This window comes from Castor canadensis, chromosome 4, assembly GCF_047511655.1.
Source record: "Castor canadensis chromosome 4, mCasCan1.hap1v2, whole genome shotgun sequence".
NCBI lineage: Eukaryota > Metazoa > Chordata > Mammalia > Rodentia > Castoridae > Castor > Castor canadensis.
Genome location: NC_133389.1, coordinates 20,198,976 through 20,775,691, shown reverse-complemented (window position 1 = coordinate 20,775,691; position 576,716 = coordinate 20,198,976). Strand labels below are relative to the sequence as shown.

The following is a 576,716-nucleotide window of genomic DNA, read 5'->3' as shown; positions in this document are numbered from 1 at the left end:
AAATAGAAAGGGAAAGAAAACTGCCAAACACATTTTATGAAGCCACTATTACACTTATCCCAAAACCAGGCAAAGACACCTCCAAAAAGGAGAACTATAGGCCAATCTCCTTAATGAACATTGATGCAAAAATCCTCAACAAAATAATGGCAAATCGAATTCAGCAACACATCAAAAAGATTATTCACCACGACCAGGTAGGCTTCATCCCAGGGATGCAGGGGTGGTTCAACATACGAAAATCAATAAACGTAATAAACCACATTAACAGAAGCAAAGACAAAAACCACTTGATCATCTCAATAGATGCAGAAAAAGCCTTTGATAAGATCCAACATCATTTCATGATAAAATCTCTAAGAAAACTAGGAATAGAAGGAAAGTTCCTCAACATTATAAAAGCTATATATGACAAACCTACAGCCAGCATTATACTTAACGGAGAAAAATTAAAACCATTCCCTCTAAAATCAGGAACCAGACAAGGATGCCCACTGTCTCCACTCCTATTCAACATAGTACTGGAATTCCTAGCCAGAGCAATTAGGCAAGAAGAAGGAATAAAAGGAATACAAATAGGTAAAGAAACTGTCAAAATATCCCTATTTGCAGACGACATGATCCTATACCTTAAAGACCCAAAAAACTCTACTCAGAAGCTTCTAGACATCATCAATAGCTATAGCAAGGTAGCAGGACATAAAATCAACATAGAAAAATCATTAGCATTTCTATACACTAACAATGAGCAAACGGAAAAAGAATGTATGAAAACAATTCCATTTACAATAGCCTCAAAAAAAATCAAATACCTAGGTGTAAACCTAACAAAAGATGTGAAAGACCTCTACAAGGAAAACTATACACTTCTGAAGAAAGAGATTGAGGAAGACTATAGAAAGTGGAGAGATCTCCCATGCTCATGGATTGGTAGAATCAACATAGTAAAAATGTCTATACTCCCAAAAGTAATCTACATGTTTAATGCAATTCCCATCAAAATTCCAATGACATTCATCAAAGAGATTGAAAAATCTACTGTTAAATTTATATGGAAACACAAGAGGCCACGAATAGCCAAGGCAATACTCAGTCAAAAGAACAATGCAGGAGGTATCACAATACCTGACTTCAAACTATATTACAAAGCAATAATAATAAAAACAGCATGGTACTGGCACAAAAACAGACATGAAGACCAGTGGAACAGAATAGAGGATCCAGATATGAAGCCACACAACTATAAGCAACTTATCTTTGACAAAGGAGCTAAAAATATACGATGGAGAAATAGCAGCCTCTTCAACAAAAACTGCTGGGAAAACTGGTTAGCAGTCTGCAAAAAACTGAAACTAGATCCATGTATATCACCCTATACCAAGATTAACTCAAAATGGATCAAGGATCTTAATATCAGACCCCAAATTCTTAAGTTGATACAAGAAAGAGTAGGAAATACTCTGGAGTTAGTAGGTATAGGTAAGAACTTTCTCAATGAAACCCCAGCAGCACAGCAACTAAGAGATAGCATAGATAAATGGGACCTCATAAAACTAAAAAGCTTCTGTTCATCAAAAGAAATGGTCTCTAAACTGAAGAGAACACCCACAGAGTGGGAGAAAATATTTGCCAATTATACATCAGACAAAGGACTGATAACCAGAATATACAGGGAACTTAAAAAACTAAATTCTCCCAAAACTAATGAACCAATAAAGAAATGGGCATGTGAACTAAACAGAACTTTCTCAAAAGAAGAAATTCAAATGGCCAGAAAACACATGAAAAAATGCTCACCATCTCTAGCAATAAAGGAAATGCAAATTAAAACCACACTAAGATTCCACCTCACCCCTGTTAGAATAGCCATCATCAGCAACACCACCAACAACAGGTGTTGGCGAGGATGCGGGGAAAAAGGAACCCTCTTACACTGTTGGTGGGAATGTAGACTAGTATAACCACTCTGGAAAAAAATTTGGAGGCTACTTAAAAAGCTGGACATCGATCTACCATTTGATCCAGCAATACCACTCTTGGGGATATACCCAAAAGACTGTTACTCCAGAGGCACCTGCACATCCATGTTTATTGCAGCACTATTCACAATAGCCAAGTTATGGAAACAGCCAAGATGCCCCACCACTGACGAATGGATTAAGAAAATGTGGTATCTATACACAATGGAATTTTATGCAGCCATGAAGAAGAACGAAATGTTATCATTCGCTGGTAAATGGATGGAATTGGAGAACATCATTCTGAGTGAGGTTAGCCTGGCTCAAAAGACCAAAAATCGTATGTTCTCCCTCATATGTGGACATTAGATCAAGGGCAAACACAACAAGGGGATTGGACTATGAGCACATGATAAAAGCGAGAGCACACAAGGGAGGGGTGAGGATAGGTAAGACACCTAAAAAACTAGCTAGCATTTGTTGCCCTTAATGCAGAGAAACTAAAGCAGATACCTTAAAGCAACTGAGGCCAATAGGAAAAGGGGACCAGGAACCAGAGAAAAGGTTAGATTAAAAAGAATTAACCTAGAAGGTAACACCCACGCACAGGAAATCAATGTGAGTCAATGCCCTGTATAGCTATCCTTATCTCAACCAGCAAAACCCCTTGTTCCTTCCTATTATTGCTTATACTCTCTCTACAACAAAATTAGAGATAAGGGCAAAATAGTTTCTGCTGGGTATTGAGGGGGGGAGCGGGAGGGGGTGGAGTGGGTGGTAAGGGAGGGGGTGGGGGCAGGGGGGAGAAATAAACCAAGCCTTGTATGCACATATGAATAATAAAAGAAAAATGGAAAAAAAAAATAGTTTCTGCCTGGTAGCGAAGGGGGAGGGGGAGGGGAAGGAGTTGGGGGAAAGAAGGGGGTTAGGGAAGAGGGGAGAAATGACCCAAACATTGTATGTACATATGAATAAAAGAAATTAAAAATATACATATATACATATAATTTAAAGATACGTATCTGTTTGACATGCATGCTTCAAATATTTCTTTGTCCTTTTTTGCTTGTAAATAACATTTTTGGTGAAAATTTTGTGTTGTGCATTTTCATTTTTGTTTTATTTTGACTTTATATGGTCTAACTTATCCATCTTTCAATTTATGACTTCTGTCCTCAGGTGAATTCAAGTATGATATATTTGATATAGTATAGGAACTATATAAATGCCCCAATGTACTCTGACCTAGCACGATAATAAAAGAAAAGAAATAAATATTTTTGTTACTAAAAAAATGACCTCCTTAATATCACTCTGATATTATAAAAATATCTTAGGATAGTATTCTAGTTATTTCATGATTCTATTTTTTTATACTGAAAATCTTTAACTAGAATTTAATTCTGGTAAAATATGTGAATGAGATATTTAAACTTTAAAAAAAACAAGTTTGTGGAAGTTTAAGTTTTAGTATTTTAAACAATTTAACAATTAAGTTCCAATGTTAACTGCTGAAAGCATAATTTTCCCATTGACTCAAAATTCCACCTCAATTATATAATAACTTTTATATGCAATTTAGTCTGTTTTAAGACTATTTATGTACATATTAAAACAGTATTCCACTCTGTAGGCCAGGCAGGCCTCAAAACAGTGAAACTCCTGCCTGCCTCCCAAGCAGCTAGGATGGCAGGCAGGTACCACCACATTTATTATTTTTAATGAAATGTAGATTTTACCAGATTAATTAAATGTAGATTTTATTTTTACTCCTGACCTCCCTTTCAATTCACCTTCTTAAAAATCATCTGCTACACATGAATTATTGGGTTGAATTTTTAAAGCATATTGATCAGCTAAGAATTCTTACTTCTCATCTGTTCTATGCATTGCTCATGATTAAAATGGGTTCAGCAAATTACCTCAGTTTCAACAAGGCAAAGATAAGGTGTCACGAGTCAAGTTCAAAAAAATCATTGTTTCTCACTGTTTCTGATCAAACATAATGGAGTCATTTTCCCAATCCTTTCCTTACTTGACTTATAACTGTTTCTTGGAGCTGCTCTTTTTCTTTTGGTTTTTGTTCCTCAAAATTTTTCTCCTCATCTTCCCTGGTTTGCTAACCCACTCGTCACGTCCCATATAGGTCTGCGTTCTTATTACTGATCTCTGTTTCTTACATATTCTCATCCCCATCACTCTTCGTCCATAATCCCCACATGCAGCAAATAGTGACAGAGTCATTTAAGAAAGACATAGGACTCACTTCATACACACCACGAGCAAAAACACCTAGGGAAATGCCAGGTTCTCTTCTCTCAGTTTGCAAATGAGAGTTCTGCGTAGAAGCCATAACCACGTTTGCTCTCTCTGACCAACAAGGAGTGAAGAGATGCTGCAGCCAGGTCTCCTTGCACCTAGATAAGGACTCTGGGCAATACTCCCCACTGTCCTTTATCTGTCGCTCTGTTGAGAGATGAGATGATTAGAGTTAACATCCCGAAATTAAGCTTTGCTGAAGTCCTCCATAAGCAAGATTATTTAGGGTGTCTCTTTATGTTGGTCCTCGAAGGCCAAATGAGCACATAGAATCAACAAATCATTGCTGTGAAAGAGATAGGATTCCTCTACTAGATGCCTTAATGTAATCAACTGACTTTCTTTATTGATGGAAGAAATATCAGGGTTAGCTTTCAACTAGAGAATGAGGGATAGGCTTTTTACAACTACAAGATGTAGTTTAATCACTATATCAAACATTTATTCAATGTATTATGTTTCTGATATATTATATACATTATTTCATTTAGTTCTCATCACAGCTCTGTGTAACAAATTCCCATTGTTTCACTTCACAAGAGTTGGCAACAGCTCAGGGAAGCTACAGAAATCTACCCTGAGAGTACCAGGGCTAGCCTTTGATCCCAAGGTAGCAGGACTGCAAACCACTCCCTACACAGTCTCAAAGACGCAGCAAGATGGTCTAAAATCTCACCTCTACTACCCACCAACCAAGCAAACATAGGCACATTTGTCAACCTTGATAAGTCCCAAGTTATCTATCTGTAAAATGAGATCATAAATAACCCTCCTTCACAGGAGTGCCACAAGAGCTAAGTGAGACAATTCAGGCAAGCACTTCAGGTGTGCTAAACAATGGGAAAATATTAACCATCTAGGAAAAAAATGTTTCTGACCACTTGGATACTCACAATCCAAGAGCCTCACAAAAACACAGCCTCATACTGTTGGTTTTCCAATCTAGTCAAGACGTGGGAATGGTTTTCTCACTGTGGCAGCCCCAGACTGAAACGAAAGTGATCCTCCCATAGAAGACTCCCATGTGCCTTGCTGTAAGAATGAAGGGTGTCAGGGATTTAGTGCAGCTGTGAGATCCATGGAGGCATTATTGAGTGGGATGGCAGATTTGGCACTTTAAAGAAGCACTCAGGTGAAACCCAACCACAGAGAAGAATTGTTGTGCCTCTGGGAGGAGTGGGGGAGCACTTTTTCTGACTAAGAGTCTCTGCAAGAGGAAAAAAAGAAAGATAAGCCAGCTCTCCTGAAGGAGGCCTCAGGCCTCCTAGCATGAAGGAGGACTCAGAAGGAGTCTTTAGGCCAATCAGTACAATTTTCTGAACTGTCTGATGCTGATTGCCCTGGTAGTTTGAATTTGTATCATTAATGCTCTCCAAGATACATTGTCATCTTAGAATGCAGACAGAAGAGATCATACATGTGCATTCTAACAATACAATCATGGAAGCAATTTATTTTGAACATTACTTTGGAGTGAGGCCTTTATGCAACCAGAAATTTAATAAATACATGGATATGAGACTGCATTTTTCACTTAGGTTTATCAAACACAGAGAGATTTCCCATTATGGAGAGAGAGAGAGAGTTTGGAATCAGGCTGGGGTTTTCCTTGCAGAGATTACAAAGACAGATGACAAGGTGCTGTGCTCAAGAAAAGGGACTTTATAATCGAGGAATTAGAATTTCTTCCTCAATATGCCATTTAGGTTCAGACTCTGTGCACAGGGTCAAGTCATATGCCACTAAAAAATCCACTATTTCAATTTCCTGTGGACCATCAAGCCAACATTATCAATTCTGTGAGTCCCAGGGAAGACACACTTCAGGAAATTAAAGTATCCAGTTCTATGGTATCTAATTCCACTGCATGGATGTACACACATGGGTATATGTATGTTGATAGATGGCACTTCCAACACAGTGATGATGATAGCTCCTATTGATTTAACCCTTGACTATAGTCAAGCACCTCAACAGCCTACGGAGGTGTGTCATCCAGAGGTTGGCTGGTCACTTATCCACTTGCGTTTTGCCCCAAAGGCAATCTGAACACAAAATTCCTACTGCAACAAATATTCTATAATTTTACTTATGTACTTATTTGAGAATCCCAGGATGTTGGCAAAGAATCACATACCAAATTATAGTTGTTTATAAAACTGGAGAGATAGATATACCTTCTTCTTGTATTCTCAGAATGTTCTAAGAATTTATTTCGTTCAATAAATAGAAGTATTATGAGATTCTCTGAAAAGGTTGTTTATCATCCAAAGACCATCATTTCCACATTTAGAATCATGAAGTAATAAGCAAAACCACACAGAGAATCCCTACTTGGAAGTGAATACTGTTTTGCAATTTTAATTATCAGTTCATTGAGCAACTATTTTATATCTGGTTCTGTGGGACTGGGGAAATAAATGATTCCTAGCCTCAAAAAGCTCAAAATCAGGTTGGGAGGTAGCTTCAAATATTCAGGAGTTAAATAGTAAAAGACATTTGTGAAAAGGTGGATCATGTGGATATGCTGAGCAATCTTTTACCAGGACTGCAAAGTCCTATCCAGAGGAATGTGGACTGCAGAATGAGTAAGTGCAGGCCTCAGAGGTAGGTGAAGTTCAGAAAAAGAACAGAGAAGGAGGGGATGCAAACAGAGGGTGAAGAAAACATGTATTTCAGTCAGAGTCCAGAAAAATGGGAAAGATTGGGAATCTTGGCAAAGCCAAGAACAACAACAATAACAAAAAGCAAACAGTAGATTCATCATTGACTCTCCTCTCAACTCTCCCAGAGCCCTGTAGTCAAGGACTCTGGATCTCATTTAAATTTGTTTATAGGTCTCAGCTATGTTACTAAAAGGTGAGTTGTCCATGTTCTCTCTCTCCAGATCGCTTCTGCTCACTTGTGCTCTTTAATAAGTAGTTCAAAGGTGATAAGGACACTGGAGAAGGTTTTCCCTAGCTTTAGCTAATAAATTAAGCCTTCACATATAAATGATGCCAGAATGAATTAAAGGTAATAAAGAACTTTGAATAATGACTACTTTACATGGTCACCATCAGCTCACAAAAAAAGTAGATCTTGGGCACATATTTTATGCCAAATTTCCATAACAACAGTAAATAGCATTTTAGCATGCTAATATGCCTGTCAGATGCTATAGTGAGAAGTAGAAAGAATTGTGGCTTCTCCACACATGGTCAACTCTTCCACTCTTGTCTTGAAAAGAATAAAGATGTCTAAGGTGCTTGTTAGGAGTTGAATTGGGTAACACGCCCCCATACACAAAATATACTGAAGTCCCATCTTTCAGTTCCTCAAAATGTGACCATATTGGGAAACAGGATCATAACTAGGTAATCAAGCTAGGATGGGTTGTAAGGGTGGTCCCAACTCAATATGACACGTGTCCTAATAAAAAGGATACCTTTGGTCACAGAGACAGACACACACCAAGAGAAAATGATGAGAAGACACAAAAAAGAAGGTCCAGGTTGCCAGAGAGCAACATCTACAAGCCAAGGAAGGCCTGAGGTTGCCAGCATCCAGGACAGAGGCCTGGAACAGATTCCTCCTCCCCAACCTCTCCCCACCAACCCCACTTTCAGAGGGAGCCTGGCCCTGCCAGCACCTTGATTTTGGACTTCTAGCCTTCAGAATCCTGAGCTTTTAAAAAAAATCCCATTGTTGAAAGCTACCCAGCAGCCTGCAGAAACTAATACAGCACTTTTTTAAATCCCTTCTGAAATCATTCAAGAGATGGTAAAGGAGATTGGGTGAATGTGAGTGAATTATGTGAGTTAATCTTTAGTAATTTTAATGCTATGAATCCTTTTTTTCCAGAAATATTCCAGTGATCACAGGTACTATCTTTTACTGCACTGAGTTAAGTTCCATTCTTATTACAACTGAGAGGAAAGTTTCCTTATTTTTATCTCACATTTCAGTTGAGATTTTTTAAATAAATAAGTGAGTTCTTCTGTAAGTCATTATACTCTGAGGATATTTAGTATCAGGCTGATTACCGATTTAGAAGATCTCATTGCCATCACAGAAATGAGTTGTATCCACTGTAGGGCTCTCTCTTCTGTTTCCTGTGATTCCCCTCCTCACCCCACCACCTTTGACAACCTTCCAGCATCCAGCAAATGCTATAAAGCTTCAGCTCCATTGCTTAGATTATATAATCTTCCAGAAAACTCAGAAGTTGATCCAGTTAACAATATACTCATTTTGTCCTCTAACGATAGGGTGATTTTCCATCTCTCAGAAAGTAAGCTTTGTGATATTTCCTCCCTGATTTAGAAAGAAGTATTAGCCAGCTTGCCTTGAATTTTTTTAAATCCTGAATGCTACTCTGGTTCTCACCTGAGTGAAGTATTTTCTCCATTTAACCAGAAGTAGTGATAGAAAAATCTTTTCCTTTCATGAGCATAATTGTTTAAAAAAGCCTTCAAGAACTAGTCTTTCTCTCAACAAAGACTCTAATCCACTCCTATTTATATGACTCTAGGAGCTGTAGCCTTCCTTTTTAGTTAATTATACTGAGTGCTTTTTTAACATTTGTATGTCATATCTCCCATGGGTATCCCCAGCCATTTCCTCCATTCACTGTCAAATTTAGATGCAACAATGTAAATGTAGATGTAAAAACCTTAGTGTTGTTTTGTAGAAATACTACACTACTAGCAAATCCCAATAGTACTCCACAAGTGACTCTTAGATTACTCATCAACATAGGAGAATTGATGCTAGCTTAAAGAATTAGACATTGTAAAAAGAAGTTATTAAATTCAAAAACTCTCAGATAAAATTATATTTCTTTTTTTTGCTGGTGCTGCAATTTGAACTCAGGGACTTGTGCTTTCTAGGCAAGCGCTCTACCACTTGAGCCACACTTTACCCCTATATTTAATATTTAATAAAGAATAAGTTTTTACTTTTCATATTTAATAAAGAGAGTTGGCTTTGAATAATGTTTCAAAGATAGTCTATAAACTCAATTTAAAGGAATTGATGTGGGGATTATGGAAAAAATTATAGGAATAAGTCTTGATTCTTAGACCAATTTCCCTAAATTTATGGTCAAATAATCTTACAACTCTTCACTGTCTTTCTTGGTCTATAAAACAAAATAACATCTACCTAATGGGATTCTTTAAATAATCCATAATCCATAATGTGCACAAAAAATAATAATACTATTAGCTTTTCAGGATTTATAAGAACCAAAGCATTTGCATACATATAAATCAAACTTGTGATTCAATAATTGACAATGTGATCCCAGTACTGACAATGAGATACATGCAAACATACAGAACATACCCAGGCACATCAACAAATTTTTTTAGAATCATAGCATCTTAATCCAGTCTTTTCACCAAGCCAGAAATAATCCCCACAGAACTCTTCATAGGTTGTCACCCCACCATGGCAAGTGTTGGGAAGCCCACCCCCTCTCACAAGAAGACCTATTCCATGTTAGAACAGTTCTCACTCTAAGAAAGTTGTTTTTTATCTCTGCTTTTGACATTTCATGTTTTAGATATGTTCCTAGTACTATACAGAACAAGCCTGGTGTCTCTTCCACCTAATAGCTCTTTGGTTATTTGAAGAGTAATGTCACACTCACACACACACACACACACACACACACACACACACACACAACACATATTCACACAGTAAATAGCAGGCATCAATGGATCCTCTCATGTAGTAACCTAAAGTTTATATTCACAGATGAAAGAATTGGCTGTCAGAGGGTACAGGTAACCTGTTCAAAGGCACACACTAATAATAGAAGAGCTAAGGTTCAAATACAAGTCTGCCAAGCTCTATGGCCCACTCTCTCAACTACTATACTTTACTTCTAAATATTTTCTTCTGCAAACCATATTTTCAGTCCTTTCTCATATGGAATACTTGCCAGATCTTTCTTCACCCCTTCTCCATTTATAGGATCCTCTAAATACCTTCACTAGATTGCGACAACCTCAAAGTGAACCGCATGCAGTGACCAGCCACACATGTCAAAAATTCTAGACAATCTTATTATACCTCCCAGGGATGTATGACCTTGTCTCATGTTCCTCTGAGAACCAACTGCAAAGTAACTGGAGCTTCCTCATAATCCCACCAGTAAAGAGAAGAACACAACCTCACAATGTCCACATCCTGTTCCCTCCCTCCCGTCACATCTCTGCCCCATCCCTGATGCTGGCATTTGTCTTCCTGACTTCTCCTGGATTGCCCTCTTGAAATGTAACCTTCAGTCTCCTGCATCATTGTTCTTCCTCAGTTTGATGATTCATTTCCATCAGAACACAAGCAAATGCTAGCATTTTCCATTCCAAAATGAGGGAAGGGAGAGGGAAGGGACAGAGGAAGAAAGGGAGGGAAGGAGAGAGAGGAAGGAAAAGAGGAAAGGGGTGGAAGGAGAGGGAAGGAACAGTAGGAAGAGGAGAAAAAGAGAGGGGAAAGGAAAGGAGGAGAAGGGAGGGGAGGTCTTGCACCCACAGTACATTTCCAACAGTTGAAAGCAACATCACCATATCCTTCTGTCCTTTCTCCCCAACCCAGTCCAATAAACTTCAGTCTGCAGCACACCCTGTGCCTACCCCCACTGCTCCAAGTTCTCTTCCACAATTTCCCCTGGTTCACTCTGCTCCAGTCACAGTGGCCTTTCTTGTGCATTCTAAAAACTTGTCATGCTTTTGCCACATTACAATTTCACCTCATGATTCAGGTCTCAACCTAAATACCATCATCTCAAAAATGTCCCCCACCCTCCGTAACCCAGGCACATGGTCTCACAACTTCCCTGTCTCATTGTCATCATAAAACAAGGACTCTGTGAAGCTGACCCACTTATTTGTCTCCTTGTTTCTCCTGTATTTTTCCACTAGAATAAGAACAAGAATCTTACTGGTCTGTTTGCCACTGTATCACCAGTGACTGGAACAGCACCCGGTGTGCAATGTACACTCAATAACATTCCCTGAATGAGTGAATGAAATCAACAAATAAACCCACAGCATTTATAATGCAGAAAGTGTTGTATCTGGTCCATTGTTTTAGGTTCAGCAAAATCACTTTTCAAACATTATTCATTTCACTAAATTGCATGTAACTTAACATAAGACAAACTGATTAAGCACTTATTAGATACAAAGACACTATGGTAGATGTTTAGGGTAGCGTAAGAGTAAAAGATTGTCTCAGTTCCTGCTTTCTTTTAGGAGTGGATAGAGAAAGAACTATGCAGAAATAGTAAGGGTATTCTTGAATGTTTACCCTCATAGAATCATAATTTTGAGTTCTTTGAGGCTATAGGAGATGATGTGACAAATAACCAAAGTAAACAGTGAAATATTAGGAGATATAAAAACTATGAAGTTTCTAAGGAAAGTGAGAGAGATTCTTTGTTGGGAACTATCTAAGCAGTTTTTAAGCAAGACATACAAGGGTGCATTTGAATTTTACTATCACATACTCTAAGAGGAGGCAAAGCATGACACAGAGGAATTGGCAAGAATGGTGGCACTGCCATTTCTCCGTGACCATCAGTGGTCCCACCCACTCTTACGCTCCACAGCAGCCTGAAACTCCACGATCCTGTATGGACCACTTCCAGGCTCTAAATGCCCCTCAGAATTTAATCCGGATCCTAAAGATACACAGGCCTGGTTCTATTGTTAGGTATATTCAGAAGGACCTTCTCACTTAGGAACACCAAGTTCAGATAAACACTCAGGCCCACTCAAAGACAAATCTAAGGAGGAAGCTTTCAGAAGCATTTTGAAAAGTTAAAACCACTGTACTTAACAGAAGATGTTGTTGTTTTAAAAAGCAAACCATTTCATGAGGAATGATTAGTGAATGGCTCCAATATCTGTGATTTGGGATAAGTGAGTCCAAGGAGATGGACATATTTAATGTAATTACACATCCATTTCTTGTGACGTTCGACCATGTGAAGCATGGCTAATCCCCAAGCAGATACCTGCCGGGAGAACGATGGAAACCAGCTGTTTGGTGCACACGAAATGAACCAAGTGAATTCAAAGTACTGAGGGCATTCAACTGCCGAATTCCCAGAGTCAGACCCCGTCCACTAAGCCCAGGATTTATAAGGAATTAAAGAGGATTCCATCAGAAGGTACATTTGTTTCAAGCATAAATCACCCTGCCAACTCATTTGTTATCGTAATAACCTTTCTCAGCATTTCCATTATTGGAGAGGACTTCTTTTCAAATGAAAAATGACGTACCTGATTACTTGCATGGAACTTGGCGTCATACTCATTTTAGTTTCTCGTTTGAGGCAGTGAGAGGGCCAAGGAAAGGCCTTTACAACCTTGCATGAATATCAATTACAGTTAATGGAGTTCATAGGTTTATTATGCGTTAGAGAGTTAAAAACAAGCCCTGTAATAATGGAAACTGTGCCAATTCTACTGGTAGATCCAAGAAAGCTTCAAGATTTCAAGCACAAAAAATAGTTAAACCTATCTCAGAAACTGTTTACATTCAGCAAAGATAATTATATGAGCCTATAACTCTTTCCTATCATATTAGAGCATTTTAATAACCTATATTTTATTTATATCTAGTTGCTAAGTTTATTAGTGCTTATTATAAGATCTGTTCTTAATTTTATGTTTTACAAAACAATTTGAATAATCAATTACTTTTGTGGATCTTTTTTCCACTAGCAATAAGATGGTTGAATTATAAAAAACCATTTTCTAAGCATTCTAACAGGTGCAGGAAAGATTGACAGAGCCATACGAGAAAGTATTCCTTTTTTTTTTTTTTTTTTTCATTTTTCTTTTATTATTCATATGTGCATACAAGGCTTGGTTTATTTCTCCCCCCTGCCCCCACCCCCTCCCTTACCACCCACTCCACCCCCTCCCGCTCCCCCCCTCACTACCCAGCAGAAACTATTTTGCCCTTATCTCTAATTTTGTTGTAGAGAGAGTATAAGCAATAATAGGAAGGAACAAGGGGTTTTGCTGGTTGAGATAAGGATAGCTATACAGGGCATTGACTCACATTGATTTCCTGTGCATGGGTGTTACCTTCTAGGTTAATTCTTTTTAATCTAACCTTTTCTCTAAATCCTGGTCCCCTTTTCCTATTGGCCTCAGTTGCTTTAAGGTATCTGCTTTAGTTTCTCTGCATTAAGGGCAACAAATGCTAGCTAATTTTTTAGGTGTCTTACCTATCCTCACCCCTCCCTTGTGTGCTCTCGCTTTTATCATGTGCTCATAGTCCAATCCCCTTGTTGTGTTTGCCCTTGATCTAATGATTGACAGAGCCATACGAGAAAGTATTCTTAATGTAAGCTTTCCAAGACTTTAAATGGAATTTCTTTAATAAGTGCATATCATATCATTTTTAATGGCCTGGTTTACTACTAAGGGGAGTCTGAACACAGGATGTAACAGAATATTATATTTAACAGTAACTAAATCAGAATTATGTGGCACCTAGATGTGTGTACAAAATGAGAATCAGCTAGAATCAGAAATCATTTTTGAAAAAAAATTTTAAAGAAATATTGGCAGAAAATGCAAACCAATAGAAAGTAATAATTTTTATTATTGAAGAAAACTTCAAATTGCAGGAAGAGGAAGGAAAAAAAAAACCTGACCCCATAAAAGCAATAGGAGATTAAGACTTTTAGGCCTGACCTTGTACCTAAGACTGTGATTCTGTCACAGTTGAACTTATTAATTCAGCCAAATCTTCCTAGGTACTTACTGTGTGGGGGTCCAGTGCTGGATCTATAATGAGTAATAAGGAACAAATCCCCACCAAGGGGAAGCTTCTTGTCCAGAGGATTACCACGTATTAGAAACCTAAATCAAGAATTTCCCAATTTAGGACTCCCAAATATATCTCCATCTATACTTGACTGAGATGTGGCATGGTTATTTTTTTAAATCACTGTGCATGAATCACCAAACTTCTTTCCAACTTCCCTGCCTAGTTTTTCAAGCCAAAAGGAATGTTACCTGAGTAAGGTTCTCAGAACTGAACTCTGGTATGAGACCTCTAAGAAGTAAGTTGCCTTTAAGAAGTTCTGAACATAAATTGAATTACCAAGAATTCTATTCATTGAAAAACACATTATATTGCATCATGTCCTTTTCAAATAGAGTGAAACTTGCTTATATTAAATTTCTAGGAACCCAAGGAAAAAATTTGATATAGGCGGAATTTGATATACTCTGGAAATATTACATGTGCATGTAATAGACCTGGATTTCCAATTTGATTGCTATACACAAGGATTCAATACAGATGGGTTCAATATTAGGGCGTTTCATCGAATTTGCATTTCTATTTTTCAGGACATATATGGTATATGTTTCCTCAAGGTAAAAATCAGATTCATTCCTGACACTAGGAAAGCTAAATATTCAAGGGAACTGGAATTCTTGAAGAATTTGACCAGATGAAAGTGGTGTGAGTGGTCTAGTTTTCACTGCATTCCGCTTTAATATTAATTTAATTGACTGGAGTTTAGACTATTGAATTCTGGAATGGCATCTCTCTCCCTTTTCCTAACTCTATAATTCTCTTGCCTATAACTTCTCTCTCCCTTTCTTTCATTTAACATTTTAATATTCATCTGAAAGGAGTGTTCAAAAGAAGGGAATTACCAAAAGGTTTCAATGTGTAAAGAAATTTTCTGTTACAAAGACTGTCTTAAGTCTTGGAAAAATTATAAAAATAACAAAAAAGTCAGTGACTGTTATAAAACTGAAACAAACCAGTCTAGTATACTGCACAAATTACATAGCATAAATTATTGCACAAAGTTTTATTGTTTAGGGTTTTTTTCTTTTAAATTCTGAACCATCATTCTATTGATTTGACCTTGGTGGAAGGGACAGGCGTTTATTATAAATCTTTCTCTTCTCTGTGGAAGACTCTATCACAGGCATGCCATGGAATCAATGCCTGTCTTTTTAATCAAACTTATTTTTGACTGTTAACATAAAGACAAAAGTTGTACGTATCAATGGTGTAATTTGATGTTTGGTACATGTATACACTGTGTAATGTTGAAATTGCGTTAAACATGTCTATCTCCAAAAGCATTCTTCATGCTGAAATCATTTTTAAAACTTTCTTCCAGCTTTCAAAATGCACAGTACATTATTTTATCTCTAGTCACCCTAGGATGCAACGCTCACCAGAGTTTCTTACTCCTACCATTGGTCAACATTCAGGGCTCTTTACTGAAGGAATGAGTGGGTAAACTGTGTGTATATGTATATCTCCACTTAAAACTCCTTGGGTACTTTGACAAACATAATACTATTCAGTGAAAGAACCAAAAGCCAAATCATGAAGTTTGTCACCATACAGTTGTATAATCCATTCTAAATTCTACTAATTGAACCCGGTGTTCCACATGAGCAAATGTAATGAAATAATTTAAAACATATGTTTGGGGCACCATAAGAGATTAGGAACTCTGAGCTATTTGCCATTAAAAACAAGACAAATCCTATACAGATACATGATCTCTTTCACCTGGGATATTTTACATAGTTGCCACAAACGTTATTTTCATCATTAGAACAAGTATATACTTAACAAACTAAGCTTTTCTTATAAAGAGGATTGTGCTAGGGACTCAGTGGTTTATAGAGAGACAGTCAAAGCCTTCAGCATACTTAGTTTATAGCACAAAATAATGTATTTATGAGGGTGGCCAAATCAATTATTGACTTACATGGCCAATTGTTTCACTAAAACAACAAATATCCTCTGCAAAAACCATTGATCAATAGATAGCATCAGAAAGCCTTAGTTTCAGAGATATCAAAAAGCAAAATTGCTATATCTATAGGAGATACAACCAAATGAATATGCACACCACACAGAAATGAACCTGCTGCTTGAACAATACAGACTTAATGTGAGCCATACATACTGGTCCCACGAGATTTCCTAAAATTACTCTTGTCTTTTTCACCCTCTTCCTACCATGCCACCACCACCTGCCTCCCAACACACACACATACATGCCCACCTGAAGTGGCCAAAATACTGCCTCTGGAGATGTCTTCATTTTGGCTGCACAAGTGCCTTGTTTCTAACAGCACATACGGACAGAGAGGCTACACATTCCATGGAAGCACCCTGTTCTCTCAGAAGCCTCAAACCCCACTCTGACTCTAAACTACTAATCTAAACAAGGAGTTCGTCTGGGCACACACCAAACACTACCTTGACTCTAGACCTTGGTTATGATATCTACCTTAAGTGCTTCCTAAATTCTGCCTGAACTTGGCAGCTCTCAGCAGCTCTTCCCTGGACCCTCTCTTGTTTCTTGTCTTGTTACTCCCAGAGCCAGCCAGACACAGCATATCAAGCCCCCCAGCTGAAATCCACTAAAGGTCATTAAGAATCACCTAAAATGTCAACACAATTTGAAAGCAGGCTATCGGCAGTACATATGTGAAGTCAACAGTACTTGTAAGAAGCAGGAAAAACAACAATGAATACTAATGTCTTATATTTGTATCACACAGTAGTGTTTCCAAAGTGCTGTCATAACACTGTTGAGACAGGCAAGGGGGTATGATTTTGCACATAAAACACTTGGATTCTGAAGGGTTAAACAAATAAAACAAAACAAAAAGTAGAATTCTGAGATGCACAAGGTGACTGCTCTGTACACTACAGGATGCCCCACAGGAAACCCACTGGAAGGCAGCTTTGGAAACTTGTCTTTAACATGTTGTCATTTCTCCAATATGAACCTTTGAAGCCAATTTAACGGAAGGACTTCACCCTTGAGCATGGGCTCCAGACATCAACTTTGTAGGCTCATACCCAGTCCCCGACTTATAGTAATTGTGGGCAAGTTTTCTCATCCACAAAATGAGGATACTAATCCACCTCATAGGACTGTTATTGAAGTAGTAGTTATTGAATGAATGTTGGCTATTAATTTTTCAAAGGGTTCTTTTTCCTTATGATCTTTGAAGTGACGCACATTGCTAATAGACAACACTGGCTGATGAACTCAGGGTAGTCAGAGTCACTGCTTTCGGCACAATATCCACAACGAAATAACTATGATGGTAAGCATTCAGTACATATTCATTGAATCATAAAATGGTGTAGAGCCCAATATTTCACCTGGGTGAAATGAACTAGATGAAATCAAGCACCCATTCATCTAGTTGGTGCTAGATGTGTCCTGTGCAAGCATGCTTTGTCAATCCTGTTCCCACCCTGCCCTTTGTTTTCACTGCCCCTCATCTAACAGCAGGCCACCCTTCACAAGCTACCTATGCTGTGTATGACTTATTACTTCACCATCATCCCTTGGAGAGCAATGTAATAACAAAAATTCCCAGAGTTATTATTCATTTTCTAATGAAGAATTGAATTGCTGAAACACCATTTGACTACAAAAAATTGGTAAGTTTTGAGTGCTTCACAACTTCAATGTGCACATATGAGGCTGTCTGACAGTATTTTAATCATTATACCACTTGAAAAAGCATAGAGAAGCTATCACTCTGCACATGGCAAAAATGGCAGCCGTTTGGAGCCACCCATGAAGATGTTAAAGCTGAGCTCTTGGAGAGCTGTAGGTATTTCCAGCATGGGCAGGAAAGAGCAAGTTTCCCTAAAGAAAAACACATTGACAATAAGGAGACAGGTTGCTTCTATTGTCAATGCCCTAACGACTTTCTTAAATTAGCTTTTTAAGAGAACCCTTTCTGCATGCTTGATGACGCTCAGACCACCCAAGTTAATTTGATACAAATGTAATTTAAAAGATTCCATGTGTGTCTTAGAGAAGATTTGGGTATGTGGGGTTTGAGGTTTCTCTCCCTCTCTCTTTCCTTGAAAAAAAAACTTGGTACAAGTTCTTTACCATATGTGTACAAGTTTTGAAAGTGAGAATTTTCTGCTTATTACTTATAATCTAAGATAACATTTAAGGTAAATTAATTATACAATCTTCGTTGCCATTGCCATGAACACCAAATATAAGTCAAGCGTTGGTTCTTTCATTGGAGCATATGGACATAATTTGGACTGGAGTCCACAGGAGTAACTGAGCAAGATGTTGGTTAGTAGGTAATGTACTTAACTTTGTATAGTTTGGCCATGAAAATAAAAATGAATTCTGTACAGAAGGCTGAAATTAGAAAAGCAAAGAGTTGTTCCATTGCAACTTCTTTTTTGTAAGAATGAGGCAACTGGAAGTTAAGACCTCCAGCAATGCATCTATGGTTTCTTTATACCTTTCTATTCAATAGAATAGATGTTCAGTAGAACAAGTTCTATTCAATAGAATATTGTTTTTGAGAAATGGTCTTGCTATGTAAACCAGGTTGACCTTAAACTCATGATGGTCCTGCATCACTCTCCCAAGTTCTGGGATTACAGGCGTATATCACCACGTCCAGTGCAGTTCATTTTTATCCACCATCTTTAATGGACACTTTCTTATTTCCTACAAGTAATGTCAAATTCATAGCATAAATTTTCCAGGGCTAAAATTACTTTAACATTGCATAAACATGCCCAAAGTTGAGATTTTATTCTGTATTTAAAGCATTCATAGTGAAAGCAGAGAATGTAGGATTTGGAGCCAGACATTTGTACTTTCAAATCCCAGTTTCTGCCTCCGGTTCTCTTTGAAACTTTAGGAAATTTAGTTAATTTCTCTATAGGTTAAAAAAATTGACTCAAGGCCATTGTAAGAGCTAAATAGGATAACTTTTAAGAAGTTCTGAGTACATGATAAAAAAGGAAAGCAAATGGTGGAGATCCAGGTGGACATTTTCTGCTGAGAAGACCTGAAGGTTCTGAGGATTCCCAGGTATGCCCAGCCAGGTTGCTGTCTCCAAGCCATTGATCACCAGATGACAGATCTGTTCTCAACATTTGGCTGAGAGTGCAAGAAAGTGAATCTCTCTATCAAGATAAATTACTTCATACTACTTTAACAAGAAAGAGATTAGAAGAAACAATAAACCAAAGAAATGGATGCAAAAGGTGAAAGCAACTTCTGAGGTGAATTTTTTCAGATACCATATGAGTGACTTAATGGAGTACTTGTCTGTCAGTGCCTGGCCTATTTTTCTCAACATAATCACTTCCAGTTCCATCCATATTGTCACAAATAACAAGAATTCATTCTTTTATGGCTAAATAGTATTTCATTGTGTATACATGGAACAGTTTCTTTATGCAAGTAAATTAGTTTTAAAGACTATAAAATAAAATAACAAAGTTTCAAGTATACTACCTTAATACCATATGAATGTGAACATTATTACTAAATAAAAATTTCAGCCAAGCACTGGTGGTTCACACCTATGATCCTAGTTATTCAGGAGGCAGTGATTAGGAGGATCATGGTTCAAAGCCAGCCCAGGCAAATAGTTTGTGAGACACTACCTCGAAAAATACCCATCACAAAAAGGACTGGTGGAGTGGCTCAAGGTGAAGGCCCTAAGTTCAACCCCCACTACTGAAAAAAAAAAAAAAACTCAGTCATCCAAAATTAATCTTTGTTGAACCAATCATCTCTGTGACTCAAATTGTCATACTCCTATTAAAGCCCATTCAATCATTAGCACAAAGTAGCATAAACAATATAAAAATTACATTATTTTCTCATTTTTCAAGCCTATAATACAAGTTCTTCCAATACTTACCACGGATTCTACTCTTCAATCATTTGATTACTTTTTAGGACGTTGTCCTAGATTCTTTCTCTTCTCCCTAAATGTTCTTTGCAGACCACTCATCACTCTAAGCTTACTTATGTACACTTCTCAAGTCCCAGCCCTCTCCATTGTGTGCACTTATAACCTCATTTTGACTCCTTCTACATCATTTCCAACTTATGACACACTTCCTTCTCCTGTCCAGTTACACATTCATCTTCTACACTTCATTGATTCTCAATCTTTTTAGTCTTAGGACCTCTCACACACTTAAAAAATTATTGAGGATGCCAGTAAGCTTTTGTTACATGGTTACAACTATTAGTACTTATTGTATTAGAAGTTAAAACTGGCTGGGTGAGGTGGCTCAATGCTGTAATCCTAGCTTCTTGGGAGGCAGAGATCCGGAGGATAGTGGTTTGAAGCCAGCCCAAGCAAAAAGTTGACAAGACCCAGTCTCAACCAATGACTGAGCACAGTGGTGCATGCCTGTCATCCCAACTATGTAGGAAAGCACAAATAACAGGATCACAGGCCAGGCTGGCCCGGGCATAAAGTGAGACCCTATCTTAAAAATAACCAATGCAAAAAAGGGCTGGCAAAATGGCTCAGGTAGTAGAGTGCCTGCCCAGCAAGCACAAAGCCCTGTGTTCAACCCCCAGTATTGCCAAAGGGGAAAAAAAAGAGAAGTTAAAACTAACACGTTTTAGAAACATCTACTAATTCATCTTAAAAATTGCAATTATAATCCCTTTACACATTAAGATAAGTAGCATTTTTATGAAAATTAATTGTACTCCAAAACTTAACAAAACAAAAACAGTGGGAAGAGTGAGTGACACTGTTTTACATTTTTGCATATCTCTTTAGTGTCTGGCTTAATAGAAGACTGTGAAAATCGTATCTGCCTTTGCAATTGATTTCTTGTCATTATTGTATTGGCTGAAGTAAATTAAGAATATCTGGCTGGAAGCGTGCTCAAGCAATAGAGTGCCTGCCTAGCAAACGTGAAGCCCTGAGTTCAAACCCCAGTCCCACCAAAAAAAAAAAAAAAGTATATATACATATGTATATATATACATATATATAAAATATATATATATATATAATATATATATATATATAAAATATATATACACATATATATAAAATATATATATATATACATGGCCTATGCAGATCTGTAGTTGGAAATGGAGAAGTATTTTTGTAGACTTTTCAAATAATTATGGATTTTCTTCTTTGATGCTAACAATGCAAGGTTAGTTTCTTAAAAGTCAGTTTGTAATATAGGACACAAAATTATATGAGAAGAGTGTTTATAACCTGTTCCATTAAAATTAATTGATCTATCTTGAACATTAAATGGATCGATTGCCCATGTATGATTCTATATTATCACACATTAGTCATTCGGAAAACATTGGCTCCCTGAGTTATGCAGATCTTTCAAATGTTGACACATTTAATTACACAATATCAAAAAACTGTATTTGTTAATATCACCACCCATCTCATCACAAAAGTCCTCAAGTATTGTGAAGCTGTCAAGTTCATAGTGGTACATAGAATTTTTCCCAAATTCTAATTTTATTTGAAAGCTCAGATTTTTATCATAGACAACAAATGCTGTCAGTTGTTTCCCTTGAAGTGACAGGTTTGCTTCTTTCCTATTTTGAGATAGCGTCTGCCAATTACACAAATCTGAGTAACTCTAGGGGTTTTTTGCCAGTTGTTCTTTCAAGTAAAAACGTTGATCCATTACAAATGTTGAGAATGGTGAGACCAGTTCCAGCTCAAATTCATGGGCACTTTTCCTCAAAGTGACTGTTGTATTTTAGTAGGCAGCAGAAGTGCTTTATATGGCCTTTGCATTAAACCACACACAATGCTGAAAAGATGTACTCATCAGCTGATGTTTAATAGCAATTATTTTTATTGCTTTCTTGAGACCATTCTTAGGTAAAACTGGCTTTTCTCCCCCCTCATAAATGTATGACAATGACAAATACCCTGACCATCAGTGGAGTTTGTACCACTGGTTTGATGTATGCTAAGGTGAAGAAATATTCCCCATACTTGAGAACTGCTATTTTGGGTATCTTTGGATACATTTTTCATTTTTGGCAGCACTAGAGTTTGAATTCAGGGCCTCATGCTAGCTAGGTAGGCATTCTACCACTTGAGCCATGCCCCAGCCATTTTGTTTTGTTTTGTTTTAGTTCCTTTTTGGATAGGCTCTCTCATGTTTAACCTGGGGCCAGCCTCAGACCACAATCCTCCTACCTGTTTCCCACTTAGCTGAGAAGACAGACTCACAGCACCCTGCCCAGTTTGTTGAGATCATATCTCATTAACTTTTTGCCCAGCCAGCCTCGAACTGTGATTGCCCCAATCTCTTGCCTCCTGAGTAACTTGGATCACAGGAGTAAGCTGCCCCATTAGCTATCTCTGCATAATTTCTAAAGCCACTTTCTCCTTACTCGTGAGGGCTGGAAGAACTGAGATTTAGTAAAATGGCTTCTCCCTACTCCAATGTGTGTGTACTGACACATTCCTGAGCCTCTCCAGATCTTGTTTTGCCTTCTTACTTTATATTTAAGTATTTATATGAAGCAGTTAAAGGATATAAACTCTTGCTGATTGCTTGATTGGTTTTTTAAAAAGCTTTAAAAATCAACGGACATTAACAGGTTAGAGGAGACCTGGCTTCAGAGCTCTGAGTGATGGCTCATAAGGAGAATGCTAGAAATCTGAAGGTGTCCAGGAAGGGCCCACCAGGCCAGTGGAGTTACATTCTGTGTTGAGGACTGAAGTTCATGCAAAAGATTTCTTGGGAGGACATGTGAACTACCATTAAATATTCAAAGAATTGTGTGTTATGGTAAAGAAATTAGATAAAGAGATTAGTAGTCCTACAAGCACTGGTGGAGTGGCTCAAGTGGTAGAGCACCTGCCTACCAAGCATGAGGCCCTGAGTTCAAACCCTAGTACTGCCAAAAAAATAAAAAAACAAATCAGTGCCTAGTACTCCTAAGAGGTGACTTTTAATTCAATATATTTTTAAAAGATTTTCTAAATATTTTCTAATTCCACCAGTGGGGTACATCATGTTGAAAATAATAATCAACTTATTCAACAGAGGCTAAAACATACAAAGACACAGAAAGAGGGCCGGAGAGGAGACACCAGGGCCTGGGAAAGAGCATACAAAACCCAGTTTGCCAAAGACGTATTTTGGAGGTCTCCTTATTTTACCATAGTCTGTCTGCTTGTTTTCACATCTATGAAGAGAAATTTGTGTGTCCAGAGAAGACAACAGTTGGGAATACTTAATGGGTTGCATTACCAAGGAACAATTTTACCTCTGAATGAGTCCTTATGCCTGTGAAGGTGGAGGTTGGACAGTGATATCCTTAGAGATGCCAATGGAAACCACAGAAGCATATGCACAGGTGCACAGAGACATGTGTACACATTTTCAAGATGACCAAGGACCTCAGATTAAGAAGTCCCAACTGATGACTTTGAAAGTGCTTGCTAACTCCTGGATTCTATATTTTCATAAATTTCGGGCATTAGAGTGCCTTAATAAAATACAGTTTTTATAACTTGTATGGGAGTAAAATACATCTATTTGCCAGATGTGGTGGTAAATATCTGTAATCCCAGCATTTGGGACACTGAGAGAGGAGGATCATGTGTTCAAGGCCACCTGGGACTTACATGGTGAGAACCTGTTTCAAAGGACTGATAACCAGAATATATAGGGAACTTAAAAAACTAAATTCTCCCAAAACTAATGAACCAATAAAGAAATGGGCATGTGAACTAAACAGAACTTTCTCAAAAGAAGAAATTCAAATGGCCAGAAAACACATGAAAAAATGCTCACCATCTCTAGCAATAAAGAAAATGCAAATTAAAACCACGCTAAGATTCCACCTCACCCTGTTAGAATAGCCATCATCAGCAACACCACCAACAACAGGTGTTGGCGAGGATGCGGGAAAAAGGAACCCTCTTACACTGCTGGTGGGAATGTAAACTAGTACAACCACTCTGGAAAAAAATTTGGACGCTACTTAAAAAGCTAGACATCGATCTACCATTTGATCCAGTAATACCACTCTTGGGGATATACCCAAAAGACTGTGACACAGGTTACTCCAGAGGCACCTGCACACCCATGTTTATTGCGGCACTATTCACAATAGCCAAGTTATGGAAACAGCCAAGATGCCCCAGCACTGACGAATGGATTAAGAAAATGTGGTATCTATACACAATGGAATTCTATGCAGCCATGAAGAAGAACGAAATGTTATCATTCACTGGTAAATGGATAGAATTGGAGAACATCATTCTGAGTGAGGTTAGCCTGGCCCAAAAGACCAAAAATCGTATGTTCTCCCTCATATGTGGACATTAGATCAAGGGCAAACACAACAAGGGGATTGGACTATGATCACATGATAAAAGTGAGAGCACACAAGGGAGGGGTGAGGATAGGTAAGACACCTAAAAAACTAGCTAGCATTTGTTGCCCTCAACACAGAGAAACTAAAGCAGATACCTTAAAAGCAACTGAGGCCAATAGGAAAAGGGGAACAGGTACTAGAGAATAGGTTAGTTGAAGAAGAATTAACCTAGAAGGTAACACCCAAGCACAGGAAATCAATGTGAGTCAATGCCCTGTATAGCTATCCTTATCTCAACCAGCAAAAACCCTTGTTCCTTCCTATTATTGCTTATACTCTCTCTACAACAAAATTAGAGATAAGGGCAAAATAGTTTCTGCTGGGTATTGGGGGGGGGAAAGGGACGGGGTGGAGTGGGTGGTAAGGGAGGGGGTGGGGGCAGGGGGGAGAAATGAACCAAGCCTTGTATGCACATATGAATAATAAAAGAAAAAGGAAAAAAAATAAAATAAAAAAATAAAAAAAATCAAAAGGAAGGAAGGAAGGAAGGATGGGAGGGAGGGAGGGAGGAAGACAAAAGAAATATTTGATAGATTAAAATTAGTTGAGCTGGGGTGATTAATTCTGTATCACAAAGGCAAGGCATGGCTTATCTATTAGTACAGGGAAGGTGGTTATCTGAATAGTCAGATTGGCTTCAAAGAAGCTTCATGGTGTGATAGAAACAAGTGGAGAATGGGTATCACAGTGACTACATCAGGACTTGTACATAAGCCTAGACATCCTGTTCAGGAGTGTTGAATGAATCATTTAACTCTACCTATAAAATATAACTATGTATGTTTTCACCTCCCTCACAGAAATACTGTGTTTACAAAGTAAATGACATTTTAAGAAATAATTGGGGGATTCCCCCTGATAAAGCTCTGCCAATGCTAGGATTTATTAAAACTCACTTGAATGCTTGCCTCAGGAAACCATTTGCTGAGAGAACTGAAAAATTAGTTAGGCAAAAGGAAATGCAGCTAATACCATGTGATTGGAGTGGCACATTTAACACAGTGTCACATTAAACGTTCCTTGATAAATTCATTCAGATGATCTTGGTTATGACTTGTGACAAAGACCAAGAAATGACAGGACAAAATGACAGTAAATGGTTGCTGAGTTGTAAGAATATGCAAGGGAGGAGCGGGGGAAGGAAAAGAAGAGAGCTTCGGGGATTGGTGCTTGATCTGGTCCTATTTAATAACTTCATTCATGATCTGGAAGAGGGGTAAATAGCCTATTAATGAAATTTTGCAAATAAGATTAAATGAGAGCTGTAAACATGCCCCAAGATGGAGAAGTAACACAAAGGCACCTTGAGATGCTAGAAGGATGCTTGAACGGCAAAATTCCAAAAATGCTCTAGAAGGAAAAGGCAGATAAGCAGCAGCAAGAGCTCTATGCATGTGCTGTTTGTTCCTTTAGTCCTTCTTTAATTCTCCCAGTGTCTTTTGTAACAGACACATTTGATGCCTGCCCATAACGATAGGTGATGTTCACATCTGCACATCTTGAAACCTGCTCACCAGTTCTGCCTGGTGCTTTATTCTGGACACAGGAGCAGAAGTATGGGAAAGTAAATGTCCCCCAAAACATTCTCAACCAAATACAAGTAGAAAGAAGTGGATAAATATCCCTACTTTCTTCTGCCCCTCAATTTGGATAATACCAGAGGTCTCCCAGAATTCCCCAACATGACTGAGCTCCAACTGCCCACGAAGGTACCTGGCTAGAGGTTGTGCCCTTTAATGGCTTCCTTCCCTTCCCTGTCCCTTCCTAGCCCATCAATGAGTGTTGAATGAGATCACATCCACAACATATCATCTGCCTCAAATCCTTGTCTCTGAGTCAAGGCATTAATTGACTGTGTCAGGTGCTAAGCACTGAGCTTTGTGATATCAGGCCTTTCCTCTCAAAGAGCAGGCTGGACTGGCTAATCAAATAGTAAATGTGAAACGGAGTTACTATCTATAATATCCGCAGTCTGCTAAAGACATCAGGGAATATTGAGTCCTAATTCAGTGTGCTCAAGAAAGCCCATTCTGTTTATTGCCTGCTTCATTGGGTTCTCTAGGAGACTTCCCAGTTCAAAGAATAAGCTCCATGACCACACTCTCGGTGAAGACTCTACAAGTTCTCTGATTGGAGAACTTTACATCTTTCTCACATTTATTTGGATATTCAGTATTGCAAGAAGATACAGGGAATATCAGAAGTGGAACCATGCCTGCTGTGAATAGGTATGGCCCCACTGGAAATACAAAGAAAGCTGTTGGAGAGGCAATGTATGTGATAAGGTTAGTATGTAGTAAGGTTAGTATCAATCAGAGGACTAATAGAAAGTATAGAAGTGTAGTTTCTCCTCTAATATGGGGTCAGTTTGGCTATTCATCAGCAAGTTGTAGACAATTAATAAGAGGATGTAGATGTCAAAGTCTTAACTGACACCTCTCTAAACCATAATGAAAACAGATGGCCACAATTAGGCACCAGGTGACTGAATAGTCTGCAAAAATAGAAGATTTCTTTCTCCAACAAGATAATAGAATTGGTGTTGGTAGTGGACTGGTGCAAGGAATAAAATGTTCCATGTTCTGGTGCCCATCAAGAACTACTTACTGACATGGCCAGGTGTGAGGGCAGGTCCAAGATGAAGTTCAATTTTCATAACACTTGTTCAGCCATCTATTTTCTGTGACCTGGGTGTAAATATTTATGCACAAGTTATCTGAGCATGTAACTTGGAGACTGCCAAAACCCTCACAGGCTCTGGTCAATTTGAAGGCAATGGGATAACTTCTTCCTGGAGTGGGAACAAGACATAAGTAACTAGAATCTAGCTCTTCTGGAGCAATCATGGCTCTCATCTTTGTGTTTGGAGCATTAGTCTCGGTGACAAAAATCCAATCAGAGTTCTACCTGAATCTGAGATTTCACTCGATCAAGTTTGATTCAGTCAAATCATCTGCCATAATCAGAGCCACACCTGGAACTAAGACGTATTGGTTACCTTGGAAATGTCAGGTATGACCAACAATAATATATGATAAATTCAGAAATCTTTGGTCATCTTGGATTACAGGAGGTCTTCTATATTAGGATCATACTGACTCCTTTTGTAGGGGCAAAAAGAAGTGACACCTTTCCTTGCCCATCATAAGGGTCACAATCAACACCTCCATAACAAAAGACAGATTAACAAAAGAAAGGCATGATAACCTTATTTAATAAAGGTTTTGTGTGAGGCAGAAGACTTCATAAGTGAAGATCCAATGCTACGCAGAAAGAGCTCTATTTTTATGCTTAGGTTTAATAAAGCAAAGACAGCCGTGCAGAAATATGGTTGGACCAAAAAGGGTATAATCTAATGATAATAGATGGGGTAGGGAAACCCAGTCAGACCTGTCTGTAAAGATTCTTCTCAGACTCTGTGCAGCATTCCCTCCTTTTAGATAAAGTGTCAGAACCCATTCCTGAATGAGAGACTATGACCTATATCAGACAAGGCAGGTCAAAGAGTTCTTTATGGCCAGCTTCCACACAGAAAGTGAGGGCAGGTTAGAGTCATATTTTAGGTTTTATGGCTGACTTTAAGGAAAAGTGTTTTTAGTTTCTATGATCTGCCTTAGAAAAGAGGAATTCTAATATGTATGACCTATCCTATAGGTAAAAGAAGAGCAAGAGAAAAGATGACAGGAAAAAGTTAAAAACTGCTGAGGCCTACTTTCCTTCAATTCAAAGTACTTAGCACCCAAAGCTTGGTACTTCAGAATGTCGATTTCTGAGTCCCAACACTTGTCTGGTATCATGTAGCTGCCTTGGGTTGGGTATGATCCGATATTTTCACCTCCAAGATCTTACACCTGAATTTCTTGTGACTGCCCTGGAGGTGGTATCCTTTAGATAGGCCAGGATTGCCAAGACAAAGACTTCACACAAAGCCAGATTAAAGCAAATAAATATAGACATCAACTATGTTCCATAAAATAGGATCTCATTCATTAAATGTTCAAAGACTTCAGTGGTGACTCCAAATACCAAGTGAACTAATTTCAGAGCTAGAGACCAAAGCTGTGGCAAGGATTTTTACAAGGACCCAGGGGATATTTGCACAAGTAGACAAAATAATTTTCTTGGGTCTTTGACTAATATTTAGAACAAAAATCAAAGAAGTCAGTCACCTGAGTCCACCTTTCCAGTTAGTCTCATGTTTCTAAAGACCCAGGATAGTGTAGAACAGGGGTCCTCAAATGATAGTTTCCACACCTTCAGAATCACTGGGGAAATTACTAGAAATGCAGATGCTTGCATCCCACCCCAAATCAAAATAACCAGCAACTCTGAAAATGAGACCTAGAAATCCGTGTTTTAATGAGCCCTCTAAGTAATTCTAACAGCTGCTGAAGTTTAGCAACATTTGACATACTACGACTGAATCCACACTCATAATATCATGACCTTGAGCAAGTTTTAAAAGAACCCTCTTCACCTCAGTTCTTCATTCATGAAAAGTAGAATAATAAAATCTTCACCAGAGAAGTGTTAGGAGGATTAAACAAAACAATTTTTGTAAATTACCTAGAGCACTGTCTAGTAACACTGTAGTTTGATGTAAATATTGATGTCTTTTTCTAACTTCTCTTTCCCCTAAGACTCACAGGTCCCAGTTTGGTGAAGCCTTTGAGTCTCAGGACACAGCTCCAACTTAAACTGAGGGTGGATTTTGCTTTGTTCCATGGACTTAGCAAGAAGGGACACTGGTAACTATCACACTCTCAAGTGACTGTCTAAAACTCACATCACACTGAGACAAGCAAGCAGAATATACTAGCAGTTTTCAGGACAGAATTGATGGAAAAATCTTTGACCATATTGAGTCTTTGTATTTCAGGCTAATGTCTAACTTTCAATCTGCTTATTTATCATCAGGAATAGATACCCACGAAACTAGAGCCAACAAACAGAGTCTGCATGAATGACAGCACACCTGAAGAGAGCCCAAATCCCCAAAGCAGTGGCCCCATTTCTCTGGCCTTAGAATGGTACCTCTTTTGACTTTCTCATCATTATGTAACTTAACCACATGTCCCTGGCATCCTCTGCAAGGACTAATTGGCTTGTTTCCTTGTATTTCTTAGGCTCAAAAGAAAAGCATCCTCTGTATGTCTCAATGTCCCAGTGTTCTGACCACAGAACAAGGCATTCTTCCCTCATCATTTGTCATGGCACAAGCAACCAAATGTCACCTCAGTAAATATTAATGGAAATGAATTGACTAAAGAAACCAAAAACCCATGAGACATGTGGAGTTATACTAGACTCTGCTAACAATAGGGTGATAATGGTAATAACCTACGTCTGAGGGGAGTATTTCAGAGAACTGAAGATATTTTACAATTAAATGCCATGTCAGTACTAAATTTATTAGTGGGTAATTGGACACAGCCTTAGTAAACCTCAAGCTGGACAGTACCACCCCTACCCAGTGGGACACTCTTCTGGCCACCACCACCACATAAGCTTCTCCCAGCATTCTCTGTCAACTGGAAAATAACAGCAGCTTCCTACATGATCTCTGGTGAGCCAGATAGGATGGCGGTCTTCTCAGAAACATTCCAACAAAACGATATCTCTCTACAACACGGAGAGACAACCTCCATCCCCAAATATCTTTCAGAATAGTAATGGTTTCAGCAAGAGTGCTGTGTCATACAGTGACGCTCAAGCATCCTTTTCAAATATATTTGAATCTCAATGTCACGGGCATTGAATTCATTTCTACACTCGATCCTAAAGAATGCCGTGGGAAACTCAAATAAGTGGTTAAAAGGTCCATAAGAATGCAAAATACGTAGCTCCATTATGGCACGCTATGGGAATGATAGAATATCAATATGATAATGAAACAAAAGAGAAAATTCCATCACACCTGCCTTAGAGCACACGTTTAACAAATGAAGCCTGGATAAAAACAGAACTGCATATAACAAAATCTAGGGAATTAAAGAAATCCCCTATGCCACATATTTTTGTTTTCATGTATCTAACTGGTTAAATTTAGTCCTTTGACTTTTGTTTTGAGTGGTACTGAGGTATGAACTCAGGGTCTTGCACTTGCTCGGCATGTGCTCTACCACTTGAGTCATGTCCCCAGCTTTAGGTATTGTTTGAACAGGGTCTCACATTTAAGTCCTGGCTGGTCTAGACCACAATCCTCCTGTCTATGCTTCCCACATAGCTAGAATGACAGACGCCACCACCACACCCAGGTTTCATTGGTTAAGGTGGGGTCTTGCTAACTTTCCACCCTAGCTGGCCTGAACCACAGTCCTTCTAATCTCCACCTCCTCCCAAGTAGCTAAGATTACAGGAGTGAGCCACTATACCTGGCCTCAAATTTGGTCATTTATATTTGAAAACTAAAGAAACAAACCTAGAGACTTACAATTAAAAGTATAACTGGATAACAACTCAGGATGCACTGCAATCAGCCTTCCCACAAAAATGTCTATGAAGACTCAGAAGACAAACATCACAGTGAGGCCAAAACTGGCATTTGCAGTCAAATTCTTATCAGAATCTTGGGAAAAGTTCTACTAATTAAGAAGTAGATCAAAGCAGATTAGAAAACTTTGTGACTCACCAGGTCTGTGTTTGTTGAAATATGACCCATTATCCACCAAGATTCAAGAACTCAATACCTGCACCAATCACAAAATTGGACAGCAGTCTTTCCATTATGGGGTGCTTTCATTTGAAGTTATCAAGTACTGTTTCATGGCCTCCACTCCAATCAACACCTCCCTGTGAGACTCCATTCAAAGGCAGCAATAGCAATATTAGCAATAATAGCAACTGTTATTTAAAATTAACTATCCACTGTGCTAAGTGCTTAAAATTGCAACATTCCACAATAATACTGATATTGTTATCTCTGTTACAGGAAAATGAAATTAAAAGCCATGAAATAATTTGCCAAAGTTCACAAAGCTTGCAGAAGTAGAACCAGAATGTGACATCAGACTGGGAGACTCACAGGCAAATGACTGCTAGATTAGACCCAGCCTTTATTCTCCACCAAGAAATACAGAGAAACAAAGCAGCATCTCACATCGCTGGAGATACCGTCTTTCCAAATGAGAAGGAAGGAGAGAAATGAGAGCTCTACCAGCAGTTATGTGCTGGGCACTTTCATGTCTGTGCATTCCATCTTTCCAGAGTCTCAGAGCCAGAAGACACAGATCCCCATCATGAACAGTCCCTGTAGACGAAATCTTACTAGACCTCTGAGAAGGATACGTGCTCAGTGACTACAAGCAAAGCCAAGAGTAAGCCAAGCATCCTTTCTATTTACAGATACAATGAAAAGAAAAGTAAACATGAAAACATAGCGATTGAGTAGAAATGGTGAATATCACTGAGAGAACTCAGAGGATGAAAGCCTTCTGAAAAAAATTATTATGAAAAATTAGAATCTGGAAAAATGATCTCATCTAAATTGGGAACAAGTGAACCTCAAAAGATAATTGAGGTGAAAAGTTAATATACCATGATAGTGCCATATCATGATATCTTCTGATAGAAAACATAATTGAGTTTACCATAATTTGTACAATATAGCTACATTGGAAGGGCCGGAGGCAGAGCTCACTGGTAGAGCACTTGCCTAGCATGCACAAGACCTGGGTTCAATTCCTAGTATCACAGACCAAGAGAAAAAAAAGTATAACACAAAGGGAATCTTCATAGTTCTCCTAGGATTCAGACAAAAATTTAAATGATGGGAAAACTATTTAAAAATATATAATAGAGATCAAACTTTAAAAACAGGACAGTTGGAATGAACACAGTGTCTACAGTCATAACTAAGAAAACTTTTCTCTAGAGAAAAAAAGAAGTATGAGTATATTGATCAAATATCTCACAGTGTTCCAAGAAAACAAGTAGAAAAAATAATGAACACATGGACTTATCTAAAAATGTCTGACCATTAGGACAAAGTTGTAAATAGTACACATTTATAGACAGAAAAATATATATCAGCTTACACACAAAGAAATAAAAGTCTGGCTGACCTCATACTGTGTAATCCTAAATGCTAAAAAAAAATAAATGAAGCAATGATTATTGCACTTTGAGGAGGAAAAAGTTGTAAACCAAGAGTATTATAACCAGCCAAGTCATCTTTCTGAGTAATGGAACAGAAAGGAAATCTTAGAAAGAGTATATTCATCTATTTTCCCTCTTTTAAAACTAGAGTTAAAATTAGGAAGTCATATTACAAAAGGACCACAGACTGTCTCATGGCTGTTACTTCGGAGAACCACACCTGAGCTATCGACCTGCAAGAACTGATGGAGACTGCGGGAGGCAGTCTTTCTTTCATTATGGAAAAGACCTGAAATTTTCATCATGATGAGCTGAGTGGATGGCTCAAGGGTAGAGCACTTGTTCTAGCATGCACAGCACCCTGGGTTCATCCCTAGCACTTCAAAAAAAATTATACTGCCGGGTGCCAGTGGCTCACACCTATAATCCTAGTTACTTGGGAGGATCATAGTTCGAGGCCATCCCAGGCAAATAGTTCATGAGACCCCATCTCCAAAATAACCAGAGCAAAATACACTGGAGGTGTGGCTCAATCAGTAGAGTGCCTGCTTAGCAAGGCGTAAGCCCTGAGTTCAAACTCCAGTCCCACCAAAAAAATTATACTGAATTACCACTCTCAATTATTCAGATTCAAAAAATCAGTCTAGAAAAGGAAACTCAGAAGTCCATATATATATATATATATATATATATACTGGTGGTATATATATATATATATATATAGATATATGGTATATGTATAAATATATATATACATATATATCTATATATATATACACATATATATACATATATACCACTATGAAAAAAATCACCTACTTCCACTTAAAAGACTAAGGGAAAGAAATTTTATGGTCATATGTAGTGGATATATAATGGATAGAATATTTTCCATTTTTTATTCACCACATTTGCTTTAAGGGGTTCATACTAATTTAATAAAAACTAAGTTATTTAAAAGAAGAAATAGAATTCTCACTTCAGCTGAAAGGATCAATATCTTTGGCTTCCCTTGACAGGCATTAGAGCTTTCCAAGTGTCTATTTTAAAGTAGGACACTCCTTCTGGCTGGTTTTGTTCTCTGCATACTGGCTAGTGTGCTAAGACAGTTGACTAGAAAGTCTCTATGGACCCTGTTCAAAAATTCAATGACACATCTGGTTCAGGAAGCTCAGCCGAAACAGCCAGTCAATCCCACCAGCCAGCTTGCCCTGGAAGGCGAGTCTTGTCACCTGGGTACATTTTAGAATCCTTTTTCCCTGATTCTCTTAAACATCTTTTGCTAATTACACAGGTAGCCCATGCTTCTCTCAGAAAATTTAGAGAACTCTAAAATGTAATGGAAGAAGTAGAAAATTCCCCATAGTGGGGATTCCCAGCCATGATTTTTTCCTTTCTGAGATTTCAGGATGCCACCATTTCTCTGAGGCTCCACAGTTTCCATGGCTCCACTTGGGAAAGGAAACAGACTGACTTCAGCAGGCTGACACATCAGGTCTTGAGACCTCACCCTAGCTGTCCCACACACTCCAGGCTTGAATAAAATCGATAAGCTAACACCCCTGGAAGCACTTTATAAACTCTGCAGGATTGTACGAATGTCATTGTAATTTTTCTCAGGAGCAAATGGGTTGATATCTTGGTATTGTAGTTGCACAAAAGGGATCAGTTTTCCAAGGGACATTTTCTAAATTTCCTGCCATCAGACGTGTCACTGCTTTTTCATTTCAGCTTTTCTTTGTGTGACAGGCTGCTTTTTGGCATTTCATCTCTAAGGATTTGGCAGGGCCCATGGTTGATCCTCGCAGGCACATCCACTGTTTCAGGAATCCACTGTTCGGTTCACAGTGCCACACATTTATGGATGGTGTTCAGATCTGCTTTGACCCCAAATAAGAACATCCCTTTGAATGCTTCACATTAAAGCACAGTGCTTATCCATAAGACTTGCCCCAGAGTGCAGCAAGAGTCTGCAGTAATACACACTCGGTCCACATGTATTTGCATCCTCATTGCTCTGTTTCCTATTTGCCCTGTCAAGATGTGAATGGCATCAGAGCAAAGGTTCTTGAGAACTGGCAGAAAGGGAAACCTTGCAAGTCAGCAGGGTAGAGGGTGACAGGATACACAGAGGTCTTTGACAGCTCCCTTTCCTAACAAAGCTGTTAGCCTGTTGTCCCTCATCTTGGAAATACTGTCTTCTCTCTAGGCTTACCTAAAGGCAATCCCTCCTAATTCTTTCTTTCAGCCACTTCCCCATCCCTTTCTTCCTGATCACCTCACTCATTCCTCCTTCTGTGCTCAGCTTTGAAGTGCTGGAATGATCTCTGCCTTCAGCTTCTGGACAGACTTTTATCTGATGGTTTACTACTGTGTCCTTACTGCTGGGAAGAATGTCTAGTCTAGCCCTTAGTAGACGCTCATGAAATATCTCAAATGAGTGTGTGAGTGAGTGAATGAATGAATGAATGAGTTAATGAATGAGTGGGTGAATGAGTGAGTGAATGAGTGAGTGGGTGAATGAATTGCTGACAAAACTTTTATTTCCTTAACATGACATTTGCACAGACTTCCAAACAATTCATTCTGCTGCCTAGTGCCACTGACCATTGGCTAAGATCCATGGATCTTATGATTCCCTTTCCCTTATGAGGCTGCCCATGAATCACCTGCCTGAGAATCAGTTCTCATCCAAACATCCACCTCCAGGCTCTTTTGATTCTTCCAAGCCCATTGTAACCAAAAGAACTGCAGTATTTGGGCAGGCAGTATTTTCCCAGCCCTAGTCAAAGGAAGGTACACATCTGTTACAAATACTTTGACTTTCTAGGGAATCTCACCAATATGTCTCCTCTATAGGAAAACCAAAAATCTTTCTGCAGAAAAAGGTAATATGAACGTGCTAGTTTCAGAAGACCATTAACATCCAAGGACACAAGAGGCTATTCTCTGAGCCTCCGTGTCCCCTTCGCTGAGGTTGGCACAGTGATATCAAAAAGATTAAATAAAATAACACACACAAAAAGGTAGTCTAGGACAATGCCTATGACACAAGAAGAATTAAAAAGAAGTGAGGCACAACTATAAGCAACTTATCTTTGACAAAGGAGCTAAAAATATACGATGGAGAAATAGCAGCCTCTTCAACAAAAACTGCTGGGAAAACTGGTTAGCAGTCTGCAAAAAACTGAAACTAGATCCATGTATATCACCCTATACCAAGATTAACTCAAAATGGATCAAGGATCTTAATATCAGACCCCAAACTCTTAAGTTGATACAAGAAAGAGTAGGAAATACTCTGGAGTTAGTAGGTATAGGTAAGAACTTTCTCAATGAAACCCCAGCAGCACAGCAACTAAGAGATAGCATAGATAAATGGGACCTCATAAAACTAAAAAGCCTCTGTTCATCAAAAGAAATGGTCTCTAAACTGAAGAGAACACCCACAGAGTGGGAGAAAATATTTGCCAATTATACATCAGACAAAGGACTGATAACCAGAATATACAGGGAACTTAAAAAACTAAATTCTCCCAAAACTAATGAACCAATAAAGAAATGGGCATGTGAACTAAACAGAACTTTCTCAAAAGAAGAAATTCAAATGGCCAGAAAACACATGAAAAAATGCTCACCATCTCTAGCAATAAAGGAAATGCAAATTAAAACCACACTAAGATTCCACCTCACCCCTGTTAGAATAGCCATCATCAGCAACACCACCAACAACAGGTGTTGGCGAGGATGCGGGGAAAAAGGAACCCTCTTACACTGTTGGTGGGAATGTAGACTAGTACAACCACTCTGGAAAAAAATTTGGAGGCTACTTAAAAAGCTGGACATCGATCTACCATTTGATCCAGCAATACCACTCTTGGGGATATACCCAAAAGACTGTTACTCCAGAGGCACCTGCACATCCATGTTTATTGCGGCACTATTCACAATAGCCAAGTTATGGAAACAGCCAAGATGCCCCAGCACTGACGAATGGATTAAGAAAATGTGGTATCTATACACAATGGAATTTTATGCAGCCATGAAAAAGAACGAAATGTTATCATTCGCTGGTAAATGGATGGAATTGGAGAACATCATTCTGAGTGAGGTTAGCCTGGCTCAAAAGACCAAAAATCGTATGTTCTCCCTCATATGTGGACAATAGATCAAGGGCAAACACAACAAGGGGATTGGACTATGAGCACATGATAAAAGCGAGAGCACACAAGGGAGGGGTGAGGATAGGTAAGACACCTAAAAAACTAGCTAGCATTTGTTGCCCTTAATGCAGAGAAACTAAAGCAGATACCTTAAAGCAACTGAGGCCAATAGGAAAAGGGGACCAGGAACTAGAGAAAAGGTTAGATTAAAAAGAATTAACCTAGAAGGTAACACCCATGCACAGGAAATCAATGTGAGTCAATGCCCTGTATAGCTATCCTTATCTCAACCAGCAAAACCCCTTGTTCCTTCCTATTATTGCTTATACTCTCTCTACAACAAAATTAGAGATAAGGGCAAAATAGTTTCTGCTGGGTATTGAGGGGGGAGCGGGAGGGGGTGGAGTGGGTGGTAAGGGAGGGGGTGGGGGCAGGGGGGAGAAATAAACCAAGCCTTGTATGCACATATGAATAATAAAAGAAAAATGAAAAAAAAAAAAAAGAAGTGAGGCAAATTTGAGCCTTTGCCACTCCCATTTCCAGAGTTCATTATATTCTTCTCCAGGGAACATCAAATAGAAAAATGCAACGAATCAAGAGAGACACAGGAGTCCAACTAAGAAAGGAGACGTGGAAGTGATGGTGGAGGGAGGACTTTACCAAAGATGGCAAATAGCTGCCCACTCAAGTACTGAAGGACAGAGCAGGAGAGAGTGACCAAACATAACCACAGTTTGCAGAAGGCCAGCACTTACAGAAGACCATGAAGGAACCTCTGTACCCTTCTTGAGTCTTGCACCCTTGCACCTTCCTTGCCTCACCCCAACCCTTACCCTTCCCAGTGGCACCAACTTCAGAGAACAACAGAAAATCTCCCTCCATGTCCCTAACGTCCTGTCACATCAGTTCCACACTATCAGCATCTGTGTGCTATGGAACGAAACTCACTCAGTTAGGAATCTGGCAGCAACTTTGTATCCAAACCACCAAATTAATGCTGTTTTTTACCAATTCCCCACCACTCTGCAGTGGAGAATCTGTCCTGTATTTCAGGCTTTCTGAGAGTGCTAAACAGGGGGAAATATGCAAACCTAGTAATAATCCATAGATCTAATTACCCAGGAAATTCACAAAAGAACACACCTGGCTTGGGTGTTCCACCTGAGGGGCTGTAATCACCCAAGACTTCAAAACCAAGAAATTGGGGATAGGAGCAGAAATAGGAACCTCACAGAAAAGCATGGCTCCTATCCAGGAGTGACTTTACCAAGAGTCAGTGACACAAAGTTCTCTAATGGGATGGATAATTTTCTTTTTTCTTCTTTTGCTTTGTGGAGATTTTTTTATGTCTTTGATGAGTGAGATTATGATCAAAAGGCCACACTGTGACAAATTTGAATAGCAAACAAGCTAAAATTAGAAGCAATTTTTATTTTAGGGTAGAGGAAACTGAGATTTAGAAAGTATGTCTTCCTGTTCCTAGCCCAAGGCTTCACAGTTGAACCACGATGGAAGTCCAAAGCCAGGAATCTTCTAGCACATGTGCTCTACCCGCTTGGCACTCCTGCACTGTTTACTTAAGAGTTTCCTCTAAGTCAACAGATTTTTCCTTACGGAAGTTCACTACTATACATGGAAACCCATATCATTTGCCATTAATAAAAGGCAACCATAAGCTGGGTGTGGTGGTGCTCACCTGTAATCCCTGCACTCAGGATTTGAAAGTTTGGGGCTATACAATGAGACAATGAGTTCCTATCTCAAAAAAAAAATGAACAGAGTGAGTGAAACAACGTAAAATTGTAAGTGATTCAATGCCACATATAGTTATATCATTGTATGTGGCCCACCATGTGACACCACAGTGGGGAGGGGGATCCCTGTGCTACCACCTGGGAGGCTCATCTCCTCCAGGCAACCCACCACAATCACTGAAGAGGAAGCCTTGTCAGCAAACTAAGTATCACTGTCCCAGTGGTCACACACTTTTTCTCATCATCTAATCTTAAAAATTGAGAACCATTCTTAAATTTTAAGTGAGAGTTGTTGGGCCAGGTAAGACATATGCTTTTTCTCACCTAATCTCCTAGAAACCATGGAAGACAAGTATCATCGATTCCACTCCATACCCAAGGAAAACAGGCTCAGAGAGGGTACTTAACTTGCCCCCAAGTCACATAGCAGGATTCAACTCCAAATCTTTAAAGCCAGTTCTGGCTACACATTAAGACTATCTAGGAGATTCTCATCGTGATCAGTGTCAGAGTTTCATTCATATTGAGTTTGATTAAGTTAGTTGGACATGGAAGCTTGTCATAGTATTTATTTTAAAGTTTCTTAGTTGATTCTAGTGTGCAGCAGGCATTAAAAAATTCTTGTGGGCCAGGCATGGTGGTACATGACTGTAATCCCACTACTCTGGAGGTGGAGGTAGGAGGATTGCAGTTCAAGTCCAGCCCAGGCAAAGTTTAGTGTGAGAGCCTATTTGGAAAAAAACTAAAAGCAAAAGGACTGGGAGTGTGGCTTCAGTGGTAGAAGCTTGCCTAGCAAGTACAAGGCCTTGAGTTCAAACCACAGTACCACAAAAAGAGAGAGAAAGGAGAGAGAGGAAGGAAGGAAGGAAGGAGGGAGGAAGGAAGGGAGGGAGGGAGGAAGGAAGGAAGGAAGGAAGGAAGGAAGGAAGGAAGGAAGGAAGGAAGAAGGAAGGGAGGGAGGGAGGGAGGGAGGGAGGGAGGGAGGGAGGGAGGGAGGGAGGGAGGGAGGGAGGAAGGAAGGAAGGAAGGAAGGAAGGAAGGAAGGAAGGAAGAAAGAAGGAAGGAAGGAAGGGAGGAAGAAGGAAGGAAGGGAGGAAAGAAGGAAGGAAGGGAGGAAGGAGGGAAGGAGGGAGGGAAGGAGGGAGGGAGGAGGGAAGGAAGGAAGGAAAAGAAAGAAAATTCTGGCTATATGTTGTAACCTCTGCTGTTATTTCCTTGTCAATTTTAAAAATCTAGTTACTGGTATTTCCTTTATAATTTCCTAGTGAAATTTCAGTGAGCAAGAAAGTTCAAATTGACAAGAAATCAGGACCCTTCCCAGGCCTGAGGCACCCCACTGGGGATGAGGAATCCTGGGGCTCAACCTCCCTTCTGCTGTATGTTAGCGAGGCCCTTGGGCAGAGCACTCAACCTTGTACCCGGTCTGCAACATGAAGGACTTGACTTTTGGATTTTCAAGCTCCCTTTCCAGCTCCAAATTTCTGTGGTCGGCTTCCAGACGCTAAGAGTGGTTATAAAGCCTGTGGATGGACACCCTCCTCTTCCTTTCCAGTCCTTTGGCTTTCTTCTCCCCTCAGATCCTCTTCTGTTTAATGAGCTCTGGCTTCAGTGTGCCCTGTCTTCCCCAGCCTCCTGGCCTGCTCTTAGGCTCCTAGCTTGCTTTTTACCATGGAAACATTTTTCTCTTTTTTCATTACAAATTTGCTTCTACTTCTTTTACCCAACTCCAATTCACTCCAGGGCATAGGGACTCTTTTAATACACCCAAGTATCCATCCATGGATCTTAATTGCGCACAATCATTTTCCAAAATGGAGACCAGATACAGTAGGTAGGGGTGGAGAGAACAAGAACACAGGAAAGAGACAAGTTTGAACTCACTACAAGATAAATGTCATCACACTTACCCCAGAAACCAGTAAGTAGTTAAAATTCAAGTTTGTATATGCATATGCAAACATATGCCCCCCTACACACACACACACACATACACACACACACATTTCCAACTTTTAAAATACTTTTAATATCTGTTCTGGATCCATTTTCTCTTATAATATTTTCCAGACTACACATCATCTCACTTCACAAAATCCTTTGACTTACTGATGTTTGGACATTTATAGTTTGTTCCTTTGGACATCCAGGCCTCAAGCTATATCACTGCGAATCAATTCAGAGAAACTAAAAACACAGGTCGATGCTTGCTTCTGTCCTGTGCTACACCTAAGTGTAAGTGTGTGGAACATATGACTCTCAAGAGTCTGAGTTGGTGGGCTCTCATAGCTTAAGTTCTACCTTGTCTCAGCCTGGACCCCCAAGCCTTTGGCCACTAGCACCAAATTTCCCTTAATTGCAACAGGCCTTGGAAACTTTGTAACATTAAATCTGAGGCTGATTAGTCCACAATGACACTCAGAATTTTCTAGAGCATGACAAACTTCATGAAGCATTTGAAAAGCTCCGTGTCCCACAGGAAGAAAGGCAATTTCCAGGCTGTGCCAGGACAGAGTATGGGGCATCCGACAGCTTGTCTGAAGCAAACAATTCTGTTGATTGGAACAGCATTGTGCAAATGCCTACTTAGTTTTCATAGGTTGCAGCTTTTTAAAATCTCCTAACATCCGTTTTACATTTAACCTTGTTGATGTTGCTTTTTTCTAAGTGGAACTAACAATCGAGCTTTTTAGGGCAAGTTTATTGTTTTGAATGCAACTGTTTCCCATCCAACCCCACACAGCTACCTTCCCACTATTAGGTGGGAAGAAAAGTTTTCAGTTCCTTTCATTAGTGCTCCTTTGTCATGAAACCATTGGTGTGTTTTTTATTTCCAGAGAGAAAAGAGAGTGTGTTTATGGTTTTGCGTGTATTTTTAGATTAAGTTCTTCAATTCTTCTCCTAACAGTGTATATTGTTATAGCAATCTCAAGTTCTAATTTATTTATTGTTAAGATGCTAATTATGCATTTGCCTTGTTTTTATTGAAACTAAATAAGTACAAAGTGAAATCAGAAGGTCTCCAAAGAGCCCTTTAAGCTCCAAATATAAAAATCAAGTCTTGCTCAAGAGCAGAACAGAATCTTGACAGGATCTTACACCCATGGAGTCATTCTGGGCTGAAGTCCTCATAGTTTCACTAGAAAGGCAGCAGCTACCCATGCTGGTGACGGCTTTAGTGACTTGGTGACACCACCAATCCCATATGAGCAACAGGGAGGGCACAAGCCTCTCCCTCATGCCCCACTTCCAGATGGACAGCAAGTGCTGCCATTCGTGAAAGGACAGGAAGTCTCCGGTGCTTGAAAGAGCCTGATGAGAGGGGCTCTAGAGATCCTGCAGGACCCATGTCACTAGCCATCCCCTGCAAAAAGCCCACCAGCCAATCAGAACCCCAGAGCTGAACAGAACTTAGAGAACGTCTCACCCTCAATCTATGCCTTACTTTTGAGGAAAGTGAAGCTTTCAAATGGGAAATGTCAGTCACAAACCCTTGGAAAGCCAACGGTAGAGCCAGGATTGAAAGTGTGGCCTCCTGACTTTTAGGACGGTTCTCCTTCCAAAACCTCATCTTCATGTGGCAGCAGAGAAGCCCCCATTCTGCACCTCCAGCTGTGGAATAATAGAGGCCCTCTGATTAACCCTTTACCACACCCAGTTCTATGCTAAGTGCTCTGTCCATGCTATCTCTTTTGAGTCTCAGAACCACCTTGTAAAGTAGACAGTATTAGATCATTCAGTAGCACACTCAAGGGCATATGGCTGTCGGTGACAGATGCAGAGTCCAGCCAGGGTCTTCTGTCTGCACATCCCAGGTCTGATGCAGAATCGTAGCCTGTCTCCTGTGCTGCTTGGCCTGGTTCCTTGATGCCTGACACTAGCTTCTCCCAGCGCCTAACTTCTTCCCTCACCACAGAACTCTGACAGTGATTTCAGGCAGCGAGCAGATGTTGCTAGACCTCAGAGAAGATAGGCCTCTCCCCAGCACCAGGAAGGAAACAATGGCTGACCTAACGGTTCGTGGTGAGTCCATTCTCCACACAGCAACTTGTGCAACCCTCAAGTAGTAAAGGCTAGAATTCTCAAGGCTCGCCTGTCTAAAAAGACAGAGTCTCAAAAGATAAGACTGTGAGCCTCTGGCCCTCAGGTTCTGCCTAGGACACTGGCATAAGTATGGCAACCATACTGCAAAGATGAGGTGACAACCACAAGGGCAAAACCCAAAATACCGCCAAGCACAGTGGCTCCTATCTCTGATTTCAGCTACTTGGGAGGCAGAGATTAGGAAGATCACTGGTGGAGGCCAGTCTAGGGAAGAAAAGTCAACGAGATCCCATCTTAACAAATAAAAGGCATGGTGGTACACATCTGTATTCCCAGCTATGCAAGAGGCATAGGTATGAGAATTGTGGTCCAAGGCCAGCCTGGAAAAAACCTAAGATGCCATCTGAAAAATAACCTAAAGTAAAAAGAGCTAGAGTTGTGGCTCAAGCGCTAGAGTACTTGCCTAGTGGAATTCAAACCCCACTACCACAAAAAGGTGCTGAAGATGGAGAGGCGCAACTATTAAAAATATACACATCTAGCTCTTGGGTGTCTGAAGTCATTGCTGAAACATTGTACCAACCTAAAAGTGCCTACCTCCACATTTCTTGTTACTTTCAAAAGTTACATATTTATGGCCTGGCCTACTATTAATCAGATTTTCTGTCCCTAACAGCCAGAAGCATTCCTAATTGAAATGAAATGTTAGCTCAGAGATGTGGCCTTTGAGGTGAACTGTCCAGCCTAACTGCCTCACCTTCCTTATAAAATATGTCCTACCTGGAGTCACACTGACTTGTACACTGGCTTCTATTCACTGAACACTCATCTTGAAGAATTTGTCGTCCACTCATCTGTTACCATTTGGAGAACAATTTTTTTTTTTTTACCAAGGAAAATAAATCCTGATTCTTTGAAGATAAAATGTAGGTATAAGGACACATACTCTACATTTGTGTGTCCTTATAAAAATATTAATTGTTTTACATTCAGTGTGCATTGGTATATTGCAAGATTATTTGGAGCTCAACAGCAAATTGGTAAGTATCCAAACAGGTGTGGGTTCTTCAAGTTCAGCCTGAACTACATACACTGTGTACACCTCACTCTGCAGATCAGCCAGGAAGATAAAAGGCTGTGCTGAGAGTTCCTACAGAGGGCCTGTCCCTGCAAGGTCTCCCTCCCCAAATGTATGGTTTTTTAAAATTCTATCTCTATAAGCATATCCTAGAATGTCTCAGTTTTGACCACATACATAGTAGGCATACATTAACATTTGCTGTTTGATTCTATCTTATTTTGAAACTACACTACAGAACATGATGACATAGAAAACCATTCTAAGATGCTCTGTCTCTGTACCTATCACCCTGAATTGTTGATTGTACCATCAACAAACACCTATCATTGGGTCGAGAATTTAGGCCAAGTAGCTGAAAGGGGAGTGCCATGTGCCTTGTTCTTTTTCAGTGAGAACACAAATACATGTGGCTCCATCATGAAGAAATTATGGTCTCCTCTTCTTCTTACCTAGCATTTCATCCCTAGCCCTGAAAAAGGAAGCCAGAACTGTGGAGACCCCACTTTCTCTGCTCTCCTCTGGGGAGAGATGATGGTGTAAGCGAAGCATGTAGCTCAAATTTCATATGACAGTATCAATACTCCTTGGACAGATAATCCTTTAGTCCATGGCATGGACTAAAGAGAAAACAGCAATTGCCTTGTCACCTGGGCCTTCTGTATTCATCCAGGTCTTTGGGAATAAAATGAGTACGGCTAGAGGAGATGTATGTGGTGTAAATCTCACTAGAAAGAGACTCACTGCCATGATCAAGAACTTTTTGAAGGCCCAGGGTTTGTTTCTTCTTCATCTCTGCATCCTCAGCATCTAACCCAGAACCCAGTACAAACAGATAACCAGTAAATGTGATTGTGACAAATAAATGAATAGGTTCATTATTATGGTTGATCTTACTTTCATCATCATCATCGTCATCATTATATACAGGCAGATCTCACTTTGAACCTTTCATTTAGTATATTTTAGGTAAAGAAATAGGGTCTCTAATAAAATATGGCATTCTGATCTGCTTTGTAAAGTCTGAGTTACAAAAAAACACCACAAAATGCAAAGCTCTTTTTCAGTGACATCTTCTATTTGCATCTTAAAAACCCTGGAATTAAATTTTAAATTGGGGAACTCAACCTTGTTAGGGAGAGAAAGATTAGGGGCCTTTTTAATACACTCTAAAGTGAGACCGTCCCATGGAAGATGACAACGCAAGGACTGGGATGTCTCAAAACATTCATGAAGAGTAGCCCTTAGACAAAAGCACCTGATACTTCCATCAGGCATTGTGGTTGTTGGAGGAGATGGTTGGGGTAGCACTGCCAGAAATTTTATCACATCTAACGCTGTTCATTTCACACGTCAGCCTCTCCTTCATCGCAGAGTGTGCCTCATTGGCACTTGTCATATCTTGGCTATCTTCTTTCACCGCTTTGTAGATGGTGGCTTTTTTGGGCGACTTTTTCTAAGCTCAGGTTTTTTTTTTTTTTTTTTTTCCCTAGGATGCCAATCCAATCTGGTATTTCAAAATGCCAACACCATTGGCCCTGCTGGAAACCGATTAAACAACTTCTATGCCTAACAGCTCTTTTCAAGTTGCTGAGTTTTTGATTTTCATTTCTTAAGGCTAAATTTTCACACACACAAAAATTGCCCACTCTTTGCATGCAAATGAAGCAGTTTAGAAATGGAAATTCAAGCGCAGTGAGCCCTGCATTAATTTACAAATCCATGGCATATTTAAAATATTTTTTCAAATTGCTTCACACGTTTTGGGTGTGTGACACATCGCCATTTAACTTAGTCAAAGTTATTTTGCTGATAAACTTTAGATAACTCTAAAGAAGGCATCGTTGGGAGAACCAAGGAACAACTGTTTTTCATTCCTTTATGATTTTTTTTTATTAAGATAAAAGACAATCCACTTGGGTGAGCTAGAGCCACCTCTAAAAGCAGGCCTTTCTCACAATGAGAAACTTGAGAGAATGGCAGAAGAAAGTGAAATGAATGTCCTTGTAAGGAAGTCTATGAAGGTACAAATGTACATGTCATCAATTTGTCAACCACTTCATTCCTGGTTCAGGTAAGTAAAGAACTCAGTGTATCTCCCCACCTCTGAAAGATAGGAAAAGCCAATCAGTGTCTTCAGTAAAGTACATCCTAGCTCTCTGTTGCCTACTTGTGAAGAAAGAATGAACATTTGGCTTGAAGAGGGCTATTGAAGGAAAAGAAATTTCCTCATTGTTGCATTTTATTAGACTGCACCAGTGCCAGCACATTTGCAACTGCTGTTCTTCAGGGTTTTTCTTTATTTAAAGGAAATCTTCCATTTATCAATCAGCCTGGTCTTGGCCAATTCAGACTCCAATCAGGCATGAAAAGTATAATGTGCTCTATCACATAGAAGACTAAACAAGAAGTCATCATAAGTTGGAGTGGGGAAGGGTAATCAGAGAGGGTGAAGGAGGGTGAATATGGTTAATGTGCCTGGATATATATATGAAAATGGAACAATGAAACCTGTTGAAATTGTTCTAAAAATGGAGGAGGGGGATTAGGGAGAATGATGGAGGAGATGAATGTAATCAAAATACATTGTAAGCATATATTTAAATGTCACAATGAAACCTCCCTGTAAAATTAATATATGCTAATAAAAATGTAAAAAAAAAGTCAATTTTTAAAAAAAGAAGTCATTGTAAATAAGACTGTGGTATTTGTGCAAGGACAGACAACTAGTCCATGGGACAGAATCAGACCCAAGAAGACCCACACATACATAGAGAACCTGACACTGCAAATAAGTGGAAAGGGAAAAATGCCCCAATAACAGGGACAGTGAGTTAGCATTAAGAAGAAGGAAGGAAGGAGGGAGGGAGGGAGGGAGGGAAAAAAAAGGGAGAGAGGAATGGAGGGAGATAGGGAGGCTGGAATAAAGGGAGGATGGGAGGGAGGGGAGGCAAGAATGGCTCCCCCACACACACTCACTAACATCAATTCCAGATAGATCAATGACATATGGAAGAGAGAACACTATAATTTTAGAAAAATGTTTTAGAAATATGTGTCGTTAAAAACTCCCAAAGGTGAATGAGGAAAGAAAGAGTAACAGAGGTGGTTTACATCAAAGTAAATACAGAGGTAGATGCAGCCATATTAAGCTCCACTCATCAGCTCTAAAAAGAGAGTTGAGATGAGACTGAAACTGAGTCAATGGCTACGATACCCACAGTTAACAGAGGACTAGTATCCAGAAAACAAAGAACTCCCCCAAGTCAATAAGGAGACAAAGAAGCCATTGCTAAAAGGATGAAGAGGCATGTGTGTCCCAGAAGAGGCAAGATGAACACCTGAACTAAACATAAAGGGAAATAAATGGCCGCTGATAATAAGGAAAATGCAGAACGAGGCCACGACAAGATACTAACCACACCTATGAAGTGGGCAGAAACTTTCAATGTCTGACAACACCAAGTGATTAGGAAGACGTAGAGTAAGGGTGTGGAACGATAGGCATTTCCACCTGCTGCTGGTGCCAGCCAAAAACGCTATTCTCATGTTGTAATACCATTGAACACCACCTAGTAAAACTGAACACACACTCACCCCCGACCACTCCCAGATATACAGTCCCTCATGCACACACACCACACACACCCCATACACACCACACACACACACACACCCCATACACACACCCCATACACACACACCACACACACACCCCATACACACCACACACACACACACACACCATACACACACACCACACACACACACCACACACACACACACACACACCCCATACACACACCACACACACGTACACACACACCACACACACCACACACACACACCACACACACACCCCATACACACACACCCCATACACACACACCACACACACCACACACACACACACACCACACACACACACACCCCATACACACACACCACATACACACACCACACACACCACACACACACACCACACACACACACCACACACACACACCCCATACACACACCACACACACATACACACACCACACACACCACACACACACACACACACCACACACACACACCACACACACACCCCATACACACACACACACATACATACGCACACACCCCATACACACACACCACACACACACACCCCATACACACACCACACACACGTACACACACACACACCCCATACACACACACCACACACACACCATACACACCACACACATATACATACACATGCACACACCCCATACACACACACCACACACACGTACACACACACACACACCCCATACACACACACCACACACACCACACACACATACACACGCACACACCCCACACACACATACACACATACACACCCCATACACACACACCACACACACACCATACACACACATATACATACACATGCACACACCCCATACACACACACCACACACACACCACACACACACACCACACATACACACACACCACACACACACCACACACACACACACCACACACACACCACACACACACCACACATACACACACACCACACACACACCATACACACCACACACACATACATACACATGCACACACCCCATACATACACACCACACACACACCACACATACACACACACCACACACACACCACACACACACACCACACATACACACACACCATACACACACCACACACACACACACATATACATACACACACACACACCCCATACACACACACCACACACACATACACACACACACCCCATACACACACACCACACACACATACACACACACACCACACACACACACCACACACACACACAAGTGCAAGGGGAATCCTCGCCCATGTTTTCTGAGCAGTCTACATAAGAAATGCTCAGAGCAGCCTTGTTCCTCACAGCAAAGCAAACCAACGTCCATAAACAGGAGGACGCGTGGACAAGTGATGACAGGCATACAATGGAGTACAATATGTCTACAGCCAACATGGCTGAATCCAAAATGCATTCTATTAAGCAATGAAAGGCAAGTTTTAGAAAAATATGAGGAATATAACTTTATTTGCCTAGAGTACTAAAATAAGCAAAATGAAGTAATGATATTTTAGGGGTATTTATATATAAAGAAAAGCAAAAGGACAACTGACACAAAATTCAGAGAAGTGACTTTTCCAGAGATAAGAGATTACAATTTGGGGATGTCATACATAAAGCTGCAAAAGTACCAATACTATTATTATTGGGTTTATCATTTATTCATTTATTTTTAGTTTAGTAAAGACAGCGTTTCACTATATAGCCCAGGCTGGCTGTAAACTCACAATCCTGCCTCAGCCAAGGCAGGGATTACAGGTGTGTACCACCATGCCCAGCTTCATTATTCTTGAAATTATATACAGATATTGGAAACATTCTTTTGTGGTTACTGCATATTTAACATTTTGTTCCAGTTTTAAGACAGCCTTTGACGTATGAGAACCAAATCAAGGGTACAAAGTCTCAGCACCACCCTCTCTACTCCATCTTTCTTCAGTTTGCCATCAATATTGTTATTTCCAAAACTGTTCTCCGAAGGCCATGTGGACATCCCCTCAGCATCATCTGGGAGGTATAATAAAGCAGGAGCTGGTACAATGGCCCCATCACGCCTGTGCTCATTCTGCTCTTGTATTCCTATTCTTGCAGTTGTTACCACTTTTGCTTATCTTTGCCATGTTGTAGACTGAGACAACACAAGGGCACAGAGGGTTCATCAACGCCATTCACTTATCCCATTAATAAAGACTACAGTGGGTGACATTTGAAGAATCTCCCCACAAAGAATCCTGTCCTGAAGTCCAAGTTTAGCAAACTTTGAAGAGGCAAGCACTAAACAGAGATTTTGCAAAGAAAGCAAAATTTACCTCGTATGTGTGTGTGGTTTATGCTTCTCAGCCCCCAGATTTTCTTATGTGGTTCCAGAAAATGATGGAAATGCTTTTGCTCAATCTCAAATGCACTTCCTGTAGCTTTTTGAACACCTCCAAAATTGGGTTACATTTATAATCTTTGGTGTGACATAGGTTGCTACCATTTTTTTTTCTTCCTTGGCAAAAATACAAAATAATGGTTACCTTAAAAGTTGATTATTTCTTAGATTCTCAAAAACATCAAGTTTCCACATGGATTCTTTTCAATCAAATGGGGAAACAATGCAAAGATTCAAAATCATGGAGAAATCAAGCATTCCCTAGAGGCTGGAAATGACTGTCTGCTGGAATCCACACCTCCACTCTTGTGGGCAGAAAGCAGGGAGTGTGGAGGGAGATAAAGTGGTCCCCTTTGAACCAAAATGCTGGTAAATGTTCACTTCAACTTTCTATGCATTCATTTCAAAACACCGCGCCCCCTCCAGAAATGCATTAAAGTCCAACTCTTAAGAACTCTCTGCTAAACACTGTCTTCACGAGGTTTCAAGCATAGCTCAAAACGTTGAGTGAAGAGAATCATGGGTAGTGACAGGCATAGCATGTGCAAAGGAGCTCAGTCCACCAGGGCCACAGCTGGTGCAGCAGTTAGGATGAAGAGAAAGTCAGCAACAATCGCTCAAAGGTCTGAGAACCATGGTTTCCTTGCAGCAGACAGGAGAAAAACAGTCCATGATAACCTGCCCGTTCTTTGAAGACCAAGGGATTAACAGCCACCACTTAGGATGTACTGCTCCTCCTGTGAGCCTGTCTCTGCACCCATATCTATGGTGGGCAGTTGTGAAACTGGAACGGAAAAGGCTCCAAAGCACTTCAGCTCCTTGCATCACACTCGTTCAGGACTCTTAGTCCTTTCCACCAATACCAGACCCAGTATAGATGAGCTTCATGGAGGGACATAACTGAGCTTCAACTCAGAAGACAGTGACTCAGGGGACACGCTTCCAGGTATAGTACTGAGAGAAAAAGAGGGAGCCCTTCATCAAAAATCTCTGGCTAATAAAGAAATATGTTGCCCAGGTGGTCTAGCACAGGTGGCACAACATGCGGTCTAACTTAATGAATGAGTGGGAATTCACAAATCACTGGGATTGCAAAATTCCCATGGAGCAATAAATAAATAAATAATTTACAGGTGGTTTCTTTTCCTCCCTTCACCAGTTAACCTTACTGTTTATTTCAGTAATGACTGATAATGGATAGTGCCAGTTTAGGGGTTTGCCAGTGATGACCGTGTATTCTTACATAGTTTCTGAAAGTTAGACTCTTTTAAGCTTTTGAGAACTATTTGACAGGTTGTAATCTAAGTATGATACTCTATTTTTGAGGTGTTGAATGCCAAGTTTTCTTTATGATATCAAGATGAGATCCTTTGTGTTCAGGAAGCCTGACTTAAATTGGTGGAAGGCGCATCTACAGTTTTCCAAGGTTTGTTCATGTCAAAACCTTCCTAGACAAAGCATCACTAGAAGAGGCCCATGCTTATTTGGCCTTATGTGTTATGAGTAGCCAAACCCAATTCCATGCACACATGGCATTTAATGAGTACAGGCTACTTGGTGTTTAAACAGATTTGATCTGAGCAGATAGAAGCAGCAGAAATTGAACAGCACGTGTTTGTTTGGCTTTGGTTTGAAAACACAGCATTTACCTGTCCTCTCCTGATCCAGGTTGTAGTCAAGTCTGTTTGAATTTAAGTATCCCACATCGCTAAGGGAAAGCAAGATAAAGACTCTCCTTTACTTCTCTTACAGTAAAGGAAGCTTCAACAGAGAAAGCAGCTCTTTGCCATCTGATCGTTTCGATACCCTCAAAGTGCCTGTAGTGTCACACCATGGTACAGGGTGCTGGAAGCAGACATTATGTCATAGCTTGCTTCCAGTGCCCTGATACGTGACAGTTTCCTGCATGGGACTTTTCTTCTTATTTGGCTTTTGGATTTTTAAATGACTCAGTGAGAAATGCTCCAATGCTGCACGTGATAATTGCATTGGCAGAAGAGGATGTCTTTGTTCTTGCCCACTCACCTTTTGTACAGCGTTTCCCACTCCTGTTCCCTTATTTATGACTTGTTGACGTGCATCTATATTTAGCAAGTGTTTTGCTAATATCCAAGGAGTCATCAAAGGTGCAGCTGCTTCGTCTCTACAGGAAACCCCCGCTTTAGGGAGCCAGCTCTTCTCAGAGGATCTGCTGAGGAACGTTCCTTTGTGAAGATGAGAAACACAGTTCATTTTTAAATTAGCTGGCTAAGGCTTTTAGCTCCACCCCCCAACCCCAGGATTTGGGCTCCATGAACTCATGTGTTATTCTTGGTTGATTGTCAAGCTTAGGAGGATGTTTTCCTGATCGCCTTTATGTGGAGTTATATTTGGTTGTTTTTTCCTCCTTTTTCCAGGGGCTCTTTTCTTCATTGTGTAGACATGTGACCTTGTTTTTATGTTTTCAGTGTCCCAAGCTAGGAAACTTTCAATAGTCCTCTCCTGTTCCTTCCTGAGTTACTGTTTGTGTCACACATGTTTGGCTCACTTCCTCCATGTCCTCAGGCAAAGGGACCCTCCAAAATGATGCCCCTGTGGCTTCTTTGTCACTATGTGAACATTACAGCAGAAGTCATTACAAGGCCTGCCTTTCTGGAATGCCCTCCAAATCTGGATAATTGAAAATATATTCAAAATATCCTATTTTGAAATGATCTCATCATAACACAAGGTCATTGTAGAATTCTCTCTACATCCTGACCCAGGAAAAGAGAATGCTCCAAGACAACTCCCACAAGGCCTCATGGGTCTCTCCAGGAACCATTTCTGTTCATCCTTAGAAACAAAAGTATTTATTTTCCATTAGTCCCATCTTTCAAAAATTAAGAGTAACAAAAATCACCCTTTTCATATACATCTTAAAACAAATAATTTAAATTAAGTAGGGATGAGAATTTTGGAGTAGATTTCCTAAGTTCTTTTTGAACCAATAGGAACACCAGAGGAGGAAAACTAAACCCAGAAAACTGGAGTGAGTAAGAGGAGAGCATTTACTCATTCTTATTCTTATCCTTCTCTTGTTGCCCTTCTCATCTGGTTTGCAAATGTTCCCATGTAGAATCAGAGGAAGGATGGAAGAAAAGCAGCATTCATGAGCAACCTGCTCTATGAGCTGGTCTAACAGACATTTTAGGAAGATGTTGTGTAACAGGGCTTGAGAGCACAGGAAGTAGAGCCAGATTTGAATCCTACCTCCACCATTTATAGCCTGTGAGTCCTTGGCCAGTTTTTTTAAAATCTCTCAGTGCCTCACTTTCCTTTTCCGTAAAATGGGGATCATAATCATATCACCCCAAGGGAGTTATAAGGAGTAATGGGTTGGTATAAAGCAGTGCTTGTCATATAATGACCACTATATAAGCATTTGATAAGCCTAAAGATTAATTTAAACAAATTAAATAAATAAAACCATCTATTTGAGTTTTGTAATTCTCTGAGCTAGTTTTTGGTCATAGACATCATTGAGTGTCTACTCAAAGCCACTTCTTTCCCTTTCTTGTGGGCAAAGCTGCTCTTTGCCCACAAAGCAGCACATGCCATATTCTGGCTTTCCCAGCATTCCTTGCAACTGAACCATAAAAAGGAAACTTAATTGTGTCCAATGGAACCTGAGGAAAATTATGATGGAGTCTTCTAGAAAGATTTTCATGTCTTATAAAAGAAGAAACCAGGTAAGAAAAAGCCCCATTCCATGCTTCTTGCCTCTGATATCATTCCGGACCATGAGCAAAAAGCCAAGGAGAATCCATTTGGATTTGCTGAACCACCTATGTTCTGGAACCACCTATGCCAAGTTTTTTGCCAAGGGTTGTGTTGAGAATCATCTCAACACATACTTACACTTTCAGTCTGGTTGTCAGGTACTCATAGTCAGCTACATCCTAAAGATCACAAGATCAGTTTATATGAAGCAGTTGAAGAATAAAAATATTAAATGGCTTCGCTATTCAGACAGGTGGTAGAGCTAGAATTCAAACTCAATCTAACTCTAGAGTTTTATCTCTTCCTACTGCACCAAGAAGCTACCATAACAGTGCTCACCTATAGAACAAACTGGCCTAGGAGTCAGAGCACTATGATATGCAGGGACAATTGGAAAGAATAAAATACAAAAAGTACCTTCTATTTGTGCTGTACCTTTAATTGTTTGCAAATCACTTTCACCACTAGAAAAGCAAAGCAGAAGGGAGCTCCCAGACCATCCAGTCCAGATGACAAAACTGAGATGTCCACAGTCCACATTCACACCTCTGGTTATAGAAAAGTTGAATGAGAATTCAGGCATGATCCATCATTCTTTCCCTATACCATCATTTGGTGTTATCAAACATTCAAAGTCATCATGAAATAGGAAACTAGTAGATAAATACATGGACATTCAACCCTGGAACTCTAAGGATAATCAGAGCTGTAGATAAATGTTTCAGAGTCACCAACATGCCAAGGGTACTGCAGAGCCCTACAACAGGTTGAGTTCTAGGAAAGAGAAGAAAAAGTGTGGAGTACTCACCTCTGAATTGTTTATTGAGTGTTTGCTATATATCAAGCATTGTTCTAATTACTTTATAGACATTAATTCTTAGTCTTTATAATAAATGAGGAGGCAGATATTGTTATTGACTCCATTTTACAAATGGAGAAACAATCACAGAAATGTTTTTGTTGCTTATTTGTTGGCTTATTTGTATCTTGTCAGTGTCACAAAGTTATTAATTATGATGCTGGAATAGAAACTCAAATTCCTCATCCCTATATCATCTATTCTCAACTGCTCTGCTTCTGCTTCTGCTTCTTGGGCTTAGCTCTCATAACCTGAAGGATAACTATAGTAATACAGTGATCAATATCATAGATGCCACAAACTCAGCTCTGAGATTATGGCCCATCAGTCAGATCAGCCAGTACTGCAACCAGCAGATCCTGATGCTGTGCAGTGATGGATTACCCCAACAGGCACACTAACTCATGTGAAGAACACCAGTGAATTACAGACAACCAGAGAAAGAGACAAACTCACCTTCCATGATGTACATAGAATTCTGTAATACAAAAGATGAAAAGACAATTTTTTACTTTAGATACATTAAGTTTTGTGCTTTACAGATACCTTAAAGCAACTGAGGCCAATAGGAAAAGGGGAACAAGTACTAGAGAAAAGGTTAGATCAAAAAGAATTAACCTAGAAGGTAACACCCACGCACAGGAAATCAATGTGAGTCAATGCCCTGTATAGCTATCCTTATCTCAACCAGCAAAACCCCTTGTTCCTTCCTATTATTGCTTATACTCTCTCTACAACAAAATTAGAGATAAGGGCAAAATAGTTTCTGCTGGGTATTGGGGGGGGGGAGCGGGAGGGGGTGGAGTGGGTGGTAAGGGAGGGGGTGGGGGCAGGGGGGAGAAATGAACCAAGCCTTGTATGCACATATGAATAATAAAAGAAAAATGAAAAAAAAAAAAAGTTTTGTGCTTTATTGTTTTGTATTGTTTTCATTTTTAGTTTCATATGGTGGGATCATCTCTAGGTCTGACTCCAGCCTTGTTAGTAGGAAATCTTGGAAGACATCACTTCAATGGCCCTGTTTCAGGATTTCACCATCTTTTATTCACATTATTACAGGTATTCTTAACCATCAGCCTCTCTTTCATTTTATCCTTCTTGATTTCATTTTCCACAGTGCAATAAAAAATACATCAAATATAAATCTGAGCTTATCTCTCCTACTTAAAGTAGTCCCAGTCATTCCCATGATAAAATATAAACTTCTTAGTGGAACAGTCAATACATGTGATCTGTACCCTGTTCATGCCCCTGGGTTCATGTCCCAATCCTTCACACCAAAGTGTTCTTTGGAATACCACATCTGCGTGCTCACACACACCAAGTGTTCCATGCCTCTGGGCCTTTGCTTATGCTGTCCTCTCTCCTAGGAATGCCTTCCTACCCTTCTACCCTTTCACTTTCACTCATGCTAATTCACCATTTTCAAGACTCTTCAAGAAACACTCATTACACCACTTATTGCTATCTCAACAGATTATCTAAATTATCTTTGTCTCCTCCCTCATGTGTAAAGATGGTGTTAACAAAAATACCTATGTTAATCCAACTACATGCTGTCTACAGGAAACTATCTCTAGATGTAAGAACATGCATAAATTGAAAATGAAAGAATGAAGTGTATCTCATGCAGATAATAACCAGAAGAGAACAAAGGGGCAACAGTAACGTCAGACCAAGTTTAAGTTGAAAACCATTATAGGAAACCAAGAGACAAAGAAGGACATCATTTAATGACAAAAGGGTCAATGCATCAAAATGATAAAATAATTATTAACATATGTGCACCCAAAAAATAGAGCTCATAAACATATTAGGCCAACATAACAGATTTGAATGCAGAAGTAGAAAACTGACAATAATAGGAGACTACAAAATATCACTTTCAAAGATGGATAGGACAAACAGACAACAAAATCGATAAGGAAAGAAATACTTGAGCACTCTATAGACCAACCGGACCTAACAGACATACACAGAACATTCCACCCAACAATAACAAAGTACACGCTTTTCTCAAATGTGCATAGATAGACCATATATTAGTCCACGAAACAAGCCTTAATAAAGTAAAAGAAAATTAAATAGATCTGAGATTCTTCTTACTATCTCTTAAATATTGTACCAGGCCCTAGGAATACCATGATGGACAACACAGATATGATTCCTGCTCTCATAGAGATTATCATCAAGAGGGAGTAAATTGAAAGGTCATATGGTACCTGATTTTATTTCCCAGGGCATTGCCTGAGTGGTTTTCAAATGTAACACTTTTGCATTAGGGGTATATTAACTGCTATTGGGACTGGGCAATGCATACACAGTTGTGAGTCTTTAGACTATAACTGAGCTGCTATACATCAATTTTGGCCACACCAATAACCCTTTGGATACTACCTAGAGCAGACTTAAATCATAGCTTCCAATTATTTCACTCTGTGGTCAGGCAGTGAGACCTGTATCCCTTCTCATTGAATCAGGTGGTCTGACTTCTGTGGCCAGTGAATTATGATCAAGGTGATATTATTTGACATCAGAGGCAGTTTTCACTTTGTTTACTACAACTTGTCCACTAGAAACACTAAAACCAATATGTCAGTAATTCAACTGACTTGAGACAGCCACATGTAGATGTGCTGGTCAATAGTCCAAGCTGAATCCAACATTGGCCCCAACCTGAACACCAGACACATGAGTGAAGAAGCCATCATCTAAGACATTCCCATTCAACTGATACCCCAGACATCCTGGAGCAAGGAAGAACTTTCCCTATATTCCCAATTCACAAAAATCTATGAACAAAAATTTCAGAGTAGTTTTATATACATAAATAAAGACTCAGAATACTATTGCTTTATAGGAATTGGCAATTTTCTCTAGATTGGGTCAATTTAGTAAGCAATTGCATAAGAGATTCATGTATCTCTCCTCCTAAACCCCCACAAGACTGCAATGCAACTCTATTCTGATAGCAACCACCTCAAGTTAGCACCAGATTCCATAAGTTTAAGAACATGGTTTCCAACAAGATCACCCTCACTTCATTTGCCAGACACAAGTTCAATGATTCCCAGGCTACTTGAGCTTCTAACCAACTGGCTACAAATCCAAGGAGTGTCCATGGTCCTTCTCATGGTCGATAATTTGTTAGAATGACTCACAGAACTCAGGAGAACACTATTCTTACAGTTTCATTGTGAAGGAAACAAATCAGAAAGAGCCAAATGAAGACAGATACACAGATAAAGTTTGGAAGAGTTCCAAGCCAGAGCTGTTGCCCTTTACCCTGTGAAATTAGAGCACATAACTGTCCTAGCATTGATGTGTTCATCAGGAAGGAAGCTTTGCGCTTTGGTGCCCAGTGTTTTTAGTAAGTTTCATTACATGAGCAGGACTGATTAAATAACTGGCCATGTGACAAAACTCTATCCCCAGTCTCCCTCTCCTCCTCAGAGGTCAAAGTGGCTCAAAGCCCCAGTCCCTTCATTGGCTGGGCTTTCTGGTGACCAGTCTTCTCTGAGTCATCTACTACTCTAAACTCAGGTTGATGCAAGAGGCTTATGAATAACAAAAGCACTCCAGTTCTCAGGAAATTCCAAGGATTTATAGGATCTCTCCTAGAAATCACAGAAAGAAGCCAGCCAAATGTTTTATCATACAACCCTCTTCCCATATATTGCATCATGGTATTGAGGCTAGAACTGTGCAAACCACATTTCCCCTTTGCCACTGGCTTCCTTTTGGGCTTTGCCAAGAGGTTAGATACTGGAAAGAGTCAGAAAGATGTGCTATTTTGTGTGTGCCTCCTGTGTTCTTCCTGTTCCTGTGATCATCAGTCCACTCACACTTTCCACCCCAATAGTACCTGTAATAGATTACAATCTTTTCTTTTCCTAACATTGCCACAAATATCCTGTCACACTCCTTCAAAGATATCACAACAGGTCAGCCATCAATAAGTAGATCACTTAGAGGTCTGGGTCCCATCTCAGTGAGCCCCTTCTTCCAGCTTAACACCATCATCAGCTTGACAACATCTCTTTCTTGGAGGTCTGTGTCCCATGCACATCACGGGCAGAGCAGGGAGCATGCAGGCTATGTGAAGAAACTTCTAATTAATTTTGGGAGCTACCTTTAATAAGTAGTCTACAAATGTGTAATTTTGTTGAGCTGACTCTATTATAAGGGTATTTCTATTTCCCAGCTGGAAAGAACGTCCATTCTGATAAGTCATCAATGAAAGCTGAATGCTTTACTTTGAGATTTTATATGCCTTATGGTTAGAGGAACTTTCCCAGGCCAGCATCTGGCTCCATGCCCTGAAAACCCTTCTCCTCCATGTCCTCCACTGTCATGTTGTCCTGGATCTTGGTGCTGTAGGTTATATTCATATCATATCAAGGTTCATTGCTCTGGAACCTTGTACCATGTTTCTAGGTTAGTTGGTCCAGTGGACATTAGGAGAATTTGGAGGCCTGAATTTGAATATTTGAATGATTAGCAAAAACAATTAAACACAGAAGTGACTGGAAGGCATATAACTATATCCACCTAACCCAATATAAATGCATTCTCAATTCAACTTCTTCTTCCAAAATATGTTGATTGCTACCCCAACACCATCTGACCCAAAGGGAGGTATGACAGAGGGAGAGCTGGAATGGAAAGAGAGTGACCTTAATCAATTGTGATCAAATATCTTACTGCTGAAAATTTTACAAAACTGTGAGACCATGTGAACACATGGCCAGGACTACTCCTGAGGCTTTGTAAGGGGGCACAAAAATGAATGTTCTGCAGCTTAAACTCCTTCAATTCATGATCAATACTTCTCTTCATGAATGTAGAAACTCACATGGTCTGCCTTACCACTGTCGGGGGAGACTGAGTAGTGTCATAAATCTGCTTGACAGACATGTCCTGTTACTGGACTCAGGTCCATCCACTCACTGCTTGAAAAACACTGTTAACAGGCCTACTTTGCTGGTCAACATGAATCTCATGTTGGGCCAGAAAACAATTGTCACATCAGGAGACATTCTCTCCTCCTCTCTAGTGTACGTGTACTCTCTATTCTGTGAGTCATTCAGATTATCAGCTTTTTTTAGATCAAAATGATCTTGGAATAACCCTGCTCTTGCAATGGAAAGACTCAATTTTCCAGATTCTACTCCCTTTGTAAATTTAAAAACATAAATCTACTTATATCCCCTACTGACTTTTGTTTTGGGTTAATTCATTGAATGCCATTGAGTCAATGAGTGGAGGACAGTAGGGGTACTACCGAAAGAATTATGGGAGAAAAAAGTCTTAGTTATTATCTTCATCTTTTATCTAGCCACATTCATTTGGCAACTTTAGAATTTCCAGTTTTGATTGACAATTTTCTTAAGAAAAATTACTAAATGAGATTATCAAATTATTTTCTTTTTAAAAAAATGTTGGTGGTGTTACTAGGGTTTGAACTCAGGGCTTCACACTTGCTAGGCAGGTACTCTACCACTTGAGCCACACCTCCAGCCCTTTTTGCTTTAGTTATCATTGGAATAGTGTCTCATATTTTTGCCAGAGCCACCTGAACCATAATCCTCCTATTTAGCTTCCTGTGTAGCTGAGATGACAGGTACACACCAGAATGCCCAGTTATTGGTTGTGATGGGGTCTTGCTAACTGTTTGCCTAAGCCAGCCTTGAACTGTATTCTTTCTGATCTCTTCCTTCTGAGTAGCTGGGATTACAGGTGTAAACCATCACACCCAGCCCTGGGATTTTCAAATTCTTTCCAGGTATAGCATTAGTGACTATTTTTCATAATGGTATATGTAGCATTGTTTTTCTGTCTATTCAATTATTCAAAACCATTTAGTGAGTACACAGTGCATTGAAGCTACATGTATATTCCTGTTCTTTGAGAATACAAGTGTGAAAAGAGAAGCATGGAAACCAAGTTCAGTGGTCACAATTATTAAAGCCTAGAAGCTTGAGGATAGGTGATATAGGGCTGAAATTAAGATTTGTGACAATAGCATAATGGCTGGCCTAACAGGAACTTAGAGGCTGCTTTTTCCAAAGTACTGAGTCGTCACTCAGACCTGCAAATATGCAGTGAGTGAGAGCGAGAGAAAAGCTTGGCATTGCTTGCTTCAGATTGCATCTTTCTCCTGTGCTACTTCAAACTTTAGGTCACATTCCTGCTCAACTCCACACATAGACATGTTAATTATTTAAACAGCATTCATCTAAAACTAGAAATCCTCCCTCTTCAAGGCCAAGCACACCAAGGTAAGAATAACTAAGATGTTTTCGAGATGTACAGGCAAATCACAGTCAACACACTGTTAAACTCCAGCTCTTACAACTTCCTATTGCAGACCACTGGGATATCACCTGGAAGTCTCCAGTTATGGCTCTAAATCTGAAGGAGGACCCAGTCATTGTCCTAACAAACCCCATTTTGCTCCTCTGCCCTGTTAAGTCATTGTCTTCCCCATTTTATCTCAAGTTTAAAGAAGAACAAGCCTTACAAGCAAACCAGACCTGAGACAATATCAACAAGACCAGTTTGACCAAGACTGCTTGACCTTGCCCTTGTGTGCTTCTGTTCCTTACTTCTTTCCCTATATCACCCCCCAAACTATTGTTAGCTCCTAGAACACAGGGTCCCACTCTTTCTCAGAGTGGTCATATTGAGTAAATTCTTTTCCTGAGCTCAGCTCTACTTGTGTCCTGTTCAGTCAACTGGAGCAAGTGTGTGAACCTAGCCCATTAGAACCCCAGAGTCAGGCTGCTTGCCAAAGACTAGTGTCTTTGGCTGAAGGTACTAGTGTCTTTGAACTTGGAAGAGGGCTCCCAGAAAAGAGCAATGGATAAGAAATTCCCCTGCCATGCACTATTTTGTATTTCTGGAAAGAGCTAAAAACAAAGGAAGACCCTGCTCTCCCATATTCTAGATAAAACCATCACTATCTCCCTCAAGGCTACATACAACTAACTCACAGATGGCTCCTTCACCTGTTTTCTCTTGTATGCTAAGTGTAGATTGTATGAAAATAGAAGGGGGACTATTCAGGAAGAGGAGGATGGTCAGTGGGAGGTGGGAGAAGAGAGGATAATGAGGAGAATGATTATACATTATACACATGACGTGTATGAAGATGTCATAAAGAAACCCATTATTTTGTGCACAATTTTAAAGGTGAAAAAAAACCTAGAATTCTCCTTCTTAGTCTTCCCTGAGACATTCCTCATTAACAAGCATCCTTCCTATTAAAACAGCCTGGATAAAACCATCTCCTTGATCATCCAGTGTGCCATGCCTTTGACTCTGGTTTGTTCTCATTAAGTAGTGGCACCAGATTACTTGGGTTTGGAATTATGACCTCTTAACTGAGATGCACAAGCCAGGAGCAGCAGGGCAAATAAAAGATCTGGACACCGCCTCCTGTGGAGATGACTGTTCTGAAGTTAAAAAAATATGTCTGCAGACTTCCATGTGATGATAATTGTGTTTGGGTGCACACAGATTTGAGAAAACAGACTATCACTAAAACGTTTCCCTGAATTTAGCAGTGTTTTGTGATAAATTTTATTTTATTAATCCTAAGGGGACCTATGTCCAGGTCAAAATAGTCTGTGAAGAGCCACGCTTGGCTCTTTTTTAAGCAGCTCTGGAGATATGGTTAAGTGACCCCTAGTGATATGTGGACCACAGGCTGGGAATAACTGACTTGGCTGCAGGTAAAAATAAAGATGTGAAGAGCCAAGTGTGGTGGCTCACACCTGTAATCCTAGCTACTCGGAAGGTGGAGATCCAGAGGATCGTGGTTCAAGGCCAGCCAGGGCAAAAAGATTCATGAGACCCCCATCTCAATCAATGAAAAGCTGGACATGGTGACATGCCTGTCATCTCAACTACATGGAAAGCAAAAATAGGAGGATCACAGTCCAGGCTGGCCCAGGCATTAAGTGAGACCCTATCTCAAAAATAACCAAAGCAAAAAGGACTGAGGGACATGGGCTCAAATGGTAGAGTACCTGCCTGAAGCACAAGGCCCTGAGTTAAAACCCCAGTACAGAAAAAAAAAAAAAAAGAAAAGAAAGAAAGAGAGAGAGGGAAGAAAAGAAAAGAAGGGAGGGAAGGAGGGTCCACTTGACTGGCTAAGCAAGGTGTTATGGTAGCTGGAGCTGTCCCAGCTGAGGGCTGTTATTAGTCAGGCCTAATGAAGCAGATCCACCACTTCAGCCCCTCTCCCACCCCATCCCCAGCACTCGAGCTGGAAAGATAGCACCAAGTCCCCCTCGGGGTTCCCCTTATCAGGACCCACCTAGCAGAATCACCTGGAATCCTCCCCATGCCTCCGATCTCACCCTTTACACACACACTCCCTCCCTCATATACTCGTAAACTCACTTAGGCACACGTACTCTCTCACATACACTCACTCCCTCACATACCCACCCACTCACTCATACAGGTATACCCTCCCTCACACACTCACACACATTCTCACACATCCAGGTTCTCACATACACTCACTCTCGCCCACTTACATCATCCCTGGATCCACACTCAGAATCCTGCTCCCTGATATTCTTTTTAGAAGAAGGAACAAAGAAAAGTCTTCTTGGAGAAAGTCAGAAACCCTCTGCTGGGGACCCACCTGAGACAGATGAGAGAGCAGGAGAGAAAGGCAGAGTGTCAGAGCTGCACTGTACATCCCAGTTCCATCCTACCTTTACAAATCATGTCCAGCCAACAGAACAGGAAAATCTAAACTTGTGAAAATATGGATAACAGGTTTATAGATCTTTTCAAACCAATTTTAAGGCAAGATATTACATAAATATTCTAAGATATCAGGTCAAAAGAGATTAATGGGTAGGTCAGATATCATCTATGAGAGAAAATGCACTTATTATCTACCCCCAACCACCATTTAGACAACTTCACACACACTTTTCTGGCTTCTGTAATGCAATTTAATTAACGTTAATTTACTATCTAGTCAAAATATTGAGAACCAGCTTTCATGCCAGTTGAAATATATGATAATCCAGGTATAATGTTGGTCACACACTACTCCAGAGTAGAGTCTTTCATTATCTTATCAAACAGCAGTATTTCATCTTATGCAGGATTTCACTTTATATCCAAAATCACAAAAGGAAGTTAAAACATTGTCTAGTGTTTAAAACTAGACAAATATGCCCACATTTTATTAACCCTTGAAATTCTAACAGGAGAGGAGGCCTGCCTAAGGTTTGGGTTTGAAAGCAATCCTGACAATTTTATATCTCAACGTCTGAGTTTAATTTCCTTTCCCAAGATCAAAGTGTACGCTATTGTGATGGGTGTGGAAAGAACAGAGTGTGGTTAGATGAAAATGCTCTACGTGTGTATTAGTGATTTATGTGAGATACGGAAATGAATTGCGATTTTATGGAGAGGAATTATTTTTCCTTCTGTTTAATATTTAGGCCATGTCTCCTCTGGCATCAGAGCCTGTTATCTTTCTCCTCCTACTTCACACTTTCCATAAGCCTTCTGGTTTCACAGCAGACAAATTATAAATCTTCTCCTTCTAAGTGTCCCACATATGTTTCATTAAAAGTGTTTGTTTCTTTGATCAGCTTGACGTATTCAATGTGAAAAAAAAAATAATAACTTTGTCACCTGGCACTTGGCAATGTAAGGGCCCCAAGTGAAGAGCAGTGTGCTGAGTGTGCATGCACCAGGGGTCTCAGCGGGGGCCATTCAGGATCCTCCAAAGCCACCGTTAGCATAGATGGGATAGGATAGAAACCAATCCTGGTGTATCCATTTGTTAAAGCCACTGTAACAAAGTATCACAGATTAAATGCATTAAGTCACAGAAATTTGCTGTCTCCCAGTTCAGGAGGCTAGAAGACCCCAAGGCATTGGCAGGGTTGGCTTCTTCTAAGATCCTTTCCCTTGGCTTGCAGGTGGGCTTCTCCCTGTATCTTCACAACATAGTCTTCTCTCTGGGTGTGTCTGTGTCTTTCTTATAAGAGTCCCAAGACCTCATTTTAACTTGATTAGCACTTTAAAAACCAAAGTGCTCTACTACTTGAGCCATACCTCCAGTCCTTTTGCTTTAATTTGTTTTTCCAATAGGATCTCAAGCTTTTGCCCTGGCCAGCCTCAGCTGTGATCCTGCTATCTCTGCCTCCTGAGTAGTTAAGATTTCAGACCTATGTGCCACCACGCCCAGCTCAAATACAATCACATTCTGATGTACTGGAGGTTTGGATTTCAACACATGAATATTAGGGAACCACAAATCAGCCATAATAACTGATATTTGTTACTTTGGTGAAATACAAGAGGAAGAAGGAAAGAAGGGCAGTCAGAAAGAGGTAGTCACCACAGATCCATTGGCAAGATAGGGTGGACATTTCAAGAGCATTGAACTCTGTCTATTATAGGGTGTGACTTGCACACCCAGGGTTTGTACACCAACACTTCAGCATGCAAATTAAGCTATAACAGCAAGGGCAAGGGGAGCTCTGAGTCATGGATGAAGATCTATTGGGTCTCTGGCCCTTTAAGGCGGCCTGTTTCCAGTAGGGGATAATGATGCCATGCATGATAAAGCTGCTAATTTCTCCTCTTCTTCCTCCTCCTCTTCCTCCTCCCCTGCCTCCTCCTCCTCCTCCTCTGTGCCATCTTTGATGGTGGTGATCTCAGAACAATTTCACAGAAGCCAGCATTTACTTGTAGCCCTTGCCCCCAGGGGTCCAAATGACTACACTTCCCTGACAGCTCCAAAAGCATAATTTTCACAAAACAAAAGAGCATGCCATTAAAGCATTTTGTCCCTCCCCCAATGTGACTCTTCAGTGCATGAGAATGCTCCACACATCAGGATTCCTGGGGTCCCATCTGGGCCCTATAATGTTCTCATCAATAGCATATGGAGTCTTTTCTCTCAGTTACCATTTTTAAATTTCTTCCTAAACAACAATGGCTCTGCAAAATTTGACACATGTGTCAGAGGTTATTTTCGCGTGTACAACTTTGTTTGGGTCAAATAATAAGATTTTTTCAAGTCTGTGTGGAGTATCATGTCCGAATTTGATTCCTCTTTCTCCTTCTATCTTAAAAATACATTCTCATTTCACTTGTAGGTCCAAAGTGTAATCAAGAAGTCAGGAAGAGAAATGGCACAAGTGTTAGCACAATCCACAGAAAGTATAGGTGCTGTGTTAACATAGCAGGGTAAGGAAGAATGGGGAAGAGAATCAGTGTTTTTATGAGCTCTCACACAACTTCCAGGCACAACCCACCACTCTTATTCAAAGGTATGTACAGTAGACACACAGACCATTATCCTCATGTCTCTGACATCAGTGGGAACAATTTAGGGAGTGGGGAAAGGCAGATAAAGACCAATACATGCCCTTCTTTCTATTTTATTTTTCACATCCCTGTTCATCCAACACTGTCTAATAAGACATACATCGCATCACACAGCCGTACTCTGTAAGCACAATTATCATAATCAATATTATTATTAATTCAATCCTTTTCCCATTAACTTCTATCATTTGCAAACAAAGGGAATACATTTTCATTATTTTAAGAAACCTTATAGACATTGTATATGCAGACAGGTGGGCAGCCACTCTAACTCACAGTCCTACCACAACTAGATGGAGTAGGAGCAGGAGGGTCTCCCGAAGGGAGGGATGCTGTGCAGACTGAAGTGACATCAGCCCAGCTGGTGGGGGACAGATTCTGTGGAAATAAGAATGAAACCAAATAGTATGTGATTATTGTCTATGAGATTTCTATAAATAGGAAAAGAAAATTTATTTATGGGACAGTGAGTTCTGAACCACCACTAACTAGTTATAAAACCTTAACAATCCTTTTCCTGTTTGGGCTTATTTATTCGTCTGAGATGTAAAGACATTATATTCCCTTGTCTCTGGCTGACTTCTGAGCTTCCCATGATCCTTGGGTGACTAAAAGGTAAGAGATTTTACTCTAACACCAATAACAGCATAAACACAAGAAAACCATTTAACCATTATAAACCTCATTTGTAAATCAGGAATGATAATGTCTTAGATTGTTAAATGAGATTGCATATGCAAATCACATGAAAAATAAATATTAATCATAGCCACCATCTATTGAATATCTTAAATATATTAAGTACTCTACTAAGTGCTTTCTTGTGGCTCTATCAGATTTTTCTGTTCTGACTATCCAATATTATAATCTCTTTCTCCTTTACTCAACTTACTCCAGTTTCTCTGATGTCTAAATAAATAATAATCATAGGATGTTCACACTTGGGGAGTCAGAGAAACCCAATGGATTTTAACACTTAAGAAAATGGTAGAAGACAGGGCTGTGTAATAAGAACAAAAAATTATTTAAAAAAAAAAAAGACTGACGCTAAGGTATTAGAATGAAGCATGCAGGATTGCAAGAAAAACTAAAAATTCAACACCACAATAAACATATTCACTGGAACCAATGAAAATCTAGATTTAAACAGGAGAAAACGGACTAAATATTATGGAGGGCATATTTGATACACTTTCCTGGAATTTGGAGGAAAATTACATAAAAATAAAATCTGAGGACAGTGTTAGCTTTATCCTTGGTTCTTAGTCTTTCTTAGCTAAAAAAAAATTCAGAAAAGTCTATAACTCTTGAGACAAAAGAAAAAAAATGAAGAATAGAATTAGAGAAAATTCTTTGACCCTGAGAAAAGAATTGAATATTGAAAGGGGTCAGCATATTACAAGCAATATCACGAATAGATAACAAAGGACTTATAGTTGCATTTTTTAATTCTGAGAACAAGTAAAAAAAAAGCATTCTATCAAAGTACAGACAGAAAAAAAGTAACTAGAAAGACACTCAAACCAAGCCAGTAGCTTAACTTGTTAAGTGTTGCAAGATAATGAAGAGAGAGAATTTTTTGAGGCTAAAAGTTGGTGAACATGAATTTTTGTAGCAAACCAAGTTATTACTTTTGTATAATAGGAACCTAAGATAGTATCTCAGATATGTACAAGCTCAGGGATCTACAACTCTTATCTTCCCTTGAGGAAATACATACTATAACTGACCAATGAACCAAGGGATAAACCAAAATTAAAACCTCAAGTACTGAAAACTAAAAATGTGCTATGATCAAATGTCGGTGTCCCTCCCCACAAATTCTTATGTTGAAACCCAACTCCCAGTGTGATAATATTAAGGGGTGGGGCCTATCAGAGATGATTAGAGCCTTCATGCATGGGATTAGTGTCCCTATAAAAGACATTTGAGGGAACCTGTCTGCCCCTTCCCCATGTGAGGACACAAAAGACAATCATCTCAGAGGAGCAAGCCCTCATAGACACTGAATCTGCTGGTGCCTTGATCCTGTACTCTCCAGACCCTAGAACTGTAAGCAATAAATTTCTGTTGTTTATAATTATCCAGTCTAAGTTATTTTGTTATAGCAGCCTGAACAGATTAAACATGGCATAAAAGGACTGGCTTTCTGCTTTTTAATCATCAAGAGATACTAGGACTGATTCTGATGAAGCAACACAGTGGAGGGGAGCATTTTGTTTTTTCTTTATTGATTGATAAAGTATCTCAGTATATAGCCCAGGCTAGCCTCAATCACTATCCTTCCTCCTGTTCTTCCCAAGTGCTGGGATTACAGTCATGCACAACCACATTCAGTAAGGGCAGCATTTTAAAGCTGGATTACTTCCATTCCACAGAAGTGGCTCTTCCTCTAGTAAGTTCTAGATTTTGCTGTACCAAAAACTTGTCTCAGAAAAGCTGCAGCTCTTTTGACTTCACTGTTGGGTCTTCCAGAACCTAGACACATGCTATCATCCCAAAGCTAATTTCCCTTTACCAACTTACAGTTGTCCAGCGTATCACCTGTCCATACCATCACCCAAATCTACACATCCCTCACACAGGGCACTGACCCCACATCATTGTGCTAAACAGCACAGCACCTGCCCTCAGCAGCCCCTGAATCTGTGAGTATTCCCAGTGGGACACCAATATCTTTAAGGAAATCTTGTTTTCAAGAGTTTAGAATCACAAAAACACGTGCCAAATGTGCAGAGGAAAGATACATAAACCGTGTTATACTTTGAATACGGTATGTCCCAGGCTCATATGGATATTTACGTCAGGTTGCACTCAGGTGATCACTACCCAGATAGCGACCATTTCTATCTTCCCACAACCCCCTTGGGCCCCTCCCAGTCAGTGATGCCTCTTGACACTAACCACTCTCCTGACTCTCATCACTATGGATTGCTTTTAAATGAGTATGCAATACTCATATAATGAAACAGAAATAAACTTTATTTTTTAAATTATAAAAATGTAAGAGATTTAAGCAAGAGAATGTAAATAACTTAATTCACAAACATACTAATAGCGATTGTTCTGTGCCTACAAAATAGATTTTCTGAAAAATAGCCAACAAGGGAGAGAAATAATCTGTGAGTTGAAAGTGACCTTCAAGGACTGTGCAGATTTGGTTCAGAGGGCAAGCTCTGTCGCACAGGAAGTCAACGTTCATATGAATTTACAGTTGTTTAGTTCCTCCAGAGAGACCCTGCGTGAAAAGGCTCCCCTTTGGGACTTCTGATAACGGTCCATACTCAATGAGTTCAACTCACTTGCTATCATGTCTTCCTTCTAAATATAGTTGCATGGGTCTGTCACCTTCCCTACCTGGCCAAAGCCTGTAGAGGTAAAAGAAGATTTTAATTTCCCTAAAATATCCAAGAGAGCTGCCAACATGTCCTCTTTAAAGGGCTGACACTATCATGTTCAAAGAATGAGTTTCCATTGCTTCCTTTCAGATCTAAACAATGTCACCAACAGAGAGGAGTCTTCTTTTGTGTGATCAAGTTCAACCTTTGGCCCTTTCTCTCTAGCGTCTCCTTAATGGAGATGGCCAGGACTGTCAATGTGCTTTGTGTCTTACACCTTCAGATACCTGAAAGCCAGGGTCAAAGTTTCCCTCCGATGTCACATAGTAAGTTTATGTAATTTTTTCTTTTAACTTTCCCATATGGAAGTGATTTTGCCGAACTTCAAACATTTTAAGCTCTCTGTCATCATTCCCTGGATTTTCCACATGTGGTGAGGTGTACACAAGAGTGTGGTATGAATCTGAGCTGTGCTCCTATTGAAAAGAGGGTGTTTCCCTTTGACCATGTGCAGCCCTGTTATCCAACACATCCTGACTCCTCTTCCAATGGCATGACCATCACTCCATGACCATCACTCCATTGACCATCACTCCATTGCCAGATCACATCTCTGAACCAAACAACATTTGCTTTTCTTGATGCTGTTATTTCTGGAGTTTCAGCATCTTCCTCCAAACCCTGCTAGGTCCCCTGAGGGGCTTTGCTTCCCTTTCCCTCATCTCACAGTAGCTTCCTTTTCCTAAATGAGCTTGGCCAATTTTGTTCTCTGTTCTTCACATCTGACTTACTGACCCTGTTGGATGCATCCACCCTTCCCCTCCCCTCTGATCACTGATAGATCTTCCAATCTGTATCCCTACCATGTAGGATGTGACTCTCTCTAAAATCAATTCTCTCCCACTTCCCAAAGCTAGTTCTCCCTTGGCTAGCCAGTGAATGTGCAAATAAAATTATCTAATATCCTAACTGCCTCTTCAACCCATTCCTGCTGGGCTATTTTCTGAACACATCCACACTAAGGAGAAATAGTCATTTCTTCATTATCTTTCAAATGTTCTGTCTTGTCTCCACACAATATTCTACCTACATAACAGACCCCAGCCAGTGTTAGTAGCTTTTCATAATATATTTTCATAATATCACAGCATTCTTCAGTGAAGAAAAGGACTTGTGCTTTGAAGGCAAGCAGACTTGGTTTCAACTTTCAGTCAAGTTACATTAACCCAAGACCTCGGTTTCCTTATCTCAATGAAAATAAGAAAAAACTATAGGCCAAGCGTGGGAGCAAATGCCTGTAATCTTAGCTACTCAGGAGGCAGAGGTAGGAGGATGGCAGTCTGAGTCCAGCTGAGCAAAAGCACAAAACTCTATCTGAAAAACAAACTAAAAGGAAAAGGACTGAGGGTGTGGCTCAAGTGCTAGAGTGCTTGCCTAGCAAAAAAATACTACTTCACAGGACAGTTCATAGGCAAAATGAGGAAATATATGTTCCCATGTAAAATACTTAGCTTAGAATTTGACAGATATGAAGAGGAATTTTCAAATTCTGTGGACATTCCTTTCTCTGATTTTCTTTAAAAATGATAACATGGACACAGGTACACACACACACATCTAAGAGCAACCTAACTCTTAGTACAAAATTAAGTCATCTCTAATAAAGCATCTCTACAAATGCTATTTCTTCCTCCTTCTCTTAAGCAGCCACCAGTGATAAAATCTCCCTTCTCCCCTAAACTCTACAGCCTACTCTCCCTTGAACTCCAGATTGATAGAGCCTCCCTCTCAGCTCCCACTGATAAGATGCTACCATGTGTTTTGGTCACTTCTTGACAAGACAAATGTAACTGCTGTCCAGATGGCCTACCCTCCCTCTGTGCTGCTCACGACTGGTAAATATTAGGAGCTGCTGCCAAGAATCCCTCCCTCTGGTCACTCTGAACCTAGTTCAAGTCCCTCATGTTCTTTTGTATTCATATTTCACCAGATCTAACATATCTACACTCAGAAGTCAAAATATGTTTGGTTACTCCTTCTAAGTTTTTACTTTTTTCAGGTGTTTCTAATCTTTCTGATTTCTCTTTTCTTTTTCATTCTTTACCCACTACTTGGGCTTTTCCCATTCATGCTATAAACTTACCTTTCCTCATGCAAAAGTATTCCTAATACTCCATTTACCACACTATGATATATCTGTTCAATGCATACTGTGGAGTCTTTAAAGAATAAAGTGGTTATTCTGAAACTGAGAAGTCTCCCAGATAAATTATTAATTAAAGAAAAAAGCATGGAATAATATGTGTATTTCATCATTTTAGTGTAAGATATATATATATATCTGTGTTATGTACACACATGGAAAGACATATTTGCATATTTTTCTGCAAGGGAGACATATTTACATATTTTTCTGCAAGGAAACACAAGACATTATTTTAAATGTTTACCTTTGAGGACAAGGATCTTTTTATATTATTTGAATTTTCTAGCTGTGTGCCTTAGTTATGCTTTTATAATGTCATAAAGAATTATCTGGGCAAAGGAACTATGAGCAATTACTGTTTCATTTTTGCACAATTCAACATTAATATTTAAGGGATGTTATATTTTTAAAAACTTTTAAATGGAAGTAGTCCCCACTGCAAAGGCTCAAGCTTGAATACAATTGCTAAAAGAAGCCAACACAGACCTACCACAGGCTCTATCTACCTTAAGAGTATCACTTGTTTTCAAATGTCACAAGGCCTCCATTGTGTTCAACTTTGAACTGGGAAAATAGAAATGCACTAGAAAAAAGTGCACTGAGAAAATAAAAATGAATCAAAGGCAGTGTCTGTCCTCAAGGAGTTTCTGCCTAACTGGTAAAGTAATTGCCATAGTCAAGGCAAATCAAGATGCTGGCAGAAACTTCTGTGGCCTGGCAAGGAAAGCTCTGGCCCTTATTTTAGTCAGGATGGTCTAGACTATGCTGCAGTAACAAGCTGGCTCTGAAACCTGAGTACCAACTCTATCAAAGGTTATTTTTGTGGTCCTATGAATACTTTTACAACAGGTCTAGACTGGACTCCATTTTTCCAGCCTTAACAATTTCAAGGTAATTTGCCATAGATAAAATGATTAACTAAGCAAGTTGGCCTTTCTTACTTTTCCTTTCTTCTTCAAAATAATTGCTTCTGCTTTCTCTTCACAGTTGACAATTAGCTCTTCTTTACAATGCTTCTCTTGATCCAAGAAAGCCAGCACTCTCATACTTGTACTATACATTTGAATGAAGAAGCCTCCTCCCCCACAATTGCACTTCTTCCTCATCTTCCTACTGTCATCCAATCCACACTCCCAGACCTGGTCTGGATCTCCCTCTCAGCTATTTGAGGGATGAGATGCAACATACAAATACAGAAACATGGCTCTTGATATTCAGCAGGAGAAATAAATGGATAAGTGTCCCATTGAAAAAGCACATGCCATGATTTGAAAACAAAAACAAAAATTATTTAATGAGGAGTGATCATCCAGTGAGGGGAATTCCTGTTCTCTGGAGCAGTCCCATGTTCCTCATTCTAACATCAAAGGCAAAGGTCTGCTAACATGAAGGTGCCATGTTGAGCTAAAATAAAGCTGCTGTGACATCACTGCACCAAGTGTTCTCTTTTGTAGCCTTCAGACCATTCTCTTCCCTTCTCTGTTTTGTTCTATGTGTAGAAGATTATTTGTGGACTGTAGCACTGGTCTCCCTTGCCCTGTGACTTCAGCCAATGGGAGTAACTAACAGATAATCCCAAGGCAGAAAAATGGACGGATCAGGGCATTTTCCCCTAGCTTTCTTCCTGCCTTGCTGTGGTGTGACAGTGGCTACTGTCCCCTATCTAAATCCATATTTCTGCTCAGTGGTCATTTTTCCCATGACTGTAGTGCCCCTGTGGGTCCCAGGAACGACCACCTCCCTTTGCTAATTCAAGCCAAAATGTGGTAGCAGCTTCCCCTGGGGTTTTCTTCTTTCTTTGGTTCCCTCAACTCTCTTCTCACCAAAGTTAATCATCCCCTTATTATACTCTCTTCAGTTACTCTTTAAGCACGTCATCTGTCTCCTGCCAGACTCCACCCAGCTTCAGCTATTCAGCCTTTCTCAAAATAGAGGACTATACCAGAAGCCCAGTGAAACCAGGTAAGCCCAAAGAAGTAAACTCTAAATGAATTCTGTTGGAACCCTGTGCACTGTTGGTGGAAATACAGAAGAGTGTACCCACTGTGGAAAATAGTATGGCATTTCTTTAAAAAATTAAATATAGAATTGCCAAGTGATTCAGTAATTCTATTTCTGGATATATACCCAGATATTTATATTTATTGCTGCGGTTCACAGCAGTAATATTCAAACTAGCTAAGATGTAGTAGCCACCTAGTGTTTATCAATGGATGAATGGACAAGCAAAATGGGGTGCATATGTATATCACCGAATATTATTCAGCCTTTAAAAGGAAGAAAATTCTGGGCCGTGTGACCCCTAACTGAGATGCTCTGCCCTGCTACTTCAGGGAGGTCTCGGGGACTTGGGGAGACACCACTATTTGATGACTTCTCTATAGTGCCTCCATTTCTACAGCCACCACTGCTGAACCTGACTTGGGAATGTCTCCCCCATCCTCTCATGCCACATTGCTGCCACCTCTCCCATGCCTCAGCCCTCTGCTGTTGCACAGATGAACCTTGAGGACCCTGTGCTAAGTGAAATAAGCCAATTGCAAAAAGGACAAATACTGAATGGTTCTACTTATATGAAGCACTTGGAATAGTCAAATTCATAGGAACAGGAAGTGGAATGGTGGCTTCCAGAGAGGGAGCAGAAAGAATGGAGTGTTGTCTCATGGGTATAGTTTCAGTGTGGGATGATGTCAAGGTTCTGGACATGGACAGCAGAGAAGGTTGCACAACACGAATGTACAAAATACCATTTTATAACACCATTATAAATGGTGGCTAGGATGGTAAATTTTATATTACATGTATTTTTAAATTTTTTATTTTATTCATATGTGCATACAATGTTTGGGTCATTTCTCCCCCCTCCCTCCCTGCCCCTGTCCCCTCCCTCCCCCCCATACCCCTCACTACCAGGCAGAAACTATTACATGTATTTTGCCACAATTTAAAATAATGAAAAAAAAACTACCTTTGCACTCTTTTAAGATTTTTTCTTTTTTACACTAGAGCAAGCAACAAGCATGCTTAATTCAAACAACTTGACTAGATCTGAACAGAGTAGGAAGTGAACTGATGAGGCAGGGCTGGGTCCAAATATGTCATCCAGGGAAGCTGAAAACCAACAGCAAGTTAAGCCTCTGGAAACCCGGGAACACATCTACCCAAACCTAAGGCTGTACTGGACTAAGCATAGACTTGAAGGGTAGAAACAAAGAACTGGTTACTATGTTCTCTGGTGGCCTGGTTTTGAAATGGAGCCTATGTCCTCCAAACAAGGCAGCATCTGAATCAAGATGCCCGTCTTAAATTAAGAAAGAAAAGAGAAGAAAAGAGAAGAGAAAAGAAAAAAGGAAAAGAAAAAGTTCCTGCAGCCCCCCCTGGTTAACCTTTCAGTGCTGAAATTATGGTATTGTCGGTTTTATTCTGAAGCCTAGGATGTTCTCACAAATGAAATCAGAACACTTAAGGCCTGATATATCTCATTACAGAGTAGGTGCAAAAGGTCCAGAGTGGAAGGAGCCACAAGCATGCACTTGGTCCTCCCTCCTGAGGGAAAGCAGGTCTAGAACAAAAGGCTCAGCTCCATCTCTCAGTAGAAACTTACATCCAGAAGAGAGTGTATAGACAAATAGTCATCTAGACCAGTGGTCCTCAAAGTGTGGTCACCAAACCAGCAGCATCGGCATAACCCGAGAACTTACTAGAAATGCAAATTCACATCTCCTGAGTCAGCAATTCAGGGGGAGGGGCCCCAGACACCTGTAGTTCAACCTACCTTCCAGGTGATTCTGATGCTCACGTATTACTGGTCTCAAAACACAAATGTCCAATTCCAGACAGTCTGATTTAGTAAGTCAGAGGCACAGCTGAGAAACAGCCTACAGGCCAGCAAGTTGTATGTAACAAATATAGCAAGGGAAGGCACCAGGCAGTAGGCAAGGTTGGCCATGAAGAATCAAGGAATAGGTAGGTCTTAGTCTGTGGAGACTAGGGAAGTTTATAAGGAAAGCATAACTAGTTTCCAGGATGGGTTTAGGAGACAGAAATCCTGCCCCAAAGAGGAGAGGGAAGGGGAGTAGTAGAAAGTTGAAGGGGAGAAAATGGAAACGATAAAGAGGGTCTAGACAAGTCAAAGGGACTTGGAAAAGTTACTGGGTGAGGCATTTAGCCCTGGGGGACAAGATAGACATCCAGCCGCCAAAACTGGGAACACAGTTCACAGTTCACAGTTTAGTCTTTAGGAGGACCCACTAATCAGCCCAGAAGCAGAAGAAAGAGCCAAATGCTCAGATGAAGAATTAATATTGTTCCAGGGAGAGCACTGCCCCTTGCAATGGGAAGGAGAAAGCCCATCCTACAGGCAGGATTTACCTAGGAGGGGAAGGAATGGGGATGGGGCACAAGCACATCATGAAAGAGAGACTTCCCCAGGGTTGAAGAAGTAGCAGTTCAGAGTTCACACTGGTTGTTTCATAAGGAATATGTTGCAGTTCGTTCTCAGTCTTAACTGAAACACAAATTTATTTATGTTCATTTAAAACATTCTACCAGGCAAACAACCAAAGTGGTTAATCGCACCCTTAATAAGACAGGTAAACTATCATGACTACACAGTTACCCCTACATATGCCCAAACCGAGATTCTATATAGCACTAACAAACATGAAATCTTCCAAGGGGAATGTAGATAATGTATGATGAGCTTTTTTATTCTGCTGTTTTTCCCTCTGTTCTGCTTCTTCTACATTCCAAGTCACAGTGGGGAATGCCAAGGTATAAACAGCCGGCCTAGCTTTGCAGGTAGACTCCCTCATGCACACAATCTTCCCTGTCTCTCCCAGTGGTTGTTCTCAGCTCCCACATCCCTCCAGATACAGAGTTCTGCAATAATCTTTGTTATATTCCAGGTCAGATATCGATATAATGCAGGAAGGTGTCCAATGTAATTGGACAGACCTCTATTTTCATAGATTCTTTTTACAACAGTTAAGTAATAGTAAAGATAATGTAGCAATAATTGGTGTTATATAACACACACACACACACACACACACACACACACACACACACATACTCCAACTAATTCTCATGTAAAGGAAGAGACTCCAAAAGTTATGATGTCCTAGCCCAAAGGTTCAGAGGCCAATGGGAAAAATATGAAATACTTTGCTTAGTTGAGTACAGATTGGAATCACACAAGGAGCCTTAGACACCCTTCCAATTAGATAGAAAGGGAAGTTATTTCCTTTTCCAATGAATACAACAACCCCAAACTTTTGAATTTCAGAAAAGCTCTGCAAAGGTTTCCAGGCTCTGTGCCCTACCAGGAAGCCTATTTTGGGTATTTCCCCTTTGCCACAAAAAAAAAAAAAAATTCCCTCTGAGCCACTTTCGCAAGATCAAAATCAGTGGCAAAGTTTTTCCATCAAACGAACAGCTCTCATTTCAAAGGAAAACAGAAGATGCTAGTCCACAAAGAGATTCATCACACGAGCAGATAGATAATGTTGTGTTTCTAGAACTGTGGAGTTAATTTTGACAAAATCTACTCCAAAAAAAATCATCCCAAACAGAGCACCCTGTGGGAGGGTTCCCGTCCAGGCAGCTGAACTCCCGGAAGACAACTCAAGACATCTAGATTGAAGAGACAACTGATAAGAGACCTCCTTGTCCCTGCCATGTCCTGTGTTGTCTGCCTGGAGAAGCAGGGAGGGAGTGACATCCATCAAGCCCAAATTGTTCCGAAGCGTCCATGACAGCGTGATCTTCACACAGCATCTGCTCCTTTCTGTCAGACAGCGTAGATGAACTATCAAGGACAATAACATCTAATTACTGCTTTTAATATCTGGGGCTGACTTGGAAGATTCTTCAATTAAAAGGGGGAAAGGACAATTCTAACACTCAGGCAGGACCTGGGTAAATTGGAAAATAATGGCCTTCAATTCTCCTCTTTCTGCCATCTCTCCCCCATCTTTTTGCTTGCCTCTACCCACTTTATTCCTGATCAAAATGGCCCCAGTATTACTCTATTCCAAGATAACTAAAATATACTCAGCACTTGTAATGGTTAAAGTGACAATTCAGAGCGGAGACTATGGAGCTAGTTGCCTGAGTTTAAATCCTGCCCTTCTACCCACTGCCCATGTGATCGTGGGCAATGTACTAAAGTCCTTTGTGCCTCAGTTGTCCCAAATTAAACTAGTGACAATGATAGTAATAGTATCCAGTACTATTGTTGTGAAGATTGAATGTGCTAACACTTTTAAACATATGTCTTGAGTACTATGTATATGCTTGCTAAATAAACAGCAACATGTATTAGCAATCAAGAAGCACTAAGCTAGCACCCATCTCATACCTTATGGGGGAACAGGGGTCAAGAAAGAAAGATACACCTGAATAGAAATGCTAATACTAGGTGGGCTTATGTCAGTCATGGAACTCTGAAATGGACACTTCATTTCCTCTAAAAATGGCAAATTTCCTTAATTACCGTCTGTGATAGTTAATCTCCACTGTCTACTTGATTGGTTTGAGAGTCACCCAGAAGATGAAAGCACACTTCTGGTGTGTCTGTGAGCATATTTCCGAATAGAGTGACGTGCGGGGACAATGGAGTATGCAGCACTGTCTAACTGCAGGTCCCGGATGGAAGAAAAGCAGAAGAAGGAATCCTGCCAGCACAGTCTCAATGTCCTCTCTCTCTGCTTCCTAGCTTCCATGAGCTGGAGTCCCACACACTCCTAGGCCCACAGTTATGCATTGAGCCAATCATAGACTGAAACCTATGAAACCATTAGCCAAAAGAAATCTTTCCTCCTTTTAAGTTGACTTTTTCAGGTATTTTGTTATAGCAGTGAAAAGCTAACTAACACACCATGAGTCATGAGTGACTTGGTCATGGGTATGCATGCAAATTCTGTTCCTCTACATTAGTCATTCACTGCTGCTTCTTTTCCAGTCTGACCTTGGCTTTATGCTTGCTGCAAAGCCAACTGAGAAGTCTGTCGGCGTCCACACCAGGTGTGGTCTAGAATTTGCAAGAGCAAAGAAAAGTGAAATACAGCAAAGCATGCATTCTCACTTCAAGTCTCCTTGCAAAATGTCCCTTACCACCTTATCTTCAATCTCTTCTTGCTCCCCAAAATAGTAGAGAAGCATTTGACTAAAAACTGAGCTTTGCATTCTGGTGAATGTGCAGCTGTTTCACTCTATGGTTTTAATCTGTAATTCCCTGATGATTAGTGATGTTGACTATCTTTCTGTGTACTTGTATCTTTCTATGTAGCATGTATGTGAAATGTCTGTTCAAACCTTTGTCCATTTTTGGACAGAGTTCTTTGTCTTCTTGTTTTTGAACTGTGAGAATTCTTTATATATTTTCATTCAAATCATTTTCCAGATAAATGTTTTGTAAATATTTTTCGCAGTTTTTAACTAGCTACTTCATATTTTTAAATAGTAAGCACACTCATTTTGAGCACATTTTTAGAGCTATAACTTACTATTTGTTGACTTTTATTTACATATATACATGAATAAATTTATTTTTTAAAACAAAAAGGAAAACTGAGCTTTAAGACAAAGCTAACTTCGGCCAGTCAAAACTTCATATGGAAACTAGGTTCTCTGCATGGGAACCTTCAACAGCCAGTAGTCTGAAGCCTGGCATGCATTCCAGGCCAGACTAGGCCTTGTGGAGAATTCGGGTGGAATGTAACACATGGCAATCACCAACCATTCTCCAAAGGGCTCAAGAAGACCGTATGGAATTGCCTTGAAGGGTTGGGAAGTTAAGAGGAGAAGGTTGCTATAATCAACATAATAAGAGTTAAATTATCTTAAATAGATGGGGAAACAGAGGCCATCCTAAAAGTTAGGGACAGAATCTGAAATATAACATCAATTATAGTATGTTTGTGGAATCACAAGACTAACCTACCTGTGGTGAGGGATGAAAGTTGGGAAGTAGCAAAAAGAAAAGATGGATAGAGGGGGTAGGCATCAGTTTACACAGAGCTTTTGAAAACTCATCTGGGAAATCTAGATTTGATTAAGTGCTAAATGAACAAGATATTCTTTTCCAATAGCCCTTTTGGAAACTGGAAAAATATATTCCCCAGCAGGGCCTCTGGGAAGAGCTGTTTCTCTAATAGCTCCCATTCTCTCGTTTCTGCTCTCCCTACCCTCATCACAGCAGGCATGTTACATTACCTAGACTGCTGTAAAACTGGCCTCTCGCCTGCACCCTGTGCTCACTCCAACCCATCCGTCACTGGCTGTCAGGTTCATCTCCCTAAAGCTCAGCTCTCATCAAAAGCCTTCAGTGACTCTGTACTGCCAATTAAATTGCATCTTAACTCTTCATTCATGAATTCAAGGCCATCCAAGCCCCCAGACATATTAAACAGGGCACTTTCCCATTCCCACCTGCTCAACCATGTGCAGTCCTCTTCCTGGAATAATCTTCCCAGCTGCAAAACAAAGCAAGAAAGAAAGCATCCAGAGACCACAGGGACAGGTACAGTGAGGCAGACAGAGGACCTCAGGAAGTACCGAAGGGGTATGCTTACAGGTGTGTGTGTGTGTGTGTGTGTGTGTGTGTGTGTGTGTGTGTGTGTGTGTGTGTGTGTGTGTGTGTGTGTTCGTTCAGAAGGAAGCACTGTAGCCTAGAGATTATAAGTAAGAACTCTGCAACCAAGCAGACTGGACCTACACACTGGATCCAGCACACCAGAGCTGTGAAACCTTAGATAAATTACTTAACCATTCTAGGCTTCAGTTTCTCCCTCTGAAAATGTAGGCTAATAACAGTATTTTCCTTAGGGGCTGTTATGAGGATTAAGTGAGGCAGTATGTATCAGCACATCACATAGTACTGGGCAAACAGAAATAGCAAAATACATGCTAGCATCATTCTAGAAGTACTCAGTGAGAACAGATTAGAACCAGGTAGGCAAATCTCTATTGCTAAATATCTTCATAGCTAGCATTCCTCCTCTCTTTCCCAAATGAAATCACTCCAAGTTCTTCTAGGATCTTCTTTTATTGCATCTACAAACTTTAGCTTTCTGTTAGAATGTTCCTTTTCTGGGGGGAGGGGTAGTACTGGATTTTGAACTCAGGGGCTCACACTTGCTTGGCAGCCTCTACCACTTGAGCCATGCCCCCCAGCCTTTCATGTTCTGCTTTAGTTATTTTGCAGATAGTGTCTTGCATGTTTTGCCCAGGGGCTGGCCTCAGACTGTGATCCTCAAACCTATGGGCTCCCATGTAGCTAGGATTACAGATGTATGCCACCACAATCAGCTTATTGGTTGAGACGGGGTCTTGATAACTTTTTGCCCGGGATAGCCTCAAAACACCATCCACTGGATCTCTATCTCCCAAGTATCTGGGATTACAGGCATGAGCCACTACACCGAGTTGAAAGCTGTTTTAGGGGAAGGAACTGGGATGTTGTTTTTTATGGTAGTCAGGTTTTGAACTCAAGGCTTTATGATTGCTAGGAAGGTTTTTTGTTTTGTTTTGTTTTGTTTTGTTTGCTGTGAACATCTTACATCCCTGACCCTATCTAGGCTCACACTTTCCATATATGTTTTTAGTACCTGCTAATGTGCACATTGAGGAAGAAAATAAGGCTCTGGGCTGGTGTTTGGAGGTGAAGTAAGGGCAGAGGTGTGGATGTGGAAGACATTCACAGAAAATTAGCTTTTTGAAACAGATAAGGTCTCTAAAGAGAAAAGACAGAAAGAGGAGCAAAAATCTGAGACCTGTAAAATGCCCACTAGGAATCAAGACAGCTGCAAGGGAAGCAGGTTTCCCCTTTGTCGGTCCGGTTCCTCTTGGAGTCTTCCACTGGTCCACATGAACCTGAATCATGGCCAAGGTGCTCTTCTTGACCCTCCTCTCCTCACTCACTACACACTTTTCTAGTTTCTTCTATCATGTCCACACAGAGAACACCCACATGTCTCCCTCTGATAATTCGCCCATATTTACAACTTCACCCTGATGTTCCTGCCGAGAAATACCACTGGAAGATGGGATATATCTTCCAGTGTCGTTTCTTGAAACATATTGAAAGAGAGTAGAGGTGCTCAACAGTGTTGATGCAAAATTGTCTTTTGAGGCAACCTACAGAGCTAAACTTCTTTATGTACTCCCTCTGTCTTCCACTGCAGTGACCATCCTGTATTTGTAACTCCAAAATCAGCCTTTGGATAGTGGGTTGAATTGAGCATTGAGTGTCTTTTCTTTCTCTGGACACGAATTCTATGCAACCCTAAAAGAAGAAGACAGTCAGGAGGGACCCACTGACTGTGTCTCATTGGCAAGAGAACAAACAAAATAGGACAATCCACCAATAAGCCCTGCTCTCAGATCTCTGAAAGCACAATGTTTTGTAATATCTATTTCTTTAGTTGAGGTTACATATATGTATTTGTAGTAGAGTGTACTGCTCTTAAGACTACAGACTGATCATTTTTTAAATATGAAAATACCGGTGCAACTACCATGAAAATCAAGATGTAGAATAATGATAGGCCCCACAGAAAGTTCCCATATGCGTTTTCTCAGTGAGCACAGCTCTACCCCCTGCCGGGTAAGCAGCCTTCTGGCTTCTATCAGCATTGATTACTTTTGCCTATTCATAATCATCTAAATTGAACAATCCAGTATGAACTCATGTGTTTCTAGGGGGGGGTTTTGCACAAAATAATTTCAGATTCATCTGTATTGATGTGCCAGGAGTTTGTTCTTTTTATTTCTGTGTTGTATGAGGAATATGACTTATTCATCCATTCTCCCCTTGATGGACATTTGAGTTATTTCTAGTCTCAGTGGCAAAGCCACTTATACATATTGGTATGCACTCATTTCTTTTGTGAATATATATAGGAGTGGGATTGCTAGGTCATAGGGTAGGCATACATTGGGTGTGATTAGATATTGCCAAATGTGTTCCAAAACAGTCATACTGCTTTACATTCCCACCCATAATGTCTAAGAATTCTGGTCATTCCACATTCCCATCATGGCCCGGTCTTAATCCAACCAATTCCATTTACACTAAAAGATGTTATAGCTTTCTTGACCTAAGAACTTCAGAATCCATTTTTCTTTCAAACATCACCTATTCTAGAAGGAGGACCTTATTATATAAGGGATTTAGTTTACCCACTAAACAGAAGGAAAAGTACACATTTTTCACTGCTTCATTCTGCAAAGGATTGAGAAAATTTACTAACAGGCATGCAGTGACATAGAAAAATAAAGAAAGTGTGAACTGGGAGAATCAGAACCTCACAAAACTTTTGACTTAGGAAAGTATCTTAATTTGATGCACAGCACTTGGGCCACCCACTTACCTTCCTTCACTAAACAGCACCATTTGGTGAACAGAAACCAATTGTCTCTGAAAACGACATCACTCATACATGACCAAATGCCCAGCCAATGGGCAATTCTCAAACTACCCTGTCAGATACTCTCACATGGACTTTGGCACAAATGGGCTTTTTGTTGTCATTAGGAGTTTTCCACCCCCTGGCTGTTCAGAAGTTTCTGATAAAATTTTTCTGATTTTTTTTTTAATGAAAGATGATATTTGCTTACCCATCATAGAAGATATTTCCTCGGCAGGAAAGCTGTCGAACATGTTGCATTCACAACATGACACAAAGTCTAAAAATCACAGAGAGACTAATTACTGGAGGAAAATTACACCAAAAGACCTATTTCCTCATGATGAAAATGACAGCCTGGTGCCCCGTTACCTGGCCTGATTGGGCAAATAGCCTGTTCAACATTGTTCTGTGCTTAGCACTACAAGCTACAGTAGAGGAAAGAGCCACTTCGGTGCTGTAAGCGGCTCAGTGAGAAAGCAAGGTGAGCTGTCAGTTAACAGAGGTCTAATTATAAAGTCTCATTTCCAGTATTTATGAATGTGACAGACAAGAGCCAGGGCTTACCTGCTTCTATACAAGAGGCCACTTGGGCAAGTCCTTCTCTTTTGATGCCAACATCTGAATTATCATCTTGAAGCCCTGACATTTAGTGCTGACAGCCAGGGCTGCCCCAGCCAAACTGGAAAGTAAAGACCACTGCTCTTTGCTACTCTTTTTTTTTTTTTTTTTTGCCACTGCTCATCACCTACATAGTACTGGAAGTATCTTTTTTTTCCTCTCTATCGACAACCTACTTAAAGTGATAAAAGTAGTCTTGGCCTCCTTAATAAGAATTTAAATCACTTCTTTTTCCAGCCACAAAAGACCACATGTATTATTGAATTTATGAGAAATGTCAAGATAGGCAAATGGACAGAGATGAAAGTAGATTAGTGTTTGCTTCAGGCTATAAGGGTTGAAGGGAAATAGAGGGTGACTGCTAATGAGAATGGGGTTCCTATTCAGCTGATGATATGTCCTCAAACACCGTGGTGATGATGTCACTGTGAGTGGGGAAAGTGTACAATATGATAATTAAATAGCAATAAATCTGCTTTTTAAAATTACTTCTCTTTATCTGAGGTCATTTTTCTAACATAGAACATTTCAAGCATCCAAGAAGAGGTAAAGAAGTTTGGGGGTGGGAATGGCAAAGGAGGACACAAGAGTCCTTTTATTTCCCCTGAACTCATACTTATAAGGCCACTCTTGCTAATTATAGTAAAGGCAGGTCCTCCTTGATGTTCATCGATGTTGCAAGTTTTTTAACCTGTGACCATTTTTGATAAACATAAATATCTAAGGACTTCTTTGAGGCAGTCTGAGATTTCAAAATAAATCAAATATCATGGTTACAGGTGAACTGAAGCAATTATAGTGCAACCTCTCACAGACAATACTATACTCTTCACTCATTCAGAAGCACGGCATTTTGTTTCTAAAACTGCCTGTGATTTTCTCTTCAGATCATATAGGGTCAAAGCTGGAAGGGACTCCAAGTGGCTCCCTTTATCTTTCAAGAGACAGACAGTCCAGACTTATGATGGCTCAACTAAAATTTTTCAACATTATGATGGTGGGAAGGTAATGTGTAGTCAGTGGAAATCATATTTCACATTTTGAATTTTGCTCTTTTCTAAAACCAGCCCTATATGGTCTGATGCTGGGTAGTGGCTGCTCCCTATAAGCTATGTGATCATGAGGGAAACAACCAGGACTCCACAGTGTGCCATGTTGCTAAGATATGAGGTAGGTTAGATGTACTGAATGCATTTTTGACTGTTGATATCTTCAACTCATGCCGGGTTTATCAGGAGGTAGTTCCATCCTAAGTGAAGGTGAATCTGTACTGTTCTGCCAAACATCACATGGGCCTGGGCTTCTGAGATGAGAGGTAAGGTTAGGAAGGACAGAGGGAAGAGTGGACATTCACAGCTGTAAAGGAAGACTAGAGCTTCTAGATATTGACCTGTTGGTGGGAGAGAAAGCTTGAGAAGAAAGGGGTTGATGGCAGAGGTGGAAGCTTCAAGCTTGGATGCAACCGTTCCCTGAGCTATTACTCACTCAAGCACACCTTCCCCTCTGGGAAAACATCAAATTTTACTTTATTAAGGAAATGGAAGATATTAAGAAATTGTTATTCCTTTCTAAAGGCATGATAATGCTCCTATGATAGGCAGCGCAGCACTCTCACAAAAGGGTGGACCCAAAGACTGGAATTCGTGAAGGCATGGCCTATGGAGTTCACAGGTCAGAGAACTCTAGAAGAAAGAGTTGCACAGAGTGAGAGCACCCTCCAGAAGCCTATAAGCGAGCCCTCTTGGCCGTGCATGAACAAGAGGAAACTAAACAGCGGGAGAAAGAAACATGGGAAAGCAGTAGGTTGAACAATTTCTGACGTTCACAAAGAGCTAGTAGTCATTAATCATTCCATTGACCAGAATAGAAGGACATACACTGCAAGGGACATATGGTAGAGTCTTCAGAAGGGTGTTGACTTGGTGAGGGAACTAAATTTACCCTAGACAAAAGATCCATCTTAAAAATAATACTTGGAAGAATCAGATGGATTCCAAGTAACTTAATGCATGCTAGAACAAAATTCAACACATCTAAAGAAATACAACAAAACCCAGAATCCAGCAATGTAAAATTCACAATGTCCATAATCCATTAAAAAATGTTCAGGGCTGCAAAAAAACAGGAAAATATGATCCCTCTTGAGGAGAAAAATCAACCGATACAAACAGCAAAAAATGAAAAACGATATAATTAAGAGACAAACAAGTTTTAAAAGGTATCATAAATGCTGAAGAAGGTAGAAGAAAATGTTAACATGAGGAGAGAAAAGACATAAAATATCAAATAAATCACTAGAAATGAAATCTATAATATCTGAGAATTTCTAAAATATACTAGATTGGGCAAGTTCTGAAGAAATAGTCATTAACCAAAAACATAGAAAGAGAAGCTATCCAAGGTAAGACACCTAAAAAACTAGATAGCATTTGTTGCCCTCAACACAAAGAAACTAAAGCAGATACCTTAAAAGCAACTGAGGCCAACAGGAGAAGGGGACCAGGAACTAGAGAAAAGGTTAGATCAAGAAGAATTAACCTAGAAGGTAACACACATGCACAGGAAATCACTGTGAGTCAATGCCCTGTATAGCTATCCTTATCTCAACTAGCAGAAACCCTTGTTCCTTCCTATTATTGCTTATACTCTCTCTTCAACAAAATTAGAGATAAGGGCAAAATAGTTTCTGCCGGGTATCGAGGGGGTGGGGGGGAGAAGTAGGGGGCGGGGGTAAGGGAGGGGGTGGGGGAAAGGGGGAGAAATGACCCAAACATTGTATACACATATGAATAAAAAAAAAAAAGAAAGAAAGAAAGAGAAGCTATCCAAAATAAAGAACAGAGAGAAAAGAGGACTAAAAATAATTGAACACAGTGTCAATGACCCATGGGGAAAAAATTCAAGGAGTCCAGCATACTGGAGTTCCAGAAAAGACAGAGAATAATATAAAAATATTTCCTCATTTGATGGAAACTATAAACTCACAGATCTGAGAAGCTCAACAAGCCCCAAGCAATATAAATATGAAGAAGGCACATGGAGCTTAGCAACAGAAATTACAGAGAATGTGGGGGGCAGGTAGCTCACACTTATAATCCTAGCTACTTGGGAGGCCAAGATCAGAAGAACCACCATTCATATTTGCATAGAGACCGCTCACATCCTCCCATACACTTTAAACCATATCTTGATGATTTATAATCCCTAATACTATGTAAATAATTGTCATATTGTGTTTTTAGGGAAATATGCCCGTGCATGTTCAATAAGGGTGCAATTTTTTTTCCAAATATTTTTTGGTCTGAAGTTGGTTGAATCTGAGCATGGGAAACTGTGACTATGGGATCCCACTGTATAAACTTGTTTCTAATTTCCTTTGCTCTATTCCCCACTTATAATAATTGTTCATGAAATTAACCTCCTATTTATTTAAATATGCAGTAACTACATTTAATTTCGACCAGTCCATGAGAGTCTCAGGAACAATATACCATACAAAAACGGCTAGTAATATTTTAAAATAATTTTAATTTCTATGTTTTAAAAAGATGGAGATTATAGCCTACTTAAAAAGTTGGTGATAAGGTGATTGGAAGTAGTTTCTTCAATTTTTTTTCTTAGAAATAGTTTCTTACATGTAACCCTTACCTATTTCTAAGTCAGTTCCTTTTTGAGAGCATAAAATCAGTTCTTTATTTTTAAGTCTTTTTCTCCTTATACTTTATTATTTTCACACATGAGTTCTTAAATAAAATGCTCTAGTATTTTAATAGCTTTTTGGATTATTAAATGTTTGCATAGTACACTTGTTTTTTAGAATGAAATCTTCAACCAAGCTTAGAGTTTTGTCTGCTCTCTCTGGTGTTAGTGTTTACTAATAAATCCCTAGAGCCTACACAACGACCTAGCAAAGAGTAAGAAGCCCCTAAATGCTGGTGGAATGAATGAATAAATGAATGAGTGCATGAATGGATTGTGTTCAGCCTGTGACAGCATCCTTCTTTGGACCCCTATTGGACACCCAGTCTTTGGAATTATACTTGGAAGGAATGTCTGGCCATCTGTTCTCCCTCATTCTGTCCACCTGATCTTTCTGTTTGCAACATGTTAATTTATTTTATGATATTATCCACCTTTGAATAATCATTTACAAATAGACCCCAAAGGTTTTAAGAGGCGAAGATAATGCAGTCTTTCACAGTTTGCAAAAAAACTCTATGTACTCACTGGACACTTGTATTCCCCATGGCTTTCAAAACAATAATGTCTCACTGCCACCACTGACTCAGAATTCAAATGTTGTTCTAGGTTTCTGGTACTTTTCATTTGTTTTTTGGAGGGCTTAATTTTGAGAGTAACCCAAAGCCAGGTGATATTCCAAGCAGAAGTTTCCCGAGGCAAATCCTACCAAAACTCTAAAACATACAGGTTGGGGTATCCAGAGACTAAAATTCAATCGCTTGTTTATAAACACTGGCTGGCCAGCTTATCTGCCAGGACCAGAGAAGTTCCACAGTCAGGAAAATCTCTCTGAGTCACAATAATTCCCTAATAACCTCAAAATGGATTAATCTCAATCCCAAATTTTCTGATACAGGTCCTTGCTAGACACTGAGCCCCAGTGAGACAGGTCAGAGACACACACAGGAATCAGCTACAGATTTTTTCATATGCTTCATAAGAAGCCAGAGACCCTAATTACAAAAGGAATGGTGAATAGCCTAAGAATTTAAAGATATAAATGAGTAGGAGTGAATGAGTATATTTTTAAATGTTTGTAATGCAGTATATATCAATGTTTTTTGGAACAAATTTGAAAACTGCCAACAAGAGATTTCTATTATTTGGTAGTAATGATGCTAATTTACTAAATATCAATTCAAATCCTCATTTGTTGTGCAATTATGCAGTCCAAAAAGTTAAGTTCTTTCTCCAATGTTGTTTGGTCTGGAGGAGTTTTTAAGACTTCTAGTCAAAGATCACTTTTTGCTTTGGTTGCTTAAAACCATCTACTCTTGTTGGAAAATATTTCCAGGCTATCACTAAAATATACTTATTAAGTATTTAAGGCACTTATGTTTTTAAACAGTATACTTTCTTCCTTTTAAATGCATTGCTTAGGGCTGGGGGTACAGCTCAGTGATGGAGTGCTTGTCTAGCATGTGCACAAGAATTCAATACCCAGAATTGCATAAGAAATAAAAAATTTTTTAAATGCATTGCTTAAAGGAAATGTGAACATGGGTTATGTCAGAGTTATAAAAATATTGACCACAGGGCCAAATGGCATTTTATGGGGAAAGGGCTCTCTTTATCACCAAGTTCTAAATACTTCATATTATTTTTCTGTCTCAATTAGATAATATCATATTGCTTACCAGTTCCAACTGGGTATTGCCATGTTTTTCTAATCTTCTCTTGGAAGATAAGAAACTGGATGAATTGCTTGTATTTTGTGTATTTCATATTACACGTGTTTATATTTTATGCAAACTAAATGGATTTCAGCTAAATGAATATAAGATAAAAGTCATAGGAGATTATGAAAACTGATGAATACTGTTTTATTCTAGATTTTACCTGCCGAAGTTGCTTAAGAAATATGCTTTTTTAATGATAAAATTCCCACCAAGAAGTGAATATATGAAAATCTAAATCCACTTTCCAGACTTGCTTCCCCTGTAATATCTGTAATAGAACAATCCTGAATTAGCTGCTACTTTCCATAATTCTTGTCAGCAAAATCTATCAGGAGTTCTAACTCTGATTATACACGCTGGTAATGTAATTAAATGTGTTTTAAGCCTATCTCTGATGTCACAGTTTCAAATATAGCCACATAAATTTTAGCTATGTGTATTTCATACATAATTTATATATACAAATGTGTTTGCATGTGTACCTGGATTAAGTATAATAAATGTAAATTATATAATTTATATCTATATATGTTTAACTGTGTTTAGTTTCAATCAGACAATGGTTTGATATATATTTTTAATGAGGGAAAATCCTACTGCAATATTAAGATTTTGTGTTTTCAGACTTCATTTCTTAGAATTTTTTTAATTAAAAAGACAAATACATTTCAATGTTCTTTTTAGTAAATGTTATGCTTCCTGTTCCAAAACAACCTTAAGTTTATAAATAAGAGTTAATGAATCCAAGAACCATGTTATTCCACGAGCTTGTGAACAAACAGTTTAAAGTCTAACTAGAATTCTTTCCAAGTTGGATTTTCACATGATACAGTTTATAAACAAGTTTTGGGGTAGAAAGACTGGTTTTGTCTTGTTTCATTTTTCTATATTTTTAACAAGCAAAATTAAACGCTTGCCTTTGAAATGACTTAATGATGAACTGGAATTTTAACCTATCATACACACGAGCTTGTGCTGAAATTGGGGATTGCTCATGCCATCAAACCTTTACCCTGCATTTCTCTTTCTCTGAGTGCATTCTAGACAGGCACCCAAATGGCTCTGAAGCAGTGTGCAATGTCACGTGGTGCTGCTTTCATTGAAGAACAAGAGAGCCTGTGTGGCATCCGTTCCTGAGACCTCCACCAGAAATAGATTCTGAGAGAAGTAACACTAACCTTGGACTCTACCATGCTGTAAATTGTCTCTTTTGTGATTGCGACAGACACTCCCCCGGATTCTCTCTTCCATACTACTCCCATGATCATTTTATCATTTCTCTGTCTTTGCTGCCAAACAGAGCGGAGTTCCCGGAGTTTTGACACCTTGTAAAGACATTCCAGTGGATTCTAGCACACCCAAACAGATGGTGTGAAAGGAATACAGGGGAAGAAAATGTAGACCCCTGCCAGATCCTCATGTATTGTAGGTAATATGGTGTTCCAGGAGAAGAAAAAAATATATAAAAAGGAACTGGTATCATTGTTACTGCCTGCTTTCTGAGCCAAGCCACCATGCTTCTGCCAACGTCTTTAAGATGCCATACAGAAATTCCTAACATTATGTAAGGTAAAAGAACTGGACCTATGAGGACACACAAAACAATGATCCTCATTATTGTTCTACTATGTTACACAGACACTTACATAAAGCATATTTTTTCCTACCGGCAAAAAAAAATGGCTTCCAGCTCAAATGAACATCTCTCCTTCTTTTCTTTGTCCAGTGTTGGAAATCTCTGCTGAGCTTCCTCCCTGTGGCTAGCATGGACTTTTGCCACAGATGAAGGCCACAGATGTGGGAACAAAGTGTAGGAAATAAACATTAAAGAGAAATTAAATGCTTTGCCCTCGCAGATGTTTAGAGATGTAGAAGTACAAATAAGCATGTGGAGAGATGCTCACCATCATTAGGGAAATGAAAATTCAATCTAGAGTGAACCACAGCCACCCACCTCTTGAAATATTTAGAATAAAAGGTAGTGACAGCACCAAATGCTGGCAAGGATGTGGAAGGCTGGATCTCTTTACATGGTAGTGGGACTGCAAAGTGAGAATAGTTTAGAACTTTGGAAAACAGTTTGGCAGTTTCTTTAAAAACTAAACATGTTACTAGCATACAACCCAGTAATGGTACTCCTAGGCATTTATCCCAAAGAAATGAAAACATGTCACACACACACACAAAAAAAAAAAAAAACTTGTGTGTGAGTGTCTATGGAAGCTTTATTAATAACCAAAGCCTGGAAACAACTGGATATCCAGTCAATGGATGGTGCAAGCTATTGTTAAACAAAGTGTGATATATCCACACCAAAGAAGGGAGGAGGGTTTGCTATAAAAAAGGAAATAGGAAGGGTTCCTTGTGGTGATGGAAATGTTTTGTATCAATGTCAATATCCTGGCTGTGATACCACACCTGATCAGATAGGACCATGGTCTTATTGGCAGGAGGAGAATTCTTACCAGAAACCAACTCTGCCTGACTTTGACTTAGGACTTTGAATTCCAGATCAGTGAGGACACAGATTTCTGTGTTTAAGCCACCCTGTGTATGGTATTTTGTTATGGTAGCCCAAGCAAAGACAGACACAAAGGGAAATAAGGATGTTCTGAAAAGATAAATTTGAAGACTGCAGTAAACCAAATAGGTTTATTTTAAGTATTCACATCACAATAGATTATGGAGTGTGTGTGGTATCATGTACACTACTGAGACTTAATGAAGGAGCCTCTAGTGTCTACGTGTATTTATCAACCTATTCAAAATCTCTTGATCAAAAGACAGGAAATTATGGGATTTCTAACAAGGATATATAAGAGATGGATGACACAGACAACATTAAAGCTGCAATATGTGATGTGATGTGGATATATAAATATAAAATTACTTGAGTGCTATTCCCTGCTCATAAATGTGGCCTTTCTAGGGACCTGTCATACTCTCTCTTTCAATGTCCTCTGGGTCAAAGGACATGAATTATTAAGTAGTTTACCAAAATTAAGCTATAGAATACAAATTAAAACTAGTAACCCACAGTAAATCCATACCTTCACCTCATCACCTCTTCCGCTTGTCAAATACACTCACATTTTATTTTCAAGAGACTGACAGTCTAATAAACCACATTCTAACAAGCCACAAATAATCCTTTGGTTATTTGAAATGCTCACCTGAATACTTACTTCCATAGCCAATTTATCTCCCTGGCTTTTTCCCCACCCTTGCCTTTCCTCTTCTGCTCCTTTCCTTCTGAGTTGTTCTCTTCCTAGCTTTTCACTCATCCCAAAGTCCTCTGTGGACCTGTTTTCATTCCTCTCCTTCCACACACAGGCCCTGCTGCCTCTTCAGCCCAATTTCCCCTGCTTCACCAGAGTCTCTTTCTTACATTTTCATCTCCTTATCCCACTGTTTATAATGGTATGTATAATGCTAAACTCAGATACACATAGGCTTAGCTGGACAGATTACTTGCTTCTTAAATACACACTTTCAACTCTACAAAAGTTCATAAATAGAACTCTGGGTTGTTTTGCTCTATTTTGTTTTTCCCTTTCAAATTACACATGACATTCCCCTCAACTCTCCTGAGTACTTTTTCACTCTGGAAATTTGGTCCACAAAGAGTTAATGAGGTCACATATCTTTCCAACTGCCTATCCCACACCTGACTCCCTTCTCCTTTCTATACATCCCCCTTCCTCTTTCTGCTTTGAGCGGACCACTCTTATGTAAAACCTGGTTTTGTGTTCCTTACAAAAGTATTATACCACATATTTTGGTTAGAAACACACACACTAACACACATACCCTAGCAACAGCAGCATAGCCTGGGGGAAGAGCCAAGGAGATGAACGGGCCTAAGTCTTGCCCATTTAAACAGAGTGACTACTTAGGACTCTTGATCTTGTTATCCTTACACATAACCTTCCCTCTGAAGAACAAGTCCTGAGGCTGATAAAAAAGTTTGAGAGACAGAAGTCCAATTCCTCATTTTCCAAGTGATAACACTGATTTGGGGTGGGTTTAAGCATTTTCGTCAAAGTCTGGCATCAGAACAAAATAAGAACTGTGATTTCTCTTTCCTGACAGTTAATTCCAAAGTTTTCCAATCCCCACACTGCTCACCACTGGTCCAAGACCTGCCCTACTATCTCCTCAAACCCCAAACATGAAATGGGAAACAGGGCTATGAAGTCAGGACCTTAGGGAATTCCAGGGGAAAGCTGTCTGGAGTGGGTACTGTGGTGGGGCTGAGGATGGGAGAATGAAGAATTCTAGAACCCAGTGAAGAGGGCATGCCCAAGCTGATACTGTTGGGCCATGAATTGGCTCTTTCTACAGCTTTGTTTTTCTACCAACTAATGAATATAAGATTGGGCAACAAACTCCATTCTTTTTTTTTTCTTGTAAAATTAAAAAATCCACTGTGCCTGATCACTGAATTCCTGACAGCTAGAAAGTATATTTCAAAGTCATACACCATATTCCAAGCCTTCCAAGAATGCCTAAAGGAGAGGAAAAGCTAGACAACCCCCAAATAAAGATATGTGTATAGATCTCTATTCTTGCAATGTTAATGGACCTTGACAAAGACCACTGTGATTTTAATACATTGTATTGTTTTCTTCCTACTGTATTTTAGAATGGAGCATCTCAAAACAATTAGATTAATTAAATATCCACAGGGATGCAGAAAATGTTTTCTTCTCACACTTGGGGACTTGACCAACTCAGCTCCTTAGGTTTATCAGAACTTTCTAATCACAGATTCTCACCTCCCCAAATCCCCCCCCCCGCATCGGAACCTTGATGACTATTTCAATCTGTCATTAAGAACATTTCAGTACCTGGATAAGACTTCTTCAGACTTCAATTTGCCAAATGTAGCTGTTCCGTTTTTCGGGGGGAAGCCGTCCTTCGCTGTGAGTGGCACACCTTCAAGCTCCCTGGCTCATTGTTTGAGAATGCAAAGTGGATCGTGGTCTTGGGGAGTAAAATACAGGTTAGAAAGGTTAGAAAAAGTCACTGAGCAATTTTTATTGTCTATGTTTCATCAAGATACTGAAAGTTGAAAATTTCACCCCGTGCTAATAACACAGTATTAGTTACACTTGACTGCTTTGTTGGAGCCAAACCAACCTCACTTCTGTTCTCTCAAGCCTAAATTCCAAGAGCGGCCAGCTTTTTAAGAAAACAAAAGCTGCCATAATCTCTCATATAGGCTGGTGTCAAACCACAGGAGTCCTAGTGAAGACCACATATTATCCATGAGCTGGAAACATGAACGAATTCTGCAGCCTGACAGGCCCTAGGAAAGCAACTCTCAAAAGAGGCTCGTTTTTCTCCAGGATGTCAGCTACAGAAATAAACCAGCAATGAGGAAGGGGCTGGGGGAGGGAAATGAAGAGAGCACGTCTCCCTTGGCTTCAAGGCCAAGTCAACTTATGACTGTAGAGTTGTTAGTCTCTGCACTAACAGACTTACTCTTTATTCCTGCCATGGGTTTGAGGTGGCAGAGTTAGATGGGACAGTTTTGTTTTTTACTTTTGTAGAATTGCAAGGTTGTTCGTATTTTATGCCAGACAACAGGATATACATCCTGTGTATATCCTCTATCCTGCTTGCTCCCTTATAACTCTGTGACCTTGGGCAAGCTATTCTCACTTCCTGTGCCTCAGTTTCTCCAATAGTAAAATGGTGATAATAGCAATAGTTGTACTGCATAAAGATTAAATGCATTCATGATTTAAACCATTTGGAACAATTCCTAGCATATATACAATGCTATAAAACACCCTTTAGTATTCATACTCCAACTTGCCATAGTTTAACTATTTCTCTTTTGTTTTAAAAAACAGTAGAAGATTTCACAGTCTCCCTCAGCTTCCCTAATTTTAGTATTTAATGATCCTTATTGGGGGAATTGAATCTTAAAATGTATATAAACCTGTTTTCCCTTAGAAAGTTCTAGCAACAGCATTGTATGATTAACTACTGTTCATTCAGGAATTCAGATTGCAGATGGGAGCCACAGCAAATAGAGGCCAACCTTTCAATATCTTTGCTGCTTAGCTACCTGGAAACTTTGAAACCAAGTCATTCGGTTGTACTGAAAAAGCAAAACCCAGGAATGACCAAAGAGTTCAACGTATTAAATAGCTAAAGAATATTAGCAATCATTCTGACATGGTGGTAACTTGCCTGTAATCCCAGTAGTTGGGAAGCTGAGGTGGAGGATCACAACTTCAAGGCCCACATGACATTCTGTCTCAAAAAATAAAAAAGGAAGGAAAGAAGACTAGTAGCAACATCTAACCCAATCCCTTAGTTTACAGATGAGAAAACTGAGGGACCCGGAGGGGAAAAGGAGTAAATAGCACTGTTGGCTTTAATATAGTGGAAATAGTAATGTACTTAATAACTAGTAGTTTCCCCAGAAAATTAGTTTGCTGACTTCTAAATATGTTAACTTAAGAGGCTATGATTTACTTCAGTATTGCTATTACCTGGACTGTGCTTTTGGACCATTTGTTTTTCATGGTTTGCCTATGTGTCACACAAGAAAATAACCATCAGTGCTTTGTTCACAATAGCACTGTCCAACTCAGCCATTCATCTGTTTACCATTTTCATCATTTCCAGAAACCAGATTCACTCTTATGTGACCAAAAATATAATTTGAAACTTTTATAAAATGTAACAATTAAGAACATTATTTTATTCAGACTAGTGCTATAAAAAGTATTCATTAGTAAGGAATATCTCAAAGAAAAGAAAAAGTACCTCAGAGAAAAGAGTTTTATAAAGGTATTGTCTTTTTCAAGCTTTATTGTTTATCAATTCTGATGAAATAGACCTTACCTTGTAGAAATCTGCTGGTCATGAGCAAAATCCCTGTGCAAAAGTGTGTGGTGGGAGTTCAATGGATTTCTCTCTCCCAGTGTGGAAGAAACTAGATTTGTATCTACTTGAATAACTTCATTTCATATTCCTAATGGCTGACAAATCTATCTGGTTTCTGGATTCTCCTTGGAACTAGCTATATCACTTTTCTGATTCTTCCATTCATTAATGAGTTAAATAAAGTCTTTGACATGTGCTCACATTATATTTTTTGAGTGATAGTTTTATCCTTTAAAAAATATTCTTCACTGTGCAAATAAACAGGTTAGCTCAAACTTATCATAGAAGGAAAATTTTTCTAATTTAATTATGTTCAAAAATAGTTTACTTTCAAGTTTATATACTAAGAGGTATTATCCAATACAGATCAATACTTACACAAGTGATTTATAACAAACATATCATTTTTCTAAATAAATTGATGTAGCTACAGCATTTAAACATAACAATGTATTTTAGGCATCCTGAGAATCTTCCTCTGATCTTATTTATACTCCTTTTAATAAAAAAAAACAGTGCTATGTAATGAAATGCTTCAGCTCAATTATCTCAAATTACAAATTAGTGAAATCTTACCTTAATGGAATTTTATATATGTAAACTGATAGAACACTGATTCTTAGAACACTTGTATTCTGATGGGTAATCAGTTAGACTGGGTGAATATATCTATTAACAGAGGCTCACGATCTTTCAAAGGCTATGTGGTCTGAAAGTTTTCCTTACAATTGGTCAAAATCTTCTTCCTTGAAATATCTACCTACTGGTATATTAAGACCCATTACAGTCTTAATATAAATAGACACCCGACACATAAGTTCTGTTTTTAATCCTCTTTCTTCTCTATGGTAAACTACCTGCCACTGTGGATTCTCTGGGGGACAAAATAGGTCACAAATAATTATCATAAGCTAGGTCTCCTATATCAGTTCAAATAAAGTCAAGAGTTAACAATTATAAACACAGACACTTTCATTGTCACCATAAATATCCAAACCAACCTCTCATAAACAGAGTCTAAGTCACATAGAGGCTACTGGGCTGTTCCTAGGTTTTTATAGATATTTTTATGGCTCTTTCTTTAAATCCTGAACCTTTAATTGAAAAATAAAAAGCATTCTACAGCAAAACACTTGAATCTTTCAAAACCAAGACAATAAAATGACAATAAGTTACTTCCTTATTCCGCTCTACTCTCCTATAATTTCAACAATGTCCTAGATCCACTTTTGCTATAGGTATTGAAACTATTCTGTAGCTTGTCTTAGAAGTTGCCAACCTGATGTTTCACATCAGCCTATATGCACCCAAATGATCCAGAGGATTCTTTTCCTGTAGCCCTTCACCTAAGATTAAAGCACTTTAAAAAATAATTTTCAGCTTAAACATTTAGATATAGTACAATTTCTTTCATGACTTTCTCCTTTCATTAATCCCTTTCCTTGAAATGAAAGACTCAATCTATGGACAATGTGACTAGAAATAAATTCTCTAGCAGAGAAGATGAACTGATCAATGCAAGATCTTCCCACATTTGAGAAGGAGAGACAGTCCCTGTGGATTTTACAGATTAGTTTGCTAGAGAATAAAGAAAATCTTGCCACTTTCTCTATGTCACTTGTAAAAATAAAAAGCATAGAAGAGAAGAATGGGGCCATAAACTTGATACAACGGATTGCAATTGAGTTTCATCAGATAAACTCCGGAGACAGTTTCGATGATGCTCGTCAGAAAACACATGGTACGATACACTGTATATATGCCAGATAGCTTCTGCACTTTCAGAAATGTCATTTCTAAAAATGTGTATCCATTTGGAAAATAAGTATGCAATAAATCTGTAAATATTTATTATAAAAGCAATAAGAAAACAGTAAAGAATGAATGTAGCTTCTGACAACACTGCATAAACTATTAACAACAGGCCTTTGGAGCTGACAGTTTTGTTTCTAGATCAGGGGTCAGGGCCCAAATGTTGCAATAACTGGGACCATATCAATACATTCCATACCCACCCTCTTGTCATCAAAGTTCACCCTAATCAAATGCCAAAATGATGAGATATGAGGCAGAAGTAAAATATACAGATCCTGCATTTTGAAATCCATATGTCTTCCTTGATCGATGCACCAAAATAGCTCTCTTTGGAATTGAAAAGCTGCAAGAACTTACTGCTGTTCTTTTTGGTTCTCCATTCTATAGGAAAGGAAGGGTTGGGAGGTGAGGAATAGGGAGAGAATTTTCCAGAAAAGAGAGAATATGCACACTGATGCAGCTCTTGGATCACTTTAAGGCTGTCCTTCTTAGAAAGTACCATTTTCCCTTTGGCAATGAGCTTCCTATTGTATTTGGCACTGGCTCAGAAAGGATAGATAGGTATAAGCTATTGGATAGAAGCATAGGTTATTCATCATCTCTTCTTTTATTTAAGAAACTGAAGCTCATATTGGCTCACCTTTTCTAAATAACTGTCTTCTGGGCAACTTAGCTCAACACTTCTTGACTTAATCCACAGAATTAGAACATCTGCTCTAAATGGAAGATTTACAGAGAGAATTATACCTACTCCATCTAGAGATTGTTTGCCTCTGATGTCATTCTTGATTAGATGATTTTGGAATTTTGATTGCTTCACATAAGATTATTATGATTTCAAAATGAAGCTTGTAAATGTATTCAGTTCATCAAGGACTATAAATATAATCTTCAACAACAGACTTCTTTGCTTAGGTCCTCTTAGATGCTTTTAAGTTAATGTGAGACCAAAAGAGATAGCTTTAAGAAAAGGTGAGAAACTCCCATGAGCAATGATTTTCAAAACATCTGGTCTCATATTCAGGAGCTGGATAATCATGAGCCTTTTCTGGTTTTAAATTTAAATTAATGACTACAGAGTAATGAAGACTGACTCTTTGGAAAAACAGATGTAAAAAATTTAAGGACTAATGCTCTGTTCAATAAAACAATGACACAATTAGGTAATAGCATTCCTCCAGAGTTTTCTACATGGTTTTGGGTTCCATTTGCAACTTTCTATTCCAAAAGAAACTATCTACTTTTTATTTGTAATTCCTCACTGTAGTGGGATTTGGCTCGAAGATAATGAAACAGGAGGAGAGAGAGACAGACAGATAGAAAGAGAGACAGAGGTTTCTTTCTTTATTGGAAAAAATAAAAGTTACAAAGCTCTTAAATTAAAATCAAATGTGTTTTTTCAGAGCTGGAGATAGAACAGAGCTTCACAAATGCTAGGCAAGCACTCCACCACTGAGCTGCAACATTAGCTCCACATTAAAAGTATTTTAAAATCAAACTTCCCTGATGTTTGACATGTTTCTTTCTTTAATCAACTTCAGAGGACTTTTACAATTTAGATAAACCTCAAATCGACTCTAAAAATTTTAAATCCTGTGATTCTATAAATTTTATGTTAGTTCTAGATGAAATCACATCACTGCAGTTATTTCTGTAGAAGAACTGGGATAAGAAAGAGGAACAAGATGCTATCAGAAATCGGGTAGGTCAGTTTTCAGGGGAAGGAGAAATAAGCATCATTTATTTCCAAAAAGCTGCAGTTCAGCGTGACAACTAGCCTATCTGACACACAATTATGTGTCATGAGTTACAGTGGTAATTAAGTCTCTAGAACAGCAAGCTACCTCAAGAACCCCCCAGGACTTCAGGTGGCTGGCTCCCAACTCTGAATCATCCAGCACTTCACCAGGGCTCATCCATCTACATCACTCCTTTATTTATCTCCATTTTAAGCCAGGGGACTACATTTGGCTCTAAAACACATCTTTCTCCTTTCATTCCTTCTAGCCTATATTTCTACTTCCTAAAGACTTTCTTGAGAAAAGAAGCCATTTATCCCAGATGGCATAAAACCAAGCATCTTCATCATTTTCTTTCTTCTTTTCCAGGGTTTCTGTTTGCCTCATCAAAGGGGTGAGCAAGGTCCCACCACCTCAGGTCACCACCTCAGGGAAATGACTCCACCCTCTTCTTTCTGTAGTCACCCTGGCACATTCTGGGGTTGATGCACATTGGTCACAGCATTCTCCTTTATTCATTCAGCAAGTTTATTGATGAAACCAGTAGCTGAGGCATGTGGTCTAATTGTCTACAAAGGGTGAGAAGGAGAAAACAAATGATAAAATGAGAGTCATAAATCCAGTGGGGGATGTGCTTTCAAGGGAACACCCATCAAGCCAGGCTGTTTCTGAGCTGCTCAGTTTCTGTGTGGCCCCTCTCTGTATTTGGCAGCCCACCCACCTCCCTTCATGGAATCATATGTAAAGAGTTATGCTTCAAAGATATGTCATGTTAGAGAATGGAGGACCCTGTTATGTACTTGCTCCAGTTGGGATATTAAAGAAAAATGAGGGAAGACATTCTCACCCCATATCCAATAGAGTCACATTTTGTACATGACAGGAAAAAACCAATCACTCCAGGTTGTGGCTGATGTGCTAGTTATTTGTACTCCAGGCCCCATTAACTTATACTAGCAATTTTGGAGAAGTAATTTCTGTTGCCAGATGGCAGCCCAGAAGTAACTTTCTTGATGAGCAAAGGCAGCTACTCCCCACTTCCTTCCTTGACATCCACAGCACAGCCCCTCAACCTCAAGCCTACAGGCTGGGGACTGTGTGGTGGGACACACACAGTCTGTGATTAAATGACTCATCTCCTTAGCATGACTTGCTTGTAAAGGTTACTCACAACAATAACAGCAGAGTGGGTACTTGTCAAAAATGACTCAAAATAATAAGGGGCCATCGAAGAACACCTACAGTTGGATAGGAAAAGGGCAATATTTGTGACCCAAGAATGGTATTTGATTGAACACTAACATCGCTCTTTGGGAAAATTTGACCTAGCAGAATCAATTCTTGGTTTGCTGCTAGTTACTCAGTGGAGACCACAGACTTGTCTACCCATGGCTTTGCCAATTGTAACGATGCCCACGTCTTCAGTCAAGTCGATATTGCTCCCAGCCTGGTTCTCCAGGTCCCCTTGTGCTGCCAATTATGACTGTGAAACAAAGCTGCTCAAACCTTAAAGCCAACTAATCTCAACCCATCCAGAATTCCAAAACCAACAAGAAGAAATAAAATGAAATAAAAACCAACAAAGCACCTAAACAGTGGTTTTTATTAAAAGAAGGCAGGCACATCATCAAATAAAATGAAAGAAGGCTGTCACTATCTTCAAGTTGCAAAGAAGACTTGGAGTCATTCAAATAGTCATACACACACACACACACCCCTAATAGGGAATTATTTATAAAGGTTTCCCTTAAAGTTACAATGAGCAGATTTGTCAGTATAGAGGATTATAGGCAATAATTTTCCTAGTAACTGTTCAGTAACTAATAGTAGAAGAGCTCACATTTGTTAGGTGCTAATTTATGCCAGGCAGTATGTGACAGCACACATATACCATCTTATTTAATCTTTAAAACAGTCTTGTTTGATAAATATTGTTATTCTCAGTTCATAGACAAGAAAATTGGGGCTCAGAAATTTTTAAGGTCCTATAAAAATATGGTGAATGTTTGGTGCATTTCCTATAAAAATATGGTGAACATTTATTGTTTGGGACTCCCTAGCAATCAAACATCATTAGTTTTGGGGAAAGCCTTCCCTGGATGATGCTTGAGGCTGCCATTAAGGAAACCCCCCCGCCTCTGTTGTGAAGCCAAGAGAGCTAGTGAGACATTCCTTCTTCTTCCATTGGCACACAGGGCATGGGAATGTGGCAGGTCTACCCCAACCCTGGCCCAGGACTTGCCTCCTGAGCAAACAGCAGCAATGCACAAAGACAGACAGATAGAAAACACTCCCAGCAGTACTAGCAAAAAGTCCAGTTACAAGGCTGCATTGAGGATCCAACTGTAGAAAAATTCACTAATGATACACAACAGCATATGATTAAGTACCAACAGGCCAGAGTAAGCAATCAGCTGTGAGGATCCTTAATTGGAACTCTCTGTATGGATTGGAATAACCCTCCTCTCTGCATCAGGAGACTTACCTGATGCAGAAGCAGGGGCTGTAAGCACACCTTGAACTTTACATAGCATTTGGAGGGAAAAGAACATTTCTGACTGCAGGAAAACCCTAAGAAAATGAACAGGTACCTGTGCTCTAGGTACCTGCCAGATTTTCTACCAGGGGGTGTGTGAGCAAAGGGGGATTTCAGAAGATTGATGTGGCAGTTGGGCAAGATGAATTGAGGAGACACAGAGACAAGGTTGTTAAGAGTTTTTTTTTTCTTTCTTTCTTTCTTCCTCCATGCCTTCCTTCCTTCCTTCTTTTCTTTCTTTTTCTAATACTGAGGATTGAACTCACAATCTCAAGCTTACTAGACAAGTGCTCTACCACTTCAGCCACACTCCCAGTCCTTTTGCTTTTTTTTTTTTAGCTTTTCTTTTCAAATAGGGCCTTCTACTAATTTTTCCAAGCTGGCCTCAGACGGTGATCCTCCTGCCTCTGCCTCCCAAGTAGCTGTGTACCATCACACCTGGACTTGTAAGAGTTTCTTGACAAAGACTCCTGACCCTGACTCCATTTAGAACAAGTGGCCCCATCCATTCTAGATGTTCAGTGATTTGGGGAAGACATTATGAATACATGTTCTCATCAGGGATGGTTTGAGGGAAAACCACATGGCAGAGACCCAGGAAGAGGAAAGCAAAGAGGAACTCTCTCCTTGCTTCTACCACCAGCATACTCCAGACCCACTACTGGACAACTGATACTGATGCTTCCCTCAACAGCACCACCCTAGGTGCCAAAGCTCAGAGCAAGTCTCACCTACCAAACCCAAGGGTCCATTTAGTGCTCACTACATATGCTGGCTATGTGCTTAGGATATCCAGGATAATCCTAGCTACCCTCGTATTTCCCTTTACAGTCTACTAAGATAGTTAAAATCTGTCTGTTCCCAAGCAGTAGGGACTTGGGAAGGCGGGAAACCAATTGCTCTCATGCTGTAGATATAAGACATTTGTCCAAACAAGATCTTGGGCTGTGTACTAGGGGGACTCATGGTACTGGGGGCTGTCAGGGAGGGAACGTGGAAGAGACAGAATTTGAAATTTTAAAAACAGGTAGGCAATTAAACATAGCTATGTAAGATGTAACCATGAAGAGTACATGGGACTTCTCTGCACTATTTTACAGCATCCTGTGGGTCAACAATAATTTCAAGTAAAGGGTTTTTTTCTTTAAAAAATTATAATACAAGTAGATTTAGACATTAAGGAAGGAAGAAGGAAAGAAAGGAAGCCAGCATAAGACTTAGTGAGCCAAACCTGCAGGTGAGAGGCCCAGAAAAACCTTCTTCCAACTTTGCAGCACAGCACCCCACCCCTACTTCTGCTTCCCCACTCTGCAGACCCCTCTATAGACCTGGAGACTGTGTTCTCCCTTAGGGGCCCTAAGCGCAGATCTAGAAACAAGCCACAATTGATGCTGACAACCCAAGTGTCTTCTGTCCCTTTTGCACCAATTGCAGTGAACAGCACAGGAATGCCCAGACATTCTCTGCCCCTTTCCCCCATTCATTAGCCAAGTGACTGATTCAGCCTCTAACTGCACTGAGCATGGCTCTTAGTGGGCACAGGAAGTGGGAAGAATGAACCTTAAGGTGGCAATCTGAGGTCTGCTCTGGGCTCAGCAGGGTTACCTACAGGGTTATCTGCAGAGGCCTTCATCTTTCTACCTGTAAAATAAGCAGGTAAACTTGCAATTGAAGCCTCTGACCCTCCTAAGAGTGCAGGATGAGTCCTACAATCTAGATATTGACTGACATACCCCCTCCTAACACTAGAGAGCTGATGTGAATGGAATAATTTCAATTAAATATGACTCCAGAGGCTTGATGTGTTCCTCTGTGAGCAGCCTAGGGTGGAGCCTCCAGTTTTACTCCAAGTCGGAGTCTTGTCTGCCTCCTTCATAATCCAACTTGATTTGCACTTTCCACAATGCCCTCCAAGCCTGGGCCTCCTCTCAGAGCAGTCTATCTGTCCTGAAGGTCATTTTCACATGTGCTTTTCTCTGCAAGTCAAATGGCAAACTCCTGGAGAACAAAAATTACTCTTAGTCATATGTGTTACCCCTACAAAGCTACAGTGGATGTTCATTAAATCCAAGCTGAATTAAAGAAATGGATGGATACCAGGGATGCAGGGGTGGTTCAACATACGAAAATCAATAAACGTAATAAACCACATTAACAGAAGCAAAGACAAAAACCACTTGATCATCTCAATAGATGCAGAAAAAGCCTTTGATAAGATCCAACATCATTTCATGATAAAAGCTCTAAGAAAACTAGGAATAGAAGGAAAGTTCCTCAACATTATAAAAGCTATATATGACAAACCTACAGCCAGCATTATACTTAACAGAGAAAAATTAAAACCATTCCCTCTAAAATCAGGAACCAGACAAGGATGCCCACTATCTCCACTCCTATTCAACATAGTACTGGAATTCCTAGCCAGAGCAATTAGGCAAGAAGAAGGAATAAAAGGAATACAAATAGGTAAAGAAACTGTCAAAATATCCCTATTTGCAGACGACATGATCGTATACCTTAAAGACCCAAAAAACTCTACTCAGAAGCTTCTAGACATCATCAATAGCTATAACAAAGTAGCAGGATATAAAATCAACATAGAAAAATCATTAGCATTTCTATACACTAACAATGAGCAAACGGAAAAAGAATGTATGAAAACAATTCCATTTACAATAGCCTCAAAAAAAATCAAATACCTAGGTGTAAACCTAACAAAAGATGTGAACGACCTCTACAAGGAAAACTATACACTTCTGAAGAAAGAGATTGAGGAAGACTATAGAAAGTGGAGAGATCTCCCATGCTCATGGATTGGTAGAATCAACATAGTAAAAATGTCTATACTCCCAAAAGTAATCTACATGTTTAATGCAATTCCCATCAAAATTCCAATGACATTCATCAAAGAGATTGAAAAATCTACTGTTAAATTTATATGGAAAAACAAGAGGCCACGAATAGCCAAGGCAATACTCAGTCAAAAGAACAATGCAGGAGGTATCACAATACCTGACTTCAAACTATATTACAAAGCAATAACAATAAAAACAGCATGGTACTGGCACAAAAACAGACATGAAGACCAGTGGAACAGAAGAGAGGATCCAGATATGAAGCCACACAACTATGAGCAACTTATCTTTGACAAAGGAGCTAAAAATATACGATGGAGAAATAGCAGCCTCTTCAACAAAAACTGCTGGGAAAACTGGTTAGCAGTCTGCAAAAAACTGAAACTAGATCCATGTATATCACCCTATACCAAGATTAACTCAAAATGGATCAAGGATCTTAATATCAGACCCCAAACTCTTAAGTTGATACAAGAAAGAGTAGGAAATACTCTGGAGTTAGTAGGTATAGGTAAGAACTTTCTCAATGAAACCCCAGCAGCACAGCAAATAAGAGATAGCATAGATAAATGGGACCTCATAAAACTAAAAAGCTTCTGTTCATCAAAAGAAATGGTCTCTAAACCGAAGAGAACACCCACAGAGTGGGAGAAAATATTTGCCAATTATACATCAGACAAAGGACTGATAACCAGAATATACAGGGAACTCAAAAAACTAAATTCTCCCAAAACTAATGAACCAATAAAGAAATGGGCATGTGAACTAAACAGAACTTTCTCAAAAGAAGAAATTCAAATGGCCAGAAAACACATGAAAAAATGCTCACCATCTCTAGCAATAAAGGAAATGCAAATTAAAACCACACTAAGATTCCACCTCACCCCTGTTAGAATAGCCATCATCAGCAACACCACCAACAACAGGTGTTGGCGAGGATGCGGGGAAAAAGGAACCCTCTTACACTGTTGGTGGGAATGTAGACTAGTACAACCACTCTGGAAAAAAATTTGGAGGCTACTTAAAAAGCTGGACATCGATCTACCATTTGATCCAGCAATACCACTCTTGGGGATATACCCAAAAGACTGTTACTCCAGAGGCACCTGCACATCCATGTTTATTGCGGCACTATTCACAATAGCCAAGTTATGGAAACAGCCAAGATGCCCCACCACTGACGAATGGATTAAGAAAATGTGGTATCTATACACAATGGAATTTTATGCAGCCATGAAGAAGAACGAAATGTTATCATTCGCTGGTAAATGGATGGAATTGGAGAACATCATTCTGAGTGAGGTTAGCCTGGCTCAAAAAACCAAAAATCATATGTTCTCCCTCATATGTGGACATTAGATCAAGGACAAACACAACAAGGGGATTGGACTATGAGCACATGATAAAAGCGAGAGCACACAAGGGAGGGGTGAGGATAGGTAAGACACCTAAAAAACTAGCTAGCATTTGTTGCCCTTAATGCAGAGAAACTAAAGCAGATACCTTAAAGCAACTGAGGCCAATAGGAAAAGGGGACCAGGTACTAGAGAAAAGGTTAGATCAAAAAGAATTAACCTAGAAGGTAACACCCACGCACAGGAAATCAATGTGAGTCAATGCCCTGTATAGCTATCCTTATCTCAACCAGCAAAACCCCTTGTTCCTTCCTATTATTGCTTATACTCTCTCTACAACAAAATTAGAGATAAGGGCAAAATAGTTTCTGCTGGGTATTGAGGGGGGGAGCGGGAGGGGGTGGAGTGGGTGGTAAGGGAGGGGGTGGGGGCAGGGGGGAGAAATAAACCAAGCCTTGTATGCACATATGAATAATAAAAGAAAAATGAAAAAAAAGAAATGGATGGATAATGGCGCCAAAGACTTCAAGCCAAAAAGAAAGGAGGTGTTGCTCCTGTACCTTAACTGAAAATTCCCATTTTGGTGCAGCAAATAAGCAACCTTATCAGAAGACATATTTGCAGGTAAGTGATCATTCAGAGATGCATATGACATTCCACGTAAGTTATATTGCAAAATGAACTTAACAATATGGTAAGCCTGAGACTCTGGACTATGAGATGAGACTAAAGCAACACTCACCAGTCCTTACAAATGAGTATACTCAGTCCAGTTCGGACAGAATCTAGGGCTGTGTTTAGGTTTGGCTGATCCACTTTAGGAATATCTGTGGTGTAAACGAATCTTAGTTTTCTGCACTGTGAGGTATTAGCAACAGCCAGCTTCTACTTCCACCCAGCTCAACTCTGACCTGCATAAGTGTTTGTCAGTTAAATAACACTGAGGAAATTTGCTACAAGACTGTAGCTAATACCTCAAAGTTATTCTAAAGTTAACCATACCACCACTCTCTATTGGACTGGATTATAAAAAGGAAATGAAGACAATGTATTGAGCATTGTTGCAACTTCTTGATCATTTGAGAAATTTAAAAGGAACTGACCTTCTTTTTCTAACTGGTCCTTTGGCCAGCTGGATGGTACCACCCACAATGAGGGCAGATCTTCCTCACTTAGCACACTTAGGCTCACCTGTCAATCTCTGGAAACACACTCACAGACACTCCAAAAACAATGTTTATCCAGTGAATGCAACCAGGTATTTCTTAATCTAATCAAGTTGACATCTAAAATTAACCATCACAAGTGTTGTGTGGCAAAATGGCCTGCTTGGAAAAAAAAATACACTGAAGTATTTGGAAGTGACAGGACATCCAGTTGGTTCCTTACTGTCAAATGGTTTCAAATTTTAAAAGGTTCTTTAAACTTTTGTTGAAGTTTGAAATAATTTTAAGAGAAAATAGAAAAATTCTGAAACCAATAACCGTGATTTTATAAAAAGCTCTGCAGCTGACCCTCGAGATTGTCAAAGTCAGCCTGTCCCTCTGATACCTCCATTCACATTAATGTTGAACTCCCCAGAGTGTCAGAGCAACCATCTCAGGGTGGTCCAAAACATTCTACCTATGCGGGCTGCCACAGATGCCAAGCCACCCTCTCCAGTAACCACTTGCATCCTCTTTCTTGACCATTTCAGACCTGCACATCTATGGCCCATCACCTTCCATGCACCAAAGGTTCCCCATGGTACAATCCCAACTAATTTTCTCTCCTGGCTTCTCCTCTTTTAATCTTTTCAACAAATCCTGATCAACCAAACTTCTCCCTTCTTGCCTTCCAGTCAAACCTTGGGTACCCTGCTTCTTCCTATCTTGAAGGCTCTGTTTTATCTTCCCCTTGGATCCCCACCTTCCCATTCTGCAAGGCCTATTGCAGGAGCCACCTCCTTTGTGAAGCCTCTCCTCACCTGTCCAGCTGAATTTCCAGTTCCAAAGAGCTTACTGTATCTCATTTGTCCCTAAACACAGGCTCCAATTGCAGTGTTATCTTTCCATCCCATCATCTTATCTTGCCCATTGGAAGGATTTTAGAGAACAGGCATAATTCACCTCTCTCAACAGCTCCCCACCATACCTAACATCAGCTCATTAAGAATGGGTGATTCAAAAAATGAAGAATAGGCGGATTCAAAGAGTCTCCCTCAGGTCACTAATATCAATTGTTGTCACCTACTATAACACACACACACACACACACTTTAACCAAAATGGTTAAACCACTGGTTAAACCAAAACCTTTATTCTCACACTGAGTCAATTTCATCTTTCCTATACTTAGAAAACAAAGCAAAGCATTTAATGAATCCTTTCCTGTGGCTCTGTCTGGAACCTGGGAAATCTGTGGAGGGTTGGGAATCTTTCTACCACCCCATGTCTTTAAAAAGACCCCTTCCTACCCAGTCTTCTCCAGACACATTCTCCTTTGCAGACCTACTATGGTGTTAGCAGTTGCTAAAATGAACAGCTCCCAGGGAGTTTTTGTAATAAAAGACAACTAAAGAGTGGGAAAATCTGCAAAACCTCACAGAATGAACCCCTTAAATGTACAATATCAAACAAAAGAGCAGGTAGCAACAGAAGGTCGTTCTTCATCCCACCAGCTCATTCCTATCCACACACTGGATCCCACAGATGGAAGCTAGTTCAGAGTCAACCAAAAGAAAGGCAACAGAAAGGGAAGAATTCTTTTCAGATGGCATCCCAGAAGGAATCTGCAGAACTGGGGACAGAACTGTACAAAAGCTTATTGCATTATGAGGTCCATTCCGAGAAGCTCTAAAGTAAAGAATAAGTTCATGGATGGGGGTAAATGTGTGCAGTGCAGCCCAGCCAAAGTCCATTTGGGTGTTAGTAGGAGAATCAGCAAAGGAGAAGCTAAATGAACTGTCAGAGACCAGCCCATAGCAGGGGGGCCCTCGGGTGGGTATAACAGCTCATGTGGACACAGCTGTCCCTCTCGGCAGAAGGCAGCATTAGCTTATGCCATCTTCAGTGTCTCCGATGCTAATTCAGGCTTGCTGAAGGATAAGAGTCTCATTTGAGACCATCTGTTCTGAACATCCCAACAACTGTATTCTGTGCAAACTTAAATGTAATCCCCAATACAAAGACTTTTTTATGTGATGTGGAAAATCTATAAAACAGGCTCTTAACTATACTCTAAACTTACTTAATAATATTTACTATGTCAATGTCCAACTGGCAAATTTAATAACCTAGGAAATAATTCGGTCAGATTCTGACGTAAATTGCTCTGGCAGTGGGTAAGGGCATGAACTCTTGAGCCTCCCATTACATTCTAAAATCCCTTATAAAACTGGTCACTTGGTGACGGAGAAGAAACACTCACACAGCCTTGCAAAAAACATTTTCAAAACTCATTCTTCCCCCTAGATTCTGATTCAGTTCTAATGACCATGAATACATCACAGGCTCTAGTATAGCCATCTTAACCAAAAGAAAATCAATGTACATCTACTTCGGGACCATCTAGTCAGGAATGAGTCAACTTCAAAGCATGTGATGATTCCAACTGGCACGGCAATGATCTTCACAGACTACAAAGTACTTCCACCTACATTATCTCATTGAGCCCTACGGAGGCTCTCCCAGAAGTGAGGACAATAAATATCTAATAAACCATATGCAAAGCACTGTACTGGGTAAACACATACTTTAATTCATTTAATCCTCACAAGAACCCACAAGACAGGCATTCAATTCTCCCTTATCACAGATGAGGAAACCAAGTGCCTTTGTTTGAAGGAAATATTTCCAGCTTCTAAGAAAATTATATGCTAACAAAATACTATTTGTTTATTTTATAGGTAGAAAACTTATATTTATAACTTTGGGCGGAGGAAGCATCTACTGCTTTAAAAACAAGCTTGAAAACATGGTCCAGAAAAACACACCCTTCAAAACATACCTCTTAAAATACATTTCATATAGGCAAACCTTTGACAAGGTATCAGTATGCTAGGGTTGCCATAACAAATAGCACACACCAGGTGGCTGAAACAACAGAAATGTGTTTTCCAGTCTGGAGGATGGAAGTCTGAAGTTAAGGTGTCAGAAGGGATTGAGTTCTTTGGCAGCTTCTCTCCTTGGATTACCAAAGTTTCTCTCTCCACATAGTCATCCCTGAGTATGTGTCTGTTCAGATTTCTACTTCTTATAAAGATATCATTCATATTGGATTAGGGTCCACCCTAAAAGCTTCATATTAACTTAAGTACCTCTTTAAAGACATCTCTGAAATTCTAGGGGTTAGTACTTCAAAGTATAAATTTTGGGGAACACAATTCAACTTTCAATAGTAAGTAATGAGTAGCCCTTGGCTAGTACTTTAACCTTCCAGTCACTACCTACAAACAGGATATTCTCTGTCATCTGTTTAGAAAAATACATTCTAACAGACAATTAACTGAATTGAACATGGAATAAACAACCCATAAAAAAAATTAAAGAGCCTCCCAAGGACAAAGTCCTAAATAAAAACTGTTGTCAAGACCCCTGTTTGTGTACAAATGAGGGAGAATCCCAGGCATACAAGATACCTTGACTGTGCAAATATTCTTCAATAAATATATATTTCTGTACATGCCTGAAAATGATTATAATGAAAGTAAAATTTTCTAAAATTATAGCAATTGCATTTTACTAAGGTGCCCATGTTCTGATATCATAATTTGGATAACCCTCCCATTGAGAGGTGGGATCTGCCTTCCCTTTCTTGAATCTCAGTGGCCTTGTGACTACCAGGGAAGTGATGTTACCTGATTTCAGGGTAGGGTATAGGAGGCCATTTAGCTTCCTCCTGATTCTTTCAGGACACATGTAACAGTTTGATGCCCTGAGGCCACTGTTTCATAAGGAAAACACATATGGAAGGACCCTGAGACCAGAAGAAGAAAGAAGGTATCCTACCAATCCACTGCTTTGACTCCAACCACATCTAGCTGCAACAACATGTAAGACCCAAAGCCAAAAACATTCTACTAGACATATCCCAAATTATCGACTCACAGAATCCATGAACATAACAAAATGATTACTGTTGTCTTAAATCATAAAGTTGTTGGGTAAATTGTAAGGCAGCAAGAAATAACCAGAATGAAAAATTTCCAATTAAGTCTTTCTGATGCTAATTGGACTTTGCTTCTTCCAAAACAGCCCAAATGAGGAAAACAATCATTTCTATACGTTCTCTACTGGCATCTCCTATATTCACAAATGACAACATGCTTTTGTTTTTCTCATTTTCCATGGATGCTGAATGTGTTGAGAGGTCAAAAATACATGAGTTCCACAAATAAAGTCCTGCTCACCATTACCTGCCATGCATTTCCTAGGGCAGCCGATATCTCATTCATTCGTGTTTGCTTCTAACAATCATAATCTCATTTCCTTCCAGGGATTCTACCATGAATCTACTTCTAAGTCTATTCTTTCTGTTCTGCTAGTATCACTGGGCTTGTCCCCACTTTATGTACCCAGAGTGACCCCCAGTCAAGGTGGGAAACAGAAAGATTGACAGATATTTTGGCTGAAACTCAGGAACTAATGATGTCACCAGCTTGCTGGTGCACCTTTCTGAAAGCTGGGGTGGCCACATCAACCATCTGACCCTATTCTTGTTCTTCATTCTTCATCTTGTTTCTTCTACTTCCCACCCTATCTCTGAGTTGAAGAATCCTTCTGGGGTACCTGCCAATTGAAAGTAGGTTCAGTCTCTTGCAAATAGTAGAGCTACTCATCTATGAGACAGAATTCCAGCAGATGAACATGTATCTCCTTCATTGACCTGATGCATGAAACTCAAACATGGGAGATTCATTCCTTAGAATTAGTCATGGCTCCAAGTGAGTATGATTCACTTAGAGTGGAAGGCAGCCAGAATTAGATCATCATAATCAGTTTCTCACAATCAACTGAAGGATACCTAGAACCTCTAAGGGCTACCCTCTGAGAGGGAAAATTAGAAAATGAATTCTATAAATATTGGCCAACAGCTATTGGATGATGCTAGTCATCTGTGGAAACAATTTATCCTAAAGTAAATGGAGTCTTAAAAAATGGTCTATATATGTTTGGTTGAGGAATCACACTACAGGGCCCCTTATGAAGCCATGCTGATTGAAGGCTGAGTGTTCCCATGCACAAATACCCCAGGGCTTCTGTAAGATCTATTCTAAACTAAACTGAGTTGCCTCAAAATTCACATGTTGAAGCCCTAACCTCCAATGTAACTATATTTGGAGACAGGGCCTGTAAGGAGGAAATTAAGTATAAACGAAATCATACAGTTGGGCCCTAAGCCAATAGGACTGGTGTTTTAATAAGAACATGAAGAGATACCACCAGCAGTGTATGTACACAAGAAAAAGTCTGGTAAGGGCACAGCAAGAAGACAGCCATCTACAATCCATGAAGAGAACCCTCACTAGAAGCCAGTTCTGTTGTTTCCTTTATCTTGGACTTCCCAGACTCCAGAAATGTGGAAAAATAAAAATTTTATTGTTTAGAACACCTAGTCTTCTCCACACTTCTTAACTCTAGTTATTTTTAATGACTATTTAAAATGCAAATAAAGCATTATGAGTCATGAATAGCTTTTTAATGCATCAATCTGTCTAACTTTTCCAGTGAAAGAGTTAACTGAAAAAAGATATCATTTAGGTAAAAGAAGAGAAGAGGCAAGTATAAGAAAGAGCCAGAACTCTTGTGGTGTTGGCTGAAGGACCCTGCACAGGCATAGATAGCAGAGGACAGGTGTGGTAGGCGGCTTTCTGTTGACATAATCAAACACCTGAAACAATTAACTTATAAAGAGAAAATGGCTAGTTTGACTCATAGTTTTGAAGGTTCTAGTCTAAGATTGGGACAAGCCACTGCTTTGGACCCCTAGTAGGCATACCAGATGGCAATTATAGGGAGCAATGTCACAGAGCAAGCAGCTCACCTCATGGCCAGGAAGCACTAGAGAAAGAAGCTAGGGTCTCACAATCCCTTTCAAGGGAACATCCAATGATTCTAGGACCTCTCATAAGGCCCCACCTCCTAAAGGTTCCATCACCTCCCCATAGCACCTCCTTGGAGACCAAGCCTTTAACACATGGACCTTTGGGGGACACTCATCTAAACCATACCAGAGAGGAAGGGGCCAGGGTAACATTAAAATCAATGCAAGGGCACTGGATTCTAGGAAAATTGAGTTCTCATCAAGTGCCAGACACAAAACTAACAGACCATTAATATATGCTCCCTGATAATAGGGTAGTAAAATGTTCTCAGAGACCATAATGTGGACTAAGATATGCCTAGTTCAAAAGCCAAATATCACATGCTTTTGCTCATATGTGGAATCTAGATCTCAAATGATGATGATGATGGTGGTGATGATGGTGGTAATAGGATATGAGTATTAAAGGGGGACAGTTGAAGGGTCAGAGAGAGGGGAGGAGGGGAAAGGAGGAGATACTGGGCAGGCAAGGAGGATCAAAGTACACCATGTTTTATATATCTCTATATATGTACATATATATCTATATATGAAGATAGAAAAATGAAATCCACCAAATTCTATTTGAATAAGGAGAGAAGAGGGTTAAGGGATTATAATAAGGGGGTGAACTTGTTTAAAGTACACTGTATGCATCCCTGGAGTTATCACAATGAGACATCTTTGTACTATTAATGTACACTAATAAAAATAGTTTTTTTAAAAAAGTCCTTATTTGATAGGTGGGGAAACTGAGGCACAGAGACACTAAATAGTGTTAGAACCATAACTTGACCCAAAGCTGTCTATCTTCAAGGCCTACATCTTTTCTAAACAACTTTACAGAGGTACAATTTTATATAATAAAATTCACCCATTTTAAGTGTAGAGTTCATGATTTTTCAATGCATTTACAAATACATAATAATACAATTTGAGACAGTATTTAGACATTAGTATATGTGTCTATTTTGGGATATAAGTTGATTTTCAAGTTAAATATTTCATAATATTTCAATGAGTAGATAATTCCTAATTTGTCTTAATATGCTTGATTTTGTAGATATTAAAAATCTACATTTCTTTTCACAACTATTATTCATTTCTAAAGTACTTACTAAAAATGTAATTCATTATGAAAAAAAAAGATATTTAGCACCCCTAAGAGATTTCCCTAAAAGTATCCCAAAAGATCAGCGCCCCAGTCTTAGCCATTAAATCATCTTGCCTCCCACACCATGACAAGGAGACATGCAGGGTGAAAGACATTGGTAAGAATTAACTGGAGTTTTTAATAGACACCAGACAGGTATTTAAATTGGTGCCACCACTTTGGAGACCAATTTGGCCATATAAAGTTGAATTGAAAATGTTCAAACCCAATAACCCAGCAAGTCTTCTTCTGGACATACGTCCTGAAGATTCTCTCACATCTGCACAGAGAAAAGCATGCAAAAATATTCACTATGTCATCAATTTAAGGTAGAATTTTTGGAAACAACCCAAGGCCTACTAATGTGAATGGATAAACACGTTATATTCACGTAACATGATATACCTGAATATCAACTGAAGTAAATAAACTATATGCAAGAATAAGCTTACATGCAAGAATCCATGAGTAAATCTCACCAACAGAATGCTGAATTTAAAAAAGAAATTTATCAGGTAATATGCATAGCCACATAATGTTTGTGTCAAGCATTAAAATCATAAATAGCATAGATTTCTTTAGGTAGGACCTATGTTTAAGTTTTTTAAAAATGTGAAGCAAATATAGCCTAGTGATGAGATTTTGAAAAAAGCATAAATATTCTATACTTGACTTTGTAATGTATTATAATATTTGAAGAAATAAAAGGGAAGTGTCTCTTTAAATTATATTTTTAGAAAGCACAAGGCTCAAACGTAATTGAGTTCACTAGCTCATAGTTGATTTTTTTTTTTCCTCTCCCAGTGCTGGAAACAGAAGCCAGGACCTTGCACATGCTAGGCAAGAACCACTGAGCTATATCCCTAACCTTCGTGCTTGATTCTTTTGATGGCCTTTAAAAGTTATTCTATGCAGAGTGAGTGCTGCTTACAGTGTTGGGTACAGTTGGCGCCTCATCCCATTTCACCCACAGGCCACCTCCTCTAGGCTCCCAGCCTTCACATAAGGCTGTGCTCTGCTCAACTAGACCCCACTGCCATCCAAATAGACTTCTCTCCTCTCCTTGTAACAGCTGAAGCATCTGCCGCAGACAGATGAGCTCTTTGTGTCTGAGCAACAGAAAACTGGGACTGTTTGAGTCAAAAAAAGATAATTAAGTCTTTAACCATTATTGAATGTGGCAGGAGAGAGAAAACACACAGCATTTACCCAATCTTCTCAGACGCCACCTTAGGAGGATGAATAATTCTAGGAAAACTTAGGCCAGACTGGAAGCAGGGAGGGATGGGGAGGTGATTAGGTCACAAGTGTGGAGGCTTCAGGAATGGCATGAGTGCCCATATAAAAGAGACCCCAGAGAGATCTTTGGCCCTCTTTTTGTCATGTGAGGACACAGTAAAAAGTCAGCCCTACAACCTGGAAGAAGGCTTTCATCAGAACCTAACCATGCTGCCACCCAGATCTCAGAATTCCAGCCTCCAGAAACACAAACAGTAAATTTCTGTTGGGCACAGCACCTACAGGCACTTTGTTACAGCAAACCAAGCTCAATCAGTCTTCGATCCAGATAGAACATCTCCATCTTCAATTTTCACAGTAACACATTCTGAAATTTTCCAAATAAAAAGCGTCTCTGAGGTTCCCCCTTTACACATAATATCCAGTTACCTTGCTTCCTAGGACTGAAATTCAAGACCTGCATTGTCTCCTCCTTCCTTTCTGAGCTGGGCATGGGCCACACTAAAACACACATTGTTTTCCACATATTTCCTATAGATCCCTCTCACTGCCCTTGGCTCAAATTGTTCTGACTGGTCTTTATACCCTTACTGCGTGTCTCTCTCCCCATCTTCTCACTCCCCTTGCCATGCACAGTTCTTCCCAACATTCAACAGCAGCTCAAGCATCCCTTTCTCTTAAAAGCCTCTCAATAGAAGTAATAGTGAACTCAACTCTCTGCCTTTTACCTGTACAGCTCCTATGGGTCAAAATGGATTTTTCTGTGTGTTATTGTTATTCATTTCACATTTTTTTAATCTCTCCAATTATTCTATGGGAAGAGAGAAGAGATCTTACTCATTTTCAAGTCATTCATATTACCTAAAGCAGAGCATCTAATCAATGCTTAGTAAGTATTTTATTAAATGACTTAAACATTTGGATTTTGGCTCATTAGCATGACAATTTATTCTGTTCCATTTCACTTTAGCGGTGGGCATATCTGGTATGTAGGGAGTCAAGGTTAAACCTTGTGCTTTCCGATGACCTAAACTGAACTGTTTATCAAATCAAAGGCCCAAGATGGTAGAAGAGTTAAAGGATAGTCTTTTGTCCAGTAGTTCTCAGACGTAGCTGTCTAGTACGACCTCTCAGGAAACTTTGAAAAATACCAATACCCAGACTCCTTCTCTGACATAATCCATCTGGGACGAAGTCCGGGTGTCTGGAGTTCTGAGGGTGCTCCAGGGGTAAAGAGCATAACCTTTCTAGGAACATACTAGGCCAAGGTCTTAGCACACCAGCTTTGAAAGGAAGCATGAACAATGGAGTAAGCACAGGGAATGTCAACCCTATTTGCATCCAAGACCACAAACTGCTTAAGCACCACCTTCCCAGCAGTTTTTATTCAAAGGATGGATGAGCGCACTCCGAGCACATCTTATCTGTTTGTTAAAGCCCTTACAGGATTCTCTCAAATGCATAGGCAACTTCCACTTTGCCACTTCCCCTTGTCCAGTCAGCAGTTACTATATGAATTTGAAAGTCATAAAACTCCTTTCCTTAAATTTAAAAAGGAAAAGAAAACTTGTTTAAACTATGTATCTACTAAAAGAACACGAGTACTGGACCATGTAGCAATAAGCAAATATGGATACAAAATCATGTCCAGGGAAAAAGTAGAATATAAAATAGTGCCAAATGCAACTGTATACAAAGTGATGTAAATACGGACACTTTAATGTAATTTTTTCCAGCAATAAGGTACAACACACAATGGAGATTCAAAATTATTTTTAAAGTACCATATAACTCAGGAATAGGCTAATTTGCCACCTAACTAGGGCCCCACAACATTCTCCAAACAAAAATCACTGCGTGTTTCTATCTCCAATGAGTTCATTCCTCAGTTGCTCCATTTAGGTGGTGCCCAAAGTGTGGGTGCTTTGGGAAGGTTTAGTTCTGTGATTGTTTTTTCTCTTTCTCTTGGAAGTTCTTCTCCCTCTAGTGACATCACATAATCCGACAACTCTGGAACTCATTCTTGCTGATCCATCCGCCATGGGAGTTCATTCCTTGCAAATTGAGCATTTTTGTCAACTCACCTTGGTAAGCTCAAATTGCTGTGCCTTAAGAATAAGTTCTCTAAACGGACAACAATTTTGTTTCTCTTTTGTCTTTGAAGGAAACAGAATAGCGACCTGCATTCTTCCCTGTTTCAGAAAAGGAGGCGTCAATCTACTTGCATCTTAAAATATTTACACACCTTAGCTAGGAACCCAAAGTTTATTTCATTGGTAAGGGAATAAATACTTCCTAAATAAAAGCATTATCCTTGATTAACATTTAATAAATATTTTTATTTTTCCTTTAAGAGAGGGATATACTTTAAGAATAATGTCTACCAAAGGTCATTTGAGTGCATTCATGAACCTGGTTATATTCAAATGGAAAATATCATTGCTTTCAAGTTGATCTTCTTAGTATGGGACTTCTTTAAAGAAGTCAGACAGCAATAGGAATGTCAGCTTTTCTTCATTCATTCCTTTGCCCTTGGGAACACACAGCCAATATTCTGACACCAACACAAGATTAACAAAAGGCTGTCCAGTTAGTCATGGGTTTGAAACCTTGAGATTTCCTCATCTTCCTGAGTTGCTGTAAATTTTCTGACCTTGAGTGAATTAAGTGCCTACCACACAAGTCCATGACTAGATCAGCTGCTACTGGAGTCCCATCACCGTTGTTAATAATGTGACTTCATTATTCAAAGATATAGAATGAAATCTTACAATGTGCAAGTGTCCTAAAAATGACTCAAGATGCATCTTCTCTCTCTAAAAAGTACACAAGTTGCTGGAGGTAAAAGAAGAGGACTCTGTGCAGAGACTTCATGCACCCTGTACCTCTTGAGGCAGGTGTTCTGGGGGTTGTTAAAAATAAATTAATAAATAACATGAGGTGCTCCCAACTCTTCTGGAATTTGAAGTCTATCAAAAGAAATAATTATCAAATACTAGTCATATAGTAAACAAAGTAACTGTGATTAGTAATATGAGAGGGAAAGGACTAATGTTCCCAGACTGTTGCATAGCTTTGCAAGTAGCCCAACAGCTCTTTCCAAAACTGTCATCATTCCTCATGGATTTTTCTCCCTTTGATTCTCACTGTTGCTATAACTTCCATACATACACTCGTTTCCCTTAAAATTCGGACTCAAATATGGATATAATCCCCATTTTTCTTCCATCTCACCAAAGTAGGTTATTTTCAAATTTACCATGAATCAAAGTAAGTGAAAGGAAAAAAAATTACCAAAAGGATTCGCAAATTATATTGAAAACAAGTTTCCAAAGGACAGAGTTCTAATTCTAGCAAATATATTATAATTATATATATAATCTGCAAAAAAAAAAATAAAAAAGTAAAGTTTTTGAGACAATGAGTAGAATCTGGAGGGAAATAAACTTGAATCCTTACCTCATTCCTCAGAATAAAATGAACTCATATATATCAAAGATTCAAGTGTTAAAAAACCCGTTTGGACTGGCAGAGTGGCTTAAGTGGTAAAGTACCCACCTAGCATGGAGGCCTTGAGTTCAAATATCAGTACAGCAAAAATAATAAAAAACAACAAAAAACATAAAATATTTCAAGAAAATGGGAAGATTTGTTATAAGCTTAAAGCAGGGAAAGGTCTTTCAGAAGAAAGAATGAAACAAAACCGGAAGCCTACACTGAAGATAGATAAATTTGACTATAAGAAATTGGAACCTGTCTAGAAGAAAAGAAAATCATCATGATAAAAAATTAAAACACAGTTACAAACTAGAAAATAATACCACATTGCATACTATAGAAAATAAGCTTATTTTAACACTGCAACTGTTTACAAATGAAAGGACTAAGAATCTAAGAGAAAAGTGGATGAAGGATAGCATGGCAGTTTATAGCAGAGGATAGTATAGTACAGTATATTAACAGGGCACACTGATAGATGAAAAAGCCCTCCAACTCACTATGAAAGAGAAAGAGGGAGAGAGATGGCAAGGAAAGTTATACCTTGTTTTGTCTTTCAGTTTGGCAAAGATCAAAGTGTTTGACCATATCCTATAGTTAGCAAAGGTACTAGGAGCAGAAACTCATTCACAAGAATAGGAGTACACATTGTTGGTAGAAACACAGCAGTGATAAACAGTACAGCCACAATGGAAAAGAACATGGGAGTTCCTCAAAAAAATAAAAATAGAATTCCCAGAAATTCCACTTCTGGGTATAAACCCAAAGGAATTGAAAGTAGTTTTAAAGAGCTATTTGTACAACTATGCTAACAGCAGCATTTTTCACAATAACCAAGAAGCAGAAGAAACTCAAGTGACCACGACAGATGAATACACAGACAAAACATAAAATATAAATATAATGAAACATTATTCAGATTTGAAAAGGAAGGACACTCTAACACACACTACAACACATATGGACCTTGAGGACATTATGCTAACATAAATAAGCAGTCACAAAAAACAAATACCATATGATTCTCCTTGTAAGGCATCTAGAGTAGTCAAACTCCTAGAAACAGAAGGAATGGTGGCTTCCAGGGGCAGGAGGAGAGTGAAAAGTTGTTGTTTGATAGGTACAGAATTTCAGCTTTGCAACATTAAAAATTTCTGAAGATTGTACAATGATATGAGTATATGTAACACTTCTAAAGTGTATACTTAACATGGTTAAGATGTTAAATTTTATGTTATGCCTTTTAGTACAATTAAAAATTTTTAAAGATTTTTTAAAATAGTAAGAATACATATTAACACTTCTGTGAAGAATAATTTAGCAAATATTTATAAATATATGTTATCTAAAAATTTTTAAGTCACATTATCTTTAACTCAATAATTTCACTTATAGAAATTTAAACTATAAATATAGTAAGAGGTGCCCCAAATTAAGCACAATGTGCATAACATTGTTTAAAAAATAAAAGACTACACACTGTTTAAGTCATTAATGGAGGCTTTGAGTAACAAATTTAAAGAATATATTTAAGTAGCATGTCTTTAAAACCATCCCAAAGTTACTTATGTACACTGCAGTACATTCAACGAATGTTAAACGGTGGGGGGAAAAGATAGCTTTAATGCATTTTTATCGAATAATTCTGACTATATTGTTAAAAGGGAAAAAGCAAGGTACAGGTTTGTGCTTACAGAATGTTACTAGATGTATTAGATATTACTAGAGGAACATGAACATATAGTTATATCTTTGTTATCAACTCATATTTCTATCAAATAAGAAAGCTAATATACTAATTTTTATTATAAAATTAATTGCAAAAGATAGAGGATTAAGTATAAGTTCAAAACTGCAATAATAAAAAGTAAATAATAATGTAAACATCAAATACTGGGTGGAAAGATTTAGCAAGCATGTGTTCAATTCTCAGCTTTCACACAGGAGAGTCTATATGTTGCCTAAGATTATAAATCAAGAAATGACCATGTTAACAAACTAGCTAGACTACAGTTATGGGAAGAATCATCAATAGAGATCAAACTGTTAGAAAATAAGGAAGCAAGAGACTGTTGCTTATGACTTCCTGCTATTCTCTTATTAAAAGTATTATTAGATTCATGTTTTTCTTAAACTTTTTAAAGCATTTAACAATTTTCTATTGACAAAAGAGTATATTATACACCTACAACAAGGCCAAGCATGATATTAATACCCCCTAAATAAATAAATAATTCATAATTTTAAAAATTAAGATGTGGACTCTATTCCTCAAGAGCTCATGTTTTCATAGGAGCAATAATACTTGAATCCACATGAACACACACCACATATGTGTGCATGTCCGTATCCACACACAAGAACTAAAATGGAGTGTTATTTAGGGGAGGGGGAATTAGGGGGTGGGAGTAACAAAGTCTTTTTGAACAACTGAGCCCTGAAGGCTCTGGACGGGGGAGGGAGTAGAGGGTGATTATTCTGGGATAGGAGTTGTGGTGCAAAGGTCTTACATACTTGTAGGACAGCAAGGAGACAAACCTGGCTAGCTCAGAGTGGGAGATTAGCAAATAATATTGGTAGGGTGGGTGGGGGTGTAGAGGCCTGTAAAGACCAGACAAAGGATGTAAGGCTTGGTGGGACAGAATGTGGTATCACTGAGAGACCTGAAGGAAGAAGCAAGGTTGGTCTGACCACGCAGAGGGTACTGGCACAGACAGGAAGGTCTAGGGTGCCAACTGGAAGTAGGAGTGCGTTGATAATCTGACTTGCCAGAGGAAAGAGAGAAATGAAGAGAGACACCCCTGTACTCCATGACCCCAGAGTTCAACTTCAACTTTCCTAATCTTATAACGTTAAATTGGGAGGTCTGATGCCAACAAGGGTGACAGTCCCCACCCTTCTCACACACAGATGCCTGTGTTACCTTGGACAGAACTATACTTGAAAGTCAAATGACAAATAGCTGAGAAGGACATGGTGAGAGGGTCAGTAGGCTCTGTTTTTCTTACTGGTTAGGTGCATAAAGAATACTGGCAGAGGTGAAGAGGCCTACATTCAAATTCCAGCTCTGCTACAGCCCAGTGTGTATCACTGAAAATGTTACTTAACCTCTGAGTTGCATTTCATAAGCTGGCAGGAATAAAGAGTTCCTCACAAGTATCTGAGGGCTCCATGAGTAAATGGAAGCAAAACACCAAGATGTGGCTGGCACTCAGCACATTTAAGGTTCCTTCTCTAGTGCCCCTTGTTGTGCTTTGGCAGTCCAGTGTCCATTCCCCAGGCCACTCTAGCCTTATGCTTTGCTGGATCTGACTCCACCCCCATCTCTAGGCAATGTGACCCAAGCCTATGCCAATCAGCAGACTCCATTCTCCTGACTCAAAGATGAGCTCCTGACCCCATTTGGACCCAGAAGAATGAAGCCCAAGGTATTGTTTGTTCAAATTGTTAGATAAAATAAGCTATTTTTATAACAGACAATAATTGGAGTGATACTGTCCTAAGAGATAAGAAGCCATTGGATATTATCAAATTCAAGAATGTAGCAATTGTTGAGAAGAATAGAATGAAGAGTTAAAAAAATCCATACCTACTCCTGAGACTTAGGATACAGGAATCCCTGTTGCCAAAACTGCTCCTGGACCACTCTGTTAGGAAGCAAATAAATCCTATTTTTAAAAGTCAGCTTGAGTTGGGGTTTTCTGGCACTTGCAACTCAGTGAGCCCCACCTGATATCTTTTCTTCTGTCAACTGCTTCTACATCATTACAATTTAGATTATTCTATGGAGAAAGAAAATGTGTTTTTTCCCTTTGCCTTTTCCTTTCTCAGCAACACAGCAACTCACAGGAACAGCTTGTCAAATTGCTCTTCCTTCCCTTCCCCAAGGGGCATCACTAGACCCCATTAAGGCAAGTCTACCTAAAGTCAAAAATAACCACCCACCTTTCTCCTCGTCGTCTTGGAAGGAGCAGCCACATTTCTCCTTTCCCTGTGATGTGTTTTTATCACGCCCCTCCCCCACTGGTTCCCCAGTCATTGAGGACTCCCATATGGACCCATGGATACTAGCATCTTCTTTCCCTCTGCAGTCTTTTCATACTGCATTCTATGGCCTCAGTTGCTACTGCCATACGTTTCCTCTCCCCTTCCATATTTCAGGACCAGAAAACGCTTGTTAAACATTTGCTCCCAACACCTACCAGTGGATCTTCTTTTATTAAGGAGGGAGCTCTGTGTGGTAGAGAGATGGTTTCAGTCAACCCTGAATTTATAAATAGCTAACACTCCAATTGGTGGTAAGCCTGGCAGAATGAGTAACATATGCATGCCCCCCCCACTTGAGTGGGCCCAGCTTATGTTATGTTGAGCAATTTTTTTCTAGAAAGGAATAAAAATTAAATTATGACAAAATACCTTAATTTCCTATTATTCATCTCAGATGCTAGTTTGTAATCACATACTCCATAATGTTAATCAAAAGCCCCATGATTTGAAGACAAATAGCAACTCTTTCCAAAGAAGGGAGTTGCAAAATATGTGTGTCCTATAATTTGTTACAACATATGAAAATTGTAGATTGGGTTTTACTCTCCCCCTAAAACCCTGACATAAAAACAAAATGACAAAATACAAAGCAAATGAATCCTCAAGAACTGAGAAAATGTTAAACAAATTTATGTTCCCTTTACCTTCCTTAAAAAATGTCATAAATCCTTTTGAAAGTCCAGCCAACCTTGCTGTAATCTCTGGTAATTAGGAACAGAGAGACTGAACAAACAAGATTCACCAATCCAACTCACCTTATCTGTCAATTTTAACCTCCTCTCACACAAAAAACCTCGTAACTCCTTGGAACAGCCAAATTGACTGACATTGGGGGTTTTTTGTTGCTGTTGTTTTCTCTCCACTCTCAGCCCTTTTGGATTTGTGAGGAAGTAGTGGCATCAGAGAAGCAAAGAAAGAATGAAGGTGTTGTGGTCACTGGTTTGGGTGACTTACTGTGTCCTCAAGCTGAAAATTTGGTTCTGAGATGGGTGAACTGAGCAGCTGATAAGCCCAAAGAATGTCCACATAGTCCTAGAGAGACATCACCAGTAACCAAAAACTTCTAGACCACCAGGGGGAAATGCATCTCTGAGGGGAGAAATTCACCACCCATCTTAAAAAAAAAAAATGGCTCTACCTCATATTGGCAGAGCACTTTATACTGATCAATGAGTTTTTATAACTACCTGAAAGGTTAGCTATCCCTGTAATCATGACATGTTACCTGCCTGGAGTCACTCAGCTAATCGTGGCTAAGTTGAGACAAGCATTTGGTCTCCAGAGACTTCTCTAGTGTATGCTTTCCATGATCTTGCTGTTCCCCTAAAACACTGCCAATGATTCCAAAGACTGTGGTGTTGTGTTCCAGCCATTCAAATATCTCTTTCACAGGGGTCCTCTCTCAAATGTGAAATGACAAAAGGGAGAAAACATAGGCTCCTGGAAAAAGCACTGGCTTGGTAGCCCAGGACCCAAGTCACTTATGGTGCTATAGGGCTTTGCTTTTGCTTTTTTTTGTTTTCTTTTTCTTTCTTGTTTTGATACAGGGTCTCCCAATGAGCCTAGGCTGACATTGAACTAGCAATCCTCTTGTCTCCATCTCCTGGGTATGTGTACCACCACACCCAGCTTTACTTTGCTTTTCTTTGTTCAGCTTTCAAACTGGGATTTCACTCCTCTCTATCTCATCAGAATGCCTAAGGACAAAGGACACAGCCCTAGAAAGCATCCCCAAACTATTCTTTGACTACTAATAAATTTATGTTTTAATAGCTGGAGACTCAAACCATAGGGTGGCCTTTATATGCCCAAGCATAAGAATAAAGTTTACATATAGCCTCACAGTATAACTACTTATGAAAACAAAAACTGTGGGTTCTTCAATTATCAAGACAAAGTCATATTTTTGGTTCATATATTTTAATGTAAAAACCCATCCATGTCCCTGCAGGTGATATATCTTGTAATTATGCTTAACCAGACTTCAGTTTACTTCTGTTCTCATTACTAATCATTTGCTTAATGAAGGCTCCTATCTCAGACGTTTTAACACAAATGCAAAATTTGTGAAACTGAAATATATTCAGGAGCTATAATCACTCTTCAATGTATGGCTAAGTAATGGCCAAGCAATGGCCAATCAATTAAATAAATCCTCCAATGATTAGCTTAAAAATAGTTATGTGTTAAAAAAAGAAGAAGAAGAAGAAGAAGAAATGTATCAGGATGCAATTTGTGAGTGTGCAATGTTACAAAAATTAGTGATATTCAGACTTGGCCTTCAGAAATTAAGATATCAAACTAAAGTACTTCAGATCCATTTGAGAAATAGACTATACGTAAATGCACATAACATGTATAATATGTCAAAAATTAATTCCCTCCTAGACTTGCCTGTTTCTGTCAGTTCTTTATTTACAATTGTTCCTGACTGCAACCTACTCACCTCTCCCACCTACCCTCCACCTCCAGTTTTATGGCCCCTCTCTTCTTCACCTCTGAGGAGTATGTCATGAGTCTACTCATGTGCATTCTGAAATCACATCACATCACACAAATCAAATTTCAACTCTGCCTCTTACTATGTGCCATTGATCAAGTTATGTAGCCTTTCCAAGACTCTATATCTGTATCATCAACTGGAGACAATAATAGTGACTAACCATAAGATCTTTGTAAAGAACTATAAGAACTCATCATAGACCTAATGCAGAGAAGGCAAATAAAAGTTATCATCAATGCCCTTGTGATGGTAGTGGTCCATACTTAGGCTCCCCTTGGCATTTGTGTCTTCAGTATCTGTTCCCATCTCTCTGGGGCATTTTTGTCATACACTCTCCCTTAGAAAATCCACTTGTCTTAACTTATTGAGCAGGTAGCTGCAGAGACAAGGAGGACCCACATGAACCAACTTTGAGCCATCTCATCTCCCTGAAGACATAGGCAATGAATTAGAGAGGACTGGAAGCTGCCAAAGAATACTGGAGCAATAGCTGTCAAGACAGAGCTGAGGCCAGCTTCTTCACCCCTCAGTTCACTTCGGGGCCCTATGTGGGGTCCTTGGATCATAGCTGTGGCTTTCAGTGGCTTTTGAGCAATTAGCCCAGCCTGTCACACCACCATATTAACTTGCTTTTAGTAGGGAAGAGCTCATAGTCATTTTAGGATTGGATTAGAAGATGAGGCTCTCTAAAGAAAACTCTAAATCCAACACCTGTCACAGCCCTTTCCTAAATTCTATCTATACTTCTAATATAGGCCATTTTCCCCAAATGATGGTCTCATAGATTAAAAGAGCCATAATGCATGCCTTCTGTTTTAAGAGATGCAGGGAATTATGCTACACAAATGTTACAAAAGATTCCTTGCAGGTCATGGGAATTGACCCAGGAACATCCATCTGATTGTCTCACACAAAGAAACATGGAGTTTCCAAGTTGGTTATGTCCAGAAAGTGACCTAACTTTCTCATAACTTTCATAAAATAGAATTTATAGAAGAGTTACCCTTATCTTTTAGTTCCTTCTTCTATTTTTGTGGTTGTTTTGTTTAAATAGATTTGCAGTCTCTATCAGATACTCCAAAGTTACACTTATTGATTACTACAGTATATTTCTATTATTGCTTCTTTTTTATTCTTAAAGTTTTAAGAATGTTATATTATTTTATCTTACAAATGTTCATATCAAAATATTTTTAAATACCTGTATATATTTTTGAGATAGGAAGATATTCACACCATAAAGACAAGTGAAAAGAGTTTTCAAAATAATTTGTCTAGTTTGATGCCATAGTCATTAATTTTGCATTTCATAAAATATGGAAGATTCATCACCAGAATGTCAACAGTGGTTATTTCTACTAGGGTGAGGTTACAATGTTTTTTCCCTTGTCTTCTAATGAATTTCTATATATTGTTCAATTAGTTATATAATTGAATACACATATTTTAAACCTTAAATAAACAAAAAGAATAACCCTAAAGCATGTCTCATATCACTTCTTACTTGTAAATCTTTTTAATTTATTTTTAAATTGACAAATGAAGAATTGAAAATATTTATGGTGAACAGCATGATGTCATGATGTATGTATCCATTGTGGAAGGATTAGACAAGTTCATTATATGGATATGTTTATCCATCACCTCACATACTTAGCATTTTTGGTAATGAGAACATTTCAAATCTTCTCTCTTAGCAATTTTCAAGTACACAATACATTAATCTCTTTTTAAAGTCAGTTTAGAAGTATGAGTTTTTACCTGTTATTCCAAAGCCTCTGCAAGCCTGGTGTTCTCAAGGAATCTAATAAAACCCTGTCGCTGAGAACACCATCTTTTCAAGTCCCTTAAAATGAAATTTGGTAATGTATTTGTCAGACTTAATTACTTCATGCCTTCTGCCTGTGGGCAGTTACCTGCAATGCTTTTCTCTGATGAAGAGAACTATTTTCTAACTATAATTGGCAGTAACTGCTCACTCACCCTGCAGGCCTTAGAGTCCCCTGCCTTACGCTACTGCTCTTGGCGCCTGTAGACTCCATCATTCTCCTCTAGCACTCACTTCACAACCCCAGTGTCATATTTAGCACCACTTGCCTATTTGTGTCCCCATTTAAAAATAAGCCCTTTGAGGACAAGCCCTCTGCTTGTCGAGCCACTTGCACCCCCTGCCCAACACAACATGTGGCCATGGTACCAACTCAGCACCCATTGACTACGTGAATGAACTAGATTCATGAATCAATCCAGCAAAGCTTTCTTAGCTACCCAAAGCAAATCTAGTCATAAGTGAGTGGCATCTGAGAGGAGGAGGGTTTAGATTCCTTAAGACTTGAAACACAAAGAGTTAAAATCAACTTTAGAAGTTCCCAATATCACCCATGAAGTTTTGTACACATGGTTTTGTGGGGAGAAAAAACCCCAATTTCACAATACAGTAGTATACATTTATAATACATATGATAATATACAGTATGTGATGGCATACATATGAAAATGTAGCACACCATGGATAGTTTAAATTCCTGTTGAATTCCACCATCTGAACCTCTGTGCCCTTGAAGCACCTTGAGCTGACTTCTACTATGTCTTCATGTCTGTCATCCTCATATGATTACAGTGAGAGGACCATTTTTTTCTTTTGGTCCTAAAGAGTTTAGCACAGTACCCACCACAACTTAGTAATCTTACAGAAAGCTTGTTGAGTGCTCAATAAGTGTCAAATGCTGCACTAGGTGTCTCGATGTACTTTATCTCCTGTAATACTTCAACAGCCCTAAGAGGATTATTGTCCTACTTTTACAGAGATTAATTAACAGGCATAAGGTGACCCATGTAATCTGGGCAAAGCAAGGATTCAAACACAGTCCATATTGAACTTACAAATCCCACTCTTAGGACCATTGTACTATTCTATCTCGCCATTATAAAGAATTTGATGTAATGAACATTTAATAAGCATCACTGGTTCATAACTATTTAGCAGAGAAACTGGGAGTGGGAAAACAGCCAGGAAAATTTATAACAAAGGTGATCAATTTGACTAGAGCAAAAAGACATTAGTAAAGTCCAATCATAAGTAAGAGTAATGATGGAGCATATAACTATATGAGAAGATAATAACTTTTAAAAAACCTGATTGCCCATGATCATTTGAAGCAGGCATTTTTTGTGTATGTGTATTATGTATGTATGTACATAAGAATTATAACTACCATGTGAAAAAGCACAAAGCTAAATATTTATAAAATACTAAGGTATGTTGGAAGTGGCTGAGCAGTGTGGGTATATTTTATGTCTCATTGTACTAGCAAAATAGTAAGTAGCATCCATCAAGACAGAGAGGAAAACATCAAGATATGTTATTAATGCATTTTATTTTCAAACAGGAAAGCACCCAGCCAGGATCTGGAAGTCAGAACCTTAGGACACTTGCTGCTTTTCACAAAGCCATCTCCATGACCTTGGGCACATCCCTCAAGTCCAGGTTATCCATCTGTGAAGTTGAGGTAAATTAAAAGGTGCAGAGCAGTTTGTCTACAGCCACATGCTTCCCTTCTCATGTGCATCTCTAATGGTCCTATCACAGGAAGCACAGTGCACAAGAGAGCACAGGGATGGCAGCCCAGCTCCATGGCCACAGCTCAGCTGCATGAAAGTTATGCAGCATAATTGAGTTTCCCCAGAACAGGATATTGATTGGCTGGTTGGTGTGCTTGCTAAAATGACTCACATGCAAAGTATGGTGCATGGTGTAAGCAAGCAAAAGAGGACCTTTTAAAATAGGTGTCATATACTGCATGTGTTTTCCCACTTGTTAAGTATATGACATACATAATATATATAATAACACTCAGTGCTCTGATGTATGCAAAATTTACAGTTTCTTATATTTTATACCTTTGTGCATGAGTGAATTGACAAAACAGAAAGTGCTCAAAAGTAGCTTCTGGCTCCCCTGGAAAAGCACTTGGAGTTTGTACTTGCCCAGAGTAACTGGATTATAGAAAAGGAATTGCTTAAGGAGCAATCAGGAGAGGGGGAGGAAATCCTTGATTACGGGATCAGCCCTAGACTGAAAATGCAGTCTGCGGGTATCCCCTTGCATCTGTCCCTTTCCCTTCTACAGCCTCTGCTTTTGAGTACTGGACTCCTTCTCAGTATGGCAGGAAGAGGGAAAAGAAAGAAATTGAAAACCACATTGATTGGCATTGCTTCTTGTTTCCAGTTGTGAGAAAACATTTAGGAGGAAAACAAGAAGTTGAAAGTTCTAAATATATAAGGATATGCAGCCAGTTGAATGTTTTAATTACCTTGCTTCTCTGAACATGGTCAGCCCAGACTTTATTACAAAATCGTAAGTGAGATGTCAAAATCCATGGACTCCCATATTTATGGCATTTGTTAAATGTGTGAAGATTTAATGGTACCTCTTTAAGACAGCCTATAAAACAGATCTTGAAAATGATGGATATTACTATACACAGTGGATGGAATTTTACTCAGCCACAACGAAGAATGAAATTTTGTCATTCGCAAGTTAAGTGGATGGAACTAGAGAACATCATCTTAAGCAAAGCTAGCTGGCTCAGAAGGCCAAAAATCGCATGTTCTCCCTCATATACAGATTATAGACCTAAAACCAATGCAGTAATATTATTGGTCATGCGTCACACACTAAGGGGAGAGGTGCACAGGAGGAACAGGGAAAGGGAAGGAAGCCTAAAACTTGAATGTGTTTGATGTGCCCACTGTAGAGGAGTGAATAAAGTAATCTTAATCTGGCAGAAGCCACTATGGGAAGGGGAGCAGGACGTAGTGAAGAGGTCTGGTAGAGATGAACCAGTGTGGGTTGAAACACACATGTGCATGGTAACAACACTAGGAATCCCTCTGTATAGCTATCTTCACCTCAAACTAGCAAACATGCTATGTCTTTCTTACTATCTCTTATATGTCTTTCTTATTATCTCTTATGTTTTCTCTTCAACAAAATTGGAAAAGAGGGCAGAACAGGTTATGCCTGGAAGCGAGGGGAGTGGGGAGGAGGGGGAGAGGAAGAGAGGGGTGGGGGGTAAGGGGGTGGGGGGAAGAGGTGGCCCAAAGAATGTATACACATGAGTAAATGTATAAACAATTTAAAATTTTTTTAAAGAAAAGAATTTTTGTGGGATCTGGAGACGAGTTTGCCTAGCATGCACAAGGCCCAAGGTTTGATCCCCAGCACTACAAAAAAAGAAAAGAAAAAAAGTGAAACACGGTTAAGTGAACTAATTTAAACTAGAAATTCTATAGATGTTCTCCTGATGAGTAACTAGACTCAACTCCAGGTCTGTGGATTTGTGAATCTTTCATCTAGGCCTCTTATTTTTTGTACAGCAGGTATATTTTGCCAGGCACTGTGCCATCTATAGCCCATAGTGGCTTCCATATCTATCTGGTCAGAGATGCATCTCACTAGCTAAAGAGAAATACAGACACCAGGTGTCTGCCTCTGCCACAACAGTGAGCCAATGACTCTCTACACCAAAACTAGAAACGAGACAACAAAATGGATCCCAGCAGTTGGAACTCCAATGGTCGTATGGACCAGTCGGATATGTGCTAACTTGGGAAGATCCTGATTCCTGGAATACCAATTTGCTATTGCCTTGAAAAAGCTGAGTCATTTTTCTACCTTAGCTGCTTTATCTGTAAAATCTGAGGAGTCCTTTTACATATTTTTTTCTGAATATTTATCTAGCACATACTAAGAACAAAGTGTTCTGTTGGTTGGTGGCAGAGATTATAGAAAATGTATGAGAAAGCACTGAAAGAAGTGCACACATGTACTATTATCATGGTTACACATGCTGACAGTTAATGTCTCAGGACATTTTGTGTAGTCTGAAGACATAAAGAATATTCTATATGGCAGGGGGAAATGTATCATCATAGCAGAGAATCAGTGAAAACATGGAGAGGACCACAGGAGACACTAAATTGTTTCAGTTCAGATACACAGAACAGGAGACAGAAGAAGAGGATCAAGTTCAGAGGCTGCAAAGAAAACTTGAATGCCAATTGTCTTTCCACAGAAAAGCCTGTATGGTTCAACACACCCTTGCGACCTCATACAACCATTTTAGAGCTGTGAAGCTTACAGCATCAAATAGTCCAAATCCCTCATTGAATAGGTAAGGGAACTAGGGACAAAAAATATGAACAGACTGGCCCAAAGGAGTAGTGGCAGAACCAGGCCTAGAATTCAGTCACATGTCATCCTTCCTCTCAAGCATCCTCCACCCAGCCTGTAACAAAAGCCTAATACCCTAAGACAATTGGTTATCATTTTACTGTAATCCATTGCTAAGTCAGAATTACTGCCTAACCCAGGAGAGCAGTTATCTTTGAGTTTAAAAAGACAACAAACTGTAAAAACTATTATAGCAGCCACACAAATCATATTGTCAATAACTTAAAAAATAAATGATTAAGGCCTCTTTAAAGAATCACTTAGGTGAAAATCAGGATGTTTATGGAAGTTTTGTTGCAGTGAGAATAAAACCTGGTATTCGACTAGACATGCCACTGCTGTAGCTTCTTTAATTCACAAAACAAATTGAGAGGCTAAAAGGCTGGAATTGGAACTTACTAAACTGCCATCAATCATTTTGTAATGTACCCTAAAGAAAGAGTGATAATGAAAAATGGAAACTGGAGAAAGAGGGACGATGTCAGAACAAACAAACTGGAAGATAGGTCAAATGAGTCAGCGAATGCGAGGGGCAAGGCAAGGTGAGACGCCTACCAGCCTTGGTCATGACTCTGATATCTGCAGCCTAATGAGCAGGAAGAGAGCAGATGCTTCCACCTTTTGTGCACCCGGGAGTCCTTGTGCAGGGTCCTTCGCCTTGGTCTAAGGGATCTCCAAACCCAGGCTCCTACACCCAGACCCCAGCTCTGCCACTCCTGCTGTGGGACTTCAGGTAAACTGCCTCTGTTTCCTCACCTGAGGGATGAAGATAGTGACATGGCCTAACACATATCGTGGAGATGAGAGGGTTTTTTTTCAGTTAATGTGGAAAAAGCATTTGAATAAAAAAGCATATAGAAACATTCAATTAATGGTAGTTACAACTATTGGCTATTGCTCAGTTCTGGGTGTTTCTGTGCTCAATAATAACCAGTTATAATTCTTAAATCAGATCTTGATTAACCTGCACTATAAGGACACAACCACAGTTCTATTGTCCTTAGCAGTGAAATTTAACATAGACAATGAATTGAAGAGTTCTCTACATAAACCTATATGCTTAGGGGCTCTATTGAGGGTCCTGATTCCTCTCTACAAAGACAAGTTGCTCATCCCACATCATTATTCCCCACAGGCATGGGTGGCCTCATCTTGTTGTCACTTGTGACCTGTTGTAGATATCTTCACACTGAGACTCTGTGTTGGGGGTGGGGAGACTTCCACAAAGTTCTCCATCCCCAACCACCAGGGCCAATGGCCTTTCTTATCCCCTCACTGTCTGTCTTCTGCTATTCCTCACCTCCCTAATACTCCCACTGCAGGTAATTTTAAACCATGTCAGAAAAAAAATGGATTGGTTCTAAGCATCTCAATGTCCTACCTCAAGGAAGAGAATCTTGGAGAGAGGGAAGGAGCGAAGAGCTTTCCCTATTTTCCTCCAAGATTGCAAGGTTTTATGGGATTTGGTGAAGGTAATGACCCCCTACACACTGCCCAGGGCAGAATGGCTCCATGAAGCATCCTGGGGAAACAGGAGCCAAGAGAACCAGTATGAGAGCCCTGGCTCCTAAGATTCGCAGATCCATGCTCAGAGAGGAGTCCAATGAAGCTATCTCCCCCAAGGGACCAGGAGACAACACCAGTAAGGTGACCCTCTACATTTATACTGCACTCTAGCAACCTTGTACTCCTAGGTGCTGGATCATTCATCCACATTAGCAATGGACCAAGATCCTAGGATCCACAAGACAGGCCCTGTCCTTGCCATAAAGGCAAGTCCAGTTTGGGATAGAAATGAGTAAGCAGGAAATTACAGTGACAAGTCCCAAGTGCCTCAGTGAGTTGGGGTACAGTTGGGGACTCGGGCGAGGCTTACAAAAGGAGGTGATCACTAAGCTGAGCCAGTCCACCAATCTCTATCCCTCTCTTTCTGGCACAATTCATAACCTTGGTCGGGGAGGAGAGGCAAGGTGAGGGAACCACTCAGAGGGAATACAGGGAATGGGGACCTCCTTGTACCTTCACTGTCCAATGGTTCTTCTCAGTCCTGTCTTACAAAAAATCTAAATCTCACAGACTGAGGTCAGAGAGAGGGCCTAGAATGCGTTTGTCCCCTAGGATGGCCCTTTGCATGATTGGAGAAGCAGGGTAACTTGGCAAAAGCCAAGCTGACTGTGTGAAACATGGGCTAATCAGGCTCAGTTCCCCTTAATGCCACATGTGGCTACCTGTGCCTCTTGCAGCCCATTAGCCCTCTTGTGGCTCCTCACCCAAATCCCACAAACCCTTCAGGGACCCCCAGATGTTGCTGCTCTATTTTAGACTGTGGCATGAGAAAGTAGAGGGGGACAAACAGGCCTCACACCTCTTGGGGCCAGGAATTTGGCTACTTCTGCCCTTTATATCAGGATTCAGATCGGAGTTGTTGAAACACTTTACAGCACTTTTAGTTTATAAAGGACCTACAGATGGCTGTGTTGTCTTGCAGACAGAAAAGTCAGGGACTTTGAAACCATGTAGTAAACTGCAAAAGATCACACAGCTGGTAAGAGACAATCTGAACCTAAACCCAGCTCTCTCTCACTTTGGTCCACTGCAAAACTACTCACCTGTCCACTGAGTTGGAGGGCAAGAGCTTTACTGATCCATTGTAAAGGAAGAAATGTACAAAGGTGAGGTTTCTAAATCAAAAGAAGCATGTTATGTACCTGTATATTTGCTCACAAGTGCAATTATATTTTTTAAAATTCTTAGGAGTTTGTGGGGTAGACATAGAAAAATAGTAAAGAGCAGTAGAGAGAAAATTGTAGCATTTGTTTGATGTTTAGGAAGAGCTGTACCTGCTCCCCAGGCTTGGCACATAATTGACAATAAATTTTGTTGGATGAATAAATCCATTAAACATATGCCATGTGTAGTAGTAGAACTAGTACAGAGACATTTTGGCTGAGGCTATCAGGTAATAATGACAAGAAAACAAACAAATTTGTAAGCCAACTCTCTACTTCTCATCTTATAATTTAACTCCCCAAATAGGGTACTTAAATTTCACTCTGCTCTTTCATCTAGTTTATTCAAATTTGAAAGTCCCAGGTCTGCTGGACCATCTAATTGAAATACATGACCCCCAAATCAAACATTCTTTCTAAGTACAAGTGTGTTTTTATATATGAGTAGTCACTGTAGGTCTGTGATCAGTGCAGAATTTGTTTTAAAATATTATCTCCTAGCTACTTTTGGAGGCTGAAATTAGAAGGATTGAAGTTCAAGGCCAAAGTAGGCAGAAAGTTTGAAAGACTCCCATCTCAACAAATAGTTTGTGAGATTCCATTCTCAACAGAAAAAAGTGGGGCATAGTGGCCAATGACTGTCAACCCAGCAACAGCAGGAATCTTAAAAGAAGAGGATCGCAGTCCAGACTGGCTTTCACTGACAAAAAGAAAGACTCTATATCCTAAATAATCAGAGCAAAATGTGCTGGAGGTGTGGTTCAAGTGGTAAAGCACTTCCATAGAAAGCACAAAGCCCTGAATTCAAACCCCACTGCAGCCCAAAGAAAAAGAAAAAGAAAAAAGGAAGAAAATATTTTTCTTGAGGTCTAAGTGCTGGTTAACAAACAAATTTACTATTCGTTCTCTCCTGCTGTCAGCATTTGGTCTTTAGCATGGATGTGTACATTATAACTATTGTGTGTGTATATCTGTAAAGCTCATGAATTCATTACAAAGATACATATAAAAGCACAGAGTGTATTTTTTTTCTGGGGTTAGTAGGGTACCATATCCTTCTACAGCTATTGAGATGAAACACACACTAAAATTTGCACAGCTTCCCAGTGGGAGAAAGCTCCAGAAACAGCATGAAAAGTCACACCAGCTGCTGAAGAGGAAACTACCTGGGCCTGAAAACACACTATGACTGAGCCAATGTCTAACAATGATGTCATCAATAAAAATCTATCATTCCAACCTTGTGCATCTGAATCTCATTTCTAAAATGTGCTTTTCATTTTTGTCCCCAGACTAATCTGTATCTCCCAGGTTTTGCTTAATTCTGGATGGAAAGGAGAGAAGAAATGGGTTCTTCCAGCCCCCAGCCTTAGAACTCTTAGCCATTTTGTCTGGTTAAAAATACAGGCAGGAGAGCTACCTGAAGAAAAGACTGGAGTCTTCCAGATCATACCACATGATAGCATTTTATAGGTTTAAAAAAAATAGAGAGACAGGAAACCAAAACAATCTAATGAGACCGGGTTTTGATGTGCGCAGTTAACTTTTCTTTTATTGGCAGCTAAAACTCATCGTGTACTTAGGAACATTTTGAAATTTGTCCCTGTAATGTTTTCAATTAGCTTTCTTGCATGTGATACATCAAGGGAAAAGCAACACTTAGATTTAGAAGTAAGGTACTCCCAGAGACAAATATGATTAATGGGATAATCTCACAGATTACAATAGTTAGAGGCAGTTCCTGCTATTCCCCACTCTCCAAGGACTGGGACTACTCACTCCAGCACAAACAGCTGCACATTTCTCTACAGCGCTATCCAAAGCAACGCCACGTTCAGCCTGTTAAAATTCCTATAATATCTGCATTGGGCAATTTGCTATTGTGCAACTTCAGTTTCAGAAGTTAAAGCTTCAGAGTTCCATGAGATTACCTGATAGAGTTTACAAACGGAATTGATTTTCGAAAGCACCATTATAGGTTACTCAGTGTGGAGCCAAACAATGAGGCCCCAACAAGCAAAACAGCTTTTATGGAGCACATTGAAAACATAAAGACAGTCCTGTCATCTGCCAGTCAGGCCCCCAGAAATCCCCCAGGGGCAGGTGGATGTTTTTATTCCTGGTTTACAGGGAAGGAGCAGTCACAGAGAAGTTAAGAGACTGGCCCCAGGCTTGGCTAAACTGATGCTGGAGTCAGGATTAAGCAGGTTCCTTATCTTGAAGGCTTCTGCTCAGGTCACCAGGCAAGCCTTCTCCTTCTAAGACAAGAGCATCCAGTGAGAAAGATAGAAAATCCAGCCCCCCACTGTTGCCAAAGTTGATAAAAGCTATAGTGCTATTGGCTGAAATTTGGTTATAACCTTTTTACCTTCTTTATATAGTAAAGAAAGCCAGGTATGGTGGTTCATACCAGTAGTGCTAGCACTTGGGACATTGAGGCAGGAGGAGTGTGAGTTCCAAGCCAGCTAGGCTAGATAGCAGGATAGTGTCTCAAAAAGGCAAAAAACAAGCCAGGCACACTGGGGCATGCCTGTAATCCCAGCTATTCAGGAGGCAGAAGTAGGAGGATCATAACCTGAGGCTGACCCAGGCAAAAGTGAGAAAGCAAAAGGGCTAGGGATAGACAGCCCTGAGGGGTGGCTCACACCTGTAATTCTAGCTTCTCAGGAGGTAAAGAACAGGAGGATGGAGGTTCAAAGTCAGACAGGGCAAATAGTTCACAAGACCCTATCTCAAAAATTCCCAACACAAAAAGGACTGGTGGAATGGCTCAAGTGGTAGAGCACCTACCTAGTAAGCATTGAGGCCCCTGAGTTCAAACCCCAGTACTTCCAAAAAAAAAAAAAAAAGCCTTTGAAGAATACTTAGTAAATTTTTAGACAAATTCCAATTCTTCCACATGCCCCACTAATTTCCCACATTGGGATGTTTTCCTCATTGATATTTTGGGGATACACTGCCTACTCTGCATTTTCCATCTCTAAGAAAAAACACTTCCTTGTTTAATATGTCTAATCCTTCCATATTTTTGTAATTTGCTTTAAAAGTTTTAGCCTCTTGACATTCCTCTAGAAATTGTCTCAGCTGATCATGCACAAAGTTGGCTCTAAGCAACATTGTAACCAAAGGAAAGTTTTACTCAGTACCCCACTCCCTCCTGCTTGTACCATATTCCTCTGAAAAGCTTCAGAGATCACTCCACACCATAAGGTCGGTATCTTGAATCAATTTTTCTAGGAAAATCAGAACGAATATTAAAGTGTTAATACAAAGATAGGAATAACTGATGACAGCTTAAAATGCTCCTAGGCATTTGTGTCTTCCAAGATCCAAAGCTTTAAACTGTAGAGAAGGTGTTTCTCTGAGGAAAGTTCAGGTGTGGAACAGGTGGAAGAAGAAGTGAATGATGGGAAGGATGGAGAAGGGGGGTTTTCCCAGGTCCCTGAAATCAACACTGTCAGTGGTTCCTAGACTTCAGACATAGGACAATACCTGGAGGGCTTGCTAAAACACAGATGAATGGTCCCAACACCAGAGTTTCTGGTTCAGTAGATATGAGGCAGAGCCCAAGAATCTGCATATGTAACAGTCTTCTCAGTGATGATTGCTGGTTGGAACACTTTGAGTAACCCTGACTCTAGCACTGTGTGGTCTATGGACACAAAAATACAGCCCCAGCAAGAACTATTCAGAATCAAACATATTAAACTTTTAAAGAAAGCTTTAGTCCTTCCATCTGAAATGGTGAAATGACCTAAGTGAGGCTGGGTGGGTGGGATGGAGATTTTGCTTTGTGATTCTTTCCTCACCCAAGGTCCTCTAGAAAAGGAGCTGGGGCACATCATCAAGGACACCCTTTCAGAGTGCTTAGATTGGAGGATTGTTAGCCAGCACTCTAATTGACCTCAGCTGTCAAAATGGTACACAAGGAGATGTCACTTGGTACCCAGAGACCAATCCTCGGGGCTTTATAGATCAATATCCACACCTTGAACTGCACTTAAAAGCAAATTAAAACAGTGCAGACTCCACAGTGTACAAGCCTAAGAGTACACTAAGCAATGATTTGCGAGAATTCTTTAGAGTCACTAGGAGATGTTGCTTGCTTGTTTTTGTTTTCTTCCATTCTACCTAGCATGCTAATGATTTTCTTTTTCTCTCATACATCCCAGATGTTTCTTTAGGAGGATGGTACAACACCGACAATCTACAAACCTGAACTTTCACAAATTTATTTAAACAAGAACCAAGTGCCACATGGAAAATATCTGAGCCAACTTGAGTATGTACAAAACCTAAATAGAAAAAAAAAAACAAAACAGTTTCTAAAATCCAACTGGTCTTCAATGTGGATGTTTTTGGTGTCACTTGACATTAATATTATAAAGGGGAGGTGTGTTAGAGAGAAGGAGGAAGGGAAGGAGGGAGGGAACAAGAGAGAGACAGAGAGAAGAGAGAAAGACAGAGAGAAACGGGAGAAAGAGAGAGAGAATAAATATACAGACTTGCTTCCTTTCTTCTCACCTGTAAAGAAATATTACTTCTATTGTGAACACTGAAAAATGAAAAAATGTAAGATTTACTTTCAATGTCATCCATAGTATGTCCTTTGGTATCAAATACAGCATATCTGAGTTAATTTTGTCTGCCCTGGAGTTGGAGTGCACAACACAGGCTTTTCAGAACTGGAAGAATATAGCGTCTCTCCACCCTTCTCCCTTCAAAAAATAGCTTCCTAAGGAACTTGAAAGTCAGACTTGGCTACAACTTCTATTGAAATAGGAATGTAGACTTTTGATGAATGTAAACATCTTCATTACTATTTGTTTTCCTCTTTTATTCTAGCTACTTCAGTTGTGGTTTCAGGCTTCTTGATGCCAAGTTGTGGGCAATCATTTTCTAAGTCAGTTAAAAGGCCTTTAGGTTAAGCAGTAATTTAGACCATAAAAGTCTGTGGTGGTTTCCCAATATAATTGTGGAGAAGAGGCAACACATCGCTTCTCTAAAAGTTGGCTTCTCTGTTTATACAGCTCATGTGCATTTCAGGTGCCATAAACCATGAATATTCCAGAATTATACAATTGTGTAGAAAATTAGGTCAATTCCTTTTTATATACTGTTTATGCTTTGGAAAATGAGTAGCTTCCCTTTTTTAAGCCAGGAAGTATGCAAAAATGAGATGATGCATTGATGTGTTTTGGGTTAAAGTGTTTAAGTTTCCTGAGCCTCTTCACATGTCCAAATAAGACTGAAAATACCACCAACAACTTATTCTTATAAAATCCTTAAATGGAATCTTCTCTTTCTCACCAATATCCCTCATTTAATGTTAATTTCCTTTTGGAAAGGTGGGGCCAGGATCTGATGTAACAAAATTCTTGACTTACAGAAATGGCCACATAGCAGTTTAATAACATTAGGAAACTGAACTCATTTAACCAAACACTTAGCTGAGGATCCACCACATGCCCCTAACTAGGTTAAGTACCATGGAAAATTCAAGGCTGCTTAGAGAAGATTAACACAAATGCAAAGAGTGAAGAATGATGAAAATGGAATTTGATTACAGTACATTATGAAAGAATGTAGGAAGAAAATGAGAATTTAATCTTATAAAATTCCACATTTTTTTTCTTGAAACAAGGTTTTACTACATAGCCCAGGCTGGCCTTGAACTCAAGATCCTTCTGTCTCGGGTTCCTAAGTGCTAGGATTATGGGCCTATACCACCATGCCTGGCTCTAAAAATTTCAGATTTTATATCAGAATTGGATGAAAACAGACAGAAAGCCAATTCTTAGGGAAGGAAGGGACAGGTTTGGCACTCTAGGCACTAAGATGTATGAACTTGGCAAAATTCCTTACCTCCTTCTCTAAGCTCCAGTATTTTGACCTATAAAATGGAGATGAAAATGCCTACATCACAGTGTAGGATTAAATAATTCAGGTAAAGTCCACAATGTAAAACTCATAACGGAAAGTCATTACTGTAACATAACCCAATCCTTCTAACCATTTGGCTTCTTGTTTTGGGCAAAGAATATTTTATCTTTCCCAGCTGTGGGTCTCACAGGAGTGTGGGTCAGGAGTGACAGCTTTCGACATTCTCTTCTTCTAAATTATCTCTGTTTGGGGTTTTATGTACTGAGCATTTTGTGCTTTTGTTCCCTCACTCCTCTCTCTATTTCTTCCCATTGCTAGATTCAGAACCCCTCTTTGGTCTCTATTCTGAATAAGAATTTTGTCTTTGAAGGAGGAACAACCTCTGACATTTGAATGGAACGTCTAACTTTTCAAGATGCTTGTATGTCTCTTCTCATTGTTCTATTCTTCTAAAACCTAGTGAGACTGATAAGACCAATAGTCATTTCCTCACTGATAAAGTAGGGAAAAGAATGCACAGGAGGGTTGTCACAATTTGCCAAGGTCACAACATGAGACTTCAGTAGAGCTATATGACCACCCAGCTCTTCTCCCCACCACAATTGTAATTTCCACTGAAATGCTATCCCTGGAGCTATAGCACTTTTACATTGCTCTCACAGGAAATCCTGATGTAAGGAGTGTAGTGAGGTAATTGACATCCATGGGGTTTGAACTCAGGGCCTCATGCTTACTAGGCAGGCACTCTACCACTTGAGCCACTCACCAGCCCTCAGTAAGTATTTATTAAGTGCTACCTATGTGCTAAGCACCCTTCTAGGCATTAAAAAACAGCAGTTCAAAAAATAGACAAGAATTTCTATCCTCATGAAGTTCACATTCTACTGAGGGAAAACAAATAAGAAACAAATAAGTAAAATATTTGACTCTTAGGTGTTGGTAGGGAGAAAAAATTAAACAGGGGAGAAGGATGGAAAGTGGGGGGATGATGTTGGTGAACCTGTGGTGGGGAGAGGGGTATGGCAATTTTGGATGGGGGCAGCCAGGAAGATGAGAGTGAGAAGGTAGCATCTGAATGAAGATTGAAAGAGATGAGGGACTAGATGTTGGGACAGCTGGAAGAAGAAAGTTTTGGGGAGCAGCCTCAGCCAGCATCAAGGTCAGAGCTGGAAGTGTTCCAGAACTGATTGAGAAACAGCAGATCCCCAGTGTGGCTCAGCCTTGTGAACTAAGTAGCTGCAGATAAGAATAAGAGAGAAAGCCAGAGGAGTCAGGGGGTGAGGCCAGGGCCACAGCAGGTGGGGCTTTGGGAATCATTGCAAAGACTTGCTTTTGCTCTGAGTAAAGTGCAGAGCCACGCAGCGGTTGGTGGTGGAATGTTACAACTGTAACAGCTGTTCTGTTGAGCACAGACTCAAGGGGAATGGAGCAGGGTAGAAACATTGAGATGGTAAGGAGGCCATCTCTTGATCAAGCATCAATCCAGGTGCTTGATGATGGTAGATAGTACCATCACCTCACACCTATTCCATGATGAGCCCCAATTAATGACTTTAAGGTCACAGAAGCTTGCGGGTATCCATTGGTCCAATGGTCTAGAGTCCAATCTGAGCTTTGAGAGTTTTATAAGTCATCAGCTGCCTCCTACATTTCAATATTCTTACAACACATCATTTAGAAGGTTGCTCAGGCTAAAACACCAATCTCTGCAGTGGGATGGACTAGCATCAACTTGAAGCTGAAATTTAATGTTCTGTACCAATCAGAATGTTGGAGCTGACAGCAATACCCCTCTATAACTTTTTTAAGTAGTGAAATGGACAAATACTTTACAAATGGAGTTTGTTTTGTAAACCAAATCTTTGAAAACCTGGGACATTTGTGAGAAGCAGTCAACACATTGGTTCTTTGGTGGTAAAATAGTAAGAACCATTGAAGTAAGCAATGACAGATCTCATTTCCACTCTTACCCAAATTCCTGGGACAGACAGGGAAGGCATGTGCAGGGACTAATGCCAACTTCTCTCTGTGCCTCATGCACAGTCCTCGGGAAGGAGACAGTGTGGTGGAGGGACAGTGAGCTGCCAATCAGGAAAAGCCACTCTGGACTCAGTTCCTTCATCTGTGGAATTAAGAGAATGGTCTAAATAACCCATAAGAACAAGCATGGACCACCCCAGGTCTAAGCATTGATGATAGTATGCGTGGTCTTTATCAAAGAATAATGAGGGAGAATGATTTCAGTTAACATTTGGTTAAGAATCCAGGTAAACAGTGTAGCACTTAACTCTTTTGCACACTCAGAAAATGTGGGCCATGTGTAAATCCTTTCACTCTGGGCATAAAAAGGAAATATTAAATCCATCTTTATAGCTAATCCTGTGATATTTTACCAAACTCTTGAGTTTACAGAAATTTTACAAAACTTGGCTCTTGCTGAATGTATTTGGATATGTTTTATTAAATCATACCCCCTTGATATGATATGAGGCTTATGTAACTATACCTCAAGGTCTTAAGTGGGTGTAAGCCGTATCTCCGCTGTAGTCCTCTTTTTTAAGATCACAAAGTATGTGGAAATATTTTGTTTTGTTTTTATCAACCTCTGGAGTTCACGTGATGTACTTCCAAGCCAGCCATACTCTGAAGCTTATCATCTTGGCAGAAAAGGCAACTGTTGGAAGGTCAAACAAGGGCCCATTTCCTCCCCGTAGGCCAGCTGGGATCTTCCATTCCCAGACTGAGTTTTGTTCCTTCAATTTAGCCTTGGTGAAGGCTTTGTCCTCTAATAAAATGCAACCCACTGAGAAGACTTTCACTTAAGTTACTTTCAGATTTACTTTTTAAGGATTGAGTTGAGGTCAACTTTTGATGAGCAGAGGAAGGACAAATAGACATATCCCTTTGGAAGTAGAGAGCTGTGTCCCTGGGGTGGACAGCATTTGGGAACCAGAGGAGGGGAGCTCCAAAGCCAAAGGGTCTCTTCTTCCCAGTTTTTCCCAGGCAGAGTCCCATGGACCAGTACAATCTCCCTGTGTGGCTTCTACCAGAATCCTATATTCCTCAAATATTTCATTTGTACTTACCTAAGCACACATTTTCAACTCCCTTGCTGCCTTCTTTGTTGATTGAATAATCATCATGGAGCATAGAATTTTGGATCTGAGAATCTTACAGCTCACTTAGCTCAAATTTCTACCCCAAACTGCGATTCTTTCTGGGAAGTTTTCCTGATTGAGGACCACTATGTTGGTATTCTTGCCTTTCCACCATTGCTTTGTAAGCATTGTATTAAATGATGGACTATATTCTTTTGGAAAATTCTTCCTTTTATTGAATCAAATTCTCTTTCTCAAAGCCTCAGTCTATCACTTTTAGTCTCCCAGAATTGCTAATGAATCTCAAAGTCTCAGTATAAACATGGTCACCTGACCAAAGTCTTCTCTTTCCTTTTTTTTTTTTTTCTTTCTTTTACTGGTCTGGTTTTATGAAAACTCCTACAAAGGAAGTCTTGGTGACTACATGTCTATTTCAAAAGGAAAGGGAAGCTAGAGTATCCTAAGTGCAGTGCTCCAGAGAAGACCCTGGTATAGCTCTGATACTCCACTCAGCACATTGTATTCTCCCTGAAGAAAATCAGAAGCTCACAGTACTGCCTTACTAGGTTCATTTGATAGCTGATCACATTTTATAATAGTTTCTAATTCTTACTTAAAATTAATCCATAATGGATATTTTGACACAAAACCCCAAAGGAAGTAGCCCCCTACCGAAATTAACTACCAAATCAGGGAAAACTTTCAAAGTTTCTGTAAGACTGTATGCAAGCTAGCCTAGTGCATTTTACTGGGCTCTTTATGACATCTAGTGGTGAAATATGGAGTAGGTTCCCATACTCTAAAAGCTGCCGAGTGGGGAGACCATCATCTATTTGATATTTTCTCTTTGAATATTTTATTTTATGAAATTATAAGTTGAATTCACTTTCAATACATTATAATTATATACTCATCTTTTAGCATCTTTGTTATACATCTTTTATATTTGGGCTTACTTTCAAATCAATCACATCTATTTCTTCACAGATGTCAGAGAAAAACACCACCATCTTTTAGAAAAAAAAAGCATTTTGGATGAACATAAATGACTACATTTTGATCTACAAGCATACCAGCAAGTCTTTCTGCGTAAATGTGTTCATCTTCAATTTTGGTTTTGAGATTTTCAATTGGTGTGAAAGCTGTCATTTATAGCTAACCTTGAATGTATTGTTATTCACAATTAGAAAAAGATAAATTTCACAGGCAGAGAAGCTGACAAGTCTTTAAGACTTCACACTTAGTTTTGCAGGAAGAGCTGAAGTTAATTAGAAGTGATTATACATACATCGCATGTGTGTGTGTATTTGTGTTGTTGCACGCAGACACCACGAAGGCCCTGGGAAGGTTGATTTTTTTTTTTAATGTTTTAAAAATAAACATAATCTCTTTCCCATGTGTTGCTATAAACCCAGTAAATCTAGGAAGCTCAGCGGGGTTGAACAAGGTCATTTCTTGTCAGGACTCCAAGGGGAGCAGGAAGCAGCCCTGTGCATCAGATGCTGGCATCCTAATCCCTGCTCAGCACGAGCTTCCCAGGCCTGTGGGATGGTGGTGCCAGCACTGTCACGCTGGCAGACTGAGGCTTTGACGCTAGCCACCATTCCTCTCAGTACCTTGGCTCTCTACCTACAGCACCCCTGTATGACAAAAATATAGCCTCACCCTCATAATGAAGGCAGAATTCCAAGAGTGCACTCCTATCTTGTTCTGATAAACAGGAAACTAGGCCTCAAAACATCTAGTCATGCTATAAAATCAAGCAGATTTTATAGGCTCATTTTGTTTTTGTTGAATTTAAGTGTGTGTATATGTAATATATACTTATAGTTATAAATAATATGGATTAATTTATATATTAATAGTATATATGATAATTATATCAATATTTTGTATTATATATAATATATACATATATTTAAGTTCAAAACCCAAAACAAATGGAGATTTTATACATAGAGAAAAAACAGAACATATATTAAAAGATATTTATAAACACATAGGTGGACAATATTTCCAGAAGGCTCCCTGTGGGAGATACCTGGAGATTATGGGATGAGGACACAGAAGTGGGAATGAGGAAATTACTTGTCTTTGTATACTCATCCTCTTTGGAAAACTATCTGTACTATTAATGAGAAATGTATTTTTAGATACTATCGGTAATTGTTTCCCAAAAGATGTCAGAAAATGTGAGTCCCCTCACCTTGCTGTGAGATGACAGAAATCTTGGGATTATGATTAGAAATTGATGTGGTGACTTCTGGTTTCCTATCCAGGATATAAGGGGATTAAGATTTACTGCTCCATCTCAACAAGAAGCTGCAAACAGAAAATCAACAACTCCATCAGAGAAGTGAAGTCACAGGGCAACCCATGCTCCCCAAAATAGTAAAGGCAGACAGGCAGGGACAAAGTATTATAGTTTACCTGAACAGAAACCTCCACAGGAACCAGGGCTAGGATAAGAAACTACGCTGTAGTTGACAGTTGAAGCTGGCTCAGTGTAGACAGGTCTAAGAGGTAAGAACCCAGAGGGACCCAGTCGCAGAGAGCCCCACACTTTTGTGAGTTTTGCTTCTAGCTCTGTCAGGTTCTCACAGTGATGAGATACAAATCCCCTGTGCTTCCTGCAGGGGGAGGGGAGAAGTAACTATTGAGAAATTTTCCAGAGCTTTCTTAACAAGGCCTGTTCTCAGGAGAAACCAATTTTACCAGAGCTTGTCAGCTGAGTTTTATCAGAGCCTACCTGCGCACAGGAGAGGGAAAATACCCAAACCTAGCCCACTCAATTCATCCTGTGTTACCTAAAGAGGGGGCACTGAAAAGTAATCGTGAAGTGCACCAATTCAGAGGCAAAGACTGAGAGCTAATCACAGGACTGGAGAACGAATCTTCTTCCCCTCCACCTAATCACATTAGTAAAAGCCTATGTACCTCCGTACCTTTCACTCAGTACACGTTACCAACTATTCAACAAAAAAGTTACAAAGTATTCTAAAAGGCAAAAACACAAGCTAGTGGAGTGGCTCAAGTGGTAGTATGACTGCCCTAGAGTTCAACCACTAGTGACAGGGAGAAAAAAAAAAAAAAAACGAGCAAAAATCAAATTTGAAGTAAGATACAGCAAAAATCTTGAGATTATCAATTAAGAATTTCTTAAAACTGATTTATATGCTAAATACCTTGATGGAAAAAAGAAGACAGCATATAAAGATAGGTGGATAATGTAAACAGAGATATGGAAATTGTAAGGAAAAAAAGCTGGGTATGATTGTGCACACCTGTGATCTCAAGAGGTAGAAGTAAGAGGACCACAAGTTTGAGAGAGCCTGGACAAAATTAGCAAGACCTTATCTCAGAAATAACATTTAAAACAAAAACATTAAAGCGCTAGGTGTGTGAACTGAATCAGAATGCTTGCCCTCAGTTCAACCCCAGTATCTAAAAAGTAAAGTTCTAAGAGTCTAAAAAAAAATGCTAACAGAAATGAAGAATGCATTTAATGCGTACATCAGCAGATTGGAAAAGGCTAAGAAAGGAATCTCCGAGCTTGAGGAAAAACATTAAAATCTAAATAAACTGAAAAAGCAAAAAAAAAAAAAAAGACTTTAAAAAGCAAACAAACAATATCCAAGCATCATGGGAGTGCTGCAAAGGTGTAATCTATGTGTAATGGGAATGTCCAAAGAAGCAATGTTTGAAGCAATAATGAGTGAGGATTCCCCCAAATTAATGTCAGACACCAAGCCACAGATCCAGGAAGCTTAGAGGTTGGATGAATTTGGCAGAATAAATGTAAAAAGTAAACTACACCTAGCAAATATGTTCAAACCTCAGAAAGCCAAAGGTCATAAAGAAAATGTCTTGAAAGAATTGAGAGGTTTTAAAAAAAGTAACACCTTACTTATGGAGAAGCAAAAATAACAATTACACTTCTCAGAAATCATGCAAACAAGATATATATCACTGTGCAGTGATTCAGTTAAAGTTTTGAGGGGGAGGGAACCACCAACCTAGGATTCTGTACCCTGGGAAACTACCCTCCAAAAGTGAAGGACAAACAAATATCAAGGGAATTCATTGCTAGTAGATATGCCTTGCAAGAAATGTTAAAAAGAAATTCTTCAGAGAAAAAGAAATTGATACAAGTCAGAAACTAAGATCTAAAGAATGAAAGGCAGAGCGTTTGGGAAGGAATAAGTGAAGGCAAAATAAAAACTTTTTTCTTATTCTTAGTTGATGTGATGGGTAAGTTTGTTCAGACAAGAATACCAACCACACTTAACACACATACATATGTATGTACACTTATGTATAAGTTAAATGAATTACAGCAATGAAATGATAAAAGGGACAGGAAAGGAATTAGGATTAGTTGGGTTAATCATTAGGATTATTAGAAAAATATTAATGGGCTGGGGGCGTGGCTCAGCAGTAGAGTGCCTAGCACACATACCTTGGGTTTCATCTCCATCGTTGCTAAAAAACCCAGCAAACATAAAGAAAGCAAAACAAGCATACAAAACACAGTACTTGCACTAACTGTGCAGCAATATAATATTCTTTGAAGGTAGATTTGCAAACTTTAGGGCAACCATTAAAAAGAATTTTTTTAAAAGGCCAGGTGCAGTGATTCATGCCCATAATAGCAGGTGGTTGAGATGTGGAGATCAGGAGGATTGCATCAAGGCAAGCCCAGGAAAAAAGTTAGTGAGACCCCCATCTCAACAAAACAAATTGGACATGGTGATACACATTGTAATCCCAACTCTGTGGGAGGCATAAGCAGGAGGATCACGATCCAAGGCTGGTCCCAGTTGGAAGTGCAAGTCCCTGTCTGAAAAATAACTAAAGCAAAGAGCTAGAGGCATGGTTCAAATGGTAGACCACTTGCCTCACAAAAACAAAGCCCTGAGTTCAAACCCCAGTACCACCACCACCAAAAAAAGAAAAAGAGTAGAAATAAAAGTATAATTGATATGCTAAGAAAAAGAGGAATAATGGAAAAATAAAATAAAAAGTTAAAACTTACTAAAGGAATAGTGTAGAAGACAAAAAATAGGAAAAGGGGCAATAAAAAACAGTAACAAAAGCAGTGATAAATATTAAACTATAGTATATTAATAACCAGTTTATTCATTAATGGTCTAAATACATCAATTAAAAGAATTTGTCAGAATGGATCAGAAAGAAGACCCAACTATATGTTGTCTACAAGAAATACATAAACTAAAGTCATATATGTGTGTGTATATGTGTGTGTGTGTATGTATGCATATACAGCGAGAGAGAAAGGGATGGAGAAAGATACAACATGCTAGCACATTATTCAAAAGAAAGCAAAGTAACAATATTAATTTCAGACAGAGCTGACTTCCAGAAAAGCTATCAGAGAAAAAGAGCATATTACATTATTACACGAAGATAAAAAGTTACTCTCTGAGAAACTATAACCAATATAAATAACAACAAAAAAAACAGAGCATTTGACTGGGCTGGTTTCAAGCCTGGGTCCTCCTGATCTCTGCTTCTCAAGTAGCTAGGATTACAGATGTGAGACACTGGCTCTGGCTCTTTCTCTTTCTTGATGGTGTCCTTTAAAGCACAAAAGATTTTACTTTTATGAAATTTGATTTATTTTTATATTTGTTTGATCATACTTTTGGTGTTGGGCTTTGTGAAATCTAAGGACTTGTCTTGCCCCTTTCTCTGTTTCCTTACAAGAGTTTTAAAGTTGCCGTCTCATACTGTTACTGGATAGTAAGTTTTGAAATCAAGAAGTAGGAATTCTCCATTCTTCTTCAGGATTGTTTTGAATATTCTGGGTTCTTTGCAATTCTGTGTGATTTCTAAAAAAAAAAAAAAGTCGGCTGCAATTCTGATAGGGATTGCATTGAATCTATGGATTAATTTAGGCTATATTGCTATGTTAGCAATGTTTATATAGGATACTTTTTCACTCACTTGTATCTTTCCTTTTGAGTGTTTTATACTTTTCAGAATGTAAGTTTTACACTTATATTCCTAAGTGTTTTGTTCCTTTGATGCTAGTACGAGTGGAGTTCCTTCATTTCCCTTTCAGTGTTTATTACAAGGTTTTTGAAATGCGATTGGTTTTTTTGTACTTTAATCTAAATTTTTAACCTTTGACTTTGCTGAACTATAGCGGTTTTAATGGATTCCATTTGGATTGCCTGCATTCGAGATTGTCTTCTGCTGGTAGTTTTTACTCCTTTTCTTCCACATTAGCTGCCTTCTATTTCTTTTTCTTGACTTACTAACTTGACTAGAACCTCTAGGACAATGTTGGAGAGAAGTGGTAGAACCAGACATCCTCATCTTGCCCCTGATCTGGGTGGGGAGCATCCAGTCTTTCACAATTAAGTGATATTAGCCATGAGGATTTTATAAACACCTTTTATCAGGTTGAAGTTCTTTTTTTTTCTTTTATTATTCATATGTGCATACAAGGCTTGGTTCATTTCTCCCCCCTGCCCCCACCCCCTCCCTTACCACCCCCTCCACCCCCCCGCTCCCCCCCACCCCCTCAATACCCAGCAGAAACTATTTTGCCCTTATTTCTAATTTTGTTGTAGAGAGAGTATAAGCAATAATAGGAAGGGACAAGGGTTTTTGCTGGTTGAGATAAGGATAGCTATACAGGGCATTGACTCACATTGATTTCCTGTGCGTGGGTGTTACCTTCTAGGTTAATTCTTTTTGATCTAACCTTTTCTCTAGTTCCTGTTCCCCTTTTCCTATTGGCCTCAGTTGCATTTAAGGTATCTGCTTTAGTTTCTCTGTGTTAAGGGCAACAAATGCTAGCTAATTTTTTAGGTGTCTTACCTATCCTCACCCCTCCCTTGTGTGCTTTCGCTTTTATCATGTGCTCATAGTCCAATCCCATTGTTGTGTTTGCCCTTGATCTAATGTCCGCATATGAGGGAGAACATACAATTTTTGGTCTTTTGGGCCAGGCTAACCTCACTCAGAATGATGTTCTCCACTTCCATCCATTTACCAGCGAATGATAACATTTCATTCTTCTTCATGGCTGCATAAAATTCCATTGTGTATAGATACCACATTTTCTTTATCCATTCGTCAGTGGTGGGGCATCTTGGCTGTTTCCATAACTTGGCTATTGTGAATAGTGCCGCAATAAACATGGATGTGCAGGTGCCTCTGGAGTAACCTGTGTCACAGTCTTTTGGGTATATCCCTAAGAGTGGTATTGCTGGATCAAATGGTAGATCGATGTCTAGCTTTTTAAGTAGCCTCCAAATTTTTTTCCAGAGTGGTTGTACTAGTCTACATTCCCACCAACAGTGTAAGAGGGTTCCTTTTTCCCCGCATCCTCGCCAACACCTGTTGGTGGTGGTGTTGCTAATGATGGCTATTCTAACAGGGGTGAGGTGGAATCTTAGTGTGGTTTTAATTTGCATTTCCTTTATTGCTAGAGATGGTGAGCATTTTTTCATGTGTTTTTTGGCCATTTGAATTTCTTCTTTTGAGAAAGTTCTGTTTAGTTCACTTGCCCATTTCTTTATTGGTTCATTAGTTTTGGGAGAATTTAGTTTTTTAAGTTCCCTATATATTCTGGTTATCAGTCCTTTGTCTGATGTATAGCTGGCAAATATTTTCTCCCACTCTGTGGGTGTTCTCTTCGGTTTAGAGACCATTTCTTTTGATGAACAGAAGCTTTTTAGTTTTATGAGGTCCCATTTATCTATGCTATCTCTTAGTTGCTGTGCTGCTGGGGTTTCATTGAGAAAGTTCTTACCTATACCTACTAATTCCAGAGTATTTCCTACTCTTTCCTGTATCAACTTTAGAGTTTGGGGTCTGATATTAAGAACCTTGATCCATTCTGAGTTAATATTGGTATAGGGTGATATACACGGATCTAGTTTCAGTTTTTTGCAGACTGCTAACCAGTTTTCCCAGCAGTTTTTGTTGAAGAGGCTGCTATTTCTCCATCATATATTTTTAGCTCCTTTGTCAAAGACAAGTTGGTTACAGTTGTGTGGCTTCACGTCTGGGTCCTCTATTCTGTTCCACTGGTCTTCATGTCTGTTTTTGTGCCAGTACCATGCTGTTTTTATTGTTATTTCTTTGTAATACAGTTTGAAGTCAGGTATTGTGATACCTCCTGCATTGTTCTTTTGACTGAGTATTGCCTTGGCTATTCGTGGCCTCTTGTGTTTCCATATAAATTTACCAGTAGATTTTTCAGTCTCTTTAATGAATGTCATTGGAATTTTGATGGAAATTGCATTAAACATGTAGATTACTTTTGGGAGTATCGACATTTTTACTATGTTGAATCTACCAATCCATGAGCATGGGAGATCTCTCCACTTTCTATAGTCTTCCTCAATCTCTTTCTTCAGAAGTGTATAGTTTTCCTTGTAGAGGTCTTTCACATCTTTTGTTAGGTTTACACCTAGGTATTTGATTTTTTTTGAGGCTATTGTAAATGGAATTGTTTTCATACATTCTTTTTCAGTTTGCTCATTGTTAGTGTATAGAAATGCTAATGATTTTTCTATGTTGATTTTATATCCTGCTACCTTGCTATAGCTATTGATGATGTCTAGAAGCTTCTGAGTAGAGTTTTTTGGGTCTTTAAGGCATAGGATCATGTTGTCTGCAAATAGGGATATTTTGAGTTTCTTTACCTATTTGTATTCCTTTTATTCCTTTGAAGAACTTTCCTATTCCTTATTTCTTGAGCATTTTGTCATGAAATGGGATTGGATTCCTACTGTCTTTGTACACACAGTTTAAATAACTTTGGTCTGGTATCAGAGTAAGGTAAATGATGTTTTTGTCTAGTATAGTTGAGATATTCTTCTGGGTGAGAACTGCTATAGAGAATGTCTTATAAATTATGTATCCTACTTCATCAAAGACGGCACCAGCTTTCCTTATGATAAAGTTCTATGTCCAGAAAAACCTCTAATACCTGAAATGAAGGACATGTATTGAAGAGAAGCCTGATAACAACTGTCTGAGGGCACAGTGCAAAAAGTGACTGCATTGGGCTGGAGTTTAGCTTTTCCCAAATTCAATGGATTTCATATTTTGATGGATAAGAACCAAAAAAGCAATTATATAAAATGAAAGGTTAAGACTTGTTGCTTGGGATGTGCAGCTCACTGGTAAAGCATTTGCATGTGTGAAGCCATGTGTGGGGGAAGAAGATTTTTAAATTCTAGGGAAAAAATTCAAAGGAAACCTATTCGTTTCTGCACAAGCCTGTCCATTTCTACTCAGCCTAAGCATTTCTACTCAGGCTCCTTGCCACTGACCCTTTTGGGTCAGACACTCATTTTAAACATAAAAGCCACCTGCAGCCAAGCCTAAACCCACACAGCAGCATTTTTAATGCTGCCAATGTGTCGACCTCTTTGAGAGAATTATGTGGTCAGAGAAATGAAACTGAGTCATTGTTTCTATTATCCTCAGCCACAGGGAGACTGTAAAGGTGTAAAGAAGTTCTCTCCTATTCGAAAACCCTGAGGAAGTTTTAATTAGGCATTTAATTCTGTTCTATAAAATTCGGTATTTTTACTAAATAACCTAGATGACCCATCCTGGACTGAGAGGATCATCACTGAAAATAGCTTTTATCAAAGCAGTCATGAAAAGATGTTCTACTGTGGCAGATAGAACAAATCTTATGACTACAAAAATACGGGAGAAAACCACCTGATTATAAGAGGAGTCTTTAACGACACCATCAAAGCAGTATTTTATACTCCTTTATGGAATGCTGCCATCATGCAGCACATCTTGCAGATGGATTATCATGTACAACTATGTCACTGTAGACTACAAAAACTTCTAAAATCCTGTGAGAAGGGTTTCAGAATAATTTTAACCACTAATACTTCCTTTAATCAAAAGATTATTACTCTAACCAATGATTCTTGTAATTAAGCACTAGAAATGTTTCCAGTTTAATGGGCTAATTGACTATTGCTCACCTCCTTCCTCCTCCTACATCCCAGTTGACTGCTTTCCAGACACTTCTGCTGATTCCTTCTTTATATTCCCTAGCATTTTGTTTCATTCTTTTTTCTTTAGAAGCCCCCATTCATTCATAAGCATCTTCTTTCATCTTCTAAATAACTCATAGTTCCTTACTTCTAGACTCTAAAGGCATATTCCTGCCTGTGTACCTGCTGGAGTCTACCCGAGTGCCCAAAATGTGTCTTAGGAACATTGCTCAAGACAATGTATCCCAAACCATGTTCAGCTTCCCTTCTGAACTTGCTGCTTCCCTTAACAACCATTTCCCCACCTGTCAAAGTGAGAAACTGTTGTGAACTACTCTCCCTACAACCCCCACACTATCCTCCCATAAATTAAGGATAAGGTCTGAACTTTTGCACATGGCAAGAGGAGCTTTGTCTAATTTCTCCTTGTTCATCCAGATTCATCTCCATAAGTTCTCTTAGTCATTCTATGAACACACCATGTACTCTTCCTTTATTTTGGCTAAATTCTCTTCCTAATGTTGCTGAACTGCAAACTCTTAACACAAGCTCTCAAACTCATCTGGAGTATCTCCTCTTGGAACTTGGTAATTCATTCAACATTGTATTTAATGATAAAAAACCAAAAAAAGCCTGGTTTGGTACTAGGGACAAAATCCTTATATTGCTGCTCATAAACCAAATAAGGGCAAATAAGACAAAATAACTGCAAGTGGTTTAATAAACTACAGGGTGGATGAGTGCTTGAATTGACCCTTGTAGACAAATAGCAGTATCAGATGGACAAGTTAGGCCAGAGGAAGGCACAAGACATCAGGGTACATTCTGGTAATTGTAGTGCTATTGTGCAGCATGCAGGGGAAATGAGTGGTAGTGAGAATCTGGCAAAGAGGAATCACATTTTGAAAACCTTATAAAGGAAAGATAACCAGAAACCACATGGAAGATACATTAGAGAGGCCAGATCAGAAGCCGGAAGGCAATTAGGAAGCTATTGTAGTATGCCGAGCAAGAAATGATGGCCTAAAAGCAGTGGCAATGAGACAAGAGAGTAGGGTACAGAAGAAAAATAACTACTTATCCTTGGCCAGACACAAAGTAAGGTGCATTTAATCTTCATAACAAGCCTAAGAGGTAGACAGATGTTCCTATTTTTACACAAGAGTAAATTCAAGCTCCAAAGGATGTTACTTGCTCAAGATGACACAGCTAACAAGTGAAGGACCAGAGAATCAAACTTCAAAGATCTTATTCCTAAGTAGCACAATGAGCAAGTATTCCAGGCGTATGTCCAAGTATAAACCAACAAATCATATTTTTACAACTAGTTCTGACCTGTTCGACTTATCAGTGTTAACTCCTAAGCAAATGAACTTCCTCTTCCCATAGACAAGCACAGCAAAAGTAGAGGAAGGTGATATAATCCAGCAGTTTTAAGGTTACATATCCTAAGACTTTGGTATTATCCAAGCTGCATACAATTTTAGTATCACATCTAAATACAACTATCTTTTAAGTTAACTAATTCAGTAAAACATTCTCCAATAATCATTTTACATAGGCTTTAAAGTTTAAAAGTGACTTTTAACCTATAAAATCTCTACTCTATCAATTTACTCCTATGGTGCTGGGCATACAATGATGTGAAGATAAACCAATGTAAACTTTAAAGCTTACTTTAAATGACATCAATGTTCCTCCTTAAACAATATGGGTATCACTAGGGAATAAAAAGTATTTTAAAGTTTGTTTACCTACCAAACATGCCATATGTACATTACAAAACATGTCTGTCTGGAAATTTTTATAAAATGCTGGACATCTCTAATTGTGAGGTGAAAAAGCTACATGAATACAATATTCCTCTGAAGTTTCTTTTAGCAGTTAATTGAATGGATTTCTTACTTTTCTTAGAAAATTATCTAAGAAAAGAAATAACCAATTCCAAAAGACAAATACCTATATAAAAATTAACCTAGCAAACTGATATATGTAAGTACACAAGAGGCAAGAGGTAGGAGGATTGTGGTCCCAGGGTGGCCTGGGCAAAAAGCCTGAGACCCTCCCTATCTAAAAATAACTAAGAAGTAAAAAGGGGGCTGAAGGTAGAAAGAGCACTTGCTTACCAAGTGTGAGACCCTGAATTCAAACCCCCATACTGCAAAAAGAAAAACCAAATTTAGACATTAAGGAGGAACATGGGAAGACCTTAACGTTTCCAATTTTTTCAAGCCCTCTCCCCACATGAAGTGTTAATGGCATTCATAAATGAAATGCTAAAGCCAAATGTACAGCATACCTATAAAACACTGCAAAACACAATGCATGTATCAACGTTGAGACAAGATGGCAGACAGGCTTCAACTCATTTATCAATGCTTAATTGCTAAGTGGTGGTCTTCCACACAGTCAAGTACTAGAATTGGGGACAATTTGAGGTTTGATGGCAAAGAGGCCAAAATGGATTGTGAGGCCCATCACAGACACAAGAGCAGCCTGTAAAATACTTGCCCTCTGCCTTCAGCTGACAAAGACTTTGTACTGCACTCTTTACTTTTCTTTCTATTGTGGACAGAGTATCTATTAAATCTCATCAGAGATGACTCTTGATGTGAAATATAACAATTCATGCAGATGAGATTCTGTTTTACAAAACAAACAAGAAACTTAACATCAATTTTCTAGAAAGTACTATGTAATGGATAGGATAACTTTGGTTAAAATAAGTAGGGTTACTTTTTTATCAAGTGCACTTCTCATTCATCTAGAAAATTCATGTTCTATAAAAATATTATTTATTTAAGTATAGATGTACTATTTTAGGAGAAAATAGCATTTCAGCTTGGTATTTTAAATAATGTTAATTATGCATGTTTATTTGTAATAGTAAAACTTCCCATAAGTGAGACATGTTACAGTTACCTATAAAACATCATTTTTCACTATTTACAATTTAAATAATTATGGAATGTCTGTATACTGCAACCGAATTATAGAAAAGTCATATAAACAATAATATAAATCTGATGCTCAATCCTTTACAAATATGAAATTACTTTTACTGAGTTTTCATCAAATTGTCAAGTATAAATAGGACGAGGTCATCAATACTTAAGATGAGGCACTTTAACAATTACCCAAAAAGGTTAAGTGTACAAAAGTATAAACCAAAACTCTTGATATTGATCTTAATCTTAATTTCAGGCATAATTAATCTGAGATGGTCTATATTAGGAGTATTATAAACTTTTATTTTTTGCCAGTCTGCCACCAACTTGACCCAAGGCAACAAACTTGTGAGAGACAAACAATATAGACGTCACCACAGACCAGTTACTGTGTTCACATACAAATGAACTAAGCATTACCTAATAACACTTGGGTTTCGGAAAGCAACCACTTCGACACTAAAACTTACACATAATTTCTTCAAAATCATGTATAATACATTGGTCTCAAAGGGCAAACAGTAAAGCTACTTTATTTCTACACAAGAGTCACTGTATTGACTGAATCACAACTTAACTAAAAAGCCTTACATACGCTTTAAAATACTGAATTTAAAAAATATTTAGAAATTTTAAAATTAAATTTGCCAATACTTTCTAGATTACAACTTTAAGATCAAAACAATAAAGTACAAATATTTTATTTAGCCAGCTTTATGTGAAACATCTTTTAAACATAAACTTTTTGCCAACTCATTTTCAAAACCTTAAATCATGATCTCTGTATAGATATACTCTGCATGTAATTCAGATAATACTGGATTAAAGTTAATAATTTCTATTGTTAAATGTACTGTACTGTACTTTTCCTAATTGTCTGAATTAAATATTCCTCTATTAGCAAGGAAAATGTCTGACTCAAATTAAGTTTTATCTAGACCAGATTAAAATCTTGGTATGAGAACTTGTAGACCAATTAACTAATAGCTTTACGTAAGAGTACTTAAATCTTACTGAACCTGTTTATTTCTGGCAGTTATAATATGAGTAAGTTCTATATAGACCAGATAATTGTTTGAGCATGGTTAGCTATCCCTAGTCCATTTATCACAGTCGTTTTTCATGTACATGTACACAAGTACTCCTTAATTCCTTACAAAAGTTTGATCCTCTGAAGACAGAAATTAGCTTTTCAAACAATATGCTACCACATACTTAAGTCTCTTCTAAAATCAGAAGCTGGCAAATATTCAAACAAAAGGTAAGAGAAAATATTTATGCATAATGACAGAATTTAAGCTTGGCAAAAGTAATGACTTTTATTTACAACTGCATGTATCAAGATTACAATAGAAACACTAGTGATACCATCTGAACAAAAGCAATGATTTATTGGTAATGGCAATGAATGAAACATTGACAGTTTCTGGAGAGAATCAAACAATTATCCAGGAGCTGCAAATCTGATTGCAATAGGTCTTCCAGTGTCTTCTGTATCTTAGTGGCTTTCTCCTTTTTTGCCAACTACCTAGAAAAACAAAAATAAAAGGTTTTATGTATAATATACTGATTCAGAAAAATTTTTTTTCAAAAATATTAATGTAATAATCATTTTGTCATCTTATTGTATTAATTTTTATCCTTTAATCTTTTTTAACATGCAGTGTCCTTTTATTGTGGAAGCAAACTGTAACCCCCCCTCCCAACTTGCCACAAGTAATTAAAAATGAAACACATGCAGGCTATTTTTGGTTTCCTACCCTGTTTTAAGAAAAAGTAATGCCATTTTTCCAAACAAGTCTGACAATTTAGAGAAGTTAATGAAGGAAAAAAAGAAGATGATGTTAGGAGTTGAACATATTTGGTGTACTATTTTTTAGGCAATTAGAAATCTAATGTTGATCACAAAGTAACTTAGAATTACAAGAGTATGCTAAACTCATGTTTTCAACCCTAAACAACAGATTTCTAGACTTTTCCTTCCACATGTAAACATGCAATAAAAACATTAAAAGCCAGGCACCAGTGGCTTTGAAGCCAGCCCAGAGCAAATAGTTTGTGAGACTGTATCATCAAAAAAAGGGCTGGTGGAGTGGCTTAAGTGGTACGAACACAAGCCTAGCAAGCATGAGGCATTGAGTTCACACCCAAGTTTAAAAACAAAAACAAAATCTTCTCAGGTTTTTAAAAACCCTGGCTGCTACAAATGTAGTAGAAGAAAAATAAAGAGTAAACCTTTTGTATGTCAATGTTTAGAAAAATCTACTGAAGTTTTTTTCTTAACATCCTGTTTGCTGTTAATGTGGCAGCATAAAAATAAAGAAAAACTTGGTTTCAGGTTGGTGAGTGGCTCAAGTGGTAAAGTACCTGCCTAGCAAAAAAAAGAAGGAAAGAAAAACTGGGTTTCTACCAACTATTGAAGAAAACAAATTCTGTGAGAGTAACTGACCTCAAGTGTAGTTTATCATTTAGTATATTCTTGTAGCAGAATGTCCCTTAAAAAAATCCTCGTGCAAGATTCTGCTTGTATGTTCATGTAGAAAAGTATATATGTATATTTACAAATGTAATTTTCATATTTTAAAATTGATTCTGCTCCAAATGGTAATGTCTACACTAAGCAAAACTCAAAAAGCCAGCAGTAGATATCTGGTCCATTAAAAGAATATAGCTAGTTAACTGTCATTCATAAGAAAAGATAAAACTCTTTCCATTGAATTCCCAATCACACACTACTAGTAATGCTTTTTCCCCCACGCTAAGGAAAACTACTCTTATTACTTCAAAGTAGCATCTTTTTAGTCTAAAAAAAAATACTAGAAAAGATCAATAAATCATAAAGATGATAATATCTCCAAAGAGAATGTAGGTTAAGAGTATGAAAACCAGGTTTAAAGACATTAGAAGGAAAGAGAAGTGGCACTATTTGTATCATAAATGAATTTAAGCTTATAAACAGTGAAAGCATTGTTGATCATTATTTACTTGGGAAATGCAAAACACAGAGCTATTAGATTAAGCAAAAAGAAAACAAAAACAACCAACATTAAAAATTAAAATTTTAGCAGATGTGATACAGAAGACACAAATCTGCATACTGTTTCACAGGTTGATAACTCTCAACTTGCCAATATGTACTCTCTGTAAAAAAAGAAGAAATTCAGCATTCCAATGTGGATCCTGACCCCAAACATAAAAGCTCTTTTATTCTGTCTTAAGCCTTTATATTATACCTCAGGCAAACAAAAGTCTACATAATCAAAATTAGGTGTCAAAGATATTTATTCAGTAAAGAGTCCATTAATCTATGTTAATATTTCAATCTAACCTATTATTCAGTCCATACGTCCATCAACTGGCCTTGAGCTCACTAAGCTAGGCAAAAGCAGAGGATTCAACCACAAAAAGACTTTGGGATTAACACTGAACAAGAAAAGAAAACCTACCCTCAAAATCAATATGGCTGGATGTGGCTCAAGTGGTAGAACACCTGCCTGGCAAGAACAAGGCCCTTTGTTCAAACCCCAGATCATTAAAAAAGCCAAAAAAACCAAAAACCTAATAAATATATTAGCTTTAGTATAAAAGAACTTATATTTAATTTCCAAAATGATTCTCTAGCTCCTGAAAAGTTAAACTTTAGAATGGATTTTAAAGTATTATCCAAGTAAATCTGAAAGCATTTATAACAATTTAAGTTTTATTTCAATATAACTACTCTAAATGTAGAACAAAATTGAGTATTAAATAGCAGAAAGTTAAAAAAAAAAAAAAAAGGTCTCATGAGCAACACAGTATGGGAATGAAATTAAAGCATCTAGTTGCAAGCCCAAAACAAAATAAAAGGCCGATTGAGACTCATGAGTAGGATGATATCTGAAGGAAGAGATGGTTGAGGAATCTAAGTAACAAGAAGGCTGATCCAGATGCTGGAAGCTGTAGAACTCTTGCAGCAGCAATGGAGAGAACATGGGAAGGGTGAGAGCAAACAGGTGCGAGATGAGCAGAGAAGCAAGGAAGGGAGGAGAGTGAGACAAGGTCAGTCTTTCTATTACTTCATTTTAAAAAATCTTCTGGTTTTAGTTCATTTGAGTTGGATTAAAAAAGCTGAAAAATAAACAGATAGAAATGTTATAAAAAAAATAGCTGATGTGGTAAATGGCCAGTTTAGAAAGTCTATTTTTATTACAGTGATAAAAATCTGTTCTGCTTTTCACATGCGCCTCATTCCCTAAGAAGCAAAAGCCCCTATAATTTCCTAATTTCTGTACACTTTTATTTTAATACTAAAATAAAGCAATTTGTGTAAAGAGCATATTTTAGCAAAGAAAACACCTACTTTCAATTAACACAGCAAGCTTTTCATGCTGCAACAGAAATACATTTACAACATACATACATAGCCAAAGTATATGCACATAATCTCTGCCTGATGCCTTTAAGAGCTAACACCAAACAAGTGAAGGTGTATTCTAATCTGCTAAATCTTAAAAGCATAACCTTATAAAGTTGTAAAAGCATACTAACATTATCTACAAACCACTCATACAACATAAGAATATAAACAGAAAATGCTTAACACTTCTTGTATAGTTCTGTTCACTACAAAAAGAGGTTATCAAATTTTTCTTACCCATGTCTATAAAATACATGGCTAATTTATTTTGAAATCTCAGTGTATAATTCCTTTTACTTTCAGACTGACTGAATAAGGAAAAGAAGTGTCACACTTTACTTATCCTTGAATGCCTCCTGCACCTTCCCACTTTCATGTCCGAGTCCCTACTTTTCCATTCGATCCAGAGTAATCATCACTATCTTTTTCTCTATCTAAACTGTACTTTTAAAACTTAGCTCAACGCCCTCTTTCTCCACAAAATATTCTTAAATTTTCCCAGACATTGTTGACAAGGAATGTCACTGAGCTGGGAATGTATGAGAATACTTTATGGCGGAAGAACCCTTGAGTAAAGTTTTGATTAATTTTGATTAACTTTCCATGTTTGTGCATTATCCTAAATATAATCTCACTGTAACAGGGATTATCATTGTACTAGCATAATACTAAAGAGAAAAAAAGTACTAGACCACATATTATATCCTTCATGCTAACCCAAAACTCATTTAGAGTTTTTAGTAAGCAATTACACAGGACAAAATGGACCAATTTCACATAAGTCCTCTATTTTTTACTACATTAAAGTTGTTGCTTCACATGATATAAAGACAGTATAAGCTTATTTTTAGGAATAACCCTAGTACAAAGAAGTGTAAGATTTAGATATTTAAGAAAATCACTCAATCAATTCAATTTTGCCAAATTTAAAAACAAGGGGCTAAGAATTCCTGAACACCTACAAAGAAGTCCATTACAGCAGTCAAACCATCCCCACAACAGTTCAAAGTGTGGTCCAGCTGGGGTCCTTGTTACCCTTTTAGGACATCTGCAAGGTCAAAACTATTTTCAGAATAATGCTAAACAACTTTTTGCCTTATTAACTCTCATTCTCTTCCAGGTATACAGTGGAATTTTCCATAAGCTGCACGACAAGTTTTGTCATAGCAGATTGAATACAGAAGCAGATATGAAAACAAGAAAACTCTATTAGGCTACAAGTAAATTTGTAAAAATTACAAAATAATTCTCCTCTTCTTACTAAATTCATTTCTCTTCTGGAAAATGTGTTCATTTTTAATTAAAATATTATTGTTAATATGTAATGCATTTATGTTATAATTTTTCTTAATTTCTGAGTTTAAAATTCTAATACATAAATATATAAACAAAAGTTCTTGGTCCTTGAATCATTTTTCAGTTTAAAAAGTAACGAAGACCAAAAAGTTGGAAAACTGCTTCTCTACAGCAATTTAAATAGGTGACAAAAGTTAAATGGGCAAATGACTGCTTTAACAAATACTCTCAAGCAAGAAAAGTCTAATCTATGCTATCTAAAGACAGACTCCAGAAAAGGAAGCTCTGGCAAGCAAAAAGGAGAAAAGACTTCACTAAAAGGGATGTGAGAGAGATGTTAAAACAATGAAGTGGAGAAAAACACTTAGACAATTATTAATGCAAGTTTAAAAAAACTATGATTGAATGGCAAGCTGGCAAGAAGATGGGCAAGACAGAATGATGGTTATTTAAAGAAAAAGTTGAAGTCAAGTAGCATAAGCTGAGTAAAGAAATAGAAGCTAGCACTAAACTAATGACAGGAAGAAACAGTAAAACTTATAGTAATACATCTTACAAAAGCACTAAACTAATACTAAACCTGCAAGGCACAGTTAAAGCCAAGGCCAATGACACTGAATTCAAATGGGCAAAGAAGCACAGCAGGCAGCCAAAAATGTCTTTGTTGCTCACATTTCCCAGGAAAGCATATCTCATATCACAAAAATGTAGATGTTTAATCTCTGCTTCTTCTGACCTGGCATTACATGCACATTAAACATGTAGATATGATAAATCTAGGTACGTAATTATTCTTACTCCTCACAAAAGTTAATTATACTATGAGACTGGAAGAAATCGTTGAAAAATGGCCAGTTAAAATACCTATTGTCAAGATTTTCAATTCTGCAAAAACAGCATACAATTTTATAAGAATAATATTACACAATTTAATTAATTTTTCTACAACTGAATTAAAATCAGATCTGCAGATGCCACCAAAAAGTATAAGAGTCTCAGGATGTTTTACTTTCCCAAACAAGGGTCTACTGGGAACCTCTTCCTTCAGGAAATGGCAGCACTAGGGAAACTCTTACTCTCTTTACAATTATTTCAATTCCAAGAATGCTTGCCACATGCAGCCATCAGAAAAATTGTGATAACTCCATCTCCTGTGCTGCCATACATTTAAACAGTATTTAGCCCCTGGGTTTGGTAAGGAGAAAGCTCTCAATGGCACGTCTATTATCTGGGTTTGTATACTGTATATTTAAGAGCAACCTATAGAACTGCTATCATCTAGACGTTTTTCTAGAAATGTATGAAAAGGGCTGGTCCTCATTCCTTAAAGTCCTATCTACCCCTTAAATTTTTCACCATCTTTCAGACTGTAGCCTTCAAAAAAAATACACACATTTATAAAAATATGAGAAAACCTGCATGCATATTCACTTTTATTTATTGGCTAAAGTATCCTCTTTCAGTACTCATGCTAGATGTTGGTATATTAAAATTCAGTTCATTATTTTATTATGAAATTGTTCAAGACATTTCAAATGTTTTCATTAGAAATAACAATGTAAATCTTAACACAAGCAAAGTTGTTAAAATCTCGTTATTTCTTTCAAATAATGATTGGACTTACTCTATTTGCTCATAATAATGGACACCTATAACCGGACTTTTTACTCTTATATAGCTGTCATTCACTAATATATATTGTATCAGTTTACCATTAAGACTTATAGTATTCATTAAAGACTCCTTTTAGTTGGAGAAATTACCAATCTAGTTTAACTTTATAAAATTTCATGACAGAAGATTTTAGGTCTTTATGGTTAAAAAAGTATGATTATTGAAATACATGAAATTATTCCTTTAAAACTGTATTTTTATTTCCCCTAGTTATCATTTGAATAAACTTACTCGTTTGAAGTCATTCATGTTTGTGGCCTGGACTGGAGTACCAATAAAAGTAAAATATGAAATTCTTGTTGTTTCTTCTTCACCTTGATTAGACTGAACAAATATCTACCAAAAGAAAAGAATGGTGACATTTATAATTGCAATTCTTTTTACATGAACATACTTTAGGTTTAACTGATATCCTTAGATAATTAATAAATTATCTAAGTAATTATCTTTGTAATGCTTACTCTAAATTATGTAACATTTAGACTAGTGCTCCTAAAGGACTACCAATTCCATTGTTTGCCCTGCTATTCTCACCTTCTCCAGGGACGTCATAGCAAGACACCCACATACACAAGTTCATTGTAATTTAATGTGATGGTATGGAGGAGTCAGAATTAAATTCTTTACAGATATGCTGAAAGAGTATGAGACTCATGATTACAATGGGACAGAATGTTGTTGATAATTTTATTAAAATCATAGTTTTTCACTGAGGAAAATCTCTGCAGTTATATTGTTTCTGATAGTCATGCATCCATTCTATTTCCTAGAATATTAAAAGAAAACATAGTATTGGAAATCAGCTCCTAAAACTATACTATGCACTTTCTATTTTTTAAAGCAGTTTTGATTCTTTATACTTTCTACTTAAAAATTTTCCCTCAGTATTTCAAGAGATAAAGCAGCTTTACTTACAGATCCTTTTTCAATATACTGGATTTTTTTTTTATTTGTTCCATTTTTTAAGACATAATACTCTAAATGCTGTCTGTTTAAAAATATCACCTCTCTTGATTTGGATGACATACTTCTTTCATTCCAAGATAGTACTCATTGGTCAATTTTTATTCTTGTTTTCACAGGCAACCATAGACTCATTTTCAAACTAAGTTTATCGTCAATTTAAAGTCTGTAACAAGGAGACTAGTTCTCACCTTATTTATTTACAATGCATTTGCTCTTTGAATCCAAGCACAACTATTTATATTTATTTCTTTAAAAAATGCATCTATTTTCATTGATTAGACTCTAATCAAAGCTACTACTTTCATTTCAATTTTATCATCACAAAAAGTCAGTCTAAAATTTTAATTAAGATAGAACATAGTACATAAAGTCTTTAGACTATTACAAGACTGTCTTTGGTGGTTTCCAATGACAGAGGAGATTACTTCAGAATCTCTGAGTCATAGAGCTTTTTCTAATAAACAATCCTCACCCCAATACTAAGTAAAACAAAAGATGTCTTAATTAGGGATATATATTACATAAAATATTTGATAATCTGTGTTCTCAGGTTAATATAACCATTTCTTCCATTGCTTTTGGTTAGAGTATTTTAGATACTTAAAGCTCAACTTGATTTTACTTCTTCATATTACAATAATGTATACTGTGCAGCTCGAAAGCAAACCTCCTAAAAAGAACTCATACTATAACATTCTTCTAATTTACAAAAGTAGAATTATTCCATTTAAACAAAGACATTTTATCATCTGTTATGATTTATTATCAATAGTTTTGTTCTTTCTTTTTTTTCATTCTTTTCTAATCCTGCTATCTTCTCCCACTGAGGGCCAAGAAAAGGATGGAGAGGGATATGCTGAGTTTCAATTCTAAAATTCTCAAAAACAGTAACTGCTAAAAAGCAGCTGGCTTTTATAAGTGGCATTTTTTATAATATCATTTAGAATATATGATTCAAAATCAGCTCAGGCACTATTCAATATTCAAATATACCTAAGGTCATTTTATCAAATGTAAAATTATCTTTTTAAAGTTATTTTTACTGATAGCATTTTTATGATACAAGGTTAAATTAAAAAGAAAACTTAATTAGCCCATTTTACATTTTTACTCATTCCAAGTTGTTGGACAAACACTATTTTAAAGGATCATTTAGAATCACCTAGGATACGAAAGACAGCATTATTACCCAGAAGCCTGTTAAATATATTCTATGAAACACTACTTACAGTTACACTGTTAACATTCTGAAACTTAACGTAACGAAGAGGAACAATGCCATCTTCTTTAATATCATCCTCTGTCAGCTCCAAAGCTTGAGTTGGTTCACTTCTCTCTGCCTCTTCAAAATCCATGGATCGGGGTAAGTTGATAAAAATTTTTACATATTTAGGACCCTGACCTATAAAATGATAAAATAAAATGAAATGCTAAAAACTACAAACATACTATACTTTCTTCCCTTTATCATTACATTCATACTAGACACAGACATACACACATTCATGTGTATTCATATACCTATTACATATGTATACATAGAGCACTTCCCGGTTACTACTCTACATTCTCATGTTACAGTTTTTCATTAATAAAATTCTAATTTAATTATGAAAATACAAAGTATTTGTATAAGTACATGCTGCAGAAATGAACGTGTCTCTCTTTACAATACTGAGGTATTAAAGAATTGAACTGATGGTCTCACACTTGCTAGACAAAAAAGAGCTCTAGTGCTTGAGCCAACACCCACCATTAGGACTTACAAAAGCCTGGGTACTGACAGCCAATTTTTTATCTTTTTTTCCAATACACATTTACTGGTACCTTCTTGGCTTACCTAGCACTAAATATTAGAAATGATTAAAACACACACACATACATATGCACATGAGTGTACACATACATCACACCACTAGTGATAAGATATAAGGAAAGTGGCAATGGATTCTGATATTATATGTAAATTAACAAATTTTCATAAAAGAAATAACATTTGAGGTAGATCCTGTAGTTGACAACTGATAATTTTGTTACTTAGGAGAAAAGAATTACCAGTGACATTTAGACAAAAGGGAATCAATCATAAAACTCAAATCTTATGTTAGATATAAGGTAAGGAATAGGCCCATAGGAAAAAACCACATGTATAGAATACTCCTTTAATTTCAAGACACAACATTAGACATGTATTCTGTAGCTGACTAAGAAGTATTAAGACTCATTTCTAGGGTCAGCCATGATGTTACATACCTGTAATCCCAGTTGCTTGGGAGGCAGAGGGTACAAGAATCATAGCAAGGTCTACCCAAGTAAAGTTAGCAGGAGACCCTATCTGAAAAACGAACTAAAATCAAAAGGACTGCGGGCATAGGCAGCTCAAGCAGTATAGCACTTGACTAGGAAGTGCAAAGCCCTGAGTTCAATTCTTCAGTAACTCAGTATTGCAGAGAGAGAGAAAGAGAGGAAGAAAACTTCATTTCTACAGCACTTACTTACACAAATACTTTGTATTTTTATAATAAAGTTGTAATTTTATTCATGAAGTTGTAACATGAAAATTTAGAAATAATGATAGGGAAATGCTATCTGATAAACAGGGCCTTGGCTGTTTGTCCCAACAATCAAGAAACAAAACCAAAAAAACTCTTAGCACCACTCCATTACCCTCTGAAAAACAAAAAAAAGTAACCAAAAAATGAGAGATTAAGAAAAACGCTTGATTTTACAAAACAGAAAACCCAAGTCTGTACAATCATGTTGATATGCATGATATAAAGACACAGTAACAGAGCAAGAGCCTCAGTTTTACCATTTAGAATAGGAGGGGCTTGAAAAAAAATCTCTCCCAGTTTTTATTCTAAAAAGTGGCCACCAAGAATCTTCTAGAGCTAGAAGAAAGGATTTAGTAGTTTATAGATTAAGGTGAAACAATTTTTTAAGACCTTTGGGAATAAAAAAAATTTAAAGTTCCATTTCTTTCTTTCCCTAATAATTTTACAATGTTTGCCCATTCATTCATATTCTTAAATAAACAATTCCTAAACTCTTATTTAGAAATGTTTTAAATGCATGGTAATATGTCTAACAATGCAGGAAGTTAGTTAAGTGAAATGCTGTTCTTTACTCACCATTATCTGGCCCTTGAAATTTCATGGAATAAAGCTTAACTGGTTGATTGAATGCCACAGTAATAAGGAGCTGTGGGGAAAATAGTTTCATTATAAAAGGGAACTGAATAAACAAAATGCCTAAGTAAAATTAAAATAACAGACAGAAAAAACCTAGTTCATTTAGAACAAATGCAATATGGAAAATCAGCAAGTTGAAAGTAATGTGATTACACTGACATTTGAGAAATACCACCATCAATTATTCATGTATAAGAATGGCAAAAAAACTTAAATGGGGTAAATCTGCTAAAAATTATACATAAAGCCTAAGATCTTATGACCTATAAACTTGCAAACAACCTCTTTTCTAACAAATAAAACAAAATTCCCAAATTAAAATTTATTCTGTAAATTTTAGCATATATGCTTTTTGAGGAGTTTTGTAAAGTATTTATGCACATCATTTAATAATTTGGAGGCAAAGTGCAAATTCTGCAGAGATTAGCCCTCACATGAACTGTGGTTCAGAACTCCAAAGAGTTAAGACTCTTGGGACTGGGGATGTAGCTGGACATGCTTAGTTGTATGAGGCCCAGCATCCAAAAAAAAAGAAAAAAGAAAAAAAGAAAAAATCCAGTAACTCCAAACCTCCATCCTAAACTTCCTTAACTGTGAGGGAACTGGTACACAAAACACTGACTTGAATGCCTATCTCTCATAGGAGCACTGAGTCATTTATTCAACTTTCTTTCCAGTGTTTGTTGTTAAGCACTGATGCTTCTACCTTGGAAGAAAGATTTTTCCCTAGCAGGAGGATTTCAAGGGGGCTATAGACAGTCCTGTTGATGATATACATCATCACAATTAATAAGGAACACAATGTGAATGATACTCTCAAAGCTCTAGTTAGAGGAAAGGTAAGGTTTAGGCTTATGATTTCAGAATCATGGTGTTCTAAGAATATAACTAGGGTAGTTCCTTTAGTCACACCACTAGTTTTTTATACTTGATCCATAACAGTGTGAGAAAATAGTAGCCATGACAAGTATAGGGAACTGCACTAGAGGTGAAGAGCAGGGGATGAGACTAGAAAGCCCCAAACAGATCAAGTCAGTAAGACATCTTTAAGTCAGTGAGGAATCATTTAACTCTCTTAAGAAAGAGAAACATGAAGATTTATACTTTAGAATAATAATTTTTGTGACCATGTAGAAGATAAAGTAAAATGGGGAAAAACCAGAGACAATGGAGTAGAAAGCAAATTCAGGGAAATAACAACCACATGAAGATAAAGGTGGCTTAATCCAGGCAGTTAAACCGTCTTTGACAAAGGCAGTGTGGGGAAGTATAGGAAAAATGATACAAGTTTTTAACTAGGAGCGAAAAGTTAGCCACATAAAGTAGTAGTCATCTAATTAGTCTCTGTTCCTCAGACACAAACTCATCTGAACATGAAAAACATACAGAACAGATCAGGAATGAACAAAAGGACCAAACGATGAGGATAGCCCAACTCAACTGTGGGACCAATCCAAGAGTTCTGCAGTTTTTCTTACTCCACTTGGCAGTAAACATAGAACAAACAAATGAGGTGGGTCTGGATAGTCAAAGAACAGGAGTCAAAGATATTAAAGGCTATAAAAAAAAAAAAGAGATAGGAAGAACTGATCATCTGGGAGACATAATCCATGAGATGGGAACATGACAAAGAAACAAGAGAGGCATAAATAATGAAATTCCTAACAACCTTTACTTAGGCATTCAGTTACCTGTTCATCACAGTCAGATTCCAAGAAGGTCATGTCTTTTCGTAAACAGTTGTCAAACCCATGCTCATCACTTTCATTAAGGCATTCACAACCAGCTTTGTTAATAAAAGGCATTAAATCCATCTGAAAAAAATTAAATGAAGACCTCAAGTAAAAACAATTGGGTTTGTATTAAAAAGTTAAAAAATTTAAACATCTGATTCTCTTTTTAAGGCAATTTTTAAAATAGTTACTAAAACTTTCGTAACAGTCCTTTCATTTGAGTTTCTCATTGAGATCTACCACTATTAAATTTAAATCTAGATTTAGCCTATTACAAACTTAAGTTTTTAGCACTAAGATTAGAAAATGTTAACAACCTTATTTAGTAACTGTTTTATAGGGAAATAATGCAAATTAAAATGTCTGTAAGAACCAAAGAAAGCTTATCTCCTTATTCCAGTGGCCCTGAACTCTTTAAACCTATACCACAATGAGGTTAAATTTAAGATGAGAGTAGCAAATAAGGACTTAAGTCTTTTTATTATGGGAAAATTTAAATATACACAAGTAGAATAATACAACAAACTCCATGTATCCACCACCTCCAGCTTATGACCACTCTTGTTTGACATCTATCCCACCCTTACATCTTACACCCACTCTCATTTATTTTGAAGCAAATCTTAAAACATCTTATAATTTCATTCATGAACATTTCAATGTGTATTTCTAAGAGGCAAGTACTTTTTTTAAAAAAACAAACCATTCACATCCTTACTAGCATTATAACTAAACTAATAACTTAGTATCAAACATCAGTGCTCAGATTTTCTCAACTGCCTCATAAATGTTTTACAATAGAATTAGTCAACTGACAATACAGATCCCCAAAAAAAGTATAAGCATGGTTTTTGGTTAATGTCTCTTAAATCTTTTAACCTACAGTCATTTAGCCTATAGATTGCTTACTACTATGGATTTTGCTGGTTGCTTCCTTGTGGTGTCAATTAGCATATTCTTGCTTCCTGCATACTGGATTGACAAATATTTCCAAACTTTCAACACAATATCAAAGAATTGTGGTAGCAGTGACCACACTTATCTTTTTTTCCTCACTCTAGTGGGAATGCCTCTAGCTTTTCTCCATTAAGATTTTATTCAATACTTTAAGAATAAGCAGGTTACTGAATTTTGAGTGCCTTTTTTGCATATTTGGAGAGTATGATTTTTTTCCCTTCGCTCTATTAACATGACAGATTATATAAACATTAGTTGCATGTTTGAAATAAACCAAATTTTGCTTACAATGGTATTTTTTATTCTACTACTAGACTGTTAGATTTTGTTTACTAATATTTAAGATTTTAAAAACAATATTCATAATTAAAACTGCTGTGGCTTTTATAGCACATATTTGCTAGATTCTAGGATGTCATACATACTTCAAAAAGAAATTTACAAGTTCTATTTGTGGTTAAGTAGTTATGGAAATACTATGTTGCCTGATTTTTAAAGCTTTAGCAACATTTACTTTTGAAGTAATATGGGCCTGTATGGAAGAGCTGTTTTACTATTTCCTTCTCTTTCTCTCTAAAGTGACTGGTCTACTTAGATGTCCTGCTTTTACTGATTTTGGTAAGCTGTATCTTTCTAGAAAAGTATTCATTTTATTTATTAAACAAAGACTTTTTAAAGTTTACCAAGTATTATAGATTATCAGTTGCTAGTTTACCTTTCTATCATGAAAGATCTACTAATTTTTTAATCCATATATTACTGTATGTATGTAGTTCTGAAAGACTGAAAACTTTACACATCAAATAAGTATCAAAATAGTAATAATCCATTAGTACAGATACCCAACTATTCATGGAATAGCCTAAATTCTTTCAAAACCAAAATGCTAAATTAAATGCTGTACTCAGAATGACACACTACAGCCAACTGAAAAAGATGATGAGGGGAGAAAAGGAAGGCTATGGAGCAAAATTCTGCTATAGTAGAATTGTTCTAAACTTCATTAGTATTTGTGTTTAAATAAAAAGTTTTGGCAAAACCTTTTAAATGCTTATTTCTTCCTTAAGTATCTATGAGCAACTTCAATGCTGCAACTAGGATTAAGATCTCAGTTGTGGAGCAACACTGCACTCACACTTCTAATACCTTAAGAATGAAAATTAAACCAAATTGATGGATTCTTTGCAATGACTTTGATTTTGAGTTATTGTGGGGCGCACACAAAAAACCAATTACGTTTAAACTGCTGCATTAATATGCAACACTGTCAAACATTTTCCTAATAATTTCCTCATTTCTACCTGTGTGTAAGGAGTTTTACAGAACATGGGTTCCTGTGAAAAACTTTAAAATCTAACCTAAGAATGAATCCTACCTTCAATGGAATAAAGTCTCAGAACAGCAGAACCTCAGTTTCGGGATCAAGACTAAAACCAAAAGCGAGGGTGCTGACCGTGAAATGACAACGTATTATTAGACTCCCATTAGCTTGGCTATAGAAAACTACTGACATGTAGGTCATGAGAGTAACAGTTGCCCAAGCCATTTTTCAGGAACTTGGAAGCAACTTTTGTCAAACTAGTTGGAACCACTGAACCTTCACCTGGGACCAGGAAAACTTCTGATGGATCATGCTCCCTCCTCCATTTTACGAACAGGTGCCCTATAAAAAGCCACCAAGGTTGACTATGTGTGAGCAGACCACCAGTTACTTCACTATTCCTCCACTAATCATAGTTCCCTATGGTGGAGACCTGCTTCTTCTTCTTCTTCTTAATCATTTTTACATTTACTCACATGTGTATACACTATTTGGGCCACCTTGCCTACGCTCCCACACCCCCCACCTTGGGCAGAACCTGTTCACCCTCTTGTTCTCCAACTTTGTTGAAGAAAACACGTAAGAGATAACAAGAAAGATGTACCGTTTTTGCTAGTTTGAGATAAAGATAGCTATACAGAGAGATTCCTAGCACTGTTTCCATGTACTTGAGATTGCAACCCACATTGGTTCATCTCTGCCAGACCTCTTCACTAGTCCCCTTCCCATAGTGACCTCTGACCGTTTAAGATTACTTTATTCACTCCTCCAGAGTGAGTACATCAACCACATTCAAGTTTTAGGTTTCCTCCCCGTTCCCTATCCTCCCATCCGCGTTCTCCCCTTAGTGTGTGACCCATGTCCAATAATATTACTGCATTTGTTTTAGGCCTATAATCCACATGAGGGAGTACATGTGATTTTTGGCCTTCTGAGCCTGGCTAACTTTGCTTAAGATGATGTCTTCCAGTTCCATCCATTTACCTGCAAATGGAAAAATTTCACTTTTTGTGGCTGAATAAAATTCCTTTGTATACAAATACCAAATTTTCTTGATCCATTCATCAGCTGTGGGGTATCTTGGCTGTTTCCATAGCCTGGCTTTTAGTGCTGCAATAAACATGGGTGTCAGATGCCTTTGTAATAATCTGAGTCACATTCCCTCGGGTATATCCCTAGAAGTGGTATTGATGATTCATATGGCAGATCTATGTTTAGTTTTTTAAGATGCCTCCATATTGTTTTCCATAACGGTTGTACTAGCTTACATTCCACCAGCAGTATATGAAGGTTCCTTTTTCCCTACATTCTCACCAACATTTGTTGTTGGTGGTGTACTTATATAAGCTATTCTAACAGGAGGGAGGTAGAATCTTAGTGTGGTTTGGATTTGCATTTCCTTTATGGCCAGGGATGTGTTTTTTTGGCCATTTGGACTTCTTCCTTTGAAAAAGTTCTGTTTAGTTCAGTTGCCCACTTCTTTATTGGTTCACTGATTGCTGGGGAGTTTAGTTTTTTGGGTTCCCTGCATATGCTAGTTATCAGTCCCTTGTCTGATATATAGCTAGCAAATATTTTCTCCCACTTTTTGGGTGGTCTCTTTAGTTTAGAGACCATTTCTTTTGTTGTGCAGAAGCTTTTTAATTTCATGTAGTCCCATTTGTCCATCCTTTCTCTTAGTTGCTAGGCTGCTGGAGTTCTACTGAGGAAGTCCTTGCCTATACCTACTGTTTCCAGAGTATTCCCTGTTCTTTCCTGTACTAACTGCAAGGTTTTGCATTTGATATTAAGGTCCTTAATCCACTTTGAGTTGATACTAGTATAGGGTGATAGCAATGGATCTAGTGTCAGTGTTCTGCAGGCAGATAACCACTTTTCCCAGCAACTTTTGTTGAAGAGGTTGCCTTTTCTCCATCATGTGTTTTTTTGTCCCTTTGTCAAAAATAAGGTAGGCATTGTGTGGATTCATATACAGGTCCTCTATTTTTTTCCACTGGTCTTCATGTCTGTTTTTTCTGCCAGTACCATGCTGTTTTTATTGCTACAGCTCTGTAGTATAGTTTGAAGTTGGGTATCGTGATAACCTCCAGCATTGCTCTTTTTGTTCAGTATTGCCTTGGCTATTCACAGAGACCTGCTTCTTCATTGGAATACCTAAACCCTAATCCTTAGGAAGCAGATTTGAGAATAGCTCTCCTGTCTCCATGCTTAGTTGCCTTTCAAATAAAACTGTTTTCCTTTTGCAAAAGTTATCATTTCAGAGATTATAAGTATGGTGTGCAATAGGCAAAACGGGCCTGGTTCAATAATTAACAACTCCAACGTAAACAACATATTCAGTACCTCCTAGTTGAATGTTATAACTTCAAATTACAGCTCATTTTAAGTAAATACTAAATTTATGTCCCTAGCTTAAAATAATGTCATTATTACATTACAAATACTTCGAGACCCCACCTCCCCCACATACATAAAGAATCTTTCATGTTTACCTGATTATAGTTTCTCCTTACTCAGTATAAATTTAAAGGACTTACAGAAAGGACTTGGTTAGCTCCATGACATAGTTATGCTTTAATTTATCTGATATACATTCTTTAATGTTAGCTGAGCTAACACTTTTTTTAAAATTCATTCTTTGATCTGCCAATATAGTAACTTTTATAACCAGAAAAATTAAATATTTTTACTATGCAGAATTTGCCAGTTTGCATAGACAAATGTGCCACCACGATACTACTTCTGAGTTTTGTTTCATCCTAACTCTCTAACTCTCAAAGTCTGTAGAGATGCTACATTATAACTATTCATATTGTGTAACTTCTAAACATTATTTTATTCTTTAAGTTCTTCAGCCTTTAAGTTGCTTAAACTTTAAACTCTAAAAAAACACATGATATTAAAATTTGACTCCAAAACAAAATACTAGATGAAAACATATAAATAATGCTAGAAAAGAGAGATAAATTTAAAAAAATAGAGAAAGCTACACAAAGTGAAAACAAAAGGAGTGCGGCATGTAACGATCACACGTTAAAATTCCCAAGTCATGTCTGGCATGTGGTGCACACCTGTAAATCCTAGCTACCTGCAGGCAAAGATCAAGAAGATTACAGTTCAAAAAATGATTCTGAATTAAAAGTTAGCAAAACACCTATCTGAATAAGTAAGCCCGGCATAGATGCATATCTGTAATCCTCGCTATACCATAAGCAAAGGGAACAGGACCCTAGTTCAAGGCTGGCCCACAGCAAAACTCTATATAAAAAATAGCTAAAGCAAAAAATGGCTAGAGGAGAGGCTAAAGTGGTAAATGGCCTTCCCATCAAGTTCAAGGAAAGCACTACTAAAAAAATAAGTAAAATAAAGTTCACTGGAGAACATCATTCTGAGTGAGGTTAGCCTGGCCCAAAAGACCAAAAATCGTATGTTCTCCCTCATATGCGGACATTAGATCAAGGGCAAACACAACAAGGGGACTGGACTTTGAGCACATGATAAAAGCGAGAACGTACATGGGAGGTGTGAGGATAGGTAAGACACCTAAAAAATTAGCTAGCATTTGTTGCCCTCAACACAGAGAAACTAAAGCAGATACCTTAAAAGCAACTGAGGTCAATAGGAGAAGGGGACCAGGAACTAGAGAAAAGGTTAGATCAAAAAGAATTAACCTAGAGGTAACGCACACGCACAGGAAATTAATGCGAGTCAACTTCCTGTATAGCTATCCTTATCTCAACTAGCAAAAATCCTTGTTCCTTCCTATTATTGCTTATACTCTCTCTTCAACAAAATTAGAGATAAGGGCAAAATAGTTTCTGCCAGGTATCAAGGGGGTTGGGGGGAGAGAGAGGGGGTGGAGTGGGTTGTAAGGGTGGGGGTGGGGGCAGGGGGGAGAAATGACCCAAGCATTGTATGCACATATGAATAATAAAACAATAAAAATTTTTTTAAAAATTTAAAAATATATAAATAAAGTTCACAAGTCATTTTACATAATCATCAAAAAGTAGAGCATTTTTCAATGCATATTTCTTCACTATTTGGGGAATTGTAAATAAGTTTTAGAATATGGCTATTTTAACAGTTCAAGAAAGTAGATTAAAAAACAAGTGACAAAACCCCAGTTCCGCGAAAAAAAAAAAAAAAATATATATATATATATATTAAAATTAAAAAAAAATAAGTGGCAAAGAAATTTAGCAGGAGAAACTTAGTACTATATGTATATACATAAATGTCAGTGAAACTCACTGTACACATATTAAAAACTAATAAATTTGTATTACAAATAAAAATTTTTTAAGAAAGAAATTTAGGAAGAAGTGGTTTATGATGTAAGCTTAAGGTTAATAGATACAGATGAAACTCAAAAGTCAACTTCAGTTTGAAAGTTCTTATTTGTAAGTATTCCAAATTAGTAAAAGATAAAACACATCATAGTTAATTTCATCTCAATGATGCAATAACAAATGTAAGCTACTGAATCATGACTTCACTTTTCTGTCTACATACATAGCCTTTTGGAATATCCGTGTCCTCATTGCTTCCAGGGTCATTTTCTAAGTGCTGCTTGATTTTTTCTTCTAATCCCACAGCATCTGCTCCTTGATATTGATCAATTCTCACTTTGTTTCGAAAAAACAAAAATGTAGGTGTTGCCGATATATTGTTGGTGGCAGCTGTTCCCTAGAATTGGCAAATTAAACAGTGTTTATGAATTAAATCTTAAACCGCTTTGAACATTCACTCTATGTCTTTATGGAAGTTTTAGATCATAAGCATAAACTAAAAACATGCAGAATAATGTTTTCCTAACTTATTTCAGAAAAAGCAGACTTATTCCTAGAAGTTCTCATTAGGGCATAGCTACATCATCCTTACACTTACCCACAATAAAGAACAGCCCCATTCTTTATTAAACACTTTATCCAATAGATCAGGCTTCTCATAATTACATAGTATGTATTTCTCAAAAGGAGCAATCAAAAAGAGTATTGATAAGTTAACATTAAACCATTGTTGCTAGGAAAAAGCACACATGTGAAAAGCAAACTAACCTACCCATAAAAAAGAAGCAATATTTTGTGCACTCAACCCTTACCCAATTTCTACTTTTATGGAAATTACTTTTTAAAAATTTTTTATTATTCATTTATTCACATGTGCATACACTGTTTTGGTTATTTCTCCCCCCTGCCTCCTTCCCCCACTTTCTCCCCCCCTCATTTCACAGAAATGACTTCTAATCTCTCATCAAATACACTGTGCAACAACTATCTTTCTAAACTGTGCCCTAGCTCCACCAATTTTATACTGAGTGGAACTTAATTAATAACAGCCATTATGTATTATAATCCAAACTTTTCATAACAAGTTTTAAAAAAAGAAAAACCCAGAATATGCAGCTCAAACAGTAGAATGCCTGCTTTGCAAACATGAAGCTGAGTTAAACCTTAGTTCCACCAAAAACAAAAACTCAGTAATGCAAATCTGTCACCTTACATATTCAAAGACTATGAAGAGGTACTGCTATATCATTTGAAGAAAAACAAAAAAAAAGCGCAGATAATCTATGAATGTTTTCCCTAAGCCTCAGAAGCGAAAAAGAAACCATGACTGATCTATTAAAACAATGTTATCCAAAATAAATATAATGCATGACACAATTTACAAGTTATGCATACAAACTGAAAATTGCTAATATCCACAATAAAAAAGTAAAACCAGGTAAAAATCAATACAAGTAATATATTTAGTGAATCCAATGTAAGCATTTTTGGCATAATCAAAAAGATCATGAAATATATTATTTCATAAATCTCCAAAATCTACTGTGTATCTTACCCTTTTTCAAGCATCTCAATTTGGACTTGCTATATTTCAAATGCTCAAAAACAACATGTAGCTAGTGGCTACCACATACAGCACAACTACAGAGGAAAGCACTTTCAGACTAGAAACACTGAACTGTGTACTCAAAATAAGGGCAATAATGCAGCCTATAAACCTGTTGCATAAGTAAATGAGACATAATTGGATAATGTAGGGCTTACACCAAATCCCAAACTACTATCTACAAAACAGTATTTATTCTAAAATTTTTCCCCATTTACAAATGCGGCAAAAACCAAAGTTATAACAAGCAAATATTAAGCCTCAGGCACAATTAAAAAAAAAAGTTATAGCACTTTCTTATTCAGAGCTAAAATATTATATTTAGTGTATGAAGGAATCATCTTTATTTCTATATAATGCCAATACAGCTATTCCACTAAGTCAACAAGGCAAACTGTAAATGTGCAAACGATAAACAAAGAAATATAAAACAGAGAATTGCCAGATGACCTTTGCTTTAACAATACTGTATTAATTTCACAGCAGAAAAGCATTTATATAAATCTGAAATAGTAACATGCTACCTTTCTTAACTAATATAGCCCAAATGACATTCGTAGTAATCATAGCATTCTCCTACCTCCAAGGAATAAGTACTATGTATATAAAGAGATAAATAATAGGTGACATTAATGTTGGATTTCAGATTGTTTCAAAAGTAAAAGAAAAAAAGGATTCTTCTTCCTTACCTGACACTGATGTACGTCTACTTCCAAGAAAACAGCCTGTGGATATTTATTACTCATAGAACTGAATGCTGGGGCAATCCTTAGACATGGTCCACACCTGTGACAAGAGGAGAAGAGACATTTAATAAAATAACATCAAAGACTATACTAATTTACACTTTAAAGCAGTTGTCAATTAAAACAAAGTAGCTGAGCACTGGGTTACACCTATAATTCTAGCTACTTGGGAGGCTGAGATCAGGAGGATAATCGTTCAAGGCCAGCAAATAGTTCACGAGACCCCATCTCCAAAATAACCAGAGCAAAAAATGGACTGGAGGGGTGGCTCAAGCAGTAGAGCACCTGCTGTGCAAGTACAAATCCCCGAGTTCAAAACCCATCCCACCAAATAAATAAACAGATAAAATAATAATAAACTGACACTGTTAGCATTAGACTCTCTAGTCTTTTCACATCAGATATTTATATATGCTTGTATTAATACCAGATTTTCTTAATGAGTATAGATAAGTCTCAGTTCTAATACTGTTCAGTGTTCCAGCTTTTTTCTCATGGATGGAAACTAATGGGAAAAAAATGGAGGGAAATGTTTATGAATTAGAGAAAACAGTGTTGTCAAGATATCAATTCTTGATTTGATTACAGTTAATGTAAAATTCCAAATTTAACAAATTTAAATTATAAAATTTATAAATACCAAAGATATCTCAAGCCATTTTGAGGTTCAGATCTGAAGAAATTTTATTACCAAATATTAAGAACTACTATAAAGCTTTACTAATTAAAAGTACTGGCATAGGTTGAGCAACACTAATTTGAAAAACCTAACTCCAAAATGTTCCTAAGTCTGCAAAATTGAAGCATTATATCAGCATTCAAAAAGCTTTGCAATTTGGAATATTTTGGATTTCAGAGTTTCAGGTTAGGGATACTCAACTAGTAAAGTCTAGGCAAATAATAGATAAAGGGACACTCAATCTGTATGAACTGACTCATGTAGAAAGAATGGTGGCCAAAGCTGGGCGCCAGTGGCTCATGCCTATAATCCTAGCTACTTAGGAGAAAGAGATCAGGAGGATAGCAGTTAGAAGCCAGCCCTAGGCAAAAAGATAGACCCTATCTCAAAAAAAAAAACAAAAAAAACCAAAAAAACAAAACAAAAACCCTTTGTAAAAAAGGGCTGGTGGAGTAGCTCAAGATGTAGGTCCTAAATTCAAACCCTAGTACCGAAAAACAAAAAAAAATGACCAGATGTATCCTAAGTACAACAACCTGATTTATGAAAAAGCTGACACAGTGGTACAGTGGAAAAATAGTAGTCTTTTCAATAAACAGTGCTGGATAAGTGAATATTCACAAAAGAAAAAAAATGAATCTTGACCTCCCCCCCCAACTACAGACCCAAGAAAACAATTGCAAAATAGACTGTAAATTTAAATGTAAACAGTAAAGAAAGGATAAGGATTTTAGGACAAATACAGAGAATACTGTATCTCTAATTTTGGAATATGCAAAGATTTATTACACAGAACACAAAATTGCTAAACAAAAGGAAAGGACTGTTGACATTTACTTGATAAACTGGAAGAAATCAAGATTAAAACCTTTTATTCATCAAAAAGTGCCACTAGAAGCACAGAGCAGTGGGAGGCAGAGATTGAAAGGACTGTGGTTCTAAGCCAGGCAGGGCAAAAAGTTTATGAGACCCCCTTTTCAACCAAAGGCTGGTCGCCATGACACACACCTGTCATTTGAGGAAGCACAAATAGGATTTGGGTACAGGCTGGCCTCAGCGAAAAGCAAGATATTATCTCAAAAATAACCAATGCAAAAAGGGCTGGTGGAGTGTCTCAACTGGTAGAGCACCTGACTAGCATGCTGGACGCCGTGAGTATGCCCCCTCCCTTTAAAAAAAGATGCCATTAGAATAATGAAAAGCAATTCACAGACAGGGAAAATATTTATAGAACATATCACAGAATGAATTTACCTCTAATATGTAAACACTTACAATTCACTAAGAACAAGACTAACACCCTAAAGAAAAAAACGGGTAAACTCTTGAAACTCTTGAACTTGACAAGTAAGTTATTCAAACAGTCAATAAAGATAAAGAAAAATGTGTTAAACTTCATTAGTCGGTAGAAAATCCAGGAAAATGCAAATTAAAACCACCTTCACCAAAACAGATTAAACAAGTAGTCAAGTACTAAGAATTTGGAGTGACTGAACTTGCATATACTGTTTGTGGCAGTACATATTGGAGTAACTATTTGGAGGGGTACAATATCTACTAAAGCTAGTAGACATATACCAACCTATGACCATTCTAGAAGTATACAGCCAATAGAAATGTTCACTTTAAGGCATATGAAAAATATTAATGATAGCAATTATTCCTAACAGGAAAAAACCATGAAACTACTAAGTTTTATCAACAATAGGATGGTTAAGTTAATTATTGTTGTTCATGTAATAGAATGACATAGAATGAAAATAACTGATGTCAAATCTCAAGCAAAAACACAGATGAATCTAACCTTCCCCCCAAAAATGAGGGAGAGCTCAAAAAACTAAGCCTCCCAAAAATAAATGACCCAATGAATAAATGGACAAAAGAAATGAACAGAGCTTTTTCAAAGGAAGAAAAGTCCAATGGCTAAAAAACATATGAAGAAATGCTCAACATCCATGGCCATAAAGGAAATGTAAATCCAAACCACACTAAGATTCTACCTCACTCCTGTTAGAATGAAGAACATAAACAACAAATGTTGATGAGGATGTGGGGAAAAAGGAACCCTCATACACTGCTGGTAGGAATGTAAATTAGTACAACCACTATGGAAAACAGTATGGAGGCTCCTCAAAAAACTAAAAATAGAACTACTATATGATCCAGAAACTCCACTCCTAGGGATATACCTGAAGGAATATAAGTCAGGTTACAACAAAGGCACCTGCACACCCATGTTTATTACATCATTATTCACAATAACTAAGCTATAGAAACAGCCAAGATGCTCCAATGAATGGATTAAGAAAATGTGGTATTTATATACAATGGAATTTTATTCAGTCACAAAGAAGAATGAAATTTTGTCATTTTCAGGTAAAGAGATGGAACTAAAGAACATCATTTTAAGGGAAGTTAGCCAGGTGCAGAAGGCAAAAGCTGCAAGTTTTCTCTCATGCGTGGACTACAGACCTAATACAAATACAGCAATACTATGAGAAACGGATCATGCTACAGGAGGTCACAGATGAGAGGGGGAGGGTACAAGATGGAAGTTAAGAAGGTGAGTATGATTGATGTACTCTCTATACAAGAATGAATACAGAATCCTTACATTAGTTCAAACCACTAAAAGAAAGGGACTAAGGTAAAAGAAGAAAAATAGAGATGAACGAAATCAGGCTATAATACATATAAACATGGAATTACCACAGGAAACTCCCTGTGTAGCTATCTAAACAACCAAAAATGTAATTTTTCTTCTTCTTCTCTTTTATACAATCGGAGGTGGAACAGGTCCTGCTGGATTATAGAGGGCTGGTACCAATGGGAAGGGGAGAGGGGGCGAAATGATGAAGAAGGGTGACTATGGTACAAATACTGTGTACACATGTATGTAAATGTAAAAATGATAAACTATTCCAAAAATGGGGATAAAGGACAATGGTAGAGGGAGGGTGAATTCAAGTACGATATATTTGATATATTGTAAGAGCTTCTGTAAATGCCACAATGTACCCCCACCCAGCACAATAAAAAGAGTATATTCTGTGAATCTCATTTAAATACAGTTCAAATCAAGAAAAACAAATGGTGTTATCAGAACAATGATGCCATCGTGAGATTTACAGGCAGGAAGGAGACTTCTGAAAGCTACTAATGTTTTGTCTGGAAGGTGATTACACAGTTGTGTTCAGTTTGTGAAAATTCACTGGATAACGCATTTATAATTCTGCACAATGCATGTCATATCTCAATAAAAGTTCAGAAAAATGAGAAAAATCTTGACTTTAGCAGACAGTAATGCTAGGAAAAGCAAGGTCTAAAGCTCAAAATGAAAACAAATGTTTAGCCTCAAGTTGTAACCAATTCTCCATTCTTAACATTTTTTAAACATTTTTATTGCATATGTTAGTTGTACAGGGAGTTTCATTGTGACATTTCCACATTTCATTCTTAACATTTTAATCAGCGTTTTTGTCCTGTGTCTCCCTGAAACCTCACATAAAGAAGCTAAGAAAATATGTATTAAATTCTTAAAATATTAAATGTAGTGCATCTGAAAGCTATGGCTCAGAAACCCATTTACTAAGAAATTGTGCAACTAAAACTAGTATGTTTTGAACTTTATACACGACAATATAAATTGGTACATCTCTTTTAAGAGCCACTGATTAGTTCATATCTATCCATTTTCAATGAACTCAACTCAAAACCCAACAATTCCACTTCTTTTAGTTATCCTATTTTAACACAATTTATTCCATTTCACAATCAAAGGTATAAAGAAGTTAAATGCGACATGTTTGTAACAGTAAAAATTAGAAAGAATCTAAATGGTAATCAATAGAAAAATTGACAATATAATCTTACCTGCATTTAAGTGTCACAAGTGACACAGGTATTTCTGCTATTATGCAATGTACCAATTCCTGAAAACTGATCTTCTGCACTAAATTAGAGGTTTTATGAGAAAAATAAGCTCAAGGCAAATCACTTGAAACTGTGTAACTAGATCACTAAGAAAAACAGTAGCAACTAAAACTCAGGAAATAAGCTATCCCAGCAGGTGGCTCAAACCTGGAGGCTGCCTTAGGGGATGTTTAAAATGAACAAAAACAGCCAAGTGGAAATGATACTTACAGGTGTTGTGACAGTGCAGATGAAGTGGAGATCTGAGCCACAGAGGCTGCCATTAAAGTAGGGACAGGAAGAAACGCAGCCCTGGGGAACAAGTGCTAGGTGCAGGCACTCATATTTAATTTTATTAACTTACACTTTCTTAAGATAAACCTGAAAGGGAAACTGCCTGTGTGACTGAGGGCTCATCTCCATCCAGAGTAAAGTTTTATTTCTATTTTGCTCTTCCCTATCTAGGAAAAGCCTCATATAAACAAATACAACCTCCATAGATGACACCACTTTTCTATTATCAATCATGCATGAGCTAAATGATGTTAAACACTGCTGGTTTCTGAACAGACTTTACCAAAACAATGTCACTATGCAAGTAACTTTTTCCTTTCGAGATTTTAACCTGATTTAGGTCCTTTGTTTAATTTTAGTAAGCTATCATGGATTGGAACTTTAGTCAAAAATAAAGTCAGAGTACAGCAATACAAATGTGTGTAATGGTACAGATATATACAGCAGTATACTTTCTTACTACAGTTATTCAAATAAACTGATTCATTACTTTAAGTGAGATGTTTGTCTTTCATAACATGAGCATCCAAGAGTAAATGGGCTGGAAAGGGGCTCAAGTGGTAGAGCACCTGCCTAGCAAGCATGGAGCCCTGAATTCAAACCCCAGTACAGGCAAAAAAAAAAAAAAGGCATTTCTTTAAAAAGCTGGCAGAATGGCTCAAGTGGTAGAGTGCTTTTCTAGCAAGCTTAAGGCCCTGAATTCAAATCCCAGTGCTGCAAAAAAAAAAAAAAAAAAAAAAGGCAGAAAAAACCTGTAGCCAGGTACCAGTGGCTCATGTCTGTGATCCTAAAGTTACTCAGGAGGCAGAGATCAGGAGAATCACGGTTTGAAGCTCACCCAGGCAAATAGTCCGAGAGACTCTATCTCAAAAACACCCATCACAAAAAAGGGCTGGTGTAGTGGCTCAAGTTCAAACCCCAGTGCCCCTTCCCCTCTCCCCCCAAAAAAGTAAATAAATTTCAGAGCTAGGGATATAGCAAGGTGGTACAGGGCTTAGCATGCACAAGGCCCTGGGTTCAATTTGGGTTCACCAAAAAAAAAATACACAATTTTCCATTATTAGCTGAGATCATGAACAAGCCACCTAATTTTTCTGTATAAAGACTAGATTTTTCAAAACCTCTCCCAGCTCTAAAATATTAATGACACAGTATGTCTTAAATTTCAGAATTATATTTTGTTGCAAAAGGGTCCAGAGACAGTCTCGTCAAGTTTTAAAAAAACTTAAGTTATTTTTCTAACCTCTTCTCTAACTGAATGTTTGTTTATTCCAATATATAAAATGGATATGTAAGAAGGATGTTAAGCTGTATTTTCTAAAAGAAAAAGAATACAGTAAACAAATCTCTAGCTTTCTACAATACCTAAAGAATCAAATCCACAAAACTAAAAATTTTAAATTGGCATAAGCTAACACAATTACCTTGTAAGAACTAAAGACCGCAAGTTATCACAGTAGCAGAGCCACTTGCATTTCTAAATCTAATCCAAGATCAGCTGTCTCTGAAAGCGCTATTAACAAAAAAATTATTTTATAGCCATAATATAAAATAAATTTTATTTCATGAACTTGCTAACTGTACTTCACAAGTTACTACAGGAGTCAGCGACCTATCTTTTGAGCAGTTACAACATATTACACAATTCACAAAACCTTTAAAGTCTTACTACCTCACTTAAGCTTTACAGCTCCCAAGAACAATGAAATACTGAGCTAGAATTTGATTCTAAACCCCAGCTCTTAACCACCACTCCAAAACCCCAAAACAACCTACAATGTCTTTTGTTGCTTTCATTTCTAAATTAATTGCCAAAGTCAAACGATTTACATAGCTCTTGAAAGAAAGCTACAGACTACAGCACTATGTGATTCCATTTTTATAAAGTTTAAATTCATGCAAAACTAATCTGTAGTGTTAGAACTCAAGAGAAACATTTTGGGGTTCTGGTAATGATCTATTTCCTGATCTAAGTGTTGGTTAGACAGCTGTGATCACTTGGAAAATTTGTCAAGCCATATCTTTACAAATTTGGATACATTTTTCTAAATGTTATGCTTTGAAAATAGTTTACTTTTTCAATTAGATAAAAACCCTTCAATTAAGAAGTTTACTCCAAGGCTTCAATATGGCATAGTCTTTCAGCTCCCTAATGTCATCTCTCTGATTCCTACAGACTACTGGGCTTGCTAACTTTGTATTTCAGTAGACTACCTCCAGTCTTCACCAATTTTGCAATATGTAGTTAATATATATAATTAATTAGTTTTGAACAGGTACCATATCCACTAGAACTCAACATCCTCATACACACTGACATCCTTCTTGACAGGGAACAGTGATGTCTAACCAATTACAAACCAAGACCTGCTTCAGGAAAACTGAGTATATGTTAAACCTTGTCTGCAAAAATGATACAGTGAGGTTTACTGCAATGACAAAAAGGTCATACAGTCTCTATTTCAAGACAAAAATCATTCCTAACATTTAGTGGAGAAAATGTATATTCTTTTAACAGTCTACCCATAAACTGAAACAACAAAACTGGCACTACTTAAATGTATGCAGGAATAGTTACAAAGTAACAATTTGGAGATACTTGTTTCAAAAGTCTTACCAGAATATATAATTCACACAGGTATCATTTCTCACTCTCTTAACAATACAGACAAGTTACATTTTATTCCCATCTGACAAGTAGGGAAAAAGAGTATCAGGGAGTGAAATGAATTGTCTAAGGGTTTAAGATTAGTTTGTAGGTAGAGCTGAAGTTAAATCATTGAAGGTAATATGTACTGAAAAATGAATTAAAAGCAGAGTCTAAAAGAGATTCTACTATACCAATGTCCACAAAAGGGTTATTCACAATAGCTAAAGTCAAAGAGAACCCAAGTGCCTATCTAAACAGATAAATGGATAAACAAAACATGGTATATACATACATGGGAATACTTTATGAAACCATAAAAATGAAATTTAATACATGCTACAACATGGATAACCATAATTATACTAAGAGAAAATGAATACACATTATGATTTCACTCACCTGTGGTGCCTAAAAGTAGCAACTTCCTAGAGACAGAAAGCAGAATAGAGGCTACCAGGGGAGGGAGCAGTACTGTACTGTTTAGTGGAACATAGTTTTGCCCTTCTGGAGAAGTGCAGATGGGGAGTTATTGTTATTATTTAATGGATACAGAATTTTTGTTTTGGATGATGAAAAAGTTCTAGGAAACAATGGAGATGGTAGCACAACACTGGGAATGTACTTACTACCAATAAATTGTATGCTTTAAAATTGCTAAAAGGATGCTGTGTTGCTGTGACACACCTGAAATCCCAGCACTCATAGGCTGAAGCAGGAGGATTGCTAGTTTGAGGCCAGCCTGAACTACATAGCATGACCCTGTCTTTTTAAAAACAAAACAAAAAGCTAAAATGGTCAATTTTATGTTTTATATATATATATATATATATGAAGAAAACTAATGGACAGCTGCTGAAGACAGTTGACGAGAACAATCTACATATTATTTTACTGAAATTAGTTTAGAATGAGGGTGGGTAAAGCATGGTGGTGAGAATAAAGAACATATCTTGAAATAGGGTTGGAAAGGAAATTTAAAAAAATAGGTGCTGGAGAAAATTATGCTCTCAGTCTAAAACAGGACATTAACTTTGCTCTAACAAGATTTGTTTTATCTGACAGAAGCTGTTTGGGCATCTAATACTGACACAGGTGTACAAAAATCTGAGGTTATACTGACAATGAGTTCAAAGAGGAACACATTAATCGTCAACATGTTAAATGAACATTTAAGGTAAATACAAACCTTATTCGATTTTTAAATGTAACCTAAATATTTTTAAAACTAAAAATATTCTCTAATTTCAAACATTTGTCTTCAATTTTTACCAAAAAAGAAACTTTCATTCTACTAAAATATTTTTTGAATATAAATCACAGTTCTTGATCAAGCAATGTCTACAATTATGCTTAAATGACACCACACTGCTAACAGAAGTGTTTCCTTAGCAGCAGTGTTTCTCCACTTTTGTCACTCAGATAAATAAACATTTATTACCCGATCATTTCTCCCTCTGGTATGGTAAGGGGGAAAATACAATTGAGGGACAAAACCTATAAAATCTCCAAATGACCAGAATTAGAAAAATGAACCAAAAGTGAAATTCCTTGTTGAAATCATCTGTTCTCTTTTCTTCTGTACACTAGACATTCGACAAATGTATAGGCAATCCCCTATTAATAAGATTATGGACATTACAAAACTGTTAAAGCTGAGAAGACACAGAATTCTGACATTCCTTTAGCCATGTCTTAATATATACGAAATCACCTAGCCTCTTCAATTTAGTAAATGTTAAAGTCCACATGTCATATTAAATCCAATGTACTGTCCCTTTCTGTGCATATGGTCCAAAAATGTGTCCTAACTTGCTTTATCTCTATCTGCATCCCTCCATCCCCTAAAACTACTTAATCCTAGTGCTACCATATACTCGTTTACTGAACCATGTGCTAGCCACTATTACTTTTTGTGACATTCAAAATATTACCTTGTATTTATACAGTTCCTTGGACAAGAAAGCATATTACATGAAGTGATACCGCGAGTACACTGGTCCCAACTAGTTTATGTGCAAACACTGTCAAGAAGGTCAAAGTAGAGACTTCTAAACCTTCCATCTGAGATACAAGAGGGAAGATCTGTAAAGATTGGCTGAATCTTGGTGTCCTCAATGCCTAGTTCCAACATGTCAATCTCACACGAGGACTTTATCATACTCAATATAAGAAGCTCCGTGACTTATAAATTTTGTTGAGATTAACTAAAGACAGTTAACATCTTTCAAGATCCCCCACATCGTAAACCATGAAATCAAAAACGCAATTCTGGCCAAACCCAGACGTCTGACCTGCCTTGTCTACCTGTGATGTAGCCGAACTGTAATCCGCATGCACGGAGGAGTCTCAGTGACAACCAGAGGAGGGACAAAAACGTTACGAACATTATGAAGCATCTTGAGCCAACATTACCTTAATTCAAAATGCGCGAGCCGAGCCTCGGGTCCACCCTCTACTCAAGATTAGTTGAAAAGACCCATCTGAATCTTTCAAAGGATTTAGAGAGATGAAGGTGGCGAAGAGAACCGAAGGGTTTGGGAAATTAAGATTTCAGAGTTGCTAAACTGCAAGTGACAGCTGGCTCTTCTCAAAGCTAGGGGCCGGCGCAATGGTGCCGGCGGTGGGAAGCCGGCCGCCCCCGCCCCCACCCCCACCCCACCCCCACTCCACCCCCACCCCACCCCCACGCCGAGCAGGGAGCGTCAGGATTCAAACGCGGCAGGCACGGAGGTCCTGTGCCGGGAAAGGGTCAGGGGTCCTCCGTGCCCACCCCGGAACCCCAGCCCTCGTGCACAAACGGAGGCGCCCACCCGAGAGCTGAGGCCTAATCCCAGCGGCGGCCTGGGGCTGCGGCCTCCGCCCGACATTCCGGGGCACGGAGCACAGACGGCGAGGGAACTGGGACCCGGAAAGAGTGAAAAAAGCAAAGCTTGGACTGACAGAGAATAGCCCGTGGGCCCCGGACTCGGCCTCACCCTCGCATGGTGAACTTGACCACCGCGAGTCTGGAGCCCGCGCCGCTCAGCTCCGGCTGGAAATCCGGATCGCTTCCGACCGGCTTCACTCCCACCATTCTCACAGACAGCCCGGCAGGGCGGCCGCGACGCCTTCGGCTTCAAAACTGAAGGAGAAGAAAGCGCGGGAGTGGAAAAGGAGAGGCTTAAGGAAGGCCGAGGCCTGGACCGAAGAGGTGGCGACCGCGGACTCTTCTCCCGGGGATCACAGTGCCGAGTCACGCCAGGGAGCGGAGCGGCCGAGGGGGCGGGGCCCGGAGGGGGAAGGGAGAGGTGAAGCGAAGGAAGGCGTGCGGCGCCCAGCAGACACCGCGCGGCGGGGCCGGCGGCGCGTGCGCCTCTGACGCCATTTCTGCGCCGTCCGTTTTGGCTCGCACCGCCCAATCCGAAAACGCGAAGAGCGGCCGCACCCTTGACGTAGGAGCCGCACGCTAGCTGAGTGGCGCAGGCGGAGACGTGAAGCCACGCGCGCAGACGCGGACTATTTTTAGTTCTCCAGACTCGAGGCTTTTTACCGAGGATTTGGCCGGGGTGGGACGGCGAGAGGGGAAGCTTCACTTTTTCTGGGGCTCGTGGCCGCTGCGTAAGCTCCTAAGACTCCTTCGGGAACCAGTTTGCAAGTGGTCTAGTCCTGTACTCGAGATAGGCCACTACGGACAAAACACACGCATCAGTACTAGTTACGAATCTAATTACATACGGGCGCTCTCTGTAGACTCAAATGTGCGCCTAAGTTGGGCCCTAAAGGATGAACACACCATCCGTCCTCTTGGGTCTAGTGAGATGCCCGCAACAGTTAAAAATAACATTTTGACAGACGACAATGGAGGCAAATTGCATGGGAGGTGGAGCAGGGTAAATACTGGAGATGTAACCGCGGAATGCATTCTTGAAAGAAGGCGTTACATAGCAAGAGATAACAAATAGTCCAGGCAAAGAGACGAGCAGGTGCAAATACATTCAGTTTTCATGTGGTGTTAGCGCAGTGTAATGACTTTAATAGAAAAATGCTCAGAATTTCCCATAATGAATCTTTGTGGTTATCTTGTGGGCATGGGCAAGTCATTAGCCCCTGAATCTCAGTTTCCTTGTCTGTGAGAACTGTAACAATTCTACCCAGTTTCTAGAAAGGATTTTATAGTGAATCATGAATGTAAAGAACTAAAACACAAGATACTCAAACACTGCATACTCAGTGAAAAGAAAAGCACAGACTTGTAGTCAGCTACAGATGTCATAACAAAATACCACAGAATGGGTGGCTTAAGCAACAGAAATTTAGTTGTCACAATCTGGAGACTCAGAGTCCAAAATAAAGACACCGGCAGGGTTGGTTTCTCCTGAGGCTTTTACCTTTGACTTCTGTATGGCTCACATGGGCCTTGACTCTATGTGCAAGTATGCACACAATGCTCATCTCATTTTATAAAGACAATAGTTCTGTTAGTTTAGGGCCCCATCCTGATAACCTAATTTGACCTTAATGATCTCCTCTCAAAGGCTTAGTTCCAAACACAATACAGCCATATTGGTGTTCAAGGCTTAACCTAAGAATTTTGGAGAATCCAATTCAGTCTAGAACAAATATTTTATTATTGTTATTAACTGTTCTGCCAGTTTTGCCTAAGAAGCAGAAAGCATCTAAAATAAGGAAACTACAGAAGATACGAAGAGGGAAACAAGCTTATGAAAGCAAGGGAACAATCTACAGAGTCCTGAGAAGCAACCCGAAACGGGGCATTATAAAAGTTAGATCTTAAAGGCATTTTATTTTGCATGTATCCTTCCAGATGTACTCTCAACCTTTCTCCACCCTGCTACTCTGCTCTAGGAAGCTGATCTTTGTGGACTGCATCAGCAGGATCCTTTGATAGAGCTTCTCGTTGGAGATTGGATGGTGGAAGAGAATGAGATGCAGTGATTCAGCCCTCTTCAGGCTTACCACAGCTGGCTGTGTCACCGTGACCAGTGTCTATGGATCCTGTCATGCCATTAACCTTCTTTGGGTTCCTGTAGCCACGTCTTTTCTTGTCTCTTCATGCCAGGGACTATCAATGACTTCCAACTATTAGTAACACTAGGGTACTGAGAAGCCCTGATCTGGCCACCTGGCCTGCTGATGGCTAGTGCAGACCTAATTAGAAAAGAGAATCATGAATTGGACACCTCACAATAACAGCAGAGATTGGGCCACTATAATCCCAGGCTGGTACCCATAGGAAGCAGAGGTGCCTGGAAGCAATGATTTTGAGATGGATTTTCCATTCTTATAGAACCACCTCTAACCATCTGGCATTAACATAAATCAGCTAAACGGCAACACTCAGAGCTTTCACTCTTCCATTACCAAGATTGGTCCTTTGGTTTTAAAAAGAACTACCACGTTTCTTCTCCCTTATTCTTACCCTCACAGAGCCTGTTATGCAGTGGATCAGGTATCTTTCATTACAGGTTTGTTAACACTAATTTTCTAAATTCTCCTTAATTACCAATTTTGATATCTTTTACCCTTTGTGACTCTGTTATGTAAAAATTTTAAAATGGTAGGCACCATTTGGAGGCTGGAAGATTAAATAGCCATCTGCATATAAATATATGAGAGGTGCCAGCACAGAGGTCATAATTGGTACCATGAAAGTAGATGTATAAATCAGGAAATATACAGAAAAGCAGAGGATTACAATAGAAGGACAACCACAAACAAGGAGTAAAATGAGAAGAGTCAGCAGATAAAGAGAGAGGTGGGAGGAAAATCAGAAAACTCAAAAGGTCAAAGACCAAACGAATAAGATTGAGAAACACTTGAATAGTTCAGTGAATTAATAGAATCAGCTCAACAACAACCATGACAAATTCTTTGGGACCTGAATCCTCAGAAGTTAAAGATGATTATTATGCATTCCTGACTTTGAGAATGCACACTCTCACAACAATCCAGAGATGCAAGCAGAGTGAAGGTTATTATCCCTCCTTCAGTGATGAAAAGATTGACATTCAGATACCTGTGCAATGGATTCAGACATACAATTAAATAGCTGCATAGCCCTATCTGGGTTGCACTAGGTATTATATAGAAACTTATTATCTATGTGTATGGAAATCTTTAGCAGATGTTACACCTAGGTGGTGCATTTTTAGGTGACTTTCTCTTACCTGTAATTTCTAAGTGTCTTCAATAATTACAAATTATATATATATATGTATAATAACAAAAGATTGAAGGCACAATCATTTTTATAATAATAAAAGAAACAAAATCCTTCACACTTATTGGGCCCCCTGTGTGGTTTAAATGTTTAATTTCTCTAAACATAAAAAATTATGTTTAAAATAAATTTTTGGTGGGTATAATTTTCCCAAAAGATTTTTTTGTTGAACTTCACATAAGTCATACTGAAAATATAACTTCCTGGGTTTTCTGTGAAATTGTGAAGAAAACCTGGCTGACTAAAAACTATCTGCAAGGATGAATTGTGCTTATTCTTAAACAGACGCAGAACACTCTAATTCCTGAGTAATACATTCTGAGATACCAGATAGACTGCACACACACACACTGACTCCTCCCCATTCCTTACTTGTGGGTCTTAAATGCCACGTTTCCCACGGAATTTAGGCTCAGCCTCAGAATCCACTCCATTGTACTTACTACCAGAGTCAAACTTACTTGCCGTTCCCACACTTTACTGTGACTATCATATCCTGAAATTCATAGTCCTCTCACTGTGGTGGGTTCTTTAAAATATAGGTTCCCAGTTTCATACCTAGAAATTCTAATTCAGAACAAATGAAGCCTGACCTGGGACTCTATATTTTAACAAGCACACAGTGTAATTCTGGTACAAAGAGTCCATATTTTCATTATGTGAGAATAACTTCTTTTATCATATACATAACATTTATACTGTTCTTAATATGTACAAGGTATTGTGATAGTTCTTTGAAACACCCCTCTTGCTGGGGCATGTGAGGAAAGATAATTTCTACAAAGACTAATAGTATGAGTTAAAATAACAGACATAATAAAAGTATAGATAACATACCATACCAGCTCAGAAAAAAGCGAGGCAATTCCCTGCTGGGACAAGCAGAGAAAGCTTTATGAAGGGACATATTCTCATAGGTCATATAAACATAGCAAAGAAATACATAAACTTACCTTCACACAAGGGACTCCTGACTGTCAACTCATCAAGGAAATAATTTGCTTCAGACTCATTCATTCTTATCAGGTCCAACCAGTCACTAGAGAAAGACCTTCAGTCATGGCTCAGTCCTATCATGGGTTCACTTTGGTAATTTAGCAAGTAGCGTGCTAAAAATATGTCATACATGTCTATCTTTCCAATAGTCCTTTGCACATAGTAGGTACAAAAATAAATATTGGTTGAATAAATGAATGATGGAGGAAGCATAATAAGTAACAATATCAGTCCACAAAATAAGGTGTCCAAGAAGTGTTACTTTGTTTTCTATAACTCAATTTTTCTTTGACTAAATCCCCACTCTCTTGCTACATTAGAGCAAATGGACTGCAGAATCTTTAGGATCACTGTCTCCTCCTATAGCACACTAAAGAAGTTCACTGACATTTCGAAGAGTCATTGGGAGTATTTCTCAGACCTGTAAAAATATGTTTTTTCTCCTGAAATTTGTATCTGAGGTTCAGAAATCCATTAAATTGCCTCGAGTTTCTATTAAGAAGACCAGAGGTTTAGAAATATATTTCAGAACATCTCTGCCTCTGAAAAAAAAGTGCTTTGTTTTTTTTTTTTTTTCAGTACTGGGGTTTGAATTCAGGGCCCACATCTTAAGCCACTCCACCAGCCCTTTTTTGTGAGGAGTTTTTTTTTCAAGATAGGATCTTGTGAACTATTTGCCTGGGCTGGCTTTGGCACAAGCCTCCTGATCTCTGCCTCTTGAGTAGCTAGGATTACAGGTGTGAGACACCAGTGCCTGGCAAAAAATGCATATTTTATTTATTTCAGGTTTTTGAGATTTGTCTTAGCTAGTTATGGCTATTATAACAGAATATCATAGACTCAGTGGTTGAAAAACAAACATTTGATTTTCAAAGTTCTGGGGGTTGTAAAGTCCAAGATCAGGGTGCTGGCAAATCCAGTATTTGGTGAGGGGTTTCTTGTTGATTTGCAGAAGGCTGTGTTTTCTTTGTATCCTTCCATGGTGAAGAGAGGGAGGAGAGGCAAGCTCCCTCTTGTCTTTCTTCTGTCTTTTCTAATCCCATCACAAATCTAATCCCATTCACACTCATGGCCTGATTACCTCACAAAACCTCATCTCCAAATACCATCACATTGGGAATTGGGGTTTCAACTTATGAATTTTGGGAGGACACAACCATCAACCATTCAGTCCATAGCATTGTTGAAACTAACTCTCTTATTTTTGACAGCTCTGGGATTTGAACTCAGGGCCTCATGCTTGCTAAGCAGGTATTCTACCACTTGAGCCACTCTGCCAACTGGAAAGTAACTCTTTAGAAGTAAAAAACTGCACCAACAACCTGTGTTTTCACTTAATCACTTGCTGTACAATGGTTCTTTTTATTGGTGGTGGTGTTTTTAGCTAGAAAGAAGAGGCAAGGTAAAAAAGCAATAAAAGTCTCTCTTATTTTTTTTTTTTGAGACAGGTTCTAGTTATATATCCCAGGCTGGTCTTAACTTGGAATCCTCTTCCTTCAGCCTCCTGAGTGCAGGGATTACAGGTGTGAACCACCATACCCAGCCATCATAACACTGTTACTAGGGGCTTTCAGTGTATTCAAATCCCTCTCTCAAACTTTCCCTTGAGCAAATACACACACACAACATGTATACCACATGTATACCACATGTATACCCTCATTTGATCCATTCCTTAGTAGCAGATCTCTGAATATTCTACAACTCGGGTCAAGTACGAAAGAAATTCAACAAAAGTAAAATGTATCTCGATAACTTCTATATTGTAAGGAAATGGTTATTTATACAATGTTAAAAACAGTATTTCCTACCCAAATCCATAATATTATTATTGGGAAGGAAATAGGAAGTTCATACCTATAGAAACTGGAAGAAAGTTCCATAGTAAACCACTCGCTACAATGCATCTGTCTCTCACCAGACTGTTAGCAACGTAACCATAAGAAACATGTCTTTGCATTTTCTGCAAGCTCAGACCTGCATAGAAAGTAATACCTGTGGGTTTTGAATAAGTAATTCATTCTACCTTTATGAATTAAACAAAATAAAGTACTATTTCATGAAGATGGAAGTTAAGAAACTCATTGCCACTGTCCATCTTACCTCAGTTTATTGTGGCACAAATATTAACCATCATACAACTTCGTCCATAAGTATCTCAGCCTTCGTGTCTAGAAAATATGGACTCATTAAAAAATCACAACCAGTAGGGTGTGGTGGTGCATGCCTGTAATGCCAGCACTTGGGAGGCTGAGGCAGGAAGATCTCAAGCTTCAGACCAGTCTGGGTCATAGCATGATCTTGTCTCAAAGAAAATCATAATCAAAATACCACTACCACATCTACAATGTTAGCACAGTTTCCTTTATATAATTAAATATTAACTCAGTGTTAAAAATTTCCCATGCTCCCTTAATTTATTTTACAACTTATTTGAGTCAGTATCAAAATATATGTATTTTGATACATATACATATCAAAGTACATATATGTGTATCAAAGTATACCTATTATTTTGCTGATGGCTCTTAAATATCTCTTTTATCGAAGATTTTAAAAACATTCGTTTCTTCTTTTCAAATCTCTGAAAAACTGAAAGTGAAAGAAAGTTGTAAAAGGAAGTTCATGCAGCAAAGACTGTATGTTAAGATTGTGCTGAGGAGCATACTGGGTTCTCAGGAAAGATGATGCTGAAATGCAGCAAGGAGTTCAAGAGGTTTATTGGGGTATGAGAACTGTGAGAGAAAAAGGAAGGAAGGAGGATTGAGCAGAGAGGGTAAATGCCAATCCTACAATGTTTCTATTAACCCAAGAGGGAGCTCCAGGGCAAAGACTGCCTGTAAAAAAGATTCCCTGGGGGTGGGAGTAGGGGCAGAAAGTGCTAAGCCTTAATACAACTCCCTTGCTACTTTTTGACTGGAGGTCTCCCCAGGAACAGTGTGTCTTTGACTACCTTCACATTGGTCAATTATTTGTTAGGGGTTGCACCAAAAATGGTGTAATGTCAGTTTGAAAGCTGAGGCAATCTGAAGAAGCTAACAGCAAGAACAGGAAGCAAAGCCCTTCTTCTTGCAGCTGGGAAGTGGCCCTTTCTTGGAAGGGAATCTGGACATCTTTATGTCTCCCACATTCCACTGTCTGTACTACATGGATTTCCTTTTCACATAGATTTTTTTTGGGAGCAACTCTTCTACGGTTTTAGTGGTCCTCTTTGCCATATGGGAACCTTGGAAGACAGAGGTTGGTAGGACAGTCTACACCCTGCGACTGCAGTTGGTGATGGGCCTACAATTAGCACTTATCACCTACTTTAGACTATACTGTGATATCCTTCTGTTGATTGTGCAATCTTGGTGAGAAATTTCCACATTCTTATTTGTGAGGACCTTTAGCATCTCCAATCTTAGTGCCTTCCCTTGAAGGCCTGGAATATTAAGTAGCTAGATATACTTTTAGAAAAAAGCATCCCGTTACATGGAAAGACATGGTTTGCTTTGGTGGAAGTCATTAGACAGGAAAAATAGAGAAGTTGCACCCATGGATTTTCATGTCTTGTGGAAAAGTGAAAAGGGAAGCTCTTAATTACAGAAGGGAGTTTTCATTACACAAACATACAAAGAACGTTTATTAAGCTACTTTACTGTACCATGAAAAAGTGTGAGGAATCTTACTGCCAATGTGAAGCTCCAAACTGACATTACTTTTAGGGGACTAGGTAGTACTAAGGAAAGGACATTATTAGAAAATGGAGGGCACTGTGGAGAACACCAAACCAAGATTACAATCTGGACGAGGAAGAAAAATAACTGCACACATGAAATGACCAGAAAATGATAGGAATAATGAGATCATTTTTAGACTGTTGGACCATGTGATCATATTTTTTTTTGCAATTTGTAAATGGAGGAACAAGTTTATTTGTCTTTTGGACAGCTTTTGGAACTTAAGAAGTCTAGAAAGTATTGGTGTGTTGTACAGTAATTTGCTACTACATTTTCTAAAGTCCAAGTGGTACTTACAGTTTTTAATGTCTACAGACTGAGAAAGCCTTGTCCTTTACCTCTGGGTTCCATTTATGATTCTATTGTGGTGACAACTAATATATTTTTGGTTACAGCAATGACAACAACATTTCATTTGTCTTCTTGCCTCCTTGTATCTTCCACCTAATTTACATGGTACATTGCTGCCAAATTAATATTCATGGATGATTTACATCAAGGAACCCCCAAATGAGTCACACCCTAGTATTGTCCTCTCTTCTTGTGTACAGGTGAAAAATGTTACTTCTTTACTATTAGAATTTGGCAAAAGCAATGGTCTTCCAACTTTATTTAGGTTCCTACCTACGTCCTGTATCTATATCCATATCTGTATCTATGTCTGTATGATTCCATCTTTCTTGCATTCAGTAGAAATATTCTTTGCTATCTTTGAAGAAGTAGGCTGCCATGTTGAGGGACAGCCTTTGATAAGGCTCACGTAGTAATAACCTGTGGGTGGCCTCTAGGCGCTGATGGCTACTTCCATCTGACAGCCAGTAGGAAGCCAGATCTCTTAGTCACAGAGCTCAAGGAGCTGAAAAAGTGAGACGGCCTGAGTTTCCAAGGAGATTCTTCTCTAGTCAAGCCTCCAGATGAGGCTGCAGTCTGGCCAACACTTTAGCTAGAGCCTTGTGAGAGCATAAGGACAGTAGTCAGCTGAGAGGACCTGAACTCCTTCCCTTGGAAACCAAGGCAATAAGTCCATGTTGTTTTAAGCCACTAAGATTGTGGTAATTTGTTATAAAGCCGTTAAAAAAAAAAAAAAGCAATATAACATTGAAAAGCACCAATGTATTTATTGGTCAAAAATCTTGATTGTTTTTATTGTTTTGGAATAAAGTCAAAAAGTTTATATGGACATTGAAAGACTCTTATCATCTGACCTTATTCTATTTTATTTTTTATTACTAGGTTTGAGACCAATCTGACAAGGTCTCTACTAACCCAAAAGAGAGCTCCAAGGCAAAGATGGCCTATTAGAGGAGTCTCCCACAGGGCAGAACTGGCTAGGCCCTAATAGCATCTTTTCCCATTATATCTACTTCATCCCCTGTACTTCCCTCCACATTTAACTTCCTATTTATTACATAAAGCCATGTTTTATATTTCAGTATTGGTGATAAAGTTGTTTTCTATCCCCAGTTCTTTCTGCTCAAATCCTACCCCTTTTTCTGAGACCTCCATAAAATCTAACATTATACTTCTTTATTCCCACCAGGAAGTAATTCTCTTTTCTCCCCCACTCCTTATTTATGCATTTCTCATACTGCACTGTACTACTCCTTACATATTGTGATGGACATATGTCATTCATTGAAGCTGCCCAGCATCCACCATACTTCCAAATATTTAGGGAGTTCTCTACATCCTGAATCTCAGAAGGAAGCAGAACCTGCTTTCCTCCAAAGAAGCTGAATAAGTCAGATTCTTATTTTCTCAGTTTTACTTTCAGTTAAGGGTCAGAAAATATATGTAGAATTAATTTTTCTGGTTATTTAATTATTCCATGATTTTTGTATAATGCTTTTGGAAGAGCAGAATAAAGTATTTATTTAAATAAATATATTCAGAACCATACAGCTTACTGAAGATACAGATTTTTCATGGTTATATGTAAAATGTGAGTTTGTATATAAATGTGTAAGTTTTTCCTGGAACAGAAAAATTTTAGCCATTTTAGTTATTAATATTTGAATATTTTCCTGGTGCTAGTGGCTCACACCTGTAACCCTAGCTACTTGGGAGGCAGGGATTAGGAGGGTCATAGTTCAAAGCCAGCCTGGGTGAATAGTTCACAAGACCCTATCTTGAAAATACCCAACATAAAAAAGACCGGTGAGTGGCTCAAGTGGTAGAGTGATTGCCCCAAGGCCCTGAGTTCAAATCCCAGTATTGTCAAAAACATTTTTTTGAATATTTATTTTAGCCACATAGCTCAGGTGGTTTCAAAAACATATGAACTTTGGCAGTAAGTTTTGTAAACTTCATCTAGAGACCAGAGTGTTAATCTTCTGAAAGCTTCTCATTAATCTTCCTACTAACCTTCTCATTCTTAAGAAGGCATCTGAAACTCTAAACTAAATATTCAACTAGTATTGGTTGAATAAAAGGTTATTTATCTTTAGGAAAGGTATCTTATAGATGTCTTTCACCATCCAAACAAGTTTTAACATAGTCTAAGATTATCCTGTGTAAGATTAAACACTGTGTTTCTTGTATTTCCAAAAAGGTCCTATAACATGTAACGAGAGAGAGTGTATTGAAGCTAGCTGGCAGAGGAATTCAATTAATTAACATTTTTCCCTTTCCACTCTGTGATTGCAAGGCAGTTAGTCAAAAATAGAAGAACATAGTAGAATTCCAATTTTCGGTACAAGACAACTTCAGAATTACTGATTTTCAAGTATTCTATTGACTTCTCTGGTGAACATTATGGTTTAGTTTTTCTCATCATGATCACAGCAGAGGTGTGAAACAGCTTATAAGAAACAACACCCTACACCTAAAGTACAGTGCATTAGTTGTAGGATGAATAGCCTAAAGATGAAACATGAGGCATGTCATCCAGGACACCGATGGGTTTCTATTGTGTTTCTGGGAGAAGTGGTTTACACTGGGGAAAGGAGAGGGAAGGTTTGCCATTAGCAGGAATAACAAACTTTTGATAGGAAGCCTTTTGGCTAAACCAAAACCTCAAAATGCTTGTTGAATTAGTGAGAAAATAACCCTATCTGGAAAAGCTGTTTCTGCTCTGCTCTGGTCTCTTAATCCGCTCCAGGCCCAATTTTCACTATGATTTTGCTACTTAACGTGTGTTCCCAGGACCAACAGGAACAGGAATGATCTGGAGAATCTCAGTACCAACTATTTGCTGGGGCTGGCTTCAAGCCACGACCCTCCTGATGTCTGCCTTCCGAGTAGTAGGATTACAGGCGTGAGCCACGGCGCCCGGCTAACAGCAGTGACCATTAGCAACACCTTCCCTCTTGGCTCCTCATTCATCCATTAAAACAATGTTTGCGAGGAAGATGGACAAACAGTAAGTCACTAGCATTTCTTGAGCTCGTTTAATTTGCTAGACTTATCGAGATTATCCTAATTTGTAAACGGAGAAACAAAGCGAGAATGGAGAGAAGCAACACGCCCAAATGACACTAACAATGTGCAGCGGCTGAGGTGAGATCCGAACCCACGTCTCTCATGCAGTTCCCGCTCCACCACTCTTTGCTGCCCACGTGGAGAACGTGTATTCATTCCCTATACTCTACAGAAGCGTTGCACGAGGCCAGAGTTCCTTCTCTCTCTGGTCCTCTGCATCGTGGGCTACAGCTAAATTCCGAGTTGAGAAGGAAACACCATTTTCCAGTCTCTCGGAGCGAGTCTAGGGGTAGAAGCGTAAACTTTCAACACCTTTGCTCCAGGGAAGACTTAGATTGGCCAGTTACATCCTTCTGTGCATCTTGGTTGTCCCAACATGGGAATCAGGGACGAGAAGAGAGCCCAGAGCCAGCCTTCCCATAACCATAATGGCGGCAGCAGACTCCTTGCCCGTAGTTGACGCCCTCTCAGCCCTTCGGTCTCCATGGTAACAAGGCCGTCTCCTTCAGTGCCGGCTTAGGCACGGCGTTCTGGGAAATGGTGAGTACTTTCCTCCCCCTCACTTTTGCGACAGTTGCAGCGAAAGTCACGGCAGTTGAGGCTGGTGTCAGCTGATTTACGGCGGCGGCGGCGGCCGCACTCTGCAACCTCGGTGGGGAGAGGGCGCTGGGAAGGGCTTGAGGTCCCCAAGGTTTTCCCACCCGGATTTTCGCACCCCACATCCTCCTTAGATACTCCTTCGCCTTATTTTCCTTTGCTGGCGCGCCCAGGGCTGGTTTGACGGACACCATCACTGCATGAGATGAACCTGTGACAGGTAAGAGGGCTTTTAAGTCTTTCCCTGGGGAAACCCCAGCGCGCGCTGAGTCTGCATTGTGGAGGGCAGGGGTCGAAGGTCAGGGGTCACAAGCCTGCCCCAGCTTGGGGCGGTGTCAGCTATCAGATCACTGCTGCTGGAAGTTGTGTCTTGAGCTTCTCCTTCGGGTTCAGGCCCACCGCCAGGTGTCTCATCAGAGTGGCGGGGTCCCGCCAGGGAGGTCTTTGGGGACCTTTGCGAGGTGAGTGGCATTTACGTATTGTGACAGTGGCCTTGTTCTGCAAGGGAGACTACCTTGCCACCTGGACCATCTAAACGGGATGGGATGATTAGTGCTAGTCATGGGTGGCTATTACAGTGCTTCTGGGTCATGTGTAATGTATGTGGTCTGCCCTTCTCTGTTGGTACTGTTTAGTTTGCCTCTGCCCAGGGTGCTGCGACGTCTGTTAGAGTTTCGTCCTTGAGCTGCCACTTGCCTGTTCCCATCTCTTTGCCCTCGGACTTGGTCTGAGAGTATACCTGCTACTTCACTTACTAATGGGTCCCAGCCTTCAAAACTATGTTAGGAGTTGGGGCTACCCTGCATTTGGTTAAAAATGGCATCTTATGTTTTTGACTCACTTGCTAGTCTGTTTTTCAGGTCCTATGCAGAATTAGCTGGTTCTTACATATTTGAAACTATGGTGGCTTCAGTTGCATCACAGGCTGCATTGGTGTCGTGATGCTGCTGATTTTAGGGTTTAGTCAGTGGCAGCTACAGATTTCTTACACTTTAACATTTGCTGTAGGACAACAAAGGCAAACTATAGCTCTTTCCCATGTTTATTTCTTAGGATTCTATGGCAAGATTGCAAGAGCGCCTGTCGGATGAAAGACATTGAGTTTTTGACATTTTGTTACATAAAAATTCTAGTTTGCATCTGCTTCTTTATAAGCAAACTTGTGACTGTGTGGAGGTGGATGGTAGTTGAAATATGAAAATAATGTGTTGAAATGTCTTTATTATTATGGAGAGTGAAACTGCCTTGATTGCATCCAAAGTAGCAGATTAAGTTGGGAACATGTACCAGTATAAATAGAGAACGCCTCATTGTTAAAGTCAATTACAGATTATGGGAGAGAAATTAATTTGTTTAAATACTTATTTAAAAATTCTCCAGAGCCCCACATAACAGGAAAATTAGAGCATACACATTTATTTTTTCTTATTGCTACCTATAGCTATATTTAAAAAGACGAATGATTGGATAAATCACTTTGAATACTTTGAATATTACCATGGGAACTTAAATTTTGGAATAGTGAGCCTTGAATTGAACAGTTAACTTTTATCTTGGATATAAGTTCTGTTTTGAAGTTAAGGGAAGTGGGGTGGGTTCTCCATGTAACAAGGTTAGCATTGAGAACTTTAAAAGTAGTGAAATGTTTTTGTGCCTACCTCATGAGAAGGGTTGGATAACATTTAGCTTTAGTGGTGTGCTGTGTGTTGGAAGTGAGACCTTAAGTTTGTTTTGGACTTCAGGTGCCAAGGATTAAGTTAATCTTACTCAGTCCAGTGATAATCATCAGGCTATTCAAGCCTCTCTCCCACTTTCCATTCATTGTTTTCGTTTCTGAATCCCACTTCATTTTCTTACTCATCAACCCAGCACATCCATACTAATATGTGTGATGTGCATCCTGTTTGTGTTATTAAATGTGCATTGCTTTTGGTGCCTACAGTTTAATTTACAGAGGTGCTGGCATATTGCATTGAATGTTTTTCTTTTCCTGCTGTATTTTGAAGATGTATTTGTCTTGTCCATTGCTTCTAGCTGCTGCACAGTATTGTAGAATGTACACCTACTTTAGTTCATCTGTCTACAGTTTGTGGATCTCCAAATTATCTTCATTTTCCTACCATTAGAGATAATACTGTGAAACGTTTTAGACTTCTGTGAGATGTATTTAGGAATATAATTTGTGGTTATACAATATTCATTTATTTTACTGAAGCTTTGTTAGATTGTGCTCTGAAACAAGTTCCAATGTATCATTGTATTACCACCAATGCTTGGCATTATTCAGTGCCCTAATTTTTCCAGACTAATAAATACAAAGTAAAATGCCATCTTAAATTTCACTATTAATAACAACTTTGAACATTTCCTCATAAGCATTTTATTTTGGGGGGTTCTTCCTTTTGTAAAATTCCTGTTCATTCCTTTACCCATTTTCATTTTGTAGTTTCAGTCTCTAGTCTGTTTTCTGTTGCTAATATAATTCCACAGATTGGGCAAGTTTTAATGTGAACCTTATTTGGGCTCACAGTTCTAGAGGTCCAAGTTCCAGGGGCCACGTCTGGTGATAACCATCCTACCGGCTGTGTCCTGAAGCAGTGCAGGGCATCACATGGCCAGAGACAGGAAGTGCGTGCACGAGTCTATGTGTGTATGTATATTTGTGTATCCTCTGGTCTTTCTTCCTCTTCTATAAAAACACATGTGTTCAGTCACAGGGACTTCATTCTGATGACTATATTTAAATCCTAATCACTTCCTAAAGTTCCAACTCTAGACACTAGAGTGAGGTTAAATTTCCACTCCTTTAATACTTCACTTCACAATAGGGATTAAATTTTAACGCATGTCCCCTTAGTGGACATATTAAAGGTCCATATCATAGCATGGACCTTTCTTGTTGATTTGTAGAAGTTTTTGTATTTTCTAGATATTAGTCCTTTAAGTATTACAAGTCTGTCATTTTTGCTGGTAACCCTTTTCATAATATCCAGATATCTTCATTTTGACATTATGGTGTTTTATTTTTTTTTGTCCTGTGGTTTGTATTTTGGAGATTTTGTTTTAGAAGTCCTTCCTCAATTCCATGTCACAAAGTTACTCCTCTTGAGTTATATATTACTAACTTTATAGTTTTCATTTAAACTTAAAAATCTTTAATATATCTAGTTTGATTTTTTATATGTCACAAGTTTGTGATCCAGTTCCTTTTCCATATAATATGGCAATTTTCCTATAACATCATTTTTTGCTTTTCCCACAGACAGTGGTGCCATGCTTATTGTATGTTAAATTCTTGTATATGCTGTTGTACCAATTATTTTTCTCATAGTGTGACAAGATACCTGACAGAAAGAACTTAAGGAAGGAACTGTTTATTTTGCTCATGGTTTCAGAGAGTTCAGTCCATAGTTGCTTGGCCTTGTACACTTGGGCAGAACAGGGGAGAGCATGGTGCAGACTGTTATTCCTGGCGGGCAGGAATCAGAAAAAAGGGGCATAAAGGAAGAGGCCAGGGTAAGATATCTGAGGACATGCCCACCCCAGTGACTACTTCTTCTAACTAGGCTGACCTTCCACTTTTCATCACTTCCCGGTAATGCCATCATGGTATGAATCTCTCCAGGGAATTAACCCGCTGATTAGGTCAGGGGCCTCAGGATCTAATTGCTTCTTGAAACACTCATAGACATACTCAGAGGTGAACTTTACTAATCTCCTAGACATTTCTCTCTCTCTCTCTCTCTCTCTCTTTCTCTCTCTCTCTGTGGTATTGGGGTTTGAGCTCGGGGCTTGCTAGGGAGGTGCTCTGTAGCTTTAGCCACGTCTTTAGTCCTTTAACTGTGGTTACTTTGGAGATATGGCCTTGCTTTTTGCCCAGGCAGGCCTGGACCTCCACCCTCCTATTTTAGACCTCCCACTATAGCTGGAATGACAGGTGTTTGCCACCAAGCCCAGTTTCTTTTTTTCCCTTTGATATGGGGGCGGGTGGGGGTGGTCTCATGGTCTTTTTTTTTTTTTTTTGCCTGAGCTAGCCTGGAACTGCAATCTTACTGATCTCAGCCTCCCATGTAGCTTGGGATGACAGGTGTACACCACTGCCTCCAGCTCTTGGTCGAGATGGAGTCTCAAGAAGTATTTACTTGGACTGGCCTCTAACCATTATCCTCTGAATTTCAGTTTCCCAAGTAGCTAGGATTATAGGTGTTAGCCACTGGCAGCTGGCTCCTAGGCATTTTTAATCCAGTCAAGTTGACGGTCAAAACTAACCATCAAACCTCTGAATACTGGGTTGGTCTTGTTCCTTTGGTTTATCTGCTCCTATTCTGATAACATGCTTGTTGTGTTTTTATAGTATAATAATCCTACGTATTTATTTTGATTTAGTTTTAGTTTGGTATAATTATGGATTCACAGGTGGTTTCAAAGATAGTCGGGAGGTCTGGTTTCCTCTAATGGTTACATTTGTTACAGCTTCTCTCAGTTTTCCTAAATGGTTTCATTTTATATGACTATAGGTATAATATTAAAACCAAGAAATTGACATTGTACAATGCCTGTGCCATTTTAATTGTGTAGGTTTTTATAGGCTTTGCTGCAGTCACAGTAGAGAACTACTCCATTACTCCAAAGATCTACTTCATGCTACCCTTTTCTAGTCACACCAACTGCTCTTCCCTCTAACATCTCTAACTTCTGGTAACTGCTAATGAGCTTTCTATCTGTAATTTTTATTACAGGAATGCTGTATAAGTGCAATCTTTTCTCATTGAGATTCATCCAAATGGTTGAATAAGATAATTCTTGAAATTCACCCACATTGTTGCATATATCAATGGTACATTCTTTTAAGTTGTTGAGTAGTGTTCTATGGTGCATACCACAGTTTAACCATTCACCTGGACATTTGGGCTGTTTGTAGTTTTTGGCTGTTATAATAAAGATGTTGTGAACATTCTTGCACAGTTTTTTTATAGGAATATAAATTTTCATTTTTTCTGAGATAAATGCCCAGGAATGTGATTGATGGATGGTATGGTAAGTATACATTTAGTTTTTGAAGAATATGTTAGTGTTTTCCAGTGACTGACCAAACCATTATACATTCTTACCAGCAATGCATAAAAGATTTTGTTTCTCTGCATTCCTACCAGCATTTGCCCTTGTCTGTTTTTTCAAATGTTAGCTATTGTATTAGATATATAATTATCTCATTATTTTCTTAGTGTAACATAAATCTTAAAATAATTTTTATGCTTGTGGAGTTAGACCTGGAACTATGAAATAAATGCCTCTATTCCTGGGTTTATCCATTACATCTCAATGTGATCTTTTTAAAAAAATTTGTTGGAACAGGTAAGCTGAGTGATTAGAGTATGAAGCTAATGAGGTTTGTAGGTTTCATTCCCATTTGCTCATTTAATAGTAATACTTTATAAAGAAGTAGTGGTCTCACATATGGGCATACCACTGATCATGGGCTGAGTGAACTGAGCATGGATAGCTAAGCGAAATTCTCTCATGAATGCTTACTCTTCATGTGCCCATGTACACGTACTGTACTGTAATGCTAACTTAGAATTTGAATTCCACATATAAGGTTCATTTTTCTTGATCTATATGTGATACTTAAAGCTACTTGGATTAATACAGAAGATTTTGTTGGAAGGAGAAAACTACATCATGATTGCATTGAGAAAGTCCTTAAGAGAGTCTGAGTGGAGTTTTTATTTCCTCCTACTGAAAAACATATATTGTTAGCTATTTTAAATAAAATTAGACATCTTTTACAAAATGTGTTGGTGCTGTTTGATGAAATTACAGCTTTTTTTGGGCTGCATGATGCTTGGGTTAGTGGGAGCCATAAAATAATGGAACAATAAAATAAAATGTTAGTGCACTGGTCAGTTCAGGGCAGAGAAAATTTCTGAAGTGCTAAGGGAGGGGTATCCTGTGGGTACTTTTTGTGTATAAAATTTCTAGAAATACATGACTTGTAAATCATTATCTTCCATTCAGCCTAGCACTTGTAATTTATGTCCCCTCAAGTTCACTGAAGATGTTTTACTAGGGTTTTATGGATATGTTATTTCTTTCTGAATGTTGATAGAATACGTCACTGGTAACAGGCTGATAGAGTGAGCCAGTTACCTTCTGTTCTTGGATTCAAGTTTATTTATTTGCCTTCCTTAAGGGCTCTTCCTTTTTCCAGCCATTTCAGATACAAACAAATAATATAAACCACCATTAGTGGGAGTGAAAAGTTCACATTAATGAGTTATCACTTTGTTTACTTTAAGAAACAGCTTTGTAATTCATTAGCAGTCCTTAATGAGTATAGTAGTGATTATGTCAGCTAATTTGCTTCCTAAGATATGTCTTATTGTGTTTCTATCACATATAGAATAAAAGAGGCAGGAAGATAGACAAAACTTGCAGCTGGGAAATAAGTAGTATGTTAATGGGGATTTGATTAAGGAGGCTTATATTAACTGATGACATTATTGTAAAAAATTAATTGATAGGAAATTCTTCTGCAAAATCCAGTGCATATAAAATTAGGACAGGATTTGCTTGATTAGGAGTGTAATTTGCTGATGGATGCAACTCTTTAAAAACCAAGACAAACATAGGCTATTAATTTGTTCATTTATTCAATAAGTATTTGAATGTCTCTTATGTGGCAGGAATTCTAGACACTGAGAATAGAGAACAAAACAAACACAGAATTTCACCTTTGTGGTGCTTGCTTGCATAATAGCAGGAGAGACAGATGATAAATATGTATGTTAAAGTATTTGTTTTAGGTGGTGAATTTAGCAATTTATCATGATCAGGGAAGGTCTCATCAAGAAGGACATATTTTACCAGGGAACTGAGGGAGGTAAAACAATGTGCCAAGAGAAATAAAGGGGATACTGTTTTGAAGTGAGATCTTGCTTGGTATCTTTGAGGAACAGGAAGAAATCAGAGCAGATGGAAGTGTAAGCAAGGGAGAGAGCAACTATCTTTCATGAAAGTTAGGCAGTTGTATGGTTGGCTTACTCAGCCTGAGACAAGAAGCCAGAGGAAGATTTTGAGATGTGATCACAGAATATTCTTTAAAAATAGCATCACTTCATAAACTGTGTCCAGATTATCATTGTGCAAGGATGGAAATGGAGACCAGTTAGAAGGCTACTGTGTTATCCCTGTTGGCTGGAGGTGCTCCTGATTTTGATCAGGGGAATTTGAAGTGATGGTATTGAAGAGTTGTTGGATTCTAGATATACTTTGAAGGTATAGTCAGTAGAGTTTGCTGAAGGATTGGGATGTGGAATTTGTGTGAGAGAGGAATTAAAGAGAATTCTATAATTTTGGCTTTGGAGCTATTAAGAATACAGATACCATTAACTGAGATGGGGAAGACTGTGTAAGGGTCAGGTTTGGAGAAGTACACCAGGGTCTCACTTTTGGACATACCAAGTTTCAGAAGCTTATTAGCCATACAAAGGAGATGTTGAGTAGGAATCTGGCCATATAAGCTATAAATGGGGGGAATTGTCAACACATTGATGTATTTAAGGCAGCACTTGAGATCCCTGAGGGAGTGTTGACACAGAAGAGAAATCCAAGGGATAATGGCTTTTTAATGGTTAAAATTTTTTTTAAAAAAGATGAAGAAAAGAAACTGAGGCTAGAGAAGAAGAAAGGTTAGGAAAGTATGCAGTCTTTGAGACCAAGTAAAAAGGTATTTGAAGGAGGGGTGTGAATTATGTCATATGCTGCTGGTATTGAAGTAAAGTGAGGATTAGGAGTTGACATTGTATTTAGCAATGGGGAGGTCATTGGTGATCTTGTCAGGAGCAGTTTGTGAGACAGGAAGATAACTTTTCTATAGTTTCTATTTTCTATGTCTTTATGGAAGAAGGTAAGGTTATAAATGAGAACACTCCAACTTGGAGAGGTTACTTATTTCCTCTAAGATTATAGGCAGTAAATGGGAGAGCTGCTTTCTTCCCTAGTCAGTGTGGCTCTCAACCCTCCACACTTACCCAACCTTTCTTCCTGATTTCAAGATTATTGCCACCACACTGGGAAAGCATGTTTATTTCTTCTTCTGGATAGTTTAATTCAATTTATGTATAATGAGAAATTTCAGGGCTCAGGTTAACAGTTTTGATGCCAATATGAGGGAAACAAAGTAGAAATGAATGGAGAAGCAGGTGGCAGGAGAAGGTTGAAGTTGGTTCTACCACATAGAATATATTTTCTCTAAAAAGTAAGGGATTGTGGACATAGTTTGCATTTAGCTTAATCAATAACTGCTGAAATTGATGCAGGTTGGTGATGGGTAGAGCATCAGTGAAAGAGCTCAAACTGCATCTCAATGACAGCTGCAGAAATTTAAAACAAGATTTATATGCATCAAGCCCTATGAGTCACTTTTAAAATTGTGATTTATTTTTGATCAGACAGCTCTGCAGTTCTTCAAAACCTGTAATTCATGTACTCAGGGCTGTTTTAGCTACAAGAAGTAAGTGTAGTCTCCTGTTACCATCTGCTCTTCCACATGTTCTTCTCAAACTGAACACTGAAACTTCATTTAACAAAGCAGTTGAAAGTGTCAGGTTCATTGAGAATATACTCATTGAGAATATATTTTTTTGCTACTCATATAAGGAGATACCTTGTCAGCAGCTTAAGTGTTAGAAGGTTGTGTCCCTCAGAACTCTGATATTCCAGAAACACTTTATTGTAAGGAAGCTGCTGAGTACAGTGATTTCCTCAGTGTTTTATGACCTCACTGTCTCCTTGCACTATGATAAACAGTCTTCATTATCTGCTGCTTTTTCTGTCTTCAATAAATTGGTGGCAAAGGCACAAGCAAAAAGAAAATTCATAATCTTATTGACCACTTCCTTTATCACTTGATACTGTGATCTTGACTTGGACACACTCTTTTGCCCAATGATATAGGAATGCTGTCAGAGCATTTGAGAATGCTCTGAGAATTTGGATAAGTCTTTGCAAACTTTTCTTCTTTCATTGCTGCTGCGGCAAGAACACTTACCATTTAGTCACTGTTTCTCATATTCCCCATTGGTAGGTGGGTAGCTAAGGCCTATGTAGTTTATGTATGCCAACTCTCATGAGAGAGAATTTGAGTTTGTTTTTGTCTGCAAGTCACAGGAGCAGCTTGGAGCACAGCGAGTGCACAGACTGGGAAGATATTGATGTTCCTGTCTACAGCTTTTAGAAATTGCCTGGGGGTACCAATATATGTAGATATACACACTGAAAAGGGAAATATGAGAGGATATTTGCTCAGTGATCTTTATACTATCTTTTGAACTCTGTATATTTGAGATTTCTAATGATAAAAATTTGGGGTGATCAGAAGGGAAAAATTAAATTTCACCTTTTTTAGTGCACAACCAAGTTTTTAAAAAAGAAACAAAAACTCAAAAAAAGCACAAAAACCAAACTTAAGGTAAAATGGGGATAAAAGATCTTCCTTTGCCTCTTAAATTTTTCTTAGGGTTTTCTGAGTAGAAGAAAACAGAGAAAATAGGAAGAAGATAATTGAGAGAATAGACTGTCCCAGAGGAAAAAAAAGTGTGAAGGACTAGTAATCAGCAGTGTCAAACCAGCAGCTATGTAATCTACATCAGACGACTGGATGGATGAGGGATGAATGGGTATCAGTGGGCAATGCCAAAGCATCCTCTTTCCCCAACTTCTGCAAGGTGTTGATTCTCCTTACAGTATTGGGGAATTCTATCCTGGAGTATCATTTCAGAAAGATTGCTGACCTTTTCATGTACTAGGGAATCTTGGGTGTCCTTTAATGAAATCTGTTTGAGGGTAGAAAGTAAGATACATGGGATTTTTTTATAATAAGGAAATGGAGGCATCAAGTTAAAGACCACAGTTGTCAAAATGTCTATTATAATGGGTGGGGTGGGAGGAGGGAGGGAGAGAGGAAGAGAGAGAGATTTACTAGTATGGCAAATAACATGAAGGTATTTTGGGCAAAAATGAGATTTGAAAGACAAAGTCTAATTTAATGGAAAGGCTGAAATGATAGACAGTGAGAGTGTAGTTAGGGGAGTAAGGTACTTGACAGAGTCTAGGAAGAGTTAGAGTTAACAAATAGAGATTTTTTTCCTTAAAGGATTAAATTAGAATTATGTGTGAAGCCTTTCTTAATACAATGTTTGATACACGATGAGAGCTTAATAAATGCTAGGTATTACTCTTTTCTGAATAGTTTAGTAGATACATATTGACCTTTAGTAAAAGTCAATAACCTTAGATGCTTGTAAACTACCCCACATTCTGGTGGGATATACTTAGTTACTTGATAATGATTAGCAGCAGATTTTATCCTTGTGGAGCCTAACCTTGTGAAGCAGGTGAATCTGCGAACATATAGCTACACTCAGGACGAGTGCTAGGCATCAAATATTGGGAGGGTGTAGTGGACACAGTTGCAGGGTTGTGAAGCATGGGGTTTGGGATGTGGCACTCACAGCAGAGGACCTAGCATTGAAGAGTATAGGCTAAGATAACTCTTGTTAAAGTTAAATGTATTTTGAAAACCTTATGTTGTTTGCGTATGTGCACCTTTAAAACAAAACGAGAACCTGGAGAATCAGGGCCACTTATTTATTACTTTATTAACCATATTTTAATGGAAAACACAAACTTGGGGGGAGAAAGCAGTAAGATGTAAGAATTTAATCTTAAGAATCAGGATATCTGTTTACCCAGACCCTTCCTTCTCCTATTCTTCCTCTTAAGAGGTGGTCATTACTACTGTTTTATGTTTGTTTCCTGTAAGTTCAGAAATTATTTTGTGTGCACATGTGCACCTGTGTGTGCAGACTCACTGTATGTTTGGAGATCGTGGCATATTGTAGCATTCCAACATATGGTTATATCACACTTTATTTAACCCATTCCTGATTGATGGGTTTTGAAGTTCTTTCCAATGTACCCTATAAAAATTCTAGAAATTCTTAGACATATAAAAATTAGAAAGAATAGTGTACTTGCATGAAAAGAAACTTCATTATTTATTTTCATAGTTTTGGTTCCCTGGTGGACAGACTGAGATGGAGATTAATACTCAGCTTTATTAGGGAATCTTCTTGGGATCAACATGCAGGGAAAGGAAGCAGGTTTGACCAATGAAGGGTAAAAGTTGTGTTGTGATGCATCTCAGGGGAATCTTGATTGATTCTGGGGACAGTAGTAAGTGACTCTTCAGAGATACTCTGAATTGGCAAGGGGGCCAGGCCTTAAAGTCTCTCTACTGATCAGTCTTTGGGTATAGGAGACCCCTGAGAAAGAGACAAGAGCTTGGGCAAGGCATCTCTCTTTGGCTGAGGCAATTCTTAGTGGGTACTGGTAACAAACACTTTTGTGCCAGGAGCTGTCTCAGCAGTTGGGTAATAAATCCTTCATTCCATAAGAAAAATCCTGTTTCATCTTTATCCCTTCCAACCCCTAACTCATATTCTCTTTCCTTTTAAGTGCCCCTGATCACAGACATCATGTGATTTTTTATCTATGAACAGTACAGTTCTACTTATCTTTTAGTGAGTAATATGTTTCAGTAAATTCCTTTTTTTTTTTTTTTGGTGCTACTTGGGTTTGAACTCAGGGCCTCATACTTATCAGGCAGGTACTCTACCATTTGAGTCACTCTACCAGAGATTTTGGTAAATTCTTGATTAGCCAGATTGCCTGGATGTTGAAATTTCTTGTAAATGGAATTTGACAGTAAACAAAGTCAATCTCGTGGAGATTTTGTGTGTGTGTGTGTGTGTGTGTGTGTGTGTGTGTGTGCGCACGCATGTGCCTGCTGGTCTGAGCTCTGAGATTACGTTTATCGTGTGATATTAAGAGAGTTGCTAACAGATTTAAATACCCACCAAAATAAAACAATGTACAAGGTAATAATGAGCTAAACTTCTCCCCATTCTAGATCTGGCAACCAGATTACTTTTTTTGCCTGTTACAAAAACCTTTCTTTTTTAAATGTTTAAATATAAAAAAAAATGCAAAACAGCGAGTAGTAGACCCATGTTTCATAAACTTTTGAGTTGGCTTAGTTTGGCTAATGCTCATTGCATTCTTCCATTCATGTAGAACACTTTTTGCTGAATTCTCTGATGCCATTTTATGAAACTACTTTCTAAGTTATAATTTCTTTGACACTAAATTATGCCTCTTTTCTTGTTTAGCCTCATTTAGGTTCTTACTTTCCTTTCTTTTTCTCCTTAGGGTCTTCTCCCTTTTTCCTTATCACTCAGTTGGAAAATAGTTTTTCTTGTCTATAACCTACATATTTCATCATCCCCTGTGATCTATTGTTTTCATCTATGGTGTCTTGTGTTTTCTTTTTCTTTCAAAACTCTCATCATTTTTTTTTTGTATTATTCATTCAAAAAAAGTACTTTATTTGTTCTCTGGTGATGGTAATGTCTTTTTTTTTATTGTTTTATTATTCATATGTGCATACAATGCTTGGGTCATTTCTCCCCCCTGCCCCCACCCCCTCCCTTACCACCCACTCCGCCCCCCTCCCTCTCCCCCCCACCCCCTTGATACCCGGCAGAAACTATTTTGCCCTTATTTCTAATTTTGTTGAAGAGAGAGTATAAGCAATAATAGGAAGGAACAAGGGTTTTTGTTAGTTGAGATAAGGATAGCTATACAGGGAAAACTCATCATTTTAAGAAGCTTCTTATCATGGTGTACCCAGGCTTATTATAGTAGCATCTTATTTGGCTTCTCTCCCTGCAGTTTTTTTCTCTGTGTTAATCCAACCTTCATACTATTTCAAAGAGAGTTTGCATATTACTTCTGTTTATATGTATACTTATTGGACCATTAAATCTCTTTACAGTCTGGCCCACCTGAAGATCAGTGTGAAGCCTTATAATATTTTCTCTCTTCTCAAAACTTATACTCAGTAAATTCTAGTTAAGTATAGAATAACTCATCTTACATATTAGAATCTGAATTTATTGATGACTTCCATGAGTATCAGTACCATAATAATAGTAGCAATACTTTTCTTAGCTTCTAGTATTTAAAAATGCTTTTTTCTTTTATCTCCAGAATACCTTTGCATAAAACTTGTATCAAAACTTATGTTGCATCTTTATCAACTTGTGTGTTGAAAACAAGTCCTGTCATATAAAATAAGTTCCATATTATTGTTATAATTCTCCCTACTAATAAGCATGGTATTTATTAAAGATTTCCTGTATGGTTGGCATTATCTTAGGCATCATGTCGGGGTGGATGTAGATTTTAGTTTTTATTCTTAGGGGCCTTAAAGAGCAACAGGGGAGACAGTTGTTAAACCCAGAATTAATTAGTGATACCTGGTAATGATTCGGGGCCCATTATCTCCCACCTGCAGTACTGCAATGGCCACACTGGTCTTCAAGCCAAAGGATTTATTCCTCTGCATTTTATTGCAGCTGGAGTGAGCTTTCTGAAAAGTAAACTTAGATTTAAAGCACTTTCCCTGAACTGGATGCTGGTGGCTGTTACTGTAATTCTAGCTACTTGGGAGGCTGAGATCAGGAGGATTGAGGTTCAAGGCTAGCCAGGGCAAATAGTTTATAAGAGCTCATTTCCAAAATAAACACAGCAAAGTGGACTTGGACGTGTGGCTCAACTGGTAGAGCACCTTCTTTGCACGCATGAAACCCTGAGTTCATACCCCAGTCCCACCAACAAAACAAAACAAAACAAAACAAAATGAAAACCACTTGTCCTGCTTCCCACACTCTCAGGTTAAAGTCCAGACTCTAAAGTGTTTTACCCAGTGCTTTATGCTCTGATGTATGTGGCCTCTTGGTTCTTCTCTCACCATTTGGCCTTTTTATTCAAATGTCAGCCCCATTTTCACTGTCCAGGAAGCTTGAGATCTATAGGGGCTTGGGATATGTGATTCCCTGTGCTGCTTCCGTGGTTAATTCCTACTCATTCTACTTGTCATTTCTTACAGAAATCCTGCCTGGGTCCGTGAAGTATAGCACATTTGTGTTTGCCTGTGTCTGAGACTTCTTTCACATGGTGGCAGTTGTTCATTTGCATGTTGTGTGAGCCTCACTGGACAAAGTGTGTTTATTTTACTTATGTTGTAATGCCCTACGTTTACTATGGTTTAGGCACAAAATGGAAACTTGGAAAGTGCTGCTGTAAAAGGTATGTTAGCTGTTGTTATTATGAGATTAGAACTGAATTTGAAAGCCATTTTAGAGTTGAGATAGAAGCCTGTAATATTTCTTAATAAACTCATGTGGAACAAATGCCATATTTGCACTATATATTTGCATAATTTAAATTGTTTGATAAACATATACAGCAGTACCTTTATGTTGTAGCAGAAAGTCAATGAAAGGTGTTTAAAAGTCCAACTTTATTAAATGACAGTGGTAGAAAACACTAGTAGTTATGTGAGCAGAATGTCAAAGAGTAGGAACCTTTTTTTTTGTTTTGTTTTAAATGTTTCCTGAGCATTTGCCATGGGCTGGGTATTTTAATAGTTGCATGTGGTCTCCTTATGATATTTTTTTGAGAGTAGCTATTGCTATCCATCTTTTATAGATGAGAAAACTGAGATCTTGAAAGGTAATTTTATTGCGCCAACATAGAAGAGTCAGGATTTGAATTCAGGTCTTCTGATTTTAAATCTAGTGTTCTTTCAGTTAGTATTTTTTAAAATTATTTTTATGCTGAACTGGGAAATGGGTAAAATAGAGAAATAACTGAAATTAAAGCAATTAAGAGATGACTGAAGTCCTGATTTTTTTTTACCTCACTTGATTCAGTATTAATTTAAACAATTCTTGATGAGAAAACTGAGCCTCAGAAATAAGATACTATGATCAGACTGCATAATTATGGCAAAATGAGCAAGTAGAATTTAGAACTCCTGTACTTGACCCTAGAGCTTCATCCTTTAAACATTTTTATTTTTATTTATTTATTTTTATTGTTGTGCTTGGTAGGGGGTACATCATGGTATTTACAGGAGGTTTTACAATATATTAAATGTATCATAGTTGAATTCATGCATTCCACCATTCTCTTTTACCTCCTCTCCCCCGTTCCTGGAATAGTTTCAGCAGGTCTCATTTTTCCATTTACATACATGTATGCACACTATTTGCACTATATTCACCATCCCATACCTTTCCCCACATCCTCCCCCTCCCCCCACTGGCACCAACACCCTCAGGCAGGACCTGTTTTGCCTGTTCTCTGATTTTGTAAAATAAAGAAAAAAATGGCATTTTTGTTTGTTTATAATAGCTATACAGGGAGTTTCATTGTGACATTTCCATGTATATATGTATTGTAACCTGAATTGGTTTATCTATTCTGTTTTTCTTCTTTTACCTTAGTGCCCTTCTTATGGTGGTTTCAACAGGTTTAAAAATTCTATATTCATTCTTGTATAGAGAGTACATCAAGCATATTCACCTTATCTTCCTTCTTTTACCCTTCCTCTCTCATATGTGACCTCCCCTTAGTGTGACCTTTTTTACATAATATTGCTGTATTGTTTTAGGTCTATATATTCCACATATGAGAGAAAACATGCGACTTTTGGCTTTCTGAACCTGGCTAACTTCAGTTAAGATGATGTTCTCCAGTTCCATCCATCTACCTGCAAACAACAAAATTTCATTCTTCTTTGTGGCTGAATAAAATTCCATTGCATATAAATACCACTTTTTAAAATCCATTCATCAGTAGTGGGGCATCTTGGCTGTTTCCATAGCTTAGCTATTGTGGATAATGCTGCAATAAACATGGGTGTGCAGGTGCCTTTATTGTAACCTGACTTTCATTCCTTTAGGTATATCCCTAGGAGTGGTATTGCTGGATCATATGGCAGATCTATTTTTAGTTTTTTGAGGCACCTCCATACTATTTTCCATAGTGGTTGTACTAGCTTACATTCCCACCAGCAGTGCATGAGGGTTCCTTTTGGCCCGCGTCCTTGCCAACATTTGTTGTTGTTTGTGTTCTTGATGGTAGCCATTCTAACATGAGTGAGGTAAAATCTTAAGAAACATTTTTATTTAGTAGTCTGTAAGTATAATTTTAAGTCTGATTTTGATATAAGCACAAGTGGAAATGGAATATTCTTTTGTGTTTAGAAGCAGCTAGTCTTAGAACATATCTTTATTATAAGATAAGGTTAAAATTTGCAATGTAGCATTTCCCCTGAATGTATGTTACAAAATGTGAGCATATATATAGATATATAGATATATCTATATATATGCATATGTTTACATTGAATATGCATGTATTATATTTTGGAGATAGTAAGATAATTTTTTGAGAGTTTTTATTGAAGTTAATACCATATTAGATTGTTTTAGTCATTTGTTTAGTCACTTTTCCTTCTGATCTTTTCATGAAATTAGGATTTTTTTCTTTTTATATCAATGAATTCCATTCTGTTACTTGTTTCACTTCTGTTTACTATAAGCTGTTTTGGAACATATTTTTCTTTAAACAATAGGTGATACTGTTAGGAGCATTAAGAATGGATTATTAACAAAGAAATAATAGCCTATTAATTAGTAAAACTGTAGCTTTGGATTTATACTGCCATTTTGCCCTTCAAAAATTTCCTTGTGATACCAGTTTAGTGTGTCTTGGCTCATCAATTATTCATTTGAAAGAAATTCAAATTTAGATTCCTGTGATCAGTCTAATTAAATGGTTAGGTCCTGACTAATTTGCCCATTTTTTGTTTTAATTGGGTGCATGTAACTAGGTTTAAGTAATTACCAATTTATGGTAGTCTTTTAAAATTCTTCTTAGACGTATTTGATAGTGATAAATATTCTATCATCATAAGCCATGTTGTCATATTTTTCCATTATTTCATTAGTGCTTTGCGTGGCTTTCTGACGTTTCAGTTTCATTTTATTAGGTTTTAGAAAAAATGTTTTTAGGTATTTATTGTCACATACCCCCTAGACCTAGGTCTATTTGCATTCTTTTTAAGCCGGGTCTGATTATGCCTTGTCAGGTATCTAGAGAAATGGTGTTCTTTCCAGAGCTCACCAGGTTGTGTTCAATGCTAGCTTATTTACTGAGAGAAGTTGTCTTTGGTGATATAATTTGAAACCGAGTGTTGTCACCATGGAAAAATGAACTCTTCCCAGATTCTCTTTTCCAGAAAGCCATGGTTGGATATGCCATATAGCCAGAACATGCTGTTCCAAATTTATTAAAATTGGTTCAGGGCTTAGTTTTCTTTTCTGGTATCAAATCAGAAGGTGGAAATAATTATAGTTTCATGATCATTTTTGAAAAAAAAAAAGAACCAAACAGATGAGGTTTTGGAGAAAACAGATGAAAGCTATGCATTCTAACAAAAAATAACAGATACGATATAGATTGCTTTTAGTAAGCATTCCGATGTTCTTCGGGCTTTTTACTTGCCTCGTTGCCGTGATCGACCATGTGTCAGGTGGAGGTGACTCCTTAGTGTCTAATAAGATCTGGCAGAGTCTTCTTTTCCAGGAGCCACTTTTCTATTCTAGGCTTTCTTTCTGCTTTCTCTGAATTCCTATTTATTTAGGTGTTTAATCACTCAGTTTGTAATACTGAAATGCTATTTCACTGATCACATTTTAATTTTATTACACGAAGAAGCAGTTCCTTGTATTTGTGTTCTCCTGCAAGAGCCATATACTCCAGGGTACATTGATTAAATATCACCTCAATTTAAATCCCCTCAGCAGAAACTACGTTATTATTTTGGAGATATGAGCTTAAAAAGAAACTCGGGGCAGGGGTTAACTGGACGTAATAGAGGGGGTGAACTTATTCAAAGTATACTGTATGTATCCATGGTGTTATCACAATGATATCCCCTTGTACTATCAATGTATGCTAATAAAAATAATAAAAAAGACAAACCTTTTTGCCATCAAGTTTGCTTACAACAAAGGGCATACATGATATTTAGACATAATAGGGTTGGAGAAACTGGTCAAATGGGTTTCTCACTAAGAATACTCCTTTAGTGTTTAGTGTACTATGAAACAGTCCTAGCTCTTTGTAGACTTTGCTATTATTACTGCTTTGGAGACAGTAAGGTTTGGAGACCTCACTTGTCCCCAGTACCATAGCAGAATGAGAGACTCCACAGATTCTGGAGTCAGGCTGTCTGGGTTCTGTTTTGGGTTCTGTCACTCATCACTTTATTGCTGTGCCTCAGTGTCTTTGTGAAAGAGACGTAATCATAGAATTCATCTTAAGAATTGTTGGGAGGTATGTGAGGTATACATATGGAAGTATGTATCTGTAGCTACACGCACATAGTGTTTAGAAGTATTCCTGGAACTTCACGGTTCTTCATCTAGTGGTAGTGTTGCAGTCTGTTTCACTGTACTCTCTGAGAACAGTTTTTATATTTGACCTGGCTTATTGGTGGAGGCGGATTGCTTGGGACCAGAAGGTTAGGATTTGCATTTGAGCACCATAAAGTATCTCAGGGCAGGTAATACTTGTACCTCGTTTTCTACCTTGCCAACCTGGAAAGACTGTTTTGAGATTTGAAATGAAATAGTTACATGCAGGTATGTTATAAGCTGTGGAGTGGTAAATAACTATGAATACCAAAAACATTGGCCTTTCATTAGTAAATTTTTATTTTGGTAGTACTGGGGTTTGAACTCAGGGCCTTTTGCTTGCTAGGCAGGTGCTCTACCACTTGAACCCACACTTCCAACCCCTTTTACTTTAGTTATTTTTCAGGTTGGGTCTTGCCACTCCCACTCCTCTACCAGGTTGGCCTCAGAGCATGATTCTCCTGCTTATGGCCTTACTTGTAGCTAGGATCACAGGCACGTACTCTCATGCTCTGCTTGAGATGGGCTCTCTTCCTGGACTGGTCTTGAATTAACATCTGGCTTTGAACTGCCATCCCGAGTGACTGGGAATATTGATGTGAGCCACCGTACTTGGCCTTCATTAGTAAATTTTAAAAATTGTGCGTCCTTATGGTAAATACCTGTGTCTAATTGTTTAGGCACTTAAATATTGGAGTAGATATGATAAATTATTCATTTTTGCTTGGAATAACGAGTTTTTAAGTGGATGAAATTTACTATCTGGAAAATATGCTTAATTTTAAATTATATAAGTTGTTTACATAATAAATACATACAAAATGTTTCAGAAGAAAATACTGTGATATCTAACATTATTCTTAAAATAGTTTCAGGTTTGAAAACACAATGGCAGGAAACAGCCTTGTTCTACCCATTGTTCTTTGGGGCCGGAAAGCACCAACACATTGCATCTCAACGGTACTTTTAACAGATGACGGTGCCACCATCGTAACAGGATGCCATGATGGACAAATATGTCTGTGGGACCTTTCAGTAGAACTGGAAGTGAGTATTTGAAATATCTGTTGTGCATTTTATTTTTTATTTTTTTCTTTATTCATTTATTCATATGTACATACATTGTTTGGGCCATTTCTCCCCCCTGCCTGTGCATATTAAATATAAGAACTACTTATTAGAAAATTACACAGCCCTGGAGTAATACTTAGGCACATAATGTATTTTCTGGGAAATAAGTTTTTATTATAATTGGAAGCATGCAGATTTATTATTTTAGTTTTTCATCCGAATTGATGCCTGCTGCTTTGGGCAATTTTCAAATTTAATAAGTTACATTTCAGATATTTCAAAATATTATGAACTATACCAAAGGATATTTCTAAGAGATATTAGAAAACAGTGTAAACCATTTATACCTTTGAAGATGGCAATTTTTTTTTTATAAAGTATAAGTTTTTCTGTTTGATTTTTAAAGTCACTATCTTTACTACATTGGAGTGCTCAGTAAGCTCTGCTTCCAGGCCCCTCAGTGGGCAGACTTGGAAAAATAAGAGCCAGAGACCAAACACACACCCACACCCACATGCCCACATACACTCCAACTTCACACTGACACTGCAGTTCCGGTATAACAAACAGTGTTTATTCTACTTGTATCTTTTCTGTACTTTTATCTCTCTCCTTTGACAACTGTTCCCAGAAATTTTCTGTAAAGGGGAACAGAGTAAATGGAGTAGTAGCTGATGAGAGTATAGAGCCAAAAACTAGACTCTTTTAATACATTTTTTTCATAACGTTTTTATTGAGATACAATTCACATACCATACAACTCATCCATTTTAAGCACACACTGTATTGCAATTAGTATCCTCACAAAGTCATGCAACTATAACCACAGTCAATTTCAGAATGTTTCCATTACCTCAGAAACAAACCCTGTACCCTCTGTCACTCTCCAAATTCTCAGAGCCCCCCTCCCACTAATTTACTTTCTATTTAATTTCTGTTGCTTTACCTGTTCTGGACATTGCATATAAATATGTGAATTTTATATGATTGACTTTTTCACTTAGCATGCTTTCAAGGTTCATCCATATTGTAGCATATATTGATGTTTCATTCTTTTTCATGGCCAAATGATTTTTTATTTTATGTGGCTACCCTCCCACTAATTTACTTTCTATTTAATTTCTGTTGCTTTACCTGTTCTGGACATTGCATATAAATGGTTGCATATAAATGGTTGTTCTGGACATTGCATATAAATATGTGAATTTTATATGATTGACTTTTTCACTTAGCATGCTTTCAAGGTTCATCCATATTGTAGCATATATTGATGTTTCATTCTTTTTCATGGCCAAATGATTTTTTATTTTATGTGGCTACCATATTTTATTTGTCCATTTACCAGCTGATGAAATTTTGGGTCATTTCTGCCTTTTGGTCTTTATGACTAGTGTTGCCATGAATGTTTGTCTACGAGTTTCTGTGGTCATCTATTTTCATTGTTCTCAGATGTACACCTGAGTGTGGAATTGCTAGATCATGTAAGTAACTGTGTTTAACCTTATGAGGAACCACAAGGCTGTGTTCTAAAGGGACTGTACGATTTTACTTCCCCTTCGAAATGTATGAGGGTGGCAGTATCTGTCATATCTGTCAACATTTGTTATTGCCTATTTGATTCTAGCCATACAAGTGGGTGTGATGCTATGTGTCCTTACAGTTTTGGTTTACATTTCCCTGTGACTCTTGTGCTCACCATGTTTTATGTCCTCACTGACCATTTCCTTTTCTGGAAAACTGCATCAGAATCTTTGCCCATTTAAAAGAATTAAATTTGAAAGTTTTTCCTTTGTCTGTTTTAAAATTGGATTCTCTTTAACTTTTGAATTATAAGAATTCTTTATATAGTTTAGCTATATGTCCCTTAACAGATACATGATTTGCAAATGTGTTCTCCTATTCTGTGGATTTTTTTTTTAAAATTGTCTTCATGGTGTCCTTTGAAACACAACATATTTTAATTTCAATGAAGTCTAATTTATTTATTCTTTATTTGCTTAAATTTTGTTGTCATATCTAAGCCTGAAGATATCCTTTTATTATTTTCCTCAGAGATTTATCATTTTACCTCTTACAATTTAAGTTTTTGACCATATTAGTCATTATTATTATTTTTTTGGTGGTACTAGGGTTTGAACTCAGGGCCTCACGGTTGTGAGGTAGGAGCTGTACCACTTGAACCATTCCACCAGCCCAGGCGAACAGTGGCCCAAATGAGGTAGCTTATGTTTTTTTTTTTGCAGTACTGGGGTTTGAACTCAAGGTCTTACCTTTGCTAGGTAGGCACTCAACAGCTTGAGCCACTCTGCCAGTCTAGTTATTTAAAAAAAATTAAAAAAATTATTGTTGTACTGGGGGTGGATGTGACATTTACAAAAGTTCTTACAATATATCCTAATTGAATTCACCCCCCTCCATCATTCTCTTTTATCTCTCTTCCCTCATTCTTGGAATAGTTTCAACAGGTCTCATTTTTCCATTTTCATCCGTGAGTGTGTAATATGTCCACCACACTCACCCTCCTACACCTTCCCTTATATCCTCCCCACCTCAGTGGTGCCAGCCCCCAGATAGAACCTGTTTTACCATTTTGAGAAAAGATAATTTTATTTATTTAAGTAGCTATACAGGTGTTTCACTGTGACATTTCCATGTATACATGTATTATAACCTGAATTGGTTCATCCTCTCTGTTTTTCTCCTTTCTACCTTAGTCGTCTTCTTATGGTGATTCCAACAAATTTAAAAATTCTGTATTCTTTCTTGTATAGAAAGTGCATCAGCCATATTCACCTTAACTTCCTTCTTTTACCCTCCCTTTCCCATTAGTGATCTCCCCTTAGTGTGACCAGTTTTTCATAATATTGTTTGTATTTGTATTGGGCTTGTGTTCCACATATGAGACAAAACATGTAGTCTTTGGCTTCTGAATGTGGTGAACTTCACTTAAGATGATGTTCTCCAGTTCTATCCATTTACCTGCAAGTGACAAAATTTCATTTTGTGAACTTTCTTTATGGCTTCTTTATGGCTGAATAAAATACCATTATATGTAAATACCACATTTTCTTTTTTTTAAATTTTTATTGTTTTATTATTCATATGTGCACACAATGCTTGGGTCATTTCTCCCCCCTGCCCCCACCCCCTCCCTTACCACTCACCCCACCCCCTCCCTCTCCCCCCCACCCCCTCGATACCCGGCAGAAACTATTTTGCCCTTATCTCTAATTTTGTTGAAGACAGAGTATAAGCAATAATAGGAAGGAACAAGGGTTTTTGCTAGTTGAGATAAGGATAGCTATACAGGGAGTTGACTCACATTAATTTCCTGTGCATGTGTGTTACCTTCTAGGTTAATTCTTTTTGATCTAACCTTTTCTCTAGTTCCTGGTCCCCTTCTCCTATTGACCTCAGTTGGTTTTAAGGTTCTGCTTTAGTTTCTGTGCATTGAGGACAACAAATGCTAGCTAATTTTTTAGGTGTCTTACCTATCCTCACCCCTCCCTTGTATGCTTTCACTTTTATCATGTGCTTAAAGTCCAATCCCCTTGTTGTGTTTGCCCTTGATCTAATGTCTGCATATGAGGGAGAACATATGATTTTTGGTCTTTTGGGCCAGGCTAACCTTACTCAGAATGATGTTCTCCAATTCCATCCATTTACCGGCAAATGATAACATTTCGTTCTTCATGGCTGCATAAAATTCCATTGTGTATACATACTACATTTTCTTAATCCATTCATCAGTTGTATGGCATCTTGGTTGTTTCTATAGCTTGGCTATTGTGAATAATGCTGCAATAAACATGGTTGTGCAGGTGTCTTTATTGTAATCTGACTTACATACATTCATGCACTGTTGGTGGAAATGTAAGTTAGTACAACCACTATGGAAAACAGTATGGAGGCTCCTCAAAAATCTAAAAACAGAACTGTCCAGCAGTAACACTCCTAGGGATATACCCGAAGGAACAGACTAGTTATTTTTTGTGTATGATGTGAGATAGAGGTGTAACATCATTCATTTTTGCCTTTGACTCTATACTTGTTCCCAAACCATTTATTAAAAAGACTTCATTCACCCACTAATGGCATTAGTACTCTTGTGAAAAATCATGCATGAATTTGTATCTGAACTCTCAATTCCATTCTGTTGTTCTATTTCTATATGTCGATTCTATCCATATCACCCTGTCTTAATTCTGTCAGTTCATATTACATTTTGAAATTTGAACTTAGGACTCCTTCAGTATTGCTCTTGTTTTTCCAGATTGTTTTGGCTATGAGAACTTGACTTTTCATAAATGTTAATACCAGCTTGTTAGTTTCTACAAAGAAGCCAGTTGGGTTTTTTTGATAGGGAATGTGTTGAATCTATAGATCAGTTTGGAAAGTATTTGCATATTAAGTTTCCTGATCCATGCCCATACACTACCTTTCCATTTATTTATGGGTTCTTCAGTTTTTCAACAGTATTTAGTAGTTTTCAGAGAATAAATTTTGTACTTAGATTAAGTTCATTTCTAAGAATTTAATTTGTTTTGGTGGGTTTGAAATTAGGACCTCACGCTTGCTTGGCAGGCATTACCACTTGAGCCACTCTGCCAGTCCTGCTTTTTGTATGGGGTATTTTTGAAATAGGGTCTTGGGAACTATTTCCTGGTCTGATCTGAAACCTTTATTCTCCTTATCACTGCCTCCTGAGTAGCTAGGATTACAGGTGTAAGCCACTGGCACCCAGTTTAAGAATTTATTTTTGAATCTATTATAAATTATTCATTTTATCTTAATTCCAGGTTATTCACTGATGGTGTGTAGAAATACAGTTGAATATCATTTATTGAACTTCCAACCTTATCAGATTTAACAATTCTAATAGCTGGTTTTTTGCTAATAGCTTTTTATCTTTTTATTTTTTAAGCATTTTATTGGTATGTGATAATTATGGGGATTTTTGTTGTGACATTTCCATATATATATATATACATATATATATATATATTATACCTCAGTCTAATAGTTTTTAATGGATTACATAGAATTTTTTTATATCCAAGATAATGTTAGACATAGTTTTACTTCTGCCTTTTACATCTTTTTTTCCCCTGTTTTCTTTCCTGCCTAATTGTCTTGGATAGGACCTCTAGTATAATATTGAATAGGCAGGGCTAAAGTGGATATCCTTGGTTTGTTCCTAATCTTACAGGAAAAGCATGCAGTCTTTCACTTTTAAATATGATTTAGCTGTGGAATTTTTGCATAAATCCTTTATTAGGTTGAGGTAATTCTCTCCATTCTTAGTTTGTTGAATGTTTCTTATTATGAAGGGGTGGTAGATTTTGTCAAATGCATTTTCTGTGTTTATTAGGATGCATATTTTCTCTTATTTGACGGTGGTATTGCTGTTCTTTTTTTGTTGTTTATTTTTGTTTGAGGCACTGTCTTGCTGTGTAGCCTAGGCTGGCTACATAGCTGGCTAAATCCTCCTGTCTCAGCCTGCTGAGTGCTGCGATTACAGATATGCATCACTTGCCTGGCTTGGTATTGCTGTTTTTCAATGGGAATTATTTTAGCATGTTTGTATTCTGAAAGGAATGATGAAATAAAAGGTGAATATTGATGACTTTTAAGAGAGGGGGTCTTAGTTGAAGTGAATTTTATAGACTGGAAGTAATGGAATTCTGTGATCAGACTGAGAAGGTTTTTTTTTTTCTGATATGAATAAGAAACATTTGTTCAATGTAATAGGAAACCTTGGTTGCTCTTTTGGTAGAAAGGTGGAAACTTTTTGAAGCTTCTACTATTTTTCAGAAAAATAATGCTTCCTCAGCTGAAAGTGAGAACTGGAGTTTCTGCTAGAGGTCTGAGTAGAGAGAAGCTATGTAATGCTGACCTGGGAGGTTGGGGGAACAAGAAGGCTAGAGAAATAAGGCAGTCTGCTGGACAGCACTCAGAGCCCTCTTGAAGTTAGATGAAGTTAGATGCCAGCCTCAAATCATAATCCTCCCCATCTCCGTCTCCCAAGTTGCTAGGATTATAGACTTGAGCCACTGCACCCAGTCAGAAGTTCATTTCTTGTGGGGCTCCAGGGCAGTGCAGTGGTGATGTATGACAAGATCAGTGGGTATAAGGAGGTAGTGAGAAGCTTGCGTACTACAAGCTTTTCTGTGAAAATATTAAACTACCTGGAATTAAGATACCAAAAGTAATAGAAAGTGAGCCAAGTACCAGAATCATTCCATTGTCCCTGTGTTCCAAGGGTGAGTGGAGGAGGAGTTGGTGGAATGACATGTAATTGGATTGCCTTAGGGAGTGTGCAGAGCATGCGGGGATTGATATTGATAAGCAGTACTCAGGAAGCAATCAATTAAAACCAAACTCCCTAATTTAATGATTGGCGTTTGAGTCCAGGCATTTTTAGTTATTTGAGATACAGAGATAAATACAGCACCTTTCTTATACTTAGGATGCTTAGCCTTAATGACCTTAGAAAACTTGAAAACTGGTACCACAGACTTGGCTATGTAAGGACTTGGTGTACAGGTTGTAAAGTAAGTGAAATGAGTGTTGTGGAATGTGATATGCCTAACAAACTAAATATGAATCAACAGGTAATGCTGAAAGGGGAAAATCATAGTCCATTCTACTGGGATGACGATAAGCAACGAGATTGACTTTAAGATCTCACAAACAATTTGTTTACTAAACTTTTTGGGGGTGGTATGATACTAGGTTTTGAACTCAGGGTTTAACTCTTGCTAATAAGCAAGTGCAATACTACTTGATCCACACCCCCAATTTTGTTTCTTAGATAGTGTCTCTCTTTTTTGTCTGAGCTAGCCTGTGACTGTGGTTCTCCTAACTCCATCTGCTACATAGTTTGGGTTACCATGCCTGGGTTATTTGTTGAGATGGAGTCTTGTTAACTTTTTGCCAGGGCTGGCTTTGAGCCATGGTCCTCCTATTTCTGCCTTCTGAGTAGTGGGGATTACAGATGTGTACTGCCATGCTCAATCATCATTTATGAATTTTTTTGCATGGATTTTTATTAGGATGTTCTATGTGAGTTCAAGTAAGAGAGACAAAAATGACAGAGGGGAAGTGGGAATTAGGGGTAGGAATTAAAAGAGAAACATATAGTTTGAAAGATATTAAAGACAACTTATTATTTACCCAGGAGAAAGGATGATTAAAGAAAAGTTGTTGCCTTTTGCTGTACATGTAAGGTCTTTAATATTATGCTTTCTAGCTGTTATACATATGAAGGGTCAAGAAGAAATGTGACATTCAGGGGGGAGGCACATCGTGCTTTCTCTTGACGTCATGGTATTTTTCCTTTTTCCTTTGCTACAAAAGGACTCACATTTGTGACTAGAACTTCTGCTCTTTGAATCTTTGAATCTTTTTGTCATCGAGATTCATCTTTCATTGAAAAGAAGGGTAGAAGTGTGGCCTAAAACTCTGATGGCAATATACTGTGTGAATTACAGAAACAGTACTTTAATGAAAAAACATACACATAGTGGTGAGAAAACTAGAAACCATATGTAAAAGACTGAATCTCAGTCCCTATCTCTCATCCTGCACAAAAATTAATTAAAAAAATTAATTCACTTTAGAGAGGTAATGATAGGTCTAAAGATGCATGTGGTGTCTGTTATGCAATATTTGTTACACTGCTACTGCCTCTAAAGCCACCGAATACCTATGAGATTGGTCACCTTCACGAAGCTTTCATTCGAACAGGGAAACAGATTTATAAACACAATAAAATAGCCCATAGCATTTAATAAATAAACAAATGGTACAGTAAGATCTCAGCCTTTGGGACTGGCCAAAACATGCGTCAGATCAATATCTGCTATATGACTTTGGATGATTTATTTAATTCTTTTAAACTCAGCTTTAAATAGGGTCTACCATACATGGTTGTGGTAAGAGGTGGATGAAGGAATGTCTGTTAAGCAGCAATCATACTGCTTACACATAGCAAGGATTTAATTAATAAGTGGTAATTGTAGCATCTTAGGTTAAGATGCTACAACCTTAGGTAATAGGGTAAAAGAGCTAAAGGGAATTAATAAAAAGTGCTGAATGATGGCTGTCTAGGCTCAAGATCCCCAATTGGAACATTAGTGTCATGGTTTACTCTTAAGAACTGATATCCTTTTTATTCTTGCCTTGCCAGTGATAACTTGAAAGCTCTTATTTCTGAATCATGTAGTGTTTGAGGATGGGTGATCGCTCTGAATCAATCAGACATTATTTTATGATGTTTGTTTCGATTATGCAACATGGTAAGACATAAATAAAAGGCATAAAGGTAACAATATAAGTTACATTCACTTTTTTTCTTTCATTGGTCATCTTTTTTTTCTTTCTTTCTTTTTTGAGACTTTCTCACTATGTTAGCCCAGACTAATCTCAAATTCCTGGGCTCAGGTGATAGTCCTGCCTCAGCCTGAATAGCTGGGACTGCAGCCACCACACCCAGTTCTTGTAGAAGTTTCTCAATGTTAAGATGTTCTGTTGTGATCTAGCATTGATATTAGGCACAGATATATTTTTAAGTGGTTATCTTTATTACGATTATTCCTCCTGTTTTCCATTTTAGTGGTCATTCAGAACAGTTTTTAAAATCATTTTTTTGTAATGGCCTCAGAAAACTTGGTTTAGCAAATGAAGTTTTGTTTATTCATAAAGAATTTCAGCATAAAGGAACATGTTGATAACATGAAAATATTATCTTATAATTTTCTACTTTTTTGTACATACAAAAATATGGTCAGAGTATAGTTACATAATTTTTCCTTTCATCTTACAATGGCTTGACAGAGCCATGTATTTATAACTAGTCATAGTCAGTATTTAGAAATACAGTTCCTTTTTTGACATGTTTGATCTTGTGTACAGTGACCATGCTTTATTCGCTTATTAGTTTTTCTAGTTACCTTATGATTTTCTTTATTATGTTGTCACTGAATAAAACTCATTTTACTTCTTCCTTTGCAACATATATTCTTTTCCCCTTTTGATAGATGATTACTTGCCTTATTGCTGCCTGAGACTTCTAGCTTAATGTTGAATTATTGAAGGAACACACAAGACATTCCTACCATGTTCCTAATCTCAGGGGATAAACAAAAAAAAAAAACCTGGATAATAATACAACAAAACAGAAGACTATAGACCAACTTCCTTGATGAGCATTAATACAAAAATCCTCAATAAAATACTTGCAAACTGAATTCAGTAACCCAGCAAGAAGATCATCTACCATGATAAAGTTGGTTTTATTCCAGAAATGTATGGGTGGCTCAATATACACAAATCAATACGTGTAATACAGGACGTAAATACATCAAAATTCAATATCCCTTCATGATAAAAGCCCTGAAGAAAACAGGAATAGAAGGACCATACCTCAATATAATAAAGGCTGTATATGACCAACCTATAGCCGACATTATACTGCATGAGGAAAAACTGAAACCATTTTCTCTAAAGTCAGTAATGAGACAAGGGTGTCCATTCTTTCCACTCTTATTCAATATAGTGCTTGTATTCTCAGAGCAGTAAGGCAAAAGGAAGTAAAAGGGATACAAACAGGAGAGGAAGAAGCCAAACGATACCTGTTTTCAGACAATATGATCATATACTTAAAAGTCTCTAAAGACTCCACCAGAAAACTCCTAAGTCTGATAAACACTTTTGTAATATTTGTATTGCATCTATATTACACATATGAGAGAAAATATGCGGCTTTTGATTTTCTGAGCCTGCTAACATCATTTAAGATGTTGTTCTTCACTTAAGATGATTTACATGCAAACAACAAAATTTCATTCTCCTTTAAGACTGAATAAAATTCCATTGTGTATAAATACCATCCATATTTTCTTAACCCATTCATCAGTAGTGGGGCATCTTGGCTGTTTCTATAGCTTAGCTATTGTGAATAATGCTGCAATAAACATGGGTATACAGGTGCATTTATTGTAACCTGACTTACATTCCTTCAGGTATATCCCTAGGAATGATATTGCTAGATCATATGGCAGTTCTATGTTTAGTTTTTTGAGGAGCCTCCATACTGTTTTCCATAGTGGTGCTAGCTTACATTCCCACCAGCAGTGTATGAGATTTCCTTTTTCTCCCGCATCCTTGCCAACATGTGTTGTTGTTTGTGTTCTTGCTGATAGCCATTCTAACAGGAGTGAGGTGGAATCTCAGTGTGGTTTTGATTTGCATTTCCTTTATGGCTAAGGCTGTTGAGCATTTCTTCATGTGTTTTTTGGCCATTTGGACTTCTTCCTTTGAAAAAGCTCTGTTCAGTTCATTTGCCCGTTTATTCATGGGATCATTGATTCTTGGGGAGTTAAAGTTTTTTGAGCTCCCTGGCTACATGTTTTTTCTCATATGTAGAAAACAGACACAATACAAATTCAAGAAATTTATGAAAAATAGGTTATGCTAAGGGGAAATCACATATGAGAGAGGGAGAGTAAAAGAAGGAAGTTAAGAAGGTAAATATGGTTGAGGTACTTCCTATATAAGAATGAATATAGGATCTTTAAACCTGCTGAAGTCACCATAAGAAGGGGACTAAAGTAGAAAAGAGAAAAATAGAGGGAATGAACCAATTTGTGTTATTTTATATATATATATATATATGGAAATTTCACAATCATACACCCTGTATAGCTATCTTAAACAAACATAAATGCCAGTTTTTTTCCTACAACAACAGAGAACAGGAAGGCAAAACAGGTCCTTTCAGGAGGGGTTGAATAGTAGTGGGAGGAGGAAGGGTAGAAGGAAAGGGGGTCGAAGGGTGAATGTGGTGGACATGTTGTGTATATATGTGTGGAAATGGAAAAGTGAGACCTGTTGAAACTTCCAGGAATTGGGGGGCAGTTAGGGGGGATAAAGGAGAATGATGGAGGGGGTGAATTCAGCTATGATGTTTGTAAGAAATTCTGTAAATGTCGCAATGTGCCCCCAGTACAATAATAATAAAAAAACTAAAGTACAAACACTTTCAGTCAAGTAGCAGAACATAAAACTAACATACAAATATCAGTAACTTTTCTGTATAACAACAACAGAAATACTGAGAAAGAAATCAGGAAAACAAACCCATTTACAAAAGCCTAAAAAAAAAAATTCCTAGGAATAAACCTTACCAAGGAGGTGAAAGACTTCTACAGTTAAAAATTATAAAACACTGGAGAAATTGAAAGAGACACTAGAAGATGGAAACACCTCCCGTGTTCATGGATTAACAGAATTAATGGAAAATGATCATAGTACTGAAAGCTGTCTACAGATTCAGTGCAATCCCCATCAAAATTTCAAGGACATTCTTCAGAGGAATAGAAAAAGGAAAAACAACCCAAAATTCATATATTTCCACAAAAGACCCCAAATAGCCAAGGCAATCCCAAGTAAAAAGAGTAATGCTGGAGGTATCACAGTGTCAGAAACACTAGATAAACCTGTATACCCATGCTTATTGTGGTACTATCCACAATAGCCAAATTATGGAATCAGTCTAGGTGCCCATCAGTGGGTGAATGAATAAAGAAAATGTGATATATATGCACAGTAGACTATTAGTTTGCCATAGAAAGGAACAAAATTATGTCATTTGTAGAAAAACAGATGAAACTGCAGACGTCATGTTATGTGACATAAGCCAGTTTTCGAAAGACAAATACTGGATTTTTTTCCCTCACATATGGAATCTTAAATTAAAAAAGAAAGTTATGAAAGTAGAATGGGGACTATTTGGGAAGAGAAAGGAGACCAAGGGAAGAAGGGCAAAAGAAGGTTATGGAGGGGTGAAGATGATCAAAGGACATTGTATGCATGTATGTCATACAATATATACATGTATGTCATAAAACCCATTATTTTGTTCAGCTAATATGACCTAATTTTAAAAAGGAAAAAAAAAAAGAGTCAAGGATCTGTTTTTGATACAGCCCTTGAGTTAAGTTTTCAAGGGGTTTAAAAAGAAACAAGAACACAGACAAGTTATAACAGAGACCATATATGGCCTGTGAGACCTTTAAGTAAAAGCTTGCTGACCCTCATCTAAGTGATCAGATTTATTGGCGTAAAGTTCCATAATATGTTCTTATTTTATGCCCATTAATTCATAGAGGTGTCTCATCTTTTATTCCTGAGATTGGTAATTTTTGTCTTCTGTCTCTTGATAATTTTAGCTTGAGGTTTATCATCTTTATTGTTCTTTTAATAAAACACCTTGAGACTTGAGACTTTTTTTAGGGTGTGTCAGAAGGTGCCTTTATTCTAGGGCTGGTTTTGCCTGGTACTCATGTGGTATGATCCTTCTGGAGTCTTTTCCAGTGCCTCTGATGTTCAATAAGACCTCCAGACTTTGGTCTGTCAGATACTGAATTCTTCTTGCTTTTGTGTGAGCTTGAGGAATTTTACTGCTTATAATTTCCACGCCATTTTCTGTCAGGTCTTGGGGAAAATTTAACTCTATGCATGCATGGCTTAGGTTTAAATAATAAACCCAAGAGACACCTTTGCAGATTTCTGTACCTTTTTCCTCTGTGTAGCTCCATCTTCTCTGGTACACTGTCTTGCAAATTCAAGATAATTTTCCTTCCCTGAACTTTGATGTCTGCCTCCTCAATTCAGTGTGTTTTCTGTGTTATTCCTGGGTTCTCCCATCTTGTAACTTGATTGGTTAAGGACCTTCAAGTGGAAAGTCTGGTTCTCTCAATGGATTATAGTCTTTCACTGCCTATTGTCCAATATTTAGATAAAAGTATGTCATATATTCTTGTTTAATTTTTTTAGATTTTATTGTGGGAGTAGAGTTACACTATTGATAATGGAAATTTTGGTTGCAAGTGTGACTCAAGTGTTAGTACACTTGCCTACCAAGTGCATGGCCCTGACCAAGATGCCCCACTAGTGACGAATGGATCAAGAAAATGTGGTATTTATATACAATGGAATTTTATGCAGCCATGAAGAAGAACGAAATGTTATCATTCGCTGGTAAATGGATGGAATTGGAGAACATCATTCTGAGTGAGGTTAGCCTGGCCCAAAAGACCAAAAATCATATGTTCTCCCTCATATGCAGATATTAGATCAAGGGCAAACACAACAAGGGGATTGGACTTTGAGCACATGATAAAAGCGAGAGCACACAAGGAAGGGGTGAGGATAGGTAAGACACCTAAAAAATTAGCTAGCATTTGTTGCCCTCAACACAAAGAAACTAAAGCAGATACCTTAAAAGCAACTGAGGCCAATAGGAGAAGGGGACCAGGAACTAGAGAAAAGGTTAGATCAAAAAGAATTAACCTAGAAGGTAACACACATGCACAGGAAATCAATGCGAGTCAACTCCCTGTATAGCTGGATCCTTATCTCAACTAGCAAAAACCCTTAGTCCTTCCTATTATTGCTTATACTCTGTCTTCAACAAAATTAGAGATAAGGGCAAAATAGTTTCTGCCGGGTATTGAGGGGGTGGGGGGGAGAGGGAGGGGGTGGGGTGGTTAAGGGAGGGGGTGGGGAGGGGGGAGAAATGACCCAAACATAGTATGCACATATGAATAAAAAAAAATAAAAATAAATAAAAATAAAAAAAAGTAAAAAGGAGCAAATGAAAAAAAAATGCATGGCCCTGAGTTCAAAACCCTAGTATTGCAATAAATAAATAAATAAATAAATAAAAACCCAACAGAAATAAAATGAAAATTTAAAAGTCAGAGCTGTGGACATTGGAAATAAAGCTGTTAAATTTGGTTTTCTTGGGGGAAATTAAAGACTTGTCAAGAGTATTTTCTGTGGAACAATACTGAATCTCTGAATAGAGTTGGGGCTGGATGCATGGAAAAAATTTGGATGAATGAACAAACTTCCAACTATTAACAGTGATTGATTTTCTTTTAAATTGTGACTATGCAAAGGATAACCAAGATGAATGTCATTTGGAAATTTTTTTTTAGTTGTCACATACCAGAGCCATAGAACAATCTCAATACATTTCCTATGGACTATTTAATCTTGATCAGTTTGGCTTTCTTAATGAATTAAGAGAAATTATTTGCAAAATGGACACAGTGAAGGGTAAAAATGGATGTAAAAGGTCATACTCTGATTCTTAAATTGTGTACTGAGTATGTGGCTATTTGGTTTATTCTTTATATCTTATAAATATTATAAGTGTTATTTGTATACATGAAATATTTAGTTAAGATGTATTCTGAAGTAGCCTAATGTCCTGAAGTAACTTGGACTGGTATCATTACACTTGGGTGCTGATTGCCTGTCGTGAATAGTGAACAGTAAGCCACCCCTTCTGCTAGGTGCTACATTTTTAAATTAGTGGTCTGTGAAGTTCATTCTTCCTGACAGTTAATATTGATCTCAGCATTTGGAAAGATACCTCTCTTCTGTTTTCTGTGTTTGAAGGTGTGAATCAGAGACAAAGTGCTTCCTGATTAGTGATGGTATCACTTAAAAACAAATGAGTCCTAACCTGGTTTCCCAGGATACTAAAGAGTTAGTGCTTAAGACTGCCTTGGTTTGAGTCTTGTCTCTGTCACTGTCTGTTAAGATATTAGCCAAGTAATGGTACCTCTTTCTGCTCCAATTTGAACCTCAGAACTACTTGTTAGGGTGATTGTGAGCACTAAATGGATTAGATAGAGTGTACTGTTTGGATGCTTTTAGTTTTTAGTGTTCTGAGCAATATTCCCTGCCCCATCTGTGTCTATGTATTTATATTGAATATTTACCATGATTGCTAGTTCAAAGGTTAATTTTTGTTTGGAATTTACACCAGTGTATTTTTGCATTTCTAGGTTAATCCTCGAGCACTGCTATTTGGTCACACAGCTTCCATCACTTGCTTGTCTAAAGCCTGTTCTTCCAGCGACAAACAGTATATTGTGAGTGCATCTGCAAATGGGTAAGTGTTTTCTCTGTTTTTTCCTAAATTATTACATTTTTTGAAAAATTTATTTTATATTGACACTTAAAAATTGCACATATTTGTGTGTTAGCATGTGATGTATTTTTCTTACATCTATGAACTAGTACCAGTAAGTAGGAAGATTTTTTTTCTCTTTTCTTTTGGATTGTCTTCTTCCATTGTCTGAATGTAAAGTCAGATATTTGAATTATGGCTTTAAGGATATAAATTTTATGCTATTAATGACTTTGTAATACTTTTACTGTAATTTACAATTTTTTTCTTTGCCTTGCTTTTGAGAAATACCATAAAAGTTAAGGCATGATCATTAATCTCCATGACATTTTTATTGAATCAGTAGACAACTTTGAGATTTTTTATAAAAGCCTGAATGAAGCTAAGCTGACGTAAATTTGAGAGAAACTAAGCTATGTGGAAGTTTATACAATTAAGTTGATGTATGTTAATGCATTACTATAGTTAGGTGTGTTTCTAAGTTTCAGAATATAGTTTGCTTTTGGAGAGCCAGGTCGTTGAACAGTTGGGTAGGGTCCAGAGTGTAAGGAATTAAAAAAAATTTTTTTTTTTGGTGCTTAGAAAGTTGTATATTTATATGGTATACTATTGAAACAAGTTGGGGAACTTGAAGAAAACTGTAAGACATTTTCACCTTCTCACATGATTTGTTGATTTGAAAAGAACTTCATTTAATTCTTTGGGACAAGATGAGGCAAGGTCAGGTAAAAAAATGTTATGGTGTGTGGTCAATTAAAGAACAGTTCACATTAGAATGCTTGTTCTAAATTGAGTGTTCATTAAAAAATTGTTTCATATCATGTGAGATGGAAAAAATGATATCTTAAGGAAATCCCTAATAATATCAGGATCATTACATTCTATTAATATTTTCTTCCATTAAATAAATCTTATTTCTTTAAAAGACCAGGTATATTGACATTTCTCATTTTCAGTGCTGTGTCTTTAGTTTAAGATATGAGCTTTTTTGTATGCATTTAATACAACTGTAATAAATCTGGAATCAAAATTGGAATAGTATATTTAATTTGCAAAGGTTTGGAATTCGGTTGACGTTAACTTTGATTTTTTCAGTGCTATGTTTTCAAGTTACATTGATGACAAAGGACAAATCTCAGTAGTTTAAAAGTCTCTTATTTTTGTCACTTGCTTCTTGTGTATTACTTGGGAACTCTATTCTACTTCCTTATTATTCTTACTTTGAGGTTCAGGGTGAGGGAGCAGCCATTGTCTGAAACAGCCAGTATTTGGAACAGTGACAGAGGAAGAGCATTCTGGAAGGCCTCCATAAGTTCTGGCCAGAACTACTCACAAGACTCCACGAACCAAAAGGGAACCAGGACATGCCTTGAGGTGGGGGGTGGGCAGGTTGGAAGGGAGCTTAGGATGGTGAATAAGAGGATTAGAAATTTTGACCAACAGCAATAATGAGCATAAGCTACTTTTCCTATAATGTATTAGTTTTATTAGAAAGTTAATTTTAAACAAAGTTGAACAGTGTTTCTAAGAATCAGATTCAAAGTTAGCTACTATTTTGTTTCATAGAGAGATGTGCCTCTGGGATGTGAATGATGGCAGATGCATTGAGTTTACAAAATTAGCCTGCACACATACTGGCATACAGGTTAGTATCTATTTCTGTGGCTAAGTCAGCCCAATTTTATTACAAGTGTTATTTAAAATGTTGAGCTGTATTTTTATGTGAAAAATGTTGTGTGGGAGCAGTAGGACAAGAAAGCCAGATTTATAGTAAAAGTACTCCTCATATGATGGTATTGCTGGGAAGGGAATAAAGTAGAGGGAACAATGGAGAAGGGAATAGGGTAGCTAGTTACCAATGATGCCTCTGTGGTTTGGGGTTATCTTGGTTACCCAGGTGAGAGCCTGTGGTAGCCATTTTTCCATTACTATAACAAATACCTAAGATAATCAACTTTTAAAGAGAAAAGGTTTATTTTGGTTCACTGTTTTAGAGATTCTAGTCCATGATCAGATGGAGCTTATTGCTTTTAGGTCTCTGGTGGGCATGCTGGATGGCAGTGATGGGGAGAGTGTGGCAGGGAAACATTGCCTACCTCATGGCCACAGAGAAAAGAGGGAAAGAGGAAGGGACTAAGTCTCACAGTGCTCTTCAAGGGCATGCTTGTAACCTAGACTCCCACTAGGCCTCACCTACTAAAGGCAACACTCCCCCCAGAAATGCCACCTGGGGATCAAGCCTTTAACACATGGACCCTTGGGTCACTTATTGTTCAAACTGTAGCAATAACTCCTTTACTACTTGGTAAGTGCACTGGATCCTGAATAACGCAATTCTTTCATGCCCAAACTGTTAAGATTCTACTCATGATTGATGCAGATTAACTCACTTTTTGTATCACATCTTTTTTTCTTGCCATGCAATTGTCTTTTGGGCTCATTTTTAAAGACTTTCCAACTCTTTAGAAAAGATGACCATTTCATATGCCTAGCTTAAAATGTAAAGTATTAATTGTACTTGTAGTTTGTAGTTTCTGACATACATTCTTAGTATTCTCCCTTTTGCATATTTGTCAAATTCTCTTTGCTTCACTTTACTCATTGTTTACTGTGTTGAGTTGGGAAAAATATGAAATATATAGAAAATATTAGCTATATTCTCCATGGGAAAGGAAAGGGAAGGAAAGAAGGAAAAGAACTCACATTTATTGAGGAAATTCTATGTAGGAATTTCTTATATTGTATTTCATTTAGGCTTCCCTACATCCTTACCAATAAAACAGGAGTATGTAATTTTACAAAAAAGGATGTCATGACCTAGAGATATTAAATGACTTGTATGAGTTCCAGTGAGTCATTCCTGGTACCAGGATCCCAAATCAGGTTTATCTGACTCTAGGGACTGTGTTCTTTCTCTTATACTGCCTCCCTCAAAACAAACTAATAGCATAATTTGTCAAGAAGGAAGACCTTCTATGCTCGTACAGATTTGATAATCAAATAAAAATATTTGCAGGATTTTCATGACTATCTCTTGTCCTGGCAAAGGCCTTTTCAGGTTTGTTGCATTCATGTATTTAGGGCATGTGATTTTTATTTAAAAGGCATGTATTTGTTTTTTATCATGTAAAGAATCAACAAGGTTTATAAAGAGAAAGGAGGTAATAAAATGATGTAGATTCACTGACAATTCAATTTATTTTAATTTAAAAATGATAAATATCTTGAAGTCATTGTGCATAATTATTCTAACTGTTGTACAATTTTGATTTATGGTTTAAAACTTTTGGGTACATAATAGAGAAAATTATCTATTTTTATTCAACATATTTTGAATGCCTTATATTTTTCAGATCTGGAATTAAGCCTTCTGTGTTTAGATGAGTAGCCCTCTCTAAATAGACAGTGCTTTTTGGCAGATTCACTAGTGTGGTGGCAGTTTACTGTGTGAGCCTCACTTATTCAGGTGGCTGTTTTTATATGCACAGAATGATAAACCTTGGTGACACTGGCACTTACTTCAAAATCATAAGGCTATACCAATTGATTAAACAACCATGCGAGGCATCCTTTTTTAACAGTTTGGAAAACTTGGTTCTCCATTTAGTATTCTTTCTTTGCCAATATCAAAGTATCTTAGAAATTTAATTAGTGCTTGGAAAACTGTTTGAGAGTATAATTATAAAGCAAAAGGTGAGAGCCTGGTAGTCAGGCAGTTCTCATGAAGCCTCCCTGCTCTCGGGAAAGAGCTCTTCTGTAGGGACTGTAGTGCATGTCTCTCACAGCAGGTTTTAGATAGGAACACTGAACCCATCCTTTCCTCCTAGCGCATCCTCCCCTTATGTGACTCAAGGCTCCCTACAGCCAGATTATTATTTAATTTGTAAGTGCATGGATCTTCTCTTTGTGTTGGGTGTTGTGTGTTGTTGGATCAACCTCCTGAGACTTAGAGGTGCCTCCTTGTGATAGTCTGCATTTTATTAGTTCTACCCTGGCCCTTGGAGTTTCAGTTAACATTTATATTTAGTTCATATGTTCTATAGTCAGTATTTATGCATAAAAATTCACTCCTTAGGTGCTTCCTAATTAATAAAAGTGCATTCCTTCACACACAGTGTTAAGCTCTGACAACAGAATTTAATGAGTGTGGGGTCAGACTGGACCCAGAATTTCATAGTTATTTCCGCAGAGTGGAGTAGTTATAGCATTGCCCTCAGTATGTTACCCAGCCTGTCCTCATGTGCTCGTTTACTAATGTGCACTCTGATAGGAGAATTGGTCTACTGCATGAGTCACTAGTTTTTGAGACTGAAGAAAGACAGGTCCTTTGATGTATTGGTGGTCTTACCTTGATAGCTATTCTCCTTTTACTTTTTGGTAGGTGGAAAAGCTATCCTCTTGAGCATTTCATGGCATTAGGAAAATGTAGCTCATTGATAATGTTTTTTCCACAAAGTATAAGTGCACAGTGTGTTTACGTAATTGTCTCATTCTCTCATCTGAAATAACACACGTAGTTTAATTTAATTCTGATTATGATATTTTCGAGCAACAATCATCCTTTATATCTAATTTTTATTTAGTCAGAACTAGTAATTATTAGCCTGTGCTGCCTATTCTCATTCACTTGGAATTCATATTGTTTTTGGGACCTACATGAAGTCCCCTTTTGATTTGATTTGTAAAGCTGATTTTATTCACGTGTTTTATTAATTTAGAAATTGTTTTAGATGCTAGATATGAGGATAAAGAAGAAATATTATGAATTCTGCCCTAAAAGGGATTGAAAGGGAAGATTAGGAAAATAATAATTTTTGTTAGATATTTAAAAATATTAATATAACATAGCATGATGTATTTGTGTATGTGCTATGCACGTATAGTATGTAGCATATGGTACATGTATAGAAAATATTACTCAAGGAGTTAGCATTTAGGAGACTATTATAGTAAGCTTGATGGAATACATATTAATCTAGTAGCTAACCTAAAGGAGAATTTAAAATATCTTTTTCTTTTTAATATGAATTTAGTTCTACCAATTCTCTGTTGGAAATCAGCGAGAAGGAAGGCTTTTATGCCATGGACATTACCCTGAAATCCTCGTTGTGGATGCTACTAGCCTTGAGGTGTTATACTCTTTAGTATCAAAGATAGCTCCAGACTGGATTAGCTCTATGAGTATCATTCGATCCCACCGGACACAAGGTCAGTGTATTATTCCCTTTCAGATCTTCAGTACCATGACTTACTGTTTAACTTACTGTTAAGTTCTATAATTTATCAAAATTACTAATTTTGATTATATTCTTATATTTAAGAATTAACAGCTCTAATAATTTTTTAAACATTTTTATTCTCATATATTAGTTGTACAGGGCAGTACCTTGTCACATTTCTGTATGTACCTACAGTGTACCTTGGTGAGATTCATCTCTACCATCATTCTCCCTCAATCTCTCTCCCTGCCACTTAAAACAATTTCAACAGGTTTCATTGTTCTGTTTTCATAAAGCATATAAAGTACATTGATCATATGCCTCCTCCTTCACTCTCTCCATTCCCTCTTCCTCTAGGACTCACTCTTAACAGGACCTGTTCTTCCCTTTTTAAAGCATGAATTCATTGTTCAAAGGGTTTTGCCATGGTATTTCACCCATGAATACCTTGTACTTCAATCAGATTAACCCCCTCTATTACTCTCCCATACGCTTTCCCCCCACCCCTTATTCAACAGCTTTCAGTGCCTTTCATTGTGTCATCTTCTTACACAGATGCAATGTATTTCGATATTATTCACTATCATTCTCTTTTCCCCTTCCTCCTTTTTCTAGTCCTCTCATACAGTCCCACTATTACACATATGTCCTTCCTCTCTCTCCATACATACACACACATATATATATGTACACACACAAAAACATATCACGTTTGTATTTGTGTATATGTTTATTTTTTTGGGTGTATCTTCCACATGAGAGAAAACATGTGACCTTTGTCTTTCTGAACCTAGCTAACTTCACTTAATATGATGATGTCCAGTTCCATTCATTTTTCTGCAAGTGACATAGTTTCATTCTTCATTTCTAAATAAAACTCCATATACACATTTTCATTTTTATTTTTATTTCTTAATTTTAATTTTATTCATACATGCATACAATGTTTGGGTCATTTCTACCCCTTCCCCCAGACCTTCCCTTACCCTACACCCCCCCACATTCCCTCCCTTACCCCCCCCTTACCCTCGATACCTGGCAGAAACTATTTTGCCCTTATCTCTAATTTTGTTGAAGACAGAGTATAAGCAATAATAGGAAGGAACAAGGGTTTTTGCTGGTCGAGATAAGGATAGCTATACAGGGAGTTGACTCGCATTGATTTCCTGTGTATGTGTGTTACCTTCTAGGTTAATTCTTCTTGAACTAACCTTTTCTCTAGTTCCTGGTCCCCTTCACCTATTGGCCTCAGTTGCTTTAAAGTATCTGCTTTAGTTTCTCTGCTTGAGGACAACAAATGCTATCTAGTTTTTTAGGTGTCTTACCTATCCTCATACCTCTCTTGTGTGCTCTCGCTTTTATCTTGTGATCAAAGTCCAATCCCCTTGTTGTGTTTGCCCTTGATCTAATGTCCACATATGAAGGAGAACATATGATTTTTGGTCTTTTGGGCCAGGCTAACCTCACTCGGAATGATGTTCTCCAATTCCATCCATTTACCAGCAAATGATAACACTTCGTTCTTCTTCATGGCTGCATAAAATTCCATTGTATATAGATACCACATTTTCTTGATCCATTCGTCAGTAGTGGGGCATCTTGGTCAGGGCCATGCACTTGGTAGGCAAGTGTACTAACACTTGAGTCACACCTCCAAGCAAAATTTCCATTATCAATAGTGTAACTCTACTCCCACAATAAAATCTAAAAAAATTAGACAAGAATATATGACATACTTTTATCTAAATATTGGACAATAGGCAGTGAAAGACTATAATCTATTGAGAGAACCAGACTTTCCACTTGAAGGTCCTTAACCAATCAAGTTACAAGATGGGAGAACCCAGGAATAACACAGAAAACACACTGAATTGAGAAGGCAGACACTAAAGTTCAGGGAAGGAAAAGCAGCTTGAATTTGCAAGACAGTGTACCAGAGAAGATGGAGCTACACAGAGGCATCTTGGCTGTTACCATATCTTGGCTATTGTGAATAGTGCTGCAATAAACATGGGTGTGCAAGTGCCTCTGGAGTAACTGTTGGAGTATATCCCCAAGAGTGGTATTGCTGGATCATATGGTAGATCAATGTTTAAATTTTTAAGTAGACTCTAAATTTTTTTCCAGAGTGGTTGTACTAGTTTACATTCCCACCAGCAGTGTAAGAGGGTGCCTTTTTCCCCACATTCTCGCCAACACTTGTTGTTAGTGGTGCTGCAAATGATGATGGCTATTCTAACAGGGGTGAGGTGGAATCTTAGTGTGGTTTTAATTTGTATTTCCTTTATTGCTAGAGATGGTGAGCATTTTTTCATGTATTTTTTGGCCATTTGAATTTCTTCTTTTGAAAAAGTTCTGTTTAGTTCATTTGCCCATTTCTTCATTGGTTAATAAATTTTGGGAGAATTTAGTTTTTTAAGTTCCCTATATATTCTGGTCAGTCCTTTGTCTGATGTGCAGCTGGCAAATATTTTCTCCCACTCTGGATGTTCTCTTCAGTTTAGAGACCATTTCTTTTGTTGAGCAGAAGCTTTTTAGTTTTATGAAGTCCCATTTATCTATGCTCTCTCTTAGTTGCTGTGCTGCTGGGGTTCCATTGAGAAAGTTCTTACCTATACCTATTAATTCCAGAGTATTTCCTACTCTTTCCTGTACCAACTTTAGAGTTTGTGGTCTGATATTAAGATCCTTGATCCATTTTGAGTTAATATTGGTATAGGGTGATATACATGGATCTAGTTTCAGTTTTTTGCAGACTGCTAACCAGTTTTCCCAGCAGTTTTTGTTGAAGAGGCTGCTATGTCTCCATCGTATATTTTTAGTGCCTTTGTCAAAGACAAGTTGGTTATAGTTGTGTGGCTTCATATTTGGGTCCTCTATTCTGTTCCACTGGTCTTCATTTCTGTTTTTGTGCCAGTACCATGCTGTTTTTATTGCTATGGCTTTGTAATAAAGTTTGAAGTGTAGGGTATTGTGGTACCTCCAGCATTGTTCTTTTGATTATTTCCTTGGCTATTCGTGGCCTCTTGTGTTTCCATATAAATTTAACGGTAGATTTTTCAATCTCTTTGATGAATGTCATTGGAATTTTGATGGGAATTGCATTCAACATGTAGATTACTTTTGGGAGTATTGACATTTTTACTATGTTGATTCTACCAACCCATGAGCATGGGAGATGTCTCCACTTTCTATAGTCTTCCTCAATCTCTTTCTTCAGAAGTTTATAGTTTTCCTTGTAGAGGTTGTTCACATCCTTTGTTATGTTTACACCTAGGTATTTGATTTTTTTTGAGGCTCTTTTAAATGGAATTGTTTTCATATATTGTTTCTCAGTTTGTTCATTATTAGTGTATAGAAATGCTAATGATTTTTCTGTGTTGATTTTATATCCTGCTACCTTGCTATAGTTATTGATGGTGTCTAGGAGCTTTTGAGTAGAGTTTTTTGGGTCTTTAAGGTATAGGATCATATCATCTGCAAATAGGGATATTTTGACAGTTTCTTTACCTGTTTGTATTCCTTTTATTCCTTCTTCTTGCCTAATTGCTCTATCTGGGAATTCCAGTACTAGGTTGAATAGGAGTGGAGATAGTGGGCATCCTTGTCTGGTTTCTGATTTTAGAGGGAATGGTTTCAGTTTTTCTCCATTAAGTATAATGCTGGCTGTAGGTTTGTCATATATAGCTTTTATAATGTTGAGGTATTTTCCTTCAATTCCTAGTTTTCTTAGAGGTTTTATCATGAAATGGTGTTGGATCTTATCAAAGGCTTTTCTGCATCTATTGAGATGATCGAGTGGTTTTTGTCTTTGCTTCTGTTAATGTGGTTTATTACGTTTATTGATTTTCGTATGTTGAACCAGCCCTGCATCCCTGGGATGAAGCCTACTTGGTCATGGTGAATGATCTTTTTGAGGTGTTGTAGAATTTGGTTTGCCATTATTTTATTGAGGATTTTTGCATCAGTGTTCATTAAGGAGATTGGCCTATAGTTCTCCTTTTTGAAGGTGTCTTTGCTTGGTTTTGGGATAAGTGTAATACTGGCTTCATAACTGCCTAATGGCAGTTTTCCTTCCCTTTCTATTTTGTGGAATAGTTTGAGGAGGGTTGGTATCAGTTCTTCTTTAAAGGTCTGATAGAATTCAGCAGAGAATCCATCAGGTCCTGGACTTTTCTTTTTTGGGAGACTCTTGATTGCTGCTTTAATTTCATATTGTGTTACAGATCTATTCAGGTGATTAATATCCTCTTGGTTCAGTTTTGGATGATCATATGTATCTAGAAATCTGTCCATTTCTTTAAGATTTTCAAATTTATTTGAATATAGGTTCTCAAAGAACTCTCTGATGATTTCCTGGACTTCCATGGTGTTTGTTGTTATCTCCCCTTTTGCATTCCTGATTCTACTAATTTGGGTTTTTTCTCTCATTTTAGTTAGGTTTGCCAGGGGTCTATTGATCTTGTTTATTTTTTCAAAGAACCAACTTTTTGTTTCATTAATTCTTTGTCTGGTTTTTTTGGTTTCTATTTCATTGATTTCAGCTCTTCTTTTTATTATTTCTCTCCTTCTATTTGTTTTGGGATTTGCTTGTTCTTGTTTTTCTAGGAGTCTGAGATGTCACATTAGGTCATTGATTTGGGATCTTTCAGTCTTTTTAATATATGCACTTATGGCTATAAACTTTCCTTTCAGGACTGCCTTTGATGTGTCCCATAGGTTCTGGTAGGTTGTGTTTTCATTTTCATTGACTTCCAGGAACTTTTTGATTTCCTCTTTTATTTCATCTATGACCCATTGTTCATTAAGTAATGAATTATTCAGTTTCCAGCTGTTTGCATGTTTTTTGTCTTTACTTTTGTTGTTGAGTTCTAGTTTTATTGCATTGTGATCAGACAGAATGTACAGTATAATTTCTGTTTTCTTATACTTGCTGCGGCTTGCTTTGTGCCCTAGGATATGATCTATTTTGGCGAAGGTTCCGTGGGCTGCTGAGAAGAATGTATATTGTGTAGAAGTTGGATGAAATGTTCTGTAGACATCAAGTAGGTCCATTTGATCTATTGTATATTTTAGATCTAGGATTTCTTTATTGATTTTTTGTTTGGATGACCTATCTATTGATGATAATGGGGTGTTAAAGTCTCCCACAACCACTGTGTTAGAGTTAAGATATGCTTTTAGGTCCTTCAGGATATGTTTCATGAAATTGGGTGCATTGACAATGGGTGCATATAGGTTGATAATTGGTATTTCCTTTTGGTCGATTTCCCCTTTTATTAGTATGGAATGTCCTTCTTTATCTTGTTTGATCAATGTAGGTTTGAAGTCTACTTTGTCAGAGATAAGTATTGCTACTCCTGCCTGTTTTCGGTGGCCGTTGACTTGGTAAATCTTCTTCCAGCCTTTCATCCTAAGCCTGTGCTTATTTCTGTCAGTGAGATGGGTCTCCTGGAAGCAACAAATTGTTGGATCTTCCTTTTTAATCCATTTCATCAAATGATGCCTTTTGATGGGGGAATTAAGTCCATTAACATTAAGCGTTAGTACTGATAGGTATGTGGTGATACCTGTCATTTAGTTGTCTTAGTTGTTTGAAGGTTTGATTGTGTGTACCTAAGTTGAGGTTACTTTCTGTTTCTTGCTTTTTATTTTCCTGTAGTTTGGTGCTGTCTGCCCTTTCATGGTTATGTTGGGTTTCACTTTCTGTGTGCAGAATCCCTTGAAGAATCTTTTGTATTGATGGCTTTGTGTCACATATTGTTTTATTTTCTGCTTATCATGGAAGACTTTTATTGCTCCATCTATTTTGAATGACAGTTTTGCTGGTTAGAGTATCCTAGGGTTGAAGTTATTTTTATTCAGTTCCTGGAAGATCTCTCCCTAGCTCTTCTTGCTTTTAATATTTCTGTTGAGAAGTCTGCTGTGATTTTGATGGGTTTGCCTTTGTATATTATTTGTTTTTTCTCTCTTACAGCCTTCAATATTTTTTCTCGGTCTCTGTACTTGTTGTTTTAATGATAATATGCCGTGGGGTAGTTCTATTTTGGTCTGTTGTATTTGGTGTTCTGGAGGCCTCTTGCATTTGTATGGGAATAGATTTCTCTAGATTTGTTGAATTTTCTGTTATTATTTTGTTGAATATATTACGCATTGACTTTACTTTCACCTGTTCTCCTTCTTAAAAGCCCATGATTCTCAGGTTTGTTCTTTTGATGGAGTCAGTGAGTTCTTGCATTTTCTTTTCACAGGTCTTGAGTTGTTTAACTAATAGTTCTTTAGTTTTTCCTTTAATTACCATTTCGTCTTCGAGTTCTGAGATTCTGTCTTCTGTTTGTTCTATTCTGCTGGATTGGCCTTCTGTTTTGTTTTGCAATTCTGTTCCATTATTTTTTCTGAGGTTTTCCAAATTCTGAGTTGCTTCCTCTTTAATGTTGTGTATTTTCATCCTGAGTTCCTTTATTTCTTTACTAATCATGTTCTTTGCTTCACTTTGGTGTTTATACAATGCTTCTGTGGTTTCTTTTTTTTCTTCTTTTGCTTTTTCAAATTCTCTATTTTTGTTGTCTTGGAATTTCTTGAGTGTCTCCTATACATTTTGGTTGGTCATATCCAGTATCATCTCTATAAAATTCTCATTGATTACCTGTAGGATTTCTTCTTTTAGATTATTCTTGTGGGCTTCATTGGGTTCTTTCACATAGTTTATCTTCATTTTGTTGGAGTCTAGATCTGAGTATCTGTTTGTCTTCATTCCCCTCTGGTTCATGTACTAATTTTTTGCTGCGGGAAAACTGGTTTCCCTGTTTTTTCTGTCTTCCCGTCATTGCCCTGGGTACTGTTATTGTCCCAGTACTTTGTGCAATTAAGTATTTTCTAGGTTGTAATAAAAACAATGGTGATATTTAGAATGGAAGGGTGAGAGGAGAGGGATAGCAAAGAAGGTAAAGAAAAGGGGAAAAAGAAATAAACAAGTAAAAAACAAAACAAACAAAAAAGTTTCAAAGATACAAATGGAGAGATAGTGTAGTAATCAACAGTAAGCTGACAATTAGAGAGACACAGAGAGGTTTTAAAATAAAATAAATCTCTAAGTTCTAATGCAATAAAGTTTCAGTATTAATAATTTTGATGTTCGACCCTCAGCCTCCAGTCCTGGAGATGGTGTCCCAGAAGTAGTTCTGTCATTGTCTCATCAAAGGGGAAAAAGACTGGAAAAACCAAAATAAAACAAAACTGCACAAAACAAACAAACAAAAAAAACCCACAAAGTGTCCCAAGTTCAAATGCAATATAGTTTCAGTGAGTTTTTCAGCATGCAGGTGTGGTTGGGTTGTTGTCTTATCAAAGGAAGAGAGAAAAAAAGAATTCCTGGATCAGTTCTGTGAATGTCTGTCTATCTGAGGCTGTGGCTTGCCTGCCCTCTGCTGTCAGCCTGCTGTTGCTGGAGGCTTTATTTATGCAGATCTCAGGAGTGAGCTTAACACTCACCTGGCCCCATAGGCTTTGTTTGCTTAGCATTCTCCTGGGTGCGACCGCCACTGTTACAAGCTTTCCACTTTCCAAGCACACTGGGGGAGGTGGTGCTACACCCACTTTCTCCAGCCGGTGTGGTGTGTTTTTTTACAGTTAAGATAGTAAGTGGGTCTTCCCCCCCTCTCCTCTGTAGTTTTCCTCCCTCTGCCAGTTTTACAGGCTTTCCCGTTCCTGGTTGCTGGGCGGGGCCCTTCACTGCTGCCTTGTCTGGCCTGGCTTGTTTATTTACAGTTCCGTGAGGGATTTCTTCCCCACTCTCTTTGGCACTTAGGGCGCCCTACCCTCTTTGCTATGTGTTTTTTTTGTTATTTATTATTCAGTTTCTCTTTTTTCCCTGGGTGGGGGTTGGTCTGTCCAGGGGCTATGCAGTATGGCCCAGGGTTGTCTGTGGGAGTACCGCGTGCCACTCAGCTCACCTTGTGGTGTGCGTCTTCCCAAGCGGTCTGGGCGCTGGCTTCTGGAGCGTGGCAGCCCTCCTAGTTTCTCCGTTTAAGGTGGAGTGGGAATCCTATGCGCGGGCTGGGGGTGTGGAGGAGTGAAACTTTTGCCTCTTCTCGGTGGTTTTTCCTGTAAGGTGTATCTCCAGCGTCTCTCCAAGATTTTACTGTTTGGCTGGTGGGCAGCCACCCCATGGCAATCAGGGACTCTCAGCTCAACTTTTCACTCCACCCCCTCCTTCCTTTCATGGTTACCATGGCAACTCTGGTGCACAGCAATTAAGGCACCCCGCATTAGAGGCTTCATGGTTACCATGGCAACTCCTGTGCATGGCGAGTAGAGACTTCCCTGTTTCAACCTCCTCCTTCCTCTTCCCCTCTAGTTACCATGGAAACTCCTGCTGGCAGGCATTGGGTCCTGACCTATCCTGCAGATCCATATTACCCTGAGCTCCTCCCCACCAAGCCTCAACCTATCCTGATGCCCCATAATACCTTAAGCTCTTGACTTCACCCAGGCTATAAAAACTGGGCTGCCATTTCTCTGGCGCAACTTCTCCAGCCCTGCTCTTTGGGGATGGTGAACCTCGCTGGAGTGCGCATTCTCAATAAAGCCTGCTGAAAGCCTGTTTGCTTTGTTATTTGGCTCCAATTTGGCCTTCCCATCTGCATCGACCTAACATTTACTTTAGGAAGCTCGTTTTCTGCTTCCTCCCTCTAGTCACCATCTTTGGAGCACATCATTTCCCCCTTCTGATGCGTCCTGGTGACCTGCCTGTGGCCCTGTAGTCAGAAGATTTCACACAGCTGCCTGAACTGTATAGCCTGAGCAACGTCCCTCCAGCAGGCACATGACAAATATTATACATTTTCTTAACCCATTAATCAGTTTTAAGGCATTTGGGCTGTTTCTACCACAGTTCTAATAGTTTATGGTTTATCTCCTCCTTCATGAAGGAGTCTTTGTCTGAAAAACACTTCAAGTGTTAAATTATCTTTATTCATTGTGTTGAGCAATTTTAGTGTATATGAGTAATATCCTAAAGTAAGGAAGTGTGCTGTAACCCTTGGGGGTATGATCTGAGGAACTGTAGCTTCACCTGTGTGTTTTGTCACTTGCTGCAAGCCACAGGATTTCCATTTCATGTGAATATAAGAGAAGGGAGGAGATTAAATTTAATTCAAGTTCCTGGGGCGTGCCTGGTATATACTAACAATAAATACTACTCTATTTCCTTCATTTCTGCTGAAACCTTTCAAGAAGAACTGTGAAGGAAATGTAAAATTGTTTAGGAAAAGCACAATACTTAATGTTGAACACTGAATATATGTTCCTGAAAGCCTTTTAGGAGAACTCTTTCTTTTTCTCCCAAGAGCTTTGTAGTTATGTGCTTTCTATAAGGGTTGATTACTAACTGCCACAGCTCCCACCACATGGACTTCATTTACTGAGTGCATAGAGTAGTAGACATCATGCTATGCAATTACTGAGGATCAATTTTCATAACACTGTAGGGTCGGTGCTGTTGTTGTTCTCATATATGTGAGGGAACTGATGAGACTTAGTGTGGTGGAGTCTTTACCTAAGAACAGAGTAAGTGTCTAGCTGACTGGTGGCCAGCTAGACCCCAGAACTCTTACTGTAGCCACTGTGTTCTGCTTCCCCTGAGAAAATGCCTTTAAGTCTATGGATGCTTTCCTTTGTTACCATGTAAGGTTAGAGATCCCGACATTTTAATTCTGTGAATATTTATTGGGTGCCTACCATCTTTGAAGTTCAGGAGATTGAAATATGTAAGGAAATCAAATTCTACTAAGGGAGAATGATATATAAACAAACCACAGTTTGTACAAAATGTCACATTAGTGAAGGAGCTTGACCTCAGATCAGATGAAGTATGATCTCTGGTTTGGAATATGCAGATACGTTTTCCAGGCAGACATGGCCATCAGGATGTGTCGGGCAGAGCAAATGGTCTGTCCCAAAGTACAAAGGCATTAAAAATAGTCTAGGTATGTGTTTGTGAAAATATAGGTTCTTGTCCCAGGCATGAAGTCGAAGGGGAGGAGTGGCAGAATATGAGGCTGGCAAAGCTGGTAGGGGACAGGATAAGAAGGCATTTGCATGTCAGCCAAGCAGATTGGGTTTCACCCAGTAGGTCAAGGGTTGGCAGCCTTGAATTATAAAGGACCAGATACTAAATATTTGAGGCTTTGCAGGGCATACAGTCTATATTTCAACTACTAAACTCTGCTGTTGTACCACAAAATGACCATAGACAATAAATGAAGGAGCCTGGCTGTGTTCTAATAAAACTTTATTTACATAAACAGGCAGTCGGCTATACTTGCCCCATGATCAGTAGCTTGCTGGCTTTCACTGTAGGTGATGAAATCTTTGGTAAGAATGCTTGAAGGGACTTAACGTTTCAAACATCAGTGGCATTGTTGCAAATGGCTTAAGTGGGAGTACACCAGGAAGGAGATTTTTGTGGCAGGCTGGTCTTGTGCAGTGGCTGTGGGAAGAGAGCATTGCCTTGTTTCCACAGGTTGTTCTTCAGACTGTTGGCTCTGACGTTTGTTGATAAGTATTAGTGAGAAAGAAGGTTTCTGTTGTCAATATGTTTGGGAGAAGGTTGGTAAAATAAATTTTTTTTAATGTGGCATCTTCTCAGAGAGGTTTTATAATGCTTTATTCTTGAGCATAACAGTGAAAATGAGATTTGTATTAATTTCCCAAACAACAAAGAAGTCATTGTTAGTATGTTTACCTCCAGTGTTAGTTACAATCAATGCTTTTCTTTTTAAAAAGGACTATTTTTGTGACCAAGCAGTTTGAATGTTTTGATTTTTTTTTTTACTTCTATCTTCATATACATTCCCAGGGTGTGATCTAAACTGAATAAAATGTAACTTTAATGGGAAATTTTATGTGGTTCCTAAATTCTAGATATTATGGGTTATCATGTTACAAACATTTGATTTTTAATCTGCATTTACCTTTTTGAAAGAGTCCATGGGTATTGGAGAATCTTAGGCATATTGGTATGTTGTTATGGTTCCTCTGAACAGTGATTGTAGAAATGTGGTAATCAGGGCATTTCAATGCCTTCTATTGCCTAGAGGCCACTACGTGCACTCAGATTTTTACTTAAAAAAATACAAGCAATTATTTTAATAACAGTAATAACTAACTTTTATTGAGGATTTGCTATATACCAAGTGTTGTACCTGTGATATGTCTTGATTTTCATAACAACCCATTAGGGAACTACTGTTGTTACTCATTTATATTTGTTTCAGGTAAGCAGGTTGAATTTCAGATAGGTTATTTCAGTTATTCACAGTTCGCTGATTAGTGCACACAAATGAGATTTTGATTTTAACACATACCTCTCTTACTCTGGAGCCTCATTCTCTCAAAGTTTCTGTATTGCCATGGCGTTGTGACTGGTCCCTGATTCAGTGCTTATGAGTTGAGGCTCAATATCATGCTGGCTAGGAAAACCAGTTTTTACTCCCCTCTTCTCTACACCACGACAGTCAATACAGAGGACCTCTATTACTTCAAAAAGTGTGAGCACTTTGCCTCACCAGCACACAAGCAATCAGTTCTCAGCAGACTCCAGCTAGGTGTCCCCTAGTTCAATTCAGTTTTGACACTGTCTACTTGCACATAGTATCAGATTCCTCAGGTTGAGGACTCAGTCCCAAGTATGCCTCTCCCCCAGTACTTAGCCTATGCTTCTGACTGACCAGCTGCAAACCAGAGGTTGCATAACCCCCTCTTCAGGTTCAGTTAATTTGCTTGAGTGACTCACAGAACTTAGGGAAACACTGATGTTTGTCAGTTTATTATAAAGAATCTTGCAAAACATACAGATAAATAGGTGCATAGAGTGAGATGTGGGGGAAGGAAGCTTAGAGCTTCCATGCCCTTCCTGGGTGTGCCACTTTCCAGGATCTTCCACATGTTCAGCTACTTAGAAACTCTCTGAACCTGTCCTTTTGGGTTTCTATGGAGGCAGAACCCCTTATGAAATAGGAGTCTTACAGTCTACAGTGAGACAAGGTAGGTCAGAGAATTTCTTTAAGGCCTTGAGGAAGAGAATTTCTAGTTTCCACAACCTTGGTGAAGGAGTTATGAGCCAGGCACCATGAATGAACACCAACAGAAGTATTTATCATAGTACCACACATGCCTTTCTCTTGGTCACAATTTACCTACAGAGGATGAAATGAGCTGTAAAATGTGTGGGAGGCAGGCATGGCAGGTGGGAAAGGAGGAATGAAATGAGTGCTTGGAGAAGCACAGTGACCTTGCTCATCAGTAATAGATAATGAACAGTTGTGATCTGTTAACATAGTAATCAAGAATGTTTGAAATTATTACAGTTGATTAGAAATGAAAAAATTTAAGTACCCAGAGACAGTCTTCCTTCAATTCTAAATTATTAGTGATTCTTATAAACGTATGTTTCAAAATCTGCCTTCTGTTTCATAAAATAAGGAATTACGTGTTTCTGCTCAGTATAAAGCATGTTGTTGTTTAATTTCACTAGAGCAATCATCACAATTTTTGGAAATAAAGCATGCTATGTTTGTTGCCTTGACTCTTTGTCCCTTTCTGCTTTAGAGGACACTGTTGTAGCACTCTCTGTGACGGGCATTTTGAAGGTGTGGCTTGTTACCTCTGAAGTAGGTGGCATGCAGGTGAGACAACTGAGGCTGGGAAACATTTCTCTGCTTCTGTTCTTATGGAATCAAGAGGTTTAGTAATGGTGGGTTTCTTTTTTTTCTTAAAAGGGAAGGAAAAACCTTGTCTATTTTAATAGTCTTCTGGGCATAATATAAAAGATCCCTAGTGTGCTGTCTATATGAGTGAATTATTTTTTTTACTTTTGATGGAGATATCTGCTCCATCATGGATAGAAAATAAACATATTGTACAGAATATGAAGTAGAGACACATGAAAAAGAGGTAGCGCTTTCTTCAACTGCTTTTGTTTAAATTAAAAGTTAAAATATATCTTGTTGAGGGAAACAGATAAAGCAAACCACTGTGTTAGTTTTGTGTTCCTGACACAAAATACCTGACATAAAGAACTTAAAAAAAGAAGGGTTTATTTTGGCTTGTGGGTTTAGAGATTTCAGTCCACAGTTCTTGCCTCCATTGAATCTGTGCCCATAGTGAGGGAGAACATCATGTCAGCAGGATCAAGTGGAAGAAGAGGTTGTTTACCTGATGGAGGGCAAGAAACACAGAGTGAGGAAAGGAGTGGGTACCAGGTGTAATTTTGAAAGGCACACCTCCAGTGACCCACTTCTTCTAGCTAAGTCCCATCTCCTAAAGTTTCCAGAACTTCCCAAATTAGTGCCACACCACAGGCTGGGGATCATGAGCACTGTGGCGGGGAGGGGGAACTTTCGTATTCAAATCATAACACCACTCAAAAAGTATATAAAGTTGTCTTTAGTCTTCTATCTTAGTTCTGTGGGATAGAATTGTTTGGTTTTTTTAATCAATAAGAAGGGCAGATCAATTTTCTGACAATATTGATGCTACTCTTTTCATCTAGAACAGAAACTAGAAGAAATGATCAATTGCTTTGTTCATTTTTTTAAATTGAAGTAATGTAGCAACAGAAATTAGGATGAATGTAAAATTTTATCACTTTCATTACCAGAGTGGTGACACTGACTTTCACAGGTATTTAAATCTTGGGTTGTTTTATAGCAAAGACATTTGTGTCCAGCTATTTTAGGGTATATTTTTGCTTTTACCTGAGGAACTAACACGAATAGCATTTAGTGGTACTTTCACTTTATGTTGATGTCTGTATCATTGTGTGATAATTTTAATTGACAACGAAGCTACTCCTGAAATTTTACAAATCTTTCTTCTTTCAGGATACCGAGCCAATATTTGAGGAGGAATCCAAACCAATTTATTGTCAGAATTGCCAAAGCATCTCTTTTTGTGCATTCACACAAAGGTCACTTTTGGTCGTGTGTTCCAAATATTGGAGGGTAAGATGACAATATAAGTAAGAAGCTGTTTTTTTATACTTCAAGATGCTGGTTTATCAGACCTCCAGAGACAATCCTAAGGATATGCTTGGTGAAGGACCTTTTTACCTACTTAGAACTTGTGTCTAGGTTTTATATTTTCTGAAGAGTTGATACTTAGCTATATATAACTGCTTTTTTTCTTTTTTTTGCTAGTGTTTCAGTTATTTTGTATAATATATGTAGTGGTAGTAAGGTTTGTGCAGGTTGGACATTTCTTTGTAGGGTGTTACTACCCCCAATAAAGTTTGGAAAGTCTTCTGACACTTAACAGCTGGTGATGAAAGGAGTGTATTACTGCCACATTGCTTGTCTTTAACATTTCTGTAATAGAAAGATGGCCATCATGTTTTGAGCACTTGTTCTGTACCTAGCATTTCAAACTTTTCACATATTCTTTCAGTCCTCACAATTCTCTGAAGTTAGGTGCATTAGTTTTTTAATCCTATATTACAGATTTCTCCAAAACTTACCATATTAAAACAATAGACAAGTATTGTTGTCCAGTTTTATGGGTCAGGAATCTGGGCTTAGCTTAAGTAAGCTCCTCTAGTTCAGAGTCTCTCACAGGCTACAATCAAGGTATCCAATGAGTCTATGATATCATTTCCAAGTTCAGCTTGGGAGGATCTGCTCCCAGGTTCACTCATATGGCAGTTGGCAGTCTCTAAATCCCCTTGACTGTTGCACAGAGTTGTTGGTTCCTTCCTACTTGGTCCTGCTCATGGGGTAGCTCAAAATATGGACGTAGTCTTCCTTCAGAGTAAGTGAACAAGAGAAGGTGTACTTAAAACCTACCTAATCTTTGAATTGAAATTTCAATCCTTCTGCCATATTCTATTTTCTAGAAGCAGTCACATATATTGTGACATACAGCCAAGGGAGGAAGGTGTGAATACTAGGAGTGAGGTAGCAGGATAGAGGGAACCTTAGAGGCTGCCTGCCACAGTAGAAATTGTTATTTTCCCCATTTTGCAGTTAAGACAATGAGGCATATAGAGGATAAATAACTAAGGTTACACAAGTGGTGGTGGAGTTGCTGCATTAAAACATAGGAGGTCTAACTGCAGCAGTTGATGTCATTGCTACTACACTACTGCCTCACAGTTAGAACATGGCTTGGATGAATTTCCTGAACTTAGGAGACAAGGGATGAGCCCAAGAGTGAAGGAATGACCAGGTACAGCATCTTAACCTTATCTTTGTCACTGCTACTGTTTTAGAATAAGATTAGAGAAGAAAAGCTAGCAGCTGCTTGGTCACAGTAGACTATATGGGGTCTTTCTTTTACCATTAAATTTAAAATACATGTAGGCTGGGGATATAGCTCAGAAGTAGAGCTCTTGTCTAGCATGTATACAGTTCTGGGTTTCTTGCCCAGCACTGCAAAAAACAAAAACAAAACTAATCAACCTCCAACATGTGACTAGTAGTAAAAAACAATGCAAAAGAATAGAGTGCAAACTATGTGTCCTGAATACCTTTTCCCCTGGTACTTTCCTTCCCCCCACAGAAGCAAGACTTAGTACCAGTTTCTTGTGTGTCCATTATAGACATTTTATAATAAAACAGCCTTTCCTTTTTTTCTTTTTAAAAATGTCAACATAAGTGAAAAGGCAACCCACATGAGAGGAGATAGTTATAATATATGAATATGATGGAGACCTTGTGTAGTATTTATTAAAAAAATTCAACTCCACAAATCAAGAAGAAAAATACAGATAATCCAGTGTGAAAATGGAGAAAAATATTTCATAAAAGAGGAAAACCAGATGGCTAGTAAATGTATAGAAAGGTACTCAGGTTCGTTAATCATTAGAGAAGTGCATAGTGAAAAACACTGAAGTACTATCACAGCCTGCTAGGATGAACTTTTCTTTATTGCTATAAAGAATTTGGCAATTTTAATATGGCCAAATCTCATCTTCTGTGGTGTCTGAAATAATTTCATATAAGTTGTGAGATATAGATGCAAATTTATTTTTATTTCAGATGGATGTCCCAGTTTCTGATGTCATTTGTTGTATAATTTCCTTATCTTTTGTTTACCTTTATAACATACTGTATTCCTGTGTCACTGGCATCAGTTTCTAGACTTCTTTGTCTATTCATGAATCAATATAGTACTGAGTTGTTTTAACTTCTATAGCTTTATAATTTGATTTAGTAGATAGTAGGGCTAGAGGCTGGTCTCCTTTCATAATTATTTCCTGGAATTTTCTATCCTATGTAAATACAATAGCAAATCATGGTAAATTCAGCTAAGACTTGACTTAATTTTTAAGACTTTGCATTAGTAACTTCGTTGTTTTCTCTACAGAAAAGTAAAATAAAAACTCTGGATCATTGAGGAATGAGGAATTCTCATTCCTTGTGGGCAAAATTTTTAACAACTTAGAATATGCTTTGTAATTTTTGATTTATCATACATTAGTAATACAAGGGGATTTTGTTGTGATAATTCAATATAGAATATACTTTATCAAGTATTGAAAGTGGAGAAAGAACAATTCTGCTAGGAAATATAAGGCATAGCTCTGTCACTTCTTGTACATGTGACTTTGAGCAAGTGATATAGCCCTTATTTATGTCAGTTTCCTGTCTGTAAAGTGGGGTAGCAATGCCTGCCTGCCTGTCTCCTGCAGTGATTCTAAGGGTCAATTGAGATAACGATCATAAAGGAATTTTGTAAACTTTGATGTGCCTTACAAAAGTAAGACCATGTGAAGTTAGTAGCTTCTGTTTCTGGTGAAGTTGATAGCAGCTTGACTTTTATATCTAAGACTTATTAAATAATAAAATGTAGTTTGTTAACTTCCTATTTATAACATTTTAGAACACCATGGAAATAGGTAAGGCAAGATAATTCCCCTATTAAAAAAATATTCTGATGTCAGTTTGTGGTTGGAAATGTTTCCAGATATAGAAACAAAACAGGAGTCATCAGTCTGCACTGTAGAGGACAATTCTCTATCATTTCTCGTTCTTCACAATTTCTTCTTTCTACATAGGAAAGATTAAGGATTCCTGTTGCCTGCTTCACTTATCATAGTCTATTGCCTGATTGCTCCCTGAGGCTACACATTGTTGAGTGCCTTCTTGGTTTTCTCTTTTGAAGGTGACTATGCCTCAGGGCTCATTGAGAAAGTGTCTTCACCTCATATATCCAACTTTAAAGACCTGAGTTTGTTAAATGTATTTCTAGTTTTGTTTTAGTTGGAGTGCTGCTGTGCCATATAACACATTGTAGAGTGGAATTTCTTATTTCTTGTAGGTATTTGATGCTGGAGACTATTCCCTGTTGTGTTCAGGTCCTAGTGAAAATGGCCATACATGGACTGGAGGGGACTTTGTATCAGCAGATAAAGTAATCATTTGGACTGAAAATGGGCAAAGCTATATTTATAAACTTCCTGCCAGGTATGTCATAAATAAGAAACTAGGATGTTATTCAAAAGTAAAGGATTCAGAATGTGGGGTACAACCTGAAAGTAAGAAAATATAAAAGATTTACTTTTTAAATTTTATTTTATCATTTTTACATTTACTTACATTTGTATACATTGTTGGGCCACCTCCCCCCTCCTCCTAACTCTGCTTTGGGCAGAACCTGATCTGCCTTTTTGTTCTTCAGTTTTGTTGAAGAGAAAACATAGAAGATAATAAGAACGACATAGCATTTTTGCTGTTTGAGATAAAGATAACTATGTAGAAATTCCTAGCATTCCTTCCATGCACTTGTCTTTTGCAATCCACATTGGTTCATCTCTGCCAGACCTCTTCACTACTTCCTGGTCCCCTTCCCATAGTGCCCTCTGCCAGTTTAAGATTACTTTATTCACTCCTCTACAGTAAGCACATCAACCACATTCAAGTTTTAGGTTTTCTTCCTTTTCCCTATTCCTCCTATCTGTGTTCTCCCTTTAGTGTGGGACCCATGTACAATCATATTACTGCATTGGTTTTAGGTCAGTAATTTGCATATGAGGGAGAACATGTGATTTTTGGCCTTCTGAGCCTGGCTAACTTTGCTTAAGATGATGTTCTCCAGTTCCATCCATTTACTTGCAAATGACAAAATTTCATTCTTTTTTGTGGCTGAGGAAAATTCCATGGTGTATAAATGTCACATTTTCTTAATCCATTCATTGGTAGTGGGGCATTTTGGCTGTTTCTATAGCCTGGCTATTGTGAATAGTGCTGCAATAAACATGGGTGTACAGGGGGCTTTGTAATAACTTGGTCACATTCCTTCAGGTATATTCCTAGGAGTGGTATTGCTGGATCATATGGCAGATCTATGTTTAGTTTTGTAAGGAGCCTCTATACTGTTTTCTAAAGTGGTTATACTAGCTTACATTCCCACCAGCAGTATATGAGGGTTCCTTTTTCCCTGCATCCTCACCAACATTTGTTGTTGGTGGTGTTCTTGATGCTAGCTATTCTAATAGGAGTGAGGTGGAATCTCAGTGTGGTTTTGATTTGCATTTCCTTTATGGCCAGAGATGTTGAACATTTCTTCATGTGTTTTTTGGCCATTTGGACTTCTTCTTTTGAAAAAGTTCTGTTTAGTTCAGTTGCCCACTTTTTTATTGGTTCACTGATTTCTGGGGAGTTTAGTTTTTTGAGCTCCCTGTATATTCTGGTTGTTAGTCTTTTGTCTGATGTGTCGCTAGCAAGTATTTTGTCTTACTCTGTGGATGGTCTCTTCAGTTTAGAGATCATTTCTTTTATTGTGCAGAAGCTTTTTAATTTCTTGTAGTCCCATTTGTTCATCCTTTCTCCTAGTTGCTGGGCTGCTGGAGTTCTACTGAGGAAGTCCTTGCCTATGTTTCTAGGTTATTCCCTGCTCTTTCCTGTACTAACTGCAAGGTTTTGGGTTTGATATTAAGGTCCTTAATCCACTTTGAGTTGATATTAGTACAGGGTGACAGGCATGGATGTAGTTTCAGTTTTCTGCAGGTAGATAACCACTTTTCCCAGCAACTTTTGTTGACGAGGCTGTCTTTTCTCCATTGTGTGTTTTTGGCACCTTTGTCAAAAATAAGGTGGTGTAGCAGTGTGGATTCTTATCTTGGTCCTCTATTCTGTTCCACTGGTCTTCATATCTGTTTTAGTGCCAGTACCATGCTGTTTTTATTGCTATGGCTCTGTAGTATAGTTTGAAGTTGAATATTGTGATACCTCCACTGTTACTCTTTTTGCTCAGTATTGCTTTGGCTATTCATGGTCTTTAGTGTTTCCAAATGAACTTCAAGGTAGATTCTTCAATCTCTGTGATGAATGTCATTGGGATTTGGATGGGAATTGGATTGAACATGTAGATTGCTTTTGGTAGCGTAGCCATTTTTACTATGTTGATTCTACCAATCTATGAGCATGGGAGATCTTTCCATCTTCTGTAGTCTTCTTTGATTTATTTCTTCAGTGGTTTGAAGTTCTCTTTGTAGCGGTTATTTACATCCTTTGTTAAGTTTATTCCTAGGTATTTGATTTTTTTTTTTGAGGCTATTGTGAATGGAATTATTTTCCTATATTTCTCAATTTGTTCATTGTTGGTGTATAGAAAGGCTACTGATTTTTGTAAGTTGATTTTGTATCCTGTTAAATTGCTGAAGCTGTTTATGGTGTCTAGGAATTTTTGGGTGGAGTTTTTTGAGTCTTTGAGATATAGGATCAGGTTGTCTGTTTGACTGTTTCTTTACCTGTTTATTTCTTCTTCTTGCCTAATTGCTCTGGGTAGGAATTCCAGGACTGTGTTGAGACAGGTGTGAAGAGAGTGGGCATTCTTGCCTCATTCCTGAGTTAAGGGGAAATGGTTTCAGTTTTTCCACATTAAGTATGATGTTGACTATAAGTTTGTTATATATGGCCTTTATAATGTTGAGGTACATTCCTTCTGTTCCTAGTTTTCTTAGAGCTTTTATCATGAAGTGATGTTGCATTTTATCAAAGGCTTTTTCTGCATCTATTGAGAGGATCAGTTGGTTTTTGTCTTTGCATCTATTAATGTTCTGTATTACATTTATTGATTTGCATGTGTTGAACCATCCTTGCATCACTGGGATAAAGCCAACTTGGTCATAGTGAATGGTATTTCTGATATGTTGTTGGATTCGGTTTGCCATTATTTTGTTGAGGATTTTTGCATCAGTGTTCATTAAGGAAGTTGGCCTGTAGTTCTCCTTTTTGATGTGTCCTTGTCCGGTTTTAGGATGAGTATAATGCTAGATTCATAAGAGAAGTTAGGCAGTGTTCCTTCCCTTTCTATTTCATGGAAAAGATTAAGGAGTATTGGTATTAGTTCTTCTTTGAAGTTCTGGTACAATTCAGCTGAGAATCCGTCAGGTCCTGGACTTTTTTGTTTTGAGAGACTCTTTATGCTGCCTCAATTTCATTACATGTTATAGATCTGTTTAGGTGGTTAATATCCTCTTAGTTCAGTTTTGGATAGTCTTAAGTATCTAGAAATTTGTTCATATCTTCAGGGTTTTCCAATTTGTTGGAATATAGGTTCTCAAAGTAGTCTCTGATGGTTCCCTGGATTTCCTTAGTGTTTGTTGTTATTTCTCCTTTTTCGTTTCTGATTTTACTAATTTGGGTCTGTTCCCTCTTCATTTTAGTCAGATTTGCCAGGAGCTTGTCAATTTTGTTTATTTTTTTCAAAGAACCAGTTCTTTGTTTCATTGATGCTTTGTTTTTTTTTTTTTTGGTCTCTTTCATTAATTTTGGCCCTTATTTTTATTATTTCTCTCTTTCTGCTTGTTTTGGGTTTTGGTTGCTCTTGTTTTTCTAGGAGTTTGAGATGTAGCATTAGGTCATTTATTTGAGAGCTTTCTGTCCTTTTAATATATACACTCATAGCTATAAAGTTTCCTCTTAGGACTGCGTTTGCTGTGTCCCATAGGTTTTGGCCAGTGGTATTTTCATTTTCATTAGCTTCATCAGCTTCCAGGAACCTTTTGATATCCTCTCTTATTTTTTCTGTGATCCACTGATCTTTAAGCAATGTGTTATTCAGCCTCCAATTATTTGTATATTTTCTGCTGTTGTTTTTGTTGTTGAGTTCTAGTTTTAATGCATTGTGATCAGATAAAATGCAGGTGGTTATTTCAGTTTTCTTGTATTTGCTGAGGCTTGCTTTGTGCCCTAAGATCTATTTTGGAGAATGTTCTATGGGCTGCTGAGAAGAATGTATAGTGTCCTGTTGTTGGATGAAATATTCTGTAGACATCAGTTAAGTCCATTTGATTTATGGTTTCAGTTAGTTCTAGGGTTTTTTTTGTTGATTTTTTTGTTTGGATGACCTGTCTATTGGTGATAGAAGGCTATTAAAGTCTCCTGCTACCACTGTGTTGGACTCTGTAAGTGCTTTTAAGTCCTTTAGTGTATGTTTGATTTAATTGGGTGCACTGACATTGGGTGCATATAGGTTGATAATTGCTATTTCCTTTTGCTGTATTGCCCCTTTTATTAATCTGAAATATCCTTCTTTGTCTTGTTTGACTAGTGTAGGTTTGAAGTCTACTTTGTCTGTTATAAGTATTGCTACTCCTGCCTGTTTTCAGGGGCCATTGGCTTGGTAAATCTTCTTCCAGCCTTTCACACTAAGCCAGTGTTTCTGTCAACAAGATAGGTCTCTTGTAAACAGCAGATTGTCAGATCTTCCTTTTTAATCCAGTTTGCCAAACGGTGTCTTTAGATGGGGGAGTTGAGTCCATTAACATTCAGTGTTAATATTGATAGATATGTAGTGATTCCTGCCATTTAGTTGTTTTTGTTGTTTAAGGATTTAATTGTGTGCAGTCAAATCCATGCTACTTCTCTGATTACTTTTCTTCTGCTGTGGTTTGATACTTCCGTCCTCTTGTGATTTTGTTTGCTTTCATCTTCTGTGTGCAGATTTCCTTATAGACTCTTCTGTAGTGGCGGCTTGGTGGTCATGTATTGTTTTAGTTTCTGTTTATTGTGGAAGATTTTTATTGCTCCATCAATTTTGAATAATAGTTTTGCTGGGTAGAGTATCTTAGGGCTGAAGATATTTTCATTGAGTGCCCAAAATACCTTACTCTATGACCTTCTTCCTTTTAAGGTTTCTGTTGAGAAATCTGTTATTTTGATGTGTTTACCTTTATACATTATTTGTTTTTGTCTCTTACAGCCTTCAGTATTCTTTCTCTGTTCTCTGTGCTTGTAGCTTTAATGATAAATGCTGTGGGGATGTTCTATTTTGGTCAAGTCTGTTTGGTGTCTTGGAGGCTTCCTGTACCTGAATGGGCGAAACTTTCTCAAGATTTGGGAAATTTACTGTTATTATTTTATTGACTATATTATGTATCCCTTTGGCTTGCGCCTCTTCTTCTTCTTCAGTGCCTATGATTCTTATGTTTGGTCTTTTGATGTAGTCACTGAGTTCTTGCATATTCCTTTCACACAACTCTTGGGGTGTTTAAGATTTCTTCTGTTTTTTTGTTTAATTTCTATTTTACCTTTGAGTTCTGCTGGAGTGGCCTTCCACTGTGTTTTTTTGTTTGACTAAAAGGAGTTTTTATTTCTAGGATTTCTGTTTGATTCCTTTTTCTGAGGTTTTCCATATCTTTGTTCAGCTCCTCTCTTATGTTTTGTGTTCTCATTTTTAATTCATGTATCTCTCTTTTTATATTGTCCTTTGTTTCACTTTGGTGTTTGTTGAAGTCCTCTCTGAGTTCCTTTATTTGTTTCTGTGTCTTCTCATGTTCTTTATTTTTGGTGTCTTGAAATTTCTTGAGTGCATCTTGTACATTCTGGTTAACCATGTCTAGTATATTCTTCATGAATTTCTCCATGATATCTTCCAAAATTTCTTGAGAGTTTTTATGTGGTTGTCACTGGGCTCCTTAGTGACATTTATCATTGTTTTGTTGAGGTCAGGAACTGGGTATCCATTTCTTCATTTCCCACTGAATCCTGTATTGAACTTTTTTTGAGGAGGGTGGTTTCCATCTCTTCTTCTTCTTCCCATTGCTCCACTTGTTTTTGATAGGTCAGTTGGTGGTTTTGATAGGCCAGTTGGTGGTTTTGCTGCCTGATTTCTTTCCCTTATTTAATTTTTGTGTTGTGACTGAATTTATTGTTAGCTAGGTTGATGTGCTCTTTCTGTCCCTGGTCTGAAGGTGTAATTTAGCAATAAGCAGTTCACAGGTTTAATGCCAGAGCAGTTGTTTACATGTTATATAGAAAACCCCTTGATGATAGTATCTATAAATAGTGAGAGTTGGGGCAGGTAATGGTTTTAGGCTAGTTATAGATTTTGGGGAATTGGTAAAGGTGGCACTATAAAGTGGGGGAGTTGGAAAAGGGGTAGGTGAGGGAAAAGATATGGGGGCTTCGGGGTTTTGTGACTCTTGTGTATTTTTGGCTATCGTTTTTACTTTTACTTGCATGTGTATACATTATTTAGTCCCCCACCCCCTCCTCTGGGCAGAAAAAAGTTTTATTTAGGTAATAAATTTCAGAACTCTTTCATGTACATTTATAATCCCAGTTTCACGTCTAAGTGAAAGTTAAGTGGATTTTTTGGAAGGATTTTTTTTATAACATTAATTGTTCATTGCTTATAATTAACTGAAATTTAAAAATCCTTTTTTGTCTATTTTCAAAACACCTCTTGTCATATGGAATGGTAAGATATTTGTTGTCAGTATGTTAAGTGCACATTGCATTTTACCCATTTCAGTTGCCTTCCAGCTAGTGATTCATTCCGCAGTGATGTGGGGAAAGCGGTTGAAAATTTAATTCCTCCTGTACAGCACAGCCTTTTGGATCGAAAAGATAAAGAGGTAAAATTCTCGAGGTATCATTTACAATTGATAGGTACATTAAGAATTTTTACAGCTATATTTATTGGTGTCTTTGGTAGTGAAGCATTTGAAAGATTCAATACAATTCAAGCACTATGCTAGATGCTGCAGAACATTTTGTTATGTGAGTTATAAGCACATAACTTATAAATACAGAATATGCCTATGAAGTAGGCATTTGCCTTTTTCTAAGAGTACAAGTGATCTTATGCTGAGTACATCTTGGAAATGACTTTTTGATAAAATCAGTATTGACCGTGCAACTTTATTTTATACTTGTACAATTAAAACATGGTGATAGAATTTTAGGACAAAGGTAGTTATGTAATAATGTTAGCAAATAATACTTTATTACTTGAATAAATGAATGTAGTATCTCTCCCTAAATCATGTACTGATCTAAATCACTAGATATTAGAAATGAAAAATAAAATATTCCTCTATTAAAATTAAAATTTATTATGTTTTCTAAAACCTGCTTAATATCCATTTCAAGTTGAACTGCAGCAGCATTTACTGCTGGATTTTCGACTCCATGCTCTGTGACCAGAAAGAAAGAAATTGTGGCTTTGAAAAAATAAGATTCCTGTGCTGATGTTCTGGGTTTCCCCAGCTTCATCATTCTGAGCTTCAGGTCTCATCTTTCCATGGAGGGGTGGTGAGGGGAAAGAAATTGCTTCTTCCGTGATTATTTTGAAATACAGAATTTGTACATCTAGGTACAATTAAGATCCTCTGTAACCTGTCTGTTTTTTAAGTAAGATCCTCTGTAACCTGTCTGTTTTTTACTTTCTTAGACTCCTACTTACTGTTCTCTAACCTATGCAATCATTTCCATTTAAACTAAGGAATGTTTATAAGAAGCCCTGCACAAACAAAATAAAAATAACATACATATCATTTTTCTTTAAATATCAGTTCCCTGATGCATCCTAATGTGTTTTAAATTAAAATGTATGTATTATGTGGTGTGAGATATTCATGTTAAAATATGATTTATTGGTTAGTCTAGTTGCTATAGCAACTCCCTAAGTATGTAGTTTATCAATTAAAATGATCAAGAGTTAAGTAAGGTTAAATAATGTGTTATTCTTAATATATTTATTTTCTACAGGCTAGTGCTTTTTATGAAACAAGTAATAGCAAATACTATAACTAGATTATTTATTAACTATAATTATCAAAATTGAAGTCTGTTTTTTTATTCATTTATTCATATGTGCATCCATTGTTTGGGCCATTTCTCCTCTTTACCCCACACTCCCTCCCTCTCCCCCCCACCCTCCTCGCTTCCAGGCAGAACCTGTTCTGCCCTTTTCTCTAATTTTGTTGAAGTGTAGACGTAAGCAATAATAAGAAAGACAAAGCATTTTTGCTAGTTGAGATAAAGATAGCTATACAGCATTGCTTCCATGCACAAGTATATTACAACCCGAATTGATTCATCTCTACCTGACCTCTTTACTACTTCTCGGTCACCTTCCCAAGTTGACCTCTGTCATTTTAAGGTTTCTATATTCGTTCCTCTGCAGTGGGGACATCAAACACTTTCAAGTTTTGGGTTTTCTGCCTATCCCCATATCTCCTGTATGTGCTGTCCCCTTACTGTGTGACCCAAGTCCAACAACATTGCTGCATTTGCCCTTGATATAAAGTCCACATATGAGGGAGAACGTACACTTTTTGGCCTTCTGAGTCTGGCTAATCTCACTCAGGATGATCTCCAGTTCTATCCATTTACTTGCGATTGATAAGATTTCATTCTTCTTCATGGCTGAGAAAAACTCCATTGTGCTATTAATTACTACTTTTCAGGCTAAGATTCTATACTTTAATATTCTAGTATTTGTGAATTCATACTCTGAATTTAAATTTTGGAGTCCACCACTATTTAATATTTATAAATATGTAATTTCACTGAAGGCCTAAGATCTTTCTTTAAAGAACTTTTTATATATATTTTTTACATTAAAAAAATTATATTATTGTTATACTGGGGATACGCTGTGACATCTATAGAAGTTCTTACAGTATATCATAGTTGAATTCACCCCTTATCATTCTCCTTCCCTCCCCTATTCCTGGAATAGTTTCAGCAGGTCTCAGTTTTGCATTTTCATACGTGAGTGCATAATATTCCACCACATTCATCCTCCTACACCATTTCCTTATATCCTGCCCTCTCCCACTAGTACCAACCCCCAGACAGGACCTGTTTCCTTTCCCATTCTCCATTTTTAAAAAGTTTTTAAAATTATTATTGTTGTACTAGGTGTACATTTCACATTTACAAAAGTGCTTACAATATATCTTAGTTAAATTCATCCCCTCCATAATTTTCCTTTATCTCCTCTCCCCTCATAAGGTCCAAGATCTTAAGCCAAAAATAATTTTTTTAAAAAATGAAAATATGCACAAGACCCTAAGAATGTTTTCTGTTTCTAGTAATTCATAGCTAATGTATTAGGTTAGGTTAAAATTGATTATGTAAATGTGACCAAGTAAATTAGCATGCTATAAGTTGAAAACTATTTTCATTTAAAAAATGTGTTTTTCTAGTTACACAAGCTTGGTAGTTTAATTTTACTGCTATTTTTAGTGACGAATCAGGAATGTGCAAAAAAAAAACAAACTAGGATTAGTAAAGTTTGTTTACCTTTTGACTAAGTAGAGACTTCTTTTTGGTCAAGAGTAGCATATCTCTGTATTATTTAATAACAAGGAATTAAATAAATTGCTTTGTTGTGGCTAGTATGCTAATTTTAGATAAAGACCATAAATATAGTTTTGTTTCCTTGAAGGTTTATGTTATACTATAGTTAACATGTATATTATGCTACAAAGTTACATTAAAATCGTGTTGAATAATGCTAGAAACTTTTTTTTTTTTTGGTGGGACTAGGGTTTGGACTTTGGGTATCAGGCTTGCAAAGCAGGTGCTCTACTGCTTAAGCCACACCTGTAGTCCATTTTGCTCTGGTTATTTGGAGATGGGGTCTCATGAACTATTTGCCTGGTCTGTCCTTGAGCCATGATCCTCCCATTCTCAGCTCCCAAGTAGCTAGGATAACAGGCATGAGCTACTGGTGCCTGATGTAGAAACACTTTTTAAGCTAGGATATGAGAAAAAATGCTTTATACCTTTATTTGAAAAAATGTTACAATGTGTAAAATATTTTGATTAAAAATATAGCTAAAGATATTTGAATTTTTTTTGGCAGTTGCTCATTTGTCCTCCTGTTACTCGATTCTTCTATGGATGCAAGGAATATTTGCATAAGCTATTAATTCAGGGTGATTCTTCTGGAAGGTTAAATATTTGGGACATATCAGACACCACTGATAAGCAGGAAGGTGAAAAAGGTAATAGTAAATCTTGTGTATCAATTTCTTAATTCATTTAATTTAACATCTTAAATTCCAGTCACTGAAAAACAAATTTGTAATGTTTCATATATCATTTTCTTCTAAGAGTTATATTTGATGAAAGTCATCTTTTGGTATATTACTGAATCAACCACCATTATTTTAATGTTTTTAATTTTTTTAACATGCATAATTTTTTTTTGTACCAAACAAAACCTCTACAGGACTGAAAATGGCAATTTCTATTAGTTTACAAGAAGCATTTGATAAATTGAATCCTTGTCCTGCTGGAATTATAGATCAGCTAAGTGTGATTCCCAATAGCAACGAACCTCTCAAAGTAACCGCGAGTGTGTACATCCCAGCACACGGACGACTTGTTTGTGGCCGTGAAGATGGAAGCATAATTATTGTACCCGCCACACAGACAGCCATAGTACAGCTGCTGCGAGGGGAACACATGCTCAGAAGAGGTACACCAAAGATCTGCAGATGTCTAAAGTGCTTTGAGAGCACCGAAATTTTCTCTATTCTGTTTTTAAGAAATAAAATCAATCAGGATAGCTGTTAGTGTGCTACGTAGTTGATAGGGTTTAATTTGTAAAGATGCTAAAATATTAAATGTCTATTTACCTATAAGTAGTGATTTGGCTTTATCTCTGGTATATATTAATGGTTTCATTTATTTTTAATTATTTCTATTAATTACTAAATAACTTTATTGTTTGTAATTTTGATAATCTTCTAGAAGAGGGCTGTCCAGTGGAAATCTAATGTAAACTATACATGTAATTTTCTAATAGCCATGTTAAAAGATATAATGAAACAGGTGAAATAGACTATAAAACTATTTATTAAATAGCCCAATGTAACAAGTTATTTTGATTGGGAATTAATATGGAAGTTATTAGTGAAACATTTTATATTATTTCCTACTAATTCTAAAAATTTCATGGCTACGTGATTGTACTGCATGGATGAATGTGGGTAGCCCTGTTTCTAGTGCTTAGTAGTCTCATGAAGACACTATATTGGATTAGAGCAGCTTTAGAGGATACAATTGGAAGCTTTTTTCTGTGATAAAATTATATATAACTCTTCTGACATTTCATGTTTACTCTTACTTGTTAAAACTTTGTAAGACCTTAACTTTCACCCTTTAAATCCAAAACCTCATTCACAGGTTGGCCACCTCACAGAACACTTCGTGGTCATCGGAACAAAGTCACATGTTTGCTATATCCTCATCAGGTCTCAGCTCGCTATGATCAAAGATACCTGATATCTGGAGGTGTGGATTTTTCGGTCATAATTTGGGACATATTTTCTGGAGAAATGAAACACATCTTCTGTGTTCATGGTGGTGAGATCACTCAACTTCTAGTTCCACCTGAAAACTGTAGTGTAAGTTGATTTCTATAAAGGATTATTTCACTGTGGTAGAGCTGGTTCTGTTGCTGTTAGGTGTATAGATGGAACCTAGAGGACTGTAAAATGTGGTGAGAGAATTAACAAAACTCTTTTAATTTCAACACTAAGATAATAGTGATAAATTTAGACAGAGTTATGCTCATTTACTGTGAACACATAGAAGTAGATCGTGGACATAGCACTTTTCTCTTATTATTAGCTCCTAATTGCTTGGGATGTCCCTGAAAGACATCTCATCTCACTCACATTGCTTTGAAAAATAATAAGATTTCACTAAAAAGTGCTTTGAAATTGAGTTTTGACTCATCAGATTGTCTGGTTAACTGATATTTAATTTTTATCTGATATAGATCATTTTAAAGAATTAAAATATAGTAAGAAAATTCAATTTTTTCCTGAAGATTACCTTGAGTTATAAAATACATAAAAAATAATTTCAGTACTGAAGTTGATTGAAGTGATTCAGGACTATGTAGTGACAAAAGGTTATTGAGAACAATGCAAAAAGATTTTGGGGGCAGTTGTTACTCTCTGCTAAGTAATGTTTTTAAGTATTCCAGCAAACATAAGCTTACATTTCAGAGAGTTAAGGCAAATGTTTTAGTAAATCTGCAACAAGGAAGACTAAATGTCAAAGGAGAGGTAATAGTTACATGTTTTGGTGGCTGAGAGCAGGAGCATGTCATAGATACTCAGAAATAAGGAATTTTGTTAAACTACTCAAAAAGAACTGTTTGACTATATTTTGACTTTGTGAGAAGTGCTAGAATTTGTAGTTCTGAGTTCTCTAATGTTAGGTTTTATACTATTTCTGTTTCTTTCTTAAGATTATTGAGTGTAGAGGAAGAAATGCATGTTGATTTTTTTTTTCATTACTTTTTGATGGTTTGGTTTCTTGGTAGAACAAAATGTATTATATGTATATATGAAAGAAAATGGAAATGAAATATTTGTTTAAAATGAGACTATATGTATAGATAGCATGTAAGTTATATAATATAAAGTATGATACTATTTTGTTTGTCATTGCAAGTTGTGTTGATTGTTTTTATATTGGTTTTGTCCTTATATATTGTTATTCAGATGTGATAGTTCTTATGCAGTTTTAATTGGATTCAAATTTAAAGTGGAATGTTTTCATTATTATTAAATTATATTGCCACTTTAAGTATTCATATAGGTGATTTCTTATTTATTTTATTTTAAATTTATTTTTACTTTTTACTGTGTGTATTGTTAGGGATCAAATCCAGGGCCTCACATGTGCCAGGCGAGTATTCTGCCAGTCAGCTATATCCTCATAAAAGACCGTTTAGAAGAAGAAAAACTCTTTTAAAAACTGGTTTGCTGGGGGAGGGGGAAGGGATCGGGGGTGGGGGGGAGGTGGCACAAACAATATATACACATGTAAGTAATGTAAAAACAAAATAAAAGGAGAGAAAAAAGATTTGCTGTAATTTAAACTGGCTTATTAATTCTCTTCTGTATTTGGACTATTAAATATTTTATAGATAAGTCACGTATAGTGTAAAATGCAGAAGGTTACCAGTGAAAAGCAAGTTTCTCTTTCTCTCCTGTTCTCCTGCTCTTTGACTCTCCGTATTCTGATTGCAATATCTTATTCATCTTCTAGAGTTTTTCTATACTGTAGTGTTTTCATACTTCAGAAATATAAACCTTAGCTTAATCTTACTCAGACAACTAAGATTTGAGCAACACAGACTAGTTAAGAGATAGAATGCTCTCCAGGTTTGAATAGCTGTCCAAAGTAAACTTGGGTGAATTCTGAAAGCCTGAGAAGGGAGGCCAAAAGAATTCATGTGCCTTTTGACTGGGGAGTCTGTAGCAGAGGCATGCAGAGAGGGAAGGGAGCTTTTCTAATGCCTCCCATGCTGCAGCTGGAAACTCCTCTTAGTCTGTCATTAGAATTATGTAGGGGCATGTGAGAATGATCTGACACCTTCCCTCTACCTAGCTTAGTGTACCTCCCCCTGCTATTTATGTTCTCCTCTTGCTATAAATTCTAGTATAATCTACTTGCCAAGATCTGGAAACTTTTTATTTTCATTTAAGTTACTGAAAAACTAGACTTAGGAAAGAATACTGAAATGAAAATAATTTTAAAATATCAAGAGAGCAGTATAAAACACTTCCCTTAATAAATCAGATAGAATGATTGACAGTAATGAAAAGTCAGATATTAAAAAATAGCACATGTGACCCAGTCGAGTATTTCCTACATAAATAACTGTAGCAGTGTCTTTACATTTAACTTTTCACATTTTCTCAGTTGATTTTCAGTTGAAGTGGGTAGCAGTATATGACATGGTGTGTTTGTATGTGTAATGATCTCATACCATTTACTTATATTTTAAAAACACACAAATCTATTCTGCATGTTTATGGATTGGGATTACAGCATTAAAATTAAGCTGGAAGGATAAGTACCAAGTTCAGATCCTGGTTTGCTTCTGGGGGTGAGGTATGAATGGGAACAGAAAATGTGACTTAAGTATCACATTTTATTTACTTTCAGTAAATATGTATTTAATGTTTATTTCCTTCATTCACATTGATGATTAAAGTATCAGAACTATTTTTCTGTTGGTAGAACTATTAAGAATAGAATTTCTGGGAAATGTTTTAGAATTAAATATTTGGTTTCAGTGTTTATGTTTCTGCATGGGAACACATAGGCTGAGTTCCTTACTAAAATTTTATTTTCATTTGTTGCATCTTACTAAACTTTTATTGTCACATAATCTCCAAAAATATCCAGAAGGGGGCAGCATGGATTTGTGAAAACATGAAATTGAAACTAATTGAAACTAATTGAAATATTAGTGTTTGTGTCTTCATTGAGGTCCTGGAAACGGATAGAATGGTATCCATGGTAATTGTGAGTAAATGTGTATTAGTGTGACTAACGTTCACTATCAGTAAAAGCAATTAATGAATTAGGTTTTCTTTTCAATAATTACACTGTTCTAAAAATGTGCTGAAAGCTTTTGCCCAAATTAGCTTTTATCTCACATTTTTGAATCTGAATTTTTGTTATTAACCTACTTTGAATACTACATTTCAAAAGTAGTAAATATAGCATATTCTCTGAAGCAAGCAAAATCAACTTTATTAATAAAAATTAAGCGTAAGCAGGAAGCAAAACTCATTATTTTTAAAAGATACAATATTCTGTAATATTCTTTTTTCTCTTGCATTTAATTCTGAGTCCATTTGTATGTTTTTATGCAAAACATACAACTTTGCACCATCTTTTTGAAATTAAGTTTATTTTTTAAAATTAAATAATGCATAGTGGCAGAAAATACAGACATTTATAAAAGATTGCCTGGTTATCTTTCTATATCTCCAAATATATTACTGCAGCATTATTTTTTAGTGATATTCTATAATTTATTTAATTTTGTTGAACATTTTAGAATTTTTTTTTTTTTTTACCAACTCTGGAGGTAAGAATCAGTAATAGTAAGCATTTTTGCAGCTCCAGAATGTCTTTTTACTCAAGTAAATTCTTAAATTTGAAATTGATGTTAAAAAAAAAAAAGCATTCTAATTTTAAAGGCATTTGAACAGGTATATTGCCAAATTACCCTTCAAAAGAGTACAAATAGGTCTGTACAGCCACCATTGTATTTGCATAATTCTCCATCATCCTGTTTGTAATCTTTAAACTTAACTAGTTTTCTAGGTTTGTAAGTAACTGTATGCAGATGTAGGCAAATACAGCTCTCATTCTTATTTAGAAAGCACAAAAGATTTAAGATACCAATTGCATTTTGGTTGGTATATTCCTTATAATTTTATGTTTTCTAATTTTTTTTTTATGGTGCTGGGGATGAAACCCAGGATCTTGTGCATACTACGCAAGTGCTCTACCACTGAGCTATATCCCTAGACCTTGGTTTTTTGAGGCAAGGTTTTGCTATGTAGCTCAGGCTGTCCTTGAACTTACTGAGTAGCCCATGGTGGCCTTAAAACTCTCAGTCCTTCTACCTCCACTTCCCAGAGGCTGGGATTATAGGCAGCTGTCTTCTGATTTTAAACTACTATCATATACTAATGTATTGAATACAATTTAATTTTTTCTTGCTATGTATACTATCTATGCATTCAAATTTTATAGCCTAGCCTGTCTGTTAGATAGGAAGCTGAAACAATCAGTATTATACCAAAGGACTGTCAGTAAAGGTTCCCTTTGCCGATAATGAGAAAGCTGTATCCGTATTTTGATGTGCTGATATTGTACCAGACATTTAAGAAATTTAGAAATTCTTTTGCAGTTTTTTTTTTTTTTTTGTGATACTGGAGCTTGAGTTCAACCTCATGCTTGCTAGTCAGGCACTCTATCACTTGAGCCTCACCTTCAGCCTTGTAAAGGTTCTTTTATATCTAAAGTCATACCCTTGATAGTAAGTAAGATTCCACTGGGCATATTTTTTTAAAAGTAATGGAAGTGATTTGGTGCTAGACATTGTGAATGAAGTAGTTGCTTATATTCATGTCTTTCTTTTAGGGTGAAGAGAGTATGACACAAAGCAAAGATTGCTTTTTCTTGAGAATTTGATAAGACAATTTCAACAGAAGTTATAATTTCTTTTAAAATGTCAACAAAATATTAGGAAAAAGTGAATTATCTTTTAAGGTTACTATTCAGTTGGTTAGGTACAACATGTTTTAGATTAGGACCAGGGATATAATAGTAAGATATAGTCCCTGTTTGATAGAATTTAACTTAATGAGGAAGCCTGACTAGTAAGCAGGCAGTTATAACATAGGATGATAAATATTTTGAAAGGTGTAGGTCTTATTAACTATAATCATTTTTTGTACTCGTAATATCTTATTCACTTTGCTAATTTGTTTATGTACATTATTTCATTTAATTCACATAGTATTTCTGGGAGATATGGTTATTTCTATCATACAAAGAAATAAGCTCAGAGAATTTAAGTGACTTATTCAAGTCACATAGAGAGCAAGTGACAGAGCTCAAACTTGATCCTGAGTAATCTGACTCGATGAACTTATCCTCCTTGCATACTTCCTCCTAACAGATTTAATTCTCTTTAGAAATTGCATTTCTCCAAGTTTTTGACACTTTTCATTATTAATTTATTTAAGTAAATGTGATTTTGAGGTATTCTTAATATAAATATTCAGTAAAGTAAAAATTAAAACTTGTCTTTTACCTTGTAGAATAAAGCACATTCTTTCAAATTCCTAAATGTTTGGTTTCTTGTAGAGAACCATTCATTGCTCAGCTCTCTTGAAACTTACCTTTAATTTTTTCTTTTTTAATTACTCAGGTTGGAATCTTTTAGTTTCAGTTCCCCCTTTTTTTACTTATAGTACATTACTTGCTTCTTAAATATATGGTACAGTCTTAATTCTAACTGGATTTATATGTACAAATTGCTCAAATTTTTGGAAATAGATGTAACTAAGAAGTTAAAAGTCCACCTGTTATCTTTCCACATATAAGAGAACCACAATTAACCTGTTTTCATATATTTTTCTCTAGACTTTTAAAATCCATTTGTTATATTCTTCTGACTATACTGTGGATAGTTATCCAGGGCTTCATTTTTTTTTTTTTTTTTTTGAGAGAGAGGGTCTCATAGCCTCCCCTAGGCTGGAACTTGTTATGTAGCTCAGGCTGACCTGAAACTCTCCTTAGTCCTGGGATTGCACACATGCACCACCATGCTTAAAAATATTGAAATTTTTTGTAACAACTTCAGTGAATTTTTTAAGTTGTATTTTTTCTTGTCCTTTGATATTGCCTATATTTTTGTTTTTTTCTTTTTATCTTGGAGATATTACTGTTTGAAGGAGCTCGTCACTAAATTATTAAGCTTATGTTGCCTCTGTCATTGGAACCTCCTTTTGGTTTATTATTTACTTTTGAATTTTTTTAACCTACAGATATTTTCAGTTTTTATGTTATAAAATTTATTTTTTTCTGTGCAGCTTCTTTCATATTTTTGAAAGCTTGGACTTCTGAAATTTGATAACATTTGATTAAAAGCAATGGCTGGATTAAAACAAACAGAAAATACTTTATCAGAACTTTATTTATGTTTGTGGGATAAGATATGGACAAAAATTATCCATTCTTTCCTAAGCTTGTAAGTAAATCTTTTGTTCTCTGATATGTAGTATCTTCCTGATCTTATATTAATTTCTTCATGTTTACTTGCTGTTTTTTAAGGAAGCAGTTGAAGAAAAAGGAGAATTCTAATTTAGCCCACTTTTTTCTATCTTTTATTGCTATCATTTGTGTATACACAGTGAATAAAAGAAGGTGTTAAAACTAATCCAGAAGAGTCTTATCTTAATTGGATAATTAGAGTATAATTATCCAATTAATTGGCATATCAGTATTTTGGTTGGATCATTTGGTCTTATTTTATAAACTACATACTAAAGAACCAGAGGTCTACTTTCTTTTTTTTTTAAAGGATGGATTTCTGAAACTTAAAATTTGTTTTGATCTAGTTTTGGGGAAGTATGGAAATGAAATTAACATTTAATTTCATAGGTTCTTTTTCCCTCAGGTAGAATATTTAAAAATGATAAATGATGCATCTTCATGGTACATTTATGTTCCATAGAAAGAGTTCTGGGAAATACAAGAAATAATGATTAAGAGAATAGTGGGATTGATTTATGAGCAAAAGAAGCTGGTCATTTATAGCTTGTCTAATGATGGACATATTTAAAAGGAGAAATAGAGTGTTCATATATTTAGAGGATATTCATACAAAGGGAAAATTGCTTGGGCAAATATGAGATTACTCCTCAAGTGATACAAAAAAAAGAAGTGATGTAGTTTCAAAAACAAATTAGCAAAAGCAGAAAGCAAAAATATATATTATTTACACTGGGAAATGTTGGAAAGTGGACTCATCTGTCTCCCCAGAGAGCTAGTGAGTGGGATAAACTTGCTGTCTCTAATTTCTATAATTCATGGCAGATGCTTAGGAACAGGTTACATAAGAGGTTTCTGGGAATGGTTTAAAATGAAGTCTTGTAAAATGTGTAAGGTCAGACTGGATGACCTAGGTGGTATATTCTGACTCTATCAGCTTCTCTGATAGCTTGTGGCATTCTGCTGTTCAGCGCTAATGTACTGTGAGGATTAGTTACTGGCAAATTCAATGAGCCTTTATTTGGTTTAGGATTAGAATTCTTTGAAAACTGAAAACTTACCTTGGAATATACTTGCGTTGATCCTCTATCTTTCCCCTTCTTTTTGCCCTAGTTATCTTAATTGTTTGTCAAAAAAAGAGAACTTTTACTTGGTTAAATATTCTGTTGCTTATTGTTAGTCTTTTGATACCATTAATGTATATTACTTCCAGGGAGGAATTAATTTGGTGAATAATTTTCACCTATAAAATACGAGTGAAGTTGATAGGATGCTCAATCCACGCTGCACTAATTCCCCGTTAAAATAACAAATTTTAAATAGAATTTGTGTTTGCAAACTTTGTGTTAGTTGATAGCAATGGTTGCTGAAGTAGAAATTATGACAGTCAATTGGGATATAGGAAGAAAATATTAGAATTTTTATTTATTGGTTCTTCTTAATCTTAAGAAATGGAAATTTACTAGATGGATGGACAATGATACCCTCACTAGTTTCTATCACCCGATGGGAACAAACTGGCACAGGAAGGGTGCCGTTGCTGCTTCACCCATGTACTTCCAGGTAAAATGGTTCCTTAAGGGATTTGTACATTATATTGTATAGTTCTTCTTTTTCTTTTTTTAAATTTTGCAGTGATGGGGATGGAACCCACAGCCTTGTGCATGCTAGGCAAGCACTGTACCACCGAACCAAGTCTGTAACACCCCTCACACCTTTTTTTTGAGGTTATTAGCATTAGTGAGATATTAATGTGAAGTTTTAACATTAGTGAGATGTTAAAGAAAAATTTCATTTTAAATGTGTATTTAAACTTCGAGTCATCCTTTTAAAATGTACATGTTCATATTTTATAAAATTTATATATATACATACACATATATATTATATATTAAAGATTTTGGAATGTATTATATATTATATATTGTGTGCATGTATATTTAATACATTCCAAAAGTTTTAATGCATAGGTATGTGATCCAAAGGGTTTAGAGCATAAATGCTTTTCAAATAAGTTTAAAGATATGAGATTCACATTTTTTAGTTGTAGTCTCATTTTAATTATACCATTTAAATGTTTTGTACATTATCTTGTTATAATGCCCTGGATGTTAAATCATGTTTACATAATTTTTCCAGGTTGAAATGGAAAAACATAAAATGGAATGGAATTTATCAGGTTATAGAATTAGTCATTGTAGGTAAAGTAGCTCAGTAATTCAGATCTCTAGAATTTATAAGAAAGGAATTGTGTTAATTCACCTTGTCTGGTGAAGCTGGACCTAAATCAGGAAGAAATATAAATTATGAGCTATTTTAATAAATACTTCTTTAATAATTTTGAGGACAGATAAAAGAAAACCAAGTTAATTGTGTTCTACCAAGTCATTTAAGTGCTTTTATTTAATAGATAGCCAATAATTATTTATTATTACTTTGTTTATTGTTTGAATTAAAGTTAATACCAAAGTAGTGCTTGAATTGTGTTTCTCCTTTTATATTAAATAGGCTAGACATTTGTTTTGTTTATACCATTTTGTTTCACACAGGCTGCAAAGGTAACCATCAACTCAAAATTAATTAGTGGAATCAGAATTAATGAGGTTTTACTTTATTGGGTCATTTCCACTCCAGGCCAGTTTTCTTTATATGAGTCAGGCTAGCATTTTCTTGAAAGAAGAAAATTACATTTATTTTAATCCATATTTAAAAAGCAGAGAGCCATCTTTTCTCGTGAGTTAAGTACCTCTAATAATTATGCTTTCTTGTGCTTAGTAATATTGATTTCTTTTGTTTTAATTCCTTGATTATTTTCGCTATTTTCAAGACTTTTTTTTTATTACAGGAAAGCTAAAGTTAACTCTTCAAATATCTTTTATCACTTATAAGATGGCATATAATGTTTAGAACTGTCATTGGAGCATATCACTTACCAATTCATCATTATTACATTGTGAGAAAGGAATAAAACTTTTATTTAAAACATATTTAGGTAAATGCATGTGTTAATAGAATACATATCTGGAAATGAAAAACTAGAATATTTGGAGTTAAAGCTCTTTTTTTAACCTTCAGAAAATTAGATGCAATAATCTACTCCTTAAAGCTGAACCTGTGCTGTTATTTAATATTTGTTTGTATGTCCTTTATTTTTACTATGAGTAATATGTAGAACTTTGAAATCTTATAAGGGTGGATTAAATTTCCTTTGATCTTTGAATGATAGGCCTGCATATCTGTGTGGAGGGTGAATGTTCTGAATGTAGCTTCTCATGAAGGGTTGATAATGCTGAAAGTCAAGTTCCTTATATGAATGGGAAAGCCTTTTTTGTTTGCATATTGAATCCAGTCCTGTCTCTACTAGATTATAAACTATGGTAAAGAGATATGAGCTCTGTGGTTAGCACTAACTGTATATCACCTTAGATATTGTGATTTATAATTGGTCAGAATTTTAGATACACCCAGTATAGTAAACAACATGGTAAAGAATGCTGGCAAAACTTCATATTGACTCATGCTTCATTTCTGTGTGTTTTGAAAAGAAATGACTAGAGTGTATGTGAACATTAATGAAATGACTTTGGGCTTGGGGACTAGCAAGTCTGTCAGGCACAAAGCACTAACTAAGGATTAGCTCTTTTGGGGGGCAGTTGTTGGAGACGGGGTCTTGGATCTCACTGTGAAGCCAAGGCTAGCCTCCAACTCTTGATCTTGCTGCCTCAGCCTTCTGAATGTGGATTACAGGCTTGTGCCACCATGCCTGACTAGGATGAACTCTTTTTTAAAGAAGATTTTGGAGAGGTCATGAGTTGAAGTTTTAGAATCAGAAGTAGTGATGGATGTGCCAGTTGAAGGGATGTAAATAGATTGAAAAAACAAGGCTGCTTAGGAACCATTCTTTTTAGTTAATCATGGCCAGAGAAAAAGATCATTGTTTCTCTGATGAAAGAAATAAATAAGAAATAAATAAGGATACTTTTTTTCAAAAATTGATTTTAGGTTGTTTACGAAAACAAACATTTTTATCAGATTGATGTTGCAAAATAAGAATACTAGTTAACCCTTGACATAGCAGTTATCTATGATAATGTGTCTATTATTCATTTTATAATGAATCCAATTCTAGTACTAATGATTATCTGTAGGAATGCAAAGTATCCATTGTATTAAATTGTCTTTTGTCCTGAGTTAGCAATGTATGTCTTGCCTAACTGATAAATATTTTATGTATTGTGAAATAATTGAAAATAAAGGCATCATGGTATGTGCATGTGCACACACGTGCATGTGTATATGTTTACCCAGTTTTTCTCTACAGTGCCCAAATTTAAATGATTTGTGTAGTTTGTCACTTTGTTTTGATTTATTTGTTAATTATAAAACTAGTGTTTATGTGCTAGAAGTCAGTTGCCTCTCAGTTCTTAATTTACATTTAAAAAATAGAAATCACATTTCATATTTCAATTGAGTATTTATCAAGGTAAATGAAATAAATAAGCTTAACAAATGCTTAAGAACATTCTATGTGTTTAATAAAGGCTTATAGGATTGTTTCTTTGCTTTCTTAACTTTTTAAAATTAGTAAACAACTATAGTACTCATAATGTTTATTACAAAACAAAAGTACAAATCAAGCTAATAGAAGAATAAAATGCTTGAATTTAAGGACAAATTAAATAGTTAAATCTTACTGCTGTCTTTGTTTTACTAATGCCCTCCTTTGTTCAAAAATGATTTTAGGTTGTTTACAAAAATAATTATTCAGCAAAGTGAAAATAAAGTTAAAATCATGGTGAAGAGAAAAATGAAAGGAGCAAATAAGACCAATGAGAGTCCACATTTCAAATATATGTTCTCAAGATCCTATACGGTTATCTAGGGAAAATTCAGTCCTGAGTTTCTTAGCATCTGCAATATAAAAGGAGCCAGTTACAGCAGCTTTCCCCAAAGTATGTTCTTTTAAAACTAGATCTAATGAGATTATCATGCTCAAACAGATTTAGAGATGGATGATGTTGTATTACCTTATCGATATAACTATGTTCACATCAACTTTCTAAAGGTTCTTGGAAATTCTGTGTTAAATCCAATATTGATAACAACAATTAATTACATAGCTTCAGTGCTTTTCATGCACATTTGACCACCTCCCCCACCTTTTTCACCTAATACCTATCAGCATTTCCCACTTGGGGAATCAGTGAAGTATTGATTTTTAGCTAAAAACAGTCTGTTTGCTTAGGAGAAATCCACCCGGGTTAGGTTTGACAAGTTTTTCTGTTAGATCCCACAGAAGGAGAGTATATATGCAGTGTAGTGGGCTTCATCCTCAAGAAATAGCCATAATGTACGTAATAATGACTTCTACATAGCTGTTTTTGTAAAGTTTCTCTCAATATGAATTGAAAGCATAATCCATGTCACTAAAAAGTTTTTTTAAATTGCTTGTAAATTATCATAGAAATCTTTAGACTTTAATTTTCTACATTGTAGATTCAGTTCTTTATTGGTAGTGAGAGGTTTTACTATCTTTTTATTTCTCATGTTCTAAAAGGGAATTAGAGGGTAAAAACTAGAGATGAGCAGAAAATACACTGCATAATATTTAATTGGCTATATGTGAGTAGTTGAGGTGGTGCACCTGCCAGCATTATAGACAGAGCTGTAAAGGAAATGGGGATGCATATCTGCAGATCATGTGAAGTATCTGTGGCTGTCAAGGCATGATCATGGCAGAGGGACCGTGAAGGTACTGTTTTTGAGCAAAGGTACAGGGAGGAGCAGGGGTCTAAATGACAGTCACAAACAGAAAGAAGCACTGCAGAAAGCTTTCACAGCAAACAAAGGAAAGTTCACTGTGCAAAGAGAACACACAAGAACTGATCAATTTTTTTCCAGCTCTGCCTGCTCAGAGGTAGCAATCATTTTAGTAAGGTCATCTTCACATTTGAACAGCAGATTTTCCAAAGCATGTTTTCCAGTCTTTAATCTAGGATTCATTTAGTATTTTAAAAGTATTGTGATAAACGAACTGTGTGTTTAATGTATAATATAAAGGGAGAAATTGTTCAGCATGACCTAATATTGTTGTTGACTTTCAGTAGTAGTGAATGTGTAATTAATTTTCAGTTAAGTTATGGGAGGACATGATCTCTTCATTCTAAATTTAATCTAAATAAAATCAAGTTTATTTTTCTTTTCAGGCAAGAGTGCAGCATTGTATCTGCTCTGTAGCCAGTGACCACTCAGTAGGACTTCTAAGTTTGCGTGAGAAAAAATGCATCATGCTGGCATCTCGTCACCTTTTCCCTATTCAAGTGATCAAGTGGAGACCTTCTGATGATTACCTAGTAGTAGGATGTTCAGATGGCTCTGTGTATGTCTGGCAAATGGATACTGGTAAGGAAAGTGTGAACAGAGAATAGAAAATTAAATGACTAAATGTGACTAAAAATTTAAGTCTTTCATGTGAGATAAAAACTCTGAAATGTAAAACGATTCTACTTTTATTTCAAATCACTGCTTTTTTCTAAATACTCTAAATATTTACGTTTTCTAAAGTTTTCATGATTATCAACAGAAAATATGCAAGAATCCCCTTATTTGTTGTACTGTATCAAATGCTTATAGAGCAGTCACCAATTCTGGAAGACACATCACAGAAGGTAATATACAGATGAGGATATACAGATGACAAAGTATGAATGATTTCTGTATCATGAGTAAGATGAAGGAACCATTTTTGTGTCAGATTCAGAAACAGTATAAAAAGATAAAACTATTTCAATAGCAGAAAAACAGTGTTGGCCAATAATTGTAGGAGGCAATTGAAATGAATGTTTCAAGCTCTAGAGAGAACATGTAAAATTTCACGTTTCAGAAACTGGATGTATGGGAATTGTAGTATAGAACAAGTAATGCGTAGCTTTAAAAGTATGGGTGGTAGTAAATGTTTATATAGCAGATTACCATGGTTTTCCCTGGAAATACTTAAGCATATAACCAAATGTTTTTATTTAGGGTTTTTTGAAACATGTACTATAGCTTTACAATCTTGAAGAGTCATGTATATGTGATTAGAACCTTTCTTTATGTTCTTCATTGTGCCATGTAGCTCTTCTATTAACTTTTCCCCTTTTCTTCACCTTTTGTTGTTTGTTTTAAATTGTTCTTTTTCAGATCAGCCTATATACATATTTCTTCTTGCATTGATATGAAATAGGGAGTTCTTTTCAGTCTTTTTGGAATAATGCTAAATAATTTTTTATTGATTTCCCTCAGTTTAAATGGTAATCCATAGGCCATCTTGACAAGAGGAAGAAGCATTCTTTTTATTATTATTGTTGTTGTGCTGGGGTACATTGTGACATTTACAAAAGGAAGAAGCATTCTTGGAAGGCAGTCAGACTTACTTATTTTTGCATTTAGCTTTAAATTCCCTTGTCTGTTGTAAAAGAGATTCATACTTTTTGTCAAATTTTAAAAGCACAAAAATATTAGAAGGACAAACCCAAATCCCATTGCTCAATGGCAAATGTTAACATATTGACACATTGCTTTCTGATCTGTTTCTGGACAGGTTTAAAAACAGAGTTGCCATCATACTACATATGTTATTTTGTATGTTTATGCCCCTCTATATTATAGTCTGTCTGATAGCTAGATTAGTCTTTTTTGTTGGTTTGGTCCCTCTCACAAACTAGAGATATAGAGCTTGTCTTTGGCTCTGTAATCAGACTATTTCGTTTGAGTTTAGGGTTGACAGCTTGCAAGTACTGTAACTTATCACAAGTTACCTGACTTTTGTCCCTCAATTTCTCCATGTAGTTAGGATAATGGTATTTCCTACTTTGTAGTGTTGCAGGGAGAATAAAATGAGATAATTTTTCCAAGTGTGTTAAACGCAATGTGTGTATATATGAATGTATATGTGTGTATGTTTTTCAGTTTGTGTGTACATGCATGTGTACATATTTCTTGTTATTAAACATGCTACTTGTTAACTTGTTGAATTTGGCAGTATAGTTATTCTTAGAAATATTTCCTTGGGAATTAGTATTAAAGAAAGTTCTTATAGTAGTAATGATATTAGAAAACACTGTATTAAAGTACTATAAATATCAAGTTAATTAATGTATATTAAACAGAGTATGGTGAACTTGTCCAGGACTTGTTTAAATTATGTTAAAGGAAGATAGTATCATTTTCTTGAAATTTTAAAATACTTAAATATATTATACATTAACAATTCAGATGCTTTAAATATATTTGCAAATAAAGATGGAATATGAAATTCTTTATAAATGAAACCTTACTGAAAAAAATTCCATTTCTAATAAGTTTTTAAAAATGAAATGATAAATAGCCCTCAACTATAGGGATAAATAGCCCTCAACTATAGGGATAATAGAAGAGTTATAATTAACTCAATTTAGATTAAACACAATATGTTATACTGAAATTTTGCAGTTATCCTGTGATCTTCAGAAGGATTTGTGTAAATGATCAGTCACTATGACATCTTTAAATCAAGATAAAAATAGAGAAACTGAATTTAGTTTGGATTTCAGCCATAATAGGAGACATACATTCCTTTTTTTCTACTTGCTGTTCAAGCTGTAGCTAGTGATACAGGTCCCTGGAGAGTCACTAAGGTACATCCTGAAGGTATTGGCATTATTTATTTATTAAATTTATTTATTTATTAAATTAATAAAAAATGAAGCTAGATAAATCAGATTCGGGAAGGGTTTGATGTTGAAATATATTTAAACTCTGAGGAGATACTCGATCCCTCCTTTTAGTATTTTGGGGATGTGTTTCCATAAATGAAGCCATCTAATCCTGCTCATGTACACTAGGCAATTTTCTGTTTGTTGGAAAATCAGTTTATACGTTGTTTACTGCTTAAACACACTTAAAATGTCTTTGTTAATACATTTGTGTGTTATTTCTTTATAGTTGTTTTTCCCTTCAAAGGGGTAACTTTATTTTCAGTGTTTATTTCCTAATGAAATGAAATTGAAACTAAGTAATATAAAATTTAATTAGAGAGCTAGACGTCCAGAATCTTTTTTTTTTATTGTGGTATCTTTATTAGATGCATTGGATATTTAGTAGTGATATGGAGCCATGGAAATTTTTCTTTCATGTCTCTAAATAGCTGTACAATGAGTCAAACTGGCAACAAAATTTGGCCAGATGAATCTTTTGGCTCCCAGTTTTGAGCCTATTGAAGGTAACCCACTGACCTCATGGTGGCTGCTTTGACTTCAAACTGTTTCTGTGCTTCAGGAATCAACTGTCTCATTTTTCATATTTGATATGCCAGTAAGTGTGCATGTCATTCCCAGAAGCCTTTGACAAGGTCAGAATCCTATTTATTTGGCAAATAGTACCATACCTTAAGTAATGAGTGATGTTAGAAAATGTTCTGGTCTAGCCATTAGCAAGAGTAAGCAGCAATCTCATGTGCTTGTTTTATCCTTTTTCCTACATAGCAAAAGTGAATACCACTTCATATTTTTTTGTGTGTGTATAATAGGTATTCTTGTACAAATTTAAATTCAGTTAATGCTTCACAAATAGTATTAGAAATTAGTGTATAAATCTTGTCAATTTACTTATTTCTGTTAACCTTTTTTTTTAATTAATTTTATACCTCTGAGTGTTCTAATATTTCTGTTTTACATTAACTGAATGAAATATGCATTCATGTCATCTTTTTGAACCTAATTAATCAAATTTAGCAGAGAATTCTGAATTAATGCATATTTATATATCTGTTGAAAACAGGTATAAAGCATGGATAATCAATCAAAGACGTGAAGAATGATAGTTTATACAACTAAGGTCTTAGTGTCTCTAAGAAATTTTTAAAAATGGTCTTATGCTTTTATTTTGATTTTTTAAAGTTGATGATTTTGTCTTTTTACTAAAATTGCTGAAGGGAATGGTGAAGTAGTACTGCAATTCAACCTTTGGTTATTAGTGGAAGATTTTAGTAGCAAATGTATTTGTTGCATATTTGACCTTTTGCCTGCAATATCTAACATGCTAGAGATTCCATTTTGTTTCTTTTTCTTAGCATATTGCTACACATTGTCAATTTTGGTTTTTTTTTTCTTTTTTTTTTTGGTGGTACTATGGTTTGAAATCAGGGCCTCACCCTTGCTAGGCAGACGCTCTACCACTTGAGCCACTCTGCCAGCCCTTTTTTGTATTGGTTTTTTTCGAGCTAGAGTCTTGTGAACTATTTTCGGGGTTGGCCTCAAACCAGGATGATCTCTGTCTCCTGAGTAGCTAGGATTATAGTTGTGAGCCACCAGCACCCAGCTGTTGTCAACTATTATGTCTTCTATATTTGTACTGTTCCTTCTATTACAAAAATTATTCTCTTGACTTTCTTTGGAGACTTTGATTGTATATCTACTAGGCCATTTGTAGTTGTTCCATGGCTCACTGGTGATCCTTTCTTTAATATTTTTTCTCTATTTTATTTTATATAGTTTTTATTGCTATGCCTTCAAGTTTACTGATTTTTCACCACAATGTCTAATCTGTTATTCATAGTTAGTATTTTTTCATCTCAAATATTGTTTTCATTTCTAAAATTTTGACTTTGGCCATTTGATATCTCTCATGTTGCCATTCAAAATTGTTGGATGTTAGAGGTGCCATTAATAACTTTTAATGTTCCTATCTGCTAATTTTGACATCTTTGTCAGCTCTGGATTGAGTTTTTTATTTGTTTTTTCCCCCTCTCATTATAGTTCATATTTTCCTCCTTTTTTGCATACCTAGTAATTTTCAGTTAGATAGTAGATGTTATGAATTTTATTTTCTTATTTTCCCTGATATTGGATCATTTTGTATCTCCATAAATCTTTTTGAGCATTGTTATGGGCCAAATCTGAGCTTTCCAGGTCGTGCGTGAGAGACTGTTAGGTTAGGCTGGAGCAGTACTGTTTGTGGAACGAGTTATAATCCCTGCAAGACAAGACCTTCCGGGTACTACCCATCAGTGGCCTGTGATTGGTGAGACTTCCAATCTGGCTGGTCAGAGAGCCACTGTTCACGGTTCTGTTTGATACTGGTGGCTTTATCCTCTAATTCTTTCAGATAGTTCTTTCTTGTGTCTGGGTAGATTCCTCAGATCATGTACTACTTAGTACTCAGCCTAATAAGTAAAGAGAAACTTCTGTGGATTTTTGTGCAGATTTCTCCACTCTGGTACTCTGTCCTGCAAACTCTAGCTACCTTAGGCTCTGTCTGGGTTTCCTTTTCTTGTGCTGTGGCCTGGAGACTCTGAAGGTGGTAAGTTGGAACAATCATTGGATTGACTTTGTTTTCCGTCTTTCAGGGATCACTGTCCTTAATTGTACAATGTCTCTTGTCTAGAAAACCATTGTTTCATAAATTGTGTTATTTTTTATTAGTTGTTTCAAGTAGAAAGGTAAATTCAATTCCTGTTATTCCATCTTGACAGAAACCAGCAGTTCTTTCTATTTATTTGAATTTTATAAATCTTTAAAGATTCAGGCAGAATGTACTCTTTCGTGTCTCTCTTTCTCTCTCTCTCTCTCTCTCTCTCTCTCTCTCTCTCTCTCTCTCTCTCTCTCTGTGTTTAATAGGTTTCACTTGGGAATGAGTTTTTTTCCTCTTATACCTCTATATTATTTCCTTTTGGCTTGTGTTGATTACTTTTCTGTCCTCCACCCATGGGATGGAAAGCCATCCCCCCAAAATCAGGGAAGTTAATTAACATCGATATATTATTGACTTCATATAAATTTGTCCACTAGTTCCAATTAAGTCTTTTATTACAAAAAGATCTAAACTAGAATTGTGCATAGCAGTTTTAAAACTTTTTCAATCTAAAATAGTTCCTCAGTCTTTTTTTTTTTACTTTAGAGACCGAAACTTTTGAATCTTACTAGCCAGTTTTGTAAAATGTTTCCCAATTTTGGTTTGAATATTTCTCATATTTTCAAAATATACATCTTTAGCAAGAATATTAGACATTTTTCTCATTGTGTGCTATCATGACAAGTGATTTTAATCTGTTTCATCTGGTATTAGAGCACTTAATTAAGGTAGTGTTTTCTGACTTTTTCACTGGAAAGTTACTGTTTTTCCCTTTTGTAAACAATAAGCATTTTGATGTGAGCTACTTTGAAATGATGTAAATAATTTGTTCATCAAGGCTTTTATTTATGCATTTATTTATGCTGATGTGGAGACTTTTGGACTCCTGTTTTATTCAGTGCATTTATAATCCTAAACCCTTACTTTGAATTTGGTTAGTGAGGCATGATTTTTTTTCTTTTTTCTTTTATGGAAGTGAGGTTTGACCTCAGCACTTTGGGCTTGCAAAGCAGGTGCTCTACTGCTTGAGGTATGTCTCCAATCCATTTTACCCTGTCTTTATTTTGGAGATGGGGTCTTGAGAGCTATTTGCCCAGGCTGGCCTCAAACCATGATCCTTCCAGTCTCAGCCTCCCAAGTAGCTAGGATTACAGGTGTGAGCCACCAGCTCCCAGCTTTGTTTTGCTTTTGAGCACTGTCATGCTTTACAGTGCAAACTGATGAGTTTGCTTTCTTGCATGGACATCCTTTTCATTCAGCTTGGCTCTTATACCCTATTACTGGCTTCTCCTCTGCCCAGTATGGACATTCTTTTTCTCTCTAGCATTTGTGTAAAGCTGTTTACCTGCATAGATTCTCTCCTCACCCTTTTTGGGCCCCAGACCATTTCCCTGCACTATGTGGAGGCCCTTAGAGGGCCTCCATCTTAGAAATCAATACCCTGGGTCAGGTTGCCTTTATGCTAGACTCCTCGGGTCCTCCCCTGGGTTTTGTGCTGGACTGCCTCCCTGTGTGAGTTCCCTCTTTTCTTGTTCATGCTCCAGCACTGTCTCTTTATGCACATGCTTCTGGGGCTACAACCTCCTATGCTAAACTCTTGCCATCACCTTCTCTCGTAGTCATCCTCCTCACCCTCTCACACTCAAGACATTCTGCTCTGGATCATTGCAGGTTCTCTCCTGCCCACCACACTCCACATTCAACATGGACACTTACTTTTGCTTATCCTCACTCAGTAATTTTGCACTTAATTGTTCAAAAGGGAAACATGTAAACCGATAGAAGGAGCAAATGAATCACATGGTATTCTGCTTCTAGTAGATTCTCTTTTTGTTTGTTGATTACGATTCTCTTTTGATAACATTAACAGTCACTTAAGCCTTTCTATTATAATTCATTTTGTTTGTTGATTACTGATTCTCTTTTGGATAACAATAAGAGTCACTTAAGACTTTCCATTACAACTACAAACCACATTTAATAAAGAGTTAAGGGCTAGAAGTAAATTCTCAATTCTTTAAGATATCTGAAAGAACATCAGTAAGTGTCATTTTCAAAATCTAGTTTTAATTCACTTAAATAACTGTACTTTTTACACAGTATTTCAAAACATAATTAAAATACATTTTAAAGTCAATATATTATAGATCTTCATGTAGACGAATATGAAATTCTCTTGTAATTCAACCATATAAATATATGTTAACCTCTTTTTCTGTAACTGTAGGATATCTTCTCCCCCTTCATATTATGGATACTATTTCTCTAACTTATTTTTCTCATTTAATGACATGTGGTAGCTTTTTTTTTTTTTTCTGGTAATACTTGGGTTTGAACTCCCTTGCACTTTTTAGACAAGTATCACACTACTTGAGCCATACCCCCAGCCCTGTTTGCTTTAGTTGTTTTTTTTGTTTGTTTTTTTTTTTTGACTAGAGTCTTACCATTCATGGCCAGGCTGGCCTGGACCACAGTCTTCCCACTGATACTTCCTGAGTAGCTGGGATGACAGGCGAGGGTGTCAGGGCACTGAGCTTTTACTGGTTGAGATGTGTTCTCCCTAACTTTTTGTTCAGTTCACAATCCTCCAGATCTCTGCGCCCCAAGCAGCCTGGCCAGTGTTATGGCTTTTATTCTATGTTGATAGACATAGATGAGCTTCATTTTTTAAAATGTTTTTATAATTTTACAATATTCCTTCAAATTATATATGATATTTTTGAATCCATTACTAATGATAGATACTAGGGACTTTTTCTTACTTTTTCTATTATATTTTTAAGATAATAATATCTGTACACACATGCATATGTATTTAAATATATTATTTAGCACAAATCTTAGGATGAGAATGTCTGTGTTAAATGAAATGCGAGTTTTAAGTTTAATAGAATTTGTCAAAGAAAAATAAACTTCTAATTATATTTATATTAAAAGTATATTACCAGTTTCCTCAGACCATTAAGAATGCTGGAAGCATTTGGGTATTAAGAATAAGAATCAAGAAATTTGCAGACTAAGAACTGTCAGTATTAGAGTGTTTGCCTAGCATGTACGAGTTCGTGGTTTCACCCATTCAAAAGGGGTGTGGGAAAGGAAAGTTCTAGGTGAAATACAGAAGTTAAAATTTTTCTTTTCTGTTTGTGGAGGCACCTAGAGAAAGAGAAGCTTCAAAATTTATTCAAGGAGAAAAACAAATGCATTTTAGTAAGTTTTTTTCTTTAATATGAACATATAACTTGGAGGTAGGTCAGACCTTTATATTTGATGTTTACAGTAGTGTAAAGGGGTGGGAGTAGACAAGGAAACCCACCCCAGAAATAGAAGAATGGAATAGTCTAAAGGAGGATGTTGAAATCTTGACTCTGAACTTGACTTTCTTGGGAAATTGTGTGAGGGGCTTTAAAGGAGAGAAATGATTGAGGTAATCTACATGGAAGATTATTAGAGAAAGGTAGTAAAAGATATTTCTGGGAGAGAGATAAAATATATTCCTGCAGCAGGCTGACGGAGTAGCTCAAGTGGTAGAGCACCTGCCTAGCTAGCCTAGCAAGCATTAGGTCCTGTGTTCAAGCCCCAGTACTGCCAAAAATAGTGATGTATGTTCCTACAGAAGAAAAATTGTGCCATTTTTTTCTGCAGATAGGAACTATTTAAAATTTTATAGTGTTGTGTGTGATATTTGCCTTCCAGGTGCATTGGATCGTTGTGTGATGGGGATCACAGCAGTAGAGATACTGAATGCTTGCGATGAAGCAGTTCCTGCTGCAGTAGATTCACTAAGTCACCCAGCTGTCAACCTCAAACAAGCTATGACAAGACGTAGTCTTGCTGCCCTTAAAAACATGGCACATCATAAACTGCAAACCCTTGCAACTAACCTCTTAGCTTCTGAAGCATCTGACAAGGTAAGTCGTGTGTGATCTCATGAAGTGTGTAGGCCACATTTACCTTTATTTAGTCACATGGCTTTGGTGTGTCTTAGAGAATATTTTTTGAGAGATGATACTAGTGGAAAATAACCTTCTGATTTTTATTTAGATTTGTTTAGCATAATTTTGGAGTGTTTCAATTATTTGACATTTTGAAAAAGCAAGATTTTTTTGCCATTCAAATATTTAAAAATTATTTCACTGAATTCAGTGATGTTTGTTTCTGATACTAGAGTAACTGTTATATATATTATTTGTTTGGCTTTTGGCTAGTACTTCTTTTGAAAGATTGAGTACTAGTTAAAGTTCCTAAGAGGAAAACAGATAAGATACAATTAAAACATTTGTATTCATTCTGTATCATTTGTTTTAAAATTAAAATTTGATTTTAGTAAGGTAAGGCCATTAAAAAGATTTAAAGAAATATTTTGAGAATAGGTATGATGGAGTCACACGATAGTGGATTTTTTTCCCCTATGAAACCTAAGCTTAATCACACTTTCATAACTGACATTTATAATCAAGACATGAGTTACTTCTTCACTTAGAGAATATTATCTTGGTTAAAAAAAAAACCACAGACGATCCCAATTCATAAATTGGCTACTTACCTTTTCTTTTGTGTCATATGGTATTGTTACAATTGGTTTACCTCTGGTAGTGGATAAATGAAACCTATAGATAATCTCAACATTTCATCTGAATCATTACTTAAAGTTCTAATTCCATCTCAGTATTCATTAGAGTTATTTATGGGTATGCAAATATGTTTCTTTAATTCTTTTTTAGTCTTGATAGTTGCACATGTGAATAAAATAGCAAAGGGGTGGAAAGGCTCATCTACAGCTTGACAGTTAGCCATGAGCTAGTGAGTGCTGGCAGCACGTGAAAAACTGTGGGCAGTTCCACTGACCTGCAGTCCTCCAGTAACTGGCAGTAATATCACCCTTTGATCATTCTTTCCTTCCCTAAGATATAAATGTTTTATTGGGTCTGTTGTATTGTATATTTCATAAATTGGACTTGGGAACTTTTCTATACTTTTTCTCCGTGCTTTCAGTGCCATGGTCTAAAGTTTAAATGCATTTTTGTACCTGTCATTTTTTTACAAGGAACCACATTATTTATCACTAGGAATTCAGTATTTATGCATAGCACATTGTCTCATAGACATACTATGTGATTTTAATTTTGAGCAAATGTATAAAACAACACATGCAAGAGCATTCATGTATGTTTTATTCTGTTTCTGGTATACCTTAGAAATAAAATATATTATATCTTTCTTGATGATATCCTTAGAAATAAAAATTAAAAAAAATGATTATATAACTTGAAAATTAAAGAAACATAACTGGTACAGTAACATTTATGAATGGCTTTTGTAAGTGGTCATGGTCCATTATGTGATTTTTACAATCTTGTTTGTCCCTGTTTTAATAGCACATTTTATAGTGCAATTAGTGATAAAAGCACCAGATATCAGAGACACTACACTTTTGTATTGTAAAATATATTGCTTGTGAACCTCCTCAGTCTTGTAGTAGAGGTAATTGTTGCCTAGCCTACAAGGAAAACAATTATAGAAGGAGGAAAAAAGCTTAGGAAGCTGAGGCTGCAGGAGGATAATCACTTTATGAAAAATGTATGTTGGCTGCACCATTAGGGATTTCTTTAGCTATTTTCTCATGTTGAGGCTCCTCTGAGGAGAATATTGAAAGAGCTGTCCTGTGGATGGCTTTCTAACCTCAGGAGAAATAAACCCACCCAAAGTTAAAAAGCAAAACAAAAACCGTAACTAAGAGCTTCTCAGAGATACAAGATTTGCTCTAGGATATGGGATGTTATATTTTACCTGGGTCTTCCAGCAGAATGTAAAAATTTCTATTGGGATACCCTACAGAGAGCATCCTGCTTTGCCTTTTGCCTTGTTAGAATAGTATTAGCTATCAGGGTTATTTGGATGTAACAAATGTTTTATTTTTCTAATTGTGTTAATTATACTGGGTATACAAAGCTTTGCAGTCAAGGATGGAATTTACTATGATTTTTTTCTCTTATTTGACCAACAAGAGTTTATTAAGTAAACATATTCTTTATTACTGCTTTGAACCTTTACAAGGTGGTGTGTATTTGAACCCTTTTGCATTTCTCTTAAAACATGTCTTATTTTCCCTCAAGTTATGACATAAGCTTATCTAATTTTCCCTAGTGAATCCAGTTTTTTTGAGGGCGAGGATTATGACTTGTTTATCTATGTGTTTTCCTCATTGCATTTAGTAGTAGCTGTGTAATAATTATTTGTTGTACTGGATTATGTGTAACAGAAAAACTAATAGGCTTTTTTTGTTTTTGGATGGTACTGGGATTTGAACTCAAGGCTTCATACTTGCAAAGAGGTGCTCTGTTGCTTAGGCACACCTCCAATCCATTTTGCTGTGGTTATTTTCGAGATGGGGTCTTGTGAACTATTTGCCCTAACTGGCTTCTCCTGATCTCAGCCTCTGACATAGCTAGGATTACAGGCATGAGCTTCTGTGTCTGGCTTGAGTTTTATGAGTTCTGGTTTTTTAGTGGGACTAGGTTTGAACTCAGGGATTCACACTTGCAAAACAGGAGTTCTGCCACTTGAGCCACACTCCAGCTTCTTGCCCTGTTTTCTCCTTTGCCTTGCAATTGATTGTCTTGAGGCCCCTGCTCTGCAGTCTCAAGTTAATCCCTGCTCATGAGCCTCTAGATGGGGAACCTTCATCGGGAACTTGCCCTCTCTTCAGTTTTGCACTCTCTTTTTTGGCTTTGGTGAGCAAGGTTATCCAGGCACAAATTATTCTTCTTCCTTGCCATCTCTGTATTGTCAGTGTTCTAATACAACCTAGAATTATTTCAGCTTTGTCCTCTCTTTTACTTCAGCTGCTTCTGGCTCTGGAACCTGGTTGCTCAGCTGTAGTGCTGTGGGCATTCTGCAGGGGTAGTTCTTTGTGGTACAGGACTGTATTCTATACTGTAGGATGTTGTATGGCATTTTCTCTGCCCACTTCACACCAGTAACACCTCTGTCTCCTTAACTGTTGCACTCAAATGTCTCCAGGTATTGCTAAATTTCCCCTGAAAGACAAAATTGCCTCTGGTTTTAAAATCTCAGTTCTAGTGGAAAAGGTTGAAGAGGAATTTTATGTACTAAATCCTATCCCTCTTTTTTGTTTTTCATCTTTCTTTAATCTCTTTCTTCTTTAGGATCTCTCTTTTTTTCTTCATTTTTATTAGCTTATATTCATTGTCCTCTTTAGCAACTCTGCTCTCTCTGTCAGAATTACTACATGATTCTTGTGCTTGTATCTCCCCATTCACACACTTCCTAAGTCACTTTTCACTTTGCGTAGGAATTTTTAAAAATTTTATATCTCTCTTCCCAATTAGCTATTGGGCTTCCTGAGAGTAGGAATCAAGTGTTTCTTCTTTTTATTTTCAGCGCTTAATGCAGTATAAATAAACTACATTGTAGTATCACAGTATAATTGCACCCAGTAGGGTATATCCTACTAAAGCATGGTAATGCCCAAGAAAATACAGTTTGGAGACATAGTAATTGGGACTAGAACTAGATTAGGGAGTCGAATATAGATGAAGTTTGTAAGTTGCATAAATAGGTTCTCACAAATGAACAACAGTAGATTTTGATGTTCAAAATTATTTCAGAGATACAGATCCAGCCGAAGGGAGAATGTCAGTTCTGACAGAAGTAGGCAAGCCATGAAATAGGCTTTGAGGATGATTGTAATAGGAGACAACTGGTGGCATTGGGAGATGGGTGTGTGCCTTGGGGCAGCAAAATACCTCTGAGTAAGATGTGATGTGATGGTGAGATAGAGCAGGATGGGGTTACTATTTTTTTCCTAAATAAGTCCAGAGCATGGGTTAGACTGCAGTTCCCATTTTGGAGTACCAGCCATCATCAGATTTTTCCAGATATCCCCTCTTCTTATCTTCTTTAATATCACTGTAAATAGGTAAGTTGGTTATTACTGCCCCCAATTTCCAGATGATGAACGCTGACAATAGTTGGATAGATCTAAGTTGGCAAACTCTATAAAGGGCTAGGTAGTAAATATTTTAAGCTTTGTGGGCTTTCTCTGTTATAGTGAGTTACTCTGCATTATAGTGTGAAAGCAGTCATAGATACTATGTAAACAAATGAGTATGACTGGCTTGCAATAAAACTTATTTATGAAAGCAGGTGGCGGGCTGGATTTGGTTCACTAGCCACAGTTTGCCAACTCCTGCATCAGAAGATGGCATTATTAATTTCAGAGTTGTGGGTAGAGGTTCCCATGCCATCACCCTTGCTCATTTTTGGAAAAAAAAGAAGTGGTGAAGAGCCTGGGTTCTGGTGCAGGTAGGTCTATGTTCAGATTACATCTCTCTAACTTGCTGGTTGTGGGTGACTTTGGACTAGTCACTATGAATCCCCCCGTATAACGAATATATCCTAATAAAAAATTTATAATAAAAAATAAAGTGGGTGGAGATCAGGTGTCTGAGAGCAGTCTCATTGCAACTGTAAAAAAAATAATAAAAGGGAAGAAGTGAGTATAATCCCTTAAAGGCAGAGCCATCTCCTTCTTCTTCTCTTTCTTTCTTTTTTTTTTTTTTTAAATCATCATACCATCTGGCATAAGTAGTGCACAGGATTAGGAGTTTGAAATTTGTGAAATAAAAAATGATTAGTTAACCATAGATTGCACGTAGTGGTATTTGATGATATACAAATGAATATGTTAAGAAGATGGTCTGAGTATGTGGAGTAACCTGTTGGATGAATTTTCTCCTAAAGGATTTGCTGCAGACACTGATTCTTTGGAGGAGATCTTGGGGATGTTGTCAGTCAAAGGAATTTTTATTACTGAGGCTATCCTTATTGCCACGAAACTCATTTCTTAGGCCCAGTGTGTGTGGTTTTTTTTCAGCACCTTTACATCTTGGGCATTGTTGTACCAATCAGAATCACTCTATTTATATGAAAAAATGACAAGGTTCTAGAAATTGAAAAGTGACCAGGGTGATTTCTGTTTCACCTCACATTTTTCTTTCTGTTGTCTAATTAGTCAGAAGTCTGGAAAAAAAAATGAATAGGCTATATTTGCAAAGGTCAATAGCTTTGTATTCCCCGTAACTAGGAAGAGAATGGAATTTAGAAGTCAAATGTAAGCTACCAAGAGCATCCTATATGGCTTTTTATTGCAAAATTCACTCTGTAAAATTTTTTTGTTCTGATTGGATTGACTTTATGATTCACAGTGAAAAGGGCACTCACTGTAGGGTCCAGACAGGGACAAGCCAAATGACGTTGTATACAGGATACCAGGCCTTGTCTAGTGAACTGTTTTCATTCCTAGAAGAATTCTTATGATATGTATGACCTTTGAGGAATCAATTAAACTTGTTTAACATTCTACCCCAAAACCTTAATGAATATTTAATGGAAAATATGAATATGATGATTGTATATAGGCATGTATAAATCAGTTTTGCTTGTTCCAAATAGTTGTTAGAGCAAAACTTTGTATTATGCTAATTATTATCTAGTCTTTAATATACAAAGTTAAAGAGCCTTAAGTAAGCTACCTAGTCTTAAGAAAACAAAGAAGTAAAAGTCTATGACTACCAGAGGAGAAATATATTTCTTTAGTCAAATGAAAGAAATACTTCTCGCTTCCATTGTATGAAAAATATTGGGAGATATTAGAAGTAATATTCTAGCAACAAAACAGTCATGATCTTCTAACATGCAGAATACTTGTTATTTGCTTTTGTGATTACTTGATATAGAGATGTTATAAAATTCTGTAAGTCTCTGACATAATACCAGATATGATACCATGAAAGAGTAGTGTTTTGTGTGTCTTAATAATTTGACCAAGACTTTGATTGATTGCTGAGTGTTTGCATTGGAGCAAAATTTTTAAATCAACTTCTGAAAGGGAAATATGCATTTCTAGTCTTTTAAGGGTATACTGAATGTTCATTAACTTTTCCAGTAACTCAGCATGAACATTGGTTATTACAGCATATTCTAGATTTAGCTGTAAATAAAATATTAAATGCACATTTTTTCTTACTAATACTGCAAAACTGCTGAATTTTTTTCTAAATTGTTTTCTTTTCTTTTCTTTTTTTTTTTTGTTCTTCTCTTCGGTAACTGCTGTGGCCACTGCCAGCTTCTGCTCTCTCTCTCTATTTCTTGAAATTGGTATAGTTGGGTTTAAATCTACCATATTAACATTTGAGGGTTTTGTTTGTTGGTTCTCCTCCCTGTCCCCACTATGCTGAGGATCAAACCCAGAGCCTCACAAATGCTAGGAAAATTTTCTATCGCTTGAGTTCCTTTTAACTTACCACCTTTGTATCTTTGTATTTACTTTTTCTTTTTCCTAGCCTTCTTTCAGATTAAACAAGTATTTTAAAATTTTATTTTGCCCTCTATATATTTGTTATTGTAGATTCTTTTAGTATTCTAACAGTTTTTACCCTAGAGATTGCTGACTATAAAATATTGCTGTTACAATTTCTCTGGTAGTGCTCGGGCCTTAGAATATTATAACTCCATTTGTTCTCTGACATGAAGTCTACATAATTTTAAATTCCACAATACATTAGTATTATTGTTTGTTCAGTCAATATTATTTAGTATTTATCCTCATATCTACCTATCTTTGTTCATTTATGCCTTTTTAAATTTCCATATCTCCATTTAAAATAATTTCTGCCTCATTTCTTTTTAGTACAAGTCTGTTGACTGAATTTTCTCAAGTCTTGATTGTCTGGAAATGTTATTTTCTTTTTAAAACCCTGATACTGGCACCTGTTCAGGGCCTCATACATGCTAGGCAAGTACCACTGAACTATACACCACAGACCTAGCCTCTATTTTGAAGGACATTTTTGCTGATTATAGATTTCTAGGTTAGTAGTTTTTTCTTTTAGCACTTTGAAGATATTGTCTTCTCATTTCTATATTTTTATTGGCTTACTAATTTTTTTTAGTTGAGAAATCAGCCATCATTTTTATTGCTGCTTCTTTGAAAGTAAAAGTTTTCCTTTTTCTTTAGTATTTAGCAATTTAAATATGAAGTACCTAGGTGTGGTTTTCTTTGTCTTTATTCTGCTGGAGTTTCCATAGCTGCTTATATCTGCGAGTTTGTGTATTTCACTAGATTGAACTCATTAATTCATTTTACTAAGTTCCATGCCTCAGTATTCTGTGCCACATATGGTCTGGAGACTGGTCTACAGATCAGTAGGGCCCTTGAGCTAAGAATAGTTTTAACATTTAAAAGGGTTAAAAAAAAGAACATGTGACAGAAACCTGTGCTGCACTCAATGCTTAAAATATTTGCCTTACAGGAAAAGTTTGTTTATACTTTCTGTGTTCTAGTAAATGTCACCAGTTTGTCTCAGTGTAGGTATTAATTATTATAGGTGTTATCTAGTCCCTCCCCTTTGAAAAACCAATCCCAAATGAACTTTTATCACTTTCATCTCCTTCTAAAGTAGTTTTCTCTTTGCCTCTGCTAGTCTTCTAATTCATAATCTTTTTCTTGGATAACACCCTTATAATTGATCTTCCTGCATTCAGTTTGCCCTCCATGCATCCACAAGTCTGATACCTGCTGCACATTCTCCATTAAAATACAAGTTCATGTTCACAAAACTCTCACACACATAGAAAAGTACACTTTATTCAGATTGTGAGTGCATGTGTTCTTTTATGTGTAAGTGTGTATACATCATATATATATATATTTCATAGTTGGGGATGAATATTTTGGAAGTTTCCACTCAAGTTAATAACCCATCAACTTTTTCTCCAGTGTGAAGGAAATTAGTTATAATTAGCAATACCAATTATTTCATTAAGTAATAGAGCTTAAGCTCTCAAAGCCAACCAAATTTTGAACTAATATTTGCTAAATTATTCATGATTCCAGAGATCCTAGTTTTCTTCCTTTTTTGAATGATTCTTGACTTAGATATAACTGTGTTTATTGTAATGATTGAGAAACTATGAAACAATGACATTTCCAAGAGAACTAATCTTCCAAAAACTTAATAAACTTCATGATTCTAGTGCTTTCTTGGCTATATACCTTGTACATAATAGGTGCTCAGTGGATTTATGAATGGAATTAACAGTTCATATTAAATATAGTTCATATATTCTGAGCTAAGGAAAAGTGGTCTTGTTCTATGATGACTTTAAATTCAGATCAGTTTCACTTTTTCCTTGGAAGTACAATAATAAACACATTATACTGAATGGAATAACAACACGTTATATGTTGTAGAATGTGTATGAGGTATAGGAAAGAAGAAATTTTATATCATCTCACATAAATCAAATGGTGGGCTGTTGAGGAACAGTAGGTAGATTAAAACTTACCACCTTCTGAGAAGCCAGGTCCGTCTAACCTTGATGTATTTTCTAATACTTTGTATTTAGTAATTCAATACATGTAAGAAGATTGGTGACTAAATATTAATATTTTAATACATTGAGGAAGAAGTATTTTCTTCTCTTTTAATATGCTCAAAATATGCTTTTTATTGGAGTATATGAAAGATTTTGAAACTATTTGACTTTTATAGCTTCTGTTAGAAAATAATTGAATCAGTGTAGTTCAGTAAACATTTATTGTCTATTAGATACTGTGTTAGGTCCCAGAGACCAAATAATATTTGCTTTCAGGAAATATAGATAGATGAAATACAATATACTATAGTCAGTGGAGTAGCTGAGAAATGTATAAAGCATTGCAGAAATCTCTCCTTGCCTGGGGTGATTGGGATTGGCTCCTTGGAGGAGGGAACATTAAGAGATGAGTGGGACTTAGGTGGGTGATGGATGGAGTTGGGTTGCAGTGTGTTCTGGGAGGAGTAGGTGGCATAAGCAAAGGGAAGTGGAAGCACCTCGTGAAGGCAGTATTGCTATAGGATCAGCTAGGAGACAAGGAGGGTGGGGAGTGAGGTGAGTTCATGTCAACCACAGGAAGATGCCAAATTTTATTACCTCAGTGGCTTTCAAATGTTTGAGAAAATTCGCTATAGAACCTGCAAAAGGAATTTTATATGAAAGCTTCTCTAAAAAAACTAGTATGAGGAAGTACAGAGAGAATTTAAATCCAAGAACTGTTTGAGTTATATTCTATGGAATCTAATGGTTGATGTGCTATGAGTGGAAAGAAAGGTTGATGCATAGATTTTTTTGATTGAGTAAATGAATAGAAAGTGACTCTATCAAGGGCGATATTGAATGTAAGATCAGGCTTGTAGGGGATGGTGATGAATTGCTTAGTTTGTGGTAAATATGTCAGCATGTTCACCAGGCAGTTTAATTTAAGGGTGTAAAGCTTGAGGGAGAGGTGTGGTAATGGGATGCAGAGATTGCCAAATCTCCAACATATATGGTACTTTAATCCATGGAAGTATATGAGATCATTCAAGGATACCAACTTTAAGGGAGAAGGAAGAGGAAGTGATGCAGGGGAGTGGTGGGAGGCCAGTGAGAAGAACTAAGAGAATGTTCTGACTAGCAAATAGAGGGGATCAGGAGTTGCAAGGGTACAAAGAGATCACTTGTGTCAAATGCATTGTTTGTCAATTTGGTCATTAATATGCTTTTCTAGAACTTTCCCAGGACATTGGGATAGAATGACATAGAAGATTGACTGTGGAGGGTTACAGAGTGAATGGAAATAGAAATAGCAAGTATAGAATACTTTTGAGAAGTTTGTGAGACAAGAGAAGGAAGGAGCAAGAGAGTAGTTAGAGGGAGATGCAGTTTTGAAGCTAGTTGGACATGTTTGTGGGCCAAGGATGAAAAGAGAGAAGAAGATTGAATATTAGGATAGGGAAGGATTGATAATTGAGTAAGGTAGTTTCCCCAGGGGAGGATAGAATGGGAGAATTTAAAAGGTAGAGGGAATTTAAATGCAGATGACTTGGTCGTGGAGGAGGAAAATCTTATTTTCTGACATTGGAGAGAAAGAGGACAGGCTGGGTGTCTGGATGGGTGTATGTTTCTGGGGATAGTAGATGGGAATTCAGGAAAGAACATTCCTAAAGCCTTCACATTTCTCCCAGAATTCAGAGCAAATGTGTGTGGTAGGCAGGAGAGAGCAACTTAACTGGGGACATGAGATAGTTGGTAGAGGGTGGGGACTGAGAGTGGGAGCTAAGAATGAGGATTGGCTTCAATTTGTACTTGTAGCAGGCTGTAATAAGCTGGGAAAAGGGTATGAGAAAAATTAGAGAGTCCATTTTATTACTGTTCCAGAATTGCAGTTTTATTGTTTAGCAGCACTTGTGAAGCAGTATTCTAAGATAGCAAGAAGCAGGTGTGGTGGAAGATGTAGAAGGTTCTAATCAGGTTAGGCATTTTAGCACTTAGGGTTTCTCAGGTGAGGATAGCCCTGCATATATGGCCGTGGGAGTGCCTGACTGAGGTAGAGTGGAGAAAAAACTGACTGAGACAGCCAAAAAACTAGGAGAGTTACCAGAGAGGGTCACCATGGTTCTCAGTCTTGGGTGCTACAGCCCACTTTTCCAGGTTTTTCTCCTTTCCCCTGGGTAAAGTTCCTTCTGTTAGGAGTGTGGTACCATCTGACAGACTAATTTGTGAATATCTGTTTTTACAATAGGAGGCCCATTTCTAGTGTTTTGGAAAATAACATTTTGTTGATTTAGTTTCCCAAAGAAACTAAAAGATGAAACTAATAGGAACTGACAATTTAAAGTAAGAACAACAGCATTTAAAAGTTAACAGTTATGTTACAGTGTATCAAAATATCCCATCTACTCTGCATTTCACAATAGTGTGGCACTAATTAGAATACTGAAAATCTCTAAAAACTGAAGTCACATGCAAATTTATGATTATAAATAGCAAAATATAAAAAATAGTGCCTCTAGCATAATTAATTAGCAAATATAACCTTAGTAACTCTCTTGGTTACTAAATGATTCTATTTTTTAACAGTGTGTCACTTGCCCTACTGCTTTAAATCCTTTTACAACCCATAAAGGAGGCTCCTTGACTACCAAGGACTACAGCCTATAAGTTGAAAATCAATGACCTATATGGATGGTGCAATTTCCTAGAATGGTGGATGACCAGAAAGACTTTGAGCCAGTGACAGTGATTTTAAGGTCTCAAAATTTTTCCAGTGTGAAACTCACATGATGATTTGTATAACATGGCATTGCAGGGCCTATAATAAACCTTGGATGGACATGTGCTAGTCAGTCATCTCAAGGAGACAGTTCATTGCAGGATTCAAGGAGAGAAAACAGAAATTGGTGTGCATGATTGTGGTTAGAATTTCATACATTGTCCTCAGTACAGTAGAATAGGCAAAATATATTCATAGATCTCCACTCATCTCTTCTTGCTTTGTATAAAAATGCCTGTTTTTCTTAATCACAGTCACATCTCAGTCACACTCACACTTAAGCGGCACTCAGATTTGATGAAAATCGAATTACCTCAGACAATTGGATGGAGAAAGGAAGAGGTAGGAAAAGGAAAGAGAAAGGCAAAATGAGGGAATTTTTCAGTATAAATGAGGATTACAGGTTTGTACAGTGTAAAAACTTTGGTTCGTCATTCTCCTTCATACCAATGTCAATAAATGTAGCACTTGTTGTTTACCATGTCTGAAAAATGCCCTCTCTACTTCCCCTGTCTACTTCGCATCTCAAGAGCCTGAGTTATGGGACCACTGGACCTGCAAAGGCTTCCTGAACTTTTTAGCTAAGAGCCAAGTCTGCAGACTCAGTAGGTCTTTGTTTCGAATCCTCTGGCACTTGGTTTCTATCCTAGTACTTATTCTATTTACCAGCATGTGTAAATAAGTAGAATATTTGTTTCTGTGTCTACTTCTCTGTTTCGGGGATTCTTACTGTCAGCACTTTGACAATTTGGAATTGATAAGTGTGTGAACTGTCCTGTGCACTGTGGACTTCTTGGTTGCATCCCTGGATTCTATACAGTAGATGCTGTTAGCACCCCTTCCTAGTTTTAACTAACAAAAATGCTTCCAGACATTGCCAAATGTTCCTTGGGGATTGGGGTAGGGGATCACTAATGGCTCTGTGTCATAGTAAGAGCCCTTCAAGGGACCATCTTTCTTGTGTTTTCAGTGCCCAGCACCCAGTGTCCACTGAAGTACTGTAAATAACCCGGTATTTGGGCATACAATCTTGACACTGCAGTGAATACCTCTTTGAGATGACCGACTAATATATAGTCCCATCCAAGCACTGTAACCTGGTATTTGAGTGTGGAGTAGATTTACCCTTCCCCATCTCCCTCGTCTCTTGATTCTTTGCATAGCTAATGTTCAGAACCTCTCAATAGCTGGAATTATTCAAAACGTGGGAAACATCAGGCAGATATAGGAGGAACCTTACTTTCTCCTCTGTTGTCACCATTGGCTTTCTGTGTGACCCTGAGTGAATGACTTACCTTTTAGCTTAAATTTGTGTTTAGCTTTAAAATTGTGCTAATTGGATTGGAATGAAGTCAAATGGGACATTTTTGACATTTATCACAATAGTTGTTCACCACACACTAGTTTAATACTTTTGATTGATTGACTAATATATTCGTTCAGTACATACTAAGACCTTACTATAAGCTTGACTTCAAGCTATAATCATTTGGACAGTGAATTAATCACACACCACCTAGTAGGCCCTGGCATGAGCCATTCTTGCTTTTGTGTGGAGGACATGTGTGCAGTTCATTGTGGTGAGTCTTAGACTACTTAAGGTCTCAACCAAATGGGAGCGAGCCCCAGGTTGATGAATGGACCTCAAGAGTGCTGTAAAGGCTTTTCTGAAGAGAGACAGACTTGATATCAGGAAGAAAAATGGGGAAGAACATCCCAAGCAAAGGTCACAGTACATGCAGATATGGGTGGGGATGGTGAATGGGCATAGTGAGAATAGTGAGATATGGGCCAGTCAAGTGGTGATGAGAGAAAATTGTTAGAAACAAGTTAGAATCTACTAGAGTATTTCTGAAATTAGGGTTTACTCACCAGGATAGATTAAACAGGGTTTTGTTTTTCTTTTCTTCTTTTCATACTATCATGGTTAGTTTTATACTTTTTCTTATAGAGTCAGCCTATCAGAATCTCACCTTGTTACCGTTCATTTACAAATGTGTTAAGGATTTAAATATACTCAGGAGACTATATTGTAAGAGGAGATCTTTGGAATTTTACAATTTCTTTCCTACAGTTGATTTAGCCTATTTTCACATTTGTCTTTAACTCATTGTTTGAAAAATAACCTTGATTTTTATTATTTCTTTCCTGTCAGTGAAAGAGATACTGCTTGTTTTAATCTATTAGTTGTTTATAACATCTCTCTGAGGTAGGTAGTCCTTATTTGGAAGATAAAAGATCTAATATTAGAGAAGTTAACTGGTGTTCATATCAAGTCTGTGTGGTAGAGAGGGTTCCTGATAACTTGGCCCCTAGGGAAGAGTTGGCAGTCAATCTCCTTCTGCTACTGTTGTGAAGACTTTATTTATTTATTTTTCTCTTTTTGTTTTCCTTTTGCTGTGACTTTAAAAAGACTAATTTTCTAATCTAGTATGTGATACTGTTTGGATATTACTATTCAAGCATTATTGTGCAGTGAGATATGGCCAGTAGAAATATCTTTAAAAGATATTTTCTTTTTAAAAGGCATGATCTAAATATTAATACTTAGAATTTACTTTTATTCAGTAATTTACATTTTTTTGTCATTAAAGAATAAATTTTAGTGCCATATCAAACCTTTAAATCCTTCAATATGTGTTAAATATCTCTTTTTAATTTACCATTATTTATATAGTTGCAAAGGTAAACACATGAAAGGAAGCAAAATAACATGAACTGTATGACTATACTGACATTCATACTAGTCATGTAGTCTTAGCTTTTCCAAAAGCAAGTATTGTCTAATTGAGATATAAGTGTATTCTCTGAAAAAAGAACTCTGTTTTATCCTATCACTAGAATTAAGTAACAGCAATACAACAGCAGAGGGCACCAAATATCCATTTGGGTTTTGCACATTTCTTGGTTATTCACTAGTTTTTGTGCCTCCCTCCCTAATCTCTCCCCTCTTTCTCTTCATTCATCCTTAGATTTCTTTTTTACCCTAATACTTAAAATAGTGAGTATTGAAATCATATTGTGAATACTTTCTCTTAGCTGATTTTAGAATATTTAAAAAGTGCATTAAGACGTGAACTTGTTTTTATTCAGTGTATCTTTTACATTTAACATTGTGCATTAGATTTCAGAAATACTCCTAAAATCTTTTCTGCAGTAAAATATATACAAAAGCAAGAGGAAAATTAGTTTTTTATTTTTCCTGCCAAAATACTATTAAGTAATATATCAGTTTTTACATCATACTTAAAAAATTTAAAAATCATTTAGGATATGTATTATAAATATACCTAATAATTGCTAATTTCTAAAACAGTGCATTAAGATTTATCAAATATGATTTTTCTTGCATTTTATTTAGAACTCAGTATTGACATTTGTAGAGGCATGCATGTGTCTGTGTCTCTGTGTTATGTATATACCATTTTCTAGCCCATTCTTAGTATCCTTAATCTCGATTTCAAAGCAGATTGATTTTAAAAAAAAAAAACCATAAACAACTCTCCTTTACAATTTAGCATCAAAAATCATCTAATACAATGCTTTTTCATATAAATAACTCCATTTTTGATACAAATCTGAACCATATGATATTGCTATAAATTGGACTCACCACTCATTCAGAAATAATAAATTATTTTATAAGAATATTTTAAAGAGGTTTTGAAAACTGATTTTTAAAAATGATTCAGACATAAGAAAGCTTTTAAATTAGGACCACTAGAATGAATTGTGGAGCAGCTAAGTTATTGCCAGTGTTTTTTTTATATGTCTTTCAGTCATTGGATAAAATATTAATTCTTTTTAAAGAGTTTTAAAACATTATAATATTGGTTTTAGGGGACAGAGCTACCAAGTGTTTCAGCAGACCTGATTTATCCTAGAATATGTTCAAGTATACAATAAGGGTAAATGTTAAGATACATCAACAGTTTTTCTCCGCAGATTCTAAATTATTGCTTTTTTGTTGCTGGGGGCTACTGCATCTGGCCTGTGTTGTGTTTCTGTGTGTGCTTACATGTGCATACACACTGAGAATACCTGTTCTTGAAAAAAGATTAACCTTATGATAAGAGTTCTGTTATTTTTTGGGGGGTTTTGCTTGAGACACAGTTTTGCCTGCTACTCTTTAATGTTTGTCACAGATTCACTTTCAGTAATGAATAACCAATCCAATAATTTTTCCCTATAACTGCATTTCTGTTATATTTTAAGACATCTGAAATGGCTAAATCTGTATTTTATCATAAACAGAAAATACAAAGTTATAATAGATTTGGTATTTAAAACCAAAATGACAAATATATGTTTTACTAGTGTTTTATCTAAGTGTGTATATATGTATATATTTTGTAGTTATCCTTGAGTTTTCCTAGCAAATTAGAGAACATTTTATTTGTATATATTTTATGATTTAACTTTCCTTGTTGACCTTTGTCAACAATAGTTTTTAAGCTATTTTTTTGGGGGACAGAGACTGTTTTCTCTCTAGCATATTGTAAATAATAGGCTCTGCACAAATATTTATTCAATTAAATTTAATCTTCTTCCATTATAAATTAAAGGTGAATTTGTAAACACACCTAATAGCTGTTCTTAATAAAGATGGAAAAGCAGTCTTTATTTACTAGAAGTAAAGATTAGAATTTTTTACATCAGATAGCCTGTATCTGAAATTGTTAAAAATATATGATAATTTGAATGAATTAGTTTGGTCTAAACATGTATGCCTATGGCAAAGCCAAGAGATCCTTGGAATTTGATAATTTTGTCCATTTCTCTGTAGCTAATCGTAGTATATACCATGTTAGAATTTCAGTCATGATAGTGATTAACTCTGCCATCTCCACATATTAGCCAAGCTATTCTTGCAGCTTTGCTGTATATCTATATTTTGTTCTAACGAGACTTAATTAAATTAGTAAAATTGGTTATCAGGCATTACAGATTATGCAAACCTTATCAATGTTAGAAATGATAGCTCATCTACAGAACCTGGTGATGAGTTATTTTCTCTCCTTTTTTTTCCCTTTCTCTTCCTTTGATTTTTTTCTGTTTTTTTTTGGTATAGTCATTTCTTTTTTTAAATTTTTTTTCTGTGGTTGGGTATAATTTTTGTCACAAGACACGATCAGTGGCCCTAAGAGGTTGTGACATTCAGGTGTCATGGTACCAGAAACTAGATAACCTTTTTGCTATCCAAACACATGGCTGTCTGCTGGCACATCTCCAGAAAGAGAGAGAAACACAGGCTGTCCTGGAAGTGCTAAAAGGGGCACATGTGTGGCTTCCATCAGATGAGAAGGCTTAAAAGTTGGCCTCGTGTCTTCACTCTTGCTTTCTTTTCTCTTTAAGCCATTCTTCCTGCTCCCATAATTTCTTTGCCAAACACATTTTTTTTTATATTCTTTGGTTGATATGGTCTGTATCTTTTCCCTAAAACATTTTTGCAGATCTTTACTGGAAAGACAGTATCTGCTAAAGCCCTATGGAGGACTCTTTGTTTTATGTAATGTTGTTACATATTCCTTCATACCGTATTAGGCCTGTCTGCTTGATATTGATATAAGATGATATTTTTTTGCTATGACATAGCCAACCCTAATACCTAGCGTAGTGCCTGGGCTGTCGCAAGATCTTAGTATATAGCAGCTATCATTATTAGTAACTTTTATATCAATATTATATTCAATATGTTTGTATAATTTTATGTATAATTCACTCAAATTAGTGTTGGTGGGTAAAAAACATTAAATTGTGTCTGACATTTCCAGTTCAGTGTCCCAAAATGCAAATATAAAGCACAATGCTGTGAGACATAAAAGTAATGTATGTTTTCTACATTTTTACCTATCTGGTACATTCTTAGTGCTATTAAACTTTTATCTTCGCTCATCTGGATGGCTTCTGGTTGCCTACCATTTCATGATTCTCATCTTGCTCCTTTTTTGTTGACATTGATGGTAATAAACATTTATATAATTAAATTTGATCATGTTACTCCCCTCATTTGGCAGTAGTTCTCAGACTTTACTACATAAAGTCATCTGGAATACTCTCTAGACAGATTCTGGCACATTCCCAGATGTACTTAATCAGGTCAGGTGTCAGACTCCAGAACCTCTATTTCACAAACAACCCTGATGATTCTTAGAAAAGTATTGCTCTAGTGGCTCCCTGGCTTGCAACTTCAAAAGCCTTAGTGTTTGTTCCTAAGTGCTCCTGCTCCTCCTGCTAGTGAACTGTTCCGTGCATTTTTCATCTTGATCACCTGTGGTGTCATGAGAATCTGTCATGTGATTTCCTACCCCTGTCTGTGTCACATCCTGCCTTCTTGCTGCAAGAGTGCTCTTTCATAGCTCAAGTTAATGCTTCTGTGAGGAGCTCCCTGGTTACCATAGGCACAGTTGGCACTTGCTCCATTATATTCTTTCTTATCTCTGGCAATCCCCTTTATTTTTAGCATCATTCATACTACATTATTATTTCATGTCATTATCTGCTAGTTCTGAGTTCCATAACTAGAAAAGTTTTTTCTTGTTCATCTTAGTATTCTCAGTGCCTTGCAAGAAAAAAGAATACAATATACAATAAGCATGTAGGTGCATGTGAAATGAATGAATTAAATACAGAAATGAGATTCATAAAATCTTGAGTTTTTACTTAATATATGTAATTTTATATTTTTGTTCATATATATATGTATTATGCCCCTTAGGTTGTTTGACTGTAGAATAGAAATATTTATATTTTTTCATTTTTATATATTCATTGTATGGGGGAGATTGATCATGACAATTCTGAATAGTCTTACATTATACATTGGTAGGTCATATCATTTCTTGCCCCCCTCAACCCTCTCCCACCTCCCTTAAAACAGTTGCAAGCAGTTTCATAGTTCTATTTCATATACGTAGAAATATTTATATTTTCCCTTCCTTTAAACATCATTCAACTAACAGAAGTTTATACAAAGGAGGCAATTGTAAGATCTGGTTGAGGAATTTTGTAAGTAATTTTTGGGAGAAGAACACTGGAGAGAGATAGTTCTTGAAGAATGGGTAGAAGTATGTGTATCTTGAATGACAACAGGGAGATTGGGGAAGGAGTATGATCCTGGCCTAAGCACTTGCAAAGATGCAAATGTTTGAAACTATTTGGATTTGGAAAGGGCAAGTGATTTGATTTGACAAAAGAAGTTACAGGGCTAATGGTTAGAAATGAAGTTGGAGGATAAGGTGGTAATATATTTTGAATGGTTTTTTGTGCTTTGCCAAGAAGTCTGGATTTTGTCCTTGAGTTATAAAATGCTATGGATGCCACTGAAACTAGGAAAAAAGTCAGATGAGAGAAAAATAGAGGCACAAGAGAGACCAGTTAAGGAGATTCATTTATAATTTTATTATGGAAGAATCAATCAACAATTTAAATGATTTTATAAGATTTTTATGAAATATGTGGCTCTGGAGGTCACAGGAATGAAGTGAGATGAGGGCCAGTGAAATTGGCCTTGCTGATCAATGATGAGGATCTGAATTTCTGTGAATTCACTGGAGTAGAAAAGACTGATTCCTGGTGATTCAGGAGGTGCAGTAGGTTTAGTAGGAGTGTGACAGTGAACACATTTAAATAATAGGTGCTGTGGGACATCCAAATGCAAGCAGTTGGAAATGTGGACTGGAATTCCTTCAGTTGATGTCTGGCTGGAATGAGGTAGCCATCTTCACATAGGTGATAGTTCTAATGTGAGAGAAAGAATGAGTTATCTGAGTGGCTGAGCGATGGTGGTGGTGGTGGTATGTGTGTTAGAAGACTCACCAAAAGTACATTCAAGTCTCTTAGCAAAACCATGGGATACTGCGAAGACAATAGACTGACGAGTTGCCGTTGGATGAGTTTACTATCACTTTCAGTAACTTTGGCTGAGAAGGACAGTGAAGAGGGAGAGAAATAGAAGAGGCAGTAGTCAGGATGACACATTTTTAGTATGTAAGGAAAAAAAGATTTGAATGTGTTCATTATGGAGGGAAAGGAATCTGTGAACAGGGAGAGATTAAAGGTAAAATAGAAAAGGAAGGAAGGATTTGATTAACTTAAAAGGATCAGCAGCTGTGATATAATAACAGATATAATAACAGATTATTCTTTCAGATCGAATAGTAGTTCATCTTAAGAGAGATTTTGCATATGAGTTATTGAAGCAACTTTTAACCTGTTGCATGAATAAAGAGACTTCTGCTTCAGTAATAAATGTTTCATGTTTTTAATTATTTGACAGATTTATGACTTTTGTCATGAAGTTCTTTTAATTGTATCAGTTCATGTCTTTTACAGGCTGCTGATAGGCTAAGTTAAAGTGTTGTATTTAATGTTATAGAACCCTAAAAATCCCAAGTATTTTAATTTTGTTATCTGTTTATTAATGAATGTTGAATTAAGCACTCTTAATTATAACCATCTTTTAAAAATATTTGTTGCAGGGCAATTTACCTAAATATTCTCATAACTCCCTGATGGTTCAAGCAATAAAGACAAACCTAACAGACCCAGACATACATGTGCTTTTCTTTGATGTGGAAGCGTTGATTATTCAACTCCTGACTGAAGAAGCCTCTAGGCCGAATACTGCACTTATTTCCCCAGAGAATTTGCAAAAAGCATCTGGCAATGCAGACAAAGGGGGCTCTTTTCTAACTGGAAAACGAGCAGCAGTTCTCTTCCAACAAGTGAAAGAAACTATCAAAGAGAACATAAAGGAACACCTCCTTGATGAGGAAGATGAGGACGAGGAAACAATGAGGCAGAGAAGGGAGGAAAGCGATCCTGAATATCGGACCAGCAAATCCAAGCCATTGACCTTACTAGAATATAATTTAACCATGGACACTGCAAAGTTGTTCATGTCCTGCCTTCATGCTTGGGGTTTGAATGAAGTTCTGGATGAAGTTTGTCTTGATCGCCTTGGAATGCTGAAGCCACACTGCTCAGTGTCATTTGGCCTTTTATCCCGAGGAGGTCATATGTCACTGATGCTTCCTGGTTATAATCAGGCATCCTGTAAACTACCTCATGGGAAACCGGAAGTAGGAAGGAGGCTGCCAGCACCTGAGGGAGCAGGAAAGGGAACTTATGGAGTGTCTCGTGCAGTCACCACCCAACATCTCCTGTCTATCATATCTCTGGCAAATACTTTAATGAGTATGACCAATGCAACTTTCATTGGTGATCATATGAAGAAGGGACCAACCAGGTGTGACCATGAGAGCTTAATTTTTCCTCTTAAGTTTAAAAAAAGAAGTGGCTCTATTTTTGCCATTATTTATTACTATTAAAGTTGTTTTGGCTCTATATACTGTCACCATTTGAGTATTAGCTCAGTGTTTCCCCTTTTAAATTTTAAAATGTTTACAAAAATGCCTGTTTTAAAACATAAATTATAAACTTTTATGTACACATATATATACACACACACGTATTTAGTAGCTGCTCAAAAAAGATTTTAGATTGTAGCAGTTGGTCATATAGACTTGCTCTTTAGTAAATATAGTCTTAAAATTGAAGCTACTAGAAGTTCTCACTGACATTCAATTCAAAATGCATGGTAGGTTAAAATACTTCTCATTGTAACCCATATGCAATGAATGATGTATGTTCAGTGGTTGGCTTCAGAATTATGTTAGAAGTATAATCAGAATTTTTCAATGAGAAAGAGAAAACAACTTTTTAAAATGTACAACACTATTTTGATGTTTTTAGAATACTTCTCCCAAATGCTGTTTTCTGTTTTCCCAAATTAGGAAGACAAAACTTTTTATTATACTCTATTGAGAGTTGACCATATGAAGAATTTTTCAGTTTAATTTTTTTAACCTAACATATTTATGTAACATCTACATTGTGTCAAGCTCTGTTTTAATTACTTTACAAAAATTATCTCATTAGTTCCCTTAACCCTGTAAGGTAGATACTTTTAATATTCCTTAATCACTGATGAGAAAAGAGACATGAAGAGGTGAAGGAATTTGCTGAAGGTCAGGTAGCTAGTACGTGGTAGAGCCAGAATTCACGTGGAGACAGTCTACCTTCAGGGTCTGAGATTTCTTAGAGCCTTATTGTCTTTTTTATATTTTAGGGCTGAATACTTTTAAAATAAATTATTACATGAATTTATTTGGATCACTGATGTTAGGGTATGCTGAAATTTCAGCATGTCACTATTGAAGAATGGGTAGACTAAGAATGATATTTATCTGTCAATTGTAGTTCATTGGAGTGTTTTTAAGTAGTTCTGAAACTAACAGTGTATAAATTACAGATGTAAATTTTTTGCAAGTTACTAATCATGCAATGATTTTATCAAAATTTAAAATGGAAATGATGAGGAGGTACAAAATCAACAAATTATCATCTTTTTGGAACAGTAAATTGAAAGAATTCTGTGTGTTTGTGATTCAGTTGAATCTAGAAAATGACACTTTAAATAGTTCTGGAAATGTGAAAATGTGAAAGTATATAAACATGTATTTTCTTCTTGTTTTTAAAGGCCACCTAGACCAAGCACCCCAGATCTTTCTAAGGCAAGGGGTTCCCCTCCAACTTCCAGTAATATTGTGCAAGGACAGATTAAACAAGGTAAAATTAAATCTTACTAAGTAATTGACATGACATTTCAGCTCTAGAAACTGAGGAGACATAGCTAATGTATAATCATAATATTTTGTTTGTCTCAGATTGTTAAAAGAGAGAAAAGTTGTTATATTCCAGATGTAAATATGGATAATTAAGATGTCAGCTAAAAATAAATCAGATTTATTTAGAAATTGATAAATGAGCATATTTCATATAATTTTATTATACAGTCATTGGCCTAATTTTTATGCATTAGGGGTACTTTAACTTGACAACACTAGTGTTTAGTTGTGTATGTCTTGAGCTTTAAAGTTATAGCTGCTTTTAAACTGCATTTAGTAATGTTTAAATTCATTGGTCCATACTATAGCTAATACTGCCATTTACCAGTAGTTTTATACATTGTGATTCACTAGTCGAAATACTTATTAAGCTATTCTATTTATTTAAATCATTGTGTACCACAGGCTTCATTTTTAGTTTTGTGTTTTGTAAGAGGATAGGAGGAAAGAAAGGTTGAGTTTCTTTTTTTTTTTTGTTAATTGTTCCTATAGATTTCTGAATATTACTAAAGATCTCAGATATTCCTGTGCATATCTGTTATACTCCTTAATAGTGACAAACAATCTAACCAAGAAAGCTGTGGTGTCACTCCTGCTGAGAGAACTTTGTTTTAGGTCAAGAGTTAATGCTGACTCTCATAGAATGTGATAAACAGAAGTGAAGAAGTAGCAAGAAATATGTTGATGAACATTCTGTTTATAAATGGTGACATCTGAGAGTTGCCATTTTTCCTTCTGTTTTTGTTTTTAGTAGTTCTGCAAGGTTTGTTAGATAAACAGTAGGCCCCAACTTCATATGTACAGTTTTCTCATTTCCTACGACAGATACTCTCATCTCTTTTAGTGATTATTTGGTACTTTAACATTCTTCAATGCTGTACTTGATTTTCAGACAATAGTAAGAGCCGTCTGTTGGTTCTCTTTATAGGTGATAACCCCCAGACTCTGTAAACCGCTTTTGTCCTTCACATATAATCCTTCATTTCTAATGGTCACCTTTCACATTTCCCTGTCATCTAATTAAAGTTATATGCAGTCATTTTGTGATAGTTTATATTAAACTATATAAAATTACACAATAGTTTTAGATAGATAACTTAAAATGCATGTGTAATAATATACATTCAGAAAGGGCACAAAGCATACATGTATTGCCCAGTGATTTTTATGAGCTGAACTCTCTTGTAACTACATCCTAGACAAGGAATAGAATGTTCCCAGAACTTCAGAAGCACTGTATATGTTCCTTCCAGTCATACCCCTTCCCCTCTCAAAGGCACTACAGGTTGAGCATCCCTAATACAGAAGTATGAAATCGGAAATGCATTTGACTATAGTTTGTTCATTTTCATTGTTGTATATTATTCTGTTGAATGAATAAAACACAATTTATTCAGCCATTTTTAAAACTAAAGAATGGTATTGTCTTTATATTTTTCTAACATGCCTTTGATCAGGTTGAGGAAGTTCCCTTATATTCCTAGTTTGTTGAGGTTTTTCCCTTATTCTGAATGGATATTAGCTTTAGTCAGATGTTGTGTCTTAAAATGTTAAATGATTAAATCATTTTTCTCCACTATTATCTTAAGCAAAGGATACTGACTTTTTTGTTTTAAAGCAACTCTGATATGGAACACATTGTCATAACGAATTACCTGTTTTATATATGGTTAAATTCAGTTTGCTAAAATTTCCTTAAGAGTTTCTGTGTATGTGCTTGTGAGGGTCTTTGTGTGCAATTTTCACTTTTGAGAATGTCTTTGTGCAATTTTGGCAACAGTGTATGATGCTGTCCTCACAGAATGGGTTTGGAAGGGATCCATTTTCTTTCCTTTTAATTTTTCTGTAAGTGTTTGTGTAGATATTATTTTTCCTTATTTACTTTGTCTAATACATTAATGAAAGTTTGTAGGCCTGTAGTTTTCTTTATGAGAAGGTTTTTAAGTACAGATTTTAAATTGTTACATATATATAAACAATATATATGTAACAATATATATATATTTATATATATATGAAACACATCTATCTATCTATCTATCATTCTACACAAAATTTTCCTTGAGCGAACTTTCTGTCAAAATTAAGCAAAAAGTTTTAGGACATGAAATTATCTGTGTTCTTTCACTTCTATTATTCATAATTTATATATTTTTCTTTTTTTCCACATTAGTATGTCTAGTAGATTTACAGATTTATAGACCTTTTTTGAAAGAACCAGCTTGGTTTTATTGATTTTTTTTTTTCCTTTTTTACTGCTTTGTGCTTTGATTGTTATTCATTATTTCTGCTTTTTAATTTGCTTTTATCTTTTGTTTCATAAGGTGGAAGCTGAGGTCATTGAATTGAAACCTTTCTTATTTTCTAATATGGGCATGTAGTACTATGAATTTCCCCCTGAATATTGCTTTAGTGACATCCCACACATTTTCATATGTTGTATTTTTATTATTTCTTTAGTCTTTCATTTACCCATAGGTAATATTGTAATGAATTAAATTTCCAAACACGAGGAGGTTTTTCAAGGGTCTATCTGGTTTCAGAGTTTTAGTCAGATAACATAATTTGCATGGTTTGAATCCTTTAGAATTTTTCAGTTGATTTTATTTATTTAAAAATAAAAATTGTGTGCATTTATGGGATATAATATGTTTTGATACAAGAATACAATGTAATTAACATATCTATTACTATGTATATATATACACACACTGTGGTAAGCAGTTTTCAAATGTATGATATATTTTTATTAAGCATAATCATATGTTGTACATGTACAGTATGAATCCTTTTTAATTTAATTTATTCAGACTTAGTTTATGGCCCAGAATATGGTTTGTTTTGATAAATATGCTGGGTGCACTTCAGAAGAACTCTGTATTCTATTGTTTTTGGATAGAAATAGTTCATAAACTCAGTCAGGTCAAGTTGTTCAATAATACTAAATTTTATTGCATACATACTTGCTGCATAAAGGTATTGAAATCTGTGATTGTAATCATGCATCCCCTCATTTTCCCCCCCACCCCCTCACTACCCAGCAGAAACTGTTTTCCTCTTATCGCTAATTTTGTTGAAGAGAGAGTATAAGCAGTAATAGGAAGGAACAAGGGTTTTTGCTACTTGAGATAAGGATAGCTGTACAGGGAGTTGACTCACATTGATTTCCTGTGCATGTATGTTACCTTTTAGGTTAATTCTTCTTGATCTAACCTTTTCTCTGGTTCCTGGTCCCCTTCTCCTATTGACCTCAGTTCCTTTAAAGTATCTGCTTTAGTTTCTCTGCATTGAGGGCAACAAATGCTATCTAGTTTTTTTTTTAGGTGTCTTATCTATCCTCCTACCTCCCTTGTGTGCTCTCTCTTTATCATGTGCTCAAAGTCCAATCCCCTTGTTGTGTTTGCCCTTGATCTAATGTCCGCATATGAGGGAGAACATACGATTTTTGGTCTTTTGGGCCAGGCTAACCTCACTCAGAATGATGTTCTCCAATTCCATCCATTTACCAGCGAATGATAACATTTCGTTCTTCTTCATGGCTGCATAAAATTCCATTGTGTATAAATACCACATTTTCTTAATCCATTCGTCAGTAGTGGGGCATCATGGCTGTTTCCATAACTTGGCTATTGTGAATAGTGCCGCAATAAACATGGGTGTGCAGGTGCTTCTGGAGTAACCTGTGTCACATTCTTTTGGGTATATCCCCAAGAGTGGTATTGCAGGATCATATGGTAGATCAGTGTTTAGCTTTTTAAGTTGCCTCCAAATTTTTTTCCAGAGTGGTTGTACTAGTTTACATTCCCACCAGCAGTGTAAGAGGGTTCCTTTTTCCCCCGCATCCTCGCTAACACCTGTTGGTGGTGGTGTTGCAAATGATGATGGCTATTCTACCAGGGGTGAGGTGGAATCTTAGTGTGGTTTTCATTTGTATTTCCTTTATTGCTAGAGATGGTGAGCATTTTTTCATATGTTTTTTGGCCATTTGAATTTCTTCTTTTGAGAAAGTTCTGTTTAGTTCACTTGCCCATTTCTTTATTGGTTCATTAATTTTGGGAGAATTTATATTTTAAAGTTCCCTGTATTCTGGTTATCAGTCCTTTGATGTGTAGCTGGCAAATATTTTGTCCCACTCTGTGAGTGGTCTCTTCAGTTTAGAGAGCATTTCTTTTGTTGAGCAGAAGCTTTTTAGTTTTATGAAGTCCCATTTATCTGTGCTATCTCTTAGTTGCTGTGCTGCTGGGGTTCCATTGAGAAAGTTCTTACTTATACTTATTAATTCCAAAGCATTTCCTACTCTTTCCTGTACCAACTTTAGAGTTTGGGGTCTGATATTAAGATCCTTGATCCATTTTGAGTTAATCTTAGTATAGGGTGATATACATGGATCTAGTTTCAGTTTTTTACGGACTGCTAACCAGTTTTCCCAGCAGTTTTTGTTGAAAAGGCTGTCTTTTCTCCATCATATATTTTTATCGCCTTTGTCAAAGATAAGTTGGTTATAGTTGTGTGGCTTCATATCTGGGTCCTCTATTCTATTCCACTGGTCTTCATGTCTGTTTTTGTGCCAGTAACATGCTGTTTTTATTGTTACTGCTTTGTAATATAGTTTGAAGTCGGGTGTTGTGATACCTCCAGCATTGTTCTTTTGACTAAGTATTACTTGGCTATTCGTGGCCTCTTGTATTTCCATATAAATTTAATGGTAGATTCTTTGATCTCTTTAATGAACATCATTGGAATTTTGATGGGAATTGCATTAAACATGTAGATTACTTTTGGGAGTATAGACATTTTTACTATATTGATTCTATCAATCCATGAGCATGGGAGATCTCTCCACTTTCTATAGTCTTCCTCAATCTCTTTCTTCAGAAGTTTATAGCTTTCCTTGTGGAGGTCGTTCACATCATTTGTTAGGTTTACACATAGGTATTTGATTTTTTTTTGAGGCTCTTGTAAATGGAATTGTTTTCATATATTCTTTCTCAGTTTGTTCATTATTAGTGTATAGAAATGCTAATGATTTTTCTATGTTGATTTTATAACCTGCTACCTTTCTATAGCTATTGATGTGTCTAGGAGCTTTTGAGTAGAGTTTTTTGGGTCTTTAATGTATAGGATCCTGTCATCTGCAAATAGGGATATTTTGACAGTTTCTTCACCTATTTGTATTCCTTTTATTCCTTCTTCTTGCCTAATTTCTCTGGCTAGGAATTCCAGTACTATGTTGAATAGGAGTAGAGATAGTGGGCATCCTAGTCTAGTTCCTGATTTTAGAAGGAATGGTTTCACTTTTTCACCATTAAGTGTAATGCTGGCTGTAGATTGTCATATATAGCTTTTATAATGTTGAGATAATTTAATTCTAGTCCTAATTTTCTTAGAGCTTTTATGATAAAATGGTGTTAGACCTTATCAAAGGCTTTTTCTGCATCTACTGAGATGATCAAGTGGTTTTTGTCTTTGCTTCTGTTAATGTGGTATATTATGTTTATTGATTTTCGTATGTTGAACCACCCCTGCATTCCTGGGATGAAGCCTACTTGGTCGTGGTGAATGATTTTTTTGATGTGTTGTTGAATTAGGTTTGCCATTATTTTATTGAGGATTTTTGCATCAATGTTCATTAAGGAGATTGGCCTATAGTTCTCCTTTTTGGTGATGTCTTTGCTTGGTTTTTGGAGAAGCGTAATACTGGCTTCATAAAATGTGTTAGGCAGTTTTCCTTCCCTTTCTATTTTGTGGAACAGTTTAAGGAAGGTTGATATCAGTTCTTCTTTAAAGGTCTGATAGAATTCAGCAGAGAATCCATCAGGTCCTGGACTTTTCTTTTTGTGGAGATCTTGATTGCTGCTTCAATTTCATATTGTGTTATAGATCTCTTCAGGTGATTAATATCCTCTTGGTTCAGTTTTGTATGATCATATGTATCTAGAAATCTGTCCATTTCTTTAAGATTTTCAAATTTATTTTAATATAGGGTCTTGAAGTAGTCTCTGTCCCATAGGTTCCTGTAGGTTGTGTTTTCATTTTCATTGACTTCCAGGAACTTTTTAATTTCCTCTTTTATTTCATCAGTGACCCATTCATTGTTCATTAAGCAATGAGTTATTCAGTTTCAACTGTTTGCATGGTTTTTGTCTTTATTTTTGTTGTTGAGTTCTAGTTTTATTGCATTGTGATCAGATAGAATGTACAGTATAATTTCTACTTTCTTATATTTGCTGAGGCTTGCTTTGTGCCCTAGGATATGATCTATCTTGGTGAAGGTTCGTGGGCTACTGAGAAGAATGTATATTGTGTAGAAGTTGGATGAAATGTTCTGTAGACATCAACTAGGTCCATTTGATCTATTGTATATTTTAGATCTAGGATTTCTTTATTGATTTTTTGTTTGTATCTATTGATGATAATGGGGTGTTAAAGTCTCCCATGACCACTGTGTTGGAGTTAAGATATGCTTTTAGGTCCTTCAGGGTATGTTTGATGAAATTGGGTGTGTTGACATTGGGTGCATATAGGTTGATAATTGGTATTTCCTTTTGGTCTGTTTCCCCTTTTATTAGTATGGAATGTCCTTCTTTATCTCATTTGATCAATGTAGGTTTGAAGTCTACTTTGTCAGAGATAAGTATTGCTACTCCTGCCTGTTTTCGGTGGCCATTGACTTGGTAAATCTTCTTCCAGCCTTTCATCCTTAAGCCTATGCTTATTTCTGTCGGTGAGATGGGTTTCCTGGAAGCAACAAATTGTTGGATCTTCCTTTTTAATCCATTTCGTCAAACGGTGCCTTTTGATGGGAGAATTAAGTCCATTAACATTAAGTGTTAGTACTGATAGGTGTGTGGTGATTCCTGTCATTTAGTCATCTTAGTTGTTTGAAGGTTTGATTGTATGTACCTAAATTGAGGTTACTGTCTACTTTCTTGCTTTTTCTTTTCCTGTAGTTTGGTGCTGTCTGTCCTTTCATGGTTATGTTGGGTTTCACTTTCTGTGTGGAGAATTCCTTGAATAATCTTTTGTAGTGGTGGCTTTTGATCACATATTGTTTTAGTTTTTGCTTAATATGGAAGACTTTAATGCCCCATGTGTTTTGAATGATAGTTTTGCTGGGTAGAGTATCCTAGGTTTGAAGTTATTTTCATTCAGTGTCTGGAATATCTCACCCCAAGCTCTTGCTTTTAATGTTTCTGTTGAGAAGTCTGCGGTGATTTTGATGGGTTTACCTTTGTATGTTATTTGTTTTTTCTCTCTTACAGCCTTCAATATTCTTTCTCAGGTCTCTGTATTTGTCGTTTTAATGATAATATGCTGTTTTGTAGATCTATTTCGGGTCAGTCTGTTTGGTGTTCTGGAGGCCTCTTGCATCTGTATGGGAATAGATTTCTCTAGATTTGGGAAATTTTCTGTTATTATATTGTTGAATATATTACACATTCCCTTTGCTTGCAACTCTTCTCCTTTTTCAGTGCCTGTGATTCTCTGGTTTGGTCTTTTGATGGAGTCAGTGATTTCTTGCATTTTCTTTATTAGGTCTTGAGTTGTTTAACTAATAGTTCTTCGGTTTTTCCTTTAATTACCATTTCATCTTCGAGTTCTGAGATTCTTTCTTGTGTTTGTTCTGTTTTGCTGGATTGGCCTTCCATTTTGTTTTGCAATTCTGTTTCGTTCTTTTTTCTGAGGTTTTCCATTCCTTAGTCATTTCTCTTTAATGTTGTCTATTTTCGTCCTGAGTTCATTTATCTCTTTATCAATCGTGTTCTCTGTTTCAGTTTGGTGTTCATACAGTGCTTCTATGGTTTCTTTTATTTCTTCTTGTGCTTTTTCAAATTTTCTATTTTTTGTTGTCTTTGAATTTCTTGAGTGTCTCCTGTACATTTGGTTGACCATATCCAGTATCATCTCTATAAAATTCTCATTGATTACCTGTAGGATTTCTTCTTTTAGATTATTCTTGTGGGCTTCATTGGGTTCTTTGGCATAGTTTATCTTCATTTTGTTGAAATCTGGATCTAAGTATCTGTTTTCTTCATTTTCCTCTCGTTCCTGTACTAATTTTTTGCTGTGGGGAAACTGGTTTCCCTGTTTTTTCTGTCTTCCCATCATTGCCCTTGGTGTTGTTATTGTCCCTGTACTATGTGCAATTAAGTATTTTCTAGGTTGTAATAAAAACAATGGTGATATTTAGAATGGAAGGGTGAGAGCAGATGGAAAGCAGAGAAGTTTAAAAAAAAAGGGAAACACAAATAAACAAGAAGTAGAAAAAAACAAAACAAAGAAACAAAAGAAGTTTCAAAGATATAAGCAGGGAGAGATAGTGTAGTAATCAACAGTAGGCTGAACAAGCATTAGAGAGACAGGATTGAAAAAAATAGTAATAATAAATAAATGATTAAAAAAAACTACAAGTTGAAATGCAATGAAGTTTCAGTCTTAATAATTTTCATGTTAGTCCCTCAGCCTCCAGTCCTGGATATCGTGTCTCAGAAGTGTTCTGTCGTTTTCTCTTCAAAGGGCAAAAAAACCAAACCAAACTAAAACAAAAGAAAATAACACAAAACAAAACAAAACAAAAACACCATGAAGTGTCCCAAGTTCAAATGCAATACAGTTTCAGTAATTTTTTCAGCGTGCAGGTGTAGTTCGGTTGTTGTCTCATGAAAGGAAGAGAGAAAAAAAAGACTCTGGAGACAGGAATGTGAATGGCTGTCTGAGGCTGTGGCTTGCCTGTCCGCTGCTGTCAGCCTGCAGTTGCTGGAGGCGTTATTTATGCAGATCTCAGGAGTGAGCTTAGCACTCACTGGCCCTTCAGACTTTGTTTAGAGTTCTCCTGGGCACGACCGCCACTGCTAGAAGTTTTCCCCTTTCCAAGCACACTGCGGGAGGTGATGCTACACCCCCTTTCTCCAGCCAGTGTGTTTATTTGCAGTTAAGGTGGGAAGTGGGTCTTCCCCCCTCTCCTGTGGAGTTTCCCTCCCACCACCACTTTTACAAGCTTTCCCGCTCCTGGTTGCTGGGCGTGTGCCACCACTCCTGCCTTCTCCAGCCAGCTGGCTTGTGAGGGATTCCCCTCCCCCCATTTGGTGCTCAGGGCACCCCGCCTTCTTTGCTACGTGTCTTTTTTGTTGTTATTGCTTATTATTCAGTTTTCTTTTTTCCTTGGATGGGGGTTGGTCTGTCCATGGGGCTATGCTGATCTGGCCCAGAGATGTCTGTGGGAGTACCATGTGCCGCTTAGCTCACCTTGTGGTCTGCATCTTCCCAAGCGGTCTGGGTGCTGCCGTCTGCTCTACACTATTAAGGTGTTTGATTTGCTCACCGGTAATGTCTGAAGATTTCAAGTTGGAATGTGTTAAGAAAAGCATTTGAGTTCAGAGAGTTGTGAAGGAATTGAAAATTGAATCTTTTCCTAAAGAATTGGTTTAAGGCAATGAATTTAGGAATTTAGACAAACACATATTTGCCTTTTTTAAAGTAAATGAAAGTTGGCAGTGCTTTGAGATGATTACATAGTAAAATAATTTGTGGTGGCATTATGAAACTCATTTTCTATTTTAATATTTAAATGAGTATTTAGTGTAGCAGTTTGCTTAACAAATATACGTTAAGCACTTTTTGTCTTTTAGCAGTTCTGTTGGGGAGGTTAGAGAGATTAGTGTGATACTCTCAGTAGTAGCTAACACATGAGCATAAGTAACCAATTTAGGTTAGGAAGTGATGCGCTAACAGGCAGAGAGCTCTGAGTTCTCAAGGGTTTCATCCATTAGGGCATTATACATCCTTTCTCTTTCTACCCTGACTTCTCTTACCTTTATTTCCTTTTCCTGACTCCGAGTGCAGTGCACATTGACTCATGATTATTTTTAAGTTGGACTGCAAGCACAAATCTGCTCCTTTTCAGTAAAGTGTCACTTATACATTAGCTAATACTTGTTCAGCTGCAAAGTAATATATATTAAGTAAAGATATCAGCTGGAGAGTGGGTGTTTCATAAATATTTGTGTTTGAGAATATGGATAGTTTAACCTATATAATTTCCATAAACAGTACCAGGGTTATTTCGTTGGAAAATGATTTCTTCAAAGGAGTTTTATTTGTCTGACTGTGAACTCATTGATTCAGTGTTTGTCAACAATTAATGTTTATTGACAGTCATTTTTTGGGTTAGAAATGGTGTTTATCAGCCACGTGATTTTATAGTCAATGAAATATCCTGTTAGAGAAAGGAATAAGGGATTATAACCAACCAAGTTTTTGTTCACAGTGATACAGCCCTAAACCTTCTCATTGCTTTGGGTTCTTTTGTATTCTGACATACTGTATTTTTACTCATTAATCTGATGGCAAAAATCTGTAGTCTGGAATCTCTACTGCCATTTCTGGCATGGGGGCAGGAAATATTTCTCTCTTTCTCTTTTTTTTTTCTTCCCACTTTTATCCTGGTGTGCTAATTTTTTCCTAATAACCCTTACCATAATTTTTACTGCAAAAAAAAAAAAATCTGTGGTCTGTATTTCTAATGGATCTAGTGCATCTTGGTTTTTACCTGTGTGTTTAGAACATGCATTTCTACTCAGTGGAAGGTTCACAGCAAGAGAAACAACTTAAAGATTTGAGGTTATGTTATAGTTGCAATTTTACTTCTCAGAAAAAGGTTCAACTTACACTGAACTCAGATATTAGAAGTAGTTATTGTTAAGTTATGTCAGGAAACATTTATATAAATTAACCAGTAGTTTATTACTATCCTTTTCCAGGATCTGTAGCAAAAAATCTGTACTTAACCTGGAGTCAAGTCACTGAATGGATCTGAGAATTCCTTAATTTTTTTTGTGTTTGAACTTACGTACCTTTCTTTATTTAAAATGGCTTATTACTTTGATCTCTGTGGGAGCTGAAAACCAGGGACATTTTTTCTGTTTCATTGACTTATCATAAGTGCTTGGTACAGTAGCTGATTCATAGAAGGAGATCTGTGAATATTTGTTGAGCAAATGAATCTATAAGTACATCTTCTTTGTGCTTTTAGAGCAAATATGTCAATCAGTAGGTGCTAGGGCTATTAGGGCAAAATAAATCCTTGCCTTCAAGGAGTTCATGCTTATTGGAGAAAATACACAGGAGTACAATTATATGGTAATATTTTAATTTGTTGTTTATTTACTTTTCTAGTAGTCTCTGAGTGCTTCACAAACAGAAACTTTACCTGATCTTTGTGTTTTTATATACCAAACCCATTACCTGGTACATTGTAATAAGCACTTACTTGTTGTTAACTAAGTGAAGTAGGAAATTTCAATAGCCTTCATATACCTAATTCAAGTAGTGTTTCCATTATAAATTTATCTTCTGCTGTAATAAATTGTCTTCCTCTTGTTCTTGATCTTAGAGTACTCATTTGTTTATTTTGGATGTTAGTAAGGAGGGAGATCTTTTATTGTTTGCTTTTTCTTGTTGTTATTTAAGTCTTTGGTATAGTGCGAGGCCAAGAAATATCAAAATCACATGTAAACTTACTATAACTCTGCTATAATATAGTAGTGATTTAAAGATAAAGTAGTCTTACTGTGTTTTTAAAATATTATTAGGACTTTCATGAGTTGCCTTGACATACTTGTCTGTCAGAATGCCATCTTGGGCTGTTAATTCATTTTGAAAAGGAGGTGTGTTCTTATCCTTTCTATTGCTGGAAGTTTGCACTGCCCTGTTGCCCTAGTTACTTTTAGTTTTCTTTTACAGTGTTTTAAGCACCTCCATTTTTCCTAATGATGTTTGATAGTACATCTCTGTATTTCTTCCAAATGTGTTGTTCATTTAGGGGACCATATCTAAGTGAAAGAGTGTAGATTATTAGTAAGTACATACTTAAGTAAGGTTTTTATCTGTTTTCTTAGCAGGACCATTATGAGTAAATTTATCATGTGAATAGTATATACTATCCATTTTCCTCTGTTCTTTTCATTTATTTCCTGCGATAACCTATTGTAACAATTACGGCCATATTTTCCAAGAACATCATAGTGAATTCTTAGAACAGGGATTTATTTATGATATACAGAGTACACAGGAATTCCAAGTTACAAAATTCTACAAAACTCCAACTTTGTGTAAATTTGAAATTACCATAATTCATGATATATTTCCTTTTGATTTTCATTAATTTCCAAATACATCTACCTTTTCATGATCATATTACTGATACGATGTTTATTTTCTCTATGCAGTTAGTTGTAACATTTCTACTGACCTTAACCGTTTCAATTTTTATATTTTAGTGTAACAATCTTCTTGCACCTATTAATAGTAGCTTTAACCTAGTAAGAGGAGAATGAAGTAGTTCCTTAAAAACGTGAGGGAAGATGATTTTTTTTTCATTTTGGAATTCCACATGCAAACTATCAATCAAATAAGAAGGCAGATTTGGTAACATTTTTAGACAGTTATGGTTTGGCAAATTAATATATTGTGTACCTTTTTTCAGCAAGGTATTGAGAGATATGTTCCATCAAATCAGAGGAATAAACTAAGAAAAAATAAGCATGGGGTGCAGGAAACTGGGGATCCATTGAGGAGAGGATTGAGGGAGGGAGGATTTGCAGGGTGATGGTGACAGAAGTCTCAGAGTATTAGCCACACAGCAGGTAAGAGCAGGATATAGGATGCCTTCCAAAGAGGTGCTGGATGGATAAAGGAAACTGATCTGTGGAACATCACTAAGAGGCTGCAGAGCCTCAGAAAGAAGAAGTAGGCACGTAGTAAAGAAGACAAATGGGGGAAAAGATCATTTTTAAATTCAGGAGATAACAAACGTTCCAGGAAAGGAAATGTGATATTAGTAAGCTAGTTGGGTAATCACCGAATAGTATTTCTATAGAGATAATGGAAGCACCTAATACTTGTAAAACCCAGAAGTGCGATGTAACTATTTTGGAAAGTTGGTGATAAAAATGGAAATTTGTTAGGAGACGTAGCTTATCAAAGATAAATTATCTTCCACAATATTTGTAGAAAGCAAAAGCTAGTATTTAAATTTGGTAAATCAAGAAATTATCTTAGCAGATTATTTGGTGATACAGAAGTATATGCTGGAAGAAATAGATAAGGCTTTGGAAGTAATTACTACTCAAGGGCCATACTTTGGGATGAAGCTGAGGAATTTCCCAGCTGTCATGCATTGGATTTGTCTTAATATATAGCCCAGGTTGTCCTGAAATTTGTGATCCTCCTGGCTGAGTCTGCTAAGTGCTGTGCCTTCCCATCTTCCAGAATGGACCTTTTTATACTGTTCGACATATTAAACTGTGTCCTTTCATGTTGACTGACTGCCTATTCTATTGGACTTATTAAAATAGTACATTGCCTTCTAATTATTCAGTTATATCTTACCAGGAATATTTTGCAAATAATCTAAGGAGCTTAGTTTCTGACAAAGAAGTAGTACTCCATACAATAACCATTATATCTCTGTGTGAATCCAGTGGTATAATAATAATGGACAATACTATAGTGGTGTCTCAATTTACAGTGTTTATAATTACTGTACACATACTTACACATAAGGCCTGAGGTTTCTTTTTTGAGAAAGAAAAATTTTTGAGCCAGGCATGGGGATTCAATCCTGTAATCCCAGCTACTTGGGAGGCATAGATTTGGAGGATTGCAGTTTGAGACCAGCCCAGGCAAAAAGTTAACAAAACTTCATCTCAACCAATAAGCTAGGCATGGTGTTGCACAGCCATATGGAAGGCAGAAATTGAAAGAGTGCGGTCCAGGCAAACCCAGGCGAAATGTGAGATTCTACTTGAAAAATAGAAAAGCAAAAAGGGCTGGAGGTGTGGCTTAAGTGGTAGAGTACCTGTCTAGGAAGCATGAGGCCCCAAGTTCAAGTCCCAGAAGCACAAAAGAATACATACATATATACATACAGGCATGCATAAAAGAAAGGAGGCTTTTGGATCATAATTCCCAGCATATGTTTTCTAACATGACTTCTGGTCATGATAATATTTAGATTGATTAGTATCGCTTTTGTCATCTCTTTAGCATTAGGAGATACCATTGAGTAAAAATTTTTTCTGTAACAAAAGGAATTAGAAGGAAGTTTAGAGTTTTCTTGAGAAGACTGCATGCAGAGCAAAGTGCTGCATTAATTTTGCCAATAATAAGGCATTGGACATATGGTATCTTCTGACTAATCAAACAGAATATTGTTTTATTTAGTTTTGAACATTAAAGAGTAAGGCATTAGAAAAGTGATAACGAGAGCTGAATTAACAGTTTATCTTAATGCTTCATGTTGATTTAGAGGATGATTAGAATGTCCATCTACCTAAAATATACATGCGTAAAACTAAGGGGCACTTATAAAAATGCAGATGTTGCGCTGAGATGTCTACACTTGATGCCAGACCCAGTGCACATGCTTTATCTTTGGTACATGGTGGTGGGCTCTATAAAGTTTTCTAGCTTCTAATTTTTTTTGTGCTTCCTCCTATTCCTCCTCTTTTCCCCTTCCCCTGCTACAGCATCACAATTACCTTGTAACACTTTAGTGAAGGTGATTCATTATTTAGTAATTTTATTTTAGTGTTAAGCTTTAAAAAATCTTATTTTGTTATACATTGCATTTCTTCTTCTGTTTTTAAATTTTTTTTCTTCTGAAAACTGTAAAGGCTATTTGTGTTTATGTACTAGAAAGCTAATGAGATTTAGACCAATATGTAAAGAGCATTTGTCATCGGAATATATTACTTTTCTGTCACACATATATTTTAAATATCACAGTGGGAGTGAGGAAAATGGAGTTTAGGATTAATCACATGAAGACTGAAATACTTCTGTTCAAAAGCTTAAACATGGATATTATAATGTTGAGTATATCTGCCCATTTTTTGGGGGGGTTTTTTGGTTGTCATGCTTTAAACTCAGGGTCTTACACTTGCTGGGCCACTGAAGTCTGCCCAAACTCTGTGTATGCACTTTGAAAGGAAGCCAGAGCAGATAGATAGATGCTTGATAGATAGATAGATAGATAGATAGATAGATAGATAGATAGAAGGATAGATGCAGAGGTTTGTTGTCTTCATCTATGTTTTCATGTGAGAAAAAGCAGTTGAAAATGCTCTTAACTGCAAAATTTCTTAAAGGAGACTTCCAGGTAAAATAATAGAACTTGTGTCTGTTCTGTTTCCATTTTAGAACTGTGCTAAAACTTTCCCCGGGTTTTACTAATCCTTAAATGGAGAAGCAAATTCATAGGTGACATATCAATTTTCTCATTTAAGAGACCAGTTGCTTAATGATGTTTTATGATATAAATCTTCAATATTCAATGCACCTGTAACTTTTCAGATATATTACTTATCATGAATTCTTGAGTATTTATTTTAGATGTGGTATATTGTCCTAATTTCTGTTGCTGGGCCTTCTAGCTATGGACCTTTGTAAAAGCTGTGACAGTTTAATTTCTCAATGAATTGTGAAAGTAGTTCTGGATTCTGTCACCCCAGTTGTGAGCAATATGAGTATTATTTTGGTAGTGATGCAGAGGTTTTTAAAGCATAATTTGATTTCTTGATTTCTGTTAAAGTATTTGTCTTGATTTTTAGTGCACATAGAATTCATTAAAGGGTTAATGTACATTTGTTTTTATATATGAAATGTCACTTAAACATAACTTCAAAAATGTCATGTCAAGAATTTGTTTTGTTGTCTTGTTAAAAATTGTTGTATATGTTGAACACACTAGTACATACCTCATGTTCTAGTGGTTCTGACTGGCATTTCTAGCTTCCTTGTACATTTGCACCTTAAAAATGGAAATTATAGAAAATTTTCAACTATTGTAAGCCACTAAAGGATTTTCCTCAATATTTTTGTGTTATGAAAGCCAAACACTTACTCCTTGCCACCAAGGCTTACCAGCTTTTTCCATGTGGAGGTTAATAGTTTTTAGGTTATATTAACTGAATTTGTAATTAAATACAGTGAAATGAAAAATTCAATGGGATATAGAAATATTTTGGATTTCTTTACAAGATTAATTTATAATGGAGTTCATAGATCTTATGAAATAAAATTGAAAGCAATTCTGTTTCTTTCATAAGTATAATATTATAAAATAATTGTAGTCTCTTTTCTTAGATAATTTTTTTTTTTACATTGGCAGGTATTGTACTCAGGGATTTCATCTTGACATTTCCATACATGCATATAATGTACCTGATCATAAAGAACAAAACCCAAGTCTGTCACAATAAAAAATTGCAGTTTATTAGATAAAACTTTGATGTGTGCAAGAGATACTTCTTCGAGTTTTTGGAGTTGGTTTTCTTTTTGTGTTGCTGTTCTTGGACTTGTTTTAGTGCTGCTGTTTACCTCGCATGTGCCTGATTGACATTATGATGCATTCGTGTGGAAATTATGAAAAAGTTGTTTTCATGCAGCTGTCCTGTCCTCACAAAAGAACTTCACTGCATGAAAAGCAAACATATCATTCAGCAGACAATGCTTAATCTGTTCAGGAGCCCAAACCTGTTGCTGTTCAATGACAGAAGAAAGGACAGGGATTAACTTGAAGATGCTTGTGCATGACATATGGTAATTTCTCCATAGGAAGGAAGTGTCAAATGGTGACCTCTGAATCTTAACATTGACCTCCAGTTGTAGAATGTGTGTGCCATAAGGTCCTTTGGCTTTTTCATATGATAATTTAAGCTGAAACATTTTCCTGGTAACACAACCTTTTTGGGGGAGGGGTTGGTTCAATTAGTTTATAAGAATTATAAAATTCACAATAATTATTTTTAGCTCATACAGCATTTACATAGCAAAAATATTTTTAAAACTTCAGTGAGTATGAAGATTCTTCTAACATAAGTTAAACCTAATATGTAGCAAATATTCTTTACAAGTTGGTATGTTTTAAATTCAGTTTTTATTTTTATTATAGCCCCATTGTTTTAGAGCTATGTTTTGCACTGTTTGACACCTCATTCCTCTGTAATATTAAATCAAATTTGACTTTAAGAGTAAGTTAAGGTACATTGTGGTTGCTAGTCAATGAAATCCATCATCTCCTGCTGTAATTTTTAATGGGCATGCCCTTCTGATTAAGACATCATTTTTCAGTTTTATGTTCACTATATTTTGCCAGCTTTATTTTTGTTCTGCAGTAATACTGAGCTTTTTTTCAGAAACTGCTGTACCTCAATTCTCTCCTCTTTATTTCTTCTATTTTCCTCTGCAAGTTGCTGCTCCTGTTGTTTCCGCTCGGTCTGATGCTGATCACTCTGGCTCTGACTCTGCTTCTACTCCTGCTTTACATACCTGTTTCTTAGTCAATGAAGGTATTCTCTCTCAACTTTCTAATGACTTCCTTTCAATCTATGCTTTATCCTAATAGACATGTTCTCTTTTTATCTGATTTATACATTCATCTCCTTTGTTACGTTTGAGATTCTAATGTTCCCACTCTATAACTTTATTAATGGCACTGGCTCCCAGAGCCAGTTATAAAAGTGTGATGTTACCCCTTGCTGGTATAAACCATGTCTCCTATCATGTAGAATGCTGTCAAAGGATTGCACAGATGCTAATCTGGTGTTATAGGATCAATTGGTTTTCATAGTTATATTTGCCAATTGATCTATGGCAATAGTACTAATGGATTTGTTTTACATGTATAATTAGTCTACAACAGATGCACCTTGCTGTCTTTACTGAACTATATGACATGGTTACAGGGAGATATGAAGGAGTCTCTTAATTTACATTCTCATTAGAAAGGTCTTTGGATGATTATAGGCCGATAGAAATTCACCTAACCTATCACTAGTATGGCTTCAGGCTAATAAAAAACATTCCATAATTTAAATCTTTAGATTTAATTGGGCTATCGTATTATTCTTGTGGAGTTACATAGTGGAAAGTGTTTTTGGAGCACTGAAATGTGGATGAAATCTGCAAGCCCTTGTGCCCAAGACCCATTAAGATTATTTGTACCTCTTAGAAGCTTAATAGAACTGATGAGTTCTGCATTATAACCACTGTCTCTCCATTTGGTCTCAGTTGTTCCCAGTTTGTACAGTGTAAAAGAAGGGAATTTATAAAACTTAAAATGTAGCTCAGAATGATTCCAACTCTTCACTAAAAATTAATATTATAAGTGCATTCAGATGGAAGGAATGTATACTTCCTGTGAAGTAAAGAGCTCATGTTGCAAGTGGCACTCCTTTGAAAAGAAAGTACAAGGACTTAAAAGCATGATTTCATTTTTTGCTTGTTTTCTCTGTCATAAAATTATACTAAGTTTTGTACATGAAGACGAGATTTGAGCAAAAATAATTAGGGTCATATTTATTAAGATTTTGTGCCCTACTGGCTGAGCTAGCCAGCACTTGAAAATATTGTGAAGAATAGTTATTTGTTAACTTGTAAATAAGCTGTTAGATTTGGGTCTTGTTGAGAACTATCATGATGTTAAAATTTAGCTTATAAATATTTCTATGAAATATATGTCCATGAAACATTAAAATACGCTAATAAATTGCTAATAGTAATATATGTATATATGTCTGTATATGTATGTATGTCTATATACATGTGTGTGTGGGTACATGTATATATCCCTATTGTAAGTTATAATCTAGGATGTGTGTGCCCATCACCTGAATTAATGTGGGTGCGTGTTTATTGTCAGGTGATGAACATTTTCTCACTGAATCTTTAAACAGGTGACTTGTGTATCTGTCTCTAACAGTCTTGATGATCACTTTGATTTTTACTGAAGGGTTTTTGTCATTATTCTAAAAGACTACAGTTTAGACTATTTCAAAACACTGATTTGCTAAAATACTGTGTTTACAGATAATGCACTTTGTCAGTGGTAGTAGGCATTGTTTTAATCTATTCTTGATTATTTGTCATTAGATGTCATCCTGAGGAGAAAATGATAATTATTGTGGATTAACAATGTCCTTATTCAGGCCATAGTAATTTGGGAAGAATGGGGCATTTAGTGTATAGGCATTTATTGTATCTTACACACCTTTAAAATAGGGATGAAATGATTGAAGATAATGGGGTTTGAACTCAGGACCTTGCACTTGCTAGGCAGGTGCTGTACAGTGAGCTAGGTCCCTAGAGATACTAGTACTTTAAAATATTGTAGTGGTTATACTATTTGTCATTTTCATATAATCAAATTCCCTATTGTGAACTGGAATTTTGGAAATGTAACTATAAATTTTAGATTGTCAGACCTTTATTTTGTGGAATATCTAAATTCATATTTCCTCTCAAAATTGACCTTATGGTCAATTATTTCAATTATGATTATGATTAAATGTGATTTCTTTTATATGAGAAGAGATCAATAACTACCTTAATTAAAGGTTCTCTAATAAGAAGGGAGGCCATCTTCTTTGCGCTGATACAAGGGCAACATGTATATGGTCAGGCCTTAAGTAACATGAACCTGTCTCTGGATATCTGTGTTAGTTCCCTTTTAACATACTACAGTTTTACATCTGTAGCTCTTAAATGTGTTTGTTTATTTCTGTCCTTTCCCATCCTTCAATATATGTGTTATTTTAGAGAGTTCTCTTTGTGTGTGTGGGGGGTGTAGTGGTACTGGGGTTTGAACTCAGAGCCTTGCACTTGCTAGGCAGGCACTCTACCATTTGAGCCATGCTCCCAACCCTTGTTGTTACATGATTCAAGGATGAAATACATCTGGTGTAATTCTTTGAACAAAATGTCTAATATTAAATTAAAATCATTTATAACATAACTTAGTGGGTCTGCCATTTTGTTTTTAATATATGTACATAAATAAAAACTTTTGATTCAGGGAATACTAAAATATTTAAAGTATTTATGATGTATCACATTTTGACAGGATGGAGTCAGTTAGCTGCTATGCACTGTGTTATGCTGCCAGACCTGCTAGGATTGGATAAATTCAGGCCCCCACTTCTGGAGATGCTGGCCCGAAGATGGCAAGATCGATGCCTGGAGGTAAATGGAGGTGATAACAAAAGAAGCAAAAATGTTAAAAAGGCTTGGTCAAATGTAAATTTCACACAAAATGGTCAGTGTTTATCTCACTTATCTTCATTTCTTATTTACCATGTGATAGAAAATACAGATTCAGGATTTCCATTTTTTTCTTTATTGGTTTATATACCAAACAGTATAAGTACCTTACTTATTCATTTGTGTTTTCTTTTTAAGTCCAGTGAGTATTTGATGAAAGTTTCAAATGCTTTGTAGAATTGTTTTGTATGTATTGGTTTCCATACCAACCATACATATACATGCACAGATGAACATAATCACCTCTCCAACATCACACATTCAGTATAATCACATCAGTCAAATTCCAAGGGATAGTCATAGTCCAGTGGAAGGTACTATAGTATAGTAAAATGAGAAGGTGTTTGGAATGAGAAGAGAACTGGATTTGAATATCACTCCGTACCGTTATTAACTTTGTGACCCTGGGCAATTTACTTACCTTGTTGGAAGCTCATTTGTAAAGTTAGGGATAATGATATAGTCCTCATGGGATTGCTGTCAGTATCAGATAAGATAGTGCATGTAAAGCAGTAAGTATAGAGTCTCACACATGATAGAATTTCCATAAATTGTACCCATTAGTTTTTGTTAGTGGACTTATGGTACATTAGATATTACTTGGAATATAATATCAGCAGGAACTTGGAAATATTTTATAGAGATTTCCTTATTATGGAATTTGACTTATTAGCTATAACAGTTTGTGACACTCAAGATTTTCAATTTTTCAAATATAAATATTGGCATGCACGCCTAATGATGTGGAATGTTCTGAGAAATATGTTGGTGGGTGATTTTGCTATGTGAACATCATAGAGTATGTTTACATAAACTTATAACTATGCCGGGCTCCGGTGGCTCACGCCTGTAACCCTAGCTACTCAGGAGGCAGGGATCAGGAAGATCACTGTTCAAGGCAGCCCCAGGCAAGTAGTTCATGAGACCCTATCTTGAAAAAGCCCCAACACAAGAAAGGGCTGGTGGAGTGGCTCAAGGTTTAGGCCCTGAGTTCAAGCTTCAGTACTGCAAAAAAAGAAAAAACCTATATAAACTAAGACAGTCACAGTGTCAGTAAGTGATAATCTCTATGGGACCACTATCATGTATGTGATCTGGGTTGAGTAGAATATTAGGTGTGAATGGCAATAACATACTGTTCTGGTATTCTTTTTCACGGCTCTAAGTAGAATTGCAGCATAATAAAGTTTCCATTGAATAATATTGTAATTCACTTCAAAAATCAGTTATTCTTAAAAACAATTTTTTTACTTAAATGCTTATTCAGATGCAACTGAGTGATCTTTTAATTATAGTTAATAAATTAGCACATCGCTTAATAATTGATTAGTTCCTTCGACTTCCTGTCTGTCACTTCTGCCAAAATAAAACAAAACTAAACTTAAACAGCAAAATAACACTTATATGTCCCGCTGAAAGAAAAACTGATTAATTTGTAAAAATAATTCCCTCTGTAAACCTGAAAGAAGTTATGCTGTTATACATGAATATATTTGTCTACTTTGTTCATGTCTTAATATACATGAATCATGGGCTTGTACCTATTTGATTGTATGAAAGTACTCTTTTAACACATACAGTGTAAAGACTTTTACCAAATAAGTTTAGATTTCTTGAGTAAGAGAAAAAACAAATTTATTAGCTCTAATTGTGACTTTTAACTAATGACTAGTATTTAAATGGAAATTTTAAAAATAAAAATGCTATATTAAAGAATGCTTTGGGAAATGAAGTTTAAACCCAAATCTTATTAAAGACATAATTCTGCCCATTTGTGTTAAAATATTTTTTAGTGAAATCATCTTTGATTAGGTGTGAGATCCACTTTCAGGACAAAATCTATGCTTTGGTTGGTTTCTGCAGCAGATCAGTGTGCTTTCTCACAGTATTCCATTATGAACATTCTCTGTTGGTACTTACCTCACTATCTGATCTGTTTTCTTTTTCCTTCTTTGGTTCTGTTATCTTCTCAGGTAAGAGAAGCTGCACAGGCCCTGCTTCTAGCCGAGCTGAGAAGAATTGAGCAGGCAGGACGGAAGGAAGCCATTGATGCCTGGGCTCCTTACTTGCCTCAGTATATGGACCACGTCATCTCACGTAAGAGTTCTCTTGCTCTTATACAAAGCTGCGCAGAAAGAGTATCACACTCACAAATGTTCAGCTTCTAATAGCACCAAAAGGGAGTCACTGACTTTAAAGGGGAATAAATATCTGGGAGGGGACACAGAACCCAGACTAAAAGTAGACAGAGTAGAATAAAAGGCGATTTCAATTTTTAGCAGTGCTAGAGTTTGAACTCAGGGCCTCATGCTTGCTAACAGACACTCTACCTTATGAGCAACCCCACCAGCCCTCTTTTGTGATGGGTCCTTTTCAAGATAGGGTCTTGTGAACTATTTCCCCTGGCTGACTTTAAACTGTGATCTTCCTGATCTCTGCCTCATAAGAAGCTAGACTTATAGGCATGAGCCATTGGCACCCAGCAAAAGACAGTTTCTAAGCCTTGATTACTGATTGCATATAAAGGTCTAAGGAAAACAGCAACCATCATTATAGGGTTGTATTCTTGACAGTTTGGAAAGAGAAATATCATTATGGATACCATTTATGTTGTTCCTGGAAAGAAGATATGGCTCAGCTACAAGGTAGAGGCACAGTATAGCCACAAATTATTCCATGAAGCAATGATAGATGTGTGAATGTTGCTAGGTGACTCCAAAGAGGATAAAGTATACACAAAATAATAAATTAATTGGATGTGTTCTCTATGTCAGGCTTTTGCTAAGTATTTGGTTAGTGTTATTTCATTTAACCATTGCAGTAATCCTGAAAAGTAGGTGCTGTTGTCATCACCCCCATCTCACCCCCACTTTGTGTTCTGTCACATGAATTAACAGGCTGAGAGGGATTCAAAAATCTTCTTATGGTCCTTCAGATGCTTAGGTGACTGCCAGAGTCTAAACCTCATTCTCTTAACTACTGCTTACTCCACCCAGTTTGCTCCAACATCCTTAGATTTTAGCTGAGGGCGGGCACAGAAGAATAGATGCTTGACTTAACTAATACTGCTTTCAGAGAGTGTTCCTTCTAGATAGTATGTTCAACAACAGTATAAAACAGCAAAAAAAAAAAAAACTATTGCAAAATTATTCTTGATTATTCTCCTCATTACTTAAATAAGCATAAACTACTTTGTTCTTAGGTAAAATGTAAACCTTTCCATTTGTGTAATCAATATCAATAGAATCTCTGAGTACTTCATAAATTAATTGAATGCTGGCTTACTTAAAATTTTAATCTTCTCATTTAGTTTAATTGTTTTTTCAGTGAAAGAGTAAACAAATATTCTATATATAACTAAAACATCATACATTAACAACTTTTGCTGTAATATGTTAATTGATTCTGGAACTTTTCCACTGACTGAGCGTAAAATTAGTTTTAGTTTCCTTTACTGGAGTTTTCTATTTTACTAAAAGGATGTCAAGCTAAAGAAATAGGGATTTTGAATGTATTAAAGAAAAGAAAGCATACAACAAATGAGGAATGACCACATAGGGCTGTTGAACAGATTTGCTGTCCGAAGGGATCAAAAGGTTATGGAGCCAGCTGGTGGACAGTCCACACCTGCCATCTTTGTGCTTGTAGTGAAATTGCCTCAACCATTGTCATTAATGTTTGAAGAAATGATCACTATAGCAAGTTATATCATAAAGCATTGTTTTATAAAATTAACGCCCAGTTCTGACATAGGCATCCTAATCACTAAAGCAGGCAAGATATTGAAGTATCTGGTGAACACACCACTCCTCATAAATTTTCTTGTAATTTAACTATTCTAAACATTTAAAAATGTATAGTAATTATTTAAGCAGTATTATCAGCACCTGACTTATGACTGAACTTGGTCTAAGATTCCTTTTATTACTTGTCTGAAACTCAGAAAATTCTCTTACCTGAAGAGCAGAATGTTGTACCTAGCTATTGGATTGTGATAGCCCTTCATCTCTGAGATCTGGAGTCAGAGGTTTAAAGTGGTGGTATAATTTTCTCTGAGTTCACAGTAACTGATTTAGCTAGGACTAAAAGGATAGCTAAGTCAACTGGCCATGTTGATGGGATCCTTGGTATTTTGTTTAGGTACATTATTTTAATAAAAAGCCACCTGCCCAGTACTGCCAGAAAGAAAGAAAGGAAGGAAGGAAGGAAGGAAGGAGGTAGGGAGGAAGGAAAGAAAAACCTTTTGTAGGTTTGTCTGAGAACTGAGGAAAGTAATGGGCCAGAGCCAGCTGCTTTTTCAAGAGTCCTGAGAGTCTTGAATAGCAACTTTTTGCAAAGCATCCAGCATAGTGCATAATACAAGTAGTGAGTGTTGGTCACTTTCTTTCCCTGAATTGGCTTCTGTAGCTTTGTTTTCCATATTACTGCTGCCTCAGAATTCACTTTAATTTATATTGCCCAGGAATTCTGACTAAAGACTAGAAATGACTGGGGAAGAAAAAAGAGCAATAGTCTGCCTTAAGTGAAAGCCCAGATTTTCATAAGAGCCAAGTCCTCAGTTGTTGAGTGATGTGAGAATTTTTCTTCAAGAAATAGAAGTTCTGTCCCTGAGCCAGTCAAGAACCATCATTTTTTCCTTTAAAAAACGTCATCAATATGTAAACTTTTGATGCTAATTTTTTATTGGAAACTTGAGGATAAGTACGTTGTCATTCCGATTTTATGGTGGTAAGACTTGAATGAAAATACTGCACCATTCTTTAATACTGACTTATGGAAGAATTATACATCTTTTCTGAGTCATCCACTCTAGCATGCACATACAGTGACTTTTATGTTCCAACACACCTTTAAAGACATCTGATTATTTTTTACTAAATAGGGATTAATGTTATTTTGTGAAACTATTGTAGTGCAATTTGGATATAGTACAGTATTATGTATCACCTCAGATCAGATTTATTTTGAAGTGAAGATGTGTTGCGGAATGCACTTACTCATGAGTGACATTCTACATGTAGCGTGTTGATAATTGACTTTTTTATGAGGTCAAGCACCTGCTTGTTTATGAAATATGTCCACACTTGCCCTTCATTCCAGTCAGTGACATCTCTGAGGTAAATGCTGATGGTTCCTGATTTCCTTTGGCTTGTGAAGAAGAGTGACCTTCTAGGGCACGAGGTCACAAGTGTAATTATTTCTTGTACATTGTATTCTGCTTGCTCACAGTGGCTCATCTCCTCTTTTAGTTTCAGAACCATTAGATACATAAAAGTCACTACCATTATATAAATCAAAATCTCTTCTAAAGAGTGCCATTGTAATTTTATGCAGTTATGGCCAGTGTGGTATTAATTTGCAAATTTATCATCACAAATATTGATAGAAGGATGTGTAACACATCGTGTTTAATATGTATTGATGTCATCAGAAAGCACAATCCTTTGTTCTTTTCGAGTCCCTGCCTTTTTAGCTTCCTTTTGTGTTAAGGTTACCAGGGTTAGGCTCGTCTTTTTATCCCCTTCGGAAACAGAATAGGATTTCTTTGTTCAATGAAAGACACTCCTAGTGATGTTTTTGGTTTGATTTTCAACAAGCCACACTGTGTTACCTATTTTAACCTGGAATTGAAGCCACTTTTCTGATGATTGTAAAGTAGTGGTCATTCTGAGCACAAATGTGGATGGACCAACAATATTCAAGAAGGTAAGACGGATCTGGATATTATAGGAAAAGTATATTGTAGCTGGTAAAAATGATTTAAATATTAGTGTATTATCTAGTAGGCAGATACTATCAGGGTTTGTGGTGGGAAGAGGGTGGTAGAAAAGCTAAAGAATGGGTTTGATAAATGTGATTTATCCCCACCTTTCAAAGATCTTAACCACAGAGCATCCTTTCTCTTTTTAAAGATATATGCTTCAGTTATCCAGAATTCCCAGAGCCCATCATTTTGGGGACTGATTTTCTGGATAACCAAAGATTCAAAAATCACTAGATGCTCAGATTATTTTTTAAAAATCTTATTATGCTTGTTTAGAACATCTGTCAGTAGCCCAAGTTGTTTTGGCCCATGATGTAAAATTACCACCACCTGCTTGTGGGAGAGAGTGTTTCTCTTCATCTGAATGTACAAACCCCAGATTGCCATGCTTCTTGCATTTCATATTATACTTTTTATAATTCCACTTCCTTTTTTACTGTCTATTAATCAGGACCAGTTTTTGTTGCTATTGGACTATTTTGTCTCACTCTTACTAGCTTTTGTCCTGATGTCTAATTTGCATGCTCCAGTGTTGGTGGAAGCCAGGTAACCAAGTTTACTTGAGTGAAATATGAAGTGAGAGTGACTTGGCTAAGAGTAAGAGCTCAAATGGAAAACTAGCTAAGCTTTAGTGTAAGCACTTTGTTGCGTCTCTGTTGGCTTTTTGCTTCTTGCTTACTGGACTACTTCTCAGGTGTTTTGTGGCATTCTGGGTATTCCTTTCTTTCTGAGCAAGAACATTCTAATTAAAGTTGGGGAAATAAAGGGAGAACCATTTGGCTGCTCCTGAAGAACAGATAATTGTGAAATACCCCTTTTGTAAGGCCTGTTTTGTGAGTCAGCTGAAATTAAAGGATGAGGTTAGCTCATAAATATCTGTAGTAGTTGTCTTACTGTGTTTACAAAGCCAATTGGAAATGGTTGCCCATTATGGTTAGAAAGAGAAAATATTAAGCTATGGCTGAGGAATATAAGTAAAAACCACTCTGTTCTGTTTGAATTTTTGTATTGTGAAGCAGACAGAAAGGGTTTGTCTGAAGACAAATGGTGTTATGCAAAACATACTATATCTGTATTGCATCTGGTTTCAGTGTTTCATTGGCACCTAGGGTATTTGGTCCTCTTTTTTCTTCCCGAGTATCAGAGCTATTGAGCTTAATTTTAAGCATTCTAGACTGATTATGTATTTAACAGCATTAAACTGTTCTACTTATCTATATTTGGCTACTAACCTAATGGAATAACAATGAAATCTCTTCTTAATCAGTCACAACTAGCGAAAAGAAAAACCTTTCCTTGTGACTTGTGTTTTTGATTCAATATTTAATATTCTTGTGATTCTCATTACATCTTTTTAATAGTCTTGGAAAGTAGAGTAATAAAAAGACAAATTAAAAATTAAAGCGTTACTGGACAGATTGGTTATTCAGGCTTTTCCTCTAAGTGGTAAACAGAAAATTGTATTATCAAGTATTGCTGTGGGTTGGGAATCCTACAGGGGTAGGTAACTTCATGCTGCCAGTGACGCCTTTGAATAAGAGGTACTCTAGCAATAGAGCTCAGAGTCAAGTCTCATAACAGCAAGCCACAATGTGGAACAAAAGGAATGAAGTGTAAGGAAGTCCAGCCACTTGTTCCTTGTGTATAGTGAGGAAGGAGGAATTCCAAGTGTGGGGATTCCTGACCTCCCCTCTTCATCTCATCCTACTTAGGTGCACTGGTAATAGTCTGGTCTGTGTTGCATAGCTGCTGGGCCTCAACAGGGCTTTAATAATTTAAATCATTTCCTTTTTTTCTTTCACAAGTCTCTCCCTGTCTCCATCCCTCCAACACAGAAATTTGTTACCTCTTATAGAGTTGTAGTTGGTCGCAAAGCCTCTAGGAGGCATAACTGGCTTTCTTTGAGGTATTTGTACACTTTTACTATATGCTTTAAGAAGCCATTCAGTGTGCGATATATTCTTTTAAAAAAAATGGTCTTCAGATGGAAATGCTTGATATACCTTTAGCTGAGATTCTAGTGCCCTTTGCAGTAATAAATGACCTAATATTACTTGTTATGAAAAGTATGATATTGATTTGTCCCATTATTCTCTTGCTGATTTGCTGAGGAACAAAAAATTTATAATGCTAATGGAAAAAAGCACTTTACAAAACACTATACATGAGTACTAGAGCATGTTTTTGTAATAGAACAAATGTCTAGTAAGCTTTTAAATATAAATTTCCTTTATTTTAGTACAGATTATTCCAATACAGACACCCAGTCTTCTTCAACTTGTTTTTATAGAGCAAAAAGCTGAGCTTATAATCTTACAGTGTTGTAACTCTCAGACACTGAAATGCATGCACAAATCCAATTTTGATTTTATTGTGAGACATTTATGGTTTGGTACAATATTCCTCATTTTCTTATCTCTGCACATTGTTTGGGTATTATGTTGTTTGCATTGTTTTAAACTTACTGCAAGGAAATCACATGAACCAATTTCACTTGTGTTATTTTGATTGCCTAATAGCTAATGGTAGACTTTGTTCTAGTGTTTTTCATAAATTCTGGAATTAAAATGATCAAATCATATTTGCCTAATTTACTTGCCCTCCCTTTCCCATTATTTTTTTGGAAGCATGGTATTTATATTTTATTTTTCTCAGTGATATTGTCCTAAGGAGTTTCTACATTCACTATTTTTCTTAAGCATATTTTGATATGAATATGCATTATCAGTGTGGTTTAATATTTATAGATGGTTCTGTTGTACATGACATTTGCAGGCTTGGTTAATATTTTAGCACCTCTAGTACACAAGCATAAAGAACAAATTTTGTTTTATTTGTTTGAGCACCCGAATTGACCCCAGCAAGATTGAGATTGATCTGGTTTCTTTCAGCCTGTTAAATGCCAATCCAGTCATCTGTAACAGTACTTAGTATTTTTTGTAATTTTTCTGCACATATTTTCTGTTCTATAAAACTTACCCATCATGTGAAAAGATTTTCCTTGCTTGATTTAGAGATGAAAACAACCACAAACCACCTATTTTATTGCTTGTTGTTTTTAAAAAATTGTTTCTACAGTCAATGTCTATGCTATAATCACAATTCTTTTTGTAATTCCATGAAAGGACTTTGCAATTTACTAGGCAAAGATAATAAGACTTACATTTGAAAGATACACTGGGACTCAAGAGCATCCAGCTTTGAGGAATGGAAATGGAAGAGGGAGGATGCTTCTTAATATGTGAATATTCTTGATGATTTAAACACATAACGAAGTTACATCTTTTTAGTAATTAAACATAATTAGAGAACTTGTGGACCTTCTGGCATAGCTTTTGGGTACAAAGATGTAAATTTTTAAAATTTTCTTGGTGCAGTACTGGGGTTGAACTCAAGGCCTCACATTTGCTAAAGCAAGCACTCTACTACTTGAGCCATAGCCCCAGCTCCTTTTTGCCTTATTTTTGAAATAGGGTCTTGTATTTTTGCTGAAGCTGGCCTGGACCACAATCCTGCTACTTACACCTCCTGCCTGGGATGACAGTTGCATACCACTACCATGCACAGCTTATTGCTTGAGATAGAGTCTTTTGAAGTTTTTGCTCAGGCTGACCTTGAATGGCGATCCTGCAGTTTGCCTGTAAGTAGGATTACAGGTGTGAGCCACCATGCCTGGCTAAATTAGTTTATTTTTTAGATACTTTATAACTCAAGCATGAAGTAAAGAAGACTTTTCCCTTATTCCTTAGTAGAAGGTGGCTAGAATGGTTTTACTCAGGTTTTGTTTTGGTTTTTGCTTTTTCACCTTAAGCAAGGGTCAGTCTTCAAACAAATAGTACCAAGTTTAAACAAATAATATAAAGGTCCAAGAAACTAAACTAGGAGTCATTCTGTGTATTCTGGATGGTGGGTAGAGGATCGAGCAATGTAAAGCGTCATGGTGATTCTCACAAACTGTTAACTGGGGTCACTTTCACAAATTATTTACTTAGGCTTACTCTCGAATGACCACATAATCTCAGATGTCTCCTATTTTTAAAGGTTTCCCCATATAGAAGTTGATAGGTCCTTGGGGTCAGAAGCCTCCCTCTTCTCTTTCATCACTGTATACTCTTGTGGAACAGGGACTCTAGCATAGCGGTTCTCAAAAGAAAGGTGAGGGGCAGAAGGGAGGAGTTTCAAACAGCAGTTCTCCCAAACCTTATTCCCTCCTCAAACAGAGATGTGTGTTTTTTTTAAATTTCAGGGCTTCCAAATAATTAGGGATAAAATGCTGTTTTTTGAAGGATTTTCCTACTGATGTATACACAGCTAACTTACGGAATCAGATCACTGGGGAGAAGTCCAGTGGAAATGGGATTGGAATGTCTAGCACTGCATCCTGTTCACAAGAGAGCCCACTTAACACAGTTTCTTTTATTATAAAAGAAGAGGAATGAACAAATCTGTGTTATTCAAACACTTTAAGCAGTGAATTGCATGTGAAATCTTAACAAAAGTCCCAATATATTAAAATCATAAAAAGTATTAAGTAGTTTTTTTTAGGAATGTTAAATTTCTTTTTCTTTTTTTTTTTTTTCAGTGAGAAATGCTACATTTCTTGTGCAGTGAAACCCTCATGCTTTTCTTTTGTAATCTGGGGTTCTATCTAGCACAGTTGAAAGCTGTATAATTATCTGCTCACCAAATATCATTTGCTTTAACAAATGATTTTATGTATTAGACATATACCGTGTACATGGCATATGCATACATACAACATAATACAGGGCAGAATTAGTACAGAGTCAACACAAACTTTATATACAGGGCTGTTGCTATTATGCAGGACAACTTTTAGTTTCAGGATAGCTCTTCAGTGTATGGCAACTTGGGGAATATATTCTTTGTACTTCTTCAGCAAATAACTGCTCATCATAGAATCTCATAGTAGGTTGCTGTAGCAGTGTGTGTTTGCAGAGTGTCTGCTCATGCTTGAACTTAATGCATGAAAGAGCTGTCCCTTAGAAGCACAGAAAAACTTTTGAATGTCTCATATTAATGTTTGGTACACACTTCTTATTTTGACTTGAAATGAGTTAATCTGTCAGGCATGGATTGGCAACAACCTGGTTTTAGCATTTACTTATTCTTATATAACTATAATTCTACAATTTGGATATAGCTTCCCATACATCAGTCATCTTATTATAGCAATGATCCATTTGACAAACCTCTATAATAACCATTTTTTGCCCATGTGACTTAGTGAATCATGATTTAATGAGGTTAAATCTATTAATTGGGTTATCTTTTTTTTTCACACAGCATAATATAATAAAGATTCTGTGACATGTTCTAAGTGAGATCAGTAAATTGATTGTATATCTTTCTAAAAAATATACTATTTGAGTTTCAATTATTTTTCTTTCATGTTAAATATTTAAAGCATGAGCAGTAGATTTGGCTTTAGATTAAATTTTTAGTTGAGGAGTTCTTACGTAACTAATTCTGCATGTAATCGCTTCTTCTTTTTATCATTGGCTGCACATGCCCTGAGATCTGTGGTCTTCCTGGGATGACCATGGTGAGCCATAGAAACATAGAAATGTTCATTCTTGAAATTTATCATTCAGGTACCTGAGTAGGATAATATAGATACATTTTTAAAAACTTTTTTCAAAGCACATTTAAATGATTTTTAAGAATCATTAAAACTTACCTCATTCCTTTTTTGTGTTAGTCACTTTTTCCACTGATGTGACAAATACAACTTAAAGAAGGAAAGATTTTTTTTTTTTTTTGGCTCATGGTTTCATGACATGTTCAGCTGGCTCCATTGTTTCTGGCCTGTGGTGAGGCACAGCTCACAGTGGGAAGGCATGGTTGAGTAGAACTCCTTACCTCATGGCAGCCAGGAGGCAGAGAGAGAAATAGAGAAAGGGGTGTGGTGACAAGGTATGCCCTATAAAGGCAGCCCCCATTGACTTACTTCTTTCAGGTAAGCCCCACCTCCTCAAGTTGTTAACACCTCCCAAGATAGCACCACCAACTGGGGACCAAGCCTTCACATGAGCCTGTGGGAGACATTTCATATTCAAACCATAACAGTTTCTATGAATTATTTGCCAGACATTCTTAGATGGGATTGATATAGGGTTAGGGATTTGGGGAGAAAATACATTGAAGAGATCATTTCAGAGGAATTGTATTAACCTTTATTATTTTAATCAGTTTGTCTTTTTACAATTTTTTTCCTATTCCTTTTGGAGTTGTTCCATAGAGCTGTTTGGATGATTTCTTAAGTAATCTGTTTTAATACCAAAGTGTAGCTTTATAAACTGGTTTGGATAAAAGATACATTTCTCTATTCAGTTTTTAAAACATTTTAAACATATGAAAAATAGAAAATTCTATAATGAATGTCTTCATATCTATTGCCTAGCTTCAGCCATTACTTACTTGTTTTCAATCTTATTTTATCAATAACCCTACATCTTCACCTCATTAGTTTGAAGCCATTCTGACAATACCACACTATCTATAAATACCTATTTGTATCTTAGAAAATAAGGATTCTTTTAAATAAAAATAACGTACCAGACCATTAGAATGCAAAAACTGAAAACTCATTTTTTCATATTATCCAGTTGTGTTTTCCCAGTGAGTATCATAATTGTCTTTTACAGGTTGTTTTTTAAATTCAGGATTCAGATAAAAATGTTGTTTTTGATATGTGGGTTGATGTGTTTCTTACATTTCTTTTAATGTGTAAGATTGTTCTTTATCCATCAGTCAACCAGTGGGATATTTGCATTTAGCCTTGTCTCTCCCTCCTTTTTCTTGTGATTTATTTGTGGAAAAAATGAGGAGGATTGTAATGAGATTTTCTCTGCCTTTCTGTGCACTACTGTGGCAAATGCTAATATTCTAAATTCTAGCATGCCTTCTGTATATTTTACTACAATACCTGTCTAAGGAGAATCTTAATGCCATCAACTGTATTTTAGGAAGAACAGAACAAGACTTGTGATGATGTGTAAGAATTTATTCACTCATTTCTTTATAGATTTTAGTATTTGTGTAATTCATGGATTGAAACATATTTAGGTTTTGACCTATTGTAGCAAATCTTATCATTGTTCATACCATCCCATCTCTGACCAGTGGGGCCCTTGTTTGTTGACTCCTGAATGCTTTTGATAAGACCAGTGTAGTCTTTGATAATTTATTTGCTGACTAGATATTTTTAATTTTTATTTTTATTTATTTTATTGTTGTGCTGCATGGGGGGGTACGTTGTGGCATTTATAAAGGTTCTTTAATATATCAAATATATATCACACTTGAATTCACCCCCCACCAGATATTTTGTGCTCACCTTGTACATTTCCTGACCCAGGCCTGAATCAGCTCCTGTAGGAACCTTGGTGCCTACTAGATGCTGGTATTGCTCCTTGGTATTTGGTTGTTTACTCTTGCTATCCTTTCTGGAGGATTCAGCAGGTATGCTTTCATTTGAATCTTAAAGTACATATAATACTAGAGTTTTGACTTTATTTCAGGTTACACCTATATCTACTTTCTCTCACTCTTACAGTCTTGGGTGTAAATTACACCTATGTAATGACTCATGTCTTCCCCCACGATACACAACAGTTCAGAAAACAATCACCACTCTCAGAAAAATAACAGTTAACCAAAAAAAAAATTATGTGAATGTTCTTGTTTGATTGGTTGGTTATAGCTTTTTGGGTTTTGTTTTTTGTTTTTTAGTAGTTCTTCTCCTTCTTAGTGTGTAATCCACTAGAGATAAACAATTAAATTTCTGTGCTTTAAAGTCACTGGGAATATTTGCTTCCAATTTGGTACATATTTAGATTCATTTGTTTCATTTTGCTTTGTTTTTGATTAGCCTTTTAAAATTTATTTTTATAGTTATGCAAAAGATTTCTGTAATCCCCAAGTCAAAAAACAAAGTAAATTATATTCAGAGAATATAATTCTTCCTGTTTCCTTTATTCTATTTCCTTTCATTATAGTCATTTCTTTTTTAGCATGGGAGCTATTCTCCTGCCCCAGCTCCTTTAAAAATTTTAAATTGTGATAAAATACACAAAGTATAAAACTTACCACCTTAACCCTTTTAAAGTATACAATTCTCTCCTGTTAAGTATATTCACATTGTTGTGTGCTCAATCTCCAGAAGTTTTTTACCATGCAAAACTGTAGCTCTACCCGCACTGAACAACGAATCCCTGTCCTCTGCCCACCGCCCTGGGAGTTGGCCATCCCATTCAAAGCTTCTGTGAGTTTGACTGTGCTTGATGCATCATGTGATTGAAATCTTACGTTATTTGACTTGTGCCGCGGGCTTAACTCACGAGCATAGTGCATTTGAGGTTTGTCTGTGTCGTAGCATGTGTCAGTTGAGTTGTGTAACATTCCATTCTGTGTGTGTATGTATGTGTGCATGTGTGTGTACACACACTATACTTTATCCATTCGTTCATTAATGAACATTGGGGCTGTCCTGCCAAATTAAAGGGTCAATATTGGCTAATGTGTATACTGCTTCAAAACCTTGCCTTCAATTCTTTTGAGTATATATTCACATGTGAATTTGCTGGATTATATGGCAGTAGTCATAGGTTTTTGACTAACCATTGTATTGTGTTCTGTAGCAGTGATAAGAGTTTATATTCCCACCAATACTACACAGAAGTTCCAGCTTCTCCATTTTCCCTGACTGTCCTTGTCCTTTTCTGTTTTATTGATAGCAGCCACTTTAATGGGTATGAAATGATGCTGTGATTTTGAGTTGCATTCTCCTGTTCACTAGAAATGTGGAGCACCTTTTCATGTGCTTATTGGCTTGTTTGCATGTCCACTTTGGAGATGTAGTTACTTAAATCAATTGCTCATTTTTAATCACTTTATTTTTTGTTTAGTTGGAAGAATTCTTTACTTATTCTGAATATTCTTAACCTCTTATCACATAAGTGATTTGAAAATATTTTTCCTTTCCTTAGGCTTTCTTTTCACTCAGTTGATTGTCTCTATATACAGGAGTTCTAAATTTCAATGTATTCCAGTTTGCCTGTTTTACTTTTGTTGCGCATGCTTCTGTTGTCACATCCTAGAAATCATTGCATGGTCATGGTCATGAAGCTTTCTCCTCTGTTTTTCCTGATAACTTTATAGTATTAGTTCTTAACATTTAGACATTTGAACCATTTGACTTAATTTTTTTACATGTATAAGCTCTAATTTTATGCTCCCAGATATTATTCAGTCTTCCAAGCACATTTGTTGAACTGGCTCACCTCTCTTTTGCACCGCTTTTCTTTTTAATGCCAGCAAATGCAAACATTTGTTTAGACTCCTTTTCCCCTTAAACAGAAATATCCTAATGCATACCCAACCTTTTCAAAATAGCTATGTGATATTTCATTTTCTTGGTGGACTATTTTTTTTAAGTTAACTTTCAGACTGATGGACATTTGATTTGTCTGTAATCCTTGGTGTTATGGGTAGGACTGCAGTGAAAAAACCTGTTCATATGTCTTCATTTTTGATGGTATAGTTTTGATATATTCATAGAAGTGACATTGTCAGATTTAAGGACAAATGCATGTGTAATTCTGTTACATATTGCCACATTCCTTTCAATGGGGTCGTGCCATTTTGCATTTTCAACAGCAGTATATGTGAGGGCCTGCCTTGTACATCCTCTCCAGTTAAACGTGTTGTTAGACTTGAAATCATGTGACCATGATAGGTTAGACATGAAATCTTACTGTTTTATAGTTATATATATATATCTGTATGAATATGTATGTGTATATATATATATATATATATATATATTTTAGGAATTAGCTTAGTGTCTTTTCATCTGGTTGCATTTATTTATTTATTTATTTTTGGTGGTTATTAGGATTTGAACTCAGGGCCTTGTGCTTCCTAGGGAAGCACTCTTGTATTTTTTGCCTGGAATTCTCTTACCTATACCTCCTTTGTAACTAGGATCACAGATGTGTGCCATCATGGCCAACTCATTTGTTGAAATGGGGTCTTACAACTTTTTTGTCTAGACTGGCCTTAAACCACAATCCTCCAAATAGATAGCTGACTCCTAGATAGCTGGGGTTATAGATGTGTACCACCACACTTGACCTATTTTGAATTTTTAAATTCATATTAGTTCATATTTGTAGCTCACTTTTTATAGGGTTGTTTGGTTAATTAACACTTTATGATGTAGGTTTAATACATGTTCTAGTTTGCCATAGTCTTTTTATTTTGTTTTATGAGGTTTTTCCTTCATCTTCCGTTTTAGACTCTTACTGTCTCCAGATTTTGTATCAAAGTTAAAACCGTTTTCTTGTTTTAGGATTTCTCCATAGTTTCTTAATACTTAACTTACATCATGTCCATTCTTTCCTTTATATCTCAGCTGGAATTGGTCCTACTTGGTGGTATGGAGAATGGGTATTAATTTTTCCCACACATCTATCTGATTATCTCACAGGCACTTACTACACACTAAGTTTCTGTCTGTAGTTTATCTTTGGATCTTCCATTTTATTCCATGCATCTTTGCCTGGTTAATGTTTTAACATTAGGTACTATGGTCCTCCTTTTCCCCAAAGCCCTTCTTTTTGAGGGCTTTCCCACCTATGCTTGCTTATTTGTTTTGCAAAATTGACTTTAGAGCCAGCTGGTTTAGCTCTAGGAGGGGAAAAACACAACAGCATTTTTATTGGGATTCTGTCAATTTATAAACTAACTTAGGGGAGTACTGACATCTTTATAACATTGGTTCCTATGCAGAATAGGATGGGACAACATTTTATTTGTTCAAATCTTTTTTGTCTTTTAGGAGATTTAAATTTTTTCCTCATTAAGTTAAGGAAATAGTTTATGTTATTAATCAGACGTTTTATTTTTTCTTTGTGTATATGAATAATGGGTTTTTGTTAGTTATATAACCTGATATTATAAACTTCTCATACTGCTTATACATGTTTTCCCATTGATTCTTTTGAGTCATTCAGATATATATAATCATACCATTTGTAACTAGAGACATTTTTACTTCTTTTTCAAATACTATTCTTCTCATGGCTTTCCCTTGATTGCTTGTATTAGTTAACACCTTCAGCCTGGTGTTAAATAGGAAATGTAAATTATAATAAGTATTTTGTTACATTACACTGATAATATGAGTTTCTGTACTTTGAAGGTACAATTCTGTAGGTTGAAGTTACAACTGTACCATTTAGCTAACTTATTAAATATATTTATAACCAGAATGATACAGATTATAAGATATGTCTGATACAAATGTAATTTATACGGAGATAAAATCTATCACCCATATTTCTCCCAATTTGTAGCATTTGCGGTGTAGCTATACGCATAGTACCCTTGGAAGTGATGCCTCTTCCTTAGACAGCCAAGACAGCTTCACTGCCAGGATACATTTCTTCTTCACCTCAGTTTAAAGATTTATTCATTGCTATATCAGCCCATCCCTCTGCACCTCCACTCAGGTCATGCCATAAGTTTGGGGCAGTTGTAGTTATTTTATTCATGAAAGAGAGAGAGAGAGAGAGAGAGAGAGAGAGAGAGAGAGAGAGAGAGAGAGAGAGAGAATGAATGAGAATGAGAATGAATGAATGGATCTAGAAGCAGTGAGTCCCCAGTAGCAATAAGTGCACCCAGATCTTCAGTTTTAGCACCTACATTACCATGAACTAAGACTTTTTGCAACAATGGATTAACATGCTTATTTAGTTATTTTCACTTAAAAATGAAACAACCTTGAACCAGACACACGTCAGTTCTTTAAAGCCTAATTCTTTATTGTTGGCATTCTCTGTAAGAGTAATCTACTTTTGTTAATCTATTCAAATTTCTTTAATGATTAATTTATTTGTAGTAACTCTGTTTTCCTTTCCTGGGCCTCAGTCCCCACTTTTATCCCCATCTTCACTTCTGCCAGACTATGGAAAAAATTGCAATTCTAGTCTAAGACCAACCACCTGATTTAAAAATATTTGTTGCTTTGTTTTTATTTGTAGGATGAGCTTAAAAACCAAAAGTTTGTATTCTTTTTATACATTGTACTATCTCTGCTATCTTAGTGTTTTTCTGGCTCATTTTTTCATTTGATTTGTGCTCCCTTAGTTAATTCAACTTTTCATTCTCCTTTAAATCATTGGTTAGATATGAATAGTCTTTAAAATGAATTGTGGGATTTAATCAGTATAATGTTGTGGACTAATGATGGACTCCCATAGATGTGCAATGCTTATTGCAGTGCATGAGGGCTTATGTCTTCAGCAGGGTGAGTCCACTTTGTCATGTGTCCAGATGGACGTGTATACATTTTAAGCCCCTGCTTAGGTAGTTTTCTCTGAGTCTTACCATTTCACTTGTGTCTTTATAATCCATCTGCGATGATACATTTACATTTTGAGACATAATTTGTATTTCATTGTGATCTTGAAGCTACACAGTCTTCATAAAAATAAATAGAAATAGTAAGTACTCCATTGAGATTTGTCCTGGGTACTAAGTCCAGGACTTTGCTTTATCCCTAAATGACCTAGCACCAAGGCCTTACTTACAGATTTTTAATAACTATTTTTATTTACTGCCACAGGATTCATTCTAGTGCTCCCCTTTGGTTTATTTATAATTTCTTTCTCTGAGTGTGAAAAACTTGATTTTCATTATTTACAATAGATGTGCTTGTTTTTTCAACCCTAGTAGATATAAAAAGTTATTCAGAATTGTTGCCTGTACCTTGGAAAAACTTGTTTACCAACCCAGGTACAGTATTTGCATACAGTTTATCTTTGTATTAGCCAACCTTTGATCTGTTTTCTGAAGTTCCTAGGGCAGATTCTTTATACCTTTCAGCAAGGTCTTGCCATATATAATAGTTAGATTCATTGTCAGACTGTGCAGTTCACCCTGGGTCCCCTAGCAGTCTAGTAAGTCAGTATTTTTAAATTTACATTTAATAAAGTTTACTCTTTGTGGTATATAGAGCTGTAGGTTTTAACACATGAATAGAGTAGCCACCATATAGAATGTTTCCATCACCTTCCGTATTCCCTATATAGCCAACCCCTCTCCCTTCCACCCACGGCAACCACTCATCCATTTTCCATTCTTACAGCTCTATATTTTGCAAAATTCCATAGTAATGAAACCACATAATATGTAGCTTTTTGGGCTTGGCTTCTTTCGTTCAAGATTCATCCTTATTATTGCATAAATCAATAATTCATTCCCTTTTTTTTTTTTTTTTTGCTAAATAGTGTTCCAACATGTGCCTAAACCAGAGATTATTTATCCGCTTACCTGTTTAAGGACATGTGGGTTGTTTCCAGCTTTGGGTGGTTATGGGTTAGGCTTCATTTACTCTTTTATATATAGGATTTTCAGGAACACAGGTTTTCAGTTCATGTGAGCAGATACATAGGAGTACATATGCTGGGTTGAATGGATAAGTAGAAGTGTAAAGGTAATAAGTCTGCCAAACTTTTCCAATGCAGTTGTAACATTTTGCATTCCTACCATTGATGAGTGAGACTTTTTGTTACTTTGTATCCTTGCCAATATTTGATACTGCTTTTTAAACTAGGCATTCTAATAAGGATGAAATATGTATGTATCTTACTGTGATTTTAATATTCATTTCCCCAATAGCTGGTAATGTTGAGCATATTTTCATATGGTTACTTGTCATATTTATCTCCTCTTTGTTGAAATGTCTGTGTAGATCTTTTGCCCAATTTTTCTTCTATTGGGTTGCTTATTATCATTGAGTTTTAGGAGTTATTTATATACTGAATACAAGGCAGTTCTGTAGCTTGTCTTTCATTCTTTCAACAGTGTTCTTTGCAGGGCATAGTTTTTAATTTTGGCAAAGTCCAATTGATCAGTTTTTCTTTTATTACTTAAGACTTTGGTATTATATTTAAAAAGCACTCTAAACTCAAGGGCATGCCAATTTTCTTCTGTGTTTTCTTCTGGAAATGTTACAGCATTACCTTATGATCTGGCCTTTTCATTCATTTCTATCTGTAAGTAGCATTCTTGCTTATTTCATACTTTTTATCATGTGTTTCCCTGAGTTATTAACATACTATATATTCTTCACACATTTTACACAGTTCGTTTACTCACCAATGGTAGCACTTCTTTTGAGTGTCACCCACTCAAGTGTTTTCTTTATTATCTATAGAAGAGTTGAATATTACCAAATAATAGTCACAGCACCTCACAATGTTCATCTAACTTAATATTGTGAGAAGTTGATGGAATATTACAAATGGAATGATCTTAAAGCAATTGAATGTGTTGTCTGCAAGGATAGTACTAAAACAAGATTCTTGTTTATTTTCAAAGCAATCATTCACTGTGTGGGAAGGTATTAAAAGTTAAAAGCTTGTGTGTGTGTGTCTGTGCCTGTGTGGTGTAGGTGTTTAAAAATAACATATTTGGCATGATAGAATAAGATGTTTGGAAATTAAGTTAATGATTCATTGAGCCCAATGAATTTTTTAAAATCACAAAGAAATGAGATCATCAAGTAAAGGGAAAAAAAGCTGAATATTGAAGTAAAGTACTTTCTAGGAACAAATAAAATAACAATAAGCATTAATTAGTAAGAACGGAAGTAGTGGTGGCAATGTGAATGAAGATTGCAGTGCTACTTATTGAACAATTACTGCATCTCAGGCAGTACAAAACTCAGCCTCTTATATCCACCACTGAATGTAATATGCAGTATATCATCTTATTTTGTATTCATCAGGTTGTATAAAAGGATACAAAGCAACCTAGCTGGGTTGCTAAAAATGCTTTTCATTGGTGGTGTCTCTGGCTGTCTCCTAGTTTAGATCCAACTTTGCCTTCTTAATTGTCTTCCTACAACTGTTCTGGATTAAACTGAATTCCTGAATTATTCTGATAACCAGGAAGAGAAATGATAGGATTATCCTTAGCTCTCCCCAAAATATAAGTAATAAAGTTCTTATTTGCCCTCATTGTGAGCAGCCTTGTGATTTTATCTACAGCCCTTCTACTGCATGTACCACATGGAGCTTGGTGTCTGCCTTAAAGAATGCAAGTGTATTCCTTCCCTGCCTTGTATTTCCCATCATTCCCCAAACTTGCTATGCTCTTGCTGTCTATATATTGTTCTGTATATACATCAGGCTCCTTTTTATTGCTATTATTTAATTGCAGTTCTAGGGATCAAACCCAGGGCCTTTGGTAGGCAAGTCATCTACTATTGAGCTATATCACCAGCCCTGTGTTGGGTCTTTTCACATACTGTCCTTTCTTCCTAGAATCTTCTTCACTTAGTGTCATTCCATGGTACATTTTACAGTATTTTTTTTTTTTTTTTTGTGGGACTGGGGTTTTAACTCAGGTCTTCGCTCTTGCAAAGCAGGCACTCTACCACTTGAGCTACACATCCAGTCCCATCATAAATTTTATACATCCTTCAGAACCCTACTCAAATATTTCCTTCTCATTAATTATCTTTGATTTGTGTTCTTTGCCCCAACCCATGAAAAGTCAGTTTATTTTTCTTTATGTGTAAACTGTATTGTTACTTATGCATTTATAAGTCTATCTCTCATACAGCTGTTTTTTTCTTTAGTGGAAAGCGCTTGTATTTCCTCTCATTTTAATCCACTTTTCTTAGTATAACAATCATTCCAAAAAAGTTAAATGAATGAATCCTCCCTCTTGTCCTTCCCTGTGTTCAGAGGCACCTCCATTCTGTATGTTTTATCAGAAAACAACTCCTGATTTTCGCCCCACTTATATTGTCTTTGTTTGAAAAACATCTAGATCATGGTTTTCAAACACTTTAAAGTGATTGTTCTTCAAATGAAAACTTCTATAAAGTGTGTACATGTAATGAGGCTCCTTCCTCTGCCTCCCCATAATAAGGATTACAGGCATGCCTCAGCATACCCAGGTTATTTATTCTTTTTCTTGAGATAGGGGCTCACTAATTTTTTTTGCCAAGGTTCACCTCAAACTGATCCTTCCATCTCTTCCACGTAGCTGGGATTATAGGTATGAGCCACTGTACAGTGCAATGTTCACATTTCTCCAGTGACTTTCCTCTGGCCTCAGCTTCTGTGGGTTGTGTTCTTGAAAGCTTGGACTGTCTTTTTACCTTGTGTCTCACCTAGTACCTATAGTAGCCTGGATACTTCCTGAATGTTTTGAGTGATGCGAGAACTTTACATAGTACCACATCTTCATCATTCCAGTGGCTTGGCTTTGCTTGTATTAATAATGCCAGCCCCCTTTTTATTACAATCCATGCCATCTCTCAGCCCCAATCCAAATCTCAACATCCTTATTTTTAAAGCCATTAGCTTCAGCAGCCTCTATCAGTTTCCCTTCCCTTGACTTCCAAAGGAACTTACTGTCATTGAAAGTCACAGCAAGTTTCTGTACCACTTGATGGTGCATGCTCTGCCTGGATGCTGCTAGTAAACAAAGAAAGAAAGAAAGAAAGAAAGACGGAGATAAATAAAAAAGAAAATCAGGAAGTTTCAGTGCATGTTAATATGCAGGAGAACATACTTTGCACAGTTCTGGCTTGCATAATTCTGCTTATAATTTGGGTTTCTAAATAAGCCAGAAACCATAATGTTAAGACAGACAGTTTTGCTTTGTTTCTTAACATTTTATAGGTTGAACAATATAAATTTTTGTTTTACTTTCAGTTTTCTGAAACCAAAATTGGTGGTAAGTCAGCTCATAGCTTGCAAATCAAACAAATCTTTAGAAAAGTACCTGACATTATTTAAAAGGATTAGATGTATGTTTTTACCATAGATTATTCTCAGGTTCTTTTTAGGAAAGAGAAATAGTAAAGCTTTATGCTCTGACATTAATATTCTATTGATACAGTCCACTACCCGTGGTTTCTATTCCTTGTATATTTTTCAGTAAATATGTTCACTATGCTGCCTTCAGAATTACTAATAATTACATTTTAGATGAGTCTAGTTTTCTAAAAAATATTCAAAATTGTACTTAGGAAATATATTTCATTTAAAAAACTCAACACCAATTTTTGTGTTACTAAATAATTATTTTATTCTCATTCAATCTTAAGCATACTTTACTTATCTTTAATATATTTTTACTTCTCTAATTGCTTTTTGCCTTTAATGAGCTACGTTGTTTCTGACAAATTGAAATGATCTTTATTCAGAATAAGGGATTGATATCCTCAACATAAAAGTCTTTTCTTCAAGACAACATCTATAGTGTTGTATTTTATATTTTTGTATTACTGCAGAAGGAAAAGTAGATACTGTGTCTTTAATGGAAAGCAAAAGGTTATCTTTCTATGGCCTTTGTGTGTATGTGCTGATGTGGATGCAGGCAGCCAGACAGGCAATGTGTGCAGAGAGACTAGGGAACCGACTGCAGATCGATACAAGTGGTGTGAAGTGAATTAATGTGAAGCAGGCAGTCTGTCTGTCATGCGGATTGTGGGGAATGTGGGGCGGTGTTGGTCAGTCACTGCACAGATCTGCTTCCAATAAATTCCAGCCTTCTGCCTGAAAGAAGCTGTAGGTACTCACATATCCCCTTCCTTATTGTAAATTTTACTTCATGCAAAGTAAGTGTTCATATCGCAGTATTGCCTCCAGTGAACTTTAATTGGGCCCTGGAAAACCATGGTTGTGAGAAACTGATGCACTAACAATACCTGCTATTCTTTGGAATCATTTTTCGATCTCAGTGCAAATCTATATTCTGTGAGAATGAGAAATATATTTTGTATGTTTTGTTCTTAGTCCTAACAATATTACCACTTCCATCTAATCTTAGGTAAAATAAGTATATTTTAATATTGGTTAAAGTGCTGCATTTTAAATCTTACTAAGTTAAAATTAATATTCTATCCTTGATTATTAAATTAATCACATGGCACTGTAAACGTCTCCTGAGTTCATATTATTTATCATTGTGCAGATATTGTGAGCCAGTTAGAAAAAAATGTCTATAAAGGTAATATGCAAGCTTACGAAAGGTATCAGTTTTAGAATAATGTATCTGAGTTTTCTGGTTTATAGTTGAGTGTAGTTTTATGCTATTGATTTTGGAGATTGTATTACCATATTTACATTTTAAACAACTATTTTATAAAGTGATTAAAAATATTACATACAAATGAGATAGTGTAATGTATATAGACCTCTCACAGTAGAAAGTGACCTAAGTTTTTAGAAATCTGGACGATGTAAAGATCCTATAACCGTCTCCTTATTCTCTGTTCCTCACTTCTGCTGCTAGCTCCCACTCTTCCTTTATGCTGTTACACCCAAACTTACATCAGTTTTCTTCAGCCTTTCATTTTTCCATTTCCATCCTGATTCAGAATCTGTATTTAGAGGCCTATTATCTGGTGTCATGTACATGCATATTCTTATTTTTTGGAATATGAATTTGGGAGTCACTGTTTTCTTTAAGAATCTCACATCTTTTCAGTAATTTATTATATTTCTTTTCTATTATATATCTTACTACCCTTATCTATTCATTATGCCTTTTTCTTGTATCTCTGTCCTCAAGGCACCATTACTGTTATTTTCTAGTATATTTAAATAATATAATTTGTGTCATGGAATTCAGAGGTCAAGCTGGATTTATCGAACCTTTATGAGGTATTCATCATTGCCAGATATTTTGGGAATACTTAGACTATAAATACATCTTCTTATATTTCATAGTGAAATTTGACAAATAAGCTTGCTTAATATTAATTACATGAGAAAATAGTGTCACCATGTAATTGATGGGCATAATCTTCATTATGAATATGTAAGAAACTGAAATATCTGTATGAGTATTTTCTAAGGATTTTTTTTTAATATTTCCCAGGTATATTTCATTTTTGATAGTGGATAGTGAGGAAGTAATTTTATGCTTTGAAAAGCTTAGGCTTATTATATGAGGAAAAATGTAATTTTCTGTATTGAACATAGTATTGTATTTTGGCATAATCTTCAATTCTCTTTTGTGACAGTGATATAGTATCTTCTATTGTATCTTTTTGAAATGCTCAGTTTATATATAATTTACATATACTAAAATTTACTATTGTTTACATATAGTCCTGTCAGGTTTGAATAAACAAGAATAGTCATATTCCCACTCCCACAAACAGGATATAGATTACCTTCATTACTCTGCAAAGTTTGATTTATTGAATCCTTAGTAGACCCCTAGCTCCTATATATTATTTGAAGTAACCAGATCTCTTTTTACTGATTGGTAACAAAATAACACAGAAGCTTTTTGAAAATTAATAGAATGATTTATAAATAGATCAAAATTGGGAATATAGTTTAAAAATTTTAAATCATTCTGACTTCTGGACACAAGAAAATACTCTTGGGGAATTTCACTTTCTTATTGAATAAATGTTTTATGTGACATTTTCCTCCCCTTTTTCCTTCAGCTGTATGGCAGAATAAGTATCAAGAAGCTGTGGCTTGGTTGATATGGAATGCTAGAAAGCCAAACTCCTTTTTTACAAGCAGCTTTATTGAGATATAGTTCATTTCCTTTTAAACTCACCCTTGAAAGTGTGCGATTCAGTTTTTTAGCTTATTCCCAAATTGTGCAGCCATCACCACAATCAACTTCAGAACATGTTTATCAGCTCACAATGAAGCCCAGTATACATTCTCATTGTCTCCCTTTTCTCACACTCATCTCAGCTATAGGCTAATCTGCTAATCTGCTTCCTCTCTCCATAGAGTCAAGTGTTCTGGGCATTTCATATAAATGGAAGCAGACATCATGAGATGTTTTGTGACTGGCTTCTTTTACTTAGCAAGCTTTCAGTGCTCATGTTGCAGCGTGTGTCATCTTCATTTTCTGGTATTGCTGTACAATATTTTCATTATATGAATCTAACTTATCAGTTGATGAACATTTGGGTTGTCTCTCACTTTTTGGCTTTTGTAAATAATGCTGGGTGAATATTTGTAAACAGGTATTTGTGTGGACTTAAGTTTTCATTCTTTAGGAGTAGAATGGCTGTGTCAAATGATAACTCTTGTGCTTAACGTTTGGAGGAACTGCCAGGCTACTTACTGTTGAGTTTGGAAAGTTTTTTATATAGTCTAGATACTAGACTGTTTTTTTAATATGTGGGTTTTTTTTTTTTAATCTTTTATTCTCAGTCTGTAGCTTGTGTTTTTGTCCTCCTACTAGGGTCCTTGCAGAGCAAAAGATTTTTAATTTTGATTAAGTTCCTTTTGTTAGTCTTTGGTTTTGTGGATTGTACTTTTGATGTCATAACCTTAGATATCAAAGATTTTCTCCTCTTTTTTTCTTCAGCTTTTATAGTTTTACATTTAGGCCCACAATTCATTTTGAGTTAATTTTTATGTAAGATGAATGCTATGGTTAGGATGTGGTTTTCTTCCCAAAAATTCATAGTTTGGAAGTTTGGTCCCCAGTGTGGTAGTGTTGAGAGGTGCTGGGAACTTTAAGAGGTGGGGCCTAATGAGAGGTTGTTAGATCATTGGGGATATTCCTTTGGAAATGATTCTCTTCCCGCATGCTTTTGCCATTGTGTTGCCATCCATTATCCACCATGAGATCCTTACCAGAGGCAAACCAATGCCAGTATGATCCCTTTGAGCCTCCAGAACTGTGAACTAAGTAATCCTCTTGTCTTTATAAAATACACATCCTCCATGTTTTGTGTTAATAACTGAAAACTAATTTGATGTATGCCTTAGGTTCATTTTTTAAAACCTGTTGATACCCAATTGCTCCAGCCCTTTTCATTAAAGATACTATCTTTCCTGCTTTGAATTGCTTTTGCATCTCTATCTAAAATTTATTGGATATATTGTATGTGTTTATTTCTGGGTTCTCTGTTCTGTTACATTAACCTATCTATTTATCCCTCTGCTGAAGTCACATAGTTTTAATAATCTTAACTATATTTAATGTCTTGGATTAGAGTAGACTAACTTTTCTGCTTTATTCTTTTTCAGAATTGTTTTATTCCAGTTCCTTTATCTTTCTGTATAACATTAGTAATTTTGTCTACAACTACATAAAAATCTTGCTGGAATTTCAGTAAGGTTCATTAAACCTGTATATCAGTTTATGGAGAATTGACATTTATCATGTTGAATTTTCCAGTCTGTGAACATGGCAGATTGCCCCATTTCATTTGCTAGATCTTTCTCTGTTTAGTACCTGGTAGTTTGTAGCTTTATAGTCACAATACAAGTTCTGTTTATGTTTTTAAAGATTTACATCAAAGCATTTCAGTTTTTAACTGTAGTTAAATTCTTTTAATTTATGTGTCCATTTGTTCATTAATAGTATATAGAAATAGAATTGATTCAATTTTTTATCTTATATTCTGTAGCCTTTCTGTACTCATTAGTTTTAGTAGTTTTACTCTTTCTTTTTTTTTTTTTTTGTAGATAATCATTTTATCCTTGAATAGTGTATAGTTGTCAGGGTTCTTCAGAGAGGCAAAACTATAGGATGGATGGATGAATGGATGGGTAGGTAGGTAAGTAAGTAGGTAGATAGATAGATGAATGAATGAATGAGTGAATAAATGAAAGAGATCAATTCAGGTCATTGGCTAACCAAATCAAGGAAGCTGAGAAGTCCCATGATGGGCAATTTGCAAGGTAGGGACCCGGAGAAACAATTGCCAGGATTCAGTCCAAGTATGAAAGCCTTTACCAGATATCCAGGTATCTCTGTCAAGTTGATAACTAAAAATAGCCATCATACATATCATCAAAGATAGAAAGATGGGTGTGTAGGGAAGAGACATTTGTAAGAACTGACAGGTTCTTGGGTGATTTACAGAATGAAAGCTTTTGGTCTCATCTATTTTGCCTAACTACTTGCAGTTAGCTTCTTTTGATATGAAAGTTATCTAACATCTGTAATTTCTTCAGAGAGGGAAGGAAATGTTATATTCTTTTTGGGCAATGCATTTCAGGTTTCCTTTAGACTCAGGGAACAAATCACAAATCATCATCTTCCCTGCCCTAATCCAAGGTATAAACAAACCAGCAAGCTTTTAAATTATTCAAGTTTTTTTTCTGTTTGTTGTCTAAATCAGCTAAAGTAACTGTAACAAAAATGTTGATAAAAGGAATCAAGTAAAGATGTAATTTACTTCATCTTGTTTCTGGCTTTCCCAGTTCTTGGTTAAAACTAAATAAAGTATATATTCATATGCATATGAACATATAAATAAATAGAGAACACATGAATTTTGTGTTCATTGATTTGTATCTCTTCCTAAATATATTTTAAAACTACACTTGTATTCAGTAAGTGAAAATCTTTGAAAGTTTGCTCCACTTCTCTTTTCCTTTTAAAAAATGCAGCTTGTGATTTCTATTCTTTTAGCTGGAGTAACAACAGAAGCCATGCAGACTATGACTACTGCTCCTGATGCCTCCGGGCCAGAAGCCAAAGTCCAGGAAGAAGAACATGACCTTGTGGATGATGACATCACCACTGGTGAGCATGGACATCTTCAACACAATCTAGATAGAGCTTTGTTCAGTATTGCAAAGTGTTTTCTAAGTCATTTATATTGGGGCTAAGTATTTCCATGGAAAGGATGGAAGCTTACATTGATGGCATATTCAGTTTTTATAAGACTGTTCAGTGTCCTTTTTGATCTTGAGGTGAAAAGAAGTAGAACTGTTTATTCATCCAGCATCATGCACTGTTGCTATAACAATGAACCTGCTAGCTGTGCACTTGATTTTCTGGAAACCTTTTAATTCAGAAACTGGGATCATTACTAAAGCTTTGGAACATGTAGAGGAATACACATAGCTGTGAGGTTAAAAAAGGTTTTGTAACTACTAGGTAAAACTCAAGGATAATGAAGTTATAACAGAAATACATACAATACAGGCTGCATAAGGAAACTTACAGAAACACTTTTTATACCTAAACTATACAAATGAATACTGCATGTTAAGGTCACTTACCTTGTATGGATATTGTATTAGTTGTCATACAACCAGGCATTAAGTGATTGTTAAGAAACTTATGCATGACATGATTAGTCTGTCTTTTTATATACTTTAGCCAGTTTTAATTACTGAATCTTCATATTCTTTTAGCTAGATTTCTTTGATTACACGGAGGCTAAATAGTTTTATAGGCATTAGGTAGGAATGATAAAAAATTATTTGTGCAGATGGTTAAAAATTTTAAATCTATAACTATGGTGAAGTAACATATATTAACATAATACTAATCACTATTTAAAAGAAGCTTGAGCAGAAAATAACAATTTTTCAATAGAAATTAAAGGGAAGGCTTTACTCTTCTCTTTTAAAGGTCTGTTTGGCAAGTCTGTTACTGTTACTGCCTGAATGCTTTTAACTTTTTTCTTGCTGGGAAGAAATTGAGGGAGCCTCATGGTTTCCCTTAAAAATTTGCAAAGGCTATATTTAAAAAACCATAGCCTTACCCAGCAACTGAAAAGTATTGCCTAAGTTGGGGAGCATCTGATTTTCAGTAAAGGTGACTTGATGATGGTGGTTATTGCTGGTTACTTTTTAGTTATTTTTAATATATAAATTCATGGAAAAATATCATCTAACAAAAATATACATAATTTCAGGAATCTCCAACCTTTCGAAATCATTTAGTGCTTCACAATTACTGAATTTGTTTCAGTAGCTTCTAAGACAAATGTATTTTGTTTGCAGAATTTTTTAACTAAGATTTTATTCTATGCTTTTTATGTTTTTATACAGATATGTTTTATTATGTCATAATTCCCTGTAAAGTTAAAGACCCTTGAGTCTATAAAAAGTATTTGTTTAATTACTTGCAAAAAATAACTTGCCTTTGCAGTAGTAGAACAACTCAGTTAACATTCTGGGATAAAAACTCAATTTTTGAGCAGTCAAGTAAGCGTTACTAGTCAGTGCATTGAAATTTTGAATTATGCACTAGCAAATTAATGTGACAGCATTAATGTGTCATGTTAATTGACTGCTCTTATTTTATCATTAAAATATCAAGAAGTTTAAAAGTGCAAGTCTAGTTTGGAGAGTTAATGCTACATACAATATATTTTAATCTGTAAGAAATTTATTTGAATATGTATGATGAATGGCTTTTGCCAGTTGATTTATTCATTTCATGCCATGGTACTAGAGGCAAGAATGTTCAATAGCCAAAGAATTTAAATAAACAAGAAAAACCTTCCTTAACATGTTGTCAAAGCAACTAGCATGCTGCAGTCTGTAGATCGTTCACGTTACCTTTAGATTGTGTGACTTGATTAAGCTGTGGTATAGATTTTTGTGAAGGTTTAGAAGAAAGCCATATTTCTTTTTATTGACTAGAATCCTATATAAATTGCATTATGAAAAATGTGGTAGGTGCATTGAGAGAAACCTGTTTCAAGCACAATAATCTTATTTTGGGATAACCACCATTGTAGAGTGCCAGTACTGTACAAGGGAAAGGTTCCCAGCTTAGCCATTCCCTTTGAAAAATCTGATTAATTTTTCAGTTATTTAAAAGGAATTTTCCCAATAACAACCCTGCATCAAATAGCTAGAAATTATATGACAGATATTGACTGTATTTTTAAAGCATTCTTATTTTGAAGCTATATTTAGGCTAATGTGTATAACTATATTAATTTTTTTTTTGCACTAATCTGGGACTTGGTTCTTTAATTGGTATCTGAGCAAGATACCAATTAAAATCTGATATATATCTCGTGCTTTTGCCAAAGGCAGCATGATCATTTCTGAAATTTTTCTTTTGGGTGAAAATGAATGAGGTGTGAATGTTGTTGTAGGATACTTGAACCTGAGCCTAGCAGTCTTTGTTAGAGTTTGCCTTGCAAAAGTAAAGAAGCACAGATAAAGCTTTGTAAATGTTGTCTCTGATCAATTGGAACTAATTAAATTTATTTGAAATGAAGTGTCTTAACTGGAAGAAAACAGCTTGAAAAATAGAGGAAAAAATTGAGTCTTGATTGAGATTATTTAAACCTTCACCTGTCATTTTAAAAAAATATGCTGCAGCTTCTTTCTGTATCTTTCTTTTTAAAGCTAATATCTATTGATCAGCTCTATACAAAGTAATGCCAGTGTGCTTTGGTCAACACACATACAGATTTACTTTGCATTCTGTCTTAAGGGTCATCAAATTCTTTCCTTTAACCACATGTTTTAAACTATATATCACTCCCTTTTGGTGGATTAATATTTTTATGCAGAAGAATATTAAAAATCTATTCCACATATATTATACAGTATGCATGGGAAATGTACTAAAAAATACATTGATAAAATGGAATTGCTTCAGGTTTTTTCAATACTCTATTTAAAATCTTTTTAACAACAGTCTTTTCTGTAAAGTAAAAACAATATTATTTTTTCTAGATGATTTATAATTTCTAAGTTGTGAGAATATTACTCTACGCTTGTGTGTTTCCTTTGCAATATATACTTTTTAGTGTAATAATTTGTATGTTATATAGATATAGTCAATATTTATAAATAATGTGTTCTACACACTATGATGTTAATATAACATAATTATTCTAGTGGAGTAAATATCACTGAAAACTGACATATGGAAAAAATTTTAAATGAACCATAGTTTCTTTAAGCAAGTCCATTTGTGTGACTTCATTTTCCTTTTATGGCTTTCTTCATGGTAAGAATGGCATTCTAATTGAGGACAAAGTAATTTATCCTCTAAGTTGCATTTTAAAACAACATTCTCCTAATTGCAAGTTAAAAAAACTTTAAGAAGGGTTTCACTTACAAACCTGCACGTATCCCTTTAAGAAAGTCACCATATTCTTCTGAGTGTCATACTTCAGTGTCCTGTCTCTTGTTCAAGACAATAAGAACACAAACTGACCCTATAACATAATAAAGGGTCAGAGGTCACTGGCTTTGTCAAAGGATAGCTTGATACTAGGTCAGCAGCTAGGTAGCTGAGAAACTCAGCTGTTCATGACAAAACAGCAGTGATATGTGAATCCAGATGGCTCTGGTGACTAACTTTTTGATGCTTTATTTTTGTATCAAATTGTATTTAGCTTCAGTTTAATTGCTAATTAACAAATGCTAAGAGTAAATGCATTTTGCTGTTACTGTGCTCTTTGTGCTGACAGAACCTGTGTGTGCCTGATTCCCTGCCTCAGTTACACTTTATAGGTATATATTTAAAAACCTCATTCTTAATAGATACGTATTTTTCTGACTTACAGTTTACATTTCTGGGAAGAAATTCTATTTTATCGTGAATTGACATATAGCTTTCTATAAATGTGCCTTTAGTATTTCTTTAGTTGTATAATCAGAGGGTTTTTTGTAGTAGAACTGTAGAGACAATTTTATTTGACTCTCTTTTTATAATTAAGTACATTAATATAATTCCTAGCAACAGACTTCAATGATTGATACTGTGTCACAAAACATGTTATTTGTCCCCTCAGGTGGAAGAATCTGTGTAGCATAATTCAACATGAAAACAATCTGTATATGTTTTATTCTTCAGAGTCTATAGCAATCTTAGCACTTATACTCATTTATTCAATACATTTTGGGAGGGAGAGTAATACTGTGCTTTGAACTCATCCTTTCACTTACCAGGTAGGTGCTCTACTACTTGAGCCATTCAGTACACAGTTTTTGTCTACTCTAGTGCCAGACAGTGTTCAGGATATGCCACTAAGCAAAATAGGCAGCATACTTTTCCTCATGGAGCTTATGTTATAGTGGAGGGGGGCAGACAATGAAAAAAATAATAAGAAATATACAGTAAGTTAGATGAGATGTGCTGTGGAAAGTAAAAGTAGAGAAGGATAAGAGAAATTGAATATAATACCAATTGACAACTTTTTATGTATCAAGCATTTTATACATCTCATACATCGGACTGTTACAAAATTGCTTTGAGGTATATACTATCATTGTTCCAGTCATGTAGATGAGTAAACAAGCTCACAGAAGTAATTTTCATAGGCTGGGTGCCAGTGGCTCAAGCCTCTAATCCTAGCTACTCAGGAGGCAGAAATCAGGAGGATTGTGGTTCGAAGCCAGCCCAGGCAAATAGTTCCATGAGACCCTGTCTTGATAAACCCTTCACAAAAATAGGGCTGGTGGGGTGGCTTAAGGTGAAGGCCCTGAGTTCAGGCCCCAGTACTGCCAAAAAAAAAAGTAACTTTCATAGGGTCACATGCTTAAAACATAATAGACCTGGGACTTAACATGAGCCCAGCTAATTCCAAAGCTTATTACTCTGCATTTTCTCACATTGTTTAGAAGATTTTCATTTTCTTTTGAAATGGAAGAGGATATCACAGGCTACCTTTAGACTAATGATGTTATGTGATTGCTATACATCCAATCTCATTGTTTAAAATCCAAATTGTTATCTTAAAATTAGATCCACAAATCATCTCCTTTAGAAAAAAATACCATTACATATTTGTTCTTTACATTTTTCACCATCATTTAGGATTACTGTGATATATGATTGTAAGTAAAAGTACATTTTCATTACTAAACAGTCATTTAGTTTTATTTTTGAATTAGCAAGCGTTAATAATAGTAGGGGTTTTCATTGTGATAGTTCCATAGGTGCATACAGTATACTTTGAACAAATTCAACTCTCTCCATTCTATTCCTACTCTCCTCACTGCCCCCCCTCCTCAGACATTTGGTAGGTTTGATTATGCTATCTTCGTATACATATGTAATGCACTTTGATCCTCCTCACCTCTCAATATCTTTTCCATTCCCCTCTCCCCTTCTACTGATCTCCCCTCAGATAGTCCCCCTTTTATGTTAATGTCCCATTATTGTTATTATCACCACCACATCATCATTATCATCAGCTCAGGTCTAGATTGCACAAACGAGCAAAAGTGTGCATTTGCCCTTGAGCTTGGCTCATCTTGCTCTGCACGGTGCTTCCACTTGCACCCATTTTCCTGCAGTGACAGAATTTTGTTTTTTATAGCTGAATATCCTCAGTTGTAACACATACACATGACATTTTCTTTATCATTCATCAGATGAAGGGTACCTAGGCTGATTCCATAGCTTGGCCATTGTGACTGGTGCTGCAATAAACATGGGTGTGCAGGTATTGCTCTTGCATATTGATTTACATTCCTTTGAATATATCCAAGATTGGTGTGGCAGAGTCAGGAGGTGGATTGTTTTTAGTTTTTTGAGGAACCTCCATACTGATTTCCATAGTGCTTTCACTAATTTACATTCTTGCTTTCTTTTCTTTTTTTTTTTTGTGGTACTGGGGTTTGAACTAAGGGCCTCATGCTTGCTAGACAGGTGCTGAACTTCTTGAGCCACTCCGCCAGACCTGTTTGTTTTCTTGATGTCCAGTCTAACTGGGGTGAGATGAAATTTTAATGTAATTTTGATTTGTATTTCCTTTAAGACGAAGGATGTTGAACATTTCTTCATGTATTTATTAGCCATTTGTATTTCTTCTTCTGAGAACTGTCTGTTTGCCATTTATTAATTGGATTATTTATTTTGCTGTTTAATTTTTCAAACTCTGTATTCTAGATAGCAATCCTTCATCCGTTGAATAGCTGGCAAAGATTTTCTCTCATTCTGTGGGTTGTCTCTTGATTCTGGTAATAGTTTCTTTTGATGTGTAGAAACTTTTTATTTTGATAGAGTCCTATTTGTCAATTCTTGCTCTTATTTCCTGGGCCAGTATAGTCCTATTGGGAAAATAAGGACTATGCCTATATTTTCCAGTAGTTGTTTCAAAGTTTCAGGTCTTACATAAAGATATTTGATCCATTAGGAACTAGTTTTTGTACAGGATGGGGATTTTCTGTCTTCTGTATGTAGATATAATAGTCATTTTATTGTATATGTGTAAAACAAAAAGCTCGTTGTTCTGCCTAGCTTTCTGAAGTCATCGATATAAAACTGACATCTTAAAATATATTCATACCCTAAAGCAGCATCTCTGTTAAATTAAGATAGAGCTTCAAAGAATGCTAGTGATGCTCAAGTTTGTATGTGCAACCTAAACTTCTCCTCTAAGTACCAGATTCATATGCCTGAACACTCCATAAATACCTAAATCCAAGTCCAAAATGAGTTCCTTTTTTTCCCTAGTGCTCATCTCCTCTCATATTTGTACCTCAGTAAAAGCATCACTAATGGTATCATTTGTCACCCAACATCCAAGCGAGGCTGAGGAATAACCTGGCTTTCTCATTTCCAGCAATGCCCACCTTTGTTGGTACCAGTTCTTGTAAAATGTTCATCTTAAATATTTCCAAATGATTTTCCTCTTTTCTTTTTTCACCTAGATGACCTAGATCCAGACTCATTTTTTCTTATTTGGATTGCTGTTATATTCTCCTACAGGCATCTTCCCACCTCTGTTCTCTGCCCTTGTACAGTTCATGTTTTCCATTACTCTGAGATTTTCAGTACCCCATTCATCACCCTTCACCCTCTTTAACTGCTGCTTACTGGTTCCCCATTGACTGTAGCAGAAAATCCAAACACCTTCCTGAGTCACTTACAGCCCTTTAAGGATTGAATCCTATTTCAGGCATCATCAGCTTCTAGACCAATACTTTGTTTCCCCAGAGTCAGTATGGTTCATTCTTGCATGTACCTTCTATCTGGTACATGGGGTGATATTCTAAGAGTTCCCTTCAAATCCAACTTGACTTGTTACCATTTTCAGGAAGCCTTTCTGAAGTTCTGTTATGTAAGATCTCCCAGTCTGTTGGATGCATTCTTGCTGTTGCAGAATAATATTACTTAACAATAATAATACTTGTAATATTGTTAAGCATTATCATTTCACTTCCCCCTAGGGAGTCATGGCATATGATTTTTATATCTTTGGATTTCTAGCACTGAAACATCATCTAGAGACATGGCACCATCTCAATAAATGCTTATTAACTGAATGATTGAATTAATGAGTCCATAAGGTTTCTTTTATTTCAAAAAGCATTCCTTATATCATATGTAAACTATAGTATATAAACTCATGTACATTCACTGTATATGTGCTGTGTTTATATGGTATGTATTTCCTTAACTACCACTTTTCTTCTGAGTGGGTATTTAATAGCTCAACAGTTGTTTGCAACACATTAGTGAGAGAGTAGGCTTATTTCCAGATAAACTGTCTCTTGGTATTATGAAAGTGAGACGTTGAACGGTTCTCAGATCATAATTAGTCTACTGAATTAGTCATTGTTGATTTTCACTTAAAAAGTATGTGTTTTTCTCTTGGAAAACATTTTAAAAAGTAGGAGAAGATTTAAATGAGAAAAGATAGGGAAAAATATCTGGAGCCAGTGTTTTTGTAGGTGGAAGGAGGGATATGCTGTGGTGGGTTGCTGAAGCAGAGACTGTGTGCTTAGAATGCTTAGAGGGGCTCCTTTCCTTAGTCTAAAGTGACATTTGCAGGTGTGTAGACCGTGAGAGGTACTTATGGGTGATTATCCTATTTTCCTGTCAGTCTGTGAGTCCTTTTGTGGTTGCTGTCTCCTTTGTCCCACTTTTCTCCCCTCCATGCATCCTCTCCCTTTGCCATGGTAGCTGTGCCACCTCATGTTTGGACTTGGCCCTGTCAGTGAAGGCTGAAATCTCTTGTTGCTTTGTTGCAGCTAGAGATTATCAGTGTATTCATTGTCTAAGAGATCTCTGGGGTTTGGTAGCCCACTGTAGGAGAAGCAAGGGGCTCATGTGGAGGACAAAGTGGGAAAATGTGTTGCTGTGGGAAGAAATGAAGTTTTCCCAAGAAACTTGGCATTTAAACATAGGACCTGAAGAAGAGAGATGGATCTCAGTGTGTTCTGTGAGTGGATGCAGTCACTTATTTAATACTAAGAAAACTTGCTGTCTGTTGTTCATTGAAACTGTAAGTCATACAACCAGATTTCATGTATTCAAGCTTGTTTGCCTAAAGGTCTAGTCTGGGAAGCTTGCCTGTAAAAAAGTACAAAAGCAAAATAGGAGAGCAAGGACATAAAATAGGTATTAAACACTGCTTGAATGTTCAGTTCTCTGTAAATAAATCTTTAGGCTTTTGTAAATGAAGAATCTACTTAATATTGATGTATTTTGACCAAGAAAGTATTTGTGTATTTAAATGAATTAAGTATAATAAAGTATCAGAGGTGCTATAATGTAAATTACTTTCATCAATAACTGCCTTGACATCAAATCTTTCTTAATGATATTTTATGCTAAGAGCACTTCTATTTTTTAAACTATGTATATACATACACATTTGGATGTAATACTTTTGCAAAAAGCTGGGCCCATAAATAGTAATTAATGCAATCTTAGCAAAGTCATATAAATGAATGCTTGTTTAAAAAATTGGGCACTTCATAATTTAATCAGAGACTCTTTGTGTTTGTAATACCTAAAATGTCAGTCTGTTGTCTGGGCTCCTTTTGATCCTTACAACAATTCCTTGTTATCACTTCCATATTGCAATAAAGAAAATAGAGGTGGGTAAAGCCCACAGATGGGGAATGGAGTCAGGATTTGAACTAGAACTGAGGCCTTTAAATGGAAGTCATTTGCTTGAGACCAGGCCATTTAAAATTTTTTACAAGAGAAAAAAGAAACAAATGTATTTGTTATGGCATAACAGTTTCTTTTTGTGTGACATAGAAATTTCTGTTTTTATTTGAATATAGTTTGATTTTTTCGATAGCACGAGAAACATTTGGGAAAATGATTTCACATATTTTTAGATAAATTAAAATTTCTATTTTATGTTAATGAGAAACCACACAAATGCACCAATACATACACAACATTAAATCACAAAGGATTACAGTTTTATTTTCACATTTAGTACATTCCTTTTGCTAAATTTAGGAAAAAGCAGAAATCCTTGGTTGTATAATAATATAGGAGCAGTATTACAGAAAAAAAGAAAAAAAAATACTCTTCCCTTGAGTGAATAACCTTCAGGATGAACTTAAAGTTTGGCCTTTTGTGAGCTATGTAATAATACCTCATGGATAAGAATGAATTGCATTCTTCAATACAATAGTGGTGGCACACTATTATATATCTGTATATTACATGAATCGTCCTTATAATTGATATCAAACCCATATGACCAAAAGTTGTAAATTCACAAAAGTAATGACAACAATGTCTCATAATTCACAGGCCTTATGTCATACCTATGAACAATTACTTTTACTGCACAAACCATGTTAAAGGGGAAAAACAGGTTTTAAAATGGATGTTGGGTTTTGAAGAATCCTTCCTGATATTTTATAGTGATTTGTACTTTTAATACATACAAAAAAAAACGATTAAATTTAATTGAATTTCCCCCATAACTTTTGTAGAAGAAAATTACTTGTCAAGCATACAGGCTTTTGCTCTTAATTTTAATTTTTAATCACAAATGAAATATAGCATTTAATATTGAAGTGAAGAGCATCATGAACTTGAATATGTTTTCTCCATGTAATATGCTACAGGGATAGGTCCTTTCTCATAGGCAGGACAAAATCAAGTGAGAATACTTTATTTTGGTAACTATATAACTTAAATATGACTGATTAAATGAAGAAAACGTGATTTAAAAGCATACAGAGAATGTGAGCCAGGTTCAGGGAACCTCTCCTTAGTATCATTTAAAAGAAGTGTGAAGAAAGTCCATTTTATTCATCATGCACATTATTAAGCACTTTATGTCTTCTGTCAGCACATTCTTTGGAAGTTCTAAGAAAGCAGTTCTGTCGTTGAAAAGCTGATGATTTAACTTGAGATAGGCTGCACATTCACACATGCCTCCACACACGTGCATATATCATATAGACTTTAGACCTAGGTAAGACATAAGCCTGCATTTGTGGCAGAGTTAGAAAGACACAGGAGGAGCTTTTGAGTTAAAACTGTTAGCTTACTGATCTAGAAACAAAATATCTGTAGAGGGAATGAGGAATGGCCTTGCTGACACTGACAGACAGGGTCAATCACAGACAGAGTTTACTGTCCAGAGTGAGGTTCTGTTACCAGGTCATCAGCTGACTGTGGAAAGTAGCTGATTTTACATCTAGCATTATACATTACTTTTAATCAGGGTTTGTTATTAAAAAGGAGTAGAGAGGATATAAAATGTTGATGGAATTGATTGCTTACTACCTAATGTGCTTTTCTTTTCATTCAACAGATAATTTTGATTACCTACTAGGTATTGAACCTCCAGAGAAAGAAAGAGAGCTCTCTCTCTCTCTCTCTGCATGTGTTCTCACTGCCCTGCAACATTTCAAATGAATTAGGATCTGGACCCATTCCTATTCCATTTGAACCTACTCCGTATGTCAGTGCCATTTCTCAAAACTTTACACCCATAACTAACCATTCTACCAGTAGCAGAACAGTGCGAGTATTATGGAACTATTGCTTTCCTTTATCTAAGTACTATAGTTCTAAAATTACATTGATTTTCTTATAAATCATCCCATACCAGTCGCCTAAGCTGTCAGTTTTTACATGATGTGTTGTTAATTTAAGTGTTCTCTAGTTAGAAGCAGGATTTGATATTTATCCTTTTACTTTGTATCTTACTGGTTTCAGCTCAATCCAGACTAGGAGTCTTTTCTCTTATGTCCAGTATATTAGTTATTCCTCCCACCTTTGTGTCTTTGGTGAATGTGATAAATAGCCTTCTGTGTTGTCTGTGTCAACTAGTTCATTGCAGACTAGGCACTACATGGGTAGGGAGCTATTCCACCTTGTTATCAGCCCTGATGTCACTCTCCAGGTAAGGTTGTTTTTAACTCAATACGAACCCACCCTTTTGCAATATTACACAACTCAACTCTCCATTGTGTTCACAGTAATACTCTTATTTTTTCAGATGTCTTGATGAAATCAGAATGCATTGCATTTATGGACAGTGAAGCTTTAAAATAACGGATTTTTCATTTGTGGTATTGCGTTTAAACTGCAAGTTATAAAGAGGTTTTAAAGTCATTCTTGAGATGCTTTGAGTTGCTGTGGAAAACTGTAATTTTTAAATTAACAACCAACCACAGTAATCATCTTCAGTGTTTCAGAGGTCACCTGGAGAGTTACTGTGTAGATTGTCATGTGACAGAACAGATGCAGGTATCTGCCCACAAGTGTCAGGAAGTTATGCATATCTCTGCTATATGAAAACAATCTAATATTCCTGACTATATCTGCTGCGGCTTTCAAGACAAATATTTATTGGTAATATGTTTATAAGAATATATAAATGCTTGATTTAAAACTCAAGTCATGATCATCCTGCCTCAGCCTCCTGAGTGATAGGATTCTGACAGACATGTGCTACCGTACCTGGCTCTATATTTTAAAGGTTGACAAAAAGATATAGCAAAACAGGTAGGTATAAGAATATTCATGTACTCTATTATTTTTAAAAAATCACTTTAAAAGGTGAAAGACTTCTATGATCTGAAGAGAAACCAGAGTATTAAAAATCACCTTAAGACAAGACAATGTGTTTGGGATAGTAAAACAAGAACTCGGTTCCCTCTGGTGTCAGTATTTTGGTTCTTCTTGATATCTAGATGTTTGCAACTGACTATATGTTATTCATGAGGCAAGTGAAGGACCTTTAACACTGCTAGGTGTGTTTTATACTTTTCTGAGAATAATTTTCTTTGAGATAAGATACTCTCTTTAAAACTCCATGAGTTTACTTTTAAAGAAAATTAAGGAAAAGAAAGAAATGTGAAGAGTAATTGAAAGCTTTGATAGTCACTATTCCAGGAATTGGGGGAGGGAGGATAAAGGAGAGTGATGGAAGGGTGTGAATCCAAGTATGATATATTCGATACATTGTAAGAACCTCTGTAAATGCCACCCAGACCCAGCACAATAAAGGCAAAAAGTAAATAAATAAAATAAATGATTCTGAAAAAAAAACCCAAAATAGTCTCATGGTCTACTTACAACATTTTATTCAGTGGCCAAAGCCAAACTTAACAGATTTTTTTCCCCCATATTCTTCGTGAACTGGAGTTGATTCTTTATGAAGTAAAAGTGACAGGTGCAGTAAAAGTACTTTCCTCTCATCTGTGGCCCGGATTCACCTAAATTTTGGTGAAGAGTGAAAATATATAACAAATGAAACCATCTGCCACTCCCAACCAACTAGCCCCTTGGCCACTGTTGGTTACAATACCAGGGCCCTGTGAGTCAGCCACTGGACAGGGATCCTGCTGGGTTTCATTTCAGAGGGTTAGGGCAGATCCTGTCAGCACACATTTTGGGATGTGATTTCCTCACCAGTCAGTCATATGTAGATCAAAGAACCTTTTAATTTGCATTTAATTATTCCTTGAAAAAGCATCCACCATATCCAGAAATAGCTATTGTGTAAAAAACAACCATGTACTATGTAGTCTTTTGAAATCTGAACCTTCAAATGCTAAATATGAAAATATTCATTCTTTCTTGTATTTTCTTCATCACTTTTCCATAAATATCAGTAAAAAAATATAATATGTGCAGAAAGAATCATTGATGCTTTGTTATAATTTCCGTTTTCAAAAGAAACCTTTTAACTAAAACATCTAAAAAGATGGTTTTACCCATTTGTCAATGGGACTTTTTATATCAGCACATAATTTCAAATTAAAATAATTTAATAGCATTTTAGTGAGACCATTTTTATTGATATTTTAGTAGTATCATAATTTTTATTGTGTTAATTCTTTTGTGAATTATTACAGTTTAACAAGAACAAAACCCACAAGAATCTTACATTCAAAGGTGACCTCTCAGAGCTGTGACTGATAAACATCTGTCACACAGCAAACTTGGGTAAATAATTTGTCCTTTGTCAGGTTTATGAGTTGACATCTGTTTGAATGACAGATGTCAGTGCAGTTAAGATGCAATTTAATTTTAGTGTTAACCTAAAAGAGGATTGCATTTTAGTCATTTTCACTTGAAAAACAAATGGGACTATTGCATTAGTAACTGGTGGAATATGAGCACACAGAACTAGTAACAACGTAGGTCAGGCTTTTTATGGTGTGACCTGGAAGGAGATCTCAAAATTAGTCATTGTGACCATTTTGTGAGCTATTTGACCAGTCAGAAAAGAAGTCTATTGATTAGCAATGGCTGACATTTCAAAATAGCTGTGTAGAAAAATGTTATTGGATTTATTAATGTTTCTTATCAGCTGTAATCACCAACAGTTTCAATAAAAATGTCACAAGCTTTAGTAAAATTTTAAACAAGCTTTATAACCTCTAATTTTGATTAGTATATTAAAATGGCACTTTATTAAGTCATTCATTATTATTGGACTTAAGAGAACATATAGGAGAAAATAGCCTGAGAATTGGTTTAGTTGATGAAATACTTTTTTATTGAAATCAAATGCACATAACATAAAATTAACTATTTTGACATGAACAACTTGATTTGTTTTGAAAAAATGGAAAGACATTAAGGGTATATAGCTATTCTATGAGTGAGATGGCTTTTTTTTTTTTTTTTTTTTGGCAGTACTGGGGTTTGAACTCAAGGCCTCAGTGAGATGGCTTTATATGAATGTAAAGTCAAGAAATTCCACAACTCATGTCACTTCAGCTTTATTTTGCTTACTTTTTACTTTTTCATACCTGAAAGCATTTTTCTTTGATTTTTATTTAAGTTCTTAAACCTTTTATGCTAAAGCAGGAGTGTATATTTCAGAGAATTTTAAGTCTAGATTCTCTGCTCTCTATGAACAGTGTGGACTAGCTGTTCTAAATTGTAAGTACCACCACTGAAGGTTTAAATGGAATGAGGAAGCTCAGCAGAGTTTTCCTTAATGTTTTTGGATATCTGCTGATAGAGTTTGACTATAAGAATTTTAATAACTAGATTTCTACTTACTTTAGATTCATATAGTTTATATTTATTTAATTTTGATCCTGGCAATGTGAGCATCAAAATTATACCTACAGTAAAGAAGGCTTTTAAAAAGTGTTTACTGATTAAATAACTTGATTTTAATTTTGTTGCATGTACTCAAAATGTTAAAAGGACTAGACACAGACTATGGTTTTAGGTCAGACTTGCCAGTTGTCATAGTTGGAACAGGTATTACAACCACCATTCTTTTTGTGACTGTCTTTAGTAGGTTAGAATACAATAAATACTATGAATCATTAACATGGCTACTTTCAGATAAATGAAGATAAGAAAAAGTAAAACGAGGAAAAATGATTTCTATCATAGTAAACATAAGGATCAGAAATAATGCATGTGTTTTTATGAGGTTAAAGTAATAGTCAATAATTATTAAAATCCTGTCTTGTTATGAATCATTAGGGACATACAAATCAAAACCACAATGAGATACCACTTCATAGCCATCAGAATGGATTTTATATTAAAAAAAAATCCTAGCTACTCAGGAGATAGAGATCAGGAGGATTGTGGTTCGAAGCCAGTCTAGGCAAATTGATCTCAAGACACTATCTTGAAAATACCTAACATAAAAAGGGCTGGTGGAGTAGCTCAAGGTGTAGGCTCTGGGTTCAAGCACTCAGTACCGTAAAAAAAAAAAAGATTTGACTATAAATAGAAATAACATTATTAGTCTTTTGACATGTAGTTTAAAAAATGTAATATTAGTCACTTAACCTTGTAATTCATTACTTTAAATTTTAACATTTATGGTAAGAGAAAAAAATAGTTATAGCTCTGTATTTTTAGCCATAGAGAAATCTCACCAAAGTTCAAACAAGTGGAGCCATACAAAGATAAAGGCTATCATTCCTGGGGATTGAATGATTTATCAAAGGAAAATAAACACAGATAGGTTGGCAGAGAAACTGAGTGTTGAGGAATGAGCACGGCTTAAAATTGCCATGCTAAGTAATGTTGACTTCAAGGCTGTTTTCCTTGTACATTTTCCTCTTGTGTGGAGGTAATGATTTGAATGTGGAGTGAATTGATCTGATGTTGTCCCAGCCTATACAATAATAGTAGGTACTTCCACAGAGGGATTTTTGCCAACCAGAAGACTTTCTCTTTTAATAATAATATTTTGGTTGGTTACATATGAACAATTCCAAAGTTCTAGAGTTTTCTGTGCATAGAACTTTATTTTTAGTGTTTTATTTTCTTCTATAATATCTTAATAAGGAAAAAAATCAGATACATGGAATTATATTCATTTTTATCTCTTTTCCACAACTTATAATAGAATTTGTGAAAAGCAAATTATCAGTATTTCCAGATACTGTAAATCTGCTTATCAACAGTTAACTTTACAAGGAGGAGAAATTGTGTTTTTCATTGAATTTCAGCCACATTATATCACTGTTATATCTGGCTAAAATCATGATTCAAATTGTCAGTTGTCATTTCAAATTTAAAATTGGCATACTTATTGTCATGATGTCTTCATATTCATAATTCAATATTAGATGTAAGAGTCTTTTTGAAAAACTGCATATGTGCATTTTAAAAAACGAATCTTAAAGTTTTTAGATAAACCTTTCAAATATATCAGAAATTTGGCTTGGTGATATCCTTATTCAAGAGAGTCAAACAATTAGTTTTTATTGGTTCCATTAAAATTCATTTGGAATGGAATAATATTTGATCATGCTTTTAAAAATATTAGTAACCTGAAATAAAGCAAGGTTTTACTTAATAGCTTTTAACATTTGTGCATTTTCAGTGTTTTTAATAAAACATTAAACACTTTAAAAGCTGATGGGCTTTTGGGAAGTGATTAGATCCTGAGGGCTCTGACCTAATCGATGGATTAATCCCTTGATGGATTCATAATATGATAGCATTATTGGGAGGTGGTAAAAGGTAGACAGAGGGGCTTAGCTGGAGGAAGTAGCTCACTGGGAGAATGCCCTGGAAAGACATAGCTCCTCCCCCCCCCCCCCCCCCCACCACTTGGCCTTCCTTTCTTTCTGCTTCCTGGTCACTATGAGGAAGCAGCCTCTGCCTCACACTCTCACCACCTCATGTTTTGCCTTGCCTCAGGCCCAAAGCAACAGATACAGACTGAAGCCTCTGGAACCCTGATCCAAAATAAATCTTTCCTCCCTCATGAAGTTTAGGTCAGATTTTCTCTCACAGGGATAAAAACTGATTAATATACCAATGAAGAAAATATTTCTTTACCAGTAAATTAAGATAATTCTATTAAACAAATAATTGCTGAATAGTATCTATGTAAGAGTCATTTATGTATTACTCATTGGCAGAACTTTCTTTAAAATCATCAGTCCATTTTACTTTTCACACAGTTTACCCAAACATTAAGCAGTGATTTTTGGATGTTTGCTGTTCTTCTTCCACTTCTTTATTGAGAGTCTTGCTTGCTCTAGATACTCTGTTAAGAAGTAGTGTACAGATAGACATGAAGTGATTGGTGTTATAGCAAGTATACAAAATATTGATTAAAAAAAGAAGTTGCATTTTCTAACTTCTCCTAAGAAACAATCTTAATGTTTTCTCAGTCATGAAATAATTAAATGTTCCCTCTTCAGTGTTTCCAAGCCTCATGACTTTTTCCTTCTAAAGCAGAACTGCATATCTTTTCCATCCTTTAGAATTATAATGTCTTTCCTGAACTCAGTGTACCCTTTAGCTGTCTCCTTATCTCTCTCCTTCCCAGTCTAGGCATATGCTTCCTCATCTACCATTTATTCCTTCAGGCCCTCTTATAACCTCTAAATCTTTAGCTCAATCATCAATTCCAATCGGTCTCTGTAGTTAAAAATAATTACTTAATTCAACTCAAGGGTTACCATCCCAGCTGACATCCCTTTCATTTCTAGTGATTTCAATTTTCTAGAAATTTCAATTCTCATCTCTGCTCTTACTGTCTGGTAATACATTTCTACATCATTTAAAGTGGACCTTTGATTTATAAATCAAATCTGTCACTTTATGCCTTAAACCTTCCTATAGCTTTTTATCCCACTTGAGACTAAAATTTGAATGCCTTACTTTGTTCACAAGATTTAATCATGATCTTCTGACTACAGCCATCCCCTCTTGTTTACTTTCCATGCCCAGCCACATTTATTTATTTTTTTTTCAGTGACCATGCCAAGCTTGTTCCACTTCCAGGAACTTCACACATCATTTCCTCTTTCCCAAAACTGTGCAAGCCTGGCCGATGATTCAGGTCAAAGCTCAGATTCCACTTCTTCTGCAGAGCCTTCCCACATCTCCTGATTGAATGTACCCTCCCGTCTCCAGTCACTGTCTCTATGCCATAATTCAGTTTTATTCTTTCTGTAAAATTTATAGTAATCTAGACTTATTTTTCCTCACTTAAATGTTTGCTTATTTATTTTCTGATATAAATACCATAAGATCAGGATTAGGGTGTTTTTGTTGATCATGATTGTGTAACCCATTCCATAAGTCCCTAGAAAATGGTAGATATTCAATAAATATTTGTTGAATGATTGAGCAAGTTATTCTTGTTGCCTCTTGGCTAATAAATAGATGATTCTAAAATGCGGTATGTAAAAACTGAACTGATCCTTCTATTACTCAAATAACTTCCTTGACTTGTGCTTTTGGTCTATAGTACCAACATTCACTATTTGTTCAAGCCAGCATTCTGGGGATCTCTGCCTTCTCCTGCTTCTTCATTGCTCCCAAATCTAGTCAAGTATTCTATCAGTGCTCTCTTAAGTCACTTCTATCCATTCCTGCAGCCCATGCACTTGTGGCTTATGATGGAACCACACAACCTTCCAGTCCTCACTCCTGCCAAAATGATCTTTACAAAATGTCATTCAGGAGACTCTATTTTCCTGCTTAACATCCTCCAATGGGGCCTTCATGCCTTTAGGATAAAATTAAACATTTTTTAAGGTGATTTCTACATCTTCATCTTATGACTCTGACCTGACCTCATTTCCCAATGTCTGCTCTTGTCTTCTCTTATCTCTCCAAATATGTTAGTTTTTTATTTCTCCATGCCTTTTCATATTCTGCCCTCCTTAGACCATTCCCATACAACCCATCCATATCCCCTGTCACCCAACTGTCTTCTACTCATATCTCAACCCTAAGCTCATTCATCTTTTCTGAAAAGAGTTTCCTGTCTATATCCATGGCACCCTCCCAGCTACTCTGTCACTAGAATTTGCCACATTTCTAGCTTAGTTTTATCCGTATAGTGTCTATGTAGTTGTTCACCTTCTTTTGTAGATTTTGGTCTCCTTGTGACCACCACCAAAGCTCCTGGCCCATAGCTGCTCAACAAATGTCTGTTACAAAATTTAATATTCACCTAATCCAAGGGTTCTGAACTTGAGCCGTTATGACATCCCTGAACCTGTGTAATGATATGGAAAAAGTCAAGGCTGTGTCCTTGTGATTTCCCTGAAGAGATACTGCTTGATTAACACTCTTAATAGAGTCATTCTCCAACAACCTCAGTTACCAATGTGGTCCCTTGGTACAGCTTTAAAGCTTAACTTATCTATGTAAATATAGGCTCCTTTCTTACCCATTATCCCACATATAACTTAATTTAGAAAAATGCCTTTAGAGGCTTTTCTGTTTTTATTTTTTTCCTTTCCTTCTTTACATACAATGGGATTTCTCTGTATTGTCCATACTGGCCTTAAATTTCCAGACTCAATAGATCTTCCTTCCCCTGCTTCCCAAGTAGCTAAGACTACAGGCCAGTGCCAGTAGACCTAACTTGCTTGGGAAAATTTGAAAAAACAGGCTCATTTTCCTAGCTTTTGCTATTGCAGTAATGTAGGCCTTGTTCAGTTCAATTTTTGTTATTGACAGTCATCTTCACAGGGAAAACATTTTTGGGGGGGGCCAAAATTGCCATTTCTTCCTCCAGTAGTCATTTCTAGGTATGCCTACACATATATTGCTTAGTCTCACTTGTTTTAAATTTTTTAAAAGAGGTGTCAGTATATATAATCTGTTGTTGCTTTTTTCATTTAACATAGATTTATATATGTTGCATATAACTGTGATTCAGTCATTTTTACTATGTATTAAATAGTACATAGTAAGAAAATCATAGTGTCCATTTTTCCGTCAGTAAACATTTGGATTGTTAGGGCTTGGGGGCTTGTTTTGTTTTATTATTACAAACACTGCTGCTATGAATATGCAATCTAAGTCTTCTGTATACATATGCACAATTTTCTCTTGGCTATAAACCTAAGGCTAGAACTGCCCAGGTTTTGCAAGTGGGAACTATTATAAACTAGAGTCAAATTCTTATCCAAGATGTATGAGAAATTTTGTTGATTCTCATCCAACACTTGCCATTTCAAATTTTGCCACTTGATGTGGGAATGGTAGTGTGTATCTACAGTCTTAGCACATGGAAGGCTGACACAGAGGGATCTTTTGAGCCTAGGAGATCATGACTAGCTTGAGCTATACAGTGAGACCCTGTCTTAAAATAAAATACAATATTGCCAGTTGATAGAATGGAAAATGGTCTTGTACTCATGGTTTATATTTCCCTGTTTATGAATGAGTTTGAATATGTGTTTCCTCTTTTATGAATGCCTTTTCAAGGTTTTGCCCATTTTTTTCATGGTGTTGTTCATCTTTCTGATTGCAGAAGTTCTTTATACATTTAGAGTACTAGTAATTTGTTGCTTGACAGATGTGTTCTCCTAGGTTGCATCTTATATTTTTATTTTCTTTGAGGTGCTTTTGGTGAAAAGTGTTCTTAACTTTTATGTCATTAACTAACCCTTTTATAGTTAGTGCCTTAAGAACTTAATAATTCTTCCCTATACCATCATCTTCGTTCAAAAGTTTTAAAGTCTCACTCCAGATATGTACATTCTTAATTTATTTGTAGTTGATTTTGTGTGTAGTGTAATAGTAAAGCTCAATTTCATTTTCATAAACATAAGTAGCCAATTTTCATAATTTATATAGAGAGATAGATAAACAGAGAGATAGACAGACAGACAGACTGACTGACTACATAGGCTGACTCTGGGATTTCTTTGGACCTTATTTTATTCTGTTGTAAGTTTAGTTCTGTACCAGTACTATGCTGTTTTAATTACTGCAGCTTTATAATTAGTCCTTATTTTCAGTAGGGTATGTCTGTCTTTTTTCTTCTTCTGCAAAAGTGTCTTGGTTATTCTTGACCCTTTGTTCTTCCATAATACATTTTACAGTCAAATTAATTATTCATCACAGACTATGTTGGAAAACCATTGCCTTTCCCCTTTGTGTACCTGCTTCTGCGAACTCATGACTGAGAGCAGAGCTGCTGTTTGCAAGTAAATGTGTGCAGAGGTGAGTGGAAGGGGCTGAGCTGCTCATGACAAACTTCATATCCTAGTCTCATCCATCAGAAAAGTCACTCTAGTATCCTTAGGGAACACTGTGTAAGGGGTGGGCCAGGAAGCCAGAGGAGTTTAGGGAAAAATCTTTTTCCAGGAAGCAGAAGAGTGGTGAATAAGACCTCCCCAATCTCCAGCAGTTTTCTAAAATTTTCAAGACTGATTTTGTGGAACCATTAGTATGCTTCTGTCACACTGAGTACTCTGACTCACAGCAGATGGCACATTGTATATATTTATTCTGTGGAAGAAGTCAGCATCTGTTATTTTAAAGAATCTGTAACTTCTAAAACACTTTTTTATTCAAATGAGAGTGGTCTACACTTTATTTAAGTAAAAGATTTGTGTTAATATTCTATATGTCTAGGCTGTTTTCCTAGCAATAATAAGACTTTTCTATATTGATATCTTATATAACAAAGTATTGCTTAGCTTTCTATACTTCCCAAAAGTTCTTTGAGAAAAACAGTAATACATTGATGGAACAGGTTAATGTCATTGCACTGTACCTGTCTCTCCTGCTACATTTTTGAGACTGTAGAGATTTTTACTGAGATCACAGCTAATCTAAATCATGTGTTTTCCTGTATATAATTGGTTTTGCAACCTAGAAGGAAGAATTTGTGTAGCATGAGGGAGATGCCTGTTTTTATTCCTTCTAGTTTCTTTTCTGTCAGTGTAAGCTAACACTGAGGAGCTTCAAGAATGTGTCAAGTCCCTCACTAGGAATGAGACGTAAATTCTGTAGGCAGTATGGCCCTATAATGCAGAAGCTTGCTACTGGTTCACTATAAATCCTTCTGTTGTAATTATTTTCTTTTAAGGCAATACATAGGGCTCTTTCTTTCTTAAATATAACAGAGGAAAGAAAGCCCTAAATAATGGTTGCTGATACAGTATTTTTCCCTGAGCACATGGCATTCTTAGTGAATCAGGAACATATTGGCAGCATTAAACTTTATGCACACTCTCATACCTACATAGCATACATGCATACATAGCACACATACATAGGACACATACATACATCGCACACATACAGACATAGCATACATACATACATACATTTGGCAGGACAAAATGTTACATACAACTATAGATATCTCACACACATACATATATATCGGGAGATGCTCACACCCACCCTAAGGTATCCTGACTTATGTGATGTGATTGGGGTAAAAGACATAAAGTGACAAATCACACGCAAAAACAGTCTGTGAAAGCATCTTAGTGGCTTTGCATTAGCAGTGTGAGAACAAGGAGGATGTCTAGCTCATGGACTGACATTTCAGCGTGACCTGAAAGGCTGTGTGGAGGTCTGAAAGATGCAGAAAGCAGGAAGGGAAACTTCCCTCCTACCTTCGCAGTGGCTCTGTTTCTGACTCTAAAGTTTAGTAAGTGATTCAGTTTTCCCAGCATTCTCTGTACAGTCCACTTCTCTCTCTTCTGTCCCTTGGTAGCTCATCCAGTCTCATGGTATGACTTCTAATCTGATCAAAAATAATTTCCAGCTTTCTTTCTCCACTTCTTCTCTCTGGCTTTACTTTCAGCTCCTTGCTAGACTTCTCCACCTGTATACTCTTAAGATATTTAAATTCAGTTCTGTTTAACCTGAACTTAGTTTTACTAATGACACCATGCACCCAAATTTGAATTTTTTTCTTTTTGGCAGTATAGGGGTTTGAACTCAGAGCCTCATGCTTGCTAGGCAGGCACTCTACCACTTTAGCCACTCCACCAGCCCTTTTTTATGATGGGTTTTTTTGAAATAAGAGTCTCACAAACTCCTTGCTCAGGTTGGCCTGCCTGGAACTATGATCCTGCTGAGTAGCTAGAATTACAGGCATGACCACTGGCACTGGCTGAACTCTTAAAATTATGTTTAATTCTTCATCCTCTTTTCTGCCTCTTAGCGCTATTACACACACAGGCACAACAGAAAGATATTTTATTGCTGTGCAGTCTCCTCCATTTTCACCATTGTTATTCTGGTTTAAAACCTTTAGTTTCTGTTGTCTCTCATATCTCATATTTTAAAGCAGAGTGCTCAGATTAAACTTAATAAGCACCATATGATTCTAAAGTCTTCATTTGCATGTCATTACTTTTATAATACAATTTAATCTGTTCAGCATTATACTCACAAAACTCCTTCACATCCTAGTTTTAGCTCCCACTTAATGCTTTCATAATCTCTTTGGGCCAGTGTAAACTGTTTCCTGTTTCCCATGTGTGACTGGAGCTGTTCTGCTTCTGTGCTTTGTACATTTATTCAACAAACACTTATTAGTTACCTACTTTTTCTAGGCCCTTGAGCAACATTTGTGAGCAAAACAACAATAATACCATTCCTATTTTCATGCAGCTACCTTATAGCAGGGGGAGAAGGTGTGTGTGGAGGGTAATAAGCATAATAAACTAATGTGATTTTTGTAGCAGGTGGGAAGGTGGCATATGCCATGAGAAATAAACAGGGTAAAGATAAAGAACAGAGGGTAAGGGTAGAGGGGAGCAAAGGGGAGGAGATTCTACAGGGAGGGGAGAGTGGGACGCTCATCAGGATAGGATTCTACTACAATAGTTTCTTATTTTTAGTTGTATCCCCATTTCTTCCTGTCAAATCTGAATGAACTCGGGGACCTACCTCTCTTTGTGAAGCTTTTTTTTCCCTCTGCTAAGGCCAATGTCTTCTGAATATCCATGACTTTCTTATTGTTGTTGCCCCTGCATAATGGCACGTATTGCTTCATTCCTTGGATTTCAATTAGTTAGTCATTTATTTTTGCTTTCTGTGATGTTTAGTCTTGATTGTTCAACTTGATTGGATTGAGAGATGCCTAGGAGATTAGTAAAGAAAACTTCTGGGTGTGTCTATTGGGATATACAGAAATAATTGTCATGTGGGACAGCAGTTGAGGGGGACCTGCCCTGATGTGGTGACACCATCCAATAGGCCAGGGCCCTGGATGGAGGCAGTCTCACTTTGTTTCTGTTTTCTGGCTGCCATGAGGCAAAGCATCTCTTCTCTGCCATGTGATGTTCTGTCTCACTGCGGGCAATAAAGCCAGCTGAGGATGGCCAAAATGAATCCTTCCTCCTTTAAGTTGTTTTCTCACGTATCTGCCACAGTGACAAAATACTGACTAATACTTTCCTATTAACTTGTTAGATCTTTGAAGAAAAAGTTCATCCTATCTAATGTTCATTGCTTCTTTAAGGTAGTAATTAAAAGCATTGGCTTTAGAGTTAGTGTGTTCTGGGGTCACCACTTACTAGCTGAGAGATATGAGCAACTCATTCAACTACTATGCCTCAAGTTTTTCATCCTTGAGCCCTCTTTCTAAAGTTGTTTTGTGTTCTGCCTTATTTTCTGTGTCACTTTCTTGATTGTCCTTTAGTGTTAACACACCATGTAATTTGTATAATTTGTATTTGTCACTAAGTTTGCCTTCCTTCCCTGAATGTAAGATGCAGGAAGGCAGAGACCTTTGTCTTCTTCCCTCTTCTGTCCTCTGAATGTTTGTATGCATAAAGTGCAAGTGTTTGCAACACTGTTTCATCTATGAATACATAAAATGTACTTATATGAAGAGATGTGCAGTGATGACCACTAAACATAAAGAAGTCTTCAGTTAATGCTTCTTAGTAGTGATAGAAAAGAAGATTATCCCGTCTTCACATGGCTTCCACTTTGTCCTGGGTAGTCTGGCTCTTATTCTTAATCTGCTTTCTCTCCCTGTTTCCCTTAGAAGTTATACAGGCGTTCTTTAATGTCTCTATATTCATGATTTTAGTAGCATTGATTTTGTGAGGCATAACTAGTAAGTGATTATATTTTGTAAATATAAATGTAAAGTACTTTATAATAATGGATGGGAGAAGAGGGAAGACAGAAGAGTTTCCATACTACTTCACTGAATTGCAGCTGAGCATGTGGTAGTTCCTGGAATGACAGTCAGTACTGGTGCCCAAGCCTATCACTCTGCTGACTGGGAATTCAGAAGGATGGGCCCAGGCTTTCAAGAATATGTGACTGCTTTTGATGGAACACTAAAATTAACCTGCATTCTGTCCAAATTTTTATATCCATTCAGCATATGGTTTTCCTGTGTAACTATGAGTGTATATGGTTTAATACATTCACTGCTGAAGGACTAATATGAAAAATGTGTTAAAATGTAAAGAGAACCATAACTCATTTCAGCCATACAAAATGGTCTAATTCTACTATTCCTAAATTTGATCTGTGTTTACATCTGTTTACAAAATGTAACCATTCCCTCCCCCACCGACCTAATGCTTCACTGCTCTCTTCTAATAAAAAAATCAATATAAGCATCCGACACTCGTGAGTAACCCTATAATAACAATCCAGAATACATGCAACTGAAAAATAATTCCAGGAAGAACTGATTAAGATTGTAACCAACTGCAGTCTTTCTTAAAAGTACATACTGTATGGTATTGTGAATATAATATTCCTTTAATTTAATTATGCTATTGAGAAATTTTCAGTCTGTATGAAAAAGTCCAAGTTAAAATGCTGTGTTTGGTATTCTTGCCCTTCACACAATTAATGATGCAGTTAGTGTAAAGAATTCTAAATTAAGATGTTTTTAAATTTCCAACTTAATTCAGATTTTTAGTTCTTTTTCTGACTCTATTTGATGAACATTTATAATGTGAACATTTATGAAGGAGTACATGCGTTCTAAGTTGACTTTTAAATTAAAATAATATGAAAATGTTGTATGGTGAAAATGGTATCTTTTTAAAAAGGTATGTGTGTTTATTTTCCAGGAATACACTTCCTCCATTTCTATGCTACCTACTTCATTTTGGTAATTTTCTTTACAAATTTTCACAATAAAAATTAAATATGCTTTAAAATATGAATTCTTTATACTTTTGGAAATATATCAATTTCTTATGCAAAATAGTGAAAGTATAAGTCATTATTCACTCTTTTACTAATCTTTGATGGTTGCACTTTGATAAATAAATAGATCATCTAAGATTCAATAGGGCAATTGCAGCATATAATAGCTATTCAGAGGCAATTAAACTGCCTTTTTTTCATGCCGGCATGTGAACTGCCCTTTCACAACCTTCAACTTGATTCGTGGTGATTCAAAATTAACTTAAAAGTCTTGTTTGCTGACAGCTTAAAGCTTAATTGACTGAAAGCCAAATAGAGTGTGTTCTGTATTCAGCACTAAAGCTATTGATAAAGCCATGTGTAAATTGTGCATGGTGAAAGACAGTGATTGGGCCTCCTGTTCATGTATTAGTCCTCAACTTAGCATTGCTGCACAGTCAGGATTGCTTTGTGGAGTCTTTTATCACACCAGGTTAGCTCTCTGTACTTGCTTCAGCAGCAGGCCAGTCAAGTACTGAACTTCATCAGATCTGTGGAGGCCTGCATGATTCTGCTACTTATTTGTGGGCTTATTTTTTTTCTTTAATATGGCATTGGCCTTTTATTTCTGCTCAGGACCGCTTGTAGCATGTCCTACGAACATTCTTATTTCCTGTGTTTGTCACTTTGGGAATGAATAAGGTCTTCAGGTTGAGGAGTTTTGAAAATATTTTAAGAAAATAAGTATCATAATTCTGATTTGTCTTTCTCAGAAAATGAAATTTAGCTATTTTAAACACTTAATAATGAATGTGTGCTTAATATCCTCAAGTATAATATAACTATTACATTCCAATAATAATTAAATTGTACGTGGACACAAAATAGTTCAGTAATTATTATTCTTTATAGATATATTTTCTTTGTAAAATTGGTGTTTAAGGGGTGAATGAGATGGATTACTAATATATATAACCATATTCTATAAAATTTCAATTATGTCTTTTAAAAATGAGTCTAAGTATATCTAGTTGTATAGGAAAATCAAGGAAAATTTGCACATAAATGTACACTAACAAAGAAAATTTGAGAAACAAATAATTCCCAGAAGCTCTTTATTATTGCCAGCTCTAATATTATCTACTTTGGAACTCTGTATGCTTTATCTTTTAATGCAAAGATTTTGATCAGATAATGATTTAATAATTTAGAAATTAAGTTCACCATGTAATGCATTTTGGAGACATTTTCTAAGTAATGTTTATGTTTCGATTTGATATTTTAAAGTGTATGTGAATGATATTTAAATATGCTTATAATGAATCTCCCTTCTATTTTTTTATGTCACCTAAATTTTATACAGTCATCTTTTAAGTTCAGCAATGCAGATTTGCTGTATTTCATGTTTTATTGGCATTTATTAAGTTGTACATGGTAAGAGGTTTCATCATGACATTTTTGTGCTTGCAAATAATGTGCTTTGATCATATTCACCACCTCTATTACTCTTTCTTATCCCGCTTCTCAGATTTTCCACATTAAAATTTGTTTTCCATATTAAATAAATATTTGAAAAGTGATCAAACTTAAATTGCCTTGCTAGTATCCTTACATTCTAATGTAGTTATTTTTATTTTTAGAACATGAAAATGTAAACTAAAATCTGGTTTTGATAATTTTGATAATAATAATGAAAATGTGTTTTCATTATTCTCTTTCAGATTATGTATAATACCAATGAAAGCATACTCTACATCTTAAATATTTGCATGCAAAAATGTATTTTTATTTTCCTTTTATTTTAGCATAAGATTTGGAATTTGTTATTGTTATATTTCTTATTGATATTCTGGTAACCATGGCTATCTAATTTTACCTGCCTTCTCATTGATTTCCAATAAAAAGTTAGTCTATTAATAAAAAATCAGGATAAGTTGCAACTTAGTTTCAAAATAACTATAATTTAAAAGAGTGTGCTACTCCTATATACTTTTCAATAAAACTGTAATCATGCCTGAAAATGTAAAATCCAGAAGAGTACTGGTTTTATTGAAGTTTCACCTGTACCCAGTGAGATTTGAGAGTCAAGAATGAATTGCTTTTATTGATCACGTTTTTGTATTAACAGATAATCTGACATATCTTTAAAGGCATGAATTTGAAAATAACATTTTGTTTCTTTTTTTATAACATGGTTGGTTAGTAGATACACAATGATTGTATAGGGCAAATAAAATCCTTTGTCTTATTTTTACCTCTTAAAGAAGAGGCTAAATTTAATTATAGGGATTAAAAAATCAATTTCATTCTAAAGTAATTAAAAACAATTATAATGATAATGAAGCAAAATGTTCTTTAAAATGTAGGAAAGATGGCATAAGCATTGGCTCTGCAGTTAGCAAGAACTTCTTGAAGGGATGAAGGCACATGGCCAGGCCTTTCTGACTTGGCCAGCACTGTCCTGTGTACTAAAGAGTACAGTTAAGGTTATGGTCCACTGGAAAAGGATCTCAAGGAGGATAAGGCTTAACTCAGATTCAGCAGTGTTAATTTTGTAAGCTCCATATTTTTGAAAAAGTACATTTTTTTGTCAAGTTATTATAATTATAAGACATTTATTTACTGCGAAAGTGGATTTTCAAAACCTTTGAGATTCAAGACTGTTTTAGGAAAGTGACAGTTTATATTCACATTATTTTTGCTAACTCTGAATAGCTCCCTGTTCTCTTGTTGTCAATATATCATGTACATAGATCAGTTTTAGTTTTTCTAATCCTTTTCATAATGACTAAGATGAACACTTTGTTTTTAGTTAACTATTTGATCAATTCAGTGAACCTATTGATGTGCCTTCGCAAATAAAAAGAAATGTCCACTTTTTAGATTCTATAGCAGATTGTGACAGAATTTGAAAATCTTACTGTTGCAAATTATGGCCAATGGACCATTAAAAATGATCTGTGTTGAATTTGGTTTTATATTATCCTTTTTAACAATGAGTCTTAAAATATTTTATTAACTGAAATGTAATATTATAATATTACATTTTTCAAACTATCCCATTTATATTATACTTGTTCATATCTTAGCAATTGAAATTTTATGTTAGGGTATTAAGATAAAAATCAAAAAGCCAAAGTTTGAATTAACTAATAATTAGAATGCTAGATAGATATTACAGTTTTTATTTATACAATGTATATTTGGCATTGCAAAGTACCTATTAGCTAAAAGAATGCTTTTATTTTGTATTTAGTTACCTAAGTACTCATGGAAAAATATCAGATGTCACCCAATTAAATAAAATGTTCATATAATGTCATGACTCCCATTTAGTTTGAAATCCATATTAAATAAATTGAAAATGATAAGTTGTAAAACTGTAGATGAGATCATAAGTATCTGGCCATATATTTTTATTTGAGCTTTTAAAAATGAAGAACATATTAATGTCTTACAGAAATGACATTTTCATTAACATTAGCTTGAAACTGAGATTAGTGTAATAGCATACAAGAATTAAGTACAGAGAAAATTACCTTGACCATCAAATTCACACATATAGTCCACTAACATTACTAGGTAAAGACCATTCTATGTTATTATTTAATCTTTCAGGTAATAGAAAGAAGATAAATATTTCTTAATTTTCTCTTTCAACTTCATAATATCTAAAATAATGTAGGGTCCATTATAGTAGTTATTTAGTGACTGGAGTGGCCATATATTGAAACTGAGATATGAATTGTGTGTATGTAAAATATATTCAGGATCAAAGCCAAGATTATCTCCCAATGAATTCTTTATCATGATTAACTTAATTTTATTTGACTCCTATCTGATGATTAGCTTGCTGGAACATACTAAAAACATTGGGCTTTGTTTGGATAGAACAGCCAGGAAGGAGTTGATTGTAGCTCTGTGAGATTGTTCCATGTTATCCAAACCAGACTGATCATTACATTGAAGTTCTCTTTACTAATCTTTGGAGTACAATGGATATTGTACTCTAATCCAGTGATAAATATGTATTAATATTTGGGGAGAATTGTTGATCAGGTGATGCATAGTTTAACAGTGACTAGAACATCTCTAAGTGCTAATGAGTACTTACTTGGTAGTCTATACTAATGCTTTAGTGGATGCCAAACAAGTTTAGATGTTAAGCTTTTCAGGAAGAGTGAATGATGGCTAATGATTATTTAATGACAGATCTCTGGACTGAAAGGCATTTAGCACTCAAAGTATACTGCAAAGCCTATTTCTCAAACCTTCAGACAGGTTTATTTGGTCTCACCTTGAATAGAACAGTGCTGTATTGATTTCATTGGTGTAGATTTAAACACACTATCGGCTTAGAATAGCACTAGTATGCAGTAGAAAATGATTGTCTTAACCCTTATGGTGACTCTTAGCTATGCTTTCATATTACTTTGTGAGCTTTGGAAATGATTAGGAATTTATTTCTAATATTTGGAGTTCAGTGCATGACTTTGGAAAATATTTGTGTTAGGTATTCTTACAGTAGACATTAGCTTACAAGATTTATATGGAAGTAACTGAGACTTCAATTTATTCAATTTATATTGTGAATTAAGGTTCTTCACTGTATATTATAGTTGAAGAAACTTTTATTCTGTGGAATTCTGTAGATGACATGCTGATTTTATCATTACATTAAAATTATTTAAGTATTTGGCTTGTGGATACTAATTTTTTGTGTGTGTGTGTGATACTGGGGCTTGAACTCAGGGCCTTCACCTTGTGCCACTCCACCAGCTCCTTTTTGTGATGAGTATTTTTGAGATAGGGTCTTGTGAACTATTTGCCCAAGCTGGCTTTGAACCATGATCCTTCTGATCTCTGCATCTTCAGTACCTAGGATTATAGGCATGAGCCACCAGCATCCAGCGGTTATTATTTTTATCTCAATACTTTGTTTTGTTTTCAGTGTTTTAATATTTCACATAAATTTCTGTGTAAACCAATTTAATATAGTTAATTCATATCCTTGATAGAATTCTACCTCCAGATACCAGTAGAAAAAATGTATAATTTTATTAGATGCTATAGACAAAACTTCTTTTAGAGTTTTTTCTAGCTATGATTTTATTTGCTCATTATTTTATTTAAGAAACATTTAAAATTATACAGAATTAGAAATCTGATAGTGATTCATATTGAAGCAGGGGTCAAATGTTAAAAAGTTTCTGTATAACAAACACTGACAGCCCAGGGAATATTCTAGAGATCAATCTGGATGATGGTGCCATGAGTGACCACTCTGTCTGTTCCCTTCATCTTGTCATTTAAACACTTAACCTATTTAACCTTCCTTATCTGTAAAATATGGGTATTGGTTTGCCTACAAAGGAGGCCTTTGACCCTCCTTTTCCTCTAAAAATCACCCCCTCAACAGTCATCTCATCTTGGACCTACAAGATTTTTTATAATTCTGATTCTGACTTCTTTTCATTTCTTTTTCAAATCCTATGGTATTTCTGTTTGTGTAAAGTGATTGTAAAGTTTTGAAAAGTGATTGTGATAAGCCTATAATTGTGTCATTACCACCAATCTAATATTAGTAAATGTGTGGCATACTTTGTATAAACAAATGAAGTTTGTATGGACCCAGTGTTATTTTTTAATTATTTAACAGATGGACCTCAGGCATTTTTAAAATGGGGAACCTTTTGTCCTTAACATATTTTGAGAGGATTTTTCCCATAATTAATGCCTTGTTATTTTGTAGAAATCAAATACATAGGTGAAATATTACCAAAACTATCCACTTTTCCTTTGTTAGTAAGAGAAAACACAATACTAAGATAAATTATAACTATACATTAAATTCTTGTTTTGTATTGGATTGTTTTCAACTAGCTGTGTTGGACCTTTGTATGGCAATTTATGATACTGAGACTGGTGTTCTTGTGGTCGCAAGAGTTCTCAGTAATTTTCATTTTTTCTTGATTTTATATTCCTATTTTGTCCCCTCCAAAAGACTAAGAGCAGTTAAATAGAAAGAGTCATTTTCTGGTATGTGTGTTTATCCAACATCAATACATATGTATATTGAGGGTTTTATATATGGAGCGGGAAAAATCTGTCTTCATAAAAAATGAGTTAAGATAAGAGAAGACTGGAAAGCCATCCCCCTTCACAACTATTAATGATTTGAACTAGTAAGGAAGAATTTTGAGGAAGTAATTCTCTTATCATGTACCAGAAATAGATTGTTTTAAAACCAGCCTTTAAATACAGCATGATATCTTCTAAGTCCAAATATCTGACTGACTCCATGTATAAGTTAAATCATTAAATTTTTCTCTTAGTGTTCATTTTGGGAATTGTAGCTTTCCAAATCCAGAGTCATAACAATCAGTGAGTTAGCTCTCTTATATATATTGCTGAGTTAACACCAGAAGGGCTCAGCAAAATTTCAAGGCCTAGAGGCTGTTTTAGCTTCATACATGTAGATAACTCAGCTTCAAGTTCTAAATGGAATTAACTAATTAATAGGAAACCATATATAATAGTTATATGAAAGAGAATATTAGTAAGTTTTAATATCTGTACATTGCTTATTTGAGCATTATAGTAAAAGAAATTGTAGCTATGGGCAAAAATCTGTGAAAAGTTTTTATCAAATTGCAACTACAGTTAATTTGTTAGGCTAGTTAACTCTTATGAAATGAGTAATTGTAAAATTCTTTAAAAATTATCCATAATAACTTCATAAACACAGATTTCACTTTTCTGCATGTAGTTTAAAAAGGATGAAAACCCAAACATATAACAGGATCAGAAATGAAAATTCTGTGTAGCTGTCTACTAGCAATTCAAGCTTGCAATTTCTTCAGGCTCTCTAAAGATAGAAATCTCAGGGAAAATGGGAATTAGCCACTTTCCAATATGTATATCCTTTGGCTACAGTCAGACTACTTCTTTTTTTCCTTTTAGGTTGTGTTCTGATAATGAATATATACTAAGTAGTTTGAGGGTTTGGTTTATTTTACCAGTGGTTTTGGACTTTAAATATGAATGCTTAGGTTACTTGTAGTTATTTGTTTTTTTCTGTAAACTCGAAGGTTTACATTATTGATTGTTTAGGTGATTAATAAATTAAAATTCAAAGTTCTTGACATTTTCATTTCTCCTTTAAATTTCTTTACTCATTTAGTTCTTAAGAATTATATGTTAATTTTTATTGAGTTTTAATAACTCACAAGATGCCTAAAAAGATGACTCTTATAAATTTTTTATTTGTGGTTTTATATATCTCTGCTGTTTTTGGCTAATGTATCTCAGGTATTTGTGCACTGGATGAAGTCTTTACTATAAAACTTTGCATTGGGCGTGTCACAATTTCACCTGCATCTGCTGCTACTACAGAACTGTGGCCACTAATTTCCAAGGTATTATGTTGCCCTCAATTATTATTTCTGCTTAACACCTCACTCAAAGTCGAGAAAGCAGCAGAAAAGAATAACGTGAAATAGGTGAAAAATTTTCAAAATCAGAAAGAGCATTGACTATGAAAAATAAAAGCAGGAAATCCATTAAAAAGACTGATTTATTCCAAAAAAAAAACCTTAAAAAAATGTAACTTTTAGTCACATATCATTGTTTCATTATTGGGACCAAATGTATAACTCTTAAAAAAAAAAAGAATACTGCAACTCTCCTTATGCATGAAGATGTACTTGTTAACTCCTCAGAGATGGTACAAGAAAGCCCTTTTGATTTCAATTTTATATCACTGAGTGGACAGAGATAAATGTCTAGATTAAACTATATTAAATGAATCCAATAAATTGTTATTTTATGAATAGAAATGACCTCAGGCATAACAATTTATTTCCCACTCTACTGTAATGAGTAGGTATAAAATCCTCATGAAAGGTATTCTTCAAGTTCCATATTTTTTTTTCTTGGAATGTATTCAAACAATCACAGAATGTTTTCATATGTTTTACAGAACCAAACCAGGTCGACACCAGTATTTTTATAAGTTAATCATTGGAGGAATTAATGTTTTTAAACAATAACTATGAGAAAAGATCATGAGAATGATTTGCTAGGCTTGAGAATTACATAATTTTATAAGTCACTTACCACTGCGTTCCTGAAAAGTTTCCTTTCTTTAAGAAAATGCTAATAATACTCTTCCTGATGTTACAGTTTCTACAGTTTTTAAAACTTGGTATATGTCTCAGAGTCACCTTAGAAAAGTAAATTGAACCAAGAATTGAATATTTTCTGAGATAATTATTACCTACCCGATTTCTGATTACCTAGATGTCTTAGATATTTAGGATTCTTAAAAGTCTCAGTTTTCTCCCAAGCTTTGAATGCTTGCACTTAAAGTAAAGGCAAAATAAAACAATAGACTTTTTGATGTTTGGATAGAGGATAAGAGAACAGTAAGATAATGAAAACTCATGAAAGAGCAAGTGTAGAACAGTATCTTTATGAGGAATAAGAAATTTTTATGTGAGATATTTACAAACAAGCAAGTTGCTGTCAAAGGTTAAGGTTTCTAATTATCAAAGTAATTAACACACTTGTAGGATAATAATGATAATATTAAATTTTCTTTGAAAGTCATTTTAAAATTGGTCAGATACTTTGCTTTGATCTGATTTAGTAGGAAATGGCTTGGTGTATTTTATCAAATACACATGCTGATAATACACATTTTTACAAAGAGACATTATTTCAGAATGGCTTAATCAGCAGCAGCAGAGAGAAATATGCATTTGCAGAACCTGGTGTGCACCAGCAGGGGGCTATAGGGCATGCATACAAATTAATAGCACATTTGTTTTCCTCAGCTTTTAAGTGAGGGGAATAATGCAGCAGCAGCAACAGTAAAAACCATAGATTTGGGGAGTACGTTCCATCTGCACTGTCATAGAAGTGAGGAAAACACTAGCAGATCACAAAGCAACTGGAATGTTTTTAAGACAATGGGGGAAAGTCCTACCCTGTTACATTCTGCACTCACACCTGCTTTGGTAATAATGTGAAAGTTTGAAAATAAATGTGAAAGTGCTCCTTGACAGTCATTTTTAATTAGTTCATCTTTTTTTTCCTGTAGGAAATAGAAAAGAAAATGTAAAAAACTTGCACACTGTTTTATTTACTTCACTTGCACAGTTAGTCATGCACAATTCCATGTACAACCATCTGCAATGATTATATTTTTTCTTATCAAAATTTATTTAATATGTTTTGTAAAAATTGCGGAGCTTGTAAGCTATGCCAACAAATGAAAATAATGTGTAATAGTCTTATAAGAACTCTTAGTTTAGAAAGGTGCTTAATCACATAATTTTACTGCCATAGATCCTCAAATCTTTATGAATAGTCAGTGCGACCTGGATTCACCACTTAATCACCACGCAGGTCCTTTCTCACGCTGGATTGTCACTGATTGATGCCTTTACGGTGTTGTCATTCAATAAATTCACCTTTGCAGGATTTGACGAAGAATTGGGGTACATTGGATAACTGAAATTTAATTAGTAGAATACTATAGCATTTGAAGCTCTTCACATCAAATTATTTTTAAAATGAATTAATATTTTTTCTTATTTTAAGGATCATTTTCTCTATTGTTAATAGGCTTATTTGGAACACTACTGTTACATAACTGGTAAAATTTGACTTTTTCTGACATTGTGTTTTCATTCTTTAGGTAGTAATATGGAAAATGTTTGGGCCAAACTTATCTAGAAATAGTTTACACTCTGAAAAGTCTACTGAGGTCCAGTGTTTTTCTTCTGATGATTCTAAAGTATGGACAACAACATCATGAAATTTCAAAAATATAGCCCACTCGGGTATAATGTTCTGAGACTCTCACTAAGAATGTTATATGCTACATGTGTGTATAATTCTGTATCTGCAGCATGTATGTATGTAGACTTAACATTTGACTAGGAGCCTATAATGATTATTAAGAAGGCATGTCTTAAAAATAAATTAGTAATATTCCATTAGACAGTTATGTATATCAATTTAGATAGTAGTCAATCAGAAAAATTTTTTTGATGAAAGTACATCTAAAAGACCATTTGAATTCAACTTTTAAAAATCTAGTTTAAAATATCTCTTGATTAGATAAATTTCATTGTCATGAATTATTTTAAACTCACCATTACTTAGTATGTACTTTTATATATGCTGTCTATAGCCAATATTTGTGGACATCACATTTAAAATATCTTTGGGGCTGAAAAAATAGAAATTGATAAAAAATAATTTTAGAAGAATATTTCACAGTTCTGAAAATAGATCTATCTGTCGCTGTATGGACAAACATTTGCAGAGCTTTGAATGCTATGCTAAGACCATTCTCATTGTGTCAGATACTGTAAATAGCCAATCATGAGTCTCAATTCTGGGATTCCTCTTGCCCTCTAGATTGCCAATATTAACAAGGTTCACTTTGATAAGTTTATGTTTGCTCAGAATTACTGGTTAAAATCTAATATTAGCAAATATACTTTATTGCAAATAAAACAAGCCTGTAAAGAACCATAACAGAAAATATTTTCTAGCTTAATCCAAATGATTTTAAAGAATCCCTGTGTTCTGTTATAAGATCTTGGAATTTACTGTTTTTGTAATCTTTTAAAAATAAGAATGTGGGTTTTTTTGGGGTAGAGTTAAAAGTCATGGTTACTTATTAATGTATTTTGGTACATTTTATTAAGTATAGAGTGTTTTCCCTTTATTATGCAGCACATATTAAAACAACTCATCTCTTATACATATGATTCTAAGATATTAAATATGAAAAGTAAAGAAAAATTTATTTTATGTTCATCTGTCATGAACAGATATTTCTAAATCCCCAAAATGATGTTTGAGGGTATACTGAAATTTATATGAAACTCAGAGAATATATCATTATGAATGTCATTTGGACTCTATCATATGCCAGAAATTTCCGACATAAAATTGGTATTCTAAGACCAATCTTAAAATAATGTGTTGATTTAAAAAGAAAATCCTGGTTGTAAGTTCTGATGTAGGCTATCCTGCAAATGTAGTTAAAATCTTGAGGGATTTCTGAGTGCAGCACGTTATTCATTAGTTTTTACTTGAAATGTACTTATGTATAAATCAACTATAAAATACATTCTGATACTGAGACCTACACAAAGAATCAAATTTTTTAAAACAGTTTTACCAGATCACACAGTTGTAAAGTATTTTTTCCAAGTAGTAAATTGACAGTATCTACTTACCTAAGGTTTTAATATAGTAATAGCGCTCCATCAAAGTGTGTGGCTAATTGCAGATATAAAGTTTCTGCTGGTAGTCCAGCTCTCATAAAACTGCGTTTAGCCTTAATTCAAACCCATTGATTCCTAGTCCAGTTACAGCTGAAGAACTTAATATGTCTTTTAATCCTTTTATTGTAAGCTAGGATAAAATTAATTTTACCCTAGAACTGCACAGAGCCAATTAACATGATCTTTAGAGTTATTTAGTAAAGTGCTTCAAACTGTTAAATTTATCTTGACCTCTTGGTTGCACTCTCTGACTGCTTTTTAAATGAAGTAATCAATATCTCATAGCCCTTTAAATAGCTTAAATTTCTCAGATATTTTACCTGTGCTCTAGTTAAGCTGTAAGTAAAGTGTTTACTCCTGTTCTTGCAAATCTGGAGTCAATTATGCTAAATGTAAAGACAATTATGTACTTTTGAGGAACACCATGAATTAAATGGTCGTTTTCATAAAATCAAAACCTCACATTTTGTTAAGAGTAACCCAGTAATGAGGAAACCTATCATTTCCACATTGAACATGTATCTGTTTGCAACTTAAAATACATAACATTTATGTCCTTTATACCATTGCACGTAGCTTCTGTTTTCCACACAGGGCTAGTTGAAGGTATTAATTTTCTTACTGTGATAGGGTGATCAACCGTCCTGTCAAGAAAATGGATCTCCATGTCACCCTTTAGCATGATTAAATGGAGCCATGTCTCTGTGAAAAAATAACAAATTTTCATGAGACAAATGAAACCGTAGAAAGGTTTACTTTTAGAGAATTGTTTTATTTTTATTATCTCAAAATCTCCCATTTGATTGTCAGTTTACTTGTAGGAAAGCATTGCAGCTGATCGCATATTCCTTGAACTATTTAACACAAAACATGTGCCAAATTAATCATGTAACAATGCTTCCAAATTTGAAAAATTAAAAAATGAGAAACTGCTGTTATTTTTACAACAGTAGTAGGGATATACATCTGTACCTTATACAATCACTAATCAATAGGAGGCTCTTTTAGGGATTCCTTGTCTACTTTTTTATCTCTTGTTAACAAAGAGCTATGGTCTTTTCACATCTGAGTTGGTGATAAAAATTACAAACCATAGAATTTCAACTTCATCCAAATGGACAGTATTGTTATGAGCCTATGCACAAGCCAAACTTTAAATTACACCAAGTGATGTTCTTGACAGCTAATTAAGATTTCATATTTTGGCCACTTAGCAGAGGGCACCTGTTACAATTCTTTTTATTAGCCTAGGGATAAAATTTACAAATTGCTGCTTGAAAGTACATTATTAAAACTTCCTCAAAGTCCTAATTCCTTCCTGAGGATTGGGAGTTAAGACAAGATTGAAGTAATTAAACAAAAGGAACAGAGAGAAGGTGGAGGACCAGGGATAGGCGGAGCTCTCTGAATGCCCCTGTTGTTTAATTTCCGACTGGAAGCAGCCCATGTGTGCTTCTGCGCTCCCTCCCCCTTCAAGCAGTGGCCGTTGCAGAGGCTGAACGGCTGGGGTCAATGCCTTGCCTATTGATCAGTATCCCTGCAGTCCCTTGCTCCAGCAGCTGCTTCATTGGCTTCTTTCAGGGCCTGCTTCAGTACATTAGAATAGAAATCCATAACCAGAGCTGTGCTCATCCAAGCAAGGGAAGAAACTAAATTAAATGGTATAAAACAATCTTGGATCAGGAGTTTGTGCCAATTCATCTTGATCTAAGATGTCACACCGGGCTCTCTGTCTGAGCACCTGGGCTAGAGGCAGCCATAGTGAAAATAGATGGAGCTGCGATCATTCATTTGTCAGCTAAGGAGCAAGGCAGCGGTTAGCAATTCCCTTCTGCAGAGGTCAGCTGACAGAACAATCAGTGCAACTGCAGAATAGAGCTTTCCTTTGAACTATTGTTATGGAGCATGCTCTTGCTGAGACTTGGGGGGAGGGGAGCTCAGTTTGCTTCCTGTTTCAAAACTACTTATAAAGAGTAGAATATATAGTACTAGAGTCAGTGAATCTAGATGTAGTTGTACTGTGTTCTTAGTCCTTGTGTCTGTTCTCGTACATAAATAAAGTTGGTTTTAAATGCATGCGTTGAGATACAGATGGTCAAACTGTTAAACAACACTTCGTTTAAAATTAAGGTGCTATAAACCACAGAGGCACGGATCATTGATTTTTTTTTTCTTTTTATCATGGTTAAGCTTTTAGATGTTTTTTCACACTTTAGTTACCTTAACTATCACAGATTGGGGTTGTACTTTGAATCTGTTAATAGCATGTACCTGCTAATGCATTTTATGAGCCTTTTTGTCTTTAAAAAACTAGAAAATTTCTGTGAAGAAAAATATACACTATGGTATTTGATCAGAAAATATTTGTTAGTATTAATGAAATATATTTAAGCATTTAAATCTAGAGTAATTGATGGAAGGTGATTTATCATGACCTTGGAAGTTAGAAAATAATTTTGCAATATTGGAAAAGCATCATTATAAAGCATCAAAAATCTACACAAAATTTGAAATATACTATGTAAAATTTGACAAATCAGGAAAATGGATAATAACTAAACTTTTATATGGAAGAAAGAATATTTTTAAGGATAAATCTGTTCTCTATGGGCTTGTTTGAGATTTTGTATGTTGTACAGAAGTTAAGAAATTACAACAGCAACAATGAGCAATCTTTTTTGTGTGATGTCCTGCCATTTCCATTTCTTAGACTCAGCTACGTCTTTTTGGCCCTATCCAGTTGTTTGGTGGTGTTTATTGAAAAATACTCTTCATTCCTAAATGTATAATCTAGAATGTTTTTATAATCACATGTCTTTTTAAAGTTGATATCCCTTTAATTTATAGTATGTTTTGGATTTTAGGTTGCTTATCCAGTGTCCCACAAATGAAGAAAATTTCCACATCTTATGAGGAAAGACGGAAGCAAGCTACTGCCATCGTTTTACTAGGAGTTATAGGAGCTGAATTTGGTGCTGAAATTGAACCTCCTAAACTATTGACCAGACCCCGAAGCTCTAGTCAAATTCCTGAAGGATTTGGTTTGACTAGTGCTGGATCTAACTACTCATTGGCCAGGCATACTTGTAAGTTTTTAAATTCCCAGTGTTAATCTGTTGCTTTTTAATACACTTTATTTGTCAACAGAATCTCAGAAGATTGAAGACAACCTGGGTTTTAGCTCATCCAGAATGCTTGAAGTTATAAAGCAGAGAAATCTGTTTGGAACGTTACTCTTTAGTTACAGTTACCTGAACTTTTTTCTTTTTTAGGGGGAGCGGGGTGCTGGGATTTGAATCAGGGGCGACACCTTGAGCCATCCACCAGCCCTTTTTTGAGGTAGGGTCTCATGACCGTATGTAGGGTATTTGCCTAGGTTGGCTTTGAACCGTGATCCTCCTGATCTCGCCTCCTGAGTAGCGAGGTTCACACACATGAGCCACCGGCACCCGGCCTGGACTTCTTTTTTAAAAGGTAAAGCATGGCCTATTAAATGATTTTCTTAAAATAACATATTTCTGAGCTCTATGCTTTTGCAATTTGGTCAAGGTGCTTGCCAAAATGTATGAAAGCTTATTTCAACTTAAAACTTTAAAAAATAATTTCTGAAGCACTATGTAGTTTGTCCTCAAATGTGGTTTGAAAAGTCAGGGAGGGGTGAAACACCAAAAGAAAAGAGCAGGAATGATAAATTATTAATTACCTCTGTAATTAAAATAATTTCAATAACTGTTTTTAAATGACTAAACTACTACAATTAGAGCTCAAAGGCCTTGCTTGTGTCATATACCTACAGTTTTATGCTTGGTATATGGATGTAGGTTATGGTATTTTAAAATGAGGTCTTTTGGTACTTCAGTGTTGGAAATCCTTTAGAGAAGGTCAGAGTATTCCTATCTTACTGAAAAATCATTTCTAGTAATTTGTTTCATCTTTAAGCACCAAATATAATCCTCCTGATTACATTACAAAGTATTCTTCGTAGAATGAAATGCTGTGTATTCTTTGGGTTTGGGGCCTTTCATAAAGGGAATAAATGTTACTTTGTTAGTTATGACAGCAGAGACCTGACCATTGTCTCATACCTGTGTTACTGGGTTTTGTTATGAAAGTCTTTCAATAGAGTTAGCTGCTGCTTTTGTAATTATTCTGTAGGAGTCTTAATTCAGCAAATACTTATTAGTGACTATCTCTTGATTCCTATTTGACATTGAAAATCAGAGTAAAAACAACACAAACAATAATAAAGCAACTATTTTTATTAGCATATAATAGTACAAGGGGATACATTGTGATATTTACATATGTGCTTACAATATATCTTAAACTTAACCTCTCCATCCTTCGTCTTCCTCCCCCTCCCCCTTCATAGAACAATTTCAGCAGGTTTCATTCTTCTGTTTTCATATATGAATTCACCCTTTCCTATTCCTTCTTCTCTTTCACTGGTACCCATCCCTGGAAAAGACCTGTTTAACACTCCTGTCCTTCATTTTTCTTTAAAGTGTGAAGGAGAGTTTAACTTCAGGCCTGTGTGCATATGTAATATTTTTCGTTCTCTAACATTTTTAAAGCAACTATTTTGAGCTTTGTTTTTAAGCTCAATACATTCATTAACTTAGTCTTCATGATAATCTATAACATGGGTACCTCTACCATCTCCATTTCACACAGAAAACAGGCTTAGCTAATCTGACCATGATCTACCTCTAGCAGACAGCAGTGTCTGCGTCAGTCTGGTCTGTTGGTTGCAGAGTTCATGCATTTGACCATTACAAATGGCCACTGTTTACTGGCTTCTAGGCGAAGGTTTAATGACTATAACTTTATCATCTACACTCTCTTTTCTATCACTCATGTGATCGTTAAAATGAACTTAAGACTTTTTCAAAGTGGTTCAGCCAAAAAGTAGTAAAACTCCAACATGAACTCAAACTTCTTGTGACCTAAAATCCCATGCAGTCTCCATTCTCCACCTGGGCGCACCACTTTCCCTCTCCTGCAGAGGGCTCCATACTGCTTGTCCCCTTCTCTCAATTTCAGCCTCTTTCCCTTTTCTTGAGATCAAGTTCTCTGCTTTCCATTCATAACACCCTGTGCAAATATTTAATAAGGTTTATTTATCTATGTCACTCCAGACAGCCTAAAACTTCATATGTAGTGTACTACTTAGAATCTTAGCATTTAGAATAGTAGAGATTACTGAAATTTTTACGTGAATTTTAGTCTGGTGGCTTTCAAACTTTTTTGCCTACTAGCTCTCTACAAACTATCAAGAAATGTCTAACCTTTTGTACATTTTTGATTGTTAAACCTTTTTAACTATAAGTTTAAATGTTTGTAAAAGTTATATTTCTGAGGATATTATGAATATTGATGTATAAAATGAAAACTATTCTTTTAATATATATGCTTTTAATGTGCATTATTTAAAATATATAAAGAAATTCTTCTTTATAAGTCATAAATCTTACATCTTGAAAAGAAAAAAATTTCTATCCTCACAGTTTTAAAGAAGGAGTTAATTTGTAAACTTAGTATCCATAAATCAATTCCTTTAAGCTACTTGTGTCTTAAAAGTCTTGTGCCAAGGCATGGTAGTGCATACCTATAATCTAGCATGTGGAGGCAGAGGCAGGAGGATCCCAAGTTTGAGTTCAACCCTGTCTCAAAAAACAAAAAAGAAAGTATTTGTGTTTTTAAATCTAATCCCTGATAAGTCTTAAGGTGCTCTCAGTTGAAGGGAGTTAACTACTTACATTGAAGATATGGATTCTAACATGTTTCATATAATTCCTCAATGGTAACCTTTTGTATTTTATATTTTCCTGCTAGGAAATTGAACATAAATACTATTTCTTATGGAATTTTCCCATAACCTAGTATGTCTGTATAAATGCAGGAACATTGTAAACTTGTGAATTGCTGATTGATTTCACCCAAGGCATTGGCTGTTTGCTAGGTACATTAATTTATACCACATTATCCTAGACTGCTTTTGTTCCCACTTTTCTTCTTTTCATTTTGTTCTTTGAGTCTCACTGTGTAACCCAGGTTCACCTCACCTTCTCCATCTTCTTACCTCAGTCTCCTGAGTGCTGGAATTATAGGTGAATACCACCAGGCATAACTGTTACCACTTTTCTACCCTTTACTCAAAAATCTGTTAATCGTGAATTTGCTTCTGATAACATCTTTTCTTTTAACTGCACTAAATCCAGTTGTAAATTGTTAGTTCTCTAGCTAGTACTTCCTTCCTAGAAATAGAGGAAGGGGTTAGGCGAAGAGGGATTTAAAAGCTATGACAAAATAGAAATAGAGATTTTTTTTTCAAAGACAGCTTGGGAATTGATAATAGAATTGAAGGGTGTTAGTATTGCCGCCCCCCCCCCCACCCCGCCTTTTAAATCGGAGCTTAACTACATGGAAGAGAGTCCCAACACATATTTCAGACTTGAGGAAAATCCCATTCTCTCCCTTTAGTGAGGGTCTTTTGCATTGTACCGCCTCAACTTTCCCAAGCAAGGCAAAAAAAAGTTACCCAGTCATTTCAAATATCTAAGTGTTTTAGAACCTAGTGTCGGTGTGGGTGTGCTTGAGAATTTTAGGTAATGAACTAGATTGGGCAGGGAAGAAGGTAATGCTTCTTAACAAATTATATTTATGATTATTTCATTGAAAGAGAAGATGGAGAGATTCTGAGCAGTTTATGGCAACCAAGAAGTACTATATCAAAATGAATGATATAGAATCTAGTAAATCTAGTTTAAAATATCCTTAATATTTCTCACCTCTCTTTTGCTTACCCCATTTTGCTTTAAGAACTATGGAATATTTTAAGGTTAATCATGGATTTGCTTATAACTTCCATTCCATTACCCAATTTTTTTATTCATAGGTCTTCTTCATTGGTGGTACATTTGTCTACCACAGTGATTTTTCAAGACTTTTTTTTTTTTAAGTTGGGGTATCTTAACTAAATGTAAATTTATTAATTTGAATCTTACTCTCCTGTTTGGAAACAGAAGCCTAAATGTTTTACTTGGTTCTTTTCAATCAGTCATGCATAATATTAGTTATAATTATAATCTATTACATTACCAAAAGCTGCTATACGTATTGCCATGTTTGTTTATGTGACATTTAGAAGGCATTACTGCCATTAAATATTTAGTCTCTATGGCACCTTATTGAGTGAGATAATAATTATTATCCTCATTTGAGATAAGGCCATTAAGACACAATATTTGATGAACTTTAATTGCTAATGTGGTTAGATGTGTAGATGGTGAGTCTTAGGCTTCCTCACAAAGCCATTCTGTGAAAACTCATAACGTAGTCAAATCCCAGTTGGCCATGTTGATGGAAGGAAAGAGTGACACTGATGCATAATTCAAAACTCACTTAGTTTTATAACATATTTTATACTTTTTGTTTTGTTTGGTGGTACTGGGGTTTGAACTCAAGGCCTCATGCTTGCTAGACAGGCACTCTACCACTTGAACCACTCTGTCAGTCCCATTTTATACTTAATTTTGAACCTAGATGACTTTTTTTTTGGGGGGACTTACACTTTGTATATGTTGAAATAACATTGATGACAGAGCTGAAAGACTCTGATGTTAATAAGAGGTCTATATTATACCCTTGGGTAAGCTGACTATCCCTCTGGGTTACAGTATCTTCTTCTAAAAAATAATGAATGGGACCCATTTTGACTTTAAGGTCCCTTTTAGTCCAGTTAGTCTCTGTTTCTGAAGTGAAATACAAAGCATCCAGGAAAGTCTTCTTTGCCTCCTTCGCACTCCATGTAGGAGTAGAGACTCTTATTTCCTATCAAGTGAACTCATTTTTATTCTAATCCATGATGAGACTTTATTAGAACATTTTAGAATGTTATTTATAATATTACCTTGTAGGTATTTTGTTTCATTTGGTCTTTTCTGCTCATTTTATAATTGTAGAATTATGCTGGCACATCTGTAGTAAATTCCATTTTGATCTCTCATTAGCTTTTGACTCTGGGCAAGTGTCATAAGTCATTTCCCAAGGCAGTAGTGTCAGACAGATTTGTGTGCAGAAGTGTTCCTGGGATCAATAGCCTGAGGGGAGTGAAAGAAGCAGGACTGGACAGGGGAAGAGTTGAACTGGGTTTGGGTTCCATAGAAAGCCTTGGCTGGTCATAGGGAACTCTGTACTAGAGTGACATTTCAGAATTATACTAAATTAGGGCACAAGGTTCAACTTCAATATCCCATGTCAATCAGTCGTTGAATTTAGGGGTACCCTAAAAGAGACTGGGACCTCAGATTGACAGTTTTCCTCATCCTACTGCAGAGCCCATAAAAGGCTTCAGCTGAAACTGTTCAAATGCTACCATCCCTACAATCTTAAGGAAGTGAGTCCTTCATTCTCAGAAGGTGGGGAGATGAATGTCTCCCCAGCTTTCCCTTCAGTGCCTTACTGTCTTAGGTATGTCCCCATTTTCCCTTTCTGTCATACCAGAAAGGGAGAAGGAAGGGACCTCCCTTTCCTTAACACTCTACCTCTTGTGGGGTACTTTTACCCCACACCTCGCACAGCATGAGGCACAGTAGTGATAGCTGATTAGTGAGCATTTATTCTTTGCCAGGCATTATCTTATTCAGTCTTCTCATCCTACTAAATAAGTACTGTTACTCTTCCCGTTTATCAGGTGAGGATACTGAGCTTTGCCAAGTTCAGCAAACATAACCAAAGATTTGTGAAATTAAACTTTCTTTGTGTGGACAATAAATTGAGACCATATGTCAATTATTTAAGATTATACTGCTGAAACGTGCCAAGCCTGTATTTGAACACCTATGCTCCAACTCAAAAGTGGTGTATTTTCCCCATTTCATATAGCTGTTCTGTGTTATAAACAAGTAGCATTCAAAAAGTTGTGCTGCAAAAAAAGTGGAAATCAGTGAGTACCAGGCTGCCTGTAAATCTGAACATCTATGAATCTTGCATCAGTGCTGTGGAAATACAAACACATAGAAAATCCACATCTCTGTATTTAGGAAATGGCTTTCATCTGTGGTGTGAAAGAAATACTTAGATTAGCAAAAATGAATTTTTCCTCATGGTCAGTCTTTAGAAATACCATAATGCTAGGGTTCTTCAGCCAAGGTGCCTGATATTAGTTACATTACATGGAAAGTGCCACACTTGTGTGTATTTACATTTTTGTTCTGGGAAAAGGGTAAACAGATTCCATTAAGTTCTCAAAAGAAAGTCATTAAAAATAAAAATGGATAGGAATCACTGCAAAATAATTGCTTATTTGTTATTATTTTTAAAACAATATAGAACTATTATAGAATACTAACTAATAATTATAGAATTATTAGTTCAGCTATAGTACCACCAAATGTAAGTATCAGTTAGATGCTACCTAAGGAATATTTTGGTTCTGTGAACCTGTATTTAGTCTCACACTGTTGTGCTGTCTATGATTTTGTTTTGTTGGAGTCTACTGTGTGAAAATAGTTCTCCACATATTCCCCATGCTTTCTAATCCTGAGTATTTTATTGAATGAGTATATTAATGTAGACATGGATTTTATAATGAAAATACCTAAATTTTATTTAGATATTTAAATTACAAGGTTAAGCCTAATTCAAATATATATGTATGTATCTGTCTCTGTATATATACATCTGTATTTGTGTGTGTGTGCGTGTGCGTGTGTGTGTGTGTGTGTGTTTCTGTGTGGTGCTGAGGATGGAACTCAAGGCCTTACCCATACTAGGCAAGTGCTCTATTACTGAGCTACACCCCCGACCCTCATCTCAAATATTTTATCAAAAATTACCAAACTGCAATTAACAACAAAGCTAGTAGTAGTTGCTGGTTATGAAGAAAGGATCAACAATAACAAGGAAAGCACCGATGTCATTTGCAAGGCCAAGCGATGGCAAAAGAATGGGTATTTTCACAATTCGTAGTTATTCCCTTGTGCTCCTGAGCGGGTGCTGCAGCCTGGACGTTACATTTGCCTGCTTTCTGCCAGGAAGGTCTGCCCAGGAAAATAATCAGACTTCCTGTCCAGCTCCTTAGCACACAACTCAGCTCTCCACATTCTTTGCTCACCTCTTATTGTAATTTTAACTTTGAAAACCATGCAGTTCCAGATGCCACTTGACTTGCCTCACCACCACTACTGAGTTTAGTTACTGATTCTGCACTTTAGCAGAGTGTTTTTAAAGTGCAGGTATCAGAGCCTTTCCTGGGGTTTCTGTCTAGAAAGTCAGGAGTGAGATTCAGGCACATGTATTATTTTATTTTTTAGGGGGGGAGTGTTACTTTGTTTATTCCCTTTATGCAGTGCTGAGGAGTAAACTCAAGGCCTCACAGATGCTAGGCAGGCGCTCCCTGCTGGTTGTTTTTACTTGTTTTGAGACAGGGTCATGCTTCTGCCTTTGCCTGGACTGGCCTAGAACTCACAGTCCTTCTGCTTCTGCCTCTGGAGTAGCTGAGATTACAGGCATGGAACACCACAAGCATATTTTTTTTTTGTCTGTTTTTTTGAGTCAGAGTCTCACCATATTGCCTAGGCTGGCCTTGAACTCATGATCCTCTTGCCTTAGCCTCCCAAGTGCTAGAATTATAGTCATGCACCACCACACCCAGCTATCTGTATCATTTTTAAAGCTTCATATGTAATTTTGATCTATAGCCACAGCAGAGAAAATCAGTAGAATATAGAATCTTTCACAGTTATTTTAAATTGAGTGCTTTATGATAATTCTGATCATTAAGCTACCTTAAAGTGCAAATTATCCATTTTTGTTAAGTTTCAGAGGGGAGAGATAATGGGGACAAGTTAGAATGAGTAAATGACATTAATATGACTCTCAGAGCTAATTCTTTAGGTAATTTGGCCTTTTTATTGCAATTTCATTATTCTTGAACCAAATTGCTTGCATTTGCATCTTGACATCACCCTTAGTACCTGAACACAGCTACTTTGAGGCTCAGTTTCCTTAACTAGGAAATAGGAATAATGGTCCCTACCTCACAGTTATTGTAAGGATTAAGTAACCAGTGTAGGTAAGTCACTTAGAAAACTGTCTGACCATACATACTTTTTAAGTGTTAGATGTGATCATTATTCCTAGAAAAGTTTGTAGAAGAATAAGGAAAGGAAATAACTCTTTAAAAATGTATATGTCCTGAGGAGCTGATGAATGGGTCTTGTTAACACCATTTTGTGTACTAGACTGACACTAATACAACTTAAGTAACTTGCTTAAGGCTTTCTATTTTGCAAGAGTTCCAGTCCAGATTATTTTGCCCCAAAGCTTTCTTTTCTTCAGCCACTGCTGGTTCCCAGTTTGTGGTAGTACACGTAGTTCCCAGAGGATTTATACAAAAATGCTTTGTATAAAAATTTCTTTGTCCACATATATATGTTTAATAAACACTAAGATTTTAATAATTATTTATTTCTATTTGGATAAATTTCTATGTATTTATTACCTTGTTTTTCATTTTAACCACAAGCAGACTAAGCTAAGAGCAAATGGGAATTTTGACTCATTTTGTTTTTACTTGTAAATAATTTATGTCTCAGAACATCTTCATCATTTTAACTGCTTTCTGACACTCACATTATAGACCCCAACTGTCTTGATGATGTAATTTCGTCCTTGTTCTCCAAAAATAGCCTACTTTGAACTCATTTTTTGTTAATTCACTACACTATGTGGGCTTTTGGTGTCTTTTCCATAAAACAAGTAAGGCGGACAAGGTTATTTCTGAGGTCACTTCCTTCTAAAATTACAGTTTTCTATGAAATTATTAGTGTGATATTATTATTATTATTATTCAATACTGGGCTTTGAACTCAGGGCTTCATGCTTGCTAGGCAGGCACTCTACCATTTGAGCCACTCTGTCAGCCTAATGTGACATGTCATTGCAACTGTAGAGTGCTTGTATTTCTTGCTGCCACTTGAGCTTGCCTATCCTGTTTTGATTTCCTATACCAGTTGTTTGTCTACTTTTGTAGGTTTCCATAGTCCACAGCTGTGCTATATGTTTGAAGCTGAGCCAAAGCATTTTCCTACTGTCCCTTCTTGTGGGTCCCTAATATTAGCTCACCAAGCAACAGCTGTTTCTGCATAAGTCATTCTCCATACAGCTTCAGCTTCATGGACTTACACTATGCTGAATGATGACAAACCATGGCTATGTACCAAACCTGACCCCCTGCCTATTTTTGCAAATAAAGTTTTATTAGAACATAGCCACACCCATTTGTTTATATATTGCCTATGGTTATTTAACTTTATAATAGCAGAGTCAAAAAATTGCTATAGAGATTGTATGATCTTTAAAAATCAAAAATATTTACTACCTGGCTATTTATAGAAAAAAGAAATAAAACCCTGCAACTACTAACTCCTGCTGTACATCATTTGAAAATTTTGTTAGTAGTCCTTTCTTAACATTTTATTTGCAAGGGTTTTCAGGTGACTTTCATAAAAAATATTTCAGTATCTAAACATAGCATTCCTGGTAATTTGAGAACCATATCCTTTACAGGAATCTATGTAGTGCACAGGCTTTATAACAAATTTTTAGCCTAGCATGGGAGGCAGCATTGATATAAGACTCTCTGCTAATCTCATATGTATACTGGCTACTTTGATTCAGTTTTCAATTTTGGCTCAATTTTCAGGTTTCTTGATTGCTTGTCACCGCGTAGCCTGAGTACCAGATTTAATGACAGGCTTTAGTGTTGTATTGCTAATGATAACTTTTTTTCCCCCACATAGGACATTCTTTTTTCTGGTTCTTAACTGACCTTGGTCTGAAGTTTTCTGACAGCTGTGAACAGTTCCTTCACATCTTGTCATAGTATAGGTGTGTTCCAGGGTCTTTGCAATTAAAGTATTAAGTTTCTGTAAATTCAACAATTTTATATCAGGAAGGGACCGTGGTGAACATCTTTCTAACCTCTTCAAGAGCTGTAGAACTTTTGATGGTTCTCTTGGAAGTCTTCAGTAAGAATTGAACAGGATAATCTGTGGACTTCTTTGTAGGTTCCTTGCTACATCCCTAGAAGATACAATTTCCAAGACTGTTGAATGGTAGGGGGCTCATCTATTTCATTTCTTTGCTTTGTCCTGAATAGTCAAGCAGTAAGTGCTGGTGGACTTCTTGGTGCTTCCCAATTCGGGCACTGCCAGAGCCCAAGTCCACTAGAGGATTTCAATGCTTGTTGAAGTCAGTAAATGTGGAGCTCTTTCCTTCATCTTTGGTTCAAAAATTATGTTCTGCAGAACTCTAGGGTTCCATAAAGATGTCTCAGTGGCTGTCTGGGCCCTTAACACTAACTCAAGCACAGCAGAACTGACTTGTTTATTTGTTTTAGAAGTTGAAATTTGATATCACATTGTATCTACAAAATAGACAAAAAACAGGGCAAGATTCATTTTTAACAAGTCTGAATCTTTATATCCTTTAAAAACACAATAATACTAAAATATTCTTGATTTTCCCATCCAAATCTCTGCTCTACTTGTGACCTTCAGTGTCTCAGTTGGTGATCATTCTTTTTTTTTTTTCTAGTTTCTTAGATTTGTTCCTAACTCCACACTATTTCTGACATGCCACATTTATTCCACCAGGAAATCTAACTGACTCTACTTTGACAGTATATCCAAAATTAAGCTACTTCCTACCCTGTTTACAGTTATCAACAATGGATGGCTACCTTCCTTTCTTATCCAGGTTACTGGCAAGCCTTTCTACTCTACCCGTATCCCCATTATATTTTATTTTTAACTTGGTAACCTAGGTAATGATTCTTTTAAAACCTAAGATAGATTATATTACTCCTCAGCTCAGAGTTCTGCAAGGATCTAAAAGCCAAAGCCCTTCTAGTCCCCTGGAAGGCCCTTCATGATTTTAAACCCTGTACTCTAATGAAAGGAACTATAATTCCTTGGAGAAGGGGTTGATTCCAGGACTGTGCCAGGGAAAGTAGAGAATGGGTGATATCAAAAAGTAAGGAAAGGCTTTAAAAGATAGAGGCACGTCAAAGGGCCATGGGACCAACCAAAAGGTGGCTTCCCATAGCCAAAACTAGAGCAATTTGAGCAACAGAATAAGAAATGTATTTTATAGAATTATAATCCATAGAATAAAATACTAAAGAGTCCACACTAACGTAATATAATAACTAAACGTGGAAGAAGTGAGAGCTGTAGGCAGACTGTAGTAATAATTGTTGCAGATAATATGCACTCATAGATGCCCAAATCAGCATATTAATATAGCCTTAAAGCATTTTCTTCCAAGTATATAAATTATGATGGGAAAGTACATTCCTTCACTGTAAATTGGTGACCTTAACCAACTGATCAAGATTATCATTGCCAGCAGTAAGCCATTCAGGCATCATATTCCTCCTGGTAGGACACACTGAGCAGGGCACAACATCCCTTCTGTGGTGTTCTAGCCCAAAATATCTACCCTTAATCTAACTATGAGAGAACATGAGACAAATCATGACTGAGAGACATTGTACAAAATGACTGACAAGTTTTCATCAAAAGTCAGTCATTGAAGACAAGGCAAGTATGAGGAATGGTATCAGAGTAGAGGAGATAAGGAGACCTGACCACTAAGTATAATGTGACTTCCCAAAATAGATACGGGAACAAAGAATAGGCACTGGTGAAATTCAAATAAGATCTGTACTTTAGTGAATAGTATTCAGCCAACAAAAATTTTCTAATTTTGATAACTGTACAATGTTTATATAAGACATTAGAAGAATTTGTGTGAAGGATATGAGTGAACTCTGTCCATATTCATGCAAATTTTCTATAAGTGTTTTCTTTTTGGCAGTACTAGGATTTGAACTCAGGGCCTCATGCTTGCTAGGCAGGTTCTCTATGACTTGAACTGTTCTGCCAGCCTGATTTTTTGTAAGTCTAAAATTATTTTAAAATAACAGGTTTTTTAAAGTGGCTCTTCCTAGGTGGTAGAATAAAGATGAATTTATACTGGATGGTAGTATAAGTAATAAGTAATACTGTATTTTCATGCAGCTAGGTAGGCTTCCAAGTATTTTACAATTCATGGATAGACAATTTAGTACAGTGTTACTTGTAATTAAAAATAGGAGCATAATGATCAGAGATTCTTAGCTTATATCATTGCATTATTAGGTAGATTTTGGAATAGAAAGATTTTTCATGCTCAGGTTTACTCTGTGTCCATTAAGCCACATGTTTCGTTCTTATGTATTTTAAATAGGTATATTTTTCCTGGGGTATTACATGAAATAAAGTTAGAACAAAAATGAGAGTAAATGTTTCCATACTCTGAATTTTGTTTATTGCTAGTTTTAGAGAAGAAAAGAAAGGAAAACTCTTCATGCTTCCTCAATAAACTTTGAAAAATTCTTATGGGAGAGGTACAATCATGTACCCAAAAATTGCCCAAAATTTCCAAAACTTTTAAGGCATCTTTTGCTTTACATTTCCATGTTGTTTTTTTTCCTGTGCCTGCCCATTGTAATTAGTTGTGGTGTTCCTTCAACCACACTAAGTAAAACTGCCCATGGAAATTAGGTCCCAATACAACATGCTTTTACTTATTAACTTTTGTTTTCTATTTTATTGTTAAGAAATAGTTCTAGTGCTGGGAAATAACTCAGTAGTTGAACACTTATTTAACATGTTTTTTGTTAACAGCTTTTGACCATCATATAAACTCTGAGGGCTGGTGGAGTGCCTACTTGGCAAGTATGAGGCTCTGAGTTTAAACCCTAGTATTGCCAAAAAAAATCATATAAACTCTAAGAATAATTGACTTTTTCATTTCCATCAACAAGTGTTTACAAATTGGTATACAAGTAATTTGGGAAATAATCTCTGAGAATTCAATATATACTTTAAATTTGTGTGTGTGTATGTGTGTGTGTGTGTACACATACCAATGTGAGCTGTTTTATGCACCAAACCTCTAGATTTTCTCCTTTAAGCAAATAGGATTAATGTGATGATTAACAAATAATCTGTAAGTTAAAACTCATTGAACATACATAAGATGTAAACATTATTAGTTTTATGAATGGCACTTTGATTTAGGCATTTAAGTAAATTTTCACTATCATATTTTACAGATTAAATTGGGCTAGAGAACTGTCTTAGTGTCTGAAATGTACTAGCTCACTGTTTTGTGAAGAAAGTAGGACCTCGAATCTTCTGGAAAACTATTAAAAGTGTAGTCATGCAGAGCAGTAAAATCAGTTACTTTGGGATGGTATGATGTTGGATACTGAACATTCTTGAAAGGAGATGTATGCTTCAGGAGACAGAAACTATGTCAGTATCTACACAGGGAAATTTTAATTGAGTTTCCTTACTAGTATAAAGTAGTTAACTGCTGAAAGAAGTAAAAAGGGACTCTTAAGGGTCCAGAAATTACATGTGCAAAAATATTAGCTGCTACTTTGTCTCAGTAGGGTTGAGGAATAGTGAATAACAAAGGAATAAGGACAGAGAAAGTCCTTCCTCTAAGGCTAAGATTCAAATTCTTTCTAGAGGCACTGGCTACTTGAGGAACACTGAGTGCTCTTGGTATGAAGTTGCCTGAGACTGTGGGTTGCTTGGTACTGGAAGTTCTTAGAAGCTTGGGGGCTGGAGCTGCTCGGAAGCAGCCCACTGTGTTGGAGGGCAAGGACTGTCTATAGGAGCAGTCTGCCATTTTCGAGAGTTGGATCAGCCAGGGCTGCCTGGGGGGAAAGCACTGTTCCCCTTGCAGGGCCTCTGTGGCTCTGCTGTCAGAGCTTAGTCCAGCTCCAGTACAAAGAATGGAGAAACACACTTATAGATGAGACGCTATAAATTGTCAACTGGCCTAGGAGGAATAATTGATTGTTACAATTCTAAAATATTGTCTCATAACTGAGAAGTTTCTGATCACTATAATTTCATTCTCTGCTTGGTTCGTTATAATGCTAATGATACTCTCCATACATGTTTTTTAATTGAGTCATTATAATTGCCTAAGTCTTGAGAGGGCAACCAAGGAATTGTTTATTTTTTTTCTTTCTGTGAAATAGCCTTTTCATGGCTGTATAGATCTCCATACAATAGTCTCGTAGGCTACTGGAAAAGATATGTTTAAAACAGAAAAACCTAGGCCGTGCCTCAAAAAAAAATAGAATTCTGCCTCTGTGTGGTAGTGTGGTAAATACAACAAACCCCACTTTCATTTACGGATAAATAAATGGAGGTTGGCAACTGTTGCACGCCAATTTGCATTTCAGTGACCCAGTAGTGCCCCATCACTTCCCCCTACTTCAGAGGGAGGCGTGATAAATAATTGGTGATTTGTTAACAAGATCGCATCTTCGATCATAATGTACAATAGATGTACAAATTCTATATTTAACTTTTATTTGCCTTTTAATTGCTATGGATTTCTGGGCCTGCTACTTGGCACTTTATCAGACTGGAGCAATGGCTCCCATAATCTCTTATCCTCAGTCTCAGTGGACATTACAATGTATTTTCTCCAAAATAGAAAAGGCAGTCCAGTCCATTACATGTTGTAAAATGTTGCAGTGCCATCCATTTGAGCTGTGGTTGTCAGCTCACCAGGACAATGTTCTGGGAGTTAAGAAAGGATAAAAATGGCAAACCAGAGGATTTATAGTGTTTTTGTGTTGAATGGCTTAAAGAGGGAATACTATTGGCAGGTGGAGAATTCTTGGGACTTTTAAGCACTGGGGAAGAGTTTTGTGTCAAGAGGAGGGAATGTATTAAGCCCAGCTCATTTAAAATTCCACTTGTCTGACTGTCACAGTATGGAGGGTCTGCTCTGAATGTCTCCAGTTCTGCTTCTGTGACCTCCCCTAGCTTTGTGCAGCATTTGGCTTGAGTGGAGCAGGCCCCTCAGCTTCTGGGAAGAGCAGAGCTCTGGGCAGTAGCATAGATCCTAAAATACTGATGTGGCCATCCTCAAGTATAGCAGTATGATATTCTTGTAGGCAGTATGTCATTCAAGCTGTTTTCACTGCCCAGAAATCATAAGGTTAAACCTATAGGTTGTCAGTCAGCTTAATTTTGGTACCTATAAAGTAGGATTTGCCTTTATGGACATTTAGCTAGCACAATATGCATACTCAAAAGATGCAATATCTTGGGTTGGCAGAGTGGCTCAAGTTGTAGAGCATCTGCCTAGTAAGTGCAAAGCCCTGAGTTCAAACCCCAATAATATCCCAAAAAAAAGAAAGAGGTGCAAGATTTTAAAAATTCTAAACAAGGTTCGGGCCTTTCTTATTTAGTGCCTCCCTTCAATCATGTGAACATGGCAGTGCTCACAGGCAGAAGCCCACCTAATTACTCTATTGGGGTTTTTTGGTAGTCTGTGGCCTCTTTATTATTGTTATGTATATGTTACAGTGTGGTTTTTTAAATAAATTTTTATTAGGATATAATTCGTTATATAGGGGGAGATTCATTGTGACAGTTCCAATTAGACTAATACTGTACATTAGTTACATTGACCCCAACATCTCTCCCCCTCAACCCCCTCCCCGTCCCACTTAAAGCAATTGCCAGAGGTTTCTTAGTTCTGTTTCATATAGTATGTGAAGTCCATCTACCATATGCCATCACCTTAATCTCCCTCCCCGTCCCACTGTACTCCCCCCGCCACGCTGTACCTATTTTACAGTCCTGTTTTTCATCATTAATGTCTAAGTTGATGTTCAGAAGGGTCTCAGTGTGTACCCATGTGGGTGTGCTTTACTTTGGTCTGTTGGTTACTCTCTCTAAGTGCACGTGATAGCAGTGTTATGGACTGGGGTGTATCGTGGATTAGCTTGTGCTATATGAACCTGCCATTTGGAAAGTAAAAGATGGTCAAATAATGGCAGCTTCACATGGCTCACCCTAACAGTAAAGTAAGTACCAGCTGTGCTAGGATTTGGAAGTATACCAAGTCATTAAAGCAGATTACCTAAATCAGAGCCCAGATTAATAACTGTTCAGGAGACAGACAGACAGAAATAATGTGAAGAGAAGCGAAAGCTGATGAGTGATTTATGACTCAGTGCACATGCAGCAGGCGTGAGGATGATCACCACATTGACAGGAAAGATGTTGGTCAACAGATTTTTCACTCTGGGCAATGTTCTCTATGTGTAGGATTACATAAATCCTTTCAGATTAATTGTTTCAAATTTGCTTAGGTGGTTGCCTTCCTGACACACCACAGAGCACAGCTTTATTTCTTACCTTTTTTTTTTCACTTCTAAATACCCAAATGATTGCCCCTGGTGGACTTATATTCCATCTTCTGCGATGGCAGCTACTTGGTGTAGTTTTAAACTTAATGACAACTTTGCCTAAAGTAATACCTCATCCACCATTCAGGTCGTGCATCTTGCTTGGTCTACCTTTATTCCTAATGTTTTCAAAAGATGATATTTCTTCGAGGTCTTTCAGTTCTATGAATAAATCATAATTAGTTTGATGTTTTTAGTTTTTGACAGTACGGAGTTTGAACTCAGGGCATCGTGCTTGCTGGGCAGGTGCTCTACCACTTGAGTCACTCTGCCAGCTGTGTTTTTTTTTTTTTTTTTTTTTAGGGGTGTGTGTGTGTGTGGTCTCAAAAATTATTTGCCCTGGGCTGGCTTCAAATCACATCCTCCTGATTTCTGCCTCCTGAGTAGCTAGGATTACAGGCATGAACCACCAACGCCCAACTGATACTATTTTAATAATCCTTATTCTTGTGAGAAGATACACACTTGTTCTTCTGAGAGTCAAGCCACATGTAGTGAGTATTCATGTATAATGCAGTACCAAGTAATATATTTGTTTTTCCATTTTTGATGGAAGTTGGCTTTTAGGTTGTCCTATGAACTTCAAGAGAAGTACTAAGGACAGCAGGTAATTCAGTGCCATCTCACTGTTAATAACCAATCATTTTGTTTTACTGTTCAGAAATAAAGTTCTTTAAACATTTTGGTTGTGACCTAGTCTGACTCCACCTTACAGTGGTAAACAGTACATCTGAGAATTCTTTTCTATTGATTCATACCTTTACATTTAAAATGCCATTGGTTGGGTGTAGCGGTGCATGCCTGTAATCCCAACTCCTGGGAAGTAGAGATTGGGAGGGAGGCCAGCCCAGGCACAAAAAAATTTAGCCAACTCCCGTCCCAAGAAACAAGGTGTGGTAGTACACATCTGTGATTCAAGGCCAGTGGGAGGCATGGGAAGGAAGATTACAGTCCAAGGCTGGCCTAGGCAAAAGTGCAAGGCCCTATCCAAAAAACAACTAAAGCAAGAAGGGCTGGGGTAGTAGCTCAGATGGTAGAGCACCTACCCATCAAGCATGAGGACAAGTTCAAACCCCAGTACCGCCAAAAAAATAAAGATGTAAAATAAAATACAATTAATGCAGTGTTATAAATTTACAGAACTCTTACCCTGAATAAGCATATGCTCAAGCTGTTAACGCAGTACATCGTTCAAAGCCTCTGCCTTTAGTATTTCTATTAATTAGACGTGTTTTGCACTTAAATTTAGTTACTTCCAAACTCAGTAACAACAGTAGGCTAACTTTCTGGGTATTGGTGTTCTTTGTAGCCTTCTCATTCCAACAGTATTGGAGGATTTTACGTGGGACGTTGCTGGTTTACACAACTCACATCCGTGTGGAAAATATGGATTAGCAGTCACTCCTGGTTTCTGCATGTGAAGACCAAACTTAGGCCTACGATTGGCTGTGCATACATTCTTGCTTGAGGAAAACTTCACTTCAAATTACCCTCTTCTTTAGCTTTTTTCCTCAAAATGCCAGAATCTTTGTGGTATAGTCATTTCCAGATGAACTACACAGCATATAAAAGTTTCAGATTGCTTTTTAGAACCAAGAGGATTGGAAGAGATGAAGCAGGCTGAAGTAAATATTAAGACAAATATTATGAGCACAAAATATTGGCATGATGCTATTGACAGACACGATAAGAAGTATGCACACAGCCTCACAAACTTTCTGTGGCTTAGAGAACATGGAGAAGGCAGAACTCAGTTGAAGAAAAGACTTTATTTTGAAAACTGATAAATGATGGGAAGTAAGCATTTGTTTTGTGAGTGTGTGTTGTTTTTTTTTTTTTTTTTACATACAAACGTACTTCAGCATAATCAAATGGTCCAGGAGAGGAAGTTCTTTATAATAGTATAAGAGGCAATAAATGAAGATAGGATGATAGAATATCATCATTTTGTTTCCCCTAAAAGAGACAGCCAGCATTACCTACTTCTGCTGGAAGTGCATAGCATTGTCTAAGAACAGGCAGCACTTCAAACCTCAATCTCTTCAACCAATTTATAAGATCTATAGCAGTCAGACACCTTAAATACTGTCAGAGGAGTATAATCAGTGGGACCTAGACTCTAGGAAACTGGAATAAAGAACTGACAATAGGCAGAAAGAGGCAAACTATAGATTAAAAGATTTAAGAGACAGATTTGGAGTATCTTTGGAAGAGACTAATGTAAATAAGTGAAGGAAAGAAAAAAAAAAGAAGAGGCAGATAGGCAAAGGACGAAAGTTAGGTAGTGCAGAGGGCAGAAAGACCCCACTAAATGTTAGCTCTGTCTTGTTGACAATCATAAAGAATTGATCATTTTGTTTTGATGTGACATTAGAATTATGGTTTTTTTTTTAATGTCTCAATCTTTAAGACTTACGTGAGGAAGTATTTGTAAAAGGGATTTGCTACAGAGTTGCTCAGGTGCTGAGGGAAGGGAAGCAAGGTCAGGATGAGAAAAGATTGAGTCAGACTGGGGGCTGCTGGATTTATTTTGCAGCACTCTTCCTGTTGTTTTGGTTGAAATTTGACACAATGAAAAATGTCCGAAAATGGAAATTCCTCTCCCACAAAATCGTGAAATCCAGCCTCCAGACAGTGTTCTCAATGTCTAGGTCTGCAGTGCAACCAAGAAGCCACGCCTGTCACTAAGCTCCTCCGATGAGTCTAAATATCCCCCAGGGTTAGAAACTCCTCCCGCAGATCCTTCCACTTCTGAGCTTTCTGTGTTTCTTTGAATGATATGGACTGCAGAAATTCAGGGACAGAATAGTTGGAGTGACCAGCAAGTCTAGGCAAATATAGTGGAACTTGACTGAGACCTTGAAAGATAGAGGTTGGGTGGTAGAGAGTGAATCAAAACCATTCGTTCCTTCCGTAAGTAATTTTAGTGCCTCTTCAGGCCAGGCAGTGCATATGTATCACACCGGTATGTGACTGTGATCAAAACAGTCGTAACGGTAACAAGTCTGAACCTCACTATATGGAGGCTTTGTATTACTTAAAGGAAATGCTGGGTTCTGAGACAGGTGCCTTGGCTTCAGGACCTGCTTTAGAACCTGCTCTTTAATGTAAAGTAAGCTGTAATAACGGCTCCAATCCTGTTTTCTCCTCTGCATAAGGAGAAGTTAGGACCATTCAAGCTATTGACTTTCATAAAAATATGATGCATGAGGATATTTTGTTCTCTGTCTTTAACTATTGTCTTAGTCTCTTTAGGTTACTATAGCAAGATACCTTAGATTAGATCACTTATAAACAACAGAAATGTATTGCTCACAGTTTGGAAGGCTGGGAGGTCCAAGATCAAAGTGTCAGCAGATTAGGTCTATTTTGAAGGCCTGTTCTTCATAGATGGTGCTGTCTTGCTATGTCTTCATGTGGTGGAAAGGATGAAAACAAGCTCCCTGGGGGTTCTTTTATAAGAGCACTAATCTCATAAGTCCTACTCACCAAAGGCCCTTCCTCTTAATGCCATCACCTTTGAGGTTAGGTATCCACATAGGAATTTTAGGGAAACATAAACATTCAGACCATAGCAGCTATAGAAGTGGGCAGTTGGGATATAAAAATGGGTATTTGGGATAAAATGCTTTTTGACCCTATCAGTAGCCATGAAATTTGCTTTTTCTTTTTTTTGCCTCTGTAATATAGTTCTATAAACATGCATTTTAGCTCGTATAGAGTCTTTCCATAAACTGAAACAGGTCTGATGTTGAGCTCATTTACTGTCTTAGAACAGAATTGATCTTCCTTTCACATTTGATTCACCTTCTACAGATGTTGAGAGGAAGAAAAATGGCATTGCTCACTCAGTTTAACTAGGTCAGAGTTAATAGGGCTAGGCTGGGACGCCCGTTGTTCTGCTATTCACCTGCCTTTCTTTGACTTATTTTATGTATTAATATATGCAGGGAATTCAAATGAACAATACTGGCCATGCTAGAGGAGTTCTGCCAGTTAGGCTTTTACTTACTGTGCTAGTTAAAATAATTCTGCACCTACTTGATTGTTGTAACCCAGTGTACAGTTGCTGGGATTGGCAGGAGAAAACAATAGGATGTATTTCATTTGCAGTAATAAATATAAAATCCTACTGCAGATGGCACCTTGTGTGTGGAATATGGCATAGACTATTGCTTTTTAAAAATATTGTTATATGAGTGGAACCAGAGGATTACAAGTCAGGTAAACCTTATTCTGGCAATACTAACAGGATGACCTAGAATAAGTTATGTAAGGTTTCTGAGAAGGATTTTTTTCCTTACCCTCAAAATTGACACTGATATTATATTCCTCACAGGGCGATTTTCAGGGTCAAATAAAATGGTACATGTAAACACCCAGCACATCACTGGACACCTGCCAGGCAATGAACAAATATGATTTCCTTTCTTCCCTCTTTCCTTTACTCCATTCATTCAATTTGTTGGCTTTTTCCTTACTGTTTAGTAAAATATTTTATAGTATTCTTAAAGAACAGAGTTCAAGAGATTTTCCTCTTTCAAAGTCCACTTTTAAGTCTAAGTAAAATTTACAAATAAATATCTGTGATTGGGAAAATTAAAGAACAGCCTTGTTGTTAAACACAAGGAGAGGAAGGGGAGGAGCATGATATAGCAAAGCCTGCCCTGTGCTGGGCAGGTGCACATGACCTCATTTCATAGTTTCAACTCAAAACATAGGCTTCATCCCCATGTCATTTTATTTCATTAAATGAGGAAACTGATGGTCACTTTAAGTTACCCCTGATCAAACTGTTATCAAATTGTAGATTAAGGACTAGAATCCAGATCTTACTTCATAGCTCTCTACTACTGTTCACAGATTTGTTGCACTCCCTCTAACTGGAAGGAGGCCATGAGCAAGGTGTGGAGTAAGGGGCTGTGTCTGAATTATCTAGAAGATGGTAAGGTTATACTCAGGCCACCGTGCTCCCCTCTAACTTTGATACACCCCTGCATCCTGCCATTTTAAGATAAGGCTTGGTAATATGTCCTATTCTTTGAGTTCATTGGAATAGAGAAAAAGATTGAGCACTATTGTCCTATTGCCTGAACGTAAAATTATAGAATTATATCACATTAAATTCATAAATGATGCAAATACCTAAAAATATTTTTAACAACCTTATTTTATTCATTGCTTGTAGACAACTTAGAAGGACTTGGATGTTTTTATACATTTTTTTGTATAATATAAGAAGTAAATACCATATGATTTCAGATTATGCTTAGCACTAGAGTAACAGAGAAATATATTTCTTATTTTACCTTACAGCATTACTTTTTTCACCTTTATTGAAAATGAAGATGATGTTGCAATTTTTTATATAAATTTGACTATGCAAAAGAATTAACTGATGAAAATTAAGCTACATATGTTTTACAAATTTAGTAAAACAAAAAGAGCTGTATTTGAAGGAATTTAAAAAAAATATATCAAAACTGTACACTAGCCAATAGGCTATGAGGCAGCTAATTGCTTCCTGTCCCTTTCAAAATTACTCAGCCTGAAAAAAGATAGCACATATTGATTTACTGTATAGTAAATGTCCCATTGTCTCTCCTCTTCCAACACCCAGACGCACACATCCCCACCTACACACACCACACTTGCGTACACAGCAAGAGTGGCAGTGACAATGAACTGCATTTCTAACCATTTCTTCATCAAGCTTCTAATTAGGAGGGAATATTTTCTTCCTTTGTAAAAGGAAATGACATGACATTATTAAGCATGCAAAAGGAATAGCAGCATGGCATTAGCTTTACTGTATGATGTGCTTTAGTTAAAAAGAAAAGTTTCCAAAAGAAACATAAATATTTTATGATAATGTAGTGTCAACCCACTTACATGCATATGTAACATTGGTATCTATTCTATGGATATGGGTATAATATTAGAAGCAATGTCAAACTTAACATGTGCTTGATTTTTTTGGAAGTTAATATGAAGAGTATGCAAATTCAAAATATATTCTCCAATATGGTGTTTTGATTTATTTTAAGTAGAGAATAGAAATTTTTAAATATATATTGTGGATTTTTTTTCCTACAATTTGTGATTTTGCTCTAAACATCTGATTTAGTTTTCCACCATACACTTTGAAATGCTAATGTAAATTGTCCTAAAGTCAAATTGGTAAAATTAGTGGAAGATTCTAAAAGAAACAGACTTTACAGAGCAGGCTGCTCTGAAAAGCAATCTCATGTAAACCTGCAGACTTCAGAAATACAGCATAGTGCCCGAATATTTCCCTTCTGCCGTAAATAAATATAAATTATTACTTAAGATGTTTTAATTGTGATCTTGATTGCTTCTATATTGCAGATACTTATCTTATCATATAGTGTCTTGTGCTTTATTTTGAAAAGATTGGAGCATCCTTATTTATAGAAGACAGTATTTTGTGATTGAGGTGACTCTTCCTTTGGCACATTCTATGTTATTTGCTGTATCACTGTGTATTTTTTTTGTTAAAAAATTCATATACCACCAAATGATTCTTTAGAAATATATGTATCCTTCCTTTTGTTTAACTTTATTATCTATCCCTATTTCAGATTTTCATGGAGCTTTGCAGATAATGCTCTTATAAACACCAGCACCCCTTGCATCCCAGAATTCTGACTGTGGACTTTGCTGCTGCAGGGAGGCTGCTGTTTACTGGCGTGTTCCCATTAACATAGCCACAGCTCTTGGGTTAGATAATGGACTCAAAGGTTAAGAGCAGAGGATCTCAACAGCTCCAATCAGCAGGGCTTTTCCAGGGCTAATTACCTCTTTACTGCGCTGACTCTAATGTGACATGTTTATTGCCTTAACTAACAACTCATTAGCTTAGTTGATGTTTTTGTCAATATTAATTCGTTCATTTAAGCCAAGTCAAAGCTTAAACAAAGATGTCCAGACTGAGAAACGGGCAGCAGAGTGACTTTTGTTTGCTCATCTCCCCCCTTACTCAACTTCAATAAAATAAATATGTAGAAAGGAGACGTTTAAAGTGCTCGTCTTGAGAGTGTTGGTGTTGTCCATTTCCCAGCATGTAGAGCAATTTTGGATTTGTCCTATGCTTAACTCCAGTCTCCGTGTCACTGCTTACATAATGCCTACTGTCTGCTAAGGATGTACTCTAGCTGCTGTTTGACTCTGTGTCTATAAAGGGTTAACACTCCGCAGTTCTTCGTTCCAGTTAATGCTTTACTGTGGTTATTAGAAAAGAGATCAAATAATTTTTCATATGATTTTAATCTCCTCTGGACTACCTATAAAATTGCTTTGAGATTTATCTTTTAATGATAGCTTGACTTGCTTAATTAGCTTGTGTGAATTATTTATGAGAAGATGTAGTTACGAAGTTATAATGAAATATTTCATTAATGGTATTTCTTGAAGAAGGCCATTGTTTTGGTTTCAAAATAATAATTAAATTCTTAGTGCTTTAGAGTAGGGGAAATAGGTAAAATAATTTGAGTACATGCTGTGGTCCAAGTAGCAAACTGGTTACTTTGGGGAGGCCTGTTCGCAGCTTCAGTACACTGGAGACCCCTGGGGCATCCTCCTCACAGCATGTTTGATGGTGCATGGGTGACTAGGAAGGGTTAAGGTGCATTCCTGTAGAAACCAACCATGAGCAAAGCTGCAATGAGAAGGGAGTTCCATTCCTGGAAAGGCCAGACTCTGGTTTGAAGGCCAGAGACTCACTCTGATTGGTTCATTCTGGAAAGTGATCAGGTCCATAGAAGGCTGATAAAAGCTTTGTGTAGAACATGGAATGCTACTTTTAGTAAGAGATATGTGTCACATAAACCAGAGCTATTCCTACCAATTTCATCTGTCATTCTTTACCTGTAGGAATCTATATGGCTACCAAATAATTAAAAGCAGTCAGAAGAATCACTCTTCTAAGAAATGAAAATACTTCAATATGCAAAATTTTATGTATTCTATACTAAAACTCTGACTTATTTACCTTCCTACTTTCTCCAATACCATTCTTTACTAAATCTACCTTAGTCAGGATTTTCTGCCTTTCCCTGTACTGAAACCATTTCAGTAAGGTTACCTGTGATTTATCCAGTGCCAAATCAAATGAACAATTCTCGATTTGTTGGTGTCATATGACAATTCTACCTAAGCCAAACCTTGAAATTTTTCTTTGCTTGGTTTTTATGACATCATTCTCCCCTATGATTCTCCCACCACACTGGCCACTTGTACCCAATCTTAACATTTCTTTTTTCCAGCCAAAAACTTTGGCTGGAAATACAAAGTTCTTTTGTACCTATATTGACTGGTCCCATGGCTTCTATGCCATCTATACATGGATGATTTTTAAATTTTTTATTTTAGCCCTGTTTTTTATACCTGTCTCCAGTCTCACAGAACCAATGACTTGGCTGACATTCACCCTTAGATGTTTGGGATATATGTCAAGTTAGAAAGTGAATTGGATTGCTGTCTCCATTAAAACATAGAACTTCTGCTCTTCTGTTTCTACTCATTTTAGTAAATGTCATTGCCATTTACCTAGTTGTTCATGCAAGAATTCTTAGAATCATATTTCCTTTCTGTCATGACCACATCCAATCCATATGGGAATTTTGTTTGTTCTATCAGCAGAAAAATTTTAAATCCTGAATTCAGGCAACTCTCACTGCTTTTTCACTATTCTTTGTAGTGTAAGCAATCACTATCTCTCTACTTCTCTTCCTCCTTTCCACCCACACTCTCACCCTTTCTTTCATTCATGCCATTTAATGGTCCTCCTCTTCTGTAAAGAGGATAGAAGTATTGGATTATTCATTATTCAATTCAATAGATTGTATATTTTTTAACATCTCTTTGACCTTACAAACACTTGTTGACCCCCCCCACACACACTATTAGTCAGTCAGCACTTTTTACCTTCTTTAGCTAGAAAATGGCCACACTAAGCAATATCTTTTTGTTTATTTATAGGAAGAACAGACTATCTCATATCTTAGTCTGCCCTCCAAAGTACATTATACCAAAAGCAAAATGAGATTAAATTTCCTTATGTGTTGCTATGACAGAATACTTGAGAAAACAACTTAAGGAAGGAAAGATTATTTTGACTCATGGTTTCAGAGATATTAACCCATCAAGACAAGGAAGGTATGTTGGAGCAGAGCAGCTCACATCATGATGGACTGGAAGGAGAGAGAGAGAGAGAAAGAGAGAGAGAGAGAGAGAGAGAGAAAAATGCCAGCACTGACATGCTTTCTCCTTTTCCCTCCTTTCATTCCACCTGGGCCGCCCACCTATGGAATAGTGCCACCCAAATGTAAGGTGGATCTTCCCTCTTAGTTATCCCTCTCTGGAATCACCTTCATAGATAAACCCAGAGGTATGCTTTACTAATCTCCTAAATGCTTCTCAATCCAGTCAACTTGACAATGAAGATTAACCAACACAATGATGCAAATTAGTTAATTTGAAACTCCGTAGAACAGGAATAAATATATTTTGAATCATAGAGAATTTATATTTTATACTATTCTGATTATAGGACAAGAAAAAGCTAATTACTTGAAATTAGGACTGTTTTTATTAAACTAATATTTGAGTAATGAACTTTAAAATATCTTTGTTAAATTAATTCCCAATTTCACAAAGTTCTTTTATGTTTTTTATTAAAAGAAATGATGACCTTTTTTGTTGTACTGCAAGTAAGGAGTTTTTAAAGGTTTTAATAATTGCATTACTGCAAAGCATCTAGTTTTAGAAATGTTTCTTAATTATTCCATATTCGTGAATAATGCATACTACATTGGAATTATTTTTAGTCAAATCAAGTGCCTGTAGAAAGAAAAGGAATAAAATTCTAGATGGCACTTTGCCATCCTTATTCTTTGATGGACATTGGCAAGTGGGAAAAGGCTTCATTCACTTGGTTGCACATTGAAATAAGTGGCCAATCATTATTAATTCATTTTGCACTCATGGTAATTCCATAAATCATCATAAATTCATTTGTTAAAGTGCATATAATGTGTTCTCCCCTAGGAATTTCCTTGTAATTGAGCTATTAATTAAAGTATTTTTTTAATTTGACCTTTTTTCCCTTCTCTACTCTTCACAGCTAAGAAAAGTTAGTGGCCATCTCTTCCTTCATGATTTTAAGTGTGAGGAATAATGTGGTTGTAACCAGTCCTGTTGACTGGTGTAGAAGTGACCCAAGTCCAAAGAAATGCTTGTGTCTGTTTCCTGCCAGCAGCAGCAGTGATAGTTATGAGTGGTCTCCAAGGATTCTTCAAAAAATTCTCTATAATCTGGTTTATAATCCAGTGAGAGAATTTCATTCTCCCTTGTTAAACATGGTTTGACTCTGGCTTCTGTTTTAATTTCGAATTGTTAAAACTTCTCTGTCTGGCTGATGGTTTTCCATCAGCATTGGTTGCTGTGATATCCAGGTTTTCTTGTGCCTGACAAGGAGTTGCTCCATAGCACAGGCTTTCATCCCCTCCACATTTCCCTCCTTCAGCCTCTTCAGTTATCCAGTGCCTGCCTCTTCCTTCTACCCAGGGACTGGTTGCTAGAGGGCTTACAATTGGGTGCTAGAACTGGTTCTAGAAACTGCCTCTTGTAACCACAGGATTCCTCTGAGGGCTTCAGGCTTTCAGGAAAGCATGGGTAAGAAAACTTATGCAATAATTAATAATAATAAGGAATTAAAAATTACAAATGCAGGGCTGGAAAGGTGTCACAGATTTTACAACTTTTAAAATAGTCTTTTCTAGCTTAGTGCCATTTTGCACATATAGAAACTAGGTATTTAAAAAAGTACCACAATAATTCAGGTTCGTGTCTGAGAAGTTGGTTGTGGGAAGATAAAAATAAGAGGTAACTATGATGTTCTGTATGTGTGTGTTACCGGCAGTTGACTCTCTCTCTCTCTCTCTGTGTATGTGTGTGGGTGTTGTATCATAAGTGAACAAAGAAGTCTGCTGTTCAGTGTGTGTGTGTTGTTGTGTGTCTAATCTATGGAGAACTGAAGGTACTACATCAGGTTCAGTCTCTGCTCTTGTGCTAGACATGCAAGAGGGGGAAAAAGTGAAATAGTAATGTACAGCTGTTATTATCAAATGAATGATGCTGAAAATGACATGTGATGCTTGTGGAAATATATAACTGTAGTTCTTTAGTTAATAAAGTATTTTCATATAATATTCAATAAATGTAACATGCATTAATAAATTGAGTCTGTGGTTTGTGATAAGGATAAGTAAATGCTCCAGAATACAAATTTAATAAGTAATTCTAAGTAATAACATTAGAGTACAAATGCCTGTGTGTGTGTGTATGTGTTATGGCTTGTTAATCTTCTGAAAGGGCTAGCCATCATAACTAGCCAGATATTACAGAAATTTTACGCATTTAAAACTTTGGCATTTTTTATTGGTCAGCTCATGATTGAACAGTATTCCTTTTTCCAGAACGACTACTTAACCATAGTATAATATTGTCATCTTTTTAACTACAGCTTATGTAGGCTTTATTTTGCTTTGTTTGTCTCAATCTTTTTTCATTTTTAGCATTTTGCTGCTGCAGCAAAGTATAAATATTTTCTTACAGCTTTACTCTTCTGTAGCTCTTTCAAGAAAACAGTAAGATTAAAGTTGGTACCCTTTCAAAAAAAAATGAAAAACTTGAGATAAAATAGCACTAAAATATGAGCTATTGATATTACGCTTGACTGCATGGTGACAGAATTAGTTTCTCAACAGCCAGAGGGTCTAAATTAATTGTAATTTATCCAGTGGTAGGTTTTAGTATTTTCTGCCACTTAAAGGATTTTATTTTGTTTTTACTTTTTTCCTTGTGTTCTGAGTCTGTCTGCATTTAGTAGTCCATTTCTTCATTTGGCTAGACAGAGGTAGTGACAAGCTACACACCAAGTTCTCACTATAAAGCTGCCACAGTGTCTGTATTATTCACCTATCTTGCAGGTAGGAAAGACAAAGAATTTGATAGCTTAATCTTGAATATGGCCCCAAATTGCTGGATTTCATCAGATAGTAAGTTGAGTTAGAAGTCCCTTGGTATCTGCAGTCTAGAGTCAGTGACCAGTAGTAGAACTTACTAGTTGTGATTCTTAAGAGTGAGAAGATGCCTTTTTTTAGTTCCCTAGAACAGTACAGTAATTACAAATGGCAGTCATTTGCAATCTTTAGATATTATGAGACAGTAAAATTTCTAAAAATAAAAATTTGAGGGCGTTTAGTAGTATTTCAGACCTTTTTATGTTGCTAAATATATACATTAGAAACTACCCTTGTTTTGTTTAAAAACCTGTTTATTTGCTGAAAGGGTAAGAAGAATATAACCTCACCAAAAATGTAGTGAGACTATAACCTCAGAATAAACACGCCTTTAAAATGAATAAATTTACTTGAGCCACTCCTCCTACCCCCATACAACCATTTTTAAAGACTGGTTCTTTAGTATCATCAGAAAGAATACCTGACAAAGAAGTTTGAAGTCTTAGGCATCCTAGATATCCTAGATTATTCCTTCAGAACATCATTCCCATTAGTTCTAGTAGCAATAAAGTTCTCAGCATTATATTAATTAATCAACATGGCTAGAAATCAAAAAGTTTAACTAAAAAAAAAAACCTTTGTAACTTCTGTTATTCACATACTTTGTTTGGAATGAGTTGTCAGAGATGAATGTGGAATTTTAACATTTGTATGTCTTCATAATTGCAAAATAGCTTAATAGAAAGAAAACATACTTTTGTCAATAAATTTAAAAGCCCTGAGTAAAATTGACCATTTTTCTCTGTTCTCCTTTGATGCCCTCCACATGGCCTGTTAGAGCTATAAAAAGTGCCTGGACAGAATGGTGGGGATCTTTGCTTTATGTTATCCTGAGATTATAATTTGAACTAAAGGAGAATTTTACTTAGGACATCACTCATTGAAATAGAAGATGATTTGAGGGAATGGTGGCAGTGCTCTGGAGACCCTTTGTTTCCTACCAGGCACCATCTTCACTGTCAGACATAGGTCATGTTGTGTATGGGAGCAGAAGGCTCTCTGGTGGGCCACTGCAGGGCCAGGGGTCTTCTGGAGGACAGTCCCTTTTCTGTCATTTTATCAGGGCACACGATCACATCTTTATACCACCGCTCCCACCACATCAGAGCAAGATAGAAAAATACCAAGAAGTCGGCACTGACTGTTTGTTTTTGCTCTCAGGAAGCTGCTTCTAGAGCTCCTGCCACAGAGACCCCTTAGAAACCAGTGAGGTCTGGAGTGTTGGCCAGAACACGCCTACCTGTAATGAATACTGAAATGGTAGAGTGCAGTGAAGGAAAATGATGATTGAAATGCTATAAAACATTGTACTTAGGAAACTTTACTTCCCTTCTGCCATATTACTTACTAAGAATCCACCTCCAGGGAGCCCTAGTACATAGATTGGAAGTCATTGCTGCTGCTGCTTCAGGAGGTCTGCTGAGAGCAGCAAGGGTGATTTCTCTGCAGCTCTTACAACTACCTGGGAAATAGGGAAGTGGTCCATTTCCTGACACTTGTAATATCACTCTGACAGACTCGGGTAGGTAGCTTCATTGGAAATGGACATGCATATATGTGTCCACAGCATATGCAAAGCACTGGTCTTAGTGATTTGGATGAACTGTGATTCATGAAACACAGCTCCTGCCCTTAAGGAGCTGATACTCATTCTGAGGAAAAGGGAAATGTACAATAATGCTCATATTTAAAGATATCATGTAATAAGGAACAACACATAAGAGCAGCCAGAAAATAGAGCACATGGTATATTTTTTGAAAAAAATAATCTCCCTTTTGTAGAATGCTAAGTAGGAAGAAACATTGTTTGGATTGAGAATCACTCATAACATTTTGAAGTTACATATAAATTTTCATGTAATTATTATACAATTAAATTCATCAGAATATATTGTAAAATACTGTAGTCTTAACTATTCTTTTGAAAGTATACAGCTGAGCAAACTGTAAGTTTAATGCCTTTCATAGTTATATTATTCAAAACCCCTTTCAGTAAAAAAATGGTTTACATTTTGAAAGTGCAGAAAGAAGACATCACAAAAGTATAATTACTGCTCTTCCTCTTGTTTTGTAATTTTAGGCAAGGCACTGACATTTCTTCTGCTACAGCCTCCAAGCCCCAAACTTCCTCCACACAGCACTATCCGGAGAACAGCCATCGACCTGATTGGGCGAGGATTCACAGTGTGGGAGCCTTACATGGACGTGTCAGCTGTTCTCATGGGGCTTCTAGAACTTTGCGCAGATGCCGAGAAACAACTTGCCAAGTATGTGCTAAATTCCAGTGAATTTAATTTGATAACTGCTTTTGTTTCTTGGCGGGGGGGCACTTGTGAGATAGGTCATCTGTTGTCCTTTATAAGTTGTGAGTGTGTGTGTAATAGATAAAAAAATAGATATCATCTCAATATTTTAAATCTTGGATATAGTTAATGAAAAAGAGGCATGTTTCTATAATTTGAGCACAATTGAGCATTAGCCCTGAATCAGTGAATGATTGTGACATAGTTTTCAAACTGTGTTTATTGTGCCTTACATGCTGATCATAATAGAAACTTATTATTTATGAGGAAAATTATATACATATTGATACTTGATACTAATAGAAGACATGACTAGATGGTTTGAAGAATTATTCCTCTATACTTATATTAATTTTTAAAACTTTATTGAAGTTTCATTTGTATATAGTGAAAGACCAGCCATAAGAAAGGCACAATGATCAATGGAAACTCTGATGACAGGTTATGGAAGAGAAAAATCAGTGGTAGAAGCTGATGTGGTGCACACGTGGTGAACAAGTGACTGGAGGGATGAGGACACAGGGCACTGGTGGTGACAAAGGAAGTGGTCAGTCAATACTAACCACTGTACCTTCTGATTTCTGGGAGAATTCCTTTCTCCTCCTTTTCTTTCTTTCTTTCTTTTTTTTTTCGGTATGTGGTTTGTACATATAACACGAAGTTGCCATTGTAACCATTAGGTGTATATTCACAGTGTTGTACAGTCCTCACTAGTTTCTAGATACCAATAGTGATCACACACTTATCTACCCTGTTAAGCGGTCATTCCTTATTCCTCTTCCTAGCGACCAATAATCTGCTTTTAGTCTGTGAATTTGCCTATTCTGGATATTTCACATAAATAAAATCATGCAACCTGTGGTCTTTTGTGACTAACTTCTTTCACTCGCATAATGTTTACAAAGTCCATGTAGCATGTGTCATTCTTCATTTCTTTTTATGGCTGAGAAACATTCCATCTTTGGTATACCACATATTGTTTATCTGTTGATGGATATTTGGTTTATTTCCACATTTTGGCTCTTGTGAATAGAGCTGTATGAACATTGATGGATAAGTTTTATTTGAACATATATTTTCATTTATGAGAGATGTTTTTTGGGGTCTTACAGTAATTTCTTGTTTAACTTTTCAAGGAGCCACCAAACTTTTTCACTGTGGCTGCAACATTTCCATTCCTACTAGCAGTGTTTCACTTTCTCCTCAGCCTCATCAGCACTTGCCTTTTTTTTTTTTTAAGTGTAGTCCTCCTAGTGGGTATCCAGTGGAAGCAATTCTTGAACTGTCCCATGACACCTCCCTTTATGAAAATGTTACATCTCTTTGATTTTCTCAATGAATGACATTTCGTTCTTGCCATTATTAACCATTTATAAAACTGAAGTTCTCTGCTCTTCTCTTCATGGTTGTCTTTCCTGTACTCCACAGTTCCCTCACATCCCAGCACACTTTGGGCCTGTAGTAATTCTACTGGTTGCTCTATACTCACTAAATGTGGACTAGAGAAACAACTGAAAGCTAGAATGGAATTCTATAGCTTTGTCTATAGATCGATTATTCCCTGCCCAATATCCCAAAATTGGCTGGTATTAGAAGGATATTTGTTTCAATCCTAGGCAACTTCCTTCTGCATTTACCTCCTAGCATACCACCTGCCATGTTTCTTAGTATGTACTTCTGTGTCTCCCTAGCTGTGTGGGTGGGACTAATTAAAGTACATGTTTCATCAGTGCAAGTCAACTCCCTAGCTATCCTTATCTCAACTAGCAAAAACCCTTGGTCCTTCCTATTACTGCTTATACTCTCTCTTCAACAAAATTAGAGATAAGGGCAGAATAGTTTCTGCCTGGTAGCGAGGGTGGGGGGGTAAGGGAGGGGGTGGAAGAAGGGGGGGAGAAATGACCCAAAGATTGTATGCACATATCAATAAAAGAAAAAAAAGATTAGAAATATTAAAAAAAATAAAGTACATGTTCCATAAGGTTGATGTAAATGAGTTTATGTTTGCGAAGCTCTTAGAAGAGTAGTTAGTGATCTAAAGAGATTGGATGGATGTGAGTATGTGGTGGCACTGTAGCTGGCGATGCTAGTGCTATGGTCCCAGTGTTCAACAGATCAAGAGCTGGTGAACCCATTTCTAGAATGACCAACTTGGGACAGCAGTACCAGGATATGGATTTGGGAAACTGGATGGTTCTCGATTGACTTTAAGGTTTACCAGGGAATGTGAGCCCATTAGTTTGTGCCTATAGGACAAGGCAGCTGGCTTTTGTGCAGAGCTCCAGAACACATTTTCAACCTTGACCTCCTCCTGGCTGCAGCTACATGTGCACCCTCCAAGGAGACCACAGCGCTGGCTGCTGTTACCACAGCTCTCCTTGTTTATCTTGAGAAGCCTTTAACTTGTTTGATTGTCCAAACTTTGCTCTAACCTGATATTGTAGCTTATTTTCAAATCTAATGTAAACTGAATTTCAACAGTGTTTATTCTGCTTTGTTACCTAGGAGAAGTGATAGGTTTTTATTTTAGATTTAGTATTTGTAATTCTATTGTGTTTTAACTTAAATTAAGCTTATATCAGCAAAATAAAAATGAGCTTATGCTTTATCTATACATAGTATGTAGACAGAAATACTATAGTTTTCAGTAGGTAATTTAAATCTTGCTATTACATCCTTTCTGTCATGAAGATTAGTATTACTCTGGACACAGCTCTGAATAAATGAATGGATCAGCATGTAGCCTTGAGGAGTCCGATGTAATTTTCATCATGATAAATTGCATAATAAGCAAGAAAATGTTTGCTTATTAATCTATAACAAGATTTAGATTGAAAATGGCCTGTTACATCCATGGCACACGTGGTACAAGCTGTAGAGGACTGAGGTGGGGAGAAATGGAGCAGCCATGTGTACTGGGAGTTAAGTGTGCATCTTACCCTCTGGATGCCTTGCTGCGCTGCCCCTTTTTGCAGCTGATTTACTCTGTGCACAATAACTGTTCAGCTGCCTTGCTTCTGTCTGTGATGTTAAGCTTGCTATATGAAGAAGCTTTTATGTCAGGCTGGTGCTTTGTAAAATTTCAGTTCAAAAATTTATCAAAAAAAAAAACCTAGAAAAATGTTTCCTTCTTTATTCCCATTCTTATGAGCTTATGTGAGTTTGGGGAGGGGCAGACAGCTTAGTCCTAGTTCTGAAGAACATATATCACAGCAGAGTTCCTTCCTGACTCTCTTCCATGTACCCACATCCTGTCAGAGGCTCCCAGAAGACTACAGATGGCTCAAGGTTAATAGGGTAGTTTTCCAGAATTGGTAACACCTTTATTGTGAAAATATGACTTATATGAAAGGGACTGTGTTAGGTATTCATAGTTTCAAATTAGAATAAATGATTCTGTCTCCAAGTTACTCATTGTCTTTTTGTCTTTGTTTTTTCAATTTCTTTTTTTTTTTGAGACAGAATCTCACTGTGTAGTTCAGGCTGGGCTTGAACTTGTTATAAGCTCTAGCTGGCCTTGAATTTGTGATCCTCCTGCCTCCACCTCCTGAGTGCTGGAAGTACCACCATGCCTGGCAAGATACTCACAGTCTTCCACACCCAAAGATAACCATGATACAAAGTGAGAGGGGGAAGTAAAAGGGACAGGCATTCAGGGGTTGGTATGATGAATCATACCGGGGCAACCAGAGGTATGCAAGGAAGAGTCCACTTGAAATTCTCACTCAAATGATTATGAGTAGAGGAGGGGAAGAACAAGGACAGGCAGCAGAACAGAGGCAGGAAAGCACAGGCATGCCAAAATTGAGGCAAGTAGAACCTTAAGTAGATGGTGAGTGAATGGACCATACTGCTTTTGACTCATTTATTCACTAATCCCTTGGAGAAGTAAGAGTGGGATGTTCCCATGTAAAACAAACATTTTATCTCTGGGGACAGAATTAGGATCAGAGAAGAGACTGGTTGATCTGTAACGTTAGAAACAAATTGTTACAGGGAATTAGACCTACCACATACCTAGCAGTGTGAGGGGTCTGGAGATTCAGGGTTCAGTTGTCCTATTAAATATTGCCCTTGAATTTCTGTGCTGCGCATGTCACAGATATGCTCAGTTAGTTACTCAGAAGCTCACAGCACTAGACATAGTTGCCCCCATTTTGCAGCTGTAAAGAAATGAATCTTGGAGAGGTACTGTCTCTTATCCATAGGAATATTGTAGTCAGTGTAATCTCCTAACACTGCTATCCAGCATTCAAAACCTTAACATGTAGAGAATTACAATGACTTATTAAAAGGACATAAAAGTGGTCATCTTGGAATTTTCAGGGCAGTTTCAGAGTTTTTTAATATATTGAATAAAGCTTTTCATCAAGAGTTTGTACCTTCTAGAAACTAAATGCCTTATTTAAATATCAGTAAACCCCTTGAGTGCTTGGACCTGGAGTTTCTCTGTTCTTACTTATTCATAACACATGGCAAGTGATTTGCATGCAATAAACTTGTTTTTTGTTTGTTTGTTTTTTCAGTACTGGGGTTTGAACTCAGGGGCTCATGCTTGCTAGGCAGGTACTCTACCACTTGAGCCACTCTGCCAGCCCTTTTTTGTGTAGGGTATTTTCAAGATAGGGTCTTGCCAACTATATTGCCCGGGCTGACTTCAAAGCATGATCCTCTTGATCTCTGCCTCCCGAGTAGCTGAGATTACAGGTGTGAGCCACCGGTGCCTGGCTACAACAAGCTTTTTATAAAGTCATGGAATTTTAGAGATGCAAATCTTTAACAGTATCTGATCCAATGCCCTCAATATGCTACTAAGTAAAAAGAAAGTTTAGAGAGGATAAACAACTTGTCTGAGGTCACACTTGGACCCTAAGAACTCAGGACTCTCATTTGGCAGCTCTTGTACTGTGTGCCTGTTCCACTTAATATGGCAAATGACCCACAAGTAAAATCTTATATAAGGAATATTTTCAAATAAACGAGGTTAGACTGCTTATTCATGGAGGACTGTTTAAAATAAAATGGAGGCTGCACTTCACTGAAATCAGGAATTGAACCATCCCTGCTAATTGTGATGGTATAGTATTATCTTTTTTATCAATCCTTATTGATATGTGTGGCTATATACATACTGATAAAATGGTAGAAATGGTAGAAAATCCTACTTTATAAATAAGCAGAAAAATCCTTGTGCCATTTGCAGCTGGACTTACAGCTGGGTTTGTTGTGATCCGTGATTTGGATTCCATTTGCCTAGTTCACAGTGCAGGGCTCTTATTGTGAAAGAGAGCAGTGGAGCAGTGCTGTCCAGCTGCTGAGGGACCAGTCACAGCTGAAAGATATTAGTAAATTAAAGAAAGCCTGTTGCTTATAGGGGTTCACCACAGCTTACCAAACATTAAAGGAGAAACAGTTGCTGTAAACCACACATGCTTTGATATCATACAGACATGTGCCATACATTAGAAAGATTCTTTTTGAACTATATAGAATTAGAGAAAAGAATATAACATTTTAACTCATCTCAACCCTCTCTTTAAAATTTAAGGAGTGGGAAGTAGAGAAAGGAGCATGACATACAAATGTTAACCTGTTTTAGGAGTGTGTGTGTGTGTGTGTGTGTGTGTGTGTGTGTGTAGACTTTTCCTGTCCCAGGAAATTTATTAATAATAGAAAATTTGTAATTTGAAGAATCTGTGTAATTAGCACTAATCACACCTTGGATAAACCTCATTGGCTACAATACTGCCACTGTGCAAAACTGAGAAATCTGTTTAAATAAACATGTCAACAAGTTTTTATTCATTGTAAACATATACAGCATATAGAAATAGGTCTAAAAGTGTACATTGGGAGGAGGAGGAGTTTCTACTTTTGAGCTTAGGAAAAGAAGCTTGCCTATGAGTTATACAATTAAAGTCCAACTTGAGAGAGAGGAATTGCAAGCTCCTAATTAAATTAAGGACTAATAGTAATGTACTGTTTTTACTAGGAAAGGGGTAGAATGGAAATCCCTGATGCTATATAATTATGTATTTTCAAGATAATTTCAATCTTCTTTGTTTTTGAGAGGGACTATTTTCAGTGCCCTGTTACTGTTGACCAAGACTTGCAGGCTATTTGAGGAAAGTTTGTTTTCCCCATAAATATATCCCTATATAGCATTCCTTAATTTGATAGATCATGAAGTCTGACAAGTTTAGATGGTGACATTAATTACACTGAAGTATTCTTACATGTAACTTTTAAAATGCTTTCACCACGATGGAGCAGGCCTTAGAACTGGATTAATGAGGAGATAGGAAAAGTGAGCTCAGCTCAGTGAACTGTTATTCTATTCATGTTTTTTATTTGTGATATTCATCTCTAGTATTTCATATTAGATGTGTACACCAAAATGCTGAGTAAAATAGAGTCCGTCGTGTCCAATTTCTTTAGAATAAAGACTGAAACTAAAGGTCCATCCCATAATCCTGTAAAACAAATGATCTGCATAACAGCCACCTAAGCAGGATGAGAAGAAAAGAGTGAGTTCCAGATTGATATACAAATTTCAGAATCATAACTTTCAATCAGGTAGAATCCCACATTAAAATATATTGCACACACAATGCACTCTTGACTTTAAAGATAACTTCATGTAGAATGAGACTTTGTTGGGACTACCGGCTGAATTATTTTGACTTCATTGCCTGGTCAATTCAGTTCAATAACTGGCTTAAGTGATTTTTTTTCCCCTCCTACTAAATTTGCCAGCTAGCTTCATTTAGTGCATAACTGTTAAGGTACCACTGTATCCAAGGGCTGCACTAGGCACCTGGGGGAGTACATGGGAATAGAAGGCATACTCCCAATCTGCATAGAGCTCACAGCTCAAAACAAATTCATAAGGGCTGTCAGGTTTAATCATGCAAATTAAAACCTATCACTTATTTTTGGAATTTTCCATTTAATATTTTTGGGAAACCTGGCAAAGCAAAATCACAGATACGGGGGAACCCATGGTACACTACTGCCACTGCCTTGGTGTCTCATTTAACTTTTCTGAACCTGATTTCTCATTTGTAAAATGCCTTTGTCACCCTCCTCCTAGGGATGCCCTAGAGTAGATGCAAGAGGATGTGAAAGAGCACACAAAGCCTGGTTTTGATCTCAGATCCTGGGTTCTGTGTGTAGTTCTTTTTTTTCTATATCACTTCCCAGATATGGGATGGCTACCCAGGAGATAGATGTGTGTGTTTCCTTGCTGACATCCCTTATAACTGCCAGAGATGTTGCCAGAGGAATATTTTCCAACTCAAACATTCTTTAATTTTATTGGTGTTGCAAAATTTGATTTATATTTAGAATCACGTAATTAACATACCATTTTGATTTGTCCTGGCTTCTCAAAATCATAAACCCCTATTCATCTAAATCAATGAAAGAGAGGAAATGTCAGAGTACTAAAAAAAAAAAAAAGTCTAATTAGCTTTTGAGTCTTTTAAAACTGGGTATGTAACCTAAATTTTACAATAATTATTAAGCAGTCCACTATTAAACCCAGGCACCATTCAGACAGTAAACATTTCTTTTGCTGAATTTGAAATAGTAAAATTTAATCCAGAAAGTAAACTGGCTAACTGCCCATCCTGCTGAATACCTCTTTTCCAGCTCTGCTGGGACCCAAGGGCATTGAGTTTGCCCATGGGGACATGTTCCCATGGGGGCCAGTGCATTCCATTTGGTTTATGTTCAATATGTGTGTTTCTTCTCTCAGCTCACACTTTAATTTTTATTGGTAAACATCAAAGGAAGTCTCTCCATACCCCTCTCCTCTGAGTTCCTGCTTTGTATCTACCCTCAGTTGGGAACAAAGAGACATATATTATCAAAGGTTTAAGCTGTACAGAGTCACAAAAATTATAAACAGAATTTTCTGTACTGTAATCAGTTTACAACCGTTAACGATAAAATGCCTATGCAACAAAAAATTAAAATAATGATCCTTAGATCAATTTAGAGAGATACCTGAAAACTTTTTGAGATTTGCTGGTAAATATAACCCAGTTAACACACAGACATATTTAATTGGAGTAGAATAAATCTCAATGTGTCTTAAAATGCATATTTAAATACAAAAATAGGATAAATCTTTTTTCTTATACTAGGGATTGAACTCAATGCCTCATGCCTAGGTTAGATCTTAATGTACTTTACAGGCATATTTAAATATAAAAATTAACTATACCAACTATAACTGAATCCATACTGAATAACAAAATGTTGCTTGCATATAGTAAAATGTGGATTATAAGTCATATTTTAATTAAAAGTTTTAATAGTGGTTTATATAGACTATGTAATAAGTTTGGAAATAAGACTATCATTTTTAATGTGTCAGACCTGGGAAATGAATACAGCACTGTTCTGTGAGTACCATGTATTCTTATAGTTTGGAAAGATTTACTTCATTGTATACACAGTCCTGTAATTAGCTCAATGTCATGCCCTCTTTATATAAAGAGAATTAATATCAACTAATTTAATTTTTGAATCAATACTAAATAGCTATTGGCATGCCAATTAGTTGATTGCTTCTAAAAGTATTAAGCACAGGAATAAACTAACAGTGCTGAGGATATTTCAAACTAAAAATAGTATGCAAACTAAAAATAATTTTGCCATTCTCAGTTTTCTTGATAGTTTCGTGAACAGAAATGAATTTTGATTTCTTTCATATAGACAGCCTTAAAATAGTCTTTTAATGTGGCCTTATAAACAAATTATTAATTTGAACTTTTCTTAGAACAAAATTTAAAAATATCTAGTACAATATTCATTCTTGCCTTTTTCTGAGCTTTGTGATATGTATTCAGCACTAGTTCTTGATAATTTGTTAACAAGGTGTTTTTAACACTTTGGACAGATGCACATACTGTTTTCAATCTTCACGGTTAATTATTCGATTTTGTATTTGATGACAGAACACCCTGACTCCTAATCACTGCTCATTGTTGCCAGTCCATTATATTCTAACTGTTTGAGTGCTCCCATTGACCTTGAACTGACATTATAAGCTGTGTCTAATCTTTTCAGTCTATATTTCTAATGCTTCTTTTCTTTTTTCCTTTTTTTCTGAACCCTGTTTAGCATCACAATGGGTCTGCCTCTGAGCCCAGCAGCGGACTCTGCCCGCTCTGCAAGGCATGCCCTCTCCCTCATTGCCACTGCCAGACCACCCGCCTTCATCACCACCATAGCCAAAGAGGTGAGTCTGCAACTTCTCAGTGTGTGCCGTCTTCATATTGGAAGGAATTACTGATACTGTAAACTGAGAATTTGGACTCACAAATAATCCTCCCAGTTTATTCTAAACCAAGCAAGTTAATAATTTAGTGGTGAAATGAATACATAGATGTCTGTGTGCGCACATTGAATTCTGTCGCTGTACATTCATTACTTGTGCATTCATTTCCATTTCCGTTCTCAAAGCTAATTCACTGGTAAATATTTGACAATAGTTTTCTATCTGAAACATAGCAGGATTATGCAAAATAAAAGCTATTAAATGTGTTCACATTTTCCAAATGCAAGTACTTACTTGTAATCAGAACTAAGCTACTTATTTAGCACTGACTCTCCAACTGTAAACAAAAAATGTAAGTCATAAACTTGCTAATTGTTTTTCCTATTACATGTCACAGATAAAGACTTGAATGCCAATTGATTCCCACATTCTTAGTGTTCTGACTAATTGCCCACATCTAACTGAAAAACTAGTAAGAACAATAAACCAATTATAGGAGCTTCCCTATAGGTCTTAGTAGTGGGAGAAAAAAGGAATGGATGAGAAGCTCTTAAATTTTTTTAAAGGTTTGTTCCATTTCAGCATGAATAATGTGCAGACTCAGTGTCCATAGGGTACGGGCTCTGTCAGTTGTTTTTCCTGTAGCTATGATGAATTTTTAAAATACTAAATAAGTACCTCTGAGTCCACTCTGATACCCTGAGACCTATTGGGCCGATTCTGCCCCAGAGCAATCTTTAATAGGCATGCTGTAAATATCTGTGATGCGAAGGTGGCTAGAAGAGAGGAGAGAAGGGCCTACTAGCATTTCTGTAGGTGATTTTGAGACAGGGGAGCCTTGGAAATTATTATTAATTTTTCCCATTTGTGGAATATACACAGAAGTAGTATTGACTGTCTGAAGAAGCCTTACGTTAGTCTGACAGGTCCTTCTATTAATGGTGGTTTTGAACTTTATTTGCAGTATTCACTAATGAATATTTTTTAATGAAATGTTAGAATGTCCATACTTTGGATTCATTATACCCCATCTTTTGGTTAGAACATAATTTTTAAATATTTTAATTAAGAGTCTACATTTATTTCCTTTTAAAAATAAGTTTTCCACTTCACTTGTTAATTTCAAATTATTTGAGTAAAATACTAAAGTATTTCTCACTGTTATCACTGCCCTCTACCTGTCCCCATGCCCACTGCCCCATGGCTAGTTCAGGGCCTGCTAACGTTTACTGTCTGCATGGAAAATAAAAAAACCACCAAATTTACTACGGATTCTGCTCATTATTTTTGGAGTTGTGTTTGCTTGGATTTCCCAACTTGATTACAAATCCCTCAGAACAGTGTTTGGGATATAGTAAGTGCTATAAAAGTATTATTTGCCATTATTACTTGAGATCAAGTATACCTACCTGTTATACTTGCTGGACATCTCCTACGTACCATATACCTTAATACCAAATTACCAAATTCATCTTCAGTCTATTTCCTTTTAAAAATGGCATAGTAATATTGTATTAAGTTTTCATATAATACCCAGAAGCTTATTGAATTGTATTAGGCAATAGTCACTGAGTTTTTATTAAACTCAATACTTTTGTGTGACCAAAAGTATTTCCAGGCCCACCCTAAGGAATTTGTTTTGTTGGTTCTTTTGTATCCTCTGTTGTTTAGTAAGTGGAAATAAGCCAGTGACTAAAAGTGAAAAACTGTAAGAAGTGGTGATCATGTCTGTTATAGGTGCATAGACATACGGCTCTTGCAGCCAATACCCAATCACAGCAGAATATACACACGACAACCCTTGCACGAGCTAAAGGGGAAATTCTGAGGGTCATTGAAATTCTTATTGAAAAGATGCCTACAGATGTCGTGGATCTTCTTGTGGAGGTAAGAATATCCTGCTTTAAATGATGTATCAGCCTCCTAAATTAAATATTCCAATGTGTTCATATAAATCAGTGCCTTTATTTTCAACATCTCTAGAAGATAGAGAGGAGGAAATGAAGGTAAGTGAATGAGAAGGAGGGGAAGAAGGGAAGGGAGGAAGAAAAAGAGGGAGGGAAAGAGAGAGAGAATTAAAATGAATTAATTTATGTAACTTATGTGCCATTTCTAGAAGCCTAAATTAAATTTCCTCAAAAATCAAAATGATTGGTAAGTCCATTCACCATTCATATAGAATTACTCTATATTGAAGTATTTTTAAAGGTTCATTATAAATGAAATGAGATGGCTAATGTGCTTGGATAAAAGTTGCCTCTCCTGCACATAAATTGTCTTCAGAGGAAACAAGTCTGTCATTATTTTACTCCACTATCTTTAAATTTTTCTCACAGATAAGACAAAGGATAGCTTGTAGTACACATTTAAAATTGCTTTTGTTTTGTTTTAAAAGTAAATTCTAAAATCAAGCTATGTAGAATTTTCATGGGCAAATGAACCCTAATGTAATTATTTAAGTTTCAGAAAATTAAGCATTTGAAACTAATTTTAGATCTGTGTCTTTTCTGTCAAAGGTTATGGATATCATTATGTACTGCCTTGAAGGATCTTTGGTTAAAAAGAAAGGTCTTCAAGAATGTTTTCCAGCTATCTGCAGGTAAAGACGCCTTCAAGAGCATACAAAATAAATAATTTTCAGTAACAAATAATGTCGAAACATTTTTGTGAGGTTAGCTGGTAGTCTTGCTCAATTAGAAAGCCAATTATTAATTAATATCTGCTTACCTTCTAAAATAATTCAGGAGGCTCATAGTCAATCAAAAACAAATATAATAGAACTAGCTATTTGGAATGGGATTATAAAGACATTTTGTTTACAGCTTAAAAATGAATAAGAGATAACACTCATTGAATATGTTATATTCTTACATCCATTATTGAAATTATGATTTACATTACAACATGGAGTTAGGAAGCTTTTGACTTAGTAATAAGCTGTACTCTCAACAAACAGAAATTTTTATGCTGCTTTTTCACTCACTGTTAGGTTTTATTTTTAACATAGTGGCTAGTATTTACATCATGTGCTATTTAAATATAGATGTTTTCACTATGCAAAAACAGGAAAAGCTAAAACTTTTATAACCAGTATTAAATAAGGTAAATATGACTCTTAAGTATGACATATGCTTGTGCAACATAATTGTTATGAAATGAAAGTTATTTTAGTGTCAAAATATAGTAACATTGAGTTTATTTTTAAAATTTTGTTTCCCAAAATGTTTGAGCTTGAGGCACATTTTTTTAAAAAGAATTTTTACCTCCATGTAGTCAGCAGAAATAGTATTTAAATCTGTCAAAGGTAATTCTTTTGGTAGAAAACGGAATCAGTTACTCATAGTTAGATGACGTATTTCTTTTTACAGTAATTTCAATGATATCTATACTTATTTCTGCTAACTTCTTTGAGTACATTGTAGGGCAAAGCTTTGTTGTAGACAATAAGCTTTCTAAGAGCAGTGACATTTCATTATGCCACACTGTTTTCTGTATTTCCTAGTATTCCAGGAAGTGTTTGCTGAATTGATTGTATTCTGTGAATCTTCTCCTATGTTTGCAATAGACCTTTATATGATATTCTCATCATTTGGCAGTTTCTGACTTAGGCCTCCTAGAAGCTAAAACATAAACACAGATAAAGACTGTAATGTAGCACATACATGCATATTTTCTTAATAATATAGATTAGGCAAATTAGAATACAGTTATATTCTGGTTTATATTCTTCTTGTTAGAAATCATATGTATTAAATCTTTTGTGCAATTAATTGATTTTAAAGATACATATAGCTGTTATTTTTCAAGTCAATTGTTCTCTAAAGAAACGTCTAAGCGAACATGTACATCTATCTGTCACTTAGTGGAGGTGATGGGGAATCAGTTATATTAGGGCTTATTTTACTGCGTGTTAACAAGGTGGTCCTTATAGCACTAGCCAATTCTATGTAAATAAGCTTCCTGGAGTTAATTTGAGTAAACTGCTCAGTGTCACTAGAAGTCCAGTGCACTGTCCATTGAGCCACAAAGCTACTTTGTGTCTAAAGGACCTGTGTTTCTGCTTTGTGGGAAGCCTAACTCCTCCCAAGCAGCACCCTCACTTCCTTAAGTCACCCTTGACTGCTGTGCATCCACTTGCTCCTCTGTTGTATGATCATGGAAGCATAAGAACTATGCTGTGTCTTAACTGATTACTAGATATACATTTTATCCTGATATCACAAAAAGCAATTGTGTTTTATTTAGTAATATCATAGCATTTATTGACACTTGCTATGTGTCACGTACTAGCTAGGCCTTGGGGAAGCAGTGATGAATAAGATGATATCCTTAAGGAGCACAGGCTCTATCTAATAGCTCTTAAACAAACAGACAGATGATTCTGGGGTCTGTGCTGTGTGCTGGAGTATAATACATACTGGGGGTAAGCTGGCAATAAATGGATTGCTTAACTTGGCATATAGGAATCTGAGAAAGTTTCACCAAAGAAAAGGCAGATGAATAATAGTACCTGTGAAAAATGCCCTAATAGACATGGCTGCCAATTGGACAGAGGGATTTGTCCTCTGAGAAAGTTGAGGCAATGGTTGTGGTAGGAGCAGTGGTGGATTCTGGGGAAGCTGCACAAAAAATTGAGAGGGAGTACAAGATAAACAGGTATGTGTCATCAGGAATTGCAGAGACAGCCAGCCCAGCAAAAGTTGGGAGGCAGAGATATAACAGTGAGTTTGGTCATATTCTGTAGTAGGGTGGTTGGAATGTAGGCTAAGGATGGAAATCTAGTATAGTTCCAGAGTATAGGGCTTTGCATTTTATTTGAAGAAATTTGGCTGATGTTTGACAAGCAATGGGAGTCAGGCAAGTTTAAGCAAAAATGTGTAATCCTTTTACCAGAACATAGTTTGATAAGACATATTTCAATGAAACATCAGATTTATAAGTCATTAAATTACATTAGATTTTATTAGATATAAGTCACACAGACCTATTTATTTTAGAGTCAGCCCATAAATAAGAAAGGATGTTGAACACTTATGTTAAATGCTAGCTAAGTGTTCAGATACTTACACTAAATTTAGACAAAAATTATGGAGGCCTTCAGAGAACATTTGAGATTAGACAGGACTCAAAAGTTCTGCAGGTCTACCTACTGGTTGACTTCTACTAGGTTAATAAATAAATAGCAACAGAAGTTAAAATTGCCTAGCACTGGTGGCTCACACCTGAAATCCTAGCTACATGGGAGGCTGAGATTGGACGATGGCAGTTTCAGGCCAGGCTAGGAAAATAGCTCATAAGACCCCTCATCTCCAAAATAACTTGAGTGAAATGAACTGGCGGTGTGGCTCAAGCCATGAGCGTATGCTTTGCAAGTGCAAAGCTTTGAGTTCAAACCATAGTCCCTCCAAAACCAAAGAAGTTAGTATTGCTTTCTTGAATATCTGCCATATCTGTGCCATTGTACTAAGTGCCTTCACAGGACTTACAAGCCCTCTACTTATAAGTGCCTTTCACTAAATATGAAACTCTAGTCCAAGTTGACAGCATTTCTGGTGGGGAGTCATGTAATGTTTATTTTTGAAACCTTGATATAGTTTTGTATTCTTTCTTTCTTCCCCCCCCCCACCCTTTTTTTCCTTTTGCCCTTTTGTAAGTACACTAAAGTTTTTAGCTTAGGTTAGTCTCAGTAATGTTCCTAGATGCTGAGATCCATTTGTTATGATTGATAGAACAAAAATGGCATGAAATTTCATTTAGTATTTTTTTAATGAGATGATATTTGTGGAAGCACCCAGTAAAGTGTTTGTGATTTAGATAATCAGAGGGCATTAGTTTCCTGTGAGTCACTCTACCTTAATAATAATACTAAAATTCAAAATGTATATAAAAATCGTTAATATATATTTCAAGTGGATAAAAGTTACAAGATGACATTATCTTCAACTGTCAGAAAGTGTTTTCCCCCTGCTGAAAGTATCATCAACTCAAGACGTCTGTGAACCAAAGAGGTATGGGGATTTCTTCCCACCAACAAGCATGCAGTTCTGCAGAGGACACAAAGCATTTGGTGTATGTATAGCTAAAAAATAATCATTTGTAAGCATTATGTTAGCTGTGATTATTTTCTAAAAGGAAAGACTTCTTTGTAGTAACTGAAAAGCCCTAAATCTTACTGGAGCAGTTTATATAGCTATAGATACTCTTATATAATATATCTAGTAAAAGATATAAAAAAAAATCACATAATATTAATTACTGTATAAACTTTATAGTTACTGGTTTAAATATTTCCTTATAACTCACAGTTTATTCCAGGGATATTATTAATATAGTGACATCCATTAATAGCCAAGGAAAATTTCTTGAATTTCACTGCCCTTGAGAGAATATAGCATGCACACCCTTCAAAACAAAAATATGCAAAATAGTTCTACTCTCAGATTTTTCATCACTAACACAAATAAGTTTATATTATTACATAGGAATTAAACCACATCCTTTTAGAACATAGATATATTAGCAACACAATTGTTACAACACTGCATTTGTTTTATGCTTTCAAACAAGCAGAGTAAGAAGTACACTAAGGCAGTATTTGAGAAATTAATTCCTGTTGATTCTTTGCCATTTCTTTGGCTTTTGCATTGCCTTCCTCAGTCTCCAAGATGATCTTCAAAAGGCATCATCTTCAAGCACTGTACATAATCACTGTCAGATGCAGAGTGACAGAGAGTTCTGGGTAATGAACGCTTAATTGCCTGGAATATAAATAATAGAGCATCCTCAGTTAAAAGTACCCTGGGCACTAACACAGTAGAACTAACTCATTTCAAGGCTTGAAGCTACACATCCCTGAAGTCTCCTTAGAATCCATTGTTAAAGTTTGGTTACTGAGTCACTGAATTACTGAACTCAAATCCCCTTTGAAGTCCCTGACAAGGGAGACCAATCAACACTAAACATTGCATTCTTGACTCAACTTGATTATGTATTCCTCTTTTGTTCCCAAATCAACATTCACTTACTGGTTTATCAAAAATATACTATTTTTGATGCAGAAGCATAAGATATGAAAGTCCAAAGATGTACTTTTGGTGTATTTTGTACAGCTGTTTCTGAACTAAGTGAATATGCACTTGTGTGGCATATATATGTTCTAAAAGGAATGCTTGTTAATCATTTTGCAAAAGTATTCTTAAAAATATCAGAAATACCTTGTAAGGCACTTTCAAAGCTTAGCTATAAATAAAAATTGGGCTGGGGTATTGCTTAGTGATACAGTATATCCTTAGCAGGTGAAAATCACTGGCTTTGATCCCCAACAGAGAGAAGAAGAAAATGAAGGGGAAAAAAAACAGAGGAAGGAGAGGGAGAGTGAAAATGAGGGAGGGGGAGGGAGAGAGGGAGGAAGGAAAAGGAAAGGAAGGCTTCTTCAAATATAATTAAATACGAACTTTAAGTTTAAGGCTGTTTTATTATATATTTGAGGATTGGTCATTCCATAGTGTACAACCATAGAAGAATCAATGATTTTTCAAATTAAATTATACATTGTTGGGAAAATATGGTTACACATAGATGTGTCTCTAGGTGTGAATTTGGGTCGCTTACAGCTACATAGTCATGCACACCATAGGTAGTTTGAGGACAGGGGATTTTGCCTTCATTCCTTTTTAGCAATTAATAGAGGGCTCTGTGTGACCAAAGACTATATGCTTCAGAATTCCAGATTATTATTTCACACACTTACATTGTTTTTAAATGGTTGAGGCAATTTATTTGATGTATAACTAAAAGAGATTTAATTTTTATGTTTTCTAAAGACTTGCCAAGTAAATAAATTCACAGATCCAAAAGAAAATCTTTTGTTGGGCTCTGTCCCAATTTTTAGTTTAGAAAATACAAGCAGCCAGTATAGGCATTCGATGACTGTGGTTGAATAATGATACCAGCTTCAACTTCATGTATTCAGTCCTTAACTTTGTCGTGATAAATGGCGCCAGTTATTTCACTGACGTCATGTCCTTGCTGCATTATTTTTATAGAATTACAAGTTGTAAAGTTTTGAATGTGAAAAGGACCTATAATAAATTACCTACTTTTGTCTTTCATTTAAAAAATGGGCAAATTGAAGAACTTTCTGTGTTGACAGTCAGACCAAAGTGAAGCCCAGCTCTGCTGAGCAGATCTCATACCTACCATGAGTTCTGCAGTGTGAAGTGGGTGTGTCCACATTAGAGGCACATGGAGTTGTGCCAGCTCAGCTCATCAGAGGACAAGGCCACTATTGATGGGTCCAGGTCCAGGCCTCTTCCTCTCTGCATCCTTCCTTCCATCCTCTTTCATCTCCTTTAGGACCTTGTGCTTTAGAGAATGTTTTCTCACTCTTACACTTGACTTCTGTCTCCATGGCTTCTCTCTTAGCCCAAAAGTATGCTTTATTATCCTTCATTTAAAACCCTTTTTTTCCTGTGCCTCTCCTCTCTCTCCTGTCCAGTATCTTATCAATCCTTTGCCATCCATTTTGTCACCTGCTGTCCTGATCTATTGGAGTCTGAATTCTGAGTTTTACTTCTCTCTCTCTTTCGCTCCTATCTCTCTACTTCTTTCTCTCTCTCTCTTTCTTCCTCCGTTCCATTCTCCTCTCTCTCTCTCTCTCTCTCTCTCTCTCTCTCTATCTCCTGCGTGCGCACATACACACACGCACTCACTTTTAATCTTTTTGGTGGTAGTAGATTGAATTTAGGGCTTTGTGCTTGCTAGACGAGTGCTCTACCATTTGAACCATGCCCCTAGTCTTTCTTGCTTTTAGTTTGTTTTTCAAGTAAGGTCTTACCTTACTTGTGCTTTTGCCCAAGACAGCCTCAGATTATGATCCTTTTACCTCCACCTCCCAAGTAGCTGGGTTTGCAGGTGTGTGTAACCACACCAAACACTCATTTACTACTTTTTTATGTCAAATGCTTTTCAGTCTTTAAAGTAGTGGTTCTCCAACTTTTTAGTTTTAGGACCTTCTAAAAATGGAAGACCTAAAAGAGATTTATTTAGAAGGTTCTGTCTATGGATTTTTAGAGTATTAGCAATTAAAAATGAGTGATTTTAAAAATGTGTATTGATTTATTTAAAATAACAGTAAATTTATTTTATAGTGTTATAAATTTTAAAATTATTTTCAAAACACAAAAAACAAAAAATTAATGCTGAGGAAAGAAGCATTGTTTTATATTCATGCAGATTTGTTTCATGTCTGGATTGGTAGGAGGCACGTGGAATTTATTTATGCACATCTTTAATCTGTTGCAAGCTGTTATTGTGGTTGAATTGTAGGGTGAAAATTTGAAAGTTTGGCCACGTGGGAATATATAATTGAAAAGAGAGGAATGTTTGAGTATTCTCTTAGGATAATTTTGCACTTTAATACTATACCAAGACTCAACATGTCATTTTTTAAAGGTTAGTTCCACTGGAATGTGCAATCACAGGAGCTTTTCATGCTGTTATCCATTGGTGCATCTTTCATTCTTCTGTGATTTTGAAATGCTCTGCACTAGTCTTTGGACAACATTGGCTCACTGGATTATTATGTATTGTCACATCGCAGATCATCAAAGGGGCTGATGAGTACTGGGAACCCAAGAACCCAAATACAGGGTTCTAAAATTCTGTTTCTTACCTGAAAGCTTGAATGCATCATCATCAACAAATTCTGCAGTTGTTTTCATGAACAGGCCTACTTTTTAAGAAAATGTTTCTCAAATAACCATGGTTTATCTCTCAGTTATGTTTTCAGGTAAAAATGTTCCCTCTGGCTGGAATGCTCCTCTTCCAGACACTGACATAGCCTGCTAGTCTCATCCTTCAGCTCAGCCTCCCCAATTATCTCTCTCTTTCTCTCATCTGTTTACCTTTTATGTATATAAGATCATATATGTATTTATGAGTACATTTATCTTACAAGTCTAACTTCTACATAGGGAAAACATGGGACCTTTGTCTTTCTGAACCAGGCTTACTTTGCTTTATAAGATATTCTCCAGTTCAGTCCATTTACAAGCAGATAGCATAATTTCATTCTTCCTTATGGCTGAATAATATTCCATTGTTTATATATTCCACATTTTCTTAATCCATTCATCAGTTGTGGGGCATCTGGGCTATTTCCAAAGCTTAGCTGTTGTGAATAGTGGTGCAATAAACATGGGTGTGCAAGTGGCTGTATTATATCATGGAGCACATTTCTTCAGGTATATTCTCCGGGTAATATCACTGGCTCTATTTTTAGTTTTTGGGAGGACCCTCCATACTGCTTTCCATAGTGTTTGCATTAATTTTCATTCCCACCAAGAGTAGATAAGGGTTCCTTCCCTTCTCCTCCTTTTATCCTTGCTAGCATTTGTTGTTGTTTGTGTTATTGATGATAGCCATTTTGACTGGAGTGAGGTGGAATCTCATTGTCAGTTTGATATGCATTTCTTTTATGGCCAAAGATGTTGAGCATTCTTCATGTGTTTATTGGTCATTGTACTCCTTTTGAAAATTATCCTGTTCATTTGCCCATTTATTCAGTGGGTTGTTGATTCTTTGAGAGGTTAGTTTTTTGAGCTCTCTGTATGTTCTGGTTATTAATTCCTTGTCAGATGTAAAACTGGCAAAGATGTTCTCCCATTCTGTAGGCTGTCTCAGGCTGTCTCTTCAGCCTGGTAGCTGTTTCCTTTGCTGTGCAGAAGCTTTTTAGTTTCATGCAGTCCCATTTGTCAATACTTTCTTTTAATTGTTGAGCTATTGGAGTTCTATTCATGAAGTTATTACCTATGCATATCTGGTCCAGTGTGTTCACTATTTTTTCCTGGATTAATTTCATCATTTCAGATTTTACATTACGATCTTTGCTCCACTTTGAATTGATATTGGTACAAGGTGAGAGGCTGGGTTTCAGTTTTATATAGCACCATTTGTTGAAGAGGCTATTTTTCCTCCAGTGCATGTTTTGGGCTCCTTTATCTAAAATGGAGGACTCCTTTTCACCCTTAAAAATTATTGAGTTATATTGTTTATACCTATCAATATTTTCCATATTAAAATTTTAAACTGAGAATTTTTAAATTATTTATTTAATTATTATGAAAAATAGTTCATGTATTTTTTCAAAATAGGAGAATGTATCATTTTAATTTTTGCCAGTCTCTGATGACTGGCTTAGCAGGAGTCAACTGGATTCTTCACTTGTGATATATCTGACATCATACAGAATCTGGAACATTCAACTATGTGAGATGAGAGTGAAAAGGAGCGATAATGTCTTAGTGTTCCTGTGAAAACTTGAGACATAGGAAGCCATCACTGTGGCCTGCTGAATGTGGTGAGAGAAGGACTTCTAGACCCTAGACCAAGGGGCTCCTGCCCATGCCTCACCCAGCTGCACAGCCGCGTTCACTTCCCCAGGCTTCTGCTTCCTCCTTGTAACGCAAGGGGCTTCTGGTGCCTAGTGAACATGCTCAGTCCAACTATAAAATACTACGATTTCATGAATAGTAACTATCTCTCTCATGCCCAATTTCTGAATATACCATTAGCAAGCGCTGTAATGATTCTGAAGCTTTAAAATACGTGCTTCTTAATACAGCTGTTAATGAATGCTGCAGCTTTTTGATGCTTTCCTATCTCTGAAATAGTTAACTATCAAGTGTAATTCTATACTAGATCATTTAATGAACAAAGGTTCAATATGGTAAGTTAAATACTTAGAAAATATGGAATTTCTATTGTATTTAGTGCTATTTTTGTAGCTGATAAAGTTTTATGAGGAAAAAAAAGGTTGGTTTGGAAAATATTGAAGGTAAACCTGACTCAGACTTAGTTTCTCCTACTATGTTTTCACAGCACAAATCACTTCTAACACCAGATGTGTGTGGTGGAAGGAGGGGGGTGTCTCCATACACCAAGCAAGTGATTAATTCTGCAGCAGACACCTGTTGTCACCTAGTGCAAGTCAGTTCTGACACTGTCTACCTTGTCACTGTCACCTTGTCTACCTGTGTCTGAGCCGACAGGTTGAAGGCTCAATTCACAAAACTATCCCCCCACTTTGGATGCCAATTGAAAGCCCCGTGTTATTTTATCTGTGCTCTTACTGAGCAGCTTGAAGTCAAGGTTCCTACAACCTTCTCCTTGGGTTCACTTAGTTTGCTTGAGTGAATCACAGAACTCTGGGAAACACCTACATTTACTAGTTTATTATCTAGGATGTTATAAAGGATACAGTTGATAAGATACACAGGGAGACATGTAGGGCAGGAGCACAGACCTTCCATGCCCTCTTCAGGCAGCCACCCTCCATGATCCTCCATATGTCCAGCTATTCAGCAACTTTGCAGGATTTGGTGTCTATGACTCACCTTAGGGAAGAGAAATTCTAGTTTCAGTAGCCTGCATTGAGGAGGGAGTTATAAGTCAGGAGCTGTAGATGAAAACCAAACCAAATAAACACAACCAGGCATTGTGATGCATGCCTGTGATCCCAGCTACCTGGGAGGCAAGGATGGGAGGATCAGGCTCTCTCAAAAACAAGCTGGGCCTGTTATTTCATGCCTGCAATCCCAGCTGTGTAGGAGGTGGAAGTAAGAGGAACATGGTCCACGGCCAGCCCTGGGCAAAAACATGAGACCTACCTGCAAAGTAAAATAAAGCAAAAAGGGTTAGGGGTAGGGCTCAGGTTGTGAAGTGCTTACCTAGCATATGCAAGGCTTTAAATTTAAACCCCAGTACTGTCAGAGCCAGCAGCGGGACTTTGCCTGTGTGAGTTGGCATCTGGCCTTGTGAGAAAGCCAGACATCCAGAAAAACAGTATTCAAGGTTCCCAGATGGCTTCGTGTCCTTCAGATATACATAAGAAAGTTATGTTGACCGTGTGCTTCTCCTGCTTCTCTGTTCCCCTTTTAAAGGGGACATAACAAAGAGTTAATTTAACTGTGCTTCCCTGTGCTAATGTAACCTTGACACATAATACTTGGCACGCTTTTTCTGACCAAATGCTCTCTGTGTAAAAGGAGTTTATAAAAGCAGTAGTATACTTCATTGAAGTGGCTATTGAGCAGGACTCAGTAGTCGCCTCATCTTTTAGTCACTGTGCTCAGCCTCTTAGTATAGTTATTAAAAAGTCAAGAAATTACTATGAACTTCATGATATTTAATGTTGATCATTATTTAGTTTTTATTTTTGATGAATCTGTGTGTCACTCTCAATCACTAAAATGATGAGAAATTTTAATTAATTTCTCAGCCCATTATTGATTATAATAGCCAGTTATTTCAAATACAGCACTAGATTATGTTTATTTTTAGAATTGAAGGTTAATATGAAAATATTTTAATTGACTGGTTTTTAACATATAAATGGCCAATCTCCAAACCAAATTCCAAAATGAAATTATTCAAGACATAGAAAATTTTAAATGGAATTCAAGTGATAATACAAAGTAAAGCAATTTTTTAAATGCTTCTATGACTGTTGTTAAATGTTCCTGAAAGTGTTTTAGAAATTCATTCCTTTCTTAGCAGGCATTAACGTCTGTATGTCCTGTGTGCCTTGCTGGACCAGTGCAGGCTCTTTGGCTCAAGTCAGGTCAGTCAGGTCGTGTCTACCATCAAGGGGCTTGAATTTGATTTCCCAGGGATGAAGAGGTCAATTAGTGAAGTGTGGCAAATGCTGGAATCAAAGGGTGTTAGGGTACACAGAGAAGAGGGAGAAGGAGACTTGGTGATTGTTCAGTTGATCTACTAAGCTTTCAAGATGAGGACTATAGATGCTTATCCGGCGCACAGATCCTCTGACTCCAAAATCTACACTGTTTTCCATGTGCAGAATTGACTCTCATTATATTAAATGCTGTTATGAATCTGTAATTAAATGAATCAATGACAGCTTTGCAAAAATTGTAACATGTACCCTTATATTTTACTTCTAAGAATGAAGAAATTCTCAAGGAATTGGTACGTAGAACTGAGCAGTATATTTAATGGCTGAACTATTTGACTTCTCAGTAGATATTAAAGTCATGTGTAGTGGCCAGGAGGTATGTAACTTTAAAAGTCTTAAAGTAAAAATTTTTCACATTTATATTAAACAAATCAATTACCTACATTTTGGTAGTACTGACATTGAAATTTACAGCGTTTTGTGTTGTTTTGCTGGGTCTAGCAGATTGACCTTTGTCAGAAAACATTTTAGCATGTTTTTACATGTAAAATGTAATTTATATTAAAATGCTTTCATTCATCTGTGACCTCTAAATGAAACACTACTCAGTAACCATTGTTAGTTATAACACATTAGAACTGTGGCATGCCATACAACCATTAAAAATGTTGAGGTCAGACCATTGCTACTGACATAGAAAGGCATCAGAAGAGAAATTAAGAGAACCAAACAAGGCTTAAATTCACTTTTGAAAAAGAACACTACACACACTCTCACACACACACACACACACACACACACACACACACACACACACACACATATAGTTACTTTCTGTTTATTTTTTGCTGGGGTTTGAACTGACACTTTCTTGACAGGTGCTCTACCACTTGAGTCATACCTCCAGACCTGAGCATAGTCATACATGTACATATGTACCTGTAAAGAGGAAAACAATCTGGGAAAACAGCCCAGGACAGTTCTGATGGTTATGGTTACCTGGAAGGGAGTTAATGGTTGGGTAAAGAGTAGCTTTCACTTTTAACTCTTTTTCTGTATGATTTGTCTGATGTTTTCCTCCATTGAGTATACTTTCCTATAGAATTTGTATATATTAAGAACAAATAATCCAGTTAATAAATGGGCAAATGAATAGACAGTTCTCAGAAGAATAAATGCAAATAGCCAATAAATACATGAAGCAGTGTTCAACATCTTCAGCCATAAAGGAAATGCAAATCAAAATCATACCAAGATTCCATTTTACCATCAGAATGGCCTTCATCAAGAAAACAAACAGCAACAAATGCTGGCAAGGATACAGGGAAAAGGAACCCTCCAACACTGTTGGCAGGAATGTAAACTAGTGCAGCCCCTATGGAAATCAGTATGGAGGTTCCTCAAAAAACTAAAAATAGATTTACCTTTTGACTGCTGTACCCCTCTTGGGTATGGATACGAAGGAGTATAAATCCATATACATAAGAGATACCTGAATACCCATGTGTATTGCCACTCTGTTCACAATAACTAAATTGTGGAATTAGCCAAGGTGCCCTACAACTGATGAATGAGTAAAGAGAATAGGAACATAGAATTTGTTTATGTTAAAATACATTGAATGAAAGAAATAAGAACTTGTTAGGAAAACATTAAAGCCATAACATAGATAAGATACAAAAACCAAAGGTAAAACAAGCATGTATACTTTTGAACTGAATCAAAAATATCAGTCTAGATGGAAGAGTTAAAGGTTTATATTTTCAGAGATGGTTTGTCTTTTCTTAAACTTCATTATTATGTAGACAGACTGATTGATTTTGCTTTTCAAGTAAAAAGCTGAATCAGCTCTGTTCACCCTAAATGGGCACTTAAACTACAGTAAGGAAATGAACGCTGTCTGCTTTAGAGCAGTGCATGAGCTCATTTTTAAAGAAACCCCTCGAAACCTATGAAACCATAGGTTCTTATCCCGTATGGTGATAACAGTAGCTTCTTTCTTAACCTCCAGGAAAATTCTTAAATCGGTAACCATTCTTCCTCAAACTTTGGATAGTAAATAATTACAGGTATTACTCCTATACCTACCACAAGTAGAAATCCCTCTAACCGTCCTGTTCCATTTCCTTCACCTAAAACCTCCCCAACAGATGGCTGTTTTTCACTCTTCACGTTCTTCATATTAAAACAAAACAGGCCCTGGGGTATAGTTCAGTGGTACAGCATTTGTCTAGCATACCCCAACAGATAAATTAATTAATTAAAAAACAAAACTAAATTTAGACTTTTCAGCAATATTCCATTTCATTATGTATCAGCAAGTATATTTAATTTTCAAACTGTTAAAATGATAGAATCAAAATCCATATTATTGTATTAGCAAATTTAGATGAAAACTAAAATAACTTGCAATTATGATCTGCTTATACTTGCAAATCATAAATATTTGTAAATATGCAAATTAGTATATTTCGGGCACCTTTATTAGCATGTCAACACTCATTTGCACTAGAAAAATAGCAGATTGACTACATCTTATTTATTCTTTCCAATGTAAACATTCAGAGATGCTGATGACCATTACAATCATAATAGGTAATAACATTAGCATGTATTTAACATAGTAAGAGCTTGCTATGTGCCAGACATTCTTCTTAATACTTCACTAGTATTACTCATTTCATTCAACAACCTTAATAAGTACTATCATTGCTCCCATTTGACAGATGACACTGAGCATGTATAATTTATGTAACTTGCCCCAGATTACAGCTATTAAGTGCCGAACCAGGCAATAAGAGAACTGTGTCTGAGCCATTAGGCAACACAAGGTAGACATGCATGGTATTTTCTTTGCAGAAATCCTGCTCCATGGGCATTCCCAGAAGCATTTCCAGTCCTTCCTTTAACACCCTAGCTATGGGGTGCTATACTATAACAATTTTTTTCAGAAGGAAAATAATTCATTTATTAACTACTCAGCAGAAAATACTAATTGACTATTTACAATACTCACAGCCTGAATGGAAACAGTGACTCTCAAATGGAATTCCCCAGGCCATCACCATCCCAGTTGAGGGATCTTTTATTTGCTCTTTTGAACTGATGCTGTCCACTGGAATGAAGTACTTCTAGAAAACATCCCGCTACCCATAAAAACCAAGAACACAACTCCCTCTGAACTGATGCCTTTACCACAGCCACTTTGATGTCTGTAAATCCCTCAAGCATGTGGATAGCATATATGCACTTCTGGGGGTCATGAAAAGGCTTTGTGAAGTACCTCATTCTATACAAAGTCTCTCTGCCATTGTAGCTATGACATCTCTGAGGGTTATTAACCAATGCTATTGCTTCAGGACCAACTTCTGAATCTTCTAGCTTCACTCCTCACATGTGTGTCTCTCAGAAGGAGCTCTTTGACATCTTGTGCTGTATGGCCAAGGGGTCAAGGGTGAGTGTTGTCACTGATACATTCATTGGCTCATTGCTCCCCTATGGAAGTCCTGTCATTCTTTCCTGTAGAATCAGCTTGCCTATGTTTGGGACTCAGATCTTCCCCGCATGGTGTACTGAGAACATATCATGGATGATATCTTCCCTATCTAGTATGTATGAAAAATAAAGTAATATAGTGTGTTGCTGATTAGTCTTAAATAAATTTTCTTTACTTTAATAATTAATTCTGCACATATATTCTGCAGAATATAGTCAAGTGGATCAATCTAAAAAGTTATTTCTTGACAATTAGAACATGGACATAGGTATTGTAAATTTTTCTCCTATTGTCCAAAAAAGTAGGAAATTTGACAATATCAACTGAGGGGGCATTTTTGGTGAGAATTTAAGAAAACAGTTTGGCTATCAAAAAAATTAATTGAAGATATTCTTTGATCTAGCTTTGGTGAATCTGTCCTACAAAAATACTCAACTAAGTATACAAGAAACTGTGTGCACAATCTAACCTAAAGATTTCTGTCTGTAGAAAAGAAATGATTAAATAATGAGAGCACATTCATAGAACTATAATGCATATGTGAGGAAAAAATGACCTGATATCCATGTACTGATATGAGAGGAAAGAGGATGGCCCATGCAACGCTAAGGGAAGGAACCTGTGTTGCAGAATAATGCATATAATTTTATACCATTTTCATATTCAAAGCTAGAAAAAGCTCTTGGAAGTGCTCTAAATTGTTAACAATAGTTACTCTTTGGGGAAGCGTATGAGAGAGTGTTTCTGTTTTTCTTTTTAGAAATTAATATTTCAATTGCACATGTTTGTGAAGAATAATTCAGCACACATATGCAGTATATAATGATATTGAGGTAGTTAGCATTTTCATCTCATTAAAATGTTTAATTTGTTTAAATTGTTTTTAAGCTTTTGATTGAACATATTTATGAGGTACAGTGTACCATTTTAATACACGAACACAATGTGTACTTGTCAACTTGGGGTAATGTCAACATCTCTTTATCATTACTTTGTGTTTAGAGCCTTCCAGCTCCTGTCTTCTAGTTATTCATAAATATGTAATAGGTTAGTGTGAACCATAGTCACTCCACTGTGTTGTAGAACACTAGAACTTATTATTTCTACATAGTTGTATTTTGGTACCTGTTTCCCAAGATACTGCTATCTGTCTTGCTTCCCATCCTTCCCAGCTTCTCATAATTACTCTTCAACATTCAGATTGACATTCTTTAGCATTTACATGTGAGAGAGAACATGTAGTGTTTGTCTTTCCATGTTTGGTTTAGTTCACTTACTAACTGGTCCTCCAGTTTCATCCATTTTCTGAAAATGATAGGATGTCATTCTTTTTATGGCTGAATAGTACTTCATTGTATAAACATACAACATTATTTTATCTACCACCCCATTGATGGACAGCTAGATTGATTCCTTGTCTTAGCATTGCACATCATGCAGCAATAAACATATGGGCAGGTACCTATTTAATATGCTGATATAATTTCCTTTGATAGATAATTTTTAACTTTTTGAGGAATATTCATACTGTCCTCTATAATACCAATTTACATTCCCACCTTGTTTAAGAGTTCCTTTTAAAAGGTGAGATCAAAAAGAATTAACTTAGAAGGTAACACACACGCACAGGAAATCAATGTGAGTCAATGCCCTGTATAGCTATCCTTATCTCAACCAGCAAAAACCCTTGTTCCATCCTATTGTGGCTTATACTCTCTCTACAACAAAATTAGAAATAAGGGCAGAATAGTTTTTGCTGGGTATTGAGGGGGTAGGGGGGAGAGGGAGGGGGCGGAGTGGGTGGTAAGGGAGGGGGTGGGAGCAGGGGGGAGAAATGACCCAAGCCTTGTATGCACATATGAATAAAAAAAAAAAAAAAAGAGTTCCTTTTCTCCACATCCTTACTAACATTTGTCATTTTTTTGCGTTTTTTATAATAGCCATTTTAATTTGGAAGAGATGATATCTCACTGTGTTTTTTAATCAGTGCATTATTTTAATAATTTATTAATCCAAGCATAAAACATAAAATTGCACACATAATGGGGTTCTGTGTGCCATTTTGATACATGTATACATTTTGTATATTTAAATCAAGCTAAATATATCTATCATTTGTTTATGGTAAAAAGATTCAGAAGATGTACTTTATAGATTAAAACTATAGATAGATTAAACATATAATAAGCACAGGTGTTTTTGTAAGTACATACTACCTTAATACTTTTTAAAGAAAAACTCAAAAGCTTGTGAACTATTTTAAATCGATGTTAAGAACTTCTAAAAACAATGGGTAAGAATTGGTCATAATACCTCAATTATTTATGAAAACACATGTGCAAATGCCCTAGTGACTGATACATAGTTGGTAAAGTTAACTGCAAGTAGTATTAGTTATTGTTAGTGAATCATATTATCTTGAGAAAAGAGATGTGTCACACCCCTAGACTTAAGGTGATTTCATAATGAACTAAAAGTTCATTTTGGATTAATTAAAAAGTGTTTCTTGTTGTATTTGAATGCTCTGTGCAGTAATAACGACATCCTGAGCTCTTTGCAGATTACAGTTAACATGATTTTTTTCTGTCTTCCTCCAATTCATATTTCTGCTGAGAATGGCATGTTTTCCTTTTCTAAATTGCCTTTTTAAGTTTTACACATATTCTGTTACCGAGGTCATTTTTAAAATAGATAACATGTTTAGCAAGGACCAAAAGGGAGCTATGGATAGGGAATGCTGCAGTTGCTGAATCTCAGGCACTGGGTGCTTCGCCCATGCAAGCTGCTCACGCTTGCATTCCACATCATCAACAGCCCATTGCGGTGGCCACACCCCCTGTAGTTGAAGTCACAGCTGTGGCCTTGAAGAAATGGATCATGGCACTCCTCCCCAGTCACTTGTTTTAGTATTTAATAATGATGAAAGAGATTCTTTCTTTTAATTATGTTTGATATGATAATACCACATTCACTGATATTTATGTGTGGTGATATCAAATTCTTAGAATCATTTTTATTTCCAAGACAAACAAAAATAGATTTTATTGTGTATATCATTATTTAGACTATTCTTGCCTTCTTGAATTTTAGCCCGTGACATCTTTTCTAGTTCCATAAGGTAAAATTAAATAATTTGTATTTTGTAATTGTCTGTCTCATGCTAATATACCCAGATCCCTCAGGGGGGGCAGGGGTCATAGATAGCTTCCTGTAAATCTGCAATTGTTTTTCTCAATTTAAAATACATTTTTAAAAGGATCACTGGGCAGTGCTCTTATTTCTTGATTTCTGTCTAACTTTTGGGGACAGTTTTTGTTTCTTCTGTGTTCATCTCATTTATTTTAGATCCATAAAATATTCATTGATCTTAAAAAATTCATGTTTAGCATAGTTTATGCACTAGTCACTGAAGAAAAAGCATGGAGTTTCGTTCTTCTTACTACATTAAACTTCTTACTGCTATATCCTGCTCACTTGGATTGTATTTATATCTTTATACACCAGCAAAAGACAAAGTCTCTGATAGAGGGAAATAAGCAATAAACAAAAGTTTTATAGTCTAGTATCTCAGAGGTGATAAGTATAATTTAAAAATAGAATGCTGGGTTAAAGATGGAGCAGGGCTACTGTAGCTATAAAGACATCCTTTATCAGGATAACCTCAAAACAGGGACTCATGAAGTGAGGGCATGAGCAGCTGAGATCTTGGGCTGATAGATTTTCAAATAGAGGAAACAGTAAATGTCAGAGCCCTAAAGTGGGAACCCTCTGAATATATCCAAAAAAGCACAAGGAAGTTACTATGCCCAGAGCATCGTGAGTAAAACGAACAGGAGATGAGGTCTGAGTTTTGAAGGATACCTGTGAACAGAAGAGAGGAGATGTGATTTGTGGTTGGCACGGATCCTGCTGATTGCATGTGGGAAATAGCGAAAGGGTGGAGATCGGTGACTTTGAACTTTTGAATGATGGCCATCTCAGCCCCAGCAGGAAATATGTTTTATGTCAATGCTCAAATCCCCTTTATTTTTCTTTCACTTGCTTGCATGCTATGTTTCCTCTGACTTCGCAGGATTTCCTTTGGGCCCACTTAATAGAGGAGAATTTCTGTGCTAACTTGAATATAATAGAAGGATTCTTGGCAACTTATTGCCTAAGAAATGTGACCCAAGTGACACATTATCATCATAGTGAGCTGGAGACTGAGATGCCATTGCCAGAGGCTCAGTGCACATGAACCTTGCCTGTGGGCGTACATCAAGACTAGAGTAGCATTAAGAACTGTCGTGGAACCACATTTCAATCCACTGGTAGCTTCAGGTATAGGGACAAGTAACGCACATCTCACATCCTTAATCTTGACAGCCCCACCTGGCAGACTGGTTCCAGGAAGAGAGTGGTATAGGGGTGTGGTGAGCCCTGAATGCCTCCACAGTGATTGGCTCACTGAAGCTAGAGGGCATCCCAGTGTAGCAACTGCATATATACCACAGACTTCCTCTGTTAGGTGAGCCAGGTGTAAAAAGTTTAGTGTAAAAAGTTTAATAAGGCTAGGCGTGGTCAAGCATACCTGCAATCCCACTACTAGGAAGGCAGAGGCTCCTAGTCCGGAGGGCTGTCTCAAAAGAAAAAAGAAAAAAAAAAGTTTTGTAAGAAATCCTAAATTGAAAACATGCCATAAGACCTTCACTGTCCAGAATTCTTTAAGAGGTTGTTTGGAGCTATTGTTCTAGTAGTAAATTGCAAAGAATGAAAAATGCGGATCTGTAATATATGGTCCTTTCAGACAGACTAAAGATTTGATACCAAGAATAGATTTGGTCTTTTTTTCCCCATAAATAATGTTGTTTGTAGATGATGTAGAAGGATGAGGTTGATAGCCAGAGCATAGAAACTGCACAGTGTAACAAAACCTCTTTAGAGTCTAGTTTAACTAAGACTTTTGTCACCACAAAATATTGTACCATGTTTTGCTTTGACAGGCATTACATTGAAGGTGATATTACTAAGTTTTACAGAAGGGTTTGGGCACTATTGTTAAATCTGTGCAAATGCCCCTGCAGTTTTGTCTTGCTGTGGCCATTAACCTAAACAGATAAATATTTCTGAAAACATTTGTTAAATATTAAATACCACGTAACTCTAATAGGATTTAAATTACATGTGGGTATATGTATACAGTGATGTTGATATTAACACAGATATACATACAATGGTGTCCAATATTTAAACCATCATAATTATTGAATAACAACACAGTAAATGGGGTTTTTTTTAAGCTTTTCTAGAGCATTTTTATTTTCAAATGTTACAATATTAGATTTCGAATGCTGATTTCCACTCCCTGTCGAGGGAAAATAATGTGATATTTTCAACAGGAAAAACTTTGAGAATTAACTTTTTACCAACCACTTAGTAGTAGGGAGGCTTTACATGTTTCAGGAGCTTACTATGCCTTTCTTCCCTCAAACCAGTGTGCAAGGATAGTCCCCTTCTTGAACACGGCAAAACCAGCAAGACAATCTAAATTACTTTGTGTCTTCTGTGTGACTGGAAAATGAAGCTCTGATCTTCCACTGAAGCAGAAAGAGTTGCCCATAAAAGAGGCTTAAAGATGGGACAAAACCAATCATTTCATCATTTGGTTATAGATAACAAACAGAAGTTTTAAAACATAGCAGTTTGTTTTCCAAATTCATGAACTAAGTATAAATATTATAATGTTTATTAATGCCAAAGAGGTCTCTCAGAGTGTCCTGCTCACACCTTCAGGTTTGTTTCTCTTGGCCTCTCTTTCTAGAATTTCAGAAATGGTATCCCACACCCCAGTAGTTTTTTACTGTATATCTACCTCAAGAAAGCATTAAAGAAATGGCATTTTCCTCTGTCATGTTTTACCTTCCCCCTCCCTTTAAAAAAGATACTAATAGAAAACTTAGCGTATCATGAGGAACCAGGAGCCAACAATGAACAAAGAATCATAAATTCTTGATGCAAATCTTCATAAATGTTTAGGGACCGCCACTTGTTCACCTGATCAACTCACACTGAGATCACAGGAGTAAATAATGAGAAGTATACTTACAACTCTGGGGCTGAGGGTGAGGCTCAAGTGGTAGAGCGCCTGCCTGTCAAGCGCAAGGCCCTGAGTTCAAATCCTAGTACTAGAAAAAAAAAAGTAAAAATAAAACTCTTTGCAGCTATGAAGTCATATGGGATTTACACTTATAATAATTTTGTTCTTAAATCCAGACCTTAGCCATATGGATATGAAATCAGTATGACAGAGCATAGATCAGGACTTCAAATACTTAATCCATCAGGAGAACTAATCTAGAAAAAAGAAAAATAAGTAATAAATCAACCTTTTATAACCTTTTAACCTCCCTGTTTTTATGCAATGCAAAATAAATACCAAATATGCTTATTCGTATGGCAGTAGCCTCTCAGTATTTAGATAAACTGATAAGTGGAAGAAATCTAGGGAATTTGCAGGACAACTTTTTTCTAATTTCATTCTAACTTGCTGAGAAGAACTTAGGTATGATCTTTGTGTGGCCTCTTGAGATGCTCTGTTAGAAAGTATATCTCACTGCTCAATGCCATAATAAGCCATGAGAACATACTTAAGTCAAGTAGCAAGCCTTTTCAAAATCTTTCTCATTTCTCTTCAGCTAGAAATGTTTGCATAAGTCGTTGCCATAAAACTAGATTTCCATATTTAATTTTTGTTGTGTTTAACCCTTATTGCTTCAAAAATCCAAGGGTGTTTATGATAATTAAGTTGTTTTCTATTGAAAATATTTATTAACAGGCCTAGGTGGTAGTCTACATCAGTTTTCTTTCAACTGACTTAAAAATTACCAAAGTGAAGCACTTTTGAAAAATCTGAGTGTTTATTATACATATGTTTAGAGCTGGCTTTAATCTCTGAAAATATTACTGTCCACTTCCATGTGCAGGTCATCTCACCTGTTTTTTTGTTTTCATCGTTGTTGTGAAAATATTCGATGCAGGTTCTACATGGTCAGCTATTACGAGCGGAATCACAGAATAGCAGTGGGAGCGCGCCATGGTTCAGTGGCCCTGTATGACATCCGAACTGGAAAATGTCAGGTAAATAAATCATTGTGACTTCCTCTCCATAAAGTGTGGAAGTTATTGAAAGGAAAGAGAGACTAGCACTTCATCGGTTGACGTGCTGAGCTGCTGGAACATTACAGATAATGTTAAAGGGATCGATAGTTTAATGAAGGACTCAAGGATTATAGAGCCCTACTGTCTTTAGTCACTGGGACTGAAGGGCTCCCCAGATGGGTTCCTAACAGAGTCCAGGGTGGGGTGGAACCACTTACAGATGACTTCATAGTACACTGCTTCTTTTTTCAAACAAAATTTTCTTATTTTTGATATATGTGTCCTGAGGGAAGAAATTAGGATACAATGACTGAACAAAAGTTTAATTTTCTGTGTAAGAAAAATGAGATATCTAGCAATTATAAGACAGTTTGGTCAGAATTCATAAAAAGAGGACATGATCACATTTAATATGTCTCTAAAAAATGTAAATTGATGCCCTATTTGGAATCATAAGATATGCTTTTTTATACTTTTATAACACTTTTTATGCTTTTATAAACCTTTACTATTTATGAAAAATTCTTCTTTTTTTTAATTTTTTATTTTATTCATATGTGCATACAATGTTTGGGTCATTTCTCCCCTCTCCCCTCCCCCCACCCTTATCCCCCCTCCCTTACCTCCCCTTACCCCTGCTACCAGGCAGAAGCTATTCTGCCCTTATCTCTAATTTTGTTGAAGAGAGAATATAAGCAATAATAGGAAGGACCAAGAGTTTTTGTTAGTTGAGATAAGGATAGCTATACAGGGAGTTGACTCACATTGATTTCCTGTGCATGTGTGTTACCTTCTAAATTAATGCTTCTCAAACTAACCTTTTCTCTAGTTCCTGGTCCCCTTCTCCTATTGGCCTCAGTTGCTTTAAAGTATCTGCTTTAGTTTCTCTGCGTTGAGGGCAACAAATGCTATCTAGTTTTTTAGGTGTCTTACCTATCCTCATACCTTCCTTGTGTGCTCTTGCTTTATCATGTGATCAAAGTCCTGTTCCCTTGTTGTGTTTGCCCTTGATCTAATGTCCACATATGAGGGAGAACATACGATTTTTGGTCTTCTGGGCCAGGCTAACCTCACTCAGAATGATGTTCTCCAATTCCATCCATTTACCTGTGAATGATAACATTTCATTCCTCTTCATGGCTGCATAAAATTCCATTGTGTAGAAATACCACATTTTGTTAATCCATTCATCAGTAGTGGGGCATCTTGGCTGTTTCCATAATTTGGCTATTGTGAGTAGTGGTGCTGCAATAAACATGGGTGTGCAGGTGCCTCTGTAGTAACCTGTGTCACAGTTTTTTGGATATATCCCCAAGAGTGGTATTGCTGGATCATAAATATGGTAGGTCAATGTTTAGCTTTTTAAGTAGCCTCCAAATTTTTTTCTAGAGTAGTTGTACTAGTTTACATTCCCACCAGCCGTGTAAGAGGGTTCCTTTTTCCGCGCATCCTCGCCAACACCTGTTGGTGGTGGTGTTGCTGATGATGGCTATTCTAACAGGGGTGAGGTGGAATCTTAGTGTAGTTTTAATTTGCATTTCCTTTATTGCTAGGGACGGTGAGCATTTTTTCCTGTGTTTTTTGGCCATTTGAATTTCTTCTTTTGAGAAAGTTCTGTTTAGTTCACTTGCCCATTTCTTTATTGGTTCATTAGTTTTGGGAGAGTTTAGTTTTTTAAGTTCCCTGTATATTCTGGTTATCAGTCCTTTGTCTGATGTGTAGCTGGCAAATATTTTCTCCCACTCTGTAGGTGGTCTCTTCAATTTAGAGACCATTTCTTTTGTTGAGCAGAAGCTTTTTAGTTTTATGAAGTCTCATTTATCTATGCTATCTCTTAGTTGCTGAGCTGCTGGGGTTCCACTGAGAAAGTTCTTGCCTATACCTATTAATTCCAGAGTATTTCCTACTCTTTCCTGTACCAACTTTAGAGTTTGGGGTCTGATACTAAGATCCTTGATCCATTTTGAGTTAATACTAGCATAGGGTGATAAACATGGATCTAGTTTCAGTTTTTGCAGACTGCTAACCAGTTTTCACAGCAGTTTTTGTTGAAGAGGCTGTCTTTTCTCCATTGTATATTTTAGCGCCTTTGTCAAAGACAAATTGGTTATAGTTGTGTGGCTTCATATCCGGGTCCTCTATTCTGTTCCACTGGTCTTCATATCTGTTTTTGTGCCAGTACCATGCTGTTTTTATTGTTATTGCTTTGTAATATAGTTTGAAGTCAGGTATTGTGATACCTCCAGCATTGTTCTTTTGACTGAGTATTGCCTTGGCTATTCATGGCCTCTTGTGTTTCCATATAAATTTCACGGTAGATTTTTCGATCTCTTTGATGAATGTCATTGGGATTTTGATGGGAATTGCATTAAACATGTAGATTACTTTTGGGAGTATAGACATTTTTACTATGTTGATTCTACCAATCCATGAGCGTGGGAGATCTCTCCACTTTCTATAGTCTTCCTCAATCTCTTTCTTCAGAAGTTTATAGTTGAAAAATTCTTCTTGATGAGGGTTTTGATCACCTGATTCTCAGAATATTTTAGGTGGGTGCACTAGGCAAGTCTGGCTCCACTCGAGATAGAGATATAAGAGATTATTAAATGCAGAACTTTAAATCGTTTTTACCTCAGATTCACCTATTAGCCAATGGTAAAAGCAGGGCTAGGCTTCACCAAGGTCCTGGCAAAATGAAACATATCGAGAAATGGGGTCAAGGCATAGCTTCTTATGTTCCTTGAGAAATAGAGCCAAGCTTCTTATGTTTCTTGGAGAATTTATTAATGCTGATATGTTTGACTATATTGCAGTATTTGGAATTTCCGGAAGGAATATGAAGAAATTCAAAAAAATATGGCCAAAATGCCTCTTAATACTAATAAACCATTAATTAATCCTACAAAAGCTTCCCTGGCAGCTTTCCATGAAGTAGTTGTAAGAGGTTGGGGGGGTAAAAGTTTCAAGGGTCATGCAAGTTTTAGGGGTACTATTTGAAAATTATGCACATTTCTTTGTATAGGCTCTGAGTCTCTCTTGAATGAGTATGCATTGTGTATATTTGCACAGATATTCACCACTCACCATAATTATTTAACTGCTGAAATATTGGCATGTGTGCTCCCCACACACGCTGTGAACATATTCCTTTCTTCTGGCCTGTCACCGAGCCCACTCTCTGAAAGCTTGTTCAAAAATTAAATTACATGTTATTTTTGATAGTCTTTCAAAAGAGAGACAGTCTTCAAATAGCATTTTCAGAACCTCTTTTGTAAGACCAATTTTTTTAAAACAAAATATTTGTAGATACCTATTGGGTACTGTGTGGTATTTTGATACATGTTATATTGTGTGGTGTTTAAATCAGTTTTAACATATCTATTTCTCTTTAAACATTGACTACTTTTTTTGGCAGTACTGGGAATTGAACTCAGGGCCTTATGCTTGCTAGGGAAGTGGTCTACCACTTGCGCCATGCCCTTTCCTTTTGCTTTTACTTTGTTTTTGAGATAGGGTAACAAGAACTCTTCCTCCACAGGACTGTGGAGAATCTACAGGATCCAAACCATGATCCTCCTACCTCCCCCTGCTGAGTAGCTGGGGTTTCAGGAACGCACCACCACGCCCAGCCCCACTGATCATTTCTTTATGGTGAAAATATTCACAATCTTTTCCTCTAGCTTTTTGAAATGTACAGTACATTATTGTTATCTGTATTCATCCTCCTGTGCAATAGCACACCGTAGCTTTTTTACTCATCTCTCATGGTAACTTATTACACATTGATCAACCTTTTCCTTCCTCCTTCTTTGAATCACTGGTAATCAGACAGTTTTAAAAAGAAAATTATAATATGTCACTATATTGCAGTCTTGAGAATATAAACCAGGAACATCTACAAGGTAAAGGCGAGAGAGAGAGAGAGACCTTGTTAAGTTCTTTCTAAAAATGAAGTGAGAAAATCCTGTGTCAGGGAAGACCCAGTTGCCATCAGCAGAGAAATGAGACAGTGTGAGAACAGTGAGCTAACCCAAAGATGAGTGAAGGAAGAACACAATTATGTATTAATGAGAAAGAACCAAATTGTTCTTAAGTTATATTTCTTTCAGTTTTCTTCTAAGTAGTCTCAGTGATGATCTTGGTAACATTCAAAAGTAATGTTTTGAATATGTTGTTCTTTTAAATTGAAGTACTTGAGATATACTTATAAAAGGCATCTTTCTTAAAAGGAATTATGATCCATTCATATTCCATCTCATTCTCTATACATTATTTTAGTACAGTTAGACATTTACTATCCCCATGACTTTTTTCTACCTCATCTTCTTGACTTTGGTACCCAAAACTATCATTATTGTCAAAGAAGTAACATTCCTTCACCTTCTAGTGCTGTGTGAAAGGGAAATGTACATTCAGGTCATGAATAAAAAGTTAAATCTCTAAAATAAATCTGAACTACTCTTGCCAGTTACCATTTATGTCCAGTGAACTTTTAAGAGAGTCTCTTTATTTTTTTACTAGCACTGTAATATTCAAAAGAATGAGTCAACAGCTGAAACAGAATATACAAACATAGATCGCATGCTTAGAATTAATGTTTTAGAGGGTGAATTAGAGGAACATTTTGAAGTAGAACAAAGTGAAACAGTTCTTGAAGAATCTCTTGGAATCAGTTATAGTGAGAGTAAAGTAATTTTTCTAACATGAGCAAAGATAGACATGTGACATAAATATATAGAAAATTCACTTAGCTAGAAGGAAAGAGTCCCAATGCGGGGAAAATATAAAGCATAATCACCTAGAGTGGGAGAGGCACAACTGAAAAGGACACCAGAGGCTGAGCAGTCCCAAAACCCAATAGGGTCAGAGAACCCACAACTGAGGGACTGAGGCATCATTTATATCCCCTGCCCTTGTTATTATGTTGGTTGGTAAAGAATAAAAGAATATTAAGACTCTTTCTCACTGTTTGCCATTGGCTTCTATTTTAACAAAACCAACCAAACAAACAAAAAACCAGTTTTCTTTAGATCCGTTCTTCCCAAACTGGAATAGGAGATTACATAAAACCACAGAATAAATATGGCATATCTGTCTAGAACATGAATTTTACTTACGTCAAGGGTTAGCAAACCATGACCCAAATCTTGCCTGCCACTTATTTTAATAAATAAAGTTTTATTGGAACACAGCCATGCACATTGGACTATTCTACTATGGCAGAACTGAGTAGTTGCAGTTGGCAAGGATCATTTGCGATCTGCAAGCCTATGATATTTACTCTCTGGCCCTTTACAGAAAGGATTTCCTGGCCTTTGACTAAGATAATTGAACAGGAAGAGTTAACTAACTTAACTAAAAGTGACTTAAAACATTATAGAATAGATAAGAATGATTAGAAAGCTGTGTGGACTTGAATCTCCTCTCTACCACTTTGTAATCTTGGTTAAGTTTCCTAACTTCTCTGAATAAAATGGTAATAGAAATAGCCCCAGTCATCATGAGATGTGTTAAAAATTTATCCCAATCCTTATTAATGATGGTGAGGCTGAGTTCATATAAAGGGTGGGACACGGTGACAGGTATAGGGATCACTGCAACAGGGTCTTGCACATGGGAAGAAAGACTGGACTCAATTCTACTTCACAAGGACAAGTGGGGATTTGTAACCAAAGAGCAGGATGGGGTCAGTGAGTGGGAAATTGCTAAGAGGAAGCATCAGGAGTGAGTTTTCTGGTTAAACTGATTTGATAGCATTTGTTGCTGAAGGCAGGCCAGAGTGGTCAGATACCCAGGGTGGGAGATTTTCTCTAAACTGACTTAGCAGGATTCTTGTTCAAACTGAACTCTACAAGGACAGAGAGGGAAGCCCAAGGTAAGACCTAGTCAAATAGAGAACTCAAGAGAACCTAACTCAAGTCCTAGTCAGAAGTAAGATCATTTGTATAAAAATCTTAGCACAACAGCTGCCACCTAGTTAGTATTCAATAAATGTTGGCTATTATTATATTAAAATAAACTTGGAAATACATGACATTGCAATTAAATTATGCTAGTTTTAGGAAGTTTTAAAGATAAAACTTGAGGGTGTGTATGGACCTGAGGGTGAGGGGCTCCCTCTGCTCAGCTGGGAAGCTTTGGTGGAAAGTTGAAACCAACTGCCTGAGGCCATCTGTGGATTTCCTTTCCAAAGGATGCCTGTGGTGTTAGGCTGGGTCTCTGCTGATTGAGGAGATCAGACACTTTGATGCAGTTCAATAGTTAAAATCCTACTGTGCCACTGACTTAAGTGCTAACCAATTTAGGAATATACCTGACTAGAATTTCACATAATTAAAAAAAAATACCTAACTCCCTATGAAGTGCTTAAATTTTGCTGATAGGCAGTGCTCTTGCTAAGCAGGCACATTAGGGCCCATGACTCCCCAAGAGCTCTCCAGGTATGTGTTTGGTTAAATCAGGGGTAAAATAGCCCCCCTCCCTATTAGCAGTGTTTCCCTTTCGTCTGACAGACCTGATACTCCATCTCATTTGATTTGAAGGCCTTTCTAAATGTGTCCTGTGTGATAACTGTTGGCTCTGTGCAAGGTTCACATTAGCTAATTTTCCTTTTGAAGTTTCTACTGTGTCACATGGAGGCACATGATCCACTTTGGTAAATATAGGCACTTACTTTCTTCCCATGCTTTGGTGAAGCACTTAAAAAAAAAAAAAAGCAGTGATGTGTGAGAGAAAGAAACTGTGCCTGGAGATTTCTCTGTATCCTTTATTTAAAAAGTTTTAGTATTGAAAATTCCTTAAAAACAAAACAAAACAAAAAAACCTGTTTTTTAAGCCCTTTATTGTCTAGTTGCTGATACATAGTAGATGCCCAGTAACGATGCATGCTGAAAAATATCCTGAATCTTTGGAGTAAAAAATAAATTTAAAAAATACATGACCTGGTGAGTGAAAATGAAGTGAACCTAAGTCATACAAAAATGTTAATTTAAGATGGTTCTATTTCAGTATATCAAAATCACCTCATCAGATTGTTTCTGTATAGGAAGAATAGGATATCTTTTCAGTACAGCATAGAAAAACCTTTCTTACGAGTCAGACAAGTTATATCTGTAGTAGATCATGGCCAGGTCTGCCATAGGCCAGGTAATAAAGAAAACATGGAAGCCAGGTTGGTTGAAGGTGTAAAACTGTGGCAGCCGTGGTCCAGCTAGACTCCCTGTAGAGCAGGGAGCAGGCCACCATGTGCCCCAGCCACAGCCTAATGATGTAAGAAGCACTCAGCTAAATCTTTGCTGTTGAGGCCTGGCAGGCTCCTCGCTCCCTGTGAGATAGAAACATCTGTCTCTCAACTTCCTGTGCACCTCCTGCTGTGCCCTGACCTCCTGAGTGTCCCCTGACTGCTCCTTTGCCTGTACTCTGTAGTGTGAAAGTGAAAGCGCTGAGCTCTGTCCACATCTGCTTTCACCAGTCTTGAACTCTGACTTACTTGGGATCGTCTAGCTTGGCCTGCCTTCACTTTGCACTAGCAAGACCTCACAAGTAGCCCAGTAGTGTTGTTACATATGAATCTGCCCAGCCTTCACCTAAACCAACCCGAAGACCAGAACAACCACACCACTTTCAAGGGTGAATGGAGGATGAGGAAGGTTGCCTTACTGTTCGGCTAAGCTCTTCTTCCTGCTTTCTCATTTTTTCTCAAATATGAGGTAAAGTTTGTTTTTTGGGCAGTATTAGGGTTTGAACTCAGGTCCTCACACTTGGTAGGCAGGTGCTCTACCACTTGAGCTATGACTCTAGCCCCTTTTTGCTTTAGTTATTTTTCAGATAGGGTCTCACATTTTTTTGCCCGGGGCTGGCCTAGCATTGCTTTCTTCTACCCATGCCTCCTGTCTATCTGGGATTATAAATATGAACCACCATACCTGGCTTGCTTGTTGAAATGGTGGGCTCACTTTTTCCCAGGCTGGCCTCCAACTATGATCCTTCCAATCTCAGCCTCCTGAGTAAATGGGATTATAGGCATAATACCACTATGCCCTGCCCTCAAATGCAAAGTAATTCTGAGGACTAGTCTTACTAGTTTATGCAGTATGTCTTTTCCACTTCTTTCCTTAAGGGTCCAGGAGTCAGTCCAGGTTTTATAAGACTTGAAATATATATAACTTGGCAGCGTTACCTTTAAGAAAAATAGAGACTTGGGCAATAAAAAGTAAATAAACAAATAAGTAAATTTCATTGGCCTCATGATGTATCCAGGCTTTAATGGCTCCTTTCAAATGGTATTTATGATCTTTTCTGTGGCTTCTATTCTGCTTCTCTGCATGTCTCCTTCCTCTTACTATCGTACGTGGTAAACAGCAGTCTGCAGCCCCCTTCTTCCCAGCTCCCAGCTCCCAGCGTTGCAGAGACACTGACACCACATGCTGCCTTAGCATGTTTAGCATAGCCAGCTTCCCTCTCCCTCGAAGGCTACCTTTTCTTCACTTCTGTTGCACCGTTGTCTGTCTTGGTTTTCATTTACTAGCTCATTAGTTAGATTTCTTTTCTTTTTTTTTTTTGGTGTGGGACTTTGTGTTTACAAAGCAGGTGATCTATTGCTTGAGCCATACCTCTAGTCCATTTTTGCTCTGGTTATTTTGAAGATGGAGTCTCAAGAACTCTTTGCTCAGGGAGTCCTGCAATCCACCTGATCTCTGTAGCTGGGGTTACAGGCACCCAGCAACTTCTTAATGTACCCTGATATTAAGTCTTGTCATACCATCTGCCTAAAGTACAGGTCTCTTCTTTTATCTGTTCTTTTTCCTGACTCTGACTATTCCCTGTAAGAAATTGGTAAAAATCAGTTTCCCCTGCCCAACCAGGGCCTTGCCCAAACTCCCACTGGACATGTTGTCTCAAATTCAGTGTGTCAGAAAACACCTACAGTCCCTGCTTTCTACAGCATTCCTTCTAACTGACATTTTTCTGCTAATGGCACCATATAATGACACTTCAACCACGCTGCCTTTCGTTTTCCCATGTATATCCAGTCACTGAGGTCAACTTTTTCTTTGCAGTCTATCTCAGATCTGCCTCTTTCCTTTCCTAACACCCTAAATTAAACCTTTGGCCCATTCCTTTAGTTCCTTTTATTTATTAGAGAAGGCAGAGTAGTAAAGTAGTTAAAAGAGTAGATTCTGAAACTGGATTGAATACTTGGATTCAAATCCTTGCTCAACTCATTAGTTCTGTGGATTTGAACAAGGTACTTAAAAACTGTACTACAGTTTCATAATGTAAAAAGTGCATGCAGTAACAGTGATAGCATTGTTATAAAGATATTCAACCAATATGCTAAAAAAAATGTCAGCCATCATATTAGTTCACCATTGGTTTAAGTGGTGCAAAATCACTCAACCTGTCCTCTCCTGCTGCTGTGTATGCTGTTTATACCTGCTAGGTCAGTTATAATTTCTTTCTTATGATTTTCCTATTTCTTTCTTTCTTTCTTATGATTTTTTGATGGTCTTTCCCAGGACTGTTTGAATTAATCAGCCAAGTAATTAGCAAACTTAAGATTTCCAACTTACTGATCTGTCCTTATCCCTGTTTGTTTAATAATTGTCTTTTTGTCTACCCTGATTTTTTCATAACATTAATTGGTTCTACTGATGTTTTGTTTTTTACTGATTTTTTGAAATCATAAAAAGTATAACTTTTAATATCATTGTAATATTAGTATCTAAAGAAAGTAAGTTAAATTTTTAATAAACTTTCGTTTTAAAAACAGGTTCATGTCAAAATTGAGTGAAGGCACAGGAGTTTCCCAATACCTGGTACACGCACATATGTATAACCTCCTCATTGTCAGGATTCTCCATCTGAGTGGTACGTCAGTAACATAGGGAAGTTCAGGCTTTTCCTCTGAAGGTTTGATAGTTGCACCTACTTAAATAAACTGGCATAGACAGATTAACAGAGAAGAGACTCATAAATTTGTTAACATGCACATGGATATGAGAGCATACAAAATATGAAACTCACAGAGTAGCCAGGTGATTGAGGCTTAAATCTCACCTTCAGAGGGGGAGGGAAATTGAGGACAGTAGGCACTTTTGCAGGAGAAATAAGTGATTTACAGGGAGAGAACGGGCCTGGAGGACAGTGGTCAGGGATAGTAGTCCTTTGGGCTCTAGCTGTGATGTTTGATACTCAGTCTTTTCCTCCATGATACGAGTTAAATCTTCCTTGGTTAGTGAAGTTACTGTGAAAATATTTAAAGGTAATCATGTGCCTCTTTGGTGGATCTGATCTTTAGGTAGATACGAACTTTAGGGAAACCTTCCTCTGTATTTATGATGCCTCAGGTATTCCCATGTTGAAATCCAAAGCAGCATATTTTTGGGATATCATTATCTAAGTCCCAACAATTACAACTGATGAACGTGCATGCACACATTGTCACCCCAAATCAATAGTTTGTGCTAGGATTCACTCCTGGTATTACACATTCTGTAGGTTAGAACAAATGTCCTGACATATATCCACCATTACTGTAACCATATGGTGTTATTTCACTGCCCTAAAATCCTTACTTATATAACTTTTTAAGCATATTTTATTATTTTTAATATAAAATCCTGGATGTACAGTGCTAGGTTAAAAGATTTCTGTATTTGATTGTCAGAATGCTATGCAGCTGTTTTTCCATAAATAGTATAAGAGCATCAGTTTTTCCACACCCTCCCTCACATTGCTGTGAATAACAGGATGACTCTGGAACTATAGTTATTGTCATAAAAAATGATACTCCACAGTTGGCCTATTTGCTTCCTGTATTTGTCATTTGAAGCAACAGACTGTTTATTTATTCGTGATTTATTATTCATTTTGTTTATTAAAAAAACCTTATCACAGCTCTTCTCTGTGCCAGACACCATATTACACGCAAGAGATCAAAAGCAAATATGAGCCATGTTACATGCAAGAGATCACAAAATAAATGAGTATGTCCCTTAAGGAACAACTCTAGTAAGGAAGACAGACATAAACCCCCAATGGAAGCAGTGTGGCCAGCCTGCCAAGGAAGGCAGCATGCACCCTACAGAAGAGCACGGAGGAGCACTAGCCCAGGTTCCTGTAGGATTCTGGGCAGAGTTGGTTGGGAAGAGCTCTCAACAGAAACTAGATCCATGTATATCACCCTATACCAAGATTAACTCAAAATGGATCAAGGATCTTAATATCAGACCCCAAACTCTTAAGTTGATACAGGAAAGAGTAGGAAATACTCTGGAGTTAGTAGGTATAGGTAAGAACTTTCTCAACGAAACCCCAGCAGCACAGCAACTAAGAGATAGCATAGATAAATGGGACCTCATAAAACTAAAAAGCTTCTGTTCATCAAAAGAAATGGTCTCTACACTGAAGAGAACACCCACAGAGTGGGAGAAAATATTTGCCAATTATACATCAGACAAAGGACTGATAACCAGAATATACAGGGAACTTAAAAAACTAATGAACCAATAAAGAAATGGGCATGTGAACTAAACAGAACTTTCTCAAAAGAAGAAATTCAAATGGCCAGAAAACACATGAAAAAATGCTCACCATCTCTAGCAATAAAGGAAATGCAAATTAAAACCACGCTAAGATTCCACCTCACCCCTGTTAGAATAGCCATCATCAGCAACACCACCAACAACAGGTGTTGGCGAGGATGCGGGGAAAAAGGAACCCTCTTACACTGTTGGTGGGAATGTAGACTAGTACAACCACTCTGGAAAACAATTTGGAGGCTACTTAAAAAGCTGGACATCGATCTACCATTTGATCCAGCAATACCACTCTTGGGGATATACCCAAAAGACTGTTACTCCAGAGGCACCTGCACATCCATGTTTATTGCGGCACTATTCACAATAGCCAAGTTATGGAAACAGCCAAGATGCCCCAGCACTGACGAATGGATTAAGAAAATGTGGTATCTATACACAGTGGAATTTTATGCAGCCATGAAGAAGAACGAAATGTTATCATTCGCTGGTAAATGGATGGAATTGGAGAACATCATTCTGAGTGAGGTTAGCCTGGCTCAAAAGACCAAAAATCGTATGTTCTCCCTCATATGTGGACATTAGATCAAGGGCAAACACAACAAGGGGATTGGACTATGAGCACATGATAAAAGCGAGAGCACACAAGGGAGGGGTGAGGATAGGTAAGACACCTAAAAAACTAGCTAGCATTTGTTGCCCTTAATGCAGAGAAACTAAAGCAGATACCTTAAAGCAACTAAGGCCAATAGGAAAAGGGGACCAGGAACTAGAGAAAAGGTTAGATCAAAAAGAATTTACCTAGAAGGTAACACCCATGCACAGGAAATCAATATGAGTCAATGCCCTGTATAACTATCCTTATCTCAACCAGCAAAACCCCTTGTTCCTTCCTATTATTGCTTATACTCTCTCTACAACAAAATTAGAGATAAGGGCAAAATAGTTTCTGCTGGGTATTGAGGGGGGGAGCGGGAGGGGGTGGAGTGGGTGGTAAGGGAGGGGGTGGGGGCAGGGGGGAGAAATGAACCAAGGCTTGTATGCACATATGAATAATAAAAGAAAAATGAAAAAAAAAAAAAAAACCAGGAGAAGATTACCCTGACTTTTCCAGATGGGGCAAGTGTGATGGAAGGAGCCATGTGACCATGGAGACAAAGACTGGAATGATGAGGCCACAAGTCAAGGTCCGTCAACAGCCAGCAGACGCTGGAAGAAGCAAAGAACAAATTCTCCCCTGAGCCTCTAGAGGGAGAGAACCCTTCCCGACACCTTGACAAAAAAAAAAAAAAAGAATAACTATCAAGTGATGTGATTGTGTGGACAGGGATTAGTGGTTCTCAGACTTGATCCAAACTTCAGGAACCTATTAAAAATACAGATTCCTAGCTGGGTATGGGGTTTGTGCCTGTAATTCCAGCACTCAGGATTCAAGGTCATCTTGGCCTACATTGTGAGATCCTGTCTCAAAAAAAAAACAAACAAACAGAACAAAACAAAGCAAAGCAGTATTCCCAAGCTCAGGCTACAGAGCTTGACTCAGTGGATTTGAGAGTTGCTCAGCAAGTATCTGCATTTGTAATAAGTGTCTTAAATGAGTCTGATGCGGGTGTGTTCCGAGAAACACTCAGCTGGGAGGCATGATGAGAAGGCCAGGCCTGGACCACTTACCCTTCCTTCTTTTCCACCTGAGGAAGACCATCAGTCCCAAAATCCCAGTGACAAGCACAGCAATGGCCACTGCCATCCCAACTACAGCTCCCAGACTCAGGGGCTGAGACTCTGAACTCTTCTCGCCCGCTGTGACTTTGAGACCAACTGTGATGGTTTCAGAGGCTACGCTGGTGGTGGTCTTCACGGTGGTCATGGGGTCTGGGGAAAAATGAAAAGTAAGCAGATCCTCCTCGGAAAAAAAAAAAAAGAACAGCCCTTCACAGTGAAGAGTCCACCAAGGAGAAGAGAAGCCAAGGCAGTAATTCCAAACTGAGGTGCAACATATGCAAACCCCAGAAGTTCAGAAAACATGGGGAAATGAGCTTATCAGAAACCAGAAATATGTTCCTCAAACAGGGGACTGGTTCCTATTGCAGCAGTGCCACTTAGCATTACACTGGGACTTGTACAACCTTACGTGAGAATCAGTTATTCCAGTACATAAGCAGAGACATTTCTTATTTGTGACTTATTAAATGCTAAATCAGTAACATAGGTTTTGTAAATAAGTTACAAAGTGTTAGCAAAGTATTAAGGAAATAATGAAATGCCGACATTTTCTGTTAACTAAAATATTATTCTCAGGGAAAAGGAGGTTTTGGCAAGCATCTTATGAAAATAAACCAGCATAGTTTTATATAGTACACTTAATTCTGGCAAGCCCTCTAAGGCACTAAATACCAAGAGAAAGGTAATGTCCAAGACTAAACAGAAATGTCAGTGAACACACCTGTATTAGTAGAAGTTTGGAAAACAAATGCGTTCTTCTCTCTAAAAATAACAAGGATTTTTACCTCTAGTTAGGAGGAACAGTGAGCCTTAAAGATCTGTGGACAGCAAGACTGATATTTCTTTAAGGCCAAGTTTTAAGCTCCTGGCACAGTTTCAGTGAGAAGTCTAAATGCTTACACATCAAGGGCACTTATGTGGTGAATGCAGAAATTGTAGTGAGAATGGGCCACAGCACTTAGTCGGACAGTGTTGTTTTAGGTGTTTTCTTCTTGCTTTTTTCAGCAGCTGCTTTTATGGCAGGTGCTTCCTATGATATTCTGGAGTAGCACCCAGAAAAACAGCACCAGGGATGATAAAAAGATGAATGGTTGGAGAAGACAATAGCTTCCTGACAGTCTTGAAGAATTACCTAACAAGCTTCGTGTTTTAAAAATGAAATATTATTTAGAGAAAACCTCTAGGAGAAGAAACATATCTGAAACAGTGCTTGAAATTAGACTGTCCTTTATTCTGAAAGCTTGAAAATCTTAAAAGTTTTTTTTAAGTACCTATGTTGAGGTTTTTCGTTGTCTATCTCTGGTGATTGAGTATTTCTCATATCAGCGTTACTTTGAACGCCAGTGTTCAAGAATTTTGCACTAGGAAAGAATCTAAATCTTTAGTAATAGCTCAGTAGAAATACATAAGGCAGAGAGCTCTGCTCATTACAGACTTGGTAGTTATAACAAACCTTTCGCCATCCTTCAAAAGTATTAGGTAGGCTAAAATTCTTTTTTTTTTTCCAGTACTGAGTGGACATTGAACTCTAGGTAGTTGCTCTACCCCTTGAGCTGTGCCCTCAGCCAAAAATTCCTTTTGATTCTCAAAATTCCTGTCATTTCATTTACATTTCTTAGTTCCATTCAGTTTCTCACCATTCTCTTTCTTCCCCTCAGCACATTAAAAAAAGAAAATATAAATGTGTGTGTGTGCGTGTACACGTACTGTGCATGCATTCCACATAAATGTAGTCCACAAAATTAGAATAATAATCAGTACAGTCATCCCTCGGTCCCCATGGGACCATCACTGTTACTGGTTGATTTTAAAAGGCTTTAGTCCTTCTTGCTTTAGTTATTTTTCAGATATTTTTTCCCACTTTTGCCTGAGCCAACCTCCTACAGTGATTCTCCTACCTACGCTTCCTGCATAGCTAGGATCACAGGCCCTCGCCACCACACCTAGCTTATTTGTTAAAATGGAGTCTCTCTCACTTTTTGCCTGCACTGCCCTTGAACTGTCTTCCTGATCTCTGCCTCCTGTGTAGCTGGTATTAAAGGCGTGCACCACTACACCCAGCCCCATTTGAAGAGTTGAAGCAGAGAAGCAACAGGATGTGAGACTCCTTTTTGGAAGGTAACATCAACACTGGAGGATAGATTGAAGATGGTTTGCTCTTGGAGGCCTGGGTAGCAATCTAGGCAATAGCAGTTCAGGGCTCCATTAGCATCAGTGGAGGCTGATGAGAAAAGAAGTAAGAATCCTGATATACAGTGAGTGGATTAGGATGAGCCTTAAAACAAAGTATAATGAATATATGCACTAAAAATAGAAATTGATACTATCTTGAAGAAGTAAAAGCAGTATTTTCTGAGGAATAATGGTAGGGAAGACCCACATGTAAAGGAAAGATTTAGTAGATATAGGAAGGAATTTTTAAAATAAAAGAAATGTTTGGAAAGTGTATTTCATCTGTAAAGTAATAGAAACAGCAAAAAAGACTTTAAGGAATTTGTTGTTATCAAGCAGAGCATCCAAAGGTGACTAGGGAAGTGGGCAGCTCAGTCGTCAATCTTGGCCTCCTAGGCTGGTCTGCCTCAGCATATGAGATAGCTACCACCAAGCCAGCAATCTATGCAATGGACCCTATCCTGAGACAGAAAGAGGAAGTTTTAAAAGCAAATACATTCTTTAAGAAAGCCTATTCTCTTGTCTCATTGCCAAAATTTTGTCACTTATCCATTTTTAAACTGGTTGCTGCCAAAGAGAATGGAATTATAATTGACCATTGAGATTCCATCCTGGTCCAAGATGGCCATCACCTTCCCTGAGATGGGCTGGCAGTCAGGATATGCCCCCGTGGGAGTGTCCTAAGCCCCTGTCCTCTGGAGTATCCTAAAACAGGTAAACTGAAAAATGGAACTGAAGGCAGAGGGATTGGGTGCCTGCCCTTCTGCCCTTGGGTACTGTCTTTTCCACATGGATCAAGTTACCAGCCCTCTCCATGGCAGCTCCTTTAATGGATCCTCATGAAGAAGAATCCAGCTAACATATGTGAGACATTTAAATTCAATTCATAGTGTTGCATATTAAGTGCTTAACAACATCGGGGAGGTGGTTGATTAACAGTCAACCTTTAAAGGGCAGACCAGTTTTGAGTTTCTGAATCTCAAAGAAAACTTTTGTTTGGTCTAGGAACAAAACTCTTACCGATAGGAGAGACCTTAAAACCCAGTAGGCATGAGTAGTAAAGTTACCAGATGTCTCAGCTCTCCCTTGGCACACACAAGGATGGAAGAGACAAGGTACATCCAAGAGCCATGGCCCTGACCCCTTCCCAGGCTCCTCTCAGAGGCCCAGGCCCTGCACCCAGCACTTCAATGGCTGAGAGACCAGGTTGCTTTGTAGACCTTACCATCCCTCCCCTCCCAGCCAGCTGTGTGTCCTGTAAGTAGCAGCTCCACTTGAGGACAGTTCACTAATGCAGAGCAAGGTATTGAAAACATAGCTTACTTTCCCAGGATTGACAGAAGCAAGAAAACATCTCTACAATGGCCACCACACCAAATTAAGTGCTTCTTTCTCACATATACTGAAAGTGGTCCTTTGTAGTAATAAGAAAGCTAGCTCCTGTAAGCCTCCAGACTGTCCCTGGGTGAGAGTCCTGGCATATGGCATTGTTACTATGTTGCTGTAATTTATGTAAATGCATTGTCAGAGATGAATTAAAACTTATAGTTGTAAATCTACAAGGACACAGCTATAACTCATACAGATTTATTACTTGTAGACACATACATCAAGCCTGTGGAATTACTGCCTCTACACTGGACAGAGGTTAAAGAAGAAGGTAACAGCTTACATGCCATTACACATATCCTGCAGTTTGTCATTCATCAAGAGTAGTGTGAGTACAAAATACAGGCATGAGGACTGTCCTTCACCCAACACAGTCTAATCCCTAAATTTCAGAAGAATGCAGTAAAAAGCAGTCTCAAAAAGCACTGAATGAGGGATGAGAAAATTTAGTCTTCAACCCATTTACAAACTTTGTTTCTGAACTTTTTTGTGCCTAAATGTATTAGGTATAAGATGACTTCTTAAAAGCCTGTTAATACTCTCCAACATTGCTTTAAAAGGAAATCATGCATGTATGCATCCATTCCTCAAATGTTTATTGAGTGCTTATTATTTTATCAGGAACAAAATTATTTTTGAAGCAGAAAGAAATAATTTTGCCCAACATCCTTATTTTTGCAAAACAAGAAAGGGCCAAGCCAAACATGGTGACTCAGACCTGTAATCCTAGCTTCTGGGGAGGAAGAGATCAGGAGGATCATGATTTAAGGCCACCAGGAGCAGAAGTTTGCAAGACCCCATCTCAACCAATACCTGGGCCCAGTGGTGAATGCCTGTTATAACCAGCTACCTGAGAAGCTAAACAGAAGCATCAAGGTCTAGGCCAGCCTTGGCAAAAAGTGAGACCCTATCTCCAAAATAACCAGAGAAAAAGGGACTGGAGGCATGACTCAATCAGTAGAGCATCTACCTCACAAGTGCACAACCCCTCAGTTCTGCTATAAAAGAATAGAAGGCTAGAAAGGTAAGATGTTTTACAAAGGTTTGTGAAAGGGCTTTTTAAAATTGCAAAGCCCACTCAAGGAGAAATAGTCATTAATTATAATACCAAACCAGTATCTCCTTTATATAATGACGCATGTGTATTTAATACTTCATAAGTGTTTCCATCTGTCAGGAGTTCTTTTTCTTTTAATTCATTGTGATTTAGCATTGTTCTTTCCAAACTGTGTGATCTCCTAGCTCAGAATCAGAATCTGAGGCAGGGACCCAGCATCGACACTTTCAGAGTTTCCTGGGTTATTCTGAGGCAGAATAGCTAGAAACTCTAGGCTTGCTTAATAAAATATCAGACTGTATGAGGAAAAAATAGCATGTGAATTCATATTTATGCCCACAAGATCTGTGTAATCAAATAACTTAAAAATCAGGAAGAGTAATCTCCCTTTTATCTAGAATCATATAAACTGAAATATGAAGCCTTGGGATGAGTGGAACTTGATTTTTTTCTTTCTTTCTTTTTTTTTTTTTTGGTATTATCACTGAAAAAACAAAGTAGCAACAATGTAGAAGAAGGTTTAGAGAGAGAAAACCTATGCACTCAGCAATTTTATGGGTGCACATTTACTCACATGTGTAAGTAATTAAAGATATTTGAAATCGGGGTCTACATACCCCTCCATGCTTTGTAACATGAAATTGCAGAATTTTAGTTATTAAAGTTTTAGTTATTCCTTTCTCTCCAGAAATTTCTCCTGGTCCTGAGCCAAGTTGGAGGCAGGATCTCTAGGTTTTTGTTTTGCACTTGAGAACTTTCCCATTCCTCTGCACTAACCTTCCTAGCCAGAGCTTAAAACCAGCAGTGCTGAGAACACACCCAGCCTCCCTTTCTCACCACAATCTCCCTTTTGATGCCTTTTCAGTTCTTTGAATTACAGCAGGAAGGAGCTTCTAGCAAATAAAATCACTAATAAAAAATGTATGGACAGAAGTCACCATTATCTGCTTAACCCCTTGCAGCTCTCTCTCTAATTGGGACTTGTTTTCCACTTACTCAGATACAGTGTACAATTCAAGATTTTCCAACCTCCGGGTATCCCAATTTGCTATATATAGCACCCATCCACATAACTTCCTCATTTACCAGATATTAAGTATACACTACTGTGCTATTGCCACACACCATCAAAATAATAAATTTCTAGAAATGTGATAGATGGGACTGGGAGAGCAGAGTTGACTGCTGGGCTTTTCCAAGGTCTAAAGCCTGTGAAATGGCCAGGAAAGAACCAGTTCCGTATTTGGAGAAAATAGAAAGCATTTAGTTTGCTACAGTATCCCTAGTGATATGCTAAAAGAAATTGTGCACCAAGATTCTGCAGGTTTTTGCTGAGGATCCCCTGCCCAGAGGCGATTACAAAGCGAATGGAGGGGGTTCCACAAAGAGCTCTTTGCTGGCTTGAGGTCATGAGGAGACACAAGGAGGTTCCATTTTGTTCCCAGGTGCTCCCATTTCAGAGAAACAGACTGTTGGGGATTTCTGAGCTATTCTTTTTCCCTATGCAGTCTTTAACTAGGGGGGTGCATCTTGTGATGACCCCTCCCACCACCAAAGGCTGTTGAACCTTCCCCATCTACAAGCTGTGGCTAGCTTCCTACACTGCCTTAGCATACCAAAGGCTCTGGCATTGTGGAGGGACCTTGACAGAAGCCTAAGCAAATGGAGTGTCATTTTACAAGGCGGGTCTTCCTGGTCCCCTCATTTGTTTGTCAGTAAAAGTTAGTGATGGGTTCTGTGCCAAGCACTGATATGAAATAGTGAGCAAAACAGGTAATTTCTACTTTTCTTGTGGGGCTAAATAAGTATACATTCCAATTTTTGGTAAGAACTCTGAGGAAAACTGTAGAGTAGATGAATGAGTATGAAACAAGGGGAACTGAGAGGTTAATTGAGGAAGTGATATTTAACTTGAATCTGTGTGTAATGAATAAAGTTAATGAGGCATCAAGCAAGAAGTGCGTGTTCAAAGACCCTGAGGTAAGAAAGATGTTAGGGCATTTAAGAAACTTTGCAGCCCAAATGGATGGAAAGCAGGTCTGAGACAAGACTAGAGAGATGGGCCAGAGGTGGGTGACAGAGGTCCTTGCAAGTCAAGATGAGGAATTTTGATTCTATCCTCAATTCAGAGGAAAACCCAGTAAGAATTCCAAGCCCTACCTTTTTAAAAAGATGACCTTGTTACTGTGTGGGGAATGATTAGACAAAAGTGGAAATGGGGAGGCCAGTTAGAAGCTATTCCAAGTGTTCCAGGCCAAAGAGAGTATTAGCCTAGACTTGTAAGGAGACAGTCAAGGCAGAGAAAATAGACCAACTTAAGATACATGCTAAGGGCAAAACTGAGTGGATTCATGATGTGTTTTGTACAGTAATTAAGAGAATGGGGCTCTGGGGAAGATTCCTAGATTTTTGGCATGAGAACTGATCAGACGAGAAACATGGGAAGAGCAACAGAGTTGTGGAATGAGGAGTAGTAGGAAATTAATACTTCTGTTTTTGATGTTGGCCTTGAGATGCCTAACATACAGTCAAGTGCACATGTCCTATATGTAGCTGTATTCATGACTGGAGCACAGAGGACATGTCTGGGCTGGATAGCAACATGTAGCCATCATTGGCATGTTGATGTACTTAGAGCCATGGCATCAGATGCATAGTGAGAAGAGAGGACAGGGACAATACCTGGGCTAACACTTTTTTAGCATTTAAAGATGGGTGAGAGAGCTACACCCAATGAAAATGGGAGAGTGGATGGTTTGAGGATATGAAGACACTCAGAAGACTGTGTAGTCATAGATCTCAAAAGAGAAACATCTTGTAGAAGAAATGCTGAGGAAAGATCACATAAGATAAAAGTGAAGAACACTTTTGGCAACAGAGGCGATTGGGTGACTTACAAAAGCAGTCCCAGAGCAGTGATGGGGGTGGACGCCAGACAGCAGGGAATGAATATGAAGGTAGACTGGACCATTCTTTGAAAAAACTTGGCTGGAAAAATGAAAGGAAGCAGAGTGTCTTTTCTTTTTAAGATGTGTCTTTTAAATATGTCATAAGATGTGCTAGAGAAGCCCTCTGGCTTACCTGGGGGAAGCCTCAGCAAGCAGTAGGCAAGGTTAAAAGCAGACATGGAAGATGTTGCTGTAGATTTCCCCAGAACAAAACATCCCTACAAGGTGACTGTGTACTGATGTATGTTAACACTGTATCTGGGCCATTTTCGTATCAATTTCATGTCAACCCAAATAATTAATCCAGGTGGTATTAAAGTCTATGCTAATAATGAAGCTATTGAGGAAGAATCTTGAGATTGTAAAGGTGAAGAGCAGAACTCTTAGTCTGTGTCAGAGCCCATAGCTGACCTTAATACAGATCTTTTGTCCTGGGTTTTAAAGACATACTTATTTGCTTGGATTTCCAAAGCACTCAGCTTCTGAGTATTTGTAAAAGAAATTGCTCAACAATTCTGTCCTTATAGGAATAAGAGGCATATCTTATTTGCCAAAGATGGAACATTATTCACTTCCTGACAGATGCATTCTTTTCATATTAGCAATGAAGGTGTCACTGTGCTAGTGTGCATAATTTTAAAGGCTTTTTCTGCACTTTGTGTGTGTGTGCATGGAAGAGAGATGGAGGTTCTGTTTCCATTTCTGAATTTCCACTAAAGAAATTCAAAGGGCCTCGTGAACTTGAGCTATCCTCCTGTGGTTTTGGCAACTCACTAAAAGAAGAGCTTTGTTATGATTTTTCACCTTTTCCATAAAGCAAATAGAGAGCTGTTTACAGCAGCCTTTGTCTGGCTTTGGCATTGATTTTAAATCACCTGGATTGATCATGTGGTTACAGGACTTTTAAAAATCCCACCAAACACCAAAGCCTCCAAACGTAATTAGAATTGAGGGGGTTTTAATCCACTAACGTGATGTTCGTAGGAATATGTCCTAAATTATCCTTAACTTCTGCTCACATTAAGAAGAAAAAAGCAGCATCCTAATGTGTAGTGTCTGGGGTTGTGGAGATGCTGTCTGCACACACATAAATGTTCTTAGTTTTCAAAATGAGGAAGCATCTAAAATCCATGTCTGTCTTCGGGTGTTTCACTGCCTGGGCAATTTCCTTGGCCAATGAGAGGACAGCATTTAGATCCACCAACTGTCCTGTCACACACTCCTCAGTAGCAGGACAGCAGTAGGACTCAGGCGGGCTGAGCTCAACCAGATTTGACAAAGAGGTGGAAGGTCTAAAATTAAGTAGGTCAACATAAATTCTCTAATAATGGGTAGGTGTGAAAGGGCAACAGTGGCCCCAGAGGAAGACTGCCTTTAAAGAGTGCCCACGCAACTGCTTTTCATTTCAGATGCCCCATCTTAGAACCATTGTATTTGATAATGAAACAGCTCCTGCCTTTCACTAATTACTTTTTCTGTAATTTCAATAAAAGTGCTGCTTTAATGAAGTAAACATCTATAAAGCTTCAAACTACTTTTAGAGGCCTACTTTCCTTTTTGAAAGGCAGCTATTTTTCTGTGGCTTGCTTTAGTGCCTCAATTTTGTTGTCATGGTGAGCAGATAATATAATATAACTTTTCAAAAACGGAAACCTGCTTTTAACTATATTGCACCAAGCTAGCAGTCATGAATGAAGAGTGCAGAGTGGACAACATGCATGCAGTTCTCTCCTAGCTGAGTCTAAACTTCCTTTACACATCAGATTTCATTATTAAACACATGCACAGAGTAAACTCCCTGTCAGCCTCCAATCGGGAATCCAAATAAGCATCAACAAAGGAGTTGTGTTTTAATTCCTCTTCTTCCTAGGTGAAAAACATGTCCCCAGAGTGATTATAATTTTGGAGCATTCTTATGGTAGCACCTTACTAAATAATATCGAGCTGTTTCCCTCAACACCTGCAAATAATTTTTGGTGAATGAAAGGAAAAAGAAACATGATAGTCTCTTATCACATGTTACAAATAGAGAACATGCTTTTAAATGCAATTAAAATGCTGCAAAAGATCAGTGCTTTGTTTCCTAAATGTACTCACACACCATTTTATACAATCGCAGTTTTTCTTTTTGAATATTCTTTTGATAACAGTAGAACCTATTGTAGTCCTTCCTGTAACATTATGCTGGAGGAATATTTATAGTTATTTCAAGCTTGAGCTTGGGCTTTTGATGATTTAAAGCTGTTATTTAATCAGTTTGAAAAAAAAAAAAACTTTAATTTTGAAAAATAAGAAATAAACCTGAAAATGTTTTCCACTTTTCTTCTTCCACCACATTTTCTTCATGTTTTGAGAAAAACAGCTTTACATAGTAACTTAGAAATAACACCCAGTGAATAACAGAATGATGTATGTGATGAATCACCTTTTTCTTGAGAAATAATAAATCAACATATTCTTACCCATTAATTCTTACTGAAAATGTGAAATATTAGCATTATATATTTAACAAGGTGTCAGATACAAAAACTGTCACAAAATGTTGCTTTCAGAGCCAGTGGAATACATTAAAATATTATATTTCTTTTTTAGAAACAAAGTAATTCCAAGATAATTTAGAATTTCTAAAATTTAGTGTGGTTTTACTTCTTATTTGCCCTTCTGATTATAGGCATGGTATGATGTATTTGAGCATTGTCCACACTGGACCCCAAAGTTAAGACAGTTTATCTCCAAACAGATTCTTTACTCACAAAATAGTGACTAAGCTTTAGTGTTGCCATTATAAAATGAAGTGTTTCTTAAGATTCTATTTGCCCTTTTTCTATTAAAGCAGTCTGTCCTGGTCCCGATTTCTGTCGCACCTTTCTTCACCTTACTGTGGTGTCATTTTTAGGCAGCCTTTATACTGAATGCTTGGACTTTTTTGGAAGCCTAGTTGAGGGACGAGTTTGTGATTACGTTCAAAGGTTAGTAGATTGTTAGTTGCCCAGCAAGTAGGCTTTATTTTCATTTGGGGGTTTTCCTGAAGTCACCATGGTGTATTGTGGGAAGGAGAGCAGGGCCCTGTCCTTCCCCTGGCTGTATTGATTTGCCCTTCAGCTGTGTGCAGGGCGGAGAGAACCTCGGGCCTTGTTGTTGATTATCTACAGTGTCTCTGGGAGCATTATTGACCCATTGCCGCTGACTGCCTGTGGCTCTCGATTTTTCACACCGTCTCCATGACACTCATAATAAAACATACTATCTTATTGCTACTCAGCTCTGGGAGCCCACCGATCCAGCCTTCAAACACCACAGTGTTTCTGGAGAGCATTTATTATATGTGGGGTAAAGTATTGTTGCAGTTTTAGGATCTGTCTTGTGTAGTTTAATAAGCTACCTCTATAGCAAGATTGCACACACAGTTACATTTCTGTTGATTTTAAAGAGCCAGGGCTACTTTGCATATGTTGTCAATATGAAGATTTGTGTGATTAGTATAAAATTAATTTTAAAATACGAGGGTCATTAGGCTAGAATAACCTGCATTAATATTAAGCCTGATACATTGTTGCAACATTCATTTTTTAAAACTAAATTTTAAAATAAGTTACAAGGACTATACTATGATTTGTACTGTGTTATATGTTTCTAACAGTGAGTAAAAGGTTTTCCTGGGCGTTTTTGATTTTCATTTACACATACTGAGTTTGCCATTGTCAAAATGTCCTCCTATCAAGTTACAAACACCAAATAAAATCTCTTCCTTGCCTTGAAAGATTTTTTTCTATTTAAGCCATAATTAGTAAAAATGTTTTTTTTTAACATGTGTCTTTCTGTTTTATATTGGAGGTTTCTTATTTTTATTAATATCAGATTATTCTAATTGTTATTACTTCCCAGGTATTGCTCAATCCCAAATTAGCATTAATAATTCCTTTGTGTCCTACATATTGATTGGTTGTGTGATGTTTCAGAAGGCACTCAGACATGGGGGAGAAACAGGATTTATTCTGTTAGTAAAGATTAAAATGGAGATGTTCCTTAAAGATACCTTAAATACTTCACTGCACTGTAAGTACTAGAATTGTATATAACTTAAAGAGCAGTTACTCTATTCTTAGAGCAGCTTATTTATAGAAAAAAATAAGTCAAAGCAAGAGTTTTAAGTTAGGTTAATATTACTAGTTACCTTTTACTGAAGTTAACTTAGAATGTTTTCATTAGTCAGAACAAAAGTTTCTTTAACGAACCTATTTCAACAAGTTCAGTCTCTGAGAATAATAGAGCTAATCTCTGTTTATTAAAATGCATTCAGCTTCATGACTTCCCTGAACCAGGGTCTGATTCAAACGTTTGCTGTAACACTCGTAATGATATGTTCAAATGGTTAGGAGCTCACCACTTGAAAATGTTTAAAATCTGACAGCTGATATCAGTCAAAGGATAACTTTGGGAAAGGATCTTGCTTTTAAGCTGTTGTGTTATCAAACTCCCAGGAACTTTTTTAGCATTTTAAAATAATAACTTGTATTGGTTGTGGGCTTAATTTTTGTTCTCCTGTTTTACTGAATTTTAAAAGATGGATTTTTTGTTAGAAGGATATATAATTTCATAAATACGTGTTTTTAATAATATCAAGCTGTCTTAAAATAGGAGTCTTTGAGGGCTGGGGTGGTATGATAGCCTTTGCAGGCCACTCTATGACAGATCTGCAAAGAATCATCCCCAGGTGCTGAAGTTGTCTCTAACTTGAGTCTAGTTGTTTCTCAGTTAACTTGCTTTTGCTTTATGTTCATGTGATATAAATAAACCTATGGACAGAAAAATCACAGGAAAAAGGCATTCCACTTCTCATTCCCCCAAATTGGTGTCCTTCCTTTCAGTTAAAAAATGAAGTTCCTTATTTTTCCTGCCACACCCCCTCAGTTTTAGAACCATGTGATGTGAATAGATGACACCCAATCCCTACCTCAGGCAGAGGACTTTTTCAATTCTAGGTGTACAGGATTGGGCAGCATTTCTGTCTCCTCCAGGAAAAGTGGTTTAACCATTGTTATGCACACCTGGTTCTTTCACAGCTGACCTTTCATTACCTGCACTTAACACCCTAGTAAGGGAAGGTCTGAATTCTGTCACATTTACTATAACCATGTTCACAATTGTTTAGAGCTATCCGACTTAATGGTTTTTGATAGCATAAGTCTTGTGTTCCACTTAAACCTAAGTATTTCCGTGTATCTTGGACATTCAGAACCACTTTAAAGTGTACAGAAGGCTTCCTCTGACCGAGTCGTAGTTATCAGGTATTGCAAAGGTTAAGCCTTATCATCTGCACCAAAAAAAAAAAAAAACGTGAGGTTTCATCAAAAACTTCCATCCTCACAACCTTTCGACCACAATTTGATGATTATTATTGATTATTTCACAGCCTTTCACTCATGCTCTGCCACTGCGGCCAGCCCTGATATACAGATAGGGCTGTAGTCCGGCTGAAATAAGACTCCATCTTGATAATGGACTGAGATGAGATACTGTTATTTGATAAAGATAATTGATGTTTCACAGTGAATTGAAAAGCAGCTTCAAGTGCACCATATCTGGCACTATATTCTATCCATAAATATGGCAATTGTTTATAAAAATAGAACAAAAGAACTAAAAGATATTCATGCATGGCTTCTAGAACATATGGGTGCTATGACTTTTTTCTTTTCATGTTTGATTATTTTAAGGTCTATTCAGAAAAAAATAGAAAAAGGATATATCATGTTATTTTTGAACTTTGGTTTCCGATTTCTTTGCTAAAGTCTTACATGGCCTGGGTATTATTGATCTCCTTCCTGGCAGACCTAAACCCTAAATTTTGTATTTGGGTCGTGATGGATCACTGTCACACACAAGCTGAGTATCAGGCCAAAGTGAAATTCCATGTTATTGTTAATTTCTTGAATATTTCATTCAATCGTGAAAAACACGATTTCAATTATTGATCATAAACATGTCTCCTGGAAAATGCAATTCAAATCATCTGTGATGCAGATGGGTTTCTCCTCATTTATTATTCACAGATCTTTCTGAAAATGGGATGTACAGCAGACTGTTATTGTGCTTCCTGTGGCCACCAGGTGTAAGTTGATTAAGGTATCATTCATCTTAGGTACTGTGCATCCGATTTCTTTTAGTCTTATCACCTTCGTAACCCCTAATTAAGCAATAAGGCTTGACAGGGAGTATGGTTATCATGAGATAATGACACCCCAAGTGTGTTGTGAGGCACAAGGTTCAGCTGAGTGCTTCGAAACCTCTAGGGGTGTGATTATCTCGTGATAAACATGCCACGTCAGGCTCATTGATATCTTGGCGGTATGTACACGCCACTTGAGATGAGGTGAAATTGGCATTTCCTTGCTCACCTTCTCACCCAATCCAGATCGCTGATTTTATAAAAATTATGGCTCATATCTCACTTATAAACCAAAGCTTGCATCCAGGTGCTTTTATTTCATTGTTTAAATGGTATCAGTTGAACTTGCAAGTACATCTTTGAAAAAGAAATACTCACTTAAAAAAAAAAAAAGGATTAAGCTTTCTCAGCAACCAGGCCTCAGAGAAGGCGAATATATTTTTTGCTGTCCTAGCTCTCCAGCAGTTGGTAGAACCCATTCCAGTGAATGGTGAAAAATTGGGCGTTCTTACCAACTCAGAAGAAAGTGTGTGTGCTTCCATGCAGATGAACTCAGTGAACAACTAAAGTCCTAGAGAAACTGCCATTGGATTTTTGTGGTAGGAAATCCTTAATTACTTATCACTTGCAACTATCACAGTTAAAAATAGTATGTGTGTGGTGCGGGGAGAGGGGTGTACTAGTTACTTAATTTCTTTTGATTCAGATTTTTGTCAATATTTCAGGGAAAAATAATTTATATTTCTTATTTTGACTATTAACTTACTATTTAAAAGGGAAATTGAATTATAATACAGGAATTTTGACCTGACCATTACTGGGGAAAAAGAGACTACCTTTGATGATACACTTCTCAGGAGTGTGTGCATATATATTGTTGTTAAAAAAAAAAGGAATAATGAAAATACCATGGTTATCTTTTAAGTGTTTTCAGTATGAAGTTAACTTCTTAAAGCAGCACTACTTGCTAGAACTTTGGTGATATAAAAGTGTTCTGTGTCTTTGCTATCAGATATGGTGGCCTCAAGCCACATGTAGCTAGTGAGCCTGAGGATCTGAATTTTTAATATCTTTAATTTTAATGAATTTACATTTAAGTAGCTACATATGGCTAGTGGCTAACAGTGAATAGCATAGTTCTAAAGAAAAAAAAATCCTTGAAAGTTAACTTTTCTCAAACTCATCTTGCAAAATTACTCACAATACTATGAGTTTGTAGCTTAAAATATCTTCTAAGCAATTAGAATATTTTATAGCTTTATCTTTTAATGTTCAAATAAAATCTGGAAAAGATTAGTTTTATAAAGATTTAAAATTCTTTTCAGTAGAACTTCTATTATGTCTTCAATTTTACTCAACTTTTCAAAAGTTCCTATTACATAGTTAGGCATTTAATGTATGTTGAAACCATAGTATAGGTTATGAAATTGAAATAATAACTTCCCTGGCAAAATGAAACACATTTTTTTTCTTTTTCTACTGCTAGAGATTGAACTCAGGATCTCCTGAGCCATGCCAGGCTTTCTGCTTTTAGTTTGTTTTTCAGATAGGTTCTCTAAATTTGCTAGGGCTGGCCTCAGACCAAAATCCTCCTACTTCCACCTTGCAGGTAGCTGGGATTACAGGTGTCCACCACCACACTCAGCTGAAACACTTTTTTTTAGGGAAAATTATTATCAAACCAAAAATGGGGGTTTTGAAGGACTATTTATCATTTTCTATTTATTTTCTCTCTTTTACTAGCATATATTAATTGTACAGAGGGGTTCATTGTGATATTTCCATGCATGTACATGATGCAGTTTGATTAAATTTGCCCCCTCTTACTCTTTCTTGAACCTCTCCTGGTGCCTATTTTTTAAATGATTTTTAATTCTTGGTCACCCATGTAGTTTGATTTATCTCATAGAAAGAAAGTATTATTTCCTTAATAAAGTTATAGTGCCCACACTTACCTTTATTCTTGTAGGCATAGTTCCCTACTCTGAAAAGGTCTAGAATATTATTTAACCTAAGCTCTGTTGCTGTACACATGGCCTTCATTGCTTCCATGGCCTAGTTTGTTCATTCTTAAAACAGCCTTTGATTTTAAGCTAAAATACTTACCACAGCCTGGTCCATAGTAAGTGCTTTCTAACTGAGCAAATAAGCCCATGTAAACATTTCTGAAAGTGACATCTGATTCATGCTAATCTGTGACTGTCTTAATTTGCATTAAATTCATTTTTAATAACATTAGGCCATCTAAGCAGAAGATTCTGAACAAAATTTCCAGTAGATAAAAGCATAGTATTGATGTGCAGTCTGTGAGATCAAAGGGCAGGCAAGCCGAGCCCCGGGGACCCCCTTTAACGCAGGATCTGCACAGCACGTGGTGGGTAGATGTGGACCTGCAGCAAAGCTCTGACGGAGGCCAGGAGGTGAGAAGCCAAGGTCATCTGGAGGGAGAGGGCTCTGTTGTCCTCCTGTCAGTAGCAGTGAGAGACCCCGTGCTGAGCTGTAGAGCAGAATCCCGTCCGGAAAACCAACACACTTCAGCACCTTTGCATTTAAACTTAAACATGTAACTTTTCCCACAGCAGTAGAAAGTTAGTATAAAATCAGATATCCCAGAGGTGAAATCTATCATTTCTAAGATTTCCTTCAAAACAGTTTGAGGGAAGAAAGAAGATAAGTCTGGATGATGTGAAGTTAGCCATGACTTGATAATTATCGAAGTTGGCTGAAGGGCGGCTTTACAGTATTCTTCTTTCTCCTTTTGTACATTTTGAAATTTTCTTTAATGATTTAAAATATGTAAACACTAGATCAGTGTAAATATTGGTATTTTTACTAATAATACTTACGAGGTAAAATTTGCTATATCAGAGTTTTCCAACTTAACCTCCTACCTACTTACTGCTCCAGCTTCATCCTTCACCTGCATCTCTGTGTTCAGTCCATGCCGACTGATTCTTTTCAGCTACTCATTCTCAGGTTTTCTCTCTGACCCCAGGACCTTTGCACATGCAATTTCCTCAGCCAGGATCTCTCTTTTTCCCACCTCTCATTTTTTACTTAAATTAACTACTATTCTCACTTGTTCCTAAACCCACCAATCACATAGCACTTCACTAGTACTACATGCTATTTTGTTGGGTCCCAAATAGATCCCCATTTTGTTCCATGTCCATTCAGATCTGTTGTCCTGAGTAGAGTCCATACCTTTCTCAGCTTTGAACAGAACATCTGAAGATTGCCCCACTTCTCACTTGCTACCCTAGCCTTCCTTCTACATATTGTAAACAGTAGGGAGAAACTAGCCAGATGACTTTGGATTGATCTCAAAGAGGTGAAGGACCGGGTTAAACTGGACAGGAATGCACCTGCCCCACTGGGGTTTGGGAGAGAAGAACATCACATGCACCAAACAAAACAGGCCTCTGGACCATACTGGCAGGGTGGGCCGTCTGCATATGTGGATAGAAACCTCAGTTGTAATGTAAGGAAGAAAAACCTGTCTTTGCTGAACTCTCTGACTTATACCCTTACTTGAAATGGCTCACTGACAACAGCTGAGGGCATTATTTACAGTGTAAATGCCAAGACTCTCTTTCAGATGGCACCCAGAGATCTCTGTGAGGAGTGAAAGATTAGTGGAGGGATAGGATCCACACATCTCAGTTAAGTTTCATGTTGAGTTTACATGTACTTTAATCAAATGCTCACATTACTAATGTCATTCAAAAACATTATTTTTCATAGAAATGTATTATGCCCAATTGTTAACATTTTCCATTTGTTCTAATTAATCATATTAATCAATTAAAATTGGAAGCATGAGGCCTGCTCAGTGTAACATAACCTCAAGCGCATGCTGTTTAATTTTATAAAGCACTCATAATGAAAAAGAATAATTCAGCTAATCAAATAACAACTTCCTCTTTCCTTACCTATCTTGAGTAAGACAGTTGGTCTTCTGTACTCACTCTTCCAGCCTCAGAATCTGTCACCAGCTAGGCATGTCAGTAGTACACTGCCATCTGTGCAGATGCGTTAGCACTGGGAAGGTGTGGGGGCCTGCCTTCTTTGTGGAGCTGGCAGTGGTGCACAACACTCTGCATTCTGTGAGTTAAAGACTGCCTGTGGACAGAAACTGTAGTATGTCCTAACAAACTAAGGCATCTCAAAAACGATAGAGTCAGTGTCCAAGCAAATATGGGACTGCATAGCCATTACACACAGGCTATTCCCAAAGAGGTGAGTTTGTATGCTCACTTTAAAATTAGCAACAAAGCTGAAAGTGTGGAAAGTGTATAGGAGGGTGAATATGGTAGAAATACTATGTACCTACGTATGAAAATGGAAAAATGAGACTTGAAACTATTCCAGGAATGGGGGCAAGGGGGAAAAAGAGAATGATGGAGGGGGTGAATTCAACTATGATGTATTGTAAGAACTTTGGTAAATGTACCACCAACGCAACAATAAAAAAAGAAAAATAAATAAAAGTAGAAAACAATTCATTTCTGACAATATTGCTTATGCTCCTGGTTTACTCTGAAAAAGTCTTGGATCTTAATGAGAAGTATTAATTAGAAGTTTAAGGTTAGGGCCTCACTGAACATAGGATGGCAATAGAAGTATTCTAAGTAATAGGTAATAATTACTTGGGAAAACAATGTCATTGATGCAAACCAGTCAAATAAAGGTGAGGTGGAGTAGTATTCCTTGCTTATTTTCTCATCCAGTCCTGTCCCATGACTAATCAAGGCCAATCAGCCAATTCCCAAATATTCCTCTGAACTACAAGTGCAGAGGTAGGATGGTGGTCAGTGTAGTTGTTTACCCTTTGGGGCCTGAGTGAGAGAAGTCATTAAACCATAGCCTGCATTCTGATCACTAGATCCACATGACCTTCCCACTCATTCAAACTGCCAGCTAACTCACTATGCCAGTGGCTAATACTTGCTGAAACTCTAGGTCTCCCAAACCAAAGCTACAACAGCAATATTGCACATAGTTGGTTTTACATTAAATCTGTTTTATGTATGTGATAAATGCATCAGGTGAAATAGAGTAATGGGCGAGGGACACCGTGAAGAAACTAATAAATTCACCTCCTAAGAAGGAAAGTGGAAAAGCCTCCTGATTTAGCTCGGAAATATTATTTCCAGATTATTTAAATATACATCCAGGAGCTTAAGCAAGTATATATGACAGCAAGAATTTGCAATTCACAAATGAAAACAGTTTTTCTTCAGTTTCTACCTAATACTTAGCTTTTAGGGGAAAAAAAAAACAATTTGGCATGTAGATGCCAAAGTTGACATAATAATCAATTTAATTTTTCTCTTTTATTTCTTTTGGAATGAAGCCATTTGCTATCATGAGATGGGCTGCCTGGAAAAATACTAAAGTTGCTGACGGCTCTGTGAAGCCACATCATCAAGGACTGTGATTTTAAATTTTTATTATGGTAAAAAGTGTGACGTCATGTCTCGGGTAAAGGCTCTTAAAAAATTGAATTTGTATCAAAAGAATTGCAGAAATGTATCTCATTTACCTCAGTCTCCCTGGCAGGGCCTTTGCAGCTTTTAACTCTGTGAATGCTCTTTTCAAGTGTGTTAGCGAAGCAGTTTTGGGCAGACTGTCAGAGGAACTCCTGTCTAGGGAAGAGGGTGGGATGTGGGGGTTGTGTTTTCCTGTTCACCCTAATTTATAGGAAACCCTTTCATAGGAAGGCATTTTCCTGTAAAGTCATCCGTCATCTCACGGGATAATCTGCAGATTACTGGATACATATTTGGCAGGAATCAGGCAGATAAATTGGTGTCAGTCAAGTGTGTGGCAAGTGCTTGGGGAGACAGTCTTCGTTGCTAGTGTGTTGTGTATTTTTATGTTGTTGATTAAAATGGAAAAAATATTACTGCTCATTCATTACTGTTTAAAGGAATATTTTCACTGAACTCTGCATGTGGAAGTAAATGGAAATCCTTGGACACCTGTGAGGTTTGCTCTGCATGTAGAATTTCTGGGTTCCTTCCTTCTCAATACTCTGTTTATTTTTGACCATTTGATATGACTGCTCATCTTAAGAATAGGAATTTTTTTACTTAAATCCTGGAAATGTTCTTTTCTGTGCTTTTATTCCTAAAGTTGTCCCTGAATAATTTTGTGGTAAACTCTTATGACTTCTGGGCATAAGGCAAGGGCATAATTTAACAGATCCGCGCTTTATATGGGAAGTAGCAAGGATTTCAGCATCCTGTGTTGGTAGACCGCTTATGAGCTATACTCCATAGGTGGCCATTATAGGGGAAGATGTACAATTGTGTGCACACATTCAGTCTCTCAATCCCCAGGGGAACACAGCCTCTCTTTATTTCAGGAGCCATGAAGTTCCAGTCTTCAGTTCTAGGTAAGAGGGAGCTCCAAACTCACCATATGTGGAGCAGTGCTAAGTTTCTAGGAGGTAGCTCGCAACTTATTAATACATTGCACAGGTATTCCAGGAACAGTGGTGCCTTTCTCAGGTGAATTCAGTCCTCAAGAGTATAAAAATTTAAATTGCTAAGACAATGTAATTTTTCGGTGCTCATCAAATATTTGTCATTTTAGAATAACTTAAACTAGAATGTGAGAGACAAAAACAATTTCTTTTGAAATTCACACCTCTGTGTTTCCTGAGCCTGATGTAAGCTAAGGGTGGTAAGTTCTGAAGGCAGTGACTAGTGTAGTCAGCATCTGCCTCTAGGTCTAAGATGAATGAAGATGCAGGAGACCTGAAGAAAGCTGCTCTTGGAAAAATATGACCAGGTTCCTCAGAAACACACTTTCCTGAGTTCAGAAGACTTCCTCGTCAAGATCATTGTTCTCCCTCTTACACTGTTGGTGGGAATGTAGACTAGTACAACCACTCTGGAAAAAAATTTGGAGGCTACTTAAAAAGCTGGACATCGATCTACCATTTGATCCAGCAATACCACTCTTGGGGATATACCCAAAAGACTGTGACACAGGTTACTTCCAGAGGCACCTGCACACCCATGTTTATTGCAGCGCTATTCACAATAGCCAAGTTATGGAAACTGCCAAGATGCCCCAGCACTGACAAATGGATTAAGAAAATGTGGTATCTATACACAATGGAATTTTATGCAGCCATGAAGAAGAACGAAATGTTATCATTCGCTGGTAAATGGATGGAATTGGAGAACATCATTCTGAGTGAGGTTAGCCTGGCTCAAAAGACCAAAAATCGTATGTTCTCCCTCATATGTGGACATTAGATCAAGGGCAAACACAACAAGGGGATTGGACTATGATCACATGATAAAAGCGAGAGCACACAAGGGAGGGGTGAGGATAGGTAAGACACCTAAAAAACTAGCTAGCATTTGTTGCCCTTAATGCAGAGAAACTAAAGCAGATACCTTAAAGCAACTGAGGCCAATAGGAAAAGGGGAACAGGTACTAGAGAAAAGGTTAGATCAAAAAGAATTAACCTAGAAGGTAACACCCACGCACAGGAAATCAATGTGAGTCAATGCCCTGTATAGCTATCCTTATCTCAACCAGCAAAAATCCTTGTTCCTTCCTATTATTGCTTATACTCTCTCTACAACAAAATTAGAAATAAGGGCAAAATAGTTTCTGCTGGGTATTGAGGGGGGGGAGATGGAGGGGGTGGAGTGGGTGGTAAGGGAGGGGGTGGGGGCAGGGGGGAGAAATGAACCAAGCCTTGTATGCACATATGAATAATAAAAGAAAAATGAAAAAAAAAAAGATCATTGTTCTCTAGGTTCCAGGCAAAACCAAGTTTAGGCCACACATTGTGGCTCACACTTGTAATATCAGCTACTTGAGTGGCAAAAATCAGGAATATCATGGTTCAAGGCCAACCTGAGCAAAAAAAAAGTTAGCAAAACCCTATTTCAACAAACAAACCAGGCACGGTGCCTGTCAGTACTACAAAAAAAAAAAAAAAAGAAGAAGAATTAGAATTTAAGGGGTATAAAATTTGCCTTTGTACATAGTGTGAATGATTACAGAACATGCAGCCCCTATTAAGGACAAAAATCTAGCACATAGCCAGAACTGCACCCTATGGAGTTTGACGTACTATGGGCTAAAAGTTACATTCCAAGCGTAACTCACACTGTCTACAGTGAGCACAACTAGAATTAGGTAAAGTCACAATTTTTTTCCAAGTCATGTCCATAACGACCTATTTTTGAAGCATGCCTAGTTCTTCCTGAATTCATAAGTACCTCCTTTCATCCTTTTCTTCCAAGCCTTACCCTTAACTCCTAAAACAGTCTTTCATACCAGAAAGTACTGCAATGTTCTTTTCACCTGAGGGTTCGTGAATATCACTGGGACCTGCTTGGATGCTCCTGGTATCTGCCCTTCCCACAAGCCTCTCTCTCGTCCTTTCTGAATCCATGGGTTGAACAGCAGCCTCCTGAGCTTGGTATAATGTTTACGTGTCTTGAGTTCCTTTCCCAAGGCACTGTCACGGAGGTAGAACTTGGTCCAGTGTGCCAGACACACAGACACTCAGCTCCGCAGAGCAGGCTGTTGGAATTAATGCTGATTTGATGGGTAGGCCACTCACTGCTTTTAAGGCTTACTGACTTCAAATAAAAGAAAAGAACAATATTTTGAGAGGATAGCCACAGGGATTGGAGCAACCAGATGTTGCTGACTGTGAAGCTGACTGTGATTCCTTCCCACCTCATTCATTCATCCGTGTATAAAATAATGCCCATAATACAAATTGATTGCCAATCAGTTTCTGTTCATAAGGAGCCAATCACCAAGTGTCTACATGAGGGCTGGTGAGGCCTAGCCACTGCCTTTGTTTGTATATTGAACCTTACTAAAAGAAAGGTGTAAGTTTCTTAATCTTTTGAACATATAGTTATAGAGAATTATTCAGATTTTCAGTCTTTCAAAGAGACCATTTTATAACTGACTGATTACTGAAAATTTGAAAAATTAAATTCAGAAAGTTAAAATACTATTATAACTAGATTTACCATAAAGATTAAACTCCTTTATTTGGAAAGATAAAATTTGTAGTACTTTTGACAATCAGATGCAACCAAGAAATTGTAAACTAATACACAAATAAAATCATGCTTCGTGGTAGAGTAGGACATCAGGTAGTATTTATTATTGACAGTGTGATAAAAAAAATTGTTTGCCCTTCAACTTTGAGGCTCTTGGTGCAATAGGGAGGAGAACCCACCCCCATGGAGTCAGAATTGTCCAAAAGTGTAGGGACAGAGCCAGGGAGCCCAGCTCATTCCTTCCTGAGCTTTGCAGCCAGTATACAATGGGGTTTAAAATCAGTCCATCAACATTCTTTATTTGTCTTAGCCTGTCATGGTCATATAATCATCAAAACCTGTTTATAAAAGCTTCTTTAATATTTCAGTAGAGAAGAACATGTAATGTTCCATATTATTTGCCTGCACATATATTAAAAGCAAAGTAACTGGGTATTTTCCATTTTGTAACCAGAGACAGTGTCACATGAGTTTAACATTAGTGAAAGTTATAGAATTTAAATCTTTAATTTTTTAAGCATTTTGTATGAAACTGTGACTTTCATTGACCTAAAGAAAATCAAAGTTAAAAGAAACCTGGGTAAAGAATGAATTGTTCAGAGGAAAGGAAGCAATTACTTTTCAGAAACAACATATATCCTTCTCCATGGTCTCTGACAGAGTGTTTTCAAGTATGATTTGATCAATAACCTCACAGTAGTGGCAGATATAGAAAAAGAATAAATGTTTACCACACTTGTAAACATCTGAGGAAAAGCCAAAGTGTTTGCTGAAAAGACAACATCCATTCTTGAATTTCCCCGGGGGTCAGTTCTGGGGAGCATTCACTATTACACTTGTAAGGTTGAGCATTAATGACTGAAGCCTTAAGTTACACTAATGATGCATTTTTATTATTAATATCCGTGTGCTGTTTCCTGGCAAAGTGCAATAAGGATTTATGCTGAATTGGCCAAAGGGTGTATCATTGTATAGACAGGCTGGTAAGACAGACATTGGTAGCCAAAGGGATGGAGGGAAAAGTTGATTATTTGGAACTTAAAAAAAAAAACAACAAACATAACCAACTCTTTAAAACTCATCTTACCCCTTATATTAAAAAAAAAAATCTGTTACTTAATTTATCTTGGGGTCTTTTTTGGCACTTAGATTGAACTGTAGATTCAGGTTTGTTTTTTTTAGAGGAAAAATGAATAAAGTATGCTGATTATCAGCAAGATGCTGTGACAACGGTAGCTTTGAAATGGGTTTTTTTTGTTTTTGGGGGTTTTTTTTTTTGCTTTGAAATATTTGTAGCAAGAGCTAGAAGAGTTGGAGAAGGAAATCAACCTTCCTCATTTTCAGTTTGTCTTTTTATTTGATCATGTGTCCCTAATTAAATAATAAATACATGTGTGGCTCTGTTTAGACCTTAACCTTCCTCCTGATTCCAGTCTTAGAGAAACCATTCTTCCTGGTAATCTGTAGAGGAAGGATGAAGAGCAGTGGAGAAGTCACCCTTCTTACTGTGTTGCCTTCCAGTAAAGATTTGGGCATCATGGATCTTCTGACATTGGGAGGAAAGTACAAAATTCATTTCCCAAAAGGTGTTCAATATCAAAAAGTTTTCAGGTATAAGCAGAAGAAACTCAGGTATCCTGGGTTTAGGCAAAGACTGAAAATTTTTATAAAAACTCATTATCTAGTGTAAGCCACTAGAAACTAAAGTTTACTAAATTGTATACAAATAAAGACATCTTTCTTGCCCAAGGAATAGTATTTTTTGTGGGTTCCGATGTGATTTAAATAGTCATTTACAACTGAGAAATAAACAAGGGTTATCTGCTCACAAAATAAGAAGATACCTTTTTAAAAAAACTGTAAGTATTGAATATTTGAGAAATTATACACCAGCTCATTCCAAGCTTCTGAAAATATATTATAGTATTAATAGCTGAAGAAAATAAGCTTTTAGTCATAATTTCCTAACTACCAGTATGAATAATGTGTCATACAGAAGGTATAATTTATCTCATGATTTCCAATATCTGGAAATGTCCTTCGCATGAAGAACTCAAAGTTATAAGAACATGCATAGAGTGTGACATTAGAAAATACAGTAGAAGGAAGTTTACAAAGAATGTGGTGAGACAAAATGCTGACAATATCATCTTTAGCTTCATATGAGACTTCATAGCAAATAATAGCAGAATTCTAAATCTTTCCATACCCCACAAAGTCTACCTCATCTCTTTGTTCTGTGTGTATTAGAAGAAACCTGGTAGAGAATTTGGGTTTGTAGAGAGATGTTTTGAGTGTAGAAATATAGAAAAGTATTTCTGAGATAGTCATATTAAAGGTAAATATCTTAGTAATAAATAAAATCAGGAAACAATACATGAATTGGTGATAATGCATTACATATTTTTCATTTGAGAAGAAAGAAATCGCTGAACTCTTTCAAATTACTTATTCTCATAAAATAATGGGAGAGGGAAGTAGAAACTCTTTCCACCCCTCCTCCATGGGGTCAACTTCTGTATTAGTCTGGGTCATCCAAGTCCTTGAAAGATGTCTAGAAAAATGGCTCAGGAAAAGAGGAAGTGTTCAGAAAAATGATATAGACCAAGGGGACAAAAACTTATCAAGAAAGATTTTCTTCATGTTGACAGCCATGAAGAGGTACTGATACATATGGAAGAGAAAACAAGCAAGGAAAGAACCAAGACTAATGAGAATTTAATGTTCTTACCTACTATCTTACACAATAAACCCTATAGCACCAGAGGAATGAAGAAAGGATGGCAAGGAAAACAAAAGTGCAGATAACCACCCAGCTAGGGCAGAAGTAGGGCTGCTAGAAACCTTCCCAAAATGTACTCTGCTCTGACCTTACCTTATCTCTGAACAGATGGGAACTCTCTTTTCTGGACCTGTGAGCTTGTCTCTTTCCCACTAGCAAAATTCCCTCATTTCAGGTGCATCTGGAGAATTCCCTGTGGCAAATTCCTGTCTTCTAGACCTGCAGTAGTACTATAGCTGACTGGAAGCCCACAATTTCCTGTGCCTAGGAGCAGTTTGAACATGAAGAATTGGATACATCACAATTATAGAATCACGTATTAGGAGATGCTAATGTATGGTATAGAAATATTTAAGGAGACTATCTGTAAACTAAAACCCAACAATACAGACTTTTCTGTTATAAAGTTGTTTAAAGGAGGTTTACTAGAATTTGTATTTAATTAACTAGAATTACATGTATATTTTTTTAAAGTTTGGCATAAAATGGAATTATTTCATTGGCCAAGAGAAGGAATAGGCTTAACAAATAGTACTGTTGCTGATTTTTACATCTGATTTAGCTGATATTGTTTCATGTCCTATTTTTCTTACTAAGGAAGGTATCAATTAAGAATGATACCAAATATTAATGTTCTTCATTGAGTATTTTTCCATGCCCCTTTATTGCATAATATTGCTTTAATTATATGTAGCATATTCTTTTGTAAACGTTTATTTTTCTTACTAGCCCTACTGATTTGCCTTTTTAATGGTTTTGTAATCTTCTATTTTAGAAGAGGATTAGCTTATTGAAAATTGGTAAGCTCATACAGCAGCTTCTTCTCTTTTTTTTTCTTTTATTATTCATATGTGCATACAAGGCTTGGTTCATTTCTCCCCCCTGCCCCCACCCCCTCCCTTACTACCCACTCCACCCCCTCCCTCTCCCCCCTACCCCCTCAATACCCAGCAGAAACTATTTTGCCCTTATTTCTAATTTTGTTGAAGAGAGAGTATAAGCAATAATAGGAAGGAACAAGGGGTTTTGCTGGTTGAGATAAGGATAGCTATACAGGGCATTGACTCACATTGATTTCCTGTGCGTGGGTGTTACCTTCTAGGTTAATTCTTTTTGATCTAACCTTTTCTCTAGTTCCTGTTCCCCTTTTCCTATTGGCCTCAGTTGCTTTTAAGTATCATACAGCAGCTTCTTAACAGTATCACTACTCTCAAGCCTGCAGCAACAGGGAAGGCCCTTTTAGAACTATGCATTGATACATGCTTGAAGTATATGAATTTATTATTTTCTTAAAGCCTGATTATTATTCTGGAAAATGCTCAAAAGCTTTCTGGTTTAAAAACTTGATTGTTAGTTCCAGCACTGTGCTGTTTATTAAGTATATGTCATATAAATTTCTGATATAGAGTTTGTAATACGTAAATGTATTTGCAGATTCTGAAAATTTTTAAATACTTTTCTAGTATTTTTTAATCTTTTGAATTGAATATAAATGCTAGTGGATAATAGGATGTAACTTTAGATTTAGAGCTTGTAAATAAAGAAGTTAAAATTTGAATCAATAGCCAGTATTATAAATAGAGCAAAAATACATTGCTTATATTAAAAAGGAAGAATTGTCATTATGCCATACACAAATCTACTACAAGAATGATGTGCCAGAATTCTAGGAAAAGACCACTGCTAGTTGATTTACAGGAAAGGTACCCTGACTGAGAAATGGTAGGTTGTGGCTAAGGTTTCCCCAGGGACAGCGCTAAAGGACTCTCCGTGGAGACCTGATGACAACTCAAAATGCATTTGGGGAACAGCCTTTTAGCCTTTTGTTGTAAGCAGCTAGCCTTTTTTTTACATGTTCATTTCTCATTACTTCTAGGTAGTAGCAACAAAGTTGTCTCACAACTCACTCTTTTCTCATCTATTTTCCTATTCACACATATTTATAACTGCTTTAATGAGGTATAATGTTTGTGTAATAAAGTCACTGGTTGTAAGTGCATGGTTTGATGGTAATAACAAATGTATTCAGTCTTGTCATCACCACAGTCTGGATAAGAATATATCCATCATTCCAGAAAGTATCCTTCTGTCCATGTGCAGTCAGTTCTGTGCCTCTGCAGTCAGTGATCTTTCTGACACAGAGATTTTGCCTTATTTAGAATTCTTTAGGAGTAGAGTCATACAGTATGTAAATATTTTGTGTTTACCTTATTTAACTTAGCATCATGCTTACATGTTCATCCATCAACTTGTATTTCAATCTGTTTGCTTCCTAATAACTATGATTAAACCTCTAGATACAGAATCCAAAATGTGAACCTTGACTAGAAAACTGGGCCCATTTACACCAGAACAGAAATTATTCAACCACATTAAATAAAGAAAGACAACAACAATTACTGGAATAGTCATTACTTCTGGAGTTTATTTCTATACCTTATTACTATTCTTTGGGGTTTCATTCCTTTTGTCTTTCCTGTGGTGTTCTCTAATATCTATATTTTTTAATTAAAAGGAAAGTTGTTTTTGTTTTCAGCATTTTCTGATAATTTCACAGTTTTTGTAATAATGTATTGTGTCTTGAGGTGTCACAGAAAATCTTTATACGAAAAAATCAACCCAACTTAAACCTGTGTCTATACTATAATTTTCTTTATACAAAACAATATATCTATAATATAATTATCTAAGCAAATGTACCTAGTTTTGCATCCTAGAAAAGTATAAACTGTATATTGAGACTAATTAATTATCGCAAAAATGAAGGACAGGAGTTAGTTATTCCCATGTCAGACTTAGCTGAAAAAGCATCCAAGAACATGCTGCTCTACAGTATGTTTCTAAATTGAGAGGTTACCTGCATCCTGTATCACAATCATTTGAATAGGAAGATAGATCAACAAGACTATAAGACATCATAAACAAAAAGTCTTCTATGTTTCTGAGACATTTCTTCCTAGTAATGAAATAGACTTAAGAAAGTAAGGTAATTTGTTATCTGTCACATGTAGTGACATAATATTTAGAATATATAATCATGCCTTTACAAACATGTGTAAAATGTTCTGTAACACTTGAATGGCTACAGCTGTCATCTCATTTTTTCTGGATTAAGTTTGGTCAAGAAAGAAGCTTGCCTCATTTTCTAGTTGTCATTTGCCCAGGAAGTGAAAGCAAATTGTAATGAGGGAGACACAGCAGGAGAGCCCCTAACAAATGAGAGGCATGTATTGACTGGCAGCCAGCATGCCATTTCAGTGATAAATGTATTTTTATACACTGCTGCTCAAGGTCATTCACTGTTGTCCTTGAATGTGCAACCATCAAAAGTCATGCAATTCACATTCTAAACAGCGTAATAATTGCTATAAAGTAGTCTTAACTTTAAGAATTCAGTAGTTGATTGTATAAATTATTTATGCAAGTAAAATATATTTACATTTTGACTATACTTTTTCTTTCCCTTGTTGAAAAATCTAAGAAAATAATAAATTTCTGAGACTTTTGTGAGGTAAACGTGTGTAGATTTATTGTAGTGTTCACAGAAATCCAACTTGAAGGCAAACTTGCCTTCTGTGTTTTGTGGTTCTTCAGTGTTTAAAATTTGAAAATAACTTTTATAACCTAATGATTCTAAAAAACTATTTTCTATCTTAAGACCATTTTAAGACTTCTATATGTCTGATTTGATTTTTTTTTTCTTTTGTGTATGCTGGGGATCAAGATCCCAGGGCCCATGTTTTACCACTGAACTATAACCCAGATGAAGACTGCTAGGTGAAATAAAGGGTATACTAAAAATACAGAAGAGAATGTTTTGTTTCTTGTTTTGGCTTTTTTGCGGGGAGGCCCAAATCCGAAGAAAATATTTTTTGCTAAATGTTAAAGTCTATTTGTCAGTACTTTATTAAATGCTCTATAATTACTCTGAGAGAATGATTATGTTGTTTTACAATTTTTTATTCAAAGGTGGACCATACTTACCTAAATATAAATGTTCAGAACCATGCTATCCCTCTGTTTTGAAAATCTCCATAACTATGGCAAAAATGTTTAAGTACTTATCTAGTATTAAATACATATATTTTTAAAGTAAAATCATATGAAAATACAATGGATTGGGTCACACAATGTCTTCCAGTAGATATTTTATTAGATGTTATCCTTTTTGTGTTTAAGAGTCCTTTTTGTAATAGGGACTTGCAATTAGCACATATTCATTGAAACTCCCAAGACCCTTTCTGGTCTGTCTTTAAGCTTGATTTGCCATCCACTCATATCTCACCATTTCATTCCTGCACCATAAATCCTATCCATTCTGGAAGTTTTTTAGTTCCTAACAAGTTATACTATACTCTGTCCTCTAGGCCTTTGATAGTATCATACTGTCTTCATTGAATGCTCTTTCAGTCTTACTATCCCTCACTTTACCCTACTACACACACACACACACACACACACACACACACACACACACACACACACACACACACACACACACCCCTCCGAATCATTTATTGCTAGAAAATTACTGAGGTTTCCCACCTGACCTTTGTAGTAATCTCATAATTTAATTTCTACCTGAGTGTGTATGTGTAGGAGGAAATAAATGAGTCCCTAAGTTTTAGCTTTGAACTTTGGGTAAATCCAACCTCTTGGGGGTCGTAACAGTTCATCTCATGTTTTCTCTTCATGCCACACAGATTCTCACTAGCCTAATAACAGATGAAGATATCTTCTGTATGTCTAGAGATGCTAGAAATTTTTGGTGTCTATAGTAGATAATTAGGTTCCTGGTATCTGACTTGGACATTAAAATGCTTTTCCCCATTCAAACTGTTAGAAAGAGTGTTTAGGAGATTGAACTAGCTCTATAAATTTGCAAACATTAAGAATTCTGTAGACTTTTGGAAGCTGGCCTCAAAATCTAGCTGCTAACTGTGGTGTTGTTTCTGTGGGTAAATGTGTTCAGAGTTCAACTGAATCCCAAGCAATCTTTAGGACCTCTCACTTGGTGCCTACGTATATAGAAACACTACATAAAAGTACAGAGAAATGCAAAATTGTGCATTCTAGGAAAAACTGATAAACTTTATGTTTGCAAATATAAGCTAGTAGAAAGACTGGAAGGATATATGCCAGTGATTCTTAGTAGTTCTTCTAAGGAGTAGGATTTGATAAGTAAGAGTAGCCATGTAGGGTTTCCAGTTTTATTATAGGCATTTCAAAAAAATTAGTCAGGACTATAGGTAACTTTTAGTTTCTTTCTTTCTTTCTTTTGCTTTTCCTTGTATTTTTTCAAAGAAATCCCTAAATAAAAGTCATGCTTCTGATAAAAATCCTTTTTGCAAATGCAAATTTCATGTATTATGAAACCTTCAGAAATGTATTACATGTTTTGTATCAAAAGTAAATAAAACTAGTATGCATAGTGTTAAAGTATGTCTCTAATAATATCTGAAGCAAGACATGGAATGTTCTTTTTTATACATTTTTATTAGTATATATTCATTATACGGGGGGACTCATAGTGACAATTCTAATTAGTCTTATATTGTACATTATTTACATTGTCCCCATTGTCTCTCTCTCAGCCCCCTCTCCACCCCACTTAAAGCAATTGCAAGTGGTTTTTTAGTTCATCAACCATATACCGTCACCTTAGTCTCCTTCCTTCACTCTCCCCTCTCCCACTAGTATCCACTCACCCCTGCCCTGTGTACACACTGTGTCTATTTTACAGTCCTGGTTTTCATTATTAATATTTGAGTTGACGTTCAAAGGGGTGTCTCAGGGTATGCCCTCTATGAGTGTGCTTTACTTTGGTCTGCTCAATCCCTTCTAATACTCTCCCTTACCCCTTTACCTCCAACCCCCCATTTTTCAAACAGCTTTAAATACACATCCTTATATCCTCTACCTTCACATCTTATGGTGTGCAATATTACTGATGCTCTATCATTCTCTTTTTCTTTTCCTTTCTCCAGGTTCCATAGAGTAGTTCCACTGTTACAGACATGTTCCACAACTCAGTTTGTAAATGATCATGCTTGGTTTTGTGTATGTGTTTGTCTTTTGATCTATCTTCCACGTATGAGAGAAAACATGTGTCTTCTGGCTAACTTCACTTAACATGAAGTGTATTGTAAGTTATAAACAAACAGACCTGTTCGTGAGAGTCCTGTCTGCCTGGAGAATATGAGTTCAAGCATCAAAGCAGTTCGTTTCCCTCAAGGGCTGTAGTTTCTTGGATAGCCTGTCAGTGGTAGAGAGGGTAGCAAGTGGGTGAGTGTTATTGATTTTCACCCTGTGTTACCAAAACATTTTCCATTGACAAATATTAATTGCTTATTAAGTACTAAAGAGTTTGATGGTCCAAATATTGAATTGTATAATGAATTGACCTTTAGTTTTACTTATCATCAGGCAATATGATTGCCTTAAAGATATAGAGGTTTATGCCAACATATCTCCTACTTTAAGAATGTTAGATACTCCTCTAGAGTTTAATCTCAGTGATAGGATATTTAGTTGCTTTCCTTAACATTGAAGTTAATTTTTTTTACAGAACTATGAGGAGTGCTAGCTTATATATGAAGTCTATGGCTAGAATCAGTAGCAAGTATCCAGTATGTATTGTGCTGATTCTGGTTTATCAATCAGTGCATTAGTGAAATTTGTTACAGAACAAAATTGGTGATTATGATTATTAATATGGGTTTTTATAAATCATTAATTTGGTTAAGATATTTTTTCCTTTATTTTGGGGAAGGATCTGTATATCAAAGCGAACAACCGAATATATGTATGTGTATGTTGTATATAGCCACAAATTCATTTTAATTCCTTCTTGTTTTCTTTACTAACTTCTAGTAATATATCTAACTACCTGCTCAACTTCACCTCAATATGAACATGTCCCAAACTAAGCTCACTATTTTCCTTGACATTTTCCTACACCCTCACACCCCAACCCAGGGTCTTCATTCTTTTTTCTTCCCTGTCCAGGTGGCAGCATCACTATTTACCCATTGTCCTCTCCTTCCTGTCCACACCAGTTCCTCATTCAACTCCTAAACTATCTGCTGTGTCTCCTTCCCAACCAGTCCTTCTTTCATTCTAGTTTCTCTGTCCTCCACAGCTCTGCCAGAATTTTCTTAACAAGTCTGATCTGGACCAGGTGTTTGGCACACATCTGTGGTCCCAACTACTTCAGAGGCAGAGATAGGATCAGGGTTCAAAGTGAGTCTGAACAAAAATGTGTGATGCTATCTGAAAAACAAAATAAAAGCAAAAAGTACTATGGCAGGGCTTACATGGTAAGGCCCTAGTAACACCAAAAATAAATAAATAATGAATGAATGAACAAGTCTGATCTGGTCATTCTCCTATTTAAAAACTTTAAACTCCCTATCAACTATGAACTGAAATTTTTAACACCACATCAAGGCAGTTTACAGCCTGGTCCCAGCTACCTGGATGCATCATTTCCAAGCCTAACTCCCCCACCTCCCATACCTGGCACTTCCAGGCAGAGTGGCACAGGTGTGTTGGCAATATTCTGGATTGCTCTCCCATCTTCACTCCGCACATGGCGGTGAGACTCTTCTGTCTATGTGCTTAGGGTGTCCTTTCACTTCTCGTCCTTCCGGCCAACTTCTGTTCCATCTTTAAAGTTCAAGCCAAATACCACCTTCTCTGTGTGCCTTGTTCTGACATCTCCTACCCCTGCACAGAAGTGACAGCCTTTTCTTCTGTGATCCTAGGACACCTGTGAGTGTTGCTATTCTGTAATTTATTACACTGTATAGTCACTGCTGCTGTCAACCTGTCTGTCTCCTCTCTGGGAGTCACTGGCAGGGCTCATATCTCATCTTTGTACGCTGATGTATACCACAGACACTAGGGTATAATAAGCTCTCAAAACATTTTTGACTACATTTGTCTTAAAAGTATGTAATTCCATGAGATAGGCAAGACAGATATCCTTATTAAAAATAAGAAAATCAGAAAATATTGCCCATTCATTAAACTAGCAAAGACAAATTGTAATGCACTAGGTGAATGTGGGATAGTCTTAAGAATAAGTCATAGACTGACAGTGCTGTCAGTATTATTTTGCCACAGAGATTGCTCTGGAATATTTGCAAATGCAATTGCTGTGTGAATAAAAACTATGTATGATCGTATTGCTTATAAATACTATTAGTATTAAGAAAAACTTGAGGTGTCATATCAAAGTTAGGGGATTAATTTCATATTTTTATAACTTGGCTGAACCGTGTAATATAAAACAATGTTATTAGGGTATGTTCTAGGCTAATCTGTTTTCTGTTTTAAATACGTTAAATAGGCATAATGAACCACACATTGAAGTATAAAATTCCTAAATCTGCATTATGTACTAGTGGATATATGCTTTCATTTCCAAAATAAATATGAGCCAAAAGATATGATAACCATTTTTAACATAAGCATGACTGTTAGAATTTTATGTGCTGTCTTAGTTTTCTTTAATATTTTTGGATTTCTCTTTTTGGGATGGTGAAGTTGTGAAATCCTTTTGAGCTGTGCTTTTGAAAAATATAAGTTCTATAGCTTTTGTACAATCAGCAAGTTGGTTTTGTGTCATCAGGCACGATACCAAGCAAAAGACAGGTGGCAAGGTGACAGGGAACCTGTGTGAGGGCTCCATCCTGATCCTCCAGCAAAACAGTGCTCTGTTTTCCTGAACACAAATCAGATCTGCAAAATGCTGAGGCATCAAGATGGACAATTGCTTAGGAATGTGATTGCTGTTCCATCAGTCAGCAGGGATGGACATGTGTCTGCTGAAGTCCTGCCAGGCAGTGATTTGAAAGGGTTCAAAAATAAACAGGACAGTTCTTGCTCCTAGGAGTTCAAGTGGTGCAATAAGGATTTGCTTCGGTAGCACAGTATTACCTTCAGCAACATTTTCTCCTGTTGTTTTTAAAAATAGATACCCATTTTCTGTTAGTTTGACTTTTTAGGAATCTTTTGCAAGTTTAACAATGGGATTTTCAGAGTCTGAAAACCCAAAAATTAAACTTGTTCATTTTAAGGCTCCCAGTATGTGTTTGAACAGATTTATGTTAGAAATACTGAAAAAGCACTTAGATTTTTGGATCCGCTTAAATAAGGAAAAAAAATTCTGTAGCTCTTTAAGCATAGGCAAATTATACATTAATAAGTGTTTTAAAATAAATTCATGCCGGCAGTATGAATATTTGATAATAATTTATTCACTACCCTTTTATTTAAAAGTGAATCACATTTTTCTAAATCACAGTAGCATTCAGTGTTTGAGTATCCATGAATAATCTTTAAATATGACTCCATACTTGTGTTTTAAAATGTCAAATTTTGTGAGGAAATGTTAAATTTTAAATTATGTCCTTCACTTGATCTCTCAAGTTATCACTATTGAATTTAAGAGTCTTACAATACTAATACACTGCTGTTATCTTGTTAGACAAAAATTGGTGATAATCATGTTATATAAGAAGTTGGAGAGTTTTGATGTGTGAGATTGTGGCAGATCTAGGTTTCCATAAATCTATCATTTCAACATAAAAAGAGAGGATATCACACACGTATAATTTAACTGGATATTTTATAGTCACTTAATCCTGAAAATATCTGATCTAATAAAGCTGAAGAGAGGGTATGTGTGTGTGGGTTCACGCTCAGGCCCTTTTATCTACAGCAAGAAAAGGAGGAAGAAGGGCTTAGATATTAGTAAGTGACTTAGTGTTTATTTAATGGAACATTTCTTGTTTGAATCTGAAAGTTTCTCAGTTTGATAGAAGGAGAAACTCTTAAAACCAATACATATTTTTTATAGAGTTTGCTGTTGTGATGACTATAATATTTGAAGACTGGTAGCCAACAAATGACAAATGTTTATTTTAGATTTCTTCACTCATAGACTTTAAAAATTAAATTCGAAGTTGACTACAGAGGCTCACACCTATAATACCAGAACTCAGGAAGCTGTGGCAGGAGTATTACGATTTTGAGGCTAGTCTTCACTATATAGGAAGACCTTGTTTCAAAAATACTTTTAATTCTGATAGTTTATTATAGATTTTAGTGAAAATATAAGCTTCAATGTTGTATAAGTCTATAATTAATAGTGATGCCTAAATTAGAAGAGTAAAACACCATGCATTTTGTTGGTTTTCACTATTCCTAGTGAATAGTGTGCACTCTCAGAAGAAATTCCAAAATCTATTGCTTATGTCATAAGGATTATCAATATTTAGATATTGATAATTTGTCAATGTCAATTTGTTTATCCCCAAATGATATACAGATAATGTTTAGTAACATTTAGCAATGGACAATAAACACTGTAGCTATTTTTAAGGATTAGAGTCTGGTAACTTGAGGCATTATATCTTATAATAAAACTTCAGATGTCTCACTTTATTATATTTATCCTTAAATCTGTTTTCTATTAAGATGTTAAAATGATACCAAATGTACTTGTTTTTCTCCCTGAATGTATATTCATTTCAATTAGATGGTGATAGGAAAAACTCAATTCTCTGAATAGTTCCAATGTGTCTTGGATTGGAAACTGCCATAACAGGTTGACACTTACTACATGGAGTTGGCATAATGTGAATAAAAAGCCTCACCCCAGCCTTCCATCAAGAAAAGAAATTATAGAGATAAACAACCTGTTTTCAACCCTCAATTCTTTTTTCAAAATCATGGCAGAACCGCCAAAGGGCAGCCTCTAGACATAACATGCTTAGACTGTGGGAGATGAGAGAGCCAGTGAGAATGGGAAGGCTCTCTTCCCCAGGCAACACCAGACATCCCTCAAAATCTTCACTTACGTCATGGAGGAATGTTAGTGTGTAATGTGTGCAGTGCCAGTTATGTGAAAGTCATGTGGTGGAGAGCTAAGTGTGGCAGTTGATAGCTTTCTTTAACCTAGTGTTCTATTAGGCGGCAGACCCTGGAGACAGACTGTCTGGATTCTAATCAAAATAAGTTATTTTCCACCTCCCTGTGCCTTAGTTTCCTCATCTATGAAATAGGGGATAGTAGTCTTCTGTATTGCTAGCTAAAGATTGAAGGATTTGTGGAAACAGCTGTGGAACAGCACATGGCAGCACAGTGTGTGCTGCAGAAGCCTGGCTTCTTCACATGCTGTTTGGATGTCCTGCAGCACCTTGCACATCATTGCATGCTTTACGCTCTCCACTGTGCAGTTCAAAACTGTTTGGTCATTGACCCTTATTAAACCCATGGGTTTTTTTTTAAATGATCTAAAGAGAAACCAGAGTATTGTTTTGATTTTTTGGTTTGGGTTTTGTTTTTTTTTTGGTTGGTTGGTTGGTTGGTTTTTTTGGTGGTGGTGTTACTGAGGCTGAGACCCATGTTTATTTTAAAGTATTAAGTTGTATGTGCATGTTTATCTGTGACCACAATGATGAAACAGAAACCCAGCTCTGCAAGCACCCAGATGAAATGATTGATGTAAGTGCTGATAACTGGCAAATTGGAGAAAGAGGCAGAAAGGAATAGGAGAGATCAAGGAGCCAGAAGTGAATAGGCGTAACTATTTAATGAAAATCAGCAGTCAGGTGCAAAGGTAGTGTGACTGTCCCTTGAGAAGTGTAGTAGAAGAAGATGTCACTCAGAGGCTGGTGATCTGTGTTTGTCAGTTTCTGCACACCAAGACTCTGTCCCTTGGGCTCAGCTGTCCATACCTTCATCTTCTAAAGGTAACTGGTAGCATTTTAAATGTCAACCGTTTGTATGCCAACAACTCCACCAGCTTTTCCTTCTCAAGAAGCTATAGTAAATTATTTTCTAATGATAATCCTCAGCCACAATTGCCATCTTCTGATTAAGTGAGCACAGGGATGGCCTGCCTGCATAGCATCATGAGAAACTCTAATAACAGCCAGTTTCTTTTCAGTACAGTCTGGTTTGAAATTCCACATTCAGAGATGCAGTTGACTGAGATGGCCTTAAGATACCAGCCAACTCTAAGATGGCATGATGAGAAATCTTGGAGAGAATGTACAGAAAAGCCACCAAAATTATTTTAAAATTTGAAAATGGAGACCTCAGAGAAAAGCTTAAGGTCTCAGAAATATTTTTTAATCTTGGAAATAAAAGCTAATCAAGTAAAAACAGAGGCAAGTTGCAACAGCAGCTCTCAAGTCTATAAAAGGTTATTGCCCCCTGAGACTGGTGACTGGCTCTTCTCCGTCGCTACAGAGACTAGAACAAGAGGAAGCAGGCTGAGACCGCAGTGTTTGGATTTAGATTTGGTATCAAGAAAAATTTCCTGACAGCACACATTGTTAAGCACTGGGAAGGGCCCTTGGGGGACATTTTGGAATCTTCTTTAGAGGTATTTGAAAACAGAATAGATTTTCATCTGTCTGACTGCTTTAAGGCAGCCCTGTCCATGTGCAGACAGAAACAGGTGACCTTTCAGTGTTCTTGACAACATTGTGTGGTCCTCAGAGCCAATCCACGGAGAGGAGTGAGAAGCTTTTTGCAGAGTGGTAATTAAATTTCACTTGAGCCCTTTAATCACCCATGGATGAGATTATCTATTTTTTCATGGTGTTATTATCTACATAAATTATTTGCTGAACCTATAATTTGTTTCCTTGAACAGATGAACTTTAAATATCTAATAAAATTTTCATAAATTGCCTGCTGGGAAGCAAAGAAAGGGAAACTTTTTTTTCTTGAGCATAATTAATTCTTAACTTTTTTTGAACTCTTCTGAAATGGCTTTTTTTGGAATGAGCCTTTTTCTTGCCTAACAAACAAAGCTGTCAGTCAGAACGATGTCTTTGTCTTCTCTCTCTGTGAGCAGTTACCTCCTTGCCAACCAGCCATGAAATCTGTAGCCTCCTGTATTGGGATGTCAGCAAGGCTAATCACACCCTAGCTCACCCTCCTTCCCCGCCCTTTTCTGACTTGTCTGCTGTAAGTATGAATATGTAAGAGATACCAGCTGAGCGGACAGACATTGTTGGTCATCATTAAGTAGGACCAGCACTAGGAAAATGTCCACACGTGAAGGTATTTGAAATTGCCTTTGCCTCTTTTTCAGGGTTCCATCCTCACTCTCTGAGCATTCTCTAAATATCTGGCCCTCTGCAGTTTATTTCCTGCCATCATCTGCCAAAGCATACCTAATTCATGCCCACCTAAACTCAAGGCACCTGCCATGCCTCTACCTCACGATGACATGCTTGTCCTGATGCTCTCTGCAGAGCATATTCTAGGGAAGATGCCTCTGCTGAAGATACACTTGCATTTTCAGGGATTTCAGAAGACACATTCAGTCAACTGGTGACACGGTTTCGCCTTAGCAGACATTTCAAGTTGTACCTGCCTAATTTTCTCTAACATCATGCTGCTTCTCCAGAAGGCCACAATCAAGGCAGCTCCTTCTCTCCTCCTACCCTGAGGCTATCAAGGTTCACTGTGTGTTCTTTTTTTCACCCAGTTTATTTTAGTATTTAGTATAATATTTATTATACTAAATATTATACTTGGTTCAGCAGTTTATAAATATTTTTCCTATAATGGTTTTGGGCCAGGTATTGTTTGTTTTGTGTTCTTTTTGTTGTTCTTTTTGGCTTTTTGCCGTAGGCTGACCTGGCTCTGCCTCGAAAGTGTTAGGATTACACTCATGCACCTCCACACCTGGCTGCTGTGATATTCGGCAAAATTTTTACCTACTTTTGGAAATCTTTTCTTTACAATTTATATTAAAAGTAATAAAACATTTGGTTAGCCTTTTCCTCTTCCTCTTAAAAAGCAAATAAATATAAAATATTCTCTTTAATCTTGTCCAACCTAGAATGGAGGTCTCAAACTTGTCATTTAGAAGCTGAATGTCAGGAACTCCAAGAAAAGAGGCCATGTGAAAAACGACTTTAAAGAGAATATTCTAGATAGTCATCACTTCTGTTGATATTGACCAAACCATTTTAGAAATTCTAGTCTCTGTTTCTTTCTGTGTACAGTAGGATTCATTATATTTTTTTTTGCAGAGCACACTGAAAGTGTCAGTTAAAAACTGGTAAGTGTTGCTCATTATTAATCTGGCCTCAGATCCTTCCTTTCTTTAGACAAGGGGGTGGGGAGTGTTTGACAATTCAGCACTATCTCCTGCTAGGGATAATTGCTTGAATTTCTCTTATTGTTCGTAACACTTATTAGATTAATTTCTTTATATTCCATCTCTGTCCTTTCCAGACAGCAATTCCTTTGACTAAAAGTATAACAAGACATGATACCCATTCGCATATAAAAACTCAGCTAAACCTCTTTTTATTTTGAAACCTGTTGTTTTGAAAATGGCCTTTGGACTCTAGCATTTGAAACACGAGGCATTGGGTCTGCCTCCTCACAAAGCACTAAGAAGTCCATGTGAGCCGCAAGCAGCTGCTTCTCTAGTGCCAGAATGGGGGTTAAAGTCCTCCAGGTGGTGCCTGCACAGGTCTCAGAAGCTCAACTCTAAACAAAAGACAGTGGCAACATTCACATTACAGTGAGAGCTGAAGCACCTCTCAGTCGGAGACAGTAATGAACTCACCAGATTACCAAGTCATTTAAAACCAAGAGCTTCCCAACACTGCTACTAGGGGTGCTTGCTTCTTTATGAGACAGCAGATCTGTCTGTTAGCTGCAGTCACTGCTTCATAGCTTTCTTTCAGTTGCTTTAAAAGGCAGCCCCAAGGTGCACCTAGTATGTGTGTGTGTTCATTTATCTTAAGTGTTACCCCCGCTCCATTTTCCAAACCAGACTTTATATTTTCATACTCAGTGTATACTACACCTCAACCACACAGATGAAAAATACGTGATGAGTGCGATGAATAGAAAACATTACTAGACACAAACCGAGCGTAAATTTAGTCCTGACAACTACATTGTGTAATTACTGTTACATGATAAAAGACAACAGAAAAGTTATCTGGACAGTGAACCATTTTCCTGGTAGAAAATTCTGAGATAAACTGACCTCACAGAATGTTCTGTTAGACACTCTAGGTAACAGGGAGCAATGTCTTCTGACACAGAGGATCTTTCGAGTGGGTGTTCTATACACCAGCCTCTGTAAGGGATGAAGATACAATGTGAAACTGTTCTGAAGGAGCAGATGTGGGCACAATGTGTCTGGGTGAATACTTTTATAATAGGGCTAACATTGGCAGCTCACAGATAATTGTGTCACATGTCCATTGGCTGTACCCATGCTATGGGCCTGCTGGCTTTGTACTCTACTAATTGTTGCATTCTCTAATTCCCTGAAGAACATTCTAGTTGCTGTTTGATGAAGGATCAAATATGAAGGAAGCAGGCCTTCCTTGCATTCTGTTTGGAAATTTAGAGGCACAGTCTCCAGAAGGAGGATCAGTCTGTCTCCATTCAGAGCTGGGCTTAGAGGATTTTCAAAAGGGCTAATCCATTGTAGTCTGCTCAAGTTTTAGATGGAAGTGGGATCCCAAAGCATAGAAGAAACTATCTTGAATCAAATATTTGTAATAGAAAGGTTATATTAAATGCTAGGAGAGACCAGGCAGGAAATAGGTGATCTAGTCAGTTTAGTACGCAGGTCTTCTCTTGGGTCAGTGTTGGACTGGTGAAGTGAAGAGCAAGTCCCCAGGCTGAACTGGCCCCTGTGGCCCCTTCTGCTCAGTCCTGGCCAACATGTGTGAGCGAGGCACAGTGTTGCCCAATCCTGTAGTGTTTCAAGAGAGGCTAGAAATCTTGATTTTGCATGCGATCCCATGAATTAGAATTATGGGCTTAAAATGTTTTTAAACACTTTTGCAGGCCAACCAAATATATCTACAATCTGGTTTCAGCTCAGAAGTCTTCAGTTTACAACCTCTGTTAGGAATCAAGGCCTTCCCCATCAACTGTCTTACCAAAAATGTAGATGCAGGTTAGCCTCATAGAATTTACAGAGTTTTTACAAGAAATAATCTTTTTTTTTATTCATTTATTCACATGTGCGTACATTGTTTGGGCCATTCCTCCCCCCGCCACCCCCCCCCCCCCGTCATTCCCCCTACCCCCCCTCACTTCCAGGCAGAACCTGTTCTGCCCTTATCTCTAATTTTATTGAAGAGAAGACATAAGCAATAATAAGAAAGACAATGTGTTTTTGCTAGTTGAGATAAGAATAGCTATACAGAGAGATTCCTAGCATTGCTTCCATATACAAATGTGTTACAACTCAGGTTGATTCATCTCTACCTGACTTTTTCACTAGTTCCTGGTCCCCTTCTCATATTGACTTCTGTAGCTTTAAAGTTTAGTTCCTCTGCAGTGGGAACATCAAGCACTTTCATGTTTTGGGTTTCCTGTCTATCCCCATACCTCCCTTAGCATGTGACCCAAGTCCAACAACATTGCTGTATTTGCCCTAGATCCAAAGTCTGCATATGAGGGAGAATATATGATTTTTGATCTTCTAAGCCTGGCCAACCTCGCTCAGAGTGATGTTCTCCAGTTCCATCCATTTACCTGCAAATGATAAGATTTCATTGTTCTTCATGGCTGAGTAAAATTCCATTGTGTATAAATACCATATTTTCTTAATCCATTCATCAGTAGTGGGGTATCTTGGCTGTTTCCATAACTATATTACCATAATAATGTTCTTCTTTGAGTATTGAAAAACAGTTGTTATTTTGGATCCCACAATGTATTGAAAGTCAAATGACAGGAAAGAATAGATTGTAGAGAGCATTGAGAAACACTGTGTCCCCTCCCCCTTACCTTCTCTTTCCCATTTTAGTCTTCAGCTATGAATTTTTTAAAAATTACTAAAATTTAGAATATATGTGAGCCAAATCACATAACATGTCTGATGCCCATTGAGACTCAAGTCTCACAATTCTTCATCAAAAATTACAGATGTTGATGAACGTTCCTGATGCTGTTTCAGTTAAGAGCACACACTTCCCCCATTCCTTTCTAGACAAAGGGAGGAGATTAGCATTAGTAAATATAGTAGAATTATGGTTTTTAACAGTTAAATATAGGGAAATTAATGCAATGTTTTGCTAATTTGCTTAGTATTCACTGTTTTCTATAATTATTAATATCATCTGACTTGAGTATATTTTTCTTAGTAGGACCTTTTATCAATGACCTAGTCTAAAATACAACTTCCTTTTTATTCATGGTTAAATCAATGATAACTATTGGCAAAGGTTCAAAACTATCCCTGTTAACTTGTTTTTAATAGTGTTTGATTTATATGTGTGCCCAAACCTCCAACTCATGCATGTTTACTAATTGCAGTTATACACATTCAAATGCAGTGTTATTGGTGGAAAATCAAGCATAAAATATGACAAATGTGTGATTACTAAGGAGTTGAAATTATAGTTTTTAACTCCTTTCAGAACAGAGATATTATGATATAGCTTTTATTGGTTTTCATTTCCTCTAGCCAAGGTTCCTGGATAATTTGGGTGATAAGTTTCTTATATTTCTAATTAATTGCAAAATTCTTCCCTCTAATGAGGATAAATGAATTGAAACGCTGTTTTGCCCTTTAATATGTGCTTTTTCTTTGAGCTCATAATACCTTCCCAAATAGAAGACAGGTCCACTCCACTAAACAAGATGGAGGCCCTTAGATATATTGTGAGAGAACTTTGGTCACTTATTTCCTAGCCTTATTTTATAAACAAAGAATGCAACAGTATCTAATGTCTGTGACAACTTGTTCAACATTGAATGCATTTGCTTGTGTACTTGCAGTAGTTCTGTGGAATGCATACCATTAATGACCTATGAATTTTATTTTAGACAATCCATGGACACAAGGGACCAATCACTGCAGTGTCCTTTGCTCCTGATGGACGTTATCTTGCCACCTACTCAAATACTGACAGCCACATTTCTTTCTGGCAGGTAAGAGTAATGCTGCAGGGTCTTAAATCTATACTGCATGGTGTGCTTTGGTGGGAAGATCTTCCTGTTGTACTTACCTGTCAACCCTTCTTCTTGCTCTTTCTCCCTTTCTTCAACAAATGTCAGATGTTTAATTTTTTTTAGGATTTTGTGCTAGGAACTAGCATGCAGGATATTGAAAATATAGTTAGCAGTCAGGAAAGAGGAGCACCTGCTCTCACAGTTTTCAATCTGAAGGAGACACAGGATAAGCAAGCAAGCAATCACAGTAGAGAGGAGAACCTGAGTGAGGTTTGAGAAGGCTTTCCAGAGCAAGAGACATCTGGGCCAAGCCATGAGGGTTGCTGAGGAAGGGCTGGGAACAGGGAGAAAATCCCAAATTGGTCCACGGGCTGTGATTCCAACAGGGCATGGACCATGGTATAGTAAGGCATTTTCCTGGTGTTTGCTGCATGCCCTCTTGATATCATCTCCTTTTTGTTTTCATTCTGAATTTCCCACATAATGTTCTTAGTTCCCAACTTATTCAAGACATTTTTAAAAATCTAAGTGTCATAAGAATGCACATGTTGAATTCTGGTTAAAATGAATACTAGTTTTGAGCAACTAATTTTTACAGTAGACTCTGTTTCATCTTCTGTGCTTAACCATCATCCCATCTTCTTTTTAATTAATTTACTCTATTAGTGCTGACAGCTCCAAAATATTAAATATTACCAAGTCTCCCAAGAGTTAAATTTAATTTAACTTTAATTTAAGCTTCAATTTAATTTGAGTCTAAATTTTTTATTACCACCTTTATTTTTCTAAAATGCAAGTGTGTTTTATAAGATTTGGCCTGTTGCTTTGAAAACTAAAATGAAGTTTAAACAAGGCTTTAGCACAACTTGATGGTTTAAAAAAATCAATAGCTAATAAAATGTAAAATGGGTACAATAAATTGCTTAATTAACAACATGCTATTAAGTGTGACAACTTCCAAATCTGTCAGAGACTTTTTCTACTTTTATCTAATTTAGTTTTCAGTTTATTTTCTCATTATGGTTTCTTCTAGAATGTATCTCCAGCATCTTAATTAGCTCATAAACTCCCATCAGACATCTCACCCAGTCTTCACCTTCCCAAAGGTAACCACAGGCCTGGCATTTTCTACTGAAATCCCACCACAAATCTCTAGGTATTCATAAACTGGGTTCTCGCAGCAGTGGTTCTGTAAGAGTTTACCTGCTGGTGGTTATTTTTCTACTTTTGTCTAATATAATGGTCTGTTTCTCTGGCCTCTTGGGGCAAGGGTGCTTACATAAAGCTCCATCCATGCAGCATCACCCAGTTATCTAGGTGCTAGGCAGTGGGCTGAGCTTTGGACACAGGACCAGCAAGTCACAGGGCCCTGCTCTCAAAGAGCTTGGGCTGTGCCCAGGCTTTCTTCTTTGGAATAAACAAAGTTAAACATCTCCTTCTCCATCCAACTTTTGTTCTGCTAAGGAAGCATAATTTGTATATAAAAGAATATCTCCAAAATGAGCCAGACTTGGCACTTTTTCCAGTATTTTCCTGAATTCTCTAAGTTGTAAATCCCCTTCTTCCTTTTGTCTATATCTTTAAAGTTCCATTAGGTATGTTTCTTTATCCTTTTCTTCAAAAATTTTCTCTATTAACATCTCTGTCTAGCACATTAGTGGAGTTGTGGTTAGCATCCTTTCTTACATTGGAGGTCAAGATCATTCATTAGATGTTATCTTTTTGAGATACCTCTTTTCCTTTTTGGTCTCTCTCCTCAGAGCCCACTGTTATCTCTGGGCTTTGTTAAGTGTTAGTGAGTCTGTGTGTCAGTGCCTATGGCTATGTGCACAGTGAGGATGCAGCTCATTTCCTTAGTCCATAAACTCACCTGCTCCAAGGGCTCCCTGGTGTCATCAGCATGTGCCAAAGTACCACAGCAACTTGGGTGACACCCACGTCTTCTTGCCTCTAAAACCAATGTCAGGACTTATGATGCAGCCCATGCCTTGGACACCCAGCTCAGTCCCGAAATGTAAATGGAAGGCACAGAAACAAATCAGTCCAGGTTTATCAAGAAAATACAATAAAACTCCTTCCAGAAGTATAGTGGCCTTTCTTTTGGATTAAATAGAATCCAGAAAGCAGTGTTGGTTCTTCTGCTGCTCTTCCCACATGGGCCTGCCTGATTTATTTAGATTTGTTTAGTTTTAATGATGTATGAGAATACTTTTATATTATTCCAGTAAGTGTACTGTAATATATTTTGAAAACTAAATGAAGTCTTATTAATACAGAGCCTTACTAAAGCTATCAACTATTAAAATCTTTGCTGAGAAATGGTGTTAATGAGAAATATTGGTTGGACAATTACTCAAGTGAGACTTAGTAAAAGGTTTGTGTACAGTATTGCTTACTTTGAGAAAAGCATTTAAGCATTTCCTGTTTTGATTAATTATATCTGTATGTATTTCTGTGTTCAGAAAATCATCTTCATAGAACTGGTTTTCTGAAGCATATTTTTCAAGAGAAGGGGAAATACAAAGTTGTATTTTGGTTCATTTACATACTCAGCTCTCGAATAATGTAATTTGGCAGTCTTTTAAACCATCTGATTCACTTTCATATTCCTATTAACTTGAATACTTTATTTCACTGTACCTATTGGTATTTGAGCAAGGGGAGTTTGGTAATGAAATATATTCCTAATTCTCTTACCTAATTCTTTTACCACTACCATCCAACAAATAAATATCCCCTTTCAGAACTACTAATAATAAATTAGATAATTAGTTTCATTTATTTTTATTTACTCCATCATACAACAGAAAACTAACTCAGCATTTTGAGAATAATGATATACATCTATAGTATGAAAAGATTGTCCCCAGAATACTGTATAGCCAGTCACTAATCAAGAAAAAAATGAATGTTGAATAGCAAAATGGTCAGTTGTTTCAGTGAGCGTTATTTGGATGAGCTTACTGGAAAAATTAATACTCACCCTTACTATGTCAGGTCTGTTCCTCATTTGAAGAGTCCATGGGGAAGGGATGATCTGAGGAGCAATGAAATTTCATGAACACGAGGGTCTTCAGCTTCCAGTTGCATGCAACTGAACAGTTTGTGCCTCTGAGAATTTCACATAGGCCTATTCTGAGGCAGAAAGGCTGTTTGAGACTACTTTTAAAGGCATTGATCAAAGTAGGGATGACTCAGTTTATGAGGGGAACCCAGATACAAAAATAGTTTTCTCCTAAAATCCTTTCTTCTATACCAATTCTGTAAGATATTCTCTTTCTTTCCTGCTTGAGCCCTCAACCCGTTTCTTGTGTGTGGCTGTATTTCAGTGGATGAGTTAGAAATGGGAAATATCTGAGCATTTTACATGCCCTTTGCTTCTGGAGACTCCAGCAGAAATCAAACTTCATATATATTTTCACAAAAATCCATAAAGAATGAAAAATACCTTGTAGTTATTTATGAACTGAGAAATTAAATTTTTTTATCTTAAAGTACAGTATGCCCATTGATGACAGTTAATTTTAACGTTTTCTGGTTAATTTGAATCTGTTCTATAAGAGGACTAAATTGTATGCTTTTTTGTGGAAAAGTGATACTTACTTTTTAGAAATGAGAAGTAGGAAATCAAGTCCACCATTATTATTTATATTTAAACTGTTTAGGAACCTCCAGAAAGCAATAAGGCCTTGCTTTTTATCTTTATGGAGTTTTGAGGGGAAAAAGAGGAAAGGAAGCAAGGAAAGAGGCTTTGGCAAGGGTGACAGTGAGGTGCCACCTGGCCTTAATCATGAACTAAACTTTAGCAGAAAGAGTTAACAATAACCATATATTTGGTTTTAAAATATGACCTCGTACACTAGTGATTTTTTTTCACCTCCATGTTGTGTTCGGCACTATTAATGCAGGAAAATCAGTAACATTAGTCATCTTAAAAGGGTTATTACTCAAGATGATTTAAATTGTGAAAATGTCAGTGGAGCCTGCACGAACTCTGCTAGAGATGCCATGATTTACGCCCTCTGACACCATCCTGCTGCCGAGAAGGGCTGGAAAAAGGAATGGCTTATATTTCGCACTGATCCAAATGCAGACCATGATAGCAGCAATAACACATCTTTAATGTCCGAGGATCTGCTAGGGTTTCATGTATCATCCGTTTGTGTGAGTCGGGTCCAAATCTGCACACTTTGCCCCATTCGTTAGTTTATTACCCATATAGATGGAGGCTTTACTCTAGAGGAGAATTGAGAATGAAAATTAGTGTAAAGAAAAAAGATTATTTCCAAGGCCTCTTTTATGATTTTCAGTATGCTTTCCATATGATTTATGATAACACAAATGATGCGTATTGAAAACATTTTAAGTAACATTTAGAATCTAAAGAAACCTGTATACTCAGTCACTCAGAAAATAATTCCCCTAGATAATGCCATTTGATATTTAGCACTTCGATCTGAATGCATAGTTGTTCATGGTTCATAATTTCCAGGTTTTTTTTCTTTTTCTGTTTTTTTTTTTTTCTCTTGATGGTTCTGAGGTTTGAGCTCAGGGCCTCACGCTTGCTAGACGGTTGCTGTACCTCTTGAGCCACTCCCCCAACCCTAACATGTTATTTTTCATGTATGGGAATGCATAAAGAAAACCAAAATCTAGAAAAAAAAAATCTAAATCAAATCTAGAAGAACTGCCAAAAAGCAAAAATTACCATGATGAAGAGATATTCTCAATAAAATATGAAAAGTATACTCTTTCACAGGACAGCAAAGCAATGAGGCAAAATCGATTGCCTCTTTTTCCAGAGTGAAGGAGGAGCTTTCTAGAGCCTTTTCCTACAAAGCTGGTGACAAGTGAAGGTTCTGGGAATGGGAGTGGAGTTTCCAGAGAGCTATCACTCTATCTAACCACTTACCTTTGCTTCATCTTCTTGAACTAATTATAAATGCTAAACCAGATCTTCATTGACTCATCCTTCAGGGAATGCAGTTAGCATTATTGTCAAAAAAATAAAAAGGTCTGCAGTTTTAAATACCCACCTTTTCCAAATATTGTCTAATTGAACCCTCTTATTAGCAGCTATAATTCCGTTCCCTTCCTAAAGATCGATGGAGTATTCTGCTGTCAGGTTCTACCCACAAAGTAAAATTTCTCTAGATCTCTGTGTTTACAACAACAGCATCAGACCAATTTCAAATCCACTGGAAGGAGCCCTTTAGAAGTTAGGAATAACTCATAGGTGCCTGTGAATAACCATTATGGAGAAGAAAGTGGCCAAAAGTGTGTGGGCAGAAGAGATAGAACTGTTCTCTGTGGAAGGGGAAGGGAAAGTATTATTAGTGACATGTGTGTTCTCCTGTCTCCACCCCTGCAGATGAACACATCGCTCTTGGGGAGCATCGGCATGCTGAACTCGGCCCCTCAGCTGCGCTGCATTAAAACCTACCAGGTGCCCCCCGTGCAGCCAGCATCCCCCGGCTCCCACAATGCACTCAGGCTGGCCCGGCTCATCTGGACTTCCAACCGCAATGTCATCCTCATGGCCCATGACGGGAAGGAGCACCGCTTCATGGTCTAACATCACTGTCTGCTGCCCCAACTGCCTTTTAGTACTCTAGGTTCTCTAGGCTGATGTTGCTCTGTCCTGTGACGTGGGGTTACTCCTCGGTGCCTGCCCACCCCAGTGGCATCCAGGGGTGCAGCCAGGACTGTGTCACTCATGCATGCTTCTTGGGAGCAGTCCCCTGCATGGGCCCTGTTGATTCCGAGGCGCATATACACACCATTTGATGGGATGTGGCCATTCTGTCACTAGGTAGTTTTTCCCTGCCAGATGGGAGGGGAGAGCCAGCAGTTCCTGGGGCCGCTCTTGTTGCTTGGTGCAACAGAAGCCTGAAAATCAATAACTACTGTGATTGCACTCCCAGCCCCACCGGCATTTATAGCTCTCAAAGCCCGGCTCTGAAATGCTGCTCAAATCTGGTCGGGCTGACACTGGGTGTTGAGGTGATGTGGCAGTCCTCATTATTGAAATTACTTCCCTTTGGACGTCCTGAAACATACTATTGTTTACCAAACAGATTGTGTGTTTACATGTTTTTCTCTGCCTGTGATTGGTAGGAAATTACTCAATTCAACTTCCTAGGCTTTAGTCACTATCTTCCTTAGTAATGCTTAGCTGTTGAGATTAATAAGAAATATTAAAATACATACATTTTCCCCATAGAAAATACAGCTTTCCAGACACCTAGCTTTCTAGGGTGTTCATTCCTTCTTATATGATAGTATATTTAGTAGTCTAAAATAAAAATCATCACAATCTTATGATCTAGCTAATCTAATTATCTAGTCCTATAATCAACCTCTAGAGGGACTTTTGTTATAAAGAGCCAAGTTTGGAAGCATAGCGTACCCTACAATGAAGGTTCTCCATGAGTTGCTACAGCTCTTGTGTTCAGGGAATTGCTGCCTCCTTCTTTCAGGAACTTTATCACCTATGTGTCTGACATATGTCAGTTATTAGTGATAACTACAAGCCAGCCTTCCAACTGCTTATCAATTAAAGAAAAACTAGGAAGGCACTTTTTAAAATAAGTATCCTAGTAAACAACTATGGTGGCACTTTGTTGAGAGTGTCTGTAAAAGTATGAGCACTCACGGTCAGCTTATTTGAGTGGATATTACAATGAAGGTGTTCATCATGTTCCCAGTAGACTTTAACTGGACCACTTTCCTCTCCTCGTCAGACTGTGGTGGTCTTACTTACAGTAATGGGAAAAATCCATAACATATTTTATATATGAATTGCTCCTAATAAACTTTGATCTATATATAATTGGAGGAGTTAGTTTGGTTAGTTGTTGATTGATCGGTCAGTTAGGCAAAATAGTTTGTTAAATGCAAAAATAGAAAAGGATTTATTAAATTCAGAGAAAATATGCAAAATTAACAGAGGAATCAAAAGAATAATGGGAGTATTAATCTTTAAAACATAGGTTGTCAGAGTTTATGTAATATATAAAAACTTAGGATCAAGGTCCTGGAACACATATGTCTTATTTTACTGAAATAGAGTCTTACAGAAAGAACATATTAAGAAATTAAGACTCCCAGAATGTCTCCTTCCCACTGATGTAAAATATGTTGTTTCCATTAATGGCAACTCTGTACTATTCCTTGGTTGTAGATGTCGGTTGTACTTTCAAAGGTGAGTTAATGCCGCATGCATGTACATTGTATTTATAGTGATTGTATGTGTAGTTTCCAAGAAAGAAACAAAGAAATATACAGTATAGACTTTGTTTGTTTGGTGAACATGCTGCTGTGTTCAGTGTAGATAGGGAAATGTGAGGTAAACTAAAAGATGCATTTTTGTCTTCCAGTGGGCTTCTGAGTATCCTCTGTACCCAGCACATGTTTACTTTAAGAACTTAAGTGGAAGTTAATTGATTCTGGACTACAAAATTGTTTGGAATAATGAAATTATTAGAAAAATTTTAGCAAACTGTTCTATGCATCAGGAAAGTGGTGTGGGACCAGAAGGTAGGCCACTGCAAATGTGCAGATGGGACCCATCACAGAGGTTGGAAACAAAGCTGTGAGGTCTGAGGGAGCAAAACCCTGGTGCTGGGCTCAGTCCAGGCCTTCCACGTCCTGCAGGGGAGGGAAAGCTTGATGGCTAGACAGCATCTCTAACTGCTCCACTAATGCATTCTTTCTAACATAATGCTCTCCTCGGCTGTTTTGACACCCACAGTCCCAAATTTCATCCCAGCTTAGAGTGTCAGCACTATGGTAAACTCTGCATTGTCATCCCAGTGTGTGCTTTCAGTGTTTTATTGATTTTGTTGGCACTGCATTTGGACCTGTCCTTGTAATTGTAGAAACATAAGTGGTTTCATTGGCAATTTACAAGCAAACGATGACATGATGTGACACCTGTATAAAATTCTTGTAATGACTTGACTCACTGTGTACAGCGAGTGAATTAAAATGTCTGCCACCCAAGACATTTCTTTATGATTCCACTGAACAGATTCTACATGTGCTGATTGTCCCTGTGTACATATGTGTGTTAAATAAAACTGATTGTACTGAAGATTGTTTTTCCCATATTATTACTTTTTCCAGTGTTGACTCCTCTTTTTTTTTTTATTTCTGGGATTTTCCATTTACTGTTTTTCTTTTTCTTTTTTTTAATTATTATTTTTTTTTTTACTCACATGTGCATACATTATTTGGGTCGTTTCTCCCCCCCTGCCCCCCTCCTCCACCCTTTCCCCTCTTCCCCCCTGTTCTGCCCTTATCACTAGTTTTGTTGAAGAAAAGAGACAAGCCTAACAAGGAAGACAAAGTGTTTTTGTTAGTTGAATTGAGGATAGCTATACAGAAATATTCCTACTATTGCTTTCGTGTACACGTGTTATGACCCATGTTGATTCATCTCTAATTGATCTTTACCCTGCTTACTGATCCCCTTCTCATGATAAGCTCTGTTGCTTTAAGGTTTCTTTCTGTATTAGCTCCTCTGGAGTGGGGACATCAAATGCTTTCATGCGTTGGGTTTTCTACCTACTTCTGTATCACCAAAATGTGCTCTCCCCTTATCATGTGATCCAAGTCCAACCACATTGCTGCATTTGCCCTAGATCTAAAGTCCACATATGAGGGAGAACATACGATTTTTGGTCTTCTGAGCCTGGCTGACCTCACTCAGAATGATGTTCTCTAGTTCCATTCATTTACCTGCAAATGATAAGATTTCATTCTTCTTCATGGCTGCATAAAATTCCATTGTGTGCAAGTACCACATTTTCTTGATCCATTTGTTAGTTGTGGGGCATCTTGGTTGTTTCCATAACTTGGCTATTGTGAATAGCGCTGCAATAAACATGGGTGTGCAGGTGCCTCTGGAGTAACCTGTGTTGCCTTCTTTTGGGTATATCCCTAGGTCTGGGATTGCTGGATCATATGGCAGATCTGTGTTTAGATTTTTAAGGAGTCTTCAATTTTTTTTCCAGAGTGGTTGCACTAGCTTGCATTCCCACCAGCAGTGTACAAGGGTTCCTTTTTCCCCACATCCTCGCCAACACCTGTTGTTGGTGGTGTTTTTGATGGTGGCTATTCTAACAGGGGTGAGGTGGAATCTTAGTGTGGTTTTAATTTGCATTTCCTTTATTGCTAGAGATGGTGAGCATTTTTTCATGTGTTTTTTGGCCATTTGAATTTCTTCTTTTGAGAAAGTTCTGTTTAGTTCACATGCCCATTTCTTTATTGGTTCATTAGTTTTGGGAGAATTTAGTTTTTTAAGTTCCCTATATATTCTGGTTATCAGTCCTTTGTCTGATGTGTAGCTGGCAAGTATTTTCTCCCACTCTGTGGGTGGTCTCTTCAGTTTAGAGACCATTTCTTTTGTTGTGCAGAAGCTTTTTAAGTTCACTCTGCTTAAACATTCTTAGTTGAAATCCATATACTCCCCTCACCCTTCTATTTCTGATTACTCATTTTACTAGGGAACGAGCTTCTGAAAAGGCAAACTTGTCCTCAGAGAGCAGTAGAGCAGTGGAGAGGGAAGTCTCACGTACACTGCAGACCCATGAGACAACCAGATAGAAAAACTCAACAGCACCCTCTGTGGCATGGGCAGGGGAATTGCATGCATGGTGCTTTCCACCCTATGTTGCTGAAATAGATTGTTGATTGTACCAAATTCTATCTTGTTGGACCCGATGACATGGGGTGGCTGTCTTATGTCAACTGAACTGAGATCATTCATTTCATTTAATACTCAGTTTGGAGTTGAATTTGTATCCCTGAGGTACAGAGTGTATAATTGGTTTTCAAAAAAAAGCAAGAGCAACCAACCAGGTCCCCTTTGGTCATAGAGCCCTACATATAAATAGCAAATATACTTTTAATGTTTTCGGAGAAGAATACAAAACAGCTGGAATTGAGTCAATCATATGTAACAACATAATCTTCTGTAAGAATTAGTTAAACATCCCAGGAGTTGATGGCAGCTTCTTTGGCTCTATGAAATGCCCAGTGTTTGCCCTGGGAATTGTTTTAACACATGCTGATGACTTAAATGTATCCTTATAGGAAAATAAGAGCAGTAACAGTTCTGTGTGATTGGTGATCACATAAACTGATCAAATGTGGAAAGGGCATGACATTAATAGGAAGGTAAAGCCAAGCAGTGCTGGGTGACCTTTCACCTTTCACCCCTTCGCCTGACTGACAGAGCTGAGTGTTGAAGAAAATCAATACTTTGCAGTCGGGGGAAATATTTCCACCCTCTAACTAGAGAATGTATTTTGACAAGGCCGAGATAATCCAAGCTGCACAGGAGAAAGAGAAAAGAAGACTCATTTTTAAAGCTTGACACTTCAAGGTGTTTTTGTACAATGGTTTAGAGATCGTCAATACATACAAATACCAAAGGTCAAAAAGAAAAGCCAAAAGAACTTCAAAAATTAGATGTTCCTGTTCTTTTTGCTGTTCACAAACTGAAGAAGACTACAGAGGGTCTGTGTTTGTAATGGGCATTTAAATGAACAGAGCTCACACCGTGTGCTTTGTGGTTATTATCCCTCTTTGATCAGTCATACTTTAAATTCTGTATGACAGTATTGTGAATATTGAATGGTAACAAGGTTTTCAGATTTCTTCTGTACATTTTTTGGACATGGGTTGAGTTTTGAGTGGTTATATAATTTTATGCTAACCTGTCAAAATTTGATTTTGCAATTCGTGTTGATCCTTCAGGTGTTGGCATCGTAAATCTTAGTTAGACCTCCTCACTTGGTTCAATGATTTGCATGAGGAAAGAGTTGGTTTACCTTTAGAGCTGAAATTGTTTCTATCTTCCCAAATCCCTCTAATAAAAGTATCCTAAGTAGACTCTTAAAAGAGAGGCTTGTACACTTTTAATAATAATAATAAAAGTAAGCAGTTCACCCCATTCTCAGCAAGGTGAGGACCATTCATTCTGTGGACAAAATACCTCCAGCAAAGAGATATGGATTCTTTTCTTTCCTACAGATAAGAGGCCAACTGGTTCCCATACCTTCCTGACAATTTCAGAAGGACAAAGGAGTTCTAAGTACAAAGTAGTCCTCATAGGTGCGTCTCACTGGGCCTGCTCACAATGACCATTAAAGTTACAGTCAAACTACAACCTCAATTTATATATCTTCATTCTCAATAAATTCCACTCTGTTCTGAAGAGGTAGGTCTCATGCCAGAGGTTTTTGGTTCTATTTTGTTTCCTAAAGAGAATGCAGCCAGCTAAGAGTCCAAAATATTCTGAGATATCTCAGAGAAGGCCAAGAATATGTCATGCCTGGTTTGTAATGGACGTCGGGTAAATGGATGCTGCATTTGTTAAATCCACAAGGTTGCATCTGTAGAATGCTTGAAAGAGAGCACCTCATAAGCACCCAATAATGTAAGTTAATATTTTAGTAACATTTAGAATTTCTTACTGAACATCAATAGACAAGATTACTTTTATCCTTTAGAAAGTATCATAGGATTTATGTTATTCTCTCTCTCTCTCTCTCTGTCTCTCTCTCTCTCTTTTTCTGTTTCTCTCTGCAGGTCTACGTTCTACTTGTATTCGAGTGGAATACCCTGTTTGCCACATGCTACATATTGCCATCTTGCTTGTCACCAAAAATAAGAAACATGCCAGTGGCTGGGGGACTGGTTGCTTATGACTGAAGTTATGACTGCTTCCTAAAAAAAAAAAATCATCTTATTTAGTTTAGGATTCATATTAGCATCAGGGATGACTTTGATCCTCCAAAAAGGCATCAAGATTGAACAGGACTCTGGACAAACTAGTGGATAGAGTAGACCACATCGAATCACCAAAGCAAAGGAAACCAAACATATAGGTTCTGTTGCCAATGTCTTCTTGTTTTGGTTAGGTCGATGACTTAGCACGAGTGTACCTAGATATGAAATACAGTCTTTAAAACTTGGCCCACCCAGTGGTACCTTAGGTTTTAGTGAAATGTATGAAAAATGTAAAGGTAAGGCAATGAGATATTATTATTTATTTTGCAGCACTGGGGTTTGAACTCAGGGCCTCATACTTGCTATATTGCTTGAGCCACTCTGTCAGCCCTTTTTGGTGATGGGTTGTTTTTTTTTTTTTTCAAGATAGGGGCTCGAGAAATATTTGCCCTGGGCTGTCTTCAAACCACAATCCTTCTGATCTCTGCCTCCTGAGTAGCTAGGATTACAGGTGTGAGCCACCAGCACCCAGCTGAGATGTTATTTTTATTCATTCAGCAAGCACATATTCTGTATTCTGTTTTCCTCTTGCCCATAAGCTCACAATCTAAAACTGGAATAAATGCTAAACAGAGATGAAGAAGCATTTCTGATGGGTGTTGTCAAGTTGGGCTTCACATAGAATAATCATTTGTTCTGTGCCTTGAAGAGTAAATAGAATTAATTAGAAGAATGGGGGAATGTTATTAGGGAGGAATTCATGAAAGCCAAAGTCTTTCTGTGATCTGAATGTGTCTAAGGTACTTCAGACCTACAACCTGAAGGACATTGGTAAGTACTTTGCTTGCAGCTACTGCTGCAATAAAAGAAACCAGATTCCTGTGTCCAAGGATTCTTGAGATCTATAAGGCAAAGACCCTAATAAAAAAGGTCTCTGATTTGTAGTTCTCTATTTCATTTTCTTTTTTTTTAAGTTCTTTTTGTTCTAAAATTAAGCTGTGCATCCTCCCTCTCCTGGATTCTTGTGTGCAGATGGCACCATGAGTTGGGTGCCCAGCACTGTACTCTCCACCCCAGGACTGAAGATCTATCCCCACTCTCTGGGAGCGTTGTCATCTAACAGCTCCCTGCTAAGACCCTCTCTAGAGATTACTTACCAGCCAAAGAACTGCCTTGCCCAAGGTCTTACTCCCTTTCCTGGGGGTGACCACATCCCATGATAGGGCCGAGGGAGGAGGTACAAAGGCCTTGCCCCAAGTTCCACTTCAGAACAACTGTGAAGGGCTCTCTCAGCTCCAGAACTTCCCTGAAGGTTGGCTGAAGCTTCAGCCCCACCTCTCCCTTTCCCTAGTCCTACTTCCCTGCCCACAGCTGTTGATCCTGAGAACACTGCTCGATAAAGTTCCCACAGGCAGAGCTCTCTCTTACAGCCTGCGTCTGCTCACCCCTGATACCTGGTACCAGAAGTGGTCCAAGAAAACAGATCTAAAGTACGGCTTGGGAGCTGGGTCACCCACTGACCTCCCTGCAAGGAAGCTCCCACTAGTAGTGGGAGATGATTATGGCTAGCCTCTGGCACACTGGAGTTGGACAAGTATTAAAACTTTCATCATTGATGACTTGGAATGACATACTGATGGAAGGGTGTGCACAGGAGGGTCCAACATGGCAGGCATCTGAGAAGTAAGGGAAAATAGAAATTGTAAGGACAACTGATTTGGATGGCTGTTCTGGGTGCAGTATGAAAAGACAATGAGAGGCTGAGGGTGTTTAAACATTTATTTTTAAATTGCATGACTCTATGAGAGTATGAACACTTTACTTTTTCAAATATACCAAATATCAGTAAATCATTAGATTCTCCACATAGTGAAGAAGGTGACATATTTCAAAAGGAAAACTACTGGCCACAATCCCCAAAAGAAGCATTTGAGATTTCCACATGCTTGACACGTCACTAGGAAAAGCAAATAAGACCACATGGTTTTTCAAAAAATAATACAATGCATTTTATTTATTTTTTAAAATTTTATCATATAATAGTTGCACAGGCGGTGCATTGTGGTATTTACATATGTGCTTACAGTGTATCTTAGATTTACCCCCTCCATCTTTCTTCCTCTTCTCCCCTTCTCTCCTTCATAGAACAATTTCAACAGGTTTCATTCTTCTGTTTTCATACAAAATACATCCACTACATTCACCATCATCCCCCCTTTCCTTGTCCCCAACCCCTCTCCCACTGGTACTCACCCCATGGGGTCCAATTTTTAAAGGACAAGACTTATGTTGATTTTCAGTTGTGAATAATAGGACTATGTTACCACAAACTAGTCAAGTTAAAATGTGAGCTTTAAAATGTACTGCATTCCATGGAGTGAGTTTTTTGTAACTGACAAATGGGTTTTTTTCTCTTAAGCAATGAGGAGCTTGGGCTGGCAGAGTGGCTTCAAGTAGTAGCGCGCCTGTCTAGCAAGTGTGAGGCCTCAATCCCTAGTACCACGAAAAAAAAGATCTTTTGAAAAGTAGGATTGGATTTGCAGCCATGGCCACCAGCCCTTGGCCCTGTTTTCACTGACCACTTGCTCTGCATGTGGTGCTGCTGGCTAGTCCCCTGGGGGTGGCTCTCTCTTCCCCTCCCCAGAAGTCCACATCTCTAAAAATTTGTAGTGTTCCCCTCCTGGGTGACTTGAACTCCCATCTACACGCAAATGTAACAAAACGTACATACTCTGCCAGTTTTTGCCTAAGAGCACACTCTGCCAGGACAGAGGCCACTCAGCATCTGCTGTCATGTACTAGGTTTACATAGCCTTAGCTCCCATCTCCCTGATGACCTCACCCCAGGAAATAATGGAATATTCCAGAACTTTCTAGAGCAAACCAGAACACAGAACACCACCATGCTCATATCCCTTATAGCCTCAATGATGCTACAGCATGCTTCCTGGCTCCATAAAAAACAAATTTTATGTCCCTTTTCGCACAAGTCAAGGGTCCAGATGTCCTCTGAGACCATGTTAGGCATTTGAGAAAAATGTATATATATTTATATACACATACGTGTATACTTCGTTTAAGCCTCTCAGTAATTCCTTAAGTCTGTATCACACACGCTAGAAAACACTGACAGGTTAAGCAACTGGCCTAAGCTCACACAGCTAGGTCAGTGGTAGAGCTATGATCACATCTGCAAAGCACTGTCCTCCCATCAACGGACAGTGTCAAGGCCAGTTTTATAGTAGCTGAAGAGACATGCTTTATTCTCATATTGACCTCAATAAAAAACCAAGGACCTCAAAATTCAATCTTCATTTATTTATTCCACAATGACTTATTGAATGCCTATTATTTCCCGGGCATTTCTAGAGAGGACTAAATTAATACAGCCCAGGCACTCACATCATTTATGCATCTCAAAATCTATCCGGCTAATGTGGTGTGTTTTGTGAAGTCCGTTATACGCATTGCACGTGAGCGCCTACACAGCCCCTGCTTGTGGCAGTTGCACTTAGAGCACCTCTCAGTGACCGTGCACAGTCATATTCCCGTCAGTGAACACAGGTACTGGGCTCCAGGTGGCCTCCCTGGTGGCCCAGGACTCTTGTCTGCTACCTTACATGCTTCAGTTTTTTTCCCTGGGTCCCAAGCAAGAGCCCCAGTGGTCCCTGACTTCATTTCTTTCTTTCCTGTTCCAGAAGTTGTCTGTAGAGCCTTCATCCCCAGGATGTGTGACCAGAAGTTGAAGGATAAGATGAGACTACAGAAGAGGAAAGAACGTAGAAAGGAACAGTATCTGTCCTGAGAATTAGAAGTGAGACATCAAGACAAAATTCATTTAAACACACTTTCTGGTAGATTCAATTGAAAATTAAGCTCATTCGTTTATTCATTCAGTAAACACCCAGAGAACATCTGCCATGTGTCAGGCAGTGAAAGAGGTACTAGAATTGGAGGGTGAATGGATTAATTGTGCTACCTGCCCTTGTGAGGCCTGCATTCTAGTGGAGTGGGACAGAGATAACCAAATCACAAACACAGATTGTTATAGGAGTGATGAACAAGGAAAGTTTGAGGGCCCAAAATGTGGAAATGGAGCCAGCAAAGTCTTCAGGAGGTCTCTGAGGGAAGAGACAGAGCCGGACATCTGAGGAGCAGGTGGGCGGGGGGAGCACCTCCAGACAAGGAAATACACAGGTGATACCCTAAGGCAGAAGAAGCGTGACTGCAGGTGGCATGACCCGGGCATCTGGTACTGTAGAATCTTGAAGGAGGGGGTCAAGGGCATTGAGTTTGGGCTCAGAAGCCAGTCAGCAGTTGTGTGTGAGAGAGGTGTGTATGATTTAGCTGGAAGACACTCAGCTGCTCTTGGAGAATGCATTGGGCCTGAGTTGAGGGAGTAGCAAAGATGAAAATGGAGTGGCTCAAGTGGTAGAGCACCTGCCTAGCAAGAGCGTGTCCCTAAGTTCAAACCCCAGTACCACCAAAAAAAGAGATGAAAACAGCGTATGCCAGTACACTATTTTGTCTAATAGAATTACTATAAACTCATTTATTAACTAATGACTTCTGAGATCCACGAGTCCAGGCTCAACAGGGAGTCTGGGCACAGAGTTTTCTCACAGCTTGCATCGAGGTAATGGCTAGGGCTGTGGTCTCATCTGAGGCCGGTGTGGAAGAAAATTCACTTGCAAGCTCATGTAGTTGTTGGAAGAATTCACTTGCTCTGATCATAGGATGGAGGACCTCATTTTCTCACTGGCTGTCCTCAGAGGCCCTTGTGGGCTATTGGCAGAGCCTACTGTGGGCTTCTACAGGCTCCCACAGCTGCTTGCGTGTGGAGGTTCCTACCACTTTGCAGAGATGGTCACATGATGGCTGGACTTTGAAGGGCGAATAGGAGTTGCCTATTCATAGGTCATTCAGATGAAGGGGGAGTCTGTGACAGAGGGCATGGAGGTGTGACAGTGAGTGATGTTCTTAAGGAGTAGCAACCATAGACCCATGTCTTTGCCAGGGTCGCTTCCCCTCCAGTACTGACACGAGCCTGGCTTGGGGTCTGTTCTTCATACTACATAACCACCTGCTTAGTTTGGGTTCTCTTATGGGACCTTGAGAATTGAAGCTGGTTTGATTTAAACAACAATGCTAATTTAATTACTAGTTGTGGTTTGATTGGGCAGTTCTGGCCAATGAGATGGGAGAGATAAGCTTGGGACAGAGGTGCTTTTAGGAAAGAAAGCTTTTCCTCCCTAATACAAAGAGACATGCAAGTAGGAGTCTCTGTGGGCAGAGCTGTGTGGACATATGAGAGCTGGGGCACAGCGCTATATTGGGCCCATGACAGAACCGATGGAAGGCCTGGCCAATGCACAGGGAGAGTAGAGCAGAAGGATAGAGAGCAATGGGGTCCTTGGAATAGCACGCATTTCAGTGGCCCAGTTCTGCCTCCTGGCCATATAATACAGTCAACTTCCTCAACAGTTAAGCCACTGGTAGCCAGTATTTGGAAGCCACCTGAATGGTGTGCAGTGTCATAGCAGGAAATACAGCTAGGCTCATGAGGCTAGCAGGAGGCTCTTCCTAATCGGTGCCCAGGAGTTAGGTAATTCTCTGCCAGGTCTGGGAGTTCATTTAAAGGAGGCTCCCCCATCCCATTTTTTGGTCAATCCTGGTGGCAGGACAAATGGTAGTTTAGAAAATGGAGAGAAATGTGGCAGGGAGGCTGGGAGGAAAATGGCACCGAATCCTTGCAAGACATGCTGGGAACTCTTAACTCAGGCAGGTGCAGTGGACACAGAAAAAGCCCAGGGATTTCTCTGGACAGAATCTTCTGGGGGGGGTCAATGAGCTTAAATGTCAGGAGTCAGGGAGGGGGGAGGGGACCTGAGACTCCCCCAGAAGGAGAAAAAGTAGCCACAGCTTCTGCCCACCAGCCCACTTGCCCTTCCTGGAGATTGGAGCTTGCCATCCACAGACACAACCTGACTCTCACTCCCACTGTTTGCCTCACCCATGGAATCTTTCCAGAGTCAGTTCCCGTTCCCATCATCCCACATAATAGCATTGCTGCTATGGGGAAATCAGATTCAATTTACACCATTTGGACTTGCAGCACCTTGATCAGGAACCTAACCTCAGGAGCGAACAGCCATATAACCTCTATTTACCTGACCTCCGAGCACCGACCCCACATGGCAACTCCCGGGGTGAGGCAGGCTGAACTACTTCTAATGTCTTTATTAAAAGCTTGGCCAAAACCAGCAAGCTACAGCCTCCCTCACATTGGACCTATTTCTTGAAGACAAAGCCTGAACGTCACTGCTGCTCAGAAATTCATTGCAAGCAGTGCTTGTTGTGTTGTACCTCCCAAAACATAGGTCTCACTTTTTCTAGGACACAGTTAGATAAAAAAAGTAGGGAGTCTGGCGGGAAGAGGGTAGAGTCTACATTCCTCATTCTGATTTTCCCCTTTACGAAAGCAATTACTGTTATCTCTCCCCACCCCAAGAGAATTTCACTCTTCGTTAAAAGATCTGCTTTACAAATTTTTTAATTCGATTATTATTATGTTTTGAATTTTCTCACTAAACATTTGTGTGAGTTTGTTTTCTCTTTTGTTAGGCTGAAGGGAAAATCTTATTCATGACCTAATCACTTTTCAGTGACCCCCACATACCACTGCTTTAGCAATTACGTCTCAGCATACGAATTGGGGACAGTAGGACTTAGACATTCAGAGCTGAGCAGGGCCACACTCCTCAAGGCGTGGCCCAGCAGCATCGGCACCCCTGGGAGCTGGGAGACAGGCAGACTCTCCACACCACCCCACACCTCCTCGGCCATAATCTACATTTTGACCAGCTCCTGGGTGATTTTTGCGCACCCCCAACTTTGAGAAACACTTGTCAGATCCATGTGGAGCGTCATTGGGATTGTTTATAGTTTTGTTAGGCAACAGGCTGAGGTTCCCCTTCCCCCACCCAGCCTGGATCCCTAGTCAAAACCCATGAGAAGGCACTAGGGTGCAGCTAGAAACCAAAACTGGGCTTCTGCCTCATGGAGCCTATATTCCCGTGGAGGAGACAGACACAGGCAAAAGGGACAGGTGCAGTTATGTTCCAGCCCAAGGGAAAAGCATGCTCCAAGTCCTTGTGCCGAGAGAGAGAGGCCAATGGACCGAGAGCAAAGGCAGAGTGGGTGGATGGGAACCAGGCTGTGCAGGACCTCCCAGATAGCAAGGCCTGCATGGATGGGCTGCTCCATAGGAAGAGGCCATGATCAGATCTGTGCTCTGCAGAGATCATTGGCTGACTCATGGAGTGGGAGAAGTAAGATGTCACATGGGGACAGCAACTAGGAGGCTGCTTCAGCCTCCCAAGAGGGGGATGACAAGGGTAAAGCAACTACTACAGATGTGGGAAGGAGACCAAGCCCAGAGAAAGCAACAGGGTGAAACAGAGGGCTGGGTGGGAGGAGAGCTGGATGAGGAGGCGCCACCACCAAAGCCCCAAACAAAATGTTTAAAACTGATCACCCTGCAACCTCTGGAGACACGGCAGCTAAATGGCTGTGTGATTTGGGGCAAGCTGCTCTACCACTCTGAGCCTAACTTTCTTTCCTTGAAAAATGAAGAGGGTCAGCTAGGTAATCTCTATCTACTCTGATCATAGTTCATGGTCCTAAATGAAACACTTTCACCAGTGAAGGGATACAGCCATTACACCAGGACACCAAACAGAACCCAAGTCAGTCCCTGAAAAAACTCGAGTGTCCTCACTCCCTGTGAGAGGCTCTATTTCTAGAGAGTTCTCTTCTAGATTGGGAGCAACCAGAATTGAGTGGGTACAAAATTCCTGGTGAGTTCTGCTCCTGACTGACTAAGAGCATTGCTGACATCCTCTTGTGACTCCAGGGAGGTGTCAAAAGAAGGGTGTCACAAGAAGGGTGCTCTGTTTGAGCTTGGGAGGCTGGAATTGCTAGTGCACACAGGGGCTGGTTAGGCATGGGTCTCTCTCTGATGGTTAATGATGCCATGTGCACATGTAGGGTCATGGGTGGGGGTACAGATGGAACCAGAGAGCCCCAGCGCAGCACTGTTGCCCACATCTTGGTTAGGTCCACGTCTTTCTGCTTGTTTGTAAGGATTTACAGCATTGGGTGTTAAGTTTAAGCCAGTTCATTCATCTTACTGGAAAGACAAGTAGGATTTAGAAATAGATTCAGATTCAAGTCTCAAGTCCACATATGGCTTGTGATCAGTGACCTTGACCTCTCATTTCCTCACCAGTAAATACAGATAATGTTACCAAGCTGAGAAGTTGTAAGCAGAATAAAATCAAATAAGGAATATGGGAGCGTTCAGTAAAATGTGAAGTTTTTTTAAGCTCTGCTTTGAAACAATTTTAGAATTATAAGCCAATTGCGAAAAAAATTCCCATATGCCCTTATTCAGCATCCTCAAATATTAACATCTGACATAATTGTAGCTCAATAATCAAGTCTGATAGATTAACATTGAACAATACTATTAAGCTAAGCCACAGCCCGAAATTTTACCAAATAGCTCCATGAATTTGTTTTTCACATCCATGACCCAGCACAGGATCCCATTTCCTTTGCTTCTAATGTCACTTTAGACTTAGAAGAAGCTTGGACAGGGCCTCAGCCTTTCTTTGTCCATCCTCACCTTGACACTTCAGAAGAGTACAGCTTAATTTTTGGTAGACTATCCCCAAATTGGGTTTGTCTGATGTTTCCTTGTGATTAGATTCAGACTGAGCGTTTCTGCAAGGACAGTACTGCAGTGATGTGTCCTTCTCAGAGCACTGAGTCAGGGGGTCCATACGGTGTGTGCCCTTTCTGTGATGCTCACTTTGATCACGTGATCAAGGTGGTGTCTGTAAACTATGTGGTCTATGATTTTCTACTTTGTATTTAAGGAGGATCTTTTGGGGAGATGCTTTGAGACCACACAATGGTACTGTTTACCTTCATAATGTTGGCTACTAATTTCAGCAGCCATGGATGACGCTTGCCTATGTAAGTCATAAGTTTGGTTATCTCACAAACAGTGACCTTCTATTTGTGAAAATGTTTCAATTATTGCTTTTATTACTGAGGCGTAGATGGCAAGTTCCAAGTGCTAGATTATGGATTTATGAGAAATTATGCGATTAGGGTTGTGAGGCCAAATTTTCTTAACAGGAGAGAGATGCTGGTGTGAGGAGATGAGCAGAGTACACATAGGTGCCGTATTCACAATTCTAGGGGAGATTTATTTCCTGCGGATGAATAGCTCTTGCCAGTTGTGCCTCCAGGCCAAAACACATTGCCCTGGATAGAGAGGCGCAGGCTGGGCACCTCCACCTCCTTCATTTTGGATCACTTCATTCCTCTGAATGACTCCAGTGTTCAAGGCATCATGGCCTGCATGGAAGGAAACCATAGTGCCAGGGCATTGCCACAAGAAGGGCCAGTTGTGCCAGGCTTCAGATTAGCAGGGATTTTCCACACTTCCTCCTTCCCATCTTCCTAACGTGTGTAGTACCTATGCCTAGATGGGTGTGGAACTAGGTGCTTGGCGTAGTCCAGGAAGGCTTCCCAGGGGTGCTATGGTACCTTGAAGGATGGGGAGGAGACCATTGATGGGATGTGGGGCAGGCAGGTCATTGCTTCACTAAAACATGCTCTTTCTTTCATAAGCTAGCTTCTTTTTTCTGCATCTCCCATTGTTGTCAATTTCTTACTGCTGCTGTAACAAATCACCCCAATGAAATAGGCAATACAAATTTATTATCTCACAGTTACAGAGATAAGAAATCCATAATTGTTTACACTGACTAAAGTCACAGTGTTGGCAGGACATGTTCCTTCTCTGGTTTTTGTGGTTGTTGTTACTGTTTTGTTTGTTTTGGTGATGGTTCTGGGGGTGGGTTGAATTCAGGGTGGTCTTACACTTGTTAGATAGGTGCTCTACCACTTGAGCCATGCCCCCAACCCTTTTTGCTTCACTTATTTTGAGCATAAGGTCTTGAGTTTTTCCCTGGGCCAGCCTGGAACCATCTGTGCTTCCTGCATAAGCTAGGATGGTGCCTAGCTACGTGATGTGATGCACCACCACACCCAGCCATTGATTGAGATGGGGTCTTAATAACTTTTTGCTTCAGCTGGCCTCAAACCTCAATCCTCCCAATCTCCACCTCCTGAGTAGTTTGGATTTACAAGGTGAGCCACTGTGCCTGGCTTTAGGACATGTTCCTTCTTGAGGCTGTAGAGGAGGACCTCTTTGCTTTTTGCACCTTCTAGAGGCAGCTGTATTCTTTAGCTCACGGCCCCCTCCTTTGTTTTCAAACTCAGTGGCGTAGCCTCTTCTCTCTGAGTCTGCTTTTGTTGTCACTTCACTTTTCTTGGTGTGTAAGTGACCCTCTTGCCTCCTGTTATAAGGACTCTTGGGTCCAATGGGACAACCCAAGAAAACCTCACTTCAGATACTCACTAAATATCTGAAGATACTCACTAAGTTCACTCACATCTGTAAAATTCCTTTTCCCTTATAAGGTTGGCTATTCACAAGTTCCAGAGATGAGGATGTGGACTTCAGTGGGAGTTCATTATTGAACCTACCACATCCACCATGCCCCTCATTGTTGTGGGCAGCTACATTAATGAGGATAGAATTTGCTGCTAAACAAGTGCTTAGAAACTGCTTTTTCTAAAAGCACTGATTCTGCACTAGGGCCTGCAAATGCTCTGTCACATTTTGCATCTGCCTTTTTTTCTGAGCCATTGTCACCCCAGATTCCAGGAATGTCTGAGGTGATGGATAAACTCCTTGTGACAAGAGTCAAAACTACCCATTCAACGATGTCTTTCTAATCATGATAAGACTCTGCCTGACCAATCCTCAAATAATGATCAACTGGGCCACTTTTGACAGAGAGACACTGTTTAATTGTGCATATCTCTCTCACCCTGCCCCAATTCTTCCTCTATTTAAACCTAAAACTCTTGTCTGTACCCCAAAGATGGGCGGAAATGCTCACCTCCCTTTCCCCACATGCAGCTGGTACATTAATAAGTTTTCTTTCTCTGTGCTTCACCACCACTCATTTCTTTAATTGAAATATTGGGGTGTGTTGCTGGTCCTGATATGTGGGTACCCTGGGCGTTAAGCCTCTGGCTATAATGGAGGATAAAAATACCAGCGGCTTAAACACAAGAGAGGCATTTAATTCTCTTTCATAGATGGGTCCAGGCCTGCAGGTCAGGGCCAGGACAGCCCCCACAGCATCAGGATCATGGGCTCCTTCGATCTTGTGCCTCTGTTGTCCTCACCATGAAACTGTGTCTCATGGTCTGTCATGGCTCCCACCATCCTATCTGAATTCCAGACAGCAGGAGGATAGATGGAAAGAAGATGGCGGAAGTGTTTTCACTCCTTTAAAGGCAAAACCCAGATTTGGCTTGCACTAAGTCAGCTCATGTCCTGCTAGTCACATGGCTGCCCCCAGCAGCAAGGAATGCTGGGAAGTGTAGTCTTTCATAGTATCTAGCTAAAATGTCACTATGGAGGAAGAAGGGTAGACAAGTGGTTCGCCAAGAAAGGCAAAAGGGCACAGTGATGGCTTCCATGTGATTTGGGGGACACGAGGGAGCAGACCAAACCCAGATGTGAGATAAGCTGGGCTCACAGTTGATCTCATCAGGAGGGAAGGCTCAAGATCTAGTCTGAGTGGGACAGATGGGCAGAAATAGTGACCAATCCCCTGGAATAAATCTGCTGCTACCAATGTGATACCATCTCAGTGTGGAAAATGGCCAAGGGGAAAGAATGTGTACTAGCGTCAAGAGACTGACCTGCATTTGGAATCTTCCACTGAATGGATGTGTGAACTGTGTTGGGCCTCAGTTGTTTATTAACTAAAGTGGGAATGATAACATGGACATTGGGGCTGTTGCTGTGAGGAGTTAATGAAACAACATTTCTGAACAACCTGTACAACCTCACCCAGGGCCTGGCACACAGATGGTGCTTAAACAATGTAGCTAGTTGCAATGGCCATCCAATTGACTATTGCTGTTCACAGCAATACCTTAGGTCTTCCAGACAGACACACGTGACTCATACCCTATCGCTGGGTCTGTTGAGAGGCCTTTGAGAAATGGTGGGCGATTCGGCTCTATCTGTATCCTGCTATAATTTTTGTGTTTGGAAATTCGTTAAGAATTCATTTTGATGAATCCCAAATGCATGCACCATGAAAAACAATTAGCATTAATAGTGTAAAAGAAGGAGATCAATAAATAGATTCATTTTTAAACTGTAATAATTTATTTGCTTCCTGACTTTTGGGAAATACTGCATCTTCGGGTGACATGTCGACCATTAAATAGCTGAACTGGGATGATTTGTGAAAGGAAGTTGGTTTCCAGGAGGCAGATTCTGCTGGGGACTTGGCTACCCCAGAAGTCAGCCTGCACCAGTGGACAGCAGGGAAATGGCCCAGGACACCATGTGGCTTGGTTTGGCTCAGTGAGGCTGAAGGAGTCCTCAGGATGTCATCCTCCTGCACTGCCCAAATGCATTTGGCACCCAGACCATTAAAGATGGGAGGCAAACCTGGCATTTGTAAGACAAGGACTAGGGAGAGGGATGAGCCATTGAGGACGAGCTGAAGAAGTTCCCCCCTGCTGCCGTGGTCCTCTGGTGTCTACTTAGAGCAGGAAGGCACAAGACCGCACATCTGGGGGAAGAGATAGAAGGTGACTGGAAAATGTGGAGGGAGGGAGGGGCAGATGAACGGAGAACGCCCACAGCCTCACACCCTGTCTGCTGAGAGACCAGAGGCTGGATACCATCACCCACTCTTGCTGTAACAACTGAAGGACAATGGTACCCAAGAACCTGGAGTGCCCCTCAGAGCTGGAAGGAGCCAGGGTAGCTTAGTGAATAGGGGTAAGGGCTTGCAAGAGAACCAGCAGCCGGCTCTTTTGCAGCCCTATGCGATGTCAGGGGGGCAACTGTGGCTAAGGAAATATGTGGCTTCTCTCTGCCTGGTATAGAAGCAGCACCAGGTCAGGGCTGATGAGGATGGACAGAAAGACGGTGTGGCCCGTGAGTTCCAACAGCCACCTGCCGGATGTGGGTGAGAGTGGCCTGGCTTGCTGGATAGCTCCAGGTGGCTAGCAGCACCCACCCCACCCACTGGCCCCAGGCAGAGGGCCAGCACAGATTACATTTTAAGGTGATAGTCATCTTTGACCTTTGGGACCTCCAGGGCTACTGGTCATCCATCTTAGAGCCACTGATCAGCAACCTCTGGGCTATTTTTATGGCCAGCAAACATTGCCATTGATTGAATTGATTGAAATCTGCAGCTGGTTCATGGGGAAAGGACACCAGCCTCCCAGCAGTGATGTGCAGCTTTGTGTTCTGCTATTGTATTCGACACCCTCTTCTCCTCTCCCCACCTCCAGCACACAGTGTGTATGGAAACAGGACACACACAGAGACACACACATGCCAACACACACACACACACCAAACACACATGCAACACACACACACACAGTACAACCAGGAACCTGCCAAAACTATATCTGGAATAAAAGCATATCTGGCAATTTTGCAATGTGTCACTTGGCAAAGCTGAACAATGGTCCCTTATGGGCGTAACTAGGGTGAGATTTGTGCGAGGCAGGAGAGGTGGTAGGGAAACAGCTGAGCTGGTGTGGCATCTGTTCGGCCAAAGCACTGCAGAGACAGCAGAGCCTGGCCGTCACCTCCCCACTCCCTCCTAGGAGAAGAAAGCAGATACCCAGCTCCCCAGCCGTGTAAGGTCAAATCCCTACCGTGGGTTCCTTAATCTATGTCACTCTCAGTGGTTCAGCCTTTTTTGACTGAACCCTGGCCAAACAACATATCACAAAGGGAGGAAGTTTTGTTTTTTTTTTTTTTTTGACAACTGTGACTGCCAGTTGTCATATTTTGCGTTTCCACCACATCAGCCTCACTGACCTTGCTGACTTCTGAGAGGGTGTGACAATCCTACTACATCAGGATGATGTTCCCAAACCCCAGCCCTGATGCATCATGTCTTGGGTCATTTCTCCTGCCCTCTGGACCATTTCAGTGTCCTCTCCTCCTCCCCAAGCACAGGAATGATTCCATTCTGAAATGTTCCTCCTTCTGGGGCTATAGGAAGACTCACGCTGGGGGAGCAGATGAGTGTGTCCTAGAAGTGGCATCACAATTCTCACTCAGAGTCCATGTGAGGTGATGAAGATGAGAAGAGAAGGAGCCCCAGTGTGGTAAGGAGAGGAGCCACAGCCCTTAGGGAAAAGCTAGGAGAGAGTGCCTGTTCCTGCAAAGTGGCTCTTCTTCCCCTCCTATCCTCTTTATCCCTGACTTTATCACCTGCCCCAGGGGAGGAAAGGGTGCCTCCTTTGGATCTATATCCCTAGGGAATCAAATGCTCCACTTTCACAGATACCACCCTCCTACCACCACTGTAGGCCTTGGCTGCCTGGCCCCATCACAGCCTGTAGCAGGGCTTCATAAATGTCTGCACTCAAATAACTAAATGAGCTAATGAGCAGGTGCTACCAGAGGGCCCCTGGAAGAAACTTTCCTGTAGGAATCCATTATTTCTGAACTGGAGGGAAGAAATCTCTGATCTACCACCTCCTGTCCCTGTCCACCCCTCCAGTGAAAAGGAGGACCCTTCCTGGGCCCTAGCCTGTAAGGAAAGGGCTGTGCTCTGGGAAGCCTTTTAACAGGACCAGTTTGGTTGGGTGGGTTCAGCTTCCAAGTGCCCACAAGGCAGGGGCTGGCACCATGGTGGCCAAAGATGAGCCAATATGGCTCCCACACAATCTCTGGAGACCAGCACAGGCTTGAAAGAAGGCTGTTCAGTTGAAGTTTTCAACCTAGAGTCAGGCCGAGCCAGACTCTTGAGGACAGGCTCTTACAAAAAACAAAACCCAAACCAAGATGAGTTTCAAGGTTATTTTCTCAGTGGGAAATGAGACAAATTAACAGCCAGAAGACTGGACTACCTGGTACTGGGCAGGGATTCAGTGGACAGCACCAAAATAAGGGCCCCAAAATCTGCTAGGAGAGGGGTGCTATGCTTCTCTAAACTGCTTCCCATCAGGCATCAGCCCACCCGACTGCACAGGCCACTCCAGCTCATCCTGATCCTGCTCCCCAGCTCTGAGATGACCAGGTGGCTCAGGAGCAAGACCGTGGTTACTTGGAGTTGGACAAATGTGTCCAAATCCCAGCTCCACCTTTTCTAGTTATGGTACCTGGGGCATTAGCTACCTGGTAGCCTCAGTTTCCCCTTCTGTAGAAGGACGGGTATATTTATCCACCACTGGACTTGTAGAAAATATCCAAGCTAGGTGTTACAACTCTACCACTGGTCATTCTTTGGTGAATGTTCATCCTTGCCCCACTTCTCTTCACAGCCATGGCACTGATGACACTTGTCATCAGTGGATAATTGTTTGCTGTGCTTGTGTTTGCAGATGTTCAGCTGCATCCCCCGCTTCTACCCACTAGATGACAGTAGGACCCTCCCCCAGTTGTGACAAACAAAAAAGTCTCTAGACATTGCCAAGTGTCCCCTGGGGGGCAAAAGTGCCTGGTTTGAGAACCACTGCTCTGCAGAGGTGAGGGCCAGAAAGTCTCCCAGGATAGCCTGAGGACGAAGGCTCTGTCTTCAATAGTCTGTTTTCTCCCTTAAAGCTTTTGGACCTTGTACAAGCCCTTTCTCTCATCTATGAAATGGGTACAATAAAAAAATGACAAAAGGCTGGCAGAATCACAGGATAGCCACAATGTGACAGTATTATAAGTTAAGTGTTACTTGACTCTCAGTTTTCATCACTACCTGGAACAGTGGCCCTTGAGGACAAGGATATTATCTGAGCCATTCATTGCAGCCAGGCAAACAGAAGGAAGTGGGCATTAAAGGAGGGAGTGGAAAATGAGTGCGCTGCACTGGGTCTTGTGAGTTGGCTAGAGGCTCTTTGACTCCTTCAGCTGTAGAAGTCAATAAAATTGATTTATTCATGGCCCTTTGACCCCTGCAGCAGAGCTGTCACCCACAGGATGGTCTCAAACTAGAATGTGCATGAATCTGCTAGAAGCTTGTTGCAAATGCAACTCCTGAAGGGTTCCATTGGGGGGCGGGGGTGCACAGGGTCCCAGATCCCCCATAATTGGACTCAGTGGCTCTGCCACTTACATGTCCTAGGGCATCAGCAAGTGCCCAAGGAGGACATTGCAGGGCCAAGCTGTTCTACAGCAGGCTCAGCCACCCCCACTTCTCCCAAGAGACTGATAGGCACTGTCTGGAAATGCCCAACCCTTCCATGGTAGGCAGGGTGCCCAACACCACGCACTCACCTGCCAGTACCTAGGGCGGCCATAGTGGTTGTGGGGCTTCCCTTGGTGTCCATGATTTGTTTTCTGATTGGTTGTGTTTGTTGTAGTTTTAAGAAAACAGATCCAATGGAGGCATCCTGTGTTTGGAGCGTAGGATCTGCCACGGAGGCCACAAAGAAAGGGCCCTTGAGTGTGCAATCCTCAGAAACAAGCTGGTGGCCCTGCAGGCTCCATTGTCCCTGTCTGATCCTCTTTGCAAACCGAGCTTTTTGTAGGCAGAGCTTTGGCCTGGAGCCTCTGCAAATTGTGGTTTTAAATAAAGCATAGTTCTAGAAACTTGTTAGCAATCCCTAAGCTTCCCCAAAGCCCTGACTGCATATAAAATCCTCATGATTCAAACCTGCAAGAGCCACCTCTGCCAGATTCCAAAGGCCCCAGAGACTCAGAAAGGCCCCAGAGCCTCTCCAGCTTCCTTAGTTTTGCTCCATTCCTAGGAACCACACAAGCATCAAGAGAACACAGCACAGAGAGGCTACTAATTATTACTTTTTTCCTATTCAAAAGCTCTAATTAAACTAATCAGGCTTCTTAATAGCTTTGTTTGCAACTACTGTTTTGCTTAAAGACTTACTTAGGGCTCAAGAACAACCAGCTGTAGCCTCCTAACAGCAGCAGTAGAAGATCCCTCCCCTCTCCACCCTCCCACACACAGAGGGAGAGAGAGTTAGTAGTCAGCCCAAGCTGCAGTGTTGAGCTTTTGAGAAACGTGTCGAAGGTTTTGAGTTTCCAAGGGGACACAGTTCAGATCCCTTCTCTCCAGGTCCACAAGGACTTTCCCCTTTAGCTCACACCTTTTCCTGCACAAAGCTTAGCAGGCAATGACTCCTTTCTCTCCTGATTTTCTACTTTGTCATTTCTTACTCAACAACAGCCTCCCAGGCATTCCTGGAGCTTTACAGAGTAGGTAGGGTAGAAAAGAGGCTGTTGGATGGGATGATTGCCCAAAGTCCCTCTGAATGCTGATACCTCCACTCCAGGGCAAAATAGAAAGGGGTTAAGGATGTAGATTTGTCATTGTCCCCAGGGACAAAGATGAGAAAGTCTTTTCTGCTTCTGAGCTACCTGCAGCCTCCTGACTGAGTCCACCCCTGGCCTCGGCACCTGCTGTGGCTCTTTCCCGATGATAGCACAGTAGCTCGGTCTGTAATACCAATGGTCCAGATCTTTTTCAATCCCGATATTACCTATCAAAGATTTGTCATCTACTTGCTGTTTATTTATTCATGTATGCAAATTGTGGAAAAGTATATAAAACATAAAATATTCCATCTCAACCATCTTTAAGTGTGCAACTCAATAGTGTTAGTTACCTTCACGTTGTTGTAACTCTTTTCAAATTCAAAAGGAAACTCTGGATCCATTAAACACTAACTCCCCAACACCCATCCCTTTGCCCTGTAGCAGCTACTGTTCTACTTTCTGTCTCTATGCATCTGATCACTCAAGGGACCTTGTACAAGTGAAATCACTTGGTACTTATCTTTTTGTGGCTGGCTTATTTCACTTAGCATAATGGTCTCAGGGTTCATCCATGTTGTAGCGTGAGCCAGAATATCCTTCTGTCATAGGCTGAATGGTGTCCTAGTAAACACATACTATATTTTGCTTATCCACGAATTTGTCAGTGAACACTTGGTTGCCCCATCTTTTGGTTATTGAGTGATGCTGTTGGAACATAGGTGCGCCAGCATCTCTGAGACTCTGCTTTCAACTCTTTCAGTTTCTACCTAGAAATGGAAGTGCTGGCTTATGTGGAATTTCTATTTTCAATACGTTGAGAACTCTTCATACTGTTCCCACAGTGGCTGCACCAGTTTTACTTTCCCACTAATCATGGACAAAGGTTCCAATTTCTCCACATTCTCACCAATGCTTTTTTTTCTATCTTCTTTGATTTTATTTTACTTTTTATAATAGTTGTTCTCATGAGCAGAAGGTGGTCATGATTCACATCTCTCTATGATTAGTGATGCTGAATGTCTTTTCCTAAGTTTGCTGGGCTTCTGTATATCTTTTTTGAAGAAATGGCCGTTGAAGCCTTTTGTCTATTTTTTAATCAGGTTGTTAGTGTTTTGTTGCCTCTGTCTTTTCTTGTATTCATCCAAGTCATTGATAAAACTATAGGACTTGTAGGGCCTGAGGTTAAAACCCTGTGAGAAAAACACCCCAAAACTTTTTGCATGGAGCTGGCATAAATTATTCATTCACCCTAATGGGGCCCAGGGTCTCACTCACAAGTTCCCTCACTGTCATAGGAGAGAAGACTTCAACTTGCCCAGTCCACTGGAGACCTCTCACTACCTCAGGTTCCCTCTCCACTTGACCATGTTATATTTGCCCTTGTCAGGCTATAGGAAAAGGGGTTGACTTCCTATGTGTCCTTAGCCCAGAGTCAAGACCATGGTTGGAACCTAGGGACCTCTACAAGATGATCTATGTAAGCTTGAAAAAGATGCTTCATCTTTCAAAGGCTTTGTTGCTTTATCAAATGAGGGTAATAATCACAGTCCCTCCTTTACAAGGTGGCTGTAAGAGCAGAGTGATTTTTAGGGAATTGAACAGTGACTATCACATTGGACACAGAAGGCCATCAATCAACAGTAACTACTGACATCCTGCAACATTGCTCAGAGAGATCTTTGCTGTCTTGAGTGGCTTTTGTGTGTTTTGAAGTCTCTTCTTTGGTCTTTTTCCTTCCTACTACTAACATCCCAGCCTGGGCACACCTCTCCCAGAGACTACCCTTGCATGGCCCTTTTCTACCTAAGCCCATGAAAGTGGGCAATGCAGCAGGAGTTTGCAAATGCTCTCTCTTGACTTCCTCACAGGGAGCCTGTGGGTAGATTCATGGTAGCATCCATAACAAATGCCCAACTCTGTCCTGGCTGAAGCTTTGTCTTAACGATAGCCAATGATTTTTCAGACACTGTAAAGAGCTCTGCCTTCCAGAAGCCAAGTACATACATCAAGTGCCCACACATTCCAGTTAACGTAAAATTTAAAGTGAAATGAAACACCCCACCAGGTAGGGTCTAGGGGAGCAGAGAGCTGAAATTGTTTTTTTTTTTTCTGCAAAAACTGTATGTATATGCATACAGCTAGAGACTGAACCCAGGCTTTTGTCCAGGCTAGGCAAATGCTCTAGCTACATCCCCAGTCATGATATTTTTTAGCGAGCTAAAATGCATATCACATAGAACTCACCATTTTAAAGTGTAACATTCAGTAGGTCTTAGTAGATTTATAATATTGTGTAATCATCACCATTATTTAGTTCCAGAATATTTCTATCCCCCCTCTAAGAATATCCCTGAACCTGTAAGTAGGCACTCCTGATCTCTCTGTCCCCTGGTCCCAGCTCATGGCAACCACAGCCTTCTGTGGAGTTGCCTATTCTGGGCACTTCAGATAAATAGAGTCCTCTTAGCATCATGTTTTCAAGGTTCATTCGTGGGGTAACATGCATCAGAATCTCAGTCCTTTCCCAATGAAACCATCCTTCAAGCTGTAATTGAATGACCCAAACTTCTCACTTTCCAGGTAGCAAAAGAACACCCCCCTCAACCCCAGGGAAACCCAAGAGCAGTGGCCTGGCTCACAACCTCTCTGGAAAGACTGTCAGTCATCTTTCCTGACAGATGGCCTGGAGCAGGATCAGGATGGTTATGGGAAGGGGTGTATGTCCTGCCAGCCCTGGATGCAGGACATAGCAGGTAGACAGTAGGGAAGCACACGGGGACCCAAGGGGAGGCTCACACTCTACTTGTACAGGTGGGCCAATGACACAGCACAGGTGTACATCCACATCCAGCCAGGTGGCCCAGGTTGTTGAGGTGACAGCTGTCCCTTTTGTGGTGCAAGTGAAATCGAACCTAAGTTAGGTGGACGTCCTCTCACTGCCTGTCAGGCTTGAGTGGGTTCTTATAAAAGAGGAGACACTTTAGTGGATGTCCAGAAAAATGAAAGCAGGTAACATCCCCAGAAATGAAACGTCAGTGTGGCAGAGCTGCAAAGAACTTTGGGATCATTTCTATCACCCTCTACACTTCATGAAGAACACCAATGTCTGTGGAGACCAGGGTCTTGTCCACCATGGCACAGCTTATCAGTGGCTCAGGGGCAAGCCCTATTTCCCCAGGACTTTTCAGCATTGTCAACCCCAGTCTGCCCTTGCACAACAAATATTTATAATAACATTTTTACTGTCTTGATATTGTGTTTATAGATAATACAAACCTACTTCTATACATAATAAAAAAATCAAGATAATGTCCTACATGTAATATAAGGGAGAACTAAAAGGGAAGTCATTTTTAATGAAGTAGTTCAATAAATAAACACAGGCACAACTACACTCAATGGAATGCTGCGGTACAGGTGCGGACAGATGGAGACCTGTGTGGGTGAACCGTATTCCTAAGCGTTGTTGCTGTGCGTTCTGTGATTTTTTTCCTTGGTCAAGTTGCTGAAAAGACAAAGTGTATTTTGCCCTTTGTGAGGAAACTGCAGTGTAAGTTTGAGCCCTTGATAGAGTGGAGGCAGAGATAAAGGATGCTTCCTGCAGGAGGTGCAGTCCAGAACAGCAAGAGGGAAGGAGAGGTAAGTGTGGCAGCAGATTTAGAAGCCATGCAGGTGGCGCATTAGTGTGACCACTACTTAAGACATGCCTCTAGGTGAGTGTGTAGGTGTAGCCACACAGGAAGTCTCTGGGACCCCTTGGAGAAACCAAATTTCACCATAGTCCACCACAAAGGGAGGGGAGTGTGCCTCCAGATTCCTGTTGTCCAAACCTCGTTCGCTGGGGAGGTGACTCCCTTGTGCCTCTGGGCCATGTCATCTACTACCTGAGGTGACTTCTCAGGAAGTCCACAGTAGCCCCCTCAGGTGTGGCCTTTCTAAAGGAACAGGAAAATCCCAAGACACAAGGCAGACTGGCTCTGGAGGTGGAGCTGTGATGCCTGCAGTCACAAGAGGCTGAGGACCTGGGAAGCAGGCGTCACCAAGAGACCATGAGGTGAATAAGCTGTGTCCTGTGGTGGCATTTCTGAGTGAATCCATTTTGCTTAAGTACTTAAAAATTTGTGTCTATGTATAAAGAAAGAGTTATGGTTCTGACTCAGATCATTATAAGAGCATTTTTCAGCCTGTTCCTGTATTTGGTGGAACATTTGATAATCACACAGAACACAGGACAATTATATATTCTGCGAGATGGCCTATAGAAGATAGGAAAATGATAACTTGAGTGTAAATTCCAGGCACAGGTCTAGAGACATTATACATTAACTCACTTATGTGATAATAACCTTAGGAGATAGGTACTAATTATCTTCATGTTATAGGTGAGGGAACTGAGGCCAGAGATGTTTGTACAATGGGTGGTAGAAGTCAGACACCGGTGGCTCCTGCCTGTAATCCTAGCTACTTGGGGGACTGAGATGGGGAAGATTGTGGTCTGAGGCCAGCCCCAGCAAAAAGTTTGTGAGACCCTATCATGACAGAAAAAAATAAGCATGGTGGCATGCCCCTGTCATTCAAGGGTCATCAGGAAGCCTAATATAGAAGGATCATGGTCCAGCCTAGCCTAGGCAAAAGGCGAGACCCTGTCTCCAAAATTACCAGAGCAAAAAGAGCTGGAGGCATGGTCCAAATGATAGAGGGTCTGTCCAGCAAGCACAAAACCCCCAGTCCAAACCCTAGTACTGCCTTCTCCCTGCCAAAAAAAAAGTGGTGAACCCAGGGCTCTGCCTCTCAGCAGCCCCAGCTCGTTGACCTCTCAATGCCAGTGGTGTCTCACGTGACAATCAAAACGCTCCCAGGAATTACACGCCCCACACATATGCATGCACACACTCACCATAGGACTAGCTGCACGGCCATGGACACAGCCTCCAGGAAGCACAGCCACTCAGGTTCCCTGACCCCCGCCAGCAGCATAAAGGATGAGGTTAGGGGGCAGGGTGGGAGAAGCATGGGAGTAAAGGGACATTTGAAGGAGAGGACTTTATCCTAGTTACTGTCCTCTATAGCCATGCCAGAGGGCTGTCACCAGGCCCAGGGAGCCTCCTGCAAGTCAGTTGGGGATCCCATCTGAATCTCAGTTCCGTACACAGGCTGCAGGCCCACATACGGCAACTGAGGCTGGGAAGGGCCCAGGGACGTGTCACTCCCTGCAGGACATGTGCATAGGAAATCTATTTCCCAATCTCCGGACGGGTGGTCTGAGATCTGCTGAGCCACCCAGACACGTGCCCCAGCACAGCGAGGAGGGAGACAGAAAGAAAGCTGCCATGAGCTCTGGAATGCACAGCAGCCACAACCTCTGGTGGCGGTTGGAGAAAAGCCCAGCTTTACTCTGGGGCCCCAACACCCTTCTGTTTTTTTTTCCACCACCCAAGATGTCATCTGAGATGTCACCCTGTGAGTCCTGCCTTACGTAAAGGAACAATAATAATGAAAATGGCTGTCCTTCATCTAGCATCTAGAATCCTGGGTGAGAGTCTAAGCACTTCTCATGGGTAAACACTTGCAACCACACTGTGTGTACTTTTATCATGAGCATCACCCATTACACAGATGGGAAAATGAAGGCCCAGGGAGCTTAATGCAGTGCTTTGCCCAGTCATGTAATCCAGCAAGTGGTCCCTGGGTGTGTGTTTCTAACCCTGTACGAAGCTTCAGGGCTCTGCTCCTACCTGACTCCCTTGACAGACAGGGCAGAGAACACCAAATTGGGAGGCCACTGCCCAGGACCTACGGTCACAGTCCGTTTTGAGTTGAATAGCCTGTCAAAGCATGTGATCATGATGTTTTCTCTCCCTGCCTCCTATGCCCCTGGACCTGGAACAGATGTTTCCCAGGGGTCACGGATTCTCTCTCCTTTAGGGTCCCTTTGATCTCCTTTATTGCTGAGCTCACCAGGGCTCTTCCATCTCTACCCTTCTCCCCATACCCTAGCAGGTCTTGGCACCTGCTCCTCTCCTTCTCTGGGCTCTGCGTCTCCACCATGCACCAGGACTGGGTTCCTGCTCCTGTAATAACACACTTCCTGTCCTGACTTAAATTTCCTCAAACACTGGACATACAAGGCGAGAGAGCTGGTGATCAGTAATTAACAAAGAGTATTAAATGAGTCATTATTTAATTTCATGCCACCTTACGATGGCACTTTCTAGAACAGGAAAAAAATAGAAGAAAAAGAAAAGACAAACAAAAGAGGGTAAGTTTCCACTTAGAATCAGATTTATCCCTGTTTATTTGCACCTAATCCTCTGGAGTCAAGGAATTCCAGGCCTCACTGGTGGACCTGAGCCATGGGGCTACCTGGGATACAGTAACCACTGTCAGTCCAGGCTGGGCCCCAAGCATCCTGTGTGTCAGCACAGATGTGTCCTATCTCCACTCCCCCAACACCCCTGCAGCACTCTGTGCACAGCTTCCCAGGAGCCAGAGAGCCTGAGTTGCCCTTTGTCACTTGCTGCCACATGTGCACTGTCCAGTGGGCACAGTAGGTGACCTGCTGCAGGGCCTCTGCTGGAGCTGGGATTACAGGCGTGTCTGCTACAGCAGATGGTGCCACTTACAGCCGATCGCACTCAGCTGCTTTGAACATCTTGAAAAGATTTCTTTAGAAGTTAAACTTGGCTTGGGAGTGACAATACGGTTCAGACTGTGGCTTTGAAAAGGCCGCAGGGTGAGGTAAGGGAGTGGCTTTTTCACGTTCCTCCACCTTGGTATGCCTCTTATTCTTAGAGCCTCTTATTTTTCATGTCTTGTGGTCACTGTGGTTCCTGAATTTAAGCTCCATTGTTTAAGAGCCACTCTTGCTTCCCATGCCTGTGCTGACTTCTGTGTCCTGGGCTGTCCCAGGAGGGCACATTTAGATACCCCTAGGCAGCCTGGCAGGTCCAGATGTTCAGAAAACCCACAAGGCAGGGCCAGGTCAGGGCCCCAGGGCTGTTTTTGCTGTCGCTCTTGCTTCAACCCACAGAGGGGCTGCCAAACATCACCAGGTGTTTGAGTCCCAAACCCTTGACCAGGCTAGGCCAAGTGACAGCTTCTTAAGCCCTGGAGCTCATGGCTAATTGCCCTGGAATAATATCCTCCAACTCTCCATTCTATGCTTGTCCTTTTTAACAAATCCTTTGAGGGACAAAGGGTTTGATCATCCTTGGGCTGGGATGACATCTCCCCTCTGTACCTTGCCATTTTCCTGCTTCAATTTGCCGCCTCTGAAATCTGTCAGAGAAGTCCAAACCTGCCCCAGGAGGAGGAAGCATCCCAGGGACACGAGGCCTGGCTCCTGGCGGGGCTGCCCCTACCTCTCACAGGAGCCTCAGCAGCCATAGCAAGCTCTATTGCCCATTCATGAGATGTCAGGTGGTCTACAGATGGGAACACAGCATTATTGATTTTTACTAGCCTGCTAAAACGGAAAGAAAAAAAAAAAACCCTTCTTAAAAGCTCCCGGTGAAGCTTTGTTTCCTAAATGATGATTCCAGGGCTCTGGGGTTGTCAAAGGCAAATTTAAAATATTGGGGCTGTTGGAGATACAATAAAAGGAAATCTTCTTTCGGCCATTAGCTTCCAAGAGGAGCAGATCTCTGCTGGGGCTTGAGGCCTGGGGAGGGGGGGGAGGAGAGATCTACACTGGCAGGCAGGGGCTGAGGAAGCCAAAGAACAAAAAACCAGCAGCTCCACCCTGCTCCTCAGCCTCTTTGATAAGATCGGATGTGAATGCAAAGAAATGAATTCCAGCGGCTCTACATCGACCACAGTCTCTGGCTAAGCAGCAATGGGAGATGTGATCAGGGGTGTCACCTGATTCCCACCCCCGAAGGGCATGACTTGGGGAATGGGGAAAGTTTGGGACCAGGCATGAGCTAGAGACCCCATGCCCATTATTTAAGCAGGTGTTGTTTTCCTATTGCTCATCTTTCTGAGAGCGCTCACCTTCCCTACAGCAGGGTGCCCTTTGCTTGGCATACTCAGGGCACAGTTGCTTCTGTGGGGTGGATGTCTGTATTTCAGTTGGTCAGTCTAGTAAGCCTGGTTCCTTGGGCCATCTCACAGATTGCATAGTCTGGTTGGGTCATTAGTTTTCTCCAAATGTATAACCTTAGGCAAAGTTCCTTAGGAAATCCCTCCAGTGAGTCCATGAATGGCACATCTCATGAGGCTCCTGTAAACGTGGGTAGTGATTTGTGACTGGGCCACTACATCCTCGTCAGTGTGTGAAGGTGTGTGGGAAGGCTATTCAGCTGGTGCTAACTGCCTTCCAAGCTCCTTGGTGGCACTGAGGCATTGTAGAAAATATATTGATTGATTGATTGACCTTTTTGAAATAAAAAGAGCAAGGCGCTGGGAGTCATGAGACACTGTGCTGGACATCATGGAAGATTCATGGAAGCAAATAATATACTCCCTGCTCCAGGGTGACAAAATGTACAGGGCAGTCACCAATTCCTATTGGGTCCTCAGACTCTGCATCCTGAAATCGAAGAACTTGAGAGTTAGGCAGCAGCTGGGGAATTGCTTCCTTCCAGTTTCCACACAAGCTAAACTGACTCACGTCAGCATCCAGATGTCCTGAATTCTAGCAGCTGGACAGCTCTGCCTTTCTTAAACGAGAGCGTGGGCTCCCCACTCAGGTTCACAATGGACCCAGGGGAAGTCAGATGTCCCCACCTTCAGGCTTTCCCTTCTGTCAGATGGGCAGGGCAATCCCTCACAATGCTGAAGCCAGCGGAAATGAGCTTAGAAACCTGTTCAGTCCCTACCTACCTACCTACCTCGCAGGGACCATTTGCACACTGATTGCACAACAGCTAACGGTTACCTAGCAATCATGAAATTCTGGGTGCTTTGTGGGAGCCCTGTGTTTATCATCGGTTTCAATTCTCAGAGTCACTTCCTGAAGCGAATGCTATTGTTAGCCATGGTTTGCATGTGCATACTAAAGCTCAGAGAGGTGACCTGGCTTACCCAACGGTACACTGACAGTGCAGGGTTTGCACTTGAGCACCAGCTCCAATGGTTGAAGAATAAAGAGTTCAGCAGTCTAACTTGTGCTTGTTTCTATGGCTCCCAAGGACTGCCTAACATTTATTTAGTTCCAAAACCACTGGCCATCCTGGCATTAATGTAGACAAAGTATGTGCCAGCACCCTTACAAAGCCACAGTTTAGGGACAGGACTAATCTATTCTCTAGGGACCAAGGCCATGTCGTGAAGGGCTGGCAGCATCGTGTCAAACTTCACAAGTATACGGGAAGAACAGCTATAATTAAGCCTGCGGCATAAACAGACTAAATTCTCAGACTCGTGCTTTGCAGGAGTCCTCCCTTCCACCTCCTGGAAAGACAAATGGTTTCGAAATAATTATTTCTTTCCCATTTTAGAAATTTAAAAATGAATTAAGATTCTAATTGCCTGTCATATGTCTTGCACACAATTTCAGGGTGAGGATCCAATTCCTTTCTTCTCTGGGGATGAAATTTGCTTAGGGTCCCGGATGGTTAACTTTCAGGTGTCACGACGATCCCTCAGAAAGACACATGCAACACAGCTGCATGGTGACCTGTGTATTCAGCTCTTCCCCCACTTATAACATTGGTTTGATGTTGGATTTGGTTTGATATCGGATATGCTGCTTGTTTGTGTCAATGTCTCTAGCATTTAGCTAGAGACCAAGAAAAAGCCATAGAAAGAGCACATGGGGATCCTCCAGCAAGATGACTTTACTCAGTCTCCATTTTGACGGAAGAATTATGGAGGCTCTGGAAATTTCAAGGCCAACCTTTCATACACCCTTCTCTTTTCCCCCTCTGTCCTTGTTCCTTTTAAATGGTTAGTCTCTGACTGTAACCAAGGTAACCAGAGCCTAAGCAGAAGGGACACTTCTTGGTCCCTGTCTCTGTGTGAGGACGGACATTCAGCAAGGGTTAACCCCAGAGGGGACCTTGGTGACCAGCAGTGCAGAAATCTCCCTCGTCAGAGCTGCTGGGGCTGAGTGACAGCTGAAAGGCTGGAAGTGTCATCAAGAGACGGAGGAAGATCCAGCACTCTGGATAGATTTTTATCACTTTTGTGAACACTTCGAATTACAGGCATTAGTTCTAAGGCTTTGTTTAACAATTGGTGTCCCAGCAATTGGTTTTGTTCATTGATTTACATGAATGCACATTGTAGCTGGCTTCTCCGCATGGGTAATTTATGTCAAGGGGTTGCTTTTGTTCCTGGGAGTTCTGGAAGGAATATGGAGGTATGAAAGTATCCCAGGAGTGTACCCTTCCTCCGTAAGTCACAGCAGCAGCCCAGGGGATGGGCAGCATCCATCTTCTCATAGGCCAGGGGACAGGCAAGGGGCAAGCGAGCTGGCCCCTTGCCTGGGCAGTCTTTCTCACTGTGTACATCTGTGTTGTGGTGAATTGTGGGGGCCTGTGCTGTCCCAAGGCCAGCACCCCTGGACTATCTACCAGATGCCAGCAGCAGCCCTTCTCCCAGTATCAGCAGCCAAAAATACCCCAAGATATTGCCAAATGTCCCCTGGGGGCAAAATCACTGGCTGAAAACCACTGGCTCGGGGTAGCAGAAAATCAAAAGACGGGCTGCATGCCTGGGGTGGTACCTGGAGTTCCAGGTTCCCAGGGATTGGAAGGCCCAGGGGGTTGTGGGGGTTGGGAAAGTTGGCACAGAGTCATTCTCAAAGAAAAACTCTCATCAGAAAAAAAAAAAATAACATTAGCCAACCCTTAGAGAAATCTAGTGACACAACACTTGACTTTTATGATCTAATTTAATTTTCCCTACAGCCCTCTAAGAGAGGTACTTTCATTCCTCACATTTTGCTGAGGAGGAAACTGAGGCAAAGAAAACTTAAAGGAACTTGTCAGAGGTCAACAGGCTAATTAGAAGAAAAGCTGGGATTTGAACCTAGGTCCCCTTGGCACCTTGCCCCTCAGCACTGGATGCTTAAGAACGCCAGAAGCCAGTGGCGGAGGACCCCTGTTCTTGCTCGCTCCCTGGGGACACTTTTATTGTATCTGCTGCAGCTGTGTCCATTACGAGGGATGCCTCTGGCCAGCTTTCTGCATGACAGTGCTCTATACAGGAACAAAGAATGGCCCGGTTTAGTGGCACTTCTCTCTCTCTCTCTCTCTCTCTCTCTCTCTCTTTCTCTCTCTCTTCCCTAATGGACACCAAGAACCTTCCTTGGAGGCAAGAGAGAGTACCACTTGGCACTAACTTCCCAGGCCCAGTCCCTTCCCAGCCTGCCATGTCACTCTGGAAGAAGTGTGGCTTTGTCCAAAGGTGCTGAGCCAGCATCCTGCATTTAACCTCCCCCCTTTGGAGCCATGTTTACTAAACAAAGCTGCTGCACAGAATCGGGGCCTCCAGGGAACTTTGCAAGGTGGAAGGGCAGAGGTCAAGAAGCAGGGTCAAAGGGCTGAAACCCTGGGGAAAACTGGAGATTAAACATCCTCCTTTTCAAATCGGGAGGTTTGGATAATTAATTGGTCCCCGAACATGAAAGCTTTCACTGATTGTCCTGGGCGGCCGCCATTCCTATCTTACTCCTCATTCTTCCTGCTGGATTCATTCTGTAGCACCCAGGCATGGTCCAGCCTGAGGAAGGCCATTGCCTGCCATCGTCCCCACATGGTCCTCTTTGCACTATTTCCATGGCGGTTCGTCTCCCACATGGAAGGTAGACCTCTGGAGGCACCAGGCCTCCAAGCGCAAGGGGAGTCAAGCCACATGATGCTCCACACTGGCATCCATGGATCCAGGGCTTCCCTAGTCATTTGCAGCTCTGCTGGGTGGGATCACTTTGGCTGACCTGAGGTTGGCTTGTTCCCACCTTCAGAACTAGAAACATCCAGGGTGACAAATAAGGGCAGAGTGACTAACTCTCCCATGGCATGTTTATAGGAAGGGAAGAGATTTGCTCCTTGAAGTCTTTCAACTCTGTCTTCATCTCTGCAGCCCCTTTTGACAAGCATGACACACATGAATGTGAACCAGCCCATCCACATGGATGCCCATTGGCTGAGCAGAGAGAAACCTTGCTCATCAATATGAGCCCATTTTACAGGTGTGAAGACAGAGGCTTATCAAGAACATGCGGGTGGAGCTGGGCTTCCACTGCAGGGTTCTTGCCTGCACAGTTGTCCCTCTCTGGGGAGGGAGAGAGATCCTCTTCACCCAGGAGAGAAACCTGCTAGGTCCTAGGAGCAGCCATTTGGGCAGGAAAACTCTTGGAAGGTGCTTGAGCTGAGGTCAGCTCTAGGAGAGTCAGGATCCCATGGGAAAACCCTGAAAAGCCTCTGCTGGCAACTCCTTGGTCAAGGGTGGAGCAGAGGGTGAGGGACCAGCCCCAGGTGTGAGGGATGAAGGGTGGGGAGGTTGAACGGCCGCTAAGTGCCCTAGAAATGAAGCTTAAATAAGGGCTCTTAGCTTCCCTTTCTTCTTTCCTGAAAGGATCAATCCTGGAGCTCTGCTTTTGTGTGTGTGACGGCCCTGCTGTGAAGTACACTTAAGGAATCACGTTTTCTAAAATTCTATAAATCATTATTCTAGCCCACTCCCCACCCCCACAAAATCATTCATCTGCTGAAATATTTAGTGGTGTGTGCGTCTGTGCGCACACATCGGAGGTGAGTATGAAGAGGGGGCTTCCCTGGCCTCTGTCTCTAGTTGCTCCTTTCTAGGCAGTCCTCGCAGGCACTTTATGGTCACAGGGACTGAGTCCTGTGGTGGGGATTCCTCAGTCCCTCTTACAGGGCTCCAGAAGAGGTTGTCCCCAAAATGACTGACTGCTGGCTGCTGACTCTGCTCTGAATAAGGCTGGTGTGAGGGCAGGTGTGGGTGTGCTCACCTGGACTGGAAGGTGGCCTATGGGGCCAGAGGGGAGAATGACAGTGCAGAAGACCTCAGTGGTGCACTGGGGCATCAGTGTGTCCTGTGGTCTATGAGCTGGGCAGGGGAGACGGGAAGTCCTGGCCTTTGCCTGGATTCACTTCTTTGACAGTGAGGGTTTGGGCCTGGTTCCCCTACCTGGGTCAAAGCTGGAAGCTCTGGCACTTTCTAGAATTTTCCACACCTCACCCCTCCACCCCTGCACACACACAGACACCATACACATCTTGACACATGAGGGGGCCAACCGAGCAGCGACAACCAATGTCCCTGAAAGGCCAAGCCAGGCCTGATTGATTTGCAGTGGGGGATCTGTTTAATGTCCTTCTCCCCAAGCGCCCATCTCGCCTGCCAAGGTGCTACATTACCTCGTAGGCCTGGCTGCTGGCTGCTGACACCCTATGCCTGGAGGATGCTTTGGGGAGGTTACAGGTGCAACAAGCAAAATGAAAACCCATAGTTTTTAAACCTTTATGAATTGAGAATGTAAACCTGGAAAGTGGATCTGGAGTTACTAATGGACAACTGGTTTGCCCAGCCGTCTGTCCTGCAGCGCCTGGCTGAACCATTCGTATTACAACTGCTCCTGAAAGTGGAGCCTCTACCGGTTCTCCCCTCAATCAGGAAAACAGAAGCAGGCTTGTGACACAGACCTGCAGGGGCTGTTCTGTGGGCCCAGGTGAGGCCTTTAGAAGGTTCTGGGAGGAGGAAGTGTCAGGAGCTTTGAAGGAGGGCATTTAGGCCTACTGCACTGGCCAGGATTTCATCCAAGTGCTATTAATAGGCAAAACAGAGAGCCCCCATTCTCACCTCCAGATGCAAGAAGGGCCCCAAACCTCACCTAGAAAATGAAGGTCACCTCCCAGCCATGCATGTGCAGGCTCAGTAGCTGTGACACTGGTGGGAGGTGGCACCAGCCCTGGGGGCTCTGCTGGCGCTAGCCATCTGCGAACACTGAGCACCGTGCTCACCCAGGGTCTGGATCACTTTGTCCCCTTTGCCATGCCCTTGAGTCTCTCACCTCAGAATGGCTTTTCCTAGCAACTCCATTTAATGCTGTCCCACCCTGCATCCCTACTCCCTGCTGGCTTTATTTCCTCCATGTCAATGGTCACAATCAGACATGTCATAGCTCCTATTTATTGGTTAGCTTAACATCTGTCTGTTCCCTCTAGGATGTGAGTTCCAGAGGGAGGGATTCTTTCTGTTTTATTTGCTACTTTTCTCCAAAAACCTGGAAGAGTGTGTGGCACAGAGTAGATGAAAAACAAATGTGTTCTGAGTGAATAAATAAGTGAACAGACATCTTGGGAGTATGAGGCTCTTCCTTATTCAAATTCTGTCTCCACCCCCACGAGGGGCCTGAGTCCCTTCCTGTTGCTTCTCCTTAGCTGAGGAGCTTGCCAGGACTTCCCTCCTTGTCTGCTTCTCCTGGCCAGCCCTGCCTCACTCACCTGCTCTGTGTGTGTGTGTGTGTGTGTGTGTGTGACAGCCACTCCCTGTTGTGCTAACACCTCTGTCTTCCCTCTTTTCTTCTAGGCCCAGGGTACTAATTAAGTAGAGACCTGGCACCTTCCTCCCTTCAGCACTAGCCCCAGTCCCCCACTGAGAACACTTGTACATAACTGATGCTGAGCTGCAAGTTCCCTAAACGCCAGCAGAGGACTTGCCCTGCAGATAACAGAAGGTGCTTCTCTCATGCGCGTCAACATGGCAACTGGGAGACAAAGTCTGCCCTTTGGGTATAAACTCGGACAGCAACCCGTGACTGATGAGGGCAGAGATAAGCAACCCTGAGAAACAGAAGGAACCTAGAAGAAGTGATCAAAAAATAATTGCTTTGGTCTAAAGCTGTGTTTGTGTGTTACCCAAAATTCATATTTTTGGAGCAAGCTTTTTGTCTGTCTCTTGTTAGAGCGAGCTTTCTCTCACTCCTGGTTATTTCTGAACATAACTGGGGCTAACTGGGGGCACCTGGAGATTCAGAAAAGACACAGGATAGACAGACAGACTGAAAGTGGGATCAGGTGTGTTGGACGATCAGGTGCACAGCCCTCATTGCTTCTTCTCTCTATCTTGATTCTTTAAGGCCTTACTCCTTGCAGTTCTTTAAAACCTTGTTTCTAAAGTCTTCTTTAAAACCTTTTTAAACCCTCTTTCCTTACACTTTCTCTGTCCCATGTTTTCTCTTAGATGTTCTTTACCTTAATCTCTCAAAGTCTTTGCCCCCAGATTTGCACAGTCTCTTCAACTTTCCTAAAGCTGCAGTGCTCAGACTTGCAACCAACCACAGCTGCACCTAAAAACCGTATTAGCATCATTCTTTAATCCTCATGCTTAGACTAGCGCTGCCCCATGTTCCCCTTAGATTTTCTCTTTTTTTAATTTTTATTTTATTCATATGTGCATACAATGCTCGGGTCATTTCTCCCCCCTGCCCCCTGCCCCTTCCCTTACCACCCACTCCGCCCCCTCCCTCTCCCCCCTACAACCCTCAATACTCAGCAGAAACTATTTTGCCCTTATTTCTAATTTTGTTGGAGAGAGAGTATAAGCAATAATAGGAAGGAACAAGGGTTTTTGCTGGTTGAGATAAGGATAGCTATACAGGGAGTTGACTCACATTAATTTCCTGTGCGTGGGTGTTACCTTCTAGGTTAATTCTTCTTGATCTCACCTTTTCTGTAGTTCCTGGTCCCCTTCTCCTATTGGCCTCAGTTGCTTTTAAGGTATCTGCTTTAGAATCTCTGAATTAAGGGCAACAAATGCTAGCTAATTTTTTAGGTGTCTTACCTATCCTCACGCCTCCCTTGTGTGCTCTCGCTTTTATCATGTGCTCAAAGTCCAATCCCCTTGTTGTGTTTGCCCTTGATCTAATGTCCGCACATGAGGGAGAACATATGATTTTTGGTCTTTTGGTCCAGGCTGACCTCACTCAGAATGATGTTCTCCAATCCCATTCATTTACCAGCAAATGATAACATTTCGTTCTTCTTCATGGCTGCGTAAAATTCCATTATGTATAGATACCACATTTTCTTGATCCATTCATCAGTGGTGGGGCATCTTGGCTGTTTCCATAACTTGGCTATTGTGAATAGTGCCACAATAAACATGGGTGTGCAGGTGCCTCTGGAGTAACCTGTGTCACAGTCTTTTGGGTATATCCCCAAGAGTGGTACTGCTAGATCAAATGGTAGATCAATGTCTAGATTTTTAAGTAGCTTCCAAATTTTTTTCCGGAGTGGTTGTACTAGTCTACATTCCCACCAGCAGTGTAGGAGTGTTCCTTTTTCCCTGCATCCTCGCCAACACCTGTTATTAGTGGTGTTGCTGATGATGGCTATTCTAACAGGGGTGAGGTGGAATCTTAGTGTGGTTTTAATTTGCATTTCCTTTATTGCTAGAGATGGTGAGCATTTTTTCCTGTGTTTTTTGGCCATTTGAATTTCTTCTTTTGAGAAAGTTCTGTTTAGTTCACTTGCCCATTTCTTTATTGCTTCATTAGTTTTGGGAGAATTTAGTTTTTTAAGTTCCCTATATATTCTGGTTATCAGTCCTTTGTATGATGTGTAGCTGGCAAATATTTTCTCCCACTCTGTGGGTGTTCTCTTCAGTTTAGAGACCATTTCTTTTGATAAGCAGAAGTGTTTTAGTTTTATGAAGTCCCATTTATCTATGCTGTCTCTTAGTTGCTGTGCTGCTGGGGTTCCATTGAGAAAGTTCTTACTTATACCTACTAACTCCAGAGTATTTCCTACTCTTTCCTGTACCAACTTCAGAGTTTGTGGTCTGATATTAAGATCCTTGATCCATTATGAGTTAATCTTGGTATAGGGTGATATACATGGATCTAGTTTCAGTTTTTTGCAGACTGCTTACCAATTTTCCCAGCAGTTTTTGTGGAAGAGGCTGCTATTTCTCCATCATATATCTTTAGCTCCTTTGTCAAAGACAAGTTGGTTATAGTTGTGTGGCTTCATATCTGGGTCCTCTATTCTGTTCCACTGGTCTTCATGTCTTTAACAGTAGATTTTTCAATCTCTTTAATGAATGTCATTGGAATTTTGATGGGAATTGCATTAAACATGTAGATTACTTTTGGGAGTATCAACATTTTTACTATGTAGATTCTACCAATCCATGAGCATGGGAGATCTCTCCACTTTCTATAGTCTTCCTCAATCTCTTTCTTCAGAAGTGTATAGTTTTCCTTGTAGAGGTCTTTCACATCTTTTGTTAAGTTTACACCTAGGTATTTGATATTTTTTGAGTCTATTATAAATGGAATTGTTTTCATATATTCTTTCTCAGTTTGTTCATTAGTAGTGTGTAGAAATGCCAGTGATTTTTCTATGTTGATTTTATATCCTACTACCTTGCTACAGCTATTGATGGTGTCTAGGAGCTTCTGAGTAGAGTTTTTTGGGTCTTTAAGGTATAGGATCATGTCATCTGCAAATAGGGATATTTTGACAGTTTCTTTACCTATTTACATTCCTTTTATTCCTTCTTCTTACCTAATTGCTCTGGCTAGGAATTCCAGTACTATGTTGAATAGGAGTGGAGATAGTGGGCATCCTTGTCTGGTTCCTGATTTTAAAGGGAATGGTTTCAGTTTTTCTCCGTTAAGTATAATGCTGGCTGTAGGTTTGTCATATATAGCTTTTATAATGTTGAGGTACTTTCCTTGTATTCCTAGTTTTCTTAGAGCTTTTATCATGAAATGATGTTGGATCTTATCAAAGGCTTTTTCTGCATCTATTGAGATGATCAAGTGGTTTTTGTCTTTGCTTCTGTTAATGTGGTTTATTATGTTTATTGATTTTCATATGTTGAACCACGCCTGCATCCCTGGGATGAAGCCTACCTGGTCGTGGTGAATAATCTTTTTGATGTGTTGTTGAATTCAGTTTGCCATTATTTTGTTGAGGATTTTTGCATCAATGTTCATTAAGGAGATTGGCCTATAGTTCTCCTTTTTGGAGGTGTCTTTGTCTGGTTTTGGGATAAGTGTAATAGTGGCTTCATAAAATGTGTTAGGCAGTTTTCCTTCCCTTTCTATTTTGTGGAACAGTTTAAGGAGGGTTGGTATCAGTTCTTCTTTAAAGGTCTGATAGAATTCAGCAGAGAATCCATCAGGTCCTGGACTTTTCTTTTTGGGGAGACTCTTGATTACTGCTTCAATTTCATTTTGTGTTATGGATCTATTCAGGTGATTAATATCCTCTTGGTTCAGTTTTGGATGATCACATGTGTCTAGAAATCTGTCCATTTCTTTAAGATTTTGAAATTTTTTTTGAATATAGGTTCTCGAAGAGTCTCTGATGATTTCCTGGACTTCAATGGTGCTCGTTGTTATCTCCCCTTTTGCATTCCTGATTTTACTAATTTGGGTTTTATCTCTCCTCATTTTAGTCAGGATTGCCAGGGGTCTGTTGATATTGTTTATTTTTTCAAAGAACCAACTTTTTGTTTCATTTCTTTGTATGGTTTTCTTGGTTTCTATTTTGTTGATTTCAGCTCTTATTTTTATTATTTCTCTCCTTCTATTTGTTTTGGGATTTGCTTGTTCTTGTTTTTCTAGGAGTTTGAGATGTCTCATCAGGTCATTGATTTGGGATCTTTTAGTCTTTTTAATATATGCACTCTTGGCTATAAACTTTCCTCTCAGGACTGCCTTAGCTGTGTCCCATAGGTTCCTGTAGGTTGTGTTTTCATTTTCATTGACTTCCAGGAACTTTTTAATTTCCTCTTTTATTTCATCAGTGATTCATTGTTCATTAAGTAATGAGTTACTCAGTTTCCAGCTGTTTGCATGTATTTTGTCTTTATTTTTTTGTTGAGTTCTAGTTTTATTGCATTGTACTCAGATAGAATGTACAGTATAATTTCTATTTTCTTATATTTGCTGAGGCTTGCTTTGTGCCCTAGGATATGATCTATTTTGGAGAAGGTTCTGTGGGCTGCTGAGAAGAATGTATATTGTGTAGAAGTTGGATGAAATGTTCTGTAGACAACAAGTAAGTCCATTTGATCTGTGGTATATTTTAGATCTAGGATTTCTTTATTGATTTTTTTGTTTGGATGACCTATCTATTGATGATAATGGGGTGTTAGAGTCTCTCACAACCACTGTGTTGGAGTTAATATATGCTTTTAGGTCCTTCAGGATATGTTTGATGAAATTGGGTGCATTGACATTGTGTGCATAGAGGGTGATAACTGTCATTCCCTTTTGGTCTATTTCCCCTTTTATTAGTATGGAATGTCCTTCTTTATCTCATTTGATCAATGTAGGTTTGAAGTCTACTTTGTCAGAGATAAGTATTGCTACACCTGCCTGTTTTGGGGGGGCATTGGCTTGGTAAATCTTCTTCCAGCCTTTCATCCTAAGCCTATGCTTATTTCTGTCAGTGAGATGGGTCTCCTGTAAGCAACAAATTGTTGGATCTTTCTTTTTAGTACAGTTCATCAAATGGTGCCTTTTGATGGGGGAATTAAGTCTGTTAACATTAAGTGTTAGTACTGATAGGTATGTGGTGATTCCTGTCATTTAGTTGTCATAGTTGTTTGAAGGTTTGATTGTGTGTACCTAAATTGTGGTTACTCTCTACTTTCTTGCTTTTTCTTTTCCTGTAGTTTGGTGCTGCCTGTCCTTTTATCATTATGTTGGGTTTCACTTTCTGTGTGCAGAATCCCTTGAAGAATCTTTTGTAGTGGTGCCTTTGTGGTCACATATTGTTTTAGTTTCTGCTTATCACGGAAAATTTTTATTGGTCCATCTATTTTGAATGATAGTTTTGCTGGGTAGAGTATCCTAGGGTTGAAGTTATTTTCATTCAGTGCCTGGAAGATCTCGCCCCAAGCTCTTCTTGCTTTTAATGTTTCTGTTAAGAAGTCTGCTGTGATTTTGATGGGTTTACCTTTGTATGTTATTTGTTTTTTCTCTCTTACAGCCTTCGATATTCTTTCTCGGGTCTGTATTGTTGTTTTAATGATGATATGCCATGAGGTAGATCTATTTTGGTCTGGTCTGTTTGGTGTTCTGGAAGCCTCTTGCATCTGTTTAGGAATAGATTTATCTAGATTTGGCAAATTTTCTGTTATCATTTTGTTGAATATATTATGCATTCCCTTTGCTTGAACCTATTCTCCTTCGTCGATGCCCATGATTCTCAGGTTTGGTCTTTTGATGGAGTTGGTGAGTTCTTGCATTTTCTTTTCACAGGTCTGGAGTTGTTTAACTAATAGTTCTTCAGTTTTTCCTTTAATTACCATTTCATCTTCGAGTTCTGAGATTCTGTCTTCTGTTTGTTCTGTTCTGTTGGATTGGCCTTCCGTTTTGTTTTGCAATTCTGTTTCGTTCTTTTTTCTGAGGTTTTCTATAGCCTGAGTTTCTTCCTCTTTGATATGGTCTATTTTTGTCCTGAGTTCATTTATCTCTTTATTAATCATGTTCTTTGTTTCACTTTGGTGTTTATACAGTGCTTCTGTGGTTTCTTTTATTTCTTCTTGTGCTTTCTCAAATTTTCTATTTTTGTTGTCTTGGAATTTCTTGAGTGTCTCCTGTACATTTTGGTTGACCATATCCAGTATCATCTCTATAAAATTCTCATTGAGTACCTGTAATATTTCTTCTTTTAGATTATTCTTGTGGGCTTCATTGGGTTCTTTGGCATAGTTTATCTTCATTTTGTTGGAGTCTGGATCTGAGTATCTGTTTTCTTCATTTCCCTCTGGTTCCTGTACTAATTTTTTGCTGTGGGGAAACTGGTTTCCCTGTTTTTTCTGTCTTCCCATCATTGCCCTTGGTGTTGTTATTGTCCCTGTACTGTGTGCATTTAAGTATTTTCTAGCTTGTAATAATAACAATGGTGATATTCAGAATGGAAGGGTGAGAGGAGAGGGTAGCACAGAAAGTAAAGAAAAAGGAAAAAACAAATAAACAAACAAGTAAAAAAATCAAAACAAACAAAAAAGTTTCAAAGATATAAACAGGGAGAGATAGTGTACTAATCAACAGTAAGCTGAACAGGCATTAGAGAGACAGAGAGAGGATTGAAAAATAAAATTAAAAAAAATCTCCAAGTTCAAATGCAATAAAATTTCAGTCTTAATAATTTTGAAGGTAGTTCCTCAGCATCCAGTCCTGGAGATGGTGTCTCAAAAGTAGTTCTGTCATTGTCTCATCAAATGGGAAAACAAACAAACAAACAAAAAACCCCCCAAAAAAACCAAAAAACAAAAAAACACCACAAAGTGTCCCACGTTCAAATGCAATACAGTTTCAGTGAGTTTTTCAGCATGCAGGTGTAGTTCGGTTGTTGTCTCTTCAAAGAAGAGAGAAAAAAAGAGAGTCTGGAGACAGCTTCATGAATGTTTATCTGAGGCTGTGGCTCACCTGCCTGCTGCTGTCAGCCTGCTGTTGCTGGAGGCGTTATTTATGCAGATCTCAGGAGTGAGCTTAACACTCACTTAGTCCCTTAGGCTCTGTTTACTTAGATTTCTCCTGGGCCCGACCACCACTGCTACAAGCTTTCCCCTTTCCAAGCACACTAGGGGAGGTGACACTGCACCCACTTTCTCAGGCCTGCGTGTTTATTTACAGTGCATGTGGGAAGTGGGTCTTCCCCCCTCTCCTGTGGAGTTTTCCTCTCACCACCACTTTTACAAGCTTTCCCACTCCTGGTTGCTGGGTGTGTGCCGCTGCTCCTGCCTTCTCCGGCTGGCTTGTTGTGAGGGATTCTCCTCCCCCGCTTTGGCACTCAGGGTGCCCCACTCTCTTTGCTATGTGTCTTTTTTATTGTTTATTCAGTTTTTTCTTTTTCCCTGGGTGGGGGTTGGTCTGTCCAGGGGGCTATGCTGATCTGGCCCAGGGTTGTCTGTGGGAGTACCACGTGCCACTCAGCTCACCTTGTGGTCTGTGTCTTCCGAAGCTGTCTGGGAGCTGGCATCTGGTGGCATGGGAGCCCTCCTGGTTTCTCTGTTTAATGTGGAGTGGGGATGCTATGCGTGGGTTGAGGGTGTGGAGGAGTCAAAGTTTTGCCTCTTCTCGGTGTTTTTTTTTCCTGTAAGGTGTATCTCCAGCATCTCTCCAAGATTTTACTGTAGAAAGCACGCTTTCTGCTTCCTCCCTCTAGTCGCCATCTTGGAATCTCCACGATATATAATGTTGATCCACAAAAGAACCAAAAAATTCTGAGTAGACCAATAACCAGGAATCATTGGAGCCTGAATTCCCCAGCGCCCCAGGCCACCAGGCAAGGGAGTGGCCGGGCTGCAGACCCTTGGCCCCCCGCAACCCTGCATTTGCTGTCCAGGAGGAGGTTTGCACACATGCAGGCACACATAGAGATGTGAAAGGGAGGCTCAGGTGCCTCCTGGGCACCTGGGAGGTGAAAGTGGAAGCTCTTTAGATTTTCTTTAGCTTAACTTTCTAAAGTTCTCTTTAGCATTCTTAAAGTCTTGACCCTCAGGCTTGCTAACAGTTCCCCTTTAGCAATTCTCCTTCAGCAATTCTTTTTCCCCCTTCAGCAATCTTTTCCCTTCTGCAATACTTTTCCTTTCCAAAAGCCTCCTACATCAAAAAGCCAAAGCCAAAGCTCTCCCCATCAAAAAGCCAAAAAGCAAAAGCCTTGCATCCTTCAGCAAGATTTTTATATCCAGTGGTAAACAGGGTGGAGCAGTTGTTCTCGGGGAGGGGCGTGACATTGTAACAGGTGAAACCTGTGTTCCTGCTTCTCTGAATGCAAACAACTTAGGACAAGCAGCTGTTCTGCATTTCCCTCTTCTGTGGCCAGGGCTGTGCCCATCTTGGCCTACAGATAAACATCTGAGGAAAAGCAGTTGAGCTACATCTCGCCTTGCTGACGTCCAGTTCTCATAGGCTTTCCATAATCTGCTCTCCACATATTTTGACACCTAATCTCCAATGAAATGGTATTGAGAGGTGTAATCCAGGCTGGGTATAATGACTCATCATAGCTTAGCTACTTGCGAGGCCGAGATGATCAGGAAGATTGCAGTTTGTGGCCAACCCAGGCAAAAATCTTCATGAGACTCCATCTCTACCAGTGCCTGGGTGCAGCAGCGTGCACCTGCCATCCCAGTTACACAGGGAAGAACAAACTGGACCATCATGGTCAAGGCCAGCCTTGGCATAAAATAAGACCCTATCTCAAAAATAATAACCAACAGAGTGGCTCAAGTGGTAGAGCACCTGCCTAGCAAGTGCAAAGCCCTGATTTCAACTCTCAGGAAACAAACAAATAAAAAAACAAAAGAGGTGGGACCCTTGGAGACATTATTAGGGTCTTAGTGCCCTCATAAACTATGCTTGAAGAAACTTCTTCACCCATTCTGCCATGTGAGGATACAGTTAGAAGGTTCCATCTATGAGGAAGAGTATTCTTACCAAGTGTTGATTCTGCCTGCACCTTGAACTTCTATTTCCCACCTTCCAGAACTGTAAACAATAAGTTTTCTTTGTTTATAAATTATGCTGGTATTGTACTGCAGTACACTGAATGGACCAAGACACCTTCTTTTTCCTCATCATCTTTTCACCACACAAGACTGGGCATTGTTAACCAGTTGGTACATCAGTCAAGTTGAGCTAAGTCCTGCTGCGTAACAAAGGGTTATTTCTAGATTATGCTATAGTAATTAAGGCTTATTTCTGCTCCATGCTACATGTTCTCCACAGTCATGTGCATCCTCTGTGATGCAAACTGATAGAAAAGGCACCATTCTTAACATTCCCTGTTGCATAGAGAAAGAGAAATGAATTGGCACTCTCTTAAATCTCCTAACAGGAAGTGACATCCATATCACTCACTTTTCATTGACTTGAGCAAGTCATGTGACCACACTTTGTTTCAATGGAACAAGAAGTATAATTCCTGCATGTGCCTTGGGGGAGAACCAAAAATATTTTCTGGATAATACTGACTCCTCCATATGAGGGACCTTCTAGAAGAAGAGGTAAACTGAACCACTGCCAACAATTTCTGCTTGAAGATCTTCTGAGTCTGCTGGCCTGCTGGGGAGACCCAGAAGTCCTCTCAGATTCTGTTTGGGCCCGACTACACCAGCCTGCTCTGAATGTAACTCTAGATTTACATTACTCAACCTCTCACAGCTGCCCTGACAGCCCTGAGGGTCAGTCCCCTTGTATTATGATGGCATCAGGATTGCCCCTGTTGGTTGGAGGCTGACTAGCAGACCAGTCTATACCTCCTACCACCACCTTTAGCCCAGCATCCAGCTGTAGGGTGTTGGCAGCCACAGAGTAAAGGAGAGGACAAAAGTCTAAGACTGCAGCCCTCATGCCTACCTCCTCCAGTGCTGGGCCAGGAAAAACGGACTCTGATGGCATTGTCACTGAACCAGCTTCAGAGGCTTGGGGCTCAAGGAAGGCAGCAAGTGACTTCTAATTGTCAGACTTGGCTGTCAAGTTTTGCCTCTTTTTATCTTTGTTAAAAAAGAAAAGACTGACACAGTATATCATTTCAATAATGCCCTTTTCAATAGGTCAAATAGTCTGGTTCTTCCATCTTTTCAATGAATGCCAATCTTGGATAAACCCAATTACCTCCTGGCATTCAAGAAGCTGGGGACTATTGGGGGAGGGAGTCTCTCAATGGGGCAGATGGATACCACTATAATTTACAAAACAAGCCTTAGCCATCCTCTGATGTTTCTCAGCCAACACCAACACTTTCATGCTCCAGAATTACTAGTGCAGAAATCTGCCATTCCCCTCAGACTTTCAAATTCTTCCACTCTTGACTTCCTCTCAAAATTTTTATTCCAGAGGAAACTCTGAAATAATTTTCAGGTCTTAGGTAACTTCTGCATAAATTGTATTTAATCTATAGTTCATGGCATTTTTGCATCATCAATAAATTGTAGATATTGTAACCCAGTAAAATTGTCATTGCTCTTTTGAGTAGGGAATAACAGAGATGTCCAAGGGCCACAGAGTTCTTTGGGGATGTCAAGTTTCTTTCAAGTCAGCCTTTTAAAAAATGAAGTGAGATAGGGCAGATAAAGACACATGTCCAGTGTAATCAAGGCAAATGTGTCTTAGGAAGGATGTTTTCTAAATTGTTAGTGATACAAAAGTCCTTATATAATCTGTTTCCTGAAGAGACTTCTGGAGGCCTTGAGCCCCTTAGCATATCAAAATGCAGATGGAAGGAAGCACGATGGATGATGTCAGACTCCAGGATGTTTGTGTAGGAGACACTGAGTGGGCATGCAGTAATAATCTAAAAAAGTAAACATGGAACATCATTCCTTCTTGACATAAGACACCATTTGTGGAGGATTTTCTTATTGTGTAAATGT

At 37.5% G+C, this 576,716-nt stretch overlaps 2 protein-coding genes across 9 annotated transcripts; one reads left to right on the top strand and one right to left on the bottom strand.

The window, feature by feature from the left end:
* Nucleotides 1-157,558: 157,558 nt before the first annotated feature.
* On the bottom strand, nucleotides 157,559-189,182 carry Txnl1 (thioredoxin like 1). 3 transcript variants are annotated; one of them, XR_012447022.1, is made up of 10 exons: nucleotides 188,875-189,182; nucleotides 178,308-178,404; nucleotides 176,236-176,409; nucleotides 169,401-169,523; nucleotides 167,650-167,719; nucleotides 165,748-165,920; nucleotides 163,784-163,888; nucleotides 159,633-160,293; nucleotides 159,285-159,327; nucleotides 157,559-157,714 (listed from the first exon to the last, which is right to left on the bottom strand). XR_012447022.1 is itself a non-coding variant. In XM_020186900.2 (9 exons), exons 1-8 carry the CDS (start codon nucleotides 188,970-188,972, stop codon nucleotides 159,289-159,291), a joined length of 879 nt encoding a protein of 292 aa, XP_020042489.1. In that variant the 5' UTR covers nucleotides 188,973-189,182; the 3' UTR covers nucleotides 157,559-157,714; nucleotides 159,285-159,288. The 3 variants fall into 3 exon arrangements, 2 of the variants coding, with proteins under 2 accessions (XP_020042489.1, XP_020042490.1); XM_020186900.2 differs by lacking the exon at nucleotides 159,633-160,293; XM_020186901.2 differs by lacking the exons at nucleotides 159,285-159,327; nucleotides 159,633-160,293 and having other exon boundaries at nucleotides 188,875-189,180.
* Nucleotides 189,183-200,859: 11,677 nt separating this feature from the next.
* On the top strand, nucleotides 200,860-530,342 carry Wdr7 (WD repeat domain 7). 6 transcript variants are annotated; one of them, XM_074069754.1, is made up of 28 exons: nucleotides 200,860-201,074; nucleotides 220,119-220,296; nucleotides 235,185-235,291; nucleotides 236,876-236,954; nucleotides 240,343-240,517; nucleotides 253,138-253,214; nucleotides 254,412-254,531; nucleotides 257,845-257,990; nucleotides 264,286-264,388; nucleotides 267,631-267,772; nucleotides 268,000-268,248; nucleotides 268,959-269,179; nucleotides 281,585-281,780; nucleotides 290,442-290,656; nucleotides 310,386-311,155; nucleotides 312,449-312,537; nucleotides 329,849-329,947; nucleotides 332,500-332,618; nucleotides 334,670-334,793; nucleotides 360,922-361,035; nucleotides 400,937-401,158; nucleotides 431,599-431,785; nucleotides 440,954-441,071; nucleotides 442,848-442,997; nucleotides 443,627-443,709; nucleotides 465,319-465,418; nucleotides 522,122-522,226; nucleotides 527,619-530,342. In XM_074069754.1, the coding sequence occupies exons 2-28, from the start codon at nucleotides 220,138-220,140 to the stop codon at nucleotides 527,820-527,822; spliced, it is 4,473 nt and encodes a 1,490-aa protein (XP_073925855.1). In that variant the 5' UTR covers nucleotides 200,860-201,074; nucleotides 220,119-220,137; the 3' UTR covers nucleotides 527,823-530,342. The 6 variants fall into 6 exon arrangements, with proteins under 6 accessions (XP_073925855.1, XP_073925856.1, XP_073925857.1 ...); XM_074069755.1 differs by lacking the exon at nucleotides 200,860-201,074 and adding an exon at nucleotides 201,175-201,315; XM_074069752.1 differs by lacking the exon at nucleotides 200,860-201,074 and adding an exon at nucleotides 214,885-215,068.
* The last annotated feature ends 46,374 nt before the right edge of the window (nucleotides 530,343-576,716 follow it).

What these genes read in the sequence shown, in the direction of transcription:
- Txnl1 (XM_020186900.2), bottom strand. Translation starts at nt 188,972, where the DNA reads ATGGTGGGAGTGAAGCCGGTCGGAAGCGATCCGGATTTCCAGCCGGAG. An exon ending in TAGACGTACATCAGTGTCAG is followed by an intron (nt 176,410 to 178,307) that starts GTAAGGAAGAAG and finishes TGCCAATTCTAG; the next exon opens with GGAACAGCTGCCACCAACAA. An exon ending in CGGATATTCCAAAAGGCTAT is followed by an intron (nt 169,524 to 176,235) that starts GTATGTAGACAG and finishes AATTTTTTTCAG; the next exon opens with ATGGATTTAATGCCTTTTAT.
- Wdr7 (XM_074069752.1), top strand. Translation starts at nt 214,956, where the DNA reads ATGTTGTGTGAGCCTCACTGGACAAAGTGTGTTTATTTTACTTATGTT. An exon ending in CTGTTTCTTAGTCAATGAAG is followed by an intron (nt 329,948 to 332,499) that starts GTATTCTCTCTC and finishes ACATTTTGACAG; the next exon opens with GATGGAGTCAGTTAGCTGCT. An exon ending in CTCATTGGCCAGGCATACTT is followed by an intron (nt 401,159 to 431,598) that starts GTAAGTTTTTAA and finishes TTGTAATTTTAG; the next exon opens with GCAAGGCACTGACATTTCTT.